The following is a 576,716-nucleotide window of genomic DNA, read 5'->3' as shown; positions in this document are numbered from 1 at the left end:
ATGAGAAGATCGTGTTCGATGTGATCAAGGCCCCTCAGTTTCAGATTATTCTAGGAATACCTTGGTTAGAGAAACACAATCCTCTGATCGATTGGCGAGCAAGAACGGTCCAGTTTCCAGAATGTGTCTCTACTTGTCACCCTCCACCTGGTGTGGCACTGGCAGCAATTTCTTCAGAGACTCCCCAGTTACCTCCCGAATACCTAGAATACCAAGATGTTTTCCGGAAGGATCAGGCTAACTCTCTACCTCCTCATAGGTCTTATGACTGCCAGATAGACCTGATACCTGGATCTACTCCTCCTTGTAGTAGAATTTATGCCCTCACCGAGCCTGAGAACCTTCACCTTCGACAATACCTGGATCAATACCTGGCAAATGGGTTTATTCGTCCTTCCAAGTCCCCTGCATCTTCAGCTTTGTTCTTCGTTCCAAAAAAGGAAGGAGACCTTAGAACTTGTATAGATTATCGATCCCTGAACCAGATCACCGTTAAGAATAGATATCCGTTACCTTTGATCCCTGAACTCCTGGACCAAGTCAGAAAAGCATGCATATATACAAATCTGGATCTTAGAGGAGCTTACCACTTGGTACGAGTAAAAGAGGGCGATGAATGGAAGACGGCCTTCCGCACCAAGTATGGACTATTTGAATATCAGGTCATGCCCTTCGGACTTTGCAATGCCCCGGCCGCCTTTCAATATTTTATGAACGATGTCCTCAGAGAGCTCATAGATGTGTGTGTTGTTGTTTACATTGACGACATCCTCGTTTATTCTTCATCGGAATCTGAACATCGGAAACACGTGAAAATGGTCCTCGAAAGATTGCGTCAACACAAACTTTTCGCTAAGTTGGAAAAATGTGTTTTCAACGTGACTGAAGTTGAATTCTTGGGATTCATATTATCACCTGGCGGAGTGCGTATGGATTCAAAGAAGGTCGATGCAGTTCTCAAATGGCCATCACCATCCTCCGTAAAAGGTGTGCAAAGCATGTTAGGCTTCGCTAACTTTTACCGCAGGTTTATCCCCGAATTCTCTCGAATAGTCCAGCCCATCACTGCCTTGTTAAAGAAAAACAAACGTTTTGAATGGTCTACCGAGGCGGAACAAGCTTTCCAGGATTTGAAGACTAAATTTGTCTCTGCACCAATCTTAAAACACCCTCGCCCTGAACTCCCCTACATCGTGGAAACTGATGCTTCAAGCCTTGCCATGGGGGCAGTTCTATCACAAAAGGACCCGGTAACCAATCAGTTGCATCCCGTGGCATTTTGGTCCCGCAAATTCTCGCCTCCTGAAATCAATTACACGATTACTGACAAGGAACTTCTGGCTATCAAGTCTGCCTTTAAGGCTTGGCGGCATTATCTGCTGGGGGCCCGACACACCGTTACTGTGATTACGGATCACCGAAACCTGCAATATTTGAAAACCGCAAAAGCCCAATCCTCTAGACAACTCCGTTGGGCATTATTCTTTGCCGAGTTTGACTTCATAATTACCTATCGACCTGGTACAAAGAACGGTAAAGCTGATGCCCTTTCTCGGATGGGAGTGGAAGAACACTTGATCAACCCTAAACCTGTACCAATCATTCCCGAACAAAGAATTCTGGGTGTAATCGCCACAGAATCCATAGAGGAAGTTAAGGATAAGGCCAGGCAACTTGTAACTCCAGCAGACATACAGAATTGGCATCTGCAGGGAAAGGACTTTGCAGTAAAGGACAACTTATTGTATTTCCAAGAACGATTATACCTACCCAGCACAGATTTACAGAAAAAAGTAATCTCTTGTTATCACGATTCTTTAATGGAAGGACATCCCGGTATGGCCAAGACCTCAGAAAAGATCAAGCGCTACTTCTGGTGGCCGTCTTGGAAAAAAGATATCAGAGACTTTATAATGTCCTGTGGAGTATGCGCCCAAAACAAGAGTCAAAAGGAAAGACCAGCAGGCCTCTTACGCCCTATTGACATCCCACCTCGCCCTTGGCATACGCTTTCTATGGACTTCATCACCGATCTACCTCCATGCTCCGGATACAATATGATTCTAGTAATCGTGGACTTATTCTCCAAGATGGCGCATTTCATTCCGCTCAAAGGCTTGCCAACAGCAGCAACTCTGGCCCGAGAATTTCTCGAAAACATCGTCCGACTGCACGGTTTTCCTTCGGTTCTAATTTCGGATCGAGGTAGTCAATTTATTTCTCATTTTTGGCGAAGTTGCTGTCGGTCGGCTCAAATTGATGTGAGACTATCGACCAGTCACCACCCTCAGACCGACGGACAAACCGAGAGGACCAATCAAACTCTGGAACAGTATTTACGCTGCATGCTGCAACAAACTGAAAAAACTTGGAAAGACATCCTTTGGATAGCCGAATATGCCTACAATAACTCTGTCCATTCGGGAACTGGGAAAACCCTGTTTTTTCTTTTGTACGGCAGTCACCCTCGAACCTCGGAGTTGGATCCCCTCCAAGATCTTGAAACACCAGCAGTAGACTACCTGCATTCTACAATCACCCAAGCCTTTAAGGAAGCTCTTTCTCACCTTCAAAGGGCTAAAGAACAATACAAGAAAGGAGCAGATCAACATCGGAAGGAAGCCCCTCAATATCAAGTAGGGGATCAAGTCTGGTTATCCACCAAATATCTACCTCTAAAAGGGCCACCCACATTCAACCCAAGATACCTTGGTCCCTATTCCATCACTACCATAGTAAACCCAGTAGCGGTCAAGTTGGACTTGCCCCCGCACATGAAGATACATCCGGTCTTCCACGTCTCTCTATTAAAACCCGTGCAACCTCAAACCCGACTAACTAAATCTCCAAAACCTATCCTAGTTGATGGAGAACTCGAGTTTGAAGTCAAAAGCATTCTGGACTCCAAGATCTCCAAATCTAAACTATTTTACCTAATTGACTGGAAAGGCTACGGCCCCCAAGAGAGATCCTGGGAACCTGCTGAATATGTCCACGCTCCTCGCCTAATCAAAAGATTTCACCGAACATTTCCTGACAAGCCAAAACCCCCGGAGAAGCCCGGTTTGGGAGGGGCCTTGAGGGGGGGGTACTGTCATGATCTCTGCTTCCAAAAGGTCAGGGTTTTCCCAACTCCCTTGGAAGCAGATCCATAACCCAGGTTCCGAGTGCCAACCAGTCCCAATTGGGACCTTTTGGACCCAGTCCTGGCGCCAGTGGCACCAGGCTCATAAATATGCCCAGTCCCAGCGCTGGAAGCGCCGGGCTCATAATGCTTGGGTGGACTTACCTGCAGCAGACCATGCTGCTTACTTGCCTGCCAGTTGAGCCTCTGATCCTCTTCTGTTTGGAACTACTTTTGCTGTTGGGTGGGGCAGGAGCCACTCCCTAGATTCAGAACACTGGAACTCTTCTGGAAAGCAGGAACTCTTTTCTTACCTAGGCGTGGCTGTGGAAGGAGACACCTAAGCACTACAGGAGGCTATTTAAACCACACCCGATGGATGAATCTTGCTTTGCGTTATTCTGCATCCTCTGCAGCAGAACGTTCATCGTGTCTTCTGCATCTGATCCTGGGCCTAAGGAAAAAGGCTTACCATCCTGAATCCAGTCTTCAGCAACACCTATAAAGACAAGAAAGAACAGGTTAGCATTACGGTCTTCAGTGACAGCTCTTCACTTACCTGGTCCATCGGCTGTCATCAACGCCTTGCGCTGCATTCCGGCATCTGAGAGACAAAGGCTTACCTACTCTTCGTGCGCTCCGGAGGTCTTCACACTGCATTCCGGCATCTGAAAGACAAAAGCTTACCAACTCTTCACACGCTCCGGAGGCCTTCGGCGCTGCATCCCGCATCTGAAAGACAAAACAAGGTGCGTTTAAAGACATTGGGGAACTTTAATACTCACGTGCCATTACGCCTTTCCACATCTAACCCAGTGGGTATTCCGGCACCCTGCAGCCGCTCCGAACTTGTACCTGCAAAATAAAAAGACAGTTAGAGCGCATCGTGAAGCAGGCAACAAGCGCTTACTTACGTGCTTCCAGGCGCTTCTATTCATCACACGGGCTCCATCTTCAACTCACTTCAGCCCGTCACCCGCCATCGCCGGAACCCTGCAAAACAAGAAACATCATTACTAAAGACTTTAAAGACATTAGAATTACTCGAAACTTACCGTTCGTGCAGTAAACGACGGACAGCAGTCCTCTGAAGTCAAGAGGCCTGCTCCCCTTATCCAGTGAAGAAACTGGTTACAGCACCCTGCCCCGAGGCAGATGGAGAGCACGGCGTTCACTTACCTAAGGTGAGAGCGTTAACCTTTGGGGTTCTACAGGAGAAGAGAGAGACATTCAATAACCCAGTTCCTTAATCCCATATTTTCTATCTGCAGACATCTTACCCTTCAAGTCAGACATACAGTGCACAGAGGTCCAGCCCAAAGAGCCAGCCGTGTGTTACACATCACCTTTGCAGATACGGTATACGCCCAGTCAAGACCGGCGCCTCTACGGGAATCAGGTGAGCGTTACACACACCTCAGCGAGCAGTTGGGTATTTGCAAAGATGACTGGGACCCTTGGAACCTTTCTTTTTGTGCGCACACTGGTCAACCGCGGAGACAATGGTTTTGCTGGGGGCGTCCCGGATCTCGCCGCACAGCATGGGGGGCCTCTCTCGGTGGACCTTTCTCGATCACGTCGGGGTCACCAAATGTAAAGGCTCACTCCCCGACTTACACATGCAGATTCATAAAATATGACACACCCCAGTGGGGAATGAGACTAGGAGGACAGGTTGCAAGATTAGTTAAGTTTATATAAAGTTGGCATCCAGAGAACTCTGCTGCCTCGAGAGCACTCTGGCAAACAATATAGTTAAAAAAATTATAAAGGAAAACCGCGTCATAAATGACACAACTAACATAGGGTACTACAACAGTGCAGGATTGACTGGAAGGCGAAGGCACATATGTCGGTGTAGGTGCTGCTTCTTCCGGATTGGTTACCCAGATGGCGGGAGGGTGAGTGTCACAAGGTCCAGCTGCTTGTGTCCGGGAGGGGGAGGGTTAGGTCACGGCGAGGTAGAGTTGACACTATCTAAGCTTGCATGAGAAACTACCACTAGACATATAATAAACAACAATCATTAATATACCTTTGAATAAATCTTGGAAACCTATAAATTGTATACATGTGATTATAGTATCTTTCATTGGGACTTTTATGGGGCGCATGGCTTAGAGGGCTTGTCCTCTTTGATAACCTGGGCGACTGGGCAGTTCTTAGCACATCAAGGCAAGTGGGGAGTGTAATGACATGTTAGTTTTAGAGCACAATATACTGTGACAGAGGTCTGGGTTTAGTAGGGGGCACTATGGGGTGGGCTGCACAGCGGGGTCACACTTCTGGTACATCAAGAGAATACCTTAGGAGGGCACAGGGTTAGATTAGCAGTAATTTTCCAACAGCGAGGGTAAGAGGGCAGGAGCAGGTTTTGTGGAAATGGATGAGCTGCAAGGCATGGTTCGAACCAGTTCACACACAGGGCAGTGATCACAGGAGAAGGGTGATATGATACATTCTCTTATTTGTTTCAATTATCCCGGGCGCATCAGTGAGAAAGGGACTTGTGAGGATTTCAGACATTGGAGGAAAAGGTGGGGGCTATGAGCGCGCTGTGCATGGCGCTGCAGAGGGGAGAGAAGCCTTTTCGTATTATCGAAGTGAGGCCTAGTCCAAAGATGGAGTCGAGGGCACACAAAATGGAAGCCAAGTGTATCCCGCAATAGCCCCACTTATGCTAATGTTAGCATACGGGCAATGGAGGCGTCAATCGTTAATGCGTGAGCAAGTGGGTTATTTCGTGCTGAATGTGTGAGGGGAGCCCAAACGACCCTTCACTCCCACACATTACCTCCAAGTCGGTAGAACAACCTGGTCCCTCAGCACATATTTGTCAATAGACATTCTGAGCATCCTGCAGACTTTGGTGTCAGAACTTCAAACAAGGGATCATTCCATCCCTCCGAGGGCTGATCCTCTAATGCAATGCCTTCTAGACCGCGTCCTCCTGCTGCTACTAAGCATGTCAGACTGCCTCTGGCTAAAGAGTATCCGGTCCTGCAACAATTCGATACCTCCTCGGATTCTGAATCCCAGGACAGCCAGGACATGGCCCCCACACACAGATCTCATCTTCTGATGAGTTTGATGACCTACTATCAGCTGATGGAGAACAGGAGTAACTCCTTCCACTGGGAGTCATCCCGGACAAAATTGGCACCGTTCATTCCACCTTGCCAAAAACAACAAAATGTTTGCTCTCTTGTCCACTGAACAATGGAAAGAACGTTTCCTGTATCATTGGCAAGCAAGGTCACGATAGCGTATTTTTCCATCTTAAATGACAGCTGGAAGGATGGTCTGGTGGCCATGAGTATTTTCCCATCTTAAATGACATCAGGGAGCATGGAATGGTAGCAAAAAATACGGCACCCCAGACAATGGCAGAATATGTTTATGAACACAGCCCAGTCCAGAATCCCTGGTTTTAGAGGCTGCACAGAACAGCCCCGCCAATCCTTAATTTCCCTGTGCCATACCTCCGAACAGGGAAGTCAGACCTTTGGTAAGCAGATCATCTCCACTGCTGCCATAACCATTAAAAATGCAAATTGTCTAGCCATCCTCACTTGCTATGACAGTGAGCTATGGTACAAAATTGGCCTCATCTTATGCTTTCTGCTTGCAGATAAAAAAACAAGAGGCCTTTGCTCTACTTCGAGAGGAGAGTCTGCATCTGACCATGCTATCTCTGTGGCCATTGACTTTGCTGATCACAGGTGTTTGCCAAATGGGCAACCGTGCTGTACTCCACGACCAGGGTTGGCTGAATGCTACTAACTTTAGGTCTGACATCCGATCTAAAGTTGTTGTCATTTGTGACAGCCATCATTGTGGCCCTGTCAGGCGGGATGAGGGGGGAGGGAGCCCACCCCCAACCCAACTACCCCCAACCCGACTAGGGTGCCTGAGTGCCGCCAGGCCCCCTCCCCACCCAACTTACCTGCACAGCTTGCGGCGCCGCCATCTGGAGAAGATGTCAGCAGCCGAGGGACACCACAGCAGATCGTGAGTATAGCGGTCTACAAAATACCAAGGGGTGCCACTAGCGGTACAACGCCCGCCGCCCAATGCTAGAGGACATGGCAAAGGGGTGCAGAGAACCCAGGGGTACCAGAAAACACCCAAAACACCAGCCAACAAAGGAGCATAGCTCCAGCTGAACTTGTCACCCGGAGCCCATAAAGGGTCAAACCTCCACTAAACCACCAGGGAAATATTTATTAAGTAAAAACCAGGAGAGCCTTCCCCATGACCCACTACACCACCAGGGATGTTATAACTATTTTAAGAGGCCCATGGATTCCTTCACCGCCAATGTCTTCTGTCGCACCCCTGCAGCCAGGTAAGCTATTGGTGAAGGTAAGTGGCCAATCCTGTGAGGGGTGGGGTATTTAAGTAAGTCTGTGTGAAGGCTTTAATGTGTGATAGTTGGGTGAGGACTGGAGTTGGTGGAAGACGTCTGAGAGATTAGAGGAGGCGAGAGTCAAAGGAGTGCAGAGGCTATTATAAGGAGGGGATCTGTGGTGTGAGAGTGGAGAGTGTGAGTAGTAGAGGGAGAGTAGGAGTAGTGGAGCAGAGGGGTAGTAGTGGCAGAGGTAGTAGAGACAGTAGCAAGTGAAGGAAATAAGCAGTAGAGTAGTTGTTGGTAGTGGAGGGCGGTAGCGACCGCTAGTGAGTAAAAGAGACTGACAATAGTAGTAATAGGAAGTAAAGGTAGTAAATGGATAGTGTTAGTAGCAGAGGAAGAACCGTAGCAGAGGAAGAATAGTAAGTGTGATAGTGAGTGGGAGAATAGGAGTAACTATCAGCATAAAGTGGTATAGAGAGAATAACGAGGAGAACAAGCAAGGAAGTAGAGTGAGAGGAAGGATGGAAGAGAAGACAATGGAGTTAGAGGGGTAGTTGGAGGTGCAAGCAATAGTAAGAACAGAAGTGGGTGGAGGTGGAATGGCAGAGTGAGAGATTGTAGGGACAGTCACAGGTGGAAGGGGAACATCTGAAGAAGCCTCTATAGCAAAGAATCAGGTACAAGCGGGTGTGAAAGAAGTGAACGTGACATCAGGTGGAAGAAGGCATCATCCCTAACTCCTAAGACTAATAAGTGGGATACGTTTGGAAGAGCCTAGAAAACCTCTAGGGAGACAGTCAGCCATTGCTTAGGGATGTCCCAAAATTGAATAAGTAAGAAACAGACAGTAGGGGTTACCGATCAAATAGCCACTCATATCTCTTTTAGGGATGCCTGGTTTAGAGAGGTGGGGTCAGACAGGGGTAGACAAGGTAGAAAGAGATGGCCTAGTGTCAACACCCTCTCCCTTACACCCGGTAGGTACCAAAGAACCTTGAGTTGAAAACCCATTATGACTATCTGTAATAAATCAGCATTGGACTTACTCTGAGAGGCGGCGTGGTTCTTTGTGGCAGGCCGCCCCATCACACATGCTACTTGATGGTGAAAAGCATTTTGTAAAGAAATTTGACAATACTTTACAAGCAATCAAACGGACACAGACACAACAAGATCACTTGGTATGCTACAACAACAGCATATTTTTCAAACCTTTTGTTCTAAGCAGCCAATGTCACTGCCTGACGGGGACTACCGCTCCTCATTCTTCTCTCAATCTTATAAGGGAGTCATGAATACCACCATAGATCAATACATAAATCAATCAGTCATAAGGAGGGGACCACAGATGACGAGGAATGCAGCAGCCCAAGCGTCAATCCAGTGAACAAGCTTAACTCTTTTGCAGCCCCCCACTCTCTCACTTCAGTACCCCAGTAGGAGGGTGCCTGTCTCGTTATCAACACCAATGGCAGGAAATCACATCAGATGGATGTGTGATTTTAATACTGGCGCACAGCCACACCTTGGAATTCATCAAATAAATGCCTGCACTCCTCCTTTCAGCAGGTAGGAAAAAATATCTGCCTTTACTTAAAAAAGAAGTAAGGGCACTACTATCAAAAAAGGCCATAGAGTAAGTCCCTGAATCCTACAGAAATCAAGGGTTCTATTCTCGTTATCTCCTCACCCGCAAGAAGATAGGTGGGTGGTGGTCCATTTTAGACCTTAGATACCTCATGTTTCTCTGCTCTCAAACTTTCCAAATGATAACCCTTCAAAGTTCCAAAGTCAGCTTTGTGAAGAACATTTTCTGTCGTCTCTAGATATGGAAGATGCCGATTTCCATGTCCCCATTCACAACTGGCACCGCAAGTTCTTGCATTTCATAGTGGCAGGCCACCATTTACAATTCACAGTTTTCCCATTCGGCCTCAAGTTGGCCCCAAGGATTTTCACTAAATGCCCCATACTGGCCGCAGCACACCTCAGAAGAGCAGGTATCCACGTCTCCCCCTATTTAGACCAAAAATGAGTTATAATTGTAGACACATAGCGAATCATTCATATGTCTCTTTGGGAATTAAGATGGTGGGTGAGGGGGGCTAAATAATTGAGAATGCCGATTTGTGATTCTTGCCCTCCAGAACTATGAAAATATGATAATATCTTATCTATCCCAAAAAGTAGCAAGCAAGTAAAAGTCCCTGTTATCTTCAATACGATCTGGATTGCCAAAGTGAATCTTCTTATCCCTTGTAAGTCATCTGTGGGAAACATGGGTTATAAATTGTAGGAGGTGTGTATATATATTACATGGCCTGCGGTAGCAGCCATGTAGTTATGGTTAAGTTGTTAAATCCATAGGAAGAGCACTTTTTGGGTGGCTTATAACTTTGCTCCCCTGGACGAATCCTCACCAAACTTTGCAAAAAAAAAGTATATGGCCCACTCTGATTTTTTTTTGCAAAGTTTGATGAGGTTTGGTCAAGGGGGGCAAAGTTATAGGAGGGGTCCCAACATTTATTTTTTTCCCATAGACTGAATGGAGAAACATTTTTGCGCACGCCTACAGCCCAAACCGCTGTACTGATTTTCACCAGATTTGTGGCAGGAGCGGCGGCTTTGTTCTGAAAGTGTGCTTTTGTAAATTTGGTGAAAATCCGTCCAGTATTTTTTTTTAAAACAACCAAAAAGTGGGTCTCAAAAAATTAGTAATATCTATGTCTGCTCCGCGGGCACACTTCCCTGTTCGCTCTGCGGACAGGACACTGATTGGATAATCGGTTTGCATCGTGTCCGCGGAGACGTGACGTTTTCACTGATTGGTTGGGGTGAAGCGTGAGCTGCGTCACATTCTTTCGTTGCACCTGCCATATTGGATCCGTGGACAGTGCGGCATGGAAGTAAGCATAAATCCAATTTTGGGGAGTTTGTTGGTGTGTAGGAGTGCTTGGATAGGTTGGGGGAGTAAGAGATGGGTCAAATGATGTATTTGTTTAGGTGGGAGAAGGCTGTAATGTTCGCGGTGTCCGCGGCCACCGCGGTTGTCCGCGAGCATACTAAACACTGGGCGCACTACTGGTTATTTTACTTTACTATGATGTTGGTTTTAGGTCGTTAGTGGAGCATTGGGTGAAGAGGGTATGTATTGAAGAGTTTGTGCGTTGGTTGTAATTATTATTTTAGAATGTTAATTGAAGTGGATGGGTTTTGAGGTGGATGTGTTATGTTTTTGGGTTGTGGTCATTCGGTAGGTGTTTGCTTCTATGGGTGTATTATGCTGCAGTGGTTGTGGCCAGGGCCTAGAGTCCACAACCACTGCAGCATAACACCAAACCAAACATTTTGACTGTGATATGTGGGCTGCTTGGGGATATGTTTTCAAAAATGTGAGTTCTGATTGGCAGTTGTGTAATAGTGTTTATAGGATAGTGAGATGATGTGTGTTAGTTTGTTTGTTGGATTCTGTTCAGAATGTTGGTATTGAAGACTTTAGGCATTTTGGGTTGTATTTATTGGTGATGTGTTATGTTGCGGTGTTTGTGAGTCTAAATATTATATACTTACTGCTTCCTTTGTTGAGGCTGTGTGTAGAGTTGTGGCCAGGCCATGCAGTGAAGATTGTAGTGTTTGGCAACAAGCACTGCAGCATAAGGTACCCATGGAAGCAAATATTTTGGATTATGGTCTATGGTCAGGTGTTTGCTTGCATGGGTGTGTTATGCTGTGGTGTTTGTGAGTCCAATCATTATATACTTACTGTTTGACTTTTTGTGGTTGTATGCAGTATTTTCATGACATGGGTAATTGGAGCAGACATTTTTTTTCAATCACTGTGATAAAAGAAAAAATCACATGTTAGTGTAGGTACTTTATAATGAGTATTGCATTGCATTGTAGACATTTCTGTATTTTGTCGACCCTCATAGTTAGTACTTTAGAAGTACTATAGTTCAAACCCGTGTACTGTGCAATTTGCTCAGTTCCTGTGTTTGTTCATTAAATCACTGGGTCTGTGGGAAAAAAATCCATGCTGGATTAAAAAAAAAAACTTTGTACGTTGTGGTACAATATATTTCTTTCATTGATTTCAGTAGGAGGAATTGAATAGGTGTATGGTTTTTGATTTGGAAGTGGTGGTAGTATTGTTGCAATTAGATAGCAGTTGGTGTATTCTATTTGTTTATTTCTTTTTCCATTTTAGTGGTATTCATCTATCTGTTGGCTTGTTGCAGATTTTTGGGGCAGTTAGATACCTGTTGGCTTATTCTAACTGTTTATTTCTTGTTTCATTTTAGTGATATTCATTGATCTGTTTGCTTGTTGAATAATCTTGGGGCAGTTAGATACCTGTTGGCGTATTCTAACTGTTCATAGTTTTGAAGTTGACGTTTTGTTTATGTTCATACACAGATCAGTTATTACATCTTGGTTTTAAGACTAGTAAGTAGGCATTTACAAGATTTGCTGGTAATCTCTGTTTTAGAGTAATGGTAGTATCATTACATTCGAACCATCCACAATTCTTTTTATATATATTCAGTGTAGTGACCTGCATTGGTTGTAGCTCCTGCGTGGTAAATTATACCTATTGTTGTGAAGGTTTTCTTACCAAGTGATACTTGACCATGTGGGAATTCAGTCAGCTTGCAGTTGTTTTTGGTACCATCTGCATTGTAACGTAAAAGCATTACTATTACGTATTTACTGTGTGTCTGTATTTGTAAGGTGGAGTGATTATCTGAATTGCAGGTAGTGCATAATCTGCTACGTTTGCATTTTGTACAAGTTGCTGAAATTAAATGGATTCACATTTGGGTATGGATACATACATGAAGCCTTCATTAGGAACAACTTCTTGTGCGACATGGCTGCAAAGAGTGCATGTATGTTTCCACATGTATGAAATCTGGAAGATTTCATTTATAGGTATGTTTTTGTTTTCTAGTACTTGTAGTAAGTACATTAGACGTTCTTATGGATCTTCCTGTGTGTTTATAGTGAATTTGACCATTCCAGCACAGTAGTCCAATTCCTGCCTTATTCCAGAAACACTGTAAGCGTTGTCAGGATTGTGGGTTGCATTTCTATGAAGGATTAACATTTTCAAACACAATTGGTCTGTCCCGCGTAAGTAAATGTTGTCAATAATTGGTGGCAATTGGAATAGAATATTGATTGCTACATTTGCGTAGCAATTTACACCAGTTGTATTTGAAAGTCTGAATGGACCTGACAGTTCTGTGTCCAAGTCATTTGTTTGGACTGTGCGTTGTTTCTTTGCAGAGGTAGTTGACTTTGTTTGTGCAGTAGATTCTTCTTTGGTTGTGGTCCTTGATGAAGTAGTAGCTTCTTTTAATTTCTTTGGAGGAATTGCTGTGAGATCCTGCATAATTTGAGAGTGAAGTAGTTTTCTTTTACAAAGTTTTGGTTTTTGCGGAACAGGTTAGGTTTTTAGATGGGGGATGTAGAGTGAACGCAGTTCTTTGTATTCTAGAATGCAAGGAATATCAGCATTTACTTTACTTGCATCAAAGTTGATTAGAAATGGTCCGTCAAGTGTACGTAAGCGTGATAGTGCTACATAGCTCATGCCTTCTTTAAACACGGTGCTACCAATATCTATCAATGCTTTATCTAGGGTAAGACCTTGTGATTTGTGAATGGTGACTGCGTATACTAGAGTTAGAGAAAACTGTTCTCTGCGTACATACATGTCTTTGAAAAGAAGGAAGTGGGCTGTTGAGCATCCTATCCTTTTAACTTCTGATAGTTTGTCAAAGAGAATATTGACAAACTGAATGTTGTTGTCACGTGGGTATGTTTGAAAGCCAACAACTGTACCAAGTGCTCCATTAACTAGTCCTTGGTCCACGTCAAGGTTACGTTTAAGCATTACTCTACAGTTTAAAGATTATTTTTATATTTTCTCCAAACCAGCTGTGTTAGAGATAGAGTTGTCTAAGGTATTTAGCCTTGTTGTGGCTTGTTGACACATGGGCAGTGTCATACCATGTACGTCCAGTTTGTCTGTGGAGCAAATTTGAAGTACTGGTTGCATTTCTTTTTTCAACATTGTTTCATTAAATTTTGAACAGCTTGCAAGAATTGGCATCAAGGACATACAGTTTACATTTTTGTGTGCTAATTGTTCCATGGCATCAGTAGCACATGAGTTATGGCCATAGAGGGCATGGATGTGCCTGGTTTTCAATATAGCTTGTGCTTCTTGAGATAGTACACCAACTCTAATACTTTTTAAAATGTTGGTGTAAATGAGGTCTGCAGACTGACGCATGTTTTCAGTTAATTCTCTGTATTGGAAATGTTGCCAAAGGTTGACATTTCCTATGCTACCCAGAGTTTTATGGCATAGTTTGTGCACTAAGGTTTTCAAAATAGGTTCACTTTTAACTGGTGTTATTTGAAGAAGATCTCCGAAGACTATAATGTGTTTTCCTCCAAAGAATTCTTCATAATCTGTGTTCAGGACCTCTTGTAATCTGATGTGAAAGAAGGCTAACATTAGATTGGAAACCATGCTTACCTCATCTATTAGCAGCATTTTCATTTGTTTGAAAACTCTGTGTAGTTCCATTGCAGCTTCTGGAGAAAGTTTGTAATAGTCTCATTTGTTTTGGCGTTCTACTGGAAGGAGTAGTAATAAGTGTAAAGTGAGACCACCTATGTTGTAGGCAGCTAAACCTGTGGGGGCAGTTACAACAGCTGACAGTTTGTTGTTTGTTAATTGTTGGAGGAACTTGCTGATGATTTTAATTAAGAACGTTTTGCCTGAACCAGCTTGACCACTCAAGTATAGCAGTATAGGTTTGTAGTGTTGGCAGGTACAATTTTTACTTTCATGCTGCACACTATGTTCAATTTGTTTTGTTATTTCATGGAAAATGCTACGCTGCTCATTGTTTAGTTGTGATTTTAGTAGAGCAAAGTCTTCTGTAGATTGCTCATACTGAAACATGGTGTTTTCTACTTCTGTCATGGCTAATTCTGCCTCATTTGCTATTAGTGGCTGTCCAAGTGGTTCTTGGCTTCCTGTTACAGAAGGTTGACTACTGTCAGGAGTGTCCTCATCTAGTTGCGCCTGGAGTTCTTCTGCTTGTTGCTGTTCATTGTGCAACATTGTTTTGTACTGTGTAAAGTGTATGTCTGTTATAGTGTTTTCATTTGATTTGAAAGCGTCTTCATAGGAGTCATAGGTATCTAGTAAATCTTCTTCTTTTCTCCATGGTTTAAAAGGTTGTAGCAGGGACATGTAATACAGTTCTTTATGTTGAGGAGTTTTTAATGACAATTTGATATGATTAATTAAGCTTCGTTTGGTAAGTTTCACTAAGCTGCCTTCACAATTTTCCACTCTGTATCTACCTTTCTTCTCATCTGGTTTAATATTATTTTTGTATGTGAGGATTTGGGCTATGTGGTATAGACACATGTTTTCCAAAGTGGTACTCCTGTTTGGATAGTAAGTGTCTAATAAAATGTTTTTCAAATTGCCTTGGCTGTTGGGATCATTTTTGGCTATTGTTTCTATGTCTTCGTATGATTTCAGAACTCTTTTTCTAGATTTAGCGGGACCAAGGCTCAGCCATACTATATTTTCAGATTTTCCATCCAAGGCAGTACCGGTTAAACAGTCTGCAGCTTCATAGCAGCCACATTCACTATGGGAGAGCATTTTTATGCCTAAGCTGTACAATTTCTGTGATAGTGTTTTGTCAGATGATATGTCATCCCAGAAGTCTTGGAGCTCTGTTTTTTCTGCTTTGGTTAAGTAGGCTGTGACATATTGTTCAACTGCAGTGGAATTGTCTGCAATGTAATGCACATCTATATTTGCATTCCATAGGAGGGCAATGATTGCATTGCAATCATTGATGTATTTTGATCCTTCTGTTCTTTTTATGTAATATGTGTTTTGATCCTTCGGTTCCTTTTATGTAATATGTGTCCTTAGGTGATTTACCTTTGACACTATGTCTAACTGAAGACATGAAGTTGTTTACTTGACCTGTTGTTGAAACTGGTCTAGGGAAGCCAAAGTGGCATTTGGTGTAGTATTTCCCTTTGTTTTTATATTTGCGACGACAATACTTCCCACATTTGTGTCTTTGAAATTGTAAAATGTGTTCATGAAGGTCCCTATGTGTCTTTTGAGAAGGGATTTCACAAGTGACATATTTTTGGATGAACTGCAAAACAGTGGCATCACTGTCCTGACCAAATTTAGGAGCATCTTTAATCCACAAAAGCATGTGGATGTGTGGTGCTCCTCTGGCTTGGTATTCTTTTCTCCAAAAGAAGTGTTGCACTTCTCCGAGGGGAGGAACAGTTTTATTACAAATGAAGTGTAGCATAGCAATGAAGCGATGATGGAAATATCTTGATACATTTACAGGATCTAGAGAGCAAAGTTCTCCTGGTGTTTTTATATCTATATTTGTTTTGTTTTTGTTTGCTATGCGTAGGAAATCGTGTAAATCTTCCCATGCATATTCTTCACAACTTAATGTTACAAACCAAGTGGGTAGACCAAGGTTTCTTATAATACTGTGTACATCTCCGTGACATCGGAACCAGTATTCTTTTGTACCATGCATGTTTGCTAAAAGATTTATATTGCTTGTCTGTAAAACCTCATCGTTTTCTTGCACTTTTTGTAGTAATTGCATAGCTGACATATTTTGAAAATTGGCACCTGATTTCAATGGGTGTGCATAGAGTTGCTAGTTCACTTTCAAAGAGAAGGTGGAATATGTATTCCACATTTTGTCTGAATCTGGGGTCTTCAGAATACATTCGTAAAGACTGGTATTCTGATGCTGTTATTTGTGTGGGTCTATCATTGCACCTTCCTCCTTTTCCAGTAGGAAAGAGTAGAGGAAAGGCACGTGCTTTTATACTTTTTTCACATATGCAGATTGGAGATCCTTTGGCTTGTCGCATTTGGTACGTTTCCAGTGCATCATCTATGGTGTCTTTAGAGTGTAATGGGTGAATTGTATAATGGTCTAAAATATTGGATTCTGGAGCAGGATGTAGAAGCTGCAATTGACCAGTTTCTGATGAGTCTTGTATTATTTCATTGGTTTCCCTCAGGTTTTGGTCAATATTTATTTCTTTGTAGTATTCATTGTTGTCTTTTAGCTATTGCAGGGCTTGTCTAACTTTATGTAAGTCCACGAGTTGTTGCCACATTTGTATGTCTTTTGTAGGTACACCATTTACTAAGATAATTAAAGATTGTTCTATTGGATGTTGCACTCCCAGAGTGTGTATATTTTCTTTGAGATCTAATGGCAAATAAACTACATTGCCACGAATGCCTTTCAATAATTCAGTAGTTTTGCTGTTTTTGGTTGAAGGCGTATTATTGCTTGAAATGGGTGCACTGTTTGAATTATGATGCTCTCATATAAGTTAAGTTGTTGCAGGGGTTTTGGTAGTGGGAATAATTCCAGGTTATTTGTGATAGCATGTGAAGGAGTTTGGTTGTTGTCAAGTTTTGCATTGCAGTAACTGCAAAGTATTGAGGGGTCAGTAATTTCGTATTTGTGTTCTGCTATAAGATAGAGAGCTAATTGGAACCACTTGAAATCTTCATTGTCTTCTATTTTGTACATTATGTCTACAGTTTTTGTGCTATTCTTATAAAAAGCCATGCGGCAACACACACACATGGTTTGGTACTTCAGCAGATGTACTTTTAAACTTTAGTATTTCTTTTTTGTATGTGTGTACTAGAACATTGCCATCTGTAAAGTTGTTGCTAATCTGTTTAAAAGCTGTTGCATTTTGTAAGTGGCTTTCACTTCCAAAATATTTTCTCTGGATATGCGCTATTTCTTCAAGTAGTTCTTTGGTTGTACAATGTAGAAGATTGTTATTTAAATTGGCTAGTGCTAAAGCAGGACATTTGGCATAGTACAGTTTATGAACCAGATTTCTTATAGTTGAATGGTGTGTTGATATCATTTTGATATGGTGGAAGGTGCTTTTGCAAATGGGTCCAGAAATGCAGGCTAATGAATGTCCTTGTAGTCCTGTGTATTTGCGCACTGGACAGGAGTCCATACTTTGTAATAGTTTTATTTTCAATTTGTCTTTGCCTTCAACATACTGATTGAGGAACTGGCGTAAAAATCTGAAGGATTTTTTGGCTATGTTACACATTGATGTGCATAGCCATTTATAGACTGGACGCATTGGTTCAGTGGAATGGAGAGTTGATACTAAGTTTTCTGGGGATATTTTTGTTAGCAACGTTTCTTGTTCCATAATGGTATTCTTAACTTTTGCATACCCTCGTCCACTGCTATGTATTGCAATTGGGTTTATTTGCTTTTGTTTATATGCTTCTTCATTAAAATATGGTTCTGTGCTGGTGGTGTGAGTCCATTCACCTCCACAGATGTTTGCAAAGCTATGTTTGTTGATATTCCGTTTATTGAGAAGTCTTTTTTGTAGTTTAGTACTTAGTTTTGTTAGTGGTTTCATTCTGTTTAAAACTAAAATAAATAATTTCCTTTTGAGAAGGATTGCACTGTCTATGAGAGCTTCTAGGATACATTTTCTACAGTAGGTTTTAAGGGTTGTGAGTGATTTCTCTCCTGTTTTGATAAGGTTCTGAAGGACTTTTTTGTAAAATCATTTTTTTGGTATGCTTACTTGTGGCTACATCGAGATTTATAGGTGCAGTGTTACTGCACTAGTGGTAGCCGCAGTCTTGTTAATCACTTTCTGTTTCGTTTTACATTTTGAAAGAGGAGGCAACGTTTCTTTACTGGAAGCTGGTTTTGTTTCGCTTACTGACTGTATTAGCTGTTTGGTTTGAACTTTTTGTACAAATTCTGCTAGAGGTGGATGGTTATTTTGGACACTTTTATTTTGATTTTGTAAACTTCTGCGTTGCTTTCTATGGAGTTGCTTTTTGGTAGGCATTCTTTGGGGTCTGTTGGAGAAAAAAAGAAAGTGTGGGTTGGGATGTTGTGCAGTGTATGTGTGCTTTGTGCATGAGTGACTGAGTATGATGGTAAGCATGTATGTAGAGATGTGTGATTGTTCGATGGGCTGTTACTTCAGGTTGGGAAGGCTTTTCTCGTATTTGTGTGTTAATATACTGGTGTTCAGATGGCAATACAAAGTATTCAGCTGCTGAGGGGCAAGCAGTCATAGAGAATCTAATGCTGCAGTGTTAATACAATTGTTTGTTCTACAATATTAGAATTCTACAGTGTTTGAGTAACAGAACATTATGGCAGTATTGCACTTTTTTGGATTGAAAGAGTAGGTTTCTTCTGAGTTCTGGTGCGTACTTCAGACACTGTTGGTTTTCAGGAGAGTGCTCTTCACTGCAAATGTGAAAGAAAGAAGTTAGTAAATATATGTGTTTAATAGCACTGTTGTTAATGTAGACATGAATGTGTTTGTTTTTGCAGTAGTAGTGCTTTCTGATAACTGGTCATAGCATGTAGATGCACTTTCCTTTGTCTATGTGCATTCTGTATATTTTACTTAGAATCTGTCAGTTGAATGTGCCTTAGAGATGATTACAATAGTAAGCACACAGGGCACACTTGGCTTTTTAAGGCGGTGTTATTGGATGTTAGGAAATGGGAGAAATAACCTTATGCTTTTCTTGTATTTATACAGGGTAAATGGCAGGAACTGTGGGGAAAAGCATGTAATGTATGCATTTCTGAAGGTGTGGGAAATAAAGCAGAAGGATTTGATGGGTTCAGCAGCTTATTACTCTCCAGGATAGTTGTAGGGGAGAAGGTTCAAATAAGAAAACCTGGAAAAGTGGCAAAGGGACAAAGCACGTTTACCAGACTGCAGGTGATTAGCAAACTAAGGGGTGAACATGTGGTGCTTGGAGATGGGAGAGTGTGAAATAAAGTAAGGGTTGTAATGAAGGGTGTGCTGCTTGCGTTGCAGACTGAAGGGAAGGGGGAGATATTGTATGTGTTGGTTTACTACAATGTTTGTACATAGCTGTACATGATGTGATAGACATGACTGCACCTGTGTATAGTTGAATGCTGTGGTAAATTCTAGAATGGAATGGGCAACCAGCTGGAATATGAGAGCTGTCTAGATTGGAAGAGCAGTTGTAGAGGCAGTAATGTTGTTTCAGGTGGGAGCCTTTCCAATGATATTGGCTATCTATTTGCATGAATAAAGATGCATGTACTCATCCTGGCTGCGTGTCATTTTATAACACACTACAAAGCCTTCTCCCACAATTATACTGTTATTTCTCACATCTTTTAACATGAAATGACACTTTATTTTATTTATTGCATTTATTGTGCTCCCAAACCCTGAGGTATCACAGCGTAGATTATACATAAATATTTAGTATGAGTCTTGGTGGTGCGGGTACATAGACTTATACATGATAAGGTTACAGTTACAATGCAGTGAGGCATAATGTAATGTGCATTGACATACAGTTGCGTTGTACCAGATTTGGACGATGGCGAGTTCCTTAGGTCTAGCTCTTAGTTCCAGTGTAAGGACATGGAGTGTAAGTGGTGTGGTCGTCACTGCCGTAGACTCTAGGAGAGTAAAGATGGGGCAGTGGCTGGTTGATGTGTTAGGTATACCTAGATTTGTTAAATAACCAGGTTTTAAGGAGTTTCTTAAATTTGGTTAGTGATGGTTCATTACTGATATAATTACGGAGGGAGTTCCAGATTCTAGGTGCATCTATAGGGAACTGGAATTGCCTGTTCTCGAGTTCTTGAATCTCGGGTTGTGTAGCATTGTGTTGTTGTTTGACCTGAGTGCTCTGGTAGTGATTTTAAGGTTGATACATTTGTTGAGGTATTTGGGTGCGTTACCTGTGACACATTTATGTGTGATTGTGAGGGTTTTGTGGAGAATCCTTGCTTGAATAGGAAGCCAGTGAACTTCCCTTCTGTGTTGAGATATGTGTTCACTCTTTTTTATGCCTAGAGCTGCTCTTAGTGCTTTATTCTGCAGTAGTTGCAATTTGTTTAGGTTTTTCTTAGAGGTCCCTAATAGTAGTATGTTACATTAGTCAATTTTGGCAAGTATTAGGGCTCTGGCAAGTGTGATATAGTTTTGTTGTAAAAGGAAAGAGTGACTCAATGCAATGAGCTTGGCAGTATATGCAGTGGAAGAGGAAATGGCACTAATGTGTATAGTAAGACTGGAGTCCAGATAAACGCCTAGCGTTTTTACTTGGCTGGAGATGGGAATGTCGGTGCCATCTATGACCATGGCTGTGTATTGGGGGTGAAGTTTGGCTGGTTTGTTGGGGTGCCTACTATCAAAATTTCAGTTGTTTCACCATTTAAACAGAGAATGGTGTCTTGTTCGAGGTTGCCTGAGATCTGGATTAGTATTTGAGTATCATCGGCGAAATTCGTGTACACAACTCCCATTGCATCTAGGGCTGCAAACAGGAGTTTTGTGTATGCGTTGTAAAGCATTGGGGATAGACATGATCCTTGGGGGACTCCCAGCGGCACCGGAATGGGGTCCGCTGCGACGTCTCCTATAGCTAACGTAGAGATATGATCAGAGAGGAACGATTTGATCCACGCGGTTTCATCTTTAGAAAATTGAAAATGGTTTGCTTATGTTAGGTAGAGTTTGCTATGATCAACTAAATTGAATGCCGTGGAGAGGTCAAATAATAAGAGTATTCATCATTTTCCTGAATCCCTGACTGCGTCCATTTGGTTTTTTAGATCCAGCAATGCTGTCTCTGTGCTATGCCCAGAGCGGAAGCCTGATTGTCTTTCTCCTAACAGATGGTAGTTTTCAAGGTGAGATTGTACTTGGGTGTAGGCAATTTTATCTATGATTTTAAGGAGGAAGGGTACTGTGGTAATGGGTCTATAGTTGGTGGGGATCGTGGGGGGCGTGGCCGGAGCTCATGGAGTGAAGCAGCAGCACAGCTGAGCTCCCGTCCCGATACTTTTCATTGATCCTGCTGAATCTTCCAAAGATTGAAATCCTCTTAAATAACTAGAGTGCCAGTCAGAGAAAGCATTTCTACTTTCTTCTAGCGAAGATCCGACGAAAATCGGAGCCCGCATTGCCCTGTACGAGGTGCCAAAAAGGTCCCCGGGGAACCCCTGCGCTGCAGGCCTGATCAGGGCTAGAGCCATTGGCGGGGAGGAGCCTGCTCGAGAGCCGTTGGCCTGTGGCGCACCAGTGTACTAACGCCCGGTGTACACACTGCGGCCCGGTCCCGCAGACCACCGATGCCATGTGACCACGGAAAGCACAACGGACCTCCGTAACAGCGGCACAGAGTTCCCACATTACGCTGGGCTTGCTGCGGCCCGACTTGATTGACCGCATATTGGAGGAGGGAGCAGCCTTACCTGCGTACCATGAAGTATCCCAATACTCCCCCCCCAATGTAACATACGGAGCGGAGGCTGCCATCACACCAAAGCAGAACGGAAGTCGAAGTTCTGCACACAGTGGAGTCGAACGGGTCCCGGGTGCCAACTGCGACAGCGGCTTGATCGAAGCCGCAAACTCCGGTGGGAGAGGAGCCTGCTTGAACGCTAATGGCCCAGGGCACATCAGTGAGTGAAAGCCCAATGTCCACATTTTGGTCCGATCTTGCAGACCGATGACACTGTGCGACTGCGGTAAGACCCGCAGCCCCCCGTAACAGAGACATGGAGGTCCCGCAACGCGCTGGGCTTGTAACGGCCCCATTCTATTATCAGAACGTTGGATGCAGGGGCAGCTGAACCGACGAGCTACGGATCGCAGTGCTACTCCCCCAGACGCAGCAGAGTAATTGGGGGCTGGCAGCACACCAACACAGTGCGGGAGGTGAGGCCTTGCACATCATCCTCCTCTCGTGATTCCTGCACGCCTTGCTGGTCCCCCGTTGAAGATAATCAAGGCTTTGCCAAGACCTGCAAGACACGGGCGCAGTGCGCGTGTGGCGGGGCTCCTTGACATGGCGTGTGAGCGCCAGAGCCCTGGCGCATCTTTGGGTATAACCCACAACAACTTGGGGGAGAGCCCACCTAATCTTTACCTGAACACCTGGCTGCTGCGCCGCTGGTGCCTTCAGAGTAAGCTTCCTGCTAGGGGTGCCCCCCCTTTGCCGATCAGCAAGAGGCTCACGACAGACAACAGGACCAGGGACCGGTGCGCTGGGGAGAGATCGAGTGCCCCCACTGCGAAACTAGTCGTCGTGGGGCCCTGCTGAAGCACAACGCCTGAGCAGGTTTTGGCGGAACTGCACACCTGAGCCCACGCTCTCTTGTGCTCCTGGGAGGCATAAGGCATGATAGCGGGGTGGCGAACCTGCTCCTAGAACACAGAACTGTGGGCACACGCAGCACCGCTGGGGACCACCTTGCGCCATACTGACCTAGGTCACAAACCACTGGTATAACCCACGCAATGAAGAGCAAATGTCTTCCTCACGGCATAAGAACAAGGGGGCAACAATTATGGACTCCTTCTCAGGAACGAAACTCAAGCAGCACCCCCCAACATGAGATCCCTACGCAGACGGAACCTCCCACGCCCGGGGGAAGACCCCAAAAACACCCAGGTGCTACAGGCTATTGCAGCACTCCAGACATTCATGGAAACCAAGATAGACGAACTTAGAGTGGATATGCAACTTATACGTCAAGATGCCCGCAACCTAACAGAAAGGGTAAGCAAGGTGGAGGTGAACCTGCAGGACACCACAGACACTGCCACAACTCTAAAAATCAAAGTAGGCACGCTTGAAAAACAGGTTACTCGGCTGGAGGCGAGATCGGCGGAGGCGGAAGGGAGGGCCCGCCGCAACAATATACGTATTCTTGGAATTCCAGAGGAGATGGAGGGAAACAACCCGACAGAATTCGTAGAGTCCTTGATACTCCAGGAGGTTGGGGCCGGCAAGCTTACGCAAGGATTTTCAGTTGAGAGGGCCCACCGCTCTCTACAAAAAAAGCCCCCGCCAGGATCGCACCCACGCCCAATGATCGCAAAGATTCTAAATTTCCGTGACAGCGAAACGATACTTACATTTTCCAGAGAAGGAGGTGCGATCAAGCTAAATGACTCTCGGATAGTCATGTATCCTGACTACACCCCCAATGTGCAGCGAGCCAGGAATTCTTTTATACGAATCAAAGCCCGTCTACGCAAGCTCAATCTTAGGTACATGCTCCTATATCCCTCACGCCTCAAGATCCTTTACAAAGGGAAAACGATCTTCATGGAATCTCCAGCCGCAGCTACCATGTGGCTGGAGCCCAACAACCTAGCTGAGGGAGATGACCAGGACTCAGCGGCGGAGGGTCTATGCAGAAATCACAAACTCCAAGAATGAAATTGTGTCCAGTTACGATATCTAAACATTGCTGACAATGTTGATCCTCCATGGAAGAGGCAGAGTATGTACTGTCAGACGGGAGCTCAGGTGGCCACACATGGACACCGTCACAACCCACCCCATTGCAACTAGTGCCGGCATGCCGGCATTATAGCTGCATCTCACGACCTGGATAGGCCAACGAGCCGCGGAAGTCCCCGAGCGTTGCTCCCATAAAGCAGCTGCTGGGGGCAGTTCACAGTTGTTCCACATTGTTAATCCACCATTTCGAGTGGATGGTGAACTTGTTACCAAGTCTCCATTTTCTAAAGCAATTCAGTTACCAAAGACACGGGAGGGTAGGGGTGAATACACCAACACTAGCCAGCCATGAAGGGAGTTGTTCGATATATACATCCAACAGGAGGACGAAGTGGGTTGGCCTTGAGCGGGCTCTCAGGTTTTACTTCTCATTACAATGGCCACACGCATTAAGAATGTGACCTGGAATGTGAGGGGTCTGGGCACCTACCTCCGTCGCAATAGTATTAGATGCCATTGTTGCGGGAAACGAGTGGGACTGGCCCTCCTGCAGGAAACCCACCTAACGAAGGAGTCCATTACAACACCGCAGACTCACTGGGGAGGGCAGGGGTTTGGATCCTCCTATTCCAAATATGCCAGAGGGGTTTTTACATGGATCAGCCCCCAAATTCCCTTTTGACTTTTGACTCAACAGAGCCGAACTGGACCCGGAAGGGAGGTATGTCATACTGTGGGGCAGCATCGAGCAAACTGAAATATGTATTGTAAACTCGTACCTACCCAACAACAACAACATACCAGCACATTTAGGACTGATGTATGCCAAGGTTACACAGTACAGAAATGTTTTTTTTGTTTGGGGGGGGGGGCGATTTCAACTGTGTCTGCAACACAGACCTCGACAGGTCCACCCCTCTCCCCGGAAGCCCACCGGCATCCACTGCAGCACTGAATACTATGCTGAACCGCTTAGACCTGGTGGACGTCTGGCGCGAGCAACATCCGGAAGATCGGGGCTACTCCTTCTATTCCTCCCCGCATAAACTCTACACCAGGATCGACCACATTTTCATTGGTAGAGAAAGCCTCCATCAGATTGAAGCAGCGCAATACTTAGGCCGGACTATCTCTGATCACTCTCCCTTAGCAATAGACTGGTGCACCACAGGGCCCAGACCTCCAATATCTACATGGAGAATGCCTACTGAAGCACTAAAAGACCCCGTATTCAGGGAGGATCTCCGGGAGTCCCTTGTGAATTATGTACTGGAAAATAAGAATAGAGTCAACCACTTAAGCACAGTATGAGAGGCCTTGAAGGTAGTCACACGTGGAGAAATCATATCTAAAGCGGGAGGCATCAGGAAGCACCTGCGAATGGAACTGGAGCAATGGGAAGCTGAAATTGAACAGTTAGAATCCAACACTCAAGATTCTCAACAGGCGGAGGAAGAGCTCAAGCAATCTAGAACCGAATGCAAAAGGCGTGGGACAGGCTAGCCAAGTTTGACTTCACCACCAGGACCAACAGGGCTCACGCCCAAGCGGATACACCCTGCAGACTGCTGGCTTGGCAGTGCAGAAGAGAGCATCCAAGGAACCCGACCATATCCTTGAGAGGTGCAGACGGCACACTCCACCGGACCCAACAGGGCATCAATGACTCTTTCAGACTATTCTACGCCCAGCTGTACTCCCACGACACCCAGGTGTCTTCGGGCGAGATTTCAGACACTCTGGAAGAAATAGGACTGCCTAAGCTACCGCTTGTATACAAAGAAGCCCTGGATGCTGACATTACTGAGGACGACATAACCGAGGCAATAAAGTCCCTGGCCACGTGTAGATCCCCGGGCAGTGACGGGCTCCCCACCAAATTTTATAAGACTTATGAGCCTGAATTAACCCCACTCTTGCATGAGGTCTTTCATGAAGCCTATGAACTAAGGATCCTACCTGAGAGTATGCGTGAGACACTGGTGATTCCAATGCTTAAATCCAATAAGCCGGCCGAAGATTGTGACTCCTACCGTCCACTCGCAATGCTCAACTATGATGTCAAGATTTTAACAATGGTCCAAACCAGGCGATTTGCTAGGGTGATAGGGGAGGTGGTGCATCCTGACCAAAATGGTTTTGTACCAGGCCGCAACGCAACTGCCAATCTGCACAGGCTACAGCATGTTTTAGCTCAAACCAATCTAGACGGAGGTTCCTGCGCTTTGCTTTCCCTGGATGCCATCAAGGCGTTTGATTCCATCTATTGGGAGTGGCTCCTGGCAGTGCTCTGGGAATTTGGCTTTGGAGAAAAATTCATCAGATGGGTCAGGGTCTTGTACACTAGACCAAGGGCAAGAGTGAAATCCGGAAGGCTTATCTCTGCAGCATGGGACATACAAACGGGCACGAGGCAAGGTTTCCCGCTCTCCCCCATGCTTTACATATTTGGGCTGGAGCCTATTGCCATCTATTTCAAGAAGCAATTTTTCGATGCTGGCATTCGACTGGATGGAAAAGATCATATAATATCCTTGTACGCGGACGATGTCCACCTCTACATAAGAGACCCGCACCTGAATGTTCCGACCATGTTGGATGTCCTTAGCAACTTTGCCAGAGTATCGACCATACAATTTAGCAGAAGTAAGTCCTGCCTCTTCCCCCTGGGTGGTCTCAGAGGTAAACATTTGAATGACCTGCCATCACTGGAGGTGACCTGGCACCCCACTACATTCTGCTACCTAGGAGTCAATATTTACCACACGCCGGAACTCATGCATGAGAACAACACAGCGGCAGCATTGCCTCCTATTCGCAAGTCAATAGGGTTCTGGTCACGACTCCCCCTGTCCATGATGGGAAGGGCTTCCATGATCAAAATTATTGTACTCCCCAGATTTCTCTATGGGTTTCAAAATGTGTTTTATTATATTAAGGCCCCCTTTTTCCGACTACTGGAGATGCTGCTTAAAGACTTTTTATGGGGGAAAGGCAGACACAAATTGGCATTATCCAAGTTAGTCCTCCCGTACTGCCAAGGCAGCATCCAGCTCCCCGATCTTGAGAGGTACTATCTGGCAGCCCAGCTCAGCTTCATAGCCAAATGGTTGGCTGACGATGTCACTCCAGAAACGGACCTGCTGCAACACTCAATCACCCTAATCATGCTGAAAGAACTCTGTTGGGCTCCCCAACGCCTCATGGGTGAGACCCCCTTTTTGCCCACCCTGTGGAGGCAGATATGGCACAGAACAAAGTCGCTCCTCCATCTACAGCACGCATATACCCCAGATGTTCCGCTCCTTTCCGACTTGTGTCAGAACAGTGTTGATCTGGAAACCATTAGACATTGGGAACGGCTGGGAGTGTACACTTGGGGAGACGTATATAACGAGGGCTCTTTTTGAGACTTCTCCCCCTTGCAACTAGAAGATGGTATACCCGTTGGCCAATTCCTTTGGTACCTAAGGATCCGGAAACTAGCGCAAACCAAGTGGGGCACTTGGCCCGAGGAGCCTGAGACTTACCCCTTTGTGACACTTCTATACAACTTGGGAGAGGGGAGAGATCAGTGTCTCAAATATACTGTCACCTTATAGATAAGCCTAACCCTCGCAGTCCTGGCCTAAGACTCAAGTGGGACACAGACCTTGGTCGAGAGATGTCGGATGGAGAATGGGAAAGGGCACTGGCGTTCCCTAAAGAGGTCTCCAGAAACTCCAGATTCAGGCTGATTCAGCTCAATGTAATGTATGGCTCGTACCTAACACCGCACAGAATAGCAAAGATCTACGATCAACTCCAACATAACTGCCCTTGGTGCAACAAAGATAAAGCGGATCTTATGCACATGTTTTGGGAGTGACCAAGACCGGTCAACTCTGGGCCGCGGTTGAGCAGACCTGCAGGAGAGCGGGCATGACCAGGTATGATTGGACTCCCGGAGAATGCCTTTTGGGAACTTATCCCAGACTAGCTAAAATAAAGCACACTGTGAAGCTGATGGACCTGGCCTGCATCCTCACCAAAAGAACTATTGCTATGTCTTGGAAGAGGCCTGATGGACCATGCTTCCATGTATGGCGGAATGAGCTGGAACGCTGGGTGGGGGCAGAGACTTCTACCTGGGAGGAAGGCATTGCCAATTCCCCTGATGACGCGAGCCAAGCTCTCGAAGCTTGGAAGGCACTCACGTGGGAACTGTTCCACACTTCCAATGACGACAAACCTCATTGAACAATCCATCCCCAGATCTATCAACTGACTCATTGCAAGACTCTCGTATATACTACTGCCTTAAAATACTTCGGCCCCACTCCTTTCCCCTTCATGGCCCCCTCCTCTTTTCTCTTTTTTTTTCTGCGCTCCTCCTTCCCTCCCCGTGTCTAACCTCTCAATAGGGTTTACCAGCAGATCATTTGGAGACAGTTGTTGTTACTGTAAACAGGTTTATGTTGTAATTGTGTTTCTTCTTTTTTTTCTTTTTCTTCCCTTATTTTTGTTGTTTATTGAATATTTGGCATACTTAGACAATTTACTTTGTGCCGCAGTGGGCTCATATCTGCTGCACTGCTGTTGTACCTATCATAAATGCCAATAAAAAGATTTAAAAATAAATATAGTTGGTGGGGATCGTGGGATCTAATGATGGTTTCTTGAGAAGTGGGGTCACCCAAGCTTCTTTAATGTTAGAGGGGATAGTGTTTGTGGCAAAGGAGGCGTTGACGAAATTTGTAATGGTTGGGACTAATGTGATGGCACAGTCCTTAACTAGTTTAGCTGGGAATTAATCTCCTTTACAGTTGGAGGGTTTAAGAGAGGCTATTGTTTTTTGCACTTGGTCGAGAGTCACTGGGGTGAAGTGGAATTCTGGTAGATTGGGTATCTGAGGCGCGAGGTCAGTTCTATCTCTGTGGAGATTCCTAGCGTTTCTCTTTGAGTCACTAATTTGTTTTTTAAGGTATTTATTTTAGTTGCAAGTGCATCTTGGGTGGTTGTGCACCAGACTTTGTTAATTATGGCTATGCTGGGTGGGATAATGGGTGTTTGCTATTAGAGGTGGCATTGGTGATACGTTCATTTAGCGAGTTTGCTTTTTGTATATAAATTTCTTGTTTGTAAGCTTTAGCTATTGCTTGAAATTCTTTTTTGGCATCATTGGTAGGGTTTTTTTCTGAGGAGCTGTTCTAGAGATCTTTTTTTCTTTCTGAGTTCAATGAGAGTATCATTGAACCATGTATTGCTGCGTTTCTCTTTAGGTCTTTTGGATTTTAATGGTGCTATTTCATCAATGGCTAGTTGTAGACAGGAGTGGTAGTGTGATGAGATTTCATCGGGATTGTGGCTTGCTGGATGTTGTTTGTTAATTAGTTTGTGGAGCAATGGGGTGAGTAGCTTCGTATTTCTCGTCATGGTCCTAGGTGCCAGGATGGCAACTGGGGAGGGGTCCCTCTTGGTGAGGATATTAAATCGGATCAGGAAGTGGTTGGTCCAGGGCATTTCTAAAATTTCTACTATGGAGGCTGTTATGTTCAAGGTTAGTATCCAATCAAGGGTTTGCCCTTTGGCGTGGGTTGGTGCATTAACGATTTGTTTGAATTTCATTTCTAGAAAATCATTATGAAATGCTGCAGCTTTGAGATCAGCAGTATCTTCAAATCGTAAATTGATATCCCCTAAGTAGGATGAACTTGGTGTTTGGTTTAAGTAGTGGTGAGATGAGTAAGTGCAGGTCTATCTCTGGGTTATTTGCAGAGCTAGGGGCTCTATAGATTATTAAGAAATTAATGGTTGTTTTCGGGTCTAAGGCTAACTTGAGTGCTAGGAGTTCATAGCCTGGTAGGGTTTCGGTCTTACATTCCCTGAACTGGAGTGTGGTTTTGGAGATGATGGCGACGCTACTGTGTAGTCTGGCAGCAAAGCTAGTCTGAGCAATGGTCCTGAGGCTGAGTGTAGCCATGTTTCAGTTATTACTAGCAGGTCCAACTCGTGTTCAAGTATCAGGTCGTGTATGTCGGTGGCTTGTGCGCCTAGGGATCTGACATTGAGCAGTGCTCCTTTTAGTGATTCATGGGCTAGTGTGGGGTTACTAGGTTGGGTTGTTTGTATAGATGGGGGAACGGGGTGGGGCTTTGCATTTTCCTATGGTTATGCTTTAATTTGGTGAAGGTTTGTGGACTACTGCCATTACTGGTATAGGTGACAGGTTCTCTGTTGTTGGCCTGATCATTGTTGGGGTGTGGGAGGCTAAAGATCCTAGTGCAAGAAGATAACTTTGTTTTTATTAAGGTTCCTTGTATGGGTCTGGTTTGGGGGATGTTCGTGTACGTTCTGGAAGATAGTCTATGAAGGCGGGATAGTCCTGGTAGGTGCTTAGTGTTAGATAAGTAGGGGTGATATCTGGTATAGATATCAATGCTGGAGTGGTAGGCAAAAAAGGTGTGAGGCATAGTAAGGGGTAGTGTCTGGGACAAAGGAGGTGAGCTAAACATGTGTCTAGGTAAATGAAAGCCTCGTTGGAGCATGGTAGTTGGTTGGTGCTGACGGCATGTTGCAGTGGAGGCATCCTAATTTGGGGGTGAGATGTGGGCACTATATGTCTGTTGGTTATCTTAATTTGTTCTTCATCTTGGAGTATAGGATGAAGTAGTCCTAGACATTTAGACAGCTGTGTGTGTTGTGTCCGATTACTATTATAATCATTCCTAAAGGAAGTTCAAATGATAGATTGTATGTAAAATATCCAGAATGTATAGAAGGAAAGTGTATGTACATCCTATGCACTATAATGCATTAAATGCTATTATAGTTGAAATGTGGATAAATAGGTGGCAGTAGTTAGACAAATGACAGAATGAATGACGAGAATAACAGTTTACACATTACAGTTAGTAATATGGGTAAATACAAATTTGGAGAGCAGACAGCTTTGCAAGCGACACTTGATCATAGCAGATGGGAGAAATGACAGTACACTTTTTTTTACAGGTTATACATGGTAAGTGGCAGTTACCCTGTTTATATGCATTTATACAAGAGCTGTACATGTAATGTGCAGAAAATATTCATACCTGTAGTTTGTGTTCATTCATGTGGATGTGCATGAATCTGCAAGCAGAAATCTTGGAGAGTTTTACAGTAGTTGTTTCTGTACATGCTTTGCAACCACAGCCCAATTGTACTCAAAGTGATCAACAGTACATTTAAAGTGCTGAACTGTGATGATGGAGTTAGATGTAGAGTTCTTGGATATGATTGGTGGATGGTTGTGTGACTGCTTAATAGCAGCCAATGAGAGAATGGTACAGAGAGTGTAGTGGAAAGGGTAGAAGGGCTGCATCAGTGTTGCATGCTCCGCAGACACCACGGCTGTCCGTGGACAGGGCGTGCCACATCCAGGGCTTCTATGGGAGTGTATTTTGGTGATTAGCCAATCAGGTGTTGAGGCTCTGCATTGTATTGAGAGAGGCTGTGTGTAGGTAAGATGGCAGAGGTGGAGAAAGTCAGGGTGTTGGTGGTTGGAGATATATTTGTGAATGGTTTGGAGAAATATGCTAAATCTATGAATGTGGCTAACAATTTTTACATAAAAGGAATGGAGGTGGTGTGGTGCACTGTGCCTGGTTTTAATTTGCAGGCAATGCTGGAAGTTTGTCAGGATATGGCTAGGTTTAATAGTCCAGATGTAGTTGTCCTGCACTCTCAAAAACTGGCGAGGGTCTGACCTGATCAATGCCCTTACTTCGCTCCTCCTCCTCCTCCTCACCTGTAATTGCGTCATCAGAGGAGTCTTCGGACGATATTGCTCTCCTTTCCCTCCAGGCGAGGTCCGGCTTTTTTGTGTGGGTTTTAGGACGTCTCTACTGGAGGCCACCTTGCCAGATAACGATACGCTCGGCAGTGGGACCCCCAGGGAGCTCGCCCCAATACCAGGGAAAAGGCTGGCTGAAAAACCCTGGAGGAATGAGTGTAGTAGCAGGTCCTACTGGTGTTCGCAGACCTTGATTGAAGAAAGGACTCCAAATCCCAGAAGGCACTCCGGATGCTAGATTGAGGGTTCTTTCCGAAGGAAAGTTCAGAAGGATACAAGGAAGCATTGAGTCCAATAATGGGTAATGCCGCTAACGGGGATACCACCTTCCGTAGTTCCCCAGAGGGAGCAGCACAATGAATAACACGGGCCCGCAAGGAATGCAGGTAAGAGGGTGGAGCTGAGACACTTTGTAAAGGAGGCAAAGGAAAACAACTGTACGGAAAGAAGGGAGTCGTACAGAAGAGGCAGGCGTGCAGCAAACACACAGAGGGAAGCACAGTACAGGAGGGCGGACTGGGGTGGATAACGGGACAGAAAGAAAAACTTACGGCGATAAGAGCCACAAGCTTCGGAGAGCGGAAGAAAACAACAGCGTGTTAACCCAAGAAGGCTGAAGGGTTGCAACGCACCGATGCTTCTGAGAGGTGTGTACTTGTACGCATCTCCAGTATGTCGAAGACTAGACCGCTGCACTCGAGGCTGCCGAAGTTAGTCCTTCTTCCATTTTCACCACAGTTTCCATAGCGAGCGCGTCATGACATGCACTGTGGTGCTGTGCATTTGGGATATGTCAGTGCCCCTACTTTGATGCAAGATCTGCAAAACTTGGTTCAGGCAGTCATGAAAGTCCTTCCAAATGCCAAGGTTATTTTTTTCTGCTTTGTCACCTAGGGCAGTATGCGACAATAGTTCTGTTTTTTGTCCTCAGCAAAATGTTCCTAGGTGTTTAATTAACCAAGGCATGTTTGCTTTTAAGATTACAGCTGGCATGTTCTTTTGCAATAATGACAACATTGAATCTGGTAATGTTGTTTCATTAAAGCAGATGGCATGTCTTTATCTTTTATGGGAAATGCAATGCTGTTTTGGAATAGAAGTATTACTTTGGAGAAGCTAATGTGAAGATATTTGGAGGAAAATACGGAAAAAAACAAAAAAATGTACAAAATAAATTTCAGAGCCAACCTCAAAGGGGAAATGGGGCCCACTATTTATTTTTCATTCACCACTGTCAGATTTTATGATTTGTCCGCAGACACCGCGGTTGTCCGCGGACAGCGTGTATTACATACAGGGATTTTGAGGCTGAGAGTCATGCAAATGAGACTTAGCAGGACAAGGGATTGGTCAATAAGGTTTACTGGGTGTGATGTGTAAGGAGAGACTTTGTCAGAAAGTCTTTTTCTTGAGAGGAGAGCAGATAGCTATGGCTGTTACTTTCAGAAGGCAGATTGTCTGGATTTTCGGAGACTCGTGGATAAATTGGTTGGAGGTGCATGCAGATCACTGTGGAGTGGCTGCACATCTTGGATTGCCTCTTGTGGAAATGCACTGGCATGGAGTGCGTGGAATGAAGTGGCTGGATTTGGTACCTCTTTGTGCTACTTTGGTGACACAGCGTCAACCAGACATTATTATTATTAATTGTTGAGGGAACAGTTTTGTCTCTGGAATCTCTTTGCAATTTGCAATGAAAGAAGGACTTGGGAAAGTCGTGGACATGTTTCCAAAGTCCTGAGCAATTTTTCCTTGTATTGCGCAGAGACAAATGTGGCTGCGTTCTTCTTCATTTGGTCCACAAATGGAGAAAGCGACGCGCAATGTCAACAAGGCTGTTTGTGCCTTTTTGAGAGATGTTGGCATGTCCTCTTTTCACAATGAAAATATTATGTTTCATAGTACACAAATTCCCCTCCGCTGCGAGGGGAATTTCAAAGAGGCACAGTCGCTGTGCCTGCATCTTCAGCGCCGTTCCAGGGGCTGCAGATGCTTGGGCTAGCACTTTCTGCACCCATAGCACGCCATGAGAAGCGTGTTCCACATAAAATGGCCGCCGTGGGGTCGTCGTCATGGAGACCGCAATAACATTTAATTCAAGATGACCCGATTGGGTCCCACACCTCGCGCCAACCTCCCCATCTGCTTTAAATGAAGGGGAGGCATGCTGCGAGGCGAAGCCGCCGAGGGAAGGCCAACAGGAAAGGCCGTTGCCCCTCTCTGCAGCTCTCCGCTGCTCGGAGCTGCTGGATGCAGGAATCCATGCCCGCAACAAAGGTAATGGTCGCACTGGCCGTCACATAATGCCTGCCCTTACTGCTCTCCCACCCGAGCTCACACGTAGGAACAAGGTCCTTTGGCTGCGCACTGCCATGCAGCACCCCTGCACCTACCAGCCCATCTTCGCTAAGTGGAACGGTCGCCTCGGTACCAGGTATGCTGACCGAAGCCTCCTGCACTGCCGCTTCAGGCTGTTCGTCTGCCGTGGCATCACCAAGATCCTTTCTGCTGCCGGAGGCAACTCCTGCACCGCTCAAAGGGTCCGCCACCATCACTTTCACCCAGCACACACAGCTGCGATGAGTCTTATTGACTCAGCTTCCCCTCTGACAACAACAGCGGAGCGCTCCCGTAAGGCCCACATTACGCCCCATGATCCTCCAGCTCTGCCGCAACCTGAGCCCATAAGCCGCTCTGCTACCAACTACCAGACATTGAGAAGGATCACACTTGACTCTTGCCCACAGCAGCCCCAGATGCTCATGTCCACAGCCATCAAGAAATGTCACGATAACCCACTTGATGCCCGTGCCGACGCATTGTCCTCTGCACAACATGTATATTCTATCCGCACAAATGTAATAGTTCTCTCGAATGCCCTATATGTCAACACTGCTAATGATGCCATGTTAGTCAATGCTGCCAATGATGTTAGCCTAGTCAATGCTACCAATGATGTTAGCCTAGTCAATGCTGCCCCTAGTGCCATGTTAGACAATGTTGCCAATGATGTTAGCCTTGTCAATGCTGCCCCCATTGCCATGTAAGTCAATGCTGCCCCTAGTGCCATGTTGGTCAATGCTGATAATGATGTTAGGCTTGTCAATGCTGCCCCCAGTGCCATGTTGGTCAATGCTGCAAATGATGTTAGCCTAGACCATGCTGCCCCCAATGCCATGTTGGTCAATGCTGCTAATGATGTTAGCCTAGTCAATGCTGCCCCCAGTGCCATGTTAGTCAATGCTGCCAATGATGTTAGCCTAGTTAATGCTGCCCCCAGTGCCATGTTAGTCAATGCTGCCCCCAGTGCCATGTTGTTCAATGCTGCTAATGATGTTAGGCTGGTCAATGATGCCCCCACTGCCATATTGGTCAATGCTGCTAATGATGTTAGGCTGGTCAATGATGCCCATACTACCATGCCAACCAATTCTGGCACTGAACACGGCAAGCTGACGCCCGTCGCCCCACCTGCCATGACCACCAACCAAAAGCCTGCATCAACCATTCCAGCCAAACCCGTAGCCCAGCCTCCACACTCCTTACCTGCACCCGGGTTAACGCCCGCTCTATCCCAGCGCACACGCTCGATGTGCATGATCTTGTCACCAGAGATAAGCTCGACCTTCTCTTTGTGTGTGAGACCTGGCTACAAGACACCTCTGGACCTGCCCTCTCGCTGGCTGTCCCACCAGGCTACACCATACTTTGGCGGGATCGGCTAACACAAAGGGGGGAGGTGTGGCCATCTTAGCCAAGGACACCCTTGACATCAAAAGAATTCAGTGGGAATTAGGACACAACGTTGAATACCTCCTCATCAAATTAAAAACTTCACCCAATTCCACCATCGTCTTTCATCTTGTGTATCGCCCTCTAGGCCCACCAACTGACTTCCAAGAATCCCTTATCCACTCTCTCTCACACAACCTGAAAAAAACAACCAGAGTAGCAGTACTGGGTGACCTTAATCTTGGGCTAGACGACCCCCATGATGCTAATGTCGCCACCCTTCAAAAAGGACTAGCCACCTTAGGGTTTGTCCAAACCATCACCAAGCCTACTCACATCAAAGGGCGTACCCTTGATTGGGTTGCGCAATACAATTGCCCCATTCTCCTTTCCTCCATCTCCCCCATTCCATGGTCAGACCATTTCTGTATTAACTTTCACATTGACATCTCCATGGTATCATCTAAACCCACCATCCTTCTCCCCGCCACACTCTCAAGTCGCTCCAAGAAGCTAATGAAAGAAACTCTCCTACCTCACCTTCATGTTCCAGCACTGCAACCACCATTTCCCAATGATCCTGTACTCCTATCTAACACCTTCAAGCAGGTGATAACCATGGCAGTAGATATCATCGCCTCTCTTACGGCCAAAAAAGCTAAGAAAACTAAGCATTCCAATGCCTGGTTCTCCCAAGCACACCTGGATCTTCGCTCCAATAAAAGGGTATCACTTGCCACATGGAAAAGAAACCCTACTGAACCCAACAAAGCTGCCTTCAAGACCATTGCGAGAGAATATAAAACAGCTATCACATATGCCAAAGCTGAATCCTACAACACAAGGATTAATAATGCAAACTCGGGGACAAAGGAAATCTTTGCAATTTTCAGGGAATCGGAATCACCCTCAGCTCCACCATCCACCATTGTCAAAGGCGAGACTTGGTGCAACCAAATTCAAGCAGCTATGCTTGACAAACTCGACTCCGTGCACACCAAAATTCTAGCCCATCAGGAAGCTCTCTCTTCCCTATTAGCCTCCCACACGGCACCCCTCACATGTAATACAGCCAACCATGCACCAGAATTTGAATTCTCTACCATGAGCGAATCAGAAGTCATTGCACTCATTAAGTCCATTAAGCCCTCCAACTGTAAGGGGGACACTTGCCCAGCTCACATCATCAAAGACTGTGCGCCAGCCCTCGCCCTCTTTGTTACTGCTTTCATCAACTCGTCCTTCCAATCGGCTCATGTACCCACTTCCCTTAAAGAAGCCTGGGTCAGACCACTACTAAAAAAACCATCTCTCGACCCGCTATACCTGGGAATTACAGACCCATTACCACTGTGCCTTTCCTCTTAAAGATCTTGGACAAAGCAGCTTACCCTCAAGTTCAAAAATGTATTGAGGACAATCACGTTCTTGGACTTCGCCAGTCCGGCTTTCGTCCTCGTCATGGCACCGAAACGGCACTACTTGATCTGAAAAATCAAATAGATGACTTGAGAGATGCAGGCATACCTGTGCTCCTTCTGCTCCTAGACCTCTCTGCAGCCTTTGACTTGGTAGAGCACAAAACCTTACGCCACCATCTCTCTGCCACGGCAAACTTCTCCCCAAAGGCATGTGAATGGATCAACTCGTTCCTTCAGGAGAGAGTAATGAAGGTCTTTTCGGAATCTTCTAATGCCATCCCGAGTCCTATTAAATGTGGAGTCCCACAGGGCTCTTGCATAACCCCCACCCTGTATAACCTCTTCACCAGACCCTTGTTCAGAATCCTGGATTCACTGAGAATCTCATATACTAACTATGCAGATGACACCCAGGTGCTCATACCTCTCTCGGGGGATTATCTAGCTGACACGAACACCCTCAACTTCATTTACTCCACCATTCAATCCTGGATGGCAGACAATTGGCTCTGTCTAAACAGTGAAAAAACCGAACTCCTGCTGATTGGGTCTCCATTCACACTGAGCAAACTCGCCAAGGAGTATCACACCTTCACTATTGACAACATCTCCATCACAGTATCACAAGCGATTAAGACAATGGGCGTGGACCTCGAACCAAGCCTGACCATGGATAGGCAGGTCAATCCCATCTCTTCCTCTGCAGCGTATCACTCCAAACTGATCAAAGAACATTCTTGACCCAACAGAACTGTATTACCATAGCCAGAGCCATCATTAGTTCCAGACTGGATTGCTGCAATGCCCTCTTTATTGGTACCTCCCAAACAAACCTGGATAAACTCCAGATAGCCCAGAATAATGCCTTAAGGGCCGCAACAGGAATATCACGTAGGGAACACATCCCAGCGCTCAGGAGGCAGGTACATTGGCTACCTATCAAGGAAAGGGTTGTCTTCAAAACTCTACCCCTAACCCACAAATGTCTTCACGGTCTCGCACCTAGGTATCTAGTGCAAAGGATCTCCAAACAAACAGCGTCCAGACCTTCAAGGTCCGCCTATGCCAACCGCATCATGGTTCCTCACACGCGTAGAGTGCGTGCTGGGGGCTCAAGTTTCCCAACAATGGCTGCCACTCTTTGGAACAAACTCCCAGACCAGATCATATCAATCGAGTCACATGATGCCTTCCGCAAGGCCTTAAAAACTAGGCTCTTTGTCTAAAGGGCTTATCCCCCATGTGCAATATTTTACATATGCTACCTCACTGAACTGGACACACTATGAGATGTACAATACTGTACTTTGTAATTTAACCCTGTAAGCAACTGCCTGCAAGCTTTATTCCTGGGCCGCTTATTGTAACCCGCAAGCAAGCCTTCTTAAGTATCCTTTATAGCGCCGCGATGCCTGTGGGCTGCAGTGCGCTCTACAAATCCAAAAATAAAAATAATAAACAACCTAACTGATTATCTTCATGCACAGAAATGATTGCTCTATTTCAAAGCTGCTACTTCCCCTATGTATATGTATCATATGATGTGACTGGACCCTAAGGAAAGTAGTGTGAGTATAATGTATACAAATATGAGCATATACAGGGAAAGTGCAGTAATAAAAAAACAGCAGAACTATCAGAAAGTGCTGATAACTCTACTGATTATCTTCATGCACAGAAATGATTGCTCTGTTTCAAAGCTGCTACTTCCCCTATGTATATGTATCATATGATGTGACTGGACCCTAAGGAAAGTAGTGTGAGTATAATGTATACAAATATGAGCATATACAGGGAAAGTGCAGTAATAAAAAAACAGCAGAACTATCAGAAAGTGCTGATAACTCTACTGATTATCTTCATGCACAGAAAGGATTGCTGTCTTTGAAGCCCGTGTCTGCCCCTATGTATATGTTTCATATGATGTGACTGGACCCTAAGGGAATTACTGTAAGAACATATTTGAAGGATAAGTCTACAAATATAGTACCTTTTGAATTTTTAGTTCCTGACTGTTACTGAAGAAAACCATGTGGCCTAGATATGTCAGTAAAGGAAAAAAGAGGGAGCCAGACATGTGATGTCATCAATGACATTTGTGATGTCATCTTTGATGTCCTGGGTGTTAGTCTTACCAGTGCACAGTGGTGGTGCGAGTTATGATTGCTTAGCTTACCATAAATGGTGAATTTCAGGGGTTTTTCAGTTTTACTTGTAACCATAACGTCCCTTTAACAAAGTTTTTTCACTGAATATATAATATATATATATATATATACACACACAAAACAAAAGGGGTTCTGGGAGTCTCTCTATCAGCACAAACACAGCCCATTGACCTGTTCTTGGGTGGATGGCCCCCGGGTGAGTCTCAACCAAATCTTTAGCTCACTGTCCCTTTCACAGAGGAGAAATATCCCTGCATGTCAGTCTTTGTCCTGCCCAGGGGAAGTCCAGCACCTAAATGCTAGGCAATTCTCCTCTGAACAAGAGTACCAACAGCAACCCCATACACGTTTTTCAGCCTTGTTGGGCATCATCAATAAGGTGGAGCTGTGCCTCTCTGAGAACAGTGAACAATGGGTCCACGTCTGGATTCCCCTGGTAACTGCCATGATTCCTGCCCCTCATGTCCCCAGCCCTCCAAGATGTCAGGTTGGAGCCAGGCCACGATCACTTACATTTCCCTCAAGGGCCTCTCCATCCCTCCAAAGACCCACTTGGAGTCAGACTTGGCGCTTGTGGCACCAGACTCACTCACTCCCATAGGATAACATTGGGGATTGGACTTGTAGTGCATTGATGGGGACAAGATGGATGCCCCCACATATTTCGGTTCCCAGAACTGCATGTGCAGTCTAGTCTTTTGGGTGTGGTTCAGCCCAGAGAAACCTGAGATTCCCAGAGACTATTTAAGCCACGCCCAGGCTGAGAAACATGCTTTGTGTTTTCTGCACCTGCAGCGTGACACTCACCGTGTTCGGATCGGTCTCCAGTAGGCCTGCATCTTTCTTCTGCGCTCGGCTCCTGCAAGAAAAAGAACACAGTTAGGAGCAGCCTTACCTTGCGGCGCTTCTGCCCATCCTTCATCGCTTCTTCTTTTCTGCGGGCATCTTCGGCTGTGTCATTCCCATCCCGGCACGCCACTTCCTAAGGAAAAGGGAAAAGAACAGAAAAAAGGCATTAGTAAGCATTCAGCAAATCTTCGCTTATTTTTATAGACTATACGAGCTTCAAACACTTACCTGAATCTCAGCCGCTCTGAGGGAACTCTGTCTCCGGAACTTCTCATCCATCTGCAAGAGGGAAAATACACTCCAGGTTAGCGTGGAAACATCTAGAGGCGCCGCACACCGCGCTTACTCACCGCATTTCTTCTTCATAACCGGCATCCACGCTGAAAAAGTCGCAGCACCTAAAAGACACAGAAAAAGAACTCAGTTCAATACAAATACGATATCGTGCATCGCGCTCTCACTCACCTTCAGCGCTACTCATCTCAGCAGCACGTCGCCATCCCCGGACGCCGGCCATCATCTAAGGAAGGAAAGGAACAAAGTTAGAGAACTGTTCAAAAGACTCATTATACTTACCTGTCGGACTCTTGCCAGTGAAGTAACTAGGCAGCAACGAGCCCGCATCAATCAACGTGCCCCTGCGCTGAAAGCAGGATGGAGAGCACACTTTCCAAGAAAACAAGGTGAACTGTGGATCAAAGGGAAGGGTTGGACCCCGGGGAAGAAGGGGTTCAAGCACACAGAGACAATAGGGAGTTAAACTCTACCAATCCTGTGTTTCAGGCCCAGTCTCCAGTCGAGTAGACTCCGGGGAACGGTTCAAGGTCATAAGAGGTCAGAACAGGCTGAGTGACGTCCCCGTGGATACCAGGTGAGCGTTACAGTAACTTAGGATGAGACCCAAAGTTACTTAATATGCAAAATAAAGGTGGTTCTGGGAGTCTCTCTAGACGTGGACCCCTTGCTCACTTTTCTCAGAGAGGCACAGCTCCACCTCACTAATGATGCCCAACAAGGCTGAAACACGTGTATGTGTTGCTGTTGGTACTCTTGTGCAGAGGAGAATTGCCTAGCATTTCGGTGCTGGACTGCCCCTGGGCAGGACAAAGACTGATATGCAGGGATATCAGTGAAAGGGAGAGTGAGATAAAGACTTGGTTGAGACTCTCCCAGGGGCCATCCACCCAAGAACAGGTCAATGGGCTGTGTTCGTGCTGGTAGAGAGACTCCCAGAGCCCCCTTTGTTTTGTGTGTGTGTATATATATGTATATATGTGTATATATGTGTGTATATATATATATATATATATACACACACAAAACAAAGGGGGCTCTGGGAGTCTCTCTACCAGCACGAACACAGCCCATTGACCTGTTCTTGGGTGGATGTATATATATATAGGGGAAAACATTTGTCTACCCCTAAACTGCGCTCTGCCTCATTATTGAGCTGGTGCTATTGGGCTAGAGCGGACAGGGCTCTAAAATGTGCAGAAGAATGTCAGCAAAAAGATACAGGTAGGCAGATAAACAACACCTCCAACTTAATACCAAACTTGCCCAAGCACTCACGACCATTTACTAAGTTTAAAAAAAAAAAAAAAATTCTTTAATTAATCAAAAGTTGTGCAAAATGTTATAAAAAGCATACATGGCAATACCTGGTCAGACCAGGCACAAGGCACCACTCACCCCAACGGGTGGAAAGACGCCACGCGTTCCGCTCGACTCGCGAGCTTCCTCAGGCTTGTAGTTGTTCCCAACATGTGTATTCTCGTTTTTATAATGGCTCATGGGCTATGTCATGTGCTTCCCCCACCTGCTACTTCACGCGTCACGTGATGCACTACTACAATCTGGCTAAAAAAGATCTCTATGGTTCTACATGACGGAGAATCCGCCATCTTGGAATGGCTCAGGTCTAATGGATCTTGAGTGTAGATGTAGGGAGGTAAAATACTCGGGAATCCTTTATAAATTTAAATTCAGACTAGCGCGCGTGAATGACAAAGGCAGGGGGAGTCAGACATGTCCCATTGAGAGAACAGTACATATAAAAACTTTGTAACGAGATTTCGCGCCAGTGCGCAATATCAATATTTGTTGCCTCACTGTGCGAGAAACATTCTCCACGGTGTGGCAAACTATCCGCATGAAGGGGTGAGTGCAAAAAAACGAATGTCGCTGCTATGGCCCAATGTTGGTAATGTCCACGCGCACAATACATGAGAAGGAGATAGCCTTAGTTTATACAGCAGGTGTGCTCAATCAATGACTGGTTTTGGCGCAATGCATGTTGGACCGACTAGTCCCTAATTCGCCAAAATCACAAATGCTAGTGCATATTTTTAGAAATGAAGGCGAATTTAAACAAATATGCAATCACCTATCATCCCATACCTCAATGCATTGATAAAGTGCTAGTGCATGATAGGAGCAGCATTAGGTTAGGGATTAAGGTGAATTCAGACAAAAATGAAAACGCCTGTCATCCCATATAGAGTAATAAAAGGCTATCCGTGGATAATACCTCAATGCATTGGATGGATGCTCGTGCAAGTTAAAACAGCATGATTTAAAGTATCCGGACAAATGTCCATCTCTTTCTATCTCCCTACATTGTGCATATGGCGTACCAAAACTCGGCCATATTTTCCTGAATGATCTATTTTACCATCTTTAAAAAGTGAGTGAACATTCTGCCTGTCATTTAAAGTGACATGTGCAGTTGGTTCATTCATAAAGTGCAAAGTGATACATGTATGTATAAATTCATAGAAACATGACTTTAAAAAGGAAAAAGAGAAAGAAAAAGAGATATTAGATCACTACACATTTACCCGAATTAGAGTCAGTGTTAAGTCACTCTCTATGTGTTTTGTCTACATCAGAGACTAGCCTAAACACACTATGATGTTGCTTTCTAAGTTGCAAAGTATACAGGATGAGTGTGTAACACTAAAACAAGCCTTGTACGGGAATATGGGACATTCATTAATGAAAATGGCTTCTAGCCCCTGATTAATCATATAGGAAGACATATAGCTCTGGGTCCACATTTAAACCATTAGGCTTTAGTGTATCAAACCTACAGATTAGTTTGGCTTCTAGTTGGCGCAGTTTGAGTTCCCTATTGCCCAACCTCTTATGTTGTGGTATGTGTGCTAAACCCACAAAGCTCATTTCTGATGTATTTTTATTATGTTTCTCACCAAAGTGTAAAGCTAGAGGGTATGTCAAATCTCCATTTTTTATGGCTCTGTAATGCTGTAAAATACGCAATTTTAGCGGGCCAATAGTTGATCCCATATAATGTAACCCACAGCTGCATGTTATTGCATAAACCACAAACTTAGTAAGGCAAGTTATTTTATGCTTGTACTTCCATTCTTGCCCATTAGCACTGATTGGAGGTTTTCTCGAGACATAATTGCACATTTTGCATTTACCACATTTTTTAAAACCTGTATGTTCATGTTTGTTAGGAAATCAGCTCGATGAAGAAGCCTCGGTAATTACAGTACTGGGTGCTAGTATATTTTTCAGTGTTGGAGCTTTACGAAAAGTTACACTAGGTTTCTCTTCCAAAACTTTACACAAGTCTCTGTCAGTGGTTAGTATTTTCCAGTGTCTATGCATAATAGCCCTGATATGTTTAGCTTGCTGATTGTAGCTCGTTATGAATCTTATCGTTTCATTTTTCAATTTAGGATGTGGTCTCCTCTCGGTTGTTTTTCAGCTTTGGTGAAGCAATCCGTCACTGTACTTTTTGAGTATCCTCTATTCACAAATCTGTTGCCAATATTTTTCGCTTCTTTTTGGAAATTTGCCTCATTACTGCATATTCTTTTCGCCCTAAGGAATTCTCCATAAGGTATAGACTTTTTGAGAGCTGTGGGATGATGACTACTAGCATGGAGCGTAGAGTTGGAACTTGTGTCCTTCCTGTGCAAGGTAGTGATTAGTCGGTTTTGGTCAACTTGCAAGGAAACATCCAGAAATACCAGTGCATTCTTACTTATAGTGCTAGTTAACTTCAAATTAAGGGCATTGGAATTCAAAATAGTGATGTATTCTTCTAGTTCCTTCTTTGTTCCATCCCATATCAGGAACAGGTCATCGATAAATCGATGCCACGTAACTATATGTTTGGTAAACTGTTCCAGCTCCTCACTCCATGCCACTGTCGTTTCCCACCAACCCATATAGAGATTGGCGTAAATTGGCGCCATACAGGACCCCATTGCTGTGCCCTGGGTTTGTCTGTAAATCGCATCATTGTAATGGAAAAAATTATGTTCCAGGCAAAATTTCAACATTTCCAGCAACATATTGTTGTGCTGGCGGTAGCTAACAGATCTGCTGTTCAGAAAGTGACGGCATGCATTTAAGCCATGCTGGTGCTTAATAGACGAATATAATGTCTTAATAGATGAATAAAGGGACAAAATCTCGTTACAAAGTTTTTATATATACTGTTCTCTCAATGGGACATGTCTGACTCCCCCTGCCTTTGTCATTCACGCGCGCTAGTCTGAATTTAAATTTATAAAGGATTCCCGAGTATTTTTCCTCCCTACATCTACACTCAAGATCCATTAGACCTGAGCCATTCCAAGATGGCGGATTCTCTGTCATGTAGAACCATAGAGTTCTTTTTTAGCCAGATTGTAGTAATGCATCACGTGACGCGTGAAGTAGCAGGTGGGGGAAGCACATGACATAGCCCATGAGCCATTATAAAAACGAGAATACACATGTTGGGAACAACTACAAGCCTGAGGAAGCTCGCGAGTCGAGCGGAACGCGTGGCGTCTTTCCACCCGTTGGGGTGAGTGGTGCCTTGTGCCTGGTCTGACCAGGTATTGCCACGTATGCTTTTTATAACATTTTGCACAACTTTTGAGAATTTTTTTTTTAAACTTAGTAAATGGTCGTGAGTGCTTGGGCAAGTTTGGTATTAAGTTGGAGGTGTTGTTTATCTGCCTACCTGTTCTTTTTGCTGACATTCTTCTGCATATATATATATATATATATGTATATTCACAGTCATCGCAGACTTGATAAAAGGCGGTGTCCCCATTAAGACATACCCAGAATAGCTGATCCATCCGACTAGAAAGGGCTGATGCTCCTGTTACAAGGAAACATATATCTAGAGACAATTGAATGAACAATGTTAATAGGTACTAACCTGTTGATGTCAGCTGATTTGTTGATCATTGCTCTGAGAATATCCCAGTTGTGATGACTCTGAGTAATCCTCACGGACAAAGGACAATGCAGAGTTTCCCGCACAACCGAAAGACGGGGAGAAGAGCAGCAGGAAGACGCTGCTGTACAGGGGCGGGACAATACCCAGCGGGTCGTGACCGCAGTTAAACCGACACGTCGGAATGTACCAGGACATCGAGCTCTGGCAAGGCCACCAGAGGAGAATGGGCCCTCTCGTGAAGGAAACCAAGAACAGTGTCTCCCATGGCCGATGGAAGATAACTGGCCGCAGCATGATGGAGACCCGGAACCGAGTCTCTAACGGCTGCCGCATGACAGCAAGCAGCATCAGTCGGACGCAGACAGACATATACAAGTGGGAGATGGGCACACATCAGCAGCTGTCACAACCCTAATGTGCACATAGCAGGGGGACCAGCCAGGCACTGTATTTACAGGGGAGTCAGACAAGGCAGACAGAGACAGATGAACCCTTGAAACAAAATCACAAAGAGAAAACAGCCCCACTCACTTACCGAGAATAAATTGCTGGCAAACCATACGGAGGGTCTGGAAAAGGGAATGAGTCCTAGAAACAACCCTTTTAAACTCTCTTAGGGGTGGGACTTTTGTAGGCAGACAGCCAATCAGGAGGAACTAAGAGATTTAAAGGGACAGAACCTTAACACTGGGCCTCATTACAAGGTTGGCGGTCCGGTAATAACGATAACGGTAAGGGAATACCGGCATCGTTTACCAGACCGGTGCATTACGACCCGTGATGCCGGTGCTACCGGCAACTGCAGGGACCCGTTGTGACTGGGCGCACCTACCCAGAATGGGTGCGGGCACGTGGCAGCCGTGCCAGTTACACCGTCATGCCATAAGTAAGTGCACATTACGAGGTTCACGGACATGCACTTACCGGCATCCAGATGCCGGTAAGAACGGGTACCATGATGCCATTAACACCCCGGCATTGCGGGGCAGCCATTAATAGCAATCTGCTGTGTTGAAACCTGCCACAGGTGCACACAATCAGCATAGGTGGAGGCAATGGAGTCTGGCACAGCACAAAAGGAGCACACCCACACACCACACCCCTTCCAAAGACAAAATGCTACCATTAGCAGTTGCAATACTGGAGCTGGAGGACATGCCTGCACTGCTGCTACTCCAGCAGGCATTGAACCAGGGAATGTAGCAGAGGCGCAGGAGAAGGAGGGTGAGACAGGGCCAGCACATACTACCAGGACAGGCAGCCACCAATACCTCACCTAAGGGCCAGTCCATTTGACCTAACCCCTGCACAGATCCACACCCTGTACCGCCTGGACAGGGACACCATCACCACAATAGTGGACCTCATCCATGACGACCTGGTAAGCCTCCTCAACATCCGGACAGTCATCCCCCCCTTTGGTGAAGGTACCCATAGGCATAGGCACCTACTAGCACACTGTGTGGCAGCTGCATGGACTCTCACAACCATGTTTCTCCTGTGTGCTCAACCAGGTGCTAGATGCCCTCCTGAAACATGGAAGGGACCACATATATTTACCAAGGACAGTGGAGGAGGTGAATGATACCAAAATAGCATTCTATGCACTGGCAGGCATGCCTAATGTAATTGGTGCCATCAACTGCACCCATATGGAGCTGGTAGTCCGGCATGCCGAGGAGGTAGTGTACCACAACATGAAGCTCTACCATTCCCTGAATGTCCAGATGGTGTGCGATGCAAGGCAATTAATCATGCATTGCTGTGCAAGATTCCCGGATCCACACATGATGCCATGGTGCTGCGCAACTCCACGCTTCCCCGCTACATGGCACGACATGCTGCACGGCGTACCTGGCTGCTGGGTAAGTCCAACAACAGGGCAATGAGGGGTGTTGCCTGGGGGGGGACCACAAGCATAGGCAACCTGTCTGCTGGCTGGGGTATCAGGGGTGTTGCCGGGGGGGACCACAAGCATAGGCAACCTGTCTGCTGGCTGAGGTATGAGGGGTGTCGCCGGGGCGGGGGACCACAAGCATAGGCAACCTGTCTGCTGGCTGAGGTATGAGGGGTGTCGCCGGGGCGGGGGACCACAAGCATAGGCAACCTGTCTGCTGGCTGGGGTATGAGGGGTGTTGCAGCGGCCTGGGTGGCAAAACTGTGACCCCAATCACCTCGACAGAATGTTCGACACAGCCAATATATGCAGATGTGGCATGCCTACACAGCTGTGCATAAATGCAAGCAACAAACACAGTGGCCACCCCAGCACATGCACCTTGCACAACATTGGACATGATACCACGGTACCACAATGCACCACCCTGCAGGCACAATGCCTGGAATACATGAGCGTAGCAAAGTCCATCACAGGACATGCAGCCATGCCTGGGGCAAATTCAACTACTACCACACATGGAAATCTCTGTCACTGCACCCACCCCACAGGTACACCGCAAACCAGTATACCGGCCCAGGCATCTCTAAGGAACACTTACAATTGCAATAGTGCAAGCAAGGAAACTTATGTAATCACCGATCAGTTATCACCGCTAACATATGAGTGAGTGGCGCAGGAGCCATCCACAGTACCTCTGCTCCACCATGCCAGTACACACCCATCCCCCTCACCGAAATGTTTGCCGTCACTGGCGGACCATACCACCATTGCCATTGGTCATATGGGGGAAGGCAGTGATGGACAAGTACATGGTGACATGACTGACATCAAGTAGCCGTGAACATGATTAGCAAACCACAGTGTATCATGGGGCACATCAGGCAAACTTGTTGTGATGCATTCCACATGTATAGTACAAATTTCAAATGCATCACACCCATCAGATGTCGGCAGATGATGGTCATTATGAACTCATTTGTGTGAGTGCCTTACCTGATGGAAAGGTTCCCTTAGACGTGAATGGAACACCTACCCCCCAAGCATGGGTCATCCCTAAGTGTGCTTAACTGAGTCTCACTATGAGGAAATTTCAAGTGCTGTCATGATGAATCTGTGGCATGTGACCATGAACACTGTACAGGCATTGCACACACGGAATGACAACAATGTTCACAAATACACTTTCCATTGCCCCTGTGCATGGGATGCCGGGTATCCCCTGAAGCCCCTGGCTCCTGACCCCATTAGGCAACCTGTCAACAGGCACGAAGAGGACTACAACCGTGCACATGCATGCACTTGTGTTACAATTGACATTTGGCCTGTTGGAGGCCCGTTTCCGCTAACTCAGCAGGTCGGGTAGGGCACTCATATACAGGCCTGAGAAGGTGGGCAAGATAGTGTTGACATGTTCCATGCTGCACAACATGTGCATCCGGCGCAACGTTCCCCTGCCACCTGACACGAAACAGATTCCACCAGAAGAAGAGGATGATGATGGTGGAGAAGATACATATCCACCACAGCACAATGTGAATGAAGGACGTGTAGTATGCCAAACTTTGATTGCACATTACTTTTGATGGACTGAGTTAGACAAGGCACTTGGAATGGGGGACACTGAGCACTGGGCACTGTTAAGAAATAAATTGACACACACTCAAAAAGCAATGTCCACTCGTGTGTTTTTCTTATGCACACCAGGTGTATTAAATGATTCATAATTATGTACAGTGAACAGGAACCCCTCAATGTGCAACAAACTACCCGCCACCCACCTCCCCCCTGTATGCCCACACACCCACACCCCCACCACCCTCACCCCAACATCCCCACACACCCATGCCCCACCCCTCCCCCCAACATCCCCACACACCCACGCCCCCATCACCCTCCCCCCAACATCCCCACACACCCACGCCCCCACCCCCTGCACCCATTTGAAGTTCATCTGTGTCAGGCTACTGACGCCCCCTTTTGGGTGGAGGGGGTTGTCCGTCTGGCCGGCGTATTGACCTGTGCACAGGCATGTGCTCCGTAGATTTGCGTCCAACAGAGTTGGTTCGGAGGAGAACACTGGTGTAGATGGCATGGTAGGAGCGTGTGGCATTTCCTCAGTCATGCAAAGGCCTGCGGTGTCCGCCTCATCCTGTTCCTCGTCCTCCTCCGCGCTATGTTGGGCGGATTGTGACGCATCACCTATGTCACCCGTGGCCGTTGACTGTGGCCCCTCATCATCACTGGCCGCTGGTGATGCATCCTCCTCCACATGAGGTGTCTGCTGGGGGGCCAGAGTTTTCCTGGCTGTGACCTTTGGGGCCAGTGTGCCTTTTGGCATGTGTGCCTTGATGGCACCAATGTGTCTGGGCTGTGGCTCCTGACGTGTCGAAGCCAGCTGCTCCTCTTGGTCTCCGGCCTGTGTGCCCTGTTGGCCGGTGGGCACTGGTTTGGAAGCGGTGGTTTTCCTTGGGCAAGCCCTTGACGTCGATGGCCTGGTGGCGTCATTGTCCCCTCTGCTCATGCATGCAGGTGTTTTTTTGGTAGTTGCGGTGTGTTCCGCATCGCTGTCTGATTCCGTGCCTGTGTGGGACGGGGAGGCAGGACATCAGTCATGGGTGAACGTACATCCTACATACATCGATGTTAGTACATTTCGAGTCATGTGCATTGTCGTGTGCATGTTGGAGGGGCGGCCATGGTGCTTACAGGAGTTAGGGGGCAGAGGGGTGTATTGTTTGGGCATCCTTCTGGTGCAGCCATGATGTCCATTGTGTCTGTTTGGTGGCCTACAGGTGTATTGTGGCTTGCCTGCTGTAGCCATGCCTCAGGGGCTGTGTGCCATGTGCTGTTTGGCTGTGTCTCAAGTGTGCAATCGGTAGTGGAGATGTGTGCACCATGAATTGAGATGGCACAGTGGTGAGGCTGCATCTCCATGGTGATGTATATGTGTGTTTGCATGCATATGTTGCTTGTGTTTGCAATTGTGGACTCATGTGGTTTGTGTCAGTGGGGTTTGTAGTGTGTTTTCGTGGCAGAGATGTAGGGTTTGAGTTAGGGCTGACTTTAGGTGGGAGGTGAAGGGCCATGTATTTGCTCTCATCTAGTTGCCAATTGGACTCCAACATTATACTTGGGGTATTAGGTGTGTGTGGTGACTTTTGTATTACACTAAGGGTCACTCACCCTCATTGTCCGATGATGGGACTCCCATCTCCGAATGCCCGACTCCCCCTTTGGCCTCCATGTCCATTACAGAGCGGCAGGTTTCCTCCCACGTGCAAGCTTTATGGGTGATGTTGCTTCACCACCTATTGCCTGGGCCTGGCTGCGGTTTGCTGACAAGATGTTTCGAACACGCAGCCGCAGATCGTCCCACCATTTTCTGCCGTCTTTCATACTCCGTGGGGTTGTCCACACCGTGGAGACCTTCTGGGCCACCTCCTCACAGATGTTTTTCTTCCTTATTTGGACGGCAAGGCGCAGGTCTGGACAGAACACAACATCCGCATGCTGGACCAGGGTGTTGGAAAGCATGTTTTGCTCATCATCGCTAAAAGGGTGCTTATGCAGCCGAGGTGTGCCTTTATGGGTAGCCTTAGGCAACTTCTTGCTGTCAGGGTACACAGTTTGCAAATCCAGGTCCTGTAGGCAGAGGATTGCAATGTATTGTATTTTTCAAGATGGCCACCGGCACATTTCCCGTTGTGGTGCAATGACGTTGCTTCCGGTACCGTCACTTCCTGTGCCGGTATTTACGATGTCGGTATCAATGGTACTGTTCTTTACGGCATCTAGGATGCCGGTGCCCATGCCTGTGGCATGGATGATGCCACTATCAGGGGTTTGGAGGGCTTTACAGGCATGCCGGTGCAGCCGTTACCGGCATACTGTATGCGCGTGCCCGCTGACTCGGAATCAACCGTAGATTCCGGCAGCAGTGCAACACGGACACGGTTACACCAGCATGCCGGTAATTTGGTATTTTTACCGGCCAACTTGTAATGAGGCCCACTGTGTTGGTTATTGTTAATTCTCTCTCCAGATATCCACGTAGGAGGTTGTGACGACAGCTCTATACCTGGGTGTATTAAGGAGGGATGAATGAAGGAACAAGGGAAAACGAGCATAGAAAAGAAATAAGAAGAGAAGAGTAAAAAATACAGGAAAAAAGGACTACAATGATGTTCATTGTAGGATGAAAGAGAAGATCCTTAAAATGAACTACCTTAAGATCCACATATCTCTGGCCTGATTCTGTTACCACCTTCTCACAAGTGGTGGCAGCGATGGAATTGAAACGACGAATGCAATAGAAAACCTATTGAAGACATTAACTGAGGGGCAGCAGCAACAACTGCAAGCCCTACACTTGCAAAACCAGCAAGCCCAAACCAATCAACAGGCATTCCAACAAGCCATTCAAATGCAACAGGCACAATTGGTTGATCTGATGGTCACAAGACGCACTCTCCAAGTACCCACTACCGTGTTACAGAAGTATACCAATGGAGAATACTCTTCCCATTTTTTTGTCACTTTTGAAAGAGTTGCACGCAGTGCTGCTTGACCACTGTAAAGATAGGGACAGTATGTAGCCCCCTCTCATGACTGGCAAGATACAGAGTGCATATCGGGCTGCCAACCCGACGAGCAATACCCCATAAAATGATATAAAACAAGATTTACTGGAACACATGGGTCACGACGAAGAAACGTACCGGGTCAAATTTCGAGAGACTAAATTGAACCCCGGAAAAACCCAGAGACTATTATTTTATAGCGTGAAAGACCTTGTGGAGATTTTGCTGCAAACCAACACTGAATCTAAGGCAGACATACCAGAAATAATTATCCTTGAAGAGTACCTGCAGGCTCTACGACACCCCACCCCATCCAACGCTGGGTTAAACAACACTGTCGACCCAGTCTGATGGAGGCCATGAAAATAACATCTGCATACAAGAAGACGGGAATGGGTCGTCTCATGACAGTCAACAGAAACAATAATCTGGTTCCAACAAATAGTACCTGACTCATGCCGAGCCGACATACTGTAGGCATCACTCAAAGACCAGAGTCAGAGCCCTGAAGTATAAAATGTGAGGGGTCAGTAAAACGAGGAAGACAACTGCTTGTGTTTTTATCCAAATTAAACATTTTATTAAAAGTAAAAAGTGGAAAAATTAAGCCTCATTAAACCCTAACAGGTCTAAGGGGTTTACTCCTAGCATCAACAAAACTGGCCCTCACACTAAAAAACAAAACATTCAAAGAATAACATAACCAACACAAATAATAGATTAACCAACACCAAGTGATTTGGAGGACCTTCCCCTGTCCTGGGTATATCCCTTCCCCAGGATTGCTCAAAGTTAATTTCTCCCAAATGTTCAAAAAGAAACATAAAGTATTGAACCAGTTCTTGTAAGTTCCAAATGAAATAAAAGTTCACCAAACAAAATTCCACTGGTAACAGTTCTGCAGCATTCTGTTGAAATGTTCACCTTCCAATTCCAGCCAAGAAAACAGCACCAATGGTAATACTGGATAACCTCCTTCCAGGATTGGTTTGCCACAATTCACAGAATAAAGAAACAAATTCTGCTTCAACAACTTCCTCTGTAATTCTCAACCTCGTAGTGTCTTTGGTATAATTGTCAGGATGCTTCATCGTAGGGTCTTGCTTTCCTCTTGACAACCCCCTTCTACTACTGTTACCATGGAAACAGGCTCCTTTGTTCCACAGTATGTCTACTACTTCAACCAATTTAAGAGTAAGACACAACCACAGTTCTACAAGTTCTACTCCAACTTGAATTGTAAGGTGTTTTAAAGACAAGACTCTTCGACCTTCACAGGTAGGCAAGGCACTGTTCTTTTCTAGTCCATAAGAAAAGGCAGCCTCTTTGCCTCTTCTGTCTGTCTTGATGCCACCAATATAAACTGCCTCTGCTTCCAGACTGCTGCTCTTTCAACTTCAACAGTCCCAGCAGTACAGATTGTTGACTTAATCTTCTTAAAAGCACCCAGCTCCCTTCCCCAGCCTTATTCACACCTCTGTGGTTCTAGTAGCTACCCCAAACCTACCCTGTGGTTCTAGTAGCTACTTCCAGCTTTGGATAGTAATATCACACGTGTGTATAGGAGGTGCCAACCCCTTCCCCCTCAACTAAGAATAGATAACATGATAGGCAGTTCAAATGGTTCTATTATTGCAGAAATCAGGATTATATTGCCTTTATTTAAGGCAAAAGGTGCATATGGCACTGCACATATTTGGGTTAGAATGACCCAGGAAGTGAAGGGTGCTTTAAATATCTCACACACATACCATAAGTGTATAAAGATATATCATACATAAGGGATACAACGTGAGAAATGCTTAAAAAAAAAAAACTATCTCCCTGAAGAATGAATACATTTTTAGACTAAAATATATTTCAAAATGGATAACTCAAGTACAAAATGGTGTCCAGTTCTGAGGCAGGAGTGACAGCTATGACTCATGCCAAGAGGTTTTAGACAAGCAACAGAGGCTGATACGTTACAGATAGTCTTTGGCAGTATCTCACAGCGAGATAATTGGGTTTTTGGGGTTAAACTTGGAACTTGGCAGGAAAAGCAGACACAATTATGAAACCAGATAAAGGCAAGGGAAACTTGGATACATTTATGTTGTTAATATGAAGGGCATAATGTGCTTCCTGCAGACCATTTGAGACACCAGCTGTATTATTTGGCACCATATAATAGAGTTTATCTATTTCCCCACACTATAAGGCACTAACTAACCTGGCAGGACCTCGAAATTCAGATAAGAAGTAGATATTGATGTGATGAAGGCGTTCTTGGCAGAAGTTAAGAACTGTCATAGTCATGTCCAGCAAACTCTAAAATAAGCTTATCAGTTTTGTGCGTCAACAAAAATTGTGGATACCAGCTATGCCAATGTGGGCTTAGTGTAGACCAGATAAATCATCCAATTATATTGATGTGAGGTTTTTTATCTGACTAAGAGGATCTATCAGAAGCATACTCTGACCAAGGTAGTCATTTGCAAAGTATGTTGCATCATCTAAATAGCCTATATAAGCAGTTTAAAGGCAAAATGTTTTTGAGTGTCTTATAACTACAACTAATGAAGACTGCTGAGAACACTCCTGGACGCCTGATTTTCTCTTGTCTCTGTCTCTGAGGAGTGTTCATAGAGGCCAGATGCATGATGGGATGGGAGGGAGGACACCCAGTTCATGTGTCGCCCAACATGGGGACCTACAGTCTTTCATAAGATTCAGGGACCAGGACCCAGTCTTCATGGTGATGTGCTGTCAGACAGGGGGAGATGCCTGAAAAAGATAAGGGGAGTGACAAAACTGCATTATGGTCTCATTTTTATCAGGGGCATATCCTCATGACTGTCAGCATAGCACACCTGGCATCTATTAATTATTGTATTATATGAGAAAGAGGCAACTGAAAATAAATCAAATGTTTTCATGTAAATGTTTTGGGGTTGTGATACTTTTTGAGTAACAGGAAATATTGTGTGAAGAGAAGAAATAACACCTAGAGTGCTGGCTCAAGCGAGCTTCAGAAGAAGACGTCTCACACTCCAACGGGAATAAAATAGGTAACGTGCGAACAGGTTCGCATAAGGTGACGTCTTAAACCCTGTGACAGGGTATTTAAATAGAGGCGAGAGTGAAAAAGTGTGATCACAGTGTTTTATTAAATGTGTTAAGTCGACTAGTCTGTGTGTTGTTTGTGAAGTAGACAAATTGAAGAAGCGGTAGAAGTTGGAAGGTTATTGAAAAGAATTGAGGAATTATAAACAACTACCCTAGCAAAGTGGTTGGTACCAATCCAGAGGTAGACATAGCTAATTGAAAAATTAGAGGCTTGAGCGGTGATTGATGGTGCACGCTCATATCTGTTGTTTTAAAATGTTAAAAGAGATGATTTAACTTTAAAAAATGGAGGCTTTATTTAAGGATCTGGTAAAATAAAGGCAGTCAGTTGTGACTCTCCGCTACACTTTTTAAACAAGCGAGTGACATCAAGTGAAGGGTTAAAGAGAAGTAAAAATTAGATACTCACAAAGATAAAGCTCTTGACAGATTGCAAAACTTTGAATGGTAGAAATCCGGCTAGCGAAACACACAAACGAAGGATGATGAAGGTCAACAGTGGGAGGTTTTGCTAGCACCTTTTTCTGATTCGGAAAGTGCACATTTAAAACTTTCCTTAAAACTGGGTTGTGAGCTAAACCGACAAGTTATTTCATTTTTTGTTTTAACAAATGAAAGATAGTTTGTACATCGTATTCTCTAAAAGTAAAACAGAAAATAGAAATCTATTAATTTTAAAAAGTACAATGTGCATAGTTCATAAGAAACCACGCACAACATGCAGATAAGATTTATGTTTTAAAACCGCAGTGTCTTTGAAGTAAATCAAGGCTCCCTTTCAAAGCTAAAGATAAGGGCTCACACAGAGCCAGGGTGTGATTAATAGTTGTAGAAAAGAAGGGATGCGTGCATTTTGAAAACATGAGACAGCCCTGTGAGTTAAAACGGCTATGAACCAGTTTTACTTGGAGAAAGAGAAATATGTTGTTTTTGTTTCAGTAAGAGTGACAATATCTTTTATAAAACACTAGCGAAATCATGGGAAGCTTAGAGAAATGATGTATGCGTATTAACATTGAAACAGAATAATAAATAAAAATGAATGAAAATATGATCAGAATGAGTAGGGCCAGAACTGATGCACGTATGAGCATGCATGAAATACATTTAGTGATTTATTTGTGCAGTTTTGAAATACTCATATTTGCGTACAAAGGTTGTAAGTAAACTGGGGCTCACTCACACCCTTATGGAAATATAGCCTTGAACCAGAACTCATTGAATTGACTTTCGTGTTTAGGGATTTTTGTGATGCAAACATGTAATGCCTGTGATTTATGAGTAGGGAAGCTCAGCTGTAGGTCCAAGTGACAAACTCCAGTTGAAGAAATTGACAATTGAGTAGGTTTTGAGAACAGCATTTGTTTCATGGTATTCATGCATGTTTTGTTGAAACCAGGTACTAGAGAAGCACTTGATTGAATTATATGACATTGTGGGATAGTTAAGCCCCTGGTTGTTTAGTTAAGCAAAGGTATATATTTTGAAGGATTGTTGTTTTGCCAAGGAAAACATATGTGACTGAACCATATTGTGAGTTTACTGTTTTATACTAGAGATTGTCCCCAGTCATTGCACATATCTGAACTAGGATGGTCCTATTAGGTCACTGTTTAAAGTCGCACAAGTCACAGTGACTTCCCATTTTAAAGGGTTTGTTAGTTATTTTGGAGTTAATACTGCATACTTTCTCTGTTAGGCCCACTAAAGTACCCCTGATTTGTTAATCTCATTTTAAAGCAAAATAGAAATTTCTTATTAGTGATAAATGGGACATTTTGAAAGAGCATACATCATAAAGCATGTATGGGCCAATCACAAAGATGAGAAAAAAGGCAATGGTAAGGAACCATTTAAAATAGAAATCAGGACGCATTAATGGAAAATAATTGTGAAAAAAGGCAAGGTGCTTCGCCAAAATGTTTCAGTGCGCTACCAAAAGGAAGAGCAGATGCACACAGTTTATTTTCATAGAATTTGAAACAGAAGACAAGGAAGTATGTCAGCAGAAGGAAATGGGAATGTCATTACAGAAGGAGAAAGGGATACAAAATGATTAGGAGAGCAAAAGTAAGGCAGAGATTGCAAACGAAAGAACAGGAGAGTGATATAAATAATCAGAACAGTGAGAATATTGGTAATTAAGGACAGAGAGTGGAGGAATGGGATATGCACCATAATACAATACAGTCATGCAGACTCAAGCATATGCACCAAAGCCACAGTGAATTAGACGAGCTTCAAGAGGGGGGGGCAGCGTCTCCCCACTGCACAGCATGAGGGCATTACAAAAAAATGTGCCTAAAATCACACAATTTATGAAAACATGTGTTGCAAATAAAAATGTAGTTATTTTTTTTTTCTTTTTTTTATTGACATCAATTTGTGCACAACACACAAACTTTTTTGTCATTTCATCTCTACATTCAAACATTGACTTTACACTTCATTTCCGTTCATTTTATCAACTTGTTTCAATCTATTTGTTACAATCATATATTAGTTATTTAAATTCCAGCAATTCCCTAAGTATCATTTAATTTTCTCAATTTTCTAATTTCATGTCTTTATATATCTGGCCTCCTTTCTTATGATTTCTCAAGTTTTTGGTAATATCATATCCATAAAATTTATTACTGCACAGGTTAGTTGGATATTTGTCCCCGAAATTAGATAACTCCACCATAGTTCCAAATTCTCGTTTTTTGGTGCAAATTTCTCCAGATGCAGTGACCGTTGCGGCGTTATTTTGGGACATTCAATTATTAAATGTTTGCTTGATTCGACGACCATTTCACAAAAGCGGCATTTGTTGTTGTTAGTTTGCAAGTCTTTTCTTCTCATTAAAACCTCGTTGGTGGAATAGAGGTTTAATCTTAATCTTAGAAACTGATTCCGATGATACTGAGACGGAAATTTAGTGAGGTGCCTCAGTGTTTCTCCCATTTTGTGCAATGCCATTCCCAGATCAATTGTAGATGTCAGGCGATTTCGTGCCTCTAAGTTTGCTATCCAGTGCCAACGCCTAAACTGGACCTTAGCTACTTGCGGAATTTGTAGGACCAGAGACATGCTTATATTGGCTGCTTCAAGAATTGCCAGTAATTTATCTTCCCAGATGTTCAGAAGAGTAGCAGATGGATCCTTACATCTTTCCTTTAGAATTTTATAGGGTTTCACTGTCGGTTTTAGGCGCATTTTGCGAAGTGCTATGATTGATTTCCACACTACTATAGAGTGTAATGAGTCGAGACCAAGTTCCTGTCTCAATGCTGTCATTGAGGTACTCTGAGGTACTTTTAGTATTCTTTTCCAAAAAAGCCCCTCCAATATAGGCCAAAGTGTGGAATCAATGTTCCATCCTGCTTCGCTTCCGAAACTAATTATTGGAACAACTTTTTGTTGGTAGAATGTTATAACAGGTTTAAGAGTAAAGACTCCATATTTGGCATGTAATTTGGCTCCTTGTAATGCAAATATTTTCATTTGCGCTAATAGATTGTGTGTCCAGCTCCTTTCTCTAATTGAGATGTTAAATGAGATTCCCAAATAACGAGTTGCGTCAACTCTAGACAGAGGCTCATCATTCACCTTCCATGTGAAGAGGTTTTTTTTAGCATCTGTTTTTTTACCCAGCGTCATGACTTGTGATTTTTTTACATTGATTTCAAGTTGGTTCGCTGCTAAGTAGGCTTATAATGCTGACAGCAGTCTTTGTAGACCGATTTCGGTTGAATCAAGAAGTACCACGTCATCAGCATATATCACGTGGCTTATTGGGTTTCCATTAATTTTCGATGGGAAAGATCTGGCTTTTGCAAGTTCCACCGGCAGATCTGCGATGAAAAGTTTAAACAAGAGTGCTGCCAGAGGACAGCCTTGTTTTATCCCCTTCGTTGTTTTGATGTTATCAGACAAGGCTCCTTCGTTATTTAGGCGTACTCGGATGTTGGTGTTTGCATATAATGCCATCACGGGTAACAGTAGGTCATGCGGACAACCCCAGTTTGCTAATTTAGTCCACAGTAATTCTCAATTTTTTACTGTCAAATGCCTGTTTTAAATCTACAAACGCCAGGAATAACCTTTTCTTGCTTCTTAAGGCTTCCAGTTTTGCCATGTTCAACAGTATTAAGTTAAGCTCCACTCCTACGCCTTTCGTAAATCCCGTTTGCCTCTCATCGATTATATTCGCATCTTCAGCCCAAATCGTAATTTTCTTTTGTAGAAAAGATGCAAATATTTTCCCCATTGTGTCTATTAATGCTATTGGGCGATAGTTTTCTGGCTCTTCTCGATTTCCCTTTTTGAAAATTGGAACCACAACTGCACTTGACCATGAGTCCGGTATTGTCGATGTTACTGCAATTTGCTTAAATAGCCCATGTATGAATTTTGCCCAGTTTTCTTTATTTGCTTTCAGCATTGAATTAGAAATGCCATCCGGCCCCGCTGCTCGCAAGGTTTTTAGATGTTGTATGGCATTTTCGATGTCTTCCCGGGATTCAATTACTCTCCATTTGCATGGTTCAAGGCTTAGCGTTATGATGTTATCTGCATTTTGGTTATTGAAGACGTTATAGTAGTGTTTTACCCAGGACTTAGCATTTACCCCATTTGATAGCGCAAAGACCTGATTTAAATTTCCGTTGTTAATTATTTGCCAGATGTTTCTGGTGTCTTTCGTAATTATTAGCCGCAACATTAGTTCCGCTTGTTCTTGTAACCGAATTCGGTTGAAAGATTTTAACCAGTTTCTATAACGGGAGCGTCTTTTAGCAATTAGGACCCCTTGATTTATTCCGCCTGATCTCTTTAGCAGCCTTAGATCTTTTTTTAGCATTATTTTTGCCTTTCTTAGGACCGGGCTATTTAGATGTTTATTGTTTTGTATCTTTAAATTTTTCTTATGGGCCCCTGTATTGAATTGCATCAACAGTGGAGTATAATTTACCTCCAAGTTACTTATGGTCATTTGTTGAAAGTCTATTGCCAATTTGTTGATCTGCTTGGCATTTATTCGGAGCCGGTTTTGAGCGTTGTTAATGTTTAGCGTAGTTGAATATATTGGCTGTGTCTTATTCTGGATCTCCCAGTCAAGAAGCAGAACGTTGTGGTCACTTTTGGTTGAATGCATTATTGACAGCTTTACTATATGTTCGTGCAGGTTTTCCAAGACCCATATGTAGTCAAGAGTTTTGCCTGAGTTTCCGCGATGCCAGGTGTCTGCCGCCGGAATATCGCCTCTGGTACAACCATTTAGCATCACGCAATGGCGTAGTGCTAGTTCGTATTCCCACTTGAGACCTCTATCAGCAGTTTCAGTCGGGATTTTGGTTTTGTCACAAGTATTGCGTACTTTTTCCTTGTTGAAATGTAGTTATGAGTGCAAATTACATTAAAAAGTAGATTAATACAATATTAAATTATACTAGATTAAGCACAGTGAATATTTATGGGGAATAGCAAGAATAAATAAGCTAAAATATATTTTTTCAGCAACAATGTTAAAAGTGCATGTACTGATGCAAACATTTGTATTTAGAATGGGGAAGCGGTAAGTAATGAAAGGAAGTACTCTCAAACACACCAAGGCTAAGGTTACACACAATATAGATAAAGAAGCATGATATATTTTATAATAAATTAACAAGTGTATTAAGAAGAGATCTCAGTAAATACCTAGGAGATAACATACAGTGGTTTATGAATTAGTTATGAAGACACACAAGAAATCACACTAGTATTGGTAAGGCCTTAACATATAAAGGAGTGTAAGAAACAGAAAATGTTGCCTAAATACAATCAGGCAAATGACCGTGCACTCATCGAAGGGGAAAGCTATCCCTCAATGAATCCTGAAATAAAGTAATTCTTACTCAATTGAAACTAGAGAGTGTAACATATTTAATAAGTAAGTGTTTTAATTCAATCAATAGAAAAAAGAAAATTAAATTATATAACTGAACAACATATACAGCCTGCATTGACTGTGGATTTAGGACTCCATGATGCAAGTAACGTTCAAAGACAAAATACATACAACCCAAATTTCTCAAATAAGATTGTAACAATAACAAAACAACGCAAACAGTTCCATTAAGGTTCAAGCATTAATCAGAGTCCAACAATGCATTTTTTTTTCAAGATATATTCTGCGCTGTGTATAGTTCTGCTGAAAGGTACGCTGACACTATGCATTTCAAGTCTATAACTCTTCAGGTGTGGGGTACTGTAAGTGATTTCAATCCGGCACTCCAACTAAGTCAATGTCTAGTATGGGATGCCCAATGGAAACCCTTATTTATATATTTTTATGTCAAAGTTTGTTTAATTCTGGATGATGTACCCTTATATAATGCCCCTCTCTTTGAATCCCCCTGGTCTCACTGAACCAAGAAGTAGGTTTGTTTTGCAAATAAAAAGATTTATTTGGAGAATTGAACAATATATATATCACACTTTTATGAATCTGAACAATATCTGAATATCACACTTATGAATATGAACAATGATCAGCAATGGGTAATATTACAATATCAACAATCTATTTAATCAATTAGGAGTAGGACTAGGAGGATTAATGTAGCAGAGGATACTTTGTTTGGATTCAAGGAAATGCAATGATAGGAACGAATGCAACACAGAAATAAACTGGATATGAATTTAACCAAAGATAATGCAATCACTCTTTCTCCTGTGACTACTCACTCCCCCCACTATGCAATATGAAGAGATGGAATGAGGGCACACAGGTATCAGGAATACAATCAACAATTGCAGTTTCAATCCCTCTTGCCCCCAGCAAACAGAGAGAAAAAGGTATGATTTTAAACAGGTCAATTGCTTTTGAATGTGATTTGCAATGAATGGGAAAAATGGTAAAAATGATTTTAATTCGCTAAATGGATTCAGAACTATTGAGAGTTGCTTTGGATTGGGTCAGGTCAACACTAGCAATGATTGTGGAATGATTAGCAGATTGAAAACGAAATACAGAAGTTGAACACAAGAAATAGCTGTTTTTCTATGGAGGGAAATTTAGCCAAACTGCAAATCGCGGCAACTTTTCTGCGTGCGGGAAACGTTCCTAGGACGTACGGTTCAAAAGTTAGAGGTTTTTGTGAAGGTAGATTTTTCAGAAACAGAGTCAAGATTTTAAAATGAAAGATTGCACTTTAAAGATTAGGAACCAAGATGGAGTTATACTAAGGGGCTATGAGTGTACAAGATACTCAACGGCACAACCACCAGAACAGGGAGCCTTCCACTCTGATAGTTGCGCACCAGGACACTTGACTTTCTTCAGAAAATATCAGCGCACAGATGATTATCGCTACAATTATCACGGACTGTATAATGAGAAGAATTCAGGATGGACACAAGATTCTATAATGCAGTTCTGGATAGGTTGAAATGGATTGAATAGGATTACCTTAAACTAAGAGATGACTATAGACAGTTCTATACTAAATGATCACTTCTGTGGCTTTGGAATGGAATGGGCCCGTCAAAGATCTGGTCAAAGGTTTGGACTTCACTCCCCACTGGACAGGATCAGGGCACCTGGACTCTGCTCTCAGCAAGGCACTCTGGTCTGCGCTGCCTCTCGGACTGGACCTGACAGGTTCCGGGTTACAGCTCTGCGGGACTGGTCTGGATCTTGGTTCTAGCACAAGGTTCTTAGCTAGAACAGCAAAACAGTTCAGCCAGGCTGTTGGATGTTGTGGTGCCCCTTGGAAGTTTAGGGGTTAGAATCAGGTTGCTTAAGATTATGAAGCCTGCTGAAAAAGGGTTCAGCTTCTTGGGTTAGGCCTCTCTGCTTCAAAGTTCTAGAGTTTGGTTCTAGATTCTGGTCTCTGGATTTATGTCTGGGGCCTGGATCTTCCTGCAGGGTGCTTCGCCAAGAAATCAGTTGAGTGGAAAGTGTCTTGTCTGTCCTCAGTAGTCCCTATTTATCCATTTCCAAATTGGGTGGGGAGGCTGATTATCTATGCCCAACCCTCTAAGGATCTGATAGGTCAGAGAATTTCCCCTCTCCTGATTTGAGAAAGGAGCAGTGTGTCATATGTGTCAGAGTGACACAGTGTTTATGGCCCAAAGGAAATCCCTCCCCTTTGCTTTTTCTTAGGAAATCTATTTTCCTCAAAAAACATATTTCCAAGATACACAAGTTGTTCATAATACATAATTACATGACAGATTGCCTAAGGTACATTTCTGTTCAACTCCCATCGTCCTGCGAGCTATGGTTCATAAATGACAACTTTTTTGTGCTTTTGGTGGGTTTCTCAATGGTAGTTCTGCACCAATTTTCATACATGCATGCACGTCCCCTCTGGGCACATTCCTGTAATTTTTCATGTTCCTAACATAAACACCATGGCTACAATATGAATAATTTCCGGGGTTCAGTCTCAGAACATCGTACAGATTCCAGCTTAGTCTTAAACTTTGAGCAAATTTTTCATTTTAACAATCTCTAAGTTTCATATTTTTGTCAGTTCAGTACACTTTGCTATAAGCATTTTTCTAAACATACATTTAATCCAATGTCAAATCCACAATTTCAGTCTGGCCCGCCTCCAGAGCTGGGCTGAGTCAGAGGGTCACATGGCCTGCCTTCCTGCCAGAGCAGTTTGTTGTCAGTCACACCCGAATTAGCATTCCTGTTCAGCCCAAGGAACCCATTGTTTCTTTCTCCTGGCAGCAGAAGAAATCTCCTCCCCTCCTGATTAACACGCCAATGCAATATCCTCCTTTTGGTGGGAATGAACAAGGTGTGAGTTTCTCAGGGGAAGAAGGCCTCTTGGAAGTTTTAACTGAATCAGGTTACCTTCTGGTCAATTGTAACATAGTTCCTTGTGAAAAAAAATACATTTATAAATTTAAAATAAGCAAACCCATCTTTACTTCCAGTCCTTTTTCAACATGAAAATCAATGTCTGGCACTCTTATATGGCATTTTGATGGAACTCTCTTCTTTGGCATAGTTTGAGTTCAATGTTCACTTTACACATAATGGGTTTTAAATCACCAGCTTCTGACAGAGGTGAGTAACGATACTACACCCATTTTTGACAGATTTCTTTCAGCAAGCAATCTTCAATGTGGATTTTCCTCTGATAAGTGTACTCCTGTAGACATTGTATTTATGTGGATTCTTTCAGTAGAATAATGTGGAACACCCAACAAGGAGGTTGGATCTTTTAGGTGGTTTGTGAGCCATGATTCTTGCACGTTTTTCACAATCAAGAAAACGGATTTCCAAACAGCTCTGTTTCTTTTTGGCAATCAGCATTGCTTTTTCAAGTGATTTCAGGCTACTTTGAGGGTAGCCCAATGATGGGTTTTGGCAGTGATCTCCTGTGCTCACTAAGATAGGCAAAAGTGGATGGCGGCCTATTTTTCAGATTTTAACTGCGCAATTTTGGGTGATTTTTAGCGAGCAGCATGCTTTCCAGTGGCCATTTCTGAGGTTTCTGCTGCCAGCAATGCACAGTAATGTTGCAGGGCCTGGACCAGTGGGTTGAGACATCCCACAGTACTCAATTTACGTTTCTACAAATAAAAGAATTCAATTCTCAATTGCATATTTTATCTTGTCAATCAATTGTAAAATCAAAATATCTGTGTAGAAATTCTGTAGTAACCTTATAATAATGAGAATGTCATACACTTCAATGGGAGTGACACAATCCCTTGTTGTGGGGGTGCCGCTTCAGTGCTGCTCAACAATGTGGAATATAGAATCCTACCTAGAGGTAAACATAAGAAAATGCGAATAAATATTGCCTCAAAATGTCCATCAAAGTATGCAATATTATAATAATGCCACTCATGACCTTTATTTAATGCCACTTACTTGATGTGTCAAGTAGTATGTAGTCAGTTGAATGTCTAAATGGACAGTGTTCCCTCTCTTTGCCTGGAAGGTAAATGGAAAGGGTAAACTAACCCAATGCTCATACAAAAGAATGGGGTCTAATTGGCTGTTCATGGCAAACAGAGCTTGGCTTACCTTTAAATTCATGTGAAGGTTTCCAATGGCGGACCGCAGGCGCGAGAGACAGGCAGACAAGCAGCCTCCGATCCCACGGTCGCCTTAAATAATGAAGATCACATGACATAGATGCGTAGTCATGTGATCAGCTTGTGTCATCTGATAGTAGCCTCACGAGTGTGTAGGAGGGCGTTTAAAGGAGAAGTATTGTGGTCTAACGCTAATGGTAAATGTCCACAATGATTTATGTATGCACTCCAGATTGTACTGCAAAAATGAAGTAAATGTATGGAAGTATGCTAAGGGCACAAGGATGTGCCGATATGGAGGATCGTATGAACATCGTACTCAAAACAACATGCATATATAAAGGTGTCTAATTGTGGGTAATGAACATAGCAGAATTTGTCAATTAGCTGATCAAGTGTAATCAGTGGAAAAAAGCATCTCAGTTGTATTAGATGTCACACAGAAATTCAATAGAACAAAGTGTATGTAAATGTAAACAGGATATGACACGTGAATTCAGCAGCCAGCTAAACAGTCGGTATCTCCATGTAAAACAGTTAACAAAATTAGTGCAGTTGTAATAAATATCACAAGACTTGATGACAACAAGCTTCATCCAAATCAAAATGCAGAGGAATTCGTCTCTATCAGCTATGTCCCATATTCTAATATTACTGCAAAAACGACAGAGGATTATGGAAACTTATGTAAACTTCAACGGTTGTTCACATGTTGACAATCAAAGGGCTCGTGAATCCTGGTGTAGTCTTGCATATGGCATGTACATAATAACACTTCTCAATAATTTGCAATGGTAATGCAAATGGAAAAATGACGTAATTGCATACATATAGATTAGAGCATAAGGTCATGGTTGTCATATGAAAAAGGGTACTGTACAGTTCTCCTTTGCAAGTGACTAATGTAAAGAGGTGTAATGCTTAATAAGCCTTATGCACAGCATGATACATGTGTCACGTACCTTGTGATGAAGTTAGGTAGACTAGATGACATATTGTCCTTTTATGACTAAAATACATAGTAGTCGTATAGTAAAAGGTACTCAGTTACAGGGGCTCCTTGATTAGAAACAATCTCTAAGCCACTTCATGGTGTTTTCAAGAACAGTAGGTGATTATATTCAAGTCAACAATATCAATCAACATAGACTCAGAAGTGTAAATGTACTGGTTAATTGTGATGTGTCTAGTTGGCAAAAATAACCACATTTATGAGCACATTTCCCTAATTTAGTTAGCCCGATCTGCTATATCTTAAAAGGTCATTCTTACAGAAAACAAGATAGATCAAAGTTCATGTTCATTCCCGTCGAGGTGATCAATCCAATTGATCTCTTTTTGCAATAGACGTTTTGTTAAATCTCTTCCCCTACGTGGTGGTACAAGTTGTTCCAATATAACAAATTGCATTTGTGACATCATCTGGCAACTGCGCAAAATGTTGTACTACTGGAGATCTTTCAAAGTGGGTGCAGATGTTTGATTTTTGCTCTGTCCACTGTTTTTTAGCCTTCCTTGTCATGATCCCCACGTAATAGATGCCACAAGGGCATCTAATACCATAGACAGCATAGACAGCATTGGTAGAATTGCATGTAGTAATGTGTTTCAGAGATATCGGCTTCCCAGTATATGGATGATTGATCGACTGGTCTTGTATTATATTGTAACAGTGTTGGCAGTTCATCCACGGTAACGTCCCTCTAATTGTAAGTAAGGAGGTTCTTGTAGCGTTAATATCTGCTCTTGTTATTACATCCCTTATCGATTGGCTTTTCTTATATGCAAAGGTAGGTATTGTGGGAAACAATTTCCCCAAGGTTGAGTCTAGATGTAAGATGTTCCAGTTGGTCTTGATAATGCATTTGATTTGAGGACTTGGGTGTGAGTATGTTGTGACATAGACCAATTTAGGAGAAGAAACTTCTTCTTTTTGAACCAGACTTTGAGATCTGGGAATTCAGTGACTTTTTGTATTGCCTTCTGAATGATTTGTTCAGTGTAGCCTCTCCTTCTAAGGGTATTAGATAGTTCACAAGATTTCTCGATAAACTGTAGTTTGTCTGAGATTATTCTGTGATATCTCAAGAATTGGCTGTATGGAATGCTTTCTATCGTGGTCTTAGGGTGAAAACTTGAGGCCACCAATATGCTGTTCTTGTCCGTTGGTTTGGAGTAAATTGTAGTTTTGAGATTGTCACCATCTAGATAGATCTCTGCATCCAAGAATTCAAGTCTTGAAACACTTTCTTTCATTGTAAATTTGATCCTTGGAGTTATTTGGTTCATGAAGGTGAAGAATTCTGTTAGTTCTTGTCTAGGCCTGTTCCTATTCCAAAAATGCCAACTATGTACCGTAGATAGCACTTAAGATGTTTCTTCCACCTGATATTTGTGAGAATATGTTCATGTTCCAAATGTACCATAAGGTTTTTGGCATAGCTAGGCGCCATGGCTGCACCCATGGAGGTACCAGCTATTTGAATATAATGGCGATCTTCAAACCTGAAGAAATTGTTGTTCAATACGATCGTCAGTAATTTGAGAACAAAGATCTTGTCAGCCCGGCACTCAGGGGCTAAGAGCAGTAGCCATTCAACTGCAGAAATCCCATCTTGATGATTAATATTAGTATAAAGACTAGTTCCTCCATTGTAAATAAGATGTCATTGTGGACTTGAAGTGACAGTCATTTACTTTCAGTAAGAAGTCGTTGGTTTCTTTAAGATAAGATTGTGTTTTCTGAACCAGATGATGTAATATGAGATCAATATATTTTGTCAGAGGTTCCAATAAACTGTTGGTAGCTGCAATGATTGGACGTCAAGTGGATTAGTCAAATTTTTGTGTATTTAAGGGTAAAATGTAAAGAACAGGCATCATTGGATAGGTGTTGATAAGATAAGATTTCATGTTGGAATTAATGCACTCATTATTTTCAGCTTCATCTAGAATTTCCTTGATGAGCATTCTCACTTGTTCCATGGGGTCACAATCTACTTGAATGTATGTGTTGATGTCACTGAGTTGATTTTCGATTTCTTGTTTGTATTTAGCGAGGTCCATAATTACCAACGCTCCACCCTTATGGGCTGGTTTCAAAATGATGCCAGGGTTATTCCAAAGTTGATTAAGTACCTGCTGTTTCCGATGTGTAAAGTTATCTCAGATTTCACTTCAAGTTAATCTTCTGATCGATGAGCACATATCTCTGAAAAGTGTCTAATGTGGAATTTTGTACCGGTGGCATGAACTTGCTTTTTGGACGTAGTTCTAAAAATTCCAAGTCATCATCCTAATCTTCCTGTTACAGGGTCTCTAAAAAAAGTTTTGGCTTAATTTTCCTGAACAAGCGCAAAAAATCTATTTTCTCTTTCAGGAGTGAATTGTTGTGGTGTGGAACGAAAGAGAGCCCTGTCTGAAGTATCTTTCTCTGAAATCTGGTTAAATTAAGTGATGATATATTAACCAGTAGGTCTTCCTGGGAGGGAGTTGTACTTTCCTCTGTGGATTTTTTCTTCTTGCTTCTTCTAGTGACTTGTCACCCCCTAAAAAAGGGACGGAGAGAGTTCCAGTAGATGTATCTCCTGGTGTCTCACTAGTTTCCTGGCCAATATCTGGAGTGTTACAAGATGGTTCTACTTCCACTTCAGAGACATCGAAGAGGATGTACCGGCATCAGGTTTCCAAGGTTGGTTTTGCGGATTGAATGGACTTGATGGATTATTTCTTTGATTATATTGTTTCCAGGAATAGACTATATCCAATTTATGATCAACCGTGTCGCTTCTGAATTTTCTAATCTTTTTAGATTATATCTCCTCCTTGTAGTTGTCCAGCTTTTGATTAATGTCTTCCAATATTGATTTTAATTCCTCTTTGGATAAGTTAGGTGTTATTGAGGATTGAATTAATTCTATGTCTGGCTCAATTGAATGTAAAGATTTGGCAAGTTCTTCTATGGTAAGAAGAATTAAATCAAGTGAACATGTATTCAAAATCAACCTCCAACGTTTGACAAACTCGGGTTTCTCTTTGCATAAAGTGGGTTCCAAATCAATTCTTAACCCTCTAGGTATGCGTTGGGCACAATGGTAAGTTGCAAGTGTTGTAGCGTGTAGAGTTGACTTATTTCTCTCCTAATCAGGCAAACCAATTGATTGACAAGTTCCTCAGCTTGGATCTCTAGGCCCAGCAGGCACGGGACCCACTTCTCAATAATTTGCAATGGTAATGAAGACAGAAAAATGCCATAATTACATAGATATAGATTACAGCATAAGGTCATGGTCGTCATATGAAAAGGGGTACTGTACAATTCTCCTTTGCAAGTGGCTAATGTAAAGAGGTGTAATGCTTAATAAGCCTTATGCAAGGCATCATACCTTTGTCACGTACCTTGTGTTAAGATTCCCATTTATGTGTAATTTTCCCTCCAGTTGTGAACCCCCCAACGTTTTGCTGATGTTTAACACCATAGTCTGACTTTACTAGAGGAGTCTGGCCTTCTGCTGCACTCCCCTGGGCTTTTCGCTCAGTTCTTATGGGGAAACTGACATGCCCTTAAGACAGTCAGTACTGTGAAACTTTGTTTCCCTTAGTCCTCTCCAATGTTGCAACTTTTCTGCAACATGTAACAAGTGTCCAATGTACCTTCCGGTTTGGTACACTTGTGTCTATTAGTCATTTCCAAAGGCCATAGATACTCTCGAAGGATTTTTTAAGAAGTGCAGATGTGCCTTGGACAGGGCTGGTGGCAGCTTATCATTTTGCCTATTTATAACCCTTTCCTCACCGTAATTACCATATTTGGCACATATAGGTGGCCTGGCTCCAAAGTGGCCATGCCAAAAGGTTCTTTGTCCTGTCCTTGGGCCATCTTGCCCCTTCACCCTCCCCAGGTCAGGCCGAATCTGGTCAGTCCTTATTTGGGCATGCATTCTCCCGCAAAACGCCAAAGTTTCGCGTGCTTCTGCATGCCTTGTGTGTGTGCCTCCAGGATGTGGGCAGGAACGTCTGGTTCCAATACACATCCTGGGTGCCAGAGAGTCTGGAGTGCTGTGAATGCCTGGGACCACCATGGTGCGTGATTGGTCCACTTATGGTATGCCTGTATGTGAGCAGATCTCACTTTGAGTCCTCTTCGTTTTGGCGCGAAGGAGATTCTGGATGAGAGAAGGGCCCAAACACCCATACCATGTCGAACTGTGGAGTTCTCACTGAATGAAAGATCGGATCTAAGTATCCTGAAACTAAGAAGCCGAGTTGAGGAACCGCTGGTGACCCGCTGGAAGGTTTGGCACCCTGAGCTCACTGTCGTCCCGTGGGACCCCTCTGCATCTTGTCATCCTAGAAGATCTGCGAAGACACTTCGACCCATTGGAGTAGTGGGACCAACTAATCTCAGCACCTTCAACAAACCTTGCAAGTAAGCCTTCTCCGATGTGTCTGTGGGCCAACCAGTGGGCTGACCAGTTTACGCAGACTCTTTGCCCTGATACAGCTGCCGTTTGGAGGAGGCCCTCAGAATCCGGTACGTCGCTAGCTTTGTGTTCACGGCACTCTCACACCGAATTACGTACACTTGGCGTTCCCAGGTCTGGAGTAAAGTGAGTGCGCCTGAACCAGAGTATACGCAGTTACTGTGTCGTCCACCCGTGGTGACGACCTTTGCAGTTGTGCTGCATTTGTGCCCCTCTCGGCCCTGAAGCCTGCTGCAGTGAAACTGGCCTGATCCACCCACCAGGAGCGGAGAAATCACCACTGTCCTGTTTGGGAATCATCGCTGTATCTTCATCGCTGAAAGACACAGAGCCGCCAAATTGCCGCACTTGAACCTGAAACCGAAGTGGACTCGACTGCTGAAGTTTGGTCCTGAGTGCGCCGGGGTCGGTGAGTAATCCCAACCCGAACCAGTGACCCTGAGCGCCTCCATCAATTTTTACGCATGAGTGGCCCCTGGGGGCCCCTCTCCTTTCCACTGCTAGTGCGAACTAGCAAACTATTCCCAACTCTTGGAATCGACTCTGCGCTCAAGTGGCGACCCTGCTCGAATAGTGGGAACGTATTCGTCATTGCCTCACCCACCTTCCTGCGTTGCTACAGACCCTTGAAGAGACCCCATTTTTGCCCATTTTAACTACCGCGTGCACTGGCATTGCATGTACATTTGAGCATTAGGCTCCACTCTCCTTAGGGATTGGACTGCCTCTTAGGAGTATGTTGGATGCAGAAGGGACTAAAGACTATTTGCACTACCTGTTTCCTTCCCCTTTTAGGTTGTGGACCCATTTCGTGCATTAACCCTTTAGACACCAATGGTCTTGTATATATGTGATTTGATTTGTGTGTTGAAACTCAAAGGCCTTGAAATAAATGTATATGTATTTTTACTATATCTACACCTGACTGGGAGTGATTTGTAAGTATCCTTTACTCTATGTGCTCATTGAGGTCTTTCAGTCACCCTCACCCCTCCTGAGACCTAGTCTTGACTGCCGCCAAGCTACTTTGATTGGTCTGGCTTGTCCAGAAGGTTACCCTGTTCCAAGAAACTAGGCTGGCCTCCTGAACCTCTGCCCACCAGGTCAGAGTTCCAAAATCCATCTTAACACCTGTTATGAAGTTAGGTAGACTAGATGACATATTGTCCTTTTATGACTAAAATACATAGTAGTTGTATAGTAAAAGTTACTCAGTTACAGGTGCTCCTCAATTAGAAACAATCGCTAAGCTACCTCATGGTGTTTTCGATAACAGTGGGTGATTATAGTCAAGGGAACAATATCAATCAACACAGACTAAGAAGTGTAAATGCACTGGTTAATTGTGGTGTGTCTAGTTGGCAAAAATAACCACATTTGTGAGCATATTTCCCTAACTTAGTTAGTCTGATCTGCCATATCTTAAAGGGTCATTCTTACAGAAAACAAGATAGATCAAAGTCCAACGTAGAGAGAAGTATTAATTGGAGAGATGAACAGCGAAGACATTTTTCATGAGATTGGGGACAAATAGAGATAATTAAGTTAGAATCCCGGTCATGATATGCTTATAAGGAGAGGGGGAGTGACACGCACACGCACGCACACACATGCACACACACGCACACACACACGCACACACACATGCACACATACACATACATCCATGCACACATACATACACAATCTTGTGGAAGTACAGGCAATCAATGGATCACAGGCTCAATTCACATAAAAACACATTTAGGTAGTCGGAGAAGGAATTCAATACTGCAATGAGAACAGACACAGGATGTTTTCGCTTTACGTTATGAAACCAGTTAGAAACATTATGGCCCTCATTACAAGTTAGCCGGTCCGGAATCCGGTTTTGTCGTGATGGCGGTGACACCGTTTCCGCGACCGCAAGTATGCAGTTGTAAGTTATAATTACGGGTTGACAGGCGCGCGCCCCAGAACACTGCGGATCCGGTCCCTCCGCCATCACGGTAACAACCTCGGAGACGGATGCACCGGGCCATATGGCAACGGTACATCCGTATCCGCACGGGCCATGCCAATATCAGTGGATGCGAAAATACTGTTGCTGGTAATACCGTGATCGCGAAAACCAGAAAGAGAGCGGCGACCATTACAAAAAGCACAATCCTCTGCAATCCTCATGAACCACAAGGCCTAAAGCTCTTGTGACTGGTGAAAATCATTATTGGAGATGACATCAAGGGTCTCAGCCATCCAGCAGCGGAAACCCTGCTTCAGCATGGCAGAACTGACCGTGCTCGTGGAGCACATTGCGGAGAATGTAGCGGTACTATTAAGTACAGACCAGAGGTGCACCACGCAGCAGAGAAGGAGGATATGGTCTGAGGCTGCCCAGAAGTGCACAGCTGTGGGTGTGACAGTGCGGACAGTGAAGGACTGCCACAAGCGCTGGGACGACCTGCGGCTGCGGGTCAGGAACCTGCTGGCAGCACACAGACAGCAGAGCAGTGCCACAGGAAGGGGGCCACATTCCCCACTGAAGCTGCAAACATGAGAGGAGAGGTGCAGCAGCATCATGCACCTGGAAGGGATTGAGGGTGTCGGTGATGCTGAGACTGGAGCATGCACACCTGGCAGGGCTGGTAAGTACACAGAGTGCAAAGCCATGAGTGTGAATGAAGGAAGGCCAGCACCGCCCGCCCCCCCCTGCCATGGCTACACAGGCACACAACACATCCCCCATCAACCCCAGCACCCCCCTGCCCCTAGCCAGGGCCACAGAGGCACACAACACATCCCCCTTCAAACCCACCATACCCATCACACCCCCCCCAGCCAGGGCCACAGAGGCACACAATACATCCCCCATCAACCCCCCACCCCCAGCTAGGGCCACAGAGGCACACAACACATCCCCCATCATCAACCCCACCACACCCAGCAACCCCCGCCCCCAGCCAGGTCCACAGAGGCACACAGCACATCCCCCATCAACACCACCACACCCAGCACACCCTCCCCCAGCCCCCAGCCAGGGCCACAGAGGTACACAACACATCCCCCATCAACCCCCCACCCCCAGCTAGGGCCACAGAGGCACACAACACATCCCCCATCATCAACCCCACCACACCCAGCAACCCCCCGCCCCCAGCCAGGTCCACAGAGGCACACAACACATCCCCCATCAACACCACCACACCCAGCACACCCTCCCCCAGCCCCCAGCCAGGGCCACAGAGGTACACAACACATCCCCCATCAACCCCACCACTCCCTCACTCCCCCTCCCAAGCCAGGGCCAAAGAGACACACAACACATCCCCCATCAACCCCACCACACCTAGCGACCCCCCCCCAGCCAGGGCCACAGAGGCACACAACACATCCACCATCAACCCCACTGCACCCAGCACCCCCATGTGACAACACCACCCGGACAGCCCGACAGCGTGCAACTGAGTGCAAGCCCTGATTCACACACCTGAGTGCAGCACCCATCAATGAGTGTACTTGCAAGTGGATGAAGCATGAGGAGTGTGTTGCATGTGACTGCCCAATACACATCCTGTCACACCACTAACCGCATGCCCTACAATCCCCCACAGGTACATCAACCAACAGTGACAGTGTAGAACAGACAAGGTCAAGGGGGACTGCACAAGGCCGTCGGACGAGACAATGCCAGCAAGACACTGCCAGCACCTCCGGCAGCCATGCATCCGCTACAGTGCTAGTGCACAACACCACAGACACCACAATCCCGGCTGCACCTGCAGTCCAGTATGCACCACCGTCAGTGCACCTACAAGTGCCTGTGCCCCAACAACCGACAATGATTCTGAGAGCGTCGAAAGTGCGCACGTTCATCAGGCCGCTGACGCTCATGGGAATGGTAATGAGGGGGGCAGCACCACACCTGACACATTCAGCCCCATGGGACTGCTCAGTTCGATGCGCTCCCCCACACCTTCCCTCCAGGAACTCACTGCCTGGCTACAGTGCATCGAACAGCGCCAGGACACTCTGACGCAACTTGTGGAGCCACGGCTTCATGAGGCAAGGCTCCAACGGGAGGAGGCCGGTCTGCAGCGTGAGAGCAGTGCCACCTCTGTGCGCTGCCTTTCACATGCAATAGGGCATTTCGCAACCACAAACATGGTGTCATGAAGGGTCAGGGAGGGCAACAACATAATGTCAAACATTTCAGCGACAATGTTGGTTGCCCAGCAGGCCTTCATGGGCCGTGTGCCACCACCAAACCCTGCTTTGTCCTCTGCCAGCAGCACTCCCACGAGCTCTGTGGCCAGCAGCTCCCGGAGGAGGTCATCACGGCTGGCTGGAGCGACTGGGAAGGACGACCATGGGCCCAAGCGTGGGAAGAAATAGGCCGTACATCGTGGAAGTGGAGTCACACAAGTCGTGATGGGGTCCGGGTTGGTGGGTGGATACGTGGGGGAGGTGGAGGTGGTCCTTAGTGGGGTTTGTAGTTGGGGCCTGGTCGGTGGGTGGGTACGTTGGGGAGGTGATGGTGGTCATTAGTGGGGTTTGTTTGTTGCGGCCTGGTCGGTGGGTGGGTACGTTGGGGAGGTGGGGGTTGTCCTTAGTGGGGTTTGTTAGTTGGCACCTGGTCGTTGGGTACATTGGGGAGGTGGGGGGGCACGTTTGTCTTAATTCCAATTCTAAACCAGTTTCTCCTGTTAATTTCACAATACACTGGTGTGCAAATGCAAATGACAAGTGGACAATCTTATTTTGTGTGTGTAGAAATTATTTACTCTAGTGCTACGACATGAAGTGCTGAATGTACGCATGAGGTATATCAGAAATAATTGTGTATCAGTGCTCCACGTGCATGTTGTCCATCAATGGCACCCCGGACTGGTAGTGCACCCATCCCATCATCATCATCTGGTGGCTCGATTCCGGGGAGTGGAATGTTCCTGCATGTGCACAGATTGTGCAGCATAGCACATGCAAGCACTATTTTCCCTGCCTTCACCGGGCTGTACTGCAATGCGCCACCTGATCTGCCCAGGCAATGGAGCCTTCCGCAGTCCAAAGGTCAGCTCTATCATGCCACGTGTCCGTATATGTGCCCGGTTGTAGGCCTCCTCGTGCCTGTTCCATGGCCATCGTATGGGCATCATCAGCGATGGCGTGTGTGCATATCCGGCATCACCTGCATGGGTGTGATAGTAAGGGCACATGTTACTGTTTGTGGTATTACTGTCTGTATCAGATACAGTCCAAAGATGCCCTTTCTGGTATTCAGATGTTTGACTGATCTAGTGTGCACACTTGGATCACATTTCCATGCTGAGTTCTGTGATGTTTACATTCGTGGAGTGATGTTAGGCAAGAACATGTTCCAATCATTGCAATGTACATGTGTTCAGGTGTGCTGGGTGACTCATGCATCGTAAGGTGATGGGCAGATCTGCATCAGGCAGACAAAGCACACAGCAAAGATGTGGCCACTGCGCTCAGCACAAGATGCACCCATTGTGTGCATGGGAGTAGAAAATGTAAATCGGGCGGGGGAGGTACTCACATCCTCATGTTGCCATTGGATGTTGTGCCCACCGTTGCTAGGGTATACATGAGGATAGGCAGGGTATGTTTTGATCACATGGCATGGTGCAATTTTCCAGTTGCCGCGGCAAGCTGTGTGGAATCTGGTGCTTGTCTATTCCCCCCCAAATACACAGGGGTCATGCATTGGCAGTTGTACTCGCCCAACAGCATGGGACACTGTGGGCCTTGACTATTCCCCCCCCAGATACACAGGGGTCAGGTATTGGCAGTTGTACTCACCCAACAGCCTGGGACACTGTGGGCCTTGACTATTCCCCCCCAAATACGCAGGGGTCATGCATTGGCAGTTGTACTCACCCAACAGCCATGTGCTTTGTCCCGCATAACGTTACATGTACCGTGGCATTGTTGAATTCCGCAATACCATCGAGTCATGTATGGACTCCGGGAAATGTGCACCGCAATGTGTGATGAGTTGTTGGGCATCGCAGACCATCTGGACGTTGAGTGAGTGAAATTGCTTCTGATTGTGATACACCGCCTCAATTGCATGTCTGGCAGTCAACTCCACATGCGTGCACTCTAATGCGCCTATGCAATTGGGCATGCCGACAATGGCATGGAAGGCCACCTTGGTGGCATTGACCTGGGCAGGGGTACGGGGTAGGCCAATATGCTCTGACGCATTGGCGCAGCAGCGCATCCTGTACTTGGAGTAGGATCCTGGAAAAACAGGGTTGTGACGGCCCGTGCATCTCCCCAACAGTGCGCTGATAGGTTCCAGTGACGAGGAAATGCAGTACAGAGTCTACCTTCAGCAGGGGGCGGGGATTGCAGTCCGGATACCGATGCAGCTGCTGATGTCTTCTTCAATGAGGGTGACGATTGATATAATTGAGGCCCTGTCAAGCCGATATAATGTAGGTATTTGACTTGGGGTCAGGTTCCAGGGTGAGGCCCTGATGCAGGGTATTGCTGGCTGCCTGCAGGGTGGTACCTGCTGCGCATTGACGTTTGGGATGGCCACCAGGTTCCTGATTTGCCTCCTGCGCCTACTCCGCCTCCTCCTCTGCCTCAGTGCTGCTTCAGTCTCCACTGCTGCATGCAGGTTCCCTATCCCAATTGCTGCTAGGGCGACTGACAGCATGGTTGTGTTGGACAATGGTGTGGGTGTGGCCCTTTTGTAGGCTCCCAGTGGCCAATGATGTGCAGCTGGCCTGATTGTGCACACCTGGGGCTTGTTGCAGCTCATCTGCCACTGTTTAACACCATGTCCGCGGTGCCAGTGGTACTGGCGCGGTGTTCAGTGTTTACGCCATGATCCTGGCGGTGTTTCCGTGTCCGTGCTACTAGTAATGTGCCCGGTATTGCGCATTGCTGGTGATTGGGGTTGCGCTGCCGAGTCATCCCGCTGTTTACGTGCACGGAGCTACCGGGTGCGTTGCCACCATGGGGGTCGTTTTGCAGTGGTGGTGTTTCCACCATCGCGGGTCAGAATGTATTGGTATGGAAAACGGTGCCGGTACGGTTCTGCTGGCACTGTTGATTCCGGACCGGCTAACTTGTAATGAGGGCCTATGTCTTGCTAAAGTACAAAATAAGAGTAGCTGGATTTTTTGAGACTATAAATGGAAGAGAGATGGGGATACCTTGAATTTACAGGGTCAAGAAGAGACGGGAACGGTACGCACTATTAAGCTTCATATAAGAGTGGTAAGGATTCCTACCGGCAAGGCCAGGTAGGAGAGTGCACATCAAATTCCCAGAAGGGGTGACAAAAAGATAAGACAATACATCCACTATGGCAGTGGAGAAAAAATTTACATCGGGGAACAAAATAAAAGACACACATGTAAGGGTTTCTATTATGTAAAATATAAATGTTTGTGTTGTGTTTAGACTAATGTAAGATACAATGCACAGTTAAAACTAAAAGCACTGAAGTGAGAAGTTCCTAACCAAAAGATTGACGTCAATCCAGGGGGTGGAATAAATAAATAAGTAAATAAAAATGATGAATGAAGGAATGGATATTAAAGCAACAAAAAACACAAGTTGATAGCAGGTGTAAATAAAGGGAATAAAATAACATTGTGAGACAAGGGTGATGGAGGAAGGTGTGGATAATATATTACATTTTCAAACAAAGAGCAGCAATGGATGGTGTTTGTTTAAATTGATCAGTGTAGCACATTTGATAAAAATGTGATTATTGAGAGGCCAAGAATGTATGGATGGCCAAGAGTGGTCTAACAGTATGAGAGAACGTTTAGTAGAATTGCACAAAAGAACATATGAGAGTAAGTAACAAGAACATTGTTTATGTTTATATGAAGATGTCGATTTATGTATTACTGATGAAAATAATTGTCATTTTTGGAGCACAGGAAGAATATCTATGTTGCCTTAGTGGAGTATAGTTATAAAATGGGTAGAAACATTATGAGAAAAGTTAGTACTCGTGGACAAGTAGAGAATGAAAAGATAAGTACCAGTTGACACAGTAAGTGTTTGAATAACCTTATAGATCATTATTAGGAGTAAGAGGACCTAAGTGAGTACAGAAAAAAGGTAGTAAGGGATACAGGCCCTCATTACGACCCTGGCGGAAAGTGACTGACCTGACCGCCACAGCGTAAATAGCGTTTCCGCCATTGCACGACGGAGCAAAGTGCGGCTAATTCCGACCCATCGGGCACGAGCACTACTCCATGGCGGAAGTGCAATGTCCGCGATGGCGGAAATGTCCCCAAAACGCCCCCCATCGCCGTCGTACGGCGCCCTAGGTGCAATTTCGCCAACCATCTTAGCGGACACCGTAATGAGCGGCAATCGGAAAGTACGGTGACCGTAAATATACGGAAACGGAAGTAAAAACATGGTCCCGGAACGGGAAACAGCACGCCGTACACCTATAAAATCAGAATTCCCACACAACCATTAAAAATACTACCCTGAGACATATCACAACCCATCATCCACCCTAGTGAAAACAATAACAATGGGAAAAGTAGCGAAAAAAGCGTGCGACCGCAAGCGGCAGGTCCACTTCTCCCGTGAGGAACTCACCGTGCTCACAGAGACCCTCCAGGAGAATGCTGCCGTCGTCTTCTCGACGCAAATGACCAGGACGGCACTTGCGAACAAGAAGGCCATATGGGCCCTGGTGGCACAGCGGGTAAGTGCGGTGGGGACCGCACCCCGCAACCCACAGCAATGCAGAAAGCGATGGGACGACCTGCGGATACGCGTCCGGAGCATACTTTCTGCCAACCGAAACATTGCCACAGCTACCGGGGGAGGATCGGAATCACCCATCAAGTTGACCCCCTGGGAAGAAATCTGTGCCTCCACCATTGGAATGGAGAGTATAGAGGGAGTCGGAGGGATGGAGAAAGGAGTGCAGACATCCGAAGAATCAGGTAGGTGGAGCCAAATAAAACAATGCTAAATCCACAATGTCCAATCATGTGAAGTACCATGTGTCCACATAGTGCAACAGTAACACATGTCCAGGAGAACGTCCACATACATTGGCCTGATAGCGCACTTTAAAACTCACAATAAATACATAAATAATTAAAAACCCTAAAAACACCCTCTACACGTGCAGCATGCACACCCTAACTGCAGGCTGCAAAACAACTGCATCCTCAATCCACACAAAAATGAAACCACCTCCAAGGCCCCGACCCAAATCACCCTCAGGTACCACCCCAATGCATGTGATACATTGCCATTCCTATTTCAACAGACCCATTAATAACGCTCGCCCTCCTTTACTCCACCACAGGGTCCGATTCAAACGACGAGCTCCAGGACACCCCTACCAGCACACCTGCAAAGAGGGCCAAGACCAACGGCCAAAGACCCTCCACCTCAGCTGCACGCATCAAGACACGGCAGCAGCACAAATCAAGTGACAGCACACAGGAGGGAACTTCAACAGGCACCCCAGCAGCCAGCATGCCCACAACAGCACCACCACAGGTCCCCCCAATGGATGCCACAGAAGGCACTGCTTCTGGTGGCAGCAGCACCATAGGTGACACTGCATTAATGGCAGCATGCTCCGACTCAGAAAACGGGGATGTCGAAGTAAGATCCATCCATGACCTGTCTCAATCCCCCTGTTTGTTCCATCCCGTACACCATGAGGATACCACGCAGGGGCACCCACAAGACGACGACTGGCCATCCCCCACAAGCCCTGTGGCAAGGCAACATGAGGTGACCAGCCCCTCTGTGACACCACCGCAAATGGCCATGGCCCAGCAGAGGCAACAGTCCCTCGACCAGGTGATCGTGCAACAGCAGCAACTGGCCACGCTCCTCAAGGACCATGCTGATGAATGTGGGGGTACTAAGTCAGCCATAGAAACATCTACTGAGACACTTAGGGCAGAAATGGAGAGAAGTACAGAGACACTAAGGGCACAAATGGAGAGAAGCACCGAGAGCCTGAGAGTACAAATGGAGAGAAGCACCGAGAGCCTGAGGGGGGAACTGCATGCGACGTCCAAAGACGTATGTGCTGAACTTGCCGCTGTGCGCCGTGTGCTCACTGAGCTCTCACAAACCCTTAGGGACATGCATGGACGTGAGCAGGCAGAGACATCATCCGTTGCAAGTTCCGTCCAGGGCAGCCCCCAACGTAGATCTGGGAGGAACCTGCGCTCCACAGGCAGGGGTGCCCCTGATACCCGCAGAGGGGGCTTGCAATAGCGTCTGCCCACTGACAATGAGCATCTTTGGACACTGGTGTTCGGGGGGGAGGTAGGAGGGTGGAGGGGGTGTGTTGGGCTCACTTGGGTGGCGGGTCGATGGGGTGTGTAACATAATTTCACATATGCGATAAACATTTCACTATCATCCAATGAGATGTGTGGACATTGATCTTTGTGTACGAGGCCATTATAGGCGTACAGTCCATATTGTGCATGTTCCAGACACACACATTGCCACAAGTCCCGTGTCCATGTATCAGCCACCAGGCGTGAGTGCTAGAAGCATGAATCTATGAGAATCTGACGAATGTCTCGGCCCTCCTGTGCCTCGCGGACTCCTTGAGGTGCTGCCACATCCCCACCCTCATCATGACCATCTTCAGGTGCTTGCAGTTCTGCGTCAGGGGGCATGGGCACATTTCTACGTACGCACATGTTGTGTAGCATGACACATGCCATGACCATCTTTGCCACCTTCACATGGCGGTACAGGAGTGCCCCACCAGACCTGCTGAGGCAGCGGAAACGAGTCTTCAGTAGGCCGAATGCCTGTTCTATGACTACACGGGTACGTGAGTGGGCATGGTTGTAGTCCTCCTCATGCTGGTTCTGTGGGTTCCGGAGTGGTGTAAGGAGCCATCTCTTCAGTGGATACCCGGCATCACCTGTATGTGGACAATAAAGGATGTTTGTGGAATGACATTGCTACGTACGGCCCCCCCCCCCTTCCTGCCAGGTCATTGCCGCATCACATACCCCACATTATCATGCATGAAATGAGACTCACCGAGTAGCCAGGATCTGTTCCCTGCGTGTCGCTCCATGTAGCGTGGTATTGTAGAGTTCCTCAAAAGCATAGAATCATGGGTTGATCCAGGAAATCGGGCACAACGATGTGTAATGATCCTGTTGGAGTCACACACCATTTGTACATTCAGAGAATGAAATTGTTTTCGGTTGCGGTACTGGGCCTCCATGGCATGCGGGACGACCAATTCCACATGGGTGCAGTCGATGGCACCAATGCAACCCGGTATGCCGCCAAGTGCATGGAATCCCACTTTTGTGTTCGTAATTTCCTGCTCCGAGCGTGGTAGAGAGATGTAGTCGTCTGCGTGCTTCAGGAGGGCATCGAGCACTTGCAATAGTGTCCGTGAGAACACTGACTGTGAAATGCCATGCAACTGTCCGACTGTGTGCTGGTAGGTGCCTGTGGCCAGGAAGTGGAGTACAGACACCACCTTCAGTAGGGGTGGAATGGCGGTTGGGCTATCTATCATGCTGACAAGGTCAGCCTGTGTCATCTCCACAATGGCGGTTATGGTGTCCCGGTCCAAACGGTAGAGGGTGTGGATCTGCTCATCCGTGAGGTCGAACGGATGTGCTCGGAGGCGTGGGATTGCGGGCTGCCTGCGTGGTGGTAGTGGCTGTGCTGGCGGGCCTTGCTGGCCCTGCCTTGCCCTCCTCCTCCTCCTGCGTCTCCTCTGTGCGGCCGGTTGTTGTAGTAGTTGCTGTTCCTCTTCTTCTTGAAGTTGGAGTACTTGCAGTGCAATCAGGTCCCCCAGGGCCAACATCGCTAGTCCTGCCGGTAGCATTTTGGAGGGGGTTGGGTGTGCAATTTATGTGTTTTCAAGCTGTATTGCCTCCACCTGTGGTGATTCATTCCACCTGTGCAAGCTGCAATCCCCTTTGGGCGAGCACGTCCCGCACACAACGCTGCAATTCGACGCATGGCATCTTGCTATTACAATCATGTATATGATCCCGATGGCAGTGAAATATTGGTTCATATGTTCATTCTGCTATGGTCCCATTGTTTCACATACTATCTTTGCAGTCGAGAACAAACTTGTGAAGGGTCAGTGGAATGTAGTACTCGATTAACGGTGGACCCTCATGCAGCACTGTACCGCGGTTCACCGACGGGCGGGGCGTCCCATTTGTGAGTGAAGCCAGTTTGCATTTACACACAATGCCGCACTACATGGATGAATTTGTGATTTCAAGTGGTCACAGATGCCTTTTCGACGTGATGTTGCAAATGAGGTATTCGAAGGACGGCGCTTTCGGTCTTCAGCTAGCGGCGAGGAGACGCCCACAGGTCTGACTGCAAATATAACGTTCTATTGTTTAGTGTCCTTGGGACAGGGGCCATGGCGAGAATGCAATGATTGATATGAATAGTATGGGATGCGCAATAGCGTAGTGGACGATGAGGCAGGACGTTCCCAAATACATCTTACTTCACAACGCTGGAATCCCGGCCTGGAGCACAGTGCATTTTGCAGACTGCATTACGCACAGACTCAATGGAAATTTCACATGTGATGTGAGTAAATAATCATGCGTTTTCATACCGGGATGAGGAAATGATGTATGGATGCATGGACAGATGATTTAATGGAGAGTTTGCCATGTACAGGGCTTTTTGGAATCTATCCACCTCCCCTGCGCTATGTGATGCAGAGCTGCCATAGTGGGACCATCGTCTATCTGCCCTTGTTGTACCCTCCGTGTCTCGACGCGCCTTCATACACTTGTGTCTATGCACGTTACTAATCCCATCGAATGGATTCTGTTTTGACGGAAGCATGCACACAAGCACTCGTGTGTTATAGTGTTCCCAGCTCGATTTTTATAGTTATGATTCGCAAGTGATTTTTGGGTGGGAATAATCCTTTGGAGTGGGCTAGCATGCATATGGCTGTAGATTAAGTGTGATCATTGAAGTGAGTAATACGAATCAAGTTCTGATGGCCTACTATTCTTTTTCATTTCATTTGGGTGACAGGTATCTCCTCCCCTTTTGCCGCTGCCATCTGTATGCCACTCCTGCAGATGGCTTTTACTCCCGGCACCTGCTGCTTCGAGTTAATCAGTGGAGCACCATTACGATCTTATGGGACGATCGCCAATGGGCCACATGCCCTTACGCAGTACTAGTGGCTAGGAGCAACATTTCGAGCTTTCAGCTGGACTAGTGCCTACCTAATGGGACGGCCCTGCGGTTGTAGGCGCTTCCATGTTGCCTTTTTGAACGTGAATGTAGCCCCTGTGTACCATGAAGGAACAGGGCGTCACACAAGAAGAAGCTGGTCATTTATTGCGGATGCAGCCCACAATGATGAAATGTATTTTGGGGTTCATGACCTAATGGCTGTATGGGCTTGGTGATTTTGTGGTGCATTAAATGTCTATTCTGATTTTAACCGTGTAGCGTTCTTCTTTGCAAGTAATGTAGCATATTCCTATTTGTGGTGCGATGTTTTGTGAGAAGATCTGCATTGGGTTCCGGCTTCTGAGTATAGTTGCGTGGTACTGTACTGGGCGTGTTTGCCTACGAAGCCCAGTGTGGTCAGGGATAGGGGCTACCATTGTGACTGTTTTAATGATGTCCTGCTCATGGGCGGGGGATTTGCTTTTGTGTAACAGATGCCGGTCAGCCAGGTGGATTGGTGGAATGATGTGATTATCAGAATATGGCTGGTCACAGGTGCCTGTGTTTGCGTGCGTTTCTTGGAGGGAGACTGAAGTCATGTCCATTGGAATAGCTTCTGTATTCGTGCCATCTGTGCCCTGCAGCTCCCATTGGCCCCTCTTGAGATGAGCCTGGCTGCTCAGACACTCTGCCAACTTGTGTGGTACATGCTTATGCTGATGGTTGGTTGGTTTACTGGCAGGAGTACAGGGCTGGTGCAGTCTCCCTAAGGATACTGCTTTGTATGTTGCCTTACACTGGTGTCAGTCGATGGGGGGGCCTGTTTTTGTTTGTCTCATTTTTCTGCTCATGTTGCTGTACTTGAACCTTCACATGCCTGTGCTGCATCAGTGCGGCAATGGTGCCATGGCATAAATGGATGGCCACTCACAAGGCACTTGGAGCACCTAGATTCATTTGTTCGTTGGCATGCATGGGTGGCTTGTACATTTCACTGGTTGCATTTGTGTCTTCATTGCACCTACGAGGAGTTGTGCAATGTGGCTAGGGAGTGGTGTACAGGCACTCAGTAGGGCCGTTTACGGTTGATTCGCGAAGCCGTACTTCTCACCATGGCGGAATGGTACTTTCCGCCATGCTTGATGGCGTTAGGTACATGTCCGCTTGGATCGGAATTCGCGTACCATTACGCCATGGTGGTAATTACGGTTTGGCATGGCGCGCGTGCGCGTACTTGGTGCAGTTAGCGTTGGCGTTCACTACGGTGTCGCTAATGGCATCGTACTTTACGGTGACGGCTCATAATCGCACCGAGCGCTATTCGATGGCGGTATTGCATTTCCGCCATCGTTTTTCGATTTCCGCCAGGGTTGTAATGAGGGCCACAGTCCTTTTAAATAGGTAGAATTCTTCCCAGGAAAGGTGTAAACCGGGATGAGCATAGAATAGTACAGGTATGTTCATATCTAATGAAGAGAATGAAGAAGACTTGGATAAAAGGTGGAGTAACTTTTTGTAATCCTGATGATAAGGAATATCAAATATGTACATTTCGCAAATTCATGAAACTTTAAGGATAGGCAAAACAGTTTATGCCTATATGCCACACTTCCATGCACTTAATAGGACCAGTGCTTGTTTCAAAATACAGATACCAAGCGTAGGTAAGATTAGTGTAGGAAGGGCAACATAAAATGTTAATTATCTCTCAACAGAATACATACAGCAAAGAAAGAAGAGACCCCCGGCCCCACGCCATCAGCAGGACTTCAGAAGTACAGGGAACATTTTCAGCATAGCAGAAGAGACAAAAAACAGGCCTGTCACTATACTTATGACAATTCAAAAGAGACTAAAAGTGGACCATCATTTTATTTTTCAGGAAAATAACCATGAATTTTATTGGGCTGAGGATACCAAGAGATGACCTCAGCAACATCATGTTAAAGGAAAAACAAAGGCCTATTTTAAAGAACTAACCGATCGCTTTCCCAGTTTATCATGACTTTGCCTCTATTTTGGTTTCTACATGGAGCAAGAAACCACATCAGCTACAGATATGCGAAGAAGAGAGTAGGGAGAGGCTTAAGACCACGTCCTTTTTTTAAAAAAAAAGTTTTTTAATTTGTTATGTTGTTTGTTTTTTCTTTTATTATTTTTATCATAAAGAAGGAGAGCACAAAATTCTAACTGGTGTGAAGAATGACACAACCACAGAGAAAATGTTTCCTTTGTGACTAAGAAAATAAATAATTACACTATAAAATAAATGGAATGTAAGCCCATGAAAAAATGGGGCAATTAAAGGAAAAAGTAAACATGTATGTGCTTTATGGTCTCATGGCATAGCCACACCCAGGTATCAGCCAGTATATATGAAGCATAGGTGACACTAAGATATGTAGGAAAGGGAGAAAGAAGCAGCCATTAAATTATATTAGAAAAAAGGGAAAATTCAGTAGCAATTGTTTTTAGGAGGTAGAAGTGATTAAAGGAAAAGGACATGGTTATTATAAGGTTTCGGTTTGAGGATGCAGTACTGATGATAGAAATGTACATATTCTTCAAGAAACTCATCCAGTTTTTATATTACAGATGGACGGGAGGCACCTGCACTCCAGGTGATTTATGGCAACCGATCCTGTGAGCAGGGAGAAAAATCCATATTGTCGTGAAAAGTGTTTTGAGGGACCCAGCCAGATGCCCATTTGCAACTAAAATTGAAAACTTTTCTTTATGAAACTCCCCCATCCTTGAGTTCCCCAGAAACAATCTAATGCTCCCCAACTGACTATTGTAGGCAAATCAGAAGATTGAGAGTCTTTTGTGGTCACATAACAGCGGATCATAAAAGGGACTGGCCTATGAATTAAGGGGCCCTTGAACTTGCTGCAAAGCAGCCCAAAGGACAAATAAAAATAAAATATGGACTAAATTGAGAAAGTGCTTGGTCTTGAAATAAGGAGAATAAAGAATCAGGTGGAAGATATGCAGATGGAAGACAAATAAGATGAAGACAAAACTGAATGTGCATGGGGAGGGGGCAGGGACCAAGGAAGTTTCATGGGTGGGAGGAAGAAGAAAATAAATGTACATTAATAAAATATTGCACATGGAAGGGACAGTAGAAAATGGGCTGGTGGTTTCCCTAAAGGAATGAGTAAAATGTTCTAAATGATCCCTCCGTATTCTCGTGGTGGCTTCAATCACTTGTGCATGTTATTTTAATATTTAATTGGGTAACAGGGGTGGGAACCAGACAGAAGCAAACTAAGTTATTGTTTGGGGATACGTACATACAAATATCAAAAGAGGGGGCGAAAAATATGCAATGGTCTTTTGAAAGAAAAGAGATGCATTTATATCTTAGATTAGGAGAATACAATATGATTAAGGACACTGTTGATTCTTTAGAAGTGTCTTTTATGATACCTCCCATGTTGAGATAAAGCATTACATTGAGGGGGGTGACTGAGATAGGGATGCATAGGTCCACTAGATATGGGGGAGGGTAGACACTGGGTGTAGTGGTCGAATATTAAATACTGGTTGAATATCGACCAGAGAGGGGAAATGTATAGGAGGTGCCAACCCCTCCCCCCTCATCTAAGTATAGATAACATGATAGGCAGATTAAATGGTTCTATTATTGCAGAAATCCAGATTATAGTGTATTTATTTAAGGTAAAAAGTGCATATGTGTTACGCTCACCTGACTCCCACGGAGGCGCTGGCCAGGATCGTGCTGCTGTGACCTCTTCTAAGGTGTTGCGCGGGGCTCAGAAGATGGACTGGACCGGACTCCCAACTCCTGCTTGTCCGGCTTGCAAAAGTATCCTTCTGTAGGCGAGAATAAGGGATTAACTGTCTGCGGGGAATGCTACCAGCCTCCCCCTTTCCCCTCTCACCCTCCTCGAAACCCTTCTGTGCTTCCCGTGGCGTCTCACCTTAGGGTCTTGAAGGGCGAGCTCTCCTTCCTGCTTCTGATGCAGGGGCGCGTTGGTATCCAGTTACTTCACTGGATTCTTGGTTTTATGAGAACCAAACTTGCTTGGCTTCCAGGTAAGTTCCTTGAAAGGTTCCCCTTTTGTCTTTGCATCAATATGCTAATGTCAATGTCTTTTTCCCCATAGGGGCCGGGGTACGGAATGCCGGGGAAAAGGCACCGACCCGAGATGCGAGGTGCAATCCCTGTAGAATTCAGGTAAGTCTTGATGAGCGTTTTTGGGTAATGTCTTTTCATTCGCTCATTGACGCTAATGTCTTTTTCCCCATAGGGGCCGGGGTCCGGAAACGCCTGGATGCGGCGCGGACCCGAAATGAAAAGGGAATGACCCAACAGGTAAGTCTTAACATGGAGGTTTAGGTTTCCTCATTCCCTTCTCTCTCTCACCTTTGCTCTTGTCTTTTTCTCCCTAGGCGTGGAAGCGTGGCTGCGAATCCGGGTGATCGCTGCTGAACATGGAGGCGCCCTGTGAAGGTGAGTGGAATGCGGCGCTGCGGCGGTCGATGCGATGTGCTTTTAAATTAAGTGTCTTCCTTTGCAGGATCGTCGGCGAGCTGACTCCGGAATGCAGATCTTGCAGGTAAAGTCTTTTCCTTCTCCTATTCTCTCTTTCTCTTCCTTTGTAGGTGATCAGGATGCTGGCAGGCGTGGCAGAAGTCCGAATGCAGGAGCAAACACGGTGAGCGTCCAGCTGCTAGATGCAGAACAACGCGAAGCATGTGCTGCTCTTCGGGTGTGGTTTAAATAGCCTGTAAAGTAGTTCCAGGTATGTATCCTTCCACTCAGATATGTATTCTTCCTCAGACCACACCCGAGTGATAAAGTAGTCCAAAAGATAAAGTATTCCCATTCAGTCCTCAAGAGGGCCTGGATGTAACAGCACGGTCTGCTTCAGGTAAGTGCACATTAAAACACTTACACACATGTCTTGCTTTATGAGCCTGGCGCCTAAGGCGCCAGGACTGGGGTCCAGAATGAGCCTGGCGCCAAAGGCGCCAGGACTGCGTCCAAAAGGCCCCAACTTGGGCCTGCTGAGACGTCCTTGGGGAAAATGATGTCTGCCTCTGGGGTTGCTGGGCTGGGCCTGGCTCCTTGGAGGTAGGCATCATGACAATATGGCACTGTGCATATTTGGGTTAGAATGACCCAGGAAATGAAAGGTGCTTTAAATATCACACACATACCATAAGTGTATAAAGATATATCATGAATAAGGGATACAAAGTTAGAAATGCTTAAATAAATAAATAGCTCCCTTAAGAACTAATACAATGTTAGACAAAAATATATATATTTCAAAATGGATAACTTGCACAAAATGGTGTCCAGTTCTGAGGCAGGTGTGAAAACGATGACTCATGCCAAGATTACCCAAACAATTACCCAAACAACCAACAGAGGCTGATACATTAGAGATAGTCTTTGGCAGCATCTTTCAGTGAGATAATTGGGTTTTGTGAGGCTAAACTTGGAACTTGGCAGGAAAAGCAGACAAGATGAATGATGAAGCCAGATAAAGGCTAGGGAAACTTTGATACATTTATCTATGTTGTTGAAGGGCATAATGTGCTTCATGCAGACCATTTGAGAGACCAGCTGTATTATTTGGCACCATATAATACAAGTTTCTCTATTGCTCCACATTATAAGGCTCTAACTAACTTGGCAGGACCTCGTAAATCAGATAAGAAGTAGATATTGATGTGATGAAGGCGTTCTTGGCAGACGTTAAGAACTAAGAACTGTCATAGTCATGTTCAGCCAAGTCTAAAATAAGCTTATCAGTTTTGTGCATCAGAGAAAATTGTGGATGCCAGCGATGCTAATGTGGGCTTGGTGTACACCACATAAGCCATCCAATTATACTGAAGTGAGGGGTTTTCTCTGAATAAGAGGGCCTATCAGAAGCACACTCTGACTTTCTGAGAGTGTCTTGTAACTACAACGAATAAAGACTGCTGACAAAACTCCTAGGCACCTGTTTTTCTTTTCTCGTTCTCTGAGGAGTGTTCATAGATGCCAGATGCGTGATGGGATGGGAAGAGCACCCCCAGTTCACTTGTATCAGATTACACTGGGCCTTCAATAACTTTAACATCAGCATGCAGGCGAATAGATCTTAACAGACTGGTTTCACCATAGAAAGGATTAATCAACTGGCTTGATGAATGCTTGTTCTTCTCATCAGTTTAACAACTTCTACATATATTGAAGACTTGTTCTGGATGTTACAAGGATACATTTTCCAAATAGAAACAGATTTAGGTACATACAACTACTCTTTAAAGAGGATATTTACTTTAAAGACCCGTAGAGGATTGCATTCCCCTTTATTAACACAGAGTTGCACTCTGGATCCGGTCGGGAATCACCAATGTTCACAGGCAACCTCTCCTTGATGATATTTATCTTGTAACACTTTGTAAAAGTCAGCTGTGGGTTCCTGAGTGATTTGGAAAGCTTTCCCCTTCTTGATTGGAGACACGCAACCACTCTGGTAACGCTCAAACAGTTCAACGATAGAAAATGAAAGCTTTCTTTTATACGTGAGCACTCCAACTTGCATTAGATATGTGCAGGATACATTTTCATCGTTAACAGGACTCTTCACAGCGACAAACAACTTCTACTCGGTCCCACTCTTGCGCAAGTTATTATAGAGCTCTCTCAGTGCAGCCATGACAAACCAGGGTTTGGGAACACATGACTCTCTCAGGACGTGCAGGTGAAATCTGCTTTACTCTTGCCCTGGTGTCCCTTAAGTGAACACTCTTCCTTGCAAACTGCCAGCCCTCCAGCTCCTGCTCCAATCTACTTCTCCCTTCTGCTGCAGCCTTTTTTGCTTCTTTGGTGGGGCAATTGACTTCAGGTACAGGCCATTATTGTTAATTGCCTGACTCTGGCAAAGACTGCTAAGTCTAATTGCTTGTCCTTCCTTTCTACATACCTCTTCAGCCCTCTTCTTCATCTCAGTCCTTATGGGATTCTGGGACATGTAGTTCACTTTAGTGAAATCAGGTCTTTCTACTTCTCCGATTTAGCAAAAAGCCATCAAAAGGGAGGGAGCACAGGGAAAGTTAAAAAGTGGTTCCTCCCAGTCTTCCTGGCCTGATTTGCCCCATGTGATCCTTCCACAGTACACCAACCCCATGGTCGGGATCAGAGAGCGCCTGTCTTTCCCTGGCCACATTAGGAGAGTCCCAGACCAGGTTTCATTGGAGAATCACATCAAATTTTTCACAGAAATTACACAAAAAGTAAAGAGCCGGCGTTGACGACCCCCTGAGTGACTATGACTCCCATGCCTAGAGCTCTGCAGTGTTATGAATTGTGAGAGAAAGCCAAAACTGAACCCCAAACCCATGGATATTGGGATCTATTAAGGTTTACTCAATAAAAACTTCAAATGGATATCAGGAGTGAGGGCAGAATGGTATATCCCTATGCCTGTGACGCAGAGGAGGATTGACAACCCACCTGTCACATGGTTGACTCCAGGAGCCTACAGACCACCGTAAGCAGTAGCCTGGTTGGGCCAACAGACCCTGATGGGCCAGGGTTAGGTATACAATGCATACATGGAGACGTAAAACCATATCCCCTAGATGGAGTGCAGATAAAGCTACGGGGTAGAGATATGCAAATTAAGGCAGTTGTCCTACCCACCCTACCGGAGCTCTTCATACTGGGTCCTGACACCCCTGGTTTTAAAGAGCTCATAAGAAAATAGAAGAATGGTGGGCAAATGCCCCCTTCTCCCACAAAGAAATATAAAGCCCAGAAATCAAGGAAAGGAAGACAGAGAGAGAAAGAAGATGGCAGAAACATCTTTGGAACATGAAGGTCATCTGTCCATGACCGTAGACTGGAGAGTCAATAAACAAGGAGACAGCTATAGAATGGCCCAAGAACTATGCTCCACCGTACCCGAGAAACCGCAGGCAAGCAGTGACTTCAGTCCTGCAGTACCGATTTCTAGAAAGATAAAGGGCTGCTGTATAGGGTTGTCATGGAGGAAAACCAATATCCCATGAGACAGCTTCTAGTTCCCATGAAGTATAGGAAAACCGTGACAGAAGCAGCACACAATCAAGTGGGTGAAGGTCATCGGGGAACCCAACAAGACCATCCATAAAATCCTACAGAGATTCTATTGGCCAGGGATTTACAGGGAAATTGACAGTTTTTGCAAACGGTGCCCAAAGTGCCAGCTGAAAAACCTGGCTGATGTCCCAAAGGCCACCCCCCCTTCATTTGATGTGCTTAAATAAAGAATCCGTTAATCGCATCAGCATGGACATTGTCGGTCCACTAGACCCACCAGCAGGGGACATAAGTATCTGCTAGTGATTGTGGACTATGCAACACGATACCCCGAGGCTTTCCTGTTGCGGTGCATAACGGCTGCACTTGTGTGTGCGATGCTATCAATCCTTTTATTGCACAAGTCTAGATACCCAAAGAAATCATAATGGATCAAGGCACCAATTTTACTTCCCGACTAGTACAACAGGTCTTCATATTCATTCTACACTACGCAACGGAGCTCGTGGTCCTCCAACGTTCCTTTCTTCTGCTGCAACCTGTGATTTTCTTCATTGGAGTCATTGGATCCCATCTCATCGGCCAGGCAGTTTCTGACCCCTGAAGGCGAGGTAGGTGCAATTGTCCTGCACCCTAGCACCATCCAGATAATTATGGGCACATTTTTATGGGAAAAATGAAAAAAACGTAATTTTTAATTTTTCTTTTTTCACTTTTTCCCTGCCGTAATTACAGCGCTACATGTACGCGCTCTGGGCAGCATTTTGGTGGACTTGCACCCATTGCTTTGCACCTGTTTGTGCCACACCGCCTTTCCTGCCTGCATATCCCTGCACCATGCGGTGCTTTCATCATGGCCGCCTGGGCCCTCTCCACAAGTGAGGCAGTGTTGTTTGGGGCACCTTCCTCCATCCTGCTCCCGGATTGGTGGGGGAGGGAGCATTTTTTGTCCAAGAAGGGACCGACACGCCTTAGCCGGCCCAATCATTCAAAAGGCCCATTTCTAAGGCTCCTGTCAGCTTCCCTGACTGTTTCACTGGCTGCTACATGGAAGTACTGCCACAGCCAAACCCTCCCTGAAGCTGCCACCCCTGGACTATTGGACTACCATGACTCTATTAACACATTCTGCATGGGTTAGTCCCTCCTTTCTGACTTCCTTTGTACGACCTCCTCTGCTGGTACTCTTTCAGCTCTCCGTATTATGTTCTCAAAATGTAGCCGTGTGTGTACTCACCCTTACCATCTGACTCCCTAACTACAGGGCCTTATGTATCTTAAAAGTCAAACTTGGATGTATTTCTTCATTTAGCTTGCATTTAACTTGGAAGTCAAACTTGTGTGTATTTTGCATTTAACTTGAAAGTCAAACTTGGTTGTTTTCTGCATTTAGCTTGAAAGTCAAACTTGGGTGTATTTTGCATTTAGCTTGAAAGTCAAATTTGGGTGTATTTTGCATTTAACTTGAAAGTCAAACTTGGGTGTCTTTTGCATTTAGCTTGAAAGTCAAACTTGGGTGTATTTTGCATTTAGCTTGAAAGTCAAACTTGGGTGTATTTTGCATTTAATTTTTGACCATTGATTGTAACTTGTTAGCCCAATGACTGTTCTTTACCGCTGTGCTTGTTTACTCCTCCCTCTACCTCCTCTCTTCACACTCATGGCGCTGTCTGTTTCTCCACTCTATTCCAACTGCTTCTCTATCAACTATCCATCCCTTCTCACTAAGTCTGGAAAGAAGAAGTTTAAAAAGGACATCTTGGCCTCCAACCCTGGTCTCCCTATTGCTGATACCCATACCAGTGCCTCTTCCAGACAGATCCTCACCGACATCCTCTTTGTTGTTCCATCGCCGGATCTATGGACCCCCCATATGATCTCTGTGCTTTGTCCTGTCTCCTCCTCTCCCATAAATGGTGGCACACTCTGGGAAGTCCTCATGGCTTCTTTTGACTCCTCTAGAGTCATCCTTAATGTCTACGTAAATTGCACTGTCATGGTCCAAGATCCCCAGGCCAATCTCCTCCTCTTTGATAGGCGGTTCCCTCGCCTCATCAACTTCCTTTCTTCTCCGGCTTTCCCCTCCTCTCATTCCTTGGCTACCTTGCCCACTCTTCCCTCCTGTGCCCCTCTACTGGCTACCTCCACAACTCTGCAGGGCGTACCTCTGATTTGTACCCCTCCCCGGAAGGTCTTCAAGTCCGGCAACCTTCTCCATCTTGCCACTCTCAACTCTCACTCTGCTGTCAAACATTCCTCTGACATCTGCCACCTCCTTGAAGAACTTGACCTTGATGTCCTTGCTCTTACAGAGACATGGTTTACGGCCAGCTCTGTCACAAGCTTTGACACTGTCCTCCCTGATGGCTACAAGATCCTCTCCGTGCCCAGGTCCACTCGGCCCGGAGGGGGGTGTAGCCTTGATCTTTCCAAAGTGGATTCCTACCACTATCATTCCCACTCAGATCTACTCCTCTTTCTAATACCTCGTCTGCAGGCTCTCAATCTCTCCCAGCCACTCTCTTACTGTTGCTACTCTCTACCGGCCCCCTGGTCAGATCACCTCTTTTCTCTCTGAGTGGGCTGACCTCTCTTCCTCTCTTATGGCCTCAACCACTCAACTCCTCCTCCTTGGTGACCTCAACATTCACCTTGATTCTCCCTGTCCCTCAACTTTGCTCTTTCGCGACCTCTGCGATTCCCTCTCCCTCTCTAGTCTCCCCTCTGGCCCAATGCACTCTGCAGGGCACACACTTGATGTCTTGATATCCTCTAGCCTCCTCTTCTCTATCCCTCTCTCCACTCCCCTCTCTTGGAGTGACCACTACCTCCTCTCCTCTTATCTCTCTCTCTCTTCCCCCAAGCCAAGCCTATCCCAACACTGCCACCTACCTTCCTGGATATCCGTCCCATGAAGCGTGTGTCAGTCGAGGCTTTTGCTGCCACCCACTCTCCCCCCCACATCCTCTGGCTGACTCACACCCTGACACAGCCCTGTCTCTTCTCTATTCTTCTATTTCTGATACTCTTGATGTTCTTGCCCCTGTCATGAGGATCCGCCTGAAGTCCAAAGCCAAGTGCAATTCCTGGTATGACTCCGACCTATCTACACTTAAACATAAGTGTAGGGCGACTGAGAGAAAATGGAGGGATTCCTGTTCATCCTCTGACAAACTGGCCTGTCGCCTACTCCAAAGGCAATACCGTCTCTCTGTCCTTACCAAGAAGAGAGTCCACATTCAAGCCCATGTCTCTGCGGCATCTAACAGCTTGGACGAACTCTTTAAAATCTGCAAGGAGCTGGCTAACCCTGCTGCAGTCTCAACCCCTCCCCTTGCCTCTCAGGCTCTTTGCAATGCCCTGGCCTCTCACTTTATCTCAAAAACCCAAGACATCTTGTCCACCCTCTCCTCCACTCCCTCCCCTCTCCGTCTGTACTCAGTGACCCTCCTCCAGCAATCCCCCTCCCTCCTTCTCTTCCTTTCCTCTTTTCTCCCCTGATGAGGTCGCTAGACAAGTCCGATCTATGAAAGCCTCGTCAAAACGGGTTCATCCCTGCTCCTCTAAAACTATAAAGGACCACATTGATACCCTCGCTCCGGCCCTTGCCAATTTCTGCAACCACTCCTTTGCCTCAGGATCCTTCCCCTCCCCTCTTAAGCACTCCCTTGTGCATCCTCTCCTCAAGATACCCACAGCTGATCCCTCTTGTCCGGCCAACTATCGCCCAATTTCCATTACCCCCTTCTTGGGCAGACTCCTTGAAAAGCTGGCCATCTCTCAGCTAATCCTTCATTCTGACTCTGTTGGCTGTCTCTATGACCATCAGTCTAGCTTTAGATCCGGCAGAAGCATGGAAACTGCTCTCCTGAACATCCATGAAGATCTGCTTTCCAACCTTGATTCTAGCATTCCCTCTGTCCTCATCCAACTCGATCTCTCCTCTGCCTTCGACACGGTCAACCATACCATCCTGCTCAACCGTCTCCGTGATAACCTGGGCATCACCGGTCAGGTTCTGGCCTGGCTGATCTCTTTGCTCTCTGATCGACCCTCCCAAGTCCAACTTGGGTCCTTCCTATTATCTATCTTCCTCTCCACCTGTGGTGTTCCCCAGGGGTCTAACCTCTCGCCGTGGCTTTTCAACCAATACCTAGCAACTCTTGCCATTTTCTGCTCAAACTTCCAGTGCTACGCAGATGACACTCAGCTCATTTTCAGGCTGCCCTCGGCCACCTCCTCCACCTCTCTCATCACTGATTGCCTAACTGCCATTCAAGAATGGTGTGCCACCAACGATCTCTGTCTGAATGCCAGCAAGACTGAGATCCTCCTCATCGGCACACCATCACCTTCCTTTCCCCCTCACTCTCTGGCTAGCCTCCCTTGGCCCTCCTCCTATCCCTACCTGCGAGGCCAAGAACCTTGGTGTCACCTTTGATTCCACACTCTCCTTCTCCACCCACATCGCTGATGTATCAAAAAAGTCAAACTTCCTACTGCACCTCCTCAGAGGTACTCTTCCTTTCCTCTCATTCCCCCAGAAGCTCACTGTCTCCCAAGCTCTGATTCTCTCTAAGTTGAACTATTGCAACAGCCTCTTTCTTAATCTACCTACCTCTACTCTCCGCCCTTTGCAACTTATCCAGAACAGGATTGCAACACTTGTCCTTGGCCTCAAGCCCTGGGATCGTATCTCTCCAGCTCTGAAATCTCTCCATTGGCTTCCAGTGGATGCAAGGATTAAATTCAAAACCCTCTGCATTGTCCACAAGGCTTTCTGGGGCCTGGGTCCAACATACCTTCAGCTATCCCTCCGCAAATACCTCCTATCTCGAGAACTCTGCTCCTCTACCTCTAACTCCCTAAGGGTCAGTCGTTTCTCAAAGAAACAAGCTGGGGGTAGATCTCTGTCTTCGGCTGGGGCCTCTCTCTGGAAACTTGAGGAGAACCATCTCCGGTTCCCAAAGCACCTCAAGACCTTCCTCTTTGCCCCCCCCCTCCCCTGCTGACTCAACTCTCCGTCTGCACCATGCACCTGGCCACCCTCTTTCCTCTGTGCCCAGGTAGCTGCTCCTCTTACCACCCTCACGCACTGCCTCTGGGCCACCCCTTGCACTGGGGTCTGTATCTGTACCCATACAGCCCCCAACCCTTTGTTTTGTTCCTCCTGCACTTATCAGACCTACCCAGCCAGCTGCCTTAAACCCAGCACTGCCACTTGCTGGCTGCACTCCCTCTGTTTGTTGCCTTTTTATTTATTTATTTATTTATTTATTTATTATTAATGTTTTTTCCTCCTTGCTCCGCACTCTCCTTTTGTTCCCCCTTACATGCACTTCTCCCACTCCCCCTCTACCATGCACTTGCGTGTTCTCAATGTCACTGGGCCTAGTAAGATCGTTGTTTTTGTTTCTCCTCCGTTCCCCTTCCCTTGCTTAGTCGCGCTCCGAAACACTTGTGTATGAGCGCGACAGAAATAAAATATCACTATCAATCATTTAAAAAGAGCAGTATAACACCCCCCGACAGATGGTTGGTGGAACAATACAACCAGGCCACCAGATGTTACAAAAGACCATTGACGCTGTGCGAAGGCATCATGAAGCAAGACACAGACAACAGACTTAAAGTTCAAACAAAAGATATTTATTAACTTAAATGTCAGGATGGTATAAAAGGCCTAACTTGCCCTATGCTAAGGTGGGTTTTCCGTACCTGTATGAAACTAAGGGAGGTCTGAGTCAAGGAGTTCAACACAAAAGTCTGTCTGTGTCCAAAACATATTCTTGCCCTCACAACTAAAGATAAACAGTGTGTAGTATGTCAATAATCCAAGAAATGGTGATCAACATAAGGTTCTGAGCCTCTTCCAGCTCTTAGCTTCCTTTTCAGCTCCCCTTCCCCAGATTCAAGAAAGTTCCACATAGGTCTCAGAATTACCTTTCTCATGTTCAAGGTAACACAGTTCCACATAATCCTCACGGTTCTCTTCCCCAAGTTCCAAGCAGCACAGTTCAAAAGAAAAGGGTCTTGAGGTTTAGTTCTCAAGACAATACTTGCAGTTCAAGTCTCATGGTGCCCTTCTCAACCACTTGTACTTGTTTGTCTTTCAAAAAGGTTTAACACAATTCAAGGTCAACCTGACCCTCTTTCTGGATTCCCTCATCAGTTCACTTGCAGTGCCACTCCTTGGTTTATTTCACAATGTCTTTGGTTCTCACAGTTCAGGGCTCACTGGTCTAGGCGCAGTTGTCAGACCTGTGAGAAAGTGAGAAACCCAGGTGTCTCACCCACTAGTCCCCAGGGATCCCTCATCCAGGTGGCCAGGACACAGCCATGGCTTTTGGATCCAGTTCTTAGGAGTGGACCAGTGCGGGTGGATCACCTGGGTGAGGGGTCTTTGGGGAATGGTAGTGGGACACTGGATGGTGAGATGTGGTGTCTGCTTCCCTGTAACACCTTTACCCCAACCTACCCGATAGGATATTTAGGAACTCTAGCCCCCTCTGTTTACAACACAAACACTTTCTCACAGACAGCTTGCAATAAGGGATAACAGACTAGCACCCAAGCCACATACCTGACATGTCCCAATACTATGGTCAGGCGAGGTAAGGCAATTATCAACAATCACTCACACCTGACTTTCATTACACTTCCCCACATGGATAAATGGCAGAGCATGAGAGCACACTCTGACCGAGGCAAAGCACACAAGGAAACAGCAGTTTCGAGATGGCAGCTGAGCAAGAGGGGAAAGGCGGCAAAACCGGATGGGATCACAAGGAGGGAAATTCTCTTGACCTTTTTGACAAGGAACCATTGCTTTCCAGAGACCTCGAGAATAGAAAGCATAAGACCAGGAAACCAGGCTGAGGAATCCTGCATTGTGTGTCGGAGATACCTGAGGCCCTCCCACGTCAGTAATCAAGGTGGGGAGAATCACCAGCCGCAGTGGTACCGTCCTTGGCTCCAAGAACAAAGCAGCTTCACTGAAGTCAACACAGCTTGTGAGTTGGGGAGACCGATAAAAGAACGGTCTGTGTTGAAGCCAAGGTTGCAAGCAGTAATATTGTATGGCGAGTGCTGGAACGAACATTGTTAAAACGCGTGTGATAAGAGACGCAAGTGAAGTTAAACTGCTGATGAGTACCTTTGACGGAGTGGTCAAAGGTCTCTGTAAGGTATCCAGCTGAGAAGTGATAACAGTAGATACATTTAGTCTGAGCCCGGCAGAGGTAGACCAATTGAAACAGAATGAATAAATGTGAATCAAAGTGGTCCTGCGACAGGCCAAGCAAAATCCTGTGCACAGTCGAAAGTCTAAGATTTTGATGAAATACAGAAAGTTTGAAAAATTACATGAATTTGGTCTGAGCCTGGCAGAGGGAGACCAATTGAAGGTTTTGTGTTAAAGTGAGTCTGAGCCCAGAGGAGGGGGACCCAGGGTGAATTTTAAATCACCCGTGAAGTTGTATAAACAAAAACCCAGCATTGCTTCTTCTGTTCGATCTCTCCTCAGCATTTGATCTGTTTGATCACGACCTACTTGCAGAAAGACTGATTACAGTTGGTAGATGCTCCCCTGCAGCACCAGACTGGTTTAAATTCTTCCTAGGCCCTAGAATGGCAGAAGTTGTTAAGGGGGATTTTACCCCCCTACAAACTCTGCTGCTATGCTGTGTCCCACAAGGGTCCGGCTTATCACCCCTTCTGTTCAACATTTTCTCCAAGCTATTATGTGACATCACTCACTGTCATTACATTTTGAAAAGACAAAGGTGATGGTATTTAGCAGAAGGAGTCAGAAAAAGATCAAGTTGAAGGTGAGGGTTGACAATTACGAGTTAGAACAGGTGCCCTACTATGACTACTGGGGCATACGATTCTCTGAGAATCTCTCATGGGCATCCCATCTTGAAATTAAATGATATTTTATTTATATTGCGCTCATACACAAGTGTTTCAGAGCTACAACAACTCCAGTGAAATACAGTGGGGGTATTCAATACTTTTTTAATAGACTGGGAAGGGGTGCTATCTACCCGGCTATCAAATTGTATCTAGAACAAGGTAGGGCTGCGGCAAGCTATGGAGCAGAATTGTGGGGTCACTGCTCCCTAGCCGAGCTTTGTGTAGCAGACAGCAATTTTTTATGGAGTTTACTTATGCAGCCTAAGAGAGCCCAAATGGCAAGCTTATGATTGGAAAGTGGCCTCAAACCGACAAACCAAGTAATTGCCACTAAGTCCCTGCTGTATTGGATTAGGCTTTGGAGTGTTCCTGAATTGGCAAAGTATAGGGAGTCACTGAGTAGCCTGTGATTGATCTCTGGGGCTAGGTCGTTAGCCTGGCCCAAATTTGTTAAAAGGGTTTTATTTATTTAATTTTTATTGATTTTCATAACAACCAAGAAACAACTTATAACATTCCCCACCCCTCCCCCTGCCCCCTCCCTCTCCTTCCCTCTTCCCCTTTGATGGCGGAAGGATAACAGGTTTTATCAACTTTTTGAGTCTGATGGATCACAGAATGTTCAGGATGGGGATCTTGTGGGGGCACCATTGTAACATATAGTCACTTTGAAGGTAGTGCAGAATGTCTCCCCAAGTCGCCTGAAAATCTTCTTGAGAGCCCTGTAACTTGCAGGTCATCCACTCTAGCGAGAGGAGGTTCCAGACCTTCTGGAGCCATTGGAATTGTGTGTGGGGGGGTCCCTCTGTTTCCAACCTTGGGCAATTGTCAGCGATGCTGCTATGATAAGGGCCATTACCCCTTTCCGTTGGCGTCTGGTGTATGTTCGTCGCGACGGGTCCCATAGGCCCGCAAGCCATACGCTTGCTTCCAGTTCTTCTGCTCCTTGAACCATTTTCCCCGTTTGCGTGTTAATGTCCATCCAGAAGTCTGAGAGAGCCGGGCATTCCCACCAGACATGCTTCCAATCTCCTTTTTGCTGACAGCCTCGCCAGCATAAGCCGTCGGTGTTTGGATAGAAGGTCTGCAACTTCGCCGGGGTTAGATGCCATTGCAGAAGAACTTTTTGCCACATTTCCCTCAATTGGATTGATCGTGTCATTTTCGGCAACTCTTGCCATACTTCTTGCCATTTGGGTCTCGGTATTGTTCTCCCTAATGTTTACTCCCACCTCTTCATGTATGACCAACAAACCCCTTCCCCTTGTTCATTCAGGAGGGTATACAGATTCGAAATGAGTTTACTGGAGCCTGAATCTGTTGTTAGAAACGTCTCAAATGTTGTCAGTTGTCTCGTTCCTGCTTCCTTATACAAACGGGTTGATAGCCAGTGTGCTAGCTGCGTGTGATGAAATTTCTCTTTCGATGGTATGCTGAATTCCCGTACACATTCTTCGAATGCCCTTATAGCCTGGCCTTCGAACATCTCTTTTATCTTGGAAAAGCCGGCCTGCTTCCATGCTGAGAATGCATTGGGGTTCATTCCTGGGGAAAAGTCTGGGTTCCCGAATAGCGGGGTGAATGGGGTATAGGATCGTTGTTATGTTTCCTCTGCTGACCACTGAGTCCCAGGCCCCCAGGCCCGCTCCCACGACAATGCTGATTTTGTTGTTTGGGTGCCTGAGATTCTTTTTGTTCCACAAAAGGTTGGATAGTGGAGCGCCTGCCATGGCCTCATCTTGCCTGGTCCATATTTGTTGGGGGAGTTTGCTACCCATTCCTTCACCACCCTCAGTTGTGCCGCTTCATGGTATCTCCTGAAGTGTGGTAGAGCCAGCCCTCCTTCCCGAGCATGGGTAGTCATCATGGTCATGGCCACTCTTGGCTTCTTACGTTTCCAGACGTAAGCTGATATCATTTTGTTCAATGTCCTGAAGGTGTTCGCGGGAGTGCCTGGAAGTAATAGAGGACCTTGGGTAATATGGTCATCTTGACCGCGGCTATCCTCCCCCACCACGATGTGTTGAGGGGGCTCCATTTTTCCAGGGTCTGTTGGAGCTGGGTGAGGAGGGCCGGGAAGTTGGCTGCATAAAGACTTGATATGGAAGGTGTCAGGTTGACGCCCAAGTAGGGAATGCTTTCTTGTGCTGTCTTCATCTCTAACGTCCGGGAAACAGTTGAGATTATCTCCAGGTCGGCCGAAAGGTTTAAAATCTCAGATTTGTTCTTATTTATTTTGAGGCCCGAAATGTTCCCAAACTCTTTGAGTTCCTGGATTAGTGCTGGAAGGGAATGTTCTGGTTCGGTGAGGGTTATCAGCATGTCGTCAGCAAATGCCACAACTTTATGTTCTTTTTTCCCCCATGGGGATACCTTTGATAAGTTGATGAGACCGGATTCTCGCTATGAGGGGTTCCAGGAAGAGGGCATAGAGGAGGGGCGACAAGGGGCAGCCCTGCTTCATACCTCTATATAGGGCAACTCTGGATGTCAGGGCTCCATTCAATGTGATTCTTATCATGGGGTTCCTATAGTTTGCCTTGACCATTTGGATAAACCCGCACCCAAATCCCATTAGTTCCATCGTGTGGAAGAGCTGCGACCACTCAACCCTATCGAACGCTTTTTCAGCGTCTAAAGCAAACAGTGCTGCTTGTATCTTTGAATGCTCGGCCTTCTCGTTTAGGTGGCGCACCAGCCTTGTGTTGTCCGCTGTCTGATGTGTCGGGATGAAGCCTGCTTGGTCTGGATTCACCAGGGCCTTTAAGTGTACGGAAAGCCTGTTTGCTAATACCTTTGTGTTCAATTTAGCGTCCAAGTTGATAAGGGCGATCGGGCGGTAAGAGCCTGCCTGAGAAGGGTCTTTTCCCGGCTTGGGAAATAGCACCAGTTTTGCTTCGTTCATGGAGAGTGTTATATTTCCTTGATTCCTGAATGTGTTGAACAAAGTGGTAATTCTGGGAGTTGGGGATGCCTGGAATTTTTTATAAAATGCTTCTGTGAAACCGTCGGGGCCCGGGGCTCTGTTTTTAGGGAGTTTCTTGATGACATCCGCAACTTCTTCAGGTTCTATTTCCCTGTCTAGGTGTCTTCTGTTTTCCTCCGACAGTTGGGGTAGATCTATCTGTTCCAGATTTGCCATCTGTTCCTCTCCATTTGGGTTTGTTGTGCTATTTAGATTCTGATAAAACTCTTTCATAACTTCCCCCATTTCTTCATTCGTTGTTACCTTGTCCCCGTATGAGTTTTGTAGAGCTAGAATAATTCCTTTGCAACTTTTTTCCCGGAGCTGCCGGGCCACAAGCTTATCGGCTTAGTTGGCATAGATGTAGTATTTTTGTTTCATTTGGAGTAGGGCCATCTCTGCCTTTCTCGTTTGCAGAAGGTTTAGTTGGCCTTGGACGTGTTTCATCGCTCTTTTCGCAGGTCTGCTGGGGTTGTTCGACTTCCTTGCCTCATCTAGTTTCTTCTCCAAGTCCTCCTCCCATTGTGATAGTTGCTTATCTCTCTTTGCCATGAACATTTTTAGTTCCCCCACAAGACCGCCTTGAAGGAGTCCCATACCACTCCCTGTGGGATCTCCACCGTGTCGTTCTCGCTGAAATACGTATTTATTTTCTCGTCTATCCCTTCCACCACCGTGACGTCTCGGAGGAGCTCTTCAGGAAATCTCCAGGACCACAGTCATGTCACGTGGGGCCCTAATGCCATTGACAGAGTGGCGTGATCCGAAAAAGAAATTGGACCCTGGAATATCTCTTTGGTTTTCCCAATTAACCCGGTTGATATCCAGATGTAATCTATCCTCGATTGCGTATTATGAACATGAGAGAAGTACGTGTAACCCTGTTCGTCTCCTCTTTTGCTCACCACAGGTCGTGGAGGGACAGTGTCTCGAATGCCTTCCTCAAGGACTTCGACGGGGCCTTGGTGTCGTAGCTGGTTACAGCGCTACTGTCCAGACTGGGGTTCCATGCTAGGTTCAAGTCACCACCAAGGATGATGTCTCCCGTTGCAAATTCTTCCAGAGTTTCCTTAATAAAACTTTCCTGTCTCGTGTTGGGACGTATACTGATGCTAATGTTATCCGCCTTCCCTCTAGCTGAGCATTCAGGAAGATATATCTTCCCTCTTTGCTCGCCCTGTGTTCCTGGATCTTCATGTTGATTGTGTTTCGTGCCGCTATAAGGACCCCTGCCCTCTTCCCCTCCGTGTTAGATTGGTATACTTTTGCGTAGCCCCGTATCTTGGCCTTGGCTCTCTGGCTTCTCTTTATATGGGTCTCTTGGTAGAGAAGAATGTCTGCTTTCCATCTCTTAGCTTGTCTGTCCAACTTGGCTCTTTTCGCTGGTGTATTCATGCCTCTGATGTTTTGTGATAGGATTGTCACCTGCTCCATGAGGTTCTTGATGTGGTTCGTTCCTTTGTCTCCTGGCCCCTGTGACTGATCGCCTCTGCTGGTCTGAGTGCCTTGCCCTGTTTCTTCTTTGCCATCTTAACCCTCCCTCTTACCCCTTCCCCATTGTAACTGTTCTTTGAGGGTGGCCGGGGTGCTATACGCCCTGGGAAGAATTGTCCAGAGCACCCGGTCCCTTTTCCTCCTCAGGTATAGGTCGTGGAGGGACCTAAACCCCACTATTGATTCCAAACGTCCAGCTCTGCCCTTCCGCCAGGCTTGCTAATGTCTTTTCGGACGAGTCACATATTTTGCACCTATTGAGTTGGGTTACATGTGTTGCCCTTTCGTAGCCCTCTGTTCCGCGCAGTAAGTGCTTGGGGGTTCCATGCCCTACTTATGGTTTCCCCCTTTGCCTTTTTTATGCACTGGTGTCCAGCTCTCTTGTCTATTTGGACCCTTCACTCTTCTTTGTGGGAGAGCTTGCATACTGGTTGTCCCGCTTGTATGCCCAAGATCTTTTCTCCCTCTTTGCACAACGTCACTCTGTGCTGTGTCCCCTCCCAAGTGAACAAGAGGCCGAAGGGGAACGTCCATCTATATTTCACTTTGTTGCTTGACAGGTCTTGGACTACTGGACCCATCTTTCGTCTCTTGAGAAGGGTAGATTGGGCTAAATCTTGGTAGAGGTATACCCCCTGTCCGTTTATTCTGGTTGGAGCTGCAAACCATGCCTTGCAGAGTATCTGCTCCGTATAAGACGTTATTGCTGCAAGGACATCCTGTGGTCTTGCTTCCTATTCGGTTGTTCTTCTAGGTCCAACTCTGTGTAGCCTATCCAATTGTACTTGCTGTTTCGAGTCATCAGCGAGGATTTCAGTGAAAAGTTGTGTGACTGTCGCCATGAGGTCGCTGTCGGCTATTGATTCAGGTAGGTTCTTTATCCTTATGTTAAACCTTCTCGACCTATTTTCTAAATCCTTGCATTGGAGTTCGAGGAAGGTAGTGGCCTGCGCAATTTGGTTGAGCGTTTCATCTGACTTGAGTGTGTCTTACTCCACTTGCTGAACTTGCCTCTCTAGGATGTCCATCCGTACCTCCAGTTTTGCTATATCTTGCCTGATTTCCTGTAAGGACTGTTTCATCTCGTCCCGTAACATTTTGAATTGGGCTTGCACTGAGCTGATTAATTGTTCTTGGAGCTCCTTGAAGCATTACTGCATCTCCGTTCTGTTCGCCGAGTTCCCCGCCATGGCTTCTTGTCGGGGATCAGGAGGTGTCGGCCGGGGCTCTTTGGGCATGACGCTAGGTGTCTTGCGTGGACCAAAGCTGTCTAAAATACCTTTTTTGTTTCTGAGGGGTTGGGGAGTGTGCTGGGGTCTTCGTCCTCGACTTGGACATCAATGCCTGACTCGGGTTGGACTTGATTAAGCTACTGATGGCGACCAGAGAGTTCCTCTCCCCGTATGCGAGGTTGCGATGCCGCAGAGCCAGTGGTCTGTGGGGGGGAGTCGGGTCCTCCGCCGTGGACACGGGGAAACTCCTATTCCCAAGCCGCAGGGTATCCTGGGCCTATGCCCGGGACTTAATTGCCAAGCCCTTGTCCTCTTGGGGTGGCAGGGGTGTTTGTGGGCCTGGAGGTTGTTTATGATGGGATGCTGAGGCTGGCTTGCCCCTCCTCCTTACCTCATGGGTGCTCTTGTGGTGCTCCTTTCTCCCCTTGGGCCCGTAGGGCACCTGCTGGAAGTCCGGGTCTCCCCAAACTCTCCTGCCAGAGGTATGGTAGCCTGACTGCTCCTTATTTTCACAGTGTCCTCCTGCCGCTTATCATGCCGCTGCGGGGGGTCCCCGCTGGTCTCGTTCCCCTCGAGCCACTGCCACACATCTGGTTTGCTGTGGGGGGTCCGGTAGTGTTAATATTGCTGGTGGCACAGTTCTGATGGGGGCGGGAGGGGTTGTATCCGTACCGAGGGTCCCCTCTGCTATGCCTCCTACTCTCCCGCTGAATACCTCAGCGGGGCCGGCTCCCCCCCTGACCTGCCACCAATGTTCTCTGGGGTCACCTCTGTAGTGCCAACGCCGCCGCTCCAGAGTGACTCCTCACCCGCTGACTCCGCCTGATGGGGTTGTGCTCCCCACGGTGATCCGTTACTTGCTGGAGCAGCTGGGTGTCTGATAAGGCTCCTTCTCGGTGTATTCTCTCCGGGGACCTCTGCTTCCTGTTTCCTCGGTCCGCGCTCTAACGCGGGCCCCGGCGGAGAGGATATGGCTGCCGGCGTTCTGTCCTCCCCGAGGCTGATGGGGGGAGGGACGGCGTCCGCACTGGAGGACCTGCTTCGCCCCCGGCGATCCCCAGGGACTCTTCTGCGGCATCGGTGCAGTCGCTCGGGACTGTCTCCGTGTTCCACCTGGGGCACCCACAGGGATTAATGAGCCTGTGGAGGTCTGCTCTTCACTGAGGAACTGGGTGGTCAGTGCGTCTCCTTCCCGGGGCATGCTCCAGAGTCCGTTGTGGCTTGGTTCTTTGGTCTTTTCCCAGTGCGGGGCATCCGCTCCTGGGACAGCCGGCGGACTCCCCTCTTTGAGCCTTAGGCTCGCTGCATTCTGGAGTGCTTGTAAGGGCAGGGGCTCACCCGAAATGCTTATTTGATGTTCTTTAATTGTATGGCTCAGCCGGGAGAGACACTCAAGCACGTCCTCCTGCGCCGGCCGCCATCTTGGAATCCGTTAAAAAGGGTTTTGATGAATTGGGCCTGTTGCACCACTGGGTAACCCCAGAAGGTATAACGGTGAGAGCTAAAGCCAGCATCAAATCCATCTGCCAGGAGGTAATTCTGGGTCAAATGAAAAGGGCCTGTACTGTGTTGAAAACTGGAGCCCCGTATATAGGGCTAAAACCAGTTGCAGGATTTGAATCATATCTGGATGGTGTAACACCAGCATATGCCCGTATGCTGTTTGTCCAGCTGTGCACCAACACTTTGCGGGTAGCCGTGTTTACATCGAGCTGGATTGCGGCACAGGAAAAGCACTGTAGGGTTTGTGGTAATCCAGTGGAAACTTTAAAGCATTTTCTTCTGTCTTGCCCAGGGTCTTATAGGCTGAGGAGTTATTACTTATTGCCAATATTTCGATTAAAGGAGATCAGGACGACAGAATTGGCAGTTGCCATTTGTAAAAGTACTATAGATGTGTACCTGATTTATTTTATTGCAAAATATATACCGGGCATGGTTGTATAGGGCTAAATGTTTTTGATCTAATTGTATGGAACCTTGGGAATTTTAAATGTATTTTAATGTGTACTATTGGTATGAATTTTAATTAATAGCTATTGTGGTTGATTGTTTTATGTTCTGTGAAGATGCTTTTATGGTTTCTATTTCCGAATAAAGCTATGTACAACAACGTATTTAATATTTATTCGATATGCTTAATTTCAAGCTTAACTTCAGTTCGGTATTCAATATGCATTCAATATGTTTAATTTCAGGTTTCTATTCAGTTCGGTATTCAATATGCATTAATTAAGCTTCATTTCAAGGTTCCGTGCAGTTTGGTCATTCATGACCCATTTGCAGCCCAATAGGAGCACCCCAGTTGTCGAGTGCCTCTCCCCGACACTCACCAGTCCTCGGCGTGGTTCCTCTGCGGCTTCTGCTGTAGTGATGGAAACAACTGTGCAAAGGCATTTTATAAATATAAATGAAGTTAGAAACGTTCTGTAAAATATACAAGCCTGAACAGCGATGTATGATTCAGAACTTCGGTGTAATTAAGTACACATTAATGACTACAGGAGTGCATATGGACAAAACGATTAATAGATGTCCTCAAAAATATATACATGTTCTAAAGAACCGTAAACGAGCTGTTGTAAAAACTGTACAAAAGTTGAGTGATGAACCTCTGTCCCATTATATATCAAACACAGGGAGACAAAGGATGTTTTCCTCTCTGACGTTTCTTTAAAATATGTCCCCTAAATTGTAAAAGTGACCAAAAACATAAATGTCTTTTGCACTTCTCTCCACTAGTGTGAAAATAATAATCAGTGATGGAGGATCTTCAGAACAATGATCTCTGAAATATGTCTTCTCATAGGTTTCATAGCAATTGGAGGTCAGTGCAATATTCCCTCACCATAGACTATAGAGATGATACTCAGGTATAGTTGTTTGTTTTTAATTTAGACTGTGTCGGTCTTTTACAGCACCTAATGCGAAGGTCTCCATAGACCATCAAAACATGTCAAAGCTGTCCACCTGTGTCTAACCAGAAGTGTCCAGAAGACGGGCCCAAGGGAGTTTACAATTTAGATTAGTCCAGTGGTATACTCAAAGGCTTGGACCCAGAGACACGATTCAATGTTCAGTGTTGACACACCCAGCATTGAATGAAAATAGAGAGGGCAAACATAGTGATATTGAATAATGCACCTCACCGCTCAATACTAACCTCACTTTCTACCTTGGCACAAATAACAAGCACGTGTATCAAAGTTGAGACAATTCAATTTGGACACAGATTCGCATCGCAACGATGTCTGTATTTTATATGTTTTTAGTTTGTGTTAAAATAGCGCGTATGTTGATTAAAATATGAATTTGTTTTTTGATTTCCTGTGTATCTCGGTCTAAATTATATATGACAGCTCTATGTCCTTAGAGAAGGGGCACAAGCACAATCTGAATGTATGAAGAACGGGTAGCCGTATTGTGGAATTGCTTTTTCCGATTGTATACTCTGGTCCTCATCCGCATGGCCCATAAAAAATGAGGAGACTTTTTTGCTCAGTTTAGTATATCTTATCAAGCAGCGATACGGACCCTGCAATTCTTGAACTGCACATAATGCCTATTGTGTTTATCCAATCTTGTCTTTTCAACCATTCTCTCCTAGGATTTAAAACTAGATCATTTTCAGAGCATTCACACTTATGCAAAATCTTCATCACATCATACTTGAGATGATTCAAAAACACATTATTGTAGCTGTTTAACACCCAAACTATATCCTCATATAACGTATTCCTCTGAGGACATATAATGAGCCTATATAAAGAAACGAGCCTCCAATCCATATAAGAAGACATTGGACCTCATTGCAAGTATGCCGGTCCGGAAATAACAGTGCCCGTCGCACTGTACCAGCACCTTTCCCCGGTCCGGCATAGTCCGAGTTGCGATGCCTCAAACACTGTCACCGCCAGTAACCTACCGTGTCCGGCAACACCGTCACTGGAATCTGAGGCAAGACGCGTCGGCCGTGCCTGAGACACCAGCATGGTGTTAGTGCACATTCCGAGCTCCACGTACACGGAAACACTGGCATGGACATGCCGGTAGCACCGTAAATTCTGCGTTGGGAACATCGGCATCATGGACCAGGCGTTAACTAGAGTCAGGCGTGCAGAAACAGCCCACAGGGGCCCAAAATCAGCCCAGGTGGCCCCAATGAGCACTGCAAAAGCATAAAGGTACCACTACCGCACCCCTTCCCACACTACCATGCTAGCAGTAGCAGTACTGGAGCTGGTAGCCCTGCATGCCGGCCTACTACTTAAGGAGGCAGAGGTTGCCGCAGAGGCACTTGAGAAGGATGGCAATCATGGCCCTGCAAAACAACAATGGCCAGCAGGTTGCAGCCCGCAGGCAGCCACCTATACCAGGCATAAGGGCCACACCCTTCAACCTGAGCCAAAGCTAGATCCACACCCTGTACTGAATAGACAAGGAGGCCATCCCTTCCATAGTGGACCTGATACATGATGACCTGGTCAGCCTCATACAGATCCGTACAGCCATCCCCCTCTTGTACAAGGTAGTGTGTGTGCTAAACTTCCTAGCCATGGGCAACTACCACCACACTGTGGGTGAACTGCATGGGCTATCGCAACCCTGTTTCTCGCATATTCTGTTTCAGGTCATCAATGAACTCTTGCATCATGTTAGAGATCACATCAGCCTACCTAGAACAGCTGACCAGGTCATTGCCACTAAAATCGCTTTTCATGCCCTTGCAGGCATGCCCAATGTGATAGGTGCATTGGACTGCACACATGTGGAGCTGGTGGTCAGGCATGCCATTGAGGCAGTGTACCGGAACAGAAAACTCTACCACTCACTCAATGTACAGATGGTGTGTGATGCCCACCACCTCATCACCCACTGCTGTGCCAGATTCCCTGGTTCAACCCACAACTCCATGGTGCTGCAGAACTCCACACTGCCAGGGTACATGGCACGTCACAGCGTAGAACGTACCTGGCTGTTGGGTGAGTATATCTACCAGAGTATGTGCACTCTAGAAAGTGGGGGGTGGCAGAAAACACCATAGTGTACCTGGCTGTTGGGTGCGTGTATCTACCAGAGCATGTGCACTGTTGAAAGTGGGGGCGGGGGGGCAGAAAACACCATTGGGCCTCAATATAAGTTTGCTGGTCCGGTAACAACGGTACCGGCAAGCTTACCGGTACCGTTGTTACCGGACCAGCAAAGTACGAGTTCTGCTCAGGGGTGCCTTCCTGCCCGCCAGGTCTGACCTGGCAGGCATACCGGCACCCGCGAGCAGCGCATGTCTGATGCACCAGCGCCATTCACAAATGGTGCTGGTGCATCCGACCTCCCCATTCCCATTGAGCCCTATGGGGCTCAAATGGGAATGTGGAGCATTTTTTTCCGGCCCCCGCAAATGGGAAATTACCGAGTCTGGCGGGCTGTAATGACTAGGCTATTGGCCATTCGGGGACGCCGGAAAAAAAATGATACCGGCGGTAGCCGTGCTGGCTTTATGGCACGGCTAGCGCTGGTCTCATAATGAGGCCCATTGTGTATCTGGCTGTTGGGTGAGTGCATATACCAGAGCATGTGCACTGTTGAAAGTGGGGGCCGGGGGGCAGAAAACACCATAGTGTACCTGGCTGTTGGGTGAGTGAATCTACCAGACCATGTGTACAGTTCATTGGGGGGTATGTACAACACCTATCAGCAGTGGATGTGTGCAATACAATGTGCAACACAGTAATAGCATGCCAGAGTGTCTCAATGGACCAAACTGATTATGTGCATGCATAACAACCTCAAATCCGTACAGCAACATCAGAAGCACTGCATGTACCAGAATGCATCACACCAATGTCCCAAAATCCAGCACAAACACAATCAGCACAACCCACACCACCTGATGCATAGACTGATAATACTTATGCATCCGAACACCCCACCTCCATACCACTAGTGTTCCACACATGAAGTAGCCAGGTCCCCTGCCTGTTTGAAGTGCACATACACATATGTGACCTGAAGTCAAAATCTTTACCCACACATATCTATGATTCTATGGCGAGACAGGAGGCGAGCATTATGCTTTCTTCCTTTATTACTGCCAATCAGCATTTTCAAATTCAAACACTTTTTTATTTTATTTTTTTACAAATTTAACAAACTTATCAACATTTTGTTCATGTCCCTTTTCTTGAACTAAAAGGGTTGTTAGTTTGTGCTCTTACAAAAAAAATGTTCCTGAATGGACCACCGAATCCCATGAATCACTGCTTTCTTGTAGTCCTGCCTGAAACAGCCCCTTGTCCAATCAGGCTCTGTCCTCCGTTATATAACCCCCTTCAATGCGACAATCCTCCTCTTTCTTTGTTGCTGCCGAATAAGATAAGTACCATTTATAGCAACATGCCATAACTATACGTGTTAGGACATTTTCATAATTTGTTTTAGCAGCACAGTTACCATACTTATTGGCACGCGTAGTAAATAAGATTACAAGAAAAAAAAAAGATTTAATGAGGTTTTGCGCGAGCATTCAGATCGCATATTTGCTTACCTCGGCAACCGTTAGAGGGCTGGGGCCGGAGACGCGGGCGAACGCACCCGCTTTAGGCAGCCGGCCCCACCTCCTCATTCTCTCGTCAGCGCACAGCCCGCGGGCCCGCGGAGGCCACTAGGACCCCGCAGGCGCCGGCGCGGGAAGGTGTTTCCCCTCTCACAGCTAGCACACGGTGTGCAGAGGTCTCTAGGACCCTGCAGACACCAATTCACAAGGAGGCTTTTCTCTCCCATCAAGCACAGCGCGAGGAAGCGCCATATTTCGGATTTCAACACCTACAGACTTTTCATCCAGTGGCGAGCATAATAGATTTTAAAAAAAAAACACTAGTGTTCCGCACATGAAGTAGCTAGGTACCCTGCCTCTTTGAAGTGCACATACACATATGCATGTGACCTGAAGCTTCGGCATCATGGGCGTTCACAAAAATCATGCGCCCGGTAGCAGCAGCTAGTCGGGAGAGGGGGATCAGGATGATCTTATACCTGGACCACATCCTCATACTGGGACAATGCGCCGCCAGCCTACGAGACCAAGCAGCGTGGGTGTGCGAACTCATGACCTCTCTCGGCTTCGTCATAAACGAAGAAAAATCTGAGCGGAACCCATTGCAGAGGATGGACTTTCTTGGTTTCGTAATAGATACCAAGAAGGCCACACTAGAGCTTCCTGCAGCAAAAATAAAAGGTATAAAAAAGGAGCTAAGAGCGATAGTAGAGAAGAAAGTAGTGTCTCTTCGCAGCCTAGCCCGGATAGTCGGATTACTCGCAGCTTCCATTCTAGCTATTTTCCCCGGTCCGATACACTACAGAGCACTGCAGAGGTTGAAGATAAGACACCTCAGGGGAGGGCTAGGCTACCATCAGTTAGTAAGACTGGACCAGGAGGCCATCACCAAACTCCACAAAACATGGAAGCCTGGAATGGCAGGGCCATTTTCAGAGACACCCTGGACATCGTCATAGAGTCGGACACGAGTGGGGTGTGGGGCGCGATGCGGCTCCTTGCAAACAGGAGGGAAATGGTCCACTCAGGAACTATCGCTTCACATAAACTGCCTAGAGCTTCTGGCAGGCTCTTTCGCAGTGCAGGCCCTTACCAAAGACCGAGCCAAATGCTGCGTACTTCTAAAAATGGACAATATATCGGCAGACCGTTATATCAACAAACTGGGAGGGACCTCCTCCAGGATGTTGGCCGAGTTGGCAAAAGATTTTTGGCACTATTGCCTGAGACAACAAATATCGGTATCAGCAGAATACTTGCCAGGAGTTCAAAACACGATAGCGGACTGGAATTCACGATATTTGGTAGACTCCAGCGACTGGAGTCTCCCGGCGGAGGTTTTTCAGCTTTTCCAGACCTTATGGGGTCCCCTAGACACCAACCTATTTGCATCCAGGCTGAATGCTCAGATACCCAAATTTTTCAGTTGGAGGATAGACCCAGAGACAGCGGGCACAGACGCTTTCCTGCAGCAGTGGAAGGGAGCAATTCACTGCGCCTTTCCCCCGTTTGCGATGATAACGAGAGTTCTGGCAAGAGTGCGCAGAGAACAAGCAGAGTTGGTGTTAGTGGTTCCGATCTGGAAATCACAGCCGTGGTTTCCAGTAGTGATGGAACTTTCTATGGATTTCCCGAGAGTGATTCCTCACAGTGTGGACATCCTTCGGGACCCGAACGGGCAATTCCATCCACTAGTCAGGGGGGACACACTCCGCCTGATGGCTTGCAGGGTTTCGGGCACAGATGGCATCTGCCAGGAATTTCGCAACTCGCTTCCGAGTGTATCAGGGACTCGTGGGCACCGTCTACCATCAGGAGCTATGGTGCTGCGTGGAAGTGCTGGAGCGCATTCTGTGAGGGAATTGATACTAATCCCGTTTCAGCCCCTGTAGTATAGGTACTCAATTTCGCAGCACTTTGCAGAAGGTGCAGCATATAGGACTATTGGAGTGAATAGGTCGGCCATTTCAGCAGGTCATGATAAAGTAGAAGGAGCACCGATAGGTGAGCACCCAACGATTTTACGACTTCTAAAAGGTATCAAGATGCGCAAACCCCCACGTCCCAAATACACAGCTCTGTGGGATGTACAGGAAGTCTTTAAGCTGTTCCTGGCATGGCCACATAACCATTATCTCTCCCGATCACAGCTATCAAGGAAGCTAGCGATGCTTCTTTGCCTCATAGCAGGAAGGTATCAGACGTGAAGGCCTTAAAAGTGGACAGAAAGATATTTTACCCGGAAGGGATGGCATTCAACGTAGCAAATAGGACAAAGTCATATTCATTGATTATTTCATACCCGTATTTTCCCAATAACAGTAAACTATGCGTAGCGCAATGCATTAAAGATTACGAAGCAGCTACAGCGCAGTACAGGCCCAGAGGGGTTACTCAGCTCTTGATCGCGCATAGGAAACCATTTCACGCCGGAGCGACAGCCACAATAGCTAGGTGGGTCAGGGAAGTCATGCACTGGGCAGGCATTGATTTAGAGCAGTTTGGTGCTCATTATGTAAGGGGCACGATGGCTTCTAGGGAATTCTCAGCAGGGGTACCATTGCAAGACATTATAAAAGCTACGGACTGGTCTAATGAATCCACATTCAAAACCTTTTATTTCAAGCCTATCTCCCAGATAGCGAATACAGTAATTGACAGCTTTGAACAAGCATAATGCTCGCCTCCTGTCTCGCCATAGAATGAAGATTACCTATGCTGAGAGCGCTGGACAGTCTTGATTCTATTAAAGACAAGGAGGCAAGCATTATATCCCACCCGGTTATACGTAATATTAGATACATAAAGAAAATTGTGGATATTGTTGTTGCAACCTAAATGGACAGGGAAGAAGTAGAACCCACCCTTATGATTATTTGTCTATTGATTGCAGGGGAAGATCAGAAACAGACATAAGAGATCTACATCGTCAAGATCAGGAAGTCAAGTCTAGTTCCATTGGAATGTTAAAGTCCAGTCAAGGGCTGCAGTTTAGTCAGTCGAAGTTGACAGTTGCTGTTTAAAGTTAATTAGTTGTTCATCACCAATGAAAGAGGAGGATTGTCGCATTGAAGGGGGTCATTTATGGAGGACAGAGCCTGATTGGACAAGGGGCTGTTTCAGGCAGGACTACAAGAAAGCAGGGATTCATGGGAGTCGGTAGTCCATTCAGAGACATTTTGTTTTGTAAGAGCACAAACTAACAACTCTTTTAGTTCAAGAAAAGAGACATGAACAAAATGTTGATAAGTTTGTTAAATTTGTTTTAAAAAAAAAAAAGTTTGAATTTGAAAATGCTGATTGGCAGTAATAAAGGAAGAAAGCATAATGCTTGCCTCCTTGTTTTTAATAGAATCAAGACTGTCCAGCGCTCTCAGCATGGGCAATCTTCATTGTGTGACATGCCCATCATAGAAATATTGTATTTGAACCGAATAAGAACAGACACCAGTCTCATTTGTGTGTGTCTTAGTGAAGGGGTCAGAGGTCATGGTGGGGGTGAATGGGCCATGTCAAAGCGACAGCACACCACACACCCACCACGCATATTGACAAGGCATATTGGCTTCATGGCATATTGGCTTCATGGCAATCATTAGGCTGTCATCGCCTTCTCCATTCATCAAATTCCTTGTATGGCATATCTCTGTGAATATGTCCACATCCATCATATTTTGCATAATCATTGATGCTGTTTAACCACTCCCAGGACGTCATGTACCTCAGAATGCAAGTACGCCTTCAGGCATGTACAGATTAAAAAGAAATTTAAATCGCATCTCAACGTCCTTACCCGTGTCAGCCATGGCTACTAGGTCTGTGGCACCCGCCAGGGTCTGCCATGTTGTGCACATTGGCTGTGTCAGTCCAAAGGCTATTTTCCAAGCCGGTAAACATTGCCACCTGGTGATGGCACCCACACTCTTACACCTGGACAAGCCACAATTGCATTTAGCACTTGTCATTACATTGACGACTGCAGACATATATCCCTAAGCTAGTTAAAGGAAAGGTTCCTCTGCCTGAGCAGATCAGGGCGCGCACCAATGTTCAGTCCTGTGAAGGTGGGAAAGATAGTCCTCGCCTGTGCCAACATTGGTTGTCTCTACTGAGGTACTCTCCCTCAAATTTTTGTTTTCGGGGGGCCAGTGTCTCGGAACGGGAGGCACAATAACAGAAAATTACACAATTGAGAAAAACTGACTACCCCACTCTATGTCCAACCAGTACTGGCAAAGTGATCTACAGATTTATTGTGAACCTGGCTTTCACCTTCAAATTAAGTGAGCCAGATTTATACAAAACATCTCGTATTTTGTGCAGAAGGAACGGAACCATACAACTCAATTAATACACACTAAACATGACCATTTTTCAATATGTCCATATCAATTTATTAAGTGTTAGAATCACTTTAGAAAAGTTAAAAAGGGAGAGAGATAGAAAAACAAATCAATGGAGCACACATTAATCGTGGTACATCAATATATCTTCTCGCTCACTTCTAAAAAACACAATGTTTCATATGGGGTTTTGTTATCTTGATAGAAAAAACCACTCTGAACAATTCAGTAGTTTACAGATACCAGACTATATTCTTTAGCTAGTCTATTGTCAAGTGTCGACATGTTTCGGCCGTTTTTGGAGATAAAACACTATCCCTAGTGTTTCTGCAACCAATACTTTTTAGGCCTTCTTCAGGACAGACAATTTCTTGTTAGTTGCTGGACATCTCTATTTCAAATCCCCCGTAACAGGATACTCTAAAAACAAACATGAATACATTTATACATTAATCACACGATAAAACAATGGTTCCATTCCAAACACACACATTTTCTTTATTCTTTAATCAATTTACCATATTCTCATAATCTCTTAGGTTGTTCACAATCAATTTAAATCTATCGATCACACACGCCTTTACTTACATCCTGGTTGGACTTGAGCTTTATACTAGGAGACCCCTAGTCGTAGCAGGTCTTAATTCCTGCTTCCCAGATGTCACGAATCAATTCCGGTTTATCTTATTTCCTGGCTGTGTGGGAGACCTATTTAACATAAGGAACCCAATTTTCTTTTTGTACATGTTCATTTGATGTATATTAGTTTAAGACACAGCACTCTCAAACATACTCCTGGTGTCATACTTACTCAGAATGACACCCCTTAGTTTATGTCCCATATTTTCTATATTATTTACACAGGAGAATTAATCCTCTATGTTGCTAAATAGTTTCATACTTTCAACACCTTATTAAACTGTTTTCTTAGACTTTTACTTTTTCCATTTTTTCTTTTATTTTTTCATTTATATCTTACATTTGTATTCCCCATACGGGCATGTTTGCAAAACTAGCAACACAATCGTAGTCCCACACTGACTTACTTTCCTTCCGCTAAATATGGCTGGCCCGTAACAGAGTTTATTCCATTTGGTACGCGGGGGGTACTTCAGAAGCTTCAAAATCTTCAAAATACTACACAGCTCGCCAGGGTGGGAACAGCCCTCGGGACACGTACGTGTCAAAGTAGCTCAATACATTTCCCCGATAACCTATGAAGAACATAACAGAACGAAACAAACGGGGGCGGTTTAGTCAAAAAACCTCTCCATCATCTGAAACCACTATGTCTCCCCCAAAGACGGCCCGCCTGAGGAATTCGCACGGCCGAGTGGGAAGGAAGTCCTATACATTTAACAACAACGGCGGTAGTACTATTGCCATTATAATCGGCCGCGTCTACCTTGGTACACGGGGTGGCAGGCTAACAAGTTTAGCAAAGCTTTTTAGAGCGTCGGGCTTACCTTACTGTTTACGTCCGGGTCCGACGAGACTTCACGAAAGCATCTAGGCTGTCGTATTCTAAACTGTCCAACTCTCTTCTTGTTTTATAACTGGCTGGAACGTTCACGTGACATGTGCATAGCCCACTGGGCTTTTAAAGCAACAGCGTAGTATTTAATTGCTCAAGTTCTAAAATTCTAAACTGAACTATCTTAAGGAGATGAGGGAATTCCACTCTACCGCTGAGTTCAAACCTGTTTTTGCTGTGTTCAAGGAATAGATCCATCTTTGTTCACCCAAGCTTAGTAACATTTCCCTACTGCCTCCTCTTTCGGTTGCCGGGATTGTTTGTAACACAAACCATAAGATGTCCGTATGTTTGTGTTTTTTTGTTTCATAATGTGCAACTAAAGGTTTGTTAGGTACTTTGTTCTTCAGACAAGGTTTATGTTCGCAAATTCGTTGTCTAATGCATCTTTTAGTTTTACCAATGTAGATCAAATTACATGGGCATTTAATTCCATAAATGACCCATGATGATCCACAGTTGGTGAAAGAGCGGAATACCCAGTTCTTTCCATTGAGGTCGATTTCTTTCAAATTGGTTGTAGTTGCACAAGCAACGCACTTGCCGCATTTATAGTGTCCCACTACTGGTGGTAGTTGCCACAAGGTGGTCTGGGTAGCTATTTTCTCTTTCTTAGGGTACGAGTGAACTACTAGATCTCTTACATTCTTTTGTCGCTTAAAAGCGAAACAAGGAGTTACTGGTTCAAAATCCAGCGTTTTTAGGATATGCCAGTTCTTTTTAATAGTCCGTCTGAGTTGATTGCTAATTGGACTAAATGTGGTGACACATGTTATTTTTTCTTGTTGTACTTTTGGTTCCGGGTGGAGACATCTATCTCTATTTGCATGTTTTGCTCGCTTATATGCAGTATGTACTAATTCTCCTAATACGCAGAAATTGCCCGATGGGGAGATTTTCACGTAAAGCCAAAGGGTGGAAGCTGTCAAATTGCAGGAGGGTATTTTTGTCTGTAGGCTTTCTAAAAAACGTGGTTGACAAATGGCCACTTTCAGTTTTGAGGATCAATAGGTCAAGGAAAGGAATGGACGATGGATTCCATGTCATAGTGAATTTTATATACATGCTCTGATTATTGAGCCACACCAAGAAATCTTCTAAACTCGCTACATCACTTTTCCAAATCATAAAGACATCGTCTATATACCTATACCAATGTCCCATCTGTTCTTTGAATGGATTATTGGCATGGTATACAGACGTGGTTTCGTGATGGTCCATGTACAAGTTTGCCAGATCTGGGGCAAAAGTGGCCCCCATACTTGTTCCATGGATTTGCCGAAAGAAAACTCCACCACAAAGAAAGACATTTTCTGTGAGTGCTAAACGAATGCACTCCAAAATGAATGAAGTGGGGACTGAATCGAGAGTCGATGTTCTTCTATTCAGAACCTCTTCCATAATTTTCAAAGACTCACCCTGAGGTATGCTTGTATATAAAGCCGTTACGTCTAGTGTTACAAGTAAACTGTCTTTTTGACATGGTAAATCATTGATGATATTCACCATGCTTGTGGTGTCTTTAACAAAAGACTTCATACTTCTTACAAAAGGTCTCAGAAACCAATCTGAATACATTGACAGAGGTTCTAAAACCGAATTTATGGCAGACACAATGGGTCTGCCCGGTGGTGTCACTGCGTTCTTATGCACTTTTGGCAGAAGATAGAAAGCTGGAATGGTCGGATTGTCTTTGACCAGAAAAGTGTGTTCATCTTTTTCTATCCATCCTTCTTGCATTGCATGGTTCATCAAACTTTTGATTTCATCTTTAAGACGCATAGTAGGATCTCGATCGAGCTTGCGGTAAAAAAGGGGATTTTGGAGATGAATTTCGATTTCTCTATCGTAGAGCAGTTTATCCCATAGGACAATCCCACCCCCCTTATCAGCTGGTTTTATATGGAATGTCTGATTCGTTTGTAGTGATAATAGGGCTTTTCTTTCTTCTCGACTCAAGTTGTCTTTGTGTCGATTATTCGAAGATATTTGTTTTTTACTTTCTTCGGTAATTTTGTTTTCGAAAGCTAATATAGCTGGAGATACCATGCTATTGAGAGGAGTGAAAGTCGAGGGGGGTTTCAGACCCGTTATACTTTGTTTTTTATTCGATGTAGGTGAATCTTTAAAAAAGTATTGGACTCTAATAACTCGAAAGAATTTCTGTAATTCTATTTGAGTTTCAAAATCCTTTGCTTTTGCCGTTGGTACAAAAAATCTGTAGATCACTTTGCCAGTACTGGTTGGACATAGAGTGGGGTAGTCAGTTTTTCTCAATTGTGTAATTTTCTGTTACTGTGCCAACATTGTACAACATGTGTATCAGGCGCAACATCTCTCCAACCCTCGACATGGACATGCATGCACAGATGCTGAGGAGGATGAGAGTGATGATGAACTGCCATTTGCACATCGCCGCGATGAAATGGATGGCCATGTTGCACATGAAGAACTGATTTACCACTATTTCTGATCACTTCACATGCACATTGGGCACTGCACTGTAAATTAATCACTCACTTACACTGAAAAAGCAATGCCCAGTCATGATTTCTATGCAACACCAACTGTAATTTGTACAATCAAAATATTTACAAATGTGGAGGAAAGGAAATGGCAACATATCCCTCCCCAACTATCCTGCCCCACTGCCACTCCACAATTGTCTCTACACAACTCCTGTCATGTTCTGCAAGGATGACTTGCACAAGTCACAGACAGGGCGGCACATGTGTGTACAGGGCCCATTTATGTCCCCTTTTGGGCTTAGGCGTGTGGCTGTGTGCCAAGCGGGACAGCCGCATTGAACGCCGCCTCTGGCAGCTTTGCACGGAACTATCAGGCGTTGTACTGGTGCATGCTGCGTGGGGGAGTTCGGTGGGCCGTCTGTCTAGGAACGCCTGGAGGAACATGGCCATTGTCTCGGCTATCGATGACATTACACTGTTCCTCTCCTGTACCTTCCTGGACATCTGTACTATTGCTCATGTACAGTGGCCAAGTGCACAGGCATTACGACACCCACTAGCCTGGATGCTCTTATGCATCAGCTGCGCCTCCTGGAGGTGCTGCTGCACCAGGGCTGTCAAGGCATCCTGGCGTTGTTCCATGCAACTGAGTCTGCCATCAATTTCCCTCACACTGGGCAAGGGTGGGCATTGTGGGCTAATTGGGCCCATGGGGCTGAATAGCAAAGGCTCATCAGTGCTGTGGTTGGTGGTCTCCCCCGTGTCAATTGCACCATCGTCTGCAATATCCTCTACAATGTACACATGTGCACATGCATGTGGCTGAAGTGGTGGTGGTACTGCTGCAGCTGGGGCTGCCTGGGTGGGTGCAGTTTGTGGGGCCGGTGGTGGCTCAATGGGTTGAGCTTGTGGGACCGGTGGTGGCTAAATGGGTTAAGCTTGTGGGATCAGTGGTGGCTCGACGGGTGCAGCTGGGGTGGCAGTGGCAACTGTGCCTGTTAAGGCTGTGGGGTCCTAGGTGGTGTGGTGGTGGCCTGTTGGGTCTGGTGACATCGATGGCTGGTGCCCCTTGAGGTGCTTTGATGGGCCTCTTCATTGTCAGATGATGTGCCTGAGGGAGTCATAAAGGCAGGTTGTCAGTGAGCAGTGTGGATTGATGAGGCAGAGATTCATGCATTATCTTGTTTGTGACTGCGCTGTGTTGGGGACATGGTGGGGGATATGGCATGGTGCACACATGGTTGTGTCATGCGTACTCTGCGGGTGGATGTGTGATGTCCGTACATGGTAGGGTGGTGTGCCGGAGATACTGTTGGGTGTACTGACAATTCCTGGGTACGGTGTTAGGGGTGTGTCCTTCTCATGCTGTGTGATGTTGGGTTGGGGAGGGGTGTGCTGTGGATGGGGTCGGCATGTGCCTGCTGCCTCTAGCACTTACAGGGGTAGGTGGACATTTCTGCTCATGGGTTGGGCTGACTAGGACGAGGAAGTCACATGTTTTCTTTGTGTGTGACGCTGGTCATTTGTGGATGGAGAAGGGGCTTAGCACTGATGTGACTTTGTGCCAGCGGAAGCATGGCGGGCACACGCAAATTAAGCTGTGGCAGGGGGATGTATCTTTGAGTGGCAGCAGAAGCATATTTTGTTGGCAGTACAGGGTGCCGGTGCTGGGTTCTAGGTGTATTAGTGGTATGAGTTATGTTTTGGGGGGGGGTTTATGTCAGTGTGTGCACCCTGGTTGCTGGTTTCTTTGCGGGGGGGATGCAGGGCTTTATTGGTGTGGTGGACGATGCACTTGACATTCATGTCATATGTTGATACAGTAGTGGGTGAAGGGTGGAAAGGGAGGCCAACATTACAATGGGGTTACGTGTACTCACCAGCCTCTTCAGGTGTCCTGGCTCCGGCATCCGCAGCACCAACCCCTTAGATGGCCTCGAGGTGCAGCACACTGCTGCATGTCTCCTCCTAGGGCAGAAGGCGTATTGAGGATGCACTCCTGCCTAATGTGGCCATACCCTGTCTGTGCTGGACTGAGAAGAGTTTGCGCAGCCTCAAGTGCAGGTCGTCCCACCTCTTGTGGCAGTGTCGCACTGTGCGGGGGGGTTATGCTGACTGCAGAGACTTTCTGGGCAACCTCCTCCAGATGCTCTTCTGGCGCAGCTGGGCCTGCCTGCGCTGGTCACTTGCAACCTATTACATGTTGAGCTCCGCCTCATGAAGCGTGGCTTCCGCCTCTGGGTCTCAGACTATTGATGTCATGGTAAGGGTGGAGTTCCTGTGGTCAGGAGTGGTGGTAGTCGCCTGGGCTTTCAGGATTGCAATGGATTGTGTTTTAGTAACGGCCGCTGGACAATTTCCTGATCTGGCGATCACTGGATTTCCAGTCACGGTATTTGCGGTTCTGATGTTACCAGTGGCAGTGTCTCTGGGACCGTGTTGCCGGATTCAGAGTCACCAGCACCGAGAACAACAGTGTTGTCAGTTTTGGAGTGTTTTGATGGTGTTTCCGGCATGCCGGTACTGCCGTTTCCGCCATGCCAGAATTTGAGTGCATGCCAACACGGAATCAACCAGAGATTCCGGCATCACGGGTTGCCGGACACGGTGGCACTGGCATGCTGAAATATCGGATTCCAGACTGGCATACGTGTAATGAGGACCATTGTTTGTATCTTGAGCAGTTGATCGAAGGGCTTTGTGGTAGATTTAGCACATGCTTCTAGCTTCTCCCTTCTAATCTTGACCAATCTAGTGATCTCGAAATGGGATAAACATCCAAGCCATGCAATAAGGAGTGAATAACTTTACTCACACAAAACCTTACCAACGGGACAATTGAAAACTTATAATATGTATGGAAGATAGTTTTCCTCCAACATGTCAGTTGCATTAATTTACCTTCCAAATCTGATGTCAATTGTGTTAAAGTAGGAAAAGATCCTACTTTGATACCTAAATAACAAACTTATTTTACTACTGGTATCCCTTGATGATTCAATTGCCATTTAAAATGTGAGGATTTCTTTAAAGTTCTTATAAATTTTACGATCTTTGATTTGGCAGGGTTTATTTCAAGAATATTCACAATGGCCTAGTTCCCTAATGCTGATAATAAACATTGTAATCCCATTGCTGTATAATCCAACAAGACGATATCGCCAGCATATGCAACCCAATTCAATCTTTCAGATCTGATCTTTGGGCTTGCCAAGGCTGTCTGCTCCCATACCTGAGCTAGATCGGCAAGATATAGATTAAAGAGGCAGGGAGATAATATGCATCCCTGCCTCACACCTCTTTCAGTCGGATGGAAATTTGTTAAATTTCCCTGCAAATTCAATCTAACCAGTAGCCTAGATTTCTCCTGCAAGTTTACTATTATTGACAATAAAGCATGTGGAATTCCCCATTATTTCAACTTCAACCAACGATGTTCCCTGTTTACTGTGTCAAAGGCTTTCTTGAGGTCTATCCATGCTCCACAAAGTGTTGCACCACCTTTCGATAGAGACTTACTACTCACCATTCTCAACAGTAATCCATTAAAGAGGTGGAGAGACCCCTACGAAAACCTATCTGATGCTTTGATAGGATCTCCTTATTTTCCACCCAGCTCACCCAAAATCACGCCAAGAAAATCTTGTTATCCGCATTCAAAAAGGCGATCGGGTGGTAATTCGAAGGATGCGCGGGATCATCCTTCTTATAAATTGGGATAATTATAGCTGAGTGCCATGAGTCGGGTATGCATCTCTTCTTCAGCACCTGATTAAATAAAATGTACAGTATCTGACACCATAGATTCACTTCTGACTTTAAAATCTGATTTGAGAGACCATTGAGTCCTACTGCTCTGGAGGACGACGATTTAATAATTCTGTCTGCTATAGTGTCTTTGGTTATGTTAAGAGACCAAGGAGAATTACTATTTTGGATACATTCCAAGTCCTTTGCTTTACTATATAAATTCTCCAAGTATACATACCATGAGTTCTCTGACACTCCAATAGTTTGCATACTACTTTGAGTGGACTGGGTAGGATTGATGAAGGACCCGAAGTTTCGGGCGTTAACATTCCCCAATGCCTTTAGCATAACTTCCCCATTTATCTGATGACACAAGAATGTATGTGTTTGTGACCAATTTTTGTATTTATTATGCAATCACCTCACCTCAAGTAAGTATTCTGATTTACTACAAGATTTTACCTTTGAGGCCCTAGTGGATCTCCCCAACTCTCTTTTACGTGGCCATGTTTCTTCACCAAAGGAGTGCGTATTAGGTGCCCTTGATTATTTATCATGGGTTTTTTCAGTAGCGAAATTCCAAAGAAGATCCGTAAAATTGGAGGGACTACATAGAACATTCAAGTCAGGTTTTGAGAGAGTATCAAGCTTATCCTGTAAATTACGGTTTAGGTCAGCACGACCCCATTGAACCTAACTGCTCTGTTCCACCCAGCATTAACACAAATCATTTCTGAATGGCATTTGTCTGTAATCGGAACCGGGTCAATAAACAAGAATTAAACGGAACTGTACCAAAGACAGTGAAATGTACAAACATTTGGAAACAGCAACGGCCAAATTTCGAAAAAGAGGCTATCACGACAAACTTCTAAGAGAGTCACTAATAAAAGCTCAACAACAGAATCGCCAAGATCTTCTACAAAAAACAACACAACAAAAACAATTAGACAAAAAAGCCAACAAAATAAGATTTGTTACCACCTTCAGTTCAGACAACAAAATTCTAAGGAAAATCTTAAACAAACACTGGAACATGCTCACATTGGATGAAGAGTTGAAGGGTCACATTGATGACCACCCTCTGATCTCATATCGCAAAGCGAGAAATCTCAAACAAACTCTATGCCCATCGCATTTTATACAAGATTTGCCAAAACAAGGACAAACACAATTATGGTCAACAGAGAAATTAGTAGGATTTTACAAGTGTGGACAATGTAACTATTGCAAATTTGCAGAGAATGGCAAAAAATCTATAACTTTACCTAATGGAAAAACGCATAATATAATGGACCTCATGAACTGCAACACAAGTAACATAGTATATACCATCATCTGTATATGTAATAAACAATATATAGGCAGCACAACAAGACCTCTTAAAATAAGGATTGCTGAACATTTACGTACAATCAGGAACAAAGACAGTAGATACCCACTGGGAAAACACTTAATAATGGAACACTCTGAACAGAGTATGGATGCGATAAGATACTTTGGTATTGAACAAGTTAAGATGGGACAGAGAGGTGGCAACAAGGAAAAGAAACTTCGGCAACATGAAGCAAAATGGATCTGTATAATGGACTGCTGCAACAAAGGTCTAAACACCGATACGGAAATGGGACACTTTTTGTAAAAAATGTAAAAAATGTTTAAACAAATTGCAAAAAATGTAAAAAATGCAAAATATTATGTTAATTCATAATTCATAGAGAGCACACATATCTGTGACAACACTTACCAGAATATATGTAAAATAGTGTATAATATTTCTTAAACAATTTCTAGACACAAAATAATATGTATGGAACAGACATGCTCCGATATTATAGAACTTACAAACCTGTTTCCCCATAAGGTATAGACAGTTTCCTATGTTCGACCCAATATAAACCGGCAGAGACTAAGTTTTCTCTTCCGCCACCAATACAATGTTTGTAGCGATCCAAAATGGCGGTCGGAATAACTACGCTACACACGGTGCGTAGCGACGTCAGTTTGCGTCCACGGCGTGGTGACGTGATCATGTTGCGACGCCATGGACTCACCATAAAAAGCAGCCACTCTCGAGGGGTGCAGCGGACAATCGTATCCGATGCACACCCTCGAAAGCGACCGCCAAGATGATCTAAGACCAAGCAACACTTTTAGGTAAGCCCAATAACAGCAACCTTGCATATTCCAAATGGCAGAACTTATTTTTGTTAAGAAGATGATATTTTTCATTTGTAATAGGCAATCAGCCACGCTAACATCAATTACACATTTAAAAATTATTTTTTTGTAGATTGTTCAGAAAACTTCGGATATAGACAACAAATTTGTTTTAAAAAATGAGACGATCAAGGAAATTGATGTAATATCAGAAGGAATCAAGGAAATCCCAATATATGTAAGTAGGTACCGTACAAAAACTTGAATAGGGCGAACCTGATGACCATCTGCTCTACAAAGCATTGATTTACTGCTTTTTTCTTTCTGTTCCCTTTTTCTCTTTAGCTCTAACTAGCATAACTATACGTTATAAAACCCTCCTGAAGATCCTTGCCAACACAAGCAAGGTGAAACACGTGTAGAGGGTGAACCTTATAACCCTCACAACTGAGAAACAATGTATTGAACAAACTGTGTAATCAATCAAATAAAATTTATATTTGGAGCGCAAAAGTGGAAGTCTGGTATTTTTTCACGGGTCAATAAACAACCCTTTCAATATGTTGTGATCACTGCTACCTTCCTTACTGTTAGGAAAGATTTCGTTATTGTAGGGAATTTTCCTTCCATGTGGCAACCCCTAAACTTTTTGCTATTGTTTTTAACCTTGTTCTTGACTTTGCCAGAGAAGTACAGCCTTCTGCCGCACTTCTCTGGGCTTTCGCTCCTTTCTTACGGGGAAACTGACATGCCCTTAAGACAGTCAGTACCGGGGAACGTGGTTTCCCGTAGTTTCTTTTATCGTGTCGCAGCTTTAGTGCAACACGACACAAGAGGGCACTGTAAGCTAAGTTACAGCTCTCTTGGGTCTCTAGCCTTCTACAGGCCCTAGATACTCTTTTAGGATGGTATTTGATCGGTGCAAGTCATTCAGGGACTCGAATGGTGGCAGCGATCGTTTTGTTTATTTTGAGCTCCTTTTGGCGTTCTGAGCACGTTTTTGCACTGAACCCAAAATGGTGGCCTGGCTCCCAAAATGGCCAGGCCGCGAGGCTCCTTTGTCTTGTCCACTGACCGTCTTGCTCCCTTCACCTTCCCCAGGTCCGGCGACCCGGGGCCTTCCTTATTTGGGCATGTACTTTCCCGCGAAACGTGGTTGCTTTCGCGGGCTTCTACATGTCGTTTGTGTGCCTCCAGGGTGTGGGCTGGGATGTCTGGTCCCAATACACATCCTGGGTGCCAGAGAGTCTAGGGTGGTGTGAATGCCTGGGACCACCGTGGTCCGTGATTGGTCCACGTATGGTATGTGTTTTGATGAGCGGATCTCCCATTGGCTCCCCTCCGTTTTGGCGCGAAGGGAACCGTGGATAAGAGGGGGCTGGAAACACCACTACCATGTCGATCTCCTGAGTTCTCACGAACGAAGGAATACAGGAGCCAAGTATCCTGCAACTACGAGGCTGGACCGAGGAATCGCTGGTGACCCGCTGAAGGAATCCTCCTTTGCACTGCTGTCGTCCGGAGAGCCCCTGTCCTCCTTTGATCGAACCAGAAGGCCTGTACTGGTGCTTCGACCTTTGGAATAGCAGGAACAGCTATTCCCGGCATCTTCAACCATCTCCTGCCAAGTAAGCCTTCGGAAGCGTCTCTGGGCCATCCAGTTGACTGACCAGCTTACCAAGGAGGTTGGCTCTGCAACCGCCGCCAGGTTGTGTTGTATTGCGAGTCCTTGTCCCTCTCCCACGCTTCGTACGCTTGGCGTTCCCAGGTCTGAAGGGAGGAGGGTTCATTTGGCTCGAATACACACGGCCGCTCCGTTGTCCTGTGCGGCAACAAAACTGTGCCGGTTTCGTCGATTGGGACGTCTTTTTGCTCTACACGACTACAAAGCGTTTCCTGCTCTTCTGAACCTGCCAGCTGCTGAAACAATCGTGGAGAAGCCTGGGTCTGCTTGCTTCGGGGACCGGTGAGTAGTATATCTAGGATCTGGTCGCCCTCCTGCAGTATCCCATTGCTTTTCCCTGCTGTGTAAAAACAGCACCCTTTTGCCGCGCTCGCGCTCTGCTTCTACCCGCTGTGGAGGCTGCGCTTGAGTTGCGGAACCTGTTCTTCTTCTGCTGTGCACTAACGTGAACCGCCTGACTTCCTCCGAAGAGCTTCCCCTTGTGCCCGTCGGCACTGGCGTGGCAGGTACTTTGAGCACAAGGCTCCACTCTTCGCAGGGCTCGGACTTCCATCTAGTTAGGTGCCTATGAAGGCGAACTGAGTCGAAAGCATTATCGCACTGCCTGTTTTCCTTCCCTGGCAGGTGGACTACATATTTCGTGCTTTAAACGCTTGCGACTGTGTATTTGTATATATATTGTGTTGATATGGTATGTGTTGGTTTAATATTGTGATATTGTGATTTTCTCGCTACGGTCGTTGTTTTAAAGGCCTTAAAATAAATGTGTTTATATTTTTGATATAACAACTGTTTGGAGTAGTTTGTAAGCGCTCTTGCTTTGTGTGCTCACTGCGGGCTTTCAGTCACCCTCACCCCTCTTGAGACCTAGTCTTGACCGCCGCGATCGCTACCTTGATTGGTCTGGCTTGTCCAGAGGTTACCCTGTTCCAAGTAATTAGGTTGGCCTTCTGAACTTCTGCGCCACCAGGACAGAGTTCAGAAATCCGTCTTAACAAATTGGTGTACAGCGGTGGGATACGACTGAAGGTATCCAGTGTTGCGCTCGAACTAAGGCATTTCAGGTTATTCCAAACAGTACACGTAGTGAATTGTTGTAATATAACTTTAAAAAGGCCATAGTCCTATCAAACAGTATGGAAACAAATACGTTGTTAACTTTAAATGCTTCCAAATCAGAAACGCTGAAAAAGATGTGTGCGGAGAGAGGTGTTTCCTCTCAAGGCACAAAATTGGAAATGATCCAGAGAATCGTGGCGTGGCAGGAAGCGCAGCTTGACGCTATAACTTCCGAGGACAGTGCAGAAGGTGGTGGGGCTGCTCTCACTGGCAGAACCGACGGTTCTGCCGCTGCACTGATCCATCGCGACCACGAGGACAGGGAGGATGTAATGTCTAATGTTTCCTCTGCCAGTGTTGATGGGGAGGCTATGCTTGAATTCAAGAAGCAAGAGCTGCGGTTTAGGCAGCAGGAGCTTGAATTCAGCATAGCCAAACTAAAAATCGAGCAGGCAGAAAAACAGAAAGACAGGGATCACCAGTTGGAACTGGCCAAGCTTCAGGTTGCAAATGGATCCAAGGGTCCTGGACATGGGTCTGGGGCTTCCTCTCATCCACGGTTTCCAAAAGATCTGCTCAGTGTGTATGAAGAAAGGAATGACATTATGGACTGGCTGAATGCGTTTGAGTATGCATGCGAGGTTCAAGAAGTTGACAATGCTGATAAGATTGCGTGGTTGCTCAGTAGACTGCCCCATTCTGGCTGTAGTGCCATTATGGAAATGTCGAAGGCTGAGCGGGCTGATTTCGCAATGTTAAAGCAAACTCTCATTTTAAAGTTTGGGAAGACTCCGGCCCAATATTTAAAGCGTTTTCGAGAGTATAAGAAAAAGGAAGGTGGTACTTGGGTATCTTATGTCGCTGAATCTTTGAAAAACTTAACTGGCTGGGTCGAAGGTTATAAGGTTTCTACCTTCGAAGGCATGATAAATCTTGTCATGCTGGAACATATTTTTGCTTCTTCTTCCCCGGAGCTTAAGCAGCATTTGGCCGATTCGAAGGAGATAGATCCTAAGAAGCTGGCCATTGCAGCAGACTTATGGGTGTCACATCGAGTGTCCCATAAGGACACAACTCATCCTGGTAAGCAGGAGGAGGGGAAAAAGTCCAAAGATATGGAGGGTGGGGAATCTGCTAAATCTTCTTCCCAAAAGGGCCACAAAAAGAAAAACAAGGGTAAGACACAAGAGAACTCACAGGGTAGTGGAGGTGCGCCTCCGAAACAGAACTCTGGTTACAATAAGCCTCCCTACGTAAACAGACCCACTGGGGCTTGTTTTTCTTGTGGAGCAACTGACCATGTGAAGGGGGATCCCCGTTGTAAGGTTAGACCTTTGGGGGTCCACTCCGCTAATCTGGCCTTCTCCTCCTACGAGGAAGAAGAGATTACAGGAGCATCCTTCTCCTCGGACTCATTTCCCAGCGGAATAGAGGCTGAGGTAGTTTTAGTGTCCCTGGGTTCCTGGGAGCCTAAAGTCGCAGAGGCTTATGCTAGGATTCCGGATAATACCAAGCACTACTTTAAAGACAGTGTGCTGATCAATGGAGTGGATACTCCAGCTCTTAGGGATAGTGGGTGCAGTCGCACTGTAGTGGATTCTACCTTGGTAGACTCAGAGGAAGTTGCCAGAGCTACTCTGATGCCCACTAAGTTGGCTGACGGCCCCCTCCGTATGTTTCCAGTAATACCTGTAAATCTTACTTTAAATGGTACAGCAGTCAGGATTCCAGTGAGCATTCAGAGAAACGTCCCGGGAAAGGTCTTATTAGGTAATGATCTCAGAGCTTTAGGGCTCGTAGGAGACACTGCCGAACGACCCTACACACGGTCTCAAGCACGGGCAGCATTGGCCAAGTCCAATACGCCGCCCCAGCCGAAGGGGCAACCCAAGGCGAAAGGAGTCTACAAGTCAAAACGAGGGAAAGAGAATATTCCCCCGAGCTCGCCTACCACTGCGGTGGAGGAAGTTGGTCAATCGCCCGGGCCTGACGAGGAGGTGGCGATGCCTGAAGTATTCGACCCCAACGATCATCCTGAACTAAAAGACTTGTTAGTTGAAGGAGGTCCTGATAGGGACGAATTCAGTAAAGGCCAACGTGAGTGCCCATCTCTGGAAGGCCTAAGGAGACAGGCCTGCTCCCAGCTTGAGGGTGAACCTCCTGGGATGCATAGGATTTACCGGGAAGGTGGACTCCTGTATAGTGAGCCCACAGAGTCTACAGAAGGAGACCATAGGAGGTTGGTGGTTCCCCTTGCTGTTAGACCCTTCCTCCTGCAGTTGGCGCATGAAGTTCCCCTTGCTGGTCACCTTGGTATGAAGAGGACCAAGCAAAGGTTATCCATGCACTTCTACTGGCCCAAGATGGGGGTGCAAGTAGAAAGTCACTGCAGGAGTTGCGCCTCCTGCCAGTTGTCTGGTAAGGTTGGCGCGACAATCCAAGCTCCGTTGGTACCGCTCCCAGTTGTGGGGGTACCATTTGAAAGGGTAGGGATCGACATCGTCGGTCCCCTTGACCCGCAAACATCCTCAGGCAATAGGTTTATCCTGGTGCTGGTCGACCATGCAACCAGGTATCCTGAGGCCATCCCATTGAAAACTGTAACTGCCAAGTCAGTTGCAAAAGCTTTACTCGGCATATTCACTAGGGTTGGCTTCCCTAAAGAAGTTGTGTCAGATCGTGGCAGCAACTTTATGTCGAAGTATATGCAGGCTATGTGGAAAGAATGTGGGGTCACCTACAAGTTCTCTTCTGCATACCACCCCCAGACCAATGGTCTGGTGGAACGTTTCAACAGAACGTTAAAGAGCATGATTGGGGCTCTGGAGGAGCCCCAGAGAAGAAAATGGGATCTTCTTTTACCATTCTTGCTGTTTGCCTACCGAGAGGTACCACAGGAGGGTGTTGGCTTCAGCCCCTTCGAACTTCTGTTCGGTCATCCCGTACGGGGACCCTTAGCCATTGTCAAGGAGGGATTGGAGATGCCCACTCCCCCTGTTACTACCAATGTAGTTGACTATGTGCTAGGGCTCAGAAAACGGATGGTACTTCTGATGGGCTTGGCTAGTGATAAATTGAAGGCAGGGCAAGCGCTGGTGAAACATTGGTACGACCAGAAAGCTTCCCTCATCAACTTTACACCTGGTCAGCAAGTCCTGATCATGAATCCAAAAAGGCCTCGCGCTTTACAGGACAAATGGTCAGGCCCTTACACAGTGGTGGAGCCCCTGGGTGAGGTAAACTATTTAGTGGACCTTGGAAGGCCTGGACAGGCTCCAAAAGTGTTCCACGTGAATAGGCTGAAGGCTTTCGTCCCAAGAGTCGAAATCGCAGCACTGCTACTGGCATCTGACGTTGAGGAAGAGGAGTCTGAACCTCTTCCCGACCTGTTCCAGAGCGGTCCTTCAGATAGCTCCGTTGAGGGTGTCCGAGTGGCCCCTCACCTGACTTCTGATCAGCAGGCTGAGGTGAAAAGTTTGCTTAGGCAGTTTTCCCCCCTGTTTTCACAGTCCCCTGGTTTGACACCTTGGTGCAAACATAACATTGACACAGGAGACAGTGTACCTACCAAAAGTAGGGGATACAGGATGTCGGATAAAGTACGGTCTTATATTAAGACCGAGGTCAACAAAATGTTAGACCTTGGGGTGATTGAACCCTCCAGTAGTCCTTGGTCCAGTCCTGTGGTTCTGGTTCCAAAGGCAGGCACTTCTGAATTGAGGTTCTGCGTGGATTACAGGGCTCTGAATGCTGTCACCAAGACAGATGCCCACCCCTTGCCTCGAACAGATGAGCTGGTGGATACTTTGGGTGCCTCCAAGTACCTCAGCACGTTTGACCTCACTGCTGGCTATTGGCAAATAGCTTTAGCAGAACATGCCAGGGAGAAGACAGCATTTTCTACACCAGACGGCCTTTACCAATTCCGGGTAATGCGGTTCGGGTTGAAGAATGCACCTGCCACTTTCCAGAGGCTTGTGAATCATGTGTTGAATGGGTTGGACGAATTCTGTCTTGCATATCTGGACGATATAGCAGTTTTCAGTGCCACCTGGGAAGACCATGTGAAACACCTCAGGATTGTGCTCCAGGCTCTTCAGAAAGCCCACTTGACCATAAAGGCTAGTAAGTGCCAGATTGGACAAGGCTCAGTGGTTTACCTTGGACATGAAGTAGGTGGAGGGAGGATACAGCCTCTACCCAGTAAAGTACAAGCAGTACAAGACTGGCCTACCCCCACTACGCAAACCCAAGTGAGAGCCTTCTTAGGACTCACGGGGTATTATCGCAATTTTGTGGCAGACTATGGCACCATAGCTGCTCCTCTGACTGCCCTCACAACTCCGAAGAAACCCAAGAAGGTAACTTGGACCGACGAGTGTGAGAAGGCCTTCAATGGCTTAAAAGACTCCTTGTGCCAGGCCCCTGTGGTCAGGGCCCCTGATTATCAAAGACCTTTTATCGTGCAGACGGATGCCTCTGACACTGGGATAGGAGCTGTACTATCACAAGTAGATGAGAAGGGTAAGGAACACCCTATCGGTTTTATTAGTCGCCAGCTTAAGGACAGAGAGCTCAGGTGGTCCACGGTAGAGAAAGAATGTTTCTCTGTGTGTGGGCCCTAAGGAAGCTGAGGCCCTACCTCTATGGGACCCACTTCACTGTGCAGACTGACCATAAGCCGTTAAAGTGGCTAATGAACATGAAGGGGGAGAATCCAAAGTTGCTTAGGTGGTCCATAAGTCTTCAAGGCTTCGACTTCACTATTGAGCATAGGCCAGGTGTCCAACATAGCAATGCTGATGGGTTGTCCAGAATGTTTAACCGACCTGAACAAGAGACTCATCCAGGGGTGGATTAGTTCCCCCTGTCCATAGTCTGGGAGGGGCGAGTGTTAGGAAAGATTTCGTTATTGTAGGGAATTTTCCTTCCATGTGGCAACCCCTAAACTTTTTGCTATTGTTTTTAACCTTGTTCTTGACTTTGCCAGAGAAGTACAGCCTTCTGCCGCACTTCTCTGGGCTTTCGCTCCTTTCTTACGGGGAAACTGACATGCCCTTAAGACAGTCAGTACCGGGGAACGTGGTTTCCCGTAGTTTCTTTTATCGTGTCGCAGCTTTAGTGCAACACGACACAAGAGGGCACTGTAAGCTAAGTTACAGCTCTCTTGGGTCTCTAGCCTTCTACAGGCCCTAGATACTCTTTGAGGATGGTATTTGATCGGTGCAAGTCATTCAGGGACTCGAATGGTGGCAGCGATCGTTTTGTTTATTTTGAGCTCCTTTTGGCGTTCTGAGCACGTTTTTGCACTGAACCCAAAATGGTGGCCTGGCTCCCAAAATGGCCAGGCCGCGAGGCTCCTTTGTCTTGTCCACTGACCGTCTTGCTCCCTTCACCTTCCCCAGGTCCGGCGACCCGGGGCCTTCCTTATTTGGGCATGTACTTTCCCGCGAAACGTGGTTGCTTTCGCGGGCTTCTACATGTCGTTTGTGTGCCTCCAGGGTGTGGGCTGGGATGTCTGGTCCCAATACACATCCTGGGTGCCAGAGAGTCTAGGGTGGTGTGAATGCCTGGGACCACCGTGGTCCGTGATTGGTCCACGTATGGTATGTGTTTTGATGAGCGGATCTCCCATTGGCTCCCCTCCGTTTTGGCGCGAAGGGAACCGTGGATAAGAGGGGGCTGGAAACACCACTACCATGTCGATCTCCTGAGTTCTCACGAACGAAGGAATACAGGAGCCAAGTATCCTGCAACTACGAGGCTGGACCGAGGAATCGCTGGTGACCCGCTGAAGGAATCCTCCTTTGCACTGCTGTCGTCCGGAGAGCCCCTGTCCTCCTTTGATCGAACCAGAAGGCCTGTACTGGTGCTTCGACCTTTGGAATAGCAGGAACAGCTATTCCCGGCATCTTCAACCATCTCCTGCCAAGTAAGCCTTCGGAAGCGTCTCTGGGCCATCCAGTTGACTGACCAGCTTACCAAGGAGGTTGGCTCTGCAACCGCCGCCAGGTTGTGTTGTATTGCGAGTCCTTGTCCCTCTCCCACGCTTCGTACGCTTGGCGTTCCCAGGTCTGAAGGGAGGAGGGTTCATTTGGCTCGAATACACACGGCCGCTCCGTTGTCCTGTGCGGCAACAAAACTGTGCCGGTTTCGTCGATTGGGACGTCTTTTTGCTCTACACGACTACAAAGCGTTTCCTGCTCTTCTGAACCTGCCAGCTGCTGAAACAATCGTGGAGAAGCCTGGGTCTGCTTGCTTCGGGGACCGGTGAGTAGTATATCTAGGATCTGGTCGCCCTCCTGCAGTATCCCATTGCTTTTCCCTGCTGTGTAAAAACAGCACCCTTTTGCCGCGCTCGCGCTCTGCTTCTACCCGCTGTGGAGGCTGCGCTTGAGTTGCGGAACCTGTTCTTCTTCTGCTGTGCACTAACGTGAACCGCCTGACTTCCTCCGAAGAGCTTCCCCTTGTGCCCGTCGGCACTGGCATGGCAGGTACTTTGAGCACAAGGCTCCACTCTTCGCAGGGCTCGGACTTCCATCTAGTTAGGTGCCTATGAAGGCGAACTGAGTCGAAAGCATTATCGCACTGCCTGTTTTCCTTCCCTGGCAGGTGGACTACATATTTCGTGCTTTAAACGCTTGCGACTGTGTATTTGTATATATATTGTGTTGATATGGTATGTGTTGGTTTAATATTGTGATATTGTGATTTTCTCGCTACGGTCGTTGTTTTAAAGGCCTTAAAATAAATGTGTTTATATTTTTGATATAACAACTGTTTGGAGTAGTTTGTAAGCGCTCTTGCTTTGTGTGCTCACTGCGGGCTTTCAGTCACCCTCACCCCTCTTGAGACCTAGTCTTGACCGCCGCGATCGCTACCTTGATTGGTCTGGCTTGTCCAGAGGTTACCCTGTTCCAAGTAATTAGGTTGGCCTTCTGAACATCTGCGCCACCAGGACAGAGTTCAGAAATCCGTCTTAACACTTACTAACACAAAAGCTCTTGCATCTTGTAAACCAGTCCTCAGATAACAAAAGGTAGTCAATAGTTGACCAAGATGATCCTTGCTTCCATGCACAACTGGAGGGATATCCTCCACTGTGTTCCCATTGACAATCGTGAGGTTCCACTCTTTGAAAAATGCAGACCAGTGACGACAATTCTGGCAAGGCTCTCTTCTTCTCATGGCTCCCAAGACACTAGATGAAACACATTGAGAGTTAAGATCACCTCTGTGAGAAACATGAGGGTATTCTCCCAGTAAGACTTTGAGAATCCCTTATTCAGGTGGCCAGGACACGGGCATCGCTGTTCCATTGCTGTTGGATCCAGTTCCTGGGGGTGGACCCGTGGGGGAGGATCACCTGGGTAAGGGACCCCAGGTTTATACTCGTGGTAATACCGCATGTGAGATGCAGTACCATCACGGGGAGGATGGTGAGGGGAAGGAAGTCTCTGAAGCTTTTATACGCTATTCCCACTCATCGCTTCCACCTGCTGAATCTTCCTTACCCAAAGGTAAAGCCAACAACCCATTTACATCTGCTAAATGTGTCACAAACCACATCTCCCAGACTCCCGCTTTCCTTGGTTCTTATCCGGATACACCCGGAAATTCTTTTCCACATTCCTCTAGTTATTCTGTCCCGAACACCCACTCTCCTTGGGTTAGGCACTAACGTTCCCATAATCCCCCTGGTTTATTTCACGATCCCAGTTATTCCCGTCTGCTTCAAGAACCCTACCAATGCCGCCCATCTGATTGTCACTTTGCGAGCTCTCTGGCTGCTTTGACAACTCACTACCATTCCCACAATCCTCCATATTCAGGTCATGATAAGAACTCCGGTCATTCCTGTTTGTCTGGAAAACCAACTATCAATGTTGTTAGTACATAAAAAATGTTAGGGAGTATGCCTTTCTAGACACTGTACTCCACTTGGTTTCCATCCTCTCACACATTGATGTTACTGTCACGCTCACCTGATTCCCACGGAGGCGCAGGTCTGGCTTCGAGTGCTGATGCTTCTTCTATGGTGAAGCGCAGGGCTCTGAAGATGGACTCTCTGGCTCGCAGAAATATTCCCCTGTGCGTGAAAAGGGAGTATTACCCACTGACGGAATAATGCTCAAGCCTCCCACTCCCTTCCAACCCTCCACCATACCCTTCCTCGATTCCCCGTGAAGTCTCACCTTAGGGTCTGGAAGGATGAGTTCTCCATCCTGCTTCTGATGCAGGGGCGCGTTGAAACCCAGTTACTTCACTGGATTGAGGTTTGATGGGAGTTCAAATAAGCTTGACTATTCAGGTAAGGCGCTGTAAGAGTTCTGTAGCAAGTTCAAAAGTTCAAGCTTAATAATAATGTTCATTGTCTTATTGCAGCAAGCGCTAACGTTTGTCTTTTTCCCCTTAGGGGCCGGGGTTCGGAATGCCAGAGATATGGCGCCGACCCGAAGTGAAACGTGCAGTTCCAGTAAATGACAGGTAAGTTCTGGATGAGCGTTCGGGTAATGTCTTTGCATTCACTCATTCAATGTCTTTGTCTTTTTTCCCCATAAGGGCCGGGGTCCGGAATGCCAGGAAGCGGCAGGACCCGAAATGAAATGGGAATGACCCAACAGGCAAGTCTTAGAAGGAAACTGAGCTTTCCTATTCCCTTCCTTCTCTCACCTTGTGTTCTTGTCTTTTTCTCTCTAGGCTCTTGGAAGTGGCTGCGGATCCGGATGATCGCTGCTGAAGATGGAGGTGCCCAGGAAAGGTGAGTGAAATGCAGCGCTGCAGCGATCGAAGCGAAATGCTTTTAAAATGATGTCTTCCCTTTCAGGATTGTCGGAGTGATGTCTCTGTGATGCAGCTTTAGCAGGTAAGGTCTTCTTTCTCTCCAATTCTCTCTTAGCAGGTGACCCAGGATGCTGACAGGCGTGGCTGAAGACCAGATGCAGGAGCTGACACGGTGAGCGTCCAGCTGCGAGGAGCAGAACAACGCGAAGCGTGAGTTGCTGATCGGGCGTGGTTTAAATAGCTTTGGAAGAAGTTCCAGGTATGTATCCTTCCACTGATCAGGTATGTATCCTTCCCCGACCACACCCAGGGGAAAGTAGTCCCACAGGTAAAGTAGTTCCATTCAGGCCTCAAGAGGGCCTGGATGTAGCAGCATGGTCTGCATCAGGTAAGTGCACATTAAAACACTTGAACACTTGTCTAGCTTTATGAGCCTGGCGCCAGGACAGGGGTCCAACATGAGCCTGGCGCCTAAGGCGCCAGGACTGTGTCCAAAGGGCCCCAGCTTGGGCCCGCTGGCACTTCCCTGGGGGGAATGATGCCTGCCTCTGGGGTTGCTGGGTCGGACCTGGCTCCTTAGAGGTAGGCATCATGACAATTACTCTCCCTGTCTCTCAATGTTACTCTTCCCCTCGCTACTTTCCTGAATTCAACTTTACCCACCTTCTATCCATCTTTTCCCTACATCTTCTTCCTCTGTCCCTCGGATGTCTTTCACTCCTTCTACTACTCACCTACAACCTTTGATGTGATCACTCCTTCCTCTACTCTACTACTCCTCCTCCTCCCTCCCCACTACTACTTGCTCCTTTCTGCTAGTGCTCCACCCCACCTTCAACTCAGTCACTCTCCTTTCACACACAAGTGGTTTCCACTCACTCTCTTAACTCTCTTTAACACGCACTCACCCACCTTGCACTCACACTCATCACACAGTACCACTTGCTCTCAGCAACCATTCTCCAGCATTGGATCTTTCATAGATCCACATGCTGTGAATATTCCCCATCGTCAGTCTGGGACTCCTTGGCAGTGCCATCTTAAGCACATTTGGGGCCCTGGGCACGGACATCTTTGGCCCCCCCCTCTACCAAACCAAAGGAATTAAGGGATCAAGAATACTGATCAGGCCCCCACCCGTCATGCTCACAACCTATCGGTTGATATGCTGTCTTGCAGCATAAAAAGCATGTTTACTCCCTTTAAGTCCCCTTGCCCCCTTCATTCTTGCTCTAATCAGAATGATGAAGAAGTAGCATTTGAAGACCAACATTAACAGTCTACAAAGGGGTTATTTTTCCTAGTACATACGGGATACTTTTTTTTATCAATAACATCCAGGAAGGTAGATGTAGTATTAATGCAGGACCATATGTAAAAGGTACAAGTAACCCATAATAGACACAGAACTCACATTAGCTGCCTCACAGAATGCAAAAGTGCTCATGCATGGATAGAGACCACCAATTGGAAGGAAGGAGAACGCTACACATACCATAGCATGGATAGTGGAGGCAGATTATAAACTACCAGGTCGGAAGGTGTCTTTATCCAGACAGACTGAGATTAGAAATTGGATATGGTTTTCAAATAGTGTTGACATTAGATATCAAGGGAACACATGCCTGTGGTGGGCGTTATAAATATGCTCACTATTAACACAGTGAAACCATGAATAAAGCTTTTATGAAGATCATACCATGAGAAGGAAAGCACTCGGAAGGGCTGACAATTTTTAAAGGTTTAGGGACTGGCAATATTGAAAGGTTAGGCAATACAGGATTAAATGAGATGCCCAGGATCACACATTGGTTAGGGGCGAAGGGGTGAAGCTGGGATGTGTGCCAACCCTGAAATTTCTGCATTTTAACACTTTCTTTTCCAGTTCTTACCATGAACGAAAACAATCTCATTTTATTTAAAAAAACAGACTTGAAAGTACACAAATCACATTACCAAACATGACCATTTTTAAACAAAATATTATAGAAGGGTGTTATGCAAAATAGGAATGACTCTAGCTTCATTCTCTCCATCTTCAAGGGAAGTATATAAGAACCAGCATACCAATCGATGTGATTTAACAAATGTAATCTGGGTTTGTCTTTTGTATTTTAAAGCTTTAAATACTTCCAAAACAATGGCTTGTGACATTTTCATTCATAAACGTGCATAAAGAATTTGACTTTTACCAAAAAGCAAACCGTTTTTTGTGTCAAACAAGCAGACCTTAAAATATGTTTGCTGAGGCCTGCAACATATGGTCTGCTCTCTTCTGTCTACCAACCCTTCAGCCCAAATGGCCTACATAAGAAGAAAGATCAATTAATGGGCTAAACGATACCAGCAGTATGCAAGAAGGCAAACTTCAGAGAAGACAGCACAGTAATATAAGATATATTAGATGATTTGACCAGGATCACTGTATCGTCTGCTGGCAAATCCAGGATACAAACATTAACGGTGTCATTCCATAGTATTGAATTTGGATACTTATTCACCTCTTGGACTAACGATTTATGCCATCATTGAAGGCGATTGACTAGGTTTTACAACACCCCATCTGAATAAACCAATTTCTAGACCTTGACCATACGGATGATATGTTAAGTTTTTATAGCCACCCCTATCTGGTACAGGTACGTTACTGATAACAGCAGATGTTCTGCAAAACCAAGTACATATGCAGGCAGGTTTATAAACTTCAGACATAGGAAAGGCTCAGCCAACCTTGCTGGAATTTGATATTCTAATTTTGCATATGAACACACATCTCTGCAATGGGTGCTTCACACACTGAGCTAACTTCTGGACCATTGTGGCACTCAATTTATCAATATGCATTTCACCATTGCCTATTGCACATGATCAACATAATTCCCACAGGAAGGAAAGAATGCTACAAAGTTGTGCCATAGGGAACACACAAACTATGTATACCACAGTGAACACAGAAAGCAATACATGATGAATTGATCAAGGCAGAATGCACTTGCCAAAACAGAAAGGCAATGGGTTTAGAGCCTCAGCAGCACACCATAAAATATCCTGATGTGTGCTGTCATGAACAATGGAATCTTACTTCTTCAGCTAGCTGTAACGCTCACCTGATTCCCACGAGGCGCCGACCCGTTCTGGACTGCTACAACTTCTTCCACGGTAAAGCGTAGTGCTTGGAAGATGGACTGGACTGGACCCCCAAACCTCGTCTGTCTGGCCCGTAGAGTAATCCTTCTGTAGATGGGAAAAGGGAGTTAACTGTCTGCTAGATTGTGTGTGAGATTCCCCCCTTTTTCCCCTTCTCACCCTCCTCGAACCCTAGCTGTGCCTTCCACAGACTCTCACCTTAATTTCTGTATGGATGAGCTCTCCATCCTGCTTCTGGGGCGCGTAGATTTCCAGTTACTTCACTGGATCTCGGATTTGGCGAGGGTTCGATGTCTGCTTGCCTTTACCTAAATGCTGCCGTAAGTATATAGTTCAAAAGATCAAGTCTTATTTGTCCCTTGGCCTTTGTTTAATTTTCAGGGACTAGGTGAGGAATCCGTGTGGAGGAATGGATTCGCCGAGGTAAGCTCAGGTGAGTACTTTTAATGAAGGTGTGCCGTAGTGGTTTGCTCCGACACCTTAATGAGTGTGTCTTATTTCCCCATAGGGGCCGGGGTACGGAAAAGCCAGAAAATCCGCTCCGACCCGAAAAGGGAACTGAGGTCCCAACAAAATTCAGGTAAGACTTAAAGTGAGTAATCTGTCCTTTTGCAATTAGTGTCATGATCTCTGCTTCCAAAAGGTCAGGGTTTTCCCAACTCCCTTGGAAGCAGATCCATAACCCAGGTTCCGAGTGCCAACCAGTCCCAATTGGGACCTTTTGGACCCAGTCCTGGCGCCAGTGGCACCAGGCTCATAAATATGCCCAGTCCCAGCGCTGGAAGCGCCGGGCTCATAATGCTTGGGTGGACTTACCTGCAGCAGACCATGCTGCTTACTTGCCTGCCAGTTGAGCCTCTGATCCTCTTCTGTTTGGAACTACTTTTCCTGTTGGGTGGGGCAGGAGCCACTCCCTAGATTCAGAACACTGGAACTCTTCTGGAAAGCAGGAACTCTTTTCTTACCTAGGCATGGCTGTGGAAGGAGACACCTAAGCACTACAGGAGGCTATTTAAACCACACCCGATGGATGAATCTTGCTTTGCGTTATTCTGCATCCTCTGCAGCAGAACGCTCATCGTGTCTTCTGCATCTGATCCTGGGCCTAAGGAAAAAGGCTTACCATCCTGAATCCAGTCTTCAGCAACACCTATAAAGACAAGAAAGAACAGGTTAGCATTACGGTCTTCAGTGACAGCTCTTCACTTACCTGGTCCATCGGCTGTCACCAACGCCTCGCGCTGCATTCCGGCATCTGAAAGACAAAGGCTTACCTACTCCTCGTGCGCTCCGGAGGTCTTCACACTGCATTCCGGCATCTGAAAGACAAAAGCTTACCAACTCTTCGCACGCTCCGGAGGCCTTCGGCGCTGCATCCCGCATCTGAAAGACAAAACAAGGTGCGTTTAAAGACATTGGGGAACTTTAATACTCACGTGCCATTATTCCTTTCCACATCTAACCCAGTGGGTATTCCGGCACCCTGCAGCCGCTCCGAACTTGTAACTGCAAAATAAAAAGACAGTTAGAGCGCATCGTGAAGCAGGCAACAAGCGCTTACTTACGTGCTTCCAGGCGCTTCTATTCATCACACGGGCTCCATCTTCAACTCACTTCAGCCCGTCATCCGCCATCGCCGGAACCCTGCAAAACAAGAAACATCATTACTAAAGACTTTAAAGACATTAGAATTACTCGAAACTTACCGTTCGTGCAGTAAACGACGGACAGCAGTCCTCTGAAGTCAAGAGGCCTGCTCCCTTTATCCAGTGAAGAAACTGGTTACAGCACCCTGCCCCGAGGCAGATGGAGAGCACAGCGTTCACTTACCTAAGGTGAGAGCGTTAACCTTTGGGGTTCTACAGGAGAAGAGAAAGGGAAGAAGAGAGAGACATTCAATAACCCAGTTCCTTAATCCCATATTTTCTATCTGCAGACATCTTACCCTTCGAGTCAGACATACAGTGCACAGAGGTCCAGCCCAAAGAGCCAGCCGTGTGTTACACATCACCTTTGAAGATACGGTATACGCCCAGTCAAGACCGGCGCCTCTACGGGAATCAGGTGAGCGTTACAGAACGCAAAGCCTACCACAAAACTCCCGTCCAGGCGCTATGGAAACCTCGGATACCGACCAGCTAGCCCAGTTACTTGGGGAACTAAGGGCAGAAGTGCATGCAGCCCGTCAGGAAACGAACGCTCTAAGAAGGGAACTGATTATTTCCAAGGAGCGAACAGATGATCTCGCTAGACAATTGCTACAGTCACAAGCCGGACAGACCCCGTTACCCGCATCTGGGGGAAATCTTCCTTCTACATCCTCTATGAATCCAGTGCAGATCAACCTACCTGGGAATGTACCTCTGGCTCCGCCCGAACGATTTTCTGGTGACCCAAAGAGGTTTGCAGTATTTATCAATCAGTGCCGGTTGCATTTCTTATGCCGGCCAGCAGCCTTTCCAACTGATCAAGCTAAAGTAGCTTTCGTGCTTTCGTACCTTAGTGGCAATGCGGCAGACTGGTCGATCCCTCTAGTAAATCAAGATGATCCGGTCCTCCATGAATTTCAAGCTTTTCAGCTCAGTATGGAAAAACTGTTCGCAAGACATTCACAGGGGCAGGCCTTGGACAATGAGCTTCTTTCGTTGCGACAAGGTAATCAAGACCTTTTGGCTTATATTGCGTCTTTCAACAGACTGATAGTGGAAACTCAATGGCCTGAGGACAAAAGGATTACGCTGTTTTATAGAGGTCTACGTGGAGAGCTCAAAGATGTGTTAGCCCAAGTAGTGAATCCCCCACAAGATTGTTCGGACTATATAGACTTAGTCGTTCAAATAGATCACAGACTGCAGAACAGGAAGGCCGATCGTTCCAAGTTTGATGCTCGAGTATTTTCCAAACCGCCAACTCCTTCCAAAGGAGTAGACTCCGGGGAACCCATGCAAATAGGGGGTCTGAAAGGTCCTCTAACACAAAAGGAGCGGGAAAGGAGAAAACAGTTGCAATTATGCCTCTATTGCGGAAACTCAGGGCACTTTCTTCGAGACTGTCCGGTGAAACCTGCCAAGAAGGCAGTAGGAGCTGCAGTTACCAAAGTTACAAACTCTGAGCAGGGAAACGACCTCGCCCGACAAGAATAGAGGTCCTCTTGCCGAGCGTGAAAACCAGTTCCGTGACCTCGCATTTCTTGATACCTATGGTCCTCATTAGCCCTGATAATCCGGATCGATTACATGCAATTGAAGCTTACGTCGACAGCGGTGCCATCGGCAATTATGTGGATCATGAAATGGTTTATAGGATGAATCTAACTCTTTGTCCCAAGGCTGTAAAGGACGTCATTACTACGGTGGATGGTACGGAGATAGCCTCCGCGCCAGTAACGCATACCACTCAAGAGGTGACGCTAGTAAGTCAAGATGGACACCATGAGAAGATCGTGTTCGATGTGATCAAGGCCCCTCAGTTTCAGATTATTCTAGGAATACCTTGGTTAGAGAAACACAATCCTCTGATCGATTGGCGAGCAAGAACGGTCCAGTTTCCAGAATGTGTCTCTACTTGTCACCCTCCACCTGGTGTTGCACTGGCAGCAATTTCTTCAGAGACTCCCCAGTTACCTCCCGAATACCGAGAATACCAAAATGTTTTCCGGAAGGATCAGGCTAACTCTCTACCTCCTCATAGTTCTTATGACTGCCAGATAGACCTGATACCTGGATCTACTCCTCCTTGTAGTAGAATGTATGCCCTCACCGAGCCTGAGAACCTTCACCTTCGACAATACCTGGATCAATACCTGGCAAATGGGTTTATTCGTCCTTCCAAGTCCCCTGCTTCTTCAGCTTTGTTCTTCGTTCCAAAAAAGGAAGGAGACCTTAGAACTTGTATAGATTATCGCTCCCTGAACCAGATCACCGTTAAGAATAGATATCCGTTACCTTTGATCCCTGAACTCCTGGACCAAGTCAGAAAAGCATGCATATATACAAAGCTGGATCTTAGAGGAGCTTACCACTTGGTACGAGTAAAAGAGGGCGATGAATGGAAGACGGCCTTCCGCACCAAGTATGGGCTATTTGAATATCAGGTAATGCCCTTCGGACTTTGCAATGCCCCGGCCGCCTTTCAATATTTTATGAACGATGTCCTCAGAGAGCTCATAGATGTGTGTGTTGTTGTTTACATTGACGACATCCTCGTTTATTCTTCATCGGAATCTGAACATCGGAAACACGTGAAAATGGTCCTCGAAAGATTGCGTCAACACAAACTTTTCGCTAAGTTGGAAAAATGTGTTTTCAACGTGACTGAAGTTGAATTCTTGGGATTCATATTATCACCTGGCGGAGTGCGTATGGATTCAAAGAAGGTCGATGCAGTTCTCAAATGGCCATCACCATCCTCCGTAAAAGGTGTGCAAAGCATGTTAGGCTTCGCTAACTTTTACCGCAGGTTTATCCCCGAATTCTCTCGAATAGTCCAGCCCATCACTGCCTTGTTAAAGAAAAACAAACGTTTTGAATGGTCTACCGAGGCGGAACAAGCTTTCCAGGATTTGAAGACTAAATTTATCTCTGCACCAATCTTAAAACACCCTCGCCCCGAACTCCCCTACATCGTGGAAACTGATGCTTCAAGCCTTGCCATGGGGGCAGTTCTATCACAAAAGGACCCGGTAACCAATCAGTTGCATCCCGTGGCATTTTGGTCCCGCAAATTCTCGCCTCCTGAAATCAATTACATGATTACTGACAAGGAACTTCTGGCTATCAAGTCTGCCTTTAAGGCTTGGCGGCATTATCTGCTGGGGTCCCGACACACCGTTACTGTGATTACGGATCACCGAAACCTGCAATATTTGAAAACCGCAAAAGCCCAATCCTCTAGACAACTCCGTTGGGCATTATTCTTTGCCGAGTTTGACTTCATAATTACCTATCGACGTGGTACAAAGAACGGTAAAGCTGATGCCCTTTCTCGGATGGGAGTGGAAGAACACTTGATCAACCCTAAACCTGTACCAATCATTCCCGAACAAAGAATTCTGGGTGTAATCGCCACAGAATCCATAGAGGAAGTTAAGGATAAAGCCAGGCAACTTGTAACTCCAGCAGACATACAGAATTGGCATCTGCAGGGAAAGGACTTTGCAGTAAAGGACAACTTATTGTATTTCCAAGAACGATTATACCTACCCAGCACAGATTTACAGAAAAAAGTAATCTCTTGTTATCACGATTCTTTAATGGAAGGACATCCCGGTATGGCCAAGACCTCAGAAAAGATCAAGCGCTACTTCTGGTGGCCGTCTTGGAAAAAAGATATCAGAGACTTTATAATGTCCTGTGGAGTATGCGCCCAAAACAAGAGTCAAAAGGAAAGACCAGCAGGCCTCTTACGCCCTATTGACATCCCACCTCGCCCTTGGCATACGCTTTCTATGGACTTCATCACCGATCTACCTCCATGCTCCGGATACAATACGATTCTAGTAATCGTGGACTTATTCTCCAAGATGGCGCATTTCATTCCGCTCAAAGGCTTGCCAACAGCAGCAACTCTGGCCCGAGAATTTCTCGAAAACATCGTCCGACTGCACGGTTTTCCTTCGGTTCTAATTTCGGATCGAGGTAGTCAATTTATTTCTCATTTTTGGCGAAGTTGCTGTCGGTCGGCTCAAATTGATGTGAGACTATCGACCAGTCACCACCCTCAGACCGACGGACAAACCGAGAGGACCAATCAAACTCTGGAACAGTATTTACGCTGCATGCTGCAACAAACTGAAAAAACTTGGAAAGACATCCTTTGGATAGCCGAATATGCCTACAATAACTCTGTCCATTTGGGAACTGGGAAAACCCCGTTTTTTCTTTTGTACGGCAGTCACCCTCGAACCTCGGAGTTGGATCCCCTCCAAGATCTTGAAACACCAGCAGTAGACTACCTGCATTCTACAATCACCCAAGCCTTTAAGGAAGCTGTTTCTCACCTTCAAAGGGCTACAGAACAATACAAGAAAGGAGCAGATCAACATCGGAAGGAAGCCCCTCAATATCAAGTAGGGGATCAAGTCTGGTTATCCACCAAATATCTACCTCTAAAAGGGCCACGCACATTCAACCCAAGATACCTTGGTCCCTATTCCATCACTACCATAGTAAACCCAGTAGCGGTCAAGTTGGACTTGCCCCCGCACATGAAGATACATCCGGTCTTCCACGTCTCTCTATTAAAACCCGTGCAACCTCAAACCCGACTAACTAAATCTCCAAAACCTATCCTAGTTGATGGAGAACTCGAGTTTGAAGTCAAAAGCATTCTGGACTCCAAGATCTCCAAATCTAAACTATTTTACCTAATTGACTGGAAAGGCTACGGCCCCCAAGAGAGATCCTGGGAACCTGCTGAATATGTCCACGCTCCTCGCCTAATCAAAAGATTTCACCGAACATTTCCTGACAAGCCAAAACCCCCGGAGAAGCCCGGTTTGGGAGGGGCCTTGAGGGGGGGTACTGTCATGATCTCTGCTTCCAAAAGGTCAGGGTTTTCCCAACTCCCTTGGAAGCAGATCCATAACCCAGGTTCCGAGTGCCAACCAGTCCCAATTGGGACCTTTTGGACCCAGTCCTGGCGCCAGTGGCACCAGGCTCATAAATATGCCCAGTCCCAGCGCTGGAAGCGCCGGGCTCATAATGCTTGGGTGGACTTACCTGCAGCAGACCATGCTGCTTACTTGCCTGCCAGTTGAGCCTCTGATCCTCTTCTGTTTGGAACTACTTTTCCTGTTGGGTGGGGCAGGAGCCACTCCCTAGATTCAGAACACTGGAACTCTTCTGGAAAGCAGGAACTCTTTTCTTACCTAGGCATGGCTGTGGAAGGAGACACCTAAGCACTACAGGAGGCTATTTAAACCACACCCGATGGATGAATCTTGCTTTGCGTTATTCTGCATCCTCTGCAGCAGAACGCTCATCGTGTCTTCTGCATCTGATCCTGGGCCTAAGGAAAAAGGCTTACCATCCTGAATCCAGTCTTCAGCAACACCTATAAAGACAAGAAAGAACAGGTTAGCATTACGGTCTTCAGTGACAGCTCTTCACTTACCTGGTCCATCGGCTGTCACCAACGCCTCGCGCTGCATTCCGGCATCTGAAAGACAAAGGCTTACCTACTCCTCGTGCGCTCCGGAGGTCTTCACACTGCATTCCGGCATCTGAAAGACAAAAGCTTACCAACTCTTCGCACGCTCCGGAGGCCTTCGGCGCTGCATCCCGCATCTGAAAGACAAAACAAGGTGCGTTTAAAGACATTGGGGAACTTTAATACTCACGTGCCATTATTCCTTTCCACATCTAACCCAGTGGGTATTCCGGCACCCTGCAGCCGCTCCGAACTTGTAACTGCAAAATAAAAAGACAGTTAGAGCGCATCGTGAAGCAGGCAACAAGCGCTTACTTACGTGCTTCCAGGCGCTTCTATTCATCACACGGGCTCCATCTTCAACTCACTTCAGCCCGTCATCCGCCATCGCCGGAACCCTGCAAAACAAGAAACATCATTACTAAAGACTTTAAAGACATTAGAATTACTCGAAACTTACCGCTCGTGCAGTAAACGACGGACAGCAGTCCTCTGAAGTCAAGAGGCCTGCTCCCCTTATCCAGTGAAGAAACTGGTTACAGAACCCTGCCCCGAGGCAGATGGAGAGCACAGCGTTCACTTACCTAAGGTGAGAGCGTTAACCTTTGGGGTTCTACAGGAGAAGAGAAAGGGAAGAAGAGAGAGACATTCAATAACCCAGTTCCTTAATCCCATATTTTCTATCTGCAGACATCTTACCCTTCGAGTCAGACATACAGTGCACAGAGGTCCAGCCCAAAGAGCCAGCCGTGTGTTACACATCACCTTTGAAGATACGGTATACGCCCAGTCAAGACCGGCGCCTCTACGGGAATCAGGTGAGCGTTACAATTAGTTCGTTGCTCACCTTGTTTTGTCCTTTTTCTCCGTAGGTCTTGAATGCGACCGATGTCGCCTATGGGCGCTGAAAAGGTTGCCGGCGCCATGTGAAGGTAAGAGGAAGCGGCGTGGTAGCGTGAGAAGCGGAGCGCTTCTAACTATTGTCTTTCTTTTCCGTAGGTGCTGGGATGCGGCCGATGTCGCCTATGACCGCTGAAGAGCTAGACAGCGCCACGTGAAGGTAAGTGGAAGCGGCGCTGCAGCGAGCGATGAGATGCGTTTCTAACCCTTGACTTTCTTTTACAGGATCGACGGAGTGAAGAATCCGGATGCTGGAAGAAGGTAGGTAATGTCCTAATGCTTGCCTTTCTCTCCTTGCAGGTGTTCCAGGTGCTGGCGGGCGTGGCAGGAGCCTGGATGCAGGAGCCGACTCAGTGAGCGTCCTGCTGCAGATGCAGAATAACGCGAAGCACGTGTGGCCATCCGGGCGTGGTTTAAATAGCCTTGGAAGAGCTTCAGGTGAGTGTTCTTCCACTGGCCCCACCCGAGTAAGAAAAGAGTTCCTGAAAGAAAATAGTTCCTCCCCAGCCTTAGTTGGCTTGGAGCTTCAGACAGCATGGTCTGCCTCGGGTGAGTATGCAGCATGGTCTGCCTCAGGTGAGTTCACCCAAGCATTACCATATGTTCTGCCATGATGAGCCTGGCGCCAAAGGCTCCAGGACAAGGTCCAAAGAGCCCCTATAGGGGTTTGCTGGGTCCTGCTTGGTGAGTATGAAGTCTGCTTCCGGGGACGCTGGGCCTGACCTGGCTCCTCGGGAGCAGGCATCATGACAGCAATCCCCCCAAGGCACCTCCCAAGGTTGTTTTCCCCGGGGGTTTTGGTTTGTCTGGGAAGGTCTGGTGAAATTTTTTAATTAACCGAGGAGCATGTACATGGTCATGGGGTTCCCATGACCTCTCTTGAGGCCCGTAACCCTTCCAATCGATTAGATAGAAAAGCCTTGATCTTATCATTTTAGAATCTAAAATGTTCTTCACCTCGAACTCAGGTTCTCCCTCCACTTGAATGGGTTCTGGAGGCTTGATTAGTCTGGTTCCAGGTTGCACAGGTTTCAAAAGTGACACATGAAAAACAGGATGTATTCGCATATGAGCTGGTAAATCCAGTTTAACGGCCACAGGATTGATTATGGCCGTAATGGAATATGGTCTCAGGTATTTGGGATTCAAAGTTCGAGGTCCTTTGAGTGATAAGTGTCTGGTAGCCAGCCAGACTTGGTCCCCAATCTGGTACTGAGGTGCCTCACTTCGATGCCGATCAGCACTTTTCTTGTATCTTTTCTTGGCTTGTTGTAAATATTCAGTTGCTTCTTTGAAGGCTTTGGTAATTGCGGTGTGCAGCTGGTCCACTGCGGGTGTTCCGAGATCATGAGGTGGATCCAGGTCAGAGGTTCGAGGGTGAAGCCCATATAAAGTGTAAAAAGGACTTTGCCCAGTTCCAGAGTGCACAGAATTATTATATGCATATTCAGCTATCCAAAGAATGTCTTTCCAGTTACTTTCAGATTGTTGCAGCATACAACGTAAATATTGTTCGAGAGTCTGGTTTGTTCTTTCTGTTTGACCATCGGTCTGGGGGTGATGACTGGTTGATAGTCTTACATCGATTTGTGCCAATTGACAACATCTGCGCCAAAAGTGGGAAATAAATTGGCTTCCTCGATCTGAAATCAGCACAGATGGAAATCCGTGTAACCGGACAACATTTTCAAGGAATTCTTTAGCTAGAACCGAAGCTGAAGGTAAACCTTTTAATGGAATGAAGTGTGCCATCTTGGAGAATAAATCCACAATAACAAGAATAGTGTTATATCCTGAACAGGGGGGTAAGTCCGTAATAAAATCCAATGACAGGGTGTGCCAGGGCGATGGTGGAATGTCTAACGGTTGAAGAAGACCGGCTGGTCTTTTCTTTTGGCCTTTATTTTGGGCGCACACACCACAGGACATCACAAATGATTTTACATCTTTTCGCCAAGAAGGCCACCAGAATTGTCTTTTCACCTTTTCCTCAGTTTTGGCAATGCCGTGGTGTCCCTCTATTAGTGTATCGTGATAACAAGAAACAACTAGCTTTTGTAAATCTGTGTGTGGAAGAAATAATCGTCCTCGGAAATAAGGTAAATCGTTATCTATAGTAAAATCAGATCCCTTTTGAACCCAGTCCTGCAAGTCTGTTGGGTCCAGGAGTTGTTTAACTCTAGTTTGGATATTTTCTAGCGATTGTGAAGAAGTCATACCTAAGATCCTCTGTTCAGGAATTATCGGCACAGGCTCTGAGTTAGTGACTGTGTCCCCCATTCCAATTCGGGATAGAGCATCCGCTTTGCCATTCTTACAGCCAGGACGGTAGGTGATTATGAAATCAAATTCAGCAAAAAACAGAGCCCAACGGAGCTGTCGAGATGACTGAGCCTTGGCGGTTTTCAAGTACTGTAAATTCCGGTGGTCGGTGATCACTGTGATGGTATGTCTTGCGCCAAGGAGATAATGTCGCCAGGCCTTGAAAGCAGATTTAATCGCTAACAGTTCTTTGTCCGTGATGGCGTAGTTAATCTCGGGAGCCGAGAATTTTCTGGACCAGAACGCAACGGGATGCAGTTGGTTAGTCTCTGGGTCCCTTTGAGAAAGGACAGCTCCCATAGCTAGACTGGATGCGTCGGTTTCGACGACATAAGGGAGATCCGGGCGCGGGTGTTTCAATACGGGTGCAGAAGTAAATTTAGCTTTTAGTTCTTGAAAGGCTTGCTCAGCTTCTTTAGACCATTCAAAACGTTTATTTTTTCTTAAGAGTGCAGTGATGGGTTGAACCACCCGTGAAAACTCAAGAATGAACCTGCGATAAAAATTGGCAAAGCCAAGCATGCTTTGAACACCTTTTACAGAGCTGGGTGATGGCCATTTGAGGATAGCATCCACTTTTCGTGAGTCCATGTGGACTCCTTTAGGTGTCAGGATAAAACCTAGAAATTCGACCTCCGTGACATGGAAAACACATTTTTCAAGTTTAGCAAATAGTTTGTGTTGGCGCAATTTCTCGAGGACTGCCCTGACATGGTTTCGATGATCAGATTCTGAAGAGGAGTATACAAGAATGTCATCGATGTATACGATAACACAAACATTGATGAGTTCCCTGAGGACATCGTTCATGAAATATTGGAAGGCAGCCGGTGCATTGCACAGTCCAAAAGGCATAACTTGGTACTCGAACAACCCATATTTAGTGCGGAAGGCAGTTTTCCATTCATCGCCTTCTTTGATTCGCACTAGATGGTAAGCCCCCCGGAGATCTAGCTTGGTGTATATGCAGGCATCTTTCACTTGGTCAAGGAGTTCAGGGATCAAAGGCAAAGGGTATCTATTTTTGACAGTTATCTGGTTCAGTGCGCGGTAGTCTATACAAGTTCTGAGATCGCCTTCTTTTTTTGGTACGAAGAATAAAGCCGAGGATGCAGGAGACTTAGACGGGCAAATAAAACCATTGGCTAAATACTGGTCCAGATATTGTCGTAAATGAAGATTCTCAGGCTCGGTAAGGGCATAGATCCTGCTGCAAGGGGGTGTTGCACCGGGTAGTAGATCTATCTGGCAATCGTATGACCTGTGGGGCGGTAGAGTATTGGCCTGTTCCTTTTGGAAGACGTCTTGAAACTCTTGGTACTCTGGCGGTATTTGCAAACCGACAGGAGTTACGGTAGCTAGGCCAATGCTTGTATTTCGTGGATAGCAGGTTTGTACACACTCTGGAAAAGTTATCCTCTTTGCTCGCCAATCAATTTGAGGATTGTGTGTTTCCAACTAAGGGATTCCTAGAATTACTTGAAATTGCGGAGCCTTGATTACGTCAAACACCATTGCCTCCCAATGCCCGTCTTGACCCAGCAATGTCACTTCCGTGGTGGAGTGAGTTACCGGCCCAGAGGCGATTTCGGTTCCATCCACAGTGGTGATGACATCTTTATTGGTTTTAGGGCAAAGAGGGAGGTTCATCCTAGAAGCCAATTCACGATCCACGTAGTTTCCTATAGCCCCACTATCGATGTATGCCTTAATTGCATGCAACCGTTCAGGCTGCTTTGGATTTACGAGGACCATTGGCATGGTGAAGTGCGAGGTCAAAGAGTTGGTTTTTAAGCTCGGCAAGCGGACCTCTACGCTTGTCGGGCGTGGTTGTTTCCCGGCTCAGATTCTACAAGATCTTTATCCGTGGCTCCTACCGCCTTTTTGGGCGGTTTTACAGGGCAGTCTCGTAAGAAGTGTCCTGAAGTTCCACAGTAGAGGCACAATTGCATTTGCCGTCTTCTTTCACGCTCCCTTTGGGTCAAAGGTCCCTTGACTACTCCAATCTGCATAGGTTCAGTAGCATCGACACCCTTGGGGTGAACCTGGGCTTTTGCAAAAACCCGGGTTTCAAACCTGGACCGATCTGCTTTTCTGTTTTGAAGCCTGTGATCCAGTTGGACCACTAAGTCAATATAGTCCGAGCAGTCCTGGGGTGGATTTACGACCTGGGCCAAGACATCTTTAAGTTCTCCACGTAGACCTCGATGGAATAGCGTAATTCTCTTATCCTCGGGCCATCTTGTTTCCACAACTAACCTATTGAAGGTCGCAATGTAAGCTAAGAGGTCCAGATTACCCTGTCGTAGAGATAGGAGTTCGTTGTCCAGGGCCTGTCCCTGAGAATGCCTCGCAAAAAGTCTTTCCATACTTGTCTGGAAGGCTTGAAAGTTCTGAAGGATCAGGTCGTCTTGAGTAACCAATGGGATTGACCAATCAGCTGCGCTGCCGCTGAGATAAGAAAGTACAAAGGCTACCTTGGTTTGGTCATTCGGGAAGGCCCCAGGTCTGCAGAGGAAATGCAATCGGCATTGATTCATAAATACTGCGAATCTTTTGGGATCTCCAGCAAAACGTTCAGGCGAGGCCAGTGGCACGTTTCCAGGTAGATTGATTTGCACTGGATTAGTTGACGCCACGGGGGTGAAACTACCCCCTGAACTTGGTAGAAAAGTTTGACCAGCTTGACTCTGCAACAGCTGGCGGGCAAGATCATCAGTTCGTTCCTTTGACACAATTAACTCCCTCCTGAGGGCATTCGTCTCCTGGCGAGCGGAATGAACTTCGGCCCGTAATTCCCCTAATAGCTGGGCCAGCTGGTCTGTCTCGGAAGTTTCCATGGCGCCTGGGTAGGATGTTATTGGTAGGCTTCGCGTTCTGTAACGCTCACCTGATTCCCACGGAGGCGCCGACCCGTTCTGGACTGCTACAACTTCTTCCACGGTAAAGCGTAGTGCTTGGAAGATGGACTGGACTGGACCCCCAAACCTCGTCTGTCTGGCCCGTAGAATAATCCTTCTGTAGATGGGAAAAGGGAGTTAACTGTCTGCTAGATTGTGTGTGAGATTCCCCCCTTTTTCCCCCTTCTCACCCTCCTCGAACCCTAGCTGTGCCTTCCGCAGACTCTCACCTTAATTTCTGTATGGACGAGCTCTCCATCCTGCTTCTGACGCAGGGGCGCGTAGATTTCCAGTTACTTCACTGGATCTCGGATTTGGCGAGGGTTCGATGTCTGCTTGCCTTTACCAAAATGCTGCCGTAAGTATATAGTTCAAAAGATCAAGTCTTATTTGTCCCTTGGCCTTTGTTTAATTTTCAGGGACTAGGTGAGGAATCCGTGTGGAGGAATAGATTCGCCGAGGTAAGCTCAGGTGAGTACTTTTAATGAAGGTGTGCCGTAGTGGTTTGCTCCGACACCTTAATGAGTGTGTCTTATTTCCCCATAGGGGCCGGGGTACGGAAAAGCCAGAAAAGCCGCTCCGACCCGAAAAGGGAACTGAGGTCCCAACAAAATTCAGGTAAGACTTAAGGTGAGTAATCTGTCCTTTTGCAATTAGTTCGTTGCTCACCTTGTTTTGTCCTTTTTCTCCGTAGGTCTTGAATGCGACCGATGTCGCCTATGGGCGCTGAAAAGGTTGCCGGCGCCACGTGAAGGTAAGAGGAAGCGGCGTGGTAGCGTGAGAAGCGGAGCGCTTCTAACTATTGTCTTTCTTTTCCGTAGGTGCTGGGATGCGGCCGATGTCGCCTATGACCGCTGAAGAGCTAGACAGCGCCACGTGAAGGTAAGTGGAAGCAGCGCTGCAGCGAGCGATGAGATGCGTTTCTAACCCTTGACTTTCTTTTGCAGGATCAACGGAGTGAAGAATCCGGATGCTGGATGAAGGTAGGTAATGTCCTAATGCTTGCCTTTCTCTCCTTGCAGGTGTTCCAGGTGCTGGCGGGCGTGGCAGGAGCCAGGATGCAGGAGCCGACTCGGTGAGCCTCCTGCTGCAGATGCAGAATAACACGAAGCACGTGTGGCCATCCGGGCGTGGTTTAAATAGCCTTGGAAGAGCTTCAGGTGAGTGTTCTTCCACTGGCCCCACCCGAGTAAGAAAAGAGTTCCTGAAAGAAAATAGTTCCTCCCCAGCCTTAGTTGGTTTGGAGCTTCAGACAGCATGGTCTGCCTCGGGTAAGTATGCAGCATGGTCTGCCTCAGGTGAGTTCACCCAAGCATTACCATATGTTCTGCCATGATGAGCCTGGCGCCTATGGCGCCAGGACAGATGCCTTTTATGAGCCTGGCGCCAAAGGCACCAGGACAAGGTCCAAAGAGCCCCTATAGGGGTTTGCTGGGTCCTGCTTGGTGAGTATGAAGTCTGCTTCCGGGGACGCTGGGCCTGACCTGGCTCCTCGGGAGCAGGCATCATGACACTAGCCTTGTGGGGCCCCCTGCAAGGTGGGGGCCCTGGGCAAGTGCCCCTTTTGCCCTCCCATAAAAACATCTCTGCTCCTTGGTAACATAGAGCAGTTGAAACTTAAACTGAAACTTCAGTTACTTTAGTGCTCTAGTATAGTCATTTTGGGTCATACTGCCCACAGCCAATAGGAAAGTCTCCCTTAGCTCCATCCCTGGAGGCCATCTTAAGATTTTTATCATGTATCATGTTGGGAGTCCTCATAAAATCTCTCTCTACATTTTCAACATCTTCATATAATTAAATATGTAAAATTCAATCTCAGGCAACGGATCATGCATCCGCGACCCTGATGCACTTGATTTGTCTGTCCGGTCCCGGCCTACGTCTCATCCCACTAATGGCTTCCCGTCCGTGTGACTCTTCGATGTTTCGGGCCTACAGCCATGACTGAAGCCAGAAAGAAGAGTTTCTTCAGGGCCTGCACTCGATGCGGCCTCAAGAACGTGTTCGTGGAAGATCTCCACAACAATTGCCATCCACATCATGTCATCTAGGAATGCAAAATTTGCCCGTCGTTTTCCAATAATACGCTGAGAGACTGTCACCAGAGGTTGGTGGTGTGGCTCGACGCTGCCGGGAGCTTCCATACAGAGTCATGTCTCACTCATGCAAGGCAGAATGACCCAGCAAGCCACCTCGAATAAGAGGTCCAGATAGCATGAGGAAGCTTTGCAGGGCAGGAAACCGACGTATGAAACACCTCCAAGGGATTTTGTCAGAAGCTACGACTGCGCCGTCAAAGGTGACCGAAAAATCTCCAAGACCGTCCACGTCTTCCACTCAGACCAAGTATTCTTCGTCTTTATCCTGGTCGTCTAAAGCTAATGTGCTGTGCACCTCACCGTCAGTGCAGACGCAATGACAGTCGAAGTCATCGTCGAGAACCATGACCCGATCGACTTGAAGCACTTCATTTGTGCATAAGCACTGTACAAATAAACAATTTACGACCTCATTGACGACTATCCTGTCGACGACCATAGCTACCTCATCGACATCTACAAAAAAGACCCTATCGACGACCACAAGAGCCTTGTCGAACACATTTTCAGCCACAACAGCTGTCCCATCTGTTCCACCTCTGCCGTTGAGACCTATGGCTCACAACTGTCAGCCTTAGCAGCACTTCCCAGGTCTGGTTAAAAAGTCACTTATTTCTCTAGCACTCTCCAGATCCCTCGGGTTCTCTGATTTGTTTAACTTTTGTGTTCGTATCTTGGAGTTCATAAAGATTGCAGCATTACCTTAAGCCAACATTAGGGAAGTAATGTGTGTGTGTTTTATATGTGGATCAACTGAAACATCATTGTTTTCTATTCCCATATAGGCAGACAAGGTATTTTTTATAGCGAGTTCCATATAGGAATGGGAGTCCTTGTCCCCTAGAGGGGAATCCCTCCCAGTTAGGTCCAACTTTTCAGAACCCCTACAGAGAGTTTTGCTGAACGGGCTCACCCCCATAGCCTTAAGGAGGTGGCTCCCCCTGTGAAAGAAGGGAAGAATTTCCCAGATTCGTCACAGCACCTTTAAGGATCCTCTGCTTTGGGAGATTGGGCCTTATCTGCCCAGCACAGGAAGAAGGGGCGGGGGTCAAATCTGCACATTTAGTCTGCAAATGCCCCGACTGCCTGAATGATGGCGGGAAATTATTGGAGGCTACAATCTGTATGTTGACGGCCAATCACAAGAAAAAGGGGACTGTCACATTGCATCAGTGTTTTAAAACAAACAGAAAACATGTTTTCGGAGATTTTCAAATTAGAAGGCCCAACAGAATGTGGGAAAGTAATTCATACAACATTCACCAACTTTACAGAACCACTGTTGCTGTTGTCTACACAGGCATTGGGGCTGGTGAATTTTTGAAATGGTGCGTATTAAATGTTTGCCTCGAATACGCGTGAGCGACCGAGCCTAGCGAGGGAACCCAAACCAAGCAAGGGGGAGGTTCAGGAAAATTCTGACCACCAAGAAAATGTTTTAAATAATGTCTTTAAATGGTGCATTTTATGGACACTTTTTGTAAAAAAATAAAATGAATCGGTCAAATGTCACACAGTTTCTAATCGGCTTTGTATGCTAGCACCTGAAAAAATGCAATATATGCACGGGTGCACAAGAGTTTTTCCAAAAATATTTTCATGAAGCCTTTGCCCCATATATATGCCAGTATAAAAACACTTTCATGCTGGCTATACCCATACAATCCATGCAGATTGCACCAATACGTAGCCATTATTACCATATAAGAGCTTGCTCCCGTTGGTTTTGACAGTACAGAATACTTTGCCACAGAAGGAGACTATAACTAGGCTGGCACCACAAACGAAAGCCAATCTAGCAGCATAATAGCACTCATCAAGTTTGCTTTACCCTTGATTCCCAGTAAAAAAAGACCAGGAAGAAAGTATAGCTAGACTGACTGAACCCGAGTATCCTTGTCTAGCTATGTAATAGCACTAAACATGTTCATTTTATCTTTGATGCTGAGTAAAAATTCTATGCCACATTAAGAAAGTATAACAAGACTGGCTGCGCCCAAGAATGCCAGCCTAGCTTCGTAAAAGAACCCATAATTGCTTTACTCTTGATGAGCAATATAAAAATCATGGAGCAGTAAGAAAGTATAGCTTGACTGGCTGCACCCAAGTATGGCCATCTAGCTATTTAATAGTATTCACTAGGTTTCTTTGCACTTGATGCCCAATTGAATACCATGCCACCGTATGAAAGTATAGTTAGACTGGCTGCACCAAGGTTTTCCGACTAGTTATGTAATAGAACTCATGTTTGCTTTACCCTTTAATCCCAATATAAATTCCATGCGTCCAGTGGCACCTCCCCAAAAAGAAATTAAGGGTCCTCTGCCCCTCAGCTAAGCACAGGTACATGCAGACACGACCTTCCTACGCCCCACTGGCCTCTTATGATTGCACTATGTGCATTTTGCAGAGCCAAAGGGCTCCACGTTGAAACATAGAGTAAAATGTAGCATTGGAAGTTCATCGAATGTACACAGTGTGCAGAGTATGGTGTGTCTTTCTTGCTCCCCCTGATGAGATAAGGAGGAGGCTTGCTACCGTACCTGGTGGTCTAGTGGTTATCGACTAATCCTTCCTGGTGACCAGTGGTTCGGCGTTCATTGGCAGCCTGCTGGTGCATTGAAAGTTCAGTGGGGCGGTCGTGCCGTCCTCCCAGGCGAAACTTAATTTTTCAACTAGGAACTGCTGCTGTGCTGGTAAGAGCTGCCAGGACCAGGTACGACTGTCTTCATCGCGATGCGTGCTTTTAGAAGCACACATTTTGTTCAGGAGTGCATTTCTTGTAAACCAAGAATATGAATTGGCATCCACCACCAAGCTACAACGAAATGTTCACAAATTACATATAGGCAGAACTTTAAAGATTACGAGTTCCTCATCTAAATCTGGGAGCGCCCAGAGTGTGCAGGGGGCTTCAATGGGAGGTCCGGGTGAGATTCTGGAGAAAAAAAAATCAGACTTTTGCTCCTTGAAGCATATTGACTTAGCAAATTTGGAGCAATGCCCTAATGTTGATTTAATTTCAGATGTGCCCATATTGGCTCATGTAGTCTCTCATGAACTTGCAAAATGGGGTTGCTTGTCTTGAGCTAAGACCCATCACATCTCCTGTGCTGGATGACAGAGAGGATGTCGTAGGGCTCAGTCCCTGCTTCCCATGGAATCCTCTCCAGTACCTCCGAGTAGGAGCAATCAGCTGCAAGAACAGGCCAAAGGGTCTCCAGTTGGTGAAGAGGGTGACTCAGGAGCCCCGTCTGTTGGTCTGGATAGCAAGTCCTCACTCAGGAAAGATGTAGATTTGCACTACATGGGATCTTCATTTGGGGCAAATACTCCCCCTGTTTTCAATCCCCCCAGTTTTCAATCAAGTCGATCCAGTGGAGGATGTCATCTCCCTGCCTCTCTGCCTCATATGTTAAACTCTGTAGACGGGTTATGATAACCTTAACTTTGGGATCAGGGAGATGCCATCAGCAATGAAAGAGCTTTGTGCAAAAATGTATTTTCTAGAAGGCTTTATAAGGGCCTGTGGTAAGGGGCGTGAGGGATGCCATGGCCCTATACAATTGAGGAACGTACTTGTTCACCACCCACCTGTCTCTAGGGGATGTGCTGGATCCATGTGTTGTGGAACATGGGGAATCTGCTTCAATTGTGATTGTGGATCATATGGAAAATGATGAAGCGACAGGTGGCGGTGCAGGGCCTCTGCCTAGTTCAATCCTAAGGGTGGACGAGTTTGGTGAGGCTCAGCAGGACAGTCTCCTTAGTGGGGCAAGTCCCCTTGGAGAAGAGGCACTTTTTTTTTATAACAGGGTAGTCTACTTGCCCCGGGGAAGCATAGAAAAAACAAAAAGGTCATACCCTCAAGAAACAAAAAGAACCTACTTCCAAAACAATCTAAAAATATGAAATCTACAAAAACCTCCATAAATAATGAAGCTCTGAAATTCCTGCGACAATTGAGGGCACAGGCGACAACATCACAGGAGGAGGGTGTCGGCCGGAATGTACGTTCAGGGTCGAAAGATCTCCCAAATCCCTCCAGGTGCCCTGGTGAGCTCGCTAAACCCAGCACAACATCAAAGAAGACCATCTTGGACAGGACTATACAACAGGGCTCGATAGTTTCATATTTACCTAAGCACGTTTCTTTGGGGCAGGAAGCTGGCCTAACTGAATCCTTTTTAATAGAGGACAAAGACAGGAGTCAGATCGATTGTGCAGATGAGTCTGTGTATTTGCCCGATGCTTCCCATCTCTTGACAGAGGGTTTCAATTTGGCTTCTATGCTGGCAAAACTTCTAACAATCCACAAAGCCTTTGTAGCGTAAGAGGACAGAGAGGAGTTGTCCTCTCTTAATGGTGCTATAGGTGAATCTGATGCGGATTGGCCTTTCCATATTTTTTGCCCTTGGAGCAGGAAGGGGTATTTGCTATCTTGGTCCTGGAGCGGTCCGCCGGCCTTCCTGTTCTCACCAGGTGGGTTAACATCCAATAAGACAAAAATGAACAGGGTCTTAGATGATATATATATATACACACACACACACACACACACACACACAAACCCACCCCCCCCCCCAATTTCCACAGTATTTGGTGGTTATTCGCAAGTTTTACTGTACATTACAGCAGGGTGCTCAATATTTATATATACAAAAGATAGAGTAAGTGCAAATCCAACGTCAATGTCTTGGATCCTTTGATTAAATGACAAGTACATACCCTGGGAACCTAAAAGGATCACATGAGTAACAACAATTTAAACAAACAGTATATAGTGCATAACTGCAACAGAATAAACCCAGTGTGAGGTGGACAATGAGACTCAAAGTCATATGGTCAACACAACTGTGCTTCAGCCTTAACAAGCTGAATTGTAGCTGTTCTTAAGTGGGCCTTCATCAGGACGGGATAGGTGAAGTAGGAGCTTCCTGTGGGCTCTGTCGGAAAAATGGGATAGAGAGACGTTTAAGGAGTGTGTGCGGGGATCTAAATAGAACTACATTATTAATTGCTTGGGCAATCAATGCATCATTAGAATAAAGGGGGCGTCTCCAATGGAGACTAATCTGCAGGTTCTTACCATAATGTATTAGTACCACGGTGAGGGGTGACAGACCGTCTGGACTATTCAATAGGTCCTGGACCAGTACTAAATGTTTATCCAGTGCGGACAATCCAATCTGTGGGAAAGGAAAAGGGCTATGGTTACATCTGCACTGTATGTAGAGTGAGTATCCAAGATAACATGGGCCTACTCAAGAATGGAGAAAAATAAAATCTTACCTAATTAAAATGAACCCAATCCGAATAAAATCCGAATGAGTAGTTGGATTATGACGCGTAGAATGTAATGTGTCCGTGACTCGAAAAATGGTGCGTCCCGAGGATCACACCTGCAAAGTGACATAAAAGAACACAGGGCTGTTTGCCCAATGGCAAAACAAAGAAGGGAGTCCGATTTTAACTAGAGTCCTTGGTCAATATCTCTTCTTGGAACACTAGCGGAGATAAGCACTTGTTGAGGGCAAGTGTGGATTTTGCTTTATTGAAACATTTTCAGATAATCAATCTTCAGGAAGTTTGGTTGACATCTCCTCCAATCCGCAATGGCTTTGACGTTCATTTTCAGGCTGCCATACGGGGGCCGATGGGGAGGCCATCAGGAGGCCTGTTAACTGCACTGAAGAGCGATATGGGGTGGTAAAGTATCAAGATTCACACTGAACATCAGAGGATTCTTGCTATTTCTTTAATCTCGAATAAGAGGTCTAGGGGTGGGATTGAGGAGGTGCTATTGCTTAATTTGTATTGGAACCATCCCTGGAGAATGATTGTGTTACCTCAGTGGAAGAGCTTGTGGAGGAATGGCTGAGCTCCAGAAAGGGGGACAATATAATTCTTCTTGATGATCTGAATTGTTATTGTGCGGTCGATTGTGATTCATTTGCCTGTGGGAAACAAATTGTAAAGGGATCAAAGGGTCGAGATTCGGAAACATGCTTGAATGTCATATATGCATTTGGGGAAAACGTGACATTCTACCACTGCTGCATCAACTCTGCACTATATTTTTATCCCTAGACCATTGTTAAATCTCTGTGTCGATTCCCACATACATACGACTGAAATAGTGTTCATTCCTTGCTGGGAACTTCTTTTACATGTGATGTCCAACGAGGGATCCCCCGCTTCTAATCTATTGGGGCACCACAACACTTGATTACTGGAGTTGTTAACCATGAATATTTGAAAATTGAATAGGGCAATTAAGAATCTGCGTGAAACCGCTATGGAGTGCAGGAGTTGCCCTCTGCCCCTAATTTTACACAGTTCATGGAGGATGAAGTAAGGGCCCTGGAGAAAGTTTGCAAGTCGTTTGGATACATTGGGAAGAGGGGCATATACCAGGTATTCAATGAGGCTACGCAGTTTAAGAAAAGAGAGCTGATAAGGAATTTAAGAAACCCAAGGAAGAAAGCTGAAGGTGCTGAATATGTAGCCCTGGCTAAAAAATTAAAATAAGTAAAGTCTTTAAGAATTGGACTAAACATCAGAAGGCCAGAATTTCTCAACTTGAAGGGGAGAGAGTCTTGCAAATTCTTAGATACAAAGATACTGGTGCACTGTGGATGGCTTTATAAACGATGATCCAGGATGCCAGGAGTCAGTCCAGGCCAATCCCATTAGGGAGGAAGTGTAGATAAAACATATGAATGGACTATTTTCCTGGGAGGATAAGCGGAAGCTTCCCCTCCTGTTGGAAGGATCTGAGAACTAGGTCCAATAAAGAACATATTGAACATCTAATCAGGACTGCTGGGAGAAACCTGAAGGTGTCTCCCTAGCTGGTCCCAGAGAATCTGTCATCCAGGCGGCCATCACAACTGGATCCCGTTCCTGGGGGTGAATCCGTGAGGAAGGATCACCTGGATGGGGGGTTCTTGGGGAGTGGAAAACCGACTGGTGATATGTGGTATCCCCCTTCTTTCAGCACCTTGTCCCCATCCTTTCACGTACGATATTCCAAAACACTGGAAGACAACAGACTAACACCTGAGCCGTTTAACTGACATGTCCCAATACAAGGGTCAGGCAAACTCAGGCAATTGACCGGAATCGCACACACCTGACGGCCCTTTCCCTTCCCCACAGGGATAAATGGTGGAGCACGAAAGCACACAGAGAGCAAGGCAGACCGCATGACATGAGAGCTAACTCAGGACGGCAGTTCAAGAGGAGGAGAAAGATGGCACAGACCGAGAGGGTGACAAGGAGAGAAGCGACTGTGCCCTTTTTGACCAAAGCCTGTGAAGCCTCTGCAGAGGGAATCAGATGTCCACGATCAATACCCAGCGTGTGTTGTAGCAGATGTCTACGGTACATGAGAACCTCCTCCGCTGATAACCAAGCCGGGGAGAGACACGGGTTTCTATGGTACCAACCTTGACTCTAAGGAGAAGAAAGCTAAGCAGTTCATCACAGCCAGTGAGTCGAGGAAGAGTCGATAAGAAACCTAACTGTGTTGAACGATAAATAGCCAACGGCTAATTTGAAGTTTTGAAGAAGCATAAAGAGATTGTTGATTTAACAGGGGGAAAACCGGCAACACGGGGTTCAGCACCAGGTGGGTGCTCACGAAGGACACTCTGCGCAATTACCCAAAGGTAGAAACTATCGTAACCAGAAGCCCTTAGGAAGAGGTGATGAGAGGTCAAAGTGTCATACAAGGGTCTTGTACCGTCGAAAGTCTTTGACCGACAGATGATTGTGAAGCTAAGGGAAATTAATCCTGCATGGTGAAATCAGTATATGAACAGTGTATTTCATAAACGTTAGCAAGAGTGAACCCGGTGGAGGAATGCTGATGGAAAGGGGCAAAGCCTGAAGTCCCTATGAACAGTGTGTTGACAGGAGTGAACCCGGCAGAGGGTTGTCCACAGTGAACTGTTTTTGAAAAGTAAGAAGAGCCATAGTGAACCCAGAAGAGGGAGGCTGACATCTGAGAGGGGTCCAAGCCCGAAGGAGGGAGTCCCAGGGGTGGAAAGTTACCACCCAAAGGTGACTGAAAAGGGAACTGTTCAATTGAGTTGTTGAATATGATTTGTGAAAGGTCTAAGCCTGCAAGAGTGAGACCTAGACGTGAAGCCTGGAGAACTGCTTAAAAAGACATGAAAGTAAGAAGTATTGGAAGACTAGGGGAAGTGAATTGTCCCCCTTGTCGAGTGGGTCCGAGCCCGTTAGAGGGAGATCCGGGGTGGAAAGTCACCACCCAAAGCTCACTGAGAAAGGAACTATTTGATTGATTTGCTGAATACAACTTGTGAGGGGTCTGTGCCCAGAAGAGGGAGACCCAGGGTTGAAGCCGTCACCCAAAGTATACGTGGAACTTTGTGTTTGTTGGATGCATCAGGGCTCGAATGCAAGAGACTTTTTATTGAAGAGATACTTGGCCATCGAAGAACCTGATAGCTGATTCAGAACTGTCCGCTCATGCTGGGAAAGCTCAAGCGTGTGCTGTGCTCAGGAGAACCACTTTGTCCCGTGCTCAAAACGTGAGGAAGGGAGACCCCTCGCAACCACATTCTGACTTATTATTTGTGAAAACTTCTTTCTTTATTGAAACCCTATCCCACACTCTTGTCTGTAATTAGTTGTAAGGATTTGGCAAAAGTTTTTTTTTTTTTAGTATAGGCTCTTTTATTTGACACCACGCCACTAGGACTGCCTTATTTTTAATATAATGGATGACGCTTGCTCCCATCTTAGATTTCGATAAAGTTTTACGTTAGGTGTTTTTCCAACCTGCATTTATAGTTCAATAAACACCCTTGAACTGTGATCACTTGTATCTGTCTTTACTGTTGCCACCATGAGTTCCTTACACTGATAAGCCCTTTAGGGCGGCTGGTCCTGATGGCATCTCTAACTCTCTAATAAGATATTTATAATTTATAAGATGGGCGATGGGCCAATAATTGCTAGCAGAAGCCTATTGCCCTTCTAGATGTGAGTACCAACATCTTTGCTTCAATTGTATTGGAAGCGTTGAATGAATGGACACATTGGGCAGGTCAGTTTGATATACATCAGTTAGGGTTCAGGAAAGGGCTAGGCACACAGGTAAATGGTTTCCTCTTTAACATGCTACTGAACATCAGCAGATTGGAAAAGAAGCCGCCACTTTATATTGCCTTTGTAGACCTTACGCCAGCCTTAGACAGAGTTGTAAGAAGCACTCTGTGGAGGAAACTGATGAGCTGGGGCATACCAAATTATTTGGTAGAAATTCTGATGACTATCCATTAAAACAACAAAATACAGATCAGTCTTAACGGAGAGGGCAAGTTATATACCTCTCTGACCAGAGTTCTTGGTTGGATAGACCCTCCGTTTTTCCTTCCAGGATAGGTGCACAGTCGTTTCGGTACTTGTTATATGCTGATGATTTGGTATTCCTTGATCAAACACCAGTAGGCCTTGTGAGGGTTCAGAAATAAGAGCCGGACACAAGGTTACGTTTTTGGTTAAAGACATTTTTATTAAAAGAAAATGGGTTGGGAAAATGCCTCTCTGGCCCTATTCTTAAGAGGACTTTCCGACCTAGAAACCAAAAACTAAGGCTCTGTCTGTGTCAGGATGTCAGTAACTGAAAAGCCATCCTTGTGTATAAAACGTCCTATCCGGATCCTCACACTATAAACAAATGTTCCCCAAGGTAAAGACCCTTGAATCCCCAGACTGTGAGCTCCTTCGCCTGGATTCTTAAACCAGATGGCAAAAATGTGTCTTTAGCCAACAGTTTCTTCGTGTTTTCACTGGACTCACAAAGTTTGTGTTCAAACAAAAAGTTATGTAACAGTCCTTCTGTAGAAGTTCTTATAACTTTTCAGATCACCTGGTGTACTCCGCTGCCAGGAATCTTTATACAATTACAACTGCCTGGTGTACTCGCCTGCCAGGACTTCTTATGCGTTTTACAGTTCTGTAGCTATACCACAATAGCATATACTGTGAGGTGCTTGGTATATCTATCTTTGGTAATATTTGCTCAAACCTCTCCCCAAACTGGCATCTCATGCATCTGTACGTCATTGGGGTTTGCTTTTGTATTTTTTCTTGACTGCATTCAAACAATCTTTGCCTTTGTACTTTGCTTTGTCTGCATTCAAAGTTTCATCTTATTGGGTGTTGAATTTGTACTTTGCCTTGACTCCATTTAAACAACCTTTGTATATTTTCTGCATCAGCAATCTTGTACCACTCAATCACTTGTTGGTGCACTTGTCGGAACGCCCCAAGGTCCCCAGCTGCTTCGGGCAGACTCATTGGTTTCTTCCACCATCTCTGATGCTGCTCGAACCTCTATGGTGTGGTTCTTTGGCACGCTTTTCAGTTTGCAGTGTGCAGACATTCTTTCCAGCATCCTTTGCGGGTCCGCGGTCACACATCAGCTTTCCTTTTTCGGGACAGGTTGGAGAGAGCTGTTTTGGCTACTGGCTCAACTTCCAGGAACTTCTGCACAACTCCCAGAATCTCCACGGACCTTCTTGCTCACATGCAGCGTTTCTTCTCCTGTCCCGACCGCCTTCTCTGTTTCGTAAGACTCGTCGGTGAACCTCACATTCGTGAGCCTCAGCATGGGTGGTAATCTCTACTACTGCACTGCTCGGCTACATCGTGCGGTTGCTATCTTTAAATTTCCTGTGCACTGAAGAGTTGGGAAAACAACTAGTCTGCATGTTGTACTTTGAGCTCCTGCCACTTTGCACACACTCCCTTGCCCTCCTCCTCGTCTCAGTATCTGGGTGGTTATGGGTGTAGAGGAGCAAGTGACGCAATCACCCTAGTCAACGCCCTCTGAATCCCACCCTATTGGAAAAACACATGAGGTGCCACCATTGGGAACCCATACACAAGCTTATGCGACCTGTCCATATCACATCGACTATATGAAAGATGATATGCAATTAGGCAGCCATTTAGAAGATATCCTCACGTTGAAACAATAGAGGAAACCTATCAATAAGAATGTCCCTTGCAGAGTTGCTGCAATGTAGCAATGAATAAAATGGTGCGTGACATGGATGTACGTTAAACGGTGTCTAATAACTGCAAAAGACTGTCTGAAAGAAGCTATATGGACCTATGTTATGTAAGGAACTCATGGTGGCAACAGTAAATACAGACAAAAGTGATCACAGTTCAAGGGTGTTTATTAAACTCTATAAATGGGTGAGAGAAACGCCTAATCTAAACCTAAATCTAAGATGGGAGCAAGCTACAACCATCAAATAATAATAAGGCAGTCCTAGTGGCGTCTTGTCAGAGAAAAAGGGCCTATACTAAAAAAAGATTGCCAATCCTTACTGCTAATTAAAAAAGAGTGTGGGATAATGTTCACCAGAAAAGAAAGAAGTGTTCACCAAATGATAAGTCAGGATGGTATGGCTGGGGTCTCCCTGCCCCACCTTTTAAGCATGGGACAAGGCAGGACTTCTGAGCACAGCACACACCTCAGCCTCGCTAGTACGAGGTTACAGTTCTGTTCCAAAACATTAGGGCCTTCCATGGCCAAGTCTCTGTTACACAAAGTCTCTTGCCTCAGAGGACCTAGAGTGCCAAAACAAAAAGTTCCTTCAATAAATCTTTCACGCTGGGCGATTACCTTTCGCCTTAGGATCCCCCTCTGTCTGGTTTCAATCCTCCTTTCAGGGTTGGCATCCCTCTGTAGGGTTCACTATGGCCTTCCAATCACAAGTTCAATAATCAATCACTGTGGAGATCCCTCGGCCGGGTTCACTCTTGTCATCACAATGTTAAACTTGCTTTATCATAATATGGGATTCACTCTTGCTTTCCCCTTGGCATCCCTCCGTCAGGTTCACATAGCCATTCTAACGCAACGTTCACAATCTCATCAGAAAGCAGTGGTCTACCTTCCCCAAGCTTTCTCTTGCCTTATCACACTTGTCTTATTTCACAATATTCACAATTTTATCAGAAAGCGGGCGGGGATCCCTTCCCCTAGCATTCTCCCGGAATCGCTCTGTCGGCTTCAGACTTGCCACAGTTCACTAGACTGTCTCTTTAGACCCCTAAGGTTCTTCCCTTTCCCTAAATCCGGTCTCAGCCCTAGTCAGACTACACACAGTTCTTGTTCACGCAATTCACTTTGCTTCTCAACGTGTCAAAGACTTTTGATTGTACAAGGGGTTTTGATCAACCCTCGTATGACCCATTTGACACCGGCCTTCCCCAAGGCGTCTTGGTATACGTAGTTTCAGCAAACAGGTCCTGGTCAGAGTCTTTTGAATGAACGCCTATGTGGCGTCGGACCACTCTGCATCTGGACCTTATATGGGCTTTCTTCAAAGTTCAAAACACACACAAGTCCTTTGTTCACAAGTCCTTGCGTTCACAATATGTTGGCGATTGCAACCTTCAGCTCAACACAGTCCGGCTCACTATCAGCTCTCTCCCACGCACTGGCTGTGTTGAACTCTCTGGCGTTTCTCATCTCTGGAGTCAAGGGCGGTACCACGGTAGCCAGCATACCTCCCCGCCTAGGCTGTCAGCGCGGGTGGCCCCCGTGCACTGTTGACATCCGCCATGCCACACACAAGTTGTATATCCCAGTCTTAGGATTCCTTTTGTAGAGTCGGCGCAGGTCTGGGTTGAAAATGGCAAGGGCACTTCTCTCCGTGTCGGCCCTTCGGTTCTCCCTGCCTTTCTTCTCTGTTTGAGCTGCCGGTTCGGAATAGCTGTTGCCTCGTGCGATTGGCCTTGATCGAAGTGTGCTCTCGGGCTCTGTCTTTTATCTCTATGGGGAAGAGAAAGGGCCATCAGGTGTGTGTAATTTGTGGTAATTGCCTGACCCTTTTGTCGGAACATGTCAGGTAAACGGCTTTGGTTTTAGTCCGTTGTCAGTCACGGTTTGAGAAAGTGTTTGTGTCAAAAAAGTGGGGTGGTAGAGTTTCCAAGTATCCTATGGGGTAGGATGGGGAAAAGGTGTTATATGGAATTTTAGCCTTCGTACTAGGGGGGTTTGGTAAACTTAGAAGTGTGAGATTGGTAGGGTTTGTGAAACAAACGGGAATGACCGGGTTTATTATTGTGAAATGAACAGGGGGAATTGTGGGAACGGTAGTGTTTTGTCAAAGTTGACTGGGAGTTCAGAAAAGAATAATCCGAGGGCCGTGGAGAAGAATGATTCTGAGTATTCGGGTAGGAAACATGAAAGCAGGGATTCTGGGAGTTGTGGTTTTCGAGTGCAAATGGGTTTCGGCTTCTACTGGATTTACCAGATATGGAGCGGTCCTTGGATTTGGATAAGGGAGATTATTTGGGTGGAAGGAAGGTAGATGTGGAACAACCTACAAAAGCCTCAGGGGCTTAGTCCTCCTCGCCTTTGTCGCGGGTATAGTATTGCATCTCATCTGGGGTATTCCCCAAGCATAACCTCGGGCTACCCTACCCTGGTGATCCTCCCTCACTCGTCCATCCCCAGGGTTGGGTTCTGAGAGTGCCAGCCCTTTCCTGGCCACCTGAATGAGGGATTCTCAAGGTCTACTTGGGAGAATACCCTCAGGTTTCTTACAGTTGAAACGATATAAAAATACTTAAGAATGACGATGTAATTGGAATACTAAGAGAAACATGTACTCCATGATGCAGTATTTAGAATACAAAGAAGAATGAAATGTTTACTGGTCAATAACTGTAAATACACTGAAACACAATGTAGAAACAATACATAGAAGCTTGCTTATGAGAGGTATATATTCAACATTTAGGACTACATCAGAACAAGATGGACGACGGCTCAGGTCAATCAACCCAACTACCTCAAAACACGAGCCCAGAGTTTTAACATGGAAAGATGGTGAAGAAAGTGTTTTCCTTGCAAAATAGGGAGTACATTGGCTTTGCACTAAGATGCTATTTTGAGAGATGAAGTAAAAGCACGAAGGGAGTGTATGAGCAGACCATTTGCAAGAACATATTTCCCAAAGATTAGGAGGAACAAGAACATTTACTGATGCCAAATATTGAATACTTATAATGGCATAAAGTCAATATGGGATAGAGTGAGCAAGTCTCTAAAGGCCAAGAGGAGAACTGCACCCAGCAAAAATTGAATCAAATGATGTTAAAGGCACTGTCGATATGGAACGTTTCACGGTCTTGTAACACGTGACGAAGAGCAAGCAAACAAGGGCTACTCATTAGGCCTGAAGCGAAGATAGCAGTGTACCTACACTGCTCGAATGTCCCAAGAAAGTTCAGACTGGCAAGGTCCGTTTTCAAACAGAAGACAATGTTATGAGGCCTACTGATGAGAGAGGGTGGCCTAATTGGGAAACAAAGGGAGATCTGACGGATCTGCAACCACCTGGGTTTCGTTTCTATGTACGTGCTGCTAACAAGTCGAATGTCCAAGGTTGGATTTGCGTTGCCAACCAATCAGAATAGCCTGCCATGCACTTTTACATACAATTTTCCAAAGTTTTAATCCACTGCCACATTTTCTGCTATGACGAGGGCCTTGCACCATGTGTTTAGAAGTAGCTCTGGGTGTTTCTTACAGATAAGAGACCACCAATGAGAGACTAACACGCACATTTTCTATAGGTAGATATGATTCCTTAATCCAATCCCACACTGCGATAGGTTTTTGATGTTTGCCACGTAGGATGACATCATAAATGACACATCTAGCATTATATAAGCTACAAATAAATGATAAGATAGTGTGATTTTGCATGAGTAGAATTGATGTGTGTTTATTCGCCCTGCTTTACTTCTTGAGATTAAAGCAGTATTTTACCATCTCTGTTGAGTCTAGAGTTGGAGTCTATGGTTATCTTTGGACTTTTAACTCCTAGATGGTTTATCTCGTGGATTTCACATAAAGGCACATTAGAAACAAGAGGTGTTATGTGTGATTTGTGGATGTTTGGGTCAAAGGTGGGGGCCTGATCAGAGTAGTATAGACAAAAGATTTCTTTACTTCCTCTACTATGGGGAACCATTCGTTGACAATAGGCCATTAAGATCTTGGGAAAGGGGCGAACACTGTGACTCATCCAATGAAGCCATAACATCTCCGTGGTGGCTGTGCCCTCCCATGTGATCCTCCCTCATGTAACCACCCCCAGAGTCAGGATCAAGTAGTGGCTGCCATCTGCTGGCTGCATGCAAGGAGGTCACTGCTGGGAAAACAGCTTTCAGCACGCACTGAATCCGCTAGCTCTCTTTATGGACGCTCATGGTCTTGATATCAATATGCAGAAAATGAAAATCCTGGTTAGTAAGACAAAAAGGAAAACATTTTTTTAGTTTGTTTGGAGGTTGAAGGGAGACGTGCTTGAAAAGGTAGATCAACATGTCTATGGCTGGAAAACGAAGAAAGAACATCAGAAATGTTTAAAGAGAAAGTGTGTTGTCTTTGCTGCCCAGTTTAAACAAATAATCTTTATGCTGGGGACGTTTTCTCTGTGCTCAGCCACCACCTATTATAAATGCAAGGTTCTCCCCGCTCTACTATATGATATTGATATCTATTCTCATACATTTGAGCCTGATTCGATCTTGCTTGAAGGCCTACTTTGACAGAAAGTGCTAGATTTACCCCCGGGGGAGAACCGGTTTCAGTACTCTGTTACTAGCTGGGTTTGCAATCTATAAAGACATGTGCTGAGTGGAAATCTCTGTCCTTCTTCAGAAAGATTATGCTCCCTTATTTATTTATTTATTTGTTCATTTGTATTGCGCCGAAAGCCTGCGGGCATCGGGGCACAACAGAAAGATGCCTACAGAATACAATACACAAGCAGAATGATGACAGGGCACTTGGCAAGCTAAGACAAAGAGAGGACTGCCTATCTGACTAGCAAACACTGTCTTCATTTGAACAATAATGTTTTCAGGTTCTTTCTGAACAAGAGATGATTGGGCTCTAATCTCGGGTTCAGAGGTCCTTTGTTCCAGTTGGTAGCAGCACCGTTGGGGAAAGCTCTACCTAAGCTTTGGGCTTTCTTATGTGGTTTAACCACGATAAGTCCCTGAGCTTCAGACCTTAATACACAAGAAGGTTTGTATCTAACCAATATTCGATTTAAGGTAGGCCGGTGCTTTCCTGTACAAGCACTTGTGGGTAAGTGTTAAGTATTTTAAAAGAACTCTATCTTCTAACTTCAGCCAATCTAACTCCCTTCTAGCATTGCTGATGTGCTCGGTCCTGGGTTTCTGTTTAATTATCCTATCCGTCTTGTTTTCGATTAGTTGGTATTTGGCCATGCATTATTTGCTAGCACCTAGCAGAAGTGCATTGTCGTAGTCCAGGCGGGATAGAATGGTTGCTCTGAGCCGAAAACCCTGCTTTTCCTGCTCCTTCTGCTGTTAAACAATAACTCTTCCACTTCTTTCTCGAGATGGGTTTGTACAACCCAGGCGGTGCTAGTAGGACTAGACAGGTCTTTAAGAGTTATTAGATAAGGAACAGTTGAAAGTAAAAAGAGTTGTGGAAAAGAGGGACTACATTAGAACTAGGGGGTTGTTGGACAAATATATTCTGTTCCGCAATTCCCAGAGATCAATAAAGCCAATCTCGATACCAGAATTATATCTACAGAGGTTCCCTTCGACAGTGTGGAGAATGAAATATCTCAGATAAAGGTTGAATCTCCTCCTCACTAGAGTAATTGAAGGTCCTACAATGGGTGAAAAGAGAATGACCAGATACTGTAGGCTTTGTGGGGACAAAAATGTAATTGAAACACTGGAAAATCTGCTGCTTAGTTGGCCCCTAACACTGCCAGTCAGATGTGAATATTTTTGGTTCTTCTTGCCAGAACGCAGATTGTATGATCGCAAGTCATTTTGGGCTCAGATGTTGGCTGGAACTCACATTTCTTTGACCTTGGCCGTTTTGCGTTATATTGAAGAAATCTTGGGCATGCAGCTTGGGTCCTGTATCCTGTTTATTCTACCCCTCCCCCCCTTTGCTTTTTTTGCAGTTTCGGTTATTAAATTGTGCATATAGATGATTTTTTATTTCTTTTAGCATAGTGTAGTGTAGTGTAATTATGTGATGAATTTGTGTGTAATGTTAGATTATTGCATGTTATTGCACCTATTCTGTGGTCAGACCACTTTCTAGTTTCATGTCTGGTGTAAGCGGCAGGCAAACCTACCAAGATATTAGTGTGCATGCAAAATCTGGCTGCGGTGTAGGGATATATTCATGCATGACATATTTGTGCAAACAACACGTGTGCAGAGTAAAAAAAGAGTTAAAGGGGGTTTCATAGCTTAGTATGTAAATGCAGCCATTTCAAAATAGGTGTGAAGCACAGCTTTTTAGCAACAGGCCAGCAAGCATTAATTGTTGGAAAAGCATTATTTTGAAAAGGATTTAGTAAAACGTTTTTCTTTTTAGCAACAAGTCAGCAGGCATTAATTTTGGAAAAGCATTTAGCATGCCAGCAGAATGGGGTTCAGTTTCAGAAGCACCGAGCATAGTGTGGACAGTCATTTTTTAAAACACAGAAATGTGCATATTTTACATTGCGGATGTTTTTATCTGTGTGGGACTGCATTGGAAATATGTAATTAACTAATCCTATACTAATTTGTCCCACTAACTCATTAAATGTTTCTAACATGTAATGCAGTTCATTAAACACAGTGAGATTCGTTCCATTTTAGCGTTTTTCCGTGGAGAGGAGAATTATGCACCAGCAGGAACTAGATGAAACAATTTTACACTGAAGCCTTCATTGTTCTAACAGGCGAGGAGATAGTGCAGGACATCCTTGTAATTTGATTGGTAAACGAAGGGGTGGAAGAGCTGATGTCAAAAGAGGGCTGACCTAAGCGTGACAGACAGGGAGAGGTTTTTTTTAGTCAGCTGAGCTGGGGAAAGTAGTCGGAGCTGGATGGTACTTGAGTGTGAACTGTGCTTCCAGAGGCGGATGCTGTCGGTCTCTCTGTGTGTGTGCGTGTGGGCTCCATAGATGCAGTGTGAAGACAGCTTGGCAGGCCAGGCAGAAAAAGCTGTGCCAGGATGCTCACATTGAAGTAGAAGAAATTCCAGGAGCTGCGCGAGGGAGGTTTCCATTAATAATGCTCCGACGGCAAGAGCTTTAAACTTCGCCTTTCTGGGTGAGTGAAGTTAAGTGAGGAGTACGTGGGAAGGCTGACATGTAATCAGATTAGCTTAGGGTGCTGAAGTTACAATAAGAAATGTGTCATTTGTGTGCCTTTCTATTTGAAATTGTTTAAAAGAAAAGAAATGAGTTAGAGTTTTTCGGTTGCCATGTACTTGTTTTCTCTTCTGTTTTTCTTTTTTATCTTCTAGAAGACGAGATTGTGTTTGCTGTTGGTAAGCAAATGTGTAAGTGTCATATTTTGGATTGTGTATAACAAAGACCAACAATATTATAAAAACAAAGCTGGTGCAAAATGTTTGCTTGGTTTATTTTAAGTTTCCCATGATTACTGTGTGAGGGAACAAGTCACTGGGTAACCACAGTGTCACACCACTGTGGTAAAGAATATTTTTACCACATTACTCGGGGCAAGGTTGCAACAAGAGTGTATATATATGTAAGTAAGGTAGGAGGGTGTGTGTATGTGTTTTGAATGCGCTTTTCTCTGCATGCTGTGAAGAGAATGTAGTGCCTCAGAGCACATAGGTTACTGAATGTAAATAAGTCAGTAAGACGAGTTACATAAAATAAGTGGCATTCTGAATAAACTCACTGGGTTCCCTAAAGGTGCTAGGCCCATGGATTACCTGCACACAGCCATAAGGGGGTCACAATTGTAATGAGGGAAAGTTTGTTCTATGATGGGACGATAGTATAAAAGACATGCTCAACACTATACCACAAAAATAAGGTAACTCTAAACATGCCACCGAAAATAAGATATTAGCGGGCAAAACCTGACAGCCGTCTTGGCGCACCTCAGATACCCAAAGTATGGCTACCTCAATCTGCGCCAAATGTGGCACGGCCACTGTAGCCTCACTGTCCCTCCTCTCTCAGTCATTCTTAGAGGCTGCCAATGTGGCTGCCCCGCTACGCCTAGTTCAGCCCCGCAGACTGCCATCAGAACCGTGGTTTACGGATCTGTTGAAGGATGCCAGTCTTAAACTACGTCTTGCCGAACGTAAATGGTGGAAACATTATGTCTCTGTTAAAAAAACACAATATAAAGCCTGATCTACAACCTATTCGATTACCATCAAAGCAGCCAAAGCCCTATATTATACTACTAAAATTGAGTCCTCTGTATGTCATCCCAGAGCCCTTTTTTCAGTAGTTAAGGCTCTCTCTTCATCAGAGAAATGGACCCCTAAGGCTATTCCTACCCAAGAACTATGTGATGCCCTGTCACAATACTTTATCATAAAGATTGACACTATCCGACACAACATTTCCATGACAGCTACCGCAGCCCCTTCTATCACAAAGAACTCCTCTCTCTCTGTTACCTTTACTCACTCTACAACTAAGAAATGTCAACCTTCCCTAGATTTTCTGAAGAGATGGTTCTAGTGGCTATTCAAAAAATCCAATCTTGCTCTCCATCTGATGCCATCCTTTTACAGGTTATGAAGGATATGGTCCCGGACCTTCTCTCTGAGATCACGACAACCATCAACGACTCCTTTCAATCTGGGATGGTTCCGCAGGAATTGAAGACTTCCAGGGTTGTCCCTCTCCTGAAAAAGCCTACCCTGGATTCCACAGTCTTATCCAACATTCGCCCCCAATCTCTCTTCTCCCTTTTCTATCTAAGCTTCTTGAGTCACTGGTGTCACTTCTGCTTTCTTCATTTCTGGAATCTTCCAATCTTCTAGACTCTGCTCAGTCTGGGTTCCGCCCGGGCAGAGGTACTGAGAGTGTACTGGTTGCCGTCCAGGATGACATGGCCAGGCTGGTGGATAGAGGTGGGGTAGGTGCCTTGATTTTATTAGATCTTTCAGAGACGTTCGACACGTTCGACCACTCCATCCTGCTATCCCGCCTTGCCTAATTTGGTATATCTGGGCAAGTGCTGGCCTGGTTCATGTCATTCCTGGCGGATCACACTCCGACCCTCTCTATGCAGCTATTTCTTTCTGCTACTTGTCACCTCAGTTGTGGAGTGCCTCAGGGCTTCTCTTTGTCTCCAATCTTATTTTACATCTATATTTGGGCCCTTGTATGTTTGATCCGCTCCTTCGGCATCAGATGCTATTCGTACGCTGACGATACCCAGATTCTGATTCGGTTAGTTCTCGATCAAGCTGAGGTGTTGTTATGCCTGTGGGAGTGTCTGGCGGCCGTGGGAGAGTGGATGAATTGCAATTGGCTCAAATTGAATGGAGACAAAACTGAGATTACTGCAACTCCTTGTATCTGGCCCAACCTAAGGGCCAGATTCAATGATTGCAACGTTTGCAGAATCTAGCGGTGCGGGTCGCAACCGGCTCTCCTTTTGGCACACATATAACTCCTGTGCTTCGAGCCCTCCACTGGCTACCGGTGATCTAACGGATTCAATTTAAGGCTTTATGTATAGTTCATCGTGCCCTCCATGGTCAGAGCGCTGAATAACTTCAAGCTAAGTTTACCCGTTACCTTCCTAGCCGTAACCTTTGTTCAGCCTCGGCTGACTGTTTAGTGGTACCTAGGTATATATGGGCCCGGGTTGGTGAATGGGCTTTTTCCATAGCTGCAGCGGCTCTGTAGAATAAACTCCTGCTACTCAAAGAAAACATCGAAGCATCTAGCCTTTAGAAAGGCTGTCAAAACGTACTTATTTTAGGAAAATTCAGTGCTGTCTGGCTGCATCCCCCTCCCATAGCGGCAAGATACCATTGGGTGACCGCACACTCAATAAATACTATTAACATAACATATGCAGTGCTATTGAATTTTATGATTACGTTATGTAAATTGTGTTGCTTTGTAAGGTTTACTGATAAAACCAAATACAGAATTTTTAAAAAAGGAAGCTGGGGGATACACTTCGGCTCAGACGCAGGCAGCGCCGTCTACCTGCAAATAGTAGACTGTGTGATGCATGCGACCCCCACTGATACATACGGGCCGCCACTGTCCACAGGCATCATTATGAGTTTTGTGGCAAGAGTAAATACCATCATTGTGAGTTGGGGCACAGTGGAGTATTTACCAAATGCAGTTTTTTGCTAAGACCGTGTAATAAAAAACACTGATGACTAAGTGTTGGACTGCTGCTTGAAAATCGGTGGTATTCGCTCATAATTTTAACTCCACCGAAAAGTTGAAGGTAGTATCTTTCTTTTACCATGGCTATTGACTTCAAAAAAACATGTTCCTGTATGTTTTTGACTTGTGAGAAAAATATTGTCCCTTATTGCATCCTGTAAGATGTAAATGGAGTGTACTAATTGCAACAACGCAGTGTGCACCAGTTACAAATTGTTCTAGTGTTGCAGCACAGGCATGAGCTGTAGGCTTTATCTATACTACAATACTAACGTGTAACAAGCAAACATTGCAGCACATGCTGTGTGTAGGGGAATAAATGTAGCAGGAGGAACTGGGTTACTAACAGTTAATATAGGAATGATCATCGGGGCTAGATTTGCAGGCCTTTAGGCTCTGTATGCAATAGTACCACAGCAGGAGCATGACCCAACACACTGGTGTGGGCTGCCAGTTTTCAGAAAATACAGCAAAACTGCATTTGCAGGTGAGATAGCTGCTGTAAGGACCTTGAGTATAAGAAGAAGTTCTTCTGGACAGGAAAAGGGGAAGGAGGAATAAGCCACATTATCGGGCGATGTGCTGAATGCTCTCCCAAGACTAGAAGGCTGAACTGGAATATGCTAGAAAGCACTGGAAGTTTCTCGAAGGTTTTGTCACGTGTTTATTGACACAAGAAGGCCGGGGAAAGGAAGTGACATCGGCAACAATAGGTGGATAGAATGTGCAGCTTCCATATGATCTATACGGTCTGTGCTGATTGCTATATACAGAACTACAAGCTTGGAGGCTGGGATGTTTTGCTCTTGGTCTCTGCCTGGTTTTCTGCTGTTGTGGGCCATTACGGAATCCTTGGCTGGGCGTTGGCTGACCATACTTCTAGCAAGTACTGGGTTCTGATTTCCGAATTTGAAAGAAAGCTGGTGCTTATCAGAAAGCGTTTTGCGAGTTTCTGTTACATTGAGTGAGAAAGCTGGGTTGGGTGTGCTGTCTGAGAACAAAGGCATCTGGCCAAATATCACTGGGGCTTTGAAGGCTGTGAGCAGAGGTTATCTGGGTAGCTGGCATCGTGACAGGCTTCCAGGCTGCGATGCCCCAAAGAGTCCTGGGCTGGAAGGTGGGAGTAGCTGCCGAGAGGAGCCTGCACTACAGGCAGGCCTGGAGAGCTGGTTGTACGCCAGTCACAAGTGAGTAGGGTTGAAAAAGATTTGGATTTTCTTGCAAGGGGTGATTTGGAAAAGTCAAACTGACTAAAGGACAGACTCCCTTTCTCTTCATGGTACCCAAAGAACAAAGAAGTTTTCCTGAATTAAAATGTATTATGGGAATAAATATGTCATGCAAGAGAGTCCATCATTTGTAATCATAATAACCTAACTTTAGCTACAGGGAAAAGGGGAAGATAGTAAGTGGGGCTGGTTCCTAAAGTGCAATTGCTTCCATTAAGCATTGAACTTCATGCTAGTGCATCTCCCAATTTCATCCCCAGTCTGATCATGGTATGCAAGAGAGAAATGGCAAATGGGAAATGAGGCTATGCTGATCTGCAAACAGTATATTCATTTTCTTCCAATGCAATTTTTTCTCATGTTTATTGCATATGTTCGATACAAACGTAACACCAATGTTTTTACGATACCTGTTTTCTGTGATGAATGTGTATAAAAGGTGCCTGAAGCAGGGACGTCGTTTCACCAAAATGCCAGGGGTGGCAGAAGTGAAATCACATGACCCTTGACCTCTGATGACATCACATGAAGTGGTGTCATTTGACCCCACCCCGAAGTGACTTCACGGGAAGCAATAGAACACAACCTTTTACCCCTTGACAAAACAGGAAGTGGCATCACATAGCATTGTTCCTAAGTACACTATGAAAAATATGGTTACAATATCACTGTAAGGTAATAAACATTTCATACAAGAAGGGATCACCATATGTATCGGCAGAAAAACAAAACATGCTAGAATGGCAACTTGCGAAAAGCAAAATACATAGTCCCAAAAGGATGCTTATTCTACTCAAAATGCTTTTTGGAGTATTTTGTCTGCATTGTAAATTTGAGGTGTTTAAGAACAGACTAAATCAGTGACACCCCCTGAAGTGAGCGTGAAATAAACCTGTAATGAGTCTAGCAATTATTGTATGGAATTCCAAAAAGACAAATTATTTGTCATTCCTATGCTTTGTTATTTAGGGTCACTGCTCAAAGTGTTAAACTTGAGGAACCCCTTTTTTTAAGAGGCCTGTACAAGAAAGCCAGCCACTCTAGAAACAAAGAGTCACATGGCATTGGCAACAACACAGGAGCTTCCATTTGCAAAAAAAAAATGTTTTAAAGGGAAACAAACATTGTTTTTTTATTTCTTTTTCTTTGTTTCTTTTTTAGGGGCAGCAAGGGAGACCTCAAGTGTCGCAAGTGCTACCCATGGTGACCCCTAAATGACATCCCTGGCTTGAGGTCCTAATTCTAGAAGTGTGTGGTGGTGGTTCTTGTGTCTGGTTTTATTGGGCTGCATGTCCGGTTCTCAGTGTTACAAAACATGGCGTGTGGCATAGGGTCGATCTGTTGGCGCCTAGCCAAGGATCCCGGAAATAAAGTGCAGTCACAAAAGTTGACTACACATTCTTACATTACTTCATTTACAGTCTGCATTTGCACATCACAAATATGCCTAATTCGATGCCCTAGTTGCACCCCTGTGTGCAGTTATGCAAATATAGGAGTGGGAGGGGTAGATGCATATTACTGTGCCTAGGTAAGAGAAACATTCAACTCTGCTCGTCTAGTAGAGGGAAGGCACAATGCACAGGAGGGCCATTATGAATGCTTCCGACTCCCCCCCCCCCCAACCTGAATAGGAAAGAAGCAGGCTCTGTGTTTCTTTATTACCACCTAGTGGCACTGAACTTCTAATGGGGCCTGGGTCCTAGAAATCCAACATTCCATGTTTCCACATTTTTACAAAAAATCTATTTTAAGAGGTCTCAGGCGGCATAAACGGAGGTGGGTAAAATGACAGCCGGCGAAGTGAGATGGGCGATATTCCACGATAATGTCGCTTTGCTGGCTGAGGGCAACACTGGCGGGCAATTCCTCTGCATCTGAAGAAGACACAAACACACCCACTGTCCTGCTGTACAGGTTTATTGGCGCATCAAACAACAAGAACTACCATGAACAGACAGACTCACATATACATACACTGTGCAAAGCACTGACATACATAATCACTTCATTTGGCACGAACCACGGTACACGTGCGAAATACAGACTACAATGGGACTATCACGGGGGCGGAAAAGCCATTCCTGTGCACCTGGGAGAGGCGGAGGGGTCTCCTGTGGGAATAAGGAGTGTGCACGTGCCTTTCAGGTGCTGGACCTTTAACAGATACTTTTATGGTAACGTTAGATGCAGGATTGTTCTTGGCACGCATAAGAGAATGGCTTGTGCTTTTGGCACCTTTTGGCTGCTGAAGAATCTGGCCTCTTCTTCATTGTCCCCCCCTCACCCCCCTGGCACCCTCCCACTCCCTCTCCCCACCCCCGTGGTCCTTGTGGGCATTTAAGAATACTCCTGTTTTCTAAAAAAAAATCAATAATAAAAAAAAATCAACCTCATTGGATGATTTCTTTAGATGTCAATGTTCTTATCTGGATTAATGGGCGAGTCAGGAATTGTATAGGACGATTACTGTAGTTTTATTACATGCGCCTGGCCACACTGAAACAACCAAGACCCTGCCCCCTCCCGACCCCCTTGTGGAGTTTAAAGAGGGCTTGACCATGCCTCGCCAGGTTGGCTTCTGTTCCTGTGCATAGGGGGATGCGCCATGACTCTTAGGGGGGACCATGCCCTTTGGCGCGGACGCAAGGCTGTTTCACATCGGGCTGCCCCGTTCTGAAATGCCATAGATGCGTTAGAACCGGGGGAATGGAGTGCCAGCCAGATGAGTGTGCATTGCTCTGCCCGGCCCAAAATGGCGAGAGAACTTTGGTGAAAGTGGATGTGTTATTGGTCTGGTGGAACGGCCTCCGTGCAGGAGCGGGGGGCGGGCCTTTCGTTTAGGAAGACTGCCGTGCCTTCACCCACCACGCCAGCTCGTGGGAGCCCTTGAAAGACTCCCCCCACCACGCCAGCTCGGGGGAGCCCTTGAAAGACTCCCCTGCGCTGGTGTGGCAGGCGGGCTAAGGCCGGCCCTGCTGAGTGCCTGTCCTTACCAAACGTGTATTGCACTTGAGGCCCCTCAAGTGCTAAGGCCCTCTATATCCGCCCCGGAATCCCCATAAGCAATCATTGTAGATGTATTTATTTATAGTATTTCTCATCATGCGCCGCTTGCCCGTGGGCCTCGGGGTCCCTCCCGCGAAGCACTTACGTGTTAAGTAGCGTAGGCGCAAGCATTTCGACCCAGAACGGTTTTGCCTTTATTCACGAGAGCCATCGCTGTTTAGCGGAGGAGCCATCTCGGACATGCAGGAGTAGAGGGGGTCTGACGCAGAAACCCAAGCATTAAGTACAGCAGCTAACTATATGTGCGACCCGCCGCACCCAGATTTGAGCTGAGGGCGTTTTTCACGAAGTGCAATAGAGGTTTGGATAGGTCAAGCAATCGTATAAAAACACTGCACCCAGAACTGATCTTAGGCCGTTCCATAAGACCAATCAGAAAATGCAACTTTCCAGAGTTCTCGAATCATTTTGGGCCAGGCAAGACGCGCCACACGGTGCGGACTGAGCATGGCCTGCAGCTTAAAGATGATAACCCCGTCGGCCTTTCATCCTTCTGTGGTCGATGAAATTAGTACCATCGAGCTGGATAATAGTAAGACTCGTTATGTACAACTCTGAGAAATGACAAAGGTTTGGTGAAGTGCTATATAGAAAACCCGGGTGCCTTTTTCTATAAAAAAGAATAGTAACCAAGCTCTAAGTGACCTTGACAGGATGGTATATTTATCAGTCACGCATTTTATTTTGCAAGCTGTTAGGGGAGGATAGGTGCCTGCTTCTGAGCATTCATAATACACAACGTGAGTTAGCGGGATACAGATGTTGCTCTTTCAAGTTTTCTTACAGCCCGTTTGCTAATTTTTTTAAATAAATAAACGATACTTTTAAGTCTGCCTAACCGAAATTCCACCCCTGCTTTTACAGAACGTTGTTATTGCTTCTAAATGCCTGAATCTGGTCATCACTTGGAAACTGGGCGTCTTCTTGAACAGGCTTTTCATATGCGGACCATACCACCTTAAAGCTGCGGTTAAAACACTTGGGTGAAAGGTTCACACCAATAGTCCCTTTCCTCCAGGTCATAACTGGAGCCGAGGAACTCTGTGCCAGACAGGTATTGCGGAAGTCCCCGGCGTAGAGCCTTCTGCCACAGTACCAGTGACAAGAGGATGATCTGTGCATGTTCACACCGCAGAGAGAACACTGCACATTGGCATTCACCCACGTGACCCACCTGTGCACTGTGTGTACACAAACAGTCCACATTGAGCAGAACACACTGACCTGCGAATCGCCGCTCTTTAAAACCGGCTGCAAGCAGCCTGCACCGAGTTACCTGGGGGTAAACTAGCAGAGTGCTGACAGCGCCCAAATGACCAGGGATTCACCCCCGCACTGGGTTGGCACAGACAGCCACCCGCGCTGCCAATGTACACAGCCCATACTGAACACGTTTTCCGAGCGAAGCATTCCCCCACCCAGCCACACAGTGTCGCTGTAGTGCAACAATTGCGTTTTCCATTAGCCAGCAAGTCGCCATTGATGCACAAGGCGGGCTCGCCCTTTGAGAAAAACCTTCCTTTTCAACAAGCTATACAATGGTATGTCAATATGTTTTTATGCTGTGCCAAATCACCTCCATGGTCGTTTCAGAGTGTCGCACCTTAGTCTGCTGGAACAAAGGAAATTAGAGAGGGAGGCAGAGAGGTTGGGAAATCGCAGATGGCGAGGGATGCAGCCAGGGAGGATGTTTTGGGATATTGTGGCACGTGCCTGTATTTTTAGAACCGTAGTTCTGCAAACGGCAGGAGGCAGCCATGCCCTAGAGTGTGTTGATAATTGGGTTACGATTACAAGGAACATTTGGAGAATTGTAAGTTATAAGGCTGGCTGCACGAAGGGCTTGAGCAGAGGGTGGTGGGCTGCCCTCGAAGCAATTTAGACTTCTTATGTGCTATGTTTGAACGCTGAACACTTTTGGGGCATTCGGTCAATCTGGTTAAGCGCTGTAATGTGGATCCCATTCTCCACTGGGCAATTAGATACCAGCCCAGGATGCAGGGTGCCCCCAGGGGGGTACCTGAGAGTAACAGGAAGTCTTACCAGAAGATCACTATCCAGGCAGTAGAATAAGAGAAGAAGCCAAACAAGACATTGTCCGGCAGTGGAAGCAAACCACCACTAAATGAAGATCAGAAATGAGTGGCCGACGTGGCGAGGAATCACTGTGGATCGCAGGGGTGGACTGGGAACCAAAAGAGGCCCTGGAAAGAATTCGGGAGTGGCCCCATTTTCAGCAAGCCAAGCCCCTTTTCCTATGAGAACATTTGGAAATCAAATAGGTTACTACACAAAAGAGGCACAGGGCGTAGAGGGCCATCAGGAAATCGCCAGTTCCCTATAGGCCAGGCTACCCCTGGTGGATCGCCTTCATGGGGTTGGCCTTAGTCGGAACTGTCATTTGTTGAGAGCGCACCACCAACCCCACTTCTTATCTTTATCCAAGTAAGGAGCGTTGCCAAGGGTTCGTTTTTTATGGTAGTGGCACATGTGGGGTGATGGAAGAGCACCACTCTGCAACTAACAAAACCAAGGATGCGTATGTTTTTTTTCTTTAGCGTGCAGCGATTCTGAGAACTTGAAATGCTCGCCGTTGGGTTGAGGACCCAATGGCTACAATGCGCCCCTCCCAGGTCCAGGGCAAAGCTATTCCTCACAGTCTTGCCTCTGAGATCACAAGGAGCCGTGGCGCCAGAGCTGGTAGGCAATAGGCCAAAAAGAGCATTCTTTTGCCACTTGAAACTGCTTACTTCCTTTTCCTTGCCCCTGTATTAAAAGAGGAGTTCAACCACCTCACAAGTGAGGTAACCGGTTCCTTTAAAAAGGAAAAGAGTGTGTGCCACAGACCTCAGCTCCATCCATTACTGTTAAGTATTTCATGAATACATTTGTTTTAGTTATTTATTTTTGCGAATCCCTGCCATGGGGGTCCTTTCTGCAGACTCTGTGGTAAATCCCTTTAATTAAGCCTGGCGTCAGGGCCTTTTAACCTTTTCAATTGAAGAATGGCATCACGTGGGTGGACCCCCCTGACAAAGAAAACTAAAGAGCTTTTTAAGTAGTGGTTTAGGGGCTGCTCTTCTTTGTGCTGCAATGTGGGGCCAATACACCAGCCCCTTGATCATCTGTGGAATCCCACCCCTCCCTCCTTTGCTATATCTAGGAATTGGTCACAGAATGAAGCCCAAAATAGGACTGACCGTATTCACATATTCCCCAAAGAAGCTTCGGACTTTGCAAATTAAAGGCACCGTCACTTTAAATGTGTACGTGCATCCCAAGACAAGCCTCTCTAAAAAGGTCTTGACTTATAGCAGCCATGGTTTTACCCTGCTTTCAGCTCTTCGGCGAGCGGCAGAGAATATGCTTGGAGATTAATGCAGTTCAAGGGACTCTGGTTATACACCCTCAATGATAAAACCAGGGACATCACCCCTAGAGTTTACATTAGGAACGATGTCCATTATGATATATGCACAGCATAGGGGCCTAGGGCTGTATGTCCGGCTAAACATGAGCTTGAAAGGGGCCCCGCACATCTTCAAGGGCAACCCTCGCTGACAGGCAGCCCGCTGCGGGTGCACCGCCAGTTCCGCACCCACTCATTCATGCTAGGAATAAGAATGTTGCCAGAAGTATGGGAGTGCCCGTGAGTGCCTATTCCCGTTTCCCTGCAAGGGCCCCCTTTCCTCTCACGCTGGCCTTTCACTGGGTCCCAGCTCCAGCTGCTCCGAGTGACCCAAAACCCTTGCATAGGAACTTGCTCTCCCTTCTTCCTGATCGTACAGTGGAGATACTGGAAGGCTTCTGGAATTCCAAGCGGAGATCTTCGGTCTGGTCACTGTTCCTTCTATTCAGGGTCGCCGAGTACGCGGGTGCTCCGGGGCCCGGTAACCCACCGCCCAGGAACGGCCATCTGCATACAGGTAAAGACCATCTGCTAAGTGTCCATACAGCGCCCCCACCACCGGAAAACCAGAAGTCGGTGCCCCTGCTTCTGTTTGAAATTCTGTCCCTTAATAATTGCACTCCTGACCCAGAGATTGCCTACTGCACGGAAAGCGGTCCTGCGCTTCACTAGCCCCCCTAACCCCTCCATTCTCCACATAATTTACATTGCTGTAAAAGCATGGACGGTCGCAGCGAAGGAGACTTTCACCAGCAGTGGCTTGGGGGGCAGTCAAGGATCGAACCTCTCCTTCAGGCTGTGGGGCATATGTATAGCTCCATCCAGCAGCTACTAATACAGATACTGGATTACGCTGCTTAAAAGTAGCAATTTTCTTCCCAGAACATCAGAACATCGGTAACAGACATGTCAGTGATTAGACAGTTCCTGTGACATGTCGAGGTTTCCTGAGCCAGGCCCCCAGCAAAGGATGCTGGCGGATGGTCATCCCAACCACTGGAGGCCATTCCTATGAAACTGTACAGCTTTGAAACCAATCTTTGGAGTTAAATTGCAGCTCTTACAAGGGGGCCCTTCAAGGGTATGAGGGGCTAGCATGGCTCTCTGACCCCTCCTGCTTCGATGGTACGGATCGCTCCACCTAGTGTCGACTGAGATCCTTCAGACGAGGGGAGGTTCTCCAATACCTGTCAAGGACAGAGCAGTCCTCTATTGTATTCATAGGTGCACAGAGGCGGTTCTACAGTTAGCCCTGGTGAAAGAACAGGCTAATGGAAAAGGAACACCTCCCAGTGCCCTGTGTGGGACTGCATGATCCCTATATAGGCATCTCTGACTGTGGGCAGGGAATAGCCCTGCCCATCCAGCCAAATATATCGTCCCCTGTGTAGGGCATGCCATTGCCAGCCCCTCCTTTGGACCATCCTTCCCAGAGGGGGCGAACTGGGTTCGCCACAAAGCCTCACCCTCCAGAGGCTACTTCTCATATAAGCAGAGTTGTCAGCCTGTCTATGGGTGCTTGAGCGGCTGAGGTCATGTCAAGTGGGTGGCCTGGGATGCCTTTGCTCCAGAGTTGCTATCTCCACCCCCCACACTTGAGTCCTTGATCACACAACCTCAGGAATGAGGTGACCTTGGAAGTTTGCCCCGCTCCAAAGTAGAGGGCTAGTAATTGGGTCTCTAGCGAGCACCTGATTTTGGTTGTTTTCCCATTATATTTCTAGTGCCCAGCATACCAGGACCCTTCCGAGCGGTCTTGGATCAAGTGCCTGCTCAACTGATCAGATCAGTCCCCTAGTAAAGGGAGACTGTTATACGGATAGCAAGGAGTACTGCAGTGCACCCCTAATGTGTGGTCATAGAGGAGTCCTACCTCCACATCCCGTCTGTGGAGGAGCACCAGTGCTTGCTCAATTGCAATAATGGGTGCTCCCCCCATCAGTCAAACTTGGTGCCTGCATCTTCTCACAACTGCTTTCCCCAGACTTGGGGTTCCCCCATGGCTGAAAATCTATCACCAACCCTTCTTGTTGGACTGGCTCAACCAAACCCCTCCTCACGGGCTGGTCATAGCAGACAGACAGAACACATATGGGACTGTCTTCAGGTTGGATCATGGATGGTGTACTTTTATCTGTACTTTTTTGTGTACTTAGGATCTTACATTGCTGGAGTATGCTTAGGAAAGGGCCCTGTCCCTCCCTGTCTGCCCGAAACTTTGCAATTCAGGGGGGTTGCACAGACAAGGTGCTGACCGTTTGTGCTGCTGTTGTTTCTCAATTGCACATGCTGTATGTTGAGAGTGCAGCCCTCATGCCTTTTGGAAATAGAAGCAGTAGGGTCTATCTCATTTTCACTGCAGGACTCTCAGTTCCAGACCTGCGGGTGTTTGCGTTTACTCTTCCCTGAAGTCTGGGCCCTCTGTGTATCAGCCCATCATGGCTCTGGTTCCTCGTGGGAGGTCAGACAGAGAGCAGTTTGGTGTTAGCAGTTCTGCGCGGGAGAGATAATAGTGGTTTCTATCATTCCTCTGAGACGAGGGCTCATCCTCTTTCTCCTTTTCAGAGTGGCTCGCCGCTCATGTCCCTGCCACTTGTGGGTTTTTGTTTGAGCTTGTCAGCTCATCGTTGTAGGTTTTTTCTTCTGGGATCGTCTCAGGAGGTGGATTCTGCTGTTCCATAACTGGACAAACAAGTCACTGAAGGTATACGCCAAATTCTGGAGTTCCTTCGATAAGTGGTGTGAGCTTCGGGAAATGACACTCAGTCATGCCCTCCTCCATTTTTAGTATTAATTGGGTAATAATCTACTTGAGTGGTCAGGAGGCTTAGCGTTCTTGTGGAGGGCGTTGGGGACGGAGGGAATAATGCTTCTGGTCTCAGGGTATTCAGCCGGCTAGGTTGACGGCCAGCGAGTCCTTCTGTACATGGGATTCCTACTTCTACTAGAGTGCTGGATATCCACCATTGAATACGTGAGTTTGTTTCATTAAAGTAATTGACATGCTAAATGGGCTTTTTCCCAGCAATTGCACTGACCTGATGCGGAGGGTACTGTGCTATCCACCATCCAGGGTACCACATCATCCACTCTCTGCCCTTTCCTTTAACTGATGTTGCCTCCTAGGTCCTTCCTGGTTTCATTGCAAGGGTGTGGTCTAATTACTCTTGGATTAGGACAGGATCTTCGGACTACGTGTTACCTGGTAGCAAAGGCAGATTCTATTGCGAAGTAACTCCAGGAGCAGGTCTGAGTTGAAACAGTGTAAGACATGTCGACCGAGTGGCTGACATCCATATATCCAAGAGCCCACTGGGGACATGCTGTGCGGCCATGATGGACCCAAGTCCGCCCACTGTGAGCGTAAAAGATGTTAATGGGCTGTCCATGTTCGCCATTTACCATGCAGCCACTTAGGCCACTCAACATGCTTCTCTTATAGCACCACACCATTGGTTCTATTGGGTCTCAAAGCTGGGCTGTGAGGTTTCACTGGTGTGCGTTGCCGGACTGGTGGTTATTTCTTTGTAAACGTTGACCGTAATAATGCTTGATATTTCATCTTTGAGGATGAAGAGGAAATACTGATTACCTACCAGCAGTCTCCATTACATCAAGTCCTACTCCCATCCCTGGGAGAATTAAGTGTGGGTTGCCATGCTGGGTCACAGACACATGGGTCTTGAGTCTATGCCTCCATCTAAACCCTAGAGAGGGAGGTGGCAGCATGAAAGGAGGAGAATAACAAAACAAAAAAATGAAGCAGAAGATTGGCTGTCTATTGAAATGGTTTCCTGATCTTGGGCGAGTAGGACGAGGTCATGGTCCATAATCTGGGCCTTCTCCACCTTCCTGACACCACTTTAATGACCTTGGAGCTTTGCACTGCAGCCGCTGGTGTCTGGGTTCTCGCTCGCTTCTCCATCATCTCATTATGCCGATTTCCTGCGGCTAGACTTATTTTGTTGGGGAGCGTGTGGGGCCCTGGGTGCGTGGGGGGGGGGGGGAGTTGGGTTTCCTCTTTAAACCCGGTTTCATCATCTCTCGGTCTTGCCCTGGCCAGAAGGTGTCAGCAGAATGTCCCCTGTTAACTTCAGAGACTGACATGGGGTGCCATTCAATAAGAGCTACATGTCTGGGGTCACATGGTCAGTGGTGTAGCTCATGCCCCTTTATGTGACGTTGCACATGTCTGTGGGTCTCCTGACCTCTGGTGACTTTTGCACCAGTCTGTTATGCTGTCTTTGCAGCTAGTTGCTTCCTTAAGACAAGTAACAGTAGGCAGCCTGTTTAAAACCAGCTTCCAATCCACTGGTGCAACAGTGCTGAGCATCCCAGCCATGCAGCACGCGGCAGTTTAACCACTATGTCACAGCCGTAGTAACCAAGTGGCCCCTCCCAGCATTGCTTAGCCAGCTGGATTGTAATGCCCTGCAGGGGTGCTGCTAGATCTGGAAAAGATCTGGGGACTACACTAATGCTGGGACTAGGGACTAGCTTTTGGTTGTAGCCCCGAGTTTCTATCAGGGGCTACAACAAAAAGACCCAGGGATATAGCCCCTTCAGCCCCAGCCCCCCCCCCAGACCCCAAGCAACGCCTTGATATTAGCAGAATACCACATTGGGAATTGACAGGGTTGACATTGTTATGGTTTTCTGTTGGGTGGAGTTCATTGGATCTGTCAGTGGAGGTACATGTATTAAATTTAGAGAAATTAAAAACGAATGGTAGAATTGTTCGAATTTCGGCTGTACCAAAATTACATAAAGCGAACATTTTAAACAATTCTACCATAGGTGACCATTATAGGAAACAAGATAAGCAGGGGTGTCCCCCGCACCCTTGTTCGCTATGATGTCATCACTGGGGCCGGGGTGTCCACCAGCTTCCAAAACAAAGTACAAAAAAAAAAAAGGACCCTGCAACGCCAGTTCCCATCTGCGTAAGTGGAGGCAACAGAACAGGTGTTGCAGAGAGTCGGCAGCACATAGTGAAGTGTTCCACCAAAAGTTAAGTAAGAAGGGGAGTGGGTTGCCAGAAATGTCAGTGGGAGAAAAAAACAAGTCATTTTCATTCAAATAACGTTCGTTTTTTCTCCCTCAGACACTTCGCATTTGATTTTTTCAAGGACATCAGTCAGTGGAAAGCCCCGCAGTGGCCCCATACAGCTGAGGACATTGCTTACTACCAGTGGCGTTTGCCAGGAATCAAATTTAGGAGGGGCACAGAGGGGGCCAAAGACAAAAGTAGTGGGTGCCAAAAGTAGGGGGTGCCACAGACAAAAGTGCGGGCCCGCCTATGAAAGGTAATGTGTGACATCACAAGCACTCCTGCAGAGATGGTTTGCACACCAACTACCTACAGCCCACTGCACCTCCCCACCCATCAGAACGCAGGCACAAAATCATTCAGTGACTAATGGCCCATCATTAGCAGTTTCCTGCGCTACATTCCGATGGGAAAGCTGCTCTCCAGACTATGGTAGTTGCTGTGCAGAAGCCGGGCAGGAACACTTGAGAAGTGGCTCGTGCTCATGTTCATACCGGTGCCAGAATACATACCAAGATCACTGCTAGCTTTGAGACAAAAGGAGAGTATTTGCTGTGTGATATGCAGACATTTGCTGTAGTGAGTGTCACAAATAACATCACGAACCGAGAACACGGTCACTGCTCGCATTAGGTATGGAGGGTACAAGGGGGGGGGGATTTCAGAGGGGTGTCCCGGGCCCCCCCAGAACCTCCCCTAGCGACGTCACTTCCTACTACACACTGTGAGATCCTGCTGGCACACATGAAGAAACATTAGTCATTATGTTCATAGTTCAGGATCCTTGCGGTAGCCCTTCTCTACTGACCTCTCTTAGCTTGCACTATGCCCATGCCTCACCACAATGCATCCTTGGACCATTCACCCACTCTCCTGCAATACTTGCTCTGCAGAGTTCTGCATTACATCCCCCGCGCAGACCTACCATTCTCCTTGAAGACCTTGCTGGTAGCCAGTCAAACAGGTTGTAAACTTTTGCCCGGGCCTCACTGAATATACCCCCCCCCCACCCCCAAAGTCCTCCCCAGGAACCAATGAGAAACATGCCAATTAGCATTCCAGGATTCACACCTGCTTCTCTCTCCCTCCCCTGCCACTAATCCCCCCTCACTCTTTTTCAGTCCCATGCACCAAGAAGTGCCCAGAATGGCAACAGTGGCGCTATGTTAGATCACTTTACATTACAGGGAATCATGGTCAGTCGTGAAGACAGGCAGGGGCGCCAGGAATGGTGAGGGACGCACTTGGTCTGAAAATATATCTGACTCGGGCACAATGTTCTTATTTTTTTTTTAAAGGAATATCTTCGATTGGACAAGGCCACTGACAAGACGTGAACTAGACAGACATGTATATTACTTTGCAATCATATCCCATCAAGACGTGTTCGCTGGGAGAAGGCCCAACTGGAAAATCAACAATTCTCTGCCCAGCCCCTCACCCCCATGTACTTAAACTGATTCTGCACACAGAAGCACAGTGTACGGTGAAGGCAGCTTCCCCAGCAGCGGCACAAGCAGGTATTTTGCCACTGTCACTGTTCGCTGGGGCTCTCCCCCTCGGTAAGGGTCTTAAAGTCCATTGACAGAGCCTGCTCCTCAGGCAAGGGTGGCCGTTTCCATTCGTCGCGCGAGACAACGTAGCCGATGGTCAAACCGAAGGCCAGCAGGCACATCCCCAGCACGTTCGCCAGGGTCCCCTCTTCTGGAAACTGCCCATATTTGTCCCTGCAACAACAGAAGATCACTGATGAGTGAAGCCTGCATCTTAATCACCAAAGTGGTTGCACAAAACCTGGGAATAGCCTTTAAGTAATAATGACACATACTAAGGGCCATTGCCAGGTTGTCATGACTTGGGCATCTAAGGTGGGTCTAGGCACATGACCACCTGGTAATAGCATGAGTAAAGGGGAATTATTGCCATTTGAACATTCCAATGAAGATAGCATGAGCTGTTTAAAACAAGGAAAGACAAAGGAGAAACATTGGAATATTGAGACAGAATAATAATGACTGTCATTAGCACCCAGGGAAGTGACACCGGCTAATCGGGAGGCCAGGAACGCAGGCTTACAGTATAAACCCACGCCCCTTGTCAACCGCCCGCGCCACTCCCCAGATCCCACAATTCTTACCATTTATTTTGGTCAGTGAGTTACTTTGGCCCTGCCCCTTCTTCCCCGCCTCTCCCTCCCTGACCCTGGCCCCACTCCCAATCCAAATTCCTCTTTTCACCCCCACCTTCCATCCCTCGCTGCCATTTGCCAGCAATTTGATGGGCAACAGCAACATAGAAAAGGGACTTACGCCCTTTTCTAGGTTGTGTGTCAGATCTTGTTTTTTTCACAGGGAATTGGGCGTGCGCACCAGATTGCCAGATGAAAGCATCCGGGACAGAGCATTTGGGGTGCTAATCGCTTGGCTCCAGACCACCATGGCTTGTACTAGCCGGCCGAAAAAGGTCAGGCCGTCCCCTCACTCCTGTGTTTTTAATGCTACATTGTGACACTCATCCAATGCATTGTCTGCAATGGAACTGCCAACATTCAAATGCTCTTAATGATCATCTGATTAAAAAAAAAAGCAATTGCAAGAGAAAATCAATTCTGGAATGTCAGTTAGGCCAACTTCGGTGGCGCCTCCTTTGAATTCATCAGGGTATCAGGGAAAAACAGTACAGTGCAGTGTTTATCACTTTAATATAAGATCATTGCAATGCCTTTGCTTGGGCCCCCCACTCCCCACAAATGTATTTAAAGCATAGACTAGGCAAACTTGCTCCATTAGGTGAGAGGTCAATAGAAGACTCTGGGAGTCGGTCAACTTCAACCAGCAGTGTTTTTGATTGGCTGCCAAAGGATTCATTTGCTACATTTAAAGCCACAGACTAATGCAGAACTGCATCGAAAGCACAGTACAAAAGCAATCTCTCAAGCAGAAGTAGTACAAAAGCAATCTCTCAAGCAGAAGTGCCCCGGCGCAACTAACCAGAATCTAAAACAGTCAAGGGTTCTCCAGGCTAAGGACTCGAATTCTGTGTGTCCTTCCTAAGTGCTGAGTATTTTTTTCATGTTCATTTTAAATCTGCAGGATTGGTCTACGCTATACCTTTATTTAAGATTTTACATAGGTCATACTAAATTCTGGACACTGCCAACCAGCTCCAGAAAAAACATGGCATTGCAAATGGCATCAGGGTTTGATCTTTAGGTTTATATTATGTATTTCTAAGTTAGTGGATGGGGGGCAGGTTGAGTGCCTCTTTATTGTTTATTGCTTTGATGCATGTCTGAAGACTTGTGTGTGGTGTGCGCTTGGTCATCTGTGACTGGGAGTGGATGTTTTGGGGAAGGGATATTGGTGGCGTATCGGGCCCAAGGCACATAGAGCTCTGGATCGCTGCACTCTTATTTTTCATGCTTACTTTCCATTATCTTACAATGTGTGCCATTTTGTCTGAAACTGTTTTGCATGGGTCTAGTGGTAAGTCCTGGGATGCTTTGCAGGGGATTGTTTCACCCTCCATTTTCACCCTCACTATCCATCTGACCCTGAGTCTGGGGTGAATTACTATGGAGCAGCTGATCTGTGGAGTGCTTCGGCGATAATCCATTCAGTCCTGTGATGTCGAGAATAAGACTTCAACAATGGGCCTTTATTAGTTGTATTGCCTTCTTTGATTTTGGTATTCACGGTCTGCTATTATTTTGTGGAAAATCAGAATATACATAAAGAGAGTTCACTTTATGGACATTATCACTCCAGAAGAATTCTTCAGAGCCAGTGTTTTCCTTAACATATTGTAAGTTTTAAGCAAAGTCTCCGAAGGCAGTATGCCACTTGCTCCAGCAAATCTACCAAACAATATTTACACTGTGGGATATTTCTACCCATGCCGATGCGGCCCACTGCACTCCTTTGCCAATGGGGAAAGAAATAGCCAAAAATTGATGGGCTAACCCCTGTGTGCGGCAAATCTGCAAAACTGTGCATGGTTCATAAATTACAAAAGGCTGCACACCCTGCCACACACAGTGAAAGTTGATGTCAAAACAAAACTCACTGCAGGAGAATGCCAGTGGGTGCTGTTACCTGTCACATGAAGCAAGGCCACAGAAGTGGGCTAAAATCAGAAAATGCCTTTAAAATGCAGCTTTCCCAATCAATTGCAACCTTCAAAGTGCTGTTTTATGTGCTAAATTCAGTCATTTTCCAAGTGAACTATCGAAATGAAAAGTGTGCTGAAACCACAGATCATCCAGTGCAGTCAGAAGAAGAAACTGGGCCTATCTGACTGCCAGCAGCTAAGAAATGTATTTTATGAAACACCAATCCAGCAACAATTTGTTTTCAGTTACACAGGAAAAACGCAGATAAAAGTGGCAACATATCAATTTCAGCTTTGCAGAGGAAACTTCAAGCATAAGCTGTATACTTACTACCAGATTGCAGACAATTTCCAGCACTCAAAGACAGAATAATGCAGAGTTGAATGTGTGTGCTGCATAAGAAAATAAGATGTAAAAACCCAGTTTAAATGTGTTTCTTTTCCCTGAAGAAATTGCACAATTCGCCTATTTAAAGCATGTTTGTGAAGGGCTTAATTCTTTTAAATGTCCAAATCCCTTATAAACTGTGCTCATTTTCATATGTTTGCAAGGAAAGACCTTAACGTGAATTTTAAAGTAACCCAGTTTTGGAGTTAAGTAAATACTTTATTCTGACTTGACAGTGCCCAGCCTGGGAGCGTTGACACTTCAGTTGACACTCCCTTGCTACAGGAAGCTTTAATGGATGCTTGAGGTTCCCGCATATTGACAACAAAGAGCATAGCAGACTTTCGTCTCTGGCTGAGCCAAGGACAATGGCAGGCTGCCTACTGATCTCCACAGGGGAGCTTCCCTCTCAAGGAAGAGGACACACCTCCCTGATCAAAGGAATGTGACAGCTGTTGCCTGTGAAAGGGAAGTTACAAAGAAAAAAAAACAACCCAGAACTTTCGGTGTTTAAATCCTTATTTGTGATTAAGTTTGAAACTAACTGTGCAACCTGATGGAGGATACACCTAAAAATGTGTAGATGTTAACCTAATTTTAGGCCCTTGCTTTGAAGACATTAATGAACTTTGTACCACCTAAGGTACCAAAGTTACAGGAAAACCATAATTGTAGCAAAACTATTAATGCTGCAAGTCTAAGATTGTATATTCATGCTCAGGTAATTATCGCTCAGACATGTACTGAATTAGAAATGATTAGTCCACACTGTTATGATTAAAATCGATAAAATTCTATAGAATGACAAAGACAGCTCTCACATAGATGGGGATTGAATGTGAAAATAACCCATCAAATATGTAATGTATATGCCCAATTTTATTAGGGGACATAATGTGCAAAAGTAAAGTTTTGGTCAAAATCAATGTGGGAGTTCCTAAATCCCATCATAAAGATGACAGCTCTTTTCTGACTGCCAACCAGAACAAGGCAAGTGCCTTTGGCCACTCACATCCGTGGGGGTGTGTTTTGAAATTCTGCCCACACCATAAACTTTGTGATGTCATTTGGTAGGATGAATATAGGAACTTCACCACACATAGACACTGCTTCCTGAACACATCCACATTTTTTTTAATTACTTGGTTTAATTGTATTACACAATTTTTACAAGACAAGCTTCCCACATTAGTCAAAATAAGTCCTTTTGGATTTCCATCATATTCCAGTAAAATCCTACATCAAAGGTGTCCAGCATAAGAAAGGGTGGCAGAATTTTCTTTTCGGACTACGCCATCAAGTAAGTAGGCCAGTACTTCGAAAGAAGCCCACCACTGCAATGACCCATGAAGTCTTCTCCCCTCTCATGAACCGGCACCACCATTCACCCTCATCATAAAAGTGAACATTTATAAACAAATGCCCTAGGTGCAGGGAGCGAGACTCTATTACCTCAGAACAATTTAACAATAGATGTTTAATTGTTTCCGTCTTTTCCGGCAGCTTACAAAATCTGCATGATTTTTCTTCTGACAGATTTCTTCTTGCCAGGATTTCTCTTGTATGCAAGATGTTCAGACGAATTCTTAAGAAATTTTCCAAAAGATTTTTGTCTGGGCATTTTGTCAAATACGGTTTTAAGACGTTCACTTTAGACGCATATGGAGGTAAATCTTGCGTCAGTTTAGTGGCTGATGATTTTTCCAATATGTCTATCCAGTCTCTCTACATAATGCGCTGCTTAACCTTTACTGGGTTATGGACAAGTTCCTCCTGGGAACTACCGCCCCAGTGATGGAGAGATTGGATCCTTGCTACCCATTCCAAAAGCATTTTGCTAGACCCTGACTGGATTTCCTGGTGTATTTCTTTCAGGATCAATGAAGGTGAAGGGAGCAAGGTCTTGTGATATAACATTGTTTTATTTTGGGCCACTATTGATCCCAACGATTGCAATGCAAGTTCCCTCCTTATTAGGGCAGTTGGAAGCGATTGTGGGAGATTGAGGACCTTTATCCAATAAAACCCTTCTGGTCTTGGCCAGAAGTTTGCTGGAAGGTTAGGTAGGTTAGGTAGCGCTTCTACCCCATAGTTCAAGCTTGGAATTACTTTTGTCTTATGAAAATCAACGTTGGTGACATTGTGAAACGCCCAAACTTGTTTGCTACAGCTCGAGACTGTGAAATGAGAAGCCAGGCTTTTGTCATGATGCTCTCCTGCATCAGTGTTTCTTTACTGCTTTTGTTTAAGATGACGCCCAGATATTTGAAGTTGTTCACAATTTCAATTTGGGTATTGTCCACTGTCCATGAACATTTCTCCACGTTCCTGGTGTTGCCCACGAGTGTCATGATTTTAGTTTTGTCAAGATTCATCAAAAGATGATTCTCTTTAAGTTAGACATCTAGATTGTTGATCTGCCTCTGGAGGCCAATTGGGGTTAGCTCCATAAGGATGATGTCGTCTGCGTATAACAGTCTTGATATTTTGCTCTTTCCCAATGTCGGGGGGAATAGACGGACTCTATCCTCACAATCTTTGTAGTCTGCCATATAAGCGTTATATAGCGCGGGAGCCAAGGGGCAGCCTTGTTTCACCCCTCTTCCCGTCTTAATCCATGCCGATAAAAGGCCTTAGTTTTTCAGATGGACACACATTGTGGTTTCGGAATAAAGGGCCTTTATAGGGTCCAGGATCCCCGAAGGGCAAGCGTGTTGGTGTAGTTTAGACCACAGTAGTGGCCTATCTACCCGGTCAAAGGCCTGGACCAAATCAATGAATGCCATATAGATTTTTGGCCTGCCCTCAAAGACTTTTGCTTTTAACGTGCTCACTGCCAGAATGTTTACTGTGGTCCCAACGTTTTTCACGAAACCAGCCTGCAATGGATCAGACAGACCAGTAGTGGAGATCCAGGTTTGAAAATTGTCCAGAATTAATGCACCAAAGAGTTTTCCTTTAGAGTCCAATAAGGCTATCGGGCGATAGTGCGATGGATTCTCTTTTGAGCCCTTTTTAAAAATAGGCACCATTATCACCTTTTTCCAAGACAATGGGATCGTAGAAGACTAGACACAATTTGTGAAGACCTCTTTTATGAATACAGACCAGGGTTCGATGTTCTTCTTTATGTCAAAATTGGTTATACCATCGGGTCCGGCCTCCCTGGACCGATTGAGATGTTTTATTTTCATTTGATCATTTCCAAGTCCAGCGGCATTGACCAGTCCCCCTTTGGACTAGCTGGACGGAGGCCATTCACAGTGGCCGAGACACCATAGAGATCCTCAAAATGGGATATCCATCTTTGCTCTCCAATTGAATTTTGCAGTGCCTGATTGATAGCTTTTGGGTTGCCCTTTATTAGTGACCAAAACTCTCCGGCGTTGTGTCCACAGATAGCGCGAAGCATGCTTTCTGCGTCATCTTGGAGACGTTAAATTTTAGAAGACTTCAGCCAGGATTTATGGTTTCTGATTGCCACAGACTATTCTTCCTTCTTTTTTTATAGAGATTGAATTTGCAGCATCCCGTTTTAGTTTTCTTACCCACTTTCTTCGGGCTACAAGTTGTTTGTTAAATGCGTGTTGAAATACATTGTTTTCTGTTGTGCTCTTTCCTTTTTGCGTTTGAACACTGTTAAAAGAGGAGTGTAGTCGACCGGATTTGTTGAACTGGTTAAGTCGCGTTTTTTTTGTTCCACATATAACATCGGTGAGTTTTGTGATTGCAGCTTCTGACAATCTTAACCTAGTGCCACTCTGGTTGAGCTCTATGTTCGAATAGTAAAACAAACCTCTCTCCTTCGTGAGTGCCAGGTGAAAGTTAGAATGTTGTGGTCACTATGTTTAGTCCTGGTGACTATAAAGGATTCCATTAAGGGCAGTAAGCTACGGGAAATCTGAATATAGTCAATCTTGGCCATTTGCTCCAGTCGCTCCCAGGTGGGGATAATTTCATTCAAGGAGACAGTCCACTACTGGAGATTGTGCATCTCTCTAGAGTTTAATAAATTAGTCCATAGGCTAGATCTTCCTTGGGGATAATTGAGTCGATAGGTTAAGTCAATATTCAAGTCACCAGCAATAATGATGTGACTTGTCTTGGATGTGATCAAAAATCTGTCTATTAGATTCTCCATTTGAGCAATAAAGTTGTCGTTAGTTACTCACTTGGAATTCCAGTAGGTATTAATCAGCAAGATCTCATACCGTTGGTCAGTTCCAAAAGGGCTTCCTGGTGTTGCCCACACCAACGTTGTTGCCAAGATGAATTCCGATGCTATTAGCACCTTTAACAGAGACAAACCACTGCCCGATCTGATGGTGGTGATAAGGCCAGATCTTGCTCTGCCCTTCTCTCCTTTATGAGCCAGGGAGTGCACCAATTGAAAGCCATCCAAAACGGGTTTCTCAACCAACCAAGTTTCTTGCAGACACAAAGCATCCAAATTTTGCGAAGTTTACATCAGACTTGATGGTCAGATGTGCAAAGCCCCTGGTATTCCAGGAGCCCAGCTTCAAGTTAACATCTAGAGGATCTAATACAGACGGCTCCTTAATCAAAGTGTCTCGATGAAGACCTTCTGATGGCTATTTCTTTCTCAGTTGTTCTTTTAGGAAATCCATACTCTCTTCTTCGATCAACATAGAGGGCTGTTGCTCTTTCGTTTTTCCTGCTGTGCGTGTTCACTTCGCCCAATAGATCCACTTGCTGGAAGTTTCTGTGTGAAGATAGATTGGTTGGATGGTCATTGTGTGTCTGACGCTTATAAGGGCTCACTTTCCTGTATGGATATTGTCGAATGTTGGATTTATGTAAAGGTCCCGAGTCCCGATTTTCGATGTTAGGGTGTAGAACATCATCCGTTGGTCTCCTCGTATAATGAGACCTTCGACAATCACTGTCCTGAGCCTTAAACATAAAAGTGTTCGGCTTTGGAGTGTCATTTCTAGAAAGGATTTGGGAGATGGTATTTCTCCTGATACGTTGGTCAAGTCAAAGCCCACGTTGTACAGTTTTCCTCTTGCTCTCCATATTTGTTGTTGCGTGTCGTTAGAACCTATGTGAAGGTAAGAACTGTCTTTTCTTCCATTAGGATTGGGTTCAAGGATATTAATGTGTTTCGGGATGTCAATTTGAGAGAGACGGATCTCATGGAACAGTTTTGCTAGAGCCCTTCGATTCAATGTCCAGTTATCTTGCTTTTCATGTGACCTTTGGAGTTTGAATGTTCTTGACAAAGTTTCCTTTTGCCTATACGGGGCGGAATGATTGTAAGGATTTTCTCTCACTGAGGGGTTGGCTTTAACCCCATAAGGTCATGAACCATGGATCTATAGTGAACTCTTGTGTCATCAGGAGGGAACATCCGCTCCTTTAATCTGTCGTGCTGTTCACGAGCTGTATGTGAGGCAGTGGGTCGATGACCTTGGTGTAATTGATCTCGGAAGCCACTGCCATACTTTCTCTCGTGTTGTTCTTTTTCATGCAGCAGCCCCTCATTGAGACTTTCTCTTCTCCGAGGAGCTTTCCTCTTTTTCAGGGGCACAGCCGTAGTCGAAGAGGAGTCTAGAAGCAGGGCCTTTGATTTAGGCTCTTCCATTGCTCCGTTTTCCCAGGATTCCGTTTTTTTTTTTTGTTGCTGATTAGTAGACGGGACTTCAGATTCTGATTCTTCCACTGTATAGATGCTCATATTCATTAGATCAATCGGACTACAGGAAACATCTTGTGACCTATCCGGGCTCGAAGAGTCAGTCAGAAGTTTTTCCGCTGGCTTCAATTTAAACACTCTTCTATTTTGGACCGGAGAGGAGGCCTTTTTTTCCGAGTCCCGTTGAGCTCTTGTGTTGGATTTGTTTGTCGAAGCCGAAGTCGCTTCCACTCGTAGGGCTGGAGTTTTGGCTTTCAGGACCTTCTTTTGTCTCTGTGCTGGTTCACTAGATCCTTTGTGTTGAAAAATTTGGAAAGTAGATGGAATCTTGATTGAGGTAAAGTCAATTGCTTTTGAGGCTGGTTGAATAGAAGCACTCTCTGGGAGGTTAAAGGCCACCAAACAATTTTTCTTAGGTGTGTTGGTAATCTGACCTTCAAGGGGTTGCCCCACCTTTGCTTGCGTCTTTGTCTGCTGGGTAGCCTTTGTGTGTGGAAAATACCCTCTCGATAGTCGTCGGGTTAGGTCATCCTCCTTGGAGGTATGCTCTGCACAGTCTGAGTTGTCTTCCTTCGATAAGTAGCACTCAGTAGTTTGAGTACCTTGGGAAAGTGGAGGGTTCGCCACCACATAGGCTTGAGGGCAGACTACCCCCTCTACAGAGTAGTCAGGTCTTTAATTTCCAGTATGCCCTTTACCATCCCGCCAGTAATGTTGCTGGGCGGACACAAACCCCTCTAAAAGATTGAGCTTGGTATGCATATATACAAACAGGGTGTTTTGGTCCTTAAGAGTGTCATTTATTGCTTCATAAAGCTTCCCAAAAGGGGCCAGAGCAATAGTAACTGTAGACAAGATGGTCATTGGGTCCAGTTTTTTGGAAGGGGTATCATTCAGTGTCCTAGATGTAATTTCACTCAAACGTCTTGGAGGCAAAGGGGAACCAGTACTTTGATTAGGTCCACAGCTTTTGTCATATAAGATACCACCCCTCGTAGTTGGCAGTTCCAGAGAAGGGTTGGGAGGCCGAAGAAGGGGAAGAGAGACCCCTTGAGGAGGGGGCATGATACCATTTGCAGGAGCGGACAGTCGCAAAACCAAGACCCTAGAGTCGCAGGGTAGTAGAGGCCCTCCGTTCCGCTTCTCAGCGACAAAAGGGTCTTTTGCCTGGACGCCCTCCCCAAGAAAAGCCACACCAAGGCCCAGCTGAACATCGGGAGTAGGCCTCGTGTTCTGCAAGCTACTTGATTCACATAGGCCGTTTGTCAGCACTTTACTCCTCCCCTTCGTGACATCCAGTGTTGGGCAAGATCTTTCAATTTGCTGGTTCGCCGTCCCAGCCTGGGAGGTTGGTTACGGCATCTTAATGGTACTTCTTTCCGAGGGAAGGGGGATCTTGAGTGGTAGATTTAAATTAGAGAGGTGTGTGGCAGTATCTTCCGCGATGGCCAACAACTCAGCGTCAGATAAATCTTGAAGGCCTGCCCCTTCAATTCGTGTTTTTTTTCTCCCAAAAATTCTTTCAATGTGGTCATGGACAATGGGGTGTGAGAGTTTAAGGGCCTTTTACCACCCACTAGCCCTCTTTTATAAGGTACCTTTACCTGCACCGACCTCCGAGAGAACATTTTGTGACTACTACCCAGAGTTTTCAGTTTAGAAGGATGATCAAGATTGCCACTTACTGGCAGTTCGTCCGAACAAGGATGATCGGTTGTGGGAACATTGGTGGAAATTTTCAAAATTTCTGAGGGGCAGGGGCTCTGATACTGAGTTTCGGCCGATGGTAGTTTCAATGGTCTTTGGACAGGGCGGGCTTCAGAGGATGACCCTGCACCCACGATGGAATCCCCTCCCACCTCTGCCAAAGGCTGCTCCTTCAGAGTAGGGCCGAGAGAAAGGAAAGAAAGTTGGTGTTCCTCAGTACCCGGAGGAGTCCTCAAGTCTTCTTCTCCCCGGGTTTTGTGGATCATTATCACAACCTTATGCCCCGAAAGAGCGGTGCCCCCCGCCGGAGAGTCCCATTGGACTTCACGGTCACATTCGGCCAGTTCAGGATCAAGCGGGAGAGGTGGCATCGGGCGTCCTGCCGACTCGGGGATCCGTAAGGGACACTTCAAGTCTGGCTTCAGCGCGTGCTCCGAGGGGCAGAGAACGCCTAATGGGGACAACACCAAAGGTGAGGAGGGGGCCTGGACCACGCCCTTTGGTTTGGTCAGAGGTGTAAGGAGAGGAGGGGAGAAATGGGGGGGTGCGCTGGAATCAAGCACTGCATTGACCTCCGTTATAGATGGCACAGAGTTCATGCCCACAGATTCAATTGGGGGAAACTGAAAGTCACTTACTGTGGTGGGCTCTGCTGCTCTCGTTGCTCTTGCTCGAATAGACTCTGGGTGATGTTGTTGCTGTGGTTTTGGCAAAGCTCTCTGATTCTCAGGCCGCTCGAGTCCCTCGGGTGAAGTTGGAGTGTTCTTAGAGAGGCCAGGGAGGCGCAGTACTGCGCTTCTTAGCGTTCGTTGTTCAAGATCGCCTGTACAAATTTTCCTTTTTGCTGTCTCCACCTGCGCCGCAATAAACTGCAGACCCACCTTGCCTCTTGGACACCCCCAGCCACTCTACCAGGATTCAAAGTCACAAAAGAGAGATCCCGGCGGGGCTGGCGGGTCCGGATGGAAAAGGTGAAAAAAAGTGCAAGAGCAGGAATGAAAAAGTCAGTTGAGGGTTGCAGTCTCACAGTGCCGCGGACTGCAGACTGCCCTTGTCAGTCCCTTTGCAGTCCGCTTTGCGGATGTCTGGAATAATATAGCTGGAGGGCTCGGGTTCACACACCTCCAAGCACACGCCTCCAACAGTAGAGAATGAAGAGTTACTGAAACAATGCTGAAACAACGCTCTGTGCAGCTACTGCAGACTGCCCTTGTCAGTCCCTTCACACATCCAGATTTCCGTGCAACGCTTTGTTCCAGAACTCTTAATCTTGTAGCCGATTCCAGACTTCTTTGCAGAATCCAGGGCTTAGCATTGCTGAACTCTTTTTAGGTAGACCCAAATTCAACCATGCCAAACTTAAGAAAATTTAATTCTGATCAAGTTTGGCTTGCTACCATTAAGGCCTGCCCGCTGAAACTCGCATTCTGCTAATCTACTGTGTCCAGTGACCAGAAGGGCCAATTCATTCCAAATCCAGTGAGGTGCCAGTCCAATTGACCAGAATCGCCCAGCTGACTGATCCCTCCAGAAGTGCCCGGCTGCCGGTAGACACGATCCGATGACCATAACCCTGATGGTCCAATCTTAAGTACAGTGGACTGTAAGAATCAACAGGAATAACAGTGACCCATAGTATATTTGCCTTGTCTTATCCTAAGATGAACCCATCCCATCTTTACTTCAGAACCTCTAATATTGTCAGAACCATTCTTGCGCTGATGTTTTCTCATTTGCCTCATTAAACCATAACCCATTAGTGATTTGGATTAAGTAAAGTAATTCCCATACAAAACAGAAACTAAAGTTTCACACGTGAAGATTTACGAGCAGCCGTGAGTAACTGTGGAGATCCATGGGTGGCATTCTCTTTTTCATAGTCATTAATATAGTGTAATAAAACAAAGCTGTCATTTTAAAACCAAATTTCTGTTTTTCTCTGTGCCTATTTTTTCAAAAACGCCTCTCACTAAAGCTTCCATAACTTCTTCAATTTTATAGATAGAAACCTAATTTCAACTCTCACTTATACCTAAGACCCTCAGCTACATCCACAACTATTGCAGAATAGTGTATTTGACCCATTTTGATCTAAAATCGCATAGTGAAATTTTGCCATGAATTTACATTTTCAAAAGTTCTACACGTGTCTTTTTATCATCCAAGTGTTTCTTCAATTCCATCCTGATCTTAAGTGTGTATTGTTGCTTATCTTGTAGCTCATCTGGGTTAGGACCTGTTTTGTGTTGCTTTCATAAGAATTTTGATCAATTTAAGCATTTTTGCTCCCTTTTGCATTGTTTCACAAAGCCAATTTCACCTGTCAGTTTAAAAGTGTCCATTTCCAAAAACGGAAAAGGCGGAAATATTAACCTAAACACTGTCTGTTCACAAACCAAAACTGTTCTTTTTCCTGTGTTTTCTATTCTGCGTTATTATAAGTAAATTCAATTGCTGTACTTATTTTTAAATTGTATTGTCACCGCTTGGTGATTGCTGCCCCATATATATATATATTAAAATTTATGTGTGATTTGAATTTAAAATAAATAAATCTTTACAAACTAGCCTGATTCCTGGTCCAGTGTGACGTGGGGTTATTTTGAGATGGGTGTGATATGAGTGGTATATCATTCAGAATATTGAACCTATAGACACACAAAAATAAGTATTTCATTTTGCGCACTACATGCTAGGCGAGACCCAGGTGTGTGCCTGATTGAAATCCTTAACAGCATGTTTTTAAGGATGCTATTCTGCCGTTTACGGTCCTATCCTTGCTAGGTGGTTCAAAGGTGGTGTTCATTAACTGCAAGGGGCTTTGTACTGGGGTAGGGGTCAGACACTGTTATGGTGCCGGGGTTGTTGTGCGCCTAAATGCTGCGATGTTGGCTACTTACATGCGCTTCTTGGGCCTTTGATTTTGGCGCATCTCCAGGAGCCAGTATTCTTGTACCGTTCAGAATTTCAATCCTCCTCCAGGGGATGATGGCAGTGGGTCTACATGGAAGCCTTTGTGTAGATGTGAGTAAGGGTGGGGTGTGCTTGCGTTACTGTGATGAATTGATTCCGCCTGGATGTTGATATCGCTAGCCTGGTTTGGTGGTTGTGGTGTGGACACTCTATGGGTATTATGTGTGTGGATATTTGATGTATTATGTGCAGCTGTATGTGGTTGGCTGCTTGGCTGCTGGAGTGTGTGCCGGATTAGATGGGATGATTTTAAGCCTTTTTTTATTGTGGACCTTAACATGCATGTGACTGTGTGATAAAGTCACTCTGGCTTGGTGTGTGGGATATATCTGCTGATTGTTGCCTTTTTGATCAGTGCATAAGAGAAGAATGAGAGGTCTCTTCTTATGCCTTACTGCAGGTTAATGGTGGTTGTGGTGTGGACCCTTGATAGTATTATGTCGATGGATATTGGATGTGTTATGTGCGGCTATGTGTGGTTGGCTGCTTGGCTTTTGCAGTGATAGATGGGGTGATTTTTCGCCTTCTTTATTGTGGGCCATTATCATGCATGTGACCATGGGATGAAGTCTGTCTGGATTGGTGTGCGACGTACGACCGCTGGCTCTTGATTTGTTGCATGTGTGAAGGATATCTTTGTGATGGCTCTCTTACACCATATTGCAGGTTGATGGTGTGGACACCCTGATGGGTATTATGTGTGTGGTTATTTGATGTGTTAAGTGTGGCTATATGTGTTTGGCTGCTTGCCTTTTGCAGTGGTAGGTGGGGTGATTTTTCGCCTTCTTTACTGTAGGCCTTTAGCATGCATGTGACCGTGGGATGAAGTCTGTCTGGATTGGTCGCGACGTACGAACGCTTGCTCTTGATTTGTTGCATGTGTGAAGAATATTTTTGTGATGGCTCTCTTACACCATATTTCAGGTTGATGGTGGTTGTGGTGTGGACACCCTGATGGGTATTATGTGTGTGGTTAATTGATGTGTTAAGTGTGGCTGGCTGTTTGACTATTGCAGTGCGTGCCGGGATAGATGGGGACCTTTTAACATGTATGTGACCGTGTGAGGAAGTATGTCTGGGTTGCTGTGTGGAGTTGACTGATGATTGCTGTCTCTTTGACCAGTGTGTGTGTGTGAGTGTGAGGGATATTGATGGGATGGCTCTTCTTACACTATACTGGAGGTTAATGGTTTGTTGCGGTCTACTTGCTCTGTTTTAGTGTTTGCATTTGCAATGGTGGAGGGACAGGGTTTTTGTGGGCGAATTCCTTTATGGCCTGTTGTATGGACGTTGAAGATTGATGTTTACCTTTTGCACGTCTGTTTTGTGTTTCTTGGGCTTTGGATGCCACTCCCCTGATTCTGTCGGCTAGGTCTGAGGAAAGGATATCTGTTTAGGGTGGCAAGCGTGCTCCGATTCTGGTTTTGTGTAGTAGACTGTGGGCAGTGCAGGTTTTGCTTTTAGTGCTGGTTAACTATTTGTTTTGGTATTCATCTACACAGGGAGGGGGTTGGGTGGGTGAGGTTTATTTGTAATGTTTTGTATCCACAGGTTGGTGCTTCTGCAGGCTGGTGTTGTATTAAGAGGGTGTTGGGTGATTTTTCTTTTCGGTGTTTTATTTACAGAATCAGTACTTACTGATAGATTGTTCTGCTGGGACACAGAGGGGATGTCTGCCTTCGTGGGAGAATCGTGCATTATCTCCTGGAAGGTCAAAGGGCTTATCAATCCTCTGAAGAGGAAGCAGATTCCTAATCGTTTTAATAGCCTGGGAGATGATGTGGCGTTTTTACAGAAGACTCATCTCAGAGTCAATGGACTGCAAAACTACAGCGAGGCTGGGTAGAACAAGCGTACGGTTCCTCGTTCAACTCATGCTCTAGGGTTGTAGATATTCCGATTCCCAAGAATCCGACAATCCAGGTGCTCTCTTAACAGAAGGATAAGGCAGGTAGGATGATATCTCTTATGGTGGGCACGCAGAGAGAGATGTTTACATTACATGATATTTACGCCCTGACTGTGGAGGGTGGGTCTTTCTTTAGGGCGGTTGCGCAATACTTGCACGGCCAGAGGTGTGACACTGTACTGGGTGGAGATTTCAGAGAGGTGTTGGATTGAAGCAACAATAGTGAGTTAAGGTTTAAAGTCTGTCAGGCGACTGACTTGCAGGATTTGATTTCTCAGCATAATCTGACAGATACCTGGAAACTTGAGCACCCGTCTGATAGGGACTATAGTTTCTTTTCTAGTACCCATAACACTTATTCACCGATTGACCTAATATTGACAGGCGGTATGGCGGGCATACGAGCGATGAGGGAGATAAGTCGTGGGATGCAGGTGTAGGGAAAGAAGTGGGTGCACCTGTGGGGGTCGGTTCCGAGGGGCTGGAGAAGTGGACGGGTAAGGGCATGGGTAGAATTGATCTAGAAAAGACGGTGGACGGATGCATGGAGCTCACTCCGAACAAGGCTGAGTTCAGTAGTTTCAACCCACATTGGGAGAGCGGTTTAGTCCATCCGCAAGCCCCGGGTGCTAATTCAGAATAGTGAGGGACTTTTACAATAGTGTTTAGCACTGATATTGTGCCATATATATATGAATATATATATATTCAGTTAAAAAAAACTTTGTTAAAGGGACGTTATGGTTAAGTTGCACTAATAAAAACCTATGAAATTCAGTAAAAAAACTGTTAAAGGGACGTTATGGTTAAGTTGCGCTACTAAAAACCTATGAAATTCAGTAAAAAAAACTTTGTTAAAGGGACGTTATGTCCTGGGTGTTAGTGTTAGCAGTGCACGGTGGCGCGAGTTATGGTTGCTTATCTTACCATAACTGCCGAATTTCAGGGTTTTTTTTCGGTTTTACTTTGAACCATAACGTCCCTTTAACAAAGTTTTTTACTGAATTTCATAGGTTTTTAGTAGCGCAACTTAACCATAACGTCCCTTTAACACAGTTTTTTTACTGAATTTCATAGGTTTTTATATTAGTGCAACTTAACCATAAAGTCACTTTAACACATTTTTTCTTACTGAATTTCATAGTTTTTTATTAGTGCAACGTAACCATAATGTCCTTTTCAATGGAGGAAGACCACTAGCATCCTAGGTTCTCAAAGTGGGAACCCGGGGTGGTAAAAAAAAGATTTTTCTTCCCAAACCAGGACACCGCAGGCAGGCGTCCCGGTGTAGGAAGGAAAATCTTTTACCAAGATGGACACCAGGGAAAGGGAAGGCAGGGTGTATAAAGAGAACACAACAAGGCATCGGCAGGGGGTCGGGAAGACCAGGAGAGAGACACGGGGCATCAGTGGGGGGTAACACGAGGGAGACACGGGGCATGAGCAGGAAAGAAGGGAGACACGGGGCATGAGCGGGGGGTGGGGGTGAACAGGGGAGACATGGGCCATGAGCGGGGGAAAAGGAGGGAGACAGACACGGAGCATGAGCGGGGGTGGGGTGAAAGGAGAGACACGGGACATGAGCGGGGGTAGGGCAAGGTGGGGCCCCCACCCTCGCTCATGCCCCGTGTCTGCCCTGTTCCAACAGTGCAGACACGGGGCATGAGCGGGGGGTGGGGGGAAAGAAGGGAGACACGGGGCATGAGCGGGGGGTGGGCGGCGGAAGGGAGAGACACACGGGGCATGAGCGGGGGTGGGCGGCGGGAGGGAGAGACACACGGGGCATGAGCGGGGGGTGGGCGGCGGGAGGGAGAGACACACGGGGCATGAGCGGGGGCTGGGCGGCGGGAGGGAGAGACACACGGGGCATGAGCGGGGGGTGGGCGGCGGGATGGAGAGACACGCGGGGGGTGGGCGGCGGGAGGGTAGACACGCGGGGTATGAGCGGGGGGTGGGCGGCGGGAGGGAGACACACGGGGCATGAGCGGGGGTGGGCATGAGCGGGGGGTGGGCGGGAGGGGAGAGACACACGGGGCATGAGCGGGGGGTGGGCGGCGGGAGGAAGAGACACGGGGCATGAGCGGGGGTGGGCGGTGGGAGGGGTAGACACACGGGGCATGAGCGGGGGGTGGGCGGCGGTAGAGGAGAGACACGGGGCATGAGCAGGGAGTGGGGGGAGGGGAGAGACACACCCGGCATGAGCGGGCGGTGAGGTGGAGGGGAGAGACACACAGGGCATGAGCGGGGGGTGGGCGGGTGGGAGACACACACACACACACACACACACACACACGGGGCATGAGCGGGCAGTGGGCAGGTGGGAAAGACAGACACACACACACACACACGGGGCATGAGCGGGTGGTTGTGGGGGTGGGTGGGAGGGGAGTGACACGCGGGGCATGAGCGGGGGGTGGGCGACGGGTGGGGAGAGACACACGGGGCATGAGCGAGGGTGGGCGGCGGGTGGGGAGAGACACACGGGGCATGAGCGGGGTGTGGGCGGCGGGTGGGGTGAGACACACGGGACATGAGCAGGGGGTGGGCGGCGGGTGGGGAGAGACACATGGGACATGAGCGGGGGGTGGGCAGCGCGTGGGGAGAGACACACGGACATGAGCTGGGTGTGGGCGGCGGGTGGGGAGAGACACACGGACATGAGCGGGGGTGGGTGGCGGTTGGGGAGAGACACACAGACATGAGCGGGTGGTGGGAGAGACACACGGGGCGTGGGAGAGACATACAGGGCATGAGCAGGGGGTGGGCGGCGGGTCGGCGGGTGGGGAGAGACACACAGACATGAACGGGGGGTGAGAGACACACGGACATGAGCGGGGGGTGGGCGGGTGGGGAGAGACACACGGACATGAGCGGAGGGTGGGCGGGTGGGGAGAGACACACGGACATGAGCGGGGGGTGGGCGGGAGGGGAGAGACACACGGACATGAGCGGGGGGTTGGAGAGACATACGGGGGGTGGGAGAGACACACGGGGCATGGGGGGGTGGGCGGGTGGGAGAGACGAGCGGGGCATGAGCGGAGGTTGGGCGGGAGGGAGAAAGACACATGGACATGAGCGGGGGGTGGGTGGGAGGAGAAAGACACACGGACATGAGCAGGGGGTGGGCGGGAGGGAGAAAGACACACAGCGTTTGTGTGCAGGCAGCAGATCCCGCTCCTCGTCCCTCAGCTGGCCACAGTGTGCCGATGGCGTGAGCGGGGGGCTGGAGGAAAAGGGAAGACACGGAGCATGAGTTGGGGCGACAAGAAGGACACACGGGGCATGAGCAGGGGGGGTTGGGAGGAACAGGAGACAGACACGGGCATGAGCGGGGGTGGGGGACTTACTGTGCAGGCGGGATACAAAGCCTCTCATGCGAGGAACAAAGATGGCAGGCCAGACGCACTGCACACTTTCACCGCATCCAATGAGAGACCACGTCAGATGTCCGCGGACATCACGCAAGCTGCTTGCCCAATCACCGTCCTGTCCGCAGAGAGAACAGGGAAGTGTGTCCACGAAGCGAACACAGATATCACTAATTTTTTCACTTACATTTTTGTCATTTTTTTAAAAACTATTGGACGGATCTACACCAAATAAAGCAAAGCACGCTTTCGGGACCAAGCCGCCGCTCCTGCCGCAAATTTGGTGTAGATCCGTCCAGCAGTTTGGGCTGTAGGCGTGAGCAAAGTTTTTTCCCATTATGTCTACGGGAAAAAAAAAAGTTTTGGGATCCCCCCTATAACTTTGCCCCCCCTGGACGAATCCTCAACAAACTTTGCAAAAATAAAATCAGAGTGACCCAAATACTTTTTTTGCAAAGTTTGGTGAGGATTCGTCCAGGGAGAGCGAAGTTATAAGCCGCCCAAAATGTGCTCTTCCTATGGAAACAGCAACTTAACCATAACTACATGGCCACTACCGTGGCCATGTAATATATATATATATATATATATATTTATATATATATATTTACAAACTGCCAATGTTACTTCAGAAACTTTTCAGATAGCATTTTAGAAGCATAGTCATTGAAGTGAAAACAATACAAAGACCTTCTATTAAACCTAGGCATGCAGGTGTCTCCCATTACTGTGGCGCGTCATACAGCGCTCTCTCTTCATTTCCAGGCACATCTTTACTGACCCAAGGCTGAAGATGAGCTTCTCGTTGATGCCCATGAGGCAGGCGCCGATGGCGAAGGCAAACAGGGCGACGCCAAAGAAGACGTGCAGGGATTTGTAGCGGCTGCGATGCGTGATGGAGACACCAGGAAACAGGAAGAAGGTAAATCCAATCACCCACTGAAGGGGAGCAAGAGAGAAAGCAGCAGGTTAGAGACATCCAGGTCCCTCAGCTGTCCCTGCCCTAACTCTGCTCTAAGATACACAGCCAGCAACGGCGAGACCCCCAAAGTTCCTTTTCACAGTTTCATAATCCATGAAAAGCAATTGATCACAATTTCCCAACAGGAAAGAACGAGCAATGGGCAGGCCGTCTGTCCCCGCTTCCCCCAAACCCTATGGTCATGGGGTCTATTACTTGTTTATGCATTAGATACACAGTTTGTATTATACATATATTCTAATGTTCTGACTGAGAAAAACTTGTACCATCCTGTTATCTCTGAAAACATGGGATGACCTCCAGTCCTAGTAACTGTGCACTGGCTATAATGGAGATAGCACAAATGACCCATTGTAATCATGACCAGCAATATGCCTTACCTGGGGCTTGGGACTAGCATGTGGGTTTCTCCATCCCCTGTGCTTTTAAGCATGCGGCATGGAAGGAAAATGGGGGCCTGGAGAATGTGTGTCTAGAATGGATGAACTCCTCAGGCTGTGTAAAGGGCCATCAACTGAAGGTTGCACCACCCCATGTACTTCAATGAGAGAACTGATGTGGGGGGTCAGTGAGACCCTGGAAGGGGACAGACGGATGTCCTGGGATTCCACATATGGGGAGGAGGAGCATAAATGCTCCAGCCGAGGCAGGAGTTCTTCTCTCTCCAGCATCAGGAAGAGACTTTGAGAAGTGCTGCCTACAGTACAACCCCAGAACAGAGGGATCCCTGGCTGAGAAATCCTTCCTGGGTTATCTCCCTGTAGTTGGGGAGAGGGCCCTAAGCAGCATGCTCCTTCCATAGAGGTCTGCAGACAAGATTCCCAGATCCGTGTGACAGCCTCCCAATAGGAAGACTGATTCTCCAGGAGCGGCACGAGAGCAGCTGGTGGTGACTGAGCACAGTGATCCCAGGGGCTGACCTAGACGATGACTTCTCAAACCCGGACTCTCCATAATAGTGCATAATCAGTGGCTTCTAGCATCTCCCAAAGCAGAGTAAGTGCAGTTACTGTGCATGGGTCATGTGCAGCTGAGATGGGCTGGGAAAGGAAACGCACACATCTTCAGGTGGTCACATGCTGGCCATTTGCCCCGTTCCATGTGCAGGTAGTGCCATCACCCGAGAAAAGGCTGAGATAATAGTCTTCTCTTGGTGAATAATAGCTAGAGGCAATCCTAAACGGTAGAAATGTTTTTCACATCTTTGCAGGATTGACTGGCATGATATGTATTAATATTTCATAATGGAATGCCTAATATCATGTAACAAACTATAACATGCATGCAAAATATGGATTTACTTTCAACCTCCCGGAATGATTTCATAGTGCGGCTCTTTGTTTGTTTATGTTTATTTACTTATATTGGCCGGAGCCTGCAGGCCTCAGGGCGCATACACAGAACAGAAAAGGGACAGACAGTACTATCATGTAGTATTTAGACAAACAGTAGTGTTTTAAGGCTTTTCTTACAAGTAGTGTTGTTTACTTCTCAGCGCATTTCCATGGGGAGTTTGTTTCACATCATCCCTGCCTGTGAGGCAAAGGATCGTCCATTACCTCAGGCCCTTTTGAATCTTGGCTGCGTTAAGCGCATAGTCTCTTTTGACCGAGTGATTTTACCAATAAATTTCAGGACTAATCTGTCCTTCAAGTATTGAGGTGCTTTTCCATGGATGCATTTGTGTACAACTGAGTTAAGTTTAAAGCATATTCTGACATTCTTTGGGAGCCAATGAAGCTCCCTTCTATGTTGAGATACCGTATCTCGTCTTGTCGTTCCCTTGATAATGCGTACTGCATCATTTTGGAGTCTTTGAAGTTTTTTGATGCATCCTTTACTATCTCCTGCAAGAAGGGCACTACAATAATCCAGCCTGGGCATAACAACGGCTCTCACCAATGTTGCTGAATTCACTACTGACACATACGGCTTCACCAATCTAAGCAACCTCAGATGGTATTGAGTTTTCTGGACCACATTATCTACATGCATTTCAGAGCCCAGTGATGATTCCAGGGTCACTCCCAGTGTCTTCACCTTGAGGGCCACTTTAATATAATATCCTTCTATGGCAAAGCCTTCATACAGTTCTGTAAGTTTGGCTCGTGCCTGTGTTGACCCAAAGATCAAAAATTTGGTTTTATTAGCATTGAGGCAAAGGCCATTCGTTATCATCCAAGTTTAAATAATAATAATAATATGCACTTACATAGCGCTACGAACCCTCAGGCATCTGAGCGCTGCTTATTATTACCCACGGTGTGTGGTGCTCATTTATCGACCACAGAAGGATGAAAGGCAGAGTTTGGCCCTGCTGGGTTTCAAACCTACATCAGCAGACTCTACACGGATGTCAAAGAGAGCTTTCTACTCGCTGTGCTATCTGACCAGAATAGCCTCATATACCCTCTCTATATTCTCCAGATCTTTCTTGTAGACCCCACTCAGCTCTATAATGAGATGAGTGTCATCTGCATAGTTAGAGAAATGCACCCCTAATGCATCGAGATCGTTGCATAGAGTGCGTCAACAAATGTTGAATAAGACCGGGGAGAGACATGCCCCCTGCGGAACCCCGCACTTGATTAATTCAAAAACAGAACGTGTCTCTCCCCAAACTATTCTTGACCACCTGTCCATGAGGAAGGACCTGATCCAGCCTATGGCTTTACTAGAGCACCCACCCTGTTTTGCAAGCTTCGTCAAAAATGTCTCCTGATCTACAAGGTTGAAGGCCGCTGACAGATCTAATAACATCAGCAGCCTCGACTTGCTCTTGTCTATAATATCGAGCATTTCTGATTGCAGATCCAGGAGGGCAGTTTCCATACCACGGGCAGATCTAAAACCTGACTGCTTAGGATGCACGATTTTCCTGACTTTCCAAATGTTCTTGCAGTTGTATGGTAGCCAGTTTGTCCACTAGTTTCAACAAAAATGGTACATTTGTTATGGGACTTAAGTAGTTACAATTTGTATGTCCTGGCCAGGTTTTTTTAATCAAAGGAGTAACCAAGGCTTGCAAATAATTATGAGAAAAAGTAGCATTTGCAAAACGCAAAAGGAAAGGAGCAAAAACTTCTGAGTGTTCTAGGACAATCTTTGCTGGAATGATACCCACAGAGCATGTAGTAGGATGCATTGCTCTAAGGACCTTCTCTAAATCACTTTTTTGTGATAATTTTAAAAGAAAATTCAGGGGCGATGGCACATCTTTATATAGTTACCGTAGATTTCTTTGAATATCATTTCACCTAATGAGATTTCACCTAATTTAGTTCACCGAAAATGGTAGGGGAAATGGTACATGTGTAATGCGTAAAAGAAAAAGTAAAAAGTAGATTTCGTTATTTGGTGAAATGTATTCAGTGAATCTCCATTAGGTGAAATATTTTCGAAGAAATCACATACATCCCTTTATATATCCCCAGTGGAGTCTATCCCTCACATGTCTTTATCGGCTCACCCACTCTGCGCATGTGTGCTGTGATACCAGGGGCATTGCCGCCCTCCCACGGTGACCCCCCCAGCACCCTCTCTCACCCATCTCCCCTTAGCCTCTCTGTGTGTTTCATGAATCCGTACCCCCACACACAACTCAACACTGTCTCCCAAGTGAGCTCCAAGGCCTGCCACATTCATTCTAATGAAGTGTAACCAGCACGGGGCAGCAGACAGCAGCGCGCCACCATCTCAGACTCAAGATGCAGAGACTCACCGCTTCTGTTGCCCACTGCTCAACAGAGTCAGCGACTCAGGCGAACGGCCATTGAAAGAAAGTGCCCCAGCAGGGATGCCAGGCAATGCTGATAGCTACTGCCACTGCATCTATGGCTCTAAATAATCCCCCCTTTATTTATGAGGAAATTACGAATGCTTATAAAAAGAGGGTCAGACTGGTGCATAACTCTGTCTCAGGCACCAATGAAAAAGCGGGCCACAGTTGCAAATGGCAATTCAGTCGTTTTGTAACAGACTGTTTGAATAGTACCCAAGGGGCAGATTTTTGATCAAATGTGATGCATATTGTGCATTTTAAAGAATATTTATTCAGTAACACTAGTCAAAACTACTAGGCGCATGGTGAAGTAACTTATCAAATTGGCCAATACAGGCCAAAAAAAGTGGTCCACATGGACCCAAAAAACAGGCTGACACTAGCATGTTGTGTTTTTGGTTCGGACATTGCCAGTCCGAGACTGTATAAAAAAACATGTGGGTGATTTCCAAAATGTGTGAGCTAATTCCAAAATGTATACTTACTATGAAACATGCCTTTTTTATATTGAAATAACTGTGCTGTGGATTTCTAACTAGTGATAACAGGACTGCGGAAACAGACTCACCTGTACGAAGAAGAGAGCGAAGACTGTAATTCCGCACCAGCTGTGTATCGAGTACAGGTGAGGGATGCCCTTCTTCGCATGGTTATCGAACACTGCAATGACACCTGCAAGTGAAGAAAGGGGGAGACCAAACACAAAGAGCTGATGCATTACTTGCTTTATCTACTTTTCACTCCATTCCCCCCTTTCTTTGTAATGGCACAGCCCATTTTGCTAATTTACCTTTGTTTGAAAATGCGTTGCTTTGGGAACCTTTGATATTAAAGAAAGCAAAACAATGCATGCAGTACCAGCCCCCAGCCAACTGAATTAAGTAGCTTGCTGCGTCACCCAGTTGGGATCCAGTTCCCCCCATCCTCAATCATCAGAAGATGAAATGTGTGCAGGTCTCTGGAGTTTCACTACCATCTAACTGATGAAATTCAATATCATGTTGTTGTAGCCCTTGTTTTTTCGCTTCCTGGCCCCGGTCGAGCACAGCATTATAAATACTCCGGGCCAGGAACTCACCAACACCACCCCACCCCGCCACACCCCACCATCGCTGAGCTGCCTGCAAATAGAAAAGTAATCAATTCAGGAGATGGGCTACACCCCGAGTTTTGGAAGTGAATAAGGCGCAGCACACCAGAGGGGGAGTCTTGGTGCTCTATCAGGCTTTTATATAAAAACCACACCACTTCTCATCTTTTCCTCCTCATGAAAGGACGCCCCCTTTCAGTTTCCCATTCCACTTGCTGTATGAAAGACAAGGTAGACGATACCATGTAAAATAGCCCCTCAACATATGAACTTTGACCAAGTTCCCAGCTTCACACACCCTGGTCCTCTTACATACATGTCAACCCTTCCATTAGCCCCTCCCAGACATTTTGTACATTTTCCGTTTTCCCCCCAACCACCTGACAGCTGCAGACTGCCATTTCCCAGTCCTCTTGTCAGTTTGTATTAGTCAGTCACATCACATAACATATAGTGCACTGTACCTTCTTGTTGCATTCATTTCACCCCCAGCCCCCCTCTCTGCCGCAGGTGGCTTTCACGGGACACTTATTTGCGCTCCATGGGGCTGCATGAGCCCTCACTTGGGCATTTTGTAAACCATTAACTCTCATTATATGGCTTTGAGAGCCCTTCCTCCCTTTGTGGGCTTTGGCAGCTCTGTGCTTAAATGGGGCTTTGGGAGCCCTTAATTCCTCTGTGGTGGTGCTGATGCTGCAGGGCTTCAGAAACCCATTGTTTAGCTTTCCTCTGTGGCGGTGGTGTTATTTAGTTGGGGCTCTGTCAGCCCTAAATGTTCTTTGGGGCTTATGAGCCCATGCTTGCTGCTGACAACGCAGCAGTTAATATTTCAATTTTCCTCCATGGCGGTGCGTCTTTAAAGCAGGGGAAGTCTCTCTTGGACTCCGCTCACTCCGGAGCCAGAGCGCACAGCCAACGCACTCCATGATGAGCCCTGGCTGCATAGGATGTTGCAGCCGGGGCTCCGGATAAGTCCTGCTTTCTCCGCTCTCGTCGTCTGGTGGAGAGCAGATTGCGTGGAGGCCCCCCGGCGGTGCTGGCAGTCTCGCTGGTGCAACTGTGGTATTCATCTTCCACGCCCACCCCCGCCTGGCCAAAGGGCGGTCATGCTTCAGCAGCATAGCCATGATCTTCACCTGGGCCGGACTTCCCTCAACACCGGGCCACCTGGGCTGGCCGTCGCATGGCCTGTAACCACCAGGCCGCGCTCCGGTTCGGGCCGCCACCACAGGTGGCAACGGACTGAGGCATCATCATCTTCACATGGGCTGCACCGCACACACGGCCTGGGTCTTTCTTTTCTTCTGGCCTTCCTGGGTTGGTCTCTGCCTCCCTGGCCCGCTTGGGGAACCGCCTACACACGTGGCCCCGGGCGTTACTCTTTTTCAGGATGCACCGCACATGCGGCTTGGGGCCCAACTTTCGCCGGGCTGCACCTGGCAGATGCAGCCTAGCTCATTAAAGAATGCCCGGGTGGCTGCTCAAGGCCACAACCCCCAGCGACCGCAGCTCCTCTTTTCTTTCTTTTTTGTGCTCTTTATCTTCCTGCTTTCTCCATCTTCCTCTTCAACCCCCACCTTTCAATTGTCACCTTTCAACGTTTTTTCTACTTCAGACCATGTCTCTGTCTCTGGATAGGGGAGACCTGCGCATTGTTCTGCAGCCTCCTCAAGATTCCATGCGTCCACGATGGTGGGAACATGGTACAGTCGGGTAAGTCCACTATCTAACACAAACACATTTCAACATAAAAGTGTCTTTTAAAACCCCTTTGTGTCTTGTGGTTTCTTTATATATTTTTATTTATGTATCTCTTCTCCTTAACCCCCTTTTTAAAGGCGCCATTTAGGCCGGGGGTTACATTGTCATTATTCTTCCATCTCTCATGGCGGGGGTCTGCACCCATTGGCTCTCCAGACGCTTTGAACTACATCTCCCAACAGCCCTAGCCGGCATAGGCAGTGCTGAGGGATCATAGCTCTAGGCTGAAGACCCCTGTCCTATAGTATATATGCCCCGAGATATTGCGACAGTTGAATTCCTCCGAGGGAGAGAGCTGGGAAACATTCACTGTGGTTTTCCTGCCCTTAGTCTGCCTATTGGACCTATAAACGTACACCATGTCCTAGAAAACAGCAATTAATAACTCATTTATGAAATGGCTTTATAAATAATCAAAGTTCAACTGGGTGTTTATGAGATGCGTTTGTATATAAGATGTACTGAATCAGCACAGCACAGTGAGCGTTACAAAGTGCAGTGTTTCCTTGTATAATGTTCTCCGTGGATATTCTTTGCATATGAGCCTCCTTTGTAGTTGCGGCGATGGAGTGTTTATCAGTAGGGCAAGAATTAAAATAAAGAGCAGCTACCAATGGGGAGCCAGTACATAGCCTGCCGAAAATATAACTTCCATCTAAGATACGAACAATATAGCCCGTGCATTGTAGATGACCCATTATGCTTTAAATGCCTTATAAATGAGCCATAATGCCCGAATATACGCATTCCCAAATACACCGTATTCATGTAACACTGGTAGGTTTGAAAGGCACCAGCTGGAGAAGGGCAATCTTAAGTTGGAAAGAATGTTGCTGCTCAGTGTAGGGGCTGATTGCCTATAATGGGCAGCAGGGTATCGAAACTCCACACATTACGGAGGCGCCAAAAGCCCAGAGAAAAGCAGAGAGGGAGAGCAGCACACAGGAGCTGTCTCCGTGCAGGAATCCTGCACTCTAGCAAATGCCCAATGGGCCATGCTTGGCGTGGGCACCATTAGGAATGTGGAATCAGTCACTCCTAAGAGTTGGGCTCCTTTATTCAACCTTCTCTCATCGTGAAGATTCTGAGCCCTGGGGGAGGGGGGGGAGGAGGAGGAGAGAGAGAAAGAGAGAGAGAGAGAAAGAGAGAGAGAGAGAGAGAGAGAGAGAGAGAGAGACACATGTTTCAACAAAGATTTATTTAAGATTTACCTCTCCCTAGCTCCAAAGGATTATCCTTACCGAAACAAATATCAACTCGGGTGCTCATAGTCAGGGGGTTTATCCAAATAAAAAGTAGCCATCCTCTGTCCAAAAACCTACTCTAACCCTACCACTAATCTACGAAAGGGTTCAGCATCCAAATGAAAATAGTACCAGGAGAATTGCTCCCTTATCCTGGGAAACATGCTTAGTCCTTATTTCTTTTCCAACAATCCTTTGCTTTACTTTCTGATTCAACAAAGATTATGGTCAGGAGAATGAGTCCCTTTCCCATTTTATTTATACCACACTTATAAAGCGCACGGTCGCCCAAAGGCATCATGGTGCTACCCAGCAAACAAATGCAGAAACTAAAACAAATACTTCTTCAGAGAGCTCCTAAAGGCCAGATAATCATCCATTCTCGGCATGACCAGAAGGAGGGAATTCCACAAGGTGGCCCCCACCACTGAAAAGGCACGCCCACCGACCCAAGCAAGTCTGAGGTGGGGAGCCACCACCAAAAAAAAGCTTTGGCAGAGCAGAGAGAGGGACGAGGTACATAAAACTGCAACTTCGCATACAAATAGGCAGCCCCGGTCCCGTGTAAAGCACAGAAAACCATACGAAGAGGAAGCCAGTGCAGCACACTACAATCAAGAGATGATGGCACCAGTGAAGAAACTACCGGAGCCAAGAGCTGAAAGGGGAAAAAAGGCAGACTTTCCGCAATAGCTTCAACATAAACTGCCCAGCCTGGCAGGTAGAGCTGACCAGAACGGCCATACAGAGAGAGAAGGAAGTAATTTTCACCCCTAGATCTTTAACAATTAGCACAGGAATGGGACAAGAGCCCAGTAAAGGGGGGCAAAAGAGGGGGGGGGGAACCAGAAAATAGAATCATCAGAAGGACCCACCACCAGTATCTCCATCTTCTCCCCATTCAGTTTCAGCCAATTACATGACATCCATTCCCTCACGGCCTCCAAGCATGACCTAAGCCCAACAGCCACCCCAGGTACCATCAGATCTAGGCAGACCCCGATCTGGGTGTCATCGGCGTAGGCATAGCAAGTGAAGCCGTAGGAGTAGATGAGCCTCATCAGTGGCTGCACATAGATGTTAAAGAGTGGAGCCTTTCAGGGACCCCACAGGAAAGTGTTGTAGGAGGAGAAAAAAAGGGCAGTAAAGAGAGAGAGATTGAGACCGATCCGATAGAAAAGAGGAGAACCAGGCCAGTACCGCTCCGGACAGCCTGGCCCCTGCAAGACCGCCTGATCGATGGTATCAAAGGAAGCTGACAGATACAGCAGAATAACTGGCCCTGCGTAGCCTTGAGGGCTGTTTTAGGATAGTCTTTTGACCTAGTCCTAAAAAGTCTCTTCACTTCTTCCCAAGGGCTCCTGAAAGTTTGCGTTACAGTTCCAGCAATTATTCCCTGTCTTATGAACCTATGAAGATTACTGTCTAGTATCCACTGGACTCTTAGTTGGATTACCACTGTGACGAGGGAGATTCATCCTGATGCACTCTTGGCTCTTGGATCTTTGGATCTTGCTACTGAGATGAGGGAGACTACTCCAGAGGCTCTCTTGACTCTTGTTTCTCTGAGTATCGCTGCTGTGACATGGGAGAGTACTCTCGAGGCTCTCTTGACTCTTGGCTCACTGGGTATCGCTGCTGTGACAAAGGAGATCACTACCAAGGCTCTCTTGACTCTTCAGCAGCCCCAAGCCCCTACCATGTCTCCCACTACTCCCGTTGCCTGTTACGTTTCAGTACTGTGTCACCGGTTCTGCCTGGGGTGCTGAACTGACACGCGTAGCTTCTGCGCTTCCTTCACTCCATTCCCCTCTCCGTTCTTGCGGCCACACAGCTCCGGTGCAGGACCACACGGTCGATCTGTCTGAGGTCATACCATTGTGGGCTTCTTTCCCACTCTTCCACTGGTCAGGCACTTGGCTTCCTCCACAGTACTCTGCTGACCGTTCTTGGATGACACAGCCACTGGGGATCAGCGTTCTTGCAGCATTGTGTTCCCAGGTTCGAACCTCCGAGCTGGGCTGGCTTCATGCCGGCTGCTATCTCCATTTCCTAGTCCTTTCTTCCTCTTTATTCCCTGTGGCTGTGCCCTCCCCAGCATAAAGTCTAAGTCCTTCTTTACTGCTGTTGAGATAATCTTTATGCGTCCTTGGGGCCAACTCTTCCCAGTACCACGGTAAGGCAATCTGTTATCACTAAGCAGGTTTCTTTGGCTCTTCTTTGTCTCAAGCATATTCATTTGTGGATCAAAAGTGGAAGAGACATTACCATAAGAGACAGTAGTGTTTGCAGGGATTTCTGATAAGGACTTGGTCCTAAGGGAAAAGGGGTTAGGGAGTTGCTTCATGGAAAGAGTCCTTATCCTTATGAGAGGAGTCTCTCCCTGTGCGGTCCCGCTATCTACCACCGATGGGGGTACTATTGGGCAGCAGCGTCACCTCCCTAGCCTCACAGTATGACACTGATGTGAAGGGTATTTCGAGATGTGGTTCCCGAGTTTGCTGTGCCTAAGACCTAAGCTACACTTCGCTGATGAGGCCCAACAGAGCAAAATAACACCCGAGGTTGATTCTGGTCTTGCACAGAGGAGATATGACCTAGCAGCTGGGGTGAACTGCTCCTTTTGTGGAGGAACCAAACCTAATTTACATATTTCTCTTTTCCTTTTGTAATGCTGTTATAGGCTGAAAAACAATGGTTTGGGGGAGTTGCCCTTAGCAAGGACTAAGATTTATTCAAAGCTGTTCACCCTTTTTATGTCATCTTGATGTGACCTTGTGTCAGGATGGGGGCTCCTTTTTGTAACTGCTTATCCATCAGATAATAGTTTTTATAATTAGCTGCTGCTTTTTTTTATCATCTTTATAAACTCAGCATTTAGAGGTTTTTCTAAAGATACTTATTTTCTTCGTAAACATTGAAGAAACTCTTTTAAGGTTATGCTACCGAAGGAACTGCGAGCAAGAAAAATAAATGTTTGGCTGCGTTCACCTGCAAACATGTGCTTTCATGTGTTGTTTATTTTGGCCATGATGCACCCTGTAACTCGCCTGAAGGCGTGGCTGCATAGCATTAGCAAGAAACGAACCTGCACAAATAGCCATCCAGCTACATTCTGTTGACTACTTAGGCGCCACGCTCGAGCCACTCCAGGGCGTTCTTGCCTTTAGTAGATCATTGAACAGGAATAGAAATAAATACATACTTTAAAGCACACAATATAGAGATTAGGTTGTAGGAGGCCACATGGGTGAGAAACAGGAGTGTTTTGGAGCATAAGATAGTGACTGAATGGAAAAGGGATGATTCCTATGTGTGAGGATGTGGTAAAGTTACATGGTTATAGGATTTGCAGTTAAATTAGCACATCCTGTACAGAAGAGTGCAATGAATGTGTGCTGGTTCCACAACCCATTGAGTACATCATTCCCTGGCATGACCTCAAGATTCATGATTTGCAATCAATTGGCCTATGAAGCACATGAGGCTACTGCATTGTGACTGGGATACAATCACCTCAGACACACTTTCTACTAAGCCTTTCATGCCCTAGTATTCGAACCTGTGGTGTTGGTGTCCATACACATGATTCAGTTGCTTGATGTACTATGTAAATGTTGCTCTAAGAGGGGGAGGAATTTGGACATAAATGCAAAGTCACGCTCAATTTCGCTCAAATGCAGATGTTACTACAGCTCCTGTTCAACCTGGGGTTATCAATGACCTGGAGGAAGTCTTCCATGATGGTCACTCGAGGTCTGATTTTCTTAGGTTTCCACTGGAACACTACAATGGCCATGGTTTTTCTAACAGAGGACAGAATAAAGTATCTAATTCGAACCTGTACCCATTTTCTGAATTCCACCAACATAACAGACTGGTGGTTCCACGGGCTTCTGGGTTTGATGGCTTCCTGTGTGTCTTGCTTCAAAAGTGCACAGAAAATATTTCAAAGCCCCAGCGCAAAAAAATGAAGAAACCTTAAGACACTGAAGGACAATTCTGTACACAAGTCCTAAGCTAAACTGCAAAAAATTGCCGTATATAGCCTTTTATTCTCAAGAAACATACATGAATAAACATAATAAATGAATGGATAATTACTGCACATATTGTGACGAATCAACTTCTGGGGCACCAGTGATTCAGGGATGAATATCGGTTTCTAAACCATCTATCAGCCTGACACCTCTAGCACACCAGAAGGGATCCAAACAGATTGGAAACACAAAATCAATTATACACCTCCTTGTCCAATTTTTGGTAACATGGATGGAACGGCAGGCTTATCTGTGCAAGGTTGTGAATTGTTGGTTAGTTACAACACAGCGAAAATATAATTATTGCCCAATTGTATAAACAGATCTGCTTTATTATTATCACAACAGACAGTTCTGGCACACTACAAAATACAACCCACCCTGTAAAGGAAGACAGAGGACAGACAGTTTCAAGAAGGAAAGGGGATGCACTCTGGATACTGACAGGAGGGTAGTCGGTAAGGTAATGAATCACAATGTTCAAGGATACTTGGTCTCTGCACAAAGTGAGCAATGGGTTGTAAAATGTGACGTGGGGCCTTTGGGGAAGGACCAGGGGGACAGAACCACAATGTACCTGGTGCTTGAGATGTTCTTGATACTCGACAGGGTTGAGTTGGTTCCAGGACGCTTTGTAGCAGAATTGTTGTCTCTCTGCAACACTGGTCGAGGCGTCTCGGATAGCTTTAGTGGCGGCAGCGTGACAATAGTCAGTGGTGTAGCTGGTCGCAGTTCGAGGGATCGACTGCCTTGAAAATGTCTTTAAAAGATGGACGCTGGTTGATGCTCGTCATAGGCACTGCTCCTAGCTTCTTCGCTGGGCTTGTGTCGTCTTTTAAGGCGGACAGCCCAAAGCTGAGGAGAGTGTTGCAGGCAACGGCCTTGTTCTTCTTTCAGTTCCAAGACTCTTTGGCACTTCCCACCAAGGGATCCTGCTTCCCTTTCTGAAATCCTTGCCTTCCTTCTCTGGCAGAAGCTGTAAGGCAGACTGTACCTTCAGCCAGGGTCCAAATGAGTCCTTCTTGTTACTCCTTGCAAAGTCTTCAGATGATCTGCTAAAAGAGCAGCTCAGCCCTGTTTTAAAGCCAAATGGGCCCCAGTGATTGGTGCAGGCTAAGCCTACCTTTATTAACCAATCCTGGGTCCCCACCAACAATCTCCTGTTATGCATGAGGTCATAATCAGAGGGATTTGCAACAGGAAAGGTAAAGGGGTGAGAACATGCACTACTAAGTCCCACCCATCTTCCTGTCTGTTGTGGATCATAAGGTCTCTCTGGTTAATTGAGCTCTCTGTGGTCCTGATCGAAGTGCAGGTCTCCCTTGAAGTTTGTGGTGAGAACAGACTTTCTATCTCAATCAAACCACATACTTCTTCCCACTAAACCAGGGTCCTCCTGCAGGGGTAGCCTACTGTAAACAGTTTTCACAGACATGACATTCACTGCCCTTCATACTAAGGGATTGGAGCTGACTTCAGGTTGACAAAGATGCAAATCAAAAAGGTGTTGGGCTTCCTGTTCCCTTTGTCAGCTCTGCGACCAGGCCTCCCGCATGCCTGCTTCAATAACTTTGATCAGTATGCACCGGCACCAGCAGACTGACAATGGGCAGGGTGGATCCACGGAGCCTTTGATATCTAATTATGCTGGCAATGGGAGGCGGAAGGTGTTGCCCTCCTCCTCTTGATGCTTTCATGTACTCCTGGCTGTCACATTCCAACTAAATGCGATAGGGAGGACTGAGCCTGTAGGCTGTGTTTCCCCAGAGTACACAGATCTATGTTTTTGTTGTGCAATAAGCATAGGAAAACGTGTGCAGTTTAGTCCCACACATTTTCCGAGGTTGATCGCCCATCATTCAATTTCTTTAAAAAATAACAAAAAAGCCCAGGCGAGTGCACACCCGCTGTGCAGATGATCTAATTCCTCACACATATAAAGAATGTAAAATGTATAAACATACCTCACAGTTGAAGCAACAGAAAAACAAAGCCTCATCTTTCCAAGCACTCCTTCAGAGTAGACACCCGATACTACACCGATCTCCAGAAGCCCTTTGTGATCTACGATTGATATTTTCACAACCTCCCAGCCTGTGGGGTGGACCTATAACACACCTTTGGAGATTGTTCAGCATGGGGAGGTCTTGGCAAGAGAAGATATGTGTATGCAGGTAGAGTTCCTTGTCTTGTTCTCAGGGAGGCAGGACATGGGCAGTGTTAAAGAAGCATGGGTGCTCTGTCACGGGATATGTCCTTCCCACCATTTTACATTCTCCCTTCATGCTTAGCTCTGAACCTCTACAGCGCCACTAGGAGCAGTGATCTTTGGAATGGCTGCAAAAGGTGAAAAGCCCTTTGACCAGGATGCTAAGAAAAGGATTTTAGCATGAAATTAGAAGCCACACATCTCCTGATAGGATTTAGCTATAAGTGGAGTAGGAGCCCCTAATCTGTTGGTTATTTTTTGTTGGAGCTGTTGCTAGTTCAAAATCCTCTTTCATAGATGTGAAGGAAAATATAAAACTAGTTCTCAAAAGGTCTTTGCATAAGGCTCAGAAATGGGTATCTAATCAGTCTTCATGGTCCAAGGTAAGGCCAGAAAGTTGAGGTACTTGGGTTGCCAAAGAGCGGCACCTAGCCCACAAGTTCCCTACATGAGTCTTTTTTTTTTACATAAGACTTCACAGATGCCAAGTACATCTTCTGAGCACTTATGTTGGATTCGAGTTCTAGTTCGAAGAGGAAAACCTGGCTTGTAGCACTGATAGGCAGCTCAGTCGTCAATGAGACAGAAGGTTAAGCCCAGATGTCTCGAAGTTGGCGAGTGACTTAAAATGCTGGTCTGTTTAACCTTTGACAGAATCACCTCAGAGCCAAGTTGTCTTACTATTTTCGGGCATAAAAGCTTAAAGGCCCCCCTTACAACATCTCCTTATTAAGTCTAGAGTACGATTTCATCATAGTCACTCTGATACGGCTTTACCCCAATGGTTGATTTTTAATAGAAGAGACCATGAAAGCTATGTTTCCCAGAATGCACATGCAATGATTAGGTAAATGACAGCGCCGTTGTTATGACAAACCTCCATGCTGTAGTCCCTTGTCCATCACCGTACCCCTAGATGACTCTGGAAGGGTCAGGCGTGCAACCTGCAGCAAGTTCTTTGCCAACCGAAGCCATCACTCTCTTAGGCACCACTGATAATCCTAACAGGCTGCCTGCAGTATTCTCCGCAACATTCTCCAGCATTCACTCACTTCCCTGTCATGCCGGAGCACGTTGAATGGTGCTCTACTTGAAACGCCCAAGTTACATCTTCAGATCAGTTGTCATCAGGTACATAGTATATTAGGAGATAAGGAAGCTCAGAGGGGAGACCACTTGCACACAGGTTACATTTTTCCAACTGCCTGCGTGGAACCTTCAGTCAACCCCAAATATTCCACTCATCACCACGCATTCAGGTAACAGGGAACACACAGGGAAACCAGTCATAACACATGTCTCTTACCAATGAGCGCAATCACGAAGGCGAAGACGTGCAGGGTACCATGAATAATTTTGGAAGTGTACTTGGTCTCGTTTCTGAAAACCCGATGCACCAGTAGAGCTAGAGAAGAGAGAAGATAGGGGTCAAAAAGTGAAATGCTGTGGCAGAAATACTAACAATTTGCAAATGACAGCACGCTCCCCAATATAGCTTAGGAGGATATGTAGAGAGCGTGCTCTATAAGTAAGTGACACAGCGATCCACCGCTGGAGGGGACTGAAATTTGCCACCACGTCTGAGCGTCAGAGTGCAACAAGTCATATTTCACATAAACTTGTTTTTAATGGGTATCCTGTAATCTTTCAAAAATAACGCAAAACGAAACATCATTTATCCAGAAACCTTTCATCATCGTGGCAAATTATTTGGAAACAAAGAATTGCACCCACAGCTTTTTGAACATCATTGGGATTGAGGATGTATATTGTGGTGCTAGAGAAGTTTTGCAGCTCTGTACCAAGAACCCAATGTTGTTTGGGCATAAAACCTTGTCATGCTGTTATGGAAAGTGCCAATCAGATAGGGTGCAGGCATGACCGTGACCTCTAACCTTACTCCGGTCAACAAACACCACACTCCCTGCCTGTTGCATAAGAGGCATCCTTTCACTCTCACAAGAATATTCTGGGATTGTCAGCTGAGAGAAAGGATGAAGGCCTATTGCACTTTAGTTGAGACACTCCCAGTGAAAATACCCCTTAGTTTTCATATTTTCATCATATTTATGACACGCGCCAGAGAGTGGGCTACATACTCTGAGCACTTTTAAATTCAAAATCATATTTTATTCCATATCTCATCATAGAAAAATATAGGGGAGCCATGGTATCATAAGTATGACACGGACACAAAAGGCACAATTTGCAAAAACTTTTTTTGAAGTTTCTGGAGTTGGAAAAACTCCTACTTTTCCCTAGAACTAAGATGGGAGTATTCTCGACCATCAAACAAACTAAACAGTCCTAGTGGAGTCTGTCGAATCAAACTGGCCTTTGCTAACAAAACCTAATGCCTGCCCTATCTCATGTACAAAAAGTTGTATAAAGAAGAAAATGTATGTAAAGGAAAAATCAGAGTTCAAAAGAATAAATATGGCTGAACCAGCTCTTCTCCCCACATTAGACCACGCAGAGTAAGGCGGTCCTTGTAGGCAGGATGACACACTATGGCTCTGGTTTCCAATATCATAAACAGTTCCAGAACATGAATTGAGGCCCGCCTGGCCTTCCATGTTAAAATCTCTCTTCAGACCTCCAAATAATATTTCAACGAAAGGTTCACGTAGGCCCCCCTCTGTCAGGCTCAGACCTCTACAAAACACAGTTCACATAGGTCCCCCTCTGTCGGGTTCAGACCGTAGAAAAATACATTTCCTCAAAACTTGCTAGGGGGGCTCCCTTCCCCAAGCTTATTATACTTTGGGTGTCCCTCAGCCGGGCTCAGAACGATTTCGGATGTCGAAGACATTCGAATATGCATGACTTTCTTTACAGGCCTCTGCAGGACCACTTTGACTAAAAGTTCAAGGTTCAACTTTCACTCTCCCCTTCTCTAGGAGTTAATTTTGCTTACTTCGTTCTTGCAGTTCATTCGCTGTATCGTTACAAACGATGCACCTTTCACTGAGACCGAGTGGGCTACTTCCTTTTTACCGGACCACTCCATTACTCAGTAATGCTGATTTTGCAGCTGTCCTTACTTCAAAGTTCATTCACAGATCTGCCTTTCTTAATGTCTCAACCATACAGGTTCAGCCTTCACTTGCGATATAATGTTTCCACTTCAAACTTTCTTTAGCACACAGCGGTCTCTCAGGTCACTTGCCAACTCACCAGCTGTGTGCGTTTCTCTCTTGCTTTTCGATTTTCAATTGACGAGTGAAGGTTAGTACCACAGCCTTGGCCCCGCCTCCCCAACTCTGCCGTTCAGCCGGGAGGGTCGCTGGCGTACTTGAAACACAATGCAGCCTTTTGATGCAGGATCTGGCCTTCTCCATGTGTCTTTCACGGCCTGTTGGAGCCACCGACCTCCAATATGGAACTCATTGGGTTTTCAACGCTTAGCTCTCGTCCCTTGGTCCGTCGCTCTGCTCCAGTAGGTTTGCCTTCGCCCCGGAAGTTCTGCTCATACTCGTGTTCCACCTTGCTCAGAGTGTGTCTTAGGTGTTGCCTTTCATCCGTGTGAAGAGAGCTAATTGGTATCAGGTGAATGCACTCAAAAGTCAAGTGCCTGTCTTTGCCTGACCCAATTAATGGGACATGTCCGATACAATGCACAAGAGTTAGTCTTGTTACTCTAAGTCCCCCTCTTCCTCCCAGTGTTTGTGTAAAAAGGGGGGGGAATTGGGACCTCTGAGAATCCTCAAAAATAGGATGGGTTAGATGAACAAAAAAAGGGAGGGAGGGAGGGATTACTGCATCTCACCATCAGCTTCCTCACCCCAACTCCCCGAAGACCCCTCACCCAGGCGATCTTCCCGCACTGCTGCATCCCCAGGGTTTCGATCCAACCAAAGGCGATGGCTGCGCTCTGGCCGCCTGAGAGAGAGAGAGATCCCGGGGGACTAGCAGGTGAGATACCCTCTGGTTGCTCCCAAATTTATACGTTGATAAAATGCAGATTCCCGTGGTCCTCAAGAATGCAAGAATGTGTGGCATGAATGTATGAAATGACATTTTATTTATTAATATTTATGATTTGATTTATTATTAATAAATAGTATGTTGGATTTGTTCTCATTCTGAAGAGGAGACCCTCACGGTTGCAACACACTATCCTTCGATTGTTCGTCATATGGTTTTGGGGGTATGCCAAAAATCAATTTTAAATGCATTTCTGGTGATGACTTTAAATTAGGTTAATTTCCTTGAATTATGGAACCTTGTGTCCAGGCATCATGAGTCATGAAAACCGCTCTCAGTGGCACCCCTGTTTCATATTCCATTACTGTACCGATCTAAGTTTGAAGCTGGGTCAGGAAATACAAAGCTCCTAGCATATGATCAGTTTAGATGATATCTTTACAGAAGGACCATGGCTGAAGCCTATTTGGAATGTTAAACAGATTTAAAGATAATTCCCTTGAGATGCGTCCACATGAGCAGGAGGCATCTCATTAAATGTTTCACTCAAAACCTCAGAACAGATGGTCTTGCTACAGAGCGCTTAATGGGTTTCTCCCAAATAGGATAAATAAGCTTTGTTTGTCTCCAGATAGGCATCAGTCTCCTGGAATGTCAGACCTACCCCCTTAACAGGCACAGCTGATCAGAAATTAGCTTTTCTCATGTTCAGTGGAGAGATAAGAAATCCAGCATTTCCAAAGTTAGATCAGAATATCTTAGCTGGCCATGCAAATGTAAACAGTAATGCATTACTTGTTTTAAAGTCTCACATATCCTATAATACCTCGGGGTGGGAGGACACCTCAGTTGCAATGTAAGCAAGGCAACGCAAAGCAACACCGGTTTGAAAACCGGTCGCGTGCTTAGAGACGGGTCTCTGCTGTAAAGCACGTAATGCAAGATTAATTAATAAAATAGACTTCTATTTGCATTTACAAGTGTGTTAGAGTATTTTTCTGACTTACATTCTTAAAAGGTTAGTCCACTTGATTTTGAATGCTGATGGAAAAAGTAATGAAAAGTGAATACATTGCTGGTGTGGAAAGCGGACATCTATGATTTTACTGGGTTCTCGTCATATATGATATGGCATTTATGATATGGCATGTATAATGCGCCTATACACAAGTGTTTCAAGGCGCGAGATAAGCTTGTCTATATTTTCCAAATAACATATAAACTGGTGCCAATCCTTTGACTTTTAATACATTGTTCCAGTTTAGCCAGTCACCATTTTTGATAACTGTAGAAAACAAAAAGGGGCTTTCAGCATTTCTCACTGTGAGTTTGAAGTTGATCCAACCCAATCCTTGGCCCCTGAAAACAATTTTTCGCTGATGCAGGTTATAGGAATGTTCAGTGTGTTTCAAAATCAGTGCCGCATGTCGGGCCCAATCCCTTATGTGAGCAGAGGACTTCCTGCCTCCCACAGGTGTACCCTTTCTATTGTGATTAAAGAAACACCCAGCCCGTGTAGAGTAGCAAGGTACCATTCAGGCATTTCTCGCTTTAGATTCACTCAGTTCCCATTTTACCTACCCTAGCAACATCAGTGTTGGAAGGATCAATCAAAGAGCTAACATGAATCAATGTAGGCAATAATGCATTATACACATGTAGGGCCTCAGTATCAAGATCATTCCAGTGAATATATTTGCAATTATTAGCTTTTATTAGATAGGTTTTTAAAAACCCCAGATTCTAGCTCATTATTTGGGGGGGGTAGGCTTGGCGTTAAGTGGATCAGGGTCGCTTTCTAGGCAAGGATGGGCCATAAGACTGTCCGTATATTGCCAATTGTTCATTTTCAATAGGATGGAACAATATTTCTACAGGAGATACTCTTCCCTGTATGTGGGTGCTGCTAAAATGTCACCGTCCAATTGGAGGTTACAGGCCAGTAGATACAATGTATGTGCCCTCTGTTGCACAAAGAGGTAATTATGATTAGGGAAACTGCACACAATTTGAGGGTAACCTAAAGCAGGTCTTCATCCTCCATTATTGTCTCAATATCCGAAGGTTCACATTGGATATTCACATCTGCCAATATAATCATAAATCCTTCACTCACTGATGGGAACGCGGCAGCTGCCCTAAACAATATCACCTCTACATTTTCAAACTGATTATTGACTCTGTGTGCCTCACGGGGTCCAAAGTACATATTTATTAACAGAATACAATATTTACCTGACTACTCTATCTTTAAAAACATTATATCTTTAAATCCTATGTCAATCAATTGGGCATCAACATTCAGGTTTATTTCAATCCACATTAGAAGCCCTCCGCTCGAACGTCCTGTGAGGCCCTTAGACGCTGGAATCCAGTAATCCATGTAACCTTGAATATATTAAGATGTTAATACCCAAGTTTCTGGAAGGCATATGATTTGGTATGTCATATAAACTTGAGCCAGTCCAATTCAGTTTATTTTTCCGGCATGTTATATTTAAAATGAAGATCCTTACATTTGTTTTTTCTTGGCTGTATAAGGAAACATTAATGGGCTCAGTTAAAGCATTAGGAGCGGGGGCATCCGACTCTCAGTCATGGTACTTGCATCAGAATGCTCCTAAATAAACTTGTAACCACTGTCACACCCTATTTCTTTTCCCTGTCGTCCTCAGTGATTTTTCTTCCAGTCTCACATTCACGCTTTTGATCCCCAGTTCCCTGCTTCCACTACAGCACTGTAAATCACGCTGTGTTACTCACGAGGGTGTGAATGCAGTGTTAAGCATTATACAAGCAATCTCTATACATATTAGTGAGTATCTTACTCGTGATGTGCAACTTGCTTATAGGTAGCTTACCCATTACGCTTGGTACAAGAGCAGCCAGTGGGATTGGTAGGTAGCTAGCAGCATTATACATACTTTTTTAATTTGTAAGTTATTTAGAATATGCCACCTGCAAAACAGGTTTGCTGCTGAGAGCAAACCGAGATGAAAGGGGAGAGGAGGCGATATCCAAAGACTAGGGCCCTCATAATGAGCCAGGCGAGAAGAGTACAAACAAGCATTTTTGCAAATGCTACTTATCTTTACTTTTCATCAAGTGGTATTTCTGCAACAACAACAACAAAATGTGCTTATTTTATTTTTTTCCTTCACCCCAAAGGTAACTTTCTAAGACGTCTAAAAAGTTGTTTTAGTTTCACCTTAAATGGATCACCTCTTCAACCTCAAGAAAACAGATAGGTCCAGGGAACACTAAAGGAGCAAAAAAGTCAGCAGCTCAGCTGCCCATTTTCTCTCCCTTTTGCATTATAATCCACACAAGTGTCATTACGCACAAAAGTGTCATTACAACCCTACTGAGCATTATAGTGCATAGAAGCGACAGTATGATCTGCTGAAGTACCTAATTAATTTCCATTCTGCAAACAAGGACAGAAATGGATTTTCGTAGGGTGTTAAAAACTAACATGCAGCTTTTTTGTAAATACTGCATGCAATATTTCACCAAAAAACCGTATGTTTGCATTATTAGAATTATGGCATTTATTAAGCACTGGCCTAGGTTTTGGAAGCAACAGAGCGCTTTACAATCATAGGGGGAAGAATACAGTGAGGGAAGCAGAGAAAAAAAGAGATCCCTTGTTGGCTCCCTTGTTGGGGAGCCAACAAGGGAGGACGGGCAATTGTCAGTAAGGGATCTACAAGCAACCAGGAGAGGAGCAGTTCAGAGTCTCATGCAGGGTGGGGAGTGGAGAGTCTGTAACATAGGTATTAAGGAAGGAGACATTCCTTTAAGTGAAATGTCTTGAGCTCTTTTGTGAACTGTAGAAGCGATGTGGCGAGTCGGATGTTGAGGGGGAGGAAGTTCCAGAGTATTGGGCCATAGACAGAGAAGGCCTTTCCTCTGGTGCTTTCCTTCCTGCACTAGTGAAGTTCAAGTTTGCACATGTCCTTACTTCTGGTGGATCAGAGGCCTCCGGAGAGGCTGAGTTTCTTAGCAAGATAATTTGGGGACTTTAGGGTGACAGCCTTCTAGATGATGCAACAGGATTTGAAGATGATATGGGCTTGTGGACATTAGGCAATTCCAATGAATGCTCACTATCTGAGGGGCCATACTGGCCAACACACGTCTCAAATGCCTAGCATCATTATGCAGTGCTGTGTGGAGCACATCATTGTATCATTCATCCAACGCATCATTTGCAGATGCTCCTTAACCTAGATGACTCCAACCCTCACATGGCACTTAGGCTAGTCTCTGTTGGACTGTGTGACGAATTTCAAGATTCAGCACGCTGAAGGAGTTTGGGACGCGCAGCGTCCGATGCGAGAAAGAGAGCAGAGTGAAACTGCTAACGCAACATGTTGAGAAAGGGAAGAAGTGCAGAACGCCGAGGTGAAGGGAGGATGGACAGAGAGCCATCCCGAATCAGGGCAGAGGAAAAGTGATGGTGTGACCACGTGCCGTACGTGGTGGACCGTTAGGTCTATGAGCGATGCTGATACTACATTTGCAGAGGTGTCGCGTTGTAAAGCAAGTGCAGGAGGAGCAGAGAAGCAGTCCACAACATTCTTGAGGAGAATAAAAGGTAACGGGAAAAAACAGGAGACACGGGAGGGCGATTGAAGAGAGTGAGAATTGTTACTGGAAAACTCATAGTCATCCCAATCAAAATAAAGTATTGAGAATACCTGAAAATGGTGGTGGTCATTACTGGAACGCTCATAATCATCCCAGTCAAGATAAAGCATTGAAAGGAGGACAGAATAAAGAGAAAGAAGAGAAAGAAAGCGAAGGAAATCATCGAGACCTGCAAGAGTCCAGTTTCTGAACTATATGATTTGAAGAGAGTGGTTGCTAAAAACTACTTACGAATGCCAACTTGAACTAAACTTGGGGAAAACCCACTGTACAAGACAAAGGAGTCATTCTCCTGTGCCTTAGTTGTTCTAATAATGGTAGGGTCAGGATAAGGTTGTTTTGGACAGTGGACTGAATCTGATTTTGTACTTTCACTGAAGAGCACCTTAGCTTGTTATACCTGTGGTATAGGGAAAGTTAGGAATGTTCACCTTTTTTTTAATACACCACTACAGTAAAATTGCAAATCAGAGTCTGTGTTTCTTCTGAGCCACCACAACAGATACTGGCGCCCCACTCAGGTCGATGTGAGGATTACACCACCAGAATTCTGGCCCACAATGCATTGGTCGTCACATGCACTACTGACCTCACAGCCTACTTCAGCACATTCCAACTGCAGTAACAAGTTTGCATCGCCAGTTTCTAGCACCCCACCCACTCCACTTTATCTATTCCAGCCATGCACCCAAGTCACCATCCATCCATCCATCCATCCATCCATCCATAAACCTACCAGACTCTGGTCTGTCTGATACCTGACCTGTGCAGAGGCTGCCCTTTAGGAGAAGGATACAGCTGCACTCTTCCATCAAAGGCAACCCTAGGGGGTGGCAATGGGGGGCAATTGCCCAGTGATGATTCATGGGATCACGTCACTTCTCCCAAGGGGGGAGCTCTTCCCTGTGAGGCTAGGGAGGTGAGGCTGCTACAGTGAGAAACCTGGAGGTACTCAAATTCTAGGTGTGAGCGGGCACCGCTATGGGTAGGTTCAGTATTCTTAATAGTTTATTGGTTAATGTCAAAGTGAGGGTTGTATACTCATTGGAAAAATGTCTCTGCACGGGGCATTCAAGATAATGGTAGAACTGTGGACCTTGGCTAGTGGAAGCCACCGCTGTGGGTTTCACACCCTTAATCTAGCTAAAGAGCCAGAGCAATGTACGTTAATGGTGTCTGTGATCTTGCAGTATTCTTAGGTTGAAAAAAATACATAACTGGAGATTCTTGTTGAGATAAAACAATGTTGTATTCAATATGTTGACCACTATACTGCGGCCAATGTCAGAAAAATACAAAGCCTATGCATTTTGGACCAGTGGTCCATCGTCAGGGCATATGGCTGGCACATAGAATGCGTGTGTTGGTCAGGGAGTCTCAACGTGTCACAATCATCAGCTGCCCATCTCGCTGCGGACCCCTGGCATGTGTTGCAAATGACAGCAAAAAGTACATCAAAGTGTGTGTCGCAACCAACGGCTTCTACTGCGAAAGCAGTGGAGTGTTCATCAGAACCGCCTATGCGATGATTATGACACGTTGAGACACCCTGACCACCACGCACATTCAATGTGCCAGCTATATGCCCTGACGATGGACCACTGGTGAAATTATGAGAAAGAGTTTTCTGCTAGTAAGCCGCCGAAGGGAACAGAGAAGTGTGAGCAAAATACTGCATTGAGCGTTTAAGCTGTATTTGAATCTTCCAAGTGTGACTAACGTGACAATCCTAAATGACAGGGATAAAGTGCTTGGGTGAGGGCAACTGGTTGCGCGACCTGTAGTATGTAGACTGTGCGGTCTGTCAACTGTGTCTAGACCAGGGAGCCCCAACAAAATGAGAAGAAACTGTACCAGCAACCGAGAAACCAGAAAGAGAGGAATATTGGTTTTGAATCAGTGCGAGGTGCTTGGGGAAAGAGAAATATAAGCTCCTACTGAACACTGTGATCATTGGTGAACCAAGACTGTAAGCTTGAAGAGGGAAGACCTACGCTTCTTGGGAGCATTAACTTTTGGAACTTTGTTGTGTACCAGCACCTCCGGCTTGGAGGAAGAGCCTTTTTTGGAACATCATGTTGTGAACCAATGCTTCTTGGGAGCATTACCTTTTGAATATCGTGTTGTGAATCCATGCTTAAAGCTTGGGGAAGGGAACCCTGAGCTCCTTTGGAACTTTGTTTTTGTGATTAAGTATCTGCAGCTTGGGGAAAGAGCCCAAGGTCCTTTTGGGAACATTGTCTTTGGACCTGCATCCTGAACCTGGGGAAGGGACCTAGAGATCGTGTCAGACTTTAATATGGACACTATTTTGAGTTAGAATATCCCTACACTACATTTAGGTATTAGACGGGAGGGCAAGCATAGGTTTGACACAGACAAACTTTTGTTTTGGACTTCTGGACATAGACATTCCTTAGTTTCGTTAGGTAGGGCAATCCCCACCATAGCTAAAGGGCAAGTTAGGTGTTACACCCACCCTCACAATTTAATAAATGTTTTCAAAATTGTTACATCTGTTGTCTGTGTCATCCCTTGATACCATGCCTTTCTCACACTGCGCAATAGTCCCCCTAGTGGTTGTGGGAAGTGGGACCTCATAGGGAGAGACTCCCCTCATGGGGATAAGAAATTCTGTTCCGTGAATGAACTCCCAGATCCCTTTTCCCTTGGGACCAAGTCATTGTCAGAAATCCCTGAAATCACTACTGTCTGTTATGGTAAGGCTTTTTCTGTTCTTGATCTACAAATCACTGTGACCCAGACAAAGAAGAACCAATGATTTCTGAAAAGTAACACCAGACTGTTTGGATATAGTACTGAGACTAGTTGGCCCCAAGGAGGCATAAAGATCATCTCAACAACAGATCATCATACTGAGAAGAGTTAGCCTCAGGGAGGCATAAAGACCATCTCCACCACTGATCACAGTACTGAGAAGAGTTGGCTTCAAGGGGCCTAAAGATCATTTCAACAACAACGCCAGGCAAGAAAGAGTTAGAAAGGACGACGAAGAAGATAGAGCAGCCGGCGTGAAGCCAGCCGAGCCCATGAAGTTCATATCAAGGAACATAAGATGCAAGGATGCCGATCCCCAATGGTGGGGATGCTGAGGAACTGTCAGCGGAGCACAGCGTTAGTAGCCAACCTCCTGAGGACCTTCGAAGAGGTGGGCCGTGTGGTCCAGCAACTGTACCGGAGCTGTGTGGTCTAAGTCTCAGCGGAGCCGCAAGGAAGAAGCGGGGAGCGGAGTGAAGAACCCAGGAGATGCCAAAATTATTCAAGTCAGCCCAGCTCCGCAGGAAGAGCCGGCGATGCAATTCTGACAAATTCCGGGTAATGGTAACAGCAGGAGACCCGGTAGGGTTTTGGGGCAAATCCAGAGCCCAGAGAAGCTTGGAGTGATCTCACTCATCACAGTAGTGACACCCAGTGAATCCATAGTCCAGAGGAACTCTGAAGTTATCTCCCATGTCACAGTAGTGATTCTCAGATTCAGGATAAACTCTGGAGTAATCTCCCTCATTACAGTAGTGATACCATGAAAATTAAGAGTCAAGAAAAGATTGGGAGTAACTGCCCACATCTCTGTAGTGATAGCCAGAGAACTCAGAGCCAAGAGAATCTTGGGAGTAATCTCCCTTTTCACAGTGGTGATAATCAGAAAACTAAAAACGAAGAGTACTTTGGGAGTATCTCCCTTGTCATACCAGTGAAATTTCAGGATTCAAGAATCAGGAGTGCATAGAGAGGAATCTCCCTCGTTACAGCGATAATCCAAATAGGATTAAAGAGGAAATTAAACAACAAGAGCTGTCTCCAGTTCATCTTCAGAACATCGTAAAACTGTGAAGAAGTACTGGAATTGTAAAGCAAGCTTTCAGAAACCCTTGGGTGGAAGTAAAGAGACCTTTGAGGACTGTTGCGAAAGAACATCCAAAGGCAGCCGTCAAGGCTGTGAAAGGTGGGTAAGGAGAAGCGAATCATTCTCCAGACCACGCTTTCTTTCTTGAATCAGAAGCTAAAGCAAAGGATTGCTGGAAAATAGATAAAGACTGAGCCAGTTCACCAGGAGAAGGGAGTCATTCTCCTGGTATTGTTCTTCATTTTTATGCTGAACCTTTCTTGTAGATTAGTGGTAGGGTAAGAGTAAGTTTTGGACAGAGTTCTGACACTTTTCATTTGAATTAACATCCTAATGACAAACACCTGAGTTGTTATTGGTTCGGGTAGGACTAACCCTTCAGCAATAGGGAGAGGCAGGTTATTTTCTTCAAATCTTAATAAAGCTTTGTTGAAACGTGACAATTCTTTATCTAACTCCTCACTACACATCACCACACCCCACTATATTTTTTTTTTCTCCCTCCTAATTGTCCCCCCCCCCCCCCCCCACCCAGCAAACAACTCTTTTCAGGTGCCCTAAAGGTGCTCCTTTGACCAGACATGGGCACTCACGTTCACAATGAGCCTGCCCTTTCTTCTTACCTGAAAGCAGGCAACCTTCACACTGGGCACACTATTCTTTTGGCATGTGCTGCTTACAATTTCATTGAAATAAAAAGAACAGGCCGTTTTCCAAGTGAAACATGCTTCCTAAAATTAAATCTACCAGTTTTCTTTAAACTAGTTTTATTTGTTTTTATTGGACTAGCCCCTCGCATACCTTGTGATTTGTGTGCACCTACCTTTGAATTTTATGACAGGGTACACTTCTAAAGCTGTTATTTGTTTGTCAAACTGCTCAACTGAAAGTAAATGATTCTATTGTGCTGACAGCAATTATTTTGAAACAGAGCTGTGAGTTCATGTGCGCAAACCTTTGATTTTCACTATGGTGGCAGAAATTCCTTGCTCTGAATAGGCGCAAGTAGCCAGCCCATCCCAACCCTGGCCTAATAGTACATTTTTTGCAAAAAGCCATAAGATGTACAGCCAGCTTTAAATGTAGAACATCTTAACAAGTCAGTTAACCTGCTGAGCTACCTTGACAGCTTTCTACTGTAGGATGTGTCACTCTATCTTTCAAGAATTCAACAACAAATCTAGATCCCTTACTGTGCTCGAAATCACTTTATTACCAAAAGTGCACTTCACGTGCATAACTTAGTCAACAGTGTTTCCTCTCCCGCGAGACCGACACAGTGTAGAGATATTTTGGGATGTACATTCAGAAAGTGGAAACTGTGTGAGGATCTCTAAGAGGATAAAGTGAGAGCTCCTGCCTCCATTGCTAAAGGAAACTGTTGTTTGCTGAATGCAAACTATTAGGTGGTTACACTATGAGTGATGACTTCTTATTACAAGTCTCATGTCTCTTGCATGTATGCACATTTTGCATAACAAGGTCCATGCCATTTTCAAACAATGCCCAAGAGCAGGTGAATATCATATGTATGACCCAGCTGGAAAATTAAAGACATCTAAAATGTGTCCATGTCACTTATATGCTAAACCATTGTGATCGCCTAGGGCCTTATTAAGAGTTTGACAATATTACAATGAGTAATACAACTAACCTGTTATTTTTATGCCACGTGTTAATTACCCAGTGCCCTGGTTGGTCCGTATGAGTCCAAGTCATGTGGACCCTTCTGTTATCCCCTATTTTGTAGTCTCATGGGACTCCATGGGAGCCAGTATTTACTGCATGCAGTAGTCAACTCATACGATAATTAATGCTAAACAAAAGAAGCTGGTAAAAATGAAACTTTGATTTTGGCAGAGTGGTAAAACACCCAGTAGTGATAATTATAAGGTGTTTTACCATTACCGCTAAACTTGTGATCAGGCCCTTAGCCTTAAGAAAATCTCTCGAAATCAGTCTGTTTACTAGACTCAAAATGCCCAAGAAAGCAAACCTTTCAACCTCTAGCCACTCGGTATGCAGTGATTATATCGAATAGAAAAAAAGGAATGCAAATGTACTGAAAAAAATACTGAATGCTAAATATATAGGGGCTGGGGCTAAGGGGTTAAAATGTGTGGGGGGGGGTGCTTCAGGGTGGGGTTAGAAGCACAGGTAAAATGGGTGCTCTGGAAGCCCCCCCCCAATAAAAAAAATAATCTATATTTTTGTTTCTGGTAAAGTTGCATTCGTTATTTATCAAATCGTTAAAATCACATGTAACCTAGCCACGCCAGGCTTGGACATGTAACCTAGCCACGCCAGGCTTGGACATGTAACCTAGCCACGCCAGGCTTGGACGGAAGACTCATCAGAACCACTCAGATGAACCAGCACGGTACTGCAACTCCAAAGGCTGGACCAACCAGGTTTTGACATAGATCAGAACACCAACTTCACAAACCAGAACGACAGACATTTGCTGCAGCTTCACTGGCATTTGCAATGAGCTGCTTCACAACACTTAAATCAAGAACACCTTGGACAGTGGTTTTAATGGAAAAAAGAAGTGCAGGTACTCATCAATCTAGTCTTTACGTGCGCCAGGGCTCAGCGCTGAGGTTATGCCGGGGCTCCTTGAGCCATTACTACGAGTCCCACTGTGTGTGTCCATTTGCATAGTTTTCTATTTCTCCCTTTGTGTGTCTCAAACTTGGTGTCACTTTTTGTCTCTCTGCTCGCCTACCTACACCCCAACTCCAGTCTGGTTCTCACCCCCTCTTTAACTCTCCAAATTCCTCTTTTTTCTGAGCCTGAGCCTCGGGAGCATGATGATCTGAAAAATCTCAGTCCGTGATTCCAACCAAAATATGATTACAATGGTTTACCAGGTTTTCGAAATTCCTGGGAGCTATTTAGCGCCCGTTTCTAGATTAGGAGAGACTGGTCAGCTTGAAACCATCAGTTACCAGGAGCTACTTTTGATCCCAAAATACATATGTGATATTTACTCTTTATGTTTGTTAATATGAATAATGTTGAATAAATGACACACCTAATAGACATTTAAAGATGAATGCAACATGCGGTCAGAAATGTAGTGTTTGTATCTCATGAACAAATTAGAATGTCAGAGCGCTGTGTACTAGCTCCTGGTTGCATAGAAGTAGCACCTGCCTACATGAGGATGCCCAATACCCAGGTGCTGCTTTTAGCTCCTGGTCATCAAGTCTCAATGTCGACCCCTGTTTACTCTTAAGTCATTAACGTTAAATGTAATCATCAGGCTCATGCAGGAATCTCTCAAAGATGATTGATAATCACAGAACGATTGCACCATAATGGATACTCTGCAATCTGGTTTACGCCATGGTTTCGGGACGGAAACTGCACTCACAGTGGTATAGGACGACCTCCTGGAGGTGGCAGATCGGGGGACAAGGTCCCTTCTAGTTATGCTAGATCTCTCTGCAACCTTTGATACAGTGGCTCACTGTATCCTGCTTGGGAGGCCCAGAGAGATCAGCAACATCTCTGTACAAGCTAGTATATGGTTTGCGTCCTTCCTTTCAGAGACAGCAACGGGTCAAGACGGGTGGTTTTATGTCAACCCCCCTTCCACAGGGATGTGGAGCTCAGCAGGGGTCATCACTCTCCGCCCCTGTTATTTCATTTATATTTGTGTCCTCTGATGGATCTGCTTAGAATACATTATACTAAATTCCACTCCTATCCGGACGACACACAAGTGTTCGTACAACTAAGGAATGTGGATGAGACTTATAAAATGGTTGAAAATTGTTTGCTCAAGGTAAGAGCTTGGATGTCTTCAAATTGGCTCTTATTAAATGTTGGTAAAACAGAAGTGGCATTGTTTGGTCCAAAACACAGTTTGACCAATGATAGGTGCCTGGATCCACCTTGCTTTCTGGATGCAAGCCTATTGTTAATACACAAAATAATATGTAGATGGCAAGAATATCTATGATGTACAGCCCAGATAAGTGCAAAGGTTCAATCTGTCTTTTTTACTTTGCGCCTTTTACCTCAGGCCCACCCTTATATTCATGGAGGACCACCCTACGGTGGTGGCAGCTATGGTGAATTCACGGTTAGACTACTGTAAGCGATTATTAGCAGGCATGCCACTTACCCAAATGCATCATATGCACAAAGCTCAAAATGCTGCTGTCGGGATGATTTTTAAAGTAAGTCTTCCCCAATCTCCGAGTCCCGTCACTTCCTGCACTGGCTCATGGTGAAGGACCGGATTGGTTAAAGTTCTTTGCTTGGTGTTCAAGTGTGTTTATGGCCTGGGTCCTGTATATCTATCTGAGAAAATTTGGCAGTGCTGTTTTATCTGGCAATTGCGCTCAGGCGACAAGCTGCTTTTGGAAATTCCCAGGTCTAAGCATGTGTTTCAAGGTGACCTTAGATTTATGATATATGATTGGTTAATTATCTTTGATATGATTGGTTATTTATAACGTGCTTAAAACCCAGAGGTTTCTAAGCACGGGCCTGGGGATAGAACCTGTGTTGCTCCTTGTCGTCTTGCTTCCAAGGCGAGCACGTTGCCCCTGAGCTATCCTCCCGGCTGCCTATAAGTGTGTATAGCCCTAAACTTTGGAATAGCCTTCCACAGGAACCCCCGAGCCCTTCAATCATTATATCAGGTCCATAGGGCACTAAAAACTAAACTATTCAAATAGTCATTAGCTGGGCTAAGGTAAACAAATAAATAGATTCTCTTTTTTAGCATGGTTAAGTGGTGGACGCATACCCCGTCTGGACAGCGGCTGCCACCTTATGTCAATTACGCCCAGATACGATTAAGTTCGTCAGGTGCGCATTACAAATATTTCAAAATCAAAAATCATAAATCATAAATAAAAACTAATAATCAAAAGGTTCGTTTTATGTTTTGCTCACTTTCATGGCCTGGTAAAAAGGTCACCACTATTCGGTAGGTCAAAGTTAGCGCATTGACAGGCCGATTCATGGAATAATTAGCGCGGCGCAAGTGGCCAAAAACGTGCGAATCGCAGTGGAATAGCGAAAATCGCAGTGGAATAGCGAAAATCGCACGAAAAGCAGCGCACATCGATTCATGGAAGGCCGTACGCGAGAAAACCATCGGACGTGCGCTAAGAAAGTGTGCGGCGCACGTTGGCGCACAGGCCATCTAACGGCATGCGCCAGGTCACAGCGAAAATCGCACAGTCCACAGCGAAAATAGCACATAGCGCGGCGCACGCAACAAAAGTAGGCGAACACGGGGCGTAACACTCGGAATGGGGAACAACTTGCCAAAATGTGGGCGTCACGGGGGAAGCACAGGGTAAAAGTGCGCAGAACGCCCACACGCTCGCCTACAACACGTATTCATGGAATAGAATAGGTCAAAAAAGCGCACGCTCAAACCAGCGCACAGGCACAAACACGACCGCCACAAGAAAGCAGGCGGTAGCGTCTCAGCGGCTGTAAGAAATGTGCGCCAAAAGGTGCGCCAACAAATAGCACCCATATACTGCCATGATGAATGTCCTATACTGTGGCCCTCCAGGACAAATGAGGTGCAAAGGGGTACCCACAAACACGGACACGCTGACAAAAAATACGTGTGCGCGGGAAGTCTCACACGCGATTTGGCCGGGTACGTGGATTTCAGGGGTGCGCAGGAAGGTCCACACGCGATTACAGCAGGGTACGTGTATTTCAGGGGTGCGCGGGAAGTTCCACACGCGAATAGCCTGGGCGCGTGTATTTCAGGGGTGCGCGGGAAGTTCCACACGCGATTCCAGCAGGGTACGTGTATTTCAGGGGTGCGCGGGAAGTTCCACACGCGAATAGCCTGGGCGCGTGTATTTCAGGGGTGCGCGGGAAGTTCCACACGCGAATAGCCTGGCCGCGTGTATTTCAGGGGTGCGCGGGAAGTTCCACACGCGATTACAGCAGGGTACGTGTATTTCAGGGGTGCGCGGGAATTTCCACACGCGAATAGCCTGGCCGCGTGTATTTCAGGGGTGCGCGGGAAGTCCCACACGCGATTACAGCAGGGTACGTGTATTTCAGGGGTGCGCGGGAAGTTCCACACGCGAATAGCCTGGCCGCGTGTATTTCAGGGGTGCGCGGGAAGTTCCACACGCGAATAGCCTGGGCGCGTGTATTTCAGGGGTGCGCGGGAATTTCCACACGCGAATAGGCTGGGCGCGTGTATTACAGGGGTGCGCGGGAAGTCCCACACGCGATTACAGCAGGGTACGTGTATTTCAGGGGTGCGCGGGAATTTCCACACGCGAATAGCCTGGGCGCGTGTATTTCAGGGGTGCGCGGGAATTATCACACGCGATTTGGCTTGGTACGTGTATTACAGGGGTGCGTGCGAAGTTACACACGCGATTAGGCTGGGTGGGTCCTGTCACCCTCGACGGCCCCTGCAGGCAGCCCACAAAACAGGGGACTACCCTGCACACCTGCTCATGTCTCCCACCACCCCACCCCCCCAGTCACCAGGGGTACCCTCCACCAGGCCCCCACTCATGTCTCCCACCACCCCCACCCCCCCAGTCACCAGGGGCACCCTCCACCAGGCCCCCAACCATGTCTCCCACCACCCCCACCCCCCACCATCCAGGGGCACCCTCCACCAGGCCCCCACTCATGTCTCCCACCACCCCCACCCCCCACCATCCAGGGGCACCCTCCACCAGGCCCCCACTCATGTCTCCCACCACCCCCACCCCCCACCATCCAGGGGCACCCTCCACCAGGCCCCCACCCATGTCTCCCACCACCCCCACCCCCCAGCAGTGCAGGGGCAGCCTCCACCAGGCCCCCACTCATGTCCCCTATCACCCCCACCCCCCCGCCACCAGGGGCACCCTCCACCAGGCCCCCACTCATGTCACCCACCACCCCCACCCCCCCAGTCACCAGGGGCACCCTCCACCAGGCCCCCACTCATGTCTCCCACCACCCCCACCCCCAGCAGTGCAGGGGCAGCCTCCACCAGGCCCCCACTCATGTCTCCCACCACCCCCACCCCCCACCATCCAGGGGCAGCCTCCACCAGGCCCCCACTCATGTCTCCCACCACCCCCACCCCCCAGCAGTGCAGGGGCAGCCTCCACCAGGCCCCCACCCATGTCTCCCACCACCCCCACTCTCCCGCCACCAGGGGCAGCCTCCACCAGGCCCCCACCCATGCCTCCCACCACCCCCACCCCCCGCCACCAGGGGCAGCCTCCACCAGGCCCCCACTCATGTCTCCCACCACCCCCAGCCCCCACCATCCAGGGGCACCCTCCACCAGGCCCCCACTCATGTCTCCCACCACCCCCACCCCCCAGCAGTGCAGGGGCAGCCTCCACCAGGCCCCCACCCATGCCTCCCACCACCCCCACCCCCGCCACCAGGGGCAGCCTCCACCAGGCCCCCACCCATGCCTCCCACCACCCCCACCCCCCTGCCACCAGGGGCACCCTCCACCAGGCCCCCACTCATGTCACCCACCACCCCCACCCCCCCCAGTCACCAGGGGCACCCTCCACCAGGCCCCTACTCATGTCACCCACCACCCCCACCCCCCCAGTCACCAGGGGCACCCTCCACCAGGCCCCCACTCATGTCCCCTATCACCCCCACCCCCCCGCCACCAGGGGCACCCTCCACCAGGCCCCCACTCATGTCTCCCACCACCCCCACCCCCCGCCACCAGGGGCACCCTCCACCAGGCCCCCACTCATGTCTCCCACCACCCCCACCCCCCAGCACTGTGGGGAACCTGCCAGCAGGCCCCCACACATGTCCCCCTGGCCCCAGGTCCTGACGATACACAATCATGGCAGTAATGGCCAGCATACCCAGCACAAACACCCAGGCAAGGATTGCATCCACCCACATAGTGAATGCAATCACATGACACAACCCCAATGCCAAGTATGCAAAAGAACACATGTCCGTCACACACACATACACAATGGGTGCAAGTGAATGTCAAAACCCATATCATGACATGTAACAAACCAATGAGAAAATAACACAAGTGTAAGAAAATATAAAAAATGTATTAAATACCAAAAATAAGTGAACTTTTCAAACATACAACGATGTGGCTAAGTAAATAAATGGTCCATGTCCGAGAACAAAAGTGATAAACAAAAAAACAAAGGAATAAAAAATAAAAATGAATTTGTCCAAAGCAATATCATGTCATAGGAAATTAATGAAAAACCATTACGTCATGGTGAAAACAATAAGAAATTAAAAAAATGTATCTCCCAAAAAAACAAACTATATACAGGAATGTTCCAGGGTCCATGAGCCCAACACCAAAAATGAAACCTACCACTAACTAATGAAAAATATATGTACAAAAAAGTGGCCATTGTCCGAGCGGTCCAAAATAATAAAAATAAATAAAGGAAACCTAGCACTAACTAACTAAATAACTATATACAAAGGCAGCGGGCAAGTCCTGCGGCTCACTTGGTGATGTTGCTGGCCAGGGCATCATCGAACTCCGTGTCGATGTCCTGGAGGCGGGACTCTGTCCTGGCCCCGAGGTCTCGCAGGGACAACCCCATGTCCACCTCAAACTCCCTGCGAGCTTCCTCGAGGCACTCAGCCCGCCTCAATGCCCGACGCATGGAGAACTCCGCCCTGACCATGGCGAGCCGCTCCTCTTCCGCCCGCTGCCGCTCCGCACCTATCCGCTGGCCAAACTCCTCCCACACGGAACACCCCACCATCCCAGGGTTGCCCTGCCCTCCGGCCGATGCCTGCCCCTCTGATCTTGATGGCCCCGAGCCATGATGCCTCCCACGTCGAGCCCGCTGCTGCCTCCGACGCCACTGCCTCTGCCAGCACGACGGCATCCAGGCTGATGGAAACCACCGACGCCGTCGTGCACGTGCCCTGCCCGATGATGCCGTCACATCTTCCATCTGCTGGGGTCCACTTGCTGTGTTGTCCACCCCTGCTGGACCTCCGACTCCCAACTGTGGCAGGGATGGGATCCCCACCGAGCTGGCTGCATTGGTCGGGGCAGGTCCACAGGGGGCCCTGGTGGCATCTGGGCCGGAAGACGGCAAGGAGAACGACCGGTGGATAGCCTGCACAGAGGAGGAGAGGGCCGTCAGATTGGCCAACACATGCAGGAAACCCCCGAACATGGCCGATCCCAATTGGGCCACGTCGGCACGGTGCACTTCGTGATGACGTGCGTGCTCCTCCCGGGAAGCACGCACGTCATCACGAATCACAGCCGTGCGCATCGCGACCCCAATCAGGACCTTCTCCACGCGGCCAGGGGTTACCACGTCCGCAGGTGGAGGGGAGTCAGGTGACATGGACATCCCCTCTACCTGCGGACGGGCCTGGGACGGGGCATCCCTGCTGGTGCATGGTGGTGCACTCACAGGGTCAGGGACAGTGACATGCACAGGCCCCTCCACGGTGACCTGTGCTGCCTCCTGCCCCTGGCCCTGGACTGCACCACTTGCACCAGCAGGGATGCTCCCACCAGGCCCCATGTGTGCACCAGTGTCGGCCTCCTCCTCCTCTGTGCAAACCACCAACCTGGATGGCTCCTCACCGTCTCCCGCCGTAGCAGGCCCCTGTGGGGGCTCACCCACCCCTTCCGCTGCAGCCGTGGGGGCATCCCCGCCGCCTTGCTCCACAGCGCCGTCTCCGCCCTCTTCTTCACTAGCCGCTGCGTAGAGGGAGACAAAGGACACAAGCATCAGGCTACTGTACAATGGTCCCCTAGACAGGAAGCAATAGCAGATGAGCACCACTGTCAAAGTACACTTCCATCATGTCCCTCCACAACACATGGGTCAGTCCAGGCAAAACACACACAGTAACAGGCATGGTGCATGCCATGGACATTTCCATGCATGTCCAATGGACTCTAGAAACATTCAATGATATGTAACTCACATGCATCATGGCTCATGCATATCACATGCACACACTTCACCTCAGTCACATCCATCTGGCCCCAAACACACCGAACACAGGCGAAACAAGGGTAAGTTGGGTGCGTCACTGAATCTGTGCATTGTCACACACATGTGTCATGCATCCATGGCATGCACAAGTCACAGACACGCAGGTCAGGCACACAGACATGGCTACCATATATGTACCTGGCATCAGCACCCATCCTTCACCCCCATCCATGTCCAGGTACAGAGACTGGCATGCTCTCATGTCCAAAATCTGCATAGGGCTCCCCATGCCGCATTTCAACACATGCAACAACCATGTGGGTCACACATCACTGGTCGCACATGCATTACCATGATGTCCCTGCACACATACATGCATACATGGCCCATGGCACACATACAGGCAAGTATCATAGAACCAGCACACCGCAACATGCCCTGTCTCACACAGTAATGCTTGGACACATACCGCTCAACTCCAGACGGGCCTCCCTCTCAAGGACCTGGGCGTGGAGCGCTGGGCGTACGCGTTCCAGGACCCTCTTCTGGATGGAACTCATGCGGCCCCGGCCCCCCTCCACGAGGCGCCGGGCCTTCACAAGGGTCCTGGACCTCAAGTCCTCCCAGCGCTTCTTGATCTTCTGGACGTTGCGGGTTGCCACCCCCTCCGCGTTGATGGCAACCACACAGTCGGCCCAGATCCTCTCCCGTCCTTCCTTGCTGGCGCGGGACGATCCAAAGAGGGCATCATACTGCCCCAGGACATGCTCCACCAGGACACCAACTTCGGTGGCAGTGAAGCTGGTGCCCCTCTGCCCCTCTGGCCTGGGGTTGCCACTGGTGCCAGATGTGGAAGTGCCCGACATGGCAACCCCAGAGGCAGGTGTGGGTGGGCAACTGGGTCCTGGGGCTGGGCTGTGGAGTGATGTAATCCCAGTTGGGAGTCTTCAGTTCTAGCAGGGGTGGACACAGCAACTGGACCCCTGCAGATGGCTGATGTGCAGGCACCAAATGGCAGGGCACGGTGGCAGCAGGCAGGCAGGCAGCAGCAGATAGCACGTGGGAGGCTGCTCGGGGCACTGGGGGGCAGTAACTCGGCCTTCTGGGCAGGAGCGTGGTGTTCCGTGTGTTTTCGGGTGGCCAGCTTGATACGGAGTGATTTGGCACGTGAAAATCCTGCACGTCAGCGTGAAATCCGAGGAAAGGCCCTTAGCGCGTAAGCGCGTCAGCACGCATACGCGATTCTATTGGACCAGAGTCCCTCAGCGCGTAAGCGCGTCTGACGTGACCCGCACGGGCGTTCCCCACTCAGCACGTTATGACGGAACACACGTGGAAATACTGCACGTCAGAGTGTCATCGCGTGATTGGCCTATGTACGTGTATTTCATTGCGTGTAATTGGACAAAAGTGCGCGTACACGCGATTGGCCTATGTACGTGTATTTCAGGGGTGCGCGGGCACTTACACACGCAAGTACGTCAGCGCACCTGTATGCCTGCTGCGTGGGAATTTCCACACGCTATTGGAGTGGGAACTAGATTCCAGGGGTGCGCGGGTCACACGCTCGACTAGAACACGCGCAAAGCATTAATTTGCGCACTTTTCAAATAACAAGCCAGATGCCAGGATGAACATACCGTTCCTAGCAGCAGTGGCAGTGGGCTACCAAAGGAGGAGGAGGAGGAGAGTCAGGGCCAGAATATTCACACCCAGAACCAGCCTTTTCGGGATGCCTGATGACCAGGTGTATGGAAGGTACAGGTTTCCACCACACATAATACTGGACCTGGTGAGTGAGTGGGAGGATGACCTCACATCACCCACCCTGTGCTCTCAAGCACTCAGCCCCCTGGAGAAGGTCCTCAATGTACTGCACTTCTTAGCCACTGGATCATTTCAGCGGACAAGTGCCATAGTGGGTGGGGTGTCACAGGCCACCCAGTCACGCTGCCTACACCAGGTCTTGGACATCATCACTGCACGCCCATCAGTCCGCAGGCACATATACCTGCCCAGAACACCTGCTGAAAGGCATGCTGCCGCCCTGGATTTTTACGGAGTGGCACGATTCCCCAAAGTGCTAGGTGCCATCGACTGCACCCATGTGGCTCTACGTCCCCCCAGGGCATCTGAGCACATCTATAGGAACCGCAAGCACTGGCATTCCATCAACGTGCAGGTAGTATGTAATGCCAAGGGAATCATCACCTCAGTATATGCCAACTATCCCGGGTCCACCCACGACAGCTTCATTTACCGAATGTCCACCCTATGCCGGGACATAGATGCTGGCCGGCATGGCGATACATGGCTTCTCGGTGAGTATGTATGCCACTGCACATGCATGCATGTTGGATACTGAGCAAGGTCACAACCCCACCAATGATACCAATCACCACCTCCACAGGGGACAGTGCCTACCCTCTCAGCCCCCACATGATGACGCCAATTCGGAACCCCACCACGCCACCCGGGTAAGATATAACACAGCCCACATTACAACCCGGGGCATAGTGGAGCGCACATTCGGAGTGCTAAAGTCACGCTTTCGCTCCCTTGACCGTTCTGGCGGGAAGCTGTTATACGCTCCCCCAGTAGTGTGCAGGATCATAGTGGCAGCATGTGTCCTGCACAACGTTGCAACACGCCGGGGCCTGCCCGTGGACATGGTGGTGGCCCCACATCCCCAACCACATGCACAGCCGCTGCGCATGGGAGGGGAAAGGGCACGAGGGGAGGCAGCCCGTACACAGCTAGTGGCTAATTACTTCACATAGTATTCACTCCCCTGTGGAGTGCACACTGGCCTGGCACATTCCATCTGACAATCAATGATGACTCAACCTGACACTGATCCTGAATGTCTGGAGATTCAACCGTGAAAAGCATATCAGCCTGAGATTGTTCACCTGGAAGTGTTACAATGTGTGCATCCCTACCCACACACAACACCAATGCAGTTTTGTGAAGGAACACATTCAAGCAGCCAAAATTAATACCCACTTGCTAAATGCAACAAGAGGACAGTGCCATGTCACCCAACCCATCCCCAGCACCGCCACACAACACACCGTGCCATGTCATGCTATGTGCAGGTAAACAAAGTAATCCCCACAATGTGACAAGTGTTGCGATGTACAGTGTCCCCAATTGAAACTTCCTACACCTGAAATGCTCACTGTAATGCAGGACAAACAACATACTTGAGCACGTACTACCATAAACATGACTTCAGTAATGTAATAAATCAGTTGTCTCACCACCTGGATATGCCTGCACTCCCACCACTTCCAACTGAACAGTGTTGGTGCCATGTAGAGTTGTAGGTGCACTGCTGCCAACAAGGACCCCATCTCCAGACTAGAGGGCCTTGTGTAGACATGAGGAAGGGACCTGCAAATTGGGAGGCAGACACAGATGATGAGTTACACATCAATGCAACATGCAGTGTACAACACAACAGCAATATGCACTAGGAATGTATACACAGTATTGACTAGACTACCCACACATGTAGTGGGAGTCCAATGTCACCATGTACTTCAATGTCACTTGGGCACACCCTTTGCAAGCCCATGGAAACGGGAAGCAGGAGGGGTGTGTGTGACTCAAACCCAGGCATCTGAACCTAATACATGACAAGCCTGCATGTGCCCAGCCACAATGCAGCGTATGCCCACAGGAACCACGGAAGCCAACAATTTGTCCCCAAAAAATTGGGAAAAATATAAAAATATAAATAAAAATAAAAATTTTAAAAAAATAAAAATAAAAAGAAAATCAAAAATGGCCATTAAAGGGCCCGGGGGGGGGGGTTGGGGAGGCCACCCAGGAGGTCCGAGGTCAGGGTGCACACCAGAAACCACCTGTGTGGATCCTGGGAAAAAAAAACACCTCCATGGGCTCATGGCCCACACGGCTACCCTATTGTGGGAGTATCACTGCTGTCGCTATTATCACCCTGTGCAGCTGCATCCGGAGGTGGTTGCACTATGGGAGGCAGCCCACGCAAGGCCCTACTCTGTTCCTCCATGGCTGCAAGCATGCGGGTGTGGTAGGTCTCGTTCTGGAGGATGAGGGTGCGGAGGTCCCCATGCAACAACTCACGGGATGCCCGGACCTCCGCCCTCGTTGCTTGCATCTCAGCTGAGAGCGTACGGGTGAGACGCTCCAGCTGCTGTTCTGTCCTTTGGTGTGTTGAAGCCTCTAGCTCAACAAGAGTCGTCCTGAGTTGATGTAGCTCCTGCCTCAGGGCTTCCCTGTGGCCCTGGGACTCTATGGAGATGGCCTCCTGCAGAGTCGCCAGTGCCGCCCGCCTGTCCCTGTTGGACGCCAACATGTCCTCCCTGTGTGACTGGCAGATGGAGTCGGTTGCCTGCTCTAGTCGCTCCATCAGCCTTTCAGGGGGGACAATGGAAGTGGCCACCCTATCCATGGCCTGAGCCATCATCTCGGATGATGCTGCCTGTTGGGTAGCCATACCGTAAATGGATTGCTCCCATACGGTATTGCCAGGTGGCGTACGGCCACCACGTCGGCGGGCACCACACCTGTCTGGGGCAAGGCGGACTGCGCCTTGCTGTGCCGGCACTGCCTGAGGCTGCAGGACTGCATTCCCCCTCTGATCTGCTGGCCCAGGAACAGGATCAGATGTCGCGGAGTGTGACCCTGCATCCGTAACCACCAAAGGCCTAGCTGCCAACACTGACATCCCCATTGAGGGTTCTGACCCTGGTGCAGGTGGGTGGGACAGAACAGATTCCCTCCCTGGAACACTCACCTGCGACGGCACGTAGGTCTCATCATCCGAGTCAACAGCTGAGTACAGCTCGGGGGAGGTGCAGCCAGAGACACCCCTTGAGAGCACGACCTGCAGCACTTGTGGGTTTTCACCCACCAGCACACCACGTCCCTCACTGGTGGTTGGTCGGCCCTCGGACCCCTCCTGGCTCTGCACCATCTCCACAACCCCAGCAGTATCAGGTGCGTCTTCCCCTGCAATGACATAATGACAAAGAAATGGAAACCCGCATTAGCACCATGGCACCCAATGAGGGCTGTGAAACAAGAGAACCAGTACTTGATTGACACATGTCCCACATGACTAAGACCCTCCCATGCATGCACCCTCACTGCGTATGAAGGGCAGGCAAATGGCACACACTCATTACACAAAGATGGAAGATGAACACATTTCATGCATGCTGCCTGGCAGTGGCATCACACATTGCCCTGTGATTGCCAGGTGACACACACATGCCATCACACAGATGGCATGTGCCATTGCTATTGAGTGTAGATGGAGAGGAGGGCAGCACTTATTCATTCTGTCCAGTTCCCACATGCAATAGCTTTTCTAATTCTGACAGGTCTGCTTTATCACCTGGAGCTGCCAGTCCAATATGGTCCAATTGCACAGGGACATGTGTGAACATATGATATCCAGGTAACAAAGTAACTCCACTTTACCATGGCCATGCCATACATGTGACTAGAGGACTGAGGAATGCCTAGTATAAGTGGTGGAATGCATACAATCTGTCTGATTGAACATAGGAAAATAATCAACAATGTAGTGGCAAGGTGACACTTCAAGGCCAACTTGGGTGCTGTTGGGCTAGATGTCTACTGTTGGCAGAAGGGATACTGCAATGGCGAAATGCAGCTGCGCAGGATGTGTTGCATGAAGCACATGGCTGACCCATTCGACTCAGGCGCACACACTCTCACCTGGCACACAAACAGATGCCCTCACACACACACCATGCACATGGATGACACACACATGCATGTGCACTCACCGGACAATGCCTCGTAATCAGGCAGATCTCCCACGCCTTGGATCTGTTCCTCCGTGACGTAGGTCCCAGCGACTGACTCATGTGGAGTGAGTTCCATGTCTTCTACTGGAGACCCACCTCCAGTCACTAGAGTTGCGGCATGACTTGAGGCCAGCTTCTTCTTTGCTCTGCGCTTTAGGTCATTCCAGCGCTTGTAGCAATCATTGGCTGTGCGCCTCACGATTCCAAGGGCACTTACGATGTCCGCAACGGTCTGCCAGTGTGCCTGGCGTTGTGCAGGTGTGGTCTTGGATCCTGCAACAATGACCATCTCGTTATCATGTCCGGACACATACTCGACAAGTGCATTCAGTTCCACATCCGTGAAGCTGGGCTTCCTCGACGGACCGGACTGTGTAGCCGTGTCGGGGGCATCAGCCTGTGCCGGACGAGCACTCTTCCTCTTCCGCTTGGAAGGTGGTGGTGATCCTGAGTGTCCTGCGCCGCTCTGGACACTAGGGGCAGGAGCCCTGGTGGGCTCTGTATCAGGTGTGTGGGATTGCACACTCAGCATGGGAGTTGGTGCAGGCATTGGCTCAAGTGTAATGGTGTCATGGGGAATATCAGCAGAATGGACTAGGACGGACACTGTCCTGGCTGGGTGTGTGAGAGTTGGGGTGGATGGAGCTGCAGCTGCCCCTGCAGCCTCTCCGCCCTGCCTACTTGGGGCAGCAGATGACCTTGCTGCCCCAGATCCACGTGGCATGATAGCATCAACGTGCACCAGCGCACGTGTCGTAGCCCTGCTGACCTGGAAGTCAGCCATGGAGTCAGCCAGGTCTGGTGCCACAATGGGCTGGTCCAACAAGGGCTGAGCATGGATGGTGTCAGCCACTTCAGCCTCAACGGGAGGGGGGGGAGGGGGGGGGATGATGGGTGCCCTTGACTGGTCCTCCACACATGGGGGGACAGGCTCACCCTGCAAGTTACGACCACGTCCCCTACCGGATCCACCACGGCCACCACTTGTGGCTCTTCCACCTTTGCCACCCTTACGGAATCCTCGCCTCCCAGCCATGGCACTGATATTAATGTGCGTATGGGAGTGGCTGTAGACAATTGTCCTGGGCAATTGGGGGTCAAAGGGGTTGGGTACCAGATGGTAATTGTACCTTAGTGCTCTAGCACGGCTGATTGTAACCCCTGGGGAAAGATGACGGGTCACGCAACGCACAGGAGGCCCAAAAAAGGGAGATGACGTGCACGCAACCCCTCCTAGACCACGTGTGCAGAAAGAAAAACCTGCACTACGCTGTGGCACCCAGTAACACAAGAATGAACGTATGCGTGTCACACGCAGCCTAGAATGACCTCTGAAGGGGTAGGCTACACACGGGGCAAGCACAGAAGTTGGATACGTGCGTGACTCACCGTCTGCCAGGTAAAAGAGCGTGAAAAATGAGCGCGTTTGGCTGGCAATACCCCCGCCAAAAGAAGATGTGTACGCTGTCTGAGAAGACAGGACAACAGTAGAAGGGGACACTGTTTGAGGGAACAGGCCCAGGTAAACCAGTACAAGAGGAAAAAAGAGAAAAAGCTGTCAGAGGTAACAGGGAGTACGAACTGGAAACGCTGTGAAGTAAATCGCGTGTGAAACGACAAGAAGTACAGAATTCACCCACTCGCTCTCCACGAAAAGCACGTACAAGGAAATGGTGTTCTACATGTACCTTATATACAGGCCCACACGTACAGCGTCACTTACGCGGCGTGTACGTTCACCAATCACACGCTTTGTCACTCCTGCGTGTAGATCCATTTTCACCAATCACACGCTTTGTCACTTCTGCGTGTAGATCCATTTTCACCAATCACACGCTTTGTCACTCCTGCGTGTAGATCCATTTTCACCAATCACACGCTTTGTCACTTCTGCGTGTAGATCCATTTTCACCAATCACACGCTTTGACACTGGGACGTGTCACGCAACAATTTCCTGCACGTGCAGGTGACTATAGGCGCGCATATGCTGTTGACGGGTTTACGCGCTAAGGGCCTTTCCTCGATTCACACGCTGACGTGTGGGATTTCACTCCCTATCAGGCTGTCCACGCGTTCACACACGAGAGACCACGCTCCTGGCCAGGAGGCCAAATTACTGCCCCCCAGAGCCCTGAGCACGCTCCCACCTGCCACCTGCTGCTGCCTGACTGCCTGCTGGCCACGTGCCCCACAGTGCTGGTGGGTGGGGGTGTTGGGAGACATGGGTGGGGGCCTGGTGGAGGCTGCCCCTGGTGGCGGGGGGGTGGGGGTGGTGGGGGGCATGGGTGGGGGCCTGGTGGAGGCTGCCCCTGGTGGCGGGGGGGTGGGGGTGGTGGGAGACATGGGTGGGGGCCTGGTGGAGGCTGCCCCTGGTGGCGGGGGGGTGGGGGTGGTGGGAGGCATGGGTGGGGGCCTGGTGGAGGCTGCCCCTGGTGGCGGGGGGGTGGGGGTGGTGGGAGACATGGGTGGGGGCCTGGTGGAGGGTGCCCCTGGTGGCGGGGGGGTGGGGGTGGTGGGAGGCATGGGTGGGGGCCTGGTGGAGGCTGCCCCTGGTGGCGGGAGGGTGGGGGTGGTGGGAGACATGGGTGGGGGCCTGGTGGAGGCTGCCCCTGCACTGCTGGGGGGTGGGGGTGATAGGGGACATGAGTGGGGGCCTGGTGGAGGCTGCCCCTGGTGACTGGGGGGGTGGGGGTGATAGGGGACATGAGTGGGGGCCTGGTGGAGGCTGCCCCTGGTGGCGGGGGGGTGGGGGTGGTGGGAGACATGGGTGGGGGCCTGGTGGAGGCTGCCCCTGCACTGCTGGGGGGTGGGGGTGATAGGGGACATGAGTGGGGGCCTGGTGGAGGCTGCCCCTGGTGCCGGGGGGGTGGGGGTGGTGGGAGACATGGGTGGGGGCCTGGTGGAGGCTGCCCCTGCACTGCTGGGGGGTGGGGGTGATAGGGGACATGAGTGGGGGCCTGGTGGAGGCTGCCCCTGGTGGCGGGAGGGTGGGGGTGGTGGGAGACATGGGTGGGGGCCTGGTGGAGGCTGCCCCTGGTGGCGGGGGGGGTGGGGGTGGTGGGAGACATGGGTGTGGGCCTGGTGGAGGGTGCCCCTGCACTGCTGGGGGGTGGGGGTGATAGGGGACATGAGTGGGGGCCTGGTGGAGGCTGCCCCTGGTGACTGGGGGGGTGGGGGTGATAGGGGACATGAGTGGGGGCCTGGTGGAGGCTGCCCCTGCACTGCTGGGGGGTGGGGGTGGTGGGAGACATGGGTGGGGGCCTGGTGGAGGCTGCCCCTGGTGGCGGGAGGGTGGGGGTGGTGGGAGACATGGGTGGGGGCCTGGTGGAGGCTGCCCCTGCACTGCTGGGGGTTGGGGGTGGTGGGAGGCATGGGTGGGGGCCTGGTGGAGGCTGCCCCTGCACTGCTGGGGGTTGGGGGTGGTGGGAGGCATGGGTGGGGGCCTGGTGGAGGCTGCCCCTGCACTGCTGGGGGTTGGGGGTGGTGGGAGGCATGGGTGGGGGCCTGGTGGAGGCTGCCCCTGGTGGCGGGGGGGCGTGGGGGTGGTGGGAGACATGGGTGGGGGCCTGGTGGAGGGTGCCCCTGGTGGCGGGGGGGTGGGGGTGGTGGGAGGCATGGGTGGGGGCCTGGTGGAGGCTGCCCCTGGTGGCGGGAGGGTGGGGGTGGTGGGAGACATGGGTGGGGGCCTGGTGGAGGCTGCCCCTGCACTGCTGGGGGGTGGGGGTGATAGGGGACATGAGTGGGGGCCTGGTGGAGGCTGCCCCTGGTGACTGGGGGGGTGGGGGTGATAGGGGACATGAGTGGGGGCCTGGTGGAGGCTGCCCCTGGTGGCGGGGGGGTGGGGGTGGTGGGAGACATGGGTGGGGGCCTGGTGGAGGCTGCCCCTGCACTGCTGGGGGGTGGGGGTGATAGGGGACATGAGTGGGGGCCTGGTGGAGGCTGCCCCTGGTGGCGGGGGGGTGGGAGACATGGGTGGGGGCCTGGTGGAGGCTGCCCCTGCACTGCTGGGGGGTGGGGGTGATAGGGGACATGAGTGGGGGCCTGGTGGAGGCTGCCCCTGGTGGCGGGAGGGTGGGGGTGGTGGGAGACATGGGTGGGGGCTTGGTGGAGGCTGCCCCTGGTGGCGGGGGGGGTGGGGGTGGTGGGAGACATGGGTGTGGGCCTGGTGGAGGGTGCCCCTGCACTGCTGGGGGGTGGGGGTGATAGGGGACATGAGTGGGGGCCTGGTGGAGGCTGCCCCTGGTGACTGGGGGGGTGGGGGTGATAGGGGACATGAGTGGGGGCCTGGTGGAGGCTGCCCCTGCACTGCTGGGGGGTGGGGGTGGTGGGAGACATGGGTGGGGGCCTGGTGGAGGCTGCCCCTGGTGGCGGGAGGGTGGGGGTGGTGGGAGACATGGGTGGGGGCCTGGTGGAGGCTGCCCCTGCACTGCTGGGGGTTGGGAGTGGTGGGAGGCATGGGTGGGGGCCTGGTGGAGGCTGCCCCTGCACTGCTGGGGGTTGGGGGTGGTGGGAGGCATGGGTGGGGGCCTGGTGGAGGCTGCGCCTGCACTGCTGGGGGTTGGGGGTGGTGGGAGGCATGGGTGGGGGCCTGGTGGAGGCTGCCCCTGGTGGCGGGGGGGTGGGGGTGGTGGGAGACATGGGTGGGGGCCTGGTGGAGGGTGCCCCTGGTGGCGGGGGGTGGGGGTGGTGGGAGGCATGGGTGGGGGCCTGGTGGAGGCTGCCCCTGGTGGCGGGAGGGTGGGGGTGGTGGGAGACATGGGTGGGGGCCTGGTGGTGGCTGCCCCTGCACTGCTGGGGGGTGGGGGTGATAGGGGACATGAGTGGGGGCCTGGTGGAGGCTGCCCCTGGTGACTGGGGGGGTGGGGGTGATAGGGGACATGAGTGGGGGCCTGGTGGAGGCTGCCCCTGGTGGCGGGGGGGTGGGGGTGGTGGGAGACATGGGTGGGGGCCTGGTGGAGGCTGCCCCTGCACTGCTGGGGGGTGGGGGTGATAGGGGACATGAGTGGGGGCCTGGTGGAGGCTGCCCCTGGTGGCGGGGGGGGTGGGGGTGGTGGGAGACATGGGTGGGGGCCTGGTGGAGGCTGCCCCTGCACTGCTGGGGGGTGGGGGTGATAGGGGACATGAGTGGGGGCCTGGTGGAGGCTGCCCCTGGTGGCGGGAGGGTGGGGGTGGTGGGAGACATGGGTGGGGGCCTGGTGGAGGCTGCCCCTGGTGGCGGGGGGGGGTGGGGGTGGTGGGAGACATGGGTGTGGGCCTGGTGGAGGGTGCCCCTGCACTGCTGGGGGGTGGGGGTGATAGGGGACATGAGTGGGGGCCTGGTGGAGGCTGCCCCTGGTGACTGGGGGGGTGGGGGTGATAGGGGACATGAGTGGGGGCCTGGTGGAGGCTGCCCCTGCACTGCTGGGGGGTGGGGGTGGTGGGAGACATGGGTGGGGGCCTGGTGGAGGCTGCCCCTGGTGGCGGGAGGGTGGGGGTGGTGGGAGACATGGGTGGGGGCCTGGTGGAGGCTGCCCCTGCACTGCTGGGGGTTGGGGGTGGTGGGAGGCATGGGTGGGGGCCTGGTGGAGGCTGCCCCTGCACTGCTGGGGGTTGGGGGTGGTGGGAGGCATGGGTGGGGGCCTGGTGGAGGCTGCCCCTGCACTGCTGGGGGTTGGGGGTGGTGGGAGGCATGGGTGGGGGCCTGGTGGAGGCTGCCCCTGGTGGCAGGGGGGTGGGGGTGGTGGGAGACATGGGTGGGGGCCTGGTGGAGGCTGCCCCTGCACTGCTGGGGGGTGGGGGTGCAGGGGGACATGAGCAGGTGTGCAGGGTAGTCCCCTGTTTTGTAGGCTGCCTGCAGGGGCCGTGGAGGGTGTACAGGGAACACCTGTGAGGACCCACCCAGCCTAATCGCGTGTGACTTCCCACGCACCCCTGTAATACACGTACCCAGCCAAATCGCGTGTGATGATTCCCACGCACCCCTGTAATACACGTACCCAGCCAAATCGCGTGTGATAATTCCTGCGCACCCCTGTAATACACGTACCTGGCCAAATCGCATCCCTGTAATACACGTACCCAGCCGAATCGCGTGTAAAACTTCCCGTGTACCCCTGTAATACACGTACACAGCCAAATCGCATGTGATAATTCCCGCGTACCCCTGTGATACACGTGCCCTGGCTAATCGCGTGTAAAACTTCCCGCCTACCCCTGTAATACACGTACCCTGGCCAATCGCGTGTTAAACTTCCCGCGTACCCCTGTAATACACGTACCCTGGCTAATCGCATGTAAAACTTCCCGCATACCCCTGTAATACACGTACCCTGGCCAATCGCGTGTTAAACTTCCCGCGTACCCCTGTAATACACGTACCCTGGCTAATCGCGTGTATAACTTCCCGCCTACCCCTGTAATACACGTACCCTGGCCAATCGCGTGTTACACTTCCCGCGTACCCCTGTAATACACGGACCCTGGCTAATCGCGTGTATAACTTCACGCGTACCCCTGATATGCACGTTACCCGCTTTGCGTTCCTTGTTTGGCAGCCCTGTAAACTGGTCCAGGGTTAGCGCAGCCCTTTGCGATGATTTTGCGATTTTGATGGCTTTTCCTTGCGCGAGGGCGTTCTTGGGGGCGTTACTGGCGCTGCTGCAGGGTCGCTGCGATACTCTGCGCCATGGCTGGTTTGGGAGCCTAAAATCCATGAATACGCTGTGCGCGGAAATCGGTTTTAGCGCACGTGCCTGGCGCAGACAATCGCACGCGGACACTCTGCGCCAGCCGCTTGCGACACTTTTCTGCGAAATTCTATGAATTACCCTGTGAGTCTTTTTTGCCAGATGCACCCAAGTTGCCCTCGGCGAGATATCTACCGACCCCCTCCTCTCTGAATGCCTTACCTCACGACCTCTTTGTAGGCTTGTTTGCCGGATCTGCTCTCGTTTCCTCACCCCTTACAGTGTGTGTTTAAACTCCTGCAAGAGTTTTTTCCCCTCCCTAGCTTTATTGGTGTCTTCATCGACACCCCCTGCGACCCCCGAACCCGCCCGCGGTGTGTACACCGCATTAAAGGAAGTGGGGGGACACCCCTGGGACAGCCTGCGCGCCGTTATGTACAACAGTACCGAATCCAATGCTGCGACATTTTCGTTACTGCTTTTTTCGCAGTAAACGAACGTGCGCGATATTTGATTGGGTATTTTTATGCGATACAGTCCCGGATACCGTGAGTAGTGAGGCGGTGCTCGAGGTAAGTGAGGGAGACAGATAGGGAGATGGTGAGATCAGCATTGACGCAGCAAGGAATTCCTGACAGGGTGGGCCTTTACCGCGTACACGGGAGCCTGTGAGTGAGATACAGTTATCTTTGGCGAGCCCTTGCACTTCAGGCGGGAGTTTCAGCGTGTATATGCTATCTTTATTGACAGCTTTGTGTTTACTAATCTTTTATTAAATGAGTAAATAGCAAGTGATACAAGAAAAGGGTACACATTCTGAACCGTCATTGCCTTCTTAATAGCAGATGTCACTATCAGCCAAATAGATTGTGCTTGGATGCAAGACTGAAAGCGTCCTGCCAGAATTCAAAGGTTAGCATGCTGGTCGCGCAGACATAGTTCTGGAGAGCTACACAAATGGGCGCCTGGACCCATGGGATGAAGGCGCATAATTCAATGTGGAAAATGTTTCTCTTCTACAGCATAGTGGCAATCTAGACACACAATAATTGCCATTCTAAAACTAGTATGAAAAGGCTACCAACTTTTTTCTCCTAACTACTACTGCTTTCGTACTCGTGTTTCTTAAAAATATGCTGCCACAGAGCTCACAAATAATGTTCTGTTAGCTGTTTGAACATATCATGTTGCATTCCTAAAGAGATGAGCCGCACAATGCAATATGCGATGCGCCTTCAAAGTCAGGACCAGTGGATTATTTCAAACCCGCATTGGGAGATCCTGCCTAAGGCATGTAGCACTTTCAAGACTCAGATGAGCCGCAGAAGAGCACACAGTCACCTGCTTGTATTTGTCTGAGAACACCATGTACCTTGTTGTTTGTTATGCATAATGTGCACAACATTTGCAATTTTGCAAAAAAAGACAAGCTGTGCTGATTTATGCAGAGAGGCTGCTTGAGTCGCAACAGTATGTTGGAGGCCTTTCTGCTCCCTGGTTTCAACACTGCCAAGCTGTGGCCACAATACAATGTGGAGCCCTGGAAAAGGAAGGCAGGCCTTGCCCTCCAGGTCACCCACTATCTACACCACTGGAGATCAGGCACGAGGGATGTAACATAAGAGGAGGGGGGGCGGTGATGGTGGTGGTGATATCTGAAGAGGAGGTGGTAACATGAAAGACGGTGGAGACGGTGAGATGGAATGATTAGGTGGTGACACCAGTATGGGAGGAAGACGGACACGCCAAGCGGCAGCGCAAGAGTGCTCTAGTAGTTGGCTCAAGGTAGGATGAAGCTGCGGGAGCAGGAGCAAAATGCCATCAGGGAGAACCGAAGAGTAGTACACGGGGCAGTGGGAAGCAAACTCTTGAGATTCAGGGTAGATAGGACCAAGCGTCTAGGGGAGACAAAGGACTGGCTGTGGAAGATCATTAACCTTTGGCCACCCTCACATCTATGAAGACCCACTGTCTGTATCGGCAGCTGATTCAAGAATCTATGCCACTGACAGAGAAACTGATCACCTGTGAGGAACAATGCTGGAAGAAAGGGCTCAGGGGCCCCCTTGGAAATATGCAACGCCGCTGGGGTATGTAAGACGATATCACATCCTGTGTGAGAGACTTGGTTCATGTTTATGTGATTTCCATTTGCGAGACGCATGTATAAATGAACCAACTGAACAATCCCACTTGTGTCCAGCTTTCTGTGCAACCTCTGCTAGCCTCCCGACAGACACTTTTCCATCTAATCCCCCAAAGTTCTGCAACAGCCCCTCACCCAACTTCAGAAGCAGTTCCTTTCTATCCCGCATCGAGATTTTGCTGTTCCCCGCCCTTCTGCACCAGTGACCTTCCATGTCTTGTGCTTGCCCCTCATCTCTGTGACGTCTTGTCCAAGTTGCACCTTAAGACAATTGAGTCTGTAGTGTACACAAATGAAATGTTATGTATACATATAATCAATACTCGCTTGTCCTTAATTAGTGACCATCTAGCAGCCAAAACAGCACACCTGTCGGCAGCGTGTGGCATAGACAAAATCAGGCCAGGATGGTACCTCCGAGAAGGGCGCACTTGAATTCACGACTAGGGCGATTCATGCACATTCACTTATTCCTGGTTCAGTCACAAAAAATTCCACAATATTTTTAATGTATTAGCGTGTTTTCTTAGTACAAAAAAGTGTAGGTGCTGTTAGATTAGAGTTTCCAATTTAGGACTGAGAAACCAGAAAACGTAGCTCACAAAATGGTGGGCAGTCTAGAGAAATACGTTAAAATATGGCCTGGTCCTTTGACAAGATTTGCAAGCTGCTCTTGAGGGACATGGGAAATGGACTAGCAAGCAATCATAGATTTGCTGTTGTATATATTACAGAGTCAATCGTGCCAGGCCAATAATTGTGAAAAGGTTTGTCAGCATAGATCTAATTCAGTCTCACAGTTGCTCGATGCCGTGAAACTATCTCTTTAGTACAGATTCAAACGCATGAAGATCATGGGAGAGCTGCCATTACTATACAGCTTGGCTGACCATTCCAGTATGACTTGACTAACTCACCGGGATGCAGGGAAGGACTCATTCAGTTCTGGGCAAATCTAGGGTCACCCATGTAGAATGCCAGTATAGGGATTCTTTCATAACTGAACAGCAGGAGGGGCTATAAAGCGTGAAACAGCCAGTCAGTGTACAGTGTACAGACAGTCGGTTTTGCTTATTTACCAGTTTTGGATATAGTTAGAGAAGGTTCGCCATTTTGGTTGTTTGGTTTCAATACTCCCCTAGACGTAATATGATATGGCATTTATAACGCGCCTATACACAAGTGTATCTGAAGTTGAAGCAAAGTGTGATGATCCCAAAGTTTGTCCCAGGTTTGGACTTGGTAAGAAAATATGTGCTTTTCCCCAAAATGTTGTATAAACCAATTCAAACTTTGTATTATCTCTAATACTACAAGGTGGTGATTTGGCACAGTATAAAAACATATTAAAATAACGCAACATAAATTACAGGTTTGTGTACTACTGATGAAGGTTCCAATGAAATGATTTTAATGTGTTGAGATAAATGTTAAGGACTATCCTGTAAAAGTGCAATTTGTTTTAAAGAAATGCTTGAAAATCATATTTTCATTCATCAATAGAAAAAACAATTAAATCTAAACTGCGACTGGACATTAACAACTGACAAGAACATTTTAAGTGACAAAACTCTTTTTTCTGCATTTTGGAAATATTCTCTATAAAATAACAGAATAGATCAAAAACATTGACAAAAAAATACATCTTGTGAGGTTTGCTCTTGGATCGTGCAGAAGATTCTGCTAACATCATAGGGTGGCTTGGTACCAAGGCAGGTTTGGAAGGTATGGGCTATGGGCTGACAGCAGCAGGGGTCCAGACACAAAACAAGAAAAAACAAACTGATAAACAACCAAGTAGGTTATTCCCCCTATTTGTTCCCTTTTTTTCTTCCTAAGAAAATATTCTTAGGAAGAAAAAAAAGGGAACAAATAGGGGGAATAAAAGGGCCAAATGGAGGGACATAGGGGTGGAACCCCCTTTAAAAAAAAAAATCACTCTTTTAAAAAAAAACAACTCAATTTCAAGGAGTCGATAAAATGGCGCCAACTGTTCTGCAAGTACTAGACCGCAGAACATTGTTATTTATAGACACTAGCACTGTTCCCCAGGACATTGTACAACAGTAGTTATAGCTGGGGTATCAGAGGGGAATCTTGTGCTCTTTGACACCCCCTCTCTTTGCGCTCCCTTTCTCTGTCTCACTCTCTCACACATTATGGGCCTCATCACGAGTTGGACGGTATCCTGGCTGTAATTGGATCCAATGAGGCATTTTCAGCTGTAATGCTGCGCGATAATACAGCTGGCAGTATTACGGGGTGCTCAATGGGATTTTCACCGCCAGAAAAAAGCTGGAGGTAAAACAGCCAATTTAGCGCCAAAATCGTGATAGGACCAGCCCTTAAATGCGGTGGCAATATCGTTACCTGCGACTTTGTCAATATTTTGCTTTAGATTTCCCCACCTTATTTTCACCTTGGGGCGATTGTCTTCCTGCCTGCAAACCTGCCACCTGCCCGTGTATGTAATTCTAAAATTGCAGTGTTACATTAAAAAACATCCCCAATACAAATCCATCTTGCTAGTTTCTTGCTTTCACTTGCCACCACTCATGACCTTATTGCTGCTTTTCTGTTCTCTTTCTCTGCCCCACAAATTCCTCCTGTTGGTTATTTGGTTGGTTGGGCACAATTTTCAGGGCGGGCTGACCTATCAGGAAATCGGACCATTGAACAACAGTTTTGTGCTTCTTAAAGGCAGATAGACCTGATGAAATGTCAACCAGACAAGTCACTGACTCTTCCCTAATAATTACTGATGCCATCCAAAGCCGGAACCCTCACAAGCACAACCCAACTGCACAGGCTGCTATTTAGATTTTGCTGATTCTCATTTTTGCCTTTGTTAAAATCATATAAAAGCTATTTCGAGCTATTTATATGCTTCATTGCGAGCAAGCGAGATTGAAATGTTAAATTAATTATCCGAAAAATGTACCACAATGCTGCAATACTGGAATACTATTGTGGACTTTCTCATTGCAACCCAGTCAAGGTACAGAAAAGTGTTGACTGGCGAGATAATCATCAGATGAACTCTAAATATAAAGTATAAGTGGATTATGGTATGGAGGATACAAATGGTCCCTATCACTGTATCAGGTAATGTTCCCATCTGCCTGCTTTCAAATCACATTGATATGGTATAGGTTTAATACCCTGGTCACAGGGGACATTTTAAATAGTCGAGCATGCTTAAATTCCAACGTTTGAACCTGCAGATTTGGAAACCTGGAAACATCTGTTTTTTTAATTGCACTGGCACTTTAATCAATGCTTGCACTTTAGTACTTGTGTAGGATCCACTATGTTATAAACTGATTATTTCTGGAGCTGCTTATCTACATACATCATCGACTAATTCTGTTGTCATAGTAATAAACCTCATTTTGAAGGATATTTTGAGTTGTTTTGTAAACTTGAGCTTTGAAAATTGACTTGCTTCACTTTGCCGTAATTGATGTTTATTAATGCTATTTTAATTTCTAAATGTAATCTCTTTTTACTGAAATCTTAATGTTGGGTGATTTAATTGTGAAAGGTTTATGTAAAAATCACAACACAATTAAATAACACAAAAAAGAGGAGATGGTGTTCCAGGAGCCAGTAAAACATGCAAACCCATGACAAAGAGCGGAACACCCAGACTGCAGCAGAGGAGCCCAGACTGCAGCAGATGAGCCCAGACGGCAGCAGATGAGCCCAGACGGCAGCAGATGAGCCCAGACTGCAGCAGATGAGCCCAGACTGCAGCAGAGGAGCTCAAGTGAAGGGAAGCTGATGAGCCTGAAACTGCAAGGCAGCCTGGCCAAGCCAGAGGTGGTGGAAGGCTTGCGTGTCCCTAGTGAACAGGAATGGTTTATTGAGCGTGAGAAAGGCACAATATCCTTTACTGCGAGTGAGAAGGCACAGTGTATCTCAAAGGAAGTGACGCGGGCGTTATATCCCATCCAAGAAATGAGAGGGGCGCTTTGTCCCTCATTGATAGTGAGAGGGGCACAATATCCCTTAGAGAGGGCGAGGAGCTTATTCTTGGAGCAGGAAGAAGTAGGCCAGGCACTTTCCTTGTGGGCTGGATGTGAAATAACCAGCTGGGCACAATATCCCTGCGAATGTAAACTGGAACCAAGAAACGTTTAAGTGCTATGTCTCTGCATCGGTGCGTGGAAGCAAGAAGTGACCTGCGGATGGGGATTCTGGTGGAGACCAGTCTTCCCCCAATAGAGAACATCCTGACACCTTATTGTTTTGACCTTCGTATTACCCCTTTGTTACGTCTGTTCCAGGAGGAGGAACACCTGGTTTTGTTTTGGATAAACCCCAAGATACTATCCTCTAATCCGGATTCCCCTCCTACCTACAGTCAAAAGCACCTGTTCAGACGTCACAGTCCCAGGGAGAGTGAGAAACCACCCCTATACCTGGAGAGCATGGATAGCCCTGGAATACCGGAAGCCTTGATATGATATACACGTAGCCCATATTTACTCCGTTCGCGCGTCTGGTTCCCTGCCAGAAACCCGCTGTGTAGTTGCAGATGCACCCCCAGGCCCCTCCCATTATCACAGCCCATTTCCAACGTGCACAAAATATGTTGAAATCAACTCCCTGTCTCAAGTGTTCTGCTCCACAGCCTCTGAGGCATAGGCCTGTGGCTAAATCGCCCAATCATTGTATAGGTCACTCTACCTATGCTTCCTGACATTTTCGTGTGTTTACTTTCTATTTCTTGACTCAATTTCTCCTGTCGATTTCGTCCGTGTATCTCCCCCAACGTTGTTGCCTCCAGTCTCCCACCTAGTGGCGTTCTCTGTTGTGTGTAATGCACACTTTACACTATATGAGTAATCACACCTTCATGATCCAAAACGTCGTCCACTTATGTCCCACTTTATTCTGAATTTGGAGTCCACATTTCATCAACCCTTGGTTTGGGATTTTAAAGCGTGTGCGGGAGCCTGCGCTTCCTTTGCACTGCCGTTGCGCATGCCCTGTCCATTGCCTTCATTGTGTTCTCCTGGTGAACTGTAGCACGTCCGAGAGTGGCAGGAATTGTAGTGAGTCACAGACGCAAACCGCACAGCCCCCGGGTTTCAATTACGCTGCGCTCTGTCCCCGTTCTAATATAATTTACCGGGACCAGCATCGCCCCTCTGGTGACAAGCTCTGCCGAGAAGGGATCTGGCATCAAGAACGCGCCAGCATGGGGCCCCAGGCCTAGACGCGCAAAGGGATTATTTTTCCCAATTAAGTTTAGAAAATAAAATAAAGTGTCCCATTAGGATGTGAATAATGGCAGTTCGGCCGCCGGGGCCTTTCAATTGGATACGTGACGTAAGAAGGCACACACCGGTTTCCTTTTAGAATACATAGAAGATATCTTTACAACCCGTGGGTACAGCCATGGTAGGAACCATGTTCCCCTGGGACTAAGCCAGCGGTATTCAAACTGTGGGGCGCGACCCCCCAGGGGTCCGCAGGTGCATCACTGGGGGCCCTGAGAGCACAGCATGAAATAAAAATAAAAAACTAAAAGGTTGGAAAAAATGGGCAGGGTGTCTCACATGGTCGGGCGGAAGCATGAAACTGTCTCAGGCAACAATGAAAAAGTGTCCCTTAGTCACTAAGGCCACACATTAACTACGCCCTGATCATCCAGTCTACGGGCTACATCCAGGCAACTAGCAAAGATTAATGCGGTTTGTCAAAAAAGTCCAAATGCTACAGAGCCCTCAGTGTCATAGTTGGTTATTGACACACACTCTCTGGAATCCAATCCACGTCGCCGTCCTGTGGACACAATGAAGTTGCAGGTATTGTCATGGGTGTGATGTGAAGACAAACATGAGGACTTGGCATTGGTATATGAAGGGAATACCTAGAAGCCAAGGGATATATCATTTATAGGGAAACATTGGGTCTAGCCGCACGTATATCATTTTATAACGAAAATCTAGATTTGTTTCATGACAATGCCACTCCTGAACCCCAACACAAAATATAATACTGGAACTCAATACATTTATCCTGTTAACTTGGTCAAGAGTAGGAAAGTGGTCAATTGTGCACAGGTCATGGTGGCACTGTGTATTACAATCACGAAGCACAAAACGAGAATCCTGATGCCTGCCGGTGCACCACCCCACCCACCATCACCGAGCCAACAGCGCGCCCAGTTGCGTTAGTAATATACACGTTTTATTCCGCATTGCTCTCCTATGTCACCCCCATCACCATATCACTCTCGGCAGCCAAAGTACCCTGGTCTCGGGCCAGGACTCCAGGTACGTGTTGAACAGTGTCAGCAAAAGGATGATTTGGGAGTAAATGTAATTCCCATGACCAAATCGGGGTATTGATTTAGACAAGTAAAAATACATAATAACAGTAATCCATATTTATTTGCACCAAGTAATGCATTCAAATTAAATGATGTATTATATATTTAGTGAAAACAACTTTAGTTAATTATCAGTTAAGGTAAAAACTTTCGCAACAAAACCCCTGAAATGCCATGCACTGGGGACCGGCTTAACTCAGCGAGTTCCTGTTGATTTCCCCTATCTCCCCCATAATACTATATCCCCCATAATTCAATTTTCTATGGCATTGTGAATCCCTTCTCTTCTAATAAATATGTCTTCTTGGGCTTTGCAATGGGAATGCAACGAGTTAAACCAGTCCTGAGTTCCCCAATACGTTGAATTTCAGGGGGTTAGTTGCAATACATTTTTACCCTAACTGATCATTAACTAACATGTTTTCATTGAATTTAAAGGGTTTTGTTATTTCAAAAATTTGTTCTGCAAAACTGTATAATTTAGAACACTGCTAGACTACTAGTCATGGCCTTTCAGCCATGCCCACTGTCCATTTTTTAATACTACCAGACCACTAGCCATGGCCTCCGGCCGTGTCCACTGTATTTTTTAAATCACTACCTGATCACTAGTCATGGCCTTCGCTGTGACCACTATGTATTTTTCAGAACACTAGCCATGTGGCCGTGCCTACTGTATATTTTAAAACATAAATGGTCCACTAGCCATGGACTTTGGCCATGGCCAGTGTGCCAGTGGCCACAGCCTTTGGCTGTGCCCACTGTGTAACGCCCACTCAGCCATGCCCACTCTGGACTTTAAAACACTTTCTTGTCTGATTTTTCACCCCACAACATCATTGTAGCTGTAAAAATATACAATTCCTTTAAACTGCGGGTATAGAAGTACAGATACCCTCGGCTATCTGTAGTAATTATACCTGTGGTCATCGGGAAAAGTGGAAAATAAATGCTCTCCTACCCTCCAGACCCTCACCAAGTGCCCCCCTTCTCTGTGCCTGCTCCCCCATTCCCCTGATGGCCTTCTCACCTCCCCTCACCCTTTCCCCTTCAACACTTGTTGTTTCTGTGATGCAGTTTCAGTTGAAATGTTGGCTATCTGCGGTTATACACCAGATTATTACGGAGGGTTTCCAGCAAATGTTTGTTCTACGTGTTGTAAACTTGGTCCCTGCATTTTATTTTCCGATACCCTGAGGTATATCCTGGGGTATAACCGCGGCTATCTCTCGCATTGCGAAAAAAAAGATGGCGGCTATCAGGGCATTTATAGCTATCTATTTTGGACAAGGGTGCACCACCTTCTCCTTTAAATAATTTAAAAAGTACTGGATGAAATAACGCCAAACCACAAAAGGATCGCGGGTGAACGATTTGTGCCCAAGTGGTTTCAAACCTGCTCCAAATCTGTCCAGCTGTTTGCTGTGTGGGCGAACAAATATTGACCTTTTTTGTCTATGCAAAAATGAATGGGGACTAGGGCGTAACTGCAATTTTTTTTGTTTTCTTAATAACTTTAATTTTTTAACTAATCTTGCCATAAATAATAGCCTGGGGGCACGGTGCACATACAAAATTGGCTGCAAAAATTCTACTAAATTAATTGTCCAAGTCAGAAGTTAATAGAAATTCATTTTTTCGGGTTGCCTATGTAAGGCCATTTTACATCAACTATCACCGCCCTATAATATATTCACTGAAAAAAACGTAGTTACGGTGCAGTTAAGTTGCACAGATTTAACGCAACAAAACCCTTGAAATTCAGTGGATGTGGGAAGTCATGAGCAGCTTAACTCGGCATGTTCCCTTTGGTGTCTGCCATAATGCTATGCCCCCCATAATGCCATTTAGTATGTCATTGTGAATCTCTTCTCTTATAATATGTTTGTGCTCATGGGCTTTGCAACGGGAATGCGCCAGTTAAGCTGGTCTTGACTCCCTACACATAAGCTCAATTTCAAGGGTTTTGTTGCGCTAAATGTGTGGAACTTAACTGCCCCCTATCTAGGGATTTTTCAGTGAATTTCAAGGGTTTTGTTATACCATAGTTTTTTTACAGGCCAACTTTTCGTTAATGTATAACCTTGAATATTACCCTGAATATTCACAAATATCTCACATTGGACAAAAAAAGGCAGCTTTTTCATTTCCAAAAAGCCTTTCTGCTGGAATGCACAATGGGAAATATTCCTATAATTTTGGGAATGGGTGGCACCACCTTCTCCGTCAAATATTAAAAAAACTACTGGATGGGATAACCAAACTACTGGATGGAATAACTCCAGCATCCCCTCGTCCCCCTGGAACTCGAGGCAATGCTTTGTACCCAAGTTGTTTCGTACCTGGTCCAATTCCATCCAGCGGTTTTTATTGTGCGCTCGTGCAAAAATGTGCTTTTTTTCCTATGGGAAAATGAATGGGGACTAGGTCGAAGCTGTGTTTTGTAGCTTTCTTGATAACTTTATTTTTTAACAGATCTTTCCCAAAATGTCCACTCTGGGGGCTGGGGGATAGGGAGGGTGGGGATTGACAGGACATGAGTTAAATTTTAAATTGGTCATACAAGGCAAAATGTATTAGCAATTCATTTTTTCGATTTCCTGTGTATCTCAATACTCAACTTAATGGTACTGCCGCACCATAATATATATTTATCTCTATGATATGGCAATATGGTTTTTAGACACTTGAATCATGTCATCTATGTCCAACATGGCCGCAAATCTGTTACTCCTCTAGCTGTTAGAGGTGGATCAGGCACTCAACCACCATGGGATGTTTAAATCCCGGAAACCCTTACATTTTACACAATCTGATGAAGCCTGTAAGGGTGAAACGCATAGTTGTTTATTTTCTCTGCTCAATCCTGTCCACCGTTTTACAAAATAAAGGACGTTAAATGGAGATCCTGGTGCCGATGTGAATTCTTCGGAATTGATGGAGGAGTGCCGCTATCAGCCGACAATGGTCAGCTTTCCTTTTATTTATATATATATATATATATATATATATATATATATATATATATATGTTAAAATAATAGAAAAGCTCCTTCTTGGGACACTACTTTGTTGGTTACACTGATCCGAACATTTCCCTGGAGCTGTGTGGGTGGAAGCAGGGGGCCATTTGCTTTAGTTGGGAGCGTTTCCCACTTTTTAGCGTGTACATGAGACTGGTACACCACATAATTGTAGAGCCGGTTACAGTTATTTAACTTCATGGATGGTCACTCCCTACTTCATGCATGCAATCAGGCTTTAAACACCAACAAGGGACTGAGTTCACCCTATTTGAAGCCACTCCGCGTGTGGGTGTAGTGCCTGCCTGTCAGGTCTACTGGACTTCTCAACAGCAATTACATATCCGCCCAACCAGAAGTGAAGACCTTCTGTGCTTTTTTGTTGAAGCCGTCGCTATGTGAAGGAAGGTGTACCAGTCTGTACAGGGCTACATTGCATCACGTTATTCAGCATTCAAAAACCAACTCACCATGACCCAGGCCAATAGTGGTGTACAAATCAAGTACACAAAAGGGAGCCACACGAGCATGTGTCAATCAGTTAGGGTAATACTCCCATCACCCATTTTGCCGAAACTTCACACTCCTTCCATTTCAGCAAACCGTCATGAGTCCTCTTACAATCTTTCCAAGTCCCCACTACTATATGCTCAGCCCCTCTGGGATCCCGCACTGCCTTGAGACAGAGCACTGCAGGATTGAATCATCTACAAAAACCTCACACTATATGAAGAATGCATATTATTGGGACCAATGATTTTGTTTTTTTTTATTCACTAGCTGTCCGTAGAGTCATTTCTGATTGAATAGAATGTGCGTTCACTAGTAGATGTCTTTCCTGCTCAGCATTTATTTGAAGGAGACGGTTGAATTAACCATTACAAATATTAGTACCTGGCGAGGGACAATCACAAACGAACTGACTGGCCCTTGTCGAGTCGTTACCTAGCCGACAAACACTCGCCTGCTGTGCTCCGATCAGAGCGCTGCGTCCCACAGAGTTCCTTACCTTTCTGCAATGGACGCCATGGAAAGGAAGAAGGGACTACGTTTAGTACCTTCTCCCCAATCCATGTTTGCCATTTCTTTTGCTTGAGTCGAGAAACGATTGACACACCATTTCTAAAATCGAGTAAAAATACTATTAGTACCCGTGTACAACGTACTGGGGTGCTAATAGCAATAGAACCTTTGGAGGGGGGGGCTTTCCCAGTGGAAATGCCCCTAGGCTACATTAAAGCCCTTGCTTTTCTCGGGTTTGTAACAATCGCCCCGGGGCATTACCCGACCCCATTCTCTGGTTCTATAGCTCTATTCAAGCGATTGTACAGAGCTGCCACTGATGGATGTCGATGTCATGAGCTGCTCACTTGCAGAGTATTCCTTGGGGGCGACGAGGACCGCTTTTTGATTGGCAGAGAGGTCTGCACGAAAACACACATCCAAGCATGTATCTGCGGGACATGGTTGTGCAGTGACTTCAGTGGTGCATGTTGAAGCTACCACGAAGCAGAAATAATAAAAGACGTCAGGCTCAACATGGGAAGGGTGCCTGTACCCTTTCCTCACTTTTTGTAAAACATGTGTTCTAAAAAATAGTTGCTGTTGGGAGACATTCAAGTAAACATGTTCTGTGATAAGACTCTGATTACTTACCCGCTTGCTGACAGTGGCCTACCTGTAAAACAGGAAGGTTCATCCAGTGCCTTGAAATGCAATGTAGCCCCTCTACATTTAAGCTGGTTCTTATTGACCTGGAATATTCCTGCTATATTTCATATCACTGCTATTACATGTTATGTTATTGGGCATTTGTATAGCGCATTTTACCATTGGTATGATACCAAAGCGCTGTGGGTTGAACGGCCTCAGGATCCTAGCTCAGGTCAGTGGAGAGAGTGGTGTAGTAAATAGTGCTTGGCAGCACTCTGTATGTGTGCAGCCAGGACAGATTAAGTGATCTGTAGCTGCATGCTAGTGCTATGTGTGGTGCCGTGGTTGTGTAAATTCAGTAGAATGTGTGCAGGAAGGCCGGTTGGACTTGGGAAGCTGCATTCTGGCGGTGGTGGAGTTTGGGATTATGTGTGCAGATTTACCGATTTTCGTGTGTATAGCTGCATTCTAAAGACTTTTGGGGTGACCATGGAGGTGGACAAGTATGTGTGCAGCCAGGCCGAATTAATTGAGGGGTATAGCTGCATCCCTTTTGTTGGTGAGAGAGTTAGCATATTGGTGTGTTTGAGTGTCTGAGTGGATTTGAGGGGGACCCTCTTCCCGATGTGCTTCCAGTGCTTGTGGAGGGAATGGTATCTCCCTTTGGGTTTGTGACTATTTAGCTAAAGGTCCCCCGCCCCTGTGTTTCTAGGGCACACCTATCCAATTTGCATCACTGTTAAACCGTTCTGCTTCAAATGGTTAAGCACAAGAGGAATCAGCCGGAACAAGGGACAGATACAGAGGTCTAACTCCTAGGGAATCAACAGTGCATCCCCCAGGGATTACCTAGAAGTGAGCTCACTGAAGTGGGAGACACTGCACTTCCTGTACTCACTGGAAGCAAACATATCTATCTGGGGACTGCAGCACTTTACGATCTCCACAATTAATTCCTATTCAAATCCTACTAACAACAGAGACAAGTCGAGGCATCTGCATGATTGTTCAGACTGCCAGTTTCCATCACCTCCTTGTTGATCTCCCAGAAATATAGGAGCAAGGCCTCACTTGTACAGGTTGTGTAACTCTACAATGCCCATCTTGTTGAAATGGTGCAAGAAAGAGGTATAGTCCATGGAGATCACAACTGCAAATGTAGCAACACTGAGATACGCAACACCTGGACAAAGGGAAAAACAACCAAAGTGGGGGCACAACAGCAAATGCAGAAACACCTACATTCGAGGCACCATGATTAGTGGGGGGAACAACAATGAATGCAGTTACACCTAGAATTGGGATACCTGGATAGAGGGAGAAACGCCTAAAATGGGGATGCACCAGTAAATGCGTAAACACGTAGGTTTTCCGAAAAGCCTAAGATGGGGACTAAAGAGTTAATGAAATGGTACTTAACGGTTGGAGTTGTGAAGGCATCATGAAGCAAGACAGACAACAGATCCAACGTTCGAAATAAACACTTTTATGAACTTAAATGTCTGGATGGAAAAAGGCCCAACTTGCCCTATGCTAAGGTGGGATTTCCCTACCTAAAGAAAACTAAGGAAAGTCTGAGTCAAAGTGTTCAACTGAAGAATCTGTCACTGTCCAGCTTAAACTCCCTTCACCAAGTGTAAAACAGTTTCACAAAAAGTCTAAAAACGACCTTCTTCGGACATAAGATGAAATAATCTGAATTAGGACCTGGGGTTCTCTTCCCCAAGTCAGGACTCAGGGCTCCCTTCTCCAAGATTTAAGTAACACAGTTAAAAGTAAGGTATCCTTGTCTTTTAAATTTAAAGTTCCAAAGTTCAAGGCTTTTAAACATTAGTTCCTTTAGTTTGTAGTTTTCACACAAGTGGACATCAATACTCCTTGTAATATTTAAAGTTCCACTGTAAATCAAGCTTCACCACCTTTTGTTTGCATGTACCTTAAAGTTATGTTCAATTTAGAGCTCAGTTTGCTGTGGTTTGTTTATCCTTTAAAGGTGTATTCATTTCAGCACTTTAATATACAATGGTTTGTTTGGATTTGAGGTTCTGTTCCCTTTCTGGGTTCCAAATGTCTTAATTCTGATGGTTAACAAGGTTTGATTCAGTTCAGTATTCAATAATCATTTGTTTTGCTTATAGGTCATTTGCGCTTTGTTTGTTGTTCAATAAGCGTTTATTTCACTTTAATTAAATTGGCAAATGTTCGGAGACCTTTGAAAACGTGTTTCTTGACACATGCAACCACTCTGATCCAAAGTATTCTCAGCTCTTCCCAGCTATTTGATAATTGACAATGAAGGATCAGAGAAAACGTGCATATTCAAGGCACAGTACCACTCCGATACAAAGTATTCAGCGTATAACAAAGTTCACACACTCGCACATCAGGATTCCCATTCCTTAGAAATTCACTGGTCGCTTTCACTGTTCTTGTTGCAGCGCAGATCACCCAACCTTCTGGTTTTTGTCTCAGGGCTCCAGCTCCTGCCCTTCAGACAACCCTGTGCTGGTCCTCTCACACAGGGGATTAAGCATTTTGAGTAAGAAGGAAAGGGGCAGCCTTCCCACACGGCTTACCTAACTGTGTTCAGCCAGCTCCATAGAGTCCCAGCTCCCACACCATGCTTCCATGGACCGCCTCTCTCTGTAGTCCCCAACGTCTTGACGTCCTGCTCCAGCTGCTTGCACTAGCCTTCTTGCTGCTTCTCCTGTCGCCCTCGTCGCTCTGTTTTCCACTGGGCAGGTCTCTTATGCACCTGCAGCCCCATGACAGGCTGCAGATGTGAATGCTGAATTAGCCCTTCCAGACCACAATCAAAGGGACATGCCTGGCCTTCATAGACCTTAGCAGGCATTTTCCTTGTCCCAGTACCAGAGTGGTAAAAGAGCACAGTCTCCATTGCTCTTACTTGCTTCTTCTTCGTCCCAGTACTGTCAAGTGTCAATTGTGGAGAAATTATGGGAGGTGGCTTAGAACAGCCCATGAAGGTTGGGGAAGGGCTGGGTTGGTTGTTAATAGGAAAAGGGGATACCATGTCTTGCCTAAGGGCATCCTACTACCATTCCCCAAGGACCCTCCATCAAGGTGATCCTCCCTCGCTTCTCCACCCCCAGGGTCAGGATCCAATAGCAATGGCCTTTCCCTGGCCACCTGCGTAGATGATCCAAGGGGGTTTCGGAGTGAGAATACCCTCAGGTTTCTCTCATACCCTTCCCCAATGTGGGATGGACCGAGGTGCTTTACAGGGAAACTGGGAGAGGAAGCCCACATTTCATTGCTCTCATCCTTTCCAGTGTTCCACTGTGGAGCAATGCAGCGTAAGGTCCAAGAACCACCACATTACCCGAGGAATGGACTACTTCGTCTGACTATTCCAAACTAGAGGAGAGTGGTCTGTTACTAAGCAAAACCTGCGACCCAAGAGGTAATACTTTAGATGAATTATGGACCATTTGATAGCCAGTGCCTCTAGCTCAATGACTGAATAGTTTTTCTCTCTGGGGAAGAGCTTTCTGCTGCTGTAAAAGATGGGATGTTCAAACCCATCATCATTTTGTGACAAAACAGCTCCCAGTCCTGTTAAGGAAGCATCAGTCTGAATAATAAATTCTTTAGAGAAGTCGGCTATGCCTAAAACAGGGCTCTGGCATAAGGCCTGTTTCAAGGTTGTACAACAGATTTCATCCTCTTCTTCCCACCTGATCTTTTGGGGCTCAATATTTTTTCAATCTGTCAGTCAGTCTGGATGTTTTACTAGAAACATTTAGAATAAATCTGTGGTAGTACCCAATTAATCCCAAAAAGACCCTCAGATCTTTTGTTGTTTTGGGGGGGCAGGGGGTGGGTGTTCTCGAGATGGCCCTCACCTTCTCCTGTTGTGGTTGGACGGTGCTATTACCCATAAAAACCCCCAGATACTTTACTGCTGATTGGGACACCGTACACTTTCCTGGATTAGCAGTTAGCCCCACTTTTCTTAATACTCTCATGATAGTGTAGAGGTGATACAAATGATCTTCCCATGTCTTGCTATGAATTACAATGTCATCTATGTAGGCTCTGCAAAATTCTGAGTAAAGTTGTAAGATTTTATCCACAAGTCTCTGAAATGTTGCCGGAGCACGATGTAACCCAAGTGGTAGGACTTTGAATTGAACCAACCCTATGGGAATTGTGAAGGCAGTTTTTTCTTTATCAGGTCCATGCAAAGGAACTTGCCAATATCCCTTTGTGAGATTGAGTGTTGAAAGATACACAGCATTACCCAGCCGATCTATCAGATCATGGATACAAGCCCTGGGTAAGCGTAAAAAGTAGACTTGGTATTCAATTTACGAAAATCTATACAGAATCTTCAACTTCCATTGGGTTTGGCCACCAACACGATGGCAGGGGGCCAAGGGCTACTAGAAGGTTCAATGATGTTAGCCTCTAGCATGGTTTTGACATCCTGAATTATGGTTTCCTTCCTAGCTTCGGATAACTGATACGGTTTTAGGTGTACAACTTTACCTATGGGAGTGCGGATATGATGATAAATACCCTTCACTCTCCCAGGTTCTTCCCGAAATACATCAGTATACTGCCTTATAAGTTCATATAGCTCTTGTTTCTGATTATTATTGAAGTCAGATGAAATGAGGGCCTTACTTTCTGTGTCCTCAGGGACAAGACAGGATAATATGTCCAGAGACTCCATGAGATGCTCCTTTCATTTACAAAATGACATGATAGATTTGTGTTTTAAGGCAGCAATCAGGTTGTGAGATCTTATAATTACATGGACCGGTTTGCTCTATTACTTCATATGGTCCTTGCCACTTGGACACAAGTTTATTTTCTGAAGTTGGCAATAGGACGAGTACCTTTTGACTTATTGAAAAGGATCGAAGGGAAACCTTTTTATCGTAAGAGGTCTTTTGTTGTTAGTGTGCCTTAACCATGTGAGCTTGTAACCGAGATCTTAAAACCTTTATGGGCTCCTTCATCATACTTGCAGTCTGTGAGAGGGGAATTGGAGCTGCCTCTCTCTCCTCCCAAGTTTCCCTCAACATATCCAGGACACCCAGTGGTTCTTGTCCATAAAGGAAAATCCTGTTGAGGCCTGAGGGGTTGTCCGAATTGCAAACAAGGCCTAGTGTATCATCTGATCCAAATTTTTCCCATCTTGTTCAACTAACTTTCGGAGTATTGTCTTAAGAGTCTTGTTAAATCTTTCCACTAGGCCATCTGTCTGGGGATAATACAATGATGTTCTAAGGGTAGCGATGTGTAATAGTTCTTTAACTTCCCCCATAAACTTGCTCATGAAAGTCAATCCCTGATCCATTAAGATCTCCTTCGGAAACCCCACCCTACAGAAAAAGGGGAATAGATATTTAAGGATCTGTTCTGTCATGTTGGATCTCAGGAGAAAGGCCTCCAGATAACGTGTGGCATAATCTGCAATGACTAAGATATATTTATTCCCCAATTTAGAAGTCTCGAGGGGTCCCACAATATCCATACCAATCATGGAAAATGGAACCTCAATTATCGGTAACAGATTCAAGGGGGCTGGTGGTGGTACGTGTGCTGGTTTTCTGGCAGACTCTGCATGCTTGAATGAAGGTTTTAATGTCAGTATAAATTCCGGGGCGATAGAACTTATTCGCTATGTGTCCTTGAGTCTTGAACTGCCCCAGATGACCTCCAGTCAGTTGGGAATGGGCCATCGCCAATAACACCTGCTTATGACTCTTGAGGACCACCAACTGTGTTTTGATGTGGCATCTCCTCTATAAAGAAGTCCAGATTAAAAAAAAATAAAAACATTTAAAAAAAAGAACTGTCCCCCTTTTTCATGACCCTCGGGTTCAGACAATGCTGGTAAGAATGCTTCAGCCAACAAGTTTTTTTTTCTCTGAGCGAAAGCTAAATCAGGAAGTGTCAGGTTCTTCCTCTGTAGGTTTTCTAATTTCAGTTTTAGGAGGGTCTTCAGGTGTTTTGTCAGCCTCCCCAAAGCCTAGAGCCCCCTCTATGTGCTATCCTCCCCACATGTTTCCTTAAGCCTAGGGAATACTGCTTTTTAAAGCACCCCTTGACAAATCTCATCTCCTTGGTGGATCTGAAATGGATCCTTTCCATGGTTCTGTATTAAGACTTTAACATCACCTCAGTAGTCTGGGTCTATCACCCTTGCTAAGACATAAATCCCAAATCTCCATGTTAACCCGGACTTGGGGGCTAGTCGAACATATTGGGCCTCATCACGAGCTGGGCAGTAATCAGGCAGATTTCCTGTCGAGCGGTATTAGCGCTAATGCCAAGCCCCCGGCAGAAAGGCCGCCAGATCACGAGTTGGCATGCACGCGCACAGGGACATGGCGTTAACGCAAATAGCGCTCACCATAATTGGCCAAGAACCCATAAATCCACCGCACCATGCGCTACCGCCGTGCCAATAGCGTGCAGGAAACGCGTCACTGCCGGAACGGGAAATAAAGCGGCGACCATTTTGGACATCACAATCTTCTGTCTAATATCACAGCCCCTGCAAGCCATCCATCCATCCCCGGGAAGAGTGAAAAATGTTACAGGAGCGCACTTGGGGCAAGTCAGCCCTGGACAGGGTCAGGAAACCCAAATTCAGTGACCAGGAGCTGGCCGTACTTGTGGAGGAGGCAGTGACCCACCATGAAGAACTACATGATGCACTGCAGTGCAAGACAAGCGGGCAGCGTTGTGCACAGATCTGGCAGGACATCAGCCAGAGGGTGTCTGCAGTGGGGCGCATGCCCCGGGATGGGTAGGACTGTCGCAAGCGCCTCAATGACTTGCGTGTCAGAGTACGTGGCATACTATCCCAGCACAGGAGTGCAAGCATGGGCACTGGAGGAGGGCCACCACCACCCAAGCTCACGCCCTGGGAGGAGAAGATGACATCGCTCATCGACATGGGCACCATAGAGGGAGTCGGCGGAGAGGAGACTGGCACCGGTATCCAGCAGGCTGCAGATGAGCTCCCCAAACCCCAGATGCATGCATCTGAAAGGACCACATATGCAGACCCTGAGTGAATGAATGTGCATGCAATGTGTGTGAGGCACTGCAGATACCCATAACTGAGCCTTTGTACCACCGTACCGTAGCGCCCCCTAGAATCCCCTGTACATGCACTGCATCAATACAAGGGATACACATCTATGGCCATGGCACAGCTACGTTGAGTGTGAGTGTGCATGAATAAACCCCCAGCACCATGTGCACAGTGTATCCCCATCATGCATGTGATGATAACACACAAACATGTCCGTGCAGTGTCCCTCCACACTGACACATTCCACCAATCACAATATGGGGATTGAAAACAATGCAAGTGCAATGCATGATTGCTACTGTCTACAATCCCACTTGATGGCAGCTGCAGGTCACCGAGTCAGTCCCATCGACCTCCACTACACCCACGGAGGGATCCCTGGAGCCTTCACCTAGGCGCCATTCATTGCGCCACCCGAGATCCCACACACCAGAGGGGCCAGGACTTGGAAAGCGCCCGCGACCATCACAGATGGACATGGCATTGTTGTGGGTGCCCTGATAACATGCTCCTACCTGCACTGTTTTGGGGAGTGCACTGAGGGGAGGGGGGATTGTCTGCTGGGTGTTCACTGGGAGAGGGGGGATTGTCAAACATATAATAAATCACGTGCACAATTCATACAAAGCATGGACAGTCATGATTGTGATAAAGTGCTCCTTAATGTTCAAGTGATATATGTCAAATGTAGCCATCACCCGTATCAAAAATAATTCTCAATCAAGCCCTGTCTGGCCAACCTCCCCTCCCTCACCCCATTCCTGTGTACACGTGCAACACCTTCTGGCACATCATCATCTTCACTCCCATCCCCAGGTGGCTGCACATCAGCATCAGGGGGCAGTGGCATATTCCTGCGACAGCAAATGTTGTGCAGCATGGTACATGCAACTACGATTTTGCCAACTTTTCCAGGTGCATACATCAATGCCCCTCCTGTACGGTCTAGGCACTGGAAGCGTGCCTTCAGCAGTCCAAATGCCCTCTCCACGCAGATGCATGTACGTCCATGGGCAATGTTGTAGGCCCGCTCAGCTGGAGTGTGTGGATGACGCACAGGGGTCATAAGCCATGTGTACTAGGGATATCCAGAATCACCTGCAGGGGAGAGAATGCAGATATGAGGACAAGGTTGGTTCAGTGGGTGCACAAGCCTCAGTCATCAGTGACATTGGCAATAAGATCAAGTCTGTGTTGAAGAGGTCATGCTATCTCATTGCAATGTTGGGGTACACCCTTTGCCTTCCGGGACATGTATGGTGTGAGGTTGCCATGCAGCTGTGTATCTATGTATATGTGAGTTGTTATGTGTATCACACTCATGTATTACATGGGGACTAGTTATCATATGGTCACTTACATTGTGGTGTGTGCTCTGCTAGGGGCAGCATTGATTCAATGGACTACTTACTACTAGCAACACCCCTGTTTCTAAATGTAACAGTGCTCTGTCCCTTGTCCCTGGAGGAGGGGACCCTTCAATCTGCTTGTGCATGCAACATGTTGTTAGCCCACGTGTCATTGGCATTCCCTTTGGCTGCTGTTGCGTTTGCTGGCACAATTATGTACAGTTCTCCAGGCATGTGATTGGCCAATCAGGGATCAGTGTTTCAGGGATGTACATTGTCGTGAATCAAACTACTTGTGTGTAGTGCTTTTGTGGATGTGCCTACTTTCGCGCACCATTGGCGTGACTGTCGGGTGGTCAGGATGGGATGTCTCTGCTTTGTCAGGATGAGAAGCAATACTGTGACACACACAGGAGGCTTTGTGGTAGTTGGGCTTCCATATGTGACTGTGCTACCACATGTCTTTGCCATTCAGACTGGGTGTGTTCTGCTGTGTTGAACATGTCCAAAGGTTGTCGTGCGAGGTACATGCATGGGAATGTGGAGTGCTGGTGCTGCCTATGTCTCCTGCTGGCATGCAGGGATTTCACTGTGTATGTCCAGCCCCATCAGATGTCATTTAACATGCATTTCGGACTACATTTGTACTCACCCACCATCCATGTGTTTTGGCCTCGGTGCCTTTGCATGTACGATGGCAGGGTACTGTTGCACAGGACCATGGAGTTGTGGGTGGATCCTGGATAGCGGGCGCAGCAGTGGCTGAAGGTGAGGTCAGGGCTACATGTCATCTGCACATTCATGGAATGGTAATTTTTATGGTTTCTGTAGGCTGCCTCATGTGCCTGGGGTGGTACTAGTGCTACATGTGTGCAGTCCAGGGCTGCAATGACATTCGGGACTTGGACAATGGCACAGAATTGACCCTTCAGCTGGTTCACCTGTCTGGCTGGCAATGCAATGTGCTCATTCACATTGAGCAGCAGTGCACTGAAGGTGGACTGGGCCATGCCATGCATCATGGCAACGGTGTGTTGGTAGCTGCCAGTCCCGAGGTATTGTAGCACGGACACAAGCTTCACGAGCGGGGGCACTGCAGTGCTGATAGCTATACGGCTGCCGATGTCAGTCTGGATTGTGTCTGGGTGATGGTTGCCCCGTCCAGCCTATACTCGGTCACCAACTGCCCATCAGTCAGGGCCCAGGGTGTTGGCCTGACCCTGGGGAGGGCTGGCTGTCTTGCTGCTGCTGCTCTCCTCTTCCTTCTCATCCCCAGCACCCCCTGCGCTCCCAGGGCCCTGGCCTGGTTGGCTGGCCTCTTTAGCGCCAGGCGCAGCAGGTAGATGTCCACATCAAGGCTCCCGGCTGCAAATGGCAGCATGGTGTTTGAAAGTGCGTGTTGGGTATGGGTGGGTCTTTTATAGGCTTCTGATTTGCATTGCTTTCACCTGGGCAATGTTTGCTGTGTCCTGTGTTCTTTTGCCTCCAGCATTTGGCTAGGGGTATTTTCAGCATATTTTCCGCCGCTTTCCTGGCGCTAATAGAGCCTACGCCAGATCGCGATTGCTCTGTAATAGCGCGAATGGATACTGGCGCTATTACAGCCAGCGCTATTACTGTCGGATGTACTTGCGCCGGCGATATTTGTACTCGTGATCCGGCGGACCCTTAAATGCAACGGTAATAGCATTACCGCCGGATTTAAGGGTTACCGCCCAACTCGTGATGAGGCCCATTATCAGGGGGTAGAATAAATAACAAGTCCGTCGGTATCAGTCTCATTTCTCCTGGGGGAATTGTTTAATCCCTACTACTACTACTACATATTTCAAACTCGATAGAGCCTTTAGTGGCTACGGAGGGGTCTGATGCTCTGCCACTCAACTTATCAAATTTTAGGGCCGCCCAACTTGTATTGGCTGAGCTGCGTCCCACCGCTGAAACCATCTGTGAAAGCATCATTAAGCAAGACACAGACAAAAGATTCAAAGTTAAAAATAAACACTTTTATTAACTTACATTTAAGGATAGAAAAAGGCCTAACTTGCCCTATGCTAAGGTGGGATTTGCCTACCTAAAGAAAACTAAGGAAAGTTTGAGTCAAAGAGTTCAACTGAAGAATCTGTCTGTATCCAAAACCTATACTTGCCTCACAACTATATCTGTACAATGTGTAGGGATTCGAGGGGGACCCTGTTCCTGATGCGCTGCCAGTGCCCGTCGAGGGGATGGTATCTCCCTTTGAGTTGCGGGGCGATTATGCTAAAAGTCCTCCCCCCGTTTCTAATCCACAGCTATCCAAGGGCCAGCCCTCTCTTTCTGTTAATACATAGGGCCAGATGTATTTTTCGGGACTGGGTCTGCCCAATCCAAAGAGACGTGAACACTCCGTATTTTGGCCAAGTGAGTAAGTCTCACTATTAGCTTTGCCCTTAAGGAGGAGGGTCAAGCCAGTTACTTAAGCCCAATCCAAAATATTGTGTGTTACTTTTGAACCGCTCTGCTTCAACTAGTTAAGCACAAGAGGAATCAGCCAGAACAGGGGACAGATACAGAGTTCTAACACCTGGTGAATCACCAGTGCATCCCCCAGGGATTACCTAGAAGAGAGCTCACTGGAGCAGGAAACGCTGAACCTCCTGTATTCACTGGAAGCAAACACGTCTATTTGGGGAATGCATCTCAGAATGCTCGGAACTGGTCTCAGGAGTTGAGTCAGTGCTATGCTCTGAGCCACAACAGGAATCAATATCCCCTTCCTCCTCCTCCTTCTCACCTGAGGTATTGGTGTTGTCCGGTCTTTGTCCTTCTTTCTTCTTCTTGCTCCTAGACCTTCGATCGAAGAGAAAGGGTCGCCCTCGGTCGGAAGCCACTCTGCTGCCTTTCTGTGATGGCAAGCAGGAGGGGCCCCCTTCCGACGAAGTCCAACACGAGGAAAAAAAAGCCAGCCGGCAAAAAAAACCTCTTGAAGATGCCAGGTAAGGAATTCGCTGTGGATTGGCGGTGAAGGACTATGGCTCCCAGAATGCAGCAGCAGCAGAAGTAAGTATGAACCAAGAGAGAAGGCTGATCGTGGAAACTTGCAAATGTCCAGAGGAATGGCTAAACAAATGGGGAGACCCAAGGTGGAAGCCAAAAGGGGAAAAGGCTCCGGGCAGAAAGCAGCCGAAGTCCCCGCAAGCAGGTAACAAGGGCCGTGTGAACGGTAGAAAACCGGAAGAAAAGAGAAACCAGAGAAAAGGACGGGAAGCGGCGCCAGGGGGGGCCGGAGGGAGAAAGACAAGGGAAACCACAGAAGGAACGGAAGGCAAGGAAAAACGGAAGGTAAGAGGAAAGCAACACAGCGTCAGACTCACGAGGAAAGCAGTGAGTTGCAACGCAGTGTCAGCCCGGAAAGGCGGGGCTTAAGAGCAGAAGTAAACAAAGAAAGACTAGACCCATACCCGCACCCGGAAGAAAGGGAAAGTGCTAACGAGAATACACTCGTCTGTGTGGCCAAATGCGCCAGGTGAGGCGGCGCATGACAATGCAGCACTTCAAGATCTCCACAATGAACTCCCATTTAAATCATACTAATCTGAAACAACAGTGATGAATGGAGGCATCTGCATGATTGTTTAGACTGCCGCGGTTTCCGTCACCTCCTTGTTGATCGTCCAAAAATATAGGAGCATGGCCTCCCTTGTGCAGGTTGAGTACCTCTACAATGCCCATCTTGTTGACGTGGTGCAAGGCAGAGGTGTTGTCCATGGGGATCCCAACAGCAAATGCAGCAACACCCAGATTCAAGACACCATGACTAGAGTAGCACCTGGATTTTGAGACGCCATCATTAGCAGGGGAACAACAGTGAATGCAGTTACACCTAGATTTGGGATACCTGGATAGAGGGGGAAACACCTAAAATGGGGATGCACAACCAAATGCGTTAACACGTAGGTTTTCAAAAACGCCTAAGATGGGGACCCAAGAGTTAACTAAATGGTACTTAACGGTTGGAGTTGTGAAGGCATCATGAAGCAAGACACAGACAACAAATTCAAACTTCAAAATAAACACCCCATGTATATAAGAGTAAGAAGAAAAGGGTCCAGACAATGGTACGCTATGGATCACAAGTTATAGTATGTCAATTAGCAATACTAAATTGAACAGCAATCAATTAACATGACTAACAAACCCGTAAGTCAATCAGCGATACTAGATTGAGCAACAATCAATTAACATGACTGAGAAACTCCATTAACATAGCTGAGAGAATCCCAGAACTGAGAGAATCCATTAACACAGCTAAAGAATCCATTAACATAGCAAAAGAAATCCAATTTATACAGGAAACATCATAATGTGCATGTGCATTGAATTCTTTGAAGACATAAGAAAGACTGTTTAAATTGGATTTCTGCTAATTGACATACTATAAATTGCTATCCACAGCGCACCATTGTCTGGACCCTTTTCTTCTTACTGTTATATACATGGGCCCTGCCTAACCACAATCGAAGGGACATGCCTGACCTTCACAGAATTTAGCAGGCATGTTCCTTGCCCCAGTACCAGAGTGGTAAAAGAGCACAGTCTTCATTGCTCTTAGTGGCTTCTTCTTCGTCCCACTACTGTCAAGTGTCAATTGTGTCAATTGTGGAGAAATTAGGTCAACTGGCTTATAACAGCCCAAGAAGGTTGGGCAAGGACTGGGTTGGTTGTCAATAGGAAAAGGGGGATACCATGTCTTGCCTAAGGGCATCCCACTTCCAATTCCCAAGGTCCCTCCACCCAGGTAATCCTCCTTTGCTTCTCCACCCCCAGGGTTGGGATCCAAGGGGTTTAGGGGTGAGACTACCCTCAGCGATGGGCTTTCCCTGGGCACCTGTGCAGAAGATTCAATGGGTTTGGGAGTGAGAATACCCTCCGGTGTCTCACAGAGTGCAGCAGTGATAGGACTATTACTTACTAGCTTGCAGACCTTGGTAAGCTATGTTATGAAGGTGAGAGGGGCGGTAGGGCTTTCCCAAATAAGTAATTGCTGTATTCCCCAACCAGACCACTCTTACCATGTCAGTTGCTGTTGGTTAAAGGTGGCAGGCTTCCCAGGCGAACATGGGAAACCACGACTGTAGCTGTTTCAACAGGAGCTACCCTTTGCCTTGGGACTCTTAGCCTGTGGGGCTGCCCGGGCAATGCAGCCCTGGGATGGTGTCTTAGAAGGGGGAGTGGGCCAATCACAAAGACGAGGGAGGGCTAGGAGGTGGAAACGACCATCAAATAATAATAACCGTCCTAGTCGAGTCTGTCAAAATAAAAGGGCCTATGCTAATAAACCTATTGCCAGTCCTTACCTCTAAATACAAATAGTGTGGGAAACAATGTTATGCGAAAGAAAAGTGTTCAAGAAATGATATGTCGGGATATTCAAACCACACTCAAGCTTAGCACACTCTCTGGCTTCTCTAGTACGAGGATTCAGTTCAAAACTTCAACATCAGGACCTTCTGTGCCAAAGTCTCTTTGCCATTCAAAGTCTTTTATTTCAGAGGGCACGATATAACACAACAAACATTGAAGTTCTTTCTTCTTAGGAAATCACATATACAACTTTTGAGGTGATTTACTGTTCACCCCCGGACCTCCCCCCACCGGACTCCTACCCATTTAATCACAAAATCTTCAATTGGTCTCCCTTTGCCGGGCTTGGACCAAATATTTCAGTTCAAGAAAGTTTGCTTATTTCCTTCTTAATCCTAATATCAGCGCATTAAAAAAATGCAGAGTATCTTTTCTCCAGTCCTGTCGGGACACCCTGATATCCTGGCTGTGGCCTGTCCCTCCAGTATTTTTATGTCACACATTCGGACCACAAGCCCCATAAGGCTTTGTGCTTACCTCTTTCTTTTTATATTCAGACAGTTCAAATTTCCAGTCCCAGAATGCATGCATTCTGCACCCTTTTTATCCTGTTCTTTATCTTACTTGGTTTTCAGCAATCTTGCTCTCACATGCCCTTTCCTTGGTGGCAATGTACTTCAAATATATGTAACAAAATGTTTCTTTCACTGTGTTTACTTAATCCTCACGCACACGCGCACCAGGCTCCTCTGAGCTTTGGACACTCACCAGCTGCTGTGTGGCCCTGTAACAATTTCCTTCCTTCAGCCTTCGGATCAGGGCTCACTCTAACGGCCCCTCTGGCGCCTGGGCTCTCTTTAACCGAGAGGATTGAGCACTTGTTCACACAATGTCTGTAGCAAGTTCTTTGCATAGTTGCAGCTCTCGGGAGGCACGGCACCCTTGCCATGCTGCAGCCTTTCTCGCTCAGTGGGTCGGCGGTCTGGCACGCCGTGCTCCTCGTCGCTTCTGGTCCAGCAGTCTTGCTTGGGAACAGGTTGCTAGCTCACTCAGTGTTATGTTTAGAACCACGCCTTTTATGCCTTGCATATTGGTTAAGTGAAGTCACGAGTGGATGATTGAAATGAAGTGCCTGACTTCATAAGGTGACAACATGGCCGTTTTCCATAGGAAGCTGTTCTCTGTTGATCCCTATGGGAAATCTTCCTTCCTCTTGGTTTGCTCTTCTTCATCTCAGTGATTGGGGAGTGGGACATGGGGTATGAAGGTAAGTGACCTTCATACTGACGAAAGAGGACAGGGTTCTGGCTCGAGTAGGTGAAAGTGGGGGATCTCGAGTTTCAAGCCTGCGCAATTTCCTCCCATTTCCCTGCATTCCTTTATCTTTGTCAGTATCTGAGGCATTGTGGGACAGGTAGTTCTTGGAGAGTTTGCATACTCCTTTATATTTCCTGGCTGAGATGGGAGGAACTGGGTATGGTGAATGGTAAAAAGAGGGAACAAACGGGAGAATACCATTAGGTTTCTCACAGGGAGCTGGGATGAAGAGGCTCACTTACCCGTGGGCACATGCAGCTAAGATGGTGCACAGGGAACTTCACAGAGGGCCTGGACCCTTGAAATCAGTAGGGCTACAGAAACGGGCCAATCATAGGGTGGAGTGAGGCTAGAAGGCGGGGACAGAGGGAGAGTAGTAAACAGGCATAAGAGGGTGAAACTAGGTGCTGGGGAGCGTTCCAAGTGATAGTTTCGACAGGCAAAGTTTCGAATGCCAAAGGTTCTGACACAAAAGTGCCCAAAAAAAGTTTTGATTTTTTTTTTTTTTAATGTGGGGAACCCCCCAAACCCCTGTTTTTTTAAAAAACAATAAACCCTTTAATATAAAAAAAACATTCAAAACGTTTTTTTTTTCCTCGCACTTTTGTGTCGGAACTTTTGACATTCGAGACTTGGACAACTTGGGGAGCACCATAATTTTAGACAGAAGCACACCAAAAACAAACGATGTGGGAGCACAGCTGGAGAGACTCACTTACCCATGGGCACCTGCAGCTAAAATGGATCACTGGAGACTTGAATAGTTTTACAGCTTTGTAGACACTTATTAAAGTTACCTTTTTAGTCACAGAAGTTTCAGTTGCTTACTGTGTGTGGTTTGGGGTGATTGTGCAGGTTTATTTTTGCTGGCAGTAAAAACAGCAGCCGTGGCATTAGTACTGTTTTTTTTTATGGTGGATTTTCCCCTATGCTCCCTTTTGCCCCACCTTGCCGAACCATCTCTTCCCCTGTGAGTCCCCCTCCCATAAATGGGGTATAAATGTGAATGCTGCAGACAGTGCTTTTACACCATTGTGAGGAGTAAGTACCATGGAGGCATCAAGATCACAGCATCCCAGGGCAATACCTTCCCAGCTCCTAAAATTCCTCTAGAACATGGTTACACATTATTTGGACCTGCAGATATTGTTTACTGCACCTCCCATGAAACTTGACTAAACTGTCTAGGGATCATGGGAGATGATGTCCAAAACATCTGGAGGGCCACATAAGGAGTTAGCATGCTCTAGTAGAAAGTGCTGTCTTGTCAGTATCATGACCCACCAGCTTCTTTGTCTCCTGAAAAATGTCTAAGGAGTGAGGATTAAGAAAGCCTTTCACTTTTTCTGCATTTGCTCCAATATAAGCCTGAGTGAGGCACACTGTGTTGCCAGTTCGATTGTATTTTAAAGCCTGCAAGATTGTGATGACTTGAGTGAACATATGGAGGCAGTTAAAGAAGGATGGTTTCTTTGTGGGTTCCAATTAAAGAAACTCACTGGCCCTCATTACAACCCTGGCGGAAATCGAAAAACGATGGCGGAAATGTAATACCGCCATCGAATACCGCTTGGTGCGATTATGACCCGTCACCGTAAAGTACGATGCCATCAGCGACACCGTAGTGAACGCCAACGCTAACTGCACCAAGTACGCGCACGCGCGCCATGCAAAACCGTAATTACCACCATGGCGCAACGGTACGGGAATGCTGACCCTAGCGGACATTTACTTAACGCCATCAAGCATGGCGGAAAGTACCATTCCGCCATGGTGAGAATTACGGCATCGTGAACCAACCGTAAATGGCCCTACTGAGTGCCTGTACACCACTCCCTGCCCACATTGCACAACACCTCGTAGGTGCAATGAAGTTACACAATGCAACCAGTGAAATGTACAAGTCACCCATGCATGCCAACGAACAAATGAATGTAGGGGCTCCAAGTGCCTTGTGAGTGGCCATCCATATTTGGCATGGCACCATTGCCGTACTGATGCAGCACAGGCATGTGAAGGTTCAAGTACAGCAATATGAACTGAAACATGAGACAAAACAACAACAGGCCCCCATCGCTTGACACCAGTGTAAGGCAACATTCAAAGCAGTATCCTGAGGGAGACTGCACCAGCCCTGTACCCTTGCCAGTAAACAAACCAACCATCAGCATAAGCATGTACCACACAAGTTGGCAGAGTGACTGAGCAGCCAGGCTCATCTCAAGAGGGGCCAATGGGAGCTGCAGGGCACAGATGGCACGAATACAGAAGCTATACCAATGGACATGACCTCAGTCTCCCTCCAAGAAACGCACGCAAACACAGGCACCTGTGACCAGACATTTTCTGATAATCACATCATTCCACCAATCCACCTGGCTGACCGGCATCTGTTACACAAAAGCTAATCCCCCGCCCCTGAGCATGACATCATTAAAACAGTCATAATGGCAGCCCCCATCCCTGACCTTACTGGGCTTCGTAGGCAAACGCGGCTAGTACAGTACCACGCAACTATACTCAGAAGCCGGAACCCAATGCAGATCTTCTCACAATACACCGCTCCACAAATAGGAATATGCTACATTACTTGCAAAGAATAACGCTACACGGTTGATATCAGAATCAAATTTTAATGCACATCAAATTCACCAAGCCCATACAGCTATTAGGTCATAAACTCCAAAATATTTTTCATTACTGTGGGCTGCATCCGCAATAAATGACCAGCTTCTTCTTGTGTGATGCCCTGTTCCTTCATGGTACACAGGGGCTACATTCACGTTCAAAAAGGCAACATGGAAGCGCCGAGAACGCAGGGCCGTCCCATTAGGTAGGCACTAGTCCAGCTGAAAGGTTGATATGTAGCTCCTAGCCACTAGTACTGCGTAAGGGCATGTGGCCCATTGGCGATCGTCCCATAAGATCGTAATGGTGCTCCACTGATTAACTCGAAGCAGCAGGTGTCGGGAGTAAAAGCCATCTGCAGGAGTGGCATACAGATGGCAGCGGCAAAAGGGGAGGAGATACCTGTCACCCAAATGAAATGAAAAAGAATAGTATGGGCATCAGAACTTCATTTGTATTACTCACTTCAATGATCACACTAAATCTACAGCCATATGCATGCTAGCCCACTCAAAAGGATTATTTCCACCCAAAAATCACTTGCGAATCATAACTATATAAATCGAGGTGAAAACACTATTACAAACGAGTGTTTGTGTGCATGCGTCTGTTAAGACAGAATCCATTAGATGGGATTAGTAACGTGCATAGACACAAGTGTTTGAAGGCGCGTCGAGACAGGGAGGGTTCAACAAGGGCAGATAGACGATGGTCCCACTATGGCAGCTCTGCATCACATAGCGCAGGGGAAGGGGATAGATTCCGAAAAGCCATGTACATGGCAAACTCTCAATTAAATCATCTGTCCATGCATCCATACATCATTCCCTCATCCCGGTATGAAAACGCCCGATTATTTACTCACATCACATTTGAAATTTCCATGGAGTCTGTGCGTAATGCAGTCTGCAAAATCCACTGTGCTCCAGCCCGGAATTCTAGTGTTGTGAAGTAACATGTATTTGGGAACGTCCTGCCTTATCGTCGACTACGCTATTGCGCATCCCATACTATTCATATCAATCATTGCATTCTCGCCATGGCCCCTGTCCCAAGGACATTAAACAATAGAACGTTATATTTGCAGTCAGACCTGTGGGCGTCTCCTCGCCGCTAGCTGAAAACCGAAAGCGCTGTCCTTCGAATTCCTCATTTGCAACATCACGTCGAAAAGGCATCTGTGACCGCTTGAAATCACAAATTCATCCATGTAGTGCGGCAGTGTGTGAAAATGGCAACTGGCTTCACTCACAAATGGGACGCCCCGCCCGTCGGTGAACCTCGGTACAGTGCTGCATGAGGGTCCACCGTTAATCGAGTACTACATTCCACTGACCCTTCACAAGTTTGTTCGCGACTGCAAAGATAGTATGTGAAACAATGGGACCATAGCAGAATGAACATATAAACCAATATTTCACTGCCATCGGGATTAAATACATGATTGTAATAGCAAGATGCCATGCGTCACATTGCAGCGTTGTGTGCGGGACGTGCCCGCCCAAAGGGGATTGCAGCTGGCACAGGTGGAATGAATCACCACAGGTGGAGGCTATACAGCCTGAAAACACATAAATTGCACACCCAACCCCCTCCCACAACCACACCCACACCAAAATGCTACCGGCAGGACTAGCGATGTTGGCCCTGGGGGACCTGATAGCACTGCAAGTACTCCAACTTCAAGAAGAAGACGAACACCAACTACTACAACAACCGGCCGCACAGAGGAGACGCAGGAGGAGGAGGAGGGCAAGGCAGGGCCAGCAAGGGCCACCAGCACAGCCACTACCACCACGCAGGCAGCCCGCAATCCCACGCCTCCGAGCTCATCCGTTCAACCTCACTGCTGAGCAGATCCACACCCTCTACCGTTTGGACGGGGACACCATAACCGCCATTGTGAACATGACACACGCTGACCTTGTCAGCATGATAGATAGCCCAACCGCCATCCCACCCCTACTGAAGGTGGTGTCTGTACTCCACTTCCTGGCCACAGGCACCTACCAGCACACAGTCGGACAGTTGCATGGCATTTCACAGCCACTGTTGTCACGGACACTATCGCAAGTGCTCGATGCCCTCCTGAAGCACGCAGACGACTACATCTCTTTACCACGCTCGGAGCAGGAGATTACAAACACAAAAGTGGGATTCCATGCACTGGCTGGCATACCGGGTTGCATTGGTGCCATCGACTGCACCCATGTGGAATTGGTTGTCCCACATGCCATGGAGGCCCAGTACCGCAACCGGAAACAATATCATTCTCTTAATGTACAGATGGTGTGTGACTCCAACAGGATCTTTACACATTGTTGTGCCCGATTTCCTGGATCAACCCATGATTCTATGGTCTTGAGGAACTCTACAATACCACGCTACATGGAGCGACACGCAGGGAACAGATCCTGGCTACTCGGTGAGTCTCATTTCATGCATGATAATGTGGGGTATGTGATGCGGCAATGACCTGGCAGGAAGGGGGGGGGGGATGCGTACGTAGCAATGTCATTCCACAAACATCCTTTATTGTCCACATACAGGTGATGCCGGGTATCCACTGAAGAGATGGCTCCTTACACCACTCCGGAACCCACAGAACCAGCATGAGGAGGACTACAACCATGCCCACTCACGTACCCGTGTAGTCATTGAACAGGCATTCGGCCTACTGAAGGCTCGTTTCCGCTGCCTCAGCAGGTCTGGCGGGGCACTCCTGTACCGCCATGAGAAGGTTGCAAAGATGGTCATGGCATGTGTCATGTTACACAACATGTGCGTACATAGAAATGTGCCCATGCCCCCTGACGCAGAACTGCAAGCACCTGAAGATGGTCATGATGAGGGTGGGGATGTGGCAGCACCTCAAGGACTCCGCGAGGCACAGGAGGCCCGTGAAATTCGTCAGAATATCATAGATTCATGCTTCTAGCACTCACGCCTGGTGGCTGATACATGGACACGGGACTTGTGGCACTGTGTGTGTCTGGAACATGCACAATGTGGACTGTACGCCAATAAAGGCCTCGTACACAAAGATCAATGTCCACACATCTCATTGGATGATTATGTAATGTTTATAGCATATGTGAAATTATATTACACACCCCATCGACCCGCCACCCAAGAAAGCCCAACACCCCCCCTCCACCCTCCTACCTCCCCCCCGAACACCAGTGTCCAAAGATGCTCATTGTCAGTGGGCAGACGCTATTGCAAGCCCCCTCTCCGGGTATCAGGGGCACCCCTGCCTGTGGAGCGCAGGTTCCTCCCAGATGTACGTTGGGGGCTGCCCTGGACGGAACTTGCAACGGATGATGTCTCTGCCTGCTCACGTCCATGCATGTCCCTAAGGGTTTGTGAGAGCTCAGTGAGCACACGGCACACAGCTGCAAGTTCACCACATACGTCTTTGGACGTCGCATGCAGTTCCCCCCTCAGGCTCTCGGTGCTTCTCTCCATTTGTACCCTTAGTGTCTCTGTACTTCTCTTCATTTGTACCCTTAGTGTCTCTGTACTTCTCTCCATTTGTGCCCTAAGTGTCTCAGTAGATGTTTCTATGACTGCCTTAGAACCCCCACATTCATCAGCATGCTCCTTGAGGAGCGTGGCCAGTTGCTGCTGTTGCACGATCACCTGGTCGAGGGACTGTTGCCTCTGCTGGGCCATGGCCATTTGCGGTGGTGTCACAGAGGGGCTGATCACCTCATGTTGCCTTGCCACAGGGCTTGTGGGGGATGGCCAGTAGTCGTCTTGTGGGTGCCCCTGCGTGGTATCCTCATGGTGTACGGGATGAAACAAACAGGGGGATTGAGACAGGTCATGGATGGGTCCTACATCGACAGCACCGTTTTCTGTGTCGGAGCATGCTGCCATTAATGCAGTGTCACCTATGGTGCTGCTGCCACCAGAAGCAGTGCCTTCTGTGGCATCCATTGGGGGGACCTGTGGTGCTGCTGTTGTGGGCATGCTGGCTGCTGGGGTGCCTGTTGAAGTCCCCTCCTGTGTGCTGCCACTTGATTTGTGCTGCTGCCGTGTCTTGATCCGTGCAGCTGAGGTGGAGGGTCTTTGGCCGTTGGTCTTGGCCCTCTTTGCAGGTGTGCTGGTAGGGGTGTCCTGGAGCTCGTCGTTTGAATCGGACCCTGTGGTGGAGTAAAGGAGGGCGAGCGTTATTTATGGGTCTGTGGAAATTGGAATGGCAATGTATCACATGCATTGGGGTGGTACCTGAGGGTGATTTGGGTCAGGGCCTTGGAGGTGGTTTCATTTTTGTGTGGATTGAGGATGCAGTTGTTTTGCAGCCTGCAGTTAGGGTGTGCATGCTGCACGTGTAGAGGGTGTTTTTAGGATTTTTAATTATTTATGTATTTAATGTGACTTTTAAAGTGCGCTATCAGGCCAATGTATGTGGACGTTCTCCTGGACATGTGTTTCTGTTGCACTATGTGGACACATGGTACTTCACATGATTGGACATTGTGGATTTAGCATTGTTTTATTTGGCCCACCTACCTGATTCTTCGGATGTCTGCACTCCTTTCTCCATCCCTCCGACTCCCTCTATACTCTCCATTCCAATGGTGGAGGCACAGATTTCTTCCCAGGGGGTCAACTTGATGGGTGATTCCGATCCTCCCCCGGTAGCTGTGGCAATGTTACGGTTGGCTGATAGTATGCTCCGTACGCGTATCCGCAAGTCGTCCCATCGCTTTCTGCATTGCTGTGGGTTGCGGGGTGTGGTCCCCACCGCACTTACCCGCTGTGCCACCAGGGCCCATATGGCCTTCTTGTTCGCAAGTGCCGTCCTGGTCATTTGCGTCGAGAAGACGACGGCAGCATTCTCCTGGAGGGTCTCTGTGAGCACGGTGAGTTCCTCATGGGAGAAGTGGACCTGCCGCTTGCGGTCGCACGCTTTTTTAGCAACTTTTCCCATTTTGATTGTTTTGACTAGGGTGGCTTACGGGTTGGGATGTGTCTCAGGGTCGGATTTGTAATGGTTGTGTTGGGATTCTGATTTTGTAGGTGTACGGCGTGCTGTTTCCCGTTCCGGCCCCATGTTTTTACTTCCGTTTCCGTATATTTACGGTCACCGTATTTTGCGATTACCGCTCATTACGGTGACCGCTATGATGGGTGGCGGAATTGCACCTAGGGCGCCGTACGACAGCGGTGAGGGGCATTTTGGGGACATTTCCGCCATCGCGGACTTTGCACTTCCGCCATGGCGTAATGCTCGTGCCTGATGGGTCGGAATTAGCCGCACTTTACTCCATCGTGCAATGGCGGAAACGCTATTTACGCTATGGCGGTCAGGTCAGTTACTTTCCGCCAGGGTCGTAATAAGGGCCACTGGCTTTTATAAAAGATTTCAGGTTTAACAAAAAGCTTTCCATTTAAGTTCCCTCCTGGAAGGGTTTGTTTGTTTCAGTCACTCACATCCTTGGGGCTTAAGTGTTCCTGCACTTCTTTCTTGTTTCCTGTTTCAGTCTTGCGCTTCTCCTCCGGTTCTCTTGGTGCCCTGGGCGACCCCACCCCAGGGTCCCATGCTACTGCAATACGGGCCTTAGCAGCAGCAGACGGAAGGCAGAGGGCCACCAAACTGTCCCAGAGTTTTGATGAGGGGTTAGACCACTCAGGCTGGGAGGAATGTCTCCTCCTTACTTCTAACTCTGATGATTTGGGAGAGTCTCATGCTTACAGGAACCTCTTTGCATTAGCTCCTCTTTCTGCCCCTTTCTCAATGTTCTGCCACATGCGCAAACTCCTCCTCTCCTTAAGTCTTGTATCAGAAGTATCAGAAGTATGATGTGTCTGCTTTTTTCCTCTCTTCCACATTCCCCAATCCTCCCTCACTCTCCCAGTCCCTCAGACTTTTCCCTTGTTTTTCCTTAATCCTCTTTCATAGGTCTCTTTACCTTCCACCGTCTGAGATTTGCTCTCCTCCAGGCTTTGTTTCTCTTCTCTCTTCTCCACCGTAGGCTTCTCCTACAGTGTCCAACTTGCCGCTCCCTACTTAGCTGGCACCTCTCTCTGTATCACCACCACCTCTTTACTCACGCCCCTCCTCCTGTCCATCATCCTTTAATCTTCTCCAACTCCTCTTCCACTCTGGCTGCCTCCTATATGCTCCTGCACTGTTCTGCTGCTCTCTGTAATCACCCACCCTAGACTTGGGTCATATATTTGACATTGGATCCAGGGAAGTGCATGGAGGAGGGGCCAGGTCCCCTTCTCCATACACTACCCCTGCTCAGCTATGCTCGGGTATATGAATTTTCATATTTTAATCTGTAATTTGCCACTGCTTGCTTGTTCTCAGGTCTCCTGCTGCTTAAGAGACCATGCCGCTTCTGTACTTGGAACGATGGGATAAGCCTTTCCATAGCCTAGCTGCCATCTTTGCTTTTTAGACTGCATATGCAGTAAGTGGCTGCCACAGCAGAGGTTAGAGCTCTGTGGTTCTTCATTCCTTCGCCCTCTCACGGGTGTCATCTAGTAAGCCTCAGATCTCTTGAGCACATAGGAAGCCTGGCTTCATTACCCTCCTTGTACACTTCTGTAAATCCAAATGGATGCTCAGACTGCTGGTCATGTTGTACCAGTAACAACGAAGTCTGCCCACCAATGACCCGATAGCACGTTGACACAGAATGGTTTGCGCCGATCAATCCTGGTGTGATGTGGACATTCTTTATGCACCTCACGAAGAAGTTCTTTATAAAAAAAAGTCCTCAAGGTACAGTCTGTAATGGGAACCAGGGTAATCCACACCATTCCAATACAATCAACCCTCACCAAGGAATAAACAGATAGCAATCTGAGGCCAGAGCAGAGTTCAAACTTCGGGTATCAGCTCTATTCCCTTCACCACGCCATGAGTGGGAGTTAAACAGGTTTGTGGGCAAGCATAGTCAGTAATAAGAAATTCTGATCAGTGGGGGGAGGGTTTCAAACAAAACAGAACACCAACAAGGGCAAGGAGGACAAAGTACAAAAAGGAAAAACACCAGGAATTGAAGTAAGAGAAAAGTATTGATGATAGAGTCTGAAACATGAATACTAATAATGCTCTCATTGAGGAACACTGCACACATGTCCATGGGACGGTATATTGGAACAGCGATGTGCCACACACACTCACTCTGCTGGGAGTTGTGGTTCAGTCATTACATGACTAAAGCGTAGCTGGCACTTTCCCAACCTGCAGTGAGAATTCCCATAACAGGACGGCTGCAATCTATAAGGGTCCATCTCTTTGTACTTGTAAGTGAGGGGTACAACTGAGCGTTTAGATCCTGATAAGTGGGGGGTGGATAAATTACTCGTGTGACAGGGTCAGGTGGCCTACCAGGGCATATTCCATAGCCAATCCTACCCCAGAGATGAGGTGAGAGAGTTGGGATGGCGTCAACCCCTGAACTCCCTATATGTGCCATGCCTGTAGATTTGGGTACCACTTCTTGCCTGTCCCCTTGCCCCTGCTGGAGGCCTCCCACCTTCTGGCCCTTGTATTCCTCCTGGCTTGCGCTTGCCTCAACCTTGTGTGTCTCCTAGCATTTGCCTATAGCCTGCGTTTTTTTGCCTGTTCTTCTGCCTCACGTAATAAAAGCTCATCATAGAAGCTGTACAGTCGAGCACAATCTGATAATGAAGACTGCGAGCGGGGAGCTACAGGAACGGAACTTGTGCGGTCCGGCGGACGATCTCTGAAGCTGGAAAACCGCACGGGAGTGAGGCCATAAGATCCAGGGGACAGTGCTTTAAGGAAGAGCGGCCGAACGGGACTAGCACCCAGTGGAGTCCAGGTCTTAGCGGGCTCCACAGCACTAGCGAGGCCCCTGGCGGTGCAGTGCGTCTCCCGCGAGGCAGCACCGTCTGAGTAATCTCGGAGGGCGGCTTCGGCCCAGCGGTGCGGCCAACAGCAGCAGAGTCTGCCCCTCCCCCCGGGCAACGGGGAGAGGAGACCGGCGGGAGCGGGGACTTAGGCGCTGGAGAACGTGTCCCAGGAAGGCCCCACAGCAGAGGCCCGGCCACCCCGGTGGGGGAGGGACCGCTGGCAGAGCCGGCGGGCCGGGAGGCTTCAAGAGCAGCGGCATAAGCCAGGAAATCTTCCGGCGGACTCCGGCGGCGTGCCATGAGGGGGCCCCGGAGCGGACACAGCCCCTCCCACCATAACAGCCAGCCAGAGCAATAGTGGACAATTTCACGGGTCCCCCTCAGCAACACATCACCCGCAGAGCAGGAATTGGCCTCGGGAGCACAATCTCTCTTTCAGAGCGCACCATCAGCAGGAGTGAATGCAGGGACCAGGACACTAAGCGGGGGCCTCGTGGAGAAAGGAGCTGCGCAGCAAGGCCTGGGAGTTAAGGAGGAGGGGAGATTTCATTTTCTGAGGCAAGTATTGAAAGCCACCTGGGGAGCCCAGGACCATAAAGAAGTTGTCGGTTTACATCACAATCCGGTCCCCCGGGTCCAGCAAGTGAAGGTCTGGGTCATTAGACATCCCCAGAACCGGGACAGCCAGGCCCCCCTCCCCCCAACCCGCTCCCAAGGTACTGGGATGGTCCCTATTTTCCAGAGATAACCCGACCCAGCGCTAGTGTAAAGGAATCCTTAGGTCAGCATCAGGCCCCCGATCAAGTCCAACACGAGGCAGGCATTGATGTCCAAGTTGAGGACGAAGACCCCAGCGCACTCCCCGCCCCCGCGGAAACAGAACATAAACCTCAGACAGTTGTGGTCCACGCAGGACACCTCAATTACCACGTCCGAAGGAGTGCCAGCCACACCCCCAGATGCCACTCAAGAAGGCATGGCCAGGAATACTATGAACAAGGCGGAAATGCAGGAATGCTTCAAAGAGCTCCAAGCGCAACTAATCAGCTCAGTTCAAACCCAGTTCAAAATGCTCCGGGACAAAATGAAACAGTCCATCCAAGAAATCAAGCAAGACATAGCAAAGCTGGAGGAACGGACGGACATCCTGGAGAGGCACGTGCAGCAGGTGGAGGAAGACTCACACAAATCGGACGAAACGCTTGATCAAATAGCCCAGGCCACCACCTACCTTGAAATCCAATGCGATGACTTAGAAAATAGATCAAGAAGGTCCAACATTAGGATAAAAAATTTACCGGAATCAATAGCGGACGATGACCTCATGGGGAGAGTTTCCCAACTGTTCACCGAGATCCTGGCAGATGATTCGGATCAGCAAGTGAAAATTAATAGGCTTCGCAGAGTGGGTCCTAAAAGGTTACCTGAGCAGGGAAATAGATCACGGAATGTCCTTGCGGCAATGTCGTTTTATATCCAAAAGGAGCAGATTCTCCACAAGGCAAGGTTCGCAGCTCCTACAAGAATAAATGGGCAGGAAGTGCGGGGCCTCAATAGGCAAGAAAGTTGGACAACTGTGCAGAAGAAAGGCAAAGGGGGAAATCACAAATAAAGCTAAGACCTCCAGGAACTCACTGGTGGATTGGAGGACAACAAAAGGGCATAGCACTAAACTCAATCCAGTAAGCACAATTTAAGAAGACTCGACCGATACGACATCAACAGGCCCGGACGACGGGCGGAGCATAAACCCTGGAATCGTTAGTGGGGTTTAGGACCCCCACGATCTACATCCGAGGAGGAAAAGGGACCAGGATCTCTTGACAGTTCGTCCAACGGCGTTTAGCACCCCGCCCCCCCCCCTTGAAGAACAGTTGTGTTAGGGAAAGTGAACGAGAGTGGGCTTTGGTGGCGAAAGGGGAGCAGGGCAAAGGACCAGAAGGGAGTAATCGCAGGGGCCCAGTGTCAATGGAGCATCTCATAACAGGACCCCCATGGAGCAAGTGACAATTCTATCACAAAATATTAGAGGTATGAATACTCCATGGAAAAGAGCCAAGCTGGACAGACAGGCTAAGAGATGGTAAGCGGATGTTCTCCTGTATCAAGAGACCCACATAAAGAGATGCGAGAGAGCAAAGATCAAATTAAGGTGTTACGCTAAAATATATAAATCAAACGCGGATGGGAGAAAGGCTGGAGTTCTTATAGCAGTGCGCGACTCACTCGCTATGAAGATCCAGGAACACAGGGAAGACAAAGAGGGAAGATATATCTTCCTGAACGCTCAACTTGGGGGGAAAATGGATTCCCCAAAGACATCCTTCGGGATGAATCGGCGGTGGCAGGGATAGACGAGAAAATAAAAACGTACTTCAGCGAGACCGACACAGGGGAGATACCGCAGGGAGTGATTTGGGACGCCTTCAAGGCGGTCTTGAGGGGAGCTGATTGCGCTCAAAGCAAAACGAGATAAACAACTCTCACAATGGGAAGAAGATCTAGAACAGAAACTAGAAGTAGCAAGGAAGGAGGTGGCGAATAACCCAAGCAGATCATCGACAAGAGCGCTGAAACACTTACAGGGTTAACTCAACCTATTGCAAACTAGAAAGGCCGAAATGGCCCTGCTTAGAACAAAGCAAAAGTACTACATGTATGCAACAAAGCCGACACGCTCCTGGCGCTGCTGCCCCACGAAAAAACGCACAAAGGGACAATTTTAGCGCTAAAAAAACACACACAGAGACACAGTAACCTCGAATAGAGAGATGGGGGACGTGATGAAAGACTTTTATCAGACTCTGTATAGCACAGCGAACCCTAATAGGGAGGAGCAGATGGCATATTTAGATCAGATAGCCCTGCCTCAACTGTCGGAGGACACCAGAACTTTACTAGATAGGGAAATTAACTCGGAAGAAGTCGCGGAGGCCATCAGGAAGCTCCCCAAAAACAAAACCCCGGGACCAGATGGCTACACGGATGCATTCTATAAAAAATTCCAAACATCCCTAATCCCCAGACTTGCTGCATTGTACAACACGTTCAGGGAGCAAGGCGACATAACACCGTCCATGAACGAAGCAAAACTAATACTTTTACCCAAACCGAGTAAGGACCCATCTCAGCCAGGTTCCTACCGCCCGATAGCCCTGATCAATTTGGACGCTAAAATATTCACTAAGATACTGGCCAACAGGCTCTCCAAACACCTCACACCGTTGGTGGACCCAGATCAAGCGGGCTTCATCCCCACACGACAGACAGCAGACAATACAAGGTGGGTGTGCCACCTGATCGAGAAGGCTGAGCACTCAAAGATAGAAGCAACACTCATCGCTTTGGACGCCGAGAAAGCGTTCGATAAGGTAGAGTGGTCGCAGCTCTTCCTTACGATGGAACGCATGGGGTTTGAGAGGAGGTTTATGCAAATGGTGATGGAAAATTACAGGAGCCCCACAATAAGAATCTCACTAAATGGAACACTTTCTTCTAAAGTGGCATTATCCAGAGGCACAAAACAAGGCTGCCCACTGTCGCCCCCTTCTTTTTGCCCTCCTCCTGCAACCCTTCTTAGCAAAAATACAGGCGCACCAACACATCAGAGGGATCCCTATGGGTGACAAAGAGCATAAAGCCATGGCCTTCGCAGATGACATGCTGATAGCACTCACTAAACCAGAACAATCCCTCCCAGTATTAATCCAGGAACTCAGTGAGTTTGGGAAGGTCTCGGGCCTCAAAATAAACGAGAACAAATCAGAAATCCTAAACCTCTCGGCCGACCTAGGAGAGTCTCCACTTTATCCCAGTTGTTCGGGATGAAGACAGCACAGGATTGCATTCCCTATCTGGGTATCAAATTGACCCTGTCTGCAACCAGTCTCTATGCAGCTAACTTCCCGGTCCTGCTCACCCATCTTCAATGTCTCTTAGAAAAATGGAACCCACTCAACACGTCGTGGTGGGGGGAGGATATCCGCGGTCAAGATGACCATCCTACCAAAAGTCCTTTTCTACTTCCAAGCTCTCCCGCTGACACCACCAAACTCCTTTTTCAGAGTCTTGAACAAAATGACAACCACCTCCGTCTGGCAGCGCAAGCAACCAAGAGTGTCCATGACAACGATGACTGCCCACACGCGGGAGGGAGGGATGCTCTTCTGCACTTCCGGAGATACCATGAAGCTTCACAACCGAGGGTTCGGAAAGAATGGTTTGCAAACTCCCCTCAACAAATATGGACCAGGCAAGATGTCGCAGTGGCGGGAGCCCGATTTTCCAACCTCCTGTGGAACAAAAGGAGTGTTATGCACCCAAATACCAAAATCAGCGTTGTCATGAGAGCAAGCCTGGAAGCCTGGGACTCGGCTGTCAGGAGAGGAAACATTACTTCAGACCCATCTCCATTCACCCCGCTGTTTGGAAATCCAGACTTTCCCCCAGGTCTGAATCCCAAGGCATTCTCTGCCTGGAAGCAGGAGAGCTTCTCCAAGATCAAGGACATGTTTGAAGGCCAAGAGATAAGGTCATTCGAGGAATGTACCCGCGGCTTTGGCATACCATCGAAAGGAAAATTTCAGCACTCGCAGTTAGTACATTGGTTATCAGCTCCACATTACAAGGAAGCAGGGACAAGGCCACTGACAAAATTCGAAACGTTCTTGACAACCGATTCAAGATCCAAAAACCTGATTTCGAACCTGTACGCCATCCTGAATGAACAAGGAGAGGGTGTCTGCTGGGCCTACATGAAAAGGTGGGAGCAAACTCTATGGAGAACCATACTAAGATCCCTGTAGTTGGAAGTATGGCGAGAGATGCCGAGACTCACTCGATCAATCCAGTTGCGGGAAATGTGGCAGAAAGTTCTCCTGCAATGGCATCTTACCCCAGCAAAACTACAGACAATCTACCCGAACACCGACGGAATATGTTGGCGGGGCTGTCAACAACGGGGAGATTGGAAACATATCTGGTGGCAGTGTCCGGCCCTCACAGCCTTTTGGACAGACAACAAAATGCAAACTGGGAAAATGGTCCAAAGAGCAGAAGAACTAGAAGAAAGCGTGTGCTTGACGGGCATATGGGACCAGGCGTTGCGAACGCATACCAGGCATCAACGTAAAGGGATAATGGCCCTCATCATAGCGGCATGACTGACAATAGCTCAATGCTGGAAAAAGAGGGACCCCCACGCAGTTCCAGTGGCTCCAGAAGGTATGGAACTTTATCGCATTAGAAAGAAAGTAAGCTGCAGAGCCACCGGGATGACTTTCAGGCGATATGGGGGGATATACTACTGTATCTCCAAAGTGACTACATGCTTCAATGGTGCCTGCACAAGATCCGAATCCTGAACATTCTCTGAATCACTATTATCATGACATTGTAAATACCTGTCTCCACAGCCACCAAAAGGGGAGGGTGAGGGAGGGAGGAGGGAAGGAGAAAGTTATGAGTTGATCTATGTTGTTATGAAAAATAAGAAAAATTACTGGAAAAAAAAAGGGCCGAGGGAGGTTAGAGGGTAGAGGTTATAGGTGAGAGAGGATGAGGGGCGTGGCCTGGAGCTCATGGTGGACATAGGCTGGGGCGCCAAGCTCCGGCCGAGACGCCGCATCTTGATCCTTTTTCGCCGTAAGCAGGCATACCTCCGGAGCCACATCGGACCACTGTGGTGCGGAAACCGATCCTCATCAAGAAGCAGTGCCTCCGATAAGAAATCGGGACGCAGAACGTCCACAATCCCGCCCGTTCTGCCCTACCCCCCCCGTCCCCGCCGGCACCTAAAATGGCGGCCGTTCCATGACGCCGCACCAACTCGAGACCAGGCAGTCAGCTATTCCCGCCGCAGCGACCGCAGGAGGAGAGAGGCGCCAAGACCGCGGTCGAGGCACGCACTGAAGGCCGCTGCGCTTCACCGCCCCTTGCAACACGAACCGCACATCGGACGACCGGACGCGGCTCTTTCCCCGAAACCCTCCACAATGGACACGTACGTCACCACCAAGTCAAAAAACTCAGCCACCCCACACCTCCACACTCCAGAACCCGTGCAATCAAAGGGTGCTGATTCCGCTGAAAATCAAACCCAAGTACTAGAAGCCATAGCATCACTGCGCACATTCATTGATTCCAGAATAGACGAATTCAGATCAGACATCCAACTCGCCCGATAATTGCCAAAATACTTAATTTCCAAGACCGAGAAACCATATTGAGGCACTCCAGGGAAGAGGGCCCCATCAAACGTGGCAACGCTAAAATCTCTGTCTACCCAGACTACACCCCAAAGGTGCAAAGGGAGAGAAACTCATTCGTACCCATCAAGGCCAGACTCCGGCAACTGAACCTAAAATATATGTTACTCTATCCATCGAGACTAAAGGTCATCCACAAGGGCCGTGCGATCTTCCTAGAGTCCCCAGCAGCCGCCAATATGTGGATGGAAGACAACAATCTAGCGGAAGACGGGGAAACCTATCCAAAGGGCAAAAGAGGAAAGCCACTTATCTACGCACTTGACACATAAGCGCATACCGCACCACTACCCTACGACAACCAAGGAGGTAACCTACACCACTATTTATCAAACAGATGCGGCCCTCGCTTGGCCTCACACCAGGCACAGGACCTAGCCCCCACGAACAGACCAGGACAGGCCAGTTGCCTGCCCGACCCCGCTCGAGCCTGATACCCGGATGGGACCTGACGGCGCGAGAGCACCTAAGCACCGCGAGAAAAACGCAGTCGCTGGGCGCACAAGTTCCAGTTTTGTTAAATGTTATTCTAGTTACACAGTCTTCACACTAGCGCAACCAACAAGGCAGAGGGCAAGACCACGGCAGATCACAAGCAAAACCAGAACTAAGAACCGAGATTTGGGAACCACCGAGGACGATCAACAGCCGATGAGAACCACAGGAAAGGGCAGACGCACGGAATCCAACACTCCATCCCAATGGCGACACAATTGAAAGTGATGACTTGGAATGTACGTGGTATGGGATCATACTTGAGAAGGAATAGGATCCAATCCTATCTCCGCAGAAAGAAGGTATCCATTGCACTACTCCAAGAGACCCACCTGTCGAAGGAGTCCTCGTCCAAGTTAGCTGAGCGGTGGGGAGGCACCGCGAAAGGAGCACCCTACTCTAGCTATGCTCGAGGAGTTTTCACGTGGGTGAACCCGAACGTGCCATTCTGCCTACTGGGCTCGGAGGCAGACCCTGAAGGCAGGTATCTAATAATATGGGGAACCATTGAACATATGGCGGTCTGTATAGTGAACTCCTACTTTCCACAACATGGAATTCCCTCACACCTTAAAATTCTCTGTGCCAAAATGACACAGGGAAGGCGCCTTCATATGGCCTGGCGACTTTAACTGCTACAGAAACGGAAACATAGACAGATCCACAGCCCCCCAGCAACCGAGAAACGCTGCCACTCAAGCACTCAACGAAGCGCTGGATCACCTCGACTTGGTAGACATTTGGAGAGAACAACACCCCAACGAAAGAAGCTACTCATATTACTCGGCCCCTCACAAGATTCACACAAGGATCGATTATCTGTTCATCAACAGAGAGCAAACCTCAATGGTAGACGCAACAGCATACCTAGGCAGATCGATCTCTGATCATTCACCATTAATTATGGAATGGAAATTAAGGGGACCCAGACCACCGATCCCGACATGGAAAATGCCTACCGCAGCCCTCACGGATCAAGAATTCAGAGAAGCCCTTGGCAACAAACTTGAGGACTACATAGACAATAATAAAGGTTCAGTATCAACCTGGAGCATGCTTTGGGAGGTGATGAAGGTAGTGATAAGAGGAGAGGTGATAGCGGGCGCTGGAGGCATCCGGAAACACCTGACGGCAGCCCTAGAAGAACGAGAAGCTGAAATAACACGCCTCGAGGCATGCACTGTCGCCACCCCGGAAATGGAAAAGACCCTACAAGAAATTCGCGAAGAATGTCGCACAACCTGGGACAGGCTAGCCAAATTTGACTTTGCAACAAACACTGCCAAAACCCACAAGGAAGCCGATAAACCAAGCAGGATACTAGCCTGGTTATGCAAACGAGAACAACCCAGACACACTCCTACAGAGATCATAACTGAGAACGGGACAACATGCAGGACCCAACAAGATATCAACAACGCCTTTGCGGAGTTCTACTGTAAACTATACTCCCACAATACGCAAATATCCAGAGAGGAACTCAAGAACACCCTGGATGAGATTGTGCTACCGAGACTATCCGAGGAACAGAGAGAAGCTGTCGAAATGGAGATCACTACAGAGGATGTTAAGGAAGCTATCAGGTCGCTGGCCACCTGTAAGACTCCTGGCAGTGACGGCCTCCCACCTGAATTTTACAAAGCTTACGAGGACATCATCACTCCGATACTACACGAGGTCTACACAGAGGCCTACGAAGTAGGGATACTCCCTAACACTATGAAAGAAACAATCATAATCCCCATGCTTAAGCCCAACAAACCGCCCACGGACTGCGATTCATACCGCCCATTAGCAATGCTGAACTACGACAGTAAGATCCTAACCACTATCCTAGCCAACAGACTTGCAAAGGTGGTGGGAACCCTGATTCACGACGACCAAAATGGCTTCGTCCCGGGACGCAACACCACGGCCAACCTAAGAAGACTTCAACACACTATGGCGGAGACCGCCGCGAGGGACGAGGATCTTGCGGTACTCTCACTCGACGCTGTCAAGGCCTTCGACTCCATATTCTGGGAATGGTTGGTAGAGGTGCTGAGGGAGTTAGGATTTGGAGAGGGTTTTGTGAGATGGATCAAGGTGCTCTACAACTCACCAATGGCAAGAGTGAAAACTGGAGGGATGATCTCGAAGCCCTGGGAGATCCAGAGAGGCACTAGGCAAGGGTGCCTGCTATCGCCGATGCTATACATCTTGGGCCTGGAACCAATTGCCATCTATTTTAGACAACAGTTCTTCGACGCAGGAATTAAACTGGGCGACCAACACTCCATAATATCCCTGTACGCCGACGATGTACTCTTGTATGTGAAGGACCCACAAATAAATGCACAAGTCATACTAGACGTCCTCGACAACTACGCACTTTACTCAGGAATCAAGTTTAGCAGATCGAAATCCTGTGCATTCCCGCTGGCAAGACTCAGACGCCTAGCAAAAACTGATTTACCAGTAGTGGGGTTAAAATGGCAACCCAAAGCATTCCGATACCTGGGAATAAACATCCATCACACCCCAGAACTCACACACGACCACAACAATGAAATGGCGCTGAAGGGACTCCGCAACTCTATGAAATTCTGGTCAAAACTGCCACTTGCAATGATGGGTCGGGCGTCCATCACAAAAATGATAATTCTCCCCCGCTTCCTATACTTCTTCACGAACATCTGTCACTATATCCGCCCCACCTTCTTCAAGACACTTGAAATATTAATCCGAGACTTCCTATGGGGCCCTTCCAGACACAAACTACCCCTCTCAGTCCTCACGCTACGACACAAAGAAGGCGGAATACAACTCCCCGACTTTCAGATGTACTACTTAGCTGCACAGCTCAGCCACGTGACAAGGTGGCTTCAAGACAAACAAAATAATGAATCTGCGCTACTGAGACAAATACCCTCCATTCTCTTCCCCAAGGAAGTACTCTGGAACCCCCTCAAGCAGACACAGAATGTCCCCATGATAACGAAACTAGGAAGACAGATCTGGACCAGAACTCGCTCCATTCTACAATCGAGCCATCCATATTCACCCAACTCTCCCATCCTAGTGGATGCATGTAAAACTGCGACGGATCTGAGGGTAGCAAGAAGCTGGGAGAGTGCCAGGATCTACGTATGGGGTGACATGTTCGAAGAGGACAAATTCAGAGACTTTGAATCGATGCAGGAGGTTGAAGGACTCTCCAGCGGCCAATTTCTATGGTAGCACCGACTCAAACAGATCGCCAGAAGCAAATGGGACAGCTGGCCCGAGGAACCCACTCCGGACCCGTTTTTACAGGAGATGTACGAGCTAGCGGACGGATGCAAACCGGTAACCCGGCTCTACAGCCGATTGATGGACAAACCTAACCCCAAAGGCATAGCACTCAAGGAGAGATGGGAAATGGACCTGGGCATCACACTAACCGACAAAGAATGGGAAAGAATTTTATTATACCCAAAAGAGGTGTCCCGCAACGCCAGGTTCAGGCAGATACAACTGAATACCCTATACAGGACGTACATGACCCCACAGCGAGTGGCTAAATTCAACAGGAAAGTCTCACCGAATTGCCCCTGGTGCGGCAGGGACACAGCCGACATGATCCCCATGTTTTGGACCTACAACAGGGTAAAGACACTCTGGTCCAGAGTTAGGCAGACCTGCACAACTGCTGGCATAACCAGATATGAGTGGGACACGAAAGTCTGCTTATTAGGAGCTCACCCCAAAATAAGCAAACACAGACACGTACTCAAACTGATGGACCTATCCTGCATCCTTGCGAAAAGAACTGTAGCTATGGCCTAGAAGTCCCCAGGGGGCCCGAGATATGAGCGTTGGATTAAGGAACTAGAGAGGTGGTGCGAGGCAGAGACCAGAGCATGGCAGGAAGGGGCCAACTATGGAACAGACGAAGCAAACAACACCCTCGAATCGTGGAAGGCCCTCCTAAGAGATGTGCCCTTTACTGCAGACCACAAACCCCCCTGAAGGGAACCCCAGAAGCAACATCATCCCAGGTTCACCTAAAACTTCCAAAGACGCCCGACTTGCCCCAACCTCGACACCCGAACTCACAAATTCACCTGCCTCTGCCCTTGTATAGACACTGAAGATACCACAACTCCTAATGAAGACTGTTTTGCTTGCTTATCACCTTTTTTTTGTTAAATGTTAACTATATTTAAATGCTAATAAAATACGTTTTAAAAAAAAAAAAATAGGTGAGAGAGGATGAGAGACCGAGAAAGAGGGCGGGAGAGAGGAAGGGATAGTAGAGGGAAAGATTGGAGGTAGGAGTCAGTGGAGCGAGACCGGAAGGACAGAAGATGAGCGAGGTTGGAGAAGAGAAAGAAATGAAAGGAGGGATGAGAGTAAGTGTTACGCTCACCTGGTATCCACGGGGACGCCTGTATGCCCTGGTTGCCGGATTCCCCCCCAGATGTACTTAATTCGGGATGATGTCTTCTATGGCAGGTGGGTCTGAAAACACAGGAGGACTGGACTTGGGCACAGATTTCGTTTCCTCCCACCATCCCCTTGGACTCGACCTGATGGCCCCCTCCTCACCTTGTTATGATGTCTGGCGTGCTTTCCGTCCTGCTTTCTGCGCAGGGGCGTGTAGTTCCTGCGGGTTGAAGAAACCGAGTTAACTTCACTGGTGCCAACCCATTCAAGTGTCTTTAAAGAGGTAAGTTTGATTATTGCAGTCTCTGGGGGCCTTTCCTTCGGGCTATTATTGTCTTTCCCTGATTGTTTCCCCCTTAGGTATTCGGAGGTTCGCTGGGTGCGCTGCTTGGGTTTGGCTCCTGCCGGGATTTATGGACACGGAGCGTATGAAGAAAGGTGAGATCAGCGCGAAGTGCGGAGCGCTAATGTCTTTTTGGGCTAACCTGTATTCTTTATTCCTTTTCAGGTTACAATGGTCTTTCTGGGCGTGCAGTGATTTCCGGAGCAGAACCGGCCAAGATATGCCCAACCAGGTGAGGAGATTTCGGTTGCTGCTGTGATTGCCGTGAGTAACCCGTTTAACGTTGTCCCTTTTTCTCTCCTCTCCAGTTGCTTCGTTCTGGTGCGAGCGCGATGTCCTGAAGATGCTGCCAACGGGATGGAAGACCGCGAGCAGCTGGGAGCGAAGGATGGAAGACTGCAGGTAAGCTGGAACTGCTAATGATGTTCTTTTGTCTCCTCTGCAGGTCCGCCATTCCAGGAACGCCGGGTGCTGGTCTCTGAACACGGTGAGCGTTACGCTGCTGGCTGCAGAATAACGCGAAGCACGTTCTTTAGCTTGGGTGTGGTTTATATAGCCTACCCTGTAAAGTAGTCCAGGTAAAGTAGTCCGGGCTACCACACCCCAAAACACTGCACCGCACAGTCTGGTTCTTAGGGACTAGACTGTGTGGGTGTCTCCATGTTGGCTGCAGGCCTCCACATAAAAAGTAGACCCTTCAAGTCCCATTCCAAAGGCGCCAGGACTGACTCCAGGAGAGTCCCCGGTGAAAATGCAAGGCCCTTGGGGCCCCAAATGAACCCCAAGCCCTAACCCTACCGGGCATGTGACCATGCCAGTAGGGTTCTGGGTCACGGGTCGTGACAGTAAGACAGAAGAGAAAGGTGTGGGAATGAGAAGACTGGAGCGAGGAGAGAGAGGAGGCAGTGAGAGAGAGAGAGAGAAGGGGAGGTGAAAGAGGGAGTAGGAGGAGACAGGGGAGTGTAGTGAGTTGGAAGGCAAGTTCAGGGAAAGGAGAGAGAGAGAGCAAACAAGTAGTTTGGGAGGCACCACTCAGAACATAATTGAGACCAATCTCTGGGGATTCTTAGAGCAGGACATCTTAGGAAGCCCCAGAGGGAGTTCGTCAGATAAGGCCTTGGCCTTTGGGCACTCCAATCGTAAGGAGGGTAGATTAGACAAGGGTCCCTAATCTCTAGGAGTCATGCGAACTGTGCATGATGGGAAAACCTGGGTTAGGGAGGTGGGAGCCCACAGGAGATTGAGGGACCAGTTAGAAATATCCCTTCGACAAGTGTACCCGCAGTCTCAAGAGCAGTGTGCAGGCAATTTTAAAGTGCTCTTGATAAAATCCCTTAGGCCATCCAATCATAGAGAGGGTAGATTAGCGAGTAGGGGGTCACTGATCTCTAGGACACATGCTAACCTTGGGTAATAGGGAAACCTGGGTTAGGGTAGAAGGAGCCCACAAACGTTTGAGGGACCAGTTAGAATATCCCTTATTCCAGTGCACCTGCAGTCTCAAGATCAGCGTCCAAGCTATTTTAAAGTGCTCTTAATAAAAGCCCATGACCATCTATCGGACTATTGGGATTATTAAGGCCATTTGTGTCACGGGTAATGGTGGGATTCAGTTTGTATGTTCCATCCTACGCCTGATTCACCTTGACTGGTCTTAAGACCGGCAAGCAATCTTTTAGCTCTGTCTGTTACTTTGTTGGGTCTGGTCCCCATTAAAGTCATTACTAAATTCATCTGAGAATCATCTGCATATATGTGCCACCCCTTTTCAACATGCCTCCGTGTGCAGAAGTTGCATGCCGGTGTAAGGCGAGGGCATCAGAATGAACATATGACCTTTGCAGGACCAGCAAGGCAGCAGATCTGCTTGGGCAGACAGTTGAGAAATGGATTACATTAACATTAAGACAAATTATGACAGTGCTTAGAAGCGGGAGGACTCCAGCACGAAACACTATGCAGCATTACTGAATTGAACTGCTTAGGAGAAACTTGCCACACATTTACCTTTATGCTGTGACTGCTGTAGGTAGGAAACAGAGGAGTTCACTAGAAGAAACAGTAAGCTCTACACAACATAGTGACTCTCTCCCCTGCAAATGCTGCAGAAGAAGCCCTTTGGAACTTTTGAACATGAGTTTGGATAATTAAATACATATCATGGCTGCACAGCAGAGAAGCAGGCTGCAGCATCTCCCTCTTTCTGCTAGCTCAGAGGGACATCACATGCATATAAGTGGAGCTTAGCCAGTTTGGTGACAGCCTCCTGTTACGCTTTTCCCTACTTCTCTTCTCTTTATGGTCCAAATATCAATAATGGAATGAGGGGGTGCCAACCCTTTTAAAGCCTAAATGCCACAAGGGATTGGTCCAAAGCAAGCCTGCTTTAAGGGGTCCAATCTAGGTTGTTTTAACAAGTGCCTGTGCCTTATGGCATCACACCCAGGGGACCTTGCCTGTAGGAAATCTACTCTAATGCCAACATCTTCCCTTCCCATGCCTGCTGACTTCAAAGGGACTCCAGTAGTCAGTACCCTCATTTAAGGGAGGTTTATTTATGTCAGTGCTGCCTCTGAAGCACTGTTCTTAGAAAACCTAGGGGACGTTCTATCCCAGCAAAGGTAGGGGTGTATGAGGGGGGGTGTTACCTTTCCTACCAGAGAATCAAAGGTACAGCATCCTGGCTATTATTCCACATAGTAGTTGAGACAGCCAGCCTAGACACCAATATACATCAGTCATGTTAGAGCTAGCCCTGCTTTCAGAGAGAACGCTGGTGCCATATCAAATTGGCTTGTCTGTGTAATTGTATCTCCCTACCAGTCACCATGCCACAACTAGGCATGGCTTATATTTAAAGATGTACTCATCACCAGACTTACTAAGGTGTACAATTATAATAATTTAGATCAAAGGTGCAAAAGAAGATTTTTTTAAAAAACACCTCTGCCTACAGGAACTTTGTATCCCAGTGGCTGTGTGGGAGGCACAAATGTCGGGGTGATCAGGAAAGGTCCTCATTATTAGGAGGGATTCATGTTGCATGCAACATATTGATGAGGGGGATGACAGCGAACTGAGTGCAATGTTGCAAATCCATATGTATCAAGTGCAGTTAATTATGGATGGGATATGTTACTTTTAACGTTACAGTTGTTTAGAATGTATACATATTAGATCTGCACATACATAGAAACATACAATCTGAAAACTGCAAATCCAACATTGAAACAATTTACACTACGTAGTGCTTTATAAAATATGATGGTAGTTGGGACTCTTGCAAAATGCATGTTGACTTTTAAACCGACTTTCTCAGGTTTTAAGACGGCAGAAAAATGTGTGAATCAGTCATTTTAAACTCTGTGGTTAGCTGCTGCACATGAAATTTAAGTAGCAGGGACATTCTTGACGACAATAAAAATTAGTCATCTAGTAAGAAAGTCAGCTTACAAACAGGACAAGCTTTATGATTTAACAGTGCCGCAAAGAAACAGATGTTATCTCGCTCATTGTATTGAAGTCGCTAGAGGGGGTTGGCCATTTGTTTGGTGGAAACAGAAATCTGAAGTTATGTACTCATAGGTTGCGCCAAGCATCTAAAAAACTCCAAGTCCGTATTTCTTTTTACATTTTTTTAATGATGGTCTCATCAGACTATGTTCTGTTTCATATGTGTGCCTGTCTATGTTGACACGTGTTTCGGCCTTTCTCAAAACCAGGCTTAGTTATTTACAGATCAATGACTCTCTATCCTAATACATCATATTCTGAGTCAAAAACCATTCATTGTACATGTGTAACCCCATTGTGGACCAGACAGAAAGTTAGGGTTGGTATTGGGTTGGATTGGTACGGAGTGAGGAAACATCGCCGTACAACATTAGTTATGCATTACATTGTAAAATCTTGTGCACTTTATAGTCAATGGGCCTCATTACGACATGCCGGTCTGGAAAGAATGGTGGTGGTATATCCGCCACCACCGTTCTTTCCGGACTGGCTGATTAAGAGTCCTGCAGCGGGAGGTGTCACTCCCGCCAGGTCTGACCTGCCGGGTTTAACACCATCTGCCTGCAGGCGGACATGGAAACACAGGCTCTGTCATAGACGGAGCCGGTGTTTCCATGGTCCCCATCCCCATGGAGTCATGGGAATGGGGATTTACCAATTTGCGCCTCCAGAATTACCGGGTCACCGGGGTTGTAATGCCCCGGTGATTCCGGCAATCACTGAGGCGGAATGGTAATAAGAGTCTGCGGTAACCTGCTGGAATTTCCAGCACGGTTACTGCCGGACTCATAATGAAGCCTAATTATTATGTGTAAGGAATTTGTGACCCTTATATTAATTGCTTTATCCAGATTATGTGCTTAGGCATGTCATTGCCAATTAGCAAATCGTTCTCCTTCATTGGATATTTGTGGCTAAGTGCCCCTGTGAATTTACCTTAGCCTGCATTCCTTCAAGTCTGCAGAACCTTGTCTCTGCTGGTGTTTCCTTCCCCTCCTTGGTGATTTGAATGCATTATATGGTGGGTTTTATTAGTGGGTGTTGGTGTCTAGTTACTCACCTATAGCGTTTGTACTCTAAACATACTGTTCTTTCCTTCTAAGGATTCCTCTTATTCGTATATCAAGGGTTAGATCCCTAGGTCCTGCAAGACAAATTCCATATAGGTCTACCCTTTACTGGGTAATGTATTCCCATTTGTCTTTGCTTCATGTGTAATTCAATTCACTATGTTCAAAATGTGATCATTTTCGGAGTGTACAATAAGGCCACAAATGTCCCTTCCATCAGGTCAATAACATGTGGCCCTCTTAGTTAATTTGATTATCTTCGAATAAGCCCCTCACCTCAATTGCGCTTACCTGCTTGGTTTCCCAAAAACAGATTCCTTCGGCATCCTGCGTGCCAGTTTTCTTGCTGCGGTTGTCATTTTGGATTGCTTTTAAACTAATACACATTCGGTGATGCCGTGCGTACAACGTCTTCACATTTTGGCGGCCGTGCTTTGGGATCGGAGAGCAAAAGCGCCAAATTTACAATAATGTGCAATGGTGGCAAACCAATCTGCCGTACTTTTGTCTAATTGTATTATAATTCAACCTTCGAATTTAAGTAGCTATTTTTTTTTTCCTGTATAGGTGTGTCAGTATTTTTCAATTTACACTATATAAGTATCAGTGGATCAAACATATGAAACTGAACATGGTCTGATGAGACCCTTATTAAAACATTTAAAAATAACGAAATAAATACTGACTTAATAGAGTTTTTTAGATGCTTGGAGGAACCTATGAGTACATAACTTCATAAATCATTTAAAACATAAGGCATGGGTATACCTTACAAACTCTACAGGTGCACAGTTTGATGCCTTCTTTTGGAGATTGTGACATCTATGTCACAGGGAGACAGTCTCTATACCAAACTGTATAGTTTTTGGGGTAATAAAAATGAGGCCCGAGGCCAGGGTATCCGGCGGTTAATCGTGTTTACAGGTCATCAGAGGCTATATGTTCTGGAATTGTGGTTGCATAAATTAGTAGGTCTTCAGAAGCGCCAGGAGTCTGTGGTCGTTCAAATTGCAATCAGTAGTTCAAAGAAGATCCTGTTTATTCAGGTCTTCCTCTATTTGCTAAAATATGTAAGCAGATTATATGCAATCACCCTTAGGCCAGCTATTGCTAGAAATGAATTATATTTTCAGTACCAATGTTGAATCATGCACTGATGTCATGGCCTACTATGGACTAATCCTAAGAAGAGGTGTGTTCTGAATATGATCTGAAGATAACTATCCAGATAAGACTGGCCAATGAAAATGGAAGAATTGAGAAAAGATGGGATTTCTTTTAAAAGGTTTTTGTCCAATCATATTTGGGAGATGGATTGTAATGGTATCTGGGAGTGTTTTAATTGTTGAAAAAAAGTATATAACATGCCAACTGATGTTCTATTGTTGAGACTTGGGTTAGTTTGGTCCTGCAACACTATCAAACCGCTCCCCTGAGCTTTGTACAATAAACTTGCATTATGTACAACTGTGTACTCACTTCTTAATTGGTGGGTCTGTTTGGGTTAAGGTGCATAAAGGACCATCAGCACACGTGACCTTTGAACCTGCTCTGCCACTGCACTGCAGAGCTGGAATTGTAGATGTCAGAGGGCAAGTTACAGCAAAGGCGCATGTGACTTATACTTTTGGCATGGAGCATTTATGAAAAGGGGCCTGTTTAGCAGAACTACACATCAAAAAGACAGAGCTTTTACACCTTTGCCAGATGGCATTCTCTCACAGCATCTCAGAGCTTGAAGCCTGCAGAACAAAATCCTGGTGTCATTGAAAAGTATAGTCTTGTGCGTGTTTGGGCTGTAGAATAATTATTACAATACCTAAGGGGTTCCTTCTTGACCCTGAAGACCAACCATAAGCGATGGCAGTTTTAATGTCTCTAAAACCTGTGAGGCTGATCAGTAGACTACTAGAGTATTCCTCTTCTATCATGCATTCTTAAGGGAGGGAGAATTTGTTTGCAGATTGCTTCTACTGTTTCCCAGCATGTGAAGGAAAAAGAGGAGGTGGGTGTGTCTGTATTCTCTACTGAGGATACACGGAGCAGTTCTCCAAGGAGGCATGGGATTGTGCCTCTAGAACAGCCCCTAACTTAGCAGAGGTCTCCAAGTTCATAGCAAGAGGGTGGCCATCGGCTAAAAATCGTAGTATCTGAATTATGCCCTTAGTAGCAGATACGGGAGGTGCTCTCACTAGAAGGGGAAGGGGTGTTGTGTTGGAAGGTGACACAACATGGTAATCCCACAATGTGACATGAGGGCCTGTCCAAGGGCTTCAACCTACTTGGGATACCTCATGGGCAACTCAGAAGCAAAATGTTTACATTGAAGCGAGTACCGGTGGCCTGGCATGGACTGTCTGGTAGATAGGCTAGTGTAGTATGTGCTCAAAGTGAAAAGATTATTATGGTGCATGCTCATCATACCTGTGGAGTTTCCCACGAGGGGCCTGGAACAAAGTGGGCCTTGACCTGGTGGGTTCAGTGAGAGGTCTACCTCCCAGTAAGCAATGTGCTATTGTGTCATAATCGACTATTACAGCAAGTGGTCTGAAGTGGCTTTGTTGATGCCCCCACCCCTCACCACTGCATAGACCGCAGGATCACAGCCTTTCTGTGTGTAGTGTTTGGGACAGAGGGGTGTCTATATAGACTAATTTCTGTTAATGGGGTTCATTTTAGCTTGGGAGAAGTGGATGACTTCTTGTGTGTCTCAACAGCAATGAGGCTGAATGGTTTAACTGTGTGCTAAAAGCGGCCCTAGGTGCCAACGTCAGTGCCCATGTGAGCTGGGAAAAAATGTTCAAGTGCTGTTGTGGAGTTATATATAAAACGAAAGGGAATATCCTACCACTGGGTAAATTTATGACGATACATTATTAGTAGTATGTCTTGTTTAGTTTTCGAAAAAGTCACAACATTGCTTCAAAAAGTAAGCTAGACAACCCCTAAAATGATTGCTAATGGGAGGACTCAATCCGTACATTTAATATCGAGCAACAGTTTAACTCATATTCAGCTTTATTGAACTTGCTGATCTCTTTGTCAGTTTAGAAGACAAACATAATTAATAGTCTCCGTGCATAGTTTGTAGCGGCAATAATATACAACATAGTCCAAAAACAGGTAAAATGTCAAACAAAACACACAATACTCCAAAAGCATGTGTATTATTGCGAATAAACAGGCAAATATTAAAGCATATTTGTCATTCACATATAAATTCAAGCAGAAATTCAATTGAGAGAAAATATAGGACTCTAGTATTTCCTTAGCACTATGAATAAATCAGTGCATTGGTCCTATGTGCAGTAACAAACCCAGCTACGAAAGGATAGGTGACCACTAAATGGGTCAGACCTAGTAACTGTTCCCTAACTAAGAGGACCAAACCGTAGGTCAGCTAGACGCTGAGTAAGAGGACCAAACCGTGGGTCTACGCCTGGGGGTAGAAACCCCCTGAAAAGTGATGGACTAGAAAGCTTGCTGGTAGCTGTGTCCACTGGCATTTCGGCTCCTAGTTGGTAAGCCTTCTTCTGGGCCTCTGGGATAGTCTCTCTGCAGTGAATTGGGGGGGAGGAGGGGTAGGCTGAGGGGAGCAGGCTTGCACGACTTCAAGGAGATGGTTTCCCTGGCTTGCGTGGTAATAGGTAGGAGGTCCTTATGTTGTAGGTGATCATACGTTTTTGTGGCGCTGTATCGTCATGGTAGTGCGAATCTCTTTGTTTGAGTCAAGCAGTTGTTGCTCATTGAAGCTTGCTAGTGAATTATAGGGCGAGGGGCCATTGCTCGTGGAGCTGAGGTTGGTGGGGCTGTCGCTGAAGTAATTTCTGTCTGTGGCTTTAACTTCGCGTAGCAACTAATCTAGAAGTTCAGTCGTGTGTGGGGCAATGTTTCAAGCTGCGCCGCGGGCAGCTGCGTCTGCTGTTGGGAAGAGCTGTGTCAGCACTTTGCCCAATTCTGTCTGGTGGGTTGTCCTTTTTGAGGATTTAAGGGGATGGGGAGTTGGGCTGAGATTGTGACCAAAGTGGCTATTCCTAGAGTGATCCATGACTGTGTATTCTGAAGCTGTCGCCATCCAGGTCAACAATGGTCACGTGTTTAGAATGGAGAGAGTGGTAGTGCTGAGTGCACCTTGAGGAGGAGCAGCTGTTTAGTAAACTACCACTGCCTCCCATCTTTTTCGATTGGCTCCTGATAGTCAATAGTGTTGCCACGTGCAGGGACCCTCAGGCACTAGAGCCCTGGTGGGCCCAGTAGCACGAAGCTGAGGGTGTCAATTGCACTAATCGGAGAGCACATACGGACTGATGGCAAGGAAGCCCTATTCACTCTCAATGACTGAGACAGCATAAAACAAGTGCCACACAGTAGCCCAGACTGCCATGGGAGACACGTGGAGGACACAATGGTCCACCAGCTAGCAATAAGGGAGCTCAATCAGAGCTAAACCTCAGGGCCAGGGAGCAGCTACTTACTGTTCCTGTGGGTTGGTGTTGGCCGCAGATTATGGCAGCAGGACAGAGAGTGTACTTATCTCATCGGTAGCTGTTGGGATCGCTGCAGGCAAGAACCAGGCCTAGCTAAGGAACAATAAGCTCTTTATTCACCAAGGCAACACAGTAGTGGGACTCTCTGCCGTCTGAGGAATTGGGGCGGTGCCATCTATAACTTGGAGCATAAACTTGGACCATCACATACATGGCATACAAGCAGGAAGCAACAAGTTAGAGGAATTCCACAGCAATATGTCCCAAAGGAGCAAAGCAAAACATTAACAATTTGGATGAGCACACTGAACTAACCCTTAGAAGGGCTGATACAAGAAAATTTAAGAGACCACTAATCCTACTAAAAACTCCAATATCCTGCATACTCATCCTCAAACACTGGCCAAAAAACGTGTGTGCTTCTACTGCAGCAAAAATCTAAAACCACCACAAACTGCAGAGACTCCACAACACCCAACAGGAAACTAAACCAACTGCACACAAATCACCCCATACACCAAACACCACATATCATCTACCAACTGAAAACAAACCAGCACACAGTGGCTGGTTTTTCCAAACTGTGGCTACCAACAAACAGCACATGAAAGCTCCCTTGTGATTCCCCCTCTCAATCCCACTGAGTAAGCCCTCCTTTCTTTTCAGGTCAGCCAGAGTGCCTGGAGACCATGAAAATGGCAGCGGTGGGTGGTATAAATCACAACAACACAACAACCTGCCATCCCAACCTCTAATGCCGTGGCCCACCGGTACTATCAAGATCAAGGGCCATGTGCAGGTGCGCCCTCTGATGTCACTGTCAGAGCTGAACGCGTGCGTGTCACCTGCCCTACTCCTTTGGTTTAGACGAAATGAGCTCACTGAAGGCAGAAGGTGACCTCCGCTAAGGCTGACCAGTGATCAGAAACAGGATCATTCATTTTTCTGTGTTCTTAACTGTCCTTTGCACCGAGATGCCCGGAGATCAAAAGGCAGCACAGGATCTGGTCTTACTGGAAAAACATGGCTGCCGTCTGGAAACCCAATTATGCTGCTAGGTTTAGCCCAGCAACGGGTGCCATCCATTATCTGTGTTTTACTGATGGATAATGCACGCCGCAGGTGCTGGTTGCTGCCTTATCAGCAGAGCTAATGTCTTCGCTACTTAACGTCACTTCAAATATTAGCATCCAAAAGGCCTGCAGGGCATGAGTGGATGAAGGAGGGGGCACATAAGGGGGGCCGGAGCTGCTTTTCTCCAAAGGCTGTCAATGTCTGCCAGCAACAGCTGGGATTCAAGCTATTCCAGTCTTACAGAAAAGCGTGTTCACAATGCAAATACACGGATGTGTGCACTGCTCGGTCTAGGCTAAACAACAAGAACATCCTGAAATACGCAAGTAAAAAGCACAGTCGAATCATGGTCATTTTTTTCATCAGGCAGGGCAGGAAAACACAATTTGCCACAACCTGGCCTTGGTGTGCGTGACACAGTCTGATGGGTCGGTTGCTTTATTTGCAGCTCCTGCACTGCAGCTAACTGGAAGCTCCAGTAAAACATTAATTTCCTGTTAGAAAGAACCCACACTCTCATTAGACGTAATGCCCTTCTGAAAAACAACAGGAGCTCTAAGGATTGATGAAGTGGTTTGATTTGTTTCTAATTGGGCAACAGGGGATATGTTTGGAGGGGGGCGATTTGGAGGGGGGGGGTCATCTTCCATCAAATCCTTACGACTACAAGTCTTGCTGAAGGGTGCTTCACGGATTGCGCCCAAAAGAGATACCGTTGTCTGTCTGTCAGTCTCTCGCATAGACTGCTCTGGTTCCATCTCTTTCAAAGCCTTGACCTTTGTACACAGCCCCTCTGAGGTCAAGCAGGTAAATGCAGCATGTTACCGAAATATGGATTTGCCCGGACATATGGCAAGCCTTTCTTTTTCCAAGCGCTGCATGGAGGACAGCAGCATCTCTAGAAATCAATATTAGGGGTGGCAAACCAGGGGGCACAGGAAGAATGGTGGGGAGAGAGATGGGGGCGGGCGGGGGGGGGGGGTCACATCAAATAAGGGTCAACAGGCCAAACTTGTTTCAGTAAATACGTATTTTAACAAGCTGGTTAGAACACTGATATGTTAACTCATGACCAACAATTGCAAAAAGACCCTAAAAAAAATCCAAAGGCCTTTAGTTTTACAAGTGTTTTACTGTGTGTTTTTCATTGAATACAATTCATCATAATTTGTTGCTGTATCTTTAAATAGGAATGAATTAAAAGCTACATAACCAAAGAACCGTACAGTCTGAAATCTCCCTCAAGCGTCCCTTCTATCAAGAACCTTCAAGGTCGAACATTTAGCACCCTGAATGGCAGCCCGGCTAAAACTTACATGTTGCAACTCCAAAATGACAGTTCAAATGTCTGCCTTAATGTGTGCTCTGAGTGTTTTTAACATTTCATCCATATTATGTTCCATCTAATCCTAACTAAAGCCGAACGTGTAGCACAAAACAACTTGGATACCCAACCGTCCTTTATCATGAAGCCGGCAGACAAAGGCGGGGAGGGGGAAGGGATAGTCCTATGGGCAAGATCGTTTACATCTAGGAGACACTAAATTCTATTAAAAAAACAAGAGAACAATCCTACCGCAAGATTAGCAGTTAAAATCAAAGCCTTATGCTTCATGCACTATCAGAAGGGTGGATTAACGAAGATGAAAAATCTTTTTTTAGTTAAAAAACATCCTACTACACCAGCATTTTACTGTCTGCCAAAAGCCCACAAAAATGACAAATGCCTGCCTTGTCAACCTATTGTTTCAGCGATGAGTCCTATTTAGGAACCTTTGTCAATCTATGCCGACCCCTTCCTTAGACCATTTGTACGCCAAATGCAATCATTCATCCAGGACACTACCTGCATGATAAAAATACTGGACCAAAGCGCAATTGGGGACAATGACATCTTAGTTACTCTTAATGTGGAAGCACTGTGTACCAGCATTCCGCAGGTGGCCAGTATAGAAGTGATGCACTACTACCTTGACAGAAGATCAGATTTGACAGTACAATCTGAATTATTTTGGAGTGCATTCAACTAGTGTTTAGAGAGAATGTCTTTATGTACCAGGGTGTTTACTATCAACAATGCCATGGCACCAGCATGGGAGCAACTTTTGCTCCGGATTTAGCTAATCTATATATGGACCACCTTGAGCAGCTATGCGTCTTTAATACAGACAACCCCTTTAATGCACACATGTCATGTTGTTATCGGTATATCAATGATGTATTTGTGATTTGGAATGGAATGGCGGCCATGAACTCTTACAAACTTTTCTAGAATGGCTCAACAACCAAGATAGGTTCATTAATTTTACTATGACTTCTGATCTATACAAAATCCCTTTTCTAGATCTTGACATTTACAAAACTACTGACAACAAGTTGGGCACCAAATTGTTTAGAAAGCCAACTGACAAAAATACCCTTTTGGCTTGTGGTAGTTTCCATCGCCAAAGCCTAAGAGAAAACCTTCCTTTCGGTCAATTTCTCTGCATCCGGCGCAATTGCGCCACAATGCAGGATTTTGACACTAATAGCAAGCAGCTTTGTGCCAAATTTAAAAGGAACATAGATAACCTCCTTTGGTTATTCGAAGAGCTTGAAAAAGAGCACGTAATGCAGACAGGTCTCACTAGACAAGTCACACATAAAGTGGAAACAATTACATGCGTTACGTCTTTCTCCCCTATAAACCATCAGTTGAGAAGAACTATTCTCCACAACTGGAGCATTTTACATTCGGATGATTTTAACATCAGCAAACCACGTTTCGCTTTCAAAATAACACACAACTTGAAAGAAAGCCAAACTGGTACATACTTATGAGGAACCAAAAGTCAGACAATTGACTCAACCAATTCTATGGGATTTACACCCAGTGACGGCCTTATTTTAAATGTGGTGAGTGGCCCAAATATGGGCTTGGCCCAACCCCTTGAATTTAAAGCAGCAAAAGGTGTCCATAGAGAGGCCAGTCAATCACATCCCTCCATAAATTATCAGGCCAAGTTGCAGGCCCTCACCAGGGGCCCATCCAGGTGGTTGAGACAGCACACTGAAAACCGCATCCACTCAGCTTCAAGCAAAACGTGTGGGCTGCTGGAGCGCAGGGATCTATGCAATCACTGCGCTGCCGAAAATGCTGAATCCGACAATTATGAATTCGAAACCGGTGGGACGCAGTAATCACAGATGATAACGGTGTACGGGTGACGGCAAATATGTAGTATGTTCTAGATTATCAGTCGGCTGCACCACCTCCTCTCTACTGTAGTGTCGTACTACTGCCCCAGAAGAGTTTCGTGTACATTTCCGCTGCAGGGAGTGCACAGAGGTTATACACTTTAGCAGAATGTTTTCACTTGTTCTCTCACTAACTTCCACCGTTTCCCCACATAAGCCAAATTCAAGCTTTTTTCCATGCCTTTCTCTGAAGTGCCAATAGGGCCCAATTAGCGGTACACCACCCATTTCCGGGTGGTTGTCCATTCGGAATTCAATACATTTATTTATTTATTTTATTTGTAATGCGCATCGACAAGGCCAGTAGGCATAAGAGCACAGGGAGTCACAGACCAAACAGATTAGGAGGAGAAGTCAGGCGTCAATCAAAATTGTTTCCCTTCTCTGGGTTAATGTTAATGGATCTTGTACTGCGCACTGTCGCCACTTGCACGGTCTCTTGGCGCTCAGGCAGATCTGCAACGTGAGGCGGTTTGGCCGGGGGTTCACAATAAGGAAATGTGATCCTGTGGTTATGTTGTGGATCGCGGCCCCTGGTTCTAATCCCAGCTTCACCATTTGATTATATTGGGTGATTCTTCTAAATCAATTTGGCACACAATGAACAAGTTATCTTTTAAAAGTTGTAGCTAGCGCTGGCTTGTGTTTTACCAGGCCCCTGCTGCTAGCAGGGGAGCAGGGAGGGAGAGAGGGTTGGCGTCAGGCCTGACCAAAGGGGTCCTTTGGCCTGCAACGCTGATTTACACAATAAGGTTTATTGACTGTAATTTGCCGTCAAAAAGTAAGAAAGACAATTCTATTAAAGTACATATTGTACACGTCACGTGTGTGCTACCCTCTCTGAGAATATTTAGGTGTTGCTCTGTCCACTCAATGTTTTCCATGTTCCGCTCACACACACGTTTCTACGGATCACTGTGTTGCCTGGGAGTAGGTGCAAGGGGTCAGCAGGGATCACAGCAGGATGCTGTCACACCCCTCCCCTCACTAGTCACACATCGCATGGCACATTGGGGTACCCAGCGCTGCAAAGACCGCCTGCAACCACTTCATCAATTGGTCGAGCCATTTTCTTCTAGCACAGAAAAATTGCAACAGAAAATGTTTGATTCCAGAAAACAGGGGGGACAAAAAAAGAATGGTAAACAATGACAGATGTCCTATGAGTCCGGAACATAATGAACAGATGGCTGGGGCTGAAGACCTTTGATGAAGTAGTTCATTGACTTGTTGCCTCCTATCTACTGAGGTTGTTATACGAGCTCAACAACCCCCATTTTAAGAGGCTATTCAAACAACGAATGCCTATGAGCGAGGCATGTCCCAGCTAGAGCACTATATGACTTCTCGGAAAGCTGGCAAAGCAAAATCCCTACCATGGTTTAAAGAAGGAAGTCCATCAGTTTGAGTATCCAGCCAGCTACGAACCACAATTGTAAAGATCACAGACCTCCCCACCCAAGAGGACAGGGTCAGACCGCATCTAGTGCCTCGGCCCTTAGATGGGAACCCGTTGCTTTGTGTGGTGTTGGGCTTGCATTGATGTATACCATGCAAGCCATAGAATGTTAGCTGGCTGGAACCCTATGTTCCCTTAGGGTTCCAGGAGTGACAGTAGGGACACACAGGATGGGAGATGATCAGAGAAGGATGTATTTACCATAGCTCTCCCCTCTCTTCTTACTTAAGCCCTGTAACTTAATAAAGCTCATACCTGTTTATACTTACCGGCTTCCAGAGTCCTTCCTGCATACCTTTCTGGATTGTATGCACTACACTATGCTTGTAGGAAACATGGTCACATTGCCAGGTTCTGCCCAGAACAATGAAAGGAGAAGCCCATTGAGATAGGGGTGAACAAACAGAGCCCATCAGTGGTAGACCGGGAGCAAGAGAGAACATCTGCGTCGCAATAATACATCCCTGATCTCCTCACTGAAGAGCAAGAAACACAAGAGTTAGCAACATGGGCAGTCTATTACATGGGAGTGGGCAGTACACGTCATATTCCGGTGACTATACAAGGCAGAGAAGCCCTCGTTTTGTGGATTCTGGAAGCTTACACACTGCCTTTCAAACAGTCCATGCCACAAAAGAAGAACTAGCTCCCAGGTCCCCTGCAAGGATTCTGTTGTGATGTGCTTGGAGTGTATGCAGATGTATTAGGAGCTGAGAGAATGTTGGTGTGCTGTGACAGAATGTTTGGGTGTGAATTCTGTGTGATGGTTCTAGGATTGAGCAGTTGGGGGGGGGGGAGCTAGCCTGGGTGATGGGACCCAGTGGTTCGCTGTAATATCTTGCATTGTAACTACAATAAAGCTTACTTGAAGTACCTTGCCATAGTGTCCAGGAAACAGCTTTTCAGGGGGGGCTGACCTCTGTTTACAGGCCCAAGCACAGGGAGGTGTCCTCGAAAGATGAATAAAGACATCTGCAGTGGTAATGCTAGGCTTCCCTGAGGATGGGTCTTGTTCACACTGATTTTCTCCCATTTAGTCAATGTCCAGAGTCTGTAAACCACGGTCATATGGAGGAAACAGACCCATCAGCCTCTGTTCTCTTTCCCTTCTCTTTCATAAAATACCCAAGCCCTTGCATGCCTGACAGGAATTACACGTCCAGTGAAGAAATACCAGCTGAAGGAAAACTCAAACTAATACCACCAGAATGTACCTCGGCTCAACCAACTGAACCTGGCATAGAGTCTGAGGAATGGATTCAGTAGCCAAATGGAAATGGACTGGAGTTTCACCTTCTCAAACTAAAAGTAGAACCCAAACACCCACCTCAAGAACCCCAGGTAGACTATTGGAAAGCTGTGGTGGAGCAATCAAAGAACTGGAACTGGCCAGTGTCTGCAGGAGAATACAGAGGGAAACTCAGAAAGACTCCCCTAGCCCTTTGTTCATAGACACTCACCCAGAACAGAAGACAACTCCAGAGCAAACGACCTGTCTGTGCAGATGGCTGCCTGTAGGAGAATGGAGCCTGAAAGGGGGCAGGGCTAGAAGACTTCCTGGAGACATTCCAGCTGCCAGGAGAGTAGCTCATGTAGAGACTGGCCAAGGGGAGCAGCTGACTTTGAGAGCCAATTAGGGAACTGCTGAGCAGGAAGGGTTGGGCTATAAAAAAGTCAGCAGTTTCTTTTCAGTAGGGAATGAAAGGTCTATGGGTGAGGACGGGAGTAGAGGAAGTGGACCAAGGGACCAGCAAGTAGGGTTTACAAGGTGGTAAAGGATCTAGAGAGACTGTTGGAGTATAGGGGGAGAGTGAAGGTAAGGTGTTGGGTCTGAGAGCTGTGATTAATGCAGGGAGATCGTCACCTCTCTCCCAGAGAGCCAAGGGAGCCACCCCCTTGAGACTAGGGCTGCTACATTTAACACCCCAGGGTAAGCAGGATCCCTCTGATGGATAGAGACTTCGATAGAGGTATACATCAGCACCCCCTCCCACCCAGTTACTAACACATTTGTAAGATGGCCAGGCTTTACAGTAACTCTCTACGCTGATTACTAATGGCTGACTTGGCTTCTGAATTTACGCGTGCCCAATCTCCTGCAAAGACTAAGGAGGGACGAGTAAACCAGCCTGCTGCAAGGAGCATCCCTGGGACATCCGATCACGAAAGACTCTTAGCAGGCCAGCTGAGTTTAACTGCATCAAATAGGCCAAACGAGGTGTGGCCGGCAAGAAACGGAGAAAGAACACCAGTGTCGGCAGGCAGGACTGCGACGCGCACCAAGAGAGTACAGTGAGGTGCAGCTGATGGTCGGCCGGAGCAGCCCCAAGAGTTGCAAGAGTAAAGAGAAATATCCTTGGAAGGCCGATGCAGAGCCCAGCTGAAACATCACCTAAGTGACTCCACACAGACCGAGCTGCAAGACCAAGGTAGAAGAGCCAGGGAAGACCAACGCGGAGCCAAGCTGAAAGATCGCATAAGCGACTCCGCACAGGTGGAGGAGCTGAATGGGCGTGGGAGAAGCTCCTCGGAAGGCCATTCCAGAGTCCAGCTGAATAGTTCCATAAGCGATTCTGTACTGACTGAGAAGCTGGAAGACTAAGGGAGAAGAGACTCAGAAGGCTGATGTGGAGCCCAACTGAAAAGTCGCATTATCGACTCTGCACGGACCAAGAAGCTGCTAGAATTGGAGAAAAGAGTTCCAGAAGAAAGGCATGGAGCCAACGACAGGGGAGCCGACAATATTCAACGCCCCTGCCGAGGAGCACAATTTGAGGCAATTAGGTACACAGTGGCTTAAGCAGAAAGGGAGGGGCAGGCAATACAGAGAGAAAGAGGAAACCACAGGGGGGAAAGATTAAGAATAACCCTGAGGAGGGGAGTGAAAATGGGAAGACCCCTGGAATTCCAAGAGAGAGAGAAAACCCCAGAGTGGGGAAGAAGCAGGAGAACACCCCAGACTGGGAGAAGGCAGAGAAAGCTGTAAACCCCGGATGGGGATTGAAGATAGGATACCCGGTGAATGAAGCCGTGCTGGGACCCTGAATAAAAAATAAAGAAAATCTAATCCCCAACACAAGCCACTCCAGGGACCCAGAAGAAAGAAAAGGCAGAGTAAGGGACCGTGGCACGTGGGCAGGCGAGGGTCCCGTTACTCTAAAGAAAGAAAAAAAACAGTCACTGGTGCGAGAGGAGAAAACCTTCAACAGGGTGAGAGGCGTTCCGCTCAGCACCGGTGACTATGCTGGAGCTCCCTCTGTTAGGGGAGCGCCTTGAATATTTTTCTGTCCCTCGCTGCTGTTTTGCTGGGGTCCAGGGACATATTATGAATTATTGGCGCTGCCAATAGCTGGTGAGCACCTTAAATGTATTTAGCCCTTCTAGGGGCTTAATTTAAAAAGAAGGGCCACCTTCCTCACAGGTGGCCCTCCAGACCCCCTGGCCCAGGTGGAGTGAGTAGTGTGCCCTACCTCCCCCCCAAAAGTTCCTTCTGAGTGCTGGGCTGTATCTGACATACACATCCCAGCCCCTATAAAGACTTTGAGGCCCCACACACTGCTGCTGCTGCTGCCTGCTGCCCACTGCCAGAATAGCCACCATCAGAGACAGCAGGAAGAAGGAAGCTCAAGAGAGCAGTAGGGACCTTGAGACAGCCCTTAGAAAGGTAGTCTTGCAAGTACATTGCACTGTATAGACTTTTTTGTATCGATCTTTAAAGACATTTTAGATTTTTAAAGGACTCTTTATATTTTTGTGTTTTATTAGTAACAAAGCTGCTTAGGAGTAACTTAAGTTGTATATAGTGTTTGCTCTTCCCCCTTTTGTAAAAAAACTCACAAACTTACCGGAGAAGTATATAAATGTTTAACAACTAAAAGGAACCGTACAAGAGCAATACTATTGTCTGCCTCTCCTTTCGTGCTCCAGGTACTCCAACCTTTTGTTTTCTCCTTATGGGTATTTGGGGAACCTAACTGCTTCAACTTCTTGATCTTCCCTGCCCTTACCGCCTTCCTAGAGAAGTACACCAAGATGATCTCAAACCCAGGAGAGCAGGGTTTGGAGACAGGTTAGAGGCGGGTCAAGTTATAAGTGATGGGTTAAGCTGTATATTGTGTGCCCGCCTACACCTGTCTCCCTATAAAGTGCGTTGGAAGATCACCCCGCTACAAAACCCCAGAGTGGGGAGTGAGAAGGAGAAAAGCCCCAGAGTGGGGAGAGACTGAGAGAACTCCAGAGTGGGGAAGTGGCCAGGAAAGAACCCAGAGTGGGGAAATGGCCAGGAAAGAACCCAGAGTGGAGAATAACAAAGGATACCCAGAGTATGCCTAGAGTGAGAAAGCCCCATAGTAGGAATTGAGAAGAAGAGCCCCAGAGTAGGGAGAGAATAGAGAACCCAAGACAGTGAAAGAAACAGAAAATGAAACCTACAGTGGGAGATGGCAAAGAAAAACTCGGAGTGAGGACTGAGAAAGAGAGGTGCCCCAGAGTGGGTAGAGAAAGAGAGAAGATCAGATTGGGGAGGAAGAAATACTGAACGAATCACTGAGGGGAAAGAGAGATAGAATCCCAGAGTGGGAGGAGACGGGGAGAACGAGAGACCTAGTCTGGAGCAGCTGCATAGCATTCCAGCACCTCAGGAACGATCTACCTAGAACTGGACCTATGGGCAAAAGTTGTTACTGAAAGGGAGAACGGGTTGGGGGTCAGAAGCCAGCAGTCATCCCCTCCAGTTAATGGTTCCACAAAGTTTCTCCTTGTTGTTTTGTTGTTTTCTTTTGTTGATAGGGAAAAGTAGTTAGTTTGCACTAAGATTCCAGACAGAGGGCTAGCTGGGTATATTTCTTTCGGCCTCCTGACAAGCCCCCTTTTGACTTTATTCTTTTATAGAATAGTGATTGGATTTGTAGATTTAGGCAAAGCGTATTTTGGACTTTGAAATAAAAATAAAAACCCTGAACAATGCCTGGTTATTAGAGCCCTGAATCTGACCCAGCACAGAGTGTGGTGCTAATTGCGTTGGAATGAAGACTGATTTGGAGGAAGGGGGAGGGTTTGAGAGTAGTTGTTGGGGGGGGCTGGAGAAAGAGGAGGACAGAGGAAGGGGAGTGTTTGGGGTGGAATAGCAGAAGGAAGTTAGAGAGCATAGAAAGGAGAGGTTAGAGGGAGCGAGAGCGAGGGAGAGAACGAAGGGGAGAGAGAGTGAGAAGGGGAAGGGGGAGGCGGGAGAGAGAGGGATAAGATCAGTTAAAGAAGTACAGGGAAAGGAAAGAGAACAGTCGGAGGGAGGATAGGGGAAGAACAAGAGTACAATAAGATCAGTAGACGGATTGTAGAGAAAGCGAGACAGACAAGGTAGTGGATGGGGGTGAAAGACGAGAGGAGATAGGTGAGTGAGTGAGGAAAAGCTGCGGAGTCAGCCATCAGGAGAAGCAACAGAAGAAGCAGGCTACTATGTTAGTCCCTTAAGACGACCCCGAGAGAGCTAGATAAGGCAAAAGCCTTTTGGCCTCCCTAGGCATAGTAATAGAACCAGATAGTAGGGGAACCCTGGTGGCCGTTCACCAATCTTACTGAAAGGTCATGCATGGCAGAATAGGGAGCCAGGGATACGGAGGTGGGAGCCCACCGTAAGGTTGAGAACAGGGTGTCGGGAACAAATGTAAACTGCAAACCCCAATTACCTTGTTGACCGGCATTTTTCTAATAAAGAAATTCAAACTAAATGCTTGTTGTCACAAGGTTATGGATCACCCTATCAGATAATGTAAAATGTCAAGCACTTTGAAGCAGCCATAAGGTGGCAGGCAGCACGCCACAAAACACCCAATTGAAATAATACACGTGAGCTGCATTCAGCTCAGGCAATGGGCCATAACACCCGATGTAGACCTGCAAATATAAGCTAGTAAGACATCTCTGGTCCCCTGCTGGACCCAAGAGCTCTATGCTGCCCTCTATCAAAAGTTCAATGTAACTGCAGCCCAGGTTTAAATGGATCGCAAGGCTGAATTATGCTGATTAACTCTCAGAAGAGCCCTACCTCAGTCCAAGAGGAATCCTGCCTTCCACACAACTATGACCATCCCTATGAAGTTCCTAACAGGCCTCAAGAACTCCCAGTAAGCTCAGTGCAGGGTTTTACTCCCAGAAGGACCACAGTTCTAATCCCACCCTCATTTCCTTCAGTTCCCCACACCTTCACTGCATATAAACCTGGCCATTCATGCCCTGCGGAGTAAGTAGAGGGGTGTGTGTTGCCCTGTTATCTTGTGCGTGGTTCCAACACACCCGGGCTCACAATGAAACCATGGCAGTTGTGCAAGGCAGTAATAAAGAATAATTCTTCCAAAAGAACATGAGTAATGCCTGGGTGCCCCGAGCCAAAGACATTTTACACAAAAGGGTTCCAGACTGTCACTGCACACAGGACGACACAAAACGTGCTCTTCTCGCTCTCCAGACCCCGTTCGTTGTAAATCTGCCTTTCGAACAATCTATTGAACGCAGCCTGCATAGGGAGCTATTGGCAAATGTTCTCAACAGAGAAGCTTGCGTATATTGCTGCACTTGTACAGCAGAATCCCCAATGAGGCACCACACTGTCTCACTGTGAAATAAAATAAAGTGTAGCGTGGCATGACATAGAGCAAACTTTTAATAGTAACCTTTTTGACATTAAGGTGACAGGGTTCCATTATCTTCTGTCCCCAACAACAATCCCCTTTATACACAGTCTATTCTTGACTAGGCCACTCTTGGCCCAGTCTTGGCAGTCCGAGAATGAACATCTGTATGACCTGGTGACAATGTACCAGGGAAACATAACAGAATTATCACAGTGCTTCAGGAGGCATCCTCATCCCCTCTTTATCAGAATGAGAGTCCACCTAACAGGACTATCATGCACTCATGCGATCACAAAACATGCTTCACCTGCTGAATTCCCCATCTCCCTTTGTTTATAGCTTTTAGTTTCCTGCTTTCCCATCTTATCTCCCCCTCGCTCATGTTCCTTCTTCCAGAATACTATGGTTTGGATAACCCTGGCCTGTACACAGACAGTTCACCACTCCACAGACGAGCCTGGGTGGTCTGAAGCTAGTATAGCGGCCATGTGCCACAGAATATAGGCATATCAACATAACATATTAATGTAACATTTGTAGGCCACTCTACCTCATTTACCCTGTCTCACTTGCTGGCTTCCACACTTTTTCCGAATGCCCCGGCATGCTCATTGCCTGCCTGATTGACTAGTTACAATCATTGATTTATTTTATCGGTTTCTTATAACGCACTTAATACCCGAGTTCGGTTTCTAAGCGTGGATCCGGGATTCGAACCTCTGTTGCTCTGCATGGTCTTGCTTCCAAGGCCAGCACGTTGCCCCTGTGCTGTCCTCCGTTCATAGGTCGTACACCATAGTAGGAATTGTTCACATTGTTAACGTGTCATGGTTCCCTTGGTTACATATCAGTCAGCCTTGTTCACTAGGCAACCTTCCACAGCTGCTGCTCATCCATCTTCAGAATTGGGTCATCTTGCCTCCTTCAACATTCACTGGTCACTTAACCTTTTGACTTGCAACAAGCTTCTCGCTGATCACCCTGCCTCACTCACTCAGCCTCCCTGCCTTGCTTGCTGCTTACCGTGCCACACATCACTATCAAAGATGCCTCATACAGTGCTCACTCATCCTATCGCACATGCTAGCCATCTGCCTCATTCACTGGCCACCCTATGTGTCCAGATATTACAAACTCTGCTAGCCAAGCTGCTAAATATTTTTGGGTTCAGTCTTCATTTTGCTTCTGGATGAAGCTCACTTCACCTGTAATTGTCCTGCATTATATTATTGGCCACTGCCTTGCATATTGGTATGTTTCTGTGTATGTGAAAAGGTCGCCTGTCGAATTCTGGCGACATCTAGTGGGGTGGCCAAGTGGGTCAGGGGCCTCCGTAAGCTTGTGGGTGATGAGCCTGTGGGTAATATAGGGAGGATCCAATGGCCACGCCCACTTAGTCCCCGTCCCAATGCAGAGGACAGTCACATGAAGGTTGGGAAGCTGCAAAAGAAGGTAATACTCAGTGCAATGTGTTCCCCTGTCCCTAAACAGGAGTACTTTTTGTATTGCCAAAGCAGATAGAAATTGAAACTCTGTGCCTTTAAGACAGCAGAACACTGAGACCCAAAGAAGACATGCAGAAAAGAAGACACCAATGTAGACACCAGAGATACCCTGCAAATCCCCTAAACCACTCCCACCCTGAGCTTGCACAGACATCAGAGACCCACCAAGGTTTCCATTTTCTACAGCACTCACATAGTGAGCCTATGCACACATCAGAGGCACACCACATTTTCCTAATGCACTCGCACGAGTCCACTTAATAAACTGATGCACCTTAAGATTACCTGCAAAGCAGGATCAAAGAGCTCACGTAAGGCGATTTGAAGGCCTGGTTCAGCCACAAAGTCCCAAATCAAACTGCTGAGAACCAAATATAAGTAACTAATCACAGCTCTGGACCCATACACATCCATATGTGCAGACCCTCACAGAAAGCCCAACCCTACGGCAGGGAGTTGCAGGCCAATGTGACCCCTGAGTCCCAGTCATGTAGTGTGGGGGTTTGCAGAAGGAGGTTGTGGCAGGAGTTTGGAGAGAGCAGGCGGGTTGTGAAACAAGAGGTGGAAGGAGTTGGGAGAGACCCGATGGAGAAAGAAGAGGGGGAGAAGAGGCAACAGGAGGTGGCTGGTTGGAGACAGTATGAGAAGGGTGCAACAAGGTACCAGGTGGAAGTCGGAATTCACAAAGGATGCAGAAGGTGGCTGGTTTGAGACAACAGGCGGTAGGGGGAGCAGAGTACCAGGAGTTTGCAGTTGAACAACAGGAGGTGGCTGGATGGAGATAGCAGGAGGAGGGGGAGCAGAGTACCAGGAGTTTGCAGTTGAACAACAGGAGGTGGCTGGATGGAGACAGCAGGAGGAGGGGGGAGCAGAGTACCAGGAGTTTGCAGTTGAACAACAGGAGGTGGCTGGATGGAGACAGCAGGAGGAGGGGGGAGCAGAGTACCAGGAGTTTGCAGTTGAACAACAGGAGGTAGCTGGATGGAGACAGCAGGAGGAGGGGGGAGCAGAGTACCAGGAGTTTGCAGTTGAACAACAGGAGATGGCTGGATGGAGACAGCAGGAGGAGGGCGGAGCAGAGTACCAGGAGTTTGCAGTTGAACAACAGGAGGTGGCTGGATGGAGACAGCAGGAGGAGGGGGGAGCAGAGTACCAGGAGTTTGCAGTTGAACAACAGGAGGTGGCTGGATGGAGACAGCAGGAGGAGGGGGGGGAGCAGAGTACCAGGAGTTTGCAGTTGAACAACAGGAGGTGGCTGGATGGAGACAGCAGGAGGAGGGGGAGCAGAGTACCAGGAGTATGCAGTTGAACAACAGGAGGTGGCTGGATGGAGACAGCAGGAGGAGGGGGGAGCAGAGTACCAGTAGGTGATTGGAGTGAAGAATGAGAAGAAGCAGGATGCCAGTGAGGTAGTATTTATTTAAATTTATTTACTTGTTTATACCACGCCGAGCCCGCAGGCATCAGGGCGCCACAAAAACACATCAAGACGAACAAATAGGACAGGACAATACATGAAATTAAGTGATTCCACAGTATAACTTTAGAAAGGAGACCTGAGGGGGAAAATGTTATCCAAAAAGATGGGTTTTCAATGCTTTCTTAAAAACCCGTGAGCATTCCATGGCTCCGATGGTCATCAGTAAAGAATTCCAAAAAGAGGGAGCAATGGCTGGAAAGTATCTGCCCAGACCTCTCGTTCTAGAGTATTTCCCTCTTTGCAGTTGTATACTGGAGGAGGAATGCAAGCTTCTCTTGGGTTGACGCAGAGGGATTCAGACTTTGATGTATTCAGGAGCTTTCTTAAAGAGGGAATGGTGTATTAGCATTCCAATTTTAAAATGGATGCGTTCCTCCACCGGAAGCCAGTGTCGGTTTTTCCTGTGGTTGGAAATGTGGGATTTCCTAGGAATTTGCAATGCGATGCGTACTGCATCGTTTTGGATGACCTGGATGGCTTGAATGTTGGATTTTCAGGCTCCACCAAGTAGAGAGTTACAGTAATCCAGCCTGACAATATTGTGGCTCGTGCTATGGTAACCGCATTCTTTTCATTGAGAAAAGGCCAGGTGGATCCCAAAAGTCTAAGATGGTAGTTGCACGTCCTACGTAGGTATTGTACTTGAGCGTCGGAGTTTAGCGATGCCTCCAGGAAGATCCCCAAGGTTTTTACTTTCAAGTGGGTCTTAATGATGTTACCTTGAATCACAAACTGATCATATGAAGGTTGCAGTTTAGAGAGGGCTTGGTAGGAGCCAAAAACCAGAAGCTCAGTTTTATTTCCATTGAGACAGAGCCAATTTGTGGACATCCATCTCTCGATGGCATTATAGATGTTATTTAGTATCCCCGAGTCAATGGCATGATCCCCGGACAACTCCATGACCAACTGCATTAAATCAGCCTATTTGGCAAAGAACACACCAAGCTCTTCTAATACAGTGCAGGGGGATCTGATAGACAGGTTGAATAGAAGAGGGGAGTGGGAGGCACCCGGTGGAACGCCACACTCTATGATGGAGATGGGGGAGAAGGCCGTACCCCAGTGGATCTTAGATTTGCGTTTGAACAGGAAGGACTGAATCCAATTTGCTGCGGATGTAAAGCAAGAACCCAGTCGTAGGCATTGGAGCAGGCGCTCGTGGTCCACAAGATCGAATGCCACCAACAGATCTAAAAGGATCCGCATCCCGGCCTTCCCTTTCTCCATAATTGTCCGCAATTAATCGGTCGTGAAGGTTTTTGTTTGATTCAGTAAAGGCTTGTAGTTGGATTTTAGCTGTCTTGTCAAGAATTTTCAGTAGAAATTGACTATTTTTAATGGGCCTGAGATTACAAGAGTCCGTAGGGTCCAGGTTTGGTTTCTTGATGATCGGTGTAATAGTGACCTTCTTAAGTCCCATTGGCACGTGATTGTCTCTGAATGAAACATTTATAAATTGTGTGACAAATGGAGCTAACAAATCTTTCTGCCTAAGTATAAACTTGGGAGGGCAAGAGGTTAATGGCGCAGGAGGTTGGGTGCATTGATGACATGTTGGTTGTGTCTTCTAGAGAAATGGGTGAGAACGAGAAGCCCTCAAGAGCGCCGGCCTTGATCAGTGGGAATCCCTACTACCGGATTGTCAGGGCCCTGGGTTTGTAAAATTTGATCCCTTGCGGTCAAGATTTTATTCTTAAAAGCCTCACTGGTTCTAGAGCAGTCTTGACCTGTGGCTATGAAAGGGACCTCGGAGGCTTTAGGTTTTTCAAGGGCTTTGAGAATCTTAAATAATTTGCCAGTTGAATTGGATCTGGGTTTTAAGAAACTTTTTCTTCATCTCCACAATAAGTAGTCTGTATATTTTATCCTGTTTCCACTCCATTTGGGTGGCATCCGTGGGTCCTTTAACCATTGTTGTTGCAGCATCCTTTTCTTCATTTTCAATGCCTCAAGCTCTGGGGTACACCATTTTTGGTGTCTTGGGTTGTCTCTGACTAGTTTGGATTTCTCAGGAGCGATGTTATTCAGGATCTTGCTGAAAGTGTCATTAAAAGGTAGGCAATATTTTGTCCACATGATCCTAGCAGCAAGCATGACCAGGAAGGGACACTTGACCCAAGGCAGGGGGTAGGGGTGAGACTCCGATCTGAAGGCGCCAAACCACTGGTGGGATGAGGAACGAGTATGTGTTGTGGCAGGTCCATAGCAGGAGTAGTGAGGTTGTGTGGAGCCAATAAGCCAAGAGCCTGAGAGAAGGAGATGATGAGGCCCTCTCAAGTTCACCTATGAAACTAGGTAAGGCAACAGACTCCATCCTAAAGTTGAGAAGAAGACGACTCCATGAATTCCTTAATCTCAAGATTGAGAGTACAGGAGAAGATGCTGAGGATAGAGAAGAAAATGGTGCAGTAACCCACTAATCCTTGATTAAGAACATAGGGGGGGGGGACTGAAGAAAAATAAGAGAAGATGGGTGTGGTTACCTCTTATGCATCAGTCTACGGACAGAGGGGTAAACCCGCAGAAGCAGGGGGGGGGGTGAGAACCGGAGATTGAGAACCCATGAAAAATCCCTGAGAAGAAAGGGAATGAAGAGTGACGGAACCCCTTTAAGCACTAAAGTGTGCCACAGGTTTGGTAGACCCCCGAGTGGTGAGAGGGTCTGAGAAGACTTCTTCTATAAATATAATTCTTCTAAATAACGTACTGGGACTATAATTGGTAATGCAAATGATTATTTTCATTACCATTTAGAGTCCCAGTATGTTATTTTGGCCACTCAGTATAATATTCCTGAAATAAAATAAACCACTTGTATTGCACTTCTGACTTGGCCTGATCATTGATCCCAGTCATCTTCATGACCGCTGTTATAGAGCACCAGCCGGACCCCAATCTAGGGCCCCAATCTAGGGCATCCTGGTACCAGATTGAATCCTATGGGTAGTGCATCATCACTTGTAGGTGCCATGGGCACTTACTTCTGGCAGAGACCTTTTTAGATGTTTCCTGAAGCACTATAGATTATTTTCACATCAAGGGATCACAAAGATCAGTGGTTTGCCAGGTGAATGATCTACCACTGAGCTTGATACAATGGATCCACCAGTAATCCCTTAGGCAAACAAACAAATGGATTGTGATGGAGAAAGGGTGTTTGCGAGAAGGGTTTTTTGTTCAGTGCATAGGATATTAAGGGTGATCGCACCTTCCATGTGGCCCCATGTTATGTGTGCCAGTTTGAACACATCCTATATTTTGAATTGTGGTCATTAGGTGGCCCCATATAAGCTGAAACTATTGCCTTGGAGTACAGGTAGGAGGGACGTGACATGTAAGGAGGGACACACATCTTGTGGGGTTTGGTAATTTGCCCAACCTGCTGATGGCCATGTTAATCTGTATGGCCTTTCCCACCTATTACCTGCCCTTCATACATAAAACACACCCTGCGCTGGGACCCCTTTGGTCGAGCAGTAACATCAAACTTTGGCCTGCCAGTGTTATGTCTCAGCAGTCTGCGGTCTTAATTGCGGCTGTAAATGTGCCAGCCGTGTGATAAAAAGAATAACCAACTGTGTGTTCATCCACTTATTTATATGTTATCCTTGCATTGAAGTCATGCGACATAATATGCCTGTCCCATGCCTAAACAAAAGACAACACAGCTAACTTTGCCATTTCATGTTCCATTAGAATGATGGGCCTAGAAATCCCAGTATAAAGAGTGAAAAATCAGGACTGTCAATGTGTTAGGCCTGGCGTAGGGCCACTTGGCAGCCGTTATCTTTTTGTCAACGAGGAGCCACTGCAGATGTTGCAGGACTGGATAGAAGACGTCTATTGCTGCGTAAGCAATTCCCAGTTGCCTTTTGATTGAAGATTTTGTGAGGGCCAGTTGATGTTTCTTTCCATTATTTTAGTCACAAACAAACAAACAATAGGATTAACAATGAGGACCAGGTGTGGAAAAAAAGTCTCCTAAAACGTTACATCGGAGAACGCCGGCTTGGGGCACGACATTAAAAAGGTCTCCAAGGGGCTTACGCCTGACGTCCGACCTATTCAGAACACGCCACTAAGGCACAAGAGGTGGTGGTGCCAGGTTTTGCCAGGACAGAAGAGGAGTGTGACACACTGATACCTTCTATGAAAGCTGGAAAGCAAACCCACAAGGCTGAGAATGAAGTGCAGTGCACTTAAAGCCCTGCTCAAAGTGGCTTTTTGCCGACCAGGCAGGTGGAGTGTCAGGGAACGAAGGATGTACCAAGGACCGTGGCCCTATAGGGAAGCCTATGTAGTTTCTTTTGTTGAAATCCCACTAAAAGCTCCCAGTTAAAAAGAATCCCTTTTTTTTCTTTTGGTGGGAGTAAAAATCATTTGAGCCACATTTCTTCACCCTGAAGTGCCAAGGACGAGTATGCTCGTCCTTTTTGCATAGACTTCCATAATAGCCTGGCAGTTAAGAGGTTAGAGGCATCCTTTGGACCATGGACCATTGATCCTGACACTGCATTGAAAGAAACCAGCCTGAGGCAGAGTTCCTTAGTGGAATCAACGAGGGGTTGGTGTCACTATATACCCACTGCAAATGTGCAATGGGTGCATTTATCTTGGCTGGGGGCAGCAGCGTGCTTTAAGGGTGGCATAACGGGCAATGGCATTGGCAGGTGCAAGCTGTTTCAAAGAGGGAGATGAGCAAAGAGGAGTTGCACAGCAAGACTGCGCTATAACAGACTGGGGAGCTGTGACTGACTGAATAGGAAGAGTTAGCCAAGGATGCAAGAATTCGGTTTTTTCCAGCATAAAGTTGTAACTTATCACCCAAGGGTCAATGTGAACACTCCTTAAAACACTGTTGTTCTCTTGGGGCCTGACTCTGATCTAATTTACTCCCCTGCGTGTACTAACCACCAATGTCTATGGTTTCATCCTGTAACTTGTACCCGTTTTCCTAATTCTGTAACTAGCGCCTTGATGCCCCTAGGTTTAGAGCGCTCTATAAATGCCAAAATAAATAAGTAAATAAATGTCAAAAAGGCAGTGGTGAAAGGAAAAGAAGCGGCCATCCTGGCCTCTATGCGGACAGGAGAAGGAACATACTGGGCCCAATGGGGTCAAAGCTGTCGAGTGAAGGGGTCTCCGGGATTCGCACCATCATAGCTTTTTAATGGAGCTGGGGCAACACTCCAGTTTTGGTAAAGAAATTCATAGCGAGTCTATGGTATTCTCCAATTCAAAAGGAGAGGGCCCCTAATTGATTAGATGGTGGGAGTCACGAGGTGACCCCGAGAAACAAATCCTGTCTAGAAGTGTGTCATATTGATCTGGATTCGAGAAAGGCAAGGGATTACTGGGCATGAGGGCGTGGGTTTAGGCCAAACACTGACGTCAACAGATGATGTAAACACTGCATCAAAGAATAACCGAGTGTGGGACTGCGTTCTCTGTGAGGGAGACCAAGAGCGTTTGCATTATGAAGACGGTCTCGAGTTTAGGAAAGGTCTGTTGGACTGAGCCAAACATGAACACTGCCAGGATCACCGAGGTTAGACAGGAGACACCCACCACAGGTGGTGTGGCAATTAACGAGCAATATGCGGTAACAGAGGCGTTGCTGGGGGGGCTGAGGGGGCTATAGCCCCTGGTCTTTTGGTTGTAGCCGCAGATAGAAGCCCAGGAGCTACAACCAAAAGACTAGCTAGCACCGAGTCTCCACAGTCCCAACATTAGTGGGTAGCTCCTGGTCTTTTCCAGACCTAGCAACACCCCTGTGTGGTAATAAACACAACTAAAGCCGGAGTGCTGCTATGCACAGCAAGATTCGGCAATACTAAGCATTTCAAAGTTCTGGTGCAGATTAAATCATACATTAAAGGGCATGGGTAATATCAGGGCAGTGACGATATAAGAGTGGTAACTACTCCTGGCTGTTAACGTATATACACAGATGCAGCGTCTCGTGGTGTGTATACATAGAGATCTGAAGTGATATACAGTGGGGATCTCCCAAGACCTTCCACAATGTGCCCTCCAGTCTCCCTAAAGATACAATCGTGGAGCCCTGCCGGCCAGGCTCTGCCTTTTCATTACACTAGGCACAGCCTATGTAAAGTTAAATGGTGGTAATGAAATGGATAATTTGTGTGGGATACGCAAAGCGCTGTTATAACTCTGGACTTGGCAGGTAATGAATGATCTGTAAATTCGCACAGGCCATTATGTTTAAATTGCATTTGGTAAACGCCGGGCACAGAGCTGCCACAGCTGCATTGAAAAGAAGTGCAGTGTTCAAATCTGATTTTGTAGATCTTTGTTAGGCAGAATTATATGCAGTACCCTTTGGGAACACTACACACAATTAAGACTACAAGTGATAGTACAATTTCCCCTTTGGTACAAGCCTATAGTACACAGTTATAGTGGTAGCAGTAGCAGAGCAGCCAGACATATCTCAAGAGTAAGTGAGCAGTATCAAATAGTTGCACAAAGGACAGCAATTACTATGATTCAGGCGAACACTGACTCAAGGTTTCTAAGTAAAAGAATATATATGTATTTACTCAACAGTTGTATAACATTTCACTATTATAAGCAAGTTAAAAATCACAATCATAAATACACCACAACACTTCCCTTAAATCCCAGACAAGTTAAGCTCACAAAATGAAGTGAGAGCAAAATGGCACTCCAGCAATTTAAAAGGGAGGGAAAGACAAACTTATTAGAAATTAGGCAAAACCAACAGGTAAGTACTCAGGGCTGTTGAACAAGAGAGACTACAAGGTTAAAATCAGATAGAAAAGGGTTAGGGCCAAAGTCAATGGTTCAAAAGTCTTTTGCTCGAGATAATACGGTTCAATGTAGTTCGCGGTAAAGTTTGTGGCACAGATTCCCGACGAGGTTGGTTGGTAGAAAAGTTAGTTCAAAGAGAAGAGAAGGACAAGCCCTCGGATTGGAGAAAGATTTCAAACACTTTCACCCCGGATGAACGAAACAGACAACCGGATTTGCACAGTACCTTAAAACTGAGAGGGAGCGGTAGCTGAGGCAGACGTTCCTGGTGGTTCCTGCAGGCTCACGGTTCCTGAAGTGACTGTTGGACTGACACGAAGTAGGAAGACTGGAGGGTCCTGCGCCACCAAGGGAAGAGACCAGCAGCAGAGCAAAACAACGAATAAAAGGAGCGCTCCTTAAAACTCAAGTAGGGTCCGGCCTTCCTGGCTATCCAGCCCACTGTAACTCTGTACAGCGAATTCGACCAGAGGAGGGGTCCTGGCTTGCATTTTGGGCAAAATGGTTGGTCCCACCAGCTCAAGGGAAGAAGTTTCCTGGAGGATCTTCTCTGTCGTCGGATTCGGAAGATTCGGACCTGCAGCAGGGCTTCACCGGGCAGTTCAGTCATTGTAGGGGTCCTCTTCTTCCAGTTCCTCGTTGGTTTTTTTGTTCCAGTGGCGACTGCCTTTCCAGACCCAGAGACCTGCTTTTTATGCAGTTTTCCCCCCATTCATACATCCTGCCTGTCAATCACACAGCAGGGTGGCTGGCCTGGCAAGGCCAGTCCCCTTCGCCAATCAAACAAGAGTGCGACTTGGGTTTCCAAGGCAACCCATGGCAGGGGTCCGAAGATCCCGCCCTCACATCCTGCGTACAGAGACTATCAGGCACGTTAAGGAGGGCTTCTGTGCAGAAGTCCGCGAAAAGACAGCGAACAAAGGAATCATCCCCGGTTTGGCGTACAGAGAAAAACACGAGAAAGACTTAAACAAAAAGAAATGGCGAATAAACCCAGCCGGAGTCAAAATAAAATGTATTTGGTCAAGCGGGTTTACGTTCGAGGCTAATACAATAGCCTAAAACAATACCACATTTATATAATATAATCACGGTAGAAAAGTTAGGGTAGATACCACTGCCACCAGCCAAGTATTAAAGTTAAGGGAGCGAAACAAGGCTCCAAGAAGCACAGATAAAAAGGGATAAGAATGAACCCTTTCCATTACTCCATGTAAGATGGGGTGTACTGGGGCTGCAATTTAAAGTGACTCTATAAAGTTAATGGCAACTTTACCTGTTTCTGGGTGACAGTAGTCAGCCCCATAAAAATTGAGTCAGTGGGAGGTCTCAAAGACAACCCTGTGTCACTGCACTGAAGGTGCTGTGTAACACACACAAGAAGTGGTGCTCTGGAATAGGTGAGGCTCCAGTGCCCAAGATCACATAAAAAGTGAAAACACACACAGGAAAACACATCTAAGAGTGGGGAAAAGGCGCACACTCTTACCAGGTGAAAAAAATAAACCCTAGAAATCCAGCAAAGCTGCTAAGGGACTCAGTAGGTAAGGGAAATTAGCCATTCTGGAGAATTCTCCCTAACAGTCTTTTTGTTCAGAAAAGACTTTGGAGCAGCCCTTTCGACCGTGAGGCGTTCCAGTAGGCCTGTGCATACCAAAGTCTTCACGTTTCAAGTTACGCCTGAAGTGTTTACATTTGCAGCACAGGTGGCCACTGCGATGCCGAGTCCAGTCAGGGAGCAGCTCCGCCAAAAGCGGATCCGCCCAGACCAGTCAGTGCACGAGCGATAAGAAGCCACCACCACAACGAGAAGAACGGGTCTCTGGGCCCTTAAACGACTCCCCTCGTCACTGGGGTATGCCCCACCCACTGACGCATCTGCTAGCTACAATGGATAGCCAGTGATGCGTGTACGTGGTGCTCTGTGGAGACTATGCGTATACACTGTGCAGGTGTGGCACCGACTCTTGGTTTCAGGTCTCTACATTCTGGCGCAAGGTGGTGAATGCTCGTGAGCAAACGGCCTTAAAAAAAAAAAGTGCGGGACTCCTTATCGTATGTAATGGGAATGACGCGACCATGAAGTGACATTTATCATGCAATTGCTTTGCAAGAACCGAAGACAGTCTACAGCACGAACCAGCGTTTGCCATGTATAATAGCACAGGAAAATAACAGAGGACAGGCTCTCGGAATGGATTCTGAAAATTACAAAAGGTGTGCCCATCAGTACCAAAATATATATCCCAACGTCCCGTAGGAGACATTTTATCTACAGGTGCTGCACCGGTTCTTCCGGGTCTAGCGGCGAAATATGCGAGCATAACACCTGGAACAGCAGCTTTAGCCCCCACCTCCCTCGCCCCTCCCGCATCTTCTCTGTTGCACACACGCTCTACATTGTTAAAATGTCTACTTCCGGTCCCAAAAATACACAGGAGGCTGGCGTCCTCCTTCTGGCAAAAGTGGGCGGGCGCGGGACACCGTCCAGCGTACCATAGACGAGTAAAATGCTGTTAACTCAAACTACTGCTGTTCTTCTAATCCTCGCGGTGTGGGCGATACTTCCATCCTTTACAATGTTTACATATTAATGTTCATCTCTCCGCACGGCCCCATGACGCGGAATCAGCTGTACAGGATGCTGGGCGCGAGTGTAGGTTTTATCCCTGGAGATGTGCGGCACATGAAAAAGGCACCCGTGTTCAAAGCTCCGTCCAAGGTCCGGGTGTTCGCCGTTTACTCCCTGCCCCCAACCCCCAGTCTTTTATCCACAGTGTTATCCTCGTTTTGCCGGTTGTGCATGGGTTGGACGTTGGAGGAGAGGGTGCTGATCTCTGCATCTATTACTTAAAAGGATGCCTGGCAGCGGACAGGAGCCACATGTTTGCGCCTTAATGGTGGCGCTGGCTCTTGCCAGGCATTCCTTTAAGCGATGCAGTGATCACTGCATCTCTTAGCTAAAAAGATGCCTGACGAGGGGCAGCAGCACCATTAAGGTTGAAAAGGTGAGGCTTCAGGAAGCTAAGGCTTTTTTCCTAAAGCCTGAAGCTCCCGTTCACGGGTGCTTCAGGTTTTAGAAAAAAAAGGACTTGGCTTCCAGCTGCCTCACCTTTTCATCTATAATGCTGGTACCGGCACATGGGCATCTCTTCATTAAACGGATGCCTCGCAGGTGCCAGTGCTACCCTTATAGAGAAAAGACATTTTTTTGGAAGCCTGAAGCTCTCACATATGAGCAAGAGCTTCAGGCTTTAGAAAAAAAGTATTGTCCTCTAGCGGCTGGGGCTGCCAGGGGACATTAGGTGGCCTCAGCAGGGCCCCACATCAGACCCATATTTCTGAGTCTGCCGAAGCTCTGCCCTAGGTAGCCCCAGCCCACTTGAAGTCCAGGTTGTGGTGATTCCAAGTTTGCATGAGCTAATATTTTTCACTGGGGAATAGTGAGGATAATGGACCTGCAGTGAGGATAATGGATCTGTGGATGGTACGATTCTGTGGCAATGATGACCGAATCGTGCCCTTGCAGGTTCAGGAATACCTGCTGTTTGGATGGGACGTGACTGGTATATTTCAAAGGGGTACTTATTAAAAGCTGCCCTGGGGTGAGTGATTTTGCAAGTTTGTTGCTATACAAATGACTAATAAAATGAATATGTGATAAGCACTTACCGTCGCCGAAGAGGAAGACCATGCCAATGACCATACAGAGGGGGTGCACGTTAAACTGGAGGTCGCCTTCCCAGGCAAAGCCGCCCCGGTAGTGACCCATCCACACTCCAGTGATGGCGATCACCGCCAGGCCCAGCACCTGGGAGATTGCCACGAAGCATGGCATCCAGCCAGTGTCCCGTGGCCGGCCCAAGGCCTTCTCCATCCTCAGATATGACGAGGAGCCCTCCGTGGTGAAAGGGTGGGGAGGATTCAAGCTGGAAAGAGAAGACACAAGTGTTTCACACTGACTCTGCCTCCTGCATTTGCTGAAACCAGTGGCATGTCTAGAAATCAATATTAGAGGGGGGCAAACAAGATGGCACAAATAGAACAAGGGCACAGGGTGGTGGACCATCAAATAAGTGTCAGCGGGCCACACTGGTTTAAGTAAACATATATTTTACCAAGCTGATAAAATAAGTGACATTATGTAAGTTCAGAGGAGGTTTAAGACAATACAAGTTTTGAATCAAGTTTGTACACCCTAAAAAGTTAATGTTCAACAGCTGCAAAAAAGCCCCCTGCATTAAGAACATCCTAATGATGTAGTTTTACAAGTGTTTTTCTGCGTGTTTTTCATTGAGCCCATTTTACCATCATTTTTTGCTCTAGCTTCAAAACACTGAAAAATGACATAAAAGAAATTAATTGTCCGCAATCACCTACCACTCTTCCCCTTCACCAGAAACCTCCAAGGTCCAACCCACAGCACCCCGACTGGCCCACCAGCCAAACCTACATATTGCAACCCCAACATGGCAGTTCAATTGCCTTCCTTAAGGTGCACACAGAGCCCTCGTTGCCGTATTCCCCCCCCCTCCCAATCCCCCTGGAACGGGGTGTCAATGCCACAGTAGTATCTAGCATCAGATATTAGCCTGTCAGTGTTCTTTCCAAGAGTCTTCTGAGAGGTAATGGGTTAATTATAGCAGTAAATGACCAGTGGCGTAATAAAAATGCCTTCATTTAGGGTGCCTTCCGCCACTTGATTTATATCTCTACCATGTACTGAAGTCCTTTAAAAAAAAAAAAAGCAATAACAAAGCCAACAGTTTTGACTTTAGGAACGATGTATGCATTTGCCAGGTAGCGCTGTGATAGGCCAAGGTATTCACCCCATTGTCAGCTGTTGTGATCTTATGAGGTAGCACCGTTATTAGTAGTGCCTAGCAAATGCAGAAAAGCCCACATTGTTGCGTTTGCCAATGCTTGTTTCTGTTGGCGACTGGCGCCGGTGTACTTGCAATACTCCTGCTTGGTCCTTCTCTACCTAGACGAACTTTAAAGGTTTTTAGCGTCTTTTCTTGTGTGCATTTTGACTGTTATAACACATGTGTAGTTGTTTGTCAGCAGGGGTGGGTGTTTTGACCACCACATCACTGCATGTCCTGGAGTCCCCTTTTCTTCCTCTCCCCTTTCAGTCCTGGAAATAGCCTAACAATGTTGAGCAATGTCTATCGGGACTAACCCACTGCTGTTTTTTTACACAGCGTATAATAACATGCAGGAAGAATGCCCTTGAGTTGTGTGTCATGGAAGGGCTCATATGTTTCTGGCAGCAAGTCGCTGAGTTTTTACTTTTAGACTATACTTTTTTTGAGTTAAAGTGGAGGCTTTACTGCACAAAAATCAGTGGATTTAGCGTGTAGTAATTCCACCACCAGTACATCTGCCAAAATTATCATTTGGCAGCGTAGGAGAAAATGGCGGTAACCAAATTACCACCACTTTTTTCCCTGCACTGCCAAACTTATAATGAGGCCCAAAGGAAGGGGCACAAACATTGCAGGGTATTTGTTGGGGTAGTCAGACAAAAAACTAAACATAGTTTAGAGAAAACTGATGGATATAAGTTTAAAAAGATGCTTCACTTTGGAAATGGTCTTTTAGTTGTTTGTATGAAATTGTCAGCTGCACATTTAGAAAACAATAGCGTGCCAAGCATGTGGCAAGCCTGCTTTTCATATAGATGGCCCCAACCCCAATGGTATTTGTGGTCCATCTAGTCCCGTGGTGTCTGCTTCAGGACAGAAGAAAGGACAGGCTCAGCAAACTAAAAACTCGATTAACTGCTGGTCGTAGGAGCACCTTTAAGACAAGTGCTCTTGCAGGAGTCGGAGGACAGGGCACCAATTGGGAGGGGAAAGCAGCAGTAACGGGGGCAATTTCCTTCTTTGCCACCCTCCGGGGACGCCTACCGTTGTTTATCTTGCAGGCCGGAAAAGGGGCATAGGTGCACATTTGTTAAACGTATACACATAAGCCACCTCCAAGCATAACTGTCCTGCTTTCCGCTGACTTTCTGTGCTCCCCTCTCCATCCACTAGTTCGAATCACGGCCTGCTCCTCTCCCCGCTGGCTCTTTGGGCCTCATTACACGGTAGGCGGTAAGGGTTAACGGTCACCGGTAATGGTACCGGTGACCGTTAACCCATTACCGCCTTACTACGAGGTCCCTTAGCGGGTTGGTACTTTAACGCCTGCTTTTAGCAGGCGTTAAAAACCAACCCGCTAAGGGACCTTGGTGCTAATTACGGCACCGCAAATTTGCGGTACCGTAATTAGCACCTTCCCCATTCCCATTATGCCCTATGGGGCAAAAATGGGGAAGGGCAATGGTGGAAGGGGGAATTACCGCCCCGCCAACCTTGGAATAGGGCGGTAATTCCCCTTTCCACCAAGGCGGTGCCGGTATTTTACCGGCCTACCATGTAATGAGGCCCTTTATCTTTCCCATCTCAACCGGCACGTTCTCCGATTTTCTGTACGGCCCCTGCTACCCCCTTTTTTTCTCTGCCCCTCGCTTCCTTGCCCTTCTCCTTCATTTCCGGGTTGCACTCCTTCTGCGACACCGCTTTGGGCTAAACTGCGCAAACCACACCCAGATTCGTCTGGAGTAGAAAAGGTCGCTTTAATGTGACAGACCTACGCTTACAAACATCGCTAACCTGGCCCCTCTGCCTTATAGAATAACCAAAAATAGTTAACATAGCAATTAATTAAAACCTTTACACAAATTCACCCCATCCTCTATTCCCCCCTCAAATCTTCCTTCCCCCATCAAACCCCCCCTGATATTCTTAACCCTTGACCTTTCCCCTCTCTGAGCCAACGCCTGTTCTTCGTCATTACCTACTCACCTTTTCTGTACTCCCGTGCTAGCCTGTCTGTCCGAACAGCACTAACCACCCTTCTTAACAGCATACCAACCCCTAAGCTTCACGCAACCATTCCTTTAACTGGCCGTACACCCCAGGACCCAGAAAACCCTGCCGAGAGGTGGTATTTCTGCCCCACTCCACCTTTTCCACCTCCATTCTCAGATCCAAGATATAGTACTTGTTCCTCAGCATAGACTGGTGAACTCCATTCTCCCTGAACACATTTACTGTGTTGTACTTTATATATGAATGGCACACTACCTCCACTCCCCATACCTTGCAGAACTTCCCCACTCTCTATTTATCTTCCTCCTAGCCCTCTCCACTAGTCCCTCCTTGGAAGCCCCCCTCAATACCCAATCAATACCTTCATCCCAGGAGACAACCTCAGATCCGCTGCCCAAGCCTTGGTCTTCTCCCACCTTTATGATGCTGCTCTGGGGCTTCTGCAGCTTCTCATGGAAGTCCTTTCTCTGTCTCTGAGTCATACTCGTTATGACTCCCTGGGTTTCTTCATCCCAGTAACTAACAGGTACTTGTTCTTTAAAACTCCCCGGGTTTCCTTCATCTCAGTAGCAGGCAGGTGCTTGTCATCTGCTAAAATATCTAAACAGCAGATGAATGAGGATTCTTCTGGTTTTCTGCTAACACGCTTGTTCTTGGTGGGCTTCTGAGTGAGATGGAAATGGAGTTACTCATTGGAACAGGAGTCCTTGTTCCCGTGTAGGAGTCTCCAACGGTGAGATCCCGCTTACCTCTACCCCTAGGGAGGGCATCGCCTAGCGGGCTCACCTCCCAAGGAAAGTCTCCCCCCTGGGGAGAAATGACTGAATCCACTGATTCATCACATGATCCTCAGTCTCCGATAGCCCAACCGAAAACCCACCCGGAACCCCTCACCTAAAAGCTGGGCTGTTTCCCTGTCTGGGTCAAACTCCAGCCACCTCAGCAAATGTCCCAACATAACTGGCGTATGGGCCTTCCCCAAAATCGCTCTGCCCATCCCCTGTTCCTGCCGCCCAATCACCTGCTTCAAAACACTGTGGGACTAGGAGCTGCCCCACACACCTGCTGCACTTGTGCTTGAACTTGCAGACTGCCCAAAAAAAGACTTCCTTGTCAAACCCCCAGCATGCTGTTGACAGCTGACCTCTCCCCATTGCCCCCACCTCCTCCAGGGCGGACCAGTTAGGAAAATGACCAGAAGAGGAGCAGCAAACCTCTTGAGGCAATGACAATGGCCCTGAGCTTCTTGTTTGAGGTACATACCAAGGATGCGCAATGTTACATTTTGATTCAATTCGAAAAGCGTATGTCCTGCAATACAAACCTGACACAGTTCCGCACGGACGATTGTTCGGTGGTGGTCGGCCGGAGTCTGGAATACGTATGTAAGTTTCTATACAGGCACAGTCCCAAATCCATTTTTTTATTACAAGGACTGCACAAGGGGAAACTCTCCACTATTGCTTACCCAAGGACTGTAGCAGCATGGAGGGTCTAATGCTACGCACACTTTCTAATGGGGGTATCAAGGCTCGACAGCTAAGAGCTAGGCCACTTTATAAAGTGTTGTGCCGACAAATCAAAGGCGCACCGTAATGCCTTCGATGATTACTCGCTCTTTGGTGGGGAGCTGTCAATGTGGTGGGTTATTAGTAAACTTCAATATGGGGTTCGGGTCATGTAACCAATCGTGAAACCAAGGCTACCACACAATGGTTGACATTTTAGGAAACATACTATTCAGCTAATGTATACACCACACAACTAGCCCCTACCAAGGTCCCTTAGGGAAACTGCACCGAGTACATTATTCCCAGCCCGGTTGCAAGTTGGGGATTTTGTGAGAGGGCATCTGCGTCTTATTTCTTTTGGGTTATATCTCAGTTTACTTGCGGTTGGAATTGGGCCCCTGGGATTCATCCTGCACTAAATGGAACTGCTTGTGCCCCATAGGATATACTTGATCATTTCCCGCTGCCCTTTTCACATCGAAAATCCACTGCTCCAGATCTACACAGAGTATCCGGTAATATTATCCCCATATATATGGTCGCCATACATAATGTCGCCGGGAAAAGGTTGTGGCGATATTTTATATGGTGTCAGAGGGAGCCGGGGTTGCAAGGGTGTTCCCCCGCATGTTCAATGCGATAATGTCCTTGCAAAAAACAGCAATTTTTTGGCGACTTTTTGGCCAGGTGACATTTTTGCAGGGACATTATCAGATGGAACCCTACGAATATCTGCGTTGCCATAGATTTTCTATACCGAGGTCAAGGGGCGCCTGCCCAGGAAGTTCACATTGGGCAATAACCTAGATGGCCACAGTGCCAGCAAGAGTAGAGGTCACAAGGGCAGTAGGTTGAAATGTGTACTCTGCCAGTTTGGGACAGGGCCTGGGGGTGTGGGTGATGTTTGTGTTAATGCATATTGGGGAAGGTAGGAAGTGGAGAATGGAGGGACATGGTTGTCCTTCTCTTTACTGAGTGTAACTGATTAGTAACTCATGGGACTATGCAACGTCCCTTCAGAAAGACTACTGGGGTGCTCTTGAGTCATTAGTGTTGGAGTAGGGTGTTCCACCCATAGGTTTCAATACTGCCTGTAATTTTCAACGAGTTTCGAAAAACTAAGGTGTGGGCTCTCGACATGCACTGACAGCAAATTGTGGTTGAAGGACAATTTCCAAGTACATTTCTCTGCAACTCCATACTTTGCCTTGGCCAGTAGATGTGGTAATTAGTCCAGCCTGCACCGTATATTGACCTTACAGTTAGCAGAATAGTTTGGCTTGTCTTTACATATGGGTGACAGAATTGCATAGGTTATGGGTGGAACTCTACTTGTGCCTGTGGGTAGTTTAGGGGTTCGGCCAAATGCTTTTCTCCCTGATTTGCGAATGACATAGGGAGTTAGCTCTAGTCTGGCTGTGGTAGGCTGGGGCACTTCCAGAAAAATATCACTGCGATAGACAGCTGGGGGAATTTGGGGCAAAATACACCATTACGGCAAGTATTCAGTTGAACGGGGAGAGAAGAAGGATGGGGTGAATACAGGAGGGAGGGAAAAACTGTGTAGGACATGCCACGGCATACCGCTGTTGGCTGTGGGAATTTGGTTTTGCGGGTGAATACGCCACTACGTATGTGGTCACCTGGGGTGTGGGGGGATACTCCAATTGATCGGATGGTGCGATTTCAAGTGGCGGGGTTAGAGGAGGTTTACATGTAGTGAGCTTGGGGTGAAACGAGAATAATGGTGGGGGGCTGGCGGGGTGGTTCATCATTCCACCGGTACAGTGAGTTCCTCTGTAGAGTTACACCACTTCAGTATGTAGCCATCTGGGGGTGTGTAGGCGTAGTAGAAGGGGTATTAGTTAAAAAAAAAAGTACAGACGCACAACATACCTTTGTATCCTGCAGTAGGATGTCAGGATATGCTACTGAATTATGTAGTGGACAAGAGGGGAATGGGAGTTCCTTCGGCACAGAGATACGCCACTAAAGTAAGTTGCCAGCTGAGGGTTGTTGGATATAAATGTTGAAGAAAAGAAGTATCGGTGCAGCGGCCATCTTTTTCCAGCCAGTGATGTCACATCACAGGGGGAGGGAGGATGGTCAGGGAGAGTAATGGATGGTTTTAGTGTAGCTGGCCTGGGTAGGACTTCCGGGATGGGTTAGCCGTTTTCCGGAATGTGGGCGGAGAGGCCACAGTTCAATGTAATTCAGGAGGGTGCAACAGCCTCCTAGCTTGGGTATGTCGGCAAACTCTGTACTGGCATTATCCATCGTAGAGTCGTAATTGAGTTGCAGGGTACATCCGTTCTAAGAGAAGCTGCCGGGAGCCACAAGGGTCAGTGCATGCAGCCTCCAGCTTATAGCATGGCACTCGGGGTGCCTGACCTTGCATAGGCCTTGGGGCAAAAAGTAAAGAGATGGAAAAATGTAGAGAGGGGCATGCAGCCGACGAAAGAAAAGGAAGGAAGCAAGAAAGGTGAAGGGAACGAGGCCTCACTGAGAAGTGAATAAGAAAAGACAAGTGCTGAGCATAAGGCCCCACCACTAAGGAAGAGAACATAAACGTTGGTATATGTTTGCCAAGAGACCATTGACCAGAATCCAAAAAATGCATGAACATCAATCAAAGAAAGATTTTAGAAAGGGACTTGGGGGGATGGGGCGGGGGGGGTAATTGTAATTTTATATTTGTGAAGCGCTTATACACAAGTGAAGTACTTCAAAGTGCTTTAAGAAGGGAAGGGAACAAGGTAATACAGTTGTCATTCTTAGGCCTTGAAGATTATAAATGATCCAACAACAATAACTAGCATACTAGGCCAGAGGCATATCTACTAGTGAAGTGCTTGACAAAGGGTGAGGGGACGGAAAGAAACATACAGATCAATAAACTACAATACTGGTCTGGCGAACATTTCAGATTGATTGGTGGTTGGTCATGCAATGCGCCTGTGCAGGAGTATTTCAAGCATGACCAAGCTAGGGAGGGGAGACAGAGGGAGTACTGGACAGACAGACTTGCTAGGCCTAGAAGATTCAAGGTTGTGTAAGTGCGCAGTACAGGAAGTGCGAGGGAAGGGGGAGGGGGGACAAGTGCGCCCAGTCCAGCATGGGCCAGGGTTAAGTGCAGAGTGCCCCTATCATGGAGCATATTGCAGCAGTGCCAGGCAGAGTGCAGAGGCCCGCAGGCAAGTGCAGGACTGGCAGGGGAGCCTGGGACATGAGAGGTTCTGGAGGTGCACCAGGCGACCAGTCAGCTGACTGAGCAGGTTGGGGAAGAGAAGGAGGGAGGGAAGTGAGCGAAGAGAAGGAGGTTAGCAGGGAAGAGTTAGAAAGAGAAGAGAAAGGTCTTTAGGAGTTTCCGGAACTTGAGGAGGTCCAGCTCAAAACAGAGAGAGGTAGGTAAGCTTTTCCAGAGGGAGGCTCTACCCCCAAATCTCTTTTTGGAAAAGCGGCTCACCCGCAGAGAGTTGGAGGAGGCCGAGCGGAGGGCTCTAGAAGAAGAGTCTTTGGAAAGAGAGAGTTGTAGATAGTAAGGGCCCCGGCCCCAGAAAGTTGTGGACTATGCAGAGGGTCTTGAACTTGATCCTTGCAGCCATGGGGGGCCCGTGGAGAGATTTCAGTGAGAGAGAGATGCAGTCTTTCTTTATAGTTCTTTGGTCAAAGGCTTTCGAATGTACAGGGATTTTGCTTGACCTCCTTTATAACCACTTTGACCTATCTTGGCGGCTCTCCTACGGCCTTCTGGTATCTGTAGTTTCACTCAGATGAGGACTGACCAGGGTTTCTTGGAGCAGCATCCACGTGTTCCCGGTCCCTTTTTGCAGCTGGTCTCCCTTTCACAATGTTACAGTTCTTTTAAACTTCTCTCACTTTGCGACTTCATTCACCACAGCCCGGTTCTTATCGGCTCTCTCCTCGACTCACCGGCTGTGATGAAACGCATGCCGCTTTCTTTACTGGCGTCAACGCCCGTACCGCAGAAGCAGGAGTCTCCCTCACTCTGGCTTATCGGTGTCGATACGCTCCATGTACCGTTGACATCTGTTGCAGAACACTTGGGTTATTGTCCTCGGTCTTACGTTTCTTAAAGCGGAGGGTTTTCAGGGTTTTGATGAAAAGGGCAAGGTCGTATCTCTCCTCGTCAGCCTCTCGATATTTGCTGCCTTGCTCTTCCTCTTGAACTGCCGGGTCTCGATAGCTGTCTCATCGTGCAGTTTGCCTTGTTCATACTGTGCTCTCTTGCTCCACCTTTTATCCATGTGGGGGAAGGGAAAGAAGGGCTGTTGATTCTCGTCAATTGCCTGACTTCTCCTGACCTTTGTATTGGGACATGTCAGGTAAACGGCTCTGGTGTTAGTCGGTTGTGCAAACGTGTTCGTGTTAGGAAAGGGGGGGCAGTTTTCGAATGTCCTATGTGGTAGGATGGGGAAAAGGTATTGAAGGAAGGGTGATACCACGTCTCACCCGTCGGTATCCCAATTCCCATTCCCACTCACCAAGGCCTCCTCATCCAGGTGATCCTCCCTCATGGGTCCATCCCCAGGAACTGGATCCAACAGCGATGGCTGTGTCCTGGCCACCTGGATGGCAGATCCCCGGGGACTAGCTAGGGAGACACCTTCAGGTTTCTCACAAGCGTCCAATTCAAATTGAGGAAGTAGATGCAATTATTAAGTCCCTGAAATCTAGAGCTCCGGGCCCTTATGGATTTTCAACCAAATTTGATAAAATCTTTAGAGCCCAGCTGGCGGCCCACGCTAACAGCACTCCTCAAACTCCTTTAGGGAGGTGGGCTCTTTGAGCCCCTCCATGCAGGCCTCCAATACTATTCTGCTGCTGAAACCCAATTAAGACCCCAAAGAATGCGCCTCCTATAGGCCACCTTCCTTTTAAGCATTGACACAAACATCTATTCTAAGGTTTTGGCTAATTGCATAGCCCCAATTCTCCTGGGACTTATCGACTCACACCAAACAGGATTTGTTCTTTGGAGGAAAACAGGGGATAAGATCAGGCGGGTCCTAAATCTCATTTAAACAGTAACCACTGATCACCAGAAATTTGCAGTCTTGGCATTGGATGCTACTAAAGCATTTGATAAGGTGCACTGGGCATTCATGGAAGTAACTCTGGAGGCGTGCGCTTAGGCCCTCTCTTCCAGAAAATGATCATGGCCAACTATGTCTCGCCCAATACCTCACTAAGGGTGAACCAGGAACTCTCATCTCCTATTCCTCTTACTTGTGGCACTCACCCATTGTTATTTGCCCTGATCACGGAGTCGCTGGTCTAGCGTATTCAAAATAATCCCTCCGTCGAAGGGGTACATATTAAAAAGTCGCAGCAAAAGGTGATCTCCTTATGCCGTTGATGTCTTGCTTACATTAACCAACATTCAGATCTCCCTTCCTCATGCCCTTCAGGAGTTGAAATCGTTTTAGGCAAGTAGCTGGTTTCAAGATAAACTATAGTAAATCAGTGGCACTGGGGGTGTGTCGGTGACGACGAGGAAGTCTGCTCCTTGCAATCCTCCAGTCCTTTCAGAAGTCGATTGAATATTTAGGGGTCCATATCACTGCTTCCCCATTAGATCTGTTTAGAGCCAACTTCCTGCCTCTTTTTATAAGGTTGGAGGCGGACCTGGAGAGAAGGGCGACACAGGAAATGTAGTTGCTGGGACGAATTAAGGCTGTCAAGATGAACCTGCTCCCGCTGTTTGTCTATGTGTGTGTACGTCCCAACCAGTAGACATTCTGCAGAAATGACTTGATCACCTTCAACGTAAGGTGCTAGGGTTTGTTTGGAGGGGCAGGAAGGCTAGAATTCCCAGAGGGGTGATGTTGGGGATTGGGGAGGGGGTTGGTCGGCTGGGGGGGCTGGGGTTTTCGGACCTTCAGAAGTAGTATGCAGCAGCACAGATCTCACACCTCTCAGCTTGGACGTCTTCCGACCCCCTTCTGAAATGGGCAACCATAGAACAGGCTAGACTCCCACTCCCTCTCTGGTTCCTGACGTTTGTTCCTCGTCTGGGGAAGAAACAGTGGCACAACCTACTTACCTACTTACCTCTTCCAGAGTGACACTTAAGACCTGGGAATGGGTATTGCGGAAGAATAAGGTCTCTAGAGGCATGGGCTCCAACTCCCTGATTTTCTATAATCAGGCATTCTCTTCAGGTATGCATTTGGGGGCCTTTATGAGGTGGAGGCGGGGGAAGCCTGCTGACGTTATCGTAGCTCTTTGAGGGGGGCCAACCATTACTTTTGACAAGTGTAAAACAGCCTTTCAGCTATCAGAAGCGGACAGATTCTCTTATGGGCAATTATGCCATTGGATAACTTAGCCTTTGGTGAGACAGGGGGCCACTCGGCACATGAGTGTGATTGAGCTTATTGTTCAAGAGGGTGTCCAGGCTAGAAGAGTCTCTAGGATATATAAACTCCTTCAAAAGGATATGCTGGTAGACCGGCCCTAGTAGATGCGTTAGTGGGAGGGGGTCCTGGGTCACCCTCTAGAGGACTAATTCTGGCTAGATATATGGGCTAACAACTACTCTTCCTCCAGGTGTGTACCCGATAATGAATATACCCTGAAATGGATGTTTCGCTAGTATTATACCCCATCCTAGTTATTCCATTTCCAAGGAACACAGGGGCCTTTGTGTTGCTGGAAATGTGGAGCACAAGGTTCATATCTTCATATGTGGTGGGATTGCCCGCTCATTAATGCTTTTTGGAAAGTAGTTGTCTCGATAATAGAAGCTGTTACCCATAATAGACTCCCAATGAATCCTGAGGTTGTTCTCTTGGGTACACCAGTAGCAGATGTTTATCCGAAAGCTGGAAGGGGTGCTAAACTGATTTCACAGATTTTGTTGGTGGCTCGGATTACTCTAGCTCAGTGCTGGAAAGCCCCTGAAGGCCCACCATTACGCCTTTGGTGGGTCAAAGTTTGTTATATTCTGGTGGGGGAGAAAATCACAGCAGCCAAGGAAGGTCGCTTACATCACATGGATATTTGGATGACCTGGAGTTCCCGACATTGACGTATAAACCTAATTTGGCGAAACTTTTGGGGGCAGGCAGGAGAGGGGACAGCGAAAGGGAGAAGGGACCATGGGGTGTCATTTATCGTTGAGTAATGCTGCATGCCTTATCTGAAACTATGCTTTATCTTTGACAAATTAAAGTTTTATTTCTGTATTATGAATCCATGTGCACAACTAACTGTGTACAACCAACTCCTTCCTAAAGTTTAAGAAACAACTAATAACCTGGTTGTTTAACAAATACTAACAGCGTAAGCGCTACACAGCTTGCCGTCTCACTCTATTTACTGCCAAACCCACATGTGCCTCGCTCCTATGCCGAGGAACCTACCCGCCCTCGTCATATTACTGCTACTGCTTAAGATTCTCAAGTCTGATGTAAATTTGTTAAGACTCCTAAGATGTTTGTAACTACCTAAGACACACAAGATACCAGTTTGCAACTGTTTAAGATGACCAAGATGTCTGTAACCTACGCCCTGATACCTAAGGGTTTGGGCGTGTAATCAAATGCAATAAATAAAGAAAATAAAGATAGTTGGTAAAAAATAAATAAAAACACATAGATGCCTTCTATACGTATAAAAAGTCGCAACACAGTCAGACCTCACTTTAATTCAAATTTTCATATCTATAGGAGGCATGTAGGACATGTGCATTTCTTATGACTACACCGAACAATCATACACTACTTATTCTCCAAGCATTTACAGACCACACATACGGTTATGTTACACATTGTTAATACCACACACGTTTATACCACACACAGTTACGCCATACAGTTTTATAGCACACACTATTATGTAATGCACTCATACATTACGCACTCTTATGCCATGCAATCACACACTACACACTGATACTCCATGCACCAAACACCCGACGCTCATACGCTAGACCCTCATATGACAAACTCACATACTAAACACTTGTATGCCATACACACACACGCACGCCATTCACACATATCCCATATGCAATTCTGAGGCCTACACGCATGTGGCGGATTATAAAAATGAAAATAAATAAAATTCAGTCATGCGCCATAAAGCCATATGACATCATTGCAGGGCAAACAATCATACGACATACGCTAATATGCTATACACTTATACAAAATACACTTGATTTTAAAAAAGCTTTGTTGTTGTGAGTTTATGAATTTAACCAATAAAAGAAATATTTTTTACAAATGATTACTCTAAAAATTAAAGTCTACCAACAGTAGAAATAATGAAAAACGCTTACTCTATACTGCCAATACAAATTCAACCATCAAAATTGAAGTATAAACACTCCACCATACCACTTCAAATCCTACCTTAACACTCACTTCAAATATTAGGCAGGTTACATAAATACCATTGTTGAATTGAGTGTTAAGGTTGGATTTGTAGTGGTATGGAATTAGTGTTTACACTTCGATTTGGTTGAATCTGAATTTGTATTGGCAGTATAGAGTAAGCGTTTGTCATTATTTCTACTGTTGAAGTGGAGCTTGTAGTGGTATAGTATTAATACACTAGCGTTGTTATTTTCACTATTTGCAGACCTTTTGTTAGAGTAACCATTTTTATAAAGTGTTTTTTTTCTATTATATATCTTTCAAACTCCCAAAATGAAAAATAATATTTGCAATAAAGCACATCCTGGAGAGAGAATATTTATATTTTGGTCTTCTTCCATCACATTGGTGCATATGTTTTACTTTTGATAGGTTTCTTCTATGCTACCAGACACGTCGAGTACAATTACACCACTTTCTCTTTTGCTTATCATCAGACCTTTTAAATCCTCATCAGAAATCTTGTGTAATTGTGTGGTAAAACCAGAGACAACATTTTCACGCTAATGTGGCCATATTTCTTATTCCTAAATCTTCAGATATGGTGCAGTGTGGACTCTGGAAGAGTTAACCCTACTACATTTTTGCATCCACTTTCGTATTTTACTTCACACTATAAGGGCCTTTTGTTTGATGAACTATATGAAATGCATCAAAACCTTACCAGTAATTTTCATTACTCCAAGCCCCAGTCTCCCTAGTCGAAGTCCTTACTCTTTGGGGAGTTCAGACTCACCCTTCTAGAGTAAGGACTCTAGGCCTCATCACGAGCTGGGCGGTAGCCCTTAAATGCGGCAGTAACGGTGTTACCATTGCATTTACTGCTCTGCCCAGTATATGTCTGGCGTGTTTACCCCCAGCTAAGAGCTGGGGGTAAACACGCTGGAAAAATGCCCATTTCCAGCAGTACTACCGCGCAGTAATTGCGCCGACAATTCCCCACTGGAGCCCAATGGGGAATGGGGAGTAACATTCGGCATTGCAATGCTTGTGTGAAATGCAAGCTAAAACAACATGGCGTCAGTGCGCAGCCATTTTGGGCACTCATTTCCCCCATCAACGTAATAAAAGCCTGCGTCTCCGCAGTCCTGGTAAAATAAATGAGCATTTCAGTAGCAAAAGTAGAGCAAGGTCACATAACTCATAAATATTGTTGCTGAGTGGACTTACTGTGGAGAATAGTTATTGTATTGTCCACTAAAGGACGAATACAGGGATGGATTTGGAGCGTCCTGCAGGTGCATAATAAGGGGTTCTGGGGATGAATGCAACGAGAGGGGCGCTGGGTTTTTCCACTCTCTGCCCCTTCCACTTGTGATCTGCTCTTCGGCCGAGGGTAGACACAACTGAGAAGGGCGGGGACATGCCCCCATAAAGAGAAGAGGGCATTCTGTGGAAAAGTTAGTTAGAACTTGGACCCCCGGGTGATGCAGTCTTGCTGAGAGGGAGGACGCTTCGCCTCAGACCCCGTTAGCACAAGTGATCTCTTTACCTACCTGCTCTGGGACTAAGCAGGCAGTGTTGTAGTGGCCAAGATGGAGGAGTCTTCTGCGTCTTTGTTAAAGGTGATGCCATTTTATTATATGTTTCTATATATCTGATTATATTTTTATTTATGTATGCTGACATACCGAATGAATAAAGGGCCTATAACAAGCCATTTTCACTTTTATCATAAATTAGTCCAAATGTGATTTCTTGCCTGTCTGAGTCCAATAACTTGTTCTGTCAGAGGCCGGGGGAACTTAAGTATAAGGTTTCTCCTCACACGGCTAAGCAAAAGAAGCGACCAAATGTGAGGTGGGGGTAATACCGCCGGACGGGTGGCCGCTAACGCAAATTAAGCTGGGCAGTATCCCAGTCGGGATACTGCCCGACTCGTGATGAGGCCCTCTGACAAGTAGGCGATGAGGAGATAATCAGTTGTGGTTCCACTGTGGTTCTCTGTGGGACCCCATCCTCTTTACACTTCAACGAAGACATAATGTGAAACAAACTAGCCTCTAGCCCAAGGGCCACATCACGAGTTGGGTGGTAGCCCTTAAATGCTGTGGTAAAGCTATTACCGCCGAATTTAAATGTTGGCCAGAACGTTTGGAGTTTTACCTCCAGCTTTTTGCTGGAGGAAAATCGTTTTCCACCCGTTTTCAGCCGTTTCCGCTGCTATTACCGGGCAAATCCCCATAGAGTCCTATGGACTCTTAAAGAAATGGGGAATTACAGCCTTACCAATACTCGTGATTCGGCACAAATTGCGCCAGGCCAAGTAGCAGCAATGCTATTTGCATTGGCGGTATCCCGGCCGTATTATCACCGGGATACGGTCAAGGTGGCGATGAGGCTGCAAGGCAGTACAGGGTCTGCGCTTGTGGATGTGGGACCTGTGAAAGCTTGCATTCCACACCAGACACCTGGAAACAGACCTGCACACAGAGCACACGGTCCCCCCAGTGGGCAAGCATCAACACAGCAGCAAGCAAATCTATCTTGCATTTCCCATCTCTGCCCCACCACCTAAGCCAACGGATCTATGAAGATTCCTCAAATTCTTTTCGCCAAATGCCACTTTACCGATTGTGAAGATTTGACCACCTTTAAGGCAAAAAGCATGGAAGACCCTCTGTGTCTCCCTTCAGACCCCCTGTACAACAAACCCAAACTTACCTTCTATAGTTTTGTTGTTAAAAAAAAAATGTAAAAAAAAGGGATACAAAAAACATTTGGGAGTCAGTAAAAGTGGGGAATACCAACCCAACCAGGCAAATGGCAACGGTGTGCTGTATTAATCCAGTGACATATCTATTGTGGTGGGTGTCAATCTACAGTGTTCCTAGCTCTTATTAGTCGAGTCATGTAAAATAAACTGGAATGCATTTCCTGAGAAAATTTTTCGTTGAAAACTAGACTTTTTGAAAAAAAAAATTACAGAAACAGAAATTCATGGCTGAAACATTATTTACTTATTTTGAAAAACACTTTGTTAGTAAAACCAGTAAAACCTATATATTTTCTGAATAAACATGCTTTCTGGGACATTAAATAAAATATATTATTCTGGAAAAAATGAAAGGTGGGGTAGGTAGAAGGTTTTTTTTTAAAGAAAATGTGGTGGCTGAGTTAAACATTATTTTTAAGAGAGGGATGGCATAATGTTTTTCAACTCATTTCGTAATGCCATGTAATATCACATGGGATTTGTAAAGCGCTCCTCTACCATTTACATGGTTGTGTGGGAGAAGAAGGCGGTGGGAGAATGGGCAGTATGTGGTAACTACAAAAGTGGAAACGAAACCAGAACGCAAGAAAACCCATCTCCTCTCGCATTGGCACTTTCCATGCATGCATTGTAGTAACTGTGGGGGTAATTAAGGGCAACACAATTAACCACCGACGTTCAGGCGAGCATTTCAAAATCCATAGTTCGCTACATGTGACAGCGCCAACATCATTTGCACTATTAAATGCCCATGTGGGATGTACTATGTTGGACAATCTAGAAGACAAGGTAAACTGAGATGGCATGAGCATCGATCTTGCATCACGAACATGAATTCGGCTGTAGCCTGGCACTGGTTAGAAAAGAAACACAACATTTCTCAAATTCGTTTCCAAGTGGTATAGGCGATCGTCAAACATGATGCACATGAGGATTTGGCCAAAAGACTGGCCCAAAGGGAAACCTTTTGGATTGAGTGACTTGACAACATGGCACCTGGTGGCATTAATGAAGAGATCAATTACATTTGACAATCGCACACGATGACTGATCATTTGAACACTGCTCAAAATTAAGGACGCAATGGCACAGCTCAACCAGTACCAGTTACCACCATCAGAAAAGCTTTTCTTAACATTGGTTTATGGGCACCCTGGTTGTGGTTATATATTTGCCTCTCCCAACACTTTTGGACTGGATTCGTGGACACATTGTTACGAAATCCATCTTCTGTATATCCACCCCACGTCTATCATTAATACTATATACCTCGCAATCAAGCCAGGTTTGCACTGTTTCCAACAACATTGCATTGTACGGTTTTCCTTTTGAGCATTTTGCATTTTTGAATTCGTCTTCTTATGGATTTGGACACCGTATTGTTGGTTTGAAATGCTTTGCTGTTTCATGCACACTCACCATGACAGCAATCTAGGACATTATTATGTTTGTTTAAGCTTTTCATTATGTATGGTTAAGACCAGGGGTGGTGCTAGGTCTGGAAAAGATCAGGGGCTAAACTAATGTCGGGACTGGGGGGACTCGGGGCTAGCTGTAGCATTTTGGTTGTAGCACCTGAGCTTCTATCCGGGGCCACAACCAAAAGACCAGGGGCTATAGCCCCCTCAGCCCCCCACTAGCAACGTCTCTGATTAAGACACTCAAATATGAAGGACTCTACATTGCTTACCGCTATGACTCCCTATCTCATGGCCATTCCCGCGTGAACTGTGTTTACTTGTCGCAAGTGATGCTTGACGACACAGCGGGACCATTTGAGACAGGTAGGTGTTGGGGACTTGCTGAGGTTTTCTAATCTCTCTTCATGTTGAAGGTAAGCACGTATTAGTAAAGGGACTGCTAACTTTAGCGTTTGTATACCGACAGGTATCATTTATCTGTTGTGTATATGTTTTGTGTTCACACAGATGTAGACAATTGTTGCCTGTCCATTCCCAGTGCTTACTGGACTATCCCAGGTTAATAGATCACCATCTTGTACACGAGAATACTTGTACAGCATTAGCTATGCATGACGAATATGTTCCCTAGTCGTGTGTATTGTTTCAGATACTCGCTCAGAAAACCGGCAGGTAAAAAGGTTCCTTCGTTGACTATCTACACACTTATTTATAGCCCATGCATAAGATTCCGACTGTAATCTGGAAAGTTTTTCTTGTTTTTTCCATACATGTTTTTTTCTGAACCATGGGTATGTATTTACTTTAATCTACCAACTATATGTTTTCACGATTTTTTGAATTTGTGTACAGTATCTTAATTGTCCTGCCCTGAAGACGGAGTAATAGTCCGAAATGCATTGGCCTTGTGTTGGACACAGGGGCGTTGCTAGGGGGTGGCTAAGGGGGTTATAGCCCCTGATCTTTTGGCTGTAGCCCCGGATAGAATCTCAGGAGCTACAGCCAAAAGACTAGCTAGCCCCCAGTCCCAACAGTTCCGACATCAGCTTAGCCCCGGGTCTTTTCCAGACCTAGCAACTCTCCTGGTTGGACATCTTCTGATGGATGCTGCCTTTATGAAGTAATAAAGAGATACTGGGCTATTTTACATGGCCTATTGAAATATGACTCTAGAGAAAGTCCAAGCATCATACAAACGACGATTTTTGTTATAAAACTTTAAGTTTAGTTGCAACTTTGTCAAAAGGGCAACACGTGAGCGGAAGGTTGGTTAAGGGGCCACCCTTAACCTTATTCAGTATGGGGTAACACCACTTTATGGTAAAAAAAATATAACCTTCTCTCACTGCCATTATAGTTGCTGTTTGGAATAAAAAAGGACTGACTGCAAAAGTTGGAACTTTTCGTTTATGAATAGTGCGTCCTTGTTATTTTGTTTATTTTACTTATTGAAGATATTTAATAATCCCAAACCTAATGGGCACAAGGAGCTCTGTACACTCGAATACAAAAATGAGCACCAAAAGGATCCCTGGACAGGAATCATAAGGTAACTTAATTGGATACATAATGGAGACAAAAAAGGCAAAACCAAAAGATAATGGCTAGAAGGTTTTGAATGAATAATAACCATGCCCGTGGGAATGATTAATTCAAAACCATCCAGCCATCTACCTTCAGTATTGCTTGACTTCATAAGCCAATATGGTGAGGAGCTCCTAAAAATAATTCAGTTACCGAAAAAGGGTTATCTTTATCTTACCCTGGAAGGCAAGGTGTGAGGGGCCAATCTAAGAGTTATAGGACGAGAATCCCAAAAAGGAGCGGCAGCAACTCTGAAAGCCTGCCTTTGCGTTTGGGGTTTTGCAACCGAAGGAATCCACAGAATCTGGGCACGAGTATGTGAAGCACGGGATCCCTCTCGCAAGTACAGTTTGACAGCCATGTTACGCTAACAAAACCAAAGTCTACAGGCAGTAGAAATAACGACATTAAGGAACAAACACTCTATGCTACCACTACAAATTAAACCGTGAAACTCAAAGTGTAAACAACCACTCCATACCACTACACATCCTAGCTTTACACGCTCTTCAAATATTAAGCAGGTTACATCAATACCACTGTTGAAGTAAGGGTCAAGGTTGGATGTGTAGAGGTATAGTGTGAGTGTTTAAACTTCGAAGTTCATGGTTCAGTTTGTAATGAAATATAGTGTTAGTACATTAACATTGTCATTTTTACTGTTTGCAGACCAAGCCTAAAGTTTTATAAATCAGACAAAGCAGCTTAAAGAGAGCCCTCGATTCAATGGGTAACTAATAAACAGAAGCCAGAACAGCAAAGAGTGGATCGAATGTACATGTTAATGTCGCCAGATGACCAGCTGAACGGAATGTAGCCGCAAATTCTCGTTAGAAAACCGCAATCAGAAACGTATTGCCTCCATCAGCATGGGACAACAAAAAAGCCTGGACTACTGATTCGAATATGTATGTATGGGATTTATAAACTGCAAACTTAAATGGGAAACAATGGAGCACTATACAAAGAAGACTCAACCAGGGCGTTACAAGTAGGTTGTAGGGGTAGCAGAAGAGCTGGGATGAGTATGTAGAGCAGGGGTCGGCAGAACTCCAGAGGGGAGGGAAGTAATAGGTTTGAGTTGAGCGATCTGCGATTGGTGAGATATTTTTTGAAGACGAGGGTATTTAGATCCCTACTGGAGTGTAGGATGGAGGGGCATAGTCTTATCTGCATTGGTAACTTGTCCCAGAGACAGGGTACATAGTAGGAAAAGGCATGTTTCCTGTCCCCTCCACCCCCCCCTCTCTTGTTATTTCTCTTTATTTCAATCCTGGTGATGTGTCTTCTGATGGTGCCCTGAACTTCAGGGATGGTGAGGTTGTCGGCCAAATAAAGGTATTCGATTGAGACTGCTCTTCGGGTGATGCAGGGAGCCTTGAACATGATGTATGCTTCAAGGGGTAACCAGTGCAGCTCATTTAGAATGGGGATGCTGTGGTTCAATTTTCTTAGTCCTGTGATGAGGCATGCTGGGCAGCTCTCATGAGGGCCATGGTGGCATCTGGGACTCCTACGAGTAGGGTGTTCACACTGCCTAGGTGGGTGATGAACAGAGCTTGGAAAACTGTTCTAAAATTCGAGGCAGAGATTAAACCCTTGACTTTGAGGAGGAGCTCAAGCTGGTACAATGCTTCTTGGGTCTTCTTGTCGATGTTTTTAGAATGAGTCGTCAAAGTCATTTCTCATTGGTGAGAGTTAAGCCGTGAATACGTTGAGCTTCATGTCAGTGAACTCATTCTGGATTTAGCATGCTTGGTGGGATTTCCAAGGAGAATTAATTTGTTTGGAAGAAAATATTATAATTTGCATAGAAAACACTATTGTTCCTCGACTAATTTGCTTTTTAGTGGGGTTTTGGGCAAAGCTTCCTATCTTACAAAAAGCCCAGAGACCAGGCAGAAACAAACAAGTGAAGAGGGAGCCCAGTTGAGGGGAAATCAGCTAGCCAGAACTGCAATATTTGCGCAGTTTTTTCCTGCCCAAATAAAAAGAATCTCTGTATTTGATTAGTTCAATTTCAGACTGGCCTAGCCATCCAGACCTCAATGACAGGCACGTCTCAGGCGTTGGGCATCCTCCAGCAACGACACAGCAAGATGTACAGTTATATTATGCTATGATGCTACTGTACTGCATCGAATCACCAATCTAGTAGATCCAAAGTGCCAAATCCTGATCACAGACGCATTTTGTGCCCCCACCTCTGATCACCCCATCATAGCATGCTGTGAAGCTCCAGGACCAAGTAAGAAGGAGGGAAAGCAGGAAGGAGGTTTGCAGACACAGGAAGGGAGTAAGGCAGGACTATGTGCTTGCATTAGTATGGATAAGTGTTTGGCCATTGTATATGGACTGTCTTCTAAAAAAGAGGCAACACAGAACAGTATGTATTGAGCTACTATATGCACTAGAATTCCCCAGGCAGTTTTGGAGCATTATAAAACAGAGATCAAGTAGTGTAGTGTGTGTGAGGGGCATGAGATCATGCTCTTGTAGATATGTAGGCCATGTATATTTAATGTACTGCAGGTAAATACATGAATAAGAAGTCTGGAGCAGCCAAGCCAATTTAAAAGGCGGACTAATCCAACATTAGGACGCGGGGAAAGTGAATGTTGTTGGTAACAAAAGGCAGGGAAGTGCGTTAGACAGAATTAATGAAGTAAATATGTCCCATCTGGCTCTGGTTGTAAAGTAAAGAATGTTCTGTATAGCGGTTCATGCCGCAGTCAGGCCCCCTCACAGCACTGAGGAGCTGGCTGGGAATGCTCTCCTGCTGCAGGCCAACAGTGTAAGCACCAGTGTGCCCAAAGAGAAGCACTGAAGGGGCTTCCTCAAACAGTCACTAATGGTCAGCTTCATCGTAGGGATTAAGAGGACGACCATGACGACACTTAAAGGGTGGGGTGGCATTCGGCGTGCAAGTTCCCTGCTGAGGATACAGACCTGGGGTTGCTGTCCGAGCAGGCATTGTGCCATGCCAGCAACCCTTTTGAGGATTCCTGGAATGCTGTGGAGACTTGGCCCTCTTCTGGGGTTACAGAGATCCCCTGTGAATAACCTGCATCGAAACCATGACTTTGCAATCCCTTCCCTGACCTGCAGTTGCATAGTTCGGTTAACAGGTGGGAGTAGAGAGAACCCCAGATAGCTTTGAGAAAACAGCTCAGTTAAGGGACAACCTGCTCTTTGAAAAGCACTGAACAGTCTCCAGACCCACTATGCAGAGAGATTACACCAAACAGGCACTCTAAGACAAGAGAAATGGTAACCTGGTCAGTCGATACGATTGGGAACCCTTTAAAAACAACAGTTGTGTTCGCATTAAAACATGCCGCAAGACAAATTAGTTTACTGCAAAGCTAATTTCCCGACCTTTGCCAGCAAAAGGATACATGGGACCTTGGGCAGGTGGCAAACTGGGAAATCCTTCAAAAACCCTTTCAAAAGCGAGGCAGGAGTGCATTAAAATCCTCTGGAAACACACTTTAAAATGCACTTACATTGACGCAGCCCCAAACTAAACATATCCCGACAGCAGGGAGAAGTGTATTTTAGTGGATGTATTCAAAATCTTTCAAAGTACATTCTTTCTTTAAGGGTTTTCCAGAGCCAGCCGGTGGAGCATGCAGCCTTCTGGGTATTTAATTGACACTGGTGCACCACTGGGCCAAATGCACTGGCGATTGGCTAATCTACAGACTATTTATTTTATCTATTTATAGAGAGCTTAAGCCCATGGGCATCTAAGCGCTTTCACATATAAAGGGACTAACATGACAGACAAAAACAATGAAACAGGGAGCCAGTAATCAGGAGGTCAGACCCAGGAGGGGCCATGAGAATTGTGTAAAATGTCCTCGAAAAATACATGATTTTCAGATTTAAAAAAAAAAGAAACAAACGTTAGGATGAAGACACAAGCACTGCGGTAACATATTTCACAAAGCTGAGGCTTGAACAGATCTGTCAGAGCGCAACTACACTTGTAGCGTTTATTAGTTGGAAATGGTTGCGAGTTCGAGCGGGAAGAGCGAGGTGGTTTGAGGCACCGTAGTCGTGCATTAAGGTAAAAAGGGGCATTACCATACACACATGTATGTATGATAGTCATGGCTTTGAACTTTATTTTCTGAGCAACTGGCAACCAAAAGCTATACAAATTTGTTTACCAAGCTTTGTAGCAATGCACATGGAGCCACGGGCAGAACCCTCAGTGGAGCGCTCCGTCTGCCACTATTCCCCCTCTCCTTACCTTGAGGTTATTGGCCCTGCCCACCCAACCCCCCTCCCTGGCCCAGGATCTCCAATCCCCAGGCCAGGCCATGGAACGGGGAATTAAGGCTATTAGCACCTCCAAAGCAGTAAGCCACAAATCAGTAAAAAAAAAAGGATTTCTCTCCATTCAACAGGACGCTGCGCACGTCCCTTTGAACGAGGGAAAATACTTTACAAAGATGGCCGCCATGGAAAGGGAAGGTGAGGATCCGTACGGAGCCCCTCTTAGTTTTCCATGACGGCCGTTGGGAGCAGAGCAGAAGGTGTGGCTGCACAGCGAGTGCCGCCGCAGCCGAAATAAGGTAAATAAGGGACGGGGAACACACAAAAAACGGGGATGAAGAGTGAGAGGAAGATGGCAGCAGGGGGAGAAGCCTGTCAGGTGGCATAGAATGCTGGCTTTCACCAGCAGTTCAAGCCTGCGTTCCTAGCCACCTGATTGGCTGACACTCCCCCAGGGTGCTAATACGTGTTAAGGCTTATGGACCTTAAGAGGTGTCACTGTCGCTTGAGACAATGGTCCGCAGCTTTGCCTCAGGCTATAACATGGGTGCAAATCATTATCCTGTGATATTGACTCCTCCCTAAGCCTGTAAGGCTATAGTAATAAACATTCAAACAACACACTCACACAGGCATTTCAAGAGAACATGTTTAAACTAGTTAGGCATATTCCCATCTGCCAGGATATCTCTGTGGGGCAGGTGCAGTGTCCTCATACGTTTGCTGCAGAGCACCCTTAAGGTACTTGTGAGGTAACTCCTGTGTGCATTCAGAATAACCCCCTCAGGATCTCAGGGGGATGTCTGAGAGCACATAAACTCTGAGGGGAAGAAGGGGGTCCTGTAATCACGGAAAGAAGGACTGGTGGGTCTGTGATACTTTAAAGGAGCCAAAAGGACCCAACAAGAAGAGTCCAGCGATTAAGGAATACAGGAAGGCTGTCGGTAATGAAAGAGAGCCCAGAAGTCGTGGGAATGAGGCCCTTGAAGTCTGAGACCTCAAGTTGTCCATTGTCAGATGAAGTAGGTAATTGAGCCCTGGTTTTGTCTTGCAGTTATGATGGAACAAAAGAAAACTACAGGCACCAGAATGCAAAGGAAAAAGCCAGGAGTGGATGACCGAGTCACACCTGAGGTGGGAAGCTTTTATCTTTGCATTCGAGGACCTGTAGTCCCATGGGCCACATTATAAATCCAGGATTCCACACTGCAGAGTGCAAAGAAAAAATACAGGACGGGGATAACTCCTTATGTCGGCATGTATGGTTTGAGTGTGAGGTACACTTATATTACAGTATTGGTCTGTGAGAGAGATGTTTTAGTGTCTATGGCGAAAGTGCCAAGCAAGCAAGATCAAACTGGTGTCTTACAGAGTTGCCTTTAATCATTTCAAATGAGTTCTGCTGAGCTTTTGCCCTCAATGCAGACAACAAACAAACGTAAAAACACCTCGAATACATATAGTTCACAGTGTGCGCTACACATAATAAACTTATCCAAAATGAGAAGGTCAGGTTGCCTTAAGTAATTAAGCGAAATAAAGCACATGATAACATTGAGTGATTTGCCCAGGATCACATCATTTGTTGGAAAGAAGTGGAACAGGCAAGCCAGAATTATAAATCCGGTTTCCTGGTGGCTTAGCATGGGACACTTGGTCACTGAACGAAGTCTATTTGTTTCAGTCTAAAAGGCAATTGGTTAAAATCTGAAATAACTGAGTGTTATGTTATGTTATTGTGTATTTGTATAGAGCCTTATGCATCATTGGTGTGATCTCAAAGCGCTATGGCTTGAAAACCCATGGGGGACCGTAGTCAAGGTGAGTTGAGAGAGTAGAGTAGCATATAGTGCTAGGGTGCACTCGGTTTGTGTGCAGCCAGCGCGCGTGTGGCTGCGTTCTAATGCTAGGTGCAGTGGTTGTGGGAGATCAGTGGAATGTGTGCAGCAAGGTAGTTGGTCTTCGAGTCTGCATCCTGGCTGCCGTGGGGCCTTTGTAGGAGATTATGTGTGCAGCTAGGCTGATTTTTTGTGGGGTATAGCTGCGTTTTAACAGACTGTTGAGGTGTTCAAGGAGTAGTGTAGGTATGTGTGCAGCTAGGCTGAAATTGATAAAGGGGGGTACCCTGGCCAACTTGTTAGCACAAGGGGGGTGCTAGACCATTATAGTCGAACCAGGGTGCCAAGAGCCCGCAGCTGCCCCGCCCTGAGCCTGCTGGTCTCCAGTCAGCTTTCGTGCCCCGATAATTCCTGTTTCAGTTGGAGCCTTATATTAGCCGGCGTCTGTGGCCTGTTCCTACATTCAGGATAATGCCGTTCTAGCTGAATTCCAGCTATTAGTGGTGGGGTTTGGTGGCCTTAGGCTGCCCCTTTCATGCATTAGGGAAAAGTCACGTTTTCAATGCTTTACGGGTGGCCATGTAGTCCTGGTTGTGTCGAATGTGGGGAGGAATTGAATTCCACAGTGTAGGCTCCAAGGTAGAGTAGGCCGACCCTCCAAGCCCGGCTTAATTGGAGGCCGGAATCACTAGCAGGAGGGCCATGCTTGACTTTACGGTGCGTTTTGGGAGGTAGAGCATAATCTTCTCTTGTAGGTATGCCGGGCCGACCTTGGTAGATGGCGTTCGCATAGTCCAGTCTGGACATGACAATGGACATCATAGCAGCCAGTCTATTGGGGTAGGTGAGGTAAGGGAAGGTGCGTCTCAGAAGCCTGAGGTGGTAGTGACAAGTTTTAGATACATTATTGATCGGCTGGGACAGGGTTAGTTCCGAATCCATTGTACAGCCAAGGTTTGTGACTGTGTTCAAGGTAGGGGGGAAGGTGATGGAGGGGGGCCGTGGGAGATGATGCGGGAGTAGAGCTGTGTTGATGCACACCATGATCTCCATTTTCCCTGGGATCAGGAGGAGGTGGTTTCTTGTCATCTATTGGTCTATGTCTCTGAGGCAGGCTGCTAGGTCGGGTCGTGGGATGGAGCTTGTTTTGGGGATTCTCAGGATAATTTGGGTGTTGTTGGCGTAGTTGTAGCAGGTGAGGTTGTGTGAGTGGAGGATTCCCGGGAGAGGCGACATGTGGAGGTTGAAAATGAGAGGTGAAAGGCAAGCTGCTGGACAGTAGTTTGAGGAATTCCTCGATTGAGATGGGGTTGAAAGAGTTGGAAGATGGTGCTATGGGGCGGGGGTAGTGGAATCTTGAGGAGGGAGCGTTGGGCAGGTGGTTAGGATGGCAAGTTTGGCATTAAGGGTGGGCGTCCTGTCTAGTGCTGTGTTATGTAAGTGTTGGGAGAGAGAGTTGCAGAGCGATTGCGTTGGAGTGGTCGGGGCAATGGTGCAGGATAGCTTCACTAATTCCAAGATGATCTTGTGGAGCTCTTTGCTGCTTCTGTGGCAGTTCAGGATTCCTTTGTTGTAGTATGCTATTTTGGCCTTTTGGATCTCAGATAAGTAGTTACGGTGATTGTGGGCGAACACAGACTTGCTAAGAGGGGTTTTGGCCACTCGCCATTTGCACGTGGAGCGATTATGGGTTTTGAAAGTCTTCAGGTGGGGCATGACCCATTTGGGGGTAGGTGCTTTGCAAGTGCCAGAAGGGCGGGTGGGGGTGACTTGATAAGCAAGGAGTCAAAGGATTCGATAAGTAGTGGTCTATCTGAGATCGGGAGTTCCGCCAGTGTGTGAAGCAGGGCTTCAGCCAGGTCTGGTAGTACCTTGAACTTGTTCCAGCATTAGTGGTTGTGTGGGAGGACAGGGCAGGCCTTTTCTGGAGGGTGTGGTGTGTGCACAGAAAAAGGTATGGCTGAGTGGTCTGTCCAGTTGAGGGTTTTGGGGCTCGACACAGAGACGAGGTTGGAGGAGCTGAAGATTGCATTAGGGGTGTGGCCTCCAGTGTGGGTGGGACCTGTGGTATGCAGGGAGAGGTTGAGTGCCTCTAGACTGTCAACTAGGGGTTGGATCATAGGGTTGTTGGGCACATCAAACCAGATATTGAAATCCCAGAGTAGAGCAAGTGTTGGGTGGTTGACCAGAGTGGTAGCTAGTGAGTCGCAGAGACTGTTGGCAAAATGCCTGTCATATCCAGGTGCCCTGTAGCTGAGTAGGAAGCTGTGTGAGAGAGTGAGCAACTGTGAGAGTCTAATTAGAACAGATTCACAGTTAGCTGTGCTTGGCTGGGTTTCGGTGAGTGAGATGGAGATGCGAGGTTTGTGGAGGATGGCTATTCCGCCACCTCTGGAAGGCCTGTTGTGGGAGATGAGCGAGTAGTCAGGTGGGAAGGCATTGTGTGCGAATGGTCTGAAATCGTCTGCAAACCATGCTTCCGTGATTAAGATGAGATCGAGATTGTCAGAGGATAGGAGGTCAAAGAGGCTGTGTCTATTTTTGGCCACGGAGCAGGCATTGAATAGGAGGCAGGTTTGGTGGTTCCCCTGAAGCTTGTGGTCGCATGGACTCAGCTGGACTGAGTGGCCGGTGGGAAGGTGTCAGTGGCGGGGGGCAGTGTGGGCGGTAGGGCCAGAACAGTCGGGGTGACTGAACCAGGCTAAGGGTGGTGGTGTGGGTCCTGGATACTGTTTGAGGGGGTGGCGAGTGGGAAGAGTGAGCATGCAGTGGCCGGTTTGCATGAGTTTGAAGGGAGTGGATCGGGGTTAAGGAGATGGGCGGTGAGTGGCGCCGGTGTGGTATGTGTGTTCTGCTAGCTGTATGAGCCTGGAGGGAGGTAGAGGTGTAGAAGTAGTAGGCAGGAGGTCATGTTCAAAGAGGGAGCATTGGGAGTGGCTAGCGGGAAGGTGCTGACAGCTGGGTTGGGGACAGTAGGGGGGTGGACCGATGCAGGCAGGGTGAGGCAAGAAGAGTCTGTTCCAGAGTTATGTGCGTTTGAGTGCAAGAGGTGTGTGAGACAGTGTGAGGAATTCGACAATCCGCACAGGCAAAGTGCGCTCGCCGGGGCTTTTTTTGTTTGTTTTAAAAAGAATTTCCACGCTCGCAGCACAGCAGAAAAAAAGTCATGTACTCTGGGAGGACATAGCTTACCAGCACCGCCTTCCCTTGTCATGTGTAGCTGACACCCGACAGCCGTGGGTAAATCAAAAGCCTTTGGCCATGGGAAGCCTGATTACGATTTCAAGGCCCCATGGATTTGCATCTCCAGTGTGAAACCTTGCTGGTGGCCGCGAATACCGAAGAATGTTAATTAGCAGGCCTCAGGGAAAGCATGGGTGCAGGGAGTGACAATGGAGACCAAATGCCAGACACCTCTTTGTAATGTCCTGTCTGGAACCACCCCTTTCAGAGCAGGGAAGTATGTGAACTGTAGGAGACCAAAGTCTGCCTGCAGCCCCTACTTCAAAGCAGGCCCATGTTGTGATCAAGCGCTGCATAGGGCTTGGTTAATCAGGGAGACACTTTGATGTACAGCAGACAGGAAGATGGGTGGTACTTAGAAGTATATGTTGTCACCCTTCCGCTATCTGTTGCCAAGCGCCCAGGTTCTGACCTGAAGCATCACTGAAGATTGTTGGTGGGGACCCAGGATTGGTTTATTAAGGTGGGCGTAGCCTACATCAATCGCTGGGGCCCATTTGGCTTTAAAAGAGGACTGAACCCCTCACTGAGCAGATCATCTGAGGACCTTGCAAGGATTAAGAAGAAGGACTCATTTGGAGCAGAGCTGAAGGTACAGTCTACCTTACATATTCTGCCAGTGAAGGAAGGCCAGGAGTACCAAGAGGGAAGCAAGTTCCCTCCCCAAAACATCTTCCAGGGAACAGAGGGCGATACCGGACTTAGAGGATCCATCCAGCAGCTCCGGAACCGGTACCCAGCCAGCACACAGCGATCCCTGCTAGGTTCTGACAGCAAACTTCCTAGGTGGAAAATGCCGGAGATTCTGTGGACAAAAGGACAAGGCCGTTGCCTGCGAACAACCTCCTGAGCTTTGGGCCTTCGGCCTTGAAAGGACACGAGCCCTGCAAAGAAGCTAAGAGGAGTGCCACACATGCATCATCCAGCGTTCATCTTTTTAAGGACAATTTCGAGACAGTCTAGTCCTCGAACCGCATCCGGCTGCACCGCTGACTGTTGTCACGCCACAGTCGCCACAGCCGTTCAGGACGCCTCCACCAGCATTCTAGATCCGCCAACCAGCACAAGAGACAACGATTCTTGGCCCAGAGCTGCCATGCCGGACAGCCTGCAGACGTCCTTCCAGCCTCGCTTGACGAACTGCCTGCCACCTGGTACCTACAGCTGTCTCCCGCCACTAACTCTGTCTCACGGGCTGTGAAGCGCCCTGGAACGGCCTCGACTCTGTCGAGCACCAAGAACTTCTTCAGCACCAGGTACATTGTGGTTCTGCCCCCCTGGTCCTTCTCTGAAGTCCCCTAGACACAGTTATGACCCTTTGGTGTTGAAACCAAATAACCTTGAACAGTAAGACTGATTGCTTTACCAACTACCCTCCTGTCAGTATCCAGAGTGCATCCCTTTACTTTGTGAAACTGTCTGTCCTCTGTGTTACTTTACAATGTGGGTTGTAATTGTAGTGTGCTAGAACTGTCTGTTGTAGTAACAATAAAAGTAGATATTTTTATACAACCTTGACTGGACAGTCCCTTTTATCATTGGGTAATAATTGTATTTTCGCTGTGTTGCAACTAACCAATGAACCACGACCTTGCTGAGCCTGCCGTTCCGTCCACGTTACCAAAATTGGACAGGGAGGTTTATAATTGAATACTGGTGGGTAGGCAAACCTTGTTGGTAGTGGCGCTGGAATATGGTAACGATCATGGTTGCGATTGTTAGTAGAATTTGTATTTGTATTTTATTGAATTTATATAGCCCTTTAATCCAAAGTGCTTTACATGGGAACAAGAAAAAATACAAGCATAAAATGGCAATTGAATCACAACTCGAAAACAGTATAAGGAACAATTTACAATATTGCTGACGTGATGAGGGAGTGGAGAGGGACAGAGGTGTGAGAGGGAAAGGGAGGAGGTAGAAGCGGAAGAAAGAGGGAAGGCGAGAAGGTGTGGGGAAGAAGAGAGGAAAGGGAGGAGTTAGTGGAGGTAGAAGGGAAGTAAGAGGGAAGGCTAGAAGGTGTGAGGAGGAAGAGAGGAAAGAATAAGACTAGATAAGAGCCGGAGGTGGGGTAGAAGGGAGAAGAGAGGTTGGAGAGGGTAAGGAAGTACAGGAGTAAGAGGTAAGGCATGAGGCGGTGGGAAAGGTAGGAGAGGAAACGACAGGTGTTAGGGAGGGGAATGGAAAAGATAAGATTTTAGAGAAGAGCGAAAGGAAGGGTAGGAGGTAGAAGAGCAGATGTGGAGGGGGAGGCGGTTCCAGTAGAAGGGAGCAAGGATTTGGAAAGAGCGGAAGTGGGAGGGGGCACAGGGTGGTGGAGGAGGAGAGAGTAGGAAAAGATTTTCAGAGCGGAGAGAACGAGAAGGGGTATAGAAAGTAAGAAGGGAGAAAAGGTAGGGGGGGGCAAGACCATACAGGGATTTGAAGACAAGACAGAGGAACTTGAATTTGAGCTGGGAGTGAAAAGAGAGCCAACGTAGAGAGGTGAGAGAAGAGGAGATGGAGTCAAGAGGTGAGAGAAGGCAGAGGGAGCGGATGGCAAGAGTGGTAGACAGATTTTAGTGGGGAGAGGTGAGAGGAGGGGATTCCAAAGAAAAGGGAGGAACAGTAGAAAAGTCTGGAGAAGATGAGGGAGGTAATTAAGAGTTTAGTGGCGTGAAAGGTTACGAGGGGTCGAATTTTACGAATGTTGTAAAGGTGAAAGCGACAAGACTTGGCAGTGAGAGAAATGTGGTGGGATAGAGAGAGGTGAGGGTCAATATGAAGACCAAGGTTACGGGCATGGGGAGAGAAGGAGAGCTGGGAGGGGGGAAAGTGAATGAAAGGGGGAGGGGAGGGAGGAGGAAGAGTATTGGCAGGGAAGAAAAGGAGTTCAGTTTTATCAGCATTAAGAGTAAGGAAGTGAGAGGACATCCAGGATTTAATAGCAGAAAGGCAAGAAGAGAGTTTATTGTGAATGTCAGGCGTGAAGGAGGAGAAGGAGAGGAAAAGCTGGGTATCATCAGCGTAGAAATGGTGCAAGATACCAAAAGAGCAGATGATAGGAACTAAGAAGGAAGCATAGAGCGAGAAAAAAAAGGGGCCAAGGACAGAACCTTGGGGCACTCCATGGTTGAGAGGATATGTGGGAGAGGTGGAGCCACCCCAGGAAACAGAGAAGGTGCGGTTAGAGAGATACGAAGAGAGCCAGTTGAGGATATTGTCTTTGAGGCCAAATGAGGAGAGGGAGTTGAGGAGAAGATGGTCAACAGTGTCAAAAGCAGCAGAGAGATCAAGGAGAATAAGGATGGAGGAGTGCTTAGAGTAGCAAGCAGAAAGGAGAGAGTTAAGAACAGAGATGAGGGAAGGCCACCAGGGGGCGCGGGCAGGATGGACGCCTGAACGTCGAGCTCCGCACCCAGCCCCGGGTGAACTGCGATTTACCGGCGGAACGAGGGTCCCATGCGCTACGCGACCCCCACCAAAAGACGTTGGAGCCTGTAGCCCCCACCTGGACCCAACTCTGGTCCCGATCCGACGCTCCTGTGCGGAGTTACACGGACCGAGGTGGCATCAGCCGCCCCTCCCCCACGACCTGGCGCGGAGCAACGCAGGAAGCAGCGCGAGCCGCGCCGCCCACGAATAGGCCCGAGAAGGAGGGCCCACGGCGCTTCCTCCCCTGGACATCTTCCACCGCTTGACCCAGGGCCCCGACCCGAGGAAAGTCGTCCGCCCGCCCACGGAGCACACGCCGGGGCGGCCCTCTGCGCCCAGGCGCTCCGCGCCCGGCGCTTCTGATACCCGAAGCCCGGCCCGACCTGGAGAGGACCATCCGCTGGTCTTGGGAGCTACGGTACTGCAAGGGGGCCGACGCGGGAGCACGCCCCCCCACCATCACAACACTCGCCGAGACGGCCCGCGGTGCTCAGGGGCCCCACGCCTAACGAGACACACCCGGTCACAGGGAGGCCCAAGTCCACCAGCCCCCTCCACGGCCTCAGAGCTCGATCTGTTGAGGGCCACCCACTCACCCGTGGAGCAACGACGGGGCCGGAATAAGGGCACCAAGGACACCAAGGACTGCGTGGAACACACCAACAGCGTTGTAAGACCTTTGGGACCCCCCAGTTGACTGATAAGTGGCCGGCACGAACCCTCCATGCACTGGAAAGAAAATCTGCAGAAATACCAGTTTGTTGCCGAAGAAAGTGCCATGGCCACCGGTAGCCCCACTCCCCCACCCCCAGACCTGGGGGCTATCCAGAACAACATCCAAACGATTCTGGAGGAGATACGAGGGATGAGGACAGACATGGGGGCCAAACTGGCCGACCTCACCACCAAAGTCACCACCCTAGAAGACCGCGTGGAGGGTGTCGAAAATAATCAACTCTCAGTAACACTCCTCGAAACCCAAATGGACATGAGACTCCGAGATATGGAAAGGCGTGAAGAAGAGCTTCGGCTTAAGGTTGATGACATGGAGAACAGGGAGAACAGGGAGAGGAGGAACAATCTTCGAATCTTTGGCCTGGTGGAATCCGAGGGCGAGTCCACACAAGGTCTCGAAGGCAAAGTGCACGACATCGTGAGGATCGCCCTGGGACCAGAGGGCGTGGGGACGATCAACTTCGACAGGGTGCACCGAGCAGGGGGGGGAGGCAGAGGCCCACGCTCGGTCCTGGTTCGGCTGCACTACTACAGGGATAAGGTCAGAATCCTGGAGAAGGCGAGACATCTTGGCATCATACAGTACGGCGACTCGAAGGTAACCATCTTTCAAGATCTATCGGCCCTAACCCTGTCAATGAGGAGGAAATGTGGCACACTTACAAGATGGTTGCAGGGAAAAGGGGTTTGATATCGGTGGGGGCACCCCTTCTACCTGGAGTTTGAGTGGCTAGGTGAGAAACACCACCTGGTGTCGGAGGAAGACATACGGAGAGCCGCGGAGGATCTGGTGAGCGACCAGGTGGGCCACTCGCGCGCCCAGGAGGGAGGACCACGGGACCCCCCCAGGGGCCCCGACAGACTAGGAAATCACAGCGGGAAATCTAAGGTCAAGGGGGCCTGAAAGTTTCGGAAAACCAGACACCCGTCGACGAACCTGGAAGACCACCCAAATTCATGATAATAGCGTTCGATTGGAGGTGGAGAAAATCACGAGGTGAGAGATGATTCGGGGTGCGGGCGATGGAGGCCCTGGCCCCACGAACTGCCTTGAATGGACGCCGCGGCGGCGCTGTGTTTAGCCCGCTGGACTATGGGACGGCAGAGCGTTTTGGTTAAAAAGTTAACTGTTTATTTGTGTTGCCCCATGTCTGAGGTTCGGGTTATGGGTTGGTGGCCGGGGGGGAGGCTCCGGGTCCCAGAATTCTATCTCGGCCATGTCTACCGAAGGCCTGAAGGGGCCGACCTGAATCAAGTTTGCGATCTGGGACTCTCCAAACACACGAAAACCCCGGGGCTGGGGTTAGAGTCCTTGGTGGTTCGTTGACCAACCCCAACATATGTTGGGGAAAGTGGACGGACGCCTTATGTTTCAAGGGAGAGGCGGGGGGAGGGAGGGCACAGGGAGGGGGGTTTGGAATAAGGGGGAAGGGGGTAGGAGGGACAACGGGGCAGTTAGAGGGGTTCAGGGGGAAATTCAGTTCAAACCACAGGAATACGCTTGGCAATGGGCTCTAAAATTCAATCACCACGAGGGGTTCAAAATGCACGCCCGGAATGATGACAATGATTGAAGGGAAGGTGGGCACGTTGAATGTCAAGGGTCTAAACTCTCAAAATAAAAGGTCCCTCACGGGTAATATGTTCCGTAAACAACACCTGACAGTCCTATTCCTGCAGGAAACACATTACAAGCGTGGGAGAGAGTCCAGAATCAAGGGGAAAGATATCGGCAGCAATTACTGGGCTTCACATCCGACCTCCAGGAAGGAGGGGGTGGGCATTCTCCTGGGAAGGGCCCTCCAACTCACGGGGGTGGAAACCAAGAGAGGATTTGGGGGTCGATTCCTAGGCGTTAAGGGGCTTTGCGAGGGGCAACGAGTCACTTTTGCCACTGTATACGCACCCAACTCGGGTCAAGTAGAGTTCCTCACACGGATCTTTGGCGTCATGGATGAATGGGCTGAGGGGGCCATGATTCTCGGTGGGGATTTTAATCTCATAGCCGACCCCCAACTGGATTGGTGGTCCGCTAGAGGTGGGACACCCAAGGGGATCACTAAGGACAACCTGGCTTTGCAAAACCTCCTGAGGGATCACTACTGGGTAGACGTTTGGCGCAAGGCGTACCCGGCCCAGGGTGGTTACACATTCTTTTCTCCCCCACACTGCACCTACACCAGAATCGACCTTCTGCTGGCCTCAGAGGAGGGGGATGGGGCGGTAACCCAGCCAAAGGTCGAGACCATAACGTGGTCGGACCACAAACTACTTGTAGCTAACTGGTCCCTGCCCATCGCCCCGAGATCGGCTCGATGGCGGTGTAACGACACGCTCCTTAGGGATCCAGTATTCCGTGATTTCATGAAACAAGAAATGCTGGCCTACTTCGAGATAAACGACACTGGGGAGACGGACATGTCCACGGTATGGGAAGCGGGGAAAGCCACCTTCAGAGGTCTCCTCATAGCGGAGGGCTCGAGGCGTAAAAGGGAAAGGGGCCTGATCGAGAGCAGACTCCGAGCGGAGTTACAGATCCTGCGGGCCAGACTGGGCGTCCCGGGGGTGGACCGGAGGGCACTATTGGACGAGATGCAGGGCAAAAGACAGGAGCTCCACACGGTTCTCATAGGTGAGGTGGTTAAGAGGATGCGATATACCAGACAGAGATACTATGAACAGGGCGACAGGGTAGGCACTCTACTGGCACAGAGGTCGAGGGGGTGTAGAGCGGAGAGAGGGATTACCCAGCTAGCTGACGAGGAAGGCAGAATTCATGGGAATCGGCAGGAAGTGACGGAATGTTTTGCTGATTACTACAGTAAACTCTATTCCAGGCAAGTGGGTGAATCACAGGAGGATATTGCCTCCTACCTGGCAGAACATCCCCTCCCCAAACTGACCGACCAAGACTTAGAGGCCCTCGAGGGGGAAATCCTAGAGGAGGAGGTGGAGGGAGCCATTAAGAGACTGAAGGCCGGAAAGGCTCCAGGCCTTGACGGCTACACAGCGGATTTCTATAAGCAGACCCAATCCACCCTAGTGAAGCCCCTGACTAAATTGTTTAATCAAATTAGGGGCAACGACACAATCCCACCGACTTTCTTACAGGCCCTCATCACTGTCATACCCAAACCTGGTAAGGACCGGGCGGTCTGTGGGTCCTACAGACCCATCTCACTTCTCAACGTAGACGCCAAGATTTTTGCTAGGATCCTGGCCTCCAGACTGGAAAATTCCCTCCCACGCCTGATACATCCAGACCAGGCGGGATTCGTCCTTAATAGACAGGGTTCTGATAATCTAAGGAAAACACTTCATATACTAGCCACAACCGAGGCCAGAAACGAAGGCACACTCCTACTGGCTCTCGACGCGGAGAAGGCCTTTGACAGGGTCAGTTGGGCTTTCATGAGGGAGGTTCTCATGTCGGTGGGGATGGGGCCAAGGTGGTTGGGATGGATATCCGCGCTCTACTCCTCCCCTTCGGCCAGAGTAGTGGCAAATGGGATTGAATCTAGAGAATTCCCCCTTGAACGTGGTACGAGGCAGGGATGCCCCCTGTCCCCGTTAATCTACGCATTGGTGATGGAACCGTGGGCAATCTCGATCCGCAATGACATGGCCATCAGTGGTGTGCAGATGGGGGATATGCACTGCAAAATCTGCCTCTTTGCGGACGACGCCCTGCTCTACGTTACCAGACCGTCCCGTACAATCCCTCGGCTACTGCAGGGCCTCACAAGGTATGGAGAACTATCGGGGTACAAAGTCAACCTGGACAAATCGGTGGCATTTATGGGTGGGAACCTGCCGGACACAGAGGTGGCCTTTGTGGAGGGCCTCCCCTTCAAGCGGAACGATGAGGGGTTCCGTTACTTGGGAGTCCAAATCACACGTAACCTTGAAGACCTGTATGGGGCCAACTTCCCCCCCCTCTCGTCAGCAATCAGGAGAGATATAGAAAGGTGGGCGGGAACGGGTCTCTCATGGATGGCACACCTTAATCTCATAAAAATGGTGATTCTCCCAAAATTCCTGTTTCTCTTCCAAATGCTCCCGGTGCAGGTCCCTAAGGCCTTTTTTGATGAAACAAAACGAATCCTCCTTAGATTCCTCTGGCAGGGCAAAAAACACAGGATTTCGTATGAGGTATTGACTAGGACCAAGGAGGATGGGGGGATGGGCTACCCCGACCTCGAGACGTACTATAGGGCATCCCAGTTGAGGATCCTGGTTGATCACTTCACACCGGGAACGAAAAAACAGTGGGTAGCCATGGATAATAGGCCCCTGGCGCCCGTCACACTAGAGGAATGGCTCTGGGTCCCAAGGAGTACGATCCCCAGAACCGTCTTGAACCACCCGATCCTGAAAGTATTGTGGTCTCTATGGAAAGAGGGAGGTTACTACAGATGGCTCACGACATGGCCCTCCCCCTTGAGCTGTATATGGGCCCCCCCTTTCCTGGCCAAAATAGCGGAACCAGCAGCTTACCAGACGTGGTTCGAGGCGGGCCTTAGTAGGACCAGCCAATTGTGGGTGGGGGGCTCCTTCCTCCCCCTGAAGGACCTCGAGGAAGCCCTGGGAATAGGTACGCTTTCCCTGTTTCGTTATCTTCAGCTCAAGGGTGTCCTCACCGAGCCATCTTGGGGCGATACCCTCAGGAGGGAACTCACAGATTTTGAAAAGCTCCTTTTGACCGCAAAGGGTTCCAAGGGGATAATCTCTCGCCTATACAAGCTCTTTCAATTCTCTATCCCCCGAGACCCACCACCGGCACGCACGCAATGGGGTAGGGACCTAGGCGAGGAAATCGATGATGAGAGATGGACAGAGATGTGTAGACGGGCTAATCGGTCCACATCCTCCCTCCAATATCGCCATCAGGCCCTCAAGATACTACACAGATGGCACTACCCCCCGCAAAGGATAGCTAAAATGCGGCCAGGATATGACCCACACTGTTGGAAATGCAAGACAGAAAGAGGTGACTATATCCACATGTGGTGGGGATGCCCAGTGGTCCAGAAATACTGGGACAAGGTGCGGGCCTGGATTAAAGGGGTGGATGGGATCGAACGGGCTTCCTGTCCCTGGCTCCTCCTTTTCGGGATTAGCAACGGGGAGGAACGGGATAGCACTCAAGACCACATGCTCCAGGTGATGCTGGTAGCAGCTAGATGCTGCCTGGCACAGAAATGGAAACACCCGAAAATGCCAGGGGAAAAAACCTGGGTGACCAAAGTAAGAGCCATCTACGACATGGAGTTCCTCACACACCTGCTTGATGAGTCCAAGTCCAACATCGAGGAAATCTGGCTCCCCTTTTTTGACAAATACGGCCGAGTGGTCTAGGACCTGGTGGTTGAGCTGAGGGATCCCCCTCCTCCCCAAGGACACGGGACCATGGCCCAAGGACCCGGTTGTGAACCGAACCCGTTTGATCAGCATGACTTTGACGTGCCACACGCACAATGCACTGACGCCTCTATCACTAAGAGAGCCCGTTGCGCAAGTAACTACCTATGCTATGAACGCTCGAACTGAAGGGGGGTGGGGGGAGGGAAAAGGAGGGAGGGGTAAGGGGTGTGTTGCGTTTGGTTTTTTCTATATGTTAACTTACATTAATAAATGCAATGTAATAATGTAATCATGTAATGCACAAAGGAAACCTAATAAAATCGATTTTCAAAAAAAAAAAAAAAAATCTATAAGAACAGAGATGAGGGTAGATTCAGTGGAGTGTACAGGGCGGAAGCCGGATTGGGTAGGGGGAAAGGAGGGAGTGGTTAGAGATGTAGGAAGAGAGTTGAGAATAGACAATGGGTTCGAGAAGTTTGGAGAGGAAGGGTGTGAGAGAGATTGGGCGATAATTGGAAGCAAGATGGGGAATAGCAGAAGGTTTTTTGAGAATAGGGATGATAGTCGTGTGCTTAAAAGGAGTAGGAAAAGTGGAAGTCAAGAGGCAGATGTTGAAGAAGGAGGTGAGATAAGGTACAAGGAGGGGGTAGATTTTAGGGATGAGGGGGGTTGGAATGGGGTCAGCGGGAGAAGCAGTAGGATGAGTATTGGTTAGAAGGAGGGTATCTTCAGAATGAGTAACAGGAGAGAAAGAGGACATAGAAGAGGATGGGGAGGAGGAGGAGGAGAGTAGGACGGGGAGGAGAGGATAGATTGGCGGAGATTGAGGACTTTGTTAGAAAAGAAGGAGGCAAGGTCAGTAGCGGAGAGAGGAGAGGCGATGGAAGGATCAGGGGTAGCTAGAGAGAGAAGTCAGGATAAAGTTTGAAAGATGCAGCGAGAGTGGGAGGATTGAGACTGGAGAAGGTCAGAGAAGTAGGTTCGTTTAGCGGAGTTGAGGCAGGAGTCATAGAGGGTATGATAGGAGAAGTATGTAGATTGGTTGGAGGTGGTAGGGTGTTTGAGCCATTGAGGTTCAAGGTGCCTAAGGAGGCGGCGCATACATGAGAGGTGAGATGAAAGACAAGGTTGAGCAGGTCCGCGAGAAGGGCAAAATGAGGAGAGGGGGTAAAGAAGATCGAGAGTAGAAGAAAGAGAGGAAGTTAAGAAGGAGGAGGCACCAGAGGCAGATAGAGAGGAGAAGTGGGAGAGAGGGGAAGGGAAGAGGAGAGGGATGCAAGGAATAGAGAGGGGTTAAAGCTGCATAGGTCACGCCGGAAGAAGCAGGTGGAGGATGGAGGGGGAGGAGGAGATGGGGAAGGGGGGGGAGAAAAAATGAAAGTAAAGAGTGATCAGATAGGTAGTTGGGAAGGGAGGAAATAGGAGAGGCGGTGAAAGAGGAGGTAAAGGTGAGGTCAATAGTAGAGCCAGATTGGTGAGTAGGAGGGCAGGGGAGGGGAGAGAGGAGCTAAGAGTCAAGGATGGAGAAGAGTGGAGAGGAGGGAGGGTTAGAAGAGAGATGGAGATTAAAGTCACCAAGTACAAGTAGTGGAGTGGGGCTGGGGGAAATGAGGCTGAGGAGATGGTCAATATCCTCATAGAAGGAGCCGACTGGGCCAGGGGGGCGGTAGATGATTAGGAAAGAGATAGCATGAGGAGGATTAAAGATTTTGAACATGAATTCAAAGGAAGGGAGAGTAGGTAGAGAAGTAGCAGAAGAGGTGAAGTGTGGCCGGAAGAGAAGGCCTAGACCACCTAGCCACTGTCGAATGGTGCTACTCAGCCAATTCTATTCAGGAACTGGTATTGCTAATACCCCTGGGCCGCCGACATCCTTAAGAAGGACCACCAACCACTCATTCTCTGCTTTGACAAAGACTTTGGTCGAAACACATGTTGGCTTTTGTCACATGCACCTAGCACATTTGTGCCAGGCCTATGGTTACTATAATCCACAAATAAAAATTCAAGGTTTGAACATGAACAAGGTGTCCTTGACGTACTTCTACTAGCAATCGCAACCATGGTTGTTACCATATTCCAGCGCCACTACTAACAAGGTTTGCCTACCCACCCGTATACAATTACCGCTGGGAACTTCAGAGTTTCATTTCCCAAGCAAACCATGTGTCAGGCCGCAGATAAAAACTAATCAGTCATTCAACCCAGTGACAGCGCAGGGGTCTGCCCTTCCTCCAAACTCCAGACCTCCCTACCTAGGTTTATAATTGACTTTTGTTCCAATCTGTTCGAATCCCTTCTGGTGTACTAGAGGTGTGGGGTCGATCAATGGTTTAGAATCCGATATTCATCCCTGGACCAGTGGTGCCCCGGAAGTTGATTCGTAACAGAGAGGTAGGGGCATTAGAGGGGAAAAGGGCTGAAGGGATGGTTCTGGACGAGCAATGCGTGCCATGCTGAGGGAAGGGAAACGGGAGGTCTAGGGAAGGAGGGTGAGTGGATGCTGAGGGAAGGCAGGAGGGGCATGTGTGTGTGGGGGGCTTGGGCATAGCCGGTGAGGCAGGGGGGCCTGGCTGGGTGAAGTTAGGAGTGGGGGGAGGTGAGAGAGGCCTGTGGCCCCTTAGGGGATCCCTCTGTTTCGTGAGAGGGAGTTTAGGGGAGTGTCATAGGTGGAAGGGGGTGTGGGTGTTCGTATTGGTGGAGGGATGGGGTTAGTGGTGTGACACAGAGCTCCCCACGTATGAGTGTTTGGTAATGAGTGAAGTGTGGGGGTCCTTTGGGCTTGGGCTAAGGCAGGGAGGCATGAGATCGAGGGGGGAATAATCTGGGAGGTGGTGCAGATTTTGCAGTAGTGGCTTTTTAGTTTGTGTTGTTTGGAGCGCCAGAGTGCTCCTATGGCTTGAAAGTCGGTTGTTGCACAGTGTGTAGAAGTGGTGGGGTACGTGTCATTCTCAACGGTTGACCGTGGGGGAGATGGAGGATGTGTGTGGAGGGTGTGCAGAGGTGTATGGGAGCAGGGGAGGGGCGATTACTGGTGAGTCAGATAGCTCCTCTGGCCTGAGAGTTGGAGGGGGTGTGGTGGGAGGAGGAAGGGTGTAAAGGGCCAGGGTGAAGGAGGATTCCGGTGCTGGGGTTGGAGATAGAGCGGTGTAGTGGCGTGTAGATGGGGTTCGTAAATTAAGGTGCTAGTATGGAGGTTCTGGGCCGCGACAGGGTGATTTCTGGCTTGCCAGAGGGTTCTTTTTGTTTGTGGGTTGGGGTGTATGTGGTCCGCTGTGTGCGGGAATGATGCTCTTGATGAGGGTGGTGTAGCTGGATCACAGTTGTGGGGGCGGAGAGGTGGCCTTGGTTGCTGATGCATTCCTGTCATATCGGGATTGCTAGTCAAGGTCGTGTAGGGGAGCACAGCACCTGGATGTGAGAGAAAGCGCCTAGAATGGGGGCACAACAGCAAATGTAACAACGCCTAGATTTGGGACACCTGGATATGGGAGAAAGTGCCTAGAATAGGGGTGTGACAGTAAATGCAACGACACCTAGATTTGGGGCAACTGTATAGTGGGAGAAATCGCCTAGAATGGGGGCACAACAGTAATTGCAGATTTGGGACACCTGGAAAGTGGGAGAAAGTGCCTAAACTGGGGGGAATCCCGAATCAATTGGTAAGCCACTTCTTGTTTTAGGTTGATATCACAAAGTGTCTTACTCGCTGAAGTGCCATGAAAACAGAGAACCACAATTAACTAGAAAGGAAACTGTATATCCTCCTACCACCATTAATGTATTCATGTTTGGCGAGCAAAGGAAGATTTTTTGGGAATAAATGTGCGCAACTTTAATTTGAATCATAGTTCGTAAAAGCCTCTTACTTACTCCTGAATGTGTCACAATTTGATGCCACCGACTGATATATCGCGCTTTGCCCGTGTCGGGTGTCAAACCAGCTTTTTACCCAGCCTCCTGGTGCTTGTAGCATTGATTTTTCCCTTCTTCTAGAATCTAGATTGTATAAGGGTGTCAAGAATGAAAGACGGTTGGGCGAGATAGTAACAACTGGCATGGGGCAGCATTCGATGTATTGGCCCAGGCGTGTTCCACGTGAGAAATGCGCGGTGTCACATATTGCCCCCTGCGGTGGTGGCTGAACTGGCTGTGATGGGGCGTCACCCTAGGACAGGTAATGGTGCCACTTTAGAATAAGGCGTGTCGTGCCTTCACTGCAACACATGAATTACTCCTTTACAAGCGGTGCTGTGAGTAGGTCTTCTGCTTAAAGAAACCGGTTTAAAAATCCTACAACACAAGGGAACAAAATCTTTAAAAAACAGGTTTGAGGGGCATCTCAGCCATAGGACGGGGTCATTTTAAGCATGGACTCTAACATGGTACAGGCAGCATATGTTAGGTCATTCTAACTGCGGACATGAGAGTGGAGCCTGCCCGTGTTCTGACATTAGACCTCACTGGTCTAAAAGGATGACTTTAGAGACCAACCTGGGGTCATCTAATGATCATCGAACTACACTAGAAGTCATTCCCACATCATCAGATGTCATCACGCTGTTAAAGTCATCAGCAAATATTTCAGAATGGTGGGTGATGATTTGGGGATGAGGTTAGGATGACTTAATGAATATGCTAACATCATCCCCATTTTAGAAAACTCTTTGTTCCTGATGCTTTTAGGATGACCTGCTGATCATTTCAAGAGATTGCACGTTTGTCCCTGATGATGTGGGGATGATTCTGGGATGACCTGCTGATTACTTCAAGAGCATTGCCATGAAACATGTTTGTTCTTGATGTTTTGGGGATGACTTACTGATTACTTCAGAACATCAGAGTTTGTAGGATGATATGCGGACCAATACAGATTGTCATTCCGCTTTTGCTAAATTGCACTTATGCTGAATGATCCCCCACTGTGGCAAGGGTAAAGCTTGAGATTATGTTGGGCCAAAGTGGAAACAAGAGGCCCCTAAACATAGCATGTACCCATGAGAATCATTTGCCATCCCAGTTAAAAGCAGGCACCCATCACCCTCACAATTCCCAATGTGGCATGGGTAAAGCCTGAGACTATGTTGGGCCAAAGTGGAAGAAAGAGGCCTAAACATAGCATGCACCCCCTGGGTGAAAATCCTTTGCCATCCCAGTCAAAAGCAGCAAACCAGCACCCTCACAAGCAACACATTTCCATGCTGACTTGTTAGGTAAGAATTGGTGTAGTCCCACTGTGTGAGACTAGACAACACTTATCTGCGTGGTATTAGGTAAACCCACCTTTTGGTACAGGGCTAAACTACACAGGTTGGCAGTGTGACTGAGCGGCCAGGCCTATCTCAAGAGGGATAACTGTGAGCTGTAGAGCTGTACAAATGAAATCTGTAAATACAAGTAGTCAAGTAACACTACACTCAAGGATTCATTTATAAATATGTATTTATTTAATTAACATCAATTTTTGAATACACATTCTTTAGAAAGGCAATTCATTTAACAATGTAAATAAACTTTAAAATTACTTTTCAGAATCAGAGCAAGTTAGTGGATAATCTTTGGATATGCTTCGTAGACAATTGCTACACCCTGGGGTGACTTCAATCACAAGGACAGTAATGGCATTTATATTAAGGAAGGAAAAAGGTTAAATATGTTCTCAGTATATGTGAGGACAACTAAATCTTCCAATGAAATCTAGACAAGCCTTTCCCAGCAGTAACAGTGTAAAACAAGTTACCACCTATGAGGGACAAACCATATCAAAGTCAGTGGGCTAGAAGAGTCTGCAGGGAGCCAGGACAGCCAAAGTGAATTTGAAACAGTCCATGGAACTGAGGCACTTCTTAGAATTAAAAGTCGTGCACAAAGTTAGAGAGTTTGTTAAGAAAATCACTTGTAAGGTCACAAGCTGTGAAAACAGAGTTGAAATCAACTCTAAAAGTAAGCCACTGCAATTCCCAACTGAGAACAGCAAGGTTACAAGACAGTGAGGTAAGTACCCCAAGTCTAAACAGTACCACCGGTTTGAAGAAGAGTGGTCCAGCTGGCCTCTGTCCTGCTACAGCGATGCAGACCCCGTGTTCCTGAGCCACAGTCGTGGGGACAAGAGGGAGGACATCTGTAGGGCTCCTGCGGCGGTACTTCGGAGGTCGTTGGCAGCTACAGGCTCTTTTCAGTTCAGCGGCACTTTGCGGTTTCAGCGCTTAGTAAACAGCACTGTTGCGGATCTCTGGTACCGTTTGGGCTTCCTTCACTCCTTGGGTCTGGTGAGGGGACTCTAGCTCTGGTCGTCCTGCTTCTGGAGGGTCCTTAGGAGACTCCTGGAGCTTGTAGCCAGATTTCAGACTTTTCACGCGACTACGGATTACTCGACCCCTGGCACTCAGTTCTTGCAGCAATGAAGAAGTGCAGCCAGACAGGGAAGATGGTTCGGTGGAGTTCGTCTCACGGTTAGTTGGTCCCACTAACCCAAGGGGAGAAGTCGTCCATTCCGGAGCTTCTCTGTCTGAAAAGGGAGTTTCAGCACAGCAGCAGGGCTTCACCAGGCAATTCAAAGGTCCAGCAGGATGCAGCAAGCTTCGTTCACGGTTTCTTCGTCAGGTGTTTCTCCCAGTGGTTGACTCTGCTTCTAGTGCCAAAACCCTTGCCTTTTAAGCAGGTTTCTCCCATTCATGCACAGCCTAGGCTGTCAATCACACATCAGGGTGGCTGTCCTGGAAGGACAGCCAGCCAGCCAGCCATTCACGACTGGTTGCTTTCAGGCATTCCTCGAGACAAAGGACAGGGGAGTTTCAGGACCCTCCCCCACATCCTGTCCTTCCAGACACACTGGAGCCAGAGGCGGGCTGAAGTGCGCCAAAGGCAAGACAATCAAAGGGCTCCAATCTGTTTCATGCACAAACCCAAGAAAGACCTCACAAACAGGAAATGGCAAAAAAAGAAGACAGGGGCATTTTGATAAAATGGTCACCCCTGGGTGCTATACTGCAGCTGAGGGTTCAGCCTGCGGTAGAAAAGCACAATGGTAGGAAAAATTAAACTACTGCCGCTAGCCATTTAAAAGTAGGGAGGGCAACATACAAATGTTACATGAGAAAGTAGGATACGGGGCTACTAGATAAACCCCAGCACTCCACATGAGATGGTGTGTGCTGGACCCACAAAGATAAAGGTAGGTAAAGTCAATTTAACTTTACTATTCTTGGGAACACTAGTTCACACAAGAAAGGGTATTTTAAACGGTATCAGGTAATAATATCGCCATATATATGGTCGCCGTAAATAATATTGCCGCGAAAATGTTGTGGCGATATTATTTGGGTGACCATATGTATGGGGACAGGGGCAAAAAACAAAAACAAAAAAAAAGTTTGGGGGTTGTGGGGGTGTCCCCCCGCATGTTCCATACAATAATGTTGCCACAAAAAACGGCAATTTTTCGGCGATATTTTTGCCTGGCGAGATTTTTGTGGCAACATTATTACATGGAACCTTTTAAACCTTATGAGAAATCTAAAGGATTTCTCAGTGGCACTGCACTGAAGGTGCTGTGTGTCACCTTACAAAAAGTAGATACATATGGAGTTTGTCCGACACCCAAAACAGTGAAAACACATAATCCAAAGGTCAAAACACAAGAGGCAGAGGGGAAAGGGTCTCACTCACTCCATGGTTAAAATTAAAAAGACCTACAGTCCAGCAAAAGAGCTGGGGGTCTCTAAGGTTGAAGGGAATTAGCACAGAAATAAGAATTCTCCCTAACATGACTGCACCAATACATGCCAGTATTCACATGCACTCCTTCACACCGTATTCATGTTTGCTTTGCGCAAAATCCAATGATCAACAACCATAGCGAAAAGTACCTCCAGCATAAAAAAAAAAGAAAAGGATCCAAAAAAGAAAGAAGCAATAAACAAACGGAACCACAAAGTCCCATCAACCGAGGTATCAACTACCCACAACCTACTAAATACCAGCAACAACAAACCACAAACAGCAAAGACTAAACCCAAAAGACCATGAAAAACACCAATCGAAAGAGGACGCCCACTAACGAAAACAACCCACGCATCATGCCTCGCCACAAGAAAGACAAAGAAGGCAGAAAAGACAACAGAAATAAGAAATCCCAAACAACTCGGGAAGGCACGGACCAGCATGATCCCACAACCCCAAAAAACTCGACAAACATCTGAGATGGCCCAAGGAGACATACAAATAACAGAGCAAAGACAGACTACAATGCTCTCTACCTGTCCACATATGACAACGTGGTAAACAAAAACAGCACAGAAACAACAAACCGACAGCCAAAAAGCTTCACAAATACAGACCCAACGGACGGCAACTAATAAACCATCCCAACCCGGTCTCCACCATGGACAATACCCCAACCAGAACAAAGAACAAATTGGAAACCATCACACTGTACACTCCCTATATCACCAAGACTGGAACAACTCAGAGGTAGCTACCCTATTTACCACCCGGAAACGAACCAACCCCACCATAAACCTTATCGGTCCACTCGACAAATGAGACTGACCAACAAAGAACTACCCTACCCAAAAGACTCAACTGCGAAAAACCCACCTGGAACGGAAACCCAACCAACAACACACCGGTCAGAACAACCAACAACACAAAAGGTAAATCCAGCAAACTACACTTCAGCCTCCTCAAAGTTAGATCCATGGCAAAACACTCAACAGAAATCAATGACCTCCTAAGCAAAGGAGGCACAGATGTGCTCTTCCTTACAGAAACCTGGCTATCAGACAACTATAAAGCAATCGCAAACGAAGCAATACACGACAATTATAAATTAATACACGCCAAGAGAGAAAACCAAAGAGGAGGCGGAATCGCAATTATACACAAAAAGCACGCCTGAGCATCTCGAATTATCACAAACAACGCAGAAGACTATGAATCCCTCCTAATCAAGATAAAACACAACGACCAATCCAACATAGTATTCCTACTGATCTACAGACCCTCTTCTTACAACCCCAACTTTGCAACAAAACTAGCGGACGAGGCCACCATGCTATCAACCCACTGCGACAACCTAGGTGAAAGAGATCACACTCATACAAACATAGATGCAACAGAAGACACACTCAACAATTGGATCACCAAGGCCATTGACCAATGAATCTAAGTGATTTGCCCGTGGCTGAAACTACCGCGGGCAAAACGTTTGCATGAGAAAGGTGCGAACTACCAAAAGTTTGCACCTTTCTCATGCGAACACACATACATACTCACACACAACACACCCATAACACACCCCCACCCACACCCTCAGCACACCCACACCCCCAACATAAACAAACCTCACTTACGTTCATCTTCACGCTGGGTTCCTGCAAGGCCAGTTCCCTTTCACTTCTGTGATCGGGAACCGGCGCCGCAGGGTCCTTTTCTTTTCTTTTTTTTTTTGGAACGGAAGGCTGCTGGGTATCCCCCACAGCCCCCGCTCACTATACCATAAAGTATAGTGAGCTGGGCGATGCGGGGGACACCCCCGCAGCCCCCGTTTTTTTTAATTTCTTTTTTTTAAATGGAAGGCTGCGGCGGTGTCCCCCACAACCCCTGCTCACTATACCATGAAGTATAGTGAGCGGGGTGATGCAGAGGTCACCCCCGCAGCCCCCGTTTTCTTTTTTACAATGCTACCACAAAAGGTTCAAACTTTTGGTGTTCGGACCTTTGGTGGTACCATTTTTAGAACTTTTCGTCATTGTGACCATTTTTTTTTGGTAAAATCGTCCTATACCTTGCCTTGACCAATTAGCACCAGCTAAAACATTCAAAGCAACACCAAAAAAAAAACTGCCAGCAAAATGGTTCACAGAAGAACTGAAAAACGCCAAAAAAACTACCTCAAAATGGAAACAAAATGGAGAGAACAATACACCAGACAAGACTAAATAAAATACCAAAGACAACTCAAACTGTACAAAGTAACAGTCCTCAAAACAAAAAATCAAACTACTACGCCACAAGAATCGGCAAACAATTCACAGAAAGAACTCCATCACACCTACACAAACACTTTGTGACAGTCACTTACACCAGAGCAGGGTGTGTGTAGTAGCTACACAGCAGTTACTGCGTCTGCAAGCATTAGTCAGTGCAGGTATTATATATATAGTCACTTACACCCGAGCAGGGTCTGTGTAGTAGCTGCACAGCAGTTACTGCGTCTGCGTGCCTTAGCCTGCGCAGGTATTATATGTAGTCACGTACACCAGAGCACGGTCTGTGTAGTAGCTGCACAGCAGTTACTGCGTCTGCGAGCACTAGCCGGTGCAGGTATATATATATATATAGCCACTTACACCAGAGCAGGGTCTGTACAGTAGCTGCACAGCAGTTACTGCGTATACAAGCATTAGCCGGTGCAGGTATTATATATATATATAGTCAGTTACACCAGAGCAGGGTCTGTGTAGCAGCTGCACAGCAGTTACTGCATCTGCGAGCATTATCCTGCGCAGGTATGATTATATATGTAGTCACTTACACCAGACCAAGATCTGTGTAGTAGCTGCACAGCAGTTACTGCGTCTGCGAGCATTAGCCTATGCAGGTATTATTATATATGTGGTCACTTACACCAGAGCAAGGTCTGTGTAGCAGCTGCACAGCAGCTACTGCGCCTGAGAGCCATAGTCTGCGCAGGTATTATATAGGTAGTCAGGTACACCAGAGCACGGTCTGTGTAGTAGCTGCACAGCAGTTACTGCGTCTGCGAGCATTAGCCGGCGCAGATATATAGTCACTTACACCAGAGCAGGGTCTGTATAGTAGCTGCAAAGCAGTTACTGCGTCTGCAAGCATTAGCCGGCACAGGTATTTATATATATATATATATATATATATATATATATATAGTCATTAACACCAGAGCAGGGTCTGTGTAGCAGCTGCACAGCAGTTACTGCATCTGCGAGCATTATCCTGCGCAGGTATGATTATATATGTAGTCACTTACACCAGACCAAGATCTGTGTAGTAGCTGCACAGCAGTTACTGCGTCTGCGAGCATTAGCCTATGCAGGTATTATTATATATGTGGTCACTTACACCAGAGCAAGGTCTGTGTAGCGCCTGAGAGCCATAGTCTGCGCAGGTATTATATAGGTAGTCAGGTACACCAGAGCACGGTCTGTGTAGTAGCTGCACAGCAGTTACTGCGTCTGCGAGCATTAGCCGGCGCAGATATATAGTCACTTACACCAGAGCAGGGTCTGTATAGTAGCTGCAAAGCCGTTACTGCGTCTGCAAGCATTAGCCGGCACAGGTATATATATATATATATATATATATATATATATATATATATATATATATATATATATATATATATATATATATATAGTCATTAACACCAGAGCAGGGTCTGTGTAGCAGCTGCACAGCAGTTACTGCGTCTGTGAGCATTAGCCTGCGCAGGTATTATTATATATGTAGTCACTTGCACCAGAGCAGGGTCTGTGTAGCCGCTGCACAGCAGTTACTGCGTCTGCGAGCATTAGCCTGCGCAGGTATTATATATATAGTCACTTACACCAGTGCAGGGTCTGTGTAGCAGCTGCACAGCAGTTACTGCATCTGCGAGCATTAGCCTGCGCAGGTTTTATTATATATGTAGTCACTTACACCAGAGCAGGGTCTGTGTAGTAGCTGCACAGAAGTTACTGCGTCTGCGAGCATTAGCCTACGCAGGTATTATTATATATGTAGTCACTTACACCAGAGCAGGGTCTGTGTAGCAGCTACACAGCAGTTACTGCGTCTACGAGCATTAGCCGGTGCAGATATATAGTCACTTACACCAGAGCAAGGTCTGTATAGCAGCTGCACAGCAGTTACTGCGTCTGCAATCATTAGCTGGCGCAGGTATTATTATATATGTAGTCACTTACACCAGAGCAGGGTCTGTGTAGTAGCTGCACAGCATTTACTGCGTCTGCGTGCTTTAGCCTGCGCAGGTATTATATATGTAGTCACGTACACCAGAGAACGGCCTGTGTAGTAGCTGCACAGCAGTTACTGCGTCTGCAAGCACTAGCCTGAGCAGGTATATATATATATATATATATATAGTCACTTACACCAGAGCAGGGTCTGTATAGTAGCTGCACAGCAGTTACTGTGTATACAAGCATTAGCCGGCACAGGTATTATATATATATACTCACTTACACCACAGCAAGGTCTGTATAGTAGCTGCACAGCAGTTACTGCGTCTGCGAGCATTAGCCTACGCTGGTATTATTATATATGTAGTCACTTACACCAGAGCAGGGTCTGTGTAGCAGCTGCACAGCAGTTACTGCGTCTGCGAGCATTAGCCTGCGCAGGTATTATATATGTAGTCACGTACACCAGAGCACGGTCTGTGTGGTAGCTGCACAGCAGTTACTGCATCTGCAAGCATTAGCCGGCGCAGGTATTATATATATATATATATATATATTTATATAGTCATTTACACCAGAGCAGGGTCTGTGTAGCAGCTGCACAGCAGCTACTGCGTCTGCGAGCATTAGCCTGTGCAGGTATTATTATATATTTAGTCACTTACACCAGAGCATGGTCTGTGTAGTAGCTGCACAGCAGTTACTGCGTCTGCGAGCATTAGCCTGAGCAGGTATTATTATATATGTAGTCACTTGCACCAGAGCAGGGTCTGGGCAGCCGCTGTACAGCAGTTACTGCGTCTGCGAGCATTAGCCTGCGCAGGTATTATTATATATGTAGCCACGTACACCAGAGCAGGGTCTGGGTAGTAGCTGCACAGCAGTTACTGCCTCTGCGAGCATTAGCCTGTGCAGGTATTATTGGATATGTAGTCACGTACACCCGAGAATGGTCTGTGTAGAAGCTGCACAGCGGTTACTGCGTCTGCAAGCATTAGCCTGTGCAGGTATTATTATATATGTAGTCACTTACACCAGAACAGGGTCTGTGTAGTAGCTGCACAGCAGTTACTGCGTCTACGAGCATCAGCCTGCGCAGGTATTATTATATATGTAGTCACTTGCACCAGAGCAGGGTCTATGTAGTAGCTGCACAGCAGTTACTGCGTCTGCGTGCTTTAGCCTGCGCAGGTATTATATATGTAGTCACGTACACCAGAGCACGGTCTGTGTAGTAGCTGCACAGCAGTTACTGCGTTTGCAAGCACTAGCAGGCGCAGGTATATATATAGTCACTTACACCAGAGCAGGGTCTGTATAGTAGCTGCACAGCAGTTACTGCGTATACAAGCATTAGCCGGCGCAGGTATTATATATATAGTCACTTACACCAGACCAGGGTCTGTGTAGCAGCTGCAAAGCAGTTACTGCATCTGCGAGCATTAGCCTGCACAGGTATTATTATATATGTAGTCGCTTACACCAGAGCAGGGTCTGTGTAGTAGCTGCACAGCAGTTACTGCATCTGAGAGCATTAGCCTGCGCAGGTATTATTATATGTAGTCACTTACACCAGAGCCGGGTCTGTGTAGCAGCTGCACAGCAGTTACTGCGTCTGCGAGCCATCGCCTGCGCAGGTATTATATATGTAGTCACGTACACCAGAGCACGGTCTGTATAGTAGCTGCACAGCAGTTACTGCGTCTGCAAGCATTAGCCTGCGCAGGTTTTATTATATATGTAGTCACTTGCACCAGAGCAGGGTGTGTGTAGTAGCTGCACAGCAGTTACTGCCTTTGCAGGCATTATCCTGTGCAGGTATTATATATGTAGTCACTTGCACCAGAGCAGGGTCTGTGTAGTAGCTGCACAGCAGTTACTGCGTCTGCGAGCATTGGCCTGCGCAGGTACAATTATATATGTACAGGGTCTGTGTAGTAGCTGCACAGCTGCGCCTGCAAGCATTGCAAAGCCCGAACTGTAACGTAAATGAGCTTCGGAGCAGCTACTGTGTCTATACTACCCACAGGCTGCCCTGTGTAATTTCCAAACCAGATGTTTAGAGAATCACGTACTTACAATATTTAATTTCAACAAGTGATAAGTACAAGGAATTACAGCTTCAACGTGCATTTCCAGAGGTTGCAGAAGGGACCCTCTTAATAATATAACAACAAAGTGGTGAGAACGTGTAAGTTGATGGATGCTAAAAGAAATACATATAAAATTCACTACAAGAGCTGGATCGCATGCACTCACCTGATGCTGCCTGGAAACCGGACAGGAGCGTTTCGTAAAGGGTAGTGGCTAGTTCCCATTCGAGAAACGGACCATAGCGATTCCCCGCCCCCACATCATGACGTGGGCTGCTCTGCCACACGTAGTTTTCAACGCCCACTTCATCACGTGGGCACTCTGCATCACCTGGGTGTGAGCGTTCCCTACGTCATCTTTTTTTTTGCACGAACGGGAAGGAAGGCGTTGGCGGGGGTCTTTCTGTGTATGTTGGGGATTTGTAATGTGCATCGGTTGAGATTTACTTGAAGTACAGGTGTATTCAGTTCTTTTGGGGTTTTCTCATGCAGATGTGCGATTTGCCCCGGGGAGATGTGTTGTATGGAGTGGGGCTGGACACAGCGCGTTCCTCCCTCCCCAATGGGACTTCCACTGCACCATTGAACAGTACAACGAACAGTTAGTTATCCTCCCCGCTGGAGGGGGGAGGTGGTTGGAGGATTTGGTATGTGCAGCAGATGGGGAATGTGACTTATACAGACAGACGCATTTGAATTTCCAGCATAACAGTTCAGTTATTTATTTCTCCTGCATGGGGGCCGATTTGACATTTCCCAGGGAGGGGATTGTTCATTTGCCCCTTTTCATAAGCCTGGAAGGGTTTTTCTGCTGGTGGAATGGTATGCAGGTGACAGGTGTCATGGATGACAAGTATGACATGGCAGCAATGACAGTAGCAGGAATGAGGAGACTGAAACAAGGATGTGAGGTGGAAAAACTTTGGCCACAAGCTTTGAGTACCAGCCATGGTGCAAAAGAAAACCAACCATAACATCCTCCATAAAGAAGGGAAGGCAGGTAGGGCTGCGAGGGAGACGAGAAGGAGGGGGACAGTTTTTGAAAGGGACCTTCAAGGCCCAACGGACCCAGATCACGACAGAGGTGCTGGGGTGCTCCCGAAACCCATCTGGGGAGACTACAGAAGCCGAAGCCCACCGCCTCAAATGAGGATAGAAATGCCAACTAATCAATTTGTACTAACAATTTCCGCCCTCCGCATACATCTCTCAAACTCCAAACCAAACACAACCACAAACCTACAGCACAACAAACCGCACAAACGTCACTACATTGCAACAACAAAACAAAAACACACATAGACTCGCACAACAGTACACGACGACTACTGGTAGCAAACACCCCAGGCCCAGCCAACGGACCCACCGGGCTGAGGCCGCCAACAGCACATCACTGCTCTCTCGCCAGGGGACCACTCCGGTGGTGATAGTGCGCGGTACAAATGTCCTTTAACATTAACATAAAGAGAATAACAATATATTTTGGGGACAGAGGGATCAGGTGAGCGGGGGGCCCTACTCCCAAGTAGGGCCCACTCGAGGCTGATCCTCGCTGCCCTTCATATGAATGCTTGTGACATTTGTTGGAGCCAGTGTGTGAGCTGTGTATTGTTCATAACATGCTTGTCTTTTGCAGCAGGTTCTCCCTGCTTTCTCTTGTCTTTTCCATGTGAGGTGGGGAGGTATGCGCTTATGTGCCTTTCATTTGCGTCCAACCTGACCAGGTTTAGCACTTGCGCCCTCGCCTGCTCACAGGGTGATTTTCACTGATCTTATGGCTCTTATTTTCTCTGAAAAAAACAACCCCCCCCCCCTCTGTGATTCCTTGCGCTTGATACTCCTCGGCGTGAGTTCTTTGAGCCATTTGAGTTTTTGGTCATGTGTTTTGTAGTTTTCCATGGAGGCGTTTTAGCCTTTTGGTGTAACCTTTGGAGATGAATTTGGCATTTTCTACTCACATGATCCACTTGAGTTTTTGAAGCCCCCATGCTCTGTTGTGGCATAGTTATTTCTTCAGGGGTGGGTTCTAGGAGTCTTACTAGGGTCTTCCCTGCTCCTGATCCACTTGTGCTATGAGGCCCCCTCTGCACTTTTGATTGCTTATTTTCCAGCCAGGGTGGGTTCAAGAGCCTTAGTAGGATTTTTCCCTGCTCCCAAACCACTTGTGTTGTGAGACCCCCTCGGTGCTTGTGTTGTGCTATTTCGCCGCTGGGGGTGGGTTCTAAGAGCTTTACTGGGAACTTCCCCTGCTCATGATCCACTTGCGGTAAGACCCCCCTGTGCATGTGTGGAGGTGGGTTCTTGAGGCTTACTAGTACAGTCTTCTGCTCAAGATCATTACTCCTTTTGTGTTTTGTAAGACCCCTAGAGCGCTACCTTGTATTGATTTTTATCTGGAGAGGGTTCCTGGAGCCTTACTAAAGATCCTTCCGGCTCGTCACTTATGTTTTGAATGAAAAAACCCCCGTAGGCGCTTTACTTGTTTAGTTTCCCTCTAGGCAGGGTTCTTAGAGCCTAACTGATTTTCTCTCTGCTCCTGACCCACTCTTTTCAGGTCACCTCTGAGGTTATATTGCTCTTTTATACTAGGCGGTGGCTTCAGTGCGCCTGGCTCTTACATGACTGTGTATTTCTAAAGAAAAATTAAATAAAAAACCCAATTGGTGTGTTTTAAAGCCCTTCCTGGCGTTAGGTGTTTTAGCCTCCCCTTGTGTTTGTGTACGTTCTAGAATCTACCTGGCCCCTGCTGGCGGGTTTCTTTGAAGCTATTAGCAGGGTAGGAGGGAGGTATTTTTTCTTTGTGCAGCCATCCTTGCTGCTGTCGCCGTCAGATGGAGGGGGAAAGAATGAGGGGTGCTACCTTGCCCCCGCAAGATAAAGGCATAATTTTGCCTGGGGGCAAGCGGGCCCGGCCCCTCTTTGATCTTCAAAGGTTCCCACTCCGCATCCGCCCGGATGGGAAGGGGGACCCTTGATGCAAGGTGACAGAGGGCAGGGACTACCTGTTGTCACCTGCCCCCGTCTCCTCGCTTTCCTGTAGTGGCGTCCTGCAGTCTGGATCCCCTTTGTCTTGGGGACCTAGCTGCCCGCCCCACCATGTGCATGCTAAGTAGGGCAGCACCTATGACATGACAGTAATGGCAGTAATGACAGTAGCAGGAATGAGGAGACTGAAACAAGGATGTGAGGTTGAAAAACTTTGGCCACAAGCTTTATTTTAGTGCCAGCCATAACATCCTCATAAAGAGAATTACAATAATATATTTTGGGGACAGAGGGATCAGGTGAGGCCTGCTCAAGGCTGATCCCACTGCCACCCTGAGGGGATGCTGACTGGCGGCCCCAGGACCCCCCAAAATAGGAGACCTAACTTATGGACAGCCCCTGACAGCCCGGCTCCAGAAAATGTTTCTGGTGAAGATGTCCATGCCTTCAATGGACAGGTGGACCCCGTCACTGCAGAACATGGCCTGGTTGTGCACGGAGATCCCATGTTTAATGTATTAGGGGCCTGAAAAATAGGCAGAAATTGGCCACTGCTTTATTCAATTTGCGCCTAGATATTTACATGGCTTTGTTGCACTCTGTGCCATGCCACTGCTGGCGTGGGATGATTTCTGACATCATCACCTCTGTTCGAAATCTTAGGGGGTCATTCCGAGGTTGGAGGTAAGGGATAAACTATGCCGGTAAAGGATTACTGGCATCGTTTACCGCTCCGGGCCATTACGACCCACCAACCCGCTATTAGCGGCACCTTAATTAACGGTGCTTCTAATACCGGCATGGGCGCGGGCACGCGACACTTCATGCCGGCAATACCGGCATGGCGTAAACAGGAGGACATCACAAATCAGGCGGATATGCAAATAACGGCCTACTGAAGCCCGAAAAGTACCTTACCGGCATGGAGTAAATACCGGCATCGCGGACCACCCGTAAACAGACATGTGCAGTGTTCCCAACTGCCACAGGTGCGGACAATCAGCACAGGTGGAGGCAATATAGACTGGGCCAGCACAAAAGGAGCACACCCCACCCCTTCCCACCCACAGTCACACATCAAAATGATTCCAATACTACTAGCAATGGTGGGGTTGAAGAACATGATTGCAGTGGAACTGCTGCTGCAACAACAACAGCAGGCAGCACAGAGGAGACGCAGGAGGAGAAGGAGGGTGAGGCCGGCTCAGCATGCACCACCAGTGCAGCCAGTGTTACCACGCAGGCAGCCCCCAATCCCTCGCATCCGAGCCAGTCCATTCAACCTAACCCCCGAGCAGATCCACACCCTGTACCGTCTGGGCCGGGACACCATCACCACCATTGTGGACATGATACATGACGACATCGTCAGCCTGATTGAAATACGCACCGCCATCCCACCTCTACTGAAGGTAGTGTCCGTGATCCACTTCCTGGCCACAGGCACCTACCAGCACACATTGGGGCACATGCATGGCATATCACAACCATTATTCTCACGTATGCTGAACCAAGTGCTTGATGCCCTCCTGAAGCACACAGGCGACCACATTTTCCTACCACGGACAGCCCAGGAGATCTCCAACACTAAAGTTGGTTTCCATTCACTGGCCGGCATCCCTGGCTGCATTGGCACCATCGACTGCACCCATGTCGAATTGGTGGTCCCACATGCCATAGAGGCAGTGTACCGCAACTGTAAGTTATACCACTCCATCGACGTGCAAATGGTATCTGACCCAAACAAGATAATCACACATTGGTGTGCACGATTTCCAGGATCAACCCATGATTCAATGGTCATGCGGAACTCCACGATACCACGCTACTTGGAGCGACATGCAGGGCATAGATCCTGGCTACTCGGTGAGTTGCATGTCAGGCTCATGGCAATGCGATGTGGGTAGGTGATTGGGGGGTGAGATGCATACTTTACCTGGCTGAGATGGGGGGGGGGAGATGCATACTTTACCTGGCTGAGATGGGGGGGAGAGATGCATGCTTTACCTGGCTGAGAGTACCTGAGAGGATGGACCATGCTCATACCCCAGACTTGACCCGACACCTGACCACAAAATGCAAGACGTAAACTGCCCTACCATGAAAATGATGCAGTGCAACAACCATTCCATAGCCATCAACATGTACACCGCACATAATCAGACCGTAGCCCCCAGAACACAATGCAGCGACAAGCAATTAGGATGGCCATTGCACAGCACCAAATACCATCATCAAAAAGGACAGGTCTCCATTACTGCGTACAAAGGAGCCACATGAGGGCAAAATACATGAACACACCCCTACACACCCCTACACCAACACAGAGGTCCACCAAAACAGCATGTCACCACGTTGACCGGATGAAAGCATACAAATCACTGCACATCACCCATATCATGGGGACAACCAGCGTGGACTACCACAGTGCATGAGCACTCACAAGGAATTGGGCCCCCCTGCCCGCACTAGACAATGGCACGCACACCTGTCTATAAGAGGAATATTCACATAGCAGTCACATCATGTGTCTTTATTCATGCATGGATCTGTGGGTGCAAACAGGATATAAATGCATTCTATGGTGTCATTGATACAGGTCCCATATGATGTGAGGACTTACACATAATCATTGTTGCCCACATGCAGGTGATGCAGGCTATCCCTTGAAGAGGTGGCTCCTTACCCCAGTCCAGAACCTGGAGAACAGGCGCGAGGAGGACTACAATTGTGCGCATACATGTACCCGTGTGGTGGTTGAGCAGACATTTGGCCTCTTGAAGGCACGGTTTCGCTACCTCAGCAGGTCTGGTGGGGCACTCCTGTACGGCCATGAGAAGGTGGGCAAGATCGTCATGGCATGTGTCATGCTACACAATATGTGCATCAGACGGAATGTGCCTCTGCCCCCTGACGCTGAACTGCAACCACCTGACGATGAGGGTGGAGATGGGGCTGCACTTCAGGGAGGCAGCGATGCACAGGAGGGACGTGCCATGCGTCAGACTCTGATTGACCAATGTTTCTAGCACACATGGATGGGGAGTGTGACATGGAGGTGGAACTCTGGGCACTGGGTGTGTCAGGGACATGGACATTGTAGACTGTTCACCAATAAAGCACACGTACACAATAAGCAATGTCTGCATATGTGAATTCAGATTTCACAAAAGGTGTATTCAGAATATGTAACATATCAAGTGCACAAGCCCTCCACCCCACACACCTGCTCCCCCCTCAAATCCCCCAAACACCCTATCCCCCCTCCACCTCCCCCCTCAACTTTCCCACACACCCTCCCCCCCTCAACTCCCCCACACACCCTCTCCCCCTCCCCCCTAAACTTCCCCACACATGGTGTGCACTGGCATGCACCATAAGTCTACATGAAACCAGAATGCCTGGCTGAACCTACAGCCCTTCTCCTCTTCCGGCAGGAGGTGGACCCCTGTCCGACCTGCGCAGGTTCCGGCCAGACCTACGCAGGGGGCTGGACTTAGTGGAGCTGTCATTGGAGGATGTCCCAGGTTGTTCTGCCACCTGTGCCGGACGCATGGCCTCCATTGCTGCCACCATTTGGATGAGGACCTGCCTCACTGCTGCCAATTCACTGCATATGTCTTTTGAGGTGGTCTCAATTGCAGATTTGAGGGATGAAGCACATTCCCTTATCTCATCCCTTGGCCGGCCACATTCCATGATGTGCTGTGTCAACAGCCCTGTCAGCCCCTCCTGCCGCTTCTGGATTGCCCTGATCCCCTCTTGGCTGTTCAGGACACTGGTGGATGTATGAGGTGCTACCGACATGGTTGGTTCCTCATGCACGGTTGGCGTGGGGCTGAAACTACCGGGCCATGACTCCCCAGGAGACAGCTCATGGCTGTTGCTGTTGTGTATGCTGGATGGGGAGAGGTGTGGTGAATGTGGGGAGCCTGTAGCGGTGGTTGTGCCATGTGGCAGAACATCTGCCTCGTCATCGGACACGGCTGCTGTGGCAGCTGTCTCCCCCACAGTACTGCTGGCAGCCGATACAGTGCCTTCAGCCACTGGCTGCTGTGTGTTGGTGGCTGGTGTGGGTGCTGTGGTGGGGGCCGTAGTGCACATTGGTGCTGTGAGTTCTCGGGTTGTTTTGCCCTTCCACGGTAATCCAGGTTGCCCTCTTCCCCTTGATGTAGAGAGGCGGTTGTCACCCTCCATGCCCCTGCCTTCTTGTGCGGTGTTGCAGCATCCTCCCTGGGGTCCTGGTCATCGCTGTCTGATGGCGTGCCTGTGGGACCAAGAGAGGGAGAGGATTAGTGATGGGTCTACATGCATCAGGCATGCATTTGGGTGGCTGCATTGATATGGAATGGCAGTTGATTGGCATTGGGGTAGTGACATATGGGTTGCTTGGCTTTTGGGTGGGTGATGCAGGGATGCGTCTGGGATGAGACATATATGGGGTGCATCATGCATGTGGACAAGATGGTGCTGTGCGCTGCCTGTAGGCAGTCTTGCAAATGTGTGTCTGGTGGACCCTGCTTTCCATCATTGCACTGTCAGTTCAGGGTAACATCATCGTTTTGGTCTTTGCAGTGTTACATTTGGGACACTTATCTGCATCAGCCGATGACGGGGCTCTTCTCTCCATGTCCCCCCACTCCCTCAATAGCCTCCATCCCAATGGTGCTTGCACAGATCTCCTCCCAGGGTTGCATCTTTTGGGGGTGTCCGCACCTCCACCTGTTGCCATCACCTGTTTGCGGTTGGCTGAGAGGATGTTCCGCACACGTAAGTGCAGGTCGTCCCAGCGCTTCCGGATATCTTTAGGAGTGCGGGGGGTGGTGCCAACGGCACTCACTTTCTGCGCCACCTCCGCCCATATCTCCTTCTTCCACTGCACTGCAGGTCGAGACATGCTGGTGGAGAAGACGACATCCGCATGTTCTTGCAGCATCTCGGCCAGCATGTTCAACTCCTCTGGTGAGAAGCGCTCCTTGCGCAAGCGCTCTGCACTTTTTTTTAGTGCCTTGGGCATTGTGATATGCTGCAGATAGTGGTAGAGGTGTGGTGGTGAGATGGCTCCTGGTTACAGAGGATGGCAATGGGTTGTGTTTTTAAAGATGGCCGCCGTGCTCTTTCCCGTTCCTGTGCGATGACGCTACTTCCGGTTCCGCTTATTAGCGGTGACCGCTAATAGCGGTCACTGCTAATGCCGATGGCTTGGATGGCAGTGGAGCGATCTGTGCTTTGCGCAATGCCGGTAAGGGCGATTTTTCGCCCTTTTACGGCAGGGCGGAAAGGTCGTTACCAGCATGGCGCAAAGCTTGTGCCCGCGTACTTGTAATCACCCTCTAATAGTGGCCTTGTGGCAACACGAACACTGTATTTGCTCCATGCCGGTAAGGGCCGTACCTTACCTCCTAACTCGTAATGAGGGCCTTAATATGTGAGCCAAGGATCTGAGCGAGGTGCATATTTTGGTCAAGAGGAGCTTCCTGCCCAGTTTAGGCAAGTCATTGCCTCCGAGGTGGATGATGAGGTAATCAGGGGGAGGGAAGCATGCCCCCAGTAGGCCGGCCACTTTGTAGTGGAGGACCCCCCAGTGCATGCCTGGCTTGCCCCACCAGTAAGTGATGATGTCCTGAAAATGCATATCGACCTGGGTTTCTTCCAGCCATCTGCTGGCCCTGGTGATAAATGAGGGGCCCATGAGCCATGCCGTTTTTCGAGGGAGGTTGCCTGTGAGCACCCAAGGGGGTGGAGGGGTGGCAGAAGACTGTTAGATAAAGTCTTATCTAATATAACTTTTATAAATCCCCGATTTCCAGCCCCCTAGCTCTGTTGTGGCTTTTTCCTGCAAGCCCTCCATCTAGGCTGAAGTGGCTGCTCCTATTCTACAGGAGTGGGACCCCAATTCGGAGGAGGTTCCATCTTATTGCAATTATGGTCTTTTTGAGAACTGACCTCAATTGAAATCTACTGAGTGCGGACCCATTTTTATTTATTTATTTTTTCTCATTTTTTAAGGCGTTTTAACCTTTGTCTAACCACTTTTGTGTTTAAATCAGCATTTTCTTCGCTCATGAACCGCTTGTGTTTGAACCCCCTATGTGCTCTTATTGCGGTGTTTCTCCTAGGGGGTGGGTTCTTTGACCCTTAATTGCATTTTCCTCTGCTCATGTCCACTTGTGTCTGAACCCCTTATGTGCTCTTATTGCTTTGTTTCTCCTCGGGGTAGGTTCTGTGAGCCTGGGTTTTAATAACTGAATTCTCTTTCCCTTAACCAGTTTAAAGCCATTCATGGCCTTTGCGTTTGATATGAACCTCCCCTACTTGTTTTTGCCCTGGTGGCGGGTGCGGGCATGGGTTCTCATAGGGGAGCCTTGTCTGGAGGGATGGAGGGGTCTGTCATGCTTTGTTCCCAGGATGGCCCCAACCTCCCCTGAACTGCTGTCCTCTTTGCTCCTGCCTGTGGGTTTTGTGCCCTGGAGGTGGAGACTAAACACGGGACTGAGCGTCAGTGGCTGTGTTGTCTTTGCCTGCAATGGGGCGTCCAATTATCACAATGTTGTGTTTCAGACTAATGTTTGTAATTTCTCTCAACACCTTCAATACCAAAGAGCAAGATGCAGCACCCTTGTACAACACATGTACCACTGCCCTGTTGTCTGATCATGGGACCAGCACTGTATTACTCAGTAGGTCCCCCCACCCCCACAAGAAGAGTGCCAGCCAATGGGGAATATCTCTAGCAGGGTGATGTGGCCGGCGCACCACTTGTTATCCAAGTGTATCCCCAAGCCTTCGCTTCCTGCCGCATATGTGAACCTGGCCCTTTTCCCAGCATCATTTATGGGCTTGCGCCATATAAATTTACCCTTGAAGTTGCTAAGGAATGACTCCCATATGGCTAGGTCTTGTACTATCTCTTTGCCCAGTCTGATGTGGTGGCGTGGCTTGGTTACCCACATCATCTTTAGTTTCATGGTTCTGTGAAAAAAACCCTGCCCTGGGGCATGATTCTGGTAGCCAAATTGAGCTTCCTGATGAGAGATTCCATTTCCCGCAGGATCTCCCTATCCCTGCCTGTCATCAATATTATTGCTTTTAGTAGGTGGTCTATTTTTCTTTGGGTATGCAGCATTCCCCCTTGTAAGAATAATCTCAATCCCGGGAATGAAATGGTGGTGGTAGGCCCTACCGTCTTTTCCGGTACCAGTGGAACCCCTAAGACCTGCATGGTTTCGCTACATTTTTGGGATAGATGAGCTGCATAATGAGGACCCTGCAGGGCCAGGTAATGCGCCATTCATGCTCTGGGCATGGCTTGCTGGAGTGTCCATTGCAAGATTGAACTGAACTGCTCGGACTAGGCGCATGCAATGGCGCAGCCCATGGGGAGGCATTTGTCAAAATAGAATTTGTTCTCAAAGTGGAAACACAGCCACTGGTAGGAGCTCTCATCTACGGGCAGCAGCCTAAATGGTGATTTAATGTCAGCTTTTGCCATAAGAACGTGGCTACCTGGAAGACTAAATCGACTGCATCTTGTACACAGCTGTAGGAAACAGCTGCCTCTGTGACAGGGATGCCCTCATTGAAGGAGCACCCAAGAGGGTAGGATAGGTGGTGGGTCATCCTGAACTCCCCCTGTTCCTTTTTGGCACAAGGCCCGGGGGGTCAGGTATGGGGGGAGGCATAGAAACTCTGTGAAAGGTAGGAGGAGGAAGGATCCCTCTATCCTGCCCTGTTTTAGTTCTTTTCCAATTTTCTCTCTGATTATGGGGGCAAAGGAGGAGGCAGAGTTTAGGTTTTTGTGGATGGTGTGTGATCCATTTCCCCTGAATAGGATCTGAAAAAACCCTCTTTAAATCCCTGACCCAAAAATTCTCTAGCCGCTGGATTGGGGTAGCTTTCTATCATTTGCAGAGTTTGTCTGCTTTTATTGGTGAGGCCCCTATTTTAACTCTAGTGGATGTATTTTGGCATCAATGACTTTTGGGCTGGGCCTGGAGGGAGCGCGTTTGGTGCAGTTACCGCTGCTGTGTCCTCCACTACATGTACTGCATTGGTGTTTGGCATTTTCTTCTTTCATGATCCTCTTGTGTTTTGTAACCCCCCTTACGTGCTTATGTTGGATTGTATTTCCTCGGGGTGGGTTCTTTGGGCCTTACTAGGATTTTCCCTGCTTCTGATCCACTTGTGTTTTGAAACCCCCCTAAGCGCATTTATTGGATTGTTTTACAACCGGGGTGGGTTCATAGAGCCTTACTAGGAATCTTTTCCTGATCATGAACCACTTGTGCTTTGAAACCCCCTAAGCGCTTTTTTTGGGTGGTTTTATCCTCGGGGTGGGTTCAATAGGTTATTTGAATGCACGAATATCAATTAATTGCTTTCAAATCTTTTTCTTAATTTTGCGCTCAATGTGCCATGCAATAGTCTTTTTAAAACTTCTATTCACATTTTTGCCGGCTGTGCGCCTCCCATATTTGGTCATTAATGGGCCTAGTCATTCAACATTGTTATTATGACCAACCCATGCTTTAAGGTGCCCCTGGTCATCCTCGCTCCTTGAATCAGACTCAGTGTCCGAGCTGTCACTCTCGCTGCTGGAGCTGCTTGAGTCCTCCCTGTGCCTTTTCTGCTGGCTCATCTCCGCCGTCGTCTTCTTCCTCATGTGCTTCTTCATTGTTTGTGTTGAAGCTGGTTGGTGCAAGTTCAGCCATTTTTTCTTGCACCAGGTCCATGCCATGGACTGCTTCGGCCACCTTGGCCCACTCCAGGAGCAGCGTCTCCTTCAGTTAGAGTGTGTCAGTCATCCTTTCTCTCGGTTGCTGGGGGCGCTTATGGGCTTCTTTGTGAGACCTGCCCGCCTTTTGCCGTTCTGTTGTCGGGTAGATGGGTGGCTGCCGGCAAAGGGACTCTTTGTGCTGTGTATTGTCTTCTTTACACAGATTTTATTGTGCAGGCTCAATCAACTCGGCCTGTGGGTGTGCTGGGAGGGCTGGGGCGCTGACAGACGTTAGGCCAGTGTCCCTTGTGGTGTAAAAATGTTCACGCAAGCAAGGTGCCAGAAAGCTGCTTGCCCTATGTCTTTTAGTTTCTTGCTTGCAACAATTCGGGATGTTCATGTACCGCTTCTTCGCCTGGACACTGTGGTGCCTTCCGGCACAATACAGCTCCTACTGATGAAGATGCTGGGAGGTTATAGCCGCTGGACTTCTGCCCAACTAAACCACGTGTGCAGGCTTACAGTAAAACCCCCCCTTTGTGTGCCTCATTCAGCTTGCTGTGCTCCAGCAAGCTCACTATCCCCAGTGTTAAAGGTAGCATTGGGCCATGATACGATGTACAGCTTGTTTTTCCCTTCAGGTACTTGGGCTGCTCGATATTTCCCCTTTATTGTTGCTCCGTGTCATCCTGCTTCCACGAACGAGCGCTCCGGTAATTAATGTGTAAGCCCGTGTGGGTGCTGCACTGTACTGAGCCGCCACTGCATCTGTATGTACTTTCTTGGGTTACCTGCCCTAACCTGTGCCCGGCGGACGTGTCCTGCACCGTGTCGTCCTGCTTCCACAGTGCGCGCACTGAAGGAAAACCAGCGCTGTCACTACAGTTGTGTGTTTTTAATCTTGTTTGCCCTCAGCGCATCTTCCATGCAGGCCGATGCCTGTATGATGGGGCTGGTTGCTGGGTGGCTTTTGTCGCTGTGCACGGGCAGGCATATATTTTTTATTGCGCATTTATGATGCGCGTATTCATCTCGGAGAAGCGACAGGTATATCTAATGATGATAATGATATTTTATTTCTATCTTGCTCATACACAGTTGTTTCAGAGCACGACAAGGCAAGGGAGGGGAACAGGGGAGAACAAAACACTGATGGTTTGTTTTTCCTATTTTGATTTTAGTTGCGCCAACAAGGATCTTTGTGTTTCTTCTTGGTGGTATCCCCCTCCTCGGCTCCCCCACCCCCAAACAGAAGTGGTTTATGGCCGTGCCGCACACGCCGAGGGAATTTCAGGGCAGATTTGGCTGCCAGCGGCAAGTCGGATTGTACGCCATCTTCACTCTTATCCAGTGGTGGAAATGGAAACTATTTGGCGGGGGATCCCACAGGGGCCAGGGTGGGGGCAGAGTTGAGGGGGGCCGGAGCTGGCAGTTGACCTCCGATCAAAGGAAATGTTTAAAACGGTGCAATTTCTTTTATGCTGCTTATATTCTAAACCGTATATCAATTCCACTTTAAACCACTTCCATGGCACTGGTGATGTTACTTCACTAGGTGGACAATAGTTTTGACCATTGTTGCTGAGTAAATATCCTTTAAAAGGCACAATTTGCATCCCATTTCATTAAAAAAAAAAAAACTCCCCCATGGGTACTATTCAAACAGGATCAGAAAAGGAATGAATTGCCATTTACAACTATGGGCCACTTTTTCATTGGTGCCCAAGACAATTTTATGGGGCGCAGTCCGACCCGCACATGTACAGAGGAGCAAACCGTACCAGCCATCTGTGCACCTAAACTACCAGCAGTGATGTTAATCTACACTGTGATCTGAGCTCATGCAGAGGAGTAGTTTAAGCAGACTGTGAAATAACATTAAGAAGAGCAATTACTCTAGCTAATGGTGAATGAGCAGATAATCTGTGGGGAAATCCTGGTTTAAACCGAGGCATTGTCCTGCAACCTCATTCTTAAAACCTGCTGATTTCTGTTCGCCATAAGTAACGTTTTCTGAACCACACCCGGCACAGCTCCTGCAGCTCCCCTCTGAAAGCAGTTGGGTAGCTGCATCGTGTGGGATAGTTTCAATGTTAATAGGGGTATTTATTTATGCAATGTTTGTCGGATACAGGTATGGGGTGTGTGATCCAGGAAAGGGAGAAAAGAGAAAATCCTTTTTTTTTTTTTTGCCTCACATGCTCGGTCAGTGCAACCTGATGGGGGCGCGGGAAATAAATGCAGCCTGGACGTGCGCTTTCCTGCATTTGGATCACGTGTCCACGCTGCGTTGTTGCTTCCTGCTGGTGCCACCAGCATCTTATTGCCTGGTAAGGGATGTCGCTTCTCGGCTCAGACCGCCACACCACAGTTGGAGGGAGTGCCGGGAAGCAAGCGTTTCAGGCCTTTGTCGGGCCCTCTGCTTCCCTCTCCCCCTTTGGACCCACAAAGACTAACGCTTGGAGAAAGCTGAGCAGGGGGGCCGGATCACCACAATGCTGGTTCCCCCTGCGCCCCTCTGTGCCTCCAGCTTGCTTCGCCATGGAGGGGGGAGAAGCGGCGACGGGAGTACGCATTGCCAGTGTTGTATGATATCCAGCTCCCCTACAGCACATTGCTGGGCTCTCCAGCAATTTGCCATGGGGAGCCAAATATCATACAACACCGGTCCCCCTGCTTTGGCTGTCCCTCTGCCCCGTCACCCCTCTGGTCCATAGGACGGTGCTGGCTGGGTTCGAGATCCGGCATCAGATGTCTGGCAGGATCTCGGGACCCGGCCTGCCCGGCCATGACCAGGCTTTACCGAGCCCCCAGCTTTGCAGAGGGAAGCTGGGCGCTTGGTGACCTAATCTAAGCAGTGCTCCTTTCCCCAGCCGTCACTCGCGCATTTCCTGGCTCTGTTTGATCATCCCGTTAGTTTTTTCTGTCCTGAAAGGGACACCACGGAAATTAATGGGCCATGAACATCAATGTGGCGGGGAGGGGGTGGTCACTGTTGAAAGCAGGTATTCTACATGCAGGACACATAATTGTTCAAATGTGACTTTTACACGTTCAAAAGAAAAAAGTCATTTCCAAACTCAAACGGTGCTGAAACTTGCGTTCACTAGATTTCTTTGTGATGTGTTTTATTTTTTAGTATTTTCCTGAGCACCACATCAATACTCTTTTTCATTTGTGTGCCCCTTGCTTTGTGTTTTATTACAGGTTATATTTATAAAGATGTTATGTTTACAAATAAATGCTTCCGTTGTGCTGACAGCAGTTATTAGGAAATTAAACTGGGTTCATGGCTGCCAAACGGAGGCAAAAATACCCCAACCCATCCCTTTGCCAAACACATTTTATAGCACTTCCTTTTTTTATAAGTAATTGCAAAAAGTCATTTGATTAACAAGTTTTGCATATATTTTTTGTTTTTATTGGTTTGGTTAAATTCACCCTTAAACACAGTCTCAGCAATAGTCTGTCAACCTGCTGAGCTACCCCCAGAGCCATCTACTATAGAGCAAGTCTATGCATCCCTTGATGTACTAAAATCACTGCATTACCAACAGTACTTTGGGTGCACCGCTGCCATAGAAGTGATTTAAAGTGGAATTTGTGTATATCATCCTGCTGTGGGTGCCAGGCCTTTGCCTGCATGTGGCACCATATGTTGCAGAGAAGCCAGGGGCCCTCGTGTCTGGCATGGTAGCCGCAGCAGACTGCTGCTACGTAAGCGCTGTCACCTGCTATTACTTGGTGAGTGAAGAACTACCGTGTTGTATTCTATGTAAGATAGGTAGATGGATGTTTGGAATGCCAGCAGGCTGGACTTCTCAACTGTTCTAGGCCGGGAATAGAAAGGGTAAAATATAACAAGCTGATGCTCTCTCTCTCGCTCGCTCTATTATCTTTTTGTCTCTGTGACTGAGTATGAGTCACGTTTTCAGGTATGTGCTCTGACTGCTCTCTGCCAGCTGGGGTGGACTGGCCTATATGTTTATGTTTATTTTATTTATATAGCGCTTTACGCCAAAGCGCTGTACATTATAACAACAATACAATAACAGTAGAAGCAGATACAAATATGAGTCAAACCATCAATACATCAACTAGAACAATTTGCCAGCAGTGATAAATGAGGGAAAAATGGTGTAGAGTTGAATGGAGCGGGGAAGAGGAAGTGAGATAAGGTGAAGGCGAGAGAGGGGGGGGGGAGAAGAGGGGATAAAGAGTAGACAATGAGGGATATAGAGACATGAGGAGGAGGATAAAAGACAGGTCGGGGGAGAGAAGGGCGGGGGAGGATCAGAGTATCAGGGAGGGGGGTGGAGAAGGAGAGATTTTAAGAAGAGACGAAAGGAGGAATAGGTGGGGATGGAGCAGCTAGAGAGGGGAAGGGAGTTCCATTGGAGGGGGGCAAGGAGCTGAAAGAAGCGAAAACGAGAGGAGGCACATGGGGACCGGGGAACAAGGAGAAGGAAGTGATCTGCAGATCTGAGGGAACGGGAGGGAGTATAGAATGAGATGAGAGAGGAGAGATAAGGGGGTGCAAGTTCATGGAGAGATTTAAAGACGAGACCGAGGAAGTGGATTTTGAGTTTGGAATGAAAGGAAAGCCAGCCAAGCTGTGAGAGCGAGGAGGAGATGGAGTCTTTAGGTGAGAGTAAACAGAGGGTGCGGATGGCAGAGTTGAAGAGGGATTTTAGGGGGGCAAGATGAGATGCAGGGAGTCCGAAGAGGAGAGAGGAGCAGAAGAAAAGACGAGAGAAGAGAAGGGAGGATATTAAAAGTTTAGTATTGGAAGGTTAGAGGGGAACATATTTTGCGGATATTGAAAAGGTGGTAGCGACATGCGTGGGAAGTGAGAGAGATGTGGTGGGTGAAGGAAATGGAGATTTCCCGGTTGGACCCTGAATCCTAGGTCCCTTTTGTGTGCCTCGGAGGATGTGTGCCAACTGGCAGAGTGTAGTGCTCAAATATTGGTACGGTCAATCTGGTACGTCTATAATCTCTCTTTTATTGTACTTTTTCAATTGCAGCAACACAAATTGGCTCAATCATCCCATCTTGGACAGCAGAGTCCCCAGCAACAATGGCACCATAAGAAATCCTGACATCTCTATTAGGACTTGCCGACGGTAAGAATGTCTTTTTTTTTATTTTTAAAAAATGACTATTTTGCTGTGGGTGATGATGGGGTAAGTTTAAAGGTACAGTAGGAGTCACAATCGGGGATTTCAAACCTATTTTTGAGGCTGTTCCTTTATCATGTCCAGTTTGGGGCAGTACTGAAAGTTCACGTCTCATTTCGGAGATGCATTCACAGTGCACTGTGTACTATCTCTCCTGGTTTTCCAGTGTTACGTCCTGCTTACTAGCTGATGCCCAACACCCAAGAGCTGGTTTTAACCCCTGCTCATTTTTGAAGTCTCGGGTAGACCCATGTATCCTCAATTTCGTCAGTGTGTCAACCTAACCACCTTTGTCCAGCAAGAAAAAGCACTTGACCCAGTCATGCAGGCAGTTAAGGATTTCTTTTCCCTATGTAACATTGGTTGAGTTGAAGTGCTGAAGGTTTATATCAGCCCTGTGCAATTTGCTTCCAGGTGTGGTTTTCGCCACCAATCTGTGGCCTAGTCCAGGACCACACTTCAACAAAAAATGTGAGCTAGAACTTCACGATCTGAACAGGGAGTCTTCTGAGACTTGTATCAATGTGGTGTTTTTTTTTAATCCAAGCAACATTTATGCTGAGTTTTTTTCCCCCCAAGCTGTTCACATGGTTCCGTTTGGGGACTTTTTTTTGTTGTTTTTTCCCCCAGCCCTTTCACGTGGTTCGTTTTAAATCTTATATGGTGTTTGTCAATTAAAATTTTTTTAAAGCATTTTTGAAAATTTGAAATGGTTTAAAAAAAAAATTACGTGACATAAATTAATGTGGGGGTTTGCAATGTTTTCAGAGTAGGGCTCCTTTTTTAGATGGATTGTTGGTACCAAGTGAAAATATCTTTTTCACTGTATGGATGGGGGGCCGGGTCGACTGCACAGAGCGGTCTTTCTATATCAAACTGTCATACTTGTCAAACCCCTATCACACACAAGTGCACGCAGGGGCTGACAGGCGCTGTGAGCCCCAGCAGAGTCGTCACAGGAGGCAGAGATGAGTTTTGGACTGTGTGTGTGCGCATGTGGGTAGGATGCGTGTGTTGGGTGGGGAAATTGTGGGTTCGGGGTGGTTCCCCCCTGATTGATGAGTTAATGACCGGGTGGAGAAAGAGGGGGGCAGTATGTGATTTCCGCACTTAAAAGACAATACAAAAACGGCAGGGAAAAAATCTGGCTTTTTTTGTGTTCAGGCTTTAAAATGCAGAAATAACACACAGAACTGGATAGTTTCCTAGTTCCCAAAAATGGTAGTAATCTCAAACGAAAAGCATAAGGAGAGGTGGAAACGGACACGAGAAATGCAAAAACACTATCTTTTTTGCATTTTGGGTTCACATGGATCGCAGTTGCTGACAAGTTAAGCTGCAGTGTGTGGTTTGTGGCGCTACATTAGCAAGCCTGAAGCCAACACTATTAAGGCGGCATTTGGAAACAAAACATTAGCAAAAAAGATCATGGATTTGTTTGTACGGCAGCTGCAAGGCATACACGAGCAAAAAGACACTGTTAAAACGTGGGCTCAGTATCTGCAAATGCATTGGAAGCTTCTTACCACATTATCTGGGGGGGAAAAAGCCATTTACAGATGCTGAGAGTAATCCTGTCAACAATTCTCGCTGTAAACCGGGTAATGGGGTAATGCTTAGTGACTGTGCAGCATCGAATTGCAAAAGTATCCTTATGTCTGACACCACAATTTTCTGCCACATCACTGACCTGTCCTCCTATATCAGTACAGAATTATTTTGTAAACCAATTCAGGGCAGAGCAACTGCGTCTATAGTCATTGACATTGTTAACTACTTCCTAAATTCCCACTGCCTAAAGTGGGAGGCGTGTGTTGGTATTTGCGTGGATGGTGTTCCTTCAATGTCTGGTGCTAGAACTGGGTTAAAACTATAAGTGTTGGTAGTAGCTTCACATATATTGTGGACACACTGCGTGATTCCCCCAGGAAGCTTTGCCTGTGCACAATATGGGGAATGGACTCTCAGAGGTGCTGACTTCTGTGGTAAAGATTGTGCATTTTATTAAGATGCACCGCACAAGAGCCCGCCTGCCACATTATTTGCAGAAATGGGAGCTGAACATGATGCTTTGTTTCACACGGAGGTCAGGTTGCTCTCCAGGGGGAAAGGTTTTAAATTGTCTTTAGGAACTCGGGAACAAAGTGAGACACTTTCTCCTGGGTTTAGACCAGACGAAAGAAGACCCTCTGTGTGATTCACACTGGCTTGTACTGTTAGCTTACTATGGCGACCTCTTTGAAAAGCTACATTTTCTAAACCTCTCCCTGCAAGGCACAGAAAAGAAACCACATCATTGGCTATGAACGCAAAAATGTCAGCATTCAAGAAGAAGCTGGAGCTTTGGAGGAGTAGGGTTAATGTCTGCATTCCGATGCGTTTCCATTATCAGCAGATGCTCTTGAGGAGGCAGAGTATGTTCTTTTCATGTGTTGCTGAACTAATGGAAACCATCTCAGAACCACTCTCAAAAGTACTTTCCAGAGGACAATTGTAGCATCAATGACTGAGTAGTTCAGCCGTTCCTAGCAGACGTAGGGGCCCGCCCACCTCCCAGTACACCTCCAGGAGGAACTAATCGAACTTCAAAGTGACAGGCTACTGGAGAGCCAATTCAAAAAATTGTCCTCGGGTGGATTTTGGCAAAATGCAGTTTCCTACTTTATCCAAATGCACAGTCAATGTACTGTTGACTTTCAGCTCCTTGTACCTTTTGAAAGATTGGATTTTCAACACTTGCAGCCTTAAAGACTAAATATCGGTCAAAGCTGGAAGAAAACCTGTGGTTGGCTATTGCAAAAATGTAACCCAATAGTGATGGCTGGCTGCTGAAAGGCAGGCCCACCCTTCACACTAGTTCTCCAGTATGCCACTGTCCAACTTGCAAGTGACTGCATTGATAGTAATCAAGTTGTTGTACTTAAGTATGTCCTACGTTACTGTAGGAAATAAATATCCAACACTGCTTTTAGTCACCTCCCCTGTAGCAAAAAATTCAGAATGCTGTGTTTACAAATATTTGCCTTCTAATTATTGCAAGCAATTATTTTGAAAGAATTTGTTGTTTGGCACCCACACCTCCATTTGGCACCATTGTAAACCAGATAAACATTTTGGAGTCCATGTGTATAGAGGGGCCCAAGCCAGGTACCTTTTTCTTAGGGAGGGCTCGGGGGTCAAAAAAGTTTGAAGAACAATCTTGTTATCAAAATGTTGTATTTTTTTTTTAGAAGGCAAAAAAACGAGTTGTTATCTTGCTGCCACCGCTCAGTGGGTACGAGCAAAATCATTCCAGTGCTTTACTGTGAAGGAAAGAGTGGCACGGACCCAGCGATACTCAAGATTTGACTCTTGTCTGCTTAAAAACATTGCAGTGTTGCATAGCCCCTGTGAGAATGTCTATTGTATATAGAGGGCACAGTGCTTATAATTTTCAATAAGTTGCCCGGACAGCTGCATGCCAGTGCACAGACACCCGCTAGCATAGATTTCCCTTGTGGGGATTGTTGATGTGTGGCTTGTGGGAAGCGTGTGTGACTTTCGCAGCATCTTTAATATCGCTTAATTCTGTAGCAGGGTGCCAAGTGGTAAAGTTTTGTTTGGCTGGCGTGAAGGCTGGCTAAGTTTTGACATGTGTGTCAGACTGACCTGCTGTGTGGTACGGGGTGTGCTGCACACACTGCCAGGTGTAGTCTCAAGCTGGGGATGGTTGAAACACCCTGATGAATGAGTTATTTAATTCCTCCTTCTGGTGGCACAGGGTGCTTTGGGCTTAGATTTGCTGTTGTGATTCTGCGCATGGAGAATGGTTCCAGATATTGGCCATCCAAGCTCTCATAAAGAAGGGGGAGGAAAAGACTCCTCTAACCAACAGTGGACAAATGCCCCCATCTGTTTATTTCTCTTAATAATGCTTGCAACCTGATCATAGCTTTCACTTAAGCCATTGAACACCAGCCAACAAAAAAAGTGGCATCCATTAATTGTCCAACTGAATTTGCCCTAAAGGAGAGTGTTGAAGCCCTCAACCCCCCCTCCCCTTCAAGCTGGGGAAGATTGTTGAGATTTGTGTAATGTGGAAAGTGTACAGGGCAGGTACTCTGTGAAGTTCAAGGTCAAAGTTCCCCTAAAGAGGTTCTGTAAAGCTGCCCCCCATAAAAAGCAAACTGTCTGGCATTCAAAGACCCATTTTGTATTGTAATACCTTTGAATATTATTTTTTCACTGGAAGTTATGGATGCTATACCCGTGAGGCAGAGCTTTTTACGCCATTTATCTTAAAGAACACATAGATGCCTTGTTTATCCCCGTTTACCATTGCCTTTTCTGTTCACAGCAGGGCTAGTTGTATCGTCTTTGTGTGCAGCGGACCGTGTTCTAATTCCCCCCTTGACTCATGCTCTACTCAATCTACATTTAGTTTGTTCAACACTTTGGGGAAATCGCTACATGATTTAATACTTAAATGTAAATTTCAGGGACTCCGGATTACTGCATGTTCTAATTATACTTATGTCACATTCTCTATATAGGTTGATGAGGTTCCCGGAGAGATTATATTGCCCCTTCAATGTTGTTTGTTTTTTTCCAATCACTTGACCTCAGCAGTTAATTGAAGATAGTTTGCCTGTAAACCTTATGGAATGCTTGCTAGGGATAGTGATCCCTGCCTGTAATTTAGAAAATATCTTTTTTGATCATTGTTTATGATGATCTGGGGTGAATGCTTTTTAAGTTTATTTATTTTTTCTCTAATGCTTGGACCAGTTCATTCTCGTTAGATGATGTTGAGCTTGGAGCTATTTTCTTGCTTATCTTGATTTTTCAGCAGCCTTGTGTGTGTCAGAGGACTGGCGCGGTAGCGGGAGTTTTCTGACCTGGACGTGGAAGGAGTGCTGTTAATTTTTATGCTGATCCCCACCTTGATTAAAATGGTTTCTGCCCCTGCCACAAATGCTTATATTTTCTATTAAAAAGTCACCATAATTCTTCAAGCCCCTGCACAACCTGGCATCCTTTAGGTCCCCCAGTTTGAAGGCCTCTGCCACAAGACGCCCTAGCTGTCCAGCATACAGAGGCCCCCTTTCCGTGGGTGGGGCAACTCCTTCCCAGTTCCACACAATGACTGTTCTACTGATCAGGCTGATTGCTTTCAAACTGTCGCCAAGTAGGGGATACATGTTCCTACTGACTGCCCCTCTCTGGCTTTAATGCTGTTGCTTGTCCAATGCCCCCACAATGTTCCACACAAATAGTCCATGCCTTCCTCAGATAGGTGCACCCGACCCTCTAAGTAATAGGTTATCTACATGTATCCGGCTGTGATGCATGTGTGAGAAACCATACCTCTGCAAAGTTTTACCCATTGCTTGGTTTACTTTTTTGCAGGATTTTGTTTTCACTACTATGAGTGCTGCACTAGTTCAGCTGTAGTGCATAATTTATTGTACATTAGCGATGCTTATGGGGGTTGGGGGGTACTTCTGACCCTTCTGGAGGATAGTGCCTGGCTCATATTAGCAAAGGCCTTCCTGCTAAGGTGTAATATTCACTTTTTGTTCCCTCAGTAAAGATCACTTTGGTCATGGGTTCTGTCTCTGCATGGCCTCCTATTTCCTGTACATGTTGCTGTCTGCAAGCTGGGGCTCTCTATGGTACATTTAAGAAACTGAAACAGCTGCTTGTCTTTTAAAGGACACACACAAAATGACTGCAGCATTTTAGGTACAAGAGCTCTGCAGTTAAGAAGGTATTGCCTCTCCAGAACACCCACCTCTAATTTTGCGAGCAGAAGCAACTAGTTAAAGCCACAATGGGTGGAAGTCTTGGAGGAAGCTAACCAAGCACCAAGAGACTCTTCACTCATAAATCGGGACACATCAGGCAGGAACATCCATAGCAAGCCCGCTATAAATTAATTGTTCTGGGTACAGACCTGGTACGCAAATACTTGGTGCATACTAAATTTACTCTTTTTCCTTCTCCTTTTAGACAATAACTCAAATCATGGCACTCTTTGATTCCGACAATTCTCTGTGCATTTGAAAGGATGGGGAATTTTAGCCTTTGTAATTCCTGAAGTTAATTGTAAATTGCTGATAGAGGTTATCGATGAAAGTAGAAGAGAAATACATGAAGAAAAGGATTTCAAGGGAGTTGTGCTTTTCTAGTTAGGTAAGCAATGAGTTTTTTTTTTTGTTCTTCTATTTGATGTTTGGGGGAGGAGGGTACATCTGACATCCCTATGCCGAGTCGTATCCTTTTTTCACACATACAGATGAATGCTGCACAATGCCCACCTCTCATTTACAGCATCTCTTTCCAACTCTCTAAAGTATAGATGGTCTACTGATTTCTCTTATGTTATTGGCAAAGCGCTATGGGTTGAACGCCCTCTGGGACCGTAGTCCAGGTCAGAGTATGTGTGCAGCTAGGGCAGAGAATGGATTGGTATTGAATCGCACTCTACCTCCTTAAAGTTAGGTATACAGTCTTTTAGAATGAAGTTAAACAATATCATCAGGTTATTCATCTGTAGGTAAATTTATTCCCATGAAGTCAGCCGACCCGTGTTTCGACCTTAGCCGTCTTGAAGACCTTGAAATTGAACACTTGGTATGGTGACCAGGTTTGGAAGTTCATTGTGAAAATATCTTGAAACAATTTTCTGTTAGTACTTGATAAAGGGTTGAGTCTAGAGAGACCTGTCAATGGCTGGCGCGTTGTGCTAAAAGTCTTTGGTGGTGCTTGGACATCCTGGATTGGTTCCCCAAATCGAAATGCCTAAACTATCTTTTTTGTTTCTTTTTTTTTTTTAACCTCGGATGCAATCCTGAAAATGTTGTCCACGGGTTGGGGAACCAATCTACGATGTCCAAGGTAGAGCGCGATTCGCAAATACCAATCAGTTTTCTGTCCTATTCATTCAAGGTCTTTATGCGTAGACCTTGTGGAATTGGTGAAGCAGCTCGCCACTATTTATAAATTATAGTGGTCACAGCGCACTCTCAAGTGTATGTGCCCATACACACGTTTATGTGTGCAGCTAGACTGAGTTGTGGGTAGCTGCATGGGGAGGGAGGGAAAGCGCCAAGGAGAGCAGGAATAAGCAAAAATCCAAGGGGTCGGATAGGATCGCGCTTAAGGGGAGTCACCCCAGTGTACAGCTCAGGCAAAAGGTTTGTTGTATTGATAGTCACATTATGAAGTTTCAACTTGCCTTTTTTTATACCCGCAGCCAAGAAACAGTTTTAAGACACAGGAAACATTTGATGAAATAATGAAAACCTATGAGGCTTTAAAAGAAAGGCAGAGGAGAAAAAGCAGCTACTGGTGGAATCTAGACAAAGAAGATGCAGTGAAAAAAACAAGAGAATTATATTGTAAAAGCTGATGGGTGAAAACTGACTATTCCAAAAAGTATTAATGGCTGTTCACAAAAGTTGGAAAACCAGTCTTTTGGCAGGGATGGCTATTCTTCATTCCTCCTACATTCCTTCCTCAGAGCCTGCCTCTTACCCGGGACAATTGATAGACACAGCATTAAATCGGCAGATGTCTGTGTAATGTTGCAGTTCCCAAAGATGTAGCTGTGCCACTGCTGCAAAATATTGGACTATAAAGTAACCCGTCAATTGCCTGCTACAAATGTTTTGTTGGACAGATCTAATTTGACAAGCTCAACTCTATCACCACGTCTTCTCAACAGTGTGTTCTTGTTACAGTATGACGGTCATGCCTGTTTGGACAGTGAAGTGACACCTACACGTTACCACACCTGCACAATCTTTCAGATTACGGTTTAAAAAAAAACAATGGAATTGACACATCCCCACAACCGAGTTTGGTTGCTACGTCAGCCCCTGCTACTAATCTACAATGTAATTGTAGCTCACTGAAGATGCAAGTGCTCTTGTGTGTAGAACTATTATAGTTGATCTGGTGAATTTGTAGGTTGCTGCCAACTTGTAAATGGTACATGTTTTTGTGCTATTGGATTTCTGTTGGGGGTCAGCTAATGTTTTCTTTGGTGTGGTGAATGGTCGAACTAATTGCTAGCTGCTCATAGTGATATTGGGTGAAGTGATCATCAGTCTTGTCATGCAGGTAGACCTTTAACGGATTCTGTTTAGGTCACTGAAAGTGTGTATTTTAGTGCAGTGATTTGTAATTGTGGGAGCTTATTGGGTGTGATGTCATGTTAGCTAGAGGTGAGAAATGAAATGAGGGAGTTTAGAGGTTGGTTCGTGACATTTGTAGTTTTGTATACTAAATCAGCAAACCTTAGTTAATGACATTGGAGTGCTCTAGCAAAGAAGGCCGAGATGGCAAGTAACAGCTGCAAATTCCATGTTTTCCAGTACACTATCCATAAGTCTAACCCTATAGTAATACCACCTGGCGCTTACACAGAAGGAGTCAAAACCGTTTTCCTAAATCGTTTGAAAGCACCATCCTCCTGAAGTTGTCTGCAATATCGTTCACAATTTCAAACCCATCTTAAAGTTGTCACAGGGTCATCCTGGAGTAATCCCCTACCTATCCTGAAGTTGTCATGGGGTCATCCTGGACTAATCCTCACCCATCCTTAAATTGTCATGAAGTCATCATGGAGTAATCCCCACCATCCTGAAGTTGTCATGGGGGCCATCCTAGTGTAATACAAGATCATCACTGGACGTAATCAGAACTCCTCTTGGAGTAGTTTCTGTGATAACTCTAGAGTCATCTCATTTGAATATGTCAGCCTATACACATACTTCAGGATGGTTTCAGATGATCTCCCTGAACTAGCCATGGATGACTCTAGGATGGAGTCACGTGATGACTCAAGAATGATTCCAGGAAGATCTTCCTTTTTGACTTGGGCTGCTACAGGTTCCAAATCCACAGAGTTGTTCATGAAAGGGGTTTACAGCGTTATGACGGTGCAATGATGTGGTCTACAGGTGCTGCACGAGAACGCCTTGTTTATAATGTTTACTAACTACCCACTTAAAGCACAGATATTGTCCAACACCCCAGCCAGCCGATGACCTCAAGCGGCACACAATAGCCTCTCGTAGTCTTACGTTTAGTAGTTGTATACTGTTGTGTGGTCTTTAGGCCATGTACATAACAGACAGTACTTTTAACCAAATTAACAGTACTCTAATGTTATCAACCTCTGAGCGAGTCACCCACAACACTGATGCAGCCAAGTAATCTGTGGGTTGCACACAGATTTATACAGCAGGCACATTGATCCATTGAGCTATCGCACTTGCTATAGTGCCCCAGACTTATATGGTTTCTGGGGAACTGGACTGTGTGCACACAAGGGGGGTAGAAGGGGAATAAGAGTTGCTCTTTTTGGGGGGAAATTGCAATTTTCTGTTTCTTTATTCTTAAAAATCCTTTCTGTCCAGTGGATTTAAGGGGCATAGTGCAGGTTTTTTTTCAAATGGTGTAGCTTTCCCATGCTGAACTTTCAAAGGCTGCAAGGTGTGCAGAACTTGTCCCTCTCGCCGTCGCGCGAAGAGCTGCATCAAACTCAACTCCTCCCCAGGAAATTCGGCCAGAGAACCCACCTACCTTTGCTGAAATGGACAGGTTTAAATTCCCAACACTAAGTCGCAAGAGGAGACTGTATCATTTTCTTAGGGTTGAGGAAAAGAAATGTTCTTCCAAGAGCAAAACAAAAGAGCGTAGGAAAAATATCTATACGTGGAGGGTTTTCCTGTTGGTGGCAGTGCTCCCTTTCCGGTACGAGGTGCTTCCTTTCTGTGTTTCACTGGGCTTGTCACTTTTTCTCGTTCTGCTCAGGGTTGGGCTCGCTGTGTGCGTGTGTCTGTGTGTACTCGGCAGCCAATGGATCCTGAGAAGGGCTTGGCCTGCAGGTCTAGCGGTTGCCACAGCGACAATGTGAGCTGGGAGTCTCCTTGCACTTGGGACAGGACGTAAGCAGCGAGGCGGCAGGTCTTTTACGTCTTACCCCCTCACTTCTCTTACCAGGGGCATCCCATCGCTGCGCCTCCCCAGTCCAACACCCCATTACGTTCATCACATTCATACACCCCCCCCTTAACTGACCCCTTGAGGAATTTCCCAGAGTAAAAGACCAAACCAGTTTTCAAGATGGAAATCACAATGCCACAGCAAGCTTTATTTACATAAAGTTAAGAAGTTATCTTACAGGCGATCCGTTTCTCCACCACACCACAGGTTCTTTTACGCCGGGTGTGGCTTCTTTAGGACGCACCCACCGTCCGTGTCCAGAGGACCCTTCCGGTTGAGCCCGTCCCTCCCTACCGGTTTTCGCTCTACCCATGGCCATTTCTTGTTTACTTTTCCGAACATCTTCCCCAGACACTTTTTTCGGTGTCCTTATTCACGGTACACGTTTTCTTCTACTCTGTGCTAACGTTCCCCTTCCCGTACCTACTCTTCCTTTGTTTCTTTCCTGTTCCCTTGTTCTACCTGCCCAACCTTCTAATTCTAGCGCTGAGTGATCCCTGCTTCCCTTCTATCTACCATTTCCCGTCTCAGTGTGCTACTATTCTCCTTCCTTCCTCTGTTGGGCTATCTCCCCCTTAGCCATCTTCCATGAATTTACCACGGTCTGATTCCTAGAACTAGCCTTCTTCTCCCCCCCCGGCCCCTACCCCCTGTTCCATTTAACCCTCCCACTTCACTTCCGTTCCCGAGTCTCATCCTCCCTACTTTAGTTCTCTTCCATTTGGCCCGCCCCCCTTGCCTCCATGTTCTGTTCTCTGTATTCCATTACGCCCGCCCCCCCTTGCCTCCATGTTCTGTTTTCTCTATTCCCCAAGATGCCTAGTCTTTCCCCCCGCCTTGCACTTACTCCCCTGAGACAAACCACTTAGAGCATGCCCCCCTTGCCACCCCCAAGCCCTTCTCTGTCCCCTCCTACTCTTACCCTAGGTATTTTCCTTCAGTTATCCCTTCCCCTACTTGTTTTCATTCCCAACCTTACAGTGCCACCTTCTTCTTGTTACCCCCGGCTTCCCTTCTTGCCCTTTCCGTTTTCTTCATACTCCCTACCCCCTTGCCCCCCTCCTGCCCTCCCTCCCACCCCGCATTTGGGGTTGGAATGACTTCCAAGCCCACTAACCCCTCCCCCTTTACCCGGGGCCTCCCCTAAGTCTATTACTCCTCGGCGCCGTAGATTCTAAGCTATTGGCTGAGCAGCCCCCTACAGGTCTGCCAGTGCTTTCTAGTGGATCGACCTGTGACTTCGCCAAGACTCTCTGCTGGTGGCCGGCAGCAGAGAGTCCCCCGCAGAAATCAGGTAGTATCTCCCCGCTATCCCCGCACTCTCATTCGCTCACAGCCCTTGTCCCTGAGGGGCGGGGGACCCCAACCCCCACAGGTCTGAGTTCTCTACATCTCCGTCCCCCATCACTTGGCCCTTTGTAGCGCATGACCCATGCCCCTTAGTGTCTTAACACGCACCCTGAACTTGTCAATGCCTCCCTCCATTCCATGGCCATTAGAGCAGCCCCAACATCTGACAATTGAGTCCTATTGGCCCCAAAATAACCTGGTACTTTCAGTGTGATCAATGGGCGCCGGATCCATCCCATTCCTTTGCTTTTTAAATATCCCCCCATCCTAGAGTTCACCTTCCTTCTTGTGATTTCTATTGCCCCGTGTCACAATGCCCCCTCCACTCTTGCCTAGCGATTATTTCGGACCAAATCACCTCCGTGCCCTGAAACACCCTTCCCCGCCCACGTGAGTATGCACCTCATGGTCGCTGTCATGTCCTTTCTTCCCCTTGCCACCAAGTCGTTGCCCCCCATGTGTAGCACTAAAATGTCAGGAGGGTTGTGCTGTTGCGCTGCCCGTTCCAAAGTACCCCATAGTTGGTCCCACCGGAAACCGGCCTTTGCGATCCAGCAAATTTGAGTATGCTGGAAACCCATGTTGCCATCCCTATTCGCCATCCTCGCTCTCTCTGCTGCTCTGGCCACAAACGAATGTCCCACGACCCATACCAAGGTGACATCTGTGGAGAGATAAATGCAAGTTACCCCTTTGAGGGAACAAGGTCTGATGTCCCCACCCCCTCCTGGCACCCATGGAAATGCCCCGCCCCTTGCTCCTTGGCCCCTTGCACCGTCTCCTCCTACCTGATGTAAAGCCTAAATTTGTCAGACTCCCATCTCCCTATTCTTTTGATGGTGTCATCCCCCAGTCCTTCCCTGTGTGCTGTTGTCGCTGCTCCTATCTGGAATGAATGTGCGGAATAAAGTGCTGGGTCAACGCCTGCCTTGTCCAGGGTTGCGGATACCTTTCAAAATTGGAACTTTGTGAGAGGCGCTCCATCCTTGTGCATGAACAGGTAGGCCGACCCTCCTCTACTTGCCCCCAGAAATGCTGACATGGTCACTATTGGGGAAAACGCATCCTGGCCCAATTTTCCCAAAACCAACTCCCTGCCTTTGGATATTCTGATGTTGATGTGAAGCGCCCCCTCCCTTATCGTCACATCCTTGACCAGCAAATCCCTGCGGTTGTGATCACTCTTAACCCTGGCCACCAGCTCGCTGATCCGTAATGCCCCGAAGAAGGCCAGAGAAAAGCATGCTTTGAACATTGTGTGCTCATACCAAGAGTAACAGACAGCTCCTGTGGCTAACATGATCCTTTTTAGAAGGTCAAAGTGAATGGGTCTCCTCTCGTCCCTGGCCTGACATGTCCCCCTGTCCCTGTCCCACCCTTTCAGGGCAGCCCTCACTAGAAACCCTTTGGTTTGATCACCTCTCCCTGCCAGTTGGCTGTGGAATGCTATTGAGCTGAGATGTGCCGACACCCATGATCTTGTTTTTTCTGCTCCCCTGGCTCATAACACGAAATAATCCACCTTCCTCTCCCAGCTGCCCACCCCTCAGTCTTTGGTGATCTCCAGGAATGTGCTGAAATTGGAGTTGGATCTGACTCTTGTACGTCCGGCCAACACCCTTGATGCTAGCTGTCTCATGCCTTCTCCCAACTCACTAATCACCATAGTTGAACGGTGTCATGATTGCCTGAGCTTCCGGGTGTACTTTCCGAAAACGCACCATCTGCAAACGAGAAAGTGCATCAGCTGCCACGTTATGACTCCCTGGGATGTGACGCTCTTTTATTGCAGTATTAATAGTTAAGCATTTGCGTACCATGTGGCGTAATAGACTTAACGTGGCCGGACACCGCGCAGAATGGGTATTGACCACCTGTACTACCGCCATGTTGTCGGACCAGACCACTAGGCACTTGTTTGCCAATTCGTTGGACCATAGGTGCAGAGCCAGTACTATGGGAAACAGCTCCAAGACATTGATGTTTTTGTTCAGCCCTTTCCTGGTCCATGCGTTTGGCCAGTCTCCTTTGCACCATTCACTCCCCAAAATTGCCCCGAACCCCACCCGGCCTGCAGCATCGGTGAACAGTTGTAGTTGTGAGCATGCCACCCAGGGGGCTTGCCACAAGCAAACCCCATTGAAGTCCTTCAAGAATTCGAGCCATACCCTCAGATCCTCCTTTATCCCTGCGCTCAGCCGTTACTTGTGCCACCCTTTTGACCCCCCCTCGCAAATACCCTCCCTGCCGGGATGACCCTATCTGCAAAGTTGAGTTTGCCCACTAGTGATTGAATGGTTTTCACCGTTGTTCTGCCGCCTGACAATGCTGCATTGATGTCTGCCATGCATTCTACGATCTTATCCTTTGGCAGGCGGCAGATCCCCAGTATTGTGTCTATTTCAATGCCTAGGTATGTCAACCTTGTGCATGGACCTTGCGTTTTTCCCCCCGCTAGGAACTCCTCCAGTTCCTCTGTCTAGAGACCCAAGCTACTCCTCACTGATGACGCCCAACAAGGCTGAAACATGTCTGGGGATGCTTGTGGTCTCGTGCAGAAGGGATGTGACCTAGCAGTTCAGGCTGGACTACCCCTTTGGGGGTGGGACCAAGCCTGATTTGCATATGGTCTTTCCCATTTTGTAATGGCTTGGCAAGCGAAGAACGATGGTCTGGAGGGTTGCCCAGAGCAATGCCAGAGGTTAATATTTATTCTAAACCTTCCAGCCATCACCTCTTTTGTTTTGCTATTATCTTGAAGGCCGCCAACCAGTTTACTAGAGTTTCCTCGGGCCTCACCCTCTTCCTGGCCTTTACTGTCTCCCTTCCACCATTTGCCTGCATTGTGTCCTGGCCCTTTGTTTCATCCTCGAGTAGAGACAAGATATCTATTAAACAAGATTTTGTTTTTTTCTGGATTACATCCTAATTTGTGCTATTTGAAAATTAGGTATCCAAAGTAGTCGCCGAACAGACCAGCCTTGAATTAAAGCCACCCCCTTTTTCTGACATATTACTATTGTGTACAAATCACTAACCCATGAAATTATTAACCTTAATCAATGCTTCCTCAATTTTGTATAACAATCTTGTCAATGCCACAATTAGACAGATGCTATCCCCCCATAGGCATCTTTCCCAAAAGGAAATTTGTGCTATATACGTTGCCTGCGGATAATAAATGCCCAGCAGTTTATACCTATCTGCTTCAAAGTAAGGACAGTAGACCACAAGATGTTCAATCATTTCGTACACAAAAGTGACAATTCCTCTCAATATTATCAGATAAGTGCTTACACCAGTTTTTGCTACGTTCAAGTGTGTGAAATTGGTTTAACTTGAATCTTAGATAAACATTCCTGGCTTTTTCACAAGGAAATTTCGATATGTATGGGGATCGCAACTCTCGCTTTCTCGGGAATAGAGCATACTCAGAATAGGATTTGTAGATATTATTGGACTCAATGGTATTACTCCAATCCAACTCATATAGTTTACGCTTCACATTCGGTAAACCCAACATGAGATCCTCCACTGATGAGTTGATTTTCACCAATATATTGTTCATTTTGTCTACAAATTTGGCCATGGATGGAAGATTGCCATCCACCATGAGCTCATTGAGATCGTGAAAGGGAGAGTTGCTAGGGGAACCAACAATTTTGCATATCTGGCTATCTTGCGCCATGTATATCCTGACGCAAGAGATGACAACCCCTGCTCATTAAACACTACCTCTAATACCTGGAGTCTCTTCTCAACATCTGATGGCTCATGCACTTCTGGAATCAAGTTGAACAGATTCTCAAATGTCCTAGTCACAAGCAGAGACCAAGTCCTTAGCATTGTTATCTGTAACTTCACTGACCTTTTCTCTATCAATGGCCAAACTACATCAAAATGACAAGCCCCTTTTTGTAATATAAAATATATATAAATTGCTGGGATAGACTTTAATTCTATGCACCTGCCTTCTGCCTGGAACAACAACGTCCAACTAAATGCAATTACTGCTGTTCTACCATCTGAGAAGGTGCAGAAGTAAGGTTCGGACACAATAGTGGTATTTTTTGGGCTGAAACGTTTATTATATGAAAAAGGGTTGGAAACATGCCTCTCTGATCCTAAAACTAAGAGGGGTTTCCTTGCTTCTAAGAAAACTTAGTAGGTTGTCAGAATGTCCAAATTACAAAGTCTGTCACTGTTGTGTCAAAAAGCTTACTTCTGTCACTAAAACCAGCAACTTAAAGGGGTACTTCACTCAAAAATGTTCTGGTTTAAAAAGATTGGCCATAATGAAAAATATATATGAAAGATATTTTCACAAAAAGTTCCTATGTAAACTTTTCGGGAAATGAGCCTGAAAGTTTGCACTGGGAGGCATCCATTTTGTACAATGAAGCAGCCTCCTGATTTTCTGATAACTCTGCTCTCGCAGCACCAATCAAGCAAAAAAACCCTACTGCAAGCTTTTGCTTACTGCTGCTGGACAGCAGAGCCTTTTTCATCAACTCTCACAACAGAAAAACCTATGACTTTTCTTTTTTATCAAAGTGTAAGAGGCACGTTTGGAAAAAAGGAATGAGCTGCTTTTATCAGTGATGGCCCCCACCCCAGTGATAGTCATGGCCCATCAATACCCGTTGTCTCTTTTTGGCCCGAAGAACAAAAACAGGCTGAGCAAATATGGCCTGCAAACGCATGAATGAAGACACGGCAAACGGGGCATGCAAATGCAGGAATAAAACATGCAGATTAGATCACCAAGCCCCCAGCCTCCCTCACCGAAGCTGGGGGCTCGGTAAAGACTTTTCAAGACCCGCGCTGCACTTACCTGCCACAGGGACCCAGTCCCATTCGGCGCTCAAGCAGATGCCTCCACAGTAGGCAGGCTCAGCAGGGCACCCAGACATGCTGCTGAAAAAGGCTCTGCTCTCCGGCTTCAATAAGCAAAAGCTCACAGTAGGGGGCTTTTGCTTGATTGTCGCCGCAAGAGCAGACCTTAACTGAAGCACACAAAACTGCTTCAGTTAAGAAAATTGATGCCTCCTAGTGAAAGAAAATCTGGACTTTGAAGTTAATTTGCTGAAAACTTTCCATAGGAACCTTTTTTTAAAATAATACGCTAAATATATATTTTCTAATATGGGCAATCTTTTTAAAGTGTACCATTTTTGAGTGAGCTACCCCTTTAAACCAACTGTGCAGGGATGATCTCTTCATAAAGTAAAATGTTCTTTGTAGATCCAACTAACAGAAAAGTTCCCAGTCTCTTAGATAATCAAAACTGGTAACAATAAAGAAATATTTAAAAAAGTAGGACTCCAAGGTTAGGCTCGTAATCCTTTCCCCTCATGTTCCTGTATGTAGTGTTCTTTGTAGATCTAACCAACCAAAAAGTTCCCAGTCTCTCTGGTAATCACAAGTGGCAAAATGGTAGGACTCCAAGGTTAGGGCCCCTTGATTCTTTCTTACAGTGTTTGTCTCTTTTTGGGCCCCGCAGACCTGTACTTTCTCATACAAATGCCAATAGGCAGTTGACAAGAATGCACTCTTTATGCTTCTCCTATTTATCCCACCAACTTGGCACACTACTTCTACCAAGCGTAGGATTTGGTTCAGTTTGTATTCTTCACTTATTTTGGGCACGGGTCCCAGACTTGCAGTATTCAGAATGGCTTGGTTTGCATCCCTGCCAAACAATTGTCATCTCATGGACTGTCCCTCTTTTGGAAGCGGGTCCCAGACCCACAATGTAACTCTTTGGTTGACTCTTGTACTCTGAGACTCCCAACCGGCTCATAGAGTCAGGGTTTGCCCAGAAGTACTTTAAGACAAGATAGCAGCACCCTTGAGATGGATGGGGGTGCAGATTAATTTTCCAACACCAAATCAATAATGACAACTCAACGGTTTGGCAAAGGGAGTCCATTTAATGACAAGTATAAAAAACGGGGAGTCTCATGAATATCAGCGGACGCGTGATCTTCTCTCTCGCTTCACAACTCCAACGAACTTCATAAAAAACATAACATTTATACTGAAAAATCATCATCATTGACGTTTAACACTTAAAAGTTGGCATGCAGTTCTATTGGTTCAGGAAAGGTAACTTTAATATAGGTACTATATCTGTATATGGTAACGGAGTAAGGGTATTGGGTAAACACTGTCAGATGGGGCATCTAAGCCCTTCCTTCAAAATAGCTACTGTAGACGTCACTAAAAGTACGACGTCCTATTGGTTCTACTAACTATAGTACCCTAGATTACTTGGTCCATTGTGATTGGGTTGGCACCAACCCCACTCATACCTCTCCACTTTGTCTAGTAGCACGCAGAATGGTCAGCCAGGTGCAGGGTGTCCCTTAGCTTTCCCGGCCTTCCTCCAATTATTGTTACAATCAATCATCACTTTAGTGGCCATGTGTCAATTATTTCACTGTGATTGGCCTCGAGACTGCATCTCCTGTCTGGAAAGGTTCTGATATCTTCACCTGGGCTGCTGCCATGCATAGGTATGAAAGTCTCACTTCTGCTTGCTAGGCTGGTCACGTGATCCAGACACCGTGAATTTGCCTCTTCCTCATGTAATGGAGAATTTGATTTTCGTTTCACCCACCACCTGCCTTTGGTTTCTTATCTTGACCTTTCAGAGCAGGATATTCTGTTCTTTGCTTCAATTAATTGTAGCTACTGTTCGTCCATTTTGACTGATACGACCTTGGTTTTCCTGGCAGGAGTTGCCTCTGCTCAGTTTCGTTTCTGCCACTTATTCTTGATTTTGCTAAATATGAAGCTCTCCTCATGTGGCCTTTAGTAACCTTTGGGTTGATTTTGCTTCTTGTGCAAAGTGGAGATACACTTATATAACTCTCTTCTTTTGAGGTAGGTATGTATAGGTGGCGCTACTAAGCATAGCAAGCCGTACAATTCTCTTAGCTTTCTTGTGGCTCCAAGCATATGTACATGTGTAAACTAGTCGAATATCTACATCATGCTCAATGCTTAAGCTTCTTACTTTTGACATCGTCTTTTCACCTTAGGTTCACGATGTCCCTGGCCCATGGCGTTCATCTCTTTACGTCATTCTCTGGTCATCATTTCTTCTTCATGTGAGTGAGTCCAGGTGCTTGTGTCGTCACCATTCGTCTTCTATTAAGACCTTTTTAGTTTCCTCAGGGATTGTACTCAGACGATCTTCATTTTGTTTCATTTGTTGATATGGTTTTCTCAATGGGTACCTTAGTGTCCATGGTTTCCTTGGTATCAGTACTTCAATAGGTGCTGTTTTTCTGATGGGTACTGGACAGAGCCCCACTGCGGCTCTCTGCTGGTTTATTTGTTCATCATACGTCAAATATTTCGGCGTGAATGTTCCTGGTACTTCAAAATGGACGGTTGGAGTGCGGGCTGTACTTGGGACCTCCTCTACACTCCCCCGCCTGGGCGTTTCATCGACCACTTTCGCCTCTTTCTTTGGATCCATCTTCTTTGGTTCCTCTGTATTCACCTTCACTTCATCGCCTGGGTCCATTCTTTCTTCATCTTCTGGGTCTATACACGATGGTCTGAAGAAATGTCTCTTTGGGGTGCATATCTTTATTACTCCTTTTAAACTTGCTGCTGTTCTCACGTGTTCGCCCTTGCTCCACTTCATCAGTTGACACTGTCCATTTGGCTGCAGTAAACCCATCTTAATTTCTATGCTTCCTGGGATATCGAAACTTTGTTCCTTCTGGTGCATGAATGATGGCCTTCTCGAAGTCTCTTATTTCCTCTTCAGTCAGGTCTTTGGGCTTCCATCCTGGCTCGACATCAATCATGATCTTCATCCCTATGGCTTTTTTCGCAGTCTTCTGGCACTGAGAGATTATTATCTTGATAACACAGAATCCTAGCAATATCATCTCTAGCAGGGCTCCTAGGAACTTGAATGCATCTTCCATCCATTGTGGAACCCATGAAAATAGTGATCCAAACCAACTGTCGTCTACTTCGTCAGTTTCATCAATCATTTGATTCTGTAGTTTTGTCAGCATACCTATGGCCTCTGTTAGAGTTCCATTTTCTTACTCATGAAACGGTATAAATGTGCAACATGATTCTCCGATTTTTGCACAAATACCTCTCCATAGCTGTGATCATGTCAAGTACATATCTGATCTGGAGAGTCATCAGTCAAACTGCCCTTAACTCTTCTTTAATTGCGTTGAATCCTTTTATGGTTGTGTTGATTGTCTGCAGTAACTCCCATCTGGTTATCTGCAATCATTTAGTATTTGCTCCAACTTGAAATCTTGGCATGAAGATTGTCGTGAACACTGATGAGGTGAGGCTGAACAGCCTGTGTTCATATGGGATCTCATGAAAAGCTTCTTCTGATTTGGCAGAAAAGTAATTCTCTCTCTTCATTCCAGTCAGTAGTTAGTTCCACAGATCTCTTCTTCCTCAGGTGACCATCTGCTTTTGGGAAATTGTCTATGTTCAGGTCCCTCTTTGGGATCACCAACGCTGGAACGTGGACATTCACTATTGTGCATATACCTTGCCAGTTTTTTGGGAGCCTGATGTATGCTTTGGATCCACATGCCCAGTAATGATCCATAATTACTGCAGTTCCATGCACCATTCCTGGAGCATCAAAAACTCATCCACAGTTCTGATTTTATCCCATCTTTCTAGTGCCATTATTCCTGAAGCAGAATTTTGGGCTTTCTAGTGGCACTATCTGTAAGAGTCCTCCTGTGTCCTCGACCCATGTCAGCAGCTTTGCAAGCTTTGGCCACAATGGCTTGCATCTGTTCTGTACTATGCCAATGGTGCCTTGGTAACTACCAGTGACCATCCAGGCTCTACAGATTACTACTCCTTTGTCCCATACATCTGGTGAGAGCACTGTTCCCCAAATCTGCATTTGACCTCTGTTTTTCCAACTTTGAGCCTCTTCTGGAGTTTTTCCTAGGATATTTAGCTTCTGGTGCACTTCTCGTCTGATTTCTGCTTCTTTAACTCCAAGCTTCTCGTATCTGATCACAATGTGTTTCGTTTTTCCATTGTTTCTTGTCTTTATATCCTGGACATAATCGTCTTCATTTCAATCGGTTGCTTCAGTTGCCCATTTCAGTGAAGCATCACTACCCATGAACTGGCCTCTGGTCTTGCACATTGCTACGTGTGAAAGACAGTGTGCTGTGTCGACATCAATTTCTGCAGCTACGAAGATCTTGGACTTCCCCATGCTGTACGGTAGGATTGCACAAACGAAACATTCCCCCTCTGAACTTCGTCTTCCAACTTCTTTCATGTGCTGGTACCAGATATTATTTCCTAAATGAGCTGTGCTGTCTAAGTAATCGTTTAGTTCACTGTCATCTCCTTGTATGCTTCTCTTGATTCTTAAGGTTTTCATGTAGTTCGCTATAATACTTCTCTGAATGCATCCATATGGCTTCTTCTTGCCGGAGGATTCTCAGGTATCCTAATCCACGATGCAGGTATCTTCATCTGTGCCAGTCGAGTGGAGGAAAGTCTGGCAATTCGTTCTATTTCCCCTTGCCTCTTCCTGGCTCTGGCTAATGACGGCCATATTGATTCTGCTATCAGCTGTGCTCATGAGATTTTTTCTGGGCTTGCCTTTGTCTCCATCAGTGTTGTATTAAGGTTGTTCATTAATGTTATTTCTGTTGGTTTTCTATCCAACTCTTTTTGTTTCATCACAAGATCCTCTTCGCTAGTCATGGAACTTCTCATTGTTGACAGTCCAACCTTCCTTTCTTCTTTGGCCTGTGGTTCTGTAGTTATTGCCACTAGGCCTGGCATGTCTGTATTCAGTGTTTGCATGCGCGTGGTTGTCAGTAACTTTTTTACATTCACACTCTGCCGACACTGTTTCCGGCTTTTCAATTTTCTTGTTACCAAAAGTGTGTGTGTGTCATTGATAATCACATCCATCTCAAGTTCATTCATTCCACCATCAGATCTTCTAGGGACAGGAATGACTATGTAAGGTCTGGGTGCCTTCGTGGGCTTCATGTGTGCATCATTAGGTGGGTGCACTGGGATTGGAACGCTTTGTGCACCAATGAAAAATGCAGTTCTGATCGTCAGAGACAGCAAAACAATGATGAATATAATGCATAAATACATAATACCCCTGTAGGTCAATCTACAGCATTTACTTCCAGAAAAGTACAGACGTCTCTCCTCTTGAGGTAGGACGAGATTGATACTTTGGATCCCCATCTCGATCATTCGTTGAAAGATGCTAAATTTTAATGCACTTTTAAACAATATTATCTCTGGGTTCTGTTGGGTCTGTTTGTGTGTTGCAGGTATTAAACAATTGTCCCCCTTTGTCTGCACAATGGATTGTCTGTTATCACTGGATACAGTTCTCTTGCTAGACTATGGGAAGTGTCCAAATCAGGCAATAATTCAGCAAGTCTTTTTACTGTGCATGTTCAAAATATACTAGTTCCCAATCTGTGCCTCTGATTTGCTTCATTCCCGAAGACATGCTGTGTCCTTGTCAGTATAACAAAAGTGAAGTCTCTTGCACTACTCTCTCGATCTGTCTCTCGGCGGAAAGTTTAAAATCTTCTCAAATAGTTCTGCTGGTCGTTAGAAAGTTCGACTTGCATCCCGATACCATGCAAGAGCATGCTCATCTGCATAGAATTAGCTGGGTCTCTGATGAATGTGAGGACGTCAACCTGGACAGGTCTCCCCACAAGCTCTGGAAAATCCTCGGTTAGGCGAAAGAAAACATTACTCACCAACCTGCTATCTTCTGGTGGCAGGGATATTTGTCCTGCCCTTGCTGAGGTTTCAGACTGTTGGCTCTCACTCACTGTGAACAGTTTCTGCAATTTCGGTGTGTGTGAAGAGCAACTTGAATAACAATTCCGTTCAGGATTATACTTAGATGTTCTGTATTTGCTGGATCTCAAAAAAATGTCAATACGTCTGTAGTTCTTCCGACAAGATCTGGACAGTCTTCAATTAGGCGAAAGAACAGTACATTAATAAGCCTATTCGCTTCTTCCTCCGCTTGGGACATTTGGTTTTTCCTCGCTGTATTCCGTAAGTAGGAGGAACTGTTTGGCAATTACAGTAAGCAACCTCCTTATAGTCTTTTCGTTTTCAGGATCTTGAAGAAAGTCAGTGATACTGGTGAGCCTCCCCACCAGTGACGGGTACGATCTTAGTACTAGATCGAAATATGTTACTACATCATTGGTGATGTCGCTAATGTGGGACACCATAAGTGATTCCAAACAAAGTCTCTGTATGAAAAGAATATGGATATGTATTTTCTTCCAATTTATGTGTCCTTGATCAAATTTGGCATTTTTTCTAATCAAGGCTTCAGTGTGCCTCAGTCCAAAGTTCAAAGTCAACAGACTATGTTGTGGCTTATACGTGCAATTTTCTTCTTCACTCTGCAACTAGGATGCACAGAGTATCCATTTTTATGTCCTTATCCCCTTTTCTGCTCAGACGAATGTCCAAAATGGAGGCACAACTTTTGCACAAAGGTTCCTTGTCTTTGCTTTGCTGCTGGTCATGCGTCCTTCTTCCTCATCATGGATCACGTCTGCACGTGCTGTGGTTCTTCCCCGTCGTCTGTAGTCTCTTTGTGGTGGGGTGCAGGCAGGGGGCCTTCTCCAATGTGGCTTGATATCACCCAAAAAGATCCAAGCTCTCCTTCCTGCAGTCTTCCACTGTAAAGGGACCGTTAAACCTTGGCTCGTCCCACTTTTTCCTCATGTGGTTTTTCACCAGCACGGTGTCTCCAGGGAAGATTGATGGAAGACATAGGGCCTCATTACACGGATGGCGGTGAACCATGGCGCTATTAGCGGCATGATTCATGCCGGCAAAATACCGGCACCGCCTTGGTGGAAAGGGGAATTACCGCCCTATTCCAAGGTTGGTGGGGCGGTAATTCCCCCTTCCACCATTGCCCTTCCCCATTCCCATTTTTGCCCCATAGGGCTGTATGGGAATGGGGAAGGTTCTAATTACGGTACCGCAAATTGCGGTACCGTAATTAGCTCCCTGGTCCCTTTGCGGGTTGTATTTTTAACGCCTACAAAAAGCAGGCGTTAAATTCCCCAACCCGCAAAGGGACCTCGTAGTAAGGTGGTAAGGATTTACCGGTACCGGTAAAATACCGGTACCGGTAAACCCTTACCACCATCCGTGTAATGAGGCCCATAGTCCTTGAGCTGTGTCTGAAATAGTATCTCCTTCTGTATTCCGTGCTGCCCTGCACCCTTTTCGTCATCGCTGCAGCTGGCCTGAAATTACAGGAAGACAGGCTGTCATGCAATTCAAGTAATTTTGCATTTCAGACCCTAAGATTTCTCTTGTTGGCTGGGCATCACATCTAGCTCTGTCACGGGGTGTCAGAGGGGTGCGCATTCTTCTTCCTGTGGCTATCTCAGGCCGTGTAAGATGATGGTCAGAACCGGGTTGGTTCCTGAGTGCATTGTTACGCTCACCTGGTATCCACGGGGACGCCCTTATGCCCTGGTTGCCGGATTCACCCTGGACGTTCCCAATTCTGGACAATGCCTTCTGTGGCGGTCGGGCCTGAAAACACAGGAGAACTGGGTTTAGGAACAGACTTTGTTTCCTCCCACCAGCCCCCCCTGGACTCGACCTGATGGCCCACTCCTCACCTTGTTATGATGTCTGGCGTGCTCTCCGTCCTGCCTTCTGTGCAGGGGCGCGTAGTCTTCTGCGGGTCAAAGCGACCGAGTTAACTTCACTGGTGCTAACCCCTTCAAGTGTCTTTAAGGAGGTAAGTCTGGTTATAGCAGTCTTTAAATGTCCTTGCTTTCCTTTCTAGCTAATAATGTATTTTCTTGTTTGTTTCCCCTCAGGTGCACGGAGGTTCGGTGGGTGCGCTACTTGGATCAGGCTCCTGCCAGGATGATGGACGCAGGAGCGTATGATGGATGGTTGGTTAAGCGCAAAGTGCGGTGCGGTAATGTCTTTTCTTGCTAACCTGTATTCTTTAATCCTTTTCAGGTCGCGATGGTCTTTCTGGCAGTTTGAAGATTTCCGGTAGCGGAACCAGTCAAGAAATGCGTAGCCAGGTGAGGATTTTGTGATTACTGCCGTGAATGCCGTGAGTAACCTGTTTAACGTTGTCCTTCTTTCTCTCTCCCTCCAGGTGCTTCATTCCTGTGCGAGCATGGTGTCCTGATGATGCTGCCAACTGGATGGAAGACTGTGAGCAGCAGGAAACGACGGATGGAAAGTTGCAGGTAAGCAGAGACTGCTAATGATGTTCTTTTGTCTCCTCTGCAGGTCCGCTATTCAAGGATCGCCGGGTGCTGGTCGCTGAACACGATGAGCGTCACGCTGCTAGCTGCAGAATAACGCGAAGCACATTCTGTAGCTTGGGTGCGGTTTATATAGCCCTCTGTAAAGTAGTCCAGGTAAAGTAGTCCAGGCTACCACACCCTAAAACACTGCACCGCACAGTCTGGTTCCTAGGAACTAGACTGTATGGGTGCCTCCATGTTGGCTGCATGCCTTCACAGGAAAGTAGTACCTTCAAGTTAAAGTCCCAATCTGAACATGAGCCAGGCGCCAGGACTGACTCCAGGAGAGTCTATGATGATAATGGAAGGCTCTTGGGGCCCCAAATGAACCCTGAGTCCTGACCCTACCTGGCATGTGACCATGCCAGTGGGGTTTTGGGTCACGGGTCGTGTCATGCATACAGTGCCAAAGGAAGGCAGTGTAACCATGCCTTTCTTAGAGTAAGCTTCAACTTGGCTATCCTTTTCTTTAATAAGCCATTGAGCTTCTCATAGATCCTGTTACCTTGCGGGTGATATGCCGATGAGAACTTGTGCATTATATCAAGCAACAAGCTAATCTGTTCGAAAACTTCATTTACAAAATGAGTCCCGTTATCTGATCTCATGACTTCACATACCCCCCACCTGGGAAATACCTCTCTCACTAAATATTTGGTATCACAGGTAGAGTCCGGGTATGTACATGGACCTGCTTCTATCCATCTAGAGAATGGACACACCACAACAATTAAATACCTGTAATCGACATGCAAGTGCTGAAAAGGTCCATTTGGCCTTGAGATAACTCCTCTGATTACTTTTAGTGTATGCCCAGCCGTGAATTGTTGGCAAATTATACAGTTCACCATAAAAAATGCATTGTGGTCTGTTAAGTTCAGTATTAAACAGTCTTCAGTGAGTGTTGCCACTAGATTCTCTTTTGTTATATGTGCTGGATAGTGTAACTGCTCCAGCACTATTTTTACCAGGGCTATAGGCATTACTAGTTTACCGATGCTGTCTTGTCACCACAAGCTTTCGGAGGGGTTTAAAGAACACCCTTGGCCCTTCCAAAGGTTTTTCTCCTCCTGTGGTGCCTCCCCTTGGAGTTCCATTAACTGTGTTTGTCCCATATTATTGTAGCTTTCAGGTTCACTTTGTGCGACAATCATTTTTTCATTTACATTTGTGCCTTCCACATCCATGATCGTCTCGCTCTTGGATGCTATACGCTTGGCTTCTGTGTCTGCTGCTTGATTTCCATGTGAGATAAAATCTGTCCCCTTCGTGTGGGCGACGCATTTCACGACCGCTATGCCCACTGGGAGCTGTAGTGCCTTAATCAGCCTGTCCAATAAGGCTGCGTGCTGCACTGGCGTGCCGTCCGCTCGGAGGTAGCCCCTCCTTTTCTAGCGCGCTAAGCCTGCGTGCCTTGTGGATGTCACATAGGCGGAGTCACTGTACACCATTACTTCCTGGTCTGCGTGATTCTCAATCGCGAGTATCAACGCTAATAATTCTGCAGCCTTTGCTGAATAATGAAATGATAATCGTGCACTAAGAAGCACTTGAAATTCTCCATTTGCTGTGTGCTTCATCACAGCAGCGCCTGTATATCTTTGTCCATCGTTTTGATCGATTCTCGAGGAACCATCAACGAAGACAATTTCTCCTTCTGCCAGTGCATTTTCTTTTACTCTGGGAATTTCATCATAGAATTCTTCATAATTTGAACAGTCATGTATGGGCTCTCCTTCAGTGACTGGTTCAGCTATGAACATAGCTGGATTCACTATCTTGCATTGGACTATCTTAATCGATGGGTTCGATATGATCACTTCATAAGCAGAAGCTCTCTGAGATGTTAGTGTGCCTTTCGGTTTCTCTAGAATAGCAAATAGCGGGTGCTCGACGTACAATGTCATTGAGCATCCCATTACAATGATTGTAGCCTTCTCAATGGCGAACGCTGCGGCAGCTAAACTTTGTTCGCAAGGGGAATTACCTCTCATCACTGGGTCCAAATTTCCACGATAATATGCCTGGGGCTTGTACCCCAATGTGGTTCTCTGTGTGAGCACTGCCGTCATAACGCTGCCATTCGTGTGTGAGAACAGGTAGAATTCCTCTGCATAATTGGGAATCCCTAAAACTGGTGCCGTGCAAATGGCTCTTTTGAGTTCAGCAAACCCTTCCTCCATGGTCTAAGACCATTCAATCTTTTCTTTCGTCACTTTTGCCTTCTTTAGGGCCTGTAGCAAAGGCTTGGTGTATGAGCTGTAGTCGAAGACCCACGCCCTGACATAATTGCAAAGGCCTGAAAAGCTGTGCATCTGCTTTATCGTGTGTGGCTTAGCCGTGTTAGCTGAACAGAATCGTGTCTGCATCTTTCTTCTGTCATGCTGCAAATTAAGATGTCATTCACATAATGTAAGACAACACTTTCTAATGCAATATTGCTTAGGTCCATCTGCAGGACTCTGTTGAAAATGGAAGGAGACTCAAAGTACCCTTGGGGTAGCCTCGTGCTTTTCAGACGCATTTGTCTGAACGTAAATGACGTCAGATCTCGTGAGTCTTGGTGCAATGGGATTGAGAAAAGGGCATTTTTCAAGTCAATCACTGTGAAATATTTTGCCTCAACAGGTATATTACATAGAATTGTAGCCGTGTTAGGGACTAAAGGGAACTCTGACTCAACAATATAATTTATTGGGCATAGATCCTGAATTAAACGCCAAGACCCTCCCTTTGATAGGGTAAACTGCAGTATTGCATGACGACTCTGATGTCACTAAGATGCCCTGCTCCATCATAGCCGAAATTGTGTTTAAAAATCCTTCATCTGCCTCCCTGGACATGGGATATTGTTGTGCTTTTGGAAGAATTGCTCCTGGCTTCAGCTTAATTTTCACTTCTCCGACTCCTTTCAATAATCCTACGTCATAGGGGCCTGTGGTCATACCGAGACAGGCACCTGGGCCATGTCGTCCTCGAAATATTCAGGACGGTTCTCTGCCAACATCATTCTTTGAGGCACTTCTCTTTTGGTCATTTTCACCCAAAAAGTGAGGTTTACCTCAACTGCTGTTTCTCCCCTATCTGCTTGATCGTCAAACAGATCGTCATCAGTGACATCAGTCAATCTGTACCCTTCTTCAATGGCGATTAATGCACACCATTGTCGGCCTTCATCATCACAACCATCAATCAAAGCCATTTTCCCCTCGTATCGCGGCTGTGTGTATCATCAAGGGAAATACTTGTCCCTTTTCCTCCTGCATAGGTATTCTTGGCCTAAATAGAAATTCATCTGGGATCCTCATGCTTTTCTCAGCAAGGCCTGGCAGCCCTGCCATCAGCACACGTATTCTATGCGCAAATATTTCAGGCTCTAATGGTACAGCCCTCATAGCTGTTTGTCCAGCGTATGCTCTAATCATTTTGCATACGTTCAAATAGTGCATTCCTGGAGTTCAACATACTATGCCCTCCTCCTTGAATGAGATTGTCATGTTTCAACTAAGAAGGAATATTCTTTATCCCCTATAACGACATCCACCCTTGGTTCATGGTGAGGGTCTGCTGTCACTGATAGGATAGAACACATCAGGGTTCCCAGTGAGCTGTCCTAGTCCATATATAATTTTGTCCCACCTTGTGCAAATGGACTACCTCCATCACCAGTGTTACTCCTCATTCCAGGGTTCGCAGCCTGTCCTGCACTTACTGTCTGTGACAGTTGCATCAGCCACTGTTGAGACTGTCTTTGTGGAAAACTCATCAAATTCTGAGGTTGCAAGCTCTGCAGTGCTCCTGGTGTTTGTTGTTGCTCCGTGTGATTCTGTGCAACTCTGTTTCCTCCCTGCTGTAAAAACACAGGTGGATTCAACATACATGCTCTTGTTCCTTGGTCGATTTCATCATACCTTGATTTCTGCATGTGCGTGCTAGATGCCCTGTCATCCCACACAACCAACATACTGGCAGTGGTCTGATAATTTGCCCATTTGACATATCTTGACTGCCATTTTTCATGTTTTGAAAGCCTCCTTGATTATTCTGAAAACCTCCCTGAATACTCTGCCATCCTCTTCCTCTGAATCCTCTTCCCCTGGGGTAAATCCCAGTATTGCCCTGATTATTCTGCTGTGTATTATTGGCTTGTTGCATGCTCGATCCGTCTGTGCTAGTTATCATTGCCCCTTCAAGGGCATATTTTGACAATTTCTTCTGCACTCATTTTGCCTCTTCACCCTTTCGTGCAGCTTCTTTTTTGGGATTCTTTTCTTGCAGTAGCCTGCAATAGTGTGCGATGGTCAACTGTATCTCAGACCACGCTTTGGCCTCGATTCCTACCAACTTCTTGAGCTGTTTCTGTACCGGATCTTGCAGCCCTTGGCATAATATATGGTAGAACACAGGTATGGATTTTGTCCAAGATTCCTGAGTCTCGAGTACCCACGCGTCTTGGAAATTCTGGATGTAAAACAACAGGTCTTCCGACTCCTTCATTTTTTGAGTCATGATATCTCCCATGTCGGAAGTATCTGGATATAGCAATCGTAATGCTTTCCATACCCCGGCTCTGCAATTGTTAAATGGAGCTCCGTCACGCGCAGTATTAACTGTGGTCACACCAGGGTAGCCTGCCCGTGTCCACACATCATCTGCTCTATCACCAAGTATGGCGATTAAGAGACCTTTAATATCCCCTATAGCTAACGTGTTCCTTCCTGTCATTTTTTCTAGCTCGTGTATCCATTTTCCGGCTCCTGATGTCAACATTGGAAGCTTATTTTTCAGGTTTTCCAGATCCATGTGTGGCCATGGAATATACTGTGGTCTTGCTCCACCTTTCTCGAGCAACGGAAATTGGGATGCATAGCCCTCTCTCTCTTCTCTCATTGTTCTTCTGTCTATTGCAGGTATAATATTCCTGCATTGCCGTCTACCGAGCAATGCCCTTAGCCGGCTCACATAGGGTGGTGGAGATACTCCCCTCTGACCATGAGATATTTCTTTGTGTCGGTCTGACTGTGTGGCTGATCCTGATGCCCTCGGTGTAGATGTCATGCGCCCCTTTTTCATCAGACATTGGGACAGATGGAAAATGAGCCGCCATTACCCGTTCCGTCACGTTTGATACGCTCGGAAGCAGCGGTCTAGTCTTTTTCCAACATGGCCGCCCACTGTTTATCTGTGCACAGTAGCTGCCGGCTCCTCGCGTTTCAACTGTGAGGTTTTCTCTCTCCCTTTGTTGCTACGCTCCTGTTATTTCCCTTGGCTTTGCTAAGCCCTGCTTTCTTCCATTGCCTTTCCTCCCTGCTTCCTTGTGACTCGCTCTGCCTCCTTCCCGTTTCCTGGTTTACGGGACTCTCTCGCTCTGCCTCCTGCCCGTATCCTTGATCCCTGGTTCACCTACCTCTCTTCTCCTGGTTCTCCTTTGGCTTCTTTACTTGTTCGGAGTCTTGTCGGAGTCTTGTCGGATACTTTCCAGGATACTCGGCTCCGATCGTCTCTCCATCTGGATCTTCAGTGTCCGTTCCGAGGATCCTTACGCGGCCGGAGGATTCAGGGTTTTTTGCCCAAGTGGCTTTTTCCCCTTTTTTGGCTGTCACGGTCCTGGGGCCCTTGGTTCCCGGAACACTTCCGCAACCAGGGTGGCGTCATTCTGTGGCAGACCATACCTACTAAAAAATAAATCGTTAATCAAGGAAAGAAGAAAGAAGCCCTCCAGGATATTATCTTCAGGTGAGGAGGAAGGGGAGGAAACTGAAGTCGAAAGTGATTTGGACATTTCTGACAAACCAGCAATTTGTGACAGTAGACCCACTAGAATCTAACCATCTTATCCCTTTCCCTCCTGAGAATCATTTTTCGTGTCTCCTCTCTTCCTCCTTTTTCTCTCTTTCGGTGTCGGACATTGTTTGCGCCCAACTCGTGCAACTTTTTGCATCCTCTTTGTTCCTACTTATTTCCAACCTATCTAGGGTCAGTTCTCTATTCCCACTGCTTCGGGAGACGTCCTCAGTATCGCAAAGCTGAGTGCTCTCCAGGCGCTCGGCCTCCCCCTGGGGTACTTGTTCTAGCCCCATTTCATCATATATTCTATCGATTGTCTCTCCGATGCTTCTGGTGTCAAAGTCATCCTCGATATTCGCCCTAGATGTGCCTGGTACTGAATCGTAATTCTTCTATATCTCCCCAGTCTGTTACTGGCACAATTTTTTTAACCACCCTTTCCAGATATTCAAGATCGCGTGCTCTCTGTCTTTGCTTACGTTCTACATCGTCATAGAATTCTCTGCGCTTCCTCGCTTCTTCTCTGACCCTATCTTCTTCCTCTTTCTTTGCATCTCTACGTTCATTTGCCCTTCGGATTTCCTCATCCCTTAGTCTCTTTATTCTTGTCTCTCGTATCCTTTGTTCTTCCTCTATTCTTTGCTGCCCCTGTTTGTCTTGATCATTAGCTGCTTTCTGTTTACGATTGCGTTGCCTTTCTTGCTCTTCGCGATATAACTGTTCTCGTCTCTGCCTATCTTTCTTCCTGATTCTTTCGTCTCTCCTTTTCCTTCTCTTTTCTCTGTAAATCGTCTAGCTTCTTTTTTTGTTTCACGTCATCTATGCCTTTACCATTGAGTTTCAATAAAATCTGACCTCCCATCCATTTGTTCTTTGCGAATGCTATCTCATCAGTTCTATCCTCATTTCCTTTCCATCTTTTGCCTTCTCTTTCCATGTCGAGAGATGTACTTGCTTGTGTCTGGTCTTTTCTCTCGTTCTCGCGTCTCTCTTTGTCCCCCTGGACTTTGGAGGTGATATCTCTATCTTTATCTTTGTCAAAACTTTCGTCACTACTTTGTGTAGGTGACTCATATGCTGGGTTGCTATACCCTGTGGCTGCTTTAAGTTCTTTTAGCAGGTATAACCCTTTGTCCTTACTGTCTTCAATGTTCGTGTCAGATGGGGCGGGTGGCGCTGAGGATGTCTCACCCCCATCTTTGCATACATTAAGTATCCAGTCTAAATGCGGCTCCTCCTCTTATCCTGTTGATACATTTTCCACAATTCTAGACTAGCTAGACGTTTGTCTAACTTTTTGCCCGTGTATGTGGCGTGCAAATATGTCGTCATGTGTTGCAGGACTGTTTTAGATTACAATCCACCCTGGGGCCATGGCATAAACATTTTGTGGGCGGTTCCTTTAACCCATTCTCCACTGTACTTTTTCAGCTTCGATGCATGTTTTGGCAACTGTTTGCACAGATGTACTTATGGAGTCATGTCTTCCATATTTAAATCTGTTCACTTTCTTCTTTATATGACGCTTGTTATGTCTTTCGTTACTTAAACACTTCCAACAGTATGAGCGAGCACCAGTCGTCGTAAGCTCCAATCCCGTTTTTTCCCACAAAATTTGATATCTTCTATTTTACTCAATAAACATCAGCTTGTATTCTACACTATTTCATGTATCCAATAACATAATTTTTATGCTAGTTCCTCGAAGGAAATTTTTTCGTCCTATGACGTCACAGCAAATAACACGTAAGACAGACATTCACAGACTAGACAAACTCCAGCTGGTTACACAGACCTTTGCCTCACCCCGACATGGAGTTTAAACTCATCCCTTTCACAAGCGTCTTTAACCGCTGTGGTGGCCTATTTGTTCCTCTTTCATTCAGGACTATGGATGCAAGTTTCTTCTAGCTGCTATATTAAAGCGTAGGAATCAGGCGAATCTCCTCTCTTCTCGGGTGTCCTCCCCGTTATCCTCTCTTTTCTCAGGTGTCCTCCCCAGTATCCTCTTTTACTACTTTTAATCACCCTTTAAGTCACTATTTCCATCCCCATATATATATATATATATATATATATATATATATATATATATATATATATATATATATATTCTACTCCACTTCTGATTATATTTGGTTTTCCCGCCTCCCTCCGTTACCTATCCCTCCCTTGTTCTAAGGCATGCACTTTTGCCAAATCATTTAGTCTTTTTCACTGACCGTTCCCATGTTTCCTCTCTGGATGCTCGGGATCACCGTCTTCGTGACCGCCTCTCCTGCCGTTCGCCCACTCAGCTGTCTGTAGGAGTGGGAAGGGGTTATGTGGGGAAACACAGGTCCCTTCAGACCTCTGTCTGCAGATTTTACTTTTTACTCTAACCACTGTCTAAGGGGAGCTTCACGGTTTACTCAGCCGGATGGCAAAGGACTTGCCGAGGACCTAGAGTTACTTTATGTCGACGGTCAATGGGTGTCTTATCTAATCGATAATCGATAACCATTCAATCTCTGCTATCAAGTGTACTCTGAGACCCCCAACCTGCCCATAGAGTCGGGGTTTGCCCAGAAGTACTTTAAGACAAGATAGCAGCACCCTTGAGATAGATGGAGGTGCAGATTAATTTTCCAACGCCAAATCAATAATGACAGCTCAACGAATTGGCAAAGGGAGTCCGTTTAATGACAAGTACAAAAAACGGGGAGTCTCATAAATATCAGCGGATGCGTGATCTTCTCTCTCGCTTCACAACTCCAATGAACTTCATAAAAAACATAACATTTATACTGAAAAATCATCATCATTGACGTTTAATTCTTAAAAGTTGGCATGCAGTTGTATTGGTTCAGGAAAGGTAACTTTAATATAGGTACCATATCTGTATATGCTAACGGAATAACGGGTTTGGGTAAACACTGTCAGGTGGGGCATCTAAGCCCTTCCTTCAAAATGGCTACTGTAGACGTCACTAAAAGTACGAGGTCCTATTGGTTCTACTAACTATAGGACCCTAGATTACTTGGTCCATTGTGATTGGGTTGGCACCAACCCCACTCATACTTCTCCACTTTGTCTAGCAGCACGTAGAATGGTCAGCCAGGTGCAGGGTGCCCCTAAGCTCCCCCGGCCTTCCTCCAATTATTGTTACAATCAATCATCACTTTAGTGGCCATGTGTCAATTATTTCACTGTGGTTGGCCTCGAGACTGCATCTCCTGTCTGGAAAAGTTCTGATATCTTCGCCTGGCCTGCTGCCATGCGTAGGTGTAAAAGTCTCACTTCTGCTTGCTAGGCTGGTCACGTGATCCAGACACCGTGAATTTGCCTCTTCTTCATTTAACAGAGTATTTGATTTTCGTTTCACCCACCACCTGCCTTCAGTTTCTTATCTTGACCTTTCAGAGCAAGATATTCTGTTCTTTGCTTCAATTAATTGCAGCTACTGTACCTCCATTTTGACTGATACGACCTTGGTTTTCCTTGCATGATTTGCCTCTGCTGAGTTTCGTTTCTGCCGCTTATTCTTGATTTTGCTAAATATGAAGCTCTCCTCATGTGGCCTTTAGTAACCTTTGGGTGGATTCTGCTTCTTGTGCAAAGTGGAGATACACTTATATAACGCTCTTCTTTTGAGGTAGATATATATAGGTGGCGCTTGCCGCACTATCTTTCTACTAAGCATTGCAACCCACACAATTTCATTAGCTTTCTTGCCGTTCCAAGCATATGTAAATGTGTAAACTGGTCAAATATCTTCATCATGCTCATGGCTTAAGCTTCTTACTTTTGACATCGTCTTTTCACCTTAGGTTCACAATGTCCCTGGCCCATGGCGTTTTGTCTCTTTACGTCATTCTCTGGTCGTCATCTCTTCTTCATGTGAGTCAGTCCAGGTGCTTGTGTCGTCACCATGCGTCTTCTATTAAGACCTTTTTAGTTTCCTCAGGGATTGTACTCAGACGATCTTCATTTTGTTTCATTTGTTGATATGGTTTTCTCAATGGGTACCTTACTGTCCATGGTTTCCTTGGTATCGGTACTTCAATAGATGCTGTTTTTCTGATAGGTACTGGACAGAGCCCCACTCTGCTGGTTTATTTGCTCATCATACGTCACATATTTCGGCGTGAATGTTCCTGGTACTTCAAAATGGACTGTTGGAGTGCGGGCTGTACTTGGGACCTCCTCTACACTCTCCTGCCAGGCAGTTATCCTTTTATGAACTTCTCATTTGGGTGCTAGTCCCAGACTCGCAATATTCAAATCGGCCTGGTATACTCTCCTGCCAAGCCTTTATCCTATGATGGAATGTCCCTCTTTGGGTACAAGTCCCAGACTTGTAATATCCACAGTTGCTTGGTTCACTCTCCTGCCAAGCAATAGTCCCAGCATGGACTATATCTCTTTGGGTGCGGTCCCATACTTGCAATAGTCGGATTGGTTTTGTTTCAGTTTCTCATATGGGTGTGGGTCCCACACTCACAAAATTCAGATCGGCTTTTGTTTCTGGCTTTCATATGAATCCATGTACTAGACTCACACTTTGATCCCAGGGTCCCAGTCCCTCTTGCTCCAGCTTCTGCCTTCACCCTCTTACTCCCCCAGACCTCATGTACCACTCGGTATCCCACTTACCTCTTTCTTCCCTCCAGAAGGTACCAGCATTTCCCAAGCAGCTGCTGCTTCTCTGGAGGCTCCAGTCGTGTTCGGGGCTTTGTTGTGGTCAGCAGCAGCTTTCCTGATGTCTGCTGCATTCTGGCAGTGCGTCCACTCTCCTGGGCACTTCGCCGGTGCTCTGGATGCCCAGAGGTACCACTCAGCAGTAACGTGAGCAGTCCTTGCTTCTGGGACCTTGCTCGCATTCTCCTCCTCCGCTCTTGACTTCCCTCCTGCTGGCTCCTGTCCTTTTCGCTCCTGTACGGCTTGCCGGTTTCCTCCTTGGAGGATCGTTGTCCCATTGCATTTCAGTTGTGGAGTGTTTAAACTCCCACGTTGGAAAATGACAGTGGTTTGGGCCAATCACATTCGCTGAGAAGCTAGAACACGCACTTTGCTTCTCCAGCATGATCCTCGGACTCCTGCATCTTTTTCTTCTCAGTTGTTGAGAAGCTAGAGTGCTCATTCTGTTTCACCACACTGATCCTTGGACTCCTGGTGATCCTCTTCTTCTTCTCATTATATGATATTGAGTTAGATGTAAAATGCTTTTCCCTCTTTAATGTTTTAGTCTCCTGGAGCAGATTACATTTCCCAATACGCGCAGTAGAGCCAAATATAGTATACCTTGCACTTTTTGATGTTTGAATCTTGCCAAGTACATTAGGTTTTGCAACATTTTAATTAATGTGATCTGCAGTATACTTGGCCTTCTCAAATGTTTAAATGGGGCCACGTAAATTAGGTTTCACAATACTTGAAACTGAGCCATATGCAGTATACTTTGTTTTATCTGCTGTTTCAACCATGCCAAGTATATTAGGTTGGCTACCTTGACAATAGCAGATACTGGCTCTATCAACCAACGGGGAAAGGGGAGTTAACATTGATGAAGGGTTGAGATGTACTAACGCGGGGTAATACAGCATTCTCAGACCATGGATGTCACATATCCCATAAGGGGGTTCCACTGCCATGTGATCCTCCCTCGATGCACCACCCCCAGGGGGCCTATTGTACTGTGGATGCACTGCTCTGGTCCAATGGGAGAGGTGTCCCTCTAGGGGAGAAGGGACGACATTCTCAGAGTCGTCACACATCCCAACATATTTCATTTCCCACTAATACTACTCGTCATCTAGTTAACTTACTGATATTTATCCACTGGCCTGGTTGCAAGGGACATAATTTCCAAGTGGAACCAATTCGTAACCATAAATCAGAAATGATCCCTGGTGCACTGGTTAAATAACGAGATGGACTTCTGTGAGGGTGCACCTTCTACATGTCTCGATGCATCTCCCAGTTTCATTCAGCCCATGAGCCTATTACAATTTTGCTGGTAGGGGCCCATATTCCATTTACTGGCCAGAGGTCTCTCCACAACCACAATTCTTCCAGTCCACCAGAATCGCTTCCTAGGGGTCTTGACCAGTAGGTGTGCAGGATATCTTCTTGGGTTCGGAGGAGCTTGGAGTTTCAGAAATCTTGTACTTCTTCTCAGGCAATGTTTCAGTGAAGCTTCTGTCCAGAGGAGATTGCTCATTTTATCAACTGTACGTCATCTCAGTGTTTGTAGTGAGAGTTCCGATGATTTTCAATTCAGCAATATTGGTATCTGTTTTGGTGAGCTGCTCCCCAAAGATAAGTCCTTTCGCTCATTCTAATTAGCCAAACAACCATCTGAAGATTGGCCCTGATATATACCCCAAGCTACAAGGGCAGTTTGGCTCAATCCATAATCCCATACACTACTTCCCTTCCCTCCTGAGGAACTTCCCCTTCAGTTGTTGCAACTGTATGGTCATGCCCAGTTGCTTTAATCTTATTACGGCCCCTTCAGTGCAGTTGGCAAACTGTGTTGTGACCTGTAATGCAGATCAAGAAAGGGTTAAAATCATTATGGCAAGTGAAGCACTTAACATGACATACCATACCGAAAATCTGAATGATCTACGTCATTAATGGTATACCACTACGACTGCTGAGATACCAGCATGCTATCATGAATTTGAGCAACCCCGAAGGCCTGAGAAGCCATAGGCTGTATCAATGTGCATAATCTATTCTCCTGCTGGCTGTTATACTGACATATGACATGCGTCACGTTTAAACACACTCGTATCACTTCAGTGTTGTTCCTGTAAATCAATGTAGTTACCAAGAAACAATACATTACAGTTGAAGCATTATGATCCTTTCCTAGAACTACACTGTGATCTTCTATACTACACTTGGCTGGTACAACCACTCTATTAGAGCCCGCCGGCAAGTCTATTACAGTGTCACTGTCACTCTCATTTGCGCTCTGTGACCTCACTCTAACCACAGCCATTGAAGGTGAATCGTGATGACGCCATATGATGGTCTTAAATATCTGTTCTTTCCCCCCTCCTAAACTGTAAAACTGAATAACAATAGTATATTAGATCAGAAACACGGGAAGGTTTAGAGTATTTTTCAGTAGGTAAAACAATATTGGTATAAGGTAAAGCATTGATCTTTGGAACATTCAGGCTGGGTTTTGTGTTCCGGAACCTATGGTTTTCCACTAGTGCACAATAGTAATCCTCATCTGATATACAATTTGTGAGAGCTTCACAATGGCAAGGGACATGAACTGGTGCACACTCAACTCATCACAAAAGGAATCCCAATAACAATTCCACCTCACCATCCCAGCTGCCCATAAACCCACAGTTGCCCCCCTGTGGACTCACAATATACATCTTCCAGTCCCAGGACCAATTCTGTATCTATAAGGCAGTTATTACCAGTGAGCGGTTAACCCCTTTCCCTAATTGAGTGGGAGAAACATATTGTAAACCATCTAGAGCGGGAACATGAAACACGTTGATAGATAGAAGAATAAGAGAAACCCACAACCCAGCACAAACATCCATTTCAGTTTATGTGGGAGGTACCGTCTTTTTGCAGTGACTTTTACCAATGAGTTGATCACTAGAATTCTTTGAAAAGGACAATGCCACCGTGGAGTCAGTGCCGATTTTCACCAATGGATCTTCAGCATTACAAAATTCCCAGGTTGCAGGGCGTGGAAGTCCGCTTTGTAGGCAAGGTGGCCTTCACCAGGTTGTAAATACAATTGACAGGAAGAATTAAGAACACATAATCAAGAAGTTTTTAATAATTGAGGTGCAGATTGTTATCAATAAACTTATCAGGTGGGGATGCAGGGATTAGGGCGCCCGTATAAAATCTCATGCAGACTAAGACCTGCCTTCCTGGTCCTTTGAATACTTAGTAACATATGGGGAAGAACATCCCGACACTGCAACCTTTTCTCTTGACACAGTTTTGCTATTTCATTTTTAATGACCCCCTTTCTTCCCTTCACGCCTCTAGCTTATTGTGGGTGATGAGGGCAGTGTAGATTGTGCTGGACATTCGGAGTCGTCAAAAACAAAAGCTCTTTCATGGCATTACAGCCAAAATGGAAACCTTGATCACTGTTAATACTGACAGGTATTCCAAATCTTGGTATAAAATCTCTAACCAAACACTTGACAACGGTAATTGTATCAGCTCTTTTGCAAGAGTAGGCCTACACCCAGTCAGAGAATACATCCAATACCACCAGAACATATTGCCAATTATTGCAATAGGGAATCTGCAGGAAATCAATTTGGAGATTAACAAACGGACTATAAGGAGGTGAACGTGCTCTCTTGGTGGTGGGGACTGCCCATCCAACATTGTTTTGCAGGCGCACAATGCACCTCTGACAATACCCTTGAACCTTTTTTGCAGACCCTTGTGTGAATCAATATTTATTCATGGTCATTATCATTCCACTCTTTCGCAGATGTGCTTGCCCAGGATATATTTTTACAAGGTATGAAAGTAATATCTTTGGGGAAACCTACCAGCCCTGTTCATCTCCACGCAGGGAGTTTTCATGCACTCGACATCCCTTTCTTAACAAATAATCCTTCTCACTTAACGGCATGTTCTCTTGCATCTGAGCCAATCCCTCTATAGTTTTATATGGGCACAGTTCTGAGGTAACCCTCAATGGAAGGATGTACAAATCCTCAAATTCTGTCACCACTGCTAGATTTTCCATGGAGTCTGCAAAGTCATTGGCACAATGTACTTCATTATCCAAGGGCTGATGAGCTGCACACTTAACTATGGCAATCTTTTCTAGGAGCATAATTGCATCTAAAAGTTCTGATGAATCTAGTGAGATCATCCCTAAAATTCCGACATGGGCCTCCTCTCAAGTGACCAGGGAAAGGCAGCCACTATCTGATCCTGACCCAGGGGGTGGATGTTATGCAAGGGGTAACACTTGGGAGAGGAGTCATATCAAGGGAAGTGGGAGACCTCTCTACGTGATTCCCCTAAATCCGTCAGAATTACTGTTAACGCCGGACGGAAATAGCGTAATCGCAAGAACGTGAAGCATTGCAGTGGTCTTCTTGAAAAACTCAACCCACTCTGAATCCCCCACTTCCTGTAGCCATCCGAACCCAGAAGGCACATGAAACATTTTCTCAACAAAGGACAAGAGGGAAGGTGCCTGAACACTGGTTTCGGAAGCCAAAATGCAGTGAGGGGAGCTCCAAGTCCTCACTGATGAGGTGGTTGGCCGTTGTGAGGAATTGTATGGAACCCACCAGAGGAAAACATCTGGGCAGTGGAAGACTGCAATCTGGTTATCAAAAATCCAGAAGGTGACCATCGTAGGCATGGTACCCCTGGACACGGAGTACTGCGGTAAACGGTAGAATGACCTCCGGCTCAGAGTGCACAGCCTCCTCTCCCAACAAAGGCAGGAGGCAATGGCCACAGGAGGTGGCACCACAGAGCCCCTTTCCCTCACCCTGTTGGGGGAGAAGGCGAGCACCATCCTCGACATGGAGGAGGTCGAGAGAGTTGGCTGAGCGGAGGAGGGTGCCAGCAGCTAAGAGGCATTAGGTGAGTCATTCTCCCACCCACAATGCACAGTGCAAATGACCAACCAAAGAAAGTGTCCCTTAACACCAATGGACAGGGACAAATACTAACAGGGCAGCAGTTAGGGCAACCGGCTGGGGTGCCACATTAGCCCCCTCCTCCCCCACCACGTCAGCCCATGGGAAGACCTCCAAGTGCACCCCAGAGCTGATGTGGATTGTGAAGGTGCGGCATGCGCCCTATCGAAGTGTAGTGCATCCCACTCCCCTGCTGGCGGTGGCCAAGCCAGCAGGAGTGCTGGGTGCAAGTAATCACGAAACAGATTGGCGCTGCAAGCCAGCATGTGCCGGGCTACATAATATTGCCCCATGCTGGTATGGCATCCGAGCCATATGGCTGTGTAGGACTCCCTGTACATGCATGGGAACAGTAAGTCAATCACCGAAACAAACTGAGCCAATCTGCAGGCTCCACAGCAGCGTCCCATAGAGCCATGGCAGTGGCCTGGACGATGCAACAAAATCTGCTCCCTCCAGGTGTTTGATGCCAAGGGAGGGGGTAGGGGTGCAAGATCACATACAATCACCACGTGTGCTGCCAAAGCTAAGTCCGGGCCTGGAGCCCAGCACAGTTCCATAAGAGTACAACACAAAATGCATGTCCATGCAGAGCCACTTGAAGGCATGGGTGACTCTGGCAGCTGCACCTGTAGAGACAGGCCGTTTTTAGCAGCACAATGGTCAAAGAGCACTTGGCATGGGTCAGACACACTCAGCTGCGAGCATAGCCACCCTCCTGTGGTCACATGCAAATGGCACATGTACAGCCAAACCCTTCTGGCCACATAGGTGTGGTGTCCCTCTGACAAATAGTATGGGGGACTTGAAAGCCAATGCACGGGAACGCACAATGCCTCACAACATGTCATTGGTCCCCCTACAGGCTCTCATCTGGCTCAGGATGAGGCAGAGGAGGATGAGGGTGAATCCTCATTGACCACTGGGGCCTCCAGGGGGTCAACATTTACCACAAACCCTGAAGGGCCATCCAACGGGATGGGCAGGCACAAAACCATACCTGCTGTTGCCAGCGCAGGCCCTGCAACCACCCCACGTGCCTAATACATCGCCACACCATATGCAGCCCAACAGCTGGCCAAAGTGCCTGTGACGGGTGACACAGCTGCTGGCAGGCGTACTGCAGCCAGTGTGGAACAACCCTCTCTACAGGCACAGGGTGCCCAAGCAATGACAGCATGAATCCAGGTCAACAGGCCCAGTCATCAGAGGGAGACTCGGACAACCCCTCCTATGGTTTGCCATGTTTCAGCCCGAGCCCGTGGAGGCAATTGCAAATGCCCACTCACTCCACCTCCAGGCACTGCATCCAGGGTGCCACACGCCGGATTGTGCGTTGCATGGAGCGCGACTAGGCCCAGGCGGCTGTTACAACTGTTGCACTGACAGTCTACAGCAACGCGTAAGGGAGCTAACATAAGACATCTCTGCCTTTGCAGAAATCATGCAGTAAAACATGGAACTGACTTTGAAACACATCGGGGGGCCAGGATCAGTGCATTCAAGTTCGGCAACACCAACGGAGGGTTCCTTGCCGAGCACCCCAAGGCACCATTCAGAGCGCATTCTGGGCCCAAAGTTGCTGGGGAAAGCCTTGAAGGGGAAGGGGACACGCAAGTGACTCTGTGTCATGCATCATGTCCCCACACCCGCTAGGTTCCCCGCAGCACACCCAATCCCGATATCTACTACCTCTAGTACATATGCAGGATGGGGGCCGCGTGAGCAACTTGGGGCCCATAATCCTCGATCATGGCATGGTACCTTACATCACAGCGGAGGTCACATTCGGTCCCGTTTGTATCCGTTCCTACATTGGCAACTGCTGTGGAGCATTGGGTCAGGCAGAGTCAGGCGGTCACGCTCGCTTCCGGATCACGTGACAATGAGATCCCGATCACGTGACCCTGTTTTGGGTCACGTGACAAGGAAACAAATGGGATAAAAGCAGAGTTCCCGCAATCACACATTGCTTCACAGTTTTTCTTTACGACTCTGTTTGGCGTTTGCAATTCAACCTTGATTCTTGGATAACTCAAACTCGGACCTCAAACTACGGACTTCTTTTAGCTTTTCCTTCGGATTTGGTGCTTTTTCTTGTGGATATCTGGCTGTTTTGACCTCAGGACTTTCTTACTCTACCCTGCTTCTTTTGCTCTACCCTGCATTGATCTGTTCCTCTCACGAACTTACCTGAATCCACGTCTTTGCTCGGATCATTCATCTGGTTGTTCCATTTCATCAAGGACCACAACAACAACTGCAGGTGTACCCAGTAACTGGTGTTTCATATACACAGCAGTGACCACTCCGATTACCATTCCAAAGTCACCATTACCATCAACTTAGGGTGCTGCCCACGTGCCCCCACGTAGCTGTATCTCAGGCCCCTGTGTGGTTAGCTGTGACCTTACTACTACACTTAGGTAAGCCTCTTCCCTGACATTACTAGTCCATTCTGTATACTGTTACTGCGATTGTTTGTACTAATAATTGTTTGCCTTACAGCGGTCTTGGTGTTTCCAGTGTTACGTGGTTCCAGCATTCCAGCATCTCCCACCTGTGGCTTCAAGGATTGCATAGAGTCTCATTTTATCTCTCCCTGTGTGGTACTTGGGGACGGAGGACCCTCTAATCTTCATGACAATCAAGTCTTGACAGACTGTGAAGCCACTTGTCGTTTAGATTATGGAGGCTTCAGCTGATGACTCCGTGGCAGCTTTGGTTCAAGCAATCACAGTTTTACGGGCTGATATGGCAGCTGCCACCACCACCATTCACCAGCGCCTTGATTCCATACAAAGTGTCCAACATCCCCTCCCTGCAGACCCAGAATTCGGGGACGCTGCACCACAGCCCTTGCATCACAGCCCCCAGCACCCAATGTCCCACTGCATATCCCTGTGGTGGTTCCTACTCCGTTTCCATTAGCAGCTCCAGAGAGATTCCATGGTGAACCTAGGAAGTTCTGCACTTTCCTCAATCAATGCAAATTACATTTCTTGTGCAGACCATTGGCCTTCCCAGACTCCACCACTAAAGCAACATTTACTCTGTCTCATTTGGCAGGTACTGCAGCTGCCTGGGCCAACCCTTTGTTAGAAAACGACAGCCCTACCTTGTACGATTTTGATTTACTAGTGGCAGAGATGACCCGGGTTTTTGATACTAGACATAAGGCCAATCACGTGACCTAGAACTTCACTCGTTTCAATCAATTCTCAGTTGAAACTTCATGGCCTGAAAGCAAGAAAGCGGTGGTGTTTTATAGAGCACTGGACAACTCTATGAAAGACGCCCTTTCAGTTGTTCCTTCCTTACCAACACCATACCCCGACCTAGTGGATTTGGCCCTGCAGGTAGACGCCCGACGAACTGAACGAAGGGCCGAAGCTGGGTTTTCTAGTACACACCCTACCACTTTGTCTTCTGAGTCTTCCGGGGAACCCATGCAGGTTGGAGGGATCTTTAGTCCTATCTCTCCCACAGAAAGTGAACGTAGAAGGGCAGACAACGCCGGTTTCTATTGTGGCCTGAACAGACATTTCATCAAAGAATGTCCTCGTCGCCCAAAGTTGAAGAACCAGGTTTTTCAGACAGCTCGATATTAGATCCGGGGACTGGATCGAGCACACCTTGTTTTTCCTCGGACTCGGTGCCCGCTTTTGGTTGCATAAGATTCGTTATCGTACAAGCCATTCTGAAACCAACTCCAGAAATCATGCACCCAGTCGCAATCATCATCGATTCCGGGGCCACTGGGAACTACATCGACATCACATTGGCCTTGTCCTTAAATCTCCCATTGGTGAATAAACCATGTCCGGAACCAGTCCAAGCTGTTGACGGTACTGCCTTAGCTTCTGGCCCTATCAAACAACAGACCGCTCCCCTCACTTTGATCATCCAAACCATCCATAAAGAGACCATATGTTTTGACTTGATCTCCATGCCACAGTTCGGTCTCATCTTGGGTATCCCATGGTTAAAAGAACACAATTTGCTTATTGATTGGAAATCAGGGCAAGTGCACTTTGAATCCGAAGTATGCCAACATTTCTGTCTCACTTTGCCTGAAGGAGACGGGACTCCATCACAGGTTTTGGGTGCTGTTGCACAACTCACTTTGGAAGATGCTGGGGATTCAACATCCAGTTCTCATGTGGTAGGGGCGGTCGCTGTGGGCATCCCTATGGTCTACCACGACTTCCAGGAGGTTTTTGAGCAGGGGAAATCCGAGATCCTCCCTCTGCATCGATCTTACGATTGCCTGAAAGATTTGCTACCCGATTCCACCATACCTACTGGCTGCATATACTCCCTGTCCCATTCTGAAGAGCAAGCCCTGAAAACATACATTCAGAAATCACTAAAACTAGGACAGATACGCCCTTTCACATCACCTGCAGCCAGTCCAATATTCTTTGTCCCCAAGAAAGAAGGCGATCTCCGCCCATGCGTGGACTATCGTTGCCTAAACGCTATCACTATAAAGAACCGCTACCCAATACCCCTCATCACACCCTTGCTCGACCGACTAACACATACCTCTGTGTATTCGAAACTTGACCTCAGAGGAGTCTACAACCTGGTTCGAATCCGCAAGGGAGACGAATGGAAAACCACGTTTTGTACCCACTATAGCTTATTCGAGTATACGGTCATGCCATTCGGGCTTTGCAACACGCCGGCCACTTTCCAACGTTTCATGAACGAGGTATTTAGTGATATATTGGATGTGTACGTGGTCGTGTACTTAGATGACATCCTCATATTCTCTCAAAACATGGAGGAAAACGTAACACATGTTCGCGAAGTACTTTCTCGACTACATAAGCACTCACTCTTTGCTAAACCAGAAAAATGTCAATTCCACGTCGACAATGTCGAATTCCTGGGTTTCCACATCACACCAGGGGGATTAGCTATGAACCGTTCAAAAGTTTGAGCAGTGTTAGACTGCCCAACACCAGTCAATCTTAAAGCCCTACAATCATTATTAGGCTTTGCAAATTTTTACAGACGCTTCATCTATGGATTTTCATCTATCGTAGCCCCTCTCACAGCTTTGACTAGTCCTCATGCCCCGTATCTATGGTTAGACGAGCACCAGAAAGCCCTTGAATCATTGAAAACTGCCTTTACCACTGCTCCGGTCCTCCACCATCCCCACCCAGAATTGCCTTTTGTGGTGGAAGCCGATGCTTCCTCCTTTGCTTTAGGGGCTGTTCTTTCTCAAGCATGACCTTCTTCTGGTCGTTTACATCCTGTGGCATTCCACTCCCATAAATTTACCCCCATAGAAATCCATTATACAGTCACATAAAAAGAGTTAATGGCAGTAAAAGATGCGTTCCAGGTTTGGCAACATCACCTCCTGGGTGCTAAACACCAGACAACCGTGTTTACGGATCACCACAACCTTCAAGACCTGGCCACTCTCAAAGGTGTCAATAGCCGGCAGGTCCGTTGGCATCTGTTTTTTGCAGCCTATGACTTCCAGATCAAACATCGATCTGGGTTAGCACATGGGAAAGCCGATGCATTGTCCCGTTCCCCTGGGGGTGTTTCCTTACCAGCATTTCCCGAGACTTTACTGGAACGGAAGAATGTCATTTGCCTTTGTACTCCACCTCTGTCCATGTTGACCTCTATCCGTACCTGGGTGGCCCAGCACCCTGATCATTTGTCTGAATGGGACCCTGTGTACCACGACGGTCTACCCTTTGTGCAGAACAGACTAGTACTACCCACTACCGACACCCGCAACCTTGCCTTAGAATGGTCCCATGATACCGCCATCAATGGACATCCCGGTCAGAGATGGACACTGGCTCTGTTGAAGCGCTGGTGCTGGTGGCCGTCTATGAAGCGGGACGACGACTGTTATGTGAGCACCTGTTCAGTGTGTGCCCAGTGCAAACACCGTAGAGGGTGCCCTGTATGCTTACTGCAACCCTTATCCCTACCCCCAAGACCATGGCACACTCTTACCATGGACTTTGTGACTGACCTACCCCGAGTACAGGGGTTTCACACGATATGGGTAGTGGTAGACTCTTTCACAAAAATGGCCCGCTTCATTCGATGCTCAGGCATCCCTTCCACCCGTTTTAGCTGGGTTATTTTTCAAGTCTGTTTTTTGTTTGTTTGGGTTCCCCACCATATTAGTTTCTGATAGAGGATCAGAATTCACGTCCCGTTTCTGGCGGGCTTTTACTAAACTGCTTAGTGTAGACGCATGTTACTCCTCAGCCTACCATCTAGAAACAGATGGACAAATTGAGCGAGTGAACCAGACTATGGAACAATTCCTGCGTTGTTTAACGTTGCAACATCAACAGACCTGATTCTGCGTATTGCACCTCGTCGAATTCGCCTACAATAACGCCTTGCACTCCTCCACAGGTTTTTCCCCTTTCTATGCCCTTTACGGTCAGCACCCCCGCACCTTGCCTTTCCCTGATCTATCCCTTTCTGGCAATCCTGCTGCTGCTGCCTGTGTCCGGGATCTGTCCACTGTCCTTTCCCAGACCCTTGTTCATCTCCAGGAAGCCCAGGCATCCTTGAAGTCCGTGGCTGACAGGAAGCATTTGGCAGCTCCTGACTATTCCGTGGGGGATAGGGTGTGGTTGTCCACTCGTCACCTCCGCTTGCTGGGTTGTCGCAATCTTATGCCCCAGTTCGTTGGCCCTTATGTGGTGTCTAAGGTGATAACATCTGTGGCATACCGGCTTTCGATTCCTGTTGCTTGGCGTGTCCATCCCCTCTTTCACACCTCCCTGCTCAAACCTTGCCCTGGTCCTAACTGCCTCCATGCTCCTCCTGCCCCTGTTTCTCCAAACGCCCCTGATGTGTACGAGGTCTCTGGTATCCTGGGTTCCCGTTTTTTTAGGGGCAGGTTGCAGTACCTGGTGGATTAGTTGGGGTACGGACCGGAGGAGCATTCCTGGGTCCCTGCTGGGGATGTTCGTGCTCCTCTCCTCGTTTCCCGTTTTCACCTTGAGCATCCGTCCTGCCCACGGGGTCGTGGGCCTTTGGGGGGGGCTCTGTCATGCATCATGTCCCCACACCCGCTAGGTTCCCCGCAGCACACCCAATCCCGACATCTACTACCTCTAGTACATATGCAGGATGGGGGCCGCGTGAGCAACTTGGGGCCCGTAATCCTCGATCATGGCATGGTACCTTACATCACAGCGGAGGTCACATTCGGTCCCGTTTGTATCCGTTCCTACATTGGCAACTGCTGTGGAGCATTGGGTCAGGCAGAGTCAGGCGGTCACGCTCGCTTCCAAATCACGTGACAATGAGATCCCGATCACGTGACCCTGTTTTGGGTCACGTGACAAGGAAACAAATGGGATAAAAGCAGAGTTCCCGCAATCACACATTGCTTCACAGCTGTTTCTTTACGACTCTGTTTGGCGTTTGCAATTCAACCTTGATTCTTGGATAATTCGAACTCGGACCTCGAACTACGGACTTCTTTTAGCTTTTCCTTCGGATTTGGCACTTTTTCTTGTGGATATCTGGCTGTTTTGACCTCAGGACTTTCTTACCGGACTTCTTTTGCTCTACCCTGCATTGATCTGTTCCTCTCACAAACTTACCTGAATCCACGTCTTTGCTCGGATCATTCATCTGGTTGTTCTATTTCATCAAGGACCACAACAACAACTTCAGGTGTACCCAGTAACTGGTGTTTCATATACACAGCGGTGACCACTCCGATTACCATTCCAAAGTCACCATTACCATCAACTGAGGGTGCTGCCCACACGCCCCAACGTAGCTGTATCTCAGGCCCCTGTGTGGTTAGCTGTGACCTTACTACTACACTTAGGTAAGCCTCTTCCCTGACATTACTAGTATACTGTCCATTCTGTATATATACTGTGATTGTTTGTACTAATAATTGTTTGCCTTACAGCGGCCTTGGGGTTTCCATTGTTACTTTGTTCCGGCATTCCAGCATCTCCCTCCTGTGGCCTCAAGGATCGCATAGAGAGTCATTTTATCTCTCCCTGTGTGGTACTTGGGGACAGAGGCCCCTCTAATCTTCACGACAATCAAGTCTTGACACTCTTTACTAGTAGTTAGGCACAAGGGTGTGTGGGGTAGTATTGAGGCGTGGCGGACGGGGGAATAGCATGTACACTTCCACATTAAACCTCCACATTAAACCTTTGGTCATCTGAAGCAATGGCAGGACATTCCTCATTGTGTCCACGTGTTTAATCATACATGTGTGAGTACATACAGTGGTGCATGGCTTGTGAAAATTCATTCATCAAAGAAAATTTTCCATCAGTTCCTGGTGAACCACTCATCCTGCTCAGACATAATCTTGGCAAATGCGTGCAGACACCTCTGCCACACGCAGTGTCTCCTCATTCACAGGGGGTGTCATGTCTACATCAGGGGGGTGGAGGGACATTCCTCTGGAGGCAGATATTCTGCAGCATGGCACACAACAGCAAAATTATCGCAACTTTTTATGGACTATACCATAAGGCCCCTTAATTACGGTCCAGACAGCAGAACAGGGCCATTAGGAGGCCAAAGGTCCACTCTATACAGACCCTGTTCTTGTTGTGTGTGTAATTGTAGGCCAACTCCGGTGGTGTCTGTAGAAACCACACAGGTGTCATGAGCCTCAGCATCTGCGGGTATCCAGAGTCTCCTGCAAGCAGAAAGGTCAGAGGCGTCAGTCACAGTGTCTTGTTTAGGTGTTGCCATTCATTGCCTCATGGCGACAGGCATCACGTGCATGTATACAGGCCTTCGTTGCAAGTTATGTATTGATTTCACTGCATGTGCATGTTGTATCTAGGAGATTCTGTATTGTAGTGTAACCAAATGCACCCTGTTCTATTGCAACATATGTAATTTTCATGTTCTGTGCCTGTATGTTGCTCTCATGCATGTGTCCTGATGGATGGTTACTTGGGCCTGCGTAGGTTTCTGATGTCAGTGGCTCTTCATTGATGGCAGAGTATACCTAGGTACTTGGCAGTAGAACTGGCAGGGTCAGTGATGTGGGTTGTCATGTTGCACATCCTGAATGTGGATCTATCATGTTGCATTGTGGTACCTGTATTCATGTGTGTGTGTTGGTAGTCCTTTCTGTTAATGTGTATTCATGCAGGTTCACCCAGCATGTACTGGTTCTGTTGGGTGTACGCTGTAATTAGTGCAGAAAGAGGGCAGGTCCTACAAGTACGTTGCCTTATCAGGGCATGCATTCTGCTATTGCGCCCCATGCAACCCACCGCAATATGCTTGACGGCATTGCAGCACCTTGACGTATTGTGTGATGCCACTTTTACTCACCCACTATGCACGTCCATTGTTCTCTGTGCCTCTCTACGTATCCAGGTAGTGCGCAGATGCATCGCACCATGGCATTGTGGGTGGAATAAGGGAAGCAGGAACAGCAGTGCGTGATGTACAAGTCGGGATCGCAGGTCACTTGCACGTTAATTGAGTGGTAGTGCTTCATGTTGCGGTACACTGCTTTGTGTGCCTGGGGGGCCAGCAACTCCACATGGGTGCAGTCCAGGGCTGCAATGACATTTGACATGGGTGCAACCATTATTATTATTATTATTATTAAATTTATATAGCGCGCAGGCAGCCCAGGGGCATTGTGGCACTGTTACTTGCAAGGAAGACTTAGTTACAATGTGAGCAGGTTGTGCCTTGGGTTACAGTAAGGCAGTGACCTGTGATCAGATATATCACATAATACATCATACAATACAATTATGAGGGCTAGGCCATGTAATTGTTAGATGAACAGGGTCGTTTTCAGGGTTTTCCGAAAGGCGGTCAGTGAGGGTTCAGAGCGCAGGGAGCTAGGGAGGGTGTTCCAGTGTACGGCAGCGAGGTACGGGAAACTGGAGCCCCCTGCTCTGGTCCTTTTTACCCTGGGTACTGAGAGCATGCTGGCATAGGGTGATCTAGTGGGTCTTGTGGAGGAGACCAGGTGGATCCTCTGCGAAAGGTACATTGGGGCGGCAAGATGGACACATTTGTGGGTGATGCATAGAGCCTTGAATAGGATCCTCTCCTTTATGGGGAGCCAGTGGGAAGCTTTTCTGGCAGCGGTGATGTGCTCTCTCTTGGCAATGCCTTGTGCAGCGCGTAGGGCACTGTTCTGTATTACTTGGAGCTTCTCAAGATTTTTGTTGGAGGTCCCAAGGAAAAGAATATTGCAGTAATCAAGTCGCGAGCCGGTTATGGCCCTGGCTATGTTAGTGCAGGTGTCTTTTGACAGATAAGGTCTGATTGCGTTAAGGAGTTTTGCATGGTAAGCGGCCGAGGAGGCAATGGCGTTTACTTGTCTGGTCATGGATAGATTGGCGTCTAAGTAGACGCCTAGTGTTTTTACCGTGTCAAGTACTGGGATCGTGATTGAGTCAATGGTGAAATGGCTGAACTGAGCGTCAAGTTTCTTGATGGTGTCAGGGGAGCCTACGAGTAGGAGCTCAGTTTTGTCGGAGTTAAGGCAGAGGCCGTTGATAGCCATCCACATTTGAATTGTGTTGTAGATGTTGTTGAGGGTAGCAGAGTCCGTGTCATAGTCGCCTGTCAGAGTGAGAAGGATCTGTGTGTCGTCGGCGTAGTTGGTGTAAGAGATGCCCATGGCGTCAAGGATGAGGAAGAGGGGGCGGGTGAAGATGTTGTAGAGGGTGGGGGAGAGGCAGGAGCCTTGGGGCACCCCACATAGCATGATAGAGGGTGATGCAGTGGCTAGGTCAGAGAAGACCTGCATGGTCCTGCCTTGGAGGAAGGAGGTGATCCATGTAATGGCTTCTTGAGAGAAGTTGGCTGTGGAGGAGAGGTGGTGGCAGAGGATGTCGTGGTCTACAAGATCAAAAGCTGCCGACAGATCCAGGAGAAGGAGCAAGACAGGTTTGCCTTGGTCCCTTGCGTCGTCCATTTGGTTTTTTAGGTCGAGTAGGGCGGTCTCTGTCCCATGCCTAGGGCGAAAGCCGGATTGTCTCAGTCCAAGGAGGTTCTGTTCTTCGAGGAAGTGCTGGACCTGCAGGTAGGCTGCTTTGTCTAGAATCTTGAGGAGGAAAGGGACAGTGGTGATGGGGCGGTAGTTATTAGGGGAGGTGGGGTCAAGTGTGGGTTTCTTTATGAGGGGTCGGACCCATGCTTCCTTTAGGCAGGCGGGGACTCTCCCAGTGGTGAAGGAGGCGTTGACAAAGGCTGTTAGAAAAGGGGCCAAGGTGTCTGCGCAGTCTTTGATGATGGAGGCAGGACAGGGGTCGCCTTTGCAATTGGAGGGTTTTATGTTTTTCATAATGTTGATCATGTCGTTTTCTTGGACGGTTTTAAACAAGAAGGTGGGTGGGGCCTCAGTGGGTGATGGGGGCAGTGGTGGTGGGGAGGGTGTAGTGTGGGTGGAGAGTGTTAGTTTGGTGTTCAAGATTTTGGCTTGGAGAGAGCTGATCTTATTGCGCATGGCTGTTTGGATGTTGTCACACCATTCTTTGTCCTTAGTGAAGTTTTGGGGGGTGGGTGTGGGGTTCTCAAGTTCCCTGAAAATGGCGAACATTTCCTTGGTGTTCGACTTGGCCTCAGCAATTCTTTCTTCGAAGGATTTAGCTTTGGCTTTAATGATGGCTTTCTTGTAATTAGTTGCAAGGGATTTGAAGTTGAGTTTGTCTTTCTCATCCCGTGATGTCTGCCAAAGAGCTAATGCTGCCCGTTTGTCGGAGCGTAGTTTTAGAAGGTCTTGGGTGAACCACGCATTAGCGTGTCTAGTGGGTTTGGTTTTCCGAAGTTTAAGTGGGGCGATGGTATTGATTGCTGCTGTGATGGCCGTATCATAATTTTTTGCCAGAGTTTCCGGGTCGTTGGAGAATGGGGCTGTGAAGGCAGGTCCCTGTAAGAAGGGTAGGAGTCTTTCTTTGGTCAGTTGACGGGCACTCCTTGTAAAGGCAGGAGGCAAGGGAGGAGGGGGGTGGGATGTGGTTGTAGTGGTGGGGATGTTAAAGGTGATGGTGTGGTGGTCGGACCATGGGGTGGGGGTGTTGCCCGTGACTGTGATGGGGCAATTGTGGTGGGCGATCCAGTCTAGTGATCTGCCTAGGGCGTGTGTGGGGTTGTTGATGGTGTTGATGAATCCTAGGGTGGCTAGAGCTGTGTCAAGTGCTTTGGCTGTAGGGTCTTTGGCGTCATTCAGGCCAAGGTTGATGTCTCCAAGGAGAATGGCTTTGGATGATTTTTTGAGGTTGTCCGCCAGGAGGTGGGTGATGGAGGCCTGGAAGTCTCCTAGGGGGCCTGGTGGTCGATAGATGAGGTGTAGGGTGATGGTGCATTGGTGCGAGATGGTGAGTTTTAATTGAAGGTAGTCGCTGTTATTGTTGATAGTTTTGTCAGTCCTTCTGATGGTGATTGAATCTTTGGCTATGAGTGCGACACCGCCTCCAGTGGTCATGCGATCTTGTCTCGTGATGGCATAGCCAGGTGGGAGAGCGAGGGATAGGGCGGGGCCTGAGGCTTCATGTAGCCAAGTTTCGGTGACCATTAGAAGATCTAGGGTGGTAATAAGGTCGTGGATGTCTAGTGCATGCGCATTGATGGAGCGGGCGTTGATGAGGGCACATTTGAGGTGCGGTTCAGGGGTGACATTGATGGTCGGGGGTGGCCTATCCGAACCGGTGGGAGGCATGTTTCCTAGGGTCCTAGACACAGATAAAGTGGCATTTGCATCATTAGGTAGCAAGGCAGTGGTAGAAGAATTGCAAATAGCGGTAATTTCATTCAAACCAGTGGGGGGCATGTTTTCTGGGGTCATAGACACAGATAAAGTGGCATTTGCATCATTAGGTAGCAAGGCAGTGGTAGAAGAATTGCAAATAGCGTGCACCTGTGCTGGGGTGGTGGTCAGTGAGATGTACCATGAAACATGGCGGAGGAGGGCTTCCCGCACCTAGACTAGCATGCAACAAAATGTTGGCTGTGACATGCTGTGCCACATGGCCACAGAGTGCTGGAAGGTGCCAGTTCTTTGGAATTGCAGGACGGACACTAGCTTTAGGAGTGGGGGTACAGCTGTCCTGATGTTTATCCTGCTCTCTATGTTACGCTGGATTGTGGTGAGCAGCTTGCTTGTGATCTCTGTGTTAAGGCAGTACAGGGTTACCAGCTGACTGTCCCTGAGAGTTCAGGGTGAGGGTCTGACCCTGGGTATGGGCGCTCGCCTTAATTGACGTCTCCGCCTCCTCCTCCTCCTCTCTGCACCCTATGCCGTGGGCTGGTTTCCCTGCCTCTGTAGATCCAGGAGCAGCATGAGCAGCTGCATGTAGTGGCAGCATGGTGTTGGGAACTGTGTTTGGGGAAGGCATGTGTCTTATGTAGCCCTCTTGAGTGGATTGGGTTCACCTGTGTCATTTGTGGCACCTGTATGCATTACCTCCACCTGGAGGTAACTGCGCTCTGTTTCTGGCAGTATTAGCGCCATATAACACAGTTGGTGGAATTTGTGCCGACTCATGATTCGGCAGAGCTGTATTTGTGGCAGTAAATCCATTGCAGACAGTTTTAAGGTCATGATGAGGCCTTTAGAGTTGATGAATGACCATGAGCGGTCTAGTTGTTGGGAGGGAAAGCACCCTCGATTGAAGTCGTGCACTAAGTCGCTAAAGTTTGCAGGCAGTGCTGGAGCCCTGAGACAGATTGCTTTTATCTGAGTGTTGAGTACAGAGGTCCGCTAACTCGGCAAACTGCAATTCATTGATTTTTGCCTGAGAGCATCAGATGCTCAGTGATCAGGGTGGACTGCCTAATCTTTAAAAAAAACTTCAGAACGCACAAAGCCTGCACTCTGAGACAGATTGTTCTGTTTCCTCCTATGGTCTGACCCCTTGCCCCAGTTTCAACAATAATAGACAGAGACAAACAATGGACACACGCCATAATAGTCCAACGATGGGGCAATCTGTTCTACCACAAATAAACCCTGATAAAGCCCTGATAGCTTTGAACTATGTATTTGTTTTGTTTGTCACTTAGTATGAGGGTATCAAAGCTGAAGTGCGGCCCATACTATCATCTTGGGGTTGATTCAAAGAAAAATGTATGCAACCTCATTTGAAGCTGAGAGCTTTATTTTTATCAAAGCACCCAACACAGAATCAAGGACCTTCGGGCTTAACTCAGGCTATTGAGATGCTAAGAAGAACAGATGAAAATAAGATAAGCCCCCTTGTAGGAGCTGAAAGCATAGAACTCCATGAGGCGGTGGCGACAGTTGCTTCGCTGAAAGGCACGGCTTTTGTTACCAACTTATAACTGGAGAAGGAGGCCTGTCTGATTACTGGGAGCTGAATATTGGAGGCAAATAATTCAGTTATTCAGTGTGAGGATCCAGTGACTGCAGTCATTGATTCACCGGAAAAGCTTAAGAGAAAGCAACATCAGAAATAAAAATATATTGAAAAACCCCAAACAAGAAAATCAAAAAATCAGTTGGTGAAAACATTGAATAAAAACTCTTTTAAAAATAATTTTTTGTAATTTATCGATTGAAGATGCAGTGGCATATATGTCCCATGGACCCAAAAATGGGTTGGTGAGACCTCTGCTACAGAGTGACTGTCTTCCGTCGCTGTTCACGAACATAGTGGTGGTTACAGACTCTTTTTCTGAAGACAAAGGTCCTCATTACGAGTCCGGCGGTAACGTGCCTGAAATTCCGGCAGGTTATCGCCGGACTCGTATTACCATTCCGCCTCCATGATTCCCGGAATTACCGGGTCATTACGATGGTGCCGGTGTTTCCACGTCCACCTGTAGGTGGATGGTGTTAAACCCGCCAGGTCAGACTTGGCGGGAATGTCACCTCCGCCTGCAGAACTCTAGATAACCCGGTATGGAAACAACGGTGGTGGCGGATTTACCGTCACTGTTATTTCCATACCGGGTGACTCATAATGAGGCCCAAAGTTTCTTGTACCTTGGGGGGGTAACAAACCTTGGTCGGTGATTGCCAAAAAGAATTTGGCAGATGTCTCTTAGTTGGTCACAAATGTAGAAAATCTGACAAAAAAGGCCAGTGGAATGGCAGTACAGGTGTTCAGAGGTGCAATGTGTGAGTATATAACAACAAGAGTGATGGAATTGGTAGACACTGGTCTAACTCTACCAATACAAGAAGAAGGATGTTGACTGGTCCTAGTTGTGTGGGGCCTTGGGCATTCCGGTGTTCGCCAGAAATAGTAGAACAAAGCTTTCGGATCCCTTACCCAGTTGAAAGTTGTGTCATGGAATATGAGAGGACATAGAGCATTGTTTAACAATTGTTTAACAAGCTGGAGCTTAATTCCTACATACAAACCCATGACATCATATGTATTCAAGAGCATTGGTTACTAAATGAACCCAGCCTGGATGGTTTTCAAAGTTGTTTTCAACCGGCTAAAAAATGTCGCACTGGGCACCAATAGGGTGGGGTCATGTCATTATTAAAACTAAGTCCCAGCCTGTTAAAGGTGAAAAGGTTAAAGACGTCGGGACTTTTTCTTGCAACTGAATTAACCCTAATTTTGGAAGGGCAGGAATTGCACATGGTATTGGTAAATATTTATTGGCATTCGGGAATCTGTGCGATTGAGACCATTTTAGCGGAGATTGAGGATTATGTAGAAAGATGGCCCAGGTTTAGGAAACAGAGCCTTTTGTTAAGTTTAGGACACATTTATTCTAGTTGCCCTAATATGGAAAAAAATGTGATGGATAAATTAGCCCTAGTTACAACCTCCTGTGGTAAAGACAAGAATAGCAATGGAGGTAAGTGGTTGTTACTTATGTATAGGTTGGGACTGATCAGATTGAATGGAATAGTGGAAGGTGATATCCCAGGTAAGCCCACATGCTTCATTATACCTTAATTTCTTTCTGGATAAATATTTGTTTGAAAAAAGTAGGATATGAGAGATTATCCCAACCACTTTTTTTTTTAACCATTTTTATTTTTCAATGGAGACATAATCAATTACAACATATATTGTTTTGGTTCTTGTGTGGGTTTTTTTCCCTTAATCCCGGGCATCAGGTTCTCTCCCCGTTGAGACTCCGTGTGGGCCTCTTGTCAATTGTTTTCGTGGGTCTCTGCCAGGGTTGGCTCCGTCCGATTAGGTTTCCTAGCGGTATTCCGTGTGTTGGGTATGGTATTGGCCTCAATTACCAAGCTGGGCCTGATCAGCGGGGTGTAAAGGGTCAAATGTCTCAGTGTAGAGGGTCAGGGCCCGTTGGAGCGTCCCTCTAAGTCGGCGCCCGCTCGCTCCCCCCGATCCTTTAGGCAAAGATGGCAGGGGATTACCGCCTGGGTAGGAGCCCCGTTGTCCTCTATTTTGCAGCTAGACAACACTGCCAGAGGAGCAATGAACAAGTGTAACCAGGGGGCCTTTATAGAACTGGACTCCGCAGGTGTCTCGCGGCGGTCGCAGACCTCGTGGATGGCAGACACTGGGGGGAGTCGAGCGCGCCCAGTGCGAGTAGGGTCACTTTAGAGTATGCGCGGGCTCGCTGGGTATTGAGTTGTAAGTCGGTTGCAGGGGTAATACTATTTCCAGCTTTGTGCTTTAATAGAATGGGATGATCCCTCCTTTAGTGGTATCCCCGGGGCCTAGGGACCACAGTGGGGATTCTCAGCCTATGGATAAATGGGGCCCACTGAGGCGATGGGCCAGTTCAGGATCATAACAGGGGGACACGTGGGCCGCTGCTCCCAGGGCGATCAAGGAAGTTATGCTCTAGTAGATTCCAGCAGGTGGTCCGCAGCAGTCACAAGCGAAGCGAGTAGCGAGAGCTGGGGGAGAGCGGGGGGGGACTTCTATGCAGGCAGTCTCGCTTGATTGCATCCAGGCTTGATGGGCAGATTGCAAGTGGTGGGGTGGGCCAGGGGCTCCCTCAGGATAGAGCATAGGGTTATATCCAATCCTATAGCACCCACCTTATAGCCAGCGGGCGGCTAGTCCCGCCCGTCCGTCCGCAAAGTGCCGCATATCCTAGGGCAGCTCTCCCCTCATTGAAGGAGGCCCGGATCCAGGGCCGACGAAGTGCGGGGGTAGCGTGTGTTCAGGCCAGTAAGGAGCATCGGGGGGACCGCCCTCGTCTCGCAGCCGTAGATGCTGCTGCTCTGGTGTCTGGGGGGCAGGAGGTGGAGGGGGGAGAGCAGCCCCAGCCCCGCAGCATTCACAGGTCCTTAAGGACGACGTAGGAACTCCCAGCGCGGCACCCCAGTCCACGTTCCTCCTGGCCGGAGGGGCCGCGCCTGTGTGTCGGTGCGTGAGGTCTCCAGCCCAATCCGCGGCAACAGAAGTTAGGAAGCCTCGCCGTTCGGCCCCAGGGCGACACTGCAGTGTCCCAGCCCACTTCGCACAGGCACAGGATCGGGAGGCCCAGGGGAGAGCCGGCACTCCCGATCAGGTTGGGCTGGTGGCACCCGGATGAGGAGCAGCAGATAGATGGTCCCACGTACGGCGAGCAGGGCTTACGCAGGAGCGAGCCGCCCGCAGTGTCAGTTCCAAGGGGGACAGTCAGTTACAGCGTCCGTCGGACCTCCGGCGCTGGTAGCAGGGCACAATGTGTTCTAGAGGGTGCAGCAGGCCAGGGGCTTATCCCAACCACTTTAAGTGACCATTGCCAGCTTAGTTTTGTATTGAGCCTTCTGCTTAAGCTTGATTGCACCATTATCCACAGGGGGTAGATGTTAATATTAAGGGCAATAGAGTATCCTGGAGTAATGGGGTGATTAGTCGATGTAATAAGATGTTGGATGGGTTCTTGCCGTTGACGTGATTCATGGATGATACATTTAAACAATCACTGAGAATAAAGGTGCTTGATCGTTGTAAGCTGGGTAAGGGACACAATAGAGGGAAAGTTAGACCTAATACCTGGATGTTAGGAGAGGGGCCAATTACAAATAAAGGAAGCTCTATTCACCCTTAGGTGGTGGACTGAAGGACTATTGTTATGCAAATCACCAGCGGTCTTGGGGCAATGGGACGAGGTCATGGTCAATAATGAGGGGGACCAGAACAGATACGACCAGTGAAAAATGCCTCCCTAGGTTCCCAAAATATTGGTACAATAAATGTTGTAAAGAATACTGTGTGCAAACACATTTTTGATGCACCAGGCATGAAAACAGGAGCAGCAGTGCTGATGGATCACTATTGGCTTTTGGTTCAAAAGCATACATGCAACTACCCCCAAATTGGGGAAGCCTATGTTCCATAGTACAATTAGGTACACCAGCTCTGGTAATACCCTAGAGTGACAAACAACCTGGTGATTGTCTCCAAATGAATATACACCTAAGCAAGAAGAGACCCCTTACCCTCAAACGCAGTAAAAGGGAGAATTATTGCTCAAGAAAAACAATAAAGGCCTATCAGGACTTACCACATGAGAACAGGTTATTCAGCAAGACAGCAATGATTTACGTATCCATCCTTATGCCTGGGTTACAGGCTGTTGTGAATGCAAAATGGATGCAAATAACATGGTGGGAGTTGTTGCAAACAATTAATGCAACTGTGAAATGTCATAAGAGAGGAGCTAAAAGTCATCAGGCCAATGACCCTCCAAAACAGGTGTGTCCTTGACTTAACAATGGCCATGGAGGGTGGCATGTGCATGCACATCGGCCCTTCTTGCTGCACATACATACCTGCCCATGATGGGGAAAACGGGGCCCTCACAGGTGCCATAGCCACTTTAACTGAATTACATGCAAAAATGGAGGAGGACACCGATGAACCTGAAAATGAGAACTGGTGGTATCATCTGTATTCATGGATACCCTCCCAACTGGCCAATGCATTTAAGATACTTATTGCCATATTAGTGGTCATACTACTGGCCTTCTGTGTTCAAAGAATAGCAATACATGGGTGTAAAAAGGCTGCCAAAAGAGCAGTTGGAATGGAAATAGTAATAGACTTGAATTCTCTTGCATATGAGTATACCCAAACAGATGACCCATTTCATGCCCAAGTAAAGGAAATCCCTAATACACCTCCAGGATCAAAATGTACTTATCCCCCAGACCCATGTAATTACATTAGACAATGGGTATTCTTCAAGTAAGACGGGGAGTACTGATATATGACCTGGAGTGTAGACAAGCATATAAGACATGCAGGCAACCTGGTGGGGGTGACTGAGATATGGACTCCCAAGATACCTTATGAGGGGAGGGCACTAAAAGGGGTGTGGTTGAGAACTCGACCAGAGGGGGGAATGTTGACAGGCAGATGAATACTTAATTCATAGCTACTGCCCCTCACATACCACAGTATTGCATAGGTGAGAAACGTTACTCACTAAGGCGAGCATGCTGGCCTTATCCCAGGCAGATACAGGAGGAACTGGACCTGAAGTAACTAAAGAAGGCAAGAATAAGTAAACTAACACACGTGCATGCAATAGACACGAAGCAAATATGCACTCACCATAATGAAACACAGACACTGGGTTAAATATGCATTTGTACACGAAGAATATCGCTTGCAACCATAAAGACATGAAGAACATAACATGAGCAATGTATAAGCTAAAATGCAACATGAACGATACACCTACATAGCTCACCGACATAGAAACACAACAATGATGGGCAGCCATCTTTTTCAAATTGTTAGCAGCAGCACGCATTGAAATGAATTAAAGACCTTGAAGCTACATGGAAACTTGAACTGCTGAATTTACTGAAATAGAGACCCATGCAGGGCACTGACAGTAGCTGCGTGGACCCTGCCAAGGTTAGTGAGAAATTAGGGAGGGTTTGAATGGCTCGGAAGACAACGCAAGATAATAATTCCCATGACAGAAGACATATTTTTCCAAGATTAATTAAAGAACAACCTGCCTTTGAAGACAAAGTGCAGAATAATTCTAAGCTAAAACCTTCATAAGGAACAGATCGACTAAGTCCCCAGTGGTTAGGAAGGTAAGAGCACACGAATCTTTGTAAATGCAGGGTGAAATAATTCAAAACATAGCCTCTCACACATGACTCATAATTCAAGAACACTGTCTATTCATTAGCCCTAGGCAAAGATAGGCACCTGCCTCGACTCCCCACACGTTCTCAGAAACGAGGTGCCTTGCAAGGTCGACTACAAAGGGGACGCTCTGGCTCATGGTCAAGGAATAAGGTATAGTATATTTTTTAATTGAAAGGAAAGCAGTTCCTAGATCTCTCTCTCCCTACTCATGTTGACGACCTGTCAGTTGCCCAAGGTTGGTCAGTAGGATGCCAACCAATGAAAACCCCCAATGCTAGGTTGGCCATTACATATTATGCAAACCAATAGCTTATTGTAGAGATGCCATGTATTCACTATTATCAATTTAGAGGTGTTCTCAGGTGGAGCCATCAGAAATGTAATAACCAATTAGAAGACTAACCCCTATTTAACATATACATAGTCAATTCCCTTAACCGATCCCTTTACCCTGTAAGATTATGTAACCAAGATTGTCGTATGACATCAGTAGTTACATATTTTTGATTCATAAACCATTGTTTTGTATGAGAACCTTTAAGAGCTGCGACTCAATTGCTTGTGTGCTGTCCCTGCTTTATGTTGGATGTGGTGCTTGCCGGGGTAGTTGTTGTGACGTAGAAGGTGTGGTGTTGGGGGAGACATAGAAGTATTGGAAGTAAAGGGAAATATTGTTGGGGAAGTGTGTGAAGGAGGGGTGAGCAGGGAGTAAGTGGAACTGAAATAGAGGTTTGGTAAGTATTGGCAGACTAAATCGTGACATGCTATCATGGGAAACACTCCCCTTATGCATTTATATGAAGCATTACCCCGGTACAAGGACAAGATTACCAAGTGCCCAGTGGTCAAAGTGGGCTGGAGCAGTCGTGAGCGGTGCTCCTCTACTTCTTTTAATTAAGTTTTACTGTTCCTATACTTTTATTTAAAAAAGAAACCGTTCCAGAATGGTTTTGTTTTAAAATAAAAGTGTAGGAAGAAGTTGAAACTTGCACTTTCAGTGCACTGCACTATATGTTCCCCTAGACAGCAGGTGCATGTGTTTTGGGGTTTGTATGGTGCACGGGAGGGTGCGTGGTGATGGGGTTTGTCGGGAGCGGTGCAGGCCAGTAGGGAACATAGTTTCACTACTTCTTTCCATACACTTCGACCACTGCAAGTGCCACGCCCAGCGGGAGAAGGGCACTGCAGGCAAGATGATTATGCCGCAGGAAGGCACTCTTTCGAGATCGGTGCTGCAACACATGACAACATATTTGCATGCTGCATACAAAGAGAAGACGAAAGAAAAGCGATTAGCCATTCTAGAACTGTGGAAAATGTATGGGGAAGAGACGGAAGAGTCACCCGTGAGAGAGTGGATGCTTAACCAGCATGAAGGGGAGGGCACAAGGCCCCCAGTTCCTCCTCCTCCCCAGAACATCGGTCCATCTCCCGAAACACAGGGATTATATCCATTGCAATAATTTAAAGCAGCGGCAGGATACACTAATCCCACATATGCGCCCCCGCCTATTGCAGTGAAGATGTTATAAATGGAGTAAAAATAAACAAACAAAATTCAGTGTCCGCACGCAATGAATATGGTGAACGTTGTGAGTTATAGAGTCAAAACTGATAGAGGCTGAGGAGGAGATCCAGAGGCAGAAAGGCAGGCAGGGCAATAAGGAGGAGATGACAGTGGCCCGAACAAATGGGTGATAAAACAAATAATGCTTAAATTAGATGGGAAAAGTATGGATGACTTTAAAGAGAGAGAAAGGGAAGTTAGAGAAATACAGGAAAGGGAAGAGGAAGAGAAAAGAGAACGGACAAAGAGAGAAAGCGAATGGGAAAAACAAAATGACGAAGAAAAGTGAATTAAGGAAAGGGATTTGTTAATCTCCCTGATTACGAGCCAGAGGAACTGGGCCCAGGAAATCCCCTGCCTACTGTTTTATTTGAAAATCATCAACAAGGATCAAGACATGGACAATGCAGCATTCTCCAAAACTCTCATCAATCGCAGGCCTGTCGTCCTGTTTTGAGGCTGTGCGACGTCACAAAATAAAGATACATTATAAAAACCTAAAGTGGAACGGGATTGGTTAATAAGGTAGACTATATACAATATGTAGGGGATTAGTACATTGATTATGTGAAACATATCTGTGGCTCCCCCTGCGACCAACTCCTAAATGTTTCAACTACAAATATTTCAGGTTAGTGTGCTGTGATTGGGTGGTGCAACAAAGTGTGAGCTTAGCGTGGAATGTGAATAGGGATTGGACAAAAGAGGGTCTTCTCAGACAAGGAATTTCGGAAAGTTACGAGCCCAAGTGCAAATATTCAAGGTGTTAAGAACGGTCCTGAATTTGCTGCATGTTCTCAACAAGTTATCATCTCCGATCCTGTAGGCCTTGAGACAGAACATTAGGCTTTGAACTCGGTATTACTTTTGTATCATCCTGCCTTCAGTTGGGCGGGAACAACTGCCTCAGCCTGGCTTGAATGCACAGGCCTTGTATCTCAAGTTCAGATCACGTGTGCAGAGACCACAAACTTGATTGATCTTGGAGACTTTAACATCCACCTGGATGCTTCCTGTCCCTCCTCTGGACTCTTTCGCGACCTGTGCGACTCTAGCTCTCTCTTTCTATTCTCCCCTCTGGCCCGACTCACTCTGCAGGGTACACTCTGGATGTCTGATCTTTTCAGGCCTCCCCTTCTCTATCCACCTCACCACTCCTCTCTCCTGGAGTGATCACTTTCTCCTTTCCTCCCACCTCTCCCTCTCTACCCCTCAGGCCAAGCCAACTGGAGCACTGGCACCTACCTTCCCAGTCATCCGACCCATGAAGCGTGTGTCAGTTGAGGCTTTCGCTGCCACTTTCTGGCTGACTCACATCCTAACACAGCCCTTTCCATGCTCCACTCTTCGCTGATACTCTTGATGTTCTTTCCCCTGTAATGGGGATCCGCTTGAAGCCCAAAGCCAATTGCAACTCCTGGTATGACTCTGAATTCATCACCCTTAAACGCAAGTGCAGGGTGGCTGATAGGAAATGTCTATGTTCTTGTGCATCCTCTGAATAACTGGCCTGCCGCCTGTTCCAAAGGCAATACCGGCTTTAAGAAGAGAGCCCACATCCAAGCCTGCTTCTCTGCAGCATCTTACAACTCAGCCGAACTCTTTAAAATCTGCAAGAAGCTGGCCAATCGTGCTGCAATCTCTACCTCTCTTGTCCCATCCGAGGCCGTCTGCACGGCCCCAGCTTCTCATTTCATCTCTAAAACCCAGGACATCCTGTCCACCCTCTCGTCCACTACTCCCCCTCCCTCTATTCTCTCCTCTACCTCTGGCCCCCTGTGGCCACCTCTCCTCCCTCTTTCTCTTCCTTTCCTCTGTTCTCCCCTGACAAGGTTTCTAGACAAGTCCGATCTATGAAAGTCTCGTCAAAACAGGTTCTCCCTGTTCTTCCAAAACCATCAAGGACCACATTGACACCCTCGCTCCTGCCCTGGCTGACTTCTGCAACCCCTCCTTCCCCACTGGAGCCTTTCCTTCCCCCCTGAAGCACTCTCTTGTGAACTCTCTTCTCAAGAAACCCTCAGCCGAGCCCTCCTGCCCGGCTAACTATTTCCCCATCTCCATCACTCCTTTCCTGAGCAAACGCCTGGAAAAGCTGGCCATCTCCCAGCTTAATCGGTATCAGGTAATATTATCCCCACCAAAAATAACGCTGTATATACGGTCGTCGGGAACTGCCATAGGCGATATTTTTAGTGGGGGTAATATTAGGGTTTTGTGGGAGCGGGGGTTGAGAGGGTGTCCCCTGCTCCTTTTAAAATAATAGGGGTGTAGCGGGGGTGTCCCCCGCAGGTTCCATGCCTTAATATCGCCGCAAAAATATGGCAATATTTTTGTATGGTGATATTTTTGCGGGGAAATTAACACATGGAACTGCTTAATCTTCACACTGAATCTGTTGGTTGTCTCCATGACCATCAGTTTGGCTTCAAAGCAGCCAGAAGCACGGAAACTGCTCTCCTGAACATCCATGAAGACCTGCTGTCTAACCTTGATTATAATCTCCCCTATGTCCTCATCTTACTCGATCTCTCTTCTGCCTTTGACACAGTCAACCATGCCATCCTGCTCAAACGTCTCTGTGATAACCTGGGTATCACCGATCAGACCCTGGCCTGGCTGACCACCTTCGTCTCCGATCGATACTCCCACTTGCAACTTGAGTCCTTCTTTTCCTCTATCTCACTCTCTACCTGTGGTGTTCCCCAGGGGTCTAACCTCTCCACCTGGCTGTTCAACCAATAACTGGCACGTCTCACTCACTGCATTGCCGCTCTCTGCTCCAACTTTCAGTGCAAGGCGGATGACACTCAGCTCATTTTCAGGCTCCCCTCTTCTCCTTCTCTCATCTCTGAATGTCTGTCTGCTAACCAGTAGTGGTGTGTCACCTAGGATCTCTGCCTTAATGCCAGTAAGACAGAGATTCTCCGCATCGGCACACCTACACCCTCCTTTCCCGTCACTCTCTGGCTGTCCTCCCTTGGCCCTGTTTCTGCTCCCACCTGTGAGGCTAAGAACCTCGGGTCATCTTCGACTCCACACTCTCGTTTTCTCTTCACATCTCTGACGTCTCTAAGAAGTCAAACTACCAACTGCACCTCCTCAGAGGTATTTGTCCTTTCCTCCCCTTCTACCAGAAGCTCACTGTCTCTAGAGCTCTGGTTCTCTCTAGGCTGGACTACTGCAACAGCCTCTTTCTAAATCTGCATGCTTCTACTCTCTGCCCTCTGCAACTCATCCAGAACAGGACTGCGAGATTTGTCCTTGGCCTCAAGCCCAGAGATCATATCTCTCCAGCACTGAAATCTCTGCATTGGCTCCCAGTGGCTGCAAGGATTAAGTTCAAGACTTTCTGCATTGTCCACAAGGCCTTCTGGGGCCTGGGTCACAATACCTCCAACTCTCTCTTTGTGAATACCTTCCTACTCAAGCTCTCTGCTCCTTCACTTCCAACTCCCTCAGGGTCAGTCACTTCTCCAATCAACAAGTTGGTGGTAGATCTCTTTCTTCGGCTGGGGCCTCCCTCTGGAACAGCCTCCCTGCCTCTCTGAAACTTGAGAACCATCTCCGGTTCCGGAAGCACATCAAGACCTTCCTCTTTGCTTCTGCCTTCTTTCTTCTTCTCCCCTGCTGATTTCATGTCTGATACTGCACTGGTGACCTGACTGCCCTCTAATTTCAGGCCCAGGTCCCTGCCGCCCAGTTGCACACCTGAACTGTCTCCCAGCAACCCTATCACTTGGGTCTGTATTTGTAACCCTACAGTCCCCATATTTGCAATTTTGGACACCAGCTACCTGCACTTCCCCTTGCACCTGCCACCTGCTGGCCGCACTTCTTGTTATTGTTTTGATCCCATGTACATCACTGCCCCCTCCCCTCTGCCCTGGCACTTTGCCCTCCCCTGTACTTGCGCAATCTCAGTGTCACTTGGCCTAGCAAGATCATTGTCTCTGTCCTCCCTCTGTTCCCCCTTCCTTGCCTCGTCACGCCTTGAAGCACTTGTGTATAGGTGCGTTACAAATGCCATATCATATCATATATAATTTCTCCTGCTTGCATTTATGAGGCTTTTCAACTTTTACACATGCAGGTGTCCTAGCTCATCTGCTAATATGAAACCTTTTCCCCTTGGCGTCCTTGGCAAGAATATGCAGAGTGGCTGCACTGGAAGCCTGGTCTGTGCATCCCTGCAAAATCAACATGTCAGCCTCTGTATTCTCGAGTCCTTTTAACACCTTCCATTCACTTCAATGTAATTGTGGTTTCCATCTTGATTTTCATGGCTACCCATGTTAGTTGCGTTTAGCATCAGCAAGCAGTTCATATGTATTCTTGTGCAACTTGCAGTTACTACATAGCAAGAGTGCATCTGTCCTCTATCTAAGTGAGCCACAAGCATGTTCTTCGTGTCCGCAAGCAATTTAATCTAAATGTCAGGGATGCATATGTGCTTCATGTCTAAAGCATCTGTCATAGTTTCAGTCATGATGTCATCAGCTTCTGCATGGTCTCATTCAGTCCACCTGCTCCATTGACTGCAAGCTTATATCTTCAGTGATGTCATCAGGGTAGGCTCTAAATGGCTGTCTGAATGAATAGCGTTTCTCACACCTGCAATACATCGATGATGGGAATGAAGGGCCCAGGAACAATTTACACCTTTCATTCCTCTGCCACCGAGATGAGGGTGGGATAGGTCTCCACTTCAATCCCCCCTCTGGTCAATAGATCGACCACACTTGCTTGACTGTTCTCTGTGTTCATGTGTGGCTTTGGGAACCATACTTTTGGCACTCCTCCCAAGTGAGCGTGAAACTTCACTTGTTTGTCTAAACTCCAGGTAATATAGTAGCAGTCCCCATCGGGCTTGCACGCTACCCATCTTCCTGTTTAGTTGCATGGATCTGGGGGAAAAACAGAGAGCTAGATCCCAGCCATGAGCCCCCATTTATATGATAGGGTATTTATGCAGCAACCATCGAATGCAGGAAATGCACTCCCCCCTCACCAATCAAAAGCGCCATATCAATATTCCTTTTCTGTTCAATCTAGCCCTTACTCATATAGATTAATACGGAACAAATAGGTTCCTCTCCCTTTAGAATAGGTAAGCCAAGAACCAGGCCGGTGTATAGAAAAAAATATATTTATTAATGAATAGGAAAATTATTATTATTATATTTTTTTTTATTTCATTTAGTTTATACAAACTTTTTTTTAAAAAGGAGAAGAGTGAAAAAGAGTAATAAAAGGAGTGGAAGTATGAAGCATTTAGTTACAGAAACGGATGCACAAGTCAAAGGAGATCAGCGATGGGAAGAAAACCCCCACCCCACCCCTTGCATCACTGAGTCCCTCTCATGTCCACATATTTCTTTCAGTTGTATAGGCTCTTCAGTGGTTTAGATCAAACAGTAGTTTTCCCTTTTTAAGATTCTGTGCCCAAAGACACCCTACTTCTCATCTTTACCGTCTTCCAAATGATTTCACTCTGTCAACATGACTTCAAGCTTATGTAGAAAACGTATCAGACCATAGACATCTTTTTCTCTGTGATTAGCAAACTTTATCCACAGATCTTCTCTGCATAAGGTGGGGTATGTCTTTACCATTTGATTCAGGTGTAACGTCCTCAGCGATTTCAACCCTTCACAGTCCAGAGTTAAGTGTTTTAAGGTCTCCAAGTAATTCTTGCAAAAGCGGCATGTTAACGTCGCTGGCATCTGTCTGAATCTCTGTTTTCGACTTACTCTTGTACTGAATAGGTTAAAGGGATAGTCCAGTAAAAAATTTTATTTAAAAAATAGGCAACATTAAAAAAAAAATACTAGCACTTTTTTTTTTAAACTTCCTATGTAAAATTTTGAGCTATTCAAGCTCAAAATTTGCAAAAGCAAGCACATGGGCACATCCATTTTGTGAAATGGATGCCCGCCTGTGCTGGCTTTTGCTTTTGCGGCACTAATGAAGGAAAAGCCAGCCAGCTGTAGTAAACAAAAGCTACCGCTGGGTGGCTTTTCCTTCATTGATGCTGTACGCGGAGGATGGGGACCGGAGACCAGAGACCAGAGCAGGAAAGCTGCAGCTGAATCTCGGTAAGTGCTATTTGTTTTTTTTTAAAAATAAGCACTAGCAGCGTTTTTTTTTCTAAGTTTTCCGGGCTGGAGGAGCTCGGAAAACTTAGAAATAAAACCGCAGCTTTAAAAACCTTGTATTTATGTTTGCGGTCGCTTTTGAAGCGACCGCAAACATAAATACAACGTTGTGTTTGAAAATGCTGCGGTTTTTCTTTCCAAGTTTCTCAGGCTCCTCCGGCTCGGAAAACTTAGAAAAAAAAACACCGCTAGTGCTTATTTTTTAAAAAAAAATAAATAGCACTTACCGAGATTCAGCTGCAGCTTTCCTGCTCTGGTCTCCGGTCCCCGTCCTCTGCGTACAGCACCAATGAAGGAAAAGCCATCCAGTGGTAGCTTTTGTTTACTACAGCTGGCTGGCTTTTCCTTCATTAGTGCCGCAAAAGCAAAAGCCAGCACAGGCGGGCATCCATTTCACAAAATGGATGTGCCCATGTGCTTGCTTTTGCGAATTTTGAGCTTGAATAGCTCAAAATTTTACATAGGAAGTTTAAAAAAAAAAGTGCTAGTATTTTTTTTTTAATGTTGCCTATCTATTTTTTAAATAACATTTTAATAGCACCGGAGACCCAAAGTGAAAGCCAAGGCAGGCAGAAACACAACGCGGTTGTGTTTCTGCCTAAATCTGCTTTCCCATTTGGGGCTCTCGGGCTCCCCACGGGGGGCCCGACATCCCCAAATGGGAAAGCAGATTTAGGCAGAAACACTGCAGCATTTAGCATTTCCCATTTGGGGCTCTTGGGCCCCCCGTGGGGAGCCCAAGTGCCCCAAATGGGAAATCAGATTTAGGCAGAAACACTGCAGCATTTAGCATTTCCCATTTGGGGCTCTCGGGCCCCCCATGGGGAGCCGAGAGCCCCAAATGGGAATCAGCTGTAGGCAGAAACACCGCGGCATGTAAACACAACCGCGTTGTGTTTCTGCCTGCCTTGGCTTTCACTTTGGGTCTCCGGTGCTCCGCTGGGTCCAAGTGAGATTCTGCAGAATTAGTACTTCCGATTTTGCAGGGTTGATCTTTAGTTTGTATTTTGTTACATAACTCTCAAGAGCTGCTAACTTTCGTGTCAAACCAATTGGCGTAAGGTCAAGTAAGGCAATATCATCTGCATACAGCAGCCAATTTACTGCTTCACCATTGATTTTTGGCGGATAAGAATTGGTCGCTCCGAGAGCCTCTCCGATGTCCGATAGGAATAAACAGAAAAGGATGGCCACCAATGGGCACCCCTGGTTTACACCATAGTTGGTCGAAATTGGTTGACTAAGTGTTCCAACATTATCCAGTCTAATCTTGATGACCGTTTTCGTATGAAGTTCTTTAATGGGTTGTAGCAAGCTTTCCGGCCAATTCCATTTTCTCATTTTTCCCCATAGCAGTTCCCTATCTACGATGTCGAATGCGTTGGATAAATCAACAAAAGCTATGTAGATTTTTCTGTTTTGTCGTATTGCTTCCATCTTTAGGAAGTTTATCAGTGTTAGATTGAGGCCACAGCCTACTCCTTTGACAAAACCAGCCTGACGTGGGTCAAATCTCGCAGTTTCTTCAATCCACTTTAAAAGTTGACATTGTAGCTGACTTGCACAGATTTTGCCTACCACGTCAAGGAGTACAATTGGTCGATAGTTTCTTGGCTGTGTTCTATCCCCTTTTTTAAAGATGGGGACAGCGATTGCACTCCGCCAAGACGTCGGAATTTTTTGATTTAGTAGAAGAGATGCGCACAGAACATAGCAGAACTCAGCTCATAATTCTGGTTGTTGTTTTAGCTGCTGGTTTGTCAGGCCATCTGGCCCAGGAGCTTTGGACGTGCTGAGTCTCATGATGTTTCTCACAATGTCGTCCTTTTCTATAGTAATTGACGAAGCATTTGCAGGCTCCTGTTGTATATTGACATTATTTTCTTTGCTGAACAACATTTTGGTATAGTAGTCAACCCACGTTTTCTCCGATACCATGTTATTTATAAGCACTCCTTGAAGCACAGATACATCATTCAGCAAGTTCCAAAGGGAGCTTGTGTTTCTTTTGGTTAAGGTCTCCATCATCAGTTCAGCATCATGTTGCATGATTACCGATCTGTGGCTAATCAACCAGTTCTTATAGGTTTGTTTTGCTTGTTTTATCAATCGCAAGGCTTCTTCAGCTGAAAAAGGTTTAGCTGTTCTTATTGCTTTGTTTAGGGCTTTTTTCTTATTTGATATTTCGTAGTCCCACACGTCTTTTTTTAAAGTCGGACTTAGACTTTGTCATGTGTGTCGGTATGCATCCAGGAGAACTGTGTATTCTGGTCTCTCTGGATCTTGCTTATTCTCAAGTGATTTTAATATGGCTCGTATGTTATTATCGTCAAGCCAAAGACGGTTTCGACCTGGTGCAACGACCAAGTGCTCAACTTTAGATTACTCTCTTTTTCTCGGTTGTTGTACTTTCAGTTGAAGTTTTAACATACAATGATCACTTTGATCCATGTTAATGACTTGTTTTTCAACCTGGGTTCCCAGTTTCCCAGTGGCAAACATGTAGTCAATAATTGACCTTTGTTGTTTTCTTTGCCAGGTAAAATTAGCAGGAATGTCTCCAGGGCTGTTTCCATTTAGCATTGTAAGATTCCATGCTTTCATTTCATGCATCCATGCATCAGCCACTGCTACTCTGTTTATCATCTGATTTTCTTTAGCGTTTGAGTTCTGTTTAATAGGCAATTTATATTTAGATCTCCACAAATGAGTATGTTTACATCAGCCTCTTTGTGGTAGATGTCGCTTAGTATTTCGGCAACTTGGGAGATACATTTTTCTTGACGTGTGGCATCGTGTTGCCAATATAAATTTATCATCACCAAGGTCTTGCCAATTTTCCTCACATATGTCGGTAGTGAGATCTTGACTACTTGAATGTAAGGTGATACATTTTCATGGAGGACAATACGTGCACCACTTTTAACTTTTACCAGTGTTAAATCGGCCTGCCTTTAACACCCTTGATAGCTGGATTAAAAGCATTCTCAAATCCGTCAGCAATAGGATTTTCCAAAAGCCATGTCTCTTGGAGACAGAGAATGTCTATGTCTCTGAGTTCTTTTGATTTATCTCCATAGAGGTGGGTGTGTCCTCTCGTGTTCCAGGATGCGATACAGAAATGTTCCAAGTAGCAGGTCGCTAAGCATTAACTCTCATTTACCCCGTTAAGGGTTTTGGCCACCCAGGTCCAGAATTCATATTTGTGCAAAATCACAAATCACGCCACCTCACCCTGTGGCCCAAATGTTTTTATTTCCTAACAATTCTCTTTTTACACAAATTGAAAACATCAGTTGATTCAGGATAACACAGATCACAGACTCTTTAACCCCACAAAATGTACTGTCAAACTACTTTGCATGAGGTTCATTTTTGATTACATATATCACCTTGAAACATGACCCGATCGTACACTTAGCAATACACTTCACATGAAGTTCAATTTAAATAACATGCTTTACCTTCCTATTGGCAAAAGCAATTTCACACATGAGGCACTCTGTATTTTAAATCTCTTTGTGCACTTGGAAATTCTAGCAGCGTTGGAGCACAACAGACTTTTTAAAACAAAACACTTTTTATATGTAGAACCCTTCTTCGTTCACCAGAATTCAATGAACAATCTCCTTCCTCTCAGGAGTCACTTTCCCACTTTCAGTAGAGAGAATGCTTTTCAATGAGAGACTTCACTTTATTTAGTTTTGGCAAGAACTTATCTGCTCCCGCACAAAACCCATATATTCAGTTTATATGCAGCACCCCTCTGCTTCAAGACAGGATCTGAGGAATGGTTAACAGTTGGGAATTTCATTTTTTATGTACACCCACCTTTTAGGGAATTTTGGGATTGACAATGAAAATTAGGAGTCCCCAAATATTTTAACAGACTATATTTTTATTCACACTGAAAACGATATTGTTGATTTCGAATTTCAATATCACCCAAGTTAGTTGGCTATACGGGAGTTAATTAAAATATTATAGAGTAAAAAAATACTAAGGGTCTACTTAGTCTGCCTACTGTGAGAAACCAGAAGGTGTCTCACCCGCTAGTTCCTGCGGATCTCTTTCTCAGGTGGCCAGGGCATGGCCATCACCTTTGGATCTAGACCCTGCGGTGGACAAGTGTGGGAGGATCACCTGGGTGAGGGTTCTTCGGGGAGTGGGAGTATGGATACCGGATGGCGAGACGCTGCATCTCCCTTTCTGTAACACCTTTACCAAATCCGACCCAATAGGATATTTAGAAACTCAACTTCCCCCCCCTTTTCCTGCATGTACACTTTCACACAGACAGCCTGCTTTGGGAGAAAACAGACTCACACCCGAGCCGTGTACCTGACATGTCCCACTTTTATGCTCAGGCAATTACTGACAATCACTCACACATGACTGCCATTAAACTTCCCCACACAGATAAAAGGAGGAGCATGAGAGCACACTCTGAGTGAGGCAAAGCACATCAAGGAACAGCAGTTTTGAGTCGGCAGCTGAACGAGGGGAGAAAGACAGCAAACAATGAGGGATTCGTAAGAAGCAAATTGCCTGTGACCTTTTCGGCAAGACGCTGTTACTTTCAAGAAACTTTTAAGGCAGAAAGCGTAAGGCCAGGAAACCAGACTGAAGAATCCTGCATTGTGTGTCGGAGAGGGGCCCTCCCACGTAACTGACCAAGGTGGGGAGGAGCAGCAGCCGCTGTGGTATCGACTCCAACTATCGACTGTCCGTGGCTCCAACAAAAAAGAAGCGACAGAGAGATCAACACAGCCGGTGAGTTGGGGAGACCAATGCAAGACCGGTCTGTGTTGAAGTCCAGGTTGCAAGCGGCAACATTGTATAATGAGCGCTGGAACAAACATTGTTTAACACGTGTAATGAAAGACACAAGTAAAGCTTAAACTGCTGATGAATGTTTGAACTTGAGAAGGAAAGATACGATACCGTTGACAGAGTGGTCCAGCACCATGAATGTACTCAATCAAAGGTCTCTGTAAGGTATCTCACCAAGAGAAACGAAAGTAGAAGATTGATGAGAACAATTGTGTGAAGTGTATCAAAGTTGTCCTACGACGGTTTAAGCAAAACCATTGCACATTCGAAAGCCTTTAATTCTGATATCAAGAGGATCTGAAGCTGAACAAGGGGTATCTGTGGTCGGAGCCCAAAGGAGGGAAACCAATTGTGAACATTGTGGAAAAGGGGTCTGAGCCTTTATGAGGGGGATCTGGGGTTCTGAGCCCGAACGAGGGATGCCAGTTGTGAACTTATAAATGTGAAAACCCTGACAAAGGAAAATAACTTTTGTGTTTTGTTTGTTACATCAGGCCCTCTGCAATAACAGACTGTCATTGGGAGAGAGACTTTGGCAGTAGGCCCTGATGCTTATAATTTGAACTGTTACCTCATGGCCAAGAAGCCAGAGTGCGTGCAATGCCTGCACGTGCCGCCTTGCCCCGTGCTGAAAACGTGTTTGCATAGGTGTATTAGTGTATGCCCTTTTATTTTGACAGACTCCACTAGGACTGCGTTATTATTATTTGATGGTCATAGCTTGCTCCCATCCTTAGATTTAGGTTTAGATAAGCGTTCAACCAACCCATTTGAAGTTCAATAAACACCCTTCAACTGTGATCACTTGTGTCTGTCTTCACTGTTTGATACTATGCCTTCCTTATATGTGGTCTCAGGAGTGGGATATGACTCAATTGAGACAAATTCAGGGACCCTAACATTCCAGAAACGTAGTCAGAGAGACTCAGATCCCTCCACCGCCACAGAAGAATCCATAGGTTTTGACATTTCTAGTAGCAGAGACACTACTATCCCTCCAGACAAAAGAGGGATGGTTCCCACAGACTTAGTCCTAATACCCCTCAGGGTTGTTATATAAGACTGGCCCCAAAATCTGGCCTTGCCTGGAAGTTTGGTCTGGATGTCCTAGCAGGCGTCATATATCCCGACTTCCGGGAGTCGTGAAGGTTCTCCTATAGAATCATGGTGTTGGCTTAGGTATGCCAGAGGTCTGGGGGTTACTACGAGCATACACATTCAGCTCCCAGGGCCCAACAACCTTCCCCCAGAATACAAGTGGAGGACTCAGCCAAAGGCAAGTTCGAACTGCCGTTTATTACAAAAACTGACAGGGATCATACAGGACATTCGAAAATTCCCAGAATTCCCACCCCTGAGCCCATGTCAGACCATTTTGTTGCCCCCCTGCGCCACAACATGGGCCCTCCCCTGAAAAACCTACGGGTCCTTCTGGTTGGGTGATTAGAGTGGTATCCCTTATGGATAGCACCTAAAGATCTTGGTTGATTGGCCCACATATGTCATGTGGCAGGCCTGCTTCTTCCCCAACGAACTATCAATTACATTGTTGCAGGGTTGCAGGATTACCATTGGCCCTTTCCCTCTGCCATCCATCCCTGGATTTCTGCTCCCTGATTGGCTGGAACTGGTCTCCTCAGGCCTGGGATCCAGCTCTGTTCTCAGTGCTCTGTACACCTTCTCAAGGTGATGAGAATGTCTGTGTTCCCAATGTAACTGTTAGTAGTACCACTTTTGCCTGTGAGAGTGCCCTCAGCGTTGCAACGTTGTTAACGATTCCATGTTTCACTTCATGTCTGTGTTGCTGAGAACCGTTCGTCTTCCCACCGCAGGTGAATGACCATTGTCTAGCTCTGCTGCATCACATGGTTGAGGACCACGAAATCAAGCTCTTCTGGCCTGCAATTTATGAGGATTTATTCTGTGTTTCTGCAGATAACCCCTTGTTGTTTTAAGTTTAGAATGTGTTGCTTGTCTCTGACCTTGGCTGCGAGCCCTGGCCTTCTGTTCTGTGCAGCCTGGTTCTGCTTTCCCTCGTCTCTCGTCTTGTGGCCTCATATAATCCTCATTATACTTATACGATGATTACTATATAACTATACCGTGCTATGTTTCCCGTAGGTTAGTAGTTTTTGATCCTTCCAGGCTCCTTATGTGATCCCGTAGTTCCATAGGGTTAGTTGCAATAAGCATCTGCAAGCTTGCTCTGCATCTCTTTGTTTGCCTTGCAGTCAGCATTTCCCCACTTAGCTAATGAGAAAAATAATAATATCTTATGACAGTATGTATATGTATCCGTCCTCTATCTACAGAACTGTGCATGCATGTTCTTCGTGTGCGTGCATGTATGTTTCTGTAATTTCGTGCATGGCTTCGAGAAATTTCGTGACTATTGTGGCTATGTCGTGGTGTCACTAATGACATCAGCACATTAGTTTCTTGGCATTAGTCAACGTCATCCATCGAGACATTTGAGTCCATGACCACTGTTGAGGCCCCTGTGTCCAGAAACACATTCGCTTGATAAGGTTTCAATGGTTGTCTAAGAGGCTATCTGTCTGTATATGTAGATGTCGCTGGCCCTCCTGTGGGCTGTCCGAATAGTGAGTTTCTTTGTGCATTTTTAACTCTTTGGGCCATCATGTTCATGGGGGTGAGGAGGTGAATTCCAGGGACCCTCTCTTCAATGGCGAAACTCCATTTGAAATATGTCATGGGGACAAAATTGCACACAGAATTCTTGAGAAGGTGCTATTTCCCTGTTTTAAGGAAGAAAATTAACCAGAAGAAACTGAGAGAGGTGGCTTTGGAGAGGCTCATGCACCACCCACCACTGAGGGAAAGAGGGAAGAAGAACCTAGCATCCTTTCTGATTTAGCCTTTAACTAGCAAAATTATCCCGCACTCACAGAGGCTTTTGTACAGGTGATTCCTGAGGGAGAAGGACAGGAAAGGGGTAGCCCCTTTTACTTCCTGGAACAGGGATTACTATATAAAAAGGAAACCTCCATAGAAGGTCTAAGTAAAGTTCAACTAGTAATCCCCAAATCCACTTTGTAAGATCGTGTTCGAGATTGCACATTCTCATTTGACAGAGGGATATTTAGGACAATCTAAGACCCAAGCTCACATCAGTGGGATGTTCTACTGGCCTGGTATCCATGCAGACATAAAGACATTCATCCAGACATGTGAAATCTGCCAGAAAACCAGTGCACATATTCCCTTAACTGCCGTTCTAAATCACTTACCAGTCATCAAAGTCCCTTTCTTACGAATAGGGATGGATATCATTGGGCCATTGGAAACCTCTAGACTGAGTAATAAATATGTCCTCGTAATCGTTGATTATGACACTGGATAACCAGAGGCGTTCCCCTTGTGGGACAATACAACCCAACAGATCTTAAAACATAGTTTAGCATTCTTTTCTAGGGTTGGTTTCCCCAAAGAAATTCTAATGGGTCAGGGATCCAATTTCCAAGTCAAGGAATTACTACAAATCTTCATCTTAAGAACCTCAGTTTACCACCGCCAAACAGACGGGTTGGAAGAGAGATTCAATAAAACTCTTAAGATGATTTTGAGAAAATTGGTAGGCCAGGATCGAAAGGACTGCGATAGCATCATCCCCTGGGCCCTATTTGCTGTAAGGAAGACCCCTCAGGAATCCACTGGTTTCTCTCCTTTTGAACTACTTTACGGTCAAGAACCCAGGGATGTCTTAGACTTGCTCTGGGAGACCTAGGAGGAAAGGGAAGAGGCACCTATACACCTTTCACAAACAGCTACCCGATTACGAGAGCATATGAACCTTGTTCGAAATCTAGTCTACACTCACACGGAAAAGGCCCAAGCCCAGCAGGAGTCCACTTATGATAAGAAAGTAAACTTAAGAACTTTTTTCAGTAGGACAAAAGTTCTTAGTCCTTTTACTTACCTCTGAAAATAAACTTGTCTCAAAGTGACATGGGCAATATGAGTTACTAGAGCAAACAGGGACCTGTGCCTATTAAATAGCCCAACCTGATAAGAAGCAAAAGACCCACCTTTACCATGTAAATCTCTTAAAGGAGTGGAAAGACAATCCTTCCGCTGCCTCCACCTCAATATTGTCTTGTCTAATACCAGAGGAGATAGAAAACTCAGAGCGTAGTCCCCAAGAGCGATCTAGACAGAAGCAACGAGACTTAAGCGACCTGGTCATGGCATTCCCCGATGTATTCTGCAAAATAACAGGGAGAGTACATGGTACTTATCATTATATCAGAACTCCAAAGGGAAAAGTGGTCCATTTAAAACCCTACAGAATCCCACGAGCCCAAAAACAAATAGTGGTAGAGGAAGTTACAAAAAATGCTGAAGGCAAACATTATCGAGCCTTCTTCCAGCCCATGGTCCTCCCCTATTGTATTGGTAACAAAACCCGATAATTCTTGGAGGTTTTGCATAGACCTCATGCATGTTAATGCCACCTTTGCCTTTGATGCCTATTCCATGCTGTGCATCAATGAGTTAATAGATAAACTAGGAAGTGCTGTATTTCTATCGACCATAGACTTGACCAAGGGATATTGGAAGGTCCCCGTACATGGACCTGATAAAGAAAAGATAGCTTTCTCGATGCCCCTTGGACTAATCTAGTTTAAGGTTCTCCCTTTTGGCCTGCATGGGGCCCCTGCCACTTTCCAATGGGTTATGGACAGGATATTACAGCCCTATTCCGATTTCTGTGGGGCTTATATTGACAACATACTCATTTATAGTAAGACTTGGGAAGACGATCTCTTCCATCTTTATAACATCATGAGTACCCTCAGAGAATGTAAGCTGGCCGAATCAGCCATGAAATACCTCGGCTTCTTAGTAGGGAATGAGAGTGTCCAGCCCCAATGAGAAAAAGTGAAAGCCGTCCTAGCTTCACCCATACCTAAAACTAAGAGAGACCTCAGGGCGTTGCTAGGATTAATTGGTTATTACCGTAGGTTCATCACTAATTTCTCGGATAAAACAGCTAGGTTAACCAACAAATTAAAGAACGCTGAACCCCCAGAAGCTTCTTTGGAATGATGAGGATAATATATGCTATACCAATTTAAAACAAATCTTGTGCCAGAACCCAATCCTAAAGGTGGTAGATTTTTCAAAGGAGTTTGTGTTATAAACTGATGCCTCTCTCAAAGGGTTAGGAGCAGTCTTATTGCACATTTTTGATGGATTAGAACACCCTATCCTATTCACTAGTCAAACTCTTCCCTCATGAAAAGAACTACTCCCTATTAGAGTTAGAGACCCTTGCCATCAAATGGACATTCACACCATCTGAGATACTACCTTTTGGGAAGAAAGTTCACCCTTGTCACACACCACTCACCTTTAGCATGGATAAGCCAACAAAAGTACTCTAACCCTCTAGTCATGTGATGGTAGTTAGACCTGCAACCCTACTGTTCTACTGTGGAACACTGAAAAGGCAAAGACCAAGGATACGTCAATTTCCTTTTCCGGGTTTCCCTGTGAAACAGATGTGGCTACATCGCATAGGAGAAGGATGTGTGAGAAACCAGAAGGTGTCTCACCCACTAGTTCCCGTGGATCTCTCTCTCAGGTGGCCAGGGCACGGCCATCGCCTTTGGATCCAGTCCCTGGGGGTGGACAAGTGTTGGAGGATCACCTGGGTGAGGGTTCTTGAGGGAGTGGGAGTAGGACACTGGATGGCGAGATGTGGTATGCCCCTCCCTGTAATACCTTTACCCCTATCCTACCTGATAGGATAATTAGAAACTCAAACCCCCGCCCCCAATTTTCCTGCACAAACAATTTCACACGGACAGCCCGCTCTGGGAGAAACAGACTCAAACCCGAGCCTTGTACCTGACATGTCCCACTACTATGGTCAGGCAATTACTGACAATCACTCACACCTGACTGCCATTAAACTTCCCCACACTGATAAAAGGCGGAGCACGAGAGCACACTCGGACAAGGCAAAGCACACAAAGGAACAGTAGTTTCGTGTCGGCAGCTGAACGAGGGGTGAAGGACTGCAAACCATGAGGGGTTCGTAAGAAGGGAATTACTCGTGACCTTTTTCGGCAAGACGCTGTTACTTTCAAGAAACCTTCAAGACAGAAAGCGTTAGGCCAGGAAACCAGACTGAAATATCTTGCATTGTGTGTCAGAGACATCAAGGGCCCACCCGCGTAACTGACCAAGGCGGAGAGGAACAGCATCTGCTGTGGTATCGTCCTTTGCTCCAAGAACAAAGAAGCGACAGAGAGATCAACACAGCCGGTGAGTTGGGGAGGCCAATGCAAGACTGGTCTGTGTTGAAGTCAAGGTTTCAAGCAGCAACATTGTATAACAAGCGCTGGAACAAACATTGTTAAAAGCATGTGATGAAAGACGCAAGTAAAGGTAAATTGCTGATGAATGTTTGAACTTGAAAAGGAAAGATACAATACAGTTGACACAGTGGTCCGGCACCATGAATGTGCTCAGTCGAATGTCTCTCTAAGGTATCTCCCCAAGAGAAACAAAAGTAAAAGATTGATGAGAATAATTGTGTGAAGTGAATCGAAGTGGTCCTGCGATGGTTTTAGCAAAACCCATCACACATTCAAAAGTCTCTGATTCTGATATCAAGAGTATCTGAGCCCGAACAAGGTGGATCTGTGGTCCAAGCATGAACGAGGGAGACTAATTGTGAACATTGTGGAAAAGGGTTCTGAGCCCGAGTGAGGGGGACCCGTGGTCCGAACCCAAAGGAGGAAGACCAATTGTGAACATTGTGGAAAAGGGGTATGAGTCCGAACGAGGGGGACACGTGGTCTGAGCCTGAACGAGGGAGACCAGTTGTGAACTTATGAATGTGAAAACCCTGACAAAGGAAAGGAACTTTTGTTTTTTGCTTGTTACTTCAGGCCCTCTGCAATAAGAGACTGTCATTGGGAGAGAGACTTTGGCGGAAGGCCCTGGTGCCTATGATTTGAACTGTTACCTCGTGGCCAAGAAGTCCGAGTGTGGGCGAAGCCCGCATGTGCTACCTTGCCCCGTGCTGAAAATGTCGGGAAGGGAAGCCAACTGCTGAACTGTCCTGACATATTGTTTCTTAAACACTTTTCTTTTGCATACACCATTGTCCCACACCTTTTTGTATTTAAAAGTAAGGATTGGCAATAGGTTTATTAGTAGGGTACCTTTTATTTTGACAGGCTCCACTAGGACTGCTTTATTATTATTTGATGGTCGTAGCTTGCTCCGATCCTTAGATTTAGGTTTAGATAGGCGTTATACCAACCCATTTGAAGTTCATTAAACACCATTGAACTGTGATCACTTGTGTCTGTCTTCACTGTTTGATACCATGCCTTCATTACACTATCCAATCAATCATGGGAAGATTTTAAATCAACAGACACCCATACTACTTGGTTTGGTTACAACTTTACTTATATAAATATCTCTGGGTTTCATCTCATAGGGAAATTTCCTCCATGCTTCTGGATACCCACGGGAAACATCAGGACTTGGTTAGGGGCCTCCCCAAGTTAAGTCAGGAATGGCCTCCAGCATTAATCCCTTTATTTGCTTATCCTTGTATAGAATCCAGCCAGCTTTTATCTTTCCCTAGTATTCTCCAGCAATTTGGTCAGCAGATCCAACTCAGATCATATCAGACAGTCCTTCCTGGTTCACATTGTGTGACACCTTACAATATCTAACCCACACCCCAAATTATAAAAAGAGCTTATTGGCCCTTGATCTGGATAGGAAACCTACTGTCGTCCTGAACAAAGTATGATCCTCTATGTAACCCTATGGCATTCTATTAATTACATACATATTATTATTATTACAATCAACAAACAGCACATTGCTTTTCTTCAAACTTCGCATGTGATCTGTGCCATCTGCTCCATTGTTGATTTGGTGTGGTGTAAATCCATTAACGTTTTGTGAAGTCAAAGGCCTGCAAAAGGGATCTTAACTTCCTGGCCAGATGGGTCTAACTCCACCCCTCACTTATGTCGCAATGTTTGTACCCTGTCACTTTTCAGTCAGATCTTGGCCAACACCACATATCAAATTTAAATCCCTGTATTGTTAAGAGTTCAACCCTTAAAGGGCTGCCTCTGTGTTTTTGTATTTGTATTTGTTTATTATTTGTATCGCGCTCCGAACCCTGAGGTAACTGGGCGCTGGAAAACTTGAGTGTTACAGGCATAGATAAAACATTGACAACAGTTTGGAAGACTGCCATTTGTTATCAGTTCACCTCGTAAAACCCTTAGTCTGGGACAAGCTCCCTCTATTTCCTGTATCTGCATCAGCTTCAAAAATAATTTTCAGATAAGGGAAGACCAGAGCTTCACCCTTACATCTGATGGGGGGAAGCTAAACAATTCTTGGCCTCCAACTCTCCTGGGTTTTGGGCTGAACACAGCCTTTCCTCATGCACAGAAACCCTACACTTTTAAGGGTTACAATTTCTTCACACATAGGGCCTCTTTTTAATATCTTGCATCAGCTATCAATGTTTATCTTTACATCCTGATATATATTCACATTACTCTGGCAATGGAGATTTATTTCCCATGTGTTCATTGTTCTAAGCTGCAAATACACACCTGTCCATGGTAACTGTTTCAGTTTTTGCAAAGTTACCCTTTATTCTTTGCTCTCTGTGTCAGCAAGGCTCAACATTAGACCCCAGTCATATGTAATGGAAAGTAGTTTCAGGCTTTTGGCCTAGTCACTCAAATGCAAGGCCCATTTTGTGTTTGTATTTCTCTTGCTATGAAAACAGCATTCTGATATTTGGTAGTTGCAAGTGAAAGACTGCCCTTTTTTCTGTCTGCCAACAGTGTGTCTTTGCATTTCTTTCTGCAGTGTAGTCTCATATTCCATGTTCCTGGTTTTCAATCTGCAGAAGGCCCACATTTCCATGGCCCCTCTGTTTTATCCAAGGAAAAAGCGTTTTCCTGTTTTGCAGTTGAAAATGAATTTCTGGCTTCTTCTCTGCCAGTCCACAGTGTATTCAATGCTCTGCACGTTTAGGCCCAACATTGCCAGGGCAGTTAAATTTTGTCTTGGGGCTGAACCTGAACCTGAACCCCCCAATCTATAACACAAATTCTGCTATTAGGATATAAGGATCACTAGACCATGCATCACCTACATAAAACGTAGTATAGTCCTGGAATAAGGGTTTGCTAATGCCTATATATTCAATAGCTGATGGTTGCTGTCCTCAGTGTCAGATATTGGCCCCCACCAAATCCTCAAAAACATTGCCATTTAAGAGATGAAGATCCCAATTTTGGAGAAGAGTCACCCAGGCATTAGCAGATGATGAGCTTAAAGAATAAACAAACTGCTCATTCCGAAGATTAATACATGGCCCTTTTATGTCTGGTGCATTAAAATCTCCACCTACCATAATGTATCCTTTGTCTACAACTGCTTGCCATTCTTCAATGATATCAGATAATCTGCGTAGGTACTTACAAATGCCCTGTCTCGTTGGCTTCCCATTTACATTGACAATCAAGAGGTTAAGGCATCAGTGCTATATTCAACCACCAGCAGCCCCTTGTAATTACTCCAAATGTTAATAACTACCCCCTAAAGGAGTTAGCAATTGCAGCCAGGAGTTCTCCAAACGGTCGTCCAGTATTACCTTTTATCGCTGATTGTATAAGGGTTTGATAGCCATAAACATATTTCTAATCTGTAGCAAGGTTTCCTGTAGTAACAATATCAAAAGATCCCTCCAATATTTACTCAGGTCAATATTTCCCCCTAACTGCCCATGACCTCTTGAGTTCGATGAAAACAGTTTAAACCCCTGCTCTAATACTTTAGTGATGGTGACAAGCTCCGTCCCAGAGCAGATTTTCTAACGAGTCCTCAGGAGCCAGGACCAGTCTTGCTTGTGGCAGTAACCTAAAGAGATTTTGATCACTCTATCATCAGAGCCAACACCCTTAGTGTTAGCACTAGTGATTAATAGACCATTAAGGCCATATGAGCCAGAAAAGTCGGCACCAAGGTTCCGCGATAGGGTTGGCTTCTGAGACTGACCCCTTCTGTAAAGAGCAATATCATGTCCCATAGAGTTCAGGGTTTCTGTTTCGGACAGAATCAACTCATGCACTATCCTAGATGATATTTCAATGGTTACAAGGTCTGCCCGATCCTCAAGAATGAATACAACTAGTTCAATGTCATGTGAAGGGATTAGTCTTAGCCTAGGAAGTTCGTAGAATAGGGCCAAAACGTTTGATCGATGTAATAATGGTTTAGTTTTTTCAGGTGATATGAAATACAGAATTAGCATGGGCACCTTATTGTTTTGCTTACAAAATTAACCAGATGGCCTTCCCCTGGGTTGGTTGTCCAGGCTACATGCATCTGAGGTTTTGGTTTTTAAGCAGGAGTATAGCTGCGGCCGTCTAATTGCGTTGCCTCCAATACACAAAATGGCCAACTGACCTGGGTTGGGCTCCAGTTTATATAGTGATCTGTGTGTGTGTCTTACCTTGGCTTATCAACTCCAAGGCTCGTTTGAAGTGCCTTCAAAGGACTTTTGTCCCGGATAACCAAAGGTGCATCATTGGTATCATACAGATTTGCTGCATCGCTATTGGCTTGGACTTCTGTGATGGCGTCGTTTAAACCTTACGGCTGTATATCTCCATCAGTTTCCCCACAATGATCTTCCATGTGTTTAGCCTCTTACTCCTTACTTTTCTCTCACACTTAGGGGGTTTTGCTGACAACATATTCTTTACAGAAGCCGTTCCCCCACATCATTGAAAGTGAGAGCAGGTAGAAACTTTCGAGAAGTTTGTTATGGTTGACTCTCTTTGGATTCCTTTGTTTTCTTTTTCACTGAGGGGTGATCTTGGTCCACCAAAGAAATAATTTCAACTGGAAAAGGGTCAGGTAACCCCTCATAAAACGTGAGGTGACGTATATGGTGTTTTAGGAAACAAGGCACACATGCAAGTGAATATCAGCAGGAATTGGGATTACAATTGAATACTGAAACACATGTGATTACAATTGGGAAACCAAGGATCAATTTTTACTCCAAGTTTTTGATCAACAGCCTTCTGTTTGTTTCATGGATCCATGATGAAAGGGCTCAAGGTGGAGGTCATCCTATGGATGCATGATGAAACAGACTCAAGGCGGTGATCGTCTAATAGATTCATAATGAAACAGACTCAAGATGGAGGTCCTTCTACAGATGCATGATGAAACAGATTTGATGTGGAGGTTGTACTAAAAGCAAGATATTCTATTAAAAGTAATGTTGTTTGTAAACAAGACACAGGAACCTGCATGCATTACTGAATACACAGATATTACCCACATATGAAGGTACTGTGAAATAATTGCCCTGAACAAGATCACTGTACTATTATCTAAAAGAAATTGTTTCATGCTATCTTTCAGATTATTTTGCTGTCTAGGGAGGTTTGCTTTTGTAGATTGTTTTTTTAAAATTGTTAATATGTATTTTATAACATCTTGCTCAAATGTTGACTGCGATCAATGTTTACCCAGCATTCAAATGCAATTGATGCTATCAGTATGAGTGAAAGCTTTTCTATGGGCCTCATTCCGAGGTCGGCAGTAAGAGTTAACGGCGCCGGTGCCGTTAACCCCTTACCGCCCTATTATGAGGTTCCCTAGCGGGATCCGCTCAGAACGTCTGGTCAGACCAGACGTCCTTAGCGGGTCCCGCTAGGGGACCAGGGAGCTAATAACGGGCCCGTTGTTAACGGGCCCGTTATTAGCTCCCTCCCCATTCCCATTGAGCCCTATGGGGGCTCGAATGGGAATGGGGATGTACCGGGTGCGGGTTCCTTCAATGAGGAATTACCGGGTCCTCCAAGGTTGGAATGACCCGGAAATTCCTCATTGAAGGAACCCGGACCCGGTATGCGGGTAGCCATGGCGCTAATAGCACCATGGCTACCTCCATACTCGTAATGAGGCCCAATGTGTCTTGACTTTGTTCAAATGCAATAAATTGTGTTGAAGCAATAACCAGTTCTCCTAGTTTTGATGATATGCTCTTCTGTTGCTTGTAGGAAGAAAACTTGCTTTCATAGGACAACAAAGTCAGATTAAACCTATAAAGACTGAAGTGTATGTGTAGCAGCAGGTGTACTGGTCATACATCTTACACCAAGCTCTTGATTGCATGCCTGAACCAATTTACTGATCACTCCGTTCACTCACTTCGTCTTTGATTTGAAACACATAGCTTTCCATTGAAGCACATTACAAAAAAATACTTTAAAATCTACTTCGTAGATGCATCATAAGAGAGTAATACATCAAATACTACTTGATAAAACACTGATCTTTAATTTCATTCTTATACCTGTATACATTTTCATTTCCTGAGAGCAGCTGCAGGATAAGTAGGCATTGCAAAACCTGCCGACATATCCAGTAATTGCATGAGAAAAAACAGTGTGGCCAACATTAAGTAGAACTCCTTTTTCCTCGGAGAGGGACTAATTCCTTCATCCATATAGAACGATAGAATGTGCAAAATAATATAAAAAGTAACCAAAACCTGAATTCTGCGAATCCCTCACTAAAACCCTGCCTAAACGCTCCTCTCAGGTGGCCAGGGGAAGGCAGACGCTTCCTGATCCCAATGATGGGGCTGGTGTACTGTGGGAGGATCACCTTGGTGGACACAGGGCACAGGGTAGCGAGGAGATTCTGTGGGATAAGACACAATATTTTTCCTCTGAAAGGGAGATTCTTACTACTGTGCCAAAAGAGGTTATGGCTTATTCTAATTTTAATGTCTCTCAACCTCATATCAAATCTTAGGTTGTGAACCAGTAAGGCAGTCCAGAGGACTGGGGTTTCGCATCACAAATCAGAGTTTAACAGAGTACCCAGGGCCCATCGAACCCTCCCCTGGTAACGACGGAGGACTCAGCCATGGGGCAAGTTAGAACTGTCTTTTATTTTCCAAAAAGACAGGGATCATACAGGAAACACAAAAATCTCCAGCAATCACCCCTCCTGAGCCTGTGTCACAAGCTTTTATTGGGTAATGACGTCACAAATTCTAACCCTTCCCCAAAGACCTAGGATCCAAATCCATTGGGCAGCTTAGGTGGTAACACCTATTGATATCCCCTATATGAGATGGTTAATTGGTCCTCCCATGTCAGGTGGGTTCTCCTGTGACTTTCCCAAATATTACATTATTGCAGGGTCGCAGGACCACCATTGGCCCTTGCCCCATTACACACCACCCCAGGATTTAGGTGCCCTTATTGGCTAGAGTGAGTCTCCTCAGGCCTGGGACCCTGTCCTGTTCACAGCGCTCAGCATACCTTTTCAAGGTAATGAGAAAGACTGTGGGTCCCCATTGTTGCCACTGGTATAGCCACCAAGCCTGGGAAAGTGGCTGCCGGTTCCAATGTTCGTTGGACAACACATGTAACAGTTCTGTCTGCCTTCGCTGGGAACCGCTTCTCTTCCCACCATGGGTAAATGGCCATTGTTCGGCTAAGCTGAGTCACATGCTTGAGGACGGCAAAACTGAGCTTTTCGGACTGCAATTAGTGAGGATTTATTCTGTTATTTTGCAGATGGCTCCCTTCCCTGGGAATTTTCCAGCTGTCCTTGTCCTTGGCTGCGAGCACTGGCCCTGTGCTTCGTGCTGCAGAGTCTGCATCTCTTTGTCCCTTATTCTGAGGCCTGTGGCTTCATGTGAATCCACTATAGTCATTCTATGGTTTTCCCACATATATATTGTATTATTCTGCCTAGGGATTAGTAGTATTCGGCTCTTCCAGGTTCCTTACATGTCCCTGCAGCTCCATATGGTTAGTTGCAATAAAGCGGTAGCAAACTTGCTCTGTGTGACTCCTGCTTTCTTGCGTTTCTGCATTTGGCTAGTGAAAAGGAAAGGCTTCTGACAGTATGTATATGCATCTGTCCTCTATCTAAAGAACTGTTTATTCATGTTCTTCATGTGTGCACATGTGTGTCTGCGTAACTTCGTGCAGGGATGAAAGTTTACTTAGTGACTAATGCTACTATGTCGTGGTGTCACGAATGACGTTAGCACTGCTGGATATTTATCATTAGTCAACCTGGTCCAGTAATGGGGCAACTGTATCCGCGAAGACATCAGCTGGATAGAGTTTGAACGGTTGCCTAAGAGAATATCTGCTCACACACGTCGAATGAACCGGTCGGTTACCAGTCATTTGGTCGAAAAAAATGGGTCGACCAGACAAATGGTCGAACCAATTTGGTCGAAAACCAAATGGTCGAATTTTTATTTTTTTTATTTTCACCCCCTTTATTTTTTTTTGGGGGGGGGGGGTCCCTCCCCAACCCCCTTTTTTTCTAAAAACCCCTTTTTTTTAAAAACGAAAACCCGAAAAATATATATATAAATAAAAAAGAAATTCGACCATTTGGTTTTCGACCAAATTACGTCGACCAAATGTCTTTCGACCAGTTTTCATTCGACCAAATGTCTGGACACTGAACCGGTCCACCTGGGGGTTGGCCAAACAGTGACTGGCATCCCTCATTTCTCATCCTTCGGGCTGTTATACGAATGGGAGAAACAATGGCCATTCCAGGGACCCTCTCTTCAGTCCTCCCTCTGGTCAACCTGTCAACCACTTCTCCAAACCTATTCACTGTTGCCCTTGTTAGCAAAATCTTTGTCATTCCTCCTAGGTGTCCATAGAACCTTGCAAGATCATCTAAACCTCATGTCACGTAACAGCAGTCTCCTTCCGGGTTGCACCACATCCATTTACCCCAATATTCCTTGTGGTGGTGGGGTCTTTTTTTTAATTCTTTTTTTTTATTAGTGCCTATGGTTAAGCAAAACCTTTACACTAAAAAGTATTATAAAACAAAAAGAAACATATCAGGAATATTTAATCAAACAATTAGCAATCATTAAAAAGGTACATTTAAGATTCAATACCTATGGACTTTCAAAAGTATATTCCCTGGATTAATTAGTTTTGGGCATTTCACCAGTAGATGTTTCAAGGTTTCGATTTCTACATAACAAAACCTGCACTGGTTCGATGTTCGTTGTGTTCGCTTCATTCGTTGCCCATGAATTTAGAAAAAGCCTTAGAAAGTTCATACGTTTATGTTTACAAGGAAAATATTCTAAGTATTTCCGCAGTACATTCCATGCTTTCGGTTCTTCCTGTAAATATACAAAAAAATGTATACCTCTGGCATTCATCAATAGTCTTGCACCACTCAGCTCTACAGACTTAATTTTATGCAGCCGGGTCTATTTATTAATGCTTCCCAGGATGCACCACCTTCATCCAGCCAGGTCATACATTGGATCTTCCATTTAGTCAGTGAGGTAAAACTCAGAACTTCCAAAGCAGCTGCTAAAATACCCAGGATCGAATTCTGGGGACCACTAATAATTTTCTCCAAAGGGATAAGGGCTTCCATTTTTAGAAAAAGCTTTTAACGAAAGTAGACCAAGTTCATATCTTAGGATCTGTATTGGAGTGCTATGCGGAATACCCAGTACCCTTTTCCAAAATATGCTTTCTATTATTTCCAATCGATCTTATCTCCTGCTAGCTTGCCTTCCAATCCATAGGTAAGCATTGGAACTACCCCCTGTTTATAAAATAACAAAATTGGTAGACAAGAGAAAGTGCCTTATCTTTTATGCAGGATCAAGGCCTGTGATGCTGCCATTTTGGCTTTATTCTTTATGTTTTCTCTGTAGGCCAGGTCGGAAACAGTTGCATTTATTAGGAGACCCAGATACCTGTACTCAGGTGTCACTATCAAAGATATATTGTACATCTTCCAGGATAGTCTAGTCAGTTTCCTGAAACATCCTGCAGAAAAAAATCATGATATGCGATTCGTGAGTATTGATATAAGATTATTCAATTTACAGTATTCACCTTGCATATTTGTCGTTGCAGGCCAATGGGTGTTTGGTCAATAATGTTAATGTTAATGTTAAAGGATATTTATACCGCACACTATCACCACCGGAGTGGTCCCCTGGCACTCTGGCAGCTCTGAAAGAGGGAGAGGGGGTGAGTTAGTGGGAATAAGCTGGAAAAGTGCAAGAGAGCAGTGATTTGCTGTTGGCTGCCTTAGCCCGGTGGGTCCGTTGGTTGGGCTTGGGGTGTTTGCGGTCCGTAGTCATTGTGTGCTGTTGTGCAAGTCTATGTGCGGTTTGTTTTGTTGTTGCAGTGTAGTGAAGTTTGTGTGGATTGCTGCGTATTAGGGTTGTGGTTGTGTTTGGTTAGAGTTTGAGTATGCAGAGAGAGGAGATTGTTAGTGGATTGGTTAGTTGGACTTTCAGTCCTTGCAATCGTGTCTAGGTGTGATGTTTGCTATCATTCACTATTCCTTCTGAGTGTGTGGCGCTTGCTAATTTCAAAATTCTGTCTAGATGTGAGGAAGGCTAGTGATCATGATTGTCATCATTCACAGTTTCATCTAAGTGTGGCGCATGCTAGCATTCACAATCCTGTCTAGATGCGGCGCAGACTAAATTCAAGAATTTCCATCTAGGTGTGGTACATGCTAACATTAACAATCCAGTCTAGATGTGACGCAAGCTCAAATTGAGAGTTCCATCTAAGTGTGGTACATGATAACATTAACAATCCTGTCTAGATGTGACACAAGCTAAAATTGAGAATTCCATCTAGGTGTGGTACATGCTAACATTTCCAATCCAGTCTAGATGTGACGCAAGCTAAAATTGAGAATTCCATCTGAGTGTGGTACATACTAACAATAACAATCCTGTCTAGATGAGACGCAGATTTAAGTCAAGAATTCCATCTAAGTGTGGTACATGCTAACATTAACAATCCAGTCTAGATGTGACGCAAGCTAAAATTGAGAATTCCATCTAAGTGTGGTACATGCTAACATTAACAATCCTGTCTAGATGTGACGCAAGCTAAAACTGAGAATTCCATCTCATCACGACTTCGGCGGTAACCCTTAAATCCGGCGGTAGTGCTATTACCGCTGGATTTAAGGGTCCGCCGAATCAGGGCTTTGGCGGATTTCGCCCCAGCTCTGAGCTGGGAGGAAATCCACCGAAAATTTGCGCTATTACAGCCGGCGGGAAATCCGCCGGCGTTATTAGCGCGAAGATTCCCCATTGAGCCCAATGGGGAATGGGGCATTCCCGAATGGGCTCAGTGGGGAATGGGGACTTACATTACCGCCGAACTCGTGATCCGGCGCTATTAGCGCCGGGGAGTTCAGCGGTAGGGCTAATACCGCCCGCGCTAATAGCGTTACCGCCCAAGTCGTGATGAGGCCCTGGTACATGCTAACATTGGCAAGTAGATAGGTTAGTATGTAATGCAGGAAACATAAGGACCAAGTCGTCTGCGTACAATAGCCATTTTACAGCAGTCCTTCATACTTTTGGAGGGATGGATCGGGCCTGTTGGAGTTTATTGCCCAGGTCTCTTATGAACAAATTGAATAAAATTGCTGCCAGGACACATCCTTGTTTTAATCCGGAAGTTGTCTTTATCTGGCGTGCTAGATGTCCTTGTTGGTTTAATTGAATTTGGATCATGGTCTGAGTAAAGATCCTTTATAATCTCCAACAAATGCAGCAGGCATCTCCACTGTTTCATTTTTGACCATATGATATCTCGGTCCAGAGCATCAAAAGCTAGTTTAAAATCAATGAATGCTAAGAAAATCAGTTGGCCAGAGGTCAGTGCTATATCCTTTATGACTGCTAAAGTCATTCAATTCGGGGCAGTTCCCAACTCAGCATGGAATCCCGATTGGAAAACATCAATAATTTCTACTTCTCTCATCCATTTCTGGAGGTCTCCTAGTACCAATCTTGCTAATACCTTGCCAATAACATCCAATAAAGCCATTGGTCGGTAATTGGCAGGATTCTGTCGATCTCCCTTTATGAATATTGGTACAACTGTGGATTTTTTCCAGGATCTCTGGATTTGTTGGGAATTTGATATATAATTTAAAAGTGTAGTGAGTATTTCGACCCAAGGGCCCAGGTGTTGTTTTAACATTTTCTTGGATATCCCATCCGGTTGCGAGTTGGATAACCTTTTTATAATTTGTTCAAGATCATCAGAGTCAAAATCCAATTGCCAGGTTGAGGTTGGTCGACTTGGACTGAGACTTTTGTCTGACGGTGAGGAAATAAATAGTGTTTTAAAATAATTGACCCAACTAACTTCTGAAATAGTATTGGTTTGTAGAACTATCTGGGGTGAAGTGATGATACTCTTCAGCAATGTCCATATCCCTGCACTATTTTTGGGGATCAAAATAGCTAGCATCTCCTCTGCTTGTTTCTGGAGCATAGTTATTTTGTGGGCCTTAAGACAATTCTTGTATTTCTGATTGAGCTGGTTAAATTCCCAAAGATAATCAGCTTCTCGGTTTTTCTTTAAAATACTTATTTCCCTCTTCATGTGCTTGGACTGAGACTTTTGTCTGACGGTGAGGAAATAAATAGTGTTTTAAAATAATTGACCCAACTAACTTCTGAAATAGTATTGGTTTGTAGAACTATCTGGGGTGAAGTGATGATACTCTTCAGCAATGTCCATATCCCTGCACTATTTTTGGGGATCAAAATAGCTAGCATCTCCTCTGCTTGTTTCTGGAGCATAGTTATTTTGTGGGCCTTAAGACAATTCTTGTATTTCTGATTGAGCTGCTTAAATTCCCAAAGATAATCAGCTTCTCGTTTTTTCTTTAAAATACTTATTTCCCTCTTCATGTGTTTCCTTTTATTAAATACTTCTCTATCAAAGCTATAATTGCACCTTAGGGGCTGTTGGCCATGTGGGTGATAAGTACTTATACATTGGTACAAGGGATTGCAAGATGGCCACCGCACTGTGAGGACGTGCGTGTGCGAGCTCCGCCCCAAAGTGGCAAAGACAATTAAGTAAATGGCCTGCCTGTGACCGCAAAAAGGGCAAAATTTGACCCAACTACAGGAATGGATGACTGTGCTGTTAAGTGTGGAATATGAAGCCCTAAGGCTCTAATCTATTTGAGCTGTGACTTGGGTTCGAAGGCGAAAGGGGGTGGTCGACGCTCCAATACGCCTTGACCGGATGATTGTATGCTAGGGTCCCTACCGATGGGGATAGGTGGTGGAAAAGTCTCACTTTGTTCAATTCCTTTCCTCTCCCCTTTGTGCAAGTTTTGTGTATTGCTCATGGACCCTTATGTAGCTCTTGGTTTGGGTGGGGTTTGGGGGGGTGGGTGGTAGGGGGTGGGTAGTTGGGAATGCATTGCATTATTTGTTTGTACTGTTTCTGAGTGTTGGAATTTGAAATGCTTAATAAACACAAAGTGGAGAAAAAAAATGTGGCTTGGGACCCTGTCTGAGATCGGAGCGCGGTCACACGCTACGCCAAACCGTCTCCCACTAACACGCTACAACAGAAATGTACTCGTATGTCTTTAGTGGATGTTTGGTTTGCGCTCAGAGGTTCAGGAAAAGGATTCATTTTCTATTCACATCTTCACCGCTCATTCTCATGGATAGACTACGCTTGGACATCTATCCCACTCCTGCGCTATGTTACGCAAATCTTATGCCATACTATAGCGTTGCCAGACCATGCTCCGATCTCTGTAGATCCTAGATATTCCACGATGGAAAAGAAGTTCATGGGCTTGGAAATTTCCACTCGAGTTACTTGGGGATCAAGTGATTAGAGTAAAGATTGACAAGTGGATTGGGGCATTTTTTTTTACTTGAATCTGGCAGGGGAAACAGAGATGAATGTTACATGGGATGCTTTTAAAGCCACCTTACGGGGGAGTACTAATAGCAGAAGGTGCCATTACAATTAAACAGAAAAGGGCCCTGGAATTAGAATTAGAGAAAGATCTAGGATCTGCAATGAAAACAATGGAAACAAATACAAGGCCAGCAGCACAAAAAGCTTATAGAAGGGTGGTAGGCAGTTTGAACCTATATCAGACTAAAAAAGCTGAAAATCCCTATTATATTTTAGACATAAATACTAGATAAAAGCCAATAAGGCAGACCGTCTTTTGGCCCGACAACTTCGGCAAAGAATGGTTGCCCAAACTATACAATCGATTTGACTCTCCTCGGGTGAGAAGGTTACTGAGACTCCCCACATTATCGCACAGTTCCACAAATTCTATTTGCAACTATACCATTCGGAAGCACCAGATCCACACTCTCAAATAAAATACCTTAATGCAGTTACCCTCCCTCGGCTTATGTCCGAGGATAGGGAGTGGTTAGAAGGCAATATTACTCATGAGGAGGTTCTCGCAGTAATCTGAAATCTTTCATTAAACAAATCACCAGGCCCGGATAAATAACCAGCCCAGTTTTACAAAACTTTTCGGAACACATTGGCGCCTAGATTGACTCATTTATATAACTCCTTCAGACACTCAAGTTGCATTTCCCCTTCTATGGAGGACGCAAAAATCGTATTATTTCCCAAGCCGGGCAAAGATACAGGTAGCTGTGGGTCATATCGTCCAATAACTTTAATAAACTTAGACGCCAAAATGTATAGTAAAATATTAGCTAACAGGGTGGAAGACCTTCTCCCCTCAATAATTCATTCAGACCAGTCCGGTTTCATAAAACAATACTACACCCACGACAACATTAGGAGAGTGTGTCACATTTTGGAGAGGGTGGAAAAGAGCCCCATTCCAGCGGTCATTCTATCATTAGACGGGGAGAAAGCTTTTGACCGGGTCGAATGGCTGTTTCTTTTCCTGACTATGGAAAGGATGGAATTTGTTCAAAAACGTATAAACATGATACGGGCAAGTTATATCCATCCTAGTGCCAAATTACTTATCAATGGGCAATTATCTCCCCCCCATAGCATTACAACGTGGGACCAAATAAGGGTGCCCACTCTCTCTGCTTTTATATGCTCTACACCTGGAGCCACTTCTGGCCAAGATAAGGCAGATGGACAGAATTCATGGGATTGATTTCAGGGGTGTCCTGCATAATATCATGGCCTACGCAGAGGATATGCTGCTTTTGGCCTCAAGACCTCTTCTCTCATTGCAACAGACAGTGCTGGAACTGGCGAACTTTGTGTCCGTTGCAGGGTTAAACATAAATATTACAAAATCGGAAATTCTAAATGTATCCCTTTCTGTGGAAGAGATGCAACACATACACAATTTCGGTGGGCGAAGGCAGGAATTAAGCTATTAGGTGTGAATATAACACCTACTCTAGCTGGGCTATTTGGGGCTAACTATCCTCCTTTATTAAAAGAAATCCAAGGTCAATTGGTAAAATGCGGACCACTCTTGGTGTCCTGGTTGGGCAGGATTCATTCAGTAAAAATAGTCACTCTACCTAAGGTCGTATACATGTTTCAGGCACTACCAATCCGGGTTCCCCCCTCCCTTCTTCCAAAAATGGAACTTCATTCATCTGGAATAACAATGCACCCGGCTAGCTTTGAATGTGTTAATTATGTCTACAGCAAGAGGGGGGTTGGGTCTGCCACATTTTCTGAAATATTATCTAGTTACTCAAATCCAGGTTATGAAAGATTGGTGTGAGAGAGACTCAGGGAAAAGATGGGTTCAGATGGCGTGGACTATTGCTGCAAAAACAAGATTGACCCCTAAATATTCATAAAAGTGCAATCATGAAGCAGGTTGTGGAAGTATGGGACACAGCGGTTAATAAATATCACCATACGACTTTACCTTCACCTCTTACGCCCCTGTTTACTAACCCACAATCCACACCAGGCCTAGAACCCCACGCGTTCACAGATTGGAAATGGGCAGGTTTCACTAAACTTTGGGATATGTTTCAAGGTAAAGAACCCAAATCATTTGTACAATGCAAGTTGGAAATAGGGCTTCAAGAGTCTGTCCGATTTCAATATTTTCAGGTCAGGCACTGGATACTAGCTCCCCCATATAAGAAAGCGGCAGTTTGTGACTTAAACCCATTTGAAAAATGTGTAACTGCCAATCAGGGAGATGTAGCGCCTATTTCCAATCTATATAAAATCATGGTAGACACTATTCCTGTGACCCCTCTGAACTACACACGACACTGGCAACTGTCCTTAGGGGAGCCATTATCTGAATCCGAATGGGAAACCCTTCAGAAGGATATACCCAAATATACCAGGTCTATCAAAATTAGGGAATTTTGGTATAAAATATTGACACAATGGCATTATGCACCAGTTTGTATACATAAATTGAAGCCCTCTATCCCGGATAGATGCTGGCGGGAATGTGGAGCGTTGGGGGATTGGGTGCATATCTGGTGGGGCTGCCCGGTGCTTCGAAAATATTGGGAAGAAGTGAATAAAAATATGACACTAATGTTTTCTTTGCAAGGGCCCAAGACTCTTAGATCATGTATTCTGATGTTTATCTAAAAAGACTTGAGACAAACCTCGAAAGGAAAATGCAAAGCTTGTGTTATCTTACAACTAGCGGCACTCTTGGTAATTGCTCAAAACGGGAGGTCAAAGAACCCATCACACATCACTGAATGATTTGTTAAGGTATGGAACTTTGTAGCTGTCGAGTGGATGACATACACTGTACAAGGAGAACAATCTAAATTTACAAGTGACTGGGACATGGTGCTGGACTTTCTTCAGAGAGACTATAGTATTCTGCATTAAACAGATCACAATCTCGACCACTACACACCACAAGACTATTTAATTGTAAGTAATCTGGGATTAACTGTGCTACTTTAGCCGGACTTAATTTCTTCTTGGTTGTATACTTAGTCCACATTTTGGTTTATTCTTAGGTATTTCGTCGTCAAGATAAGAAATCCTGAATCTAGCTATCAAAAGATTAGAATTAACTAAAAGTGATGACTTACCACCTTATGTCAGAAGATGGTAAGAAGATGGTAAATTGAGTAAAAATCACTTCATCTTTTGGAACCTTTTGTGTAAGAGCAAGCGTCCAGCTTGGGCTGGACGCTTGCTCTTACACAAAAGGTTCCAAAAGATGAAGTGATTTTTACTCAACTTACCATCTTCTTACCATCTTCTGACATAAGGTGGTAAGTCATCACTTTTAGTTAATTCTAATCTTTTGATAGCTAGATTCAGGATTTCTTATCTTGACGACTCTCCCCCCTTCTCCCACTTTTTCTTGTTAACTGTCTAGGGACTAAGACTACACTACTAATACAGGAGACTGACAACTCTCTCTTTGTGATGAACAGCCAAAATGTTGGAACAATGGAATTGTTCTGATCTTGGTGGTCCGCCTTGATGGTCGTGCAGCTATAAACTACCTCCGTCCCCAAGTACCGCTCGAGCAGGTATAGAATACTGCCCTAGCAATCTTTGAGGCCACAGGTGTGGAGTGGCGCCGTCAGTCAGATACCGGGAACACCGGAAGGACCCCTGAGTGCTGTAAAGCAAAGGTTAGGATCAGGTATACTTTGAAAGGAATGGCAGTGCAAGCAAACAAGGTAAAATGACAAAGCTTACCCCGGGGATGGTAGAACCGGTGGGAAACCTGAATGGGCAACAAGGGAAGACAAACAGCAGGCTGGGATGTACTGCAGCTCCTCCAACCCACACCTGCAGCCAGAACGTGACCAGTCAGCGAGCCAACCCAAGGTCCAGGTAGTGAGCACAATCGTTAGTGAACCCCAAGTGGCTCAGGGGGCAAAGCGTGATAAACAGGAATTGTGTGGTTCGTAGTTCGCCAAGACAAAAGGGTAATCCAGAGCAGTACCAGGGCCAGAAAGGGAGGTCAAGAGTTCCAAGGGTCCAGAAGATACGTCGAATCCAGAGGAAAATCCAATACAAGTCCAAAGTAACGTTCCGTGGTCGAGTTCCAAACTGTAGCAAGAAGAAATGAGTAACGCCAAACAGGTCTCTGGTAGAAACAGCTGTGAAGCCCTGAGTGTTTCCTCTCGGCTCCTTTTGATGGAAATGTAGGTCACGTGACAGGGCACGTGACCGCACAGGAGGGTCACGTGAGGCCGGACGCCATCAGTGATTGGTGTTGCCTAGTGTGTGGACGCCGGCATCGGCTGCAGACGAAGAACCCGTGACTAATCACGTGATCGCCTGAGCGAGACGCGATCGGGTTCTTCAGTGCGCGGGAGCTGGAGCCGACGGCCCCGGAGCCGTCGGGCATGGATGAGACGCCAGGGCAAGCGCCAACACGGAAACGGGCGGAAGGAGGTGGTTCTGCCCCCTCTGACATCCCGCCTGCAGTGTCTTTCCCATTGGTGTGGGTGGTGGGTATGGGAACAGATGGTGTCGGGTAAGTGTCGGAAGGAGGGCAAGATTGAGGACGTGACAGAGCCCCCCCCAAAGGCCCACGACCGCGTGGGCTCGAAGGGTTGTCACAGTGAAAACGGGCCAACAAACGGGGGGCATGCACATCACGGGAAGCAACCCACGACCGGTCCTCAGGGCCATAACCCAACCAGTCCACCAAATACTGCAGGACACCCCTGTGGACACGAGAACCCAAAACAGCCCGGACCTCAAACACATCGGGAGAAGAGACAGAGACAGGGGCAGGAGGAGACACCAAGCGGGTAGGGCCAAGGCAAGGCTTAAGGAGAGAAACGTGGAAAACCGGGTGGATCCGCCAAGCGGAGGGCACCGCCAGACGCAACACCACCGGGTTCAGAACCTTGACTACTCTGTAAGGGCCCACAAAACAAGGCAATAGCTTGCGGGAGCCAGGAATATGCAGATGACGAGTGGACAACCAAACCTGATCCCCCACCCCGTAAACGGGCGGAGCAGCCCTTTTTTTGTCAGCAGCCGCTTTCATAGAAGCTTGTGCTTCACGTAAGTGGACCAAGGTATGGGCATGGACCGATATGATGTCTCGGGCACAAGCCGAGGTGGCGGGGGTGTTGGAAGAGGAAAAGTCTGGAATGGGGAGGGTACAAGGATGCTGACCGTAGAGTGCAAAGAAAGGTGAGTACCCAGTAGCCGAGTGCAGAGCATTGTTGTAGGCAAACTCCGCGAGTTGTAGCAGATTGAGCCATGTGTCCTGGTATTGCAGCGTCAGGCAGCGCAGATACTGCTCCAACGTTTGGTTGACCCTTTCGATCTGTCCGTCACTCTCCGGGTGATACGAAGAGGAAAATCGAGCATCTATGCCCAACAGAGCGGTTAGGGCCCGCCAAAAGCGGGAGGTGAATTGGGAACCACGATTAGAGACCAACACATGGGGCAATCCAAAGAGACAAAATACATGCTTGAAGAAATGCTTGGCCAAAGCAGGGGCTGAAGGTATTCCCTTGCACGGTATGAAACGTGCTAACTTGGTGTATGAGTCAACTATGACCCAAATAGTGTCAAACCCATGAGTGCGAGGGAGATCAGTGACTAAGTCCATGGAGATCGTATGCCAAGGTCGCGGAGGTATCGGGAGAGGATGGAGAAGACCCAAGGGCCGACCCCTGCGCGATTTGCCCTGGGCACACACCGCACAGGTATTAACATAGTCTCGTACGTCACGCTTCATCGTAGGCCACCAGCACCAACGCTTAAGGTGGTCTAAGGTGCGAAGTTGTCCGGGGTGACCGTTGATGGCAGCGTCGTGGGACCAGGTCAGCGCTTGATTCCGGGTTTCACTCGTGGGTAGAAGGAGTTTTCCCGGTTGTACGAAAGGCAGCCCGTCTTGCATGTCCGGGTCCCATTCCGCCAGTGACTGCGGGTACTGGGAGGCCCATTGTCGGATACTGGATAACAAGGAGGGAGTCGGCGTGCATAAACAGACTACGTGATTTTTTCCCAACAAGGTGTCCGGAAAAGAGGGAAGGGTCTCACCCCCAGGTGAACGGGACAGGGCATCGGCTTTGCCGTGTCCAACACCGGGCCTGTGTTTGACCACAAAATCATACGCAGCAAAGAAAAGATGCCACCGAACCTGGCGACTGTTTGTGCATTTCAAGGAAGCAAGGTCCTGGAGATTTTTATGATCAGAGAACACTCCGGTCTGGTATTTGGCACCTAGGAGGTGGTGTCTCCAGACCTGTAGCGCATCCTTAATAGCCAGCAGTTCCTTTTCTGTAACCGTGTAGTGTAGTTCGGTAGTCGTGAACTTACGCGAGTGGAACGCTACTGGATGTAAACGGTTGGTGGTAGGACAGGACTGGGACAACACCGCACCTAATGCATAGGAAGAGGCATCTGCTTCGAGAATATACGGAAGGTTGGGGTCAGGGTGCTGTAATACCGGAGCGGTGGTGAACAGGGTTTTCAGTGTATCGAAAGCGGATTGCTGAGCCGTGGACCAGACATAGGGGACAGAAGGGCTAGCGAGTGCAGTGAGTGGAGCCGCAACAGAAGAAAACCCTGATATGAATCTCCGATAAAAGTTTGCGAACCCTAGGAATGACTGCAGCTGCTTGAGGTTGGTCGGAATCGGCCATTTGTCGATCGCCCCAACCTTGGTTTGGTTCATAGATAGCCCCTTGGGCGTGATATGGAACCCCAGGAATTCGACTTGATCGGTATGGAACGAACATTTCGCGGGCTTGGCGTAAAGAGCGTTGTTTTGTAGTCACGACAACACTTCCCTGACATGTGTGATGTGTTCATCAAGGGAGGCGGAAAAAACCAGTATGTTGTCTAAGTAAACTACTGCATAAGTGTTCAAGATATCATTGAAAATGTCGTCCATGAAGTGCTGAAAGGTAGCCGGGGCATTGCATAGACCAAAAGGCATGACAGTGTACTCGAATAGGCCTTGTCTTGAGCAGAAGGCCGTTTTCCATTCATCACCGTCACGCATGCGTATAAGATTGTATGCCCCGCGGAGGTCTAGTTTGGTGTATATCGTAGCATGGGTGAGTTTGTCCAGCAACGGAGTGATCAGAGGTATGGGGTAGCGGTTCTTCACTGTGACGGCATTCAAGCGCCTATAATCGACGCATGGGCGGAGGTCCCCTTCCTTCTTCGGAACAAAGAATATAGGGCTTGCAGCCAGAGAGGTCGATGGGCAAATATGACCTAGCCGTAAAGCCTGTTGGATATACTCCTGCAAGCTCCGTTCTTCCATCTGAGTCAGGGAGTAGATACGACCCTTCGGGACAGATGCGCCAGGAATCAGGTCGATGGGACAGTCGTAAGGTCGATGCGGGGGTAGGCCCTCTGCAGACCTTTTGTCGAATACCGCCTGGAAATCGTGGTAAACCGAGGGTATCCCACCTGTGACAGCCCCTACCGTGTGCGTATCGTGGTGGTCAGTGCTGTCCTCTATAGCCAAGGATATGATGCTTCCCAGGATTCCCGCGGGGCTGGAAACCTGAGGCATTGCCAGTAGGCAGTAGTGTTGACATGTTTCCGATTCAAATGAGACCTGACCCGTCCTCCAGTTGATGAGGGGATTGTTCAACCTTAGCCAAGGAATGCCTAGAATCACCCCAAACTGCGGGGTGGCAATGAGATCAAATGAGATCGTCTCCTTGTGGTTTTCCTGAATGATCAGCTCTAATGGAGCTGTCTGTTGCAGGATCGGACCAGAGGCAAGAGACGTACCATCCACCGCCTGGACCGGTTCGGGAAATTTCTTTGTGACCAAAGGCAGGTTCAGTGAACTGGCCAAGGCTATGTCGATGAAGCAACCTGTAGCACCTGAATCTATCACTATTGACACTGCGTGGGAACCCGTAGCGTGGTTCAGAAAGGCCTGAACTATTATGGGTCGCACAGGACCGAAAGTAGGTTCAGAGGTATTCCGTATAGTACTCGCTCCCACCTCTGATCTCAGGGGCGAGCCTTCGGAAAACCCGGGTTTCTGTTTTTTGGGCGGCAAGGGCACTCTTTTACGAAATGCCCGTTGAGACCGCAGTAGAAACAGGCATTGTCCGTTCTCCTGCGCTCTCGTTCGACATGTGAGATGGGGCTGCGGACCCCACCTATCTGCATGGGTTCAGGAGTAGCATTGACCGTGGATGGGGGTGGGAACGAGGATGATCCTTCCCCCCGTCGCTCCCATCGTCTGGCATCGACTTGTAACGTTAAGTCCACCAAATCAGCATATACTGTGGGAAGCGTAGGCACTACAGATAAGGCATCTTTCATGACCCCAGATAAACCCCGGTAATACACCACAGCCTTTTTATTTTCTGGCCAGGAGGTCTCAGCAGACAACTGATTGAACCTGGTGATGTACTCTATGAGGGTTGAACGACCCTGCGTGAGATCCAGGAGTTCCATGTCCCTAGACTGTGCTTTGTGCCTGGTGTCGAATACTTTTGCCATCTCTTGGGTCAATATCTCAAAATCGTACAAAGCAGGGTGGTTGTTTTCTAGCAACGGATTGGCCCATGTGGCGGCTACCCCGGATAGATGGGAGAGAAGAAAGGCTGCTTTTGATACGGAAACGGGGAAAGCCTGAGGACGACACATGAAATGAAGCTTACAGTGATTGATGAAAGTGCGGTATTTCCTTGGGTCGCTCTGGTATCTTTCGGGAGCTGCCAAGGGAAAAGGGTTTTGGATCACCACAGGGGCGGCCGGGAAGGAAGGGGGTATGACAGGAGGAGGGTTTTGGGGAGGAATGATTTCATCAAACTCAGCTTCTGCGGGTAAGGGGTGGCGTGCACTTAGCACCGTGTCAAGGCGGTGGTGTAATGCAGTGGTGGCAGCGGTCATGTCAGCGCGTAGGGTTGCAGTAGCGGTTGCCATGTCGGCCCTGAGTGCTGTCACTGCCTGCATTAAAGCCGTCACAGGGTCCCCGGCTGAGGTGTCCATAGCTGGACGACCAACTGGCTTCACAGTCTGTTCTGATCTTGGTGGTCCGCCTTGATGGTCGTGCAGCTATAAACTACCTCCGTCCCCAAGTACTGCTCGAGCAGGTATAGAATACTGCCCTAGCAATCTTTGAGGCCACAGGTGTGGAGTGGCGCCGTCAGTCAGATACCGGGAACACCGGAAGGACCCCTGAGTGCTGTAAAGCAAAGGTTAGGAACTTTGAAAGGAATGGCAGTGCAAGCAAACAAGGTAAAATGACAAAGCTTACCCCGGGGATGGTAGAACCGGTGGGAAACCTGAATGGGCAACAAGGGAAGACAAACAGCAGGCTGGGATGTACTGCAGCTCCTCCAACCCACACCTGCAGCCAGAACGTGACCAGTCAGCGAGCCAACCCAAGGTCCAGGTAGTGAGCACAATCGTTAGTGAACCCCAAGTGGCTCAGGGGGCAAAGCGTGATAAACAGGAATTGTGTGGTTCGTAGTTCGCCAAGACAAAAGGGTAATCCAGAGCAGTACCAGGGCCAGAAAGGGAGGTCAAGAGTTCCAAGGGTCCAGAAGATACGTCAAATCCAGAGGAAAATCCAATACAAGTCCAAAGTAACGTTCCATGGTCGAGTTCCAAACTGTAGCAAGAAGAAATGAGTAACGCCGAACAGGTCTCTGGTAGAAACAGCTGTGAAGCGCTGAGTGTTTCCTCTTGGCTCCTTTTGATGGAAATGTAGGTCACGTGACAGGGCACGTGACCGCACAGGAGCGTCACGTGAGGCCGGACGCCATCAGTGATTGGTGTTGACTAGTGTGTGGACGCCGGCGTCGGCTGCAGACGAAGAACCCGTGACTAATCACGTGATCGCCTGAGCGAGACGCGATCGGGTTCTCCAGTGCGCGGGAGCTGGAGCCGACGGCCCCGGAGCCGTCGGGCATGGATGAGACGCCAGGGCAAGCGCCAACACGGAAACGGGCGGAAGGAGGTGGTTCTGCCCCCTCTGACATCCCGCCTGCAGTGTCTTCCCCGTTGGTGTGGGTGGTAGGTATGGGAACGGATGGTGTCGGGTAAGTGTCGGAAGGAGGGCAAGATTGAGGACGTGACAGGAATCTTGTCCATAGGTAATTTACTTACAACATAAAAATGTCAATATATGGATCATTGATGAACGTGAGGATATTTCTAAATGGTTACTACTGGTCACCCCTGTATGATTTGCTTAAAGTTTAAATGTATGTCAACTTAACGAGGTACTCGACAATAGGATATATATGGATCCTCCAAGAAGTCTTTTTGCTATTAGAAATTATACAATTTTCTTTTTGAACTATTGGGACTAATATGCATCTACTTTAATATTATGTCTTCCAGATTACTTTAAGAAAAATTATGCAAATTGCCCCTGAAGAAGTGAATTATTTCCCGAAACGCGGTGGGCTTCTAATAAATCAATGGATTTTTTCTAAAAATACTTAACTGTGTCAATGTGTATTGATATATGTATTGATATATGTCACTAAGCAAATTACCTACATTTTTGTACAAATCAATTTATTGAATCATTTACCTAACAAATAGTCAACCATATAGGGACTCCTCACAGAGCCACCCATAGAGTGCAGAGGACGAGAGTTCCCACATTTGGGAACTTGATCTATTGTGAATATTCTGCATGTCCTCAGAAACTTTGAATCTTAGGTATTGCTTGACTTAGTATGCACTGTTCAACCGTGTCAAGTACTGCATGGGCAAATGGGTGGGGGGAATGTGTGTGTGGGGGGGGTGATAGGGATATGTACAAATGTGTTTGCTATTATTTAAAATGCCAATAAAAAGAAATAATAAAAAAAATTGGTACACTATCGTGGGATACTCTTACTTGCTGTGGATTAATCATCAGATGTTTATTCATACACGATAATGAGGCATTTCAATTTCTTTATCATTTTCTGCGGCCCCTGTTTCTGATTTTTCTTCTGAAATATTTCAAATAAACAAGAAGGCTGTTCATGGACAGCTAGCAGCCCTTCTTCATTCAGGCTTGGGTTTGCGTCGGCATCATTACAGCCTCCAGAAATAAGTTGCGAGGTACGTATGGGTGGCAGTAAGAGGGGTGATGAAATTAAAATCACTTCTCCCGATGGCTGTCTTCACCACTGCAAAGTACCACAGCTTTTATGGGCAAATAATCAAAAGATTGAAACAAAATGTTTTTTCGCTCCTTAAAAGCACAAAACACTCTGTGAGTCAGCTTAGGTATTCATACAGTTCATGCAGGAAAGAGGGCTATGGAATTACTCAGAAAGCCCACACTCCCCTTACTTCCTCGAAAGTTTAAGCAAATCTGGTCGCTCTTAAGCGTGAATTGTTGTTTATGCGAACTGCTGCGTGTCGTCATGAACACAAATGACCATTAAAATAAACAGTAGGAACTTTTGCTTCCTCAAAGTGGTGGGCATAAAACAGGTCACAGGGAGGGAGACAGGCGCGATAATCGTAGTTGTAAATGTATTACCTTGAAAATCTTGTTTTTTAGGCCAGCATTGCAAACATTCCTTTGTGGTGTAAACCGGGGTCGAGCACCAGGTGTTTCCCTACTTACGGAGCACCGGAACAACAAAACACTTTCCACACTTCGCTGCGTAGCCAGATTTTATATGGTATTGTGTGATTAAAGGGCCAGGTACATTGTTCCAGGTTTCCTGCTTCCAGCAGGATGTAGCAGAGTTCCAAGGGTCCACACCAGGCACCAAACACCGAAACTCTTTCCAACTCTACTCCAGGAACAGTGGACACCCTGTAATTTGCATCCTCTGGATACCTTGGGCTTCTATCATCTTATCTTCTTCGGAAGTTGTTTCTACTAATACTTTAATTCCTACAGTTTTCTCTGCCACTTTTTGGCATTGGTTGATGCATATGCTGATCATGCAGTGTCAATAGTACCAGTATTAGTGCTGCTAGAAAAACCTTCAGTCTGTTTTTAATCCATCTAGGTACCATAACAATATATATGACAGTCAACCTTCATTTTTACCTGCACCTTTTACTTCTTCCTTCATTTTGGCATGCATCTGCAACAATCTGGTGACTGCCTCAGTGAGTGTCCCATTAGCTTAATTGTTTGCTGCAACAAACGTGCAGCAAGAAGATCCGATCTTGGTGCAAACTCCTCCTTCCATTGTTGTGAGGAGATTCAGAACATGCCTGTTCTGGAGGGCCACCAACCTTACAGCTCGGCGCTCTTCTTTTATGGCGTTGAAGCCATTGACAGTCGAGTTTATTGTTTGCATCAGCTCTCACCTCGCAATCTGGAGCTATTTTGCGTTTGTGTATGTCTGCACTGATGGAACTACTGATGCAAAGAACATCTCTGTTCTGCTGAACAACCAGTGCTCAGGTGGGATGTTGTCCAGAGAGTCTTCCATTGCTGACGATAAGTAGTTTCCTCTCTTCACCCTAGTTAATTCTACTGACTTCTTATTTCTTCTGGCAGAGTCCATTTTAGGGAAGTCCTCTGTTTTGATGTCTTTCTGTGGAACTACTAGTGCTGGCGTGTTGATGTGTGCCAGTGAGCATACTCCTCCCCAGTTGGGTAGCAGCATCTCGTATGCCTTGGATTCTCAGGCTCAGTAATGATCCATTAATGCTGCTGTCCCAACTTTCATGCCAGGAACCTTTACTGTCTGCTTGCATTCTTTGTTTTCTCCGATTTTTACTACTTCATCATTCTGGAAACATAATGCTGCTTTCTTCACTGGTATTATGGGCATTAGTCCAGCTTCATACTCCAGCCAGGTCAGTAACGTCACACTTGCTTCCCATTCCTTTAGGCATTTGACATTTTCTTCTTGAACTGTATGAACTGGAACTGTTAGGAGCATATGCGCCTTGCTCCTCACTACTCCTTCTTTCCATCCTACAGCTCTGTATACTTGGCTATATACAAGCATCTGTGGTCTTTCCCAGCATCCCAGTTCTCCTCCTGTCTCTATTCACCCTTTCTTAGGACATTGTTTTCTTTCAATGTTATTGTTTTTTGTCTCCCCTTTCTGTGGCCCGTCAGTGATATATTGTATAGCCTGGCCTTTTTTCCAATAACTGTCCATCATGTCTAGTGTTTTTATATAGTTGTCTTCATGGGGAGATGTTGCTTTGGACATCCATCTTAGGGTTGTTGTCTTCCTTTGGATTCTTCTTTGGTGGTACACATTGATAAGTACATAAGGCATTGTGCTCTTGCTACTGGTATTTCAGTTGCCACGAATGTTCTGGAGGCACTCATGGTGTAGGACAGTGGTCTGTTTACCTACTTTAGTCATGTGCTTGTAACACATGTTATTGGATACTGGAGCAGTATCAGTGAGATAGATATCAACCCCTCCTACATCTACATCAACATCAACATTGCGTGTATCTCTCCTTACGTGTCTAGCAGTACTTACCTCTCCACCTGGCATGGTAGCCACACCTGACGGAATTGGGTTTGTGTTAGTAGGGGTCACAGCTTTATTTTCTATAACAAAGGACATTTGCCAAAACATAAGGGCGAAGATACCGAACGAAAAGACGACACAAGACACCATTAGCACACTTTCTTTTAATAATGGCATTCATTACTTACTCTGCTTCAGAACTTTGTGCAGCTTTGAAGATATTGATGAACCACCTGGAATGTGCTAGAAATGCATTATTATGTTGTTAGTACTTATTATTTGTATGCTCTGCGGTCACAATGTTGGGCTAGTGCAATAAAGAATAACTGTTCCCATACAGTGCATATTCTAGGGTCACAAGATATTTCAAGTACGGATGGACTTCCTCAATGAAGTTGTGGGTATATTTGAGACATATAGGCCAGGAAAACATGAAAAATAAACTGGGAGGGGGTCTTCTGACACAGTTGGAACTCCAAACAAAGAGGAAAAATTTGCTTAAAAGGTTGCAGGGTGATGGTCTTGGGGAAGCATGGGACAGTAAAGGAATAACAGTCGCAACTTTCACTATGAAGGCGGTAAGTGCGCAAAAAGAAAAATAATAAACGAACAGTGTACCCTCACTCTGGATGTGTGGGAAGTCCTTTCCTTATCTCTCTTGCTCGCAAGCGGGTAATCATGGGTTGGCCTCTGCTGGTTGGCGATGCTCCTCTGTGATCTTTGTGCTCTTCTTCTTGTGGAACGTTGGCCCTTTCGCTGTCATTGCTGGGAGAGGCCTCTACTCGACAGGGCATGTCGTCCTTGATGTAATTCCTGGCTCTTTTACTTGGAACTTCACTGCTCAATCTGTTACGTCTTCAATAGTGTGAGGGCCTGTAAATCTGGGCTTAAACCATGTTCGTGTAAAATCATGCAAAAGGACTCTATTCATGGGCTAGAGTTGTGGAGGGTTTAGTCGCTCCTTGTTTGTTCCTGTATTGTTACCTTCTTCTTTTCCTTTGGGCCTCTCCCATTGTCCCTGAAGTTGGTGAGAAATAAAAGAGGCACTAGCCATCAAGGAAGCGGTGTACTCTTACATTTCTTGTCCCAATACATCAGAAGGTATTTCAGCATTTAATAATGCCTTAGTGGGAGGAGCCAGGTGAAGTTGCATTCACCACCCGGTTACCACCTCATGTGGGGTCAAATGGTGGTCGGACGCAGGTTTGTTGCACAGTGCGAATAAAGACATTGGTAAACAGTATAGACAGCTCTTATTCAAAGTTTTCTTTATCTTGGCAATGTTCTTTTTGAGCAGCCCTTTAAGGCGCTCACACATCCCATTTGCTTGCAGGTGATACACACAAGAGAATTTGTGTTGTATGCCTAGCAAATGTATGATGTGATGAAACATTTAATTTGTGAAGTAAGGGCCTTGTCAGACCGCAGGACCTGACACACACACCCCATCATGGGAACATTTCCTGAACCAGGACTTTTGCCACTCTAATGGCATCAGGATGGGAACAGGGACCAGCTTCGATACATTGGGAAAATGAGAACACAACCACTATCATGTAGCGGTAGCCCTGGCATACTTGGAGCATGTCCACATAATCGACATGAAGTTGTTAGAATAGACCCATTGGGCGAGGCATGGCTCCTCTCACTATCCTTAGTGTATGGCCTGCTCTAAATTGCTTGAAGACAAAGCAATTATTCATAAACACTGCCACATATTCCACCAGGTTGGGACAGAACCAATCTTCTCCAATATGACCAGCAAGTTCATCCTTCCCCATGTGAGTTGGATGGTGTAGTTGTGTCAGTGCTGTGTGTAATAATGATACTGGCATCACCACCTTCCCTGTATTTTCTTGCCGTCATACGGGTGCTGTCAGAAATATGGACCATCCCCTTCTCAACCATAATTCCTTTTTCTCTTTTGGTGCAGTTCCCTACAGTTGCATAATTTGTATCGCTGGTAATGTGTTATACCCTTCTTTCAACACCATTGTTTGTACATGGTTATGCACCTGGGAAACAGTGTCCATTTGTAAGATAGCATTAAAATATGCAGTGATTCCGTGTCTGCTGCCTCCTTGCCCCTGGAGATGGGATCCTCCCCCCTCGTGTTGGCCTGGCACTTCGCAATCGATATGCGAAGTGGGAGTTAGAACGCTTCTATCAGTTTGCCTAATAGGAGTGTGTGCTGCACTGGTGACCCATCAGCACATCGGAAGCCCCTCCTCAGCCAACATGACAGCCCAGAATACACTGTGGATGTCACGTAGGCTGAATCTGAATATATTGTCACTACCTTGTTTTTGCTTTGCTCCAGTGCCAGCATTAGAGGTACTAACTCAATAGCTTGTGCTGAAAAATGTGATGGTAAGCGTGTGCTTACCACCACCTCACTTGTTCTGTCCTCTTTTAGCTTCACTAATGCCGTCCCAGTATGTCTTTCTCCTATGGTCTGGTCTACTGTGGACGACACGTCATTATAAAGTACTTTTCCCCCCTCAAGTACATCCTCCTTTACCTTTGGGATGTCGTCATGGCTTTCTATGTATGTGGTGCAGTCATGTACGTAGTCGTCGTCGTCCTCTATGGGCTCAGCGACGAGCATCACCGGGTTCACAAGTCAGCATCTCACTACTTTGATAGCTGGATTGGTCAGTATTACCTCATATTCAGAAGCCCTGTGTGTAGTCAGTGCGCTTTTGGGTCGCTCTAGTATTGCAAAGAGAGCCTGCTCCACAAAAAGAGTGGTGCTGCATCCAATGGTAAGGCCTGCTGATTTCTACACTGCAAATGTGGCAACAGCTAGTGCCTGCTCGCAAGAATAGTGCCCTCTCATGACTGGTCTAATTTCCCACTGTAATATGCTAATGGTTTGTGACCCATGGTTGTTTTCTGCCTCAGTACTGTGGTCATTACTCCTCCATTGGAGTGTGAGAATAAGTAAAATTCCCCTTGATAGTCTGGGATCCCTAACAATGGAGCTCTACATACTGCTACTTTCAGCTCTTCGAATGCCATGGTCATTTCTTCTGTCCATTGTAATGTACCATCCCCTCTCTATGCTTCTTTCAGTGCAATCTACAAGGGTCTTGTATACCTGTTGTATTTGAATACCCATGCTCTGCAGTAATTACATCGTCCTAGACACTGCTGAATTTGTCCTATGGTTGTGGGTTTCCGGGTTTTACGAATTGCCTCTGTCCTTTGTGGTGTTACTTTCCATGCTTCTTGTGAGATCAGTTGTCCAAAGTATAATACTTCCTTTTGGCAATATTGTAGTTTGGCCTTGCCTATCTTGTACCCCTTTTCTGCGAGCACAGTCAACATGTGCACTGAGTCATTTCTGCACTGTTTCTGTTTTGCAACAGATCAAGATGTCGGCTACGCATTGTATAACAACACTTTCCAACTGTACATTGCCTAAATCCATCTGGAGAACCCTGTTAAATAGGGACTCGCAGTACCTTTGTGGAAGACGAGTGTCAGGGCTGGAGCAGGTGTGGGGGTAAATGCCCTTGTGGTGAGTCCTGGGGGAGGAAAAGGAGCCAGACAACACTCCACCAAGTATTCCAGGCATGTTGTCCACTCCATTTGCAGGACCGTGGTCCAGGGATGGAGAACAGCCCGGAAACTACACTTCCCAGCAGGCCGCTCACCGCCTGAGCCTGCTCGAGGGAAGATTGCCACAGCCCCGACAGCGCCTGCATCAGCGCGCATGTGCGAGCCGTGCCCGTGGGAAGCCACTCGCAATCCTGACCGGCAAACTGGAAGGACGTGTTCCAGAGGAGCTCCGGTGGCACGCCTACGCAGGGCATTTCTGCCTTCCGCCTGCAAAACCCCAGGCCCCGCGTACAAGTTGAGATAAGTGCAATTTACTTACCTAGCGCTGAAAGCCCGCAGCACCCGAGTGGGGGCCACGTAGTAGGAGCGGCATCTAAACCTACCAGCCCGCAGCTAGCCAGAAGCGCGAACAGTCTAGAGGAGTCTAGATGTTTTAACATCATTAACCCTGCATGAGACTCAAACTACCAACATCCGCATGTGTTAGAAAAACTTGTAGTCGCATGAATCCGGAGTGGCGATTCCGCCGTGCGGAGTAGCCAATACTAGAACTAAAACTCTTAAGCTCAGTCCACATACAATGCGCACCCGTATTGCTCTATTTTTGCTCCTTGCAGAGGCGTGAGAAACTGGTGAAAGCTTGTGGCTAACCAACACGAAAAGGCCAGAAAAGCCAATGGACTCAGGCAGAAACCGAAGCTAAGTGCATTTCGGGTTTATTTCTGGGGGGATTGCCATTGGTACTGCATGAAGTTAATACAGAGTTTATAATCCTGCATGCTGCAATGTGTGGGCTTGTCCAAAACAGTACATGAGTTAATGTAAGGTTATGTCACATGTGTTCCAGGAAATATGTCCTGGTGAGGGCTCCAGCACAAAAGCCCAGGTTACACTCAGGCTTTCAGTAAGAGAGAGTGTGTGAAGAGAGCAAGAGTGCAAGGGTGTAGTATTCTTGGAGCAGGAGCTGAGGAGCATGTGACCCTACAATTCCCCTTCCCATCCAGAACTTCTACCTATCCCTCTTTCTGGTGTTCCTAACCTCCCCTGCCTATCCAACCGATGGACCCTAACCCTCTTTCCCCAAAGGGTCAAGGCGTCCTGTGTTGTCAATTCCAAGGTGCTAGGACCTAACGGGGAGGGAGGCGTTTGTGCTGCCTCTGCGCCAGGAAGAAGCAAGCTCTGACAGAATTGCGAGCACAAGTGTTTATCAGGCACCCAGGCAGCACAACCATGGCGGATGTGGTAACCCTACTCCAAGAAATCAAGGCAGAGGTGGCAGCCACCAGGCAGGACTATCAGACCCTGGCTGGGCAGGTGCATACTTTAACTGTGCAGAATGAGGCCCAGGCCACCCCCTTACCCAGAGCACCCCCACCAGTCCCAGTTCAGGTACAGGTAGCCACTGAACCACCACTACCCCTGGCAGCTCCAGAAAGGTATCATGGAGACCCACAGAACTTTAATCAGTTCATAATGCAGTGTCAATTACATTTTTTAACCAAGCCAGCTGAGTTCTGGACTGCTCAGGCCCGTACGGCATTCGTAATATCCTATATCACCGCGGATGCCACATCATGGGCCACGCCTTTAGTCCGCAAGGATGATGCCTTGCTATACAGTTGGGATACATTCCTTGAGGAGTTTGGCAAGATATTCAACCGTAGGGCCGCATCATTAATTAAGGACAAAGAGTTTTAAACTTTAAAACAGGGGAACAAAGATCTGGTTACATATGTTACAGCTTTCAATCGACTGGCCATGGAAACTGATTGGCCACAGGAGAAAAGGATGGTTTTGTTCTATCAGGGCCTTAGGGAGGATCTCAAGGATCTGGTAGCTCAGGTGGACCCACAACCAGGAGACTGTTCAACTATGATAGATCTAGTCCTTAGGTTGGACCAGAGGCAGAATGAACGACGACAGGATCAGTGTCGGTAGGAGAACAAACCGATAGTGAGATTAGATCAGCAAAAAACCACCAGGGTATCTGAGAAGGGGACTGATGAACCAATGCAAATAGGTTCTGTTCGGGGGCCTTTGTCCAAAGAAGAGAAAGAGAAGAGGAGAAAGGAAAAGTTATGCCTTTACTGCGGTAAGGCAGGCCACTTCGTACGGGAATGTCCCAACAAACCACCTAAAGGAAGGACGTCGGGAAACACGATAGCTTGCCCGTGAGGGTGGCAGGAGCGAGCGAAACTAAAAACAACCCACACATGTTGGCAAATGTGCGTACGAACCAGACAACCCATGCGACTTTAATAGGTAGCTTGAAATGGCAGGGAAAACGTGTTCCGGTAACATTGATGGTAGATTCTGGCGCCACAGGAAACTTTGTAGACGTTCAAGTGGCTCAGAAGCTGGGACTCCGGATGAATAAGAAGACAGTACCAGAAGAGGTGAAGTCGGTAGACGGCTCACTTTTGGTCTCCGGACCTGTCACTCAGCAGACAGAACCTTTACTTTTGGAGTGCAGTGCGACACATCAAGAAGTTATCAGGTTCGACGTTATTGCGGCCCCGCAGTTTGGCTTCATTTTGGGGCTCACCTGGTTGAGACACCACAACCCAGCCATCGACTGGAACACCGGAACGGTTCAGTTTAGCTCTGGCGTTTGCCAAGCACACTGCCAACTCACCTCGCCGAAGCCGTTGGCACATTACGTGGGAGGTAGTGCAGTCACAGACTTGCCAACTGAGTAGGAAGAGTACAGGGATGTTTTTAGCAAGGTGGCAGCTGAGACCTTGCCCCCACACCGGCCTTTTGACTGCCGGATTGACCTTGAGGCGGGTGCTGTGCTACCCTGCAGTCACATGTATGCCCTCACTGAAGCCAAAAATAAGTATTTGTAGGACTATATAGAATCCAATTTGGCAAATGGTTTCATCAGACACTCCACGTCCCCTGTCTCCTCTCCCTTATTCTTCGTTTCAAAAAAGACCGGAGACCTAAGAACATGCATCGACTACAGGGCTATCAATAAAATAACCATCAAGAATCATTACCCCCTACCACTGATACCAGTGCTGTTGGACCAGGTGCGTGGATCCACCATTTATACTAAATTAGATCTCCGGGGTGCCTATCACCTAGTAAGAGTATGCAAAGGGGACGAAAGGAAAACAGCCTTTCGGACCAAGTTTGGCCTCTATGAATATCAGGTCATGCCGTTCGGGCTATGCAATGCTCCAGCGGTATTCCAGCATTTCCTTGACGAGGTTCTATGTGGGTATTTGGATGTGTTCACAATAGTTTGCATCTATGACATCTTCATTTACTCCCAGAACCTGGAAGAGCATCGAAAACACGTCCGAGCGGTACTACAAAGGCTATGCCAATACCATCTGTATGCTAAACTCGAAGTGTGAATTCCACCAAACCACGGTCAAGTTGCTTGCATTCATTCTGTCACCACAAGGGGTCACTATGGATAAAAATAAGGTGCAGTCAATCATAGACTGGCCTTCCCCGAAGTCAGTCAAGGACATCCAATCCATTCTCGGCTTTGCCAATTTCTATCGCCGCTTCATAGATGGCTTTGCAAAGAAAGTGCAACCCATTACCAGGCTTCTACGAAAAGGTGTACCGTTTTTGTGGGATGAGAAAGCTGAAGCAGGGTTTGAAGCGCTAAAGAGAACGTTCATCACCACCCCAGTATTACAACATCCAGATGCAGCCAAACCCTAGATCATCGAGACTGACGCTTCTAGCTATGCAGTCGGGGTGATTCTATCCCAGAGGGGTGAAAATGGGCAATTACACCCAGTTGCGTACTACTCTCGAATGTTACTACCAGCGGAGCAAAATTACGCAATAGCAGACAAGGAGTTGTTAGCAATTAAGACAGCATTTGATGAGTGGCGTCACTACCTTTTGGGGGCCCAACACACGGTGACAATTTACACTGACCATCATAACTTGCAGTTTTTAAAATTAGCCAAAGCCCTCAGTCCAAGGCAACTAAGGTGGGCAATGCAGTTCTCAGAATATGACTTCGTAGTAACTTATTGCCCCGGAGCAGAAAAACGAAAGGCAGACATACTTTCACGGTATCCCGAACCAAGTATTGACCCACCAGAAGCAAGAAAAGAAGAGCCCAGGCCCATGGTGGATCCAAGCCGCTTCATTGGAAGCGTAACTGTGGATACTATGTTTGATAACATTGGGCAGCAATGTCTGCACAGCAATTGGCTCAATGGGCAGTACAAGCCAAAAACCAGACAGTAAAAGATGGATTACCATTCTATAAAACAGCATTATTTTTACCTACAGCACCGCTTCATCAACAAGCGCTACAATGGTGTCACAACTCCCTGTTTGTAGGCCATCCAGGAAAAGCAAAAACCATCGAACTAGTAAACCGTCACTTTTGGTGGCCAGCCATGCACAAGGACGTTCAGCAATATGTAGCAGAATGCGAGGTGTGCCTCAGAAACAAATCTGACCATCAAAAGCCAACAGGACCTTTGCAACCTTTGCCAACGCCACCTACCCCGTGGCATACAGTGTCAATGGATTTAATAGTGGTGCTCCCCAGAGCCAAGGATTTACGGCAGTCTTTGTAGTAGTGGATTATCTCACCAAGATGGCGTATTTTATACCTGTAAAGGAACTCCATCGGCTAGTACACTGGCAAACCTGTTTTCACAGCATGTAATTCGCCTACATGGATTACCATACAGCATCATCTCTGATCGGGGACCACAATTCACATCAAAATTCTGGCAGGCGTTCTGCAAATCAGTGGGGATCGACATACGTTTGTCCACTAGTTATCATCCCAAGACCGATGGTCAAACGGCGAGGCTGAACCAGACTCTGGAGCAATACCTTAGGTGCCTCACCCAAGGGAAAGAAGAAAACTGGGCAGATGTCATCTGGCTCGCCGAGCTAGCATACAACAATGCAGTGCATTCCTCTACTAATACGACACCTTTCTACAGTTTGTATGGCTACCATCCCCATTTTCAACCAGTGCCCTAAGACAATATACCTGAAGTACCAGCAGTAGCAGAAAAGCGGAAGAAACTAGAAGACATCTGACAGTTTGTTCAACACAATCTGGATGCGGCCAAACACGCTTACAAGCATCAAGCTGATAAGAAAAGGCGAACTGGTCCCCAGTATCAAGTCGGGGACAAGGTATGGCTCTCTACACGAAACCTCCACCTGCAAGGGTCACGCAAATTCATCCCTCGCTTCATAGGACCATTCCCCATCAAAGCACTTGTTGGTCCAGTTGCAGTGAAATTGACTCTACCCCTGCATATGAAAATACACCTGGTGTTCCATATCGCCTTAGTAAAACCAGCCCCTGCCTTGATGAGAACTAGGAAACCTCCACCCATTCTAGTAGACACTCATCCCGAGTTCGAGGCTAAGGCCATTGTAGATTCTTGTATCAGATGCAAGAAACTGTGTTATTTGGTGGATTGGGTAGGATATGGCCCCGAGGAAAGGTCCTGGGAACCCGCAGGAAATATCCATGCTCCTCGACTCCTCCGCCAGTTTCATCTATGGTACACTCTTAAACCAGGGCCTGCAGGAGGGAGGGGGAGTACGGTCAGGCTGGAGCAGGTGTGGGGGTAAATGCCCTTATGGTGAGTCCTGGGGGAGGAAAAGGAGCCAGACAACACTCCACCAAGTATCCCAGGCGTGTTCTCCACCCCTTTTACAGGACCGTGGTCCAGGGATGGAGAACTGGTGAGGGCCCAGGTAACACTCAGGCATTCAGTAAGAGAGAGTGTGTGAAGAGAGCAAGAGTGCAAGGGCGGAGTATTCTTGGAGCAGGAGATGAGGAGCATGTGACGCTACAATTCCCCTTCCCATCCAGAACTTCTACCTATCCTTCTTTCCGGTGTTCCTAACCTCCCCTGCCTATCCAACCGACGGACCATAACCCTCTTTCCCGAAGGGTCAAGGCGGCCTGTGTTGTCAATTCCCAGGTGCTAAGACCTAACGGGGAGGGAGGCGTTTGTGCTGCCTCTGCGCCAGGAAGAAGCAAGCTCTGACAACGAGTGTGTTTCCACTTCTTATTTCTGTATAGCAACAAAGTCAAATCTTGTGAGTCTAGATGGAGTGGTGTAGAAAAGAAAGCATTCTTCAAATCTATAACCATGAAATGGGTAGCTTCTTTAGGAATGCTACACAAAACTGTCGCTCGGTGCGGAACTAAAGGAAATCCTGCCTCGACAATATGGTTTAAAGGGCGCAAGTCTTGTATAAAATGCCACAACCTCCCTTTTGCCTTTTCACAGGGTACACTGACTACTAAAATGCCTTGCTTAACTAGGGCCACAATGGTTTTCTAGATGGCCTAATTTGCCTCTCTCAACTGAGGGTATTGCTTTGTTCTCAGTAAGATGGCTCCTGGCTTGAGTTTTATCTTCACTGCTCCTATCCCCTTCAGAAGCCCCATGTCATAGGTACTTGCGGTCCATAAGACACTGGGCACCTTGGCCAAGTCCTTTTTGAGAATTGACAGCGGTGCTTGCATTATCGCCATTCTCTGCTGCACTTCTCTGTAGTGTATCTTCACCCAGTATGCAATGCTAATGTCGAACAACATCTGGTGATTTGAGCGGTTGTCCTTCAATAATTCTTCTTCAGTTACTGTAGTCAACCTGTGCCCTTCTGCCATAGCAATCACTGTCCTCCATGCTTGTCCAGTGTCATCTGTCCCATGTAGTGTTATTCTGTCTTCCCCTATGACCACTGCCTCTATTTCTAGTGAGGTCACCATCCCCTCTTTCTCATCAAGTGGTAATTCTGGTCTGAATAGGTACTCATTTGGTAGGTGGCATAGTTTTGCCTGGATCCCTGGAGCCATGCTATTATTACTTCAGCCCCATATCGGAATAACTCTTTATCTGCTGGCGCCCCCTTCTGTACCATGCATTCGCAAGTAGGCTTGAATAATTTCCCTCACATTTAGGTGAATCCCAGGTGTGGAACACACTATTCCTTTGTCAGTGAATGAGATGGTCAAGTTGAGTTTGCTCATGATGTCTCTTCCCATTAAGTTTACTGGTGTCTGTTGGGAATACAGCAAAGGTAGAGCTAAGTCATGCTCCCCTCTAGAAAGTGTAAGATCGTCTGTAAAAGAAACTAAATCCGTCGCTCTAGAAAATCTGTGCGCATTCATGGCGTTGCCTGAAATTGGATGCCTTCCCTCACGGATGCAGGATCTAGTCTCCCCTGTGTCTACAAGAAAGGAGAAGATCTTTTCACCTATCGTCGCCCCTATCCATGGTTCCTCTGCCGGGTTGCGTGTAATCGATAGGATGGAACACATCAGGTCTGTTTGTGGGATGTCCTATTGTGGGTACAATGACATTCCATTCCCTGTGAACGGGTTGCCTCCCACCACAGTCGCCCCTCCCAATTTCCGTATGGGAGTCATTCCCATAGCGTCCGTGTCCGGTCGTGCTGCTGTGTCTTGTACAGTGACTGTGTACTATTCTGAAACTGCGATGAAGATGGTGCCTGTGGGTATGGCTCTGCTTGTTAACATTGCTCATTCCATATCATGTTTTGACAATTCGTCTGCACTAACTTTGCCTCTTCCTTTTCCCTTTCCTCATGCTTCTTTCTCTAATTTTCTTGCATTAACCTGCAGTACTGCACTATCGTGAGTTGAATTTCTGGCCATGGTTTTGCCTTCATCCCCACTAACTTCTTGAGCTGCTTTTGCACTTGCTCTGGCAACCCTTGACATAATATATGGTAGAATAATGACACTGTCTTGTCCCACAGTTCTCAAGTTTCAAGTCTCCATTTCTCTTGAATGGCTTGAATGTACTGCAAGGGGTCTTCATTTTCCCTCAATTTGCGGGCCATGATCACGCTAATGTCTGATGTGTCTGGATACTGTAACCGTAGAGCGCTCCACAGGAGCTAAACGGCAAACCATTGTGCGCCGTGTTGTGGGCAGTTACTCCTTTGTAGCCGGCCGTTTTCCATACATCATCGGCAACCTTTCCCACAATTGCCAAAAGTAAACTTTTCATGTCCAAGTAAGGAGATCATGGTGGCAACAGTAAAGACAGAGACAAGTTATCACAGTTCAAAAGTGTTTATTAAACTGTATAAATTGGTGAGATGAACGCCTAACCTAAACCTAAATCTAAGATGGCAGCAAGCTACGACCATCAATTAATAATAAGGCAGTCCTTGTGGAGTCTTGTCAAATAAAAGGGCCTATACTAAAAAAAATCTATCGCCAATCCTTTCTGCTAAGTTTTCAAAAATAGTGTGGGATAATGTTCAAAAGAAAAGAAAGAAGCGTTCACAAAATAATAAGTCAGGATGTTATAGCCGGGGTCTCCCTTCACTACGTTTTCTAGCATGGGACAAGGCGGAACCTCTGAGCACAGCACACTCCTGCGCTTCTCCAGCACGAGATTATAGTTTCTTTTCCAGTATCAGGGCCTTCTGTGTCCAGGTCTCTGCATACAAAGTCTCTTGCTTCAGCGGTCCTGATACATCAAAACAACAAAACAAAGTTTCTTTGGGTAATCGTTACTTGGGTGAATGTCTCTCACCCTTGGATCCCCGTCAGCCAGGCTCTGATCCTTCTCTCAATGTTCACGGTTGTATCACTCAAAGGCTCTCACAATATGGGATTCACTTCCCTTGGTTACCCAGCCCCGAGTCAGGCTTTCTCTTAGTCCCCAGTCAGGCTTCAACTCAGGTATCACTGTTACCACTAGGCTTTCGTATGGTGTTCCCCTCAGTCAGGTGCAAACGCCAGTTTAAAAATGACAAAAGTTCTATAATGTATGAAGGACTTTCTAAGTACAAAGGATTTAGCGTGGCCCTTGACCACCTTTACACCTTATATCAGCCTTCCTTGGGGCCTCTTGGGGCTTGTAGTTTCCTTTACTTCCCATATTTAACACAGTCTCTTTGTTCAGGAGAAGGATACCAGCCAGAGACCTTTGACTGAGCCCCCAAGTGACACTGCAACACTATGACTCTGGGACCCTGTTTATTCATTCACAAACACCCTTTGGCTACTTAATCTTCTTACGGCTGCCGCTGCAACCTGTGCCTAACACAAGCTGGCCTACTATCAGGTGCTTCCGACTCACTGGCTGTGTTGAACTCGCTCTGTTCCTTTTCCACTGGAGTCAAAGACGGTACCTCGATGGCACCATGTCTCCCCACCCTGGCTATCAGTGCAGGAGGGTGCCATGTACTGCTGACAAGCATTGCACCTCCGGCCAGCTTCGGTTCCCAGCCTTAAGTATCTTTTATTGGAGGGTCTGCAGATCGGAGTTGAAAAGGGCCCGGGCAATTACCTCTTTGATGTCCTTTCATGTCCTGCAGCCTTTCTCCTACAATTGAAATGCTGTCCTGGAATCACTGCTTCCTCGTGGTTCGGCCCTGCTCGGAGTGTTCTTGTGTGCTCCGCCTTTCATTCCTATGGGGAAGGGAAAGGGTGGTCAGGTGTGTATAGTTGTCTGTAATTGCCTGACTCTGCCTGACCCTTGTGTTGGGACATGTCAGGTAAACAGCCCTGGTTTTAGTCCGTTGTCTGTCATGCTGTAAGAAAGGATTTGTGTCTGAAATGGGGGGGGGTGGTAGAGTTTCTGAATATCCTACGGTGTAGGATGGGGAAGAGGTGTTATAAGGAAGAGGGTACCGTATCTTACCTGCCGGTGTCCTATTTCCACTCCCCGAGAACCACTCATCCAGGTGATCCTCCCACACTGGTTCACCCCCAGGAAATGGATCAAATAGCGATGGCCTTGTCCTGGCCACCTGGATGACAAATCCCCGGGAGCTAACGGGTGAGACACCTTCAGGTTTCTCACAGTCCCCTACCATGAGTGTCGTGCCTGCTGTGAGTCATTCTATCTCGTATATCCATTTCCCCACACCTGCGGTCAACGAAGGTTACTTACACCTCAATTGGTCTTTGTCAATTATTTGCCATGGTATTTACTGAGGTCGCCTCCCTCCTTTTTCCAATAAAGGGAATTGCTCAGCTCGATCTTCCCACCATGTCTCGCAGTGCCTTTGGTGGCAGTGAACTCCCTCAACAATTCTCCCCTCCTACGTGCTCGAAGTTCCCTGGAGCCTCTGCATATATGGACAAACTCTATGGGCACTGTGCGATAAAACATCCTAAACCCAATTTCACTCTTACTTCCCTCACAATACGCTCATCCTCTTCTCTGCGCTGTCGCTCTCTAACAAGTAATTCCAATTCTAACTTCCTCTTCACCTTCTTTATCTGCACTTGCTTTTCCCTCTCTTCCTCTGCCCTTTTCCTCTCAATGTCCCCGATCTCTCTCTGTCTCTGCATCTCTCGCTGTTGGTACTCTTTAGCTTCTACATTCTGTTTCTCCGTTTGCACTCTCTTGGGTTCTTCCTTTTCCTCGTCCTCTCATCTCTGCACCTTTTCCATTATTGCTTCCCACTCCCTTGCTTTACTAGTATCCTTGCAACCCATTACTTCTTTATTGGGACCTCCCACTTCTCCTGCTGTCTTCCCGTATAGTTTAAGCAATATTCGTCCTCCCACCGACCCATTTGATACTATGGTCTCAGGTCCTTCCTGTCTCCCCCCCATACCCATCTTGCTCTATTTGATGCATGCTTGAATCTCACTGCACTCTGTTTTTTTGCCTCATGCACTTCCACCTCCCACAGCCTTTTGTCTGACCTCGTTCTACCCCTCCCTCCTGCTATATGGCAGAGATGCATTTATTGGATGAATGCACCCTGCCGCTGCTCTCAGTTCCTGCGCTGGGTATAATCCTTGTACCCCTGCTGCCACGCCTTCCCTCCCATGTTCAGGATGAGGAGGGGTGGGGGTAGAGGGGTTTTCACCAGCAGCCTCCTGCTAGTTCAGCATCCAGTGCTGCCACACTTGAAGAAGCTCCCACCTTTTGGCCATGGCTTAGGCAGTTTACATTCTGTGTCTTGTGTACATTTCGCACTATATTTACAAATATTTTCCTTATTTCGCAGGTGGGACCTGCACATATGCTGTCAGGTGTGTCCCCCACATTGCTCCCACATTACATTACTTTAATACTTACTTGACCCCAGGTCGGGGCTTTGGACACTTCCACTATTATCAGACAAGTACACTTTACCTTATCCTAACTTCAAATAATTTTTAAACAACAGTTCAATCCACAAGAGCTTAAGCCGGCTCTCAACGAATAGCTTGGGAGTGCTCTGCGCACCTCCCTTCTGCAACCCTCCACCTTCTCAGGCACACACACCAAACTCACGCATGCGCCTTCCATGCACCGCCTCAAAAAGCCACAACTCCATCAACTCTTGATCGTAAAAAAAGTTCTGTACCTCCCGATGCTCTCTGAGTTCTATATACAAACCTCACTGGTGACGTCACCTCGCTAAGTGAAAGACACAAAATCGCCAATATTCGCCCACTTACAACATTACCCAAAACTATTCCCAATGACATCAAGATCTTGACGAATACAAACAACATATATCCATGGCCGTTGTCCTGCCTCCTAACAGGAGATACCAATATTTCACATTTAAGATATTAAATTCGAAGAAGAATGTTTGTTACTACGACATCGGTTTAAAAACAGGGGCTACTCGGACAAATGTGTCAAAACCGCATATAAGAGAACCAAACAGATGCAACAACAAGATACTCTTCAACTGAAAGTAGATAGGATCACGGATGAATCAACTGGACCCAGCTTTATAACTAAATACTGCAGCAACCATCAGCAGATTCAACGAATACTAGAGAAACACTGGCACCTTTTGAATCTTGATGACCACATCGCTAAACTTATAGAGGGGAGACCTCGCATAATATTTAAGAGAGCTGGAACTCTGAAAACGATGCTTAGCCTATCATTACTACCGGATATTGAGCGAATGAACCGTACAACCTGGCTGTCAAGCAATACAACTGGTTTCAGAAAATGTGGCATGTGTACACAGTGTAGATATGCCCATCAACAGACGAATGAATTTACGGATGTTCATGGTAAACGATGGCTAATCCAGCAAGGGATTAATTGTAGAACCAAATTTGTTGTTTATTGTATCATTTGTGTGTAACAAAATTTATATTGGGAGCATGAAAAGAGAATTGAGAATACGTATTCGTGAGCATCTGGCTAAGATTGGCAGCCAAGATATTTCTCTGCCTTTAGCCGAACATTGGCAAAGCTGTCATCAGATGCACAATAAATCTGACATTAGATTTATAGGTCTCAAACAAGTTACGTTGAACAAACGAGGAGGAGACAGACTGAAGGCCCTCAGGCAGTCTGAAGCACGTACCATATGTTTCTTTAACTCTACTGTTACTGGACTTAACAATGATAAGGAGATGGCGTCATTCCTATAGGATGTTTTTGTTTCTGTATAACTAATGGTACAGTTGTTTCCATACATAATAGTCAATTCACTGACAAAATGTATTCACATGTTTGCGGTTAATATATATATTGTTTTCCATTAATTTGGTGGGTTGGTGGAAAACATACAGGAACCGGCCACTCATGGAGATTTTGTGGCTTGGGCCATATTTTTGACCCAACGCAATTTTTTGTGGGGCATAACATACACCTCAATAGGTGAATTTCATTACTACTTAATTTATGTCAAAAAACTTTTGGGCATCTATCTGTAGATTTGGATGTAAGTATCCAGTGTTTTACAACCTAATATTTGGTAACAGTTTGGTGTTAATGCATATAAAGCATTTACATGGTAGCAACAAGATATTAGCTTGAATACAGGCTTAATCGTAATTCTAGAGTGCAATCAGCAGTGACAAGGCTCAGGGAGCTGCGTGGCAATGTGCTACACGTTGACACTTAATACTGTTTATAACACTTCACTATGGCGGCCGTAGTGGCAGCCGTTCACCGCAGACATTGCGCGGACGTGGGAGAGAGACCTCCTTCACCACGAGTGGACGCGTTGTCATGGTAATGTGCACACCCCATTAGCTTTTACTAAAATGGCGCCGGCTGCCTTCTGCTATTGTGCAGCCGACGCGAATAGAAACCTGAGCAGCATAGTAAGTTGCTTAACCGCTGTTTACTCGCGCATGCGAGTGTTTGAAATGGAGTTATATGAGACATATTTTTTGATACAATTGATCCCGTATGCTCGCTCATGCGAGCGTATGTTGTTTTGCTAAGACTTGGGCATGATTGCCTCATTAAGCTCGAACCGCAGTGGGCATGTTGTTTGTTGGATTATGGATAACCCCATCACATTCTACGGTCTGATATCTCTCATGAGTTTCATGGAGGAATTTCTCATTTTTCTGTTAATTATTTTTTGTTACATTTGATTACGTACACTCGCTCGTGTGAGTGTATGTTTTTGCCAAGTTTTGGGCATGAACACATTGTTAACTCGAACCGCATTGGGCATGTTATTGGATGGATTATGGGTAACCCCATTATATGTTGCAGTGTGATTTCACTTGTGGCATAGTTATTGCTATTCCACTATATTTTTAGTAGGTACCCCACAACGTTCTAAGAGACTGTGACCGTGACCTTCATGGGTTTCCACTCTATAATAGATATGGGTTGCCACATTCCCACTAGGTGACCAACTGATCATTACACTGTTAGATTAATTTGGGATTATGTTAACTCTTTATTTACAGACCTTCATCCTTTGGGATTTGTCCCTATAACTATATTTCGGACAACAGTCATATGGATTTTTTCGTACTAATATTGGGTAAGCGTATTTTTATAAATTTCACGGCATGTTATATAGAAATAACTTTTTTCTGTTGTTACAACTAAACTAATGGTAAATTTTATTTATCTTTTCTCTTTACATATGTGTTTATCAACATCCGCGTCCCGTTTTTTGGGTATGATTGTTGTAATTGCTTCCTTTCTTTATCTTTTGGTTTTGCTATGCAATGATTATATGTGTCTATTTATTGGCAATATTTTGTTTTCTTGCACCCGCTTCATCCTCCCCTTCACCAACCCTTGTTTCTCTGTCTAATCAAATGTGGACATGTTTGAAAATTGAATGGCAATATGTCTTATGTAATTTTCATTTGTGGTATGAATGTAAATACTGCTACACAATTTTATGTTGGGTCTAATCACTATAGCCCCGATTTGAGAAAGGCTTGTGGAAGCCGAAACACGTAATCAAGTAGAGGGCTACTGATCTCACATGGAGCTATGTCTTTTATAGCCTATGCTATTAAACAATCCTTTTGTCTTTGGCGCTGAGTCCTGGAGTCACTTTTGTGTTTTGTCTGGCAACATTTCACGTGCTCAATCTGTACCTACAGCGTATCCTTATAGATAAAACACCTATGCAAGACTTAACCAGAATAACACCTTCCGCAATTCAAGCTAGTTTCAGTTGCTAAGCCCTATACACAGGTATACCGTAATCTATGGCCCAAGCTACAATGCCCAACCAACAGGAAATCCAATATTTACATAACTTCTGTCATCCATACCCTTGAGTCGATCATCTAGGCCACCTGCCTCAACTAATCACTTCAAGATCGAATGTTCCCTAACCATAGACAACTAAAGTCCAACTCTGTTTCGTACCTCCTAATACTAATAATCAACACCCTCCCACACCCAAGAGTTATTCACCACTTCCCTCATTTGCTGTATGGCGGAGTCAATACTTACACTCCAAGATCTTCTGACGCTGGTCGGCCACCGTCCCTCCTGAAATCTGCCACTCCACCCTTCTGGTCTGCAGGGATTTTCTCCAACACGGCTCCTGGCGACCTTTTCATGGGGTGCACTCTCCGTGTGGTCCTTGTTTTCTGTGGGTCACCTTACAGTCCTCCAGGCATTGTGACGGAAGAGACGGCTCTGTGCTGACTGAACATAGCTTCCCCCCTCTGCAATTAATTTATAAGGCAGTCCAGAGGACCGGGAGTTTGCATCACAAATCAACAAATCACAGCTTAGCAAAGTACCCAGGGCCCATCGAAACTTCCCCTTGCAGTGACGGAGGACTCAACCATGGTGCAAGTTAGAACTGTCCTTTATTTTCCAAACAGGCAAGGATCATACCGGAAACACAAAAATCTTCAGCAATCACTGTTCTTGAGCCCATGCCACAAGCATTTATCCTTGCCCCATTACACACCACCCCAGGATTTGTGCGTGCTGATTGGCTAGACTGAGTCTCCCCAGGCATGGGGCCCTGTCCTTTTTCACAGCGCTCAGTGCACCTCTTCAAGGTAATGAGAAAGACTCTGTGTGCCCATTGTTGCCAGTGGTATAGCCACCTAGCCTGAGAGAATGCCCGCAGGTTTCAATGTTTGTTTGACAACACATTTAACAATTCTGTCTGTCTTCGCTGGGAACCGCTTCTCTTTCGACCCCGGGTAAATGGCCATTGTTCGACTTGGCTGAGTCACGTGGGGGAGGACCGCAAACTGAGCTTTTCGGTCTGCAATTAGTGAGGATTTATTCTGTTATTTTGCAGATGGCTCCCTGCCCCGGGAGCCAGAAATGTTGCACCCGCCCTTTGTCATGGTGCATGCTCCCAAACCCATGGAACTGATGAGCCCACCCCATTCATTGACACCCAATAGGGCTTATCAAGCCCCAAAGGAGCATCCCAGAACCTCCTGGACTCAGTCCTGGCACCGTTGGCGCCAGGCTCATAAGATGGTTTGAACCATATAGAGTACTTACTCAGCCTAATGAGGCTGAGCCTTTCTGTATATCCAGTGCGTGACCAAGGGACTACTTTATCTGAAAGGCAGGGTGTGGTAAAGGGACTATTTGCCTGGAACTACTTGCAAGGCTATTTAAGCCACATTCTGCACTCCTGCAGCGTAACACTCATTGTGTCTGCTCTGTCCTCAAGCTTCTACAGCCACGCCCATTCTGAGATTTTCATCGATCAGTGCCTGAAAGAAGAAAGAGAGAAGAACAGGTGTTATTACAGCGACAAAGGCCTTACCTGCAATTCTCAGCCACCAGTCTCGCCTTCCGCTGATCTTCGGTTCGCCGTCCTTGTTGGGAAGAGGACATCCGCACAGGCCTCCAATACTCACCCGCGCATCTGCATTCCTCCGGAATACGTCAGAGCGGTTCTTCCATCCATCATCCTGGGGCCGCGCCACGCCTGCATAGAAAGAACAGAAAACAGCAGGTTAGTCGCGCACAAAACAAAAACAAACAATTATTCAGCCATCCAGCACCACTCACCCGCGCTAATACTGACCTGGAGATAACCTGCCCAGCATCCTAGGAGAGTCAAATCTTCATCCAAACCTCCGTACGAATCTGCACCTGCAAGAAAGACAAAACACGTTTAAACCTTGGGAAATAAAGACATTGAGCACCCATACCAAGCATCCATTGGCATAGAGACTTACCTGCTTAATCCAGATATTCCAGACACAGCAACAGCCACTCTGGACCAGTGAAGTAACTGTGTCAGGGGAAAGACTGAGCTTACTGCGTCCCTGCTGAAAGTCAAGCAGGACGGAGAGCCAACCTCACAAAACTAAAAGGTGAGCCAGAAGAGGATTTGGACATTGGGAGGTTGAAGGAGGTGGGACCAATCCAGCCCCCCACTCAAAGGCTAATATCTTGTTTCAACATTGCAGACAAATGCCTCCTGGGGTGATAACAGGGGAGAGGACATCATCATACCACCAGAGCTACGCCAGTGCAGACATCATTTGTACAGCTACATGCTAGGCCCCCGTGGAGACCAGGTGAGCGTGACAGAACGCAAAGCCTTCTATAAAATCTCTTCCTGGGCTTCATGGAAACCGCTGAAACAGACCAACTAGTCCAGCTTTTGTGGGAACTCAGGGCCGAGGTACATTCGGCCCGGCAGGAGACCAATGCTTTAAGGAGAGAATTGATCATGGCCAATGATCGTACCGATGAGTTCGCCAGACAATTGCTTCAATCCCAGGCGGGGCAAACACCGTTACCAGGATTGGGGACAACGGTTCCGACTACACCCAGCAATCCAGTTCAAGTAGTCCTTCCAGGAGCCATACCTTTGGCACCTCCAGAACACTTTGCAGGAGAACCAAAAAGGTATGCGGTCTTTATAAACCAGTACGGTATAAACCACTACGGTAGCCTTTGAATTTTTGTATCTCAGTGGCAGTGCTGCGGACTGGTCAGTACCTCTAGTCAATCGGGACAATCCCATCTTGCAAGACTTCCAGAGGTTCCAAATGAGCATGGAGAAGTTGTTTGCCCGCCACTCTCAGGGTCAGGCATTGGATAATGAACTCTTGTCCCTACGCCAAGGCAACCAAGATCTGTTGACGTACATCGCAACCTTTAATAGACTGATAGTGGAAACCGATTGGCCAGACGACAAAAGAACAACTCTGTTTTACTGTGGTGTAATAGGGGAGTTAAAGGTTGTTTTAGCTCAAGTGGTCAACCCTTCCAGTGATTGTGTCAAATACATAGATTTGGTGGTTCAGCTTGATCATAGACTACAGAACCGTAAGGCAGATCGAGCTAGAATGGGCACTCTGGTTTTTGTGCGCCCAAAGGAGAATGCATCCAAAACCACCGACTTGGTCGAGCCTATGCAGATTGGAGGAGTACGTGGACCATTATCCAAGGCTGAAAGAGATAGAAGAAGACAACAACAGCTGTGTTTGTATTGCGGCTCAGCTGGCCATTTCCTCCGAGACTGCCTCATAAAACCACCTAAGAAGGCAGTCGGGGTTGCCGGCAAAGTGGAAACGGAGCCAGAGTCGGAAAACTTCCTCGCCCGACAAGCGTAGAGGTCCGCTTGTCGAGCGATAAGAAGGACTCTCAGACCTCGCACCTAGTCTTGCCAATGATCCTCATAAATCACCAAAAGAAATCCCGAATGCATGCAGTCAGAGCATATATCGATAACGGAGCCATTGGAAATTATATGGATCAAGAATTGGCTACAAGGATGAATCTTCCTCTGTGCGAAAAGGCAACAACAGATTTATTCACCACTGTCGACGGAACTGAGATCGCTTCGGGTCCAGTAACACACTCAACAACAGAGATGACACTTTTGTGCCAAGACGGACCTCGGGAAGACATTGTGTTCGATCTAATCAAGACTCCACAATTTCAAATAATTCTGGGAATGCCATGGCTAGAATCACACAATCCTTGCATCGACTGGCGTGCTAAGAGGCTGACCTTCTCAGTCGAATGTGCTCGTACCTGTTATCAAACAAAGGAACCTTTGGTTAAGGAAGCGACAACAATCATGAGTCTGACCAATCCGCTACCTCCGGTATACCAAGACTATCAGGATGTTTTCCAGAAGGAACAAGCTAATACTCTTCCTCCCCATAGATCGTACGACTGTCAGATCGACCTTATACCTGGCGTACAGACTCCATGTGGGCGAATCTATGCACTCACGGAACCTGAAAATCTGCATCTAAAAAAGTATCTGGACCAGTACCTGGCTAACGGTTTTATCCGCCCATCTAAGTCCCCGGCAGCCTCGCCCTTATTCTTCGTGCCTAAAAAGGAAGGAGACCTTAGGACTTGCATCAATTACCACGCATTGAACCAAGTCACAGTTAAAACCGTTACCCCTTGACACTAATTCCTGAATTATTGGACCAAGTTAAAGATGCCCGAATTTATACCAAGCTTGATCTTCGAGGGGCATATCATCTGGCACGAATCAAGAAAGGGGACGAATGGAAGACCGCCTTCCGCACCAAATATGGGCTATTCGAATACCAAGTGATGCTCTTTGGCCTTTGTATCGCCCCAGCGGCGTTCCAGTATTTCATGAATGACGTCCTGTGAGAATTGATTGATGTGTGTGTCGTAGTATACATAGACGACATTCTGGTATATTCATCGTCTGAACAGGAACATGTGAAACACGTCCGTGCTGTCCTGGACAAACTTCGACAACACAGACTATTTGCAAAACTGGAAAAATGCTTCTTCCATGTTACGGAGGTCGAGTTCCTTGGGGTTGTCCTAACCCCACATGGTGTACGCATGGATTCACGGAAGGTTGATGCCATTCTCAACTGGCCTTTTCCAACCTCAATTAAAGGAGTTCAGAGTATGCTCGGATTTGCGAACTTCTATTGCGGCTTCATTCCAGGCTTCTCGCAGCTAGTACATCACATCACCTCTCTACTGCGAAAGAACAAACATTTTCAATGGTCAGAGGAGACCGAGAAAGCCTTTCAGGACTTAAAACAAAAATTCATCTTGGCCCTGATCCTGAAACACCCATGTCCAGACCTACCGTACGTGGTTCAGACCGACGCTTCCAGTTCGGCAATGGGAGCGGTCCTCTCGCAAAAAGATCCTGAAACGGGTCAACTCCACCCAGTGGCCTTCTGGTCACGGAAATTCACAGCACCAGAATTGAATTATGCCATTACGGGCAAGTAACTTCTGGCCATTAAGGGCCCTTTCAAGGCTTGGCGACATTACATTCTAGGAGCAAGACATACTATTACAGTAATCACTGATCACCGCAATCTACAATACTTGAAGGTGGCAAAGGCTCAATCATCCCGCCAACTCAGATGGGCATTATTTTTTGCTGAATTTGACTTACCGACCTGGTTGTCGAAATGGCAAGGCAGATGCTCTATCTCGCACTGGGGTAGAAGAGGAATCCACCAAACCACACCCAGTGCCCATCATTCCCGGAGAAATAATCTTAGGAATAACAACGTCTCTAACCTTAGATGACATCCACGAAGAAATCACACATCTCATGGATGCTGACACATTGAGAGATTGGCCTACCAAAAGTGTTCACCATTCAGTCTCAAACCACTTACCATATTTTCAGGGATGTCTCTACCTACCCAGTAGAAAACTTCAGGAAAGGGTCATCTCTAACTACCACAAATCACTGGTGGAAGGTCATCCGGGGATAGTGAAGACTGAAGCTAAGATCAAGCGACACTTTTGGTGGCCAACTTTGCGAAGGGGCATCAAGCAATTTGTATTATCCTGTGGAGTTTGTGCACAAAACAAGGACCTAAAGAAGAAATTGCCAGGTCAACTGCAACCACTGGATATTCCACCTATGCCTTGGCATACCCTATCTCTTAAAGGGGTTACCCTCAGCTTCAGTCCTGGATAAAGAATTCTTAGAACAAATAGCCCGAATTCATGGATTCCCGTCCATCGTGATTTCAGATCGTGGCAGCCAATTTATCTCACATTTCTGGAAAAAATGTTGCGAGCTAGCGCAAATCAACGTAAGATTCTCCACCAGCCACCATCCCCAGACTGACAGTCAGACTGAGAGGACCAACCAGACTTTAGAACAATACCTCAGATGTATGTTACACCAAACGGAAAGCACTTGGAAGGACATGTTATGGATAGCCGAATACGCCTACAACAATTCTCTGCACTCCAGCATTGGACAGAGCCCTTTCGAGGGGATTAGGTCCTCCGACGTATTCCATATCTATGACAGGTAATGTCCACAGCTGTGCTGCTTTGGAAAATGTTCTGCGTCTTGCGGCGATGACGTTGATTCGCCGTCCCCGAGGACCTCCTCCGATGGCAGACGTCACCGATGTGATAAGTAGGACGCACGACGCCCGTAGCCTCAGTTCTGTTTTTCCACAAACGTGTTTGCTTCGTTAATCTCGGTACGCCTCGACTCTTTGGAGTTTGTTGTGTTCTTCTCGGTTCTTTGAACATGTTCGGTTTTTGTGAAAAAAGCCTGTTCACGACGATGTCTACCTCGTCTTCCACCCCGCGTCCAGGCTTCAAGAAATGCGGGGACTGTGGGTCCAAGATATCGGTATCATGATGCCTACCCCCGGGGAACCAGACCAGGTCCAGCAACCCCGGAAGCAGGCATCAAGTTATTTTGAGCAAGCCCAAAAACCCCTGCTAGGGGCTGTTTGGGTGCGGTCCTGGCGCCTATGGCGCCAAGCTCATATGGAAAGTCAGTCCTGGCGCCTATGGCGCCAGGCTCATAGAGTAGAACTACCTGATGCAGACCATGCTGCAAGCTTACCTGATGCAGACCATGCTGCAGAGCTCTAAGCCAAATGAGGCTTGGAAGGGACTATTTTACCTAGGGACTATTTTTTACTTGGGTGGGTCTGGGGAGGAATTCTTACCTGAGACTACTTTGGAGGCTATTTAAACCACGCCCGAAGAGCAGCACATGCTTCGTGTTATTCTGCATCCAGTAGCGTAACGCTCACCGTGTCTGCAAGCCTGCATCCAGTCTTCTGCCACGCCCGCCTCGAATCTGCAGCTCCTAGAAAAAGGGAGGAACAGAAGGAGAAAAGGTTAGAATAAGAGCAAAACCTACGATCCTTACCTGAATTTCGGATCCATCGCGCCTTCGAGCTGGAAGAAAGAAGTATTTTATGCACGCCGCCGCGCCTGCTGCAGCGCCGCGCTGAACTCACCGGCCTTTGCAGCATCCTCACGATCCACCGCATCCTTCTGCACGTTCCAGCTGCATTCTGGCACCTAAGGGGAACACAAGAACAGCAAAGGTCAGCCAAGGGAATAAACAGAGGCAACAGTAACTACCCCCATAGACTTACCTGATTACCGCCGGGGGTACTATTCCTCTTCACGGGTCGGCGCAGTCTCCATTGCATCCTTGCCGTACCCAGGCCCCTAAGGGGAACAAAAGGACAACAAGGTGAGACAAAGGGACAAAGAAGGGGGGAACTCTTCTCACCACAATAGACTTACCTAATTTTACCGCCGGAGGCATTATTCCCCGAACTTCATATTTTCTCTCCACACCTGAATAAGGGAGCAAGCAACAGGCTACATTCTGGCCTTATTTTATTGAACTGTGTAGGATAAGCCAAATCCTTACCTGAACTTCATCAGCTACCACGAGGAACTCTTCGCTGGACAAGAGTGAAAGTCAGACATGTGAACTCTTACGAACTACATACTTTTCGGAGTCAATATTGTTCTGAAACTCACCAATTCCTTCGAGCCAGTGAAGCAACTGGTTATCAACGCAAACCATCAGGTGAGACTATAAGAGGGGACATCAAAGGTGATCTGTGGGGAGAACAGCGGGGGTAGAGGGATTTATGCTCAACTCCACGGGTGGTTAATTCCCTTTCTCCATTTGTAGAAGAATATTCATACGGGCCAAGCAAACAAAGCTAGGTGGGCCAGTCCAGTCCGTCATCTCGGCCCTACGCGTCACATTGGTGGAGACCACAGCTGTCCAGTTCAGATCGACGCCTCTGTGGGAACCAGGTGAGCATAACAGTCGGTCACGGACTTGAAAGACGCCTGCCTCTGGTGCCTCGGGGAGGCCCACGATACGGACTGTGTCGACTGCCAGTCGCTCACGGCCAAGGCCTTGCGGGTGCGCAAGAAGAAGTTGTCGGTTGGTCGGGTGTCTAAGCCCCGGAAGTTGAGGTCTACGGGGCTTTCGACGGATGACTCGAGAGGCGACTCTCCGCATCACCGTCGGAAGTCCAGTGGGTCTCCTTCCAGGAGTTGGTCTCGCCACTCCTCTACCTCTTCGAGGCATTCCCGGAAGCGCCGCATCGGTCGCCTTCCCCATCCTGCTCCGAGGACTCCGCCCGTCGGCGGGTCGCTTATCCCACCATGCAAGCGACACCGGAGGAATAGGCTTCCTTCGGGAAGAAAATGGTGGCGATTCTCGAATCGCAGGGTGCCGGTCCGTCCACGCCTCCGAGTGGGGTCGGTCAGCACCGGTCGAGAGACACCACCCGTACGCCTTCGGGCTCAGGTGGTCGGCATGGCTCGCGGGAGAGGTCCCGCTCGGACAAGGGTAGCCGTTCTCGCCATGCCCGTTCCAGGTCCCGGTCCTCGACGCGCTCGAGACCGCGTGATCCTGTGCCGTCTTCGAGGAAGACGTTGTCGCCTGTGGCGCCGAGGTCATCGATAATCTCTCTCGAGGATCCGCCTCCGAGGGGGTCGTCGACGCTGTTGGCGCCTAGGTTGTCGAGAGACACGCTCGGAGCTCCGGCTTCGAGGCCTGTGTCGACGCCGTTGATGCTGGCGGCGCTGCAGCTGACATTGATTCCGATTCACTCGATGTCGACGCCGACTCGTTCGGCGCCCTCGATGCCTTTCGAGGAGGTGGTGTCGGAGGGGCCCCGTGGTACGGGGCTAGCCCCTAGAAAGGCTTTGGCTAAGGTCAGGCATAGCTTTGGTCCCAAGGTGTCTTCCTCTCACCACCTGGAGTACATTTCAAAGGGTGATGAAGGCTCTGATGAAGGCTTGGTTCCGGTTACGGTGCCAGATGAGCTTCTCTCAGGCCATAGCCAGTTTGATGACCTGAGGCAGTCACTGCATGATGCCAGTGGACTGGACACCTCTCCGCAGGTGGAGTTTTCTAGGCGAGAGCCTGGCACTCATGCCGATTCTTCGTACCGGCGCCTCATGTCTCGGGTCACCGAGTACTTGGGATGGTCGGCTCCCCCAGGGGAGTTTGTTCAGGATGATCTCATGGACATCCTTGATCTTGGTCCCACCACTGACCCGGTACTGCCATTTCATATGGCTCTGCAGAGAAGGGTGGCGTCGGCTTGGACTGCTCCGGAGAGTCTCCCGGCAGTGGGCAAGTCTTTGTCACGAAAATACCGTCCAGCCAGTAGCGACCCCTGCTACTTGTCCAGGCACCCCACTCTGGAGAGTTTGGTGGTGCAGGCGGCTACGGCCCCGGCAAAGCAGGCGTCGTATCCTACTTTCCCTCTGGATAGGGACGACAAACGTTTTGACGGCTGGGCGAAGAAAGTGCTTTCTTCAGGGGGTATGGCACTTCAGGCAGCCAACTCCATATGTGCCTTGTCTCGTTTCACACACACTCTGTGGAACTGTGTTGCATTAGCGGCTGAACATATTCCCGAAGGGGACGAACGGGATGGTTTCCTTGCTATGGTTCAGGATGGCAAGGATGCCATGTGTGAGGCCGTTCAGTCGGGTTTGGACATGGCAGATTGTGTCAGCCGGTCCATGGCGGCGAGCACCGTAATACGCAGGTTTGCGTAGTTGCAGAAGTCTGGTTTCGCTCCTGATGTGCAGTCCCGGCTCCTCAACATGCCCTTTGACGGTGAACATCTTTTTGGCAGCAAGGCTGACTAGAGCCTTGAGAGGTTGCAGACCTCCAAAGCTGCAGCGAAGTCATTGGGCACTGCAGTTCGACAACCTCTGCCTTTTTGTCCTAGGGGACAACAATGGAGGGGAGGTTCCTTTCGCTATTACTCATCCTTCAGTAAAGCGAGAGGAGCTGTCAGTCAAAGAGGCCACTGTAAGAGTGCCAGAGGTGGAAAACAGGGTACTCGAGGTGCCAAGGCCGCTCAGGCAGTTGCCTCCTTGCCCTCAGGCAACGCCGCAGCCGCTACCACTCAGTCATGAGGCCAGGTCCCATGGTTCGCCGGTTGGGGGAAGGCTGGCGCAGCAACTTGTAGAGTGGCGTGCCATTACTTCAGATGTGTGGTTTCTGGAGATCATCACGCACAGCTACTGTCTTCCTTTTTGGCAGAGGCCTCACGACAATTCACCTGGGAACCTCTCTTTGAAGAGTCCGGATCCGCTCCTTGCGCAGGAAATTCAAGCCCTGCTGGAGAAAGGCGCCATAGAACTGGTGCCTGTAGCGGAGAGGAACAAGGGATGGTATTCCCCTTATTTTTTTACTTCAAAGAAAGACGGGGGATTGAGACCCATCGTGGACTTGCGCGGTTTGAACAAACTCCTCAGGAAGGACAAGTTCAAGATGGTTACTCTCTCTCAAGTCCTACAGGCCCCTCAACTTCAGGACTGGTTGGTGTCTCTCGACCTCAAGGACGCTTACTTCCATGTGCCGATCCATCCCAAGCACAAGAAGTATCTGAGGTTCGCGGTTGGCGACTCGCACTTTCAGTTTCGGGTCCTGCCGTTCGGATTGACCTTTGCCCTGAGGGTTTTCACCAAGCTCATGGTGGCAGCGCGTCTCAGGAAAGGGGGGATTCACGTCTACCCCTACCTGGACGATTGGTTGATCAGGGGGAGCTCTCCCGAGCAAGTCCTGGATCATCTGTCCGTCACCTGCCACTCCCTTCACAAGCTGGGCTTCTCCCTCAATTTAAAGAAGTCCCATTTGACGCCAACACAGCGGCACCAGTACATCGGAGCAGTGCTCGACACATCCCTGGGGAAGTGTTTTCCTCCCCAGGTGACGGCTCTTCACATTCAGCAGATGGTGCACAAGTTTCAACTTGCCCAGACTCTCCCAGCGTCCGAGTTCTTGAGACTGCTCGGCCTCATGGCATCCTGCATTCTTCTGGTGCCAGAGGCTCGTCTGCGGATGAGATCTTTGCAGTGGGCACTCAACCTCCAGTGGTCTCGGTCCTCCGGCAGGATGTCGGACCCTGTTCAGGTGCCGCCCTCGGTCGCCCAGGACCTTCTGTGGTGGGCTGTGTCACGCCACTTTTTGGGAGACCGGGGTCCGTTGCACCCGCTCCCTCTCCCATCTCCTGGCGGATCTACCCGTGCTTTCGCGCTTGGGCATTCGCCGGGGGGAGAGGTGCTGGGGCCGGTGCTAGAGGGCTGCGGCGCATGCGCGGGAAACCACTGTCTCGGTTCCGCGCATGCGCCATAGATTGGGCCTCCGCTCTGGGAAGGGCTTGCCTTCCAAGCCTCATTCTGGGTCCGCCGGCGCTCGGAAACGAAACGGCTTGCGTTTCAGGCCTCGCGAGTGCCGGCGGCCCATAAGAGGAGCTGCGAGCAGTTGCAATTCGCGTCTCAACGCAGTTGCTTCGGTCGTGTTGCTCGCTCCAGCCACTTGTGGTTCCTGGTTCCCTGTGCCTGGCCTTGCCTTGCACCAACCTGCTCTTTGTTCTCCCTGCCTTGTGGGTTCCCTGCCTGCCTGGTCCCAGTCTCCTACTACCTGCCTGGGACCTCCTTGCTCCTGTCTGTTTTTGAGCCTCCCTGGGTCCGGTTTCCAGTTTTCCCTGCTTTTCCCTGGGGACTCCCGCTTTCTTTCCTGGGCTTCTCCCTGGGTCTTTCTGGGCCAGCTTCTCCTCTTGCTTCCTGGGGGCCCTCGTTCACTGTTTTGGGACATACCTTAGGGATCCCTACTCTTGGTGGTCTCCCCTCCCGATCTGGTTCCCTCTTCCTGTTTGGTCCTGCCTGGTGCCTCATCCTTTGGACCTACTGTACCTCGAGCAGATCCGTCATCCCTGACCAGCTATGTGAATCTGCTGGAACTTGTCTTCCCGTGGACTGGGGGCATTTCCTTGTATTCATCTGAGAAGTATCCCGGACTATCTCGCTTCTTCACTGGATCACGTACCTCTGGAAAAGACTCTTTTGGACTTCACCAGTATCCAGTAACCTTCCATCAGACTGTGGCCTCTCCTGTCTGTGCTTGCACAGTCCCTTCGTCACGTTAATCAGGAGAGTGTCTTCCGTGACGCTGGGAGTTGGTCCATTCACCACCCTGTGTCATTAGGGTGGTGGAGAGGCTGGTTCCCCGAGTCACATGCTCGTCAATTCACTGGAAGCAGCCTGGCGGTCCCAACTAGAACCACAGTCAAGAAAACAGGTACTCAGTTCTCACGCACTTCTCTGCTTGACAGGCTGTCGAAGGCAATCTGATGAAGGGGGCCCCCATTTTGGCTGCCCTGGCCGGAGGTGATGATCGTGACGGACGCATCGCTCACGGGATGGGGAGCTCATGCCAACGAGTTGACAGTCAGCGGTCGGTCTTCATCGGAGTCCAGACTCTATATCAATCTGTTGGAGCTGAGGGCCGTCAGGCTTGCCCTGAAGGCTTTTATGCCGACTGTGCGAGGAAAGAGTGTCCTGGTTCTAACGGACAACACGGTGGCCATGCACTACCTCAACAAAAAAGGGGGGGGCAGGGTCACTTCCTCTGTGCAGGGAGGCAATGCATCTCGAGTTCTGGGCCATCCAGCAGGAAGTTTCGATCTCGGCTGTTCATCTGGCCGGAGACGACAATGAGACGGCGGACGCTCTGAGCAGGCAGAGCACGATCTCTCACGAGTGGGAGCAGGCTCAGGACATTCTCCTGGAGATCTTTGCCCTTTGGGGGACCCCTCAAGTGGATCTCTTCGCCTCCAGTGTCAACCGAAAGTGCGAGAGGTTCTGCTCGCGGGAATTTCCTCCAAAAGCAGCCTTAGGAGACGCGTTCGTGGTGGAGTGGTCATTCCCACTGCTGTACGTGTTTCCTCCAGTCCCCGTCATCCAGCAAGTACTGCGGAGGTTACGGAAGTTCGGTTCCCGGATGATCCTCATTGCTCTGGCGTGGGCCCGGAGGACGTGGTACCCGGACCTTCGCGACTTGTCCATCTGCCCTCCACGTCGTCTTCCCTACCAAGACGATCTGCTCTCACGGGAGGGGGGTCAGGTTCTCCATCCAGAGGTCAGATCCCTCAACCTTAAGCGCTCGTCTGAAGAATGTTCCTATTTTAAGATTCCTTTAATTTCTCACTTTTTGAAAGGGCTCACTAATGTGTTCCCTCCGTCACCTTTTCTGGTGCCCGGTTGGGATTTGAACCTTGTTCTTAAGTTTCTTATGGGTGCTCCATTTGAGCCTTTGCATTCTTGCCCTTTGAGTCTGTTGATTCTGAAAACTGTGTTTTTGGTTGCGGCTACTTCCGCTCGCAGAGTGAGTGAGTTACAGGCACTTTCAGTTAAGCCACCCTTCACTGTGTTTCATAAGGACAGGGTTGTCCTTAGAGTTCGTCCTTCCTTTCTTTCGAAGGTGGTTTCGGAATTTCATTTGAGCCAGAAGGTTGTTCTTCCGGCGTTCTATCCTTCTCCACATCCTGGTAAGGAAGAGGAGAGGCTCCATAGGCTTGATCCTAGGAGAGCGTTGAGCTTTTATATTTTGCGCATGTCCCGGGTCAGAGTGGACGATCAACTTTTCATTGGTTACGCTGGAAAGCGTTTGGGACAAGCTGTGACGAAACAGACTTTGTCTCGTTGGATTATTTTAGCTATCTCCGAGTGTTACCGCTTGGCGGGTAAGGACCCTCCAGCTGGCTTGCGGGCCCATTCTACCAGGGGAGTGGCTGTGTCTACTGCCCTGCAGAGGGGTGTTCCTATTTGTCACATCTGTGATGCAGCCACTTGGGCTTCGGTACATACTTTTGTACATCACTACTCCCTCGATTCCATCTGAGGGCAGGATCTGGCTTTGACAAGGCAGTTCTTTATTCCGCAATTTGATTGGGCATGCTAAATTTGTGTTCTAAATTCTTTACCCACCTCCTTGCTTGGTACTGCTTTGGGAGTCTGTCATAGATATGGAATACGTCGAAGGACCCAATCCCCTCAAAGAACAAGTTACTCTCTTACCTGGTAACGTTCTTTCGATGGGATGGTCCGACGACGTATTCCATATCGCTCCCTCCCTACCTTCCCCGCTGCAGAATTTCTTATGCGATTGCAGCTTGCGTTCCGCAAGGCCCTGTGTGTCTGACTGGCAGAAAAACTGGTGTGACACGTTCTGGGGGAAAAAACTACAACTGAGGCTACGGGCATCGTGCGTCCTACTTATCACATCGGGTGACGTTGGCCGTCGGAGGAGGTCCTCGGGGATGGCGCATCGACGCAGGACGCAGACGCCGACATTTTCCAAAGCAGCAAAGCTGTGGACATTACCTGTCATAGATATGGAATACGCCTTCGGACCATCCCATTGAAAGAACGTTACCAGGTAAGAGAGTAACTTGTTCTTCTATACCATCTATGGGCTACATCCACGAACCTCTAATCTAGACCCGCCTCAACTCCTGGAAATGCCAGCAGTAAGAAGTTTGCACGCAACTATTACTCAAGCCTTCAAACAAGCAACAGATCAACTGAGACAAGCTAAAGAAAGATACAAGAAGTTGGCAGACATGCATAGAAGTGAAGCTCCAAAGTATCAAGTTGGAGATGAAGTCTGGCTGGCGGCAAAGCACATACCAATGAAAGGAACCCGTACCTTCAATCTCAGATATGTAGGTCCATACACCATTAAGGCCATCATTAATCCGGTAGCTATGAAACTCTATTTACCTCCACACATGAGGATTCATCCTGTGTTTCATGTCTCACTTTTGAAGCCAGTGCAACCAGGAACCCGAGTACTGAAACCACCAAGACCGATCATGGTCGAGGGAGAACCTGAATATGAAGTTAAGGACATCCTGGACTCAAAAATCATCAAATCAAAACAATTTTATCTAATAGACTGGAAAGGATATGGACCACATGAAAGAGGTTTCATCATAATTACCCGAACAAACCGGATCCAATGGGAGAACGCGTCGTTAGGGGGGCCTTGAGAGGGAGTGCTGTCATGGTGCATGCTCCCAAACCCATGGAACTAATGGGCCCACCCCATTCATTGACACCCAATAGGGCTTATCAAGCCCCAAAGGAGCGTCCCAGGACCTCCTGGACTCAGTCCTGACGCCGTTTGCGCCAGGCTCATAAGATGGTTTGAACCATATGGACTACTTACTCAGCCTAATGAGGCTGAGCCTTTCTGTGTATCCAGGGCTTGACCGAGGGACTACTTTATCTGAAAGGCAGGGTGTGGTAAAGGGACTATTTGCCTGGAACTACTTGCAAGGCTATTTAAGCCACACCCTGCAGGCAGAACACGCTTCGCGTTATTCTACACTCCTGCAGCGTAACGCTCACTGTGTCTGCTCTGTCCTCAAGCTTCTACAGCCACGTCCGTTCTGAGATTTCCATCCATCGGTGCCTGAAAGAAGAAAGAGAGAAGAACAGGTGTTATTACAGCGACAAAGGCCTTACCTACAATTCTCATCCACTGGTCTCGCCTTCCGCTGATCTTCGGATCGCCGTCCTTGTTGGGAAGAGGACATCCGCACAGGCCTCCAATACTCACCCGCGCATCTGCATTCCTCTGGACTACGTCAGAGCGGTTCTTCCATCCATCATCCTGGGGACGCGCCGTGCCTGCATAGAAAGAACAGAAAACAGCAGGTTAGTCGCGCACAAAACAAAAACGAACAATTATTCAGCCATCCAGCGCCACTCACCCACGCTAATACTCACCTGGAGATAACCTGCCCATCATCCTAGGAGAGTAAAATCTTCATCCAAACCTCTGTACAAATCCGCACCTGCAAGAAAGACAAAACATGTGTAAACCTTGGTAAATAAAGACATTGAGCACCTATACTAAGCATCCATTGGCATAGAGACTTACCTGCTTAATCCAGATATTCTAGACACAGCAACAGCCACTCTGGACCAGTGAAGTAACTGTGTCCGGGGAAAGACTGAGCTTACTGTGCCTCTGCTGAAAGTCAAGCAGGACGGAGAGCCAACCTCACAAAACTAAAAGGTGACCCAGAAGAGGAGTTGGACATCGGGAGGTTGAAGGAGGAGGGACCAATCCAGCCCCCCACTCAAATGCTAATAACTTGTTTCAACATTGCAGACAAACGCCTCCTGGGGTGATAACATGGGAGAGTGCATCATCATACCACCAGAGCTACGCCAGTGCAGACATCATTCATACGGCTACGTGCTATGCCCCCGTGGAGACCAGGTGAGCGTGACACCCTTGTCCTTGGGTGCGAGCACTGGCCCTGTACTCGTTCTGCAGAGTCTGCATCCTTTCGTCCCTTATTCTGAGGCCTGTGGCTTCATGTGAATTCACTAGAGTCATTCTATGGTTAGCTGCAATGAAGCGGTTGCAAGCTTGCTCTGTGTGAGTCTTGCTTTCTTGCATTTCTGTGTATGGCTACTTAAAACGAAAGGCTTCTGACAGTATGTTTATGTATCTGTCCTCTATCTACAGAACTGTGTATGCATGTTCTTCATGTTTGCACGTATGCGTCTGCATAACTTTTTTGTAGGGATGCAAGTTTACTTCGTGACTAATGCTACTATGTCGTGGTATCACTAATGATGCCAGCACTGCTGGATATTTATCATTAGTCAACATGGTCCAGTGATGGGGCACCTGTATCCGCGAAGACATCAGCTGGATGGGGTTTGACGGTTGCCCAAGAGATTATCTTTTCACATACGTGGAATGCACCGGTCCACCTGGAGGTTGGCCAAACAGCGACTGGCATCCCTTGTTTCTCATCATTCAGGCTGTCATGCGAATAGGGGACACAAGGGCCATTCCAGGTACCCTCCCTTCAAACCCTAAGGTTGTAACATCAAAGCACACTATACCAAGAGAAAGACCGTTTTTGGTATTTAAAACAAAATACCTTCCTCAATCCCAAGGGTGCAATACAAAGGATGGTTCTCTAAACCATCTTTCTCTTGAAAAGTTAAAACCCACAGCCCCTCTGTTAAAAATATTAAGGTAATTAAATTTGCCCTTCTAAAGAATCAAGAAGTTGAAAAACCTAACTTTGTTGAAAAGAACTACATGTCCCAGAATCCAGAGGAACTGAAACGAGGAAGAGGGCTGAACAGGTATGTAGATGTAGTGCTCAGGCAATTAAGCCTAGTAGCCATTGCAGAATGGCACACGCCTGAAGTCTATTGTCAAACCTGTGAGGGATAAAATGCCCCTGCAGGAAAGCAGGAAAAGGAGTTGAAGCAGGAGTTGGATGGCTGGCAGTAGTAGTAGTATTAGAGGAGAAGCACGAGTTTGGCAAGTCACGAGGAAGTGGGAGCATGGAAGAGATGCCGGAATGTGTAGACAGCAGATTTCACCTGCAGGTTCTGAGAGTTTCCTATATTCCCAAAACCTGTATTGCAGAGGCTATGCAGAGGAGGATATGCTGAAAGTGAAGTTGCTGTGATTGCAGAGCTGTTACCGTGCAGGAGCCCAGGGCCAGAAGCAGAAGGCAAGCTGAGGGGCTCGGGAGTCAAAGGAACTCCTAATTAAGGGTGTGGGCCCCAAGTGAGCCAGATGTAGTAGCAGTGGTCGGGGAAGCAGAGCAACCCGCAACCGCAGTGTCCCTGAAGCTGATGTGTGAAGCACAGAGTTCAGATTCACTCCACAAGCCTTGCTGGTAACTGTAGCCAGCTCTGAAGTAACTTGCATAATGTTTAAAGCAAGTAAAAGCAGGTTGATATTTTTAAAATCTCGGTTAACAATGAAAGTGTAGCACTTGCGCTTATTCTCAAAGCTGTAATGTTCTCGTGTGAAGTGAAGAGCCAGTATATCCATTGTTGAACGCTTTTCAGATTAAGGAGTGGTTGCGTGTCCTTAATTGTAAAGAAGAAACGCTTGTTAAATCCATTCCGAATATCTAATATTGATGTTGTAAAAGAGTTACAAGTAACACCAAGTGAAAACTGCATCAAAGGAAGGTCGCGTGTGACCAATTGTGTTTCCCAAAGGCAGCCTGAAGTTGTCTCCTTTAACTATATACGAGACTACGATTGAAGAGGTTGCAGTGTCTTGTCAGACTTTGCCTGATAATTCAGAAGTACAAAGCAGTTGTAGAAATACCTAAACTGTGGCAGTATACAAAGTTGTCAGCGGATGTCACATTGGAGTGGTTTGAATTAGTGGTATACTACGGGACAAGGGTGACTGTTCTCACAGTAACAACGGTTGAAGGGCAGTTGTTAAAAGGGAAGCAGCAACCCAAAGAGAAGCAGCCTGACAAATATACCCAATGAACTGAAGAAGTTCTAACCAATTGTAAAGTTGTATCTGGAGAAGTCCTGAAAGAAAATGATACATATTCTTTTGAACTGTTTCAAATAATATTGAAGAGAAGACAATTTACCGTCACAACCAGGATTACCATTGGTGCTAGTTTCTCTGCTGGAATTGGAAAGGGATATTTTCAAACAATATCAAACAATTTTGCTTTGACCTGGGACTGATAAGAACTGGTTCAAGACTTTTCTTATCATTTGAACATTTTGGAGTTGACTTTAAAGCCTGGGGGAGGGATCTTACCCAGTGCAGGTGAAGGTTATCCAAATATTGTTTATTATCTTGTGTTGCTTTATAATTTCTGTCATATGTTTGTTTAGAGACAGGGCCAGTTTGCCCATGCTAGAGATTGTTCTCCTAGCCTTTACACTAGGTAATTCATTCCTAGGTATAGTAGGGAAAGCAAGGCTTTATTTGAAAACATTTATTTTAATAAAAAGTCATACTTTGAGAAAACTACAAGCATTTGTTCGCCTCGCATTACTGATTATTCTTCCCCTCTCCCGCATGGACAGACCTTTTCACCAGTCTCCCCTGCTGTGCCCAGCAGCCAGTCAATGCTGTTAATGGCAATTTCCCAAGTCGCCGTCTAGACCATAACATTCTGTGTCTGTTGTTGGTAGTGTTGCCTAGTGCAAACAGTGAGTACAGTTTAGCAATCCGTTCTGGCCTCAATAGCTGCCCTATTATGTGCCTGTAGAGTCTCCACTTCTGTTTGAGAGCTTACTTGGCATTCCCTGCCAATGTCGCCGGAGCATCGGACTAATTTGTGTATCCCAATTTCATTATTTGTTAAAAAACATACTTGATCCACAGGATTTTATGGTCATAATTTAGATGTTCCAACTTGGTCCAAAGTATTCTAGTTTAGGTCACATGCTTGGTCTTCTATATCCAAATATCCCTATATCTTCACCAATAGTAGTAGGGGATTTGCAGCTAAGATATCAACCAAAAATGGTTAATTTAGTTGCACATGGCTATTAAATGTTGAAGTTGAAGGCTCAATATCTTTCTAAAAATTGCCTTTTTTGTCAATTGAAGAGTTTCCACAGATTGTGTTCCACCACATAGACCGGCAATACGACTGGCCACACTCACGGTCTTTGATCTTGTGTACCGTGTTTTCATCCCCTTAATTATAATGTGATAAGCTACTTCGTGATAGGTTTAATTGTGTGGGAATATATATTTCTAGTAGAGTAGAGGTTGTTGGGGGGAAGTGGCGGGGAGGTTTGTGGAAGGTGGAGAACTCAGAGGGATGGGCCCATTAAAAGAAAAACCATTATAAAATCTACCACAAAATAACATACCACTTTGTAATTCATGTGGATGAAATCATGTAGAGCGCTCTGCTCTAAAGATCTTATTTCTCTCGTTAACAGGGGAATGACTCACATTTGAAGCAAAACCAACAATTCCACCCTTGGGTACTGCCATCTTAGACCATACTTTCTCAGTACACGGTGTCCCAGACAGACTACTACATTTTACACCTGGGCAAAGGTTTTACTCTCTGATTGATTAATGTCCTGGGTTGTGTTCTAAGTCCCAGGTGTATGACCTTTGACTTTACAGGATTGACGCTTAATTCACTTTTGTTCATGAAGTTAGTGTAACAATCCAGCAGCTTCTACCAGGCCACTGAAGACAGCGCCAGTGTCATTCTAATAAAGTAATGAGATCTATTGTCACGCTCACCTGATTCCCACGGAGGGGCAGGTCTGGCTTCGAGTGCTGATGCTTCTTCAATGGTGAAGCACAGGACTCTGAGGATGGACAGGTAGGGCCCCTCTACTCTGGCTTCTTTGGCTCGCAGGAATATTCCCTTGTGCGTGAAAAGGGAGTATTACCTACTGACGGAATAATGCTCAAGCCTCCCACTCCCTTCCAACCCTCCACGATACCCTTCCACGATTCCCCGTGAAGTCTCACCTTAGGGTCTGGAAGGATGAGGTCTCCATCCTGCTTCTGATGCAGGGGCGCGTTGAAACCCATTTACTTCACTGGATTGAGGTTTGATGGGAGTTCAAATAAGCTTGACTATTCAGGTAAGGCGCTGTAAGAGTTCTGTAGCAAGTTCAAAAGTTCAAGCTTAATAATAATGTTAATTGTCTTATTGCAGCAAGCGCTAACGCTTATGTCTTTTTTCCCTTAGGGGCCGGGGTTCGGAATGCCGGAGATATGGCGCCGACCCGAAGTGAAACGTGCAGTTCCAGTAAATGACAGGTAAGTTCTGGTCGAGCGTTCAGGTAATGTCTTTGCATTCGCTCATTCAGGACCCGAAATGAAATGGGAATGACCCAACAGGTAAGTCTTAGAAGGAAACTGGGCTTGTCCTATTCCCTTCCTTCTCTCACCTTGTGTTCTTGTCTTTTTCTCTCTAGGCTCTGGGAAGTGGCTGCAGATCCGGATGATCGCTGCTGAAGATGGAGGTGCCCAGGAAAGGTGAGTGAAATGCAGCGCTGCAGCAATCGAAGCGAAATGCTTTTAAAAATGATGTCTACCCTGTCAGGATCGTCGGTGTGATGTCTCCGTGATGCAGCTTTAGCAGGTAAGGTCTTCTTTCACTCCAATTCTCTCTTATCTCCCTTTGCAGGTGACCTAGGATGCTGACAGGCGTGGCTGAAGTCCAGATGCAGGAGCTGACACTGTGAGCGTCCAGCTGTGAGGAGCAGAACAACGCGAAGCGTGAGTTGCTGATCGGGCGTGGTTTAAATAGCTTTGGAAGAAGTTCCAGGTATGTATCCTTCCACCGATCAGGTATGTATCCTTCCCCGACCACACCCAGGTGGAAAGTAGTCCCACAGGTAAAGTAGTTCCATTCAGGCCTCAAGAGGGCCTGGATGTAGCAGCATGGTCTGCATCAGGTAAGTGCACATTAAAACACTTGAACACATGTCTAGCTTTATGAGCCTGGCGCCTAAGGTGCCAGGAAAGGGGTCCAACATGAGCCTGGCGCCTAAGGCGCCAGGACTGTGTCCAAAGGGCCCCAGCTTGGGCCCGCTGGCACTTCCCTGGGAGGAATGATGCCTGCCTCTGGGGTTGCTGGGTCGGACCTGGCTCCTTGGAGGTAGGCATCATGACATCTATGTGCTTTTTCGAAAATAATATCTCAAAGCCCAAAATACAGATTTTATTTTTAACCTAAACTTCACTGCATATATAGGTGGGGGAGAGACCCCTGCAGACCCCCATACCCATCCACCTTTTTTAATTAACTTAACCCCCCACTCCATAAATATACATGGTGAAATGGGGCTGCAGTATTTGGTGTGATAGAAAGTAATGTCAGAGTATGCCATAGACTGCAAAGTGTAGTATCCACAGTACTTTTACCAAGTATGGTCACCGGTTCACTAAAATACAGGCTAAAGATAATGCAGTGATGACCCTCCATTGGCAATTCCCTCTTCTCTATGGCAAACCTACTTGTGTATTCCCCCTTCTGCCCAAACCCTTCTTGTGCAGAAGTAACAGAAGAGAGCTCAATTAAGGGGCTCAAGAATGAAGTTGGAACTTCCATGATAGTCAGGATTATCCACAAAGTTGGCAAATCTGCAGCGTCAAAGTCAGAGCACAGAGTGAGGTGTGCAAATGTAGAGAGGCAGATGTACACGTCATCTCTAGTGCCCGCCCCCTGACCTCCATCATATTGGAAGAACAGCAGAAAAACACTGTGCATGACACAAGGTATTATCCTAATACCGCCTCAAAGATATGAGAGACGTTATGCATTCAGACATCCGTATCGAACGTATCCTCGCACTGACGTGGTGGAAGGATTTCTGCATACACCATTGGACACAGAAGAGCTATCAGGAAAATCTGACGGGAATAATGTGACTTCATAAAGAGAAGGCACGAGGACGCACTGAAACGATATGTCATTACTTAAAGAATGAAGATGTAACTGAAGTAACAAAGTGAACATTTATGCAAATATGAAGAAATCATATACACTAAGAAGATGAGTGAGAAGAGACGAAGTAGATGTATATACGCAGAAACACAAGGTAGATGAGACAGACAGAAGCTTGCTGCAGTAGAAAATATAACATGAGTAAAGGGCCATGATGAAAAGATGGACGTTGACTCTGTATAAATAGTACGCGAAAAGCCTGAAGGAGGGAGACCATGGCTGCAGAGCTGACAGGTGCTGGAAAACAGCTTAGTGCAAGGAACAACAAATATCTGTTTGGCTTAGGATCCAAGATGCCACATCAAGAAATAACTGCAAGGCACAAGAGGAGTCGAAGAGGATATGCTACATATGCACAACATAGTTCTCTTAGATTAAGCAAAGGAGTGGACGTTTGCAAGTGTGAAGTATTGAACAATCAAAGATGCAGAAAGCATATGCAAGACAGAGCAACCAAGTCTCCAGAGACCAAGAGGAGTAATAGCACCCAGTGTAATTGAATTAAATAGCACTAAATAAAAGGTCAGGATGGACAAAATCGTGGTCTCCTCACACGTGGTGCAAGACCGGAAAACAAGGCCTATTCATTAAGCTCTAGGCAAAGATAGTGATGTACCTTCACTCCCTTAAAAGTCCAGAGGAAGAGAACAGTCAGCAAGGTCAACTACAAAGAAGAAGCCTTGGTTTAGGGCCTAACTGATGAGAGATGGTAGGCTAATTGGCCAAGTTATCAGTGGTCTGACGTTGTTCCCTGCACCTGGGTTTCATTTTGCTTATGTGCTGCTACACGAGCCGAATGTCCAAGGTTGGGGGAGAATGCCAAACAATCATGAGGGCCTATGTAGCAATGCACCATACATTGTTATTCTGCAATTAATCTATATTATACGTAGTTAAGAGGTAGTTCAAAGCGTGCCTACCAGATATGAGGCAGCCAATTATTTTACTAAAACCTGAACAAGGTATAGGTACATATGTTCCCTTAACCATAGGGGCCGGGGTCCGGAATGCCAGGAAGCGGCAGGACCCGAAATGAAATGGGAATGACCCAACAGGTAAGTCTTAGAAGGAAACTGGGCTTGTCCTATTCCCTTCCTTCTCTCACCTTGTGTTCTTGTCTTTTTCTCTCTAGGCTCTGGGAAGTGGCTGCAGATCCGGATGATCGCTGCTGAAGATGGAGGTGCCCAGGAAAGGTGAGTGAAATGCAGCGCTGCAGCAATCGAAGCGAAATGCTTTTAAAAATGATGTCTACCCTTTCAGGATCGTCGGTGTGATGTCTCCGTGATGCAGCTTTAGCAGGTAAGGTCTTCTTTCACTCCAATTCTCTCTTATCTCCCTTTGCAGGTGACCTAGGATGCTGACAGGCGTGGCTGAAGTCCAGATGCAGGAGCTGACACTGTGAGCGTCCAGCTGTGAGGAGCAGAACAACGCGAAGCGTGAGTTGCTGATCGGGCGTGGTTTAAATAGCTTTGGAAGAAGTTCCAGGTATGTATCCTTCCACCGATCAGGTATGTATCCTTCCCCGACCACACCCAGGTGGAAAGTAGTCCCACAGGTAAAGTAGTTCCATTCAGGCCTCAAGAGGGCCTGGATGTAGCAGCATGGTCTGCATCAGGTAAGTGCACATTAAAACACTTGAACATATGTCTAGCTTTATGAGCCTGGCGCCTAAGGCGCCAGGACAGGGGTCCAACATGAGCCTGGCGCCTAAGGCGCCAGGACTGTGTCCAAAGGGCCCCAGCTTGGGCCCGCTGGCACTTCCCTGGGAGGAATGATGCCTGCCTCTGGGGTTGCTGGGTCGGACCTGGCTTCTTGGAGGTAGGCATCATGACATCTATGTGCTTTTTCGAAAATAATATCTCAAAGCCCAAAATACAGATTTTATTTTTAACCTAAACTTCACTGCATATATAGGTGGGGGAGAGACCCCTGCAGACCCCCATACCCATCCACCTTTTTTAATTAACTTAACCCCCCACTCCATAAATATACATGGTGAAATGGGGCTGCAGTATTTGGTGTGATAGAAAGTAATGTCAGAGTATGCCATAGACTGCAAAGTGTAGTATCCACAGTACTTTTACCAAGTATGGTCACCGGTTCACTAAGATACAGGCTAAAGATAATGCAGTGATGACCCTCCATTGGCAATTCCCTCTTCTCTATGGCAAACCTACTTGTGTATTCCCCCTTCTGCCCAAACCCTACTTGTGCAGAAGTAACAGAAGAGAGCTCAATTAAGGGGCTCAAGAATGAAGTTGGAACTTCCATGATAGTCAGGATTATCCACAAAGTTGGCAAATCTGCAGCGTCAAAGTCAGAGCACAGAGTGAGGTGTGCAAATGTAGAGAGGCAGATGTACACGTCATCTCTAGTGCCCGCCCCCTGACCTCCATCATATTGGAAGAACAGCAGAAAAACACTGTGCATGACACAAGGTATTATCCTAATACCGCCTCAAAGATATGAGAGACGTTATGCATTCAGACATCCGTATCGAACGTATCCTTGCACTGACGTGGTGGAAGGATTTCTGCATACACCATTGGACACAGAAGAGCTATCAGGAAAATCTGACGGGAATAATGTGACTTCATAAAGAGAAGGCACGAGGACGCACTGAAACGATATGTCATTACTTAAAGAATGAAGATGTAACTGAAGTAACAAAGTGAACATTTATGCAAATATGAAGAAATCATATACACTAAGAAGATGAGTGAGAAGAGACGAAGTAGATGTATATACGCAGAAACACAAGGTAGATGAGACAGACAGAAGCTTGCTGCAGTAGAAAATATAACATGAGTAAAGGGCCATGATGAAAAGATGGACGTTGACTCTGTATAAATAGTACGCGAAAAGCCTGAAGGAGAGAGACCATGGCTGCAGAGCTGACAGGTGCTGGAAAACAGCTTAGTGCAAGGAACAACACATATCTGTTTGGCTTAGGATCCAAGATGCCACATCAAGAAATAACTGCAAGGCACAAGAGGAGTCGAAGAGGATATGCTACATATGCACAACATATTTCTCTTAGATTAAGCAAAGGAGTGGACGTTTGCAAGTGCGAAGTATTGAACAATCAAAGATGCAGAAAGCATATGCAAGACAGAGCAACCAAGTCTCCAGAGACCAAGAGGAGTAATAGCACCCAGTGTAATTGAATTAAATAGCACTAAACAAAAGGTCAGGATGGACAAAATCGTGGTCTCCTCACACGTGGTGCAAGACCGGAAAACAAGGCCTATTCATTAAGCTCTAGGCAAAGATAGTGATGTACCTTCACTCCCTTAAAAGTCCAGAGGAAGAGAACAGTCAGCAAGGTCAACTACAAAGAAGAAGCCTTGGTTTAGGGCCTAACTGATGAGAGATGGTAGGCTAATTGGCCAAGTTATCAGTGGTCTGACGTTGTTCCCTGCACCTGGGTTTCGTTTTGCTTATGTGCTGCTACACGAGCCGAATGTCCAAGGTTGGGGGAGAATGCCAAACAATCATGAGGGCCTATGTAGCAATGCACCATACATTGTTATTCTGAAATTAATCTATATTATACGTAGTTAAGAGGTAGTTCAAAGCGTGCCTACCAGATATGAGGCAGCCAATTATTTTACTAAAACCTGAACAAGGTATAGGTACATATGTTCCCTTAACCAATCCCTCCCATTGATAGGTTTTTACTTTTTGCCACGTAGGATGACGTCAAAGCTGACGTACATCAAGGTATAAAGCCTTTGTGCAATTGAAATGTAGTCAAGAGTGAGTGCGCTGCATCTGTCTGTTCACCAGGTATCCCTACTTTATTTGAGCTGAGAATAAAATCGTGTTTTGCCATATTTTATGAGTCTGGTTATTTGGGCCAGAGATAGTTTATTGGTAATTCCATCTGGCACTTGGAATGCTCCAGGTGCAACTTCACATTTTGGTAGCATAGGATGGTTCTGGTCCAGTCTCCTGGGCCCAGATCCAGACTCTCAGATTTTTGACGTCTTCCACCATTAGCCAGAGGATCGCAGAGTTTCCTGTGCAGAGCGGAGAAAAAACACACGTGTGAGAAAGAGACAATTGGCAGGTGCCCCTTTGATGAAATTCCTGTCCGATTCAATCGGGCGCCCCGCAGACTTAAGGCAAACTGGTCGATTGGTGAAGACTGAGACACTTGAGCTGAGCAATGGATGTAAGAGAATGGAAAGTGGCAAATAAAGGGGAGGGGATGTATTGTAAGTGTAAATATATATATAGTAACATGATTTGTGTTAAGAAACAGATATAGATACCTCGATTCCTGGTTCCAAGGGGACGGAAGGCCATGCATTAAACTCCAAGAGGGGTGTTTTTGGGGGATTCCTGAGGCAAGGCTGATATGAAGAATGCGTGTCACATTCCAAAACAGGGTAAACTTGAGATGCAATACATTTACTAGAGAAGTCAGAAAATTAAAATGCACATTTGTTTAGGGTTATGAATATTTCAGCGTAAAACAATTGGGGCCTCATTACGACTCCGGCGCTGGACCATGGTGCTATTAGCACCATGGTCCATGCCCGAGTCGGCATGGTGGATGGCGGAATTACCGCCCCATTCCAAGGTGAGTGGGGCGGTAATTCCCCATTCACCATTTGCCCTTCCCCATTCCCATTTTTGCCCCATAGGGCATAATGGGGATGGGGAAGGCGCTAATTACGGCACTGTAAATTACGGTGCTGTAATTAGCACCAAGGTCGCTTAGCGCCTTGGACTTTAACGCCTGCAAAAAGCAGGCGTTAAAGTGTGAATCAGGCGTTAAGGGTTAACGCCTGACTTGTAATGAGGGCCTTGATTTGTTTAAACTAAGAGACATAAAATGATAGTAATACTCTGGCTGGTTATCAGACTCTAAAAATTAACGATTTACATCAATCATAGGAGGATAACAGTTTAGGAAAAAAAGTATGTGAAATAAGATTCTTAGGGGGTAATTGATAGATTTCATCGCAGAAGCAGCGCACACGGGCAGTGCAGAGAGGGAGCGTGCGCCAGCCGTGTGCGCTAAACAGCATTCTGGCACACCGCATATTCATGGATTCCCAAAGCCATTTTGAGCCGTGGCGCAGTGAACATCCCGCAGCGGCAGTTATGCACCCAAGAACGCCCCTTGCGCAAGGAAAAACCATCAAAATCCCCAATACGGCACAAAGGGCTGCGCTAACCCTGGACCAGTTTACAGGGCAGCTACACTGAAATTGCACAAAAAACTACACGTACCCCGCTAGCGGCAAACAAAACGTGTGAAAATGTGCTTGTGCACCCCCTTGAATACGTGTACCCTGCTCGCAGCAGCCAAAACGCGTGAAAATGTACTCACACACCCCCTTCGATACACGTACCCCGCTGTGGCAGCCAAAACGTGTGCAAATCAACTCGCGCACCCCCTTGAATATGCGTACTCCGCCTGCACCAGGCAAATTGCGTGGAAAATGTCCCCACTGTGGTGTGGGCTGCCTGCGGGTCATGGTCAGAGGTGATGGGCTACCTGTGGGGCATGCCCAGGGGTGTAGGGTGCTCCCCAGTGGTGTGGGCTGCCTGCGGGTCATGGTCTGGGGTGATGGGCTGCCTGCAGGGCATGCCCAGGGGTGTAAAGGTGGTCCCCTGTGGTGTGGGCTGCCTGCGGGTCATGGTCTGGGGTGATGGACTGCCTGCAGGGCATGGTCTGGGGTGATGGGCTGCCTGCGGGGCATGCCCAGGGGTGTAGGGTGGTCCCCTGTGGTGTGGGCTGCCTGCGGGTCATGGTCTGGGGTGATGGGCTGCCTGCGGGGCATGCCCAGGGGTGTAGGGTGGTCCCCTGTGGTGTGGGCTGCCTGGGGGTCATGATCTGGGGTGATGGGCTGCTTGCTGGGCATGCCCCGGGGTGTAGGGTGGTCCCCTGTGGTGTGGGCTGCCTGCGGGTCATGGTCAGGGGTGATGGGCTGGCTGTGGGTCATGGTCAGGGGTGATGGGCTGCCTGTGGGGGATGGGGAGGGTGGATGGCTGCCTTCACGTATTTGGGGGTGCGTGGGGAGTTTTACACACGATTCACCTTACGAGAGCGGGGTACATATATTCCGGGGGTGCACAGGGAGTTTTACATGCGATTCGCCTGGTGCGAGTGGGGTCCGCGTATTCTGGGGGTACGCAGGGAGTTCTAAATGCGATCGGCCTGGCGCGGGTGGGGTACGCGTATTCCGGTGGTGCGCAGGGAGTATTACATGTGATTCACCTGGCGCAAGTGGAGTACACGTATTCCGGGGGTGCGCGTGGAGTTCTACACGTGATCGGCCTGGCGCGAGAAGGGTACGCGTATTCCGGGGGTGTGCAGGGAGTTTTACACGCGATTCACCTGGCGCGAGTGGGGTACGCGTATTCCAGGGGTGCGCGGGGAGTTTTACACGCGATTCGCCTGGCACGAGTGGGGTACGCGTACTCCAAGGGTGCGCAGGGAGTATTACACGCGATTTGCCTGGCGCGAGCGGGGTATGCATATTCCGGGGGTGCGCGGGGATTTTCACATGCGATTCACATGGCGCGAGTGGGGTACGCATATTCCAGGGGTGCGCGGGGAGTTTTACACGCAATTCGTCTGGCACGAGTGGGGTACGTGTATTCTGGGGGTGCGTCGGGAGTTCTACACGCAATCGGCCTGGCACGAGCAGGGTACGTGCATTCCGGGGGTGCGCGGGGAGTTTTACATGCAATTCTCCTGGCGCGAGTGGGGTATGCGTATTCTGGGGGTGCGCTGGGAGTTTTACACGTGTATTCCGGGCGTGCACGGGAGTATTACACGCAATTTGGCAGTGTGGGCCCTCCCGAGTGTGCCCTTCCCCCCACCCCAAGCCCCGCAGGCAGCTCACACCACAGGGGACACCCCTACAACCCCTCCCCATGCCCCGCAGGCAGCCCACACCACAGGGGACACCCCTCCAACCACTTGCCATGCCCCGCAGGCAGCCCACACCACAGGGGACACCCTTACAACCCCTTGCCATGCCCCGCAGGCAGCCCATCCACCCTGACCATGCCCCGCAGGCAGACCACATGGCACCATGCAATTGGGAGCCCCAACACATGTCCACACCACTCCACCCCCTTTGACAGCAACGTGCCAGCAGGCCCGACACATGTCCCCCCAAACACAACATCCTAACAATAGAGACCCATGGCCCTAATGCCAACCCAAATCCCCTCACCCCCCCAGTACAAGCACGCAACCATCCACTGCACCCACTCCCAAATTATCCATCCAGTGAGAGTCTGAAAACAACCAGCATGGCCATGAATAAATGGCAACACATGACTGAGCCAATGCTCATAGAGACATGCACAAAACCAATAAGCGTACACAGCACCAATAATGAAGATATATGAAATGTATAAAAAAAAATGACATAATGAAAATCACACATGCAAATGAAGAAATAATGAATGCAATACCAAAAATAAAGTAAAATCCAATGAAAAGAAAAATCCACGACATGAAAACTGAAAAGTGGTCCATCGCCAAAGTCCATATAAAGTAAATAAAAAACAAAAGCACAAAAAACCATTGCTCCATGGGATGGTGTAATAACGAAAGTATGTGCAAGTCTGGTACTATTTACACTGAAAGTCAGAAGGGTCCATGATCCCAAAACAAAAGGAAACCTACCTAAAATCCTATCTGAAATACAACTATATACAAAAAGTGGAGCAAAGTCTGTGAACTACAAATAAAAATATAAACCAAATGGCACCTAAACCTAAATAACTATGTACAAAGGTGGCGTGCTAGTCCGACGGCTCACTTTTTGATGTTCCGGGCCAGGGCATCATTGAACTCCACGTCGATGTTCCAGAGGCACGCCTTTTCCCTGGCCTTGAGGTCTCGCTGGGATGCAGCCATGGCCTCTTTCAACTCCCTGCGAGTTGCCTCGAGGCACTCAGCCCGCCTCAATGCCCTGTGCATGGAGTTCTCTGCCCTGACCATTGTGAGCCGTGCCCTCTCTGCCCGCCGCTGCTCTGCACCTATTTGCTGGCCCAACTGCTGCCACATGGAAGACACTCCCAATCCTGGGTCCTCCTGCCCACCGGCCGATGCCTGCCCCGATGATGTTGATGGCCCAGAGGCCACATGCCTCCTACGCCAAGCACCACCTTTCTGCTGCCTGCCGCCGCCACCACGACTGCCTCCGGGTAGGTGGCAACACCCGGTGCCGTCGTGCATGTGCCCTGCTTGAATGTGCCTGCACATCGTCCGTTGCCAGGGGTCCAGTTGCTGGGGTGACCACCTGTGCTGGAGCTCCAACTCCCGACTGTGGCAGGAATGTGATCTCCACAAGCCTGGCTGCGTTGATTGGGGCAGGTCCACAGGGGTCCCTGGTGTCATCTGGGCTGGAAGACGGCACGGAGAACGACTGGCATATAGTGTGCACAGAGGAGGAGAGGGCCGCAAGACAGAGCGACACATAGAGGAAACCCCCGACCATGAGCCCTCTCAACTGGGCCACATTGGCACACGTCTCTTTGTGATGACGTGCGTGGTCCCACCAGGAAGCACGCACGTCATCACAAATTATATGTGTGCGCAATGCGACACCAATGAGGAAGGACTCAAACCTGTCATGGGTCCCCACGTCCGCAGGTAGAGGAGTGCCAGATGACATGGACCTCCCCCCTACCTGCGGACGGGCCTGGGACGGGGCATCCCTGCTGGTGCATGGTGATGAAGTCACAGTGTCAGGGACAGTGACATGCACAGACCCTCCGCAGTGACCTATGCTGCCTCCTGCCCCTGCCCCTGAACTGCACCACTTGCACCAGTGGTACCACCCCACCAGGCTCCATGTGCAGCTTGGATGCGGCCCCCTCCTCCTCCGTACACACCACCAACCTGGATTTCCGGCATCACCAGCCCCGGTGGGGGCTCACCCACCCCTTCCGCTGCAGCCGTAGTGGCAGACGCGGCACCAGTCCCCTCACTCCCGGATGATGGAATGTCCTGGGAGGGTGACTGGGCCTTGCGTCGCCGGCCGGTGGAGGCATCCCTGCCGCTTGCCTCCACAGCGCCATCTCTGCCCTCTTTTTCACTCGCTGCTGTGTAAAGGGAGACATTGAACACAAGCATCAGGGTACTGTACAATAGTCCCCTAGACACAAAGCAATAGCACATGAGTGGCACTGTTAAACATCACTTCCATCATGTCCCTCCACAACACATGGGTCAGTGCAGGCAACACACATGCAGGAACAGGCATGGCACATGCAACAATCATTTTCATCCATGTCCAACATCCAATGGTGGCCTGAAACTCACATGCATCATAGGACATGCTGATCACATGCACACACATCACCGGAGGGTCATGCATCTGGCCCCGTATACCCCCAGACACAGTGGATACAAGGATGACTAGGCTGTATCAGTGAATCAACACATCGTCACAGACATGTATCATGCATCCATGGCATTGACCAGTCACTCACACACTACTCAGACACATGGACATGTACACCATGCATGTCCATGACAGCAGCACCCATCTCTCACACCCCAAACATGTCCAAGTGCAAACACAGGCATGCATACATGTGTGCATTCCGCATGCTGCTCCACATGATGCATTGTAACACATACACCATCCATGTGGGTCACGCCTGACTGGACTCACATGCAGCACCATCATGTCCCTGCACACACACACATCCATACATGACCCATGTCACAAATACATCCAAGTAGCTAACTACCAGCACATTGCAACATGCACTGTTCAAAACAGGAATGCATGGGCACTTACCGCTCGACTCCAGACGGGCCTGCATCATGAGGATCTGGTGATGAAGGACTGGGCGAATGCGCTCCAGGACCCTCATCTGCTGGGTGGTAAGGTGGACCCGGCGCCTCACTGCATCTGCTGCGTCCAAGAGGCACTGAGCCTTCTTGAGGGTCCTGGACTTGTAGCCCTCCCAGTGCTTCTGGACGTGTTTGATATCGCAGGGTGCCACCCCCTCTGCGTTGATGGCACCCACTATGTCCTTCCAGATCCTCTTCCGTCCTTCCTTGTCGGCGCTCGTGATGGCGTGAAGATGGCATCATAATGCCCCAGGACTTGCTCCACCAGGATGCCAACTTCATTAGCAGTGAAGCTGGCAGCACTCTGACTCTCTGCTGGGGGGTTGACACTGGTGCCGGATGGTGTTGTGTCGGACATGGCAACCCCCGAGGCAGGTGTGGGTGGGCAACTGCTTCCTGGGGCTGGGCTGTGGAGTGATGAGATTCCAGTCGGGAGTCTTCTGTTCCAGCAGGGGTGGTCACAGCAACTGGACCCCTGCAGATGGCTGATGTGCAGGCACCAAATGGCAGGGCACTGTTGGCAGCAGGCAGCAGCAGATGGTTTGTAGGAGGCTCCCGGGGCTATGGGGGGCAGGAAAATGGCCTTCTGGGCAGGAGCGTGATCTTCCGTGTGTTGTTGCGTGGATAGCTTGATGCAGAGTGAATTGGCACGTGAAAAAACAGCACATCAGCATGTAATTCGAGGAAGGGGCCTAAGCGCGTAAGTGACGTGATGCGCATGGGAGTTTCCCTTGTACGGGTGCATATTGAATCTGCACGTGCAAAAACAGCACGTCCGCGTGTAAATGCGTGTAATTCAAGGAAAGAGCCTTAGCGTGTAGGCACGCCAGTGATGTTACGTGTGCAGGTGTTGCCTTCAGCAGGGGTTAAAGGTGAGCGCGGGCCAGCAGTCCACTGTACGTGCTGTTCGTGGAGACCGACGCATGTGTTTACTTTTCTGGAATCACACGCGATTACTTCACAGCGTTTGAAGTTTGTACCTCTTCTTTTGGCAGGGTGTTGCCTATGCGTGTGTGTTTTTATTTTTTATTTTCCACACAAGGCAGGCGGTGAGTCGAGCACGCTATTTTTCCCACTGTGGTTCCCCCTGTGCATCGCGTACCATTTTCGAGGTCATAGTAGCCCGCGTGTTCCATGCATGCGTGTTGTTTGTGTCCCGGGGTGTCACACCGTACTGCTGGAGGTTAAATCCACGCACGTGGCCTACCGGGGTTGCATGCACATTTTTCTTTTGTAATTTTACTATTTTTTGTTTTCATTTTTTATCAATTTTTGATTATTTATTTATTAAGTATTTTTTTTTATTTTTGGGGGCCTGAGCATTGCGTGACCCGTCATTTTTCCCCAGGGGTCACAGACAGCATCATGACGTGTCGTCGCCGGTAAGTGATCCTGTGTTGGATGATCTTCTGTCTGCAACACATGCAGTAGGGGGCCAGGCAGGGTTGGAATGTCCGCCTGTGGTAGTTACGGGTGCAGAGTCACACTCCATACCAGTTGGCCATGTTCCTGGGGCATCAAGTCGACGGAGGGATGCAGTCCTGCAGCCACGGGCGGAACCAATCCAGCAAGTCCACAGCTCCTTGGGCCCAGCAGGTGTGGTGTCCGGCAACGCGGTGGCCGTGTGCCACCGGGGTCAACTGAGTGGGAGCATGCCATGTATGCCATAGCACAGCAAAAGGGGGGGACAGTTGAGATAATGGCTCAAGGTATGGAAAGTGTGGCCCGTTCCATCCTCCCCTCTGAAGGGCAAGTGGAGGTCCAGCAGCGAGCTACGCGGTCCACATGCCGCTCACTCAGGCTGGGCATGGCGGCGTCTGACAGGGCGTGCGGGCTGAAATGGTGGCTCTGTGTCAAGCACTTGATGCTCAAGCAGAGGCACACCGTGAGGCCCCGAGGGTCGAACACCAATCCCTCCGATCTACTCTGGGTGCGCTCTGGATGAACGAGAGTAGGTGGGCAGAAGACAGGATGGTGCAGCTTGAAAGAGCCATCTCAGCTGAACTCCATGCAAGCCAGGAGTCACACCATTTGTCATGTGAGGCCATGCAGGCAGAACTCTGTCTTACACGTGAGTCCTTGCAGGAGGAAGCACGTGTGACACGTGAGGTAATGCATGCTGACCTACGTGTCATTGCCATGCAGGACCTGACTAACCAGACCCGCATGCTTGCTGCGCGGCTAGACGTGGTGAGGCAACTGAGCCACGTCCACCTTCTGGTTTCCATCCAGAGGGTGACAACGACAACCTATCTCCCACATAGGTCGGGCCGTGCAGGTGCTGAGCCCAGTGAGTTTTTTTTTTTTAAATCTCAACATCTACACATGTGGGTGTTGAGGTACACCCTGTACCTCCCCCCTCCTGGGTGCCCCCCCACCCCGGGTCATACATGCGCATTTTTGATTATTATTTTTTTAACAATTTTTTTAAATATTTTTTTCTGCAAAGAATGTTTTCATTTTTTTTGCTGCAAATAATTGTTTACATTTTTTTTCCTGCAAAAATTGTATTTTAGTAATTTTTTTCCTGCAAATGATTTTTAAAAAAAGTTTTTTCTACAAATGTTTTTAAAAATATTTGTTGTACATTTTTTTTGTTTTCCTGTAAATATTTATTTTCTTTTTTTGTTTCCTGCAATTTTTTTATTTTTTATTTTTGTTCCTGCAAATAATTATTTTTAATCATTTTTGACAGTGTTGTGCTTTGTGGCATTTGAAGGCATCCACTGTGTGTTCCAGCTGGGCCCATTCGGGCTTGTCTTGTGTATGTGTTTTGCTTGGGGTCCTGACACATATGCTACTCCTGCTTCCCCTTTCCATGGGCTTGCAAGGATGGCTCGGTGTGACAGCAGCTCACACAGGGGCATTGGGCTTCCGTGATTTTGATATGCCACATGAAGGCTGCATGCTGAGTTATCCATGTCACCACGCATTTCAACGACCCCTAATTCCTTGCTTGCCCTGCTTTGACCATCTTGCAGCCCTGCCTGGTGTTTTGTTGTGCCATTTGAAGTATGGCCGCATTGCTTTTGACTTGACTGTCATGTTTGTGGCCTGGACCTGCTCCCCACTCCCATTGGTTACACTTGGCCCTTGTGACAATCCAGTCAACCAGGAGGTTGGAGCCTGCCACCACTACCAAAGGCCCACAATGGAGGCCCTGTCTAGCCCTGTCTACCACACTTCACCATCACACCCTCTCCCCTTCTGCACCATCTTCTTTCCCTCTGCCCCCTGTGTGTGTTTTCTTTCCCCCTTCATGCATTCTTCATTTACACCTTGGCCCTCTCCTCCCTCTCCCTCTCCACCACCCTTTCCCCTCCTCCTTGTCCTCTGTCTGTCTTTTTCCAGCACTACCCCAATTGCCGTCAGGCATGGTGATACGTAGCCGCTTGGTCTTTGCAGACACTTCCCCCTCTGCCTCCGTCCATCCACCCCCCCCACCTTCACCTTTTTGAGTTTTATTTTGGCACTTACTTTTATCATCAGTCCCTCCACCACTGATTACAGGTCATCTGTTCCCCCTTTCCCTTCTGTGTTTCTTCTCCCCCTCCCCAGCACTATCCTCATTATTCATTGACTTTCCATAGTTTGTCACTTGTTTTGTTACTCTCCTCACCGCTTCCCTCCTCTTCCCTCACCCTCCCCCTCCTTATGTGACTTCTGCACTGCAACTATTGCCGTCAGGCATAGTAATGTTCATGCTAGTTTTGTTTTCCAACATTCCCTCCCTAGACTCTCCCTTATTGTTACAAGCACTTGTACTATGTACTTTGATTAGGTTGTTCATTTTGACATTCTGGACTGTTTGAAGGACTTGTAGGAAGGTACTGTTATTCTCCCTTGTTCCCTCCCTCCTTGAGGCGCTTTGATGCACTTTGTGTGTAGGCCCTATAAGGATTTTCAATGAATCAGCGATTGCTCACTGTCTGCCATTATCGATGTGGGGTAGTCTGTACATGATATGTTCTGCTGGTCAATGGCTGATCCTATGTTGGGTTTGATTTGGAGATGTCAGGGGATTGGTGTGGTTTAACACACAGGGGGTCCTTGAGTGCAATGTTCACATGTGCTGTGTACAGGACACTGAGGCTCACTTCCTTTCACATGCATGTATTCGATGCATATCCCTACTGACACATGCACATAGGCAAAGCCACCCCACACCTACTACGGCGACACCATGCACATATGTGCACCCAGATTGCCTTCTCAGGTATGCTGTGTCCCGAGAATCCATGTTCACTTCCGATTCATTGATCGTGTACATGCATGACAGGGTACTATGTGGTTGATTGCACTTTTTTTCATGATGCTCAAGGGGCTTCCCCAACGCAATGCACACTCACTGTGCTGTCCGGTGAGCGGTGTATTGCAGGGGACACACACACAGCACACAGTGTTTGAAATTCCAATTTTCTATTGTCCAATGTGCATGGCAACAGGTATTCTGACTTTTTTTGTTTGCACCACTGGTGGCATGCATTTGTGCCACCGTTTTCAGGGTGTGAGGTTTTGGTCAGTCATTTCTTCAGATTCCATGTCAGGTGTAATTGCCTGGTGCCTATTTACATTTCTCATGTGGCACTTCATGACTATTGTGTCATGTGTTTTGCATATGGTTTGATGTTTTGCCGTTGCATACCATGGTACGGTGTTGCAGACGGAGGTCATGGGGATTGGGAGGGTTTGGGTGGCATACCAGTACTTTCGTGCCCCGTTTTGGGGTGGGGGGGATATGCACCTTGCATGTGTTCCTTTTTGTCACATGGGGTTGGTTGTCTTTAAGTAGCTAGGGATGCACACAATGTGGCACTTCCCTGGACACATTCTCAGGGTGGTAAGGTTGTGACAGTTAACTGTCCCATTCTCATCATTGATTGTCATCTTGGATGTGGCAGGCCTGTGTGCACTCCACAGGGGTTGGAGTTTAGGTGAAAAATGTGGTCACAAGCTGGGTACGTGCTGCCTCGCCACATGCCCTTTCCCCTCTCATGCACAGCGGGCGTGTGTGTGGTTGGGGATGTGGGGGCACCACCATGTCCACCGGTACGCCATGCCATGTTGCAACGTTGTGCAGGACACATGCTGCCACAATGATCCTGCACACTACTGTGGGTGCCTATAGTAGCTGTCTGCCAGAGCGGTCAAGGGAGCGGAAGCGTGACTTGAGCACTCCGAATGTGCGCTCCACTATGGCCCTGGTTGCAATATGGGCTGCGTTGTATCTTACCTGGGGTGGTGTGGTGATGTTCCGTATTGGCGTCATCATGTAGGTGCTCAGAGGGTAGGCACTGTCCCCTAGTAAGGTGATAATGGTTGTCATTAGTTGGGCTTGTGTATTTGTCTGTGTGTGACATGCATGCATGTGCACAGGCATTTGTACTCACCTATGAGCCATGTGTCGCCATGCTTCCCAGCTTCCAGGGCCCGACTCAGGGCAGACATTCTGAATATGAAACTGTCATGGGTGGACCCAGGATAGTTTGCATAGACAGAGGTGATGATTCCCTTGGCAATGCATACAACCTGCATGTTGATGGAATGCCAGTGCTTGCGGTTGTGGTAGATGTTTTCAGTGGCCGTAAGTAGACCTAGGGCCACAAAGATGCAATCTATGGCACCGAGCACTTAGGGGAAGTGTGCCACCCTGTAGAAGTCCAGGACCACGGCCTGCCTTTCTGCAGGTATTCTGGGCATGTATATGTACCTGCGGACTGAGGGGCGCGCAGTGATGATTGCCAACACCTGGTGTAGGCAACGTGACTGCATGGGCTGTGAGACGTCCACCCACTATGGCAGTTGTCTGCTGAAATGATCCAGTGGCCAAAAAATGAGCGCCTTCTCCAAAGGGCTCAATGCTTGGGAGCACAGGGTGGGCGATGTGAATTCATCCTCCCACTCACTGACCAGCACTAGGATGATATGAGGTGGAAACCTATACCTGCCATAGACCTGGTCATCAGGCATCCCAAAAAGGCTGGTCCTGGGCAAAAAAATGCGGGGCCTGGCTATTCTCCTCCTCCTACAGTGCCCCACGATCACTGCTGCGAGGAATGGGGCATTCATCGTAGCTGTATATGCTTGTTTGTTGTTTGAGTGCACTTTTATGCTGCGCGGGGGCGCTTCCGCCTGCTTTCGTGTGGCGGACGTATTTGTGCGTCTGTTTTGATGTGCACGGGTTTTCCCTATTCGATTCCATGAATACGTGTTGTTCACTAGTGTGTGGGCGTTGCGTGTATTTTCCAGCGGTACTTCCCACATTATGCCTACATTTCACACGTTGTTCCCCATTCCCTGTGTTCCACCCCCTTTTTAGGTGTGTGCGCGAGAAGTTGTGTGCTTCCCCGTTCCTGTCACGCACACGTTTGGAAAGTCGCAGTGACATGTAAGGTAAGCACGGATTTGGCACACATCCCCAGAAAAACACGCGCATCATGAATCATACGATTCATGATAGCGTGCGCTAGCTTTTTCATGCTTGCGCCAGCTTGCCCCACAGATTTCGGCGCACATTTATTAAATGAATTACCCAGTTAAAGTGTCAATAATAAAATAGCAGGACAGCAAGAATCGATAGAACTATGAACAAAGGAATAAGGAGAGCATTATTGTATAGGTTTAAAGATTGGCTGAATAATTGTTTTTTGGTAATGGGCGGTGATGGATGGTGCTTGCCCCAATTGATTGTTGTGAAATAATTAAAGTAATAACAGAATAAAAAGTTTGGTAAGTATTGACAGTTAAATACAACTTATTTATTAAAAATGTTCTATTGCGCCACTAACCCATAGGTTTCAGGGCGCACAGGTCATTATGGGGGACACTCCCCTGTTACATTTAGGCAAAACATTACCGAGATACACACCCAAGATTAGGAAGTACCATGTCGAAAGGGTAAAAGGCATGGCTGACAAAATGTTTATGCCTTGGCCTCAAAGAGCTTCTCTATCAAGAACTGTATTACAACACATGTCAACATACTTAAATGCTGCATACACATGGACCAAGTTACGGGAAAGGTTAACCATTTTAGAACTATGGAAAATGTATCAGAGCGAGAAATAAGACCCACC

At 47.0% G+C, this 576,716-nt stretch overlaps 2 protein-coding genes and 1 long non-coding RNA gene across 3 annotated transcripts; 2 read left to right on the top strand and 1 right to left on the bottom strand.

Annotated features, from left to right (window-relative positions):
• Positions 1 to 180,248: 180,248 nt before the first annotated feature.
• CYB561 (cytochrome b561) lies at positions 180,249 to 397,156 on the bottom strand. The gene is made up of 6 exons (XM_069634131.1): positions 397,046 to 397,156; positions 345,124 to 345,380; positions 226,397 to 226,495; positions 215,315 to 215,418; positions 210,765 to 210,922; positions 180,249 to 191,599 (listed from the first exon to the last, which is right to left on the bottom strand). The coding sequence occupies exons 1-6, from the start codon at positions 397,102 to 397,104 to the stop codon at positions 191,407 to 191,409; spliced, it is 870 nt and encodes a 289-aa protein (XP_069490232.1). The 5' UTR covers positions 397,105 to 397,156; the 3' UTR covers positions 180,249 to 191,406.
• Positions 397,157 to 397,213: 57 nt separating this feature from the next.
• LOC138521360 (uncharacterized) lies at positions 397,214 to 423,246 on the top strand. The gene is made up of 4 exons (XR_011283025.1): positions 397,214 to 397,286; positions 413,608 to 413,706; positions 419,752 to 419,934; positions 420,998 to 423,246. It is a non-coding gene; the product is annotated as an uncharacterized lncRNA (long non-coding RNA).
• Positions 423,247 to 526,540: 103,294 nt separating this feature from the next.
• LOC138520435 (uncharacterized) lies at positions 526,541 to 526,966 on the top strand. The gene has a single exon (XM_069632827.1). The coding sequence runs from the start codon at positions 526,541 to 526,543 to the stop codon at positions 526,964 to 526,966; it is 426 nt and encodes a 141-aa protein (XP_069488928.1).
• The last annotated feature ends 49,750 nt before the right edge of the window (positions 526,967 to 576,716 follow it).

Source organism: Ambystoma mexicanum, chromosome 13, assembly GCF_040938575.1.
Source record: "Ambystoma mexicanum isolate Mex_15411 chromosome 13, UKY_AmexF1_1, whole genome shotgun sequence".
NCBI lineage: Eukaryota > Metazoa > Chordata > Amphibia > Caudata > Ambystomatidae > Ambystoma > Ambystoma mexicanum.
Note: the sequence above shows the minus strand (reverse complement) of the source record. Positions and strands in the feature narration are given on the sequence as shown.

Bases quoted from the DNA above. Each gene is read 5' to 3' on its own strand.
- CYB561 (XM_069634131.1), bottom strand. From the start codon at position 397,104: ATGGGAACTAGCCACTACCCTTTACGAAACGCTCCTGTCCGGTTTCCA. The intron at 215,419-226,396 runs GTAAGAGACATG...CTTCACTTGCAG, and splicing joins CTTCGTGATTGCGCTCATTG to GTGTCATTGCAGTGTTCGAT. The intron at 191,600-210,764 runs GTCAGTAAAGAT...CTGTTGTTGCAG, and splicing joins AAGCTCATCTTCAGCCTTGG to GGACAAATATGGGCAGTTTC.
- LOC138520435 (XM_069632827.1), top strand. From the start codon at position 526,541: ATGACATCTTCATTTACTCCCAGAACCTGGAAGAGCATCGAAAACACG.